The 496,810-nt window shown below is 25.0% G+C and overlaps 77 protein-coding genes across 103 annotated transcripts; 31 read left to right on the plus strand and 46 right to left on the minus strand.

Annotated features, from left to right (window-relative positions):
* Positions 1-9,189: 9,189 nt before the first annotated feature.
* On the minus strand, positions 9,190-12,059 carry LOC128958843 (ATP synthase subunit b, mitochondrial-like). The gene is made up of 4 exons (XM_054304788.1): positions 11,984-12,059; positions 11,860-11,924; positions 11,209-11,720; positions 9,190-9,923 (listed from the first exon to the last, which is right to left on the minus strand). The coding sequence occupies exons 2-4, from the start codon at positions 11,885-11,887 to the stop codon at positions 9,543-9,545; spliced, it is 921 nt and encodes a 306-aa protein (XP_054160763.1). The 5' UTR covers positions 11,888-11,924; positions 11,984-12,059; the 3' UTR covers positions 9,190-9,542.
* Positions 12,060-12,107: 48 nt separating this feature from the next.
* On the plus strand, positions 12,108-13,636 carry LOC128958845 (40S ribosomal protein S2). Its single transcript, XM_054304789.1, has 3 exons — positions 12,108-12,170; positions 12,440-12,955; positions 13,291-13,636. Exons 2-3 carry the CDS (start codon positions 12,440-12,442, stop codon positions 13,582-13,584), a joined length of 810 nt encoding a protein of 269 aa, XP_054160764.1. The 5' UTR covers positions 12,108-12,170; the 3' UTR covers positions 13,585-13,636.
* A 283-nt stretch (positions 13,637-13,919) lies between these two features.
* Positions 13,920-21,348, plus strand: LOC128958678 (formin-like protein). Of its 2 annotated transcripts, none has more exons than XM_054304580.1 (4): positions 13,920-14,436; positions 14,502-14,970; positions 18,495-21,043; positions 21,119-21,348. In XM_054304580.1, the coding sequence occupies exons 1-4, from the start codon at positions 14,247-14,249 to the stop codon at positions 21,220-21,222; spliced, it is 3,312 nt and encodes a 1,103-aa protein (XP_054160555.1). In that variant the 5' UTR covers positions 13,920-14,246; the 3' UTR covers positions 21,223-21,348. The 2 variants fall into 2 exon arrangements, with proteins under 2 accessions (XP_054160555.1, XP_054160556.1); XM_054304581.1 differs by having other exon boundaries at positions 14,502-14,964.
* A 507-nt stretch (positions 21,349-21,855) lies between these two features.
* Positions 21,856-24,492, plus strand: LOC128958021 (Bardet-Biedl syndrome 7 protein-like). The gene is made up of 6 exons (XM_054303837.1): positions 21,856-22,133; positions 22,190-22,534; positions 22,587-22,906; positions 22,962-23,376; positions 23,426-23,629; positions 23,684-24,492. The coding sequence occupies exons 1-6, from the start codon at positions 21,932-21,934 to the stop codon at positions 24,490-24,492; spliced, it is 2,295 nt and encodes a 764-aa protein (XP_054159812.1). The 5' UTR covers positions 21,856-21,931.
* Positions 24,493-24,868: 376 nt separating this feature from the next.
* LOC128957586 (RCC1 and BTB domain-containing protein 2-like) lies at positions 24,869-27,183 on the minus strand. Of its 2 annotated transcripts, XM_054303378.1 has the most exons (6): positions 26,613-27,183; positions 26,246-26,541; positions 25,823-26,175; positions 25,495-25,763; positions 25,088-25,430; positions 24,869-24,948 (listed from the first exon to the last, which is right to left on the minus strand). In XM_054303378.1, the coding sequence occupies exons 1-6, from the start codon at positions 26,979-26,981 to the stop codon at positions 24,869-24,871; spliced, it is 1,710 nt and encodes a 569-aa protein (XP_054159353.1). In that variant the 5' UTR covers positions 26,982-27,183. The 2 variants fall into 2 exon arrangements, with proteins under 2 accessions (XP_054159353.1, XP_054159354.1); XM_054303379.1 differs by lacking the exon at positions 24,869-24,948 and having other exon boundaries at positions 25,036-25,430.
* A 564-nt stretch (positions 27,184-27,747) lies between these two features.
* On the minus strand, positions 27,748-30,264 carry LOC128957499 (eukaryotic translation initiation factor 2-alpha kinase 1-like). Its single transcript, XM_054303266.1, has one exon. The coding sequence runs from the start codon at positions 30,071-30,073 to the stop codon at positions 27,779-27,781; it is 2,295 nt and encodes a 764-aa protein (XP_054159241.1). The 5' UTR covers positions 30,074-30,264; the 3' UTR covers positions 27,748-27,778.
* A 1,959-nt stretch (positions 30,265-32,223) lies between these two features.
* On the minus strand, positions 32,224-37,312 carry LOC128958023 (tyrosine 3-monooxygenase-like). The gene is made up of 13 exons (XM_054303839.1): positions 37,080-37,312; positions 34,394-34,528; positions 34,172-34,294; positions 33,902-34,082; positions 33,737-33,825; positions 33,568-33,635; positions 33,447-33,497; positions 33,240-33,385; positions 33,026-33,161; positions 32,902-32,951; positions 32,752-32,828; positions 32,461-32,690; positions 32,224-32,392 (listed from the first exon to the last, which is right to left on the minus strand). Exons 1-13 carry the CDS (start codon positions 37,206-37,208, stop codon positions 32,224-32,226), a joined length of 1,584 nt encoding a protein of 527 aa, XP_054159814.1. The 5' UTR covers positions 37,209-37,312.
* Positions 37,313-38,784: 1,472 nt separating this feature from the next.
* LOC128958795 (40S ribosomal protein SA-like) lies at positions 38,785-40,077 on the minus strand. The gene is made up of 3 exons (XM_054304731.1): positions 39,996-40,077; positions 39,651-39,821; positions 38,785-39,593 (listed from the first exon to the last, which is right to left on the minus strand). Exons 2-3 carry the CDS (start codon positions 39,781-39,783, stop codon positions 38,857-38,859), a joined length of 870 nt encoding a protein of 289 aa, XP_054160706.1. The 5' UTR covers positions 39,784-39,821; positions 39,996-40,077; the 3' UTR covers positions 38,785-38,856.
* Positions 40,078-41,020: 943 nt separating this feature from the next.
* LOC128957642 (protein N-terminal asparagine amidohydrolase-like) lies at positions 41,021-42,424 on the plus strand. Its single transcript, XM_054303443.1, has 5 exons — positions 41,021-41,252; positions 41,304-41,406; positions 41,473-41,736; positions 41,794-42,116; positions 42,183-42,424. The coding sequence occupies exons 1-5, from the start codon at positions 41,169-41,171 to the stop codon at positions 42,354-42,356; spliced, it is 948 nt and encodes a 315-aa protein (XP_054159418.1). The 5' UTR covers positions 41,021-41,168; the 3' UTR covers positions 42,357-42,424.
* Positions 42,425-43,273: 849 nt separating this feature from the next.
* LOC128958024 (histone-arginine methyltransferase METTL23-like) lies at positions 43,274-44,757 on the minus strand. Its single transcript, XM_054303840.1, has 3 exons — positions 44,665-44,757; positions 44,522-44,595; positions 43,274-43,796 (listed from the first exon to the last, which is right to left on the minus strand). The coding sequence occupies exons 1-3, from the start codon at positions 44,755-44,757 to the stop codon at positions 43,274-43,276; spliced, it is 690 nt and encodes a 229-aa protein (XP_054159815.1).
* Positions 44,758-46,375: 1,618 nt separating this feature from the next.
* On the plus strand, positions 46,376-66,105 carry LOC128958305 (myosin heavy chain, muscle-like). 19 transcript variants are annotated; one of them, XM_054304131.1, is made up of 23 exons: positions 46,376-46,726; positions 46,903-47,043; positions 47,750-47,906; positions 48,524-48,551; positions 49,604-49,712; positions 50,076-50,232; positions 50,299-50,397; positions 50,627-50,730; positions 52,804-53,211; positions 53,926-54,096; positions 54,268-54,654; positions 54,880-54,967; positions 56,736-56,853; positions 58,224-58,344; positions 59,152-59,625; positions 60,430-60,558; positions 60,794-61,240; positions 62,208-62,518; positions 62,818-62,896; positions 63,543-63,788; positions 63,873-64,982; positions 65,068-65,796; positions 65,867-66,105. In XM_054304131.1, exons 1-23 carry the CDS (start codon positions 46,538-46,540, stop codon positions 65,912-65,914), a joined length of 5,850 nt encoding a protein of 1,949 aa, XP_054160106.1. In that variant the 5' UTR covers positions 46,376-46,537; the 3' UTR covers positions 65,915-66,105. The 19 variants fall into 19 exon arrangements, with proteins under 19 accessions (XP_054160106.1, XP_054160107.1, XP_054160114.1 ...); XM_054304132.1 differs by lacking the exons at positions 54,880-54,967; positions 58,224-58,344 and adding exons at positions 55,681-55,768; positions 57,697-57,817; XM_054304139.1 differs by lacking the exons at positions 54,880-54,967; positions 58,224-58,344 and adding exons at positions 56,394-56,481; positions 57,697-57,817.
* Positions 66,106-67,032: 927 nt separating this feature from the next.
* LOC128958640 (transcriptional repressor CTCF-like) lies at positions 67,033-70,665 on the plus strand. The gene is made up of 8 exons (XM_054304531.1): positions 67,033-67,257; positions 67,797-68,617; positions 68,681-68,975; positions 69,038-69,141; positions 69,200-69,448; positions 69,513-70,068; positions 70,140-70,390; positions 70,459-70,665. Exons 2-8 carry the CDS (start codon positions 67,799-67,801, stop codon positions 70,513-70,515), a joined length of 2,331 nt encoding a protein of 776 aa, XP_054160506.1. The 5' UTR covers positions 67,033-67,257; positions 67,797-67,798; the 3' UTR covers positions 70,516-70,665.
* A 993-nt stretch (positions 70,666-71,658) lies between these two features.
* LOC128957604 (motile sperm domain-containing protein 2-like) lies at positions 71,659-74,512 on the plus strand. Its single transcript, XM_054303400.1, has 2 exons — positions 71,659-71,928; positions 72,947-74,512. The coding sequence occupies exons 1-2, from the start codon at positions 71,748-71,750 to the stop codon at positions 74,455-74,457; spliced, it is 1,692 nt and encodes a 563-aa protein (XP_054159375.1). The 5' UTR covers positions 71,659-71,747; the 3' UTR covers positions 74,458-74,512.
* A 1,273-nt stretch (positions 74,513-75,785) lies between these two features.
* On the minus strand, positions 75,786-77,153 carry LOC128957416 (actin-5C-like). Its single transcript, XM_054303169.1, has one exon. The coding sequence runs from the start codon at positions 76,980-76,982 to the stop codon at positions 75,852-75,854; it is 1,131 nt and encodes a 376-aa protein (XP_054159144.1). The 5' UTR covers positions 76,983-77,153; the 3' UTR covers positions 75,786-75,851.
* A 1,400-nt stretch (positions 77,154-78,553) lies between these two features.
* Positions 78,554-82,462, minus strand: LOC128958611 (DNA polymerase delta catalytic subunit-like). Its single transcript, XM_054304496.1, has 5 exons — positions 82,139-82,462; positions 79,345-82,074; positions 79,161-79,274; positions 78,747-78,900; positions 78,554-78,681 (listed from the first exon to the last, which is right to left on the minus strand). The coding sequence occupies exons 1-5, from the start codon at positions 82,377-82,379 to the stop codon at positions 78,585-78,587; spliced, it is 3,336 nt and encodes a 1,111-aa protein (XP_054160471.1). The 5' UTR covers positions 82,380-82,462; the 3' UTR covers positions 78,554-78,584.
* Positions 82,463-82,782: 320 nt separating this feature from the next.
* On the plus strand, positions 82,783-83,421 carry LOC128957672 (probable small nuclear ribonucleoprotein E). Its single transcript, XM_054303476.1, has one exon. It carries the CDS (start codon positions 82,974-82,976, stop codon positions 83,253-83,255), a length of 282 nt encoding a protein of 93 aa, XP_054159451.1. The 5' UTR covers positions 82,783-82,973; the 3' UTR covers positions 83,256-83,421.
* A 1,728-nt stretch (positions 83,422-85,149) lies between these two features.
* Positions 85,150-86,550, minus strand: LOC128957519 (toll-interacting protein B-like). The gene is made up of 4 exons (XM_054303291.1): positions 85,973-86,550; positions 85,835-85,879; positions 85,572-85,773; positions 85,150-85,503 (listed from the first exon to the last, which is right to left on the minus strand). Exons 1-4 carry the CDS (start codon positions 86,344-86,346, stop codon positions 85,177-85,179), a joined length of 948 nt encoding a protein of 315 aa, XP_054159266.1. The 5' UTR covers positions 86,347-86,550; the 3' UTR covers positions 85,150-85,176.
* A 2,551-nt stretch (positions 86,551-89,101) lies between these two features.
* Positions 89,102-90,478, plus strand: LOC128958571 (V-type proton ATPase subunit E-like). The gene is made up of 5 exons (XM_054304449.1): positions 89,102-89,295; positions 89,364-89,539; positions 89,610-89,766; positions 89,828-89,991; positions 90,060-90,478. The coding sequence occupies exons 1-5, from the start codon at positions 89,263-89,265 to the stop codon at positions 90,208-90,210; spliced, it is 681 nt and encodes a 226-aa protein (XP_054160424.1). The 5' UTR covers positions 89,102-89,262; the 3' UTR covers positions 90,211-90,478.
* Positions 90,479-96,719: 6,241 nt separating this feature from the next.
* LOC128957478 (mitochondrial glutamate carrier 1-like) lies at positions 96,720-98,852 on the minus strand. Its single transcript, XM_054303244.1, has 9 exons — positions 98,590-98,852; positions 98,441-98,514; positions 98,289-98,349; positions 98,075-98,224; positions 97,949-98,010; positions 97,806-97,868; positions 97,519-97,733; positions 97,226-97,445; positions 96,720-97,157 (listed from the first exon to the last, which is right to left on the minus strand). Exons 1-9 carry the CDS (start codon positions 98,604-98,606, stop codon positions 97,087-97,089), a joined length of 933 nt encoding a protein of 310 aa, XP_054159219.1. The 5' UTR covers positions 98,607-98,852; the 3' UTR covers positions 96,720-97,086.
* A 1,368-nt stretch (positions 98,853-100,220) lies between these two features.
* On the plus strand, positions 100,221-102,998 carry LOC128957419 (protein PAT1 homolog 1-like). Its single transcript, XM_054303174.1, has 3 exons — positions 100,221-100,415; positions 100,477-102,669; positions 102,754-102,998. Exons 1-3 carry the CDS (start codon positions 100,395-100,397, stop codon positions 102,826-102,828), a joined length of 2,289 nt encoding a protein of 762 aa, XP_054159149.1. The 5' UTR covers positions 100,221-100,394; the 3' UTR covers positions 102,829-102,998.
* A 23,967-nt stretch (positions 102,999-126,965) lies between these two features.
* Positions 126,966-128,270, minus strand: LOC128957691 (proline-rich protein 5-like). The gene has a single exon (XM_054303495.1). It carries the CDS (start codon positions 128,193-128,195, stop codon positions 127,209-127,211), a length of 987 nt encoding a protein of 328 aa, XP_054159470.1. The 5' UTR covers positions 128,196-128,270; the 3' UTR covers positions 126,966-127,208.
* A 7,133-nt stretch (positions 128,271-135,403) lies between these two features.
* LOC128958785 (semaphorin-1A-like) lies at positions 135,404-141,545 on the plus strand. The gene is made up of 3 exons (XM_054304718.1): positions 135,404-135,929; positions 139,353-139,716; positions 139,849-141,545. The coding sequence occupies exons 1-3, from the start codon at positions 135,684-135,686 to the stop codon at positions 141,306-141,308; spliced, it is 2,070 nt and encodes a 689-aa protein (XP_054160693.1). The 5' UTR covers positions 135,404-135,683; the 3' UTR covers positions 141,309-141,545.
* Positions 141,546-147,498: 5,953 nt separating this feature from the next.
* On the minus strand, positions 147,499-148,962 carry LOC128958025 (2-(3-amino-3-carboxypropyl)histidine synthase subunit 1-like). Its single transcript, XM_054303841.1, has 2 exons — positions 148,513-148,962; positions 147,499-148,451 (listed from the first exon to the last, which is right to left on the minus strand). The coding sequence occupies exons 1-2, from the start codon at positions 148,817-148,819 to the stop codon at positions 147,499-147,501; spliced, it is 1,260 nt and encodes a 419-aa protein (XP_054159816.1). The 5' UTR covers positions 148,820-148,962.
* A 2,415-nt stretch (positions 148,963-151,377) lies between these two features.
* On the plus strand, positions 151,378-157,194 carry LOC128958026 (sodium-coupled monocarboxylate transporter 1-like). The gene is made up of 14 exons (XM_054303842.1): positions 151,378-151,708; positions 153,063-153,211; positions 153,280-153,373; positions 153,503-153,623; positions 154,102-154,169; positions 154,311-154,391; positions 155,066-155,139; positions 155,198-155,338; positions 155,432-155,561; positions 155,622-155,897; positions 155,972-156,058; positions 156,599-156,866; positions 156,932-157,029; positions 157,087-157,194. Exons 1-14 carry the CDS (start codon positions 151,589-151,591, stop codon positions 157,192-157,194), a joined length of 1,815 nt encoding a protein of 604 aa, XP_054159817.1. The 5' UTR covers positions 151,378-151,588.
* Positions 157,195-158,136: 942 nt separating this feature from the next.
* LOC128958540 (putative RNA-binding protein Luc7-like 1) lies at positions 158,137-160,754 on the minus strand. Its single transcript, XM_054304419.1, has 8 exons — positions 160,547-160,754; positions 160,396-160,487; positions 160,247-160,345; positions 159,188-159,298; positions 158,826-159,121; positions 158,732-158,756; positions 158,458-158,672; positions 158,137-158,373 (listed from the first exon to the last, which is right to left on the minus strand). Exons 1-8 carry the CDS (start codon positions 160,608-160,610, stop codon positions 158,217-158,219), a joined length of 1,059 nt encoding a protein of 352 aa, XP_054160394.1. The 5' UTR covers positions 160,611-160,754; the 3' UTR covers positions 158,137-158,216.
* Positions 160,755-160,965: 211 nt separating this feature from the next.
* Positions 160,966-162,630, plus strand: LOC128958027 (peptide-N(4)-(N-acetyl-beta-glucosaminyl)asparagine amidase-like). Its single transcript, XM_054303843.1, has 2 exons — positions 160,966-162,522; positions 162,624-162,630. The coding sequence occupies exons 1-2, from the start codon at positions 160,994-160,996 to the stop codon at positions 162,628-162,630; spliced, it is 1,536 nt and encodes a 511-aa protein (XP_054159818.1). The 5' UTR covers positions 160,966-160,993.
* Positions 162,631-165,563: 2,933 nt separating this feature from the next.
* LOC128957303 (F-box only protein 33-like) lies at positions 165,564-167,540 on the minus strand. Its single transcript, XM_054303040.1, has 2 exons — positions 166,187-167,540; positions 165,564-166,071 (listed from the first exon to the last, which is right to left on the minus strand). Exons 1-2 carry the CDS (start codon positions 167,457-167,459, stop codon positions 165,698-165,700), a joined length of 1,647 nt encoding a protein of 548 aa, XP_054159015.1. The 5' UTR covers positions 167,460-167,540; the 3' UTR covers positions 165,564-165,697.
* Positions 167,541-167,611: 71 nt separating this feature from the next.
* On the plus strand, positions 167,612-168,248 carry LOC128957304 (immediate early response 3-interacting protein 1-like). Its single transcript, XM_054303041.1, has 4 exons — positions 167,612-167,731; positions 167,808-167,908; positions 167,975-168,091; positions 168,153-168,248. Exons 1-4 carry the CDS (start codon positions 167,655-167,657, stop codon positions 168,206-168,208), a joined length of 351 nt encoding a protein of 116 aa, XP_054159016.1. The 5' UTR covers positions 167,612-167,654; the 3' UTR covers positions 168,209-168,248.
* A 246-nt stretch (positions 168,249-168,494) lies between these two features.
* LOC128957558 (lipid storage droplets surface-binding protein 2-like) lies at positions 168,495-169,586 on the minus strand. The gene is made up of 3 exons (XM_054303346.1): positions 169,263-169,586; positions 169,122-169,204; positions 168,495-169,058 (listed from the first exon to the last, which is right to left on the minus strand). The coding sequence occupies exons 1-3, from the start codon at positions 169,474-169,476 to the stop codon at positions 168,636-168,638; spliced, it is 720 nt and encodes a 239-aa protein (XP_054159321.1). The 5' UTR covers positions 169,477-169,586; the 3' UTR covers positions 168,495-168,635.
* Positions 169,587-171,862: 2,276 nt separating this feature from the next.
* LOC128957392 (BTB/POZ domain-containing protein 2-like) lies at positions 171,863-174,381 on the minus strand. Its single transcript, XM_054303137.1, has 5 exons — positions 173,876-174,381; positions 173,160-173,624; positions 173,001-173,105; positions 172,565-172,906; positions 171,863-172,497 (listed from the first exon to the last, which is right to left on the minus strand). The coding sequence occupies exons 1-5, from the start codon at positions 174,056-174,058 to the stop codon at positions 171,946-171,948; spliced, it is 1,647 nt and encodes a 548-aa protein (XP_054159112.1). The 5' UTR covers positions 174,059-174,381; the 3' UTR covers positions 171,863-171,945.
* A 63-nt stretch (positions 174,382-174,444) lies between these two features.
* On the plus strand, positions 174,445-177,174 carry LOC128957391 (splicing factor U2AF 50 kDa subunit-like). Its single transcript, XM_054303136.1, has 7 exons — positions 174,445-174,606; positions 174,670-175,416; positions 175,473-175,615; positions 175,822-176,047; positions 176,111-176,226; positions 176,527-176,877; positions 176,952-177,174. The coding sequence occupies exons 1-7, from the start codon at positions 174,570-174,572 to the stop codon at positions 177,081-177,083; spliced, it is 1,752 nt and encodes a 583-aa protein (XP_054159111.1). The 5' UTR covers positions 174,445-174,569; the 3' UTR covers positions 177,084-177,174.
* Positions 177,175-184,147: 6,973 nt separating this feature from the next.
* LOC128958480 (uncharacterized) lies at positions 184,148-193,287 on the minus strand. Of its 2 annotated transcripts, none has more exons than XM_054304341.1 (4): positions 193,048-193,287; positions 187,892-188,015; positions 184,372-184,659; positions 184,148-184,270 (listed from the first exon to the last, which is right to left on the minus strand). In XM_054304341.1, the coding sequence occupies exons 2-4, from the start codon at positions 188,004-188,006 to the stop codon at positions 184,191-184,193; spliced, it is 483 nt and encodes a 160-aa protein (XP_054160316.1). In that variant the 5' UTR covers positions 188,007-188,015; positions 193,048-193,287; the 3' UTR covers positions 184,148-184,190. The 2 variants fall into 2 exon arrangements, with proteins under 2 accessions (XP_054160316.1, XP_054160315.1); XM_054304340.1 differs by having other exon boundaries at positions 184,150-184,270; positions 187,892-188,019.
* Positions 193,288-200,787: 7,500 nt separating this feature from the next.
* On the minus strand, positions 200,788-203,113 carry LOC128957498 (beta-parvin-like). The gene is made up of 7 exons (XM_054303265.1): positions 202,954-203,113; positions 202,627-202,750; positions 202,253-202,351; positions 201,974-202,076; positions 201,562-201,895; positions 201,049-201,501; positions 200,788-200,989 (listed from the first exon to the last, which is right to left on the minus strand). Exons 2-7 carry the CDS (start codon positions 202,748-202,750, stop codon positions 200,891-200,893), a joined length of 1,212 nt encoding a protein of 403 aa, XP_054159240.1. The 5' UTR covers positions 202,954-203,113; the 3' UTR covers positions 200,788-200,890.
* Positions 203,114-206,281: 3,168 nt separating this feature from the next.
* LOC128958575 (uncharacterized) lies at positions 206,282-206,746 on the minus strand. Its single transcript, XM_054304453.1, has 2 exons — positions 206,505-206,746; positions 206,282-206,441 (listed from the first exon to the last, which is right to left on the minus strand). Exons 1-2 carry the CDS (start codon positions 206,716-206,718, stop codon positions 206,320-206,322), a joined length of 336 nt encoding a protein of 111 aa, XP_054160428.1. The 5' UTR covers positions 206,719-206,746; the 3' UTR covers positions 206,282-206,319.
* A 3,449-nt stretch (positions 206,747-210,195) lies between these two features.
* LOC128958403 (neuronal acetylcholine receptor subunit alpha-7-like) lies at positions 210,196-229,983 on the minus strand. The gene is made up of 11 exons (XM_054304252.1): positions 229,886-229,983; positions 221,029-221,168; positions 218,932-218,976; positions 215,652-215,761; positions 214,720-214,884; positions 212,188-212,282; positions 211,891-212,111; positions 211,725-211,758; positions 211,091-211,117; positions 210,897-211,006; positions 210,196-210,834 (listed from the first exon to the last, which is right to left on the minus strand). The coding sequence occupies exons 1-11, from the start codon at positions 229,980-229,982 to the stop codon at positions 210,196-210,198; spliced, it is 1,683 nt and encodes a 560-aa protein (XP_054160227.1). The 5' UTR covers position 229,983.
* A 4,648-nt stretch (positions 229,984-234,631) lies between these two features.
* On the minus strand, positions 234,632-267,924 carry LOC128958325 (neuronal acetylcholine receptor subunit alpha-7-like). The gene is made up of 14 exons (XM_054304166.1): positions 267,868-267,924; positions 249,892-250,031; positions 246,864-246,908; positions 246,352-246,396; positions 241,044-241,153; positions 240,872-240,951; positions 240,250-240,334; positions 240,002-240,093; positions 239,000-239,220; positions 238,822-238,855; positions 238,694-238,720; positions 236,277-236,298; positions 235,884-235,971; positions 234,632-235,249 (listed from the first exon to the last, which is right to left on the minus strand). Exons 1-14 carry the CDS (start codon positions 267,908-267,910, stop codon positions 234,632-234,634), a joined length of 1,650 nt encoding a protein of 549 aa, XP_054160141.1. The 5' UTR covers positions 267,911-267,924.
* Positions 267,925-269,474: 1,550 nt separating this feature from the next.
* On the plus strand, positions 269,475-270,522 carry LOC128957386 (probable fructose-2,6-bisphosphatase TIGAR A). The gene is made up of 2 exons (XM_054303131.1): positions 269,475-269,573; positions 269,654-270,522. Exons 1-2 carry the CDS (start codon positions 269,491-269,493, stop codon positions 270,342-270,344), a joined length of 774 nt encoding a protein of 257 aa, XP_054159106.1. The 5' UTR covers positions 269,475-269,490; the 3' UTR covers positions 270,345-270,522.
* Positions 270,523-270,560: 38 nt separating this feature from the next.
* LOC128957385 (alpha-methylacyl-CoA racemase-like) lies at positions 270,561-272,075 on the minus strand. The gene is made up of 3 exons (XM_054303130.1): positions 271,791-272,075; positions 271,369-271,717; positions 270,561-271,313 (listed from the first exon to the last, which is right to left on the minus strand). The coding sequence occupies exons 1-3, from the start codon at positions 271,899-271,901 to the stop codon at positions 270,613-270,615; spliced, it is 1,161 nt and encodes a 386-aa protein (XP_054159105.1). The 5' UTR covers positions 271,902-272,075; the 3' UTR covers positions 270,561-270,612.
* Positions 272,076-273,214: 1,139 nt separating this feature from the next.
* LOC128958930 (cytosolic Fe-S cluster assembly factor narfl-like) lies at positions 273,215-276,064 on the minus strand. Of its 2 annotated transcripts, none has more exons than XM_054304893.1 (3): positions 275,899-276,064; positions 274,392-274,565; positions 273,215-274,332 (listed from the first exon to the last, which is right to left on the minus strand). In XM_054304893.1, the coding sequence occupies exons 1-3, from the start codon at positions 275,968-275,970 to the stop codon at positions 273,217-273,219; spliced, it is 1,362 nt and encodes a 453-aa protein (XP_054160868.1). In that variant the 5' UTR covers positions 275,971-276,064; the 3' UTR covers positions 273,215-273,216. The 2 variants fall into 2 exon arrangements, with proteins under 2 accessions (XP_054160868.1, XP_054160870.1); XM_054304895.1 differs by lacking the exon at positions 273,215-274,332 and adding an exon at positions 274,623-275,759 and having other exon boundaries at positions 274,476-274,565; positions 275,899-275,956.
* A 4,295-nt stretch (positions 276,065-280,359) lies between these two features.
* On the minus strand, positions 280,360-285,252 carry LOC128958028 (follistatin-A-like). Its single transcript, XM_054303844.1, has 6 exons — positions 285,054-285,252; positions 284,497-284,619; positions 284,335-284,433; positions 283,658-283,882; positions 281,261-281,524; positions 280,360-280,454 (listed from the first exon to the last, which is right to left on the minus strand). The coding sequence occupies exons 1-6, from the start codon at positions 285,250-285,252 to the stop codon at positions 280,360-280,362; spliced, it is 1,005 nt and encodes a 334-aa protein (XP_054159819.1).
* A 5,366-nt stretch (positions 285,253-290,618) lies between these two features.
* On the minus strand, positions 290,619-292,629 carry LOC128958029 (angiogenic factor with G patch and FHA domains 1-like). Its single transcript, XM_054303845.1, has 7 exons — positions 292,100-292,629; positions 291,898-292,032; positions 291,698-291,827; positions 291,495-291,643; positions 290,958-291,427; positions 290,760-290,859; positions 290,619-290,675 (listed from the first exon to the last, which is right to left on the minus strand). Exons 1-7 carry the CDS (start codon positions 292,541-292,543, stop codon positions 290,619-290,621), a joined length of 1,485 nt encoding a protein of 494 aa, XP_054159820.1. The 5' UTR covers positions 292,544-292,629.
* A 66-nt stretch (positions 292,630-292,695) lies between these two features.
* Positions 292,696-294,149, plus strand: LOC128957444 (glutamate-rich WD repeat-containing protein 1-like). Its single transcript, XM_054303204.1, has one exon. It carries the CDS (start codon positions 292,797-292,799, stop codon positions 294,147-294,149), a length of 1,353 nt encoding a protein of 450 aa, XP_054159179.1. The 5' UTR covers positions 292,696-292,796.
* A 22-nt stretch (positions 294,150-294,171) lies between these two features.
* LOC128957445 (dual specificity mitogen-activated protein kinase kinase 6-like) lies at positions 294,172-296,094 on the minus strand. Its single transcript, XM_054303205.1, has 6 exons — positions 295,828-296,094; positions 295,506-295,735; positions 295,348-295,436; positions 294,866-295,272; positions 294,651-294,801; positions 294,172-294,572 (listed from the first exon to the last, which is right to left on the minus strand). The coding sequence occupies exons 1-6, from the start codon at positions 295,835-295,837 to the stop codon at positions 294,452-294,454; spliced, it is 1,008 nt and encodes a 335-aa protein (XP_054159180.1). The 5' UTR covers positions 295,838-296,094; the 3' UTR covers positions 294,172-294,451.
* A 627-nt stretch (positions 296,095-296,721) lies between these two features.
* On the plus strand, positions 296,722-297,579 carry LOC128958031 (THUMP domain-containing protein 1-like). Its single transcript, XM_054303846.1, has one exon. The coding sequence runs from the start codon at positions 296,761-296,763 to the stop codon at positions 297,577-297,579; it is 819 nt and encodes a 272-aa protein (XP_054159821.1). The 5' UTR covers positions 296,722-296,760.
* A 102-nt stretch (positions 297,580-297,681) lies between these two features.
* On the minus strand, positions 297,682-299,020 carry LOC128958639 (soluble calcium-activated nucleotidase 1-like). Its single transcript, XM_054304530.1, has one exon. The coding sequence runs from the start codon at positions 298,903-298,905 to the stop codon at positions 297,706-297,708; it is 1,200 nt and encodes a 399-aa protein (XP_054160505.1). The 5' UTR covers positions 298,906-299,020; the 3' UTR covers positions 297,682-297,705.
* Positions 299,021-310,242: 11,222 nt separating this feature from the next.
* On the minus strand, positions 310,243-311,225 carry LOC128958032 (CDK-activating kinase assembly factor MAT1-like). Its single transcript, XM_054303847.1, has one exon. It carries the CDS (start codon positions 311,197-311,199, stop codon positions 310,243-310,245), a length of 957 nt encoding a protein of 318 aa, XP_054159822.1. The 5' UTR covers positions 311,200-311,225.
* Positions 311,226-311,706: 481 nt separating this feature from the next.
* Positions 311,707-313,373, plus strand: LOC128958714 (RAB6A-GEF complex partner protein 2-like). The gene is made up of 3 exons (XM_054304620.1): positions 311,707-311,903; positions 311,976-312,696; positions 312,759-313,373. Exons 1-3 carry the CDS (start codon positions 311,716-311,718, stop codon positions 313,164-313,166), a joined length of 1,317 nt encoding a protein of 438 aa, XP_054160595.1. The 5' UTR covers positions 311,707-311,715; the 3' UTR covers positions 313,167-313,373.
* Positions 313,374-313,491: 118 nt separating this feature from the next.
* Positions 313,492-314,371, minus strand: LOC128958470 (alpha-ketoglutarate dehydrogenase component 4-like). 3 transcript variants are annotated; one of them, XM_054304330.1, is made up of 5 exons: positions 314,287-314,371; positions 313,963-314,031; positions 313,827-313,887; positions 313,632-313,771; positions 313,492-313,561 (listed from the first exon to the last, which is right to left on the minus strand). In XM_054304330.1, the coding sequence occupies exons 2-5, from the start codon at positions 313,990-313,992 to the stop codon at positions 313,538-313,540; spliced, it is 255 nt and encodes an 84-aa protein (XP_054160305.1). In that variant the 5' UTR covers positions 313,993-314,031; positions 314,287-314,371; the 3' UTR covers positions 313,492-313,537. The 3 variants fall into 3 exon arrangements, with proteins under 3 accessions (XP_054160305.1, XP_054160303.1, XP_054160304.1); XM_054304328.1 differs by having other exon boundaries at positions 313,963-314,112; XM_054304329.1 differs by lacking the exon at positions 314,287-314,371 and having other exon boundaries at positions 313,963-314,139.
* A 1,604-nt stretch (positions 314,372-315,975) lies between these two features.
* On the minus strand, positions 315,976-319,261 carry LOC128957528 (globin-like). 2 transcript variants are annotated; one of them, XM_054303302.1, is made up of 3 exons: positions 319,041-319,261; positions 318,511-318,655; positions 315,976-316,589 (listed from the first exon to the last, which is right to left on the minus strand). In XM_054303302.1, exons 2-3 carry the CDS (start codon positions 318,624-318,626, stop codon positions 316,214-316,216), a joined length of 492 nt encoding a protein of 163 aa, XP_054159277.1. In that variant the 5' UTR covers positions 318,627-318,655; positions 319,041-319,261; the 3' UTR covers positions 315,976-316,213. The 2 variants fall into 2 exon arrangements, with proteins under 2 accessions (XP_054159277.1, XP_054159276.1); XM_054303301.1 differs by lacking the exon at positions 319,041-319,261 and adding an exon at positions 318,895-318,979.
* Positions 319,262-324,163: 4,902 nt separating this feature from the next.
* On the plus strand, positions 324,164-325,157 carry LOC128957321 (brain protein I3-like). The gene is given in 6 exon segments (XM_054303059.1): positions 324,164-324,255; positions 324,477-324,617; positions 324,676-324,807; positions 324,810-324,835; positions 324,891-324,975; positions 325,048-325,157. Coding segments are annotated over 5 exon segments (408 nt in total). The 5' UTR covers positions 324,164-324,255; positions 324,477-324,499; the 3' UTR covers positions 325,095-325,157.
* Positions 325,158-325,226: 69 nt separating this feature from the next.
* LOC128957320 (target of rapamycin complex subunit lst8-like) lies at positions 325,227-326,566 on the minus strand. The gene is made up of 3 exons (XM_054303058.1): positions 326,334-326,566; positions 325,459-326,266; positions 325,227-325,402 (listed from the first exon to the last, which is right to left on the minus strand). The coding sequence occupies exons 1-3, from the start codon at positions 326,454-326,456 to the stop codon at positions 325,284-325,286; spliced, it is 1,050 nt and encodes a 349-aa protein (XP_054159033.1). The 5' UTR covers positions 326,457-326,566; the 3' UTR covers positions 325,227-325,283.
* An 88-nt stretch (positions 326,567-326,654) lies between these two features.
* On the minus strand, positions 326,655-330,076 carry LOC128958033 (uncharacterized). The gene is made up of 4 exons (XM_054303848.1): positions 329,325-330,076; positions 328,663-328,798; positions 328,465-328,594; positions 326,655-326,781 (listed from the first exon to the last, which is right to left on the minus strand). Exons 1-4 carry the CDS (start codon positions 330,074-330,076, stop codon positions 326,693-326,695), a joined length of 1,107 nt encoding a protein of 368 aa, XP_054159823.1. The 3' UTR covers positions 326,655-326,692.
* Positions 330,077-331,282: 1,206 nt separating this feature from the next.
* On the plus strand, positions 331,283-332,270 carry LOC128957715 (thioredoxin domain-containing protein 17-like). The gene is made up of 3 exons (XM_054303522.1): positions 331,283-331,966; positions 332,028-332,109; positions 332,175-332,270. The coding sequence occupies exons 1-3, from the start codon at positions 331,728-331,730 to the stop codon at positions 332,238-332,240; spliced, it is 387 nt and encodes a 128-aa protein (XP_054159497.1). The 5' UTR covers positions 331,283-331,727; the 3' UTR covers positions 332,241-332,270.
* Positions 332,271-332,672: 402 nt separating this feature from the next.
* LOC128958804 (dmX-like protein 2) lies at positions 332,673-344,060 on the minus strand. Its single transcript, XM_054304740.1, is given in 10 exon segments — positions 332,673-332,950; positions 333,089-333,454; positions 333,523-333,728; positions 333,797-333,857; positions 334,086-334,166; positions 334,336-334,492; positions 334,557-339,882; positions 339,885-341,782; positions 341,910-343,722; positions 343,795-344,060. Coding segments are annotated over 9 exon segments (10,026 nt in total). The 5' UTR covers positions 343,634-343,722; positions 343,795-344,060; the 3' UTR covers positions 332,673-332,743.
* Positions 344,061-345,433: 1,373 nt separating this feature from the next.
* LOC128958819 (60S ribosomal protein L18-like) lies at positions 345,434-346,394 on the plus strand. The gene is made up of 4 exons (XM_054304755.1): positions 345,434-345,560; positions 345,637-345,723; positions 345,795-345,902; positions 345,971-346,394. The coding sequence occupies exons 1-4, from the start codon at positions 345,558-345,560 to the stop codon at positions 346,337-346,339; spliced, it is 567 nt and encodes a 188-aa protein (XP_054160730.1). The 5' UTR covers positions 345,434-345,557; the 3' UTR covers positions 346,340-346,394.
* Positions 346,395-346,452: 58 nt separating this feature from the next.
* On the minus strand, positions 346,453-351,709 carry LOC128958034 (fas-binding factor 1-like). The gene is made up of 3 exons (XM_054303850.1): positions 350,966-351,709; positions 346,836-348,048; positions 346,453-346,777 (listed from the first exon to the last, which is right to left on the minus strand). Exons 1-3 carry the CDS (start codon positions 351,707-351,709, stop codon positions 346,536-346,538), a joined length of 2,199 nt encoding a protein of 732 aa, XP_054159825.1. The 3' UTR covers positions 346,453-346,535.
* An 806-nt stretch (positions 351,710-352,515) lies between these two features.
* Positions 352,516-357,826, minus strand: LOC128957584 (tetratricopeptide repeat protein 30A-like). Its single transcript, XM_054303376.1, has 4 exons — positions 357,816-357,826; positions 357,228-357,286; positions 354,382-355,691; positions 352,516-353,091 (listed from the first exon to the last, which is right to left on the minus strand). Exons 1-4 carry the CDS (start codon positions 357,824-357,826, stop codon positions 352,516-352,518), a joined length of 1,956 nt encoding a protein of 651 aa, XP_054159351.1.
* A 1,700-nt stretch (positions 357,827-359,526) lies between these two features.
* On the plus strand, positions 359,527-390,416 carry LOC128958815 (ras-specific guanine nucleotide-releasing factor 1-like). The gene is made up of 19 exons (XM_054304752.1): positions 359,527-359,937; positions 375,464-375,570; positions 375,924-376,071; positions 376,535-376,728; positions 377,257-377,486; positions 377,607-377,759; positions 380,415-380,455; positions 380,736-380,846; positions 381,556-381,834; positions 381,934-382,015; positions 382,128-382,330; positions 384,691-384,773; positions 384,860-385,401; positions 385,462-385,679; positions 387,345-388,035; positions 388,988-389,529; positions 389,597-389,842; positions 389,928-390,125; positions 390,182-390,416. The coding sequence occupies exons 1-19, from the start codon at positions 359,665-359,667 to the stop codon at positions 390,401-390,403; spliced, it is 4,563 nt and encodes a 1,520-aa protein (XP_054160727.1). The 5' UTR covers positions 359,527-359,664; the 3' UTR covers positions 390,404-390,416.
* Positions 390,417-393,409: 2,993 nt separating this feature from the next.
* On the minus strand, positions 393,410-401,120 carry LOC128958643 (variant-silencing SET domain-containing protein-like). Its single transcript, XM_054304539.1, has 2 exons — positions 401,012-401,120; positions 393,410-400,948 (listed from the first exon to the last, which is right to left on the minus strand). The coding sequence occupies exon 2, from the start codon at positions 400,556-400,558 to the stop codon at positions 394,145-394,147; it is 6,414 nt and encodes a 2,137-aa protein (XP_054160514.1). The 5' UTR covers positions 400,559-400,948; positions 401,012-401,120; the 3' UTR covers positions 393,410-394,144.
* A 255-nt stretch (positions 401,121-401,375) lies between these two features.
* On the minus strand, positions 401,376-403,426 carry LOC128958645 (mitochondrial import inner membrane translocase subunit TIM44-like). Its single transcript, XM_054304541.1, has 8 exons — positions 403,128-403,426; positions 402,888-403,064; positions 402,596-402,826; positions 402,409-402,536; positions 401,999-402,353; positions 401,847-401,936; positions 401,658-401,768; positions 401,376-401,590 (listed from the first exon to the last, which is right to left on the minus strand). The coding sequence occupies exons 1-8, from the start codon at positions 403,230-403,232 to the stop codon at positions 401,471-401,473; spliced, it is 1,317 nt and encodes a 438-aa protein (XP_054160516.1). The 5' UTR covers positions 403,233-403,426; the 3' UTR covers positions 401,376-401,470.
* Positions 403,427-404,450: 1,024 nt separating this feature from the next.
* Positions 404,451-408,559, minus strand: LOC128958644 (polyadenylation and cleavage factor homolog 11-like). Its single transcript, XM_054304540.1, has 2 exons — positions 407,491-408,559; positions 404,451-407,093 (listed from the first exon to the last, which is right to left on the minus strand). The coding sequence occupies exons 1-2, from the start codon at positions 408,232-408,234 to the stop codon at positions 404,451-404,453; spliced, it is 3,387 nt and encodes a 1,128-aa protein (XP_054160515.1). The 5' UTR covers positions 408,235-408,559.
* Positions 408,560-410,512: 1,953 nt separating this feature from the next.
* On the minus strand, positions 410,513-415,452 carry LOC128958421 (uncharacterized). Of its 2 annotated transcripts, XM_054304273.1 has the most exons (14): positions 415,126-415,452; positions 414,952-415,068; positions 414,728-414,890; positions 414,394-414,639; positions 413,914-414,314; positions 413,685-413,838; positions 412,785-413,144; positions 412,287-412,712; positions 412,016-412,093; positions 411,732-411,944; positions 411,553-411,643; positions 411,254-411,481; positions 411,094-411,192; positions 410,513-410,586 (listed from the first exon to the last, which is right to left on the minus strand). In XM_054304273.1, exons 1-14 carry the CDS (start codon positions 415,159-415,161, stop codon positions 410,532-410,534), a joined length of 2,667 nt encoding a protein of 888 aa, XP_054160248.1. In that variant the 5' UTR covers positions 415,162-415,452; the 3' UTR covers positions 410,513-410,531. The 2 variants fall into 2 exon arrangements, with proteins under 2 accessions (XP_054160248.1, XP_054160250.1); XM_054304275.1 differs by lacking the exon at positions 412,287-412,712.
* A 141-nt stretch (positions 415,453-415,593) lies between these two features.
* LOC128958424 (V-type proton ATPase subunit G-like) lies at positions 415,594-416,357 on the plus strand. The gene is made up of 3 exons (XM_054304278.1): positions 415,594-415,780; positions 415,849-415,982; positions 416,040-416,357. Exons 1-3 carry the CDS (start codon positions 415,718-415,720, stop codon positions 416,206-416,208), a joined length of 366 nt encoding a protein of 121 aa, XP_054160253.1. The 5' UTR covers positions 415,594-415,717; the 3' UTR covers positions 416,209-416,357.
* A 250-nt stretch (positions 416,358-416,607) lies between these two features.
* On the minus strand, positions 416,608-419,763 carry LOC128958422 (testis-expressed protein 2-like). Its single transcript, XM_054304276.1, has 3 exons — positions 417,459-419,763; positions 417,044-417,403; positions 416,608-416,975 (listed from the first exon to the last, which is right to left on the minus strand). The coding sequence occupies exons 1-3, from the start codon at positions 419,284-419,286 to the stop codon at positions 416,731-416,733; spliced, it is 2,433 nt and encodes an 810-aa protein (XP_054160251.1). The 5' UTR covers positions 419,287-419,763; the 3' UTR covers positions 416,608-416,730.
* Positions 419,764-422,197: 2,434 nt separating this feature from the next.
* LOC128958035 (JNK-interacting protein 1-like) lies at positions 422,198-423,805 on the plus strand. The gene is made up of 3 exons (XM_054303851.1): positions 422,198-422,368; positions 422,511-422,689; positions 422,745-423,805. Exons 1-3 carry the CDS (start codon positions 422,286-422,288, stop codon positions 423,803-423,805), a joined length of 1,323 nt encoding a protein of 440 aa, XP_054159826.1. The 5' UTR covers positions 422,198-422,285.
* A 3,632-nt stretch (positions 423,806-427,437) lies between these two features.
* On the plus strand, positions 427,438-428,504 carry LOC128958036 (N-glycosylase/DNA lyase-like). The gene is made up of 2 exons (XM_054303852.1): positions 427,438-428,340; positions 428,407-428,504. Exons 1-2 carry the CDS (start codon positions 427,488-427,490, stop codon positions 428,502-428,504), a joined length of 951 nt encoding a protein of 316 aa, XP_054159827.1. The 5' UTR covers positions 427,438-427,487.
* A 380-nt stretch (positions 428,505-428,884) lies between these two features.
* On the plus strand, positions 428,885-429,547 carry LOC128958423 (ribonuclease P protein subunit p25-like protein). The gene has a single exon (XM_054304277.1). It carries the CDS (start codon positions 428,973-428,975, stop codon positions 429,495-429,497), a length of 525 nt encoding a protein of 174 aa, XP_054160252.1. The 5' UTR covers positions 428,885-428,972; the 3' UTR covers positions 429,498-429,547.
* Positions 429,548-430,234: 687 nt separating this feature from the next.
* LOC128958425 (cAMP-regulated phosphoprotein 19-like) lies at positions 430,235-431,224 on the minus strand. The gene is made up of 3 exons (XM_054304279.1): positions 430,956-431,224; positions 430,790-430,894; positions 430,235-430,712 (listed from the first exon to the last, which is right to left on the minus strand). The coding sequence occupies exons 1-3, from the start codon at positions 430,980-430,982 to the stop codon at positions 430,497-430,499; spliced, it is 348 nt and encodes a 115-aa protein (XP_054160254.1). The 5' UTR covers positions 430,983-431,224; the 3' UTR covers positions 430,235-430,496.
* A 1,931-nt stretch (positions 431,225-433,155) lies between these two features.
* LOC128958426 (DET1- and DDB1-associated protein 1-like) lies at positions 433,156-434,202 on the plus strand. The gene is made up of 3 exons (XM_054304280.1): positions 433,156-433,408; positions 433,565-433,700; positions 433,778-434,202. Exons 1-3 carry the CDS (start codon positions 433,406-433,408, stop codon positions 433,933-433,935), a joined length of 297 nt encoding a protein of 98 aa, XP_054160255.1. The 5' UTR covers positions 433,156-433,405; the 3' UTR covers positions 433,936-434,202.
* A 132-nt stretch (positions 434,203-434,334) lies between these two features.
* LOC128958037 (solute carrier family 46 member 3-like) lies at positions 434,335-435,925 on the minus strand. The gene is made up of 3 exons (XM_054303853.1): positions 435,313-435,925; positions 434,511-435,174; positions 434,335-434,446 (listed from the first exon to the last, which is right to left on the minus strand). Exons 1-3 carry the CDS (start codon positions 435,833-435,835, stop codon positions 434,335-434,337), a joined length of 1,299 nt encoding a protein of 432 aa, XP_054159828.1. The 5' UTR covers positions 435,836-435,925.
* Positions 435,926-437,345: 1,420 nt separating this feature from the next.
* On the minus strand, positions 437,346-462,555 carry LOC128958038 (GATA zinc finger domain-containing protein 7-like). The gene is made up of 9 exons (XM_054303854.1): positions 462,122-462,555; positions 461,736-461,947; positions 443,733-444,143; positions 439,540-441,502; positions 439,199-439,467; positions 438,231-439,012; positions 438,079-438,157; positions 437,652-438,011; positions 437,346-437,591 (listed from the first exon to the last, which is right to left on the minus strand). Exons 1-9 carry the CDS (start codon positions 462,553-462,555, stop codon positions 437,431-437,433), a joined length of 4,671 nt encoding a protein of 1,556 aa, XP_054159829.1. The 3' UTR covers positions 437,346-437,430.
* Positions 462,556-462,712: 157 nt separating this feature from the next.
* Positions 462,713-465,355, minus strand: LOC128958039 (beclin-1-like protein A). Its single transcript, XM_054303855.1, has 5 exons — positions 464,885-465,355; positions 463,926-464,696; positions 463,516-463,598; positions 462,787-463,425; positions 462,713-462,730 (listed from the first exon to the last, which is right to left on the minus strand). Exons 1-5 carry the CDS (start codon positions 465,105-465,107, stop codon positions 462,713-462,715), a joined length of 1,734 nt encoding a protein of 577 aa, XP_054159830.1. The 5' UTR covers positions 465,108-465,355.
* A 4,004-nt stretch (positions 465,356-469,359) lies between these two features.
* LOC128958977 (actin-related protein 2/3 complex subunit 4-like) lies at positions 469,360-470,181 on the minus strand. Its single transcript, XM_054304947.1, has 2 exons — positions 470,034-470,181; positions 469,360-469,970 (listed from the first exon to the last, which is right to left on the minus strand). The coding sequence occupies exon 2, from the start codon at positions 469,965-469,967 to the stop codon at positions 469,389-469,391; it is 579 nt and encodes a 192-aa protein (XP_054160922.1). The 5' UTR covers positions 469,968-469,970; positions 470,034-470,181; the 3' UTR covers positions 469,360-469,388.
* Positions 470,182-470,396: 215 nt separating this feature from the next.
* Positions 470,397-472,366, plus strand: LOC128957497 (CXXC-type zinc finger protein 1-like). The gene is made up of 3 exons (XM_054303264.1): positions 470,397-471,533; positions 471,600-471,736; positions 471,911-472,366. The coding sequence occupies exons 1-3, from the start codon at positions 470,448-470,450 to the stop codon at positions 472,236-472,238; spliced, it is 1,551 nt and encodes a 516-aa protein (XP_054159239.1). The 5' UTR covers positions 470,397-470,447; the 3' UTR covers positions 472,239-472,366.
* Positions 472,367-472,516: 150 nt separating this feature from the next.
* LOC128958040 (multiple PDZ domain protein-like) lies at positions 472,517-474,061 on the minus strand. Its single transcript, XM_054303856.1, has 4 exons — positions 473,669-474,061; positions 472,913-473,165; positions 472,678-472,813; positions 472,517-472,601 (listed from the first exon to the last, which is right to left on the minus strand). The coding sequence occupies exons 1-4, from the start codon at positions 474,059-474,061 to the stop codon at positions 472,556-472,558; spliced, it is 828 nt and encodes a 275-aa protein (XP_054159831.1). The 3' UTR covers positions 472,517-472,555.
* A 3,114-nt stretch (positions 474,062-477,175) lies between these two features.
* LOC128957407 (nonsense-mediated mRNA decay factor SMG5-like) lies at positions 477,176-480,751 on the plus strand. The gene is made up of 7 exons (XM_054303152.1): positions 477,176-477,478; positions 477,551-477,773; positions 477,840-478,252; positions 478,319-479,813; positions 479,883-480,033; positions 480,097-480,420; positions 480,484-480,751. Exons 1-7 carry the CDS (start codon positions 477,432-477,434, stop codon positions 480,549-480,551), a joined length of 2,721 nt encoding a protein of 906 aa, XP_054159127.1. The 5' UTR covers positions 477,176-477,431; the 3' UTR covers positions 480,552-480,751.
* A 4,989-nt stretch (positions 480,752-485,740) lies between these two features.
* On the plus strand, positions 485,741-489,880 carry LOC128958485 (transducin-like enhancer protein 4). Its single transcript, XM_054304347.1, has 16 exons — positions 485,741-486,130; positions 486,247-486,344; positions 486,493-486,556; positions 486,668-486,712; positions 487,063-487,125; positions 487,207-487,281; positions 487,343-487,637; positions 487,697-487,821; positions 487,890-487,943; positions 487,998-488,147; positions 488,206-488,448; positions 488,512-488,823; positions 488,895-489,254; positions 489,319-489,401; positions 489,473-489,653; positions 489,718-489,880. Exons 1-16 carry the CDS (start codon positions 486,110-486,112, stop codon positions 489,823-489,825), a joined length of 2,277 nt encoding a protein of 758 aa, XP_054160322.1. The 5' UTR covers positions 485,741-486,109; the 3' UTR covers positions 489,826-489,880.
* The last annotated feature ends 6,930 nt before the right edge of the window (positions 489,881-496,810 follow it).

Below are 496,810 nucleotides of genomic sequence, written 5' to 3' on the forward strand. Positions count from 1 at the left end.
ATGGTTTGGGATTTATAAAATTCATTCAATTATATAACTTAAAATATATTGTATTGTAAATAACATTATTTAAACCTTATTGGAATAATTTTTTTAATTTAAATTAAATATTTATTTTGTTATCCATTATTCTGTTACTAAATTCTAATTAAATTCACGGAATTCTAATTTTATATAAATAAATATTTTTATTGTTAATTACTTCAATTGTTTTTGTTAATTGTTTTTATATTTTATTATGATATAATGTGTTCTTAACTTTGTTATATATAAAACTTTACATATTTAATGTTTTATTTTTTGTCTAACAATTTATATGTTATTTATATATTTTTATTATGACAAATTCTTTGCCCAAAATTTTAATTATCTATTACTGTATAATAACCAAAGAAAAATAAAATTGTAAATATTATATACACAAAATAATCTATTATATGAAATATTTTTAATAAAAGTTAGAAATATTTAATGTCTTTTCTCGAATATATTAAGTCATATTTAAATTATATAAATATATATATATATATGATATTAATAGTTAACAATAAAATTGAAAAGACTTAGCAAATAAAGACTAGGAAAACTACCATGATACAATCAATTTTTAATTAAAATGTGACTATATAGATAATTAATATCTATAAAAATTTTTGGACTATATAGAAATTTAATTTAAAATATTTTTAATTGTTTATTATTTTTTATCTATAACTTAATGTCATAAGAAATTTTATATCACGTTTTATAATAATAAATAAGTTATAAGCAAAATATAAATTGTTAAATAACATCAATATTATATTAAATATTAAAATTATTTAATTAATTAATTAATAGGTTTTGATAACTAATTATTTTATTTTATAAATGTTTTCTTGAATATTGATAATGCTTCAGTTTAATTAAATAAAGTTTTCTTAACTTTTTAATTTTATAACCTTTAAATTATTAAGAGATTTAAATAGTGCTTTATTGCAATAACTATCAATATAACATTGTTTTCATTTTTACTGATATTTGCAATTGAATAAATATAATAATTTATTATTATGAACCAAATTAAATAATGTAAAAGCTATTTAATCAAATTTTAACCGATAAATTGCTACTTATTTGTAAATTTAATATACAGTACAGTATATTACAATAGGTTTGTATTAGCATTAGAATTAGCATCTCATTTGTTACGGTTAGAAATAAACAGTAATTCACTTTTAAGAGATCTTCAATAAAGTGATACTTATTTTTAATTTTATCCAAAGCTTTCTTCTAAATATAAACAACTTTGTGTTAAATGATTTTACAAAATAAATATTTATATATTTACCAATTTTATTTTGTTTTGATTAAAAAGTGGTCATTTAATCTTAAGTTAAATACATGGCATATAAATCATATAAGATATCAATAAATAAATGTTATTATAATGAAAAAACAAAATCAAAACTCAATTGAATTACTTTTATTTTTGCAACAATTGGTTTTTATTTTGTATAAAATATTTGAATTTGCATTTAGTTATCTTAACATATGATTATACTTATAGTGGGATAATAACATATAATAAATGATATTTCATTATTTTAATGATCACATATTTTATATGTATTATTATATAAAATCCGTATCATAATAATACTCATAGATTATTATAGAGTATGTATTATACTATTATATATAATATCATACATCCATTACTTTAGTACATAGTGTTAATGTTGTGATATTTCTCAATGATTTTATGATATTTTATTTGATTAGAAATTAATGAGAAGATGTCATTCATTGCAAGTATTTTGTTTCGATAGCATTCTTCTCCCACATAGTTATACTCACTCTAAAAGATGATATAAAAGCATATTATATATATATATATATATTATCTATCTATATATGATAGTAAAACTATGTTATATCTTATATAAGTTTGACAAAAGTGTTTGATTCCCGGAATAACTTAATATATAATACAGTTATCTTATAATTCATTCATTTGATTGCATCGAAAAATTTCTATCTCTTATATCATATCGTATATTGAATATCAAATTCAAATCTCAAGTGAAAACATATTGAATAAATAAATAGATAACTGTATGGATAGTATATATTAGATGGCATATATGTGTATAAATAAACATCATTCAATAAAATTTAATCAATATATTATTGAATATATTGATTGTTAAATTTTTTACTATACTAACAAAATATTTGCTTATGAAATAAGTCAATATTCATTAGCATCTATTTTACTGTTTATTACTATATATTTTGTAAAGTATATACTGATATATTTTAACTCTATATAGTACAGTATATACAGTATACAAGAAAATATATTAATTTTATTATTTGTAAAATTCAATATCTAATACCAAATCTTGAATAGAAAATAACTAATTAAATTATAACTACTGTGTAATAAACATAACAATATTAGATTAATTTAGCATAAAATAGTACTAATTTTATATAAAAATAAATAGTATTTAATAACACCGATATGTAAAAGATTTAAACAAATATTTTTTGATAATCCACTATAATTAGAGATAAACTAATAAAAATATATTTCATCGATTTTCCAAAAATAATTTCTCAGAAATTAATTTTCATTTAATATTATACTTTATTCCCCATATATATTGCTAATGAATGACAATATAAAAGTTAAAATTAAAAGTATAACATATATAACATGTAAAAGTATATAATACAGTACAGTATAATACTGTGATAAAATGTATTATAAAATGTATTATGTAATTTAAAAATATTAACTTTAAAATTATTTAAAATACTAATAATAATATTTAGTTATCATTAACAATTATATTTATTAAAAATAACAAATATAAATAAAACAAAATTATCATGGTAAACCTATAGATAATTTTTTTTGCCTAATTATTATTATTATAAATTTAATTGGTTTATTTAACTAAAGTCATAAGGGGCTGTTCACATATTACGTTCGCACTTTTTAAGAAATCTAGACCCCCCCCTCTATGTTATAGTCTATGCTATTTGTTAGCATATAGTCATTTTAAAAAAATACGTTCACATGTCCCTAACCGCTAATCCCCCACCACTAAAAAATAAAATATCTAAATGCGAACGCTCTTAAGATTTCTATCCCCCCCTCCCCCTCGTTCGCAAAAGTTCGATTTGGCCGACCCCCCTCCTCTCAAGTGCGAACGTAATATGTGAATAACCCTTAAATGTATGAATTAAAAACACAAGCAGATCACACATAAAAATAACTTATTTATGATAATTGATAATTAATAAAAATTAATAAAAGATTATAAATTAATTATTATATATTTACAGTAATTATATACTCAATTTGATACTGAAATTATTTTATAAAAATTATCATTAGAATTGTTATACAGTATTTCTAAACAATTTTTATATTTTTTAAATTTTTAATTAACATAATTAAAGTAAAATTAGTAAAGTAAGGTTTTAAATTGTATTATAGATATAATAAAGTAATTAGATTTTAGTAAATTAAATGTTAATATTGTTAGTGTAGTTTGACTTTTAGTGATCTCTAATATTAATGTTTTTTATAATAGGAAAGTTGGGTTTCATCTCAGATTTAGACAGATATTTGGACCAAATTTACAGGAAATCAATCGCTTTATTTGTTTTGTCAGTCAATATATATATATATATATATATATATATATATATATATATATATATAGTATTGCTATTCAATCATTTTATTTTCATTTAATCATCAAAAGTGGTGAATGTATGTGACTTGAATGTCAAATAAATGTTAGTCAAAGTCGTCAATTAAAATATAAAATATTATACTATACTGTATAACTTATGTAATACAGTACTTAAATAACTACAAAATTAATTTTATTTAAAATAAATATAGGTATATAAATAAAATTTATTGTATATGTATTTAATAGATAAGTGATTTACAGTTTAAAATTTTAAAAACTATTATACTGTAGTATATACTCACAAAAAAAAATTCATTTTATACATTATAATTTTGGTACAGTTTTATATTTATTGTACCGTATAGTATATTAATAGTACATGTATAATATAATGTTTTATATCTAAAATAAATAAAATATACTAATTTTTTGTTTATATTTATAGTTAAAATTATATTACGAATTGCTGAGACGACAACAATGTAATAAAAGTCCTATTCATTAACTAAGTTATCATATTTAATGCTTACAATGACTGTAAAGCTTAGACTCTAATTGTAAATATGATAACTTAGTTAATGAATAGGACTTTAAAATTAACATGTATTATTATACATTGTTGTCGTCTCAGGATATTGTAAAAAAATTTTAAACAGATTTTTTTTTATTTCAAAATGAAATCCCAATTCAATTGAAAACTTGATATAAGGTGCTATACATTGATAATAACTTACTCTATAATGAAATTATTAATATTATACATATTTTACAATTATTGATTCAACAAACATATGTTATACACAATAATATATACAATACAATAATAATACATAAACAAATATATTAATCATTTGTATGTAAAAAATTATTGCATAAAATGATATTTCAATGTCACGATTGATTAAATTTTTTATATATCATATACTGTATATCTATTTATAAAACAGACAAATAAATCATATTTTTATTTTGTTTGAATTATTTCAATACAGATTATGACCAAACAATTGAATGGATTTATCAATTGTTTGGACTAATGAGTCATTAATAATGAGTTATAATAATAATGATAATATAGTATATAAAACATTGTTATCATATAATATAATAATAATATAAAATTATTAGTATATTCTGTACAAGAATTTCTTTTAAATAATACATTATATAAATAATAAAACTTAAAATGTTAAAAAGACATTATCATGTTTTATGTTTTATCTTATTTTGATGTTATTTTATGGCAGATTTATTGCTTATATGCAGTATTACACGGTTGTCGTGTTTGAAAACAATTATTCATTTATGTTTTATATTTTAATAATAGCCATAAAAATGTTTTGATAGGGAGTGTTAAATAATTTTTTTTCTTTTGAATATTTCTAAGAAATTTTCTTTTATTGTTTAGTTTACTAACAAAAATGTGTAAAATTGATTTTTTAATAATAATTTATTATGCACATTTATATTCCTAATAAAATTTATTATATTATATTTGTTGCAAATATTGTTTTGCAACAAATATTAAATATGTTTTAAAAGTAAGTTATGTCACAATCTTAATCTTACAAAAATAAGTAATATCATTTTAGTAAAACTTATATTTTTAGAATTTCTAGAATATTATAGTATTAATATTTTATAATACAGTATAATATACTGTAATATATAATTACTTTAAAACAAAGTCAATAAAGTTTTTAATTATATATTAAAATTTTATTTTATTTATTTAATATTATTCAGATTCAATTGAGTTTCAAATTGTATTCTATATTTTCCATAAAATATCTATTTTTTATACATAGTGTGCTTAATTTAAATTGCTAATTTATACATTAATAAATAAATAAATAAAATAAAATTAATTAGATAAACTTAATTAATTTTATCTTAAGTAAATGGAACTTTTTTTACACAATTTTAAACATTTATAAATAAACAAAATATAAATTTTTGTAAGCATTGGTGAGTTCATTAAAATTATCAAAATGCAATTAAAAAATTATTTTGATTACCAATTAGTAGAAACAAATTTACTTTAATAATATATATTTATACTGTATATAATAATTATAATAAACGATAACCTTTTGGCAAACATAATGTTTAACTTAGTTTAATAACAGCTGAGCTCAACTCAATTGACAGTAATAGTGATGTCGTTTAGTCTAAATGTTAACTACTTTTCCTTTAAATGACTTCTAATGTCTTCACTTTAATTCTCACATTAAATACTATTTAACCTTTAAATCTACAAAACACTTAAATACACGAAATACATGTCGTTTCTTGTTTTAAAAAGTTTCAAAATTTATTATGCGTTAAATTTTGTATTTAAAAACTTTTATATATAACTCTTTTTCCTGTTATCCACTAATAATGATTCTTATATCAAATATCATCATTTGTTTCCTTTAATGTTATGTCAAAATTTGATTCAAGTTTTGCAAACATCAGTTCCATATTCTGATAAAGTCTTTGTTATAATTAGTTTTATTTAACATTAATTATTTATAGACTACTCTTATCCTGATTAACACATACTATAAGAGATCAATAAATATAAATACTATAAATTATTTTATTGTTTAAAATATAAATCCTTAGTTTTTATCTATTTTAGAAAGTTTTATCAAAATTATGATAATTTAATGTTAATTCAATTCAATTATAAATTAACTATACTAAGCAATTATATTTATTTTCGTCTAAGATTTTAATTTTCTAATTATAATTGTTCAGACAAACCATAATTAAATCATTTAACATATTATTTGTTTCTTTTGGAAACACAATTAAATTATACAAATAATATTTGCAATATTAGATTTATTGTGTCATCACTTTTGCCTATATTAGCCAATTTTATGCAATCATTTAAACCTACTTTCTTTATGTAGTTTTTATTTCAATCTATTAATCTAATTAATAAATTACTGTACAGTATTTAAATCTATTGGTATTAATAAAATAAATATATCAAATACAGCGTTTAATCTATTAATTTTTTATTAATTAAATATATCAAATATTTATAAATTTAATAATATAGTATCTAAATAAACTATTACAATTCATTTTTTAATGTGTTGCAATATTTAATTGAGATTAAAATTGTTATTCAAATGTCAAAGATGTTATAAAATGTAGTTTTATAAACATTTTGATAATAAAATATCATAAAATTATATGATATAATATAAATATAATTTTTTTAAAAACTAAATAATGAGATGTTTTTATGAGAGTATGTCAACATTTTTAATCTATAGAGATCCTATTAAAACTTATTTTTAATATTTTTTTGATACTGAAATATTGGCCAAACCCACTATTAATATTATAATTAGTAATAATTATTTTTATGTTTTATTTTGTAAAATATATGAGAAATGACATCAATTGACAAAACACATCAAACTGTTTAAATATTATATCATAAAAGTTATGACATTATATATATATATAAATAATATATACAGTATATAAATTAAACATTGATATAATTATTATATTATTATATCTTATGTAAAGACACACAAAAATACAATGAGTTGATTAAAACATACCAATTGTTGTTTTATAAGAAGAAACAAAAAATTCAATTACTTTTTTTTCATTGATTGCATCCGTAAATATAGTTAGAATATAATTTATATTTAAACATTAGATATAAAATACACCCATTACTAACATTACTAACATTACTTACATTACTAACATTACAATAATCATTACTCTTTATTTTGATAACAAATAATAATTGATTCAATTGATTATTATGTTCTTCAAAAAAAGCTTTAATGTAAAGTATGGTATTATTTAATTTAGTTATCGCTATTGACTTGTAATAGCAATAAACTTTTTTCTGTAAATAAATATATATCAATAATAACTAGAGTTAATGTAGATGTATATGTATATGTCAAAAAATAATAAAAGCAGCTTTAATTGATAACCTAGGTGCTAGTGATGGTACCGGTGCTAGTGATGGTACCGGTGCTAGTGATGGTACAGGTGCTAGTTTTAGTATTGGCTAATATTAATACTGAAATCATTATATACTGTATTATACTGTGAAGTGTTTAACTATTAAATAGAAAATTCATTATTATTCTAAACATAGTTCTCTCTGTAAATAATAGGTTTGTTTGAGTGATGCGTTTGCACAACAAAAGAGTCATTAATTTAATATCAATTTTTTATATTCAATATTTATAAGAGAATATTTTGACGTGTCTTTTATAAATATATATATATATCCAGTGTTTAATTGCACAATATTGTCATTTATCATCAATATATTTGTTTAGTCATTAATTCAAACGGAATATTCTTATAGATCATGAAAATAAAATTAGACACTAAAGTATTATAAGATATATTAATATAATTTAATAATATAATTATTATAATAACACTCACCTTTAATAACAACACAAGACTTTTGACTATTTTGCGTAAAAACCACTTTATAAACCAATCGATACAACGATATTATAATATAGTTTGCAATGTGAACGGCATTTAAGGCACACAATTGGCAAACAGTCTCTTTTTAGTGAAATTTCAATATTTATTAGTATGTATTTACTGTATAATTTTATGTGTGTATATATATATATAACTTGTGTATAGTATATAGTTAACTATGTGTTGGTCAATATAATCCAATTTGATATATCACTGCAGTTTTATTACTTTTTTTTGCCTTACAAATGATACCATGTCTTGAGTATGAAAAAATCAGTCCAATTATAAAACAATACACGAAATCAGTATATTTAGCAAACAGTAGTTAAATGTTTCAATTGAAATGTTGTCAAATAAATTATAATGTTTCATATGTTTAGTATTAAATATAAAGTTTGTTAATAATTCAGATTTAATAAAAAGCAGTTAAATAGATAGTTATTTTTTAGAAGCAATATTAGCAATGATTGATCACAAAAGCATTGATGAAAGATAACAATTTGACTTTTAAATCAATTTATTAAGTTATTTAAATTGTCAAAAAGTGAATTTTATGGCAAATGTTAAACTCATGTGTTGTTTGATAATATAATATAATACAATACAATTCAGGTATTATATTATCAAATATACAGTATATATACAATAGTTTTCTGTGAGAAAAGCCGAAAGTACGGTATGACTTCAAGTGTGTCGATGTGATCAATTCGCCACAACATACTGTATACAAGTCGACTGTAACCAACCATTCCTACAATGCGACTGTCCGTTCAATACCATGACGTTTAGCGAAAACTGTAAATTCTGGCAAAGCCTGTAATAGCTATACAGTAAACTTAGGCCTAACTTTCACTAGTTATTGATTAATCTGAGTATAGTATTATAAAAGTGAAAACAAAATATATGATCACATATTAATAGCTGATAATATTAATGTGGGATTTCAAAAATAATAGTATTAATTAATAACAATTTAGTTTGACATTGACTTATAATTTTATTTATAATAACTACATATTCGTGTTTTATAATATTTTTACAAACATTTTTCAATTTTCATAATTAAAATACATGTAATACATGTAAATAACTTTTCATGTCTCGCAATCTCTCTGGAGCTTAAAAACTAAATTAAAGTATATTTCAAATCTAAAACAAACTATTGAGTCTTAGCATCGATTGATTGCTTGTTTTAACCTAATTTTCCACTTCACTCAATAGTTTTATATTATTGTAAACCTTTAGAGATTGTAAGCCATTAAAAAAGAAGAAATAAAAATATTAACAAATTAAATGAACATTTTCTAAATTAAATTTTAATCTTATAATTATTTAATTGCTATTTTATTAAACCCATTAATTAATTTTTTATGTGAGAGATATTTTGTTTTTAGTCGACAATTGTTTCAAATCAGTCAAACATTTTTGTAGGACTTCCTTCTCTTGTTGTGCTGTAATACCTTTGAGGACACCATCGATGATCCAGTTGACCATATGTTGTTGTTGGTACTGTCTCTCTGATGACTGTTTGGCCAACAAGTATTCCAAACGATTGCGAACCTCATTATAGGCCATCATTTGTCTCCTTCTGAACTCAGTTTCTAATTGAAGTTTAATGTTCTCTCTCTTGGCATCAAATAATATCTTCTGTTGTTTAGCCAATTCTTGAGATTTACTTTCCGAGTCAATCATATTCTTCAAAAACTTTTTCATTCCTGACTGCCATTCATCCCAAAGAACCACTTCATCCTATAATTCAAAATATTTTAATTTAATTTATTAAATACTCCTTAATATAAATATTTTATACGGAATATTAAAATTTCAAATCTTATAATTATTATTCAAATATACGATACATATATATATATATATATATATATATATATATATATATATATATATTGTAAGAATTTAAATCGATTATACCGTTAAATCGCGTTTTTCCCCATATGAAAATATGTAAGTCATGGGGAATAATGCGAGTTTTTTACCATATGAAAACTTTAGTTTTTCACTTTTAATTTCCCCCTGTATTTATATATTTTCAAGATTTCCCACCCCTTGTATTTGGACGTCTCTAATCGTTCCAAACCCTTGGAATATGCTATCTATTTACTGATTTATAATATGTAAAAATACTGGAAACGTACACAAATATATCATTTATTGTTAAACAATGTTATAACTAATTAATTACAGGTAATAGATATCTAAATATACCGGTTTTAATAGATTGTTAATAATAGGTCATTACAGTTGCCTATTCCCCCCATTTTTGCTTTTTCCCACACTCTTGTTTAATTTACCAGTAGTGGTAAAAAATGCAAGTTTTTTAAGGTATGAAAATGTCATTTTTCACATTTTGTTTTTATTTTCATGCGGGGAAAACACGGAAATACTGTACAGTAAGCCAAACAAAAAACATTTTGTTTCAAATTTTTTTATATTCAATGTTACTCTATTGTAAAAATTAATGTATGATATTAATTAAAATTAGTTATTGGTTCTGACAATAATTTAAATCAACTCTACGGGATGAGACGGGACAGAAAAAAGTAAAATAGATGCCATTTATTGTAAAATTATATAAACTAGTCTTAGAAATCTAAAACTAATTTTACTAAATTCATTATATTATCTATATTTACAATAAGGATATTTAAATGAAAGAAATAATTAATAGTAAATTAAGTAAAAAATACAATATAATAATAATAATAATAATAATAATAATAATAATAATAAATAGATGGGAAAGGGCTAAATATTTTCAGATTGTAATATTCCGAAACTTAACTAAATATTAAATAAAGATTATTCAAAAATGATTTTACACAACATTTTCTATAAATATATTACATAATACTGTATAATATATTAATATCATTACAATACATCATATTTTCATTTATAAAAGTGTATAAAATATATAATAGTCGTTAAAATAAATGACTTAATAGATTATTTCAATAAATCACAATCACATAAAAGTGTGTTAAAACCATCAAATAATACATTAAATATCACTTACATCCTGCCATCGGCCATACATTTCCCTGAGTTTGGGACCAAACTTAAGATTGACGGCAGAGATCAATATGATTAGCGATAGTCCGGTCCAGAACTCGTGTTCAATGATATAAATCTCTTTTGACATCAAAAATGTAATAAAAGTAAATCCAAAAACATAAGGACCGGTCACTCCTGTCTTCTCATAAAAGTAGTTAAACCATGAATCGGGTAACACATAGAGTCGGGTGCGATCGGGCCAAATGGGTGCCGGGATTCGCGGAAAATTTTTCACATCACGTTCGGGCTTTTTATCGTCGTTAATGGTCGGCATATCGACACCAAAACGAATATTAAGAAACTCTTCCAACGATTCCTTTCTCGGATCAAAAGATATGGTTTCTGGTGGTGCGTCGGCCGCATCGTATAATTTCGGTAATAATGGCGGATTCACATTGACTTCGTGTTGTGTTATTGAAGACAAACTTCGGGTCAGCACTGGTTGCACACTCTTACCGGACAACCATAGGTTCTCTATAAGACAATCCGTATATTAATATTAATAACTATTTTATCATTTGTTAGCAAATTATATCATATATGATATATCATTAATATAACCACAATTGCGGTCATTCAATGGTAATAATGATAATCAAAAACAATTTATTACTTGAATTAAATAATAGACGGGACAACATCTCGATAGACAATACCAGTGCCGATACAAACAGTCAACTAAATACAAATCAAGTGATAAACGGCTAAATTTGGTCAACAATTATGACATTACTTACACTAAAGATATATAGATTTGTCGATACAATCAATGAATGGCAATGAATGACAACATAAGACATAACCCATAGATGGCATCAATGCATACAATATAAGCTTCAAAATGTGTTTCAATGACTCTTATATTCAATGCATATATAAATCCGTTTCCTTTTGTGTTTAACATTCATTGAGTTTACAACTAATGTAAGTCTTTCTTGAATTTGGTCTCAAATATCATTAAATTATCATCAAATTGATCATTAATTTTATTATTAGTCTTTATATTAATTTTATATTAATTGAATTTAATTTATAATGAAAATGCTTTAACTAATAATTAATGTCAAATACCGGTGTTATAACGTGTCTACAGTTGACACGTGTTTAGTATGATTTGTATTAAAATTAGTGATCAATTTGACTAATAATATGATTGAATACTGATTTTAATATCTTAATTGTGATGGTATCAGATGGCGGACAACGCTCCAGCCGCTGGAAGAGGAGGTTTTAGAGGTGGTTTTGGTGGCCGAGGTCGTGGAGGCCGTGGACGTGGTCGTGGCGGCCCTAGAGGTCGTGGAGGCCGCGGTCGTGGTGGCAAAGAAGGCGATAAAGAGTGGGCACCGGTGACCAAATTGGGACGTTTAGTGAAAGACGGAAAGATCAAGTCATTAGAGGAGATCTATCGATTTTCGCTACCAATCAAAGAGTTTGAGATCATTGACTTTTTTATTGGAGCTAAGCTTAAGGATGAGGTCCTAAAGATAATGCCCGTCCAGAAACAGACCAGAGCCGGTCAGAGGACCAGATTTAAGGCATTTGTTGCTATTGGTGACTATGATGGACACGTGGGTCTGGGAGTTAAATGCAGTAAAGAAGTTGCTACTGCTATTCGCGGAGCTATTATTTTGGCCAAACTTTCTGTTATTCCGGTTCGCAGAGGTTATTGGGGTAACAAAATTGGTAAACCGCATACCGTTCCCTGTAAGGTAAGCATGAAATTGAAATTTAGATGTTTTAATGGCAACATTATAACCGTTTCATTCGGCCATTCGTGGCTTTGAGTGTTTCGGTTTGTTAGTAGTCGTAATGGGCTTTAAATTCCAGTTCAATGGTTAGCCTTAACTACAGTGTTGCAGATGAATGGAAGTCTCCCTTCGGGTGAAGACAACCACGTAATGCATATTCCATAAACTCGTGTTAATGCACTTCTGCAGTGATCTTCGAGACAGACCATGCATTCGACAATTTTATTACTTATAAATATTACAATTATTTTGTTTACAATTCTGTTAGTAATATATCTGTATTTTTTAACATTTAGGTGACCGGAAAATGTGGTTCAGTTTTGGTGCGACTAATTCCTGCTCCCAGAGGTACCGGCATTGTTTCAGCTCCGGTCCCTAAAAAGTTGATGCATATGGCAGGTATTGAGGACTGTTATACATCAGCCACTGGTTCGACCTGTACTTTGGGTAACTTTGCAAAAGCGACTTATTTGGCCATTCAGCAGACATACTCTTACTTGACACCCGATTTGTGGCCCGAATCGCCGCTAACAAAGTCGCCGTATCAGGAATATCACGACCATCTTGCTATAGCTCATGGCGTTCACTAATATCACAATTATTATAAAAATCTTCAATTGATATAATAAATGATTATTTGAATTAAAATTTTGTTTATATTATTGCAATTACTCTATATTTTGTATTACCGGTAGTTATTATATATGAATCCTATAAACACTTATTTCATTACAAGAGATAGAAATGCTTGAATTAAAGCTATTAAGAGCTATGAATATAACATAACGTATAAAATATAGTAAAAGTTTATTACAAGAGAGTGATAGTAGGCGTCGCTTATAATGTCAATAGATTTGAATGTGTTTTGCATTGATTTGAGTGTTGTATTGGATTTAAAAGCACAGCATTTGTTGTATTGATGCGGAACTTTGCAAATGTAAATGTAATGCATTGAACACATTGTGAACATACTATTGAATATAGCATTCAAGTGATCATCAAAACAGTCTATCAATTGATTCAAATATTAATAGTTTTTACAAACAATGAGTGACTCATTGATTGACTATTAAATTGTTAGTCATATAAACATAAATAGATGTTTAGCTAAATATTATATTAAAATTATGACAACAATACAGTGCTTTCAATTGATTTGAAACAATAGCTAATTATGGCAAATGACATGTAATTAAATATTAAAAAAGTCAATCAATGATAAACTGGTGATCAGTCGCGAAGGTCATTGAAAATGGGAATCAATTTATCGACGACAACATCACCGGAACACCAGTCGGTCAATAATCGCCACAAGAGTGTCAACAATCATCACATCAATAGTGTTGTGTCACATGCGGTCACTTTGAGTGATAAACAGTCCACTCATGAGGTCGACAATCAAATGCCTGAATCTAATGAACTGGAGAGACGATTCACTAAAGGTATGTCATTGTCGCTGTCATCACATCTAATGTGTTATTAATTGTATTTTAATTGCTAATTATAGTGTTGGCATCCATGGACTTACCTCCAGATAAGGCCAAACTCTTGAGAAGTTATGACATGGAAAGGAAATGGGAAATGATTAGAGATCAGGAAAAGGTGACAGCAAAAGAGTCACCAGAATTTTATCTGCAAAAGTTGTCCACTTATTTGGACCCCAAAGCCAGCCGAAGCAGTAAAAAAGTTAGACAATTGGGTCCATCGACTTCCACTCAAGTGCTCAGAGATCTGGAGATATCTTTGCGAACCAATAATATTGAGTGGGTTCGCGAGTTTCTCTCGGAGAATAATAGTGGTCTCGATATACTCATTGAATATCTGACGTTTCGTTTAGTGACACAACAGAAGACACAACAACAGCTCAAAGATAATCAACAACAACCACAACAGCAGACAAACCATCAAAATGGTAGCGCAGATAATCTGACCGCAAGTCAAGACATTCATACAAATAGCAGTTTATTGAGGTTTGAGTTCAGTATCCTTTTTACTTATGTTTTCTTATGGTTTATATTTTTCATATTATTTGATGACATATTCTCAAGTGTCATGAAATTGATTTACATCTTTTGTGACCTTTTATTGTAATGACATTCAAAAGTTATTTTTTGTTTTACTAAAAAGCAAACATTGAAAGTAACAGAATCTTTCTATACTTTTATATTTAAGATCTATTAATACAAATTTTAAAAATTTGAATAAACTCCAAAAGTTTAGTTAAATTAATTGATTTCTATGTTTTTATGGATTAATTTTACTTTAATTATTTCTCATTACATTTTTTCAATTTAAAAGTTAGTGATTTTACAAATGGTGTTAATCTTAAATATTTTCCTCAAGTAATTTCATTTAACATATCCTCATAAATGTTGTGAAGTCATACACGATATATGATATGAAAAATCCTGTTTTTAACATAAGAGAGAAAGTAATGAAATATTTTTCTACAAATAATTTAGACCTCATATAAATAACTACTGTACTTATGAAATGTTATGCAAATATTTTATGAATTACTAAGTTTTCTCAGACATATTTTACAACAATATTATATTTAATTTATTATATAAGTCATCATTGGCTGTGATCGAGAAAATCTTAATTAATTTATTTATATTATAAATGTTTTACTTTCATAATACGTCATATTTTTATTATTTAATATAACAATTTGTTTGCTTTAGTCAATTTTTAGTTATATCTGTTTAAATATAAATATTATTATATATTTTAACTTTATTTAATAATTAAGAAATATAAATAGCATATAAAATAATAACTTTTTGTTATCAAAGTCCATAATTAATTGAGACGATATCGTGATTTAAAAAACATTTTTATAGTTTCTAATGAAAATCTCTTTTCAGTTATAAAATGTTATTACATGAAAGGTTTTGCTCATAATTATTAATATAAATTAATTTAAATATATTGTCTTTAATAATGCTTTAATATTTGAATTGAATTTAAGTGGATAACGAAATTAATATTATTTTTAAATTATGACGTCTTTGTATTGTAAAATACTTAAAAAAGTTTTATTTGATATTTTTAAATTTAACTGTTTGTCATTACCTATACTTTAATAATAATGTTTTCAATTGAATTGATTGAAATTTTATTCAATTAAATTACTTATTTTATTTAATGAGTTATTTGTGCCGTTAATTGAATAAAATTGAGTTCAATGTTATAACAATACTAATAATTCATAATAACATTATTAATAAGTACTGTATTATTGAGTAATACTGTACTATATTTTAGTTGAAATCATATGTTGTTTTTTAGGGCAAAACTTATTCACATTTTATATACAATAAATAATAAATGACATGAATTTTAAATTCAATGAAATTGAGATGAATTTATAATATATGAATTAACAATTATTTACATGAGATGTTAGGTTTTATGTTAATCGGATGTTTGCACAACAAAATAGTATCTAATGTTAGCAAAAATTAATCACACGTTAGGCACTCCCGGAGCAGTCGTCTCCTCTGTTATGGTCTATCTTTATCTCAAATTACAGTGCATTTCAATGGTTATAATCAATCGATGAATTACTTGTTATGGTTTTGTTTCCTGTTTTCCAATGGAAATGCCTTTCATTAAGAGTCGATACGATTTGTATATGGATTCAAATGAGAAGGAAATGCAAATATATATATATATAATATACATATAAATATATATCATATATATAAACCTTTTTATTTCAATATTGATATGATTTTTGTTACAATTTTTTTGTTTACATATTGTTATCTGTTATTGTTTTAAATACGAAAATAATTAAATTAGACTAATTATTATATAATTACATATTTCATTACAGTAATATAATTAAAAGTAATTAACACTACCAACTGCTGTAAAATCTGTTAATTATTAATAAATTACTGATTAGATAATAACATTTAAAAGCAATTAATTTTAATGTAATAATTGTATACAATTTTGTCATTTATATTTCTGTCATTAAAATATTTGAATTTTTTGGATGAATGACACCAATCATTGGTTTGACTTTTATCTCTTGTCTTATAGCAAAAGATTAGCTTAAGATTTGTTGTAATAAATATTAAATACCGGTATTAAAAATAGCACTTTTATTGAATATTTGAATACAGTATTATTTGAAACATTTAAACATATCTATAATATATTATGGGAACCAAATGGTGTGATTGACTTTGAAAATAAATATTTTGAGATTTTACTATAATATCACTACAATATATCTTTGCTATGAATTTTTCAATTGTTTTAATAACTCTTCACAAATATCTTTTCTCTTATTGTTGATAAAAAGATATCGATTTCATTGTCGTTCATATCTTAAGGACAGGTATTCCAGGGCTTTCACTCTTTTGACGATTGCTTTCCGCAATAGAAAAGTAAAATGTATTTTCTATTTGAAACTAAAATTGAATTGAATTGAATTGAATGACTTGTTATTTGGCATAATTTGTCTCTATTTTAGCGAAACACAGGTTGTCTTAAAGGGACTAAATATACACTTCAATGAACTCATCCCTTCATTCACTAATGTTTTTCAACTGAAAACAGCTTGAATTGACTTATACCTGAAATTGCAATCAAATGACTGATACTTTTAGTTTGTCTCATCTAACCAAAGATGATACCAGCTCTCAGTCGAAGTTTCAATCAATATTGTTGTATTCAAATATTTGACAAATTTAGTAATTTTAAAATGTATTTAATATTTTACTTTGGATTTACATAAATTATTGATAATTTATTGCAAATAAAGATCTGACTATAATTTACAGTCATTTTTTACGTAATTTTTAATGATATTGCGGTTTGCATTGAGGTAAATATTTATTGGATAATCAATGGTATAATTTTATTTATCTTCTACTTTTCTTTTATTATTAATTTATTTATCATTATTTTTTATTGCAAAATTGATAATTTAAAATACACTGTATATTAATAGTACTACTGTATAGTATACGATATAACTTTTTATATATTTAATATTTCTTTTATTGTACAGTATTTATGCAAATAAAAGTTAAAAACTGAATTTGAAAATAGTTGTTAGCAATATATTTTTGTTACATTGGTAAATGATTTTGTTATTTTTGTATAACATAAGTAAATGAAAATGTTTATTTAACTATTAATCATTTACAATTTTTTAATAAAGTAACAAATTGCATGATTTTTTTATTTGTATGGAATATTGGACAGGGAATGGGTTAAAATTATAATATTTAAATAATGTTAACTACTTTTTGACTTTCAATTGCCTTATATTACATTTTTATGTATATTAATTTATTTTTACAATTTTTAAAGTAATACTACTGTATATTCCTTATTAGAATATAAGATATTTACAGAGTAATTAAAAAAGTAACATAAATGTGAATAATATTATAATTAATATTAGATTATAATTTAAATAAATAATAGAATACTTGATAATAGACTAACAAATTGAATATATATGACTGTTTAGGCGACCATCGCTATTGTTTTCACGACAACATTCAACTAAATTAAGGTTAGGCCAAGTGGGTGATGATGTTCACGTATGCATTATGTGTATGCGTGCTATTATGAACAATAAATTTGGTTTCAATTTGGTTATGGAGCACAACAATGCCATCAACTGTATAGCCCTAAGTCTGAATCACCAAAGTTTGCGGACAAAGTCATTAGTGTTGGAACTGTTGGCCGCTATATGTCTTGTAAAAGGTGGCCATCAAATCATTTTGAATGCATTCGACAATTTCAAAGACGTCTGCAATGAGAAGAATCGTTTCCAAACATTAATGCATTACTTTATGAATTACGAGAATTTTAATATAGATTTTATGGTCGCGTGTATGCAATTCATTAATATTATCGTTCATTCTGTAGAAGACATGAATTTTAGAGTTCATCTTCAGTATGAGTTCACACAATTAGGTTTAGATGATTATCTTGAGAACAAATTGAGAAACACGGAATCTGAAGATCTTCAGGTTCAGATTCAGGCCTATTTGGACAATGTCTTTGATGTCGGCGCTCTTATGGAGGACGCCGAGCACAAGAACGCTGCACTCGAACAGTGCCAACAAATGGCACAACAGTTATCGCACGCACACGAAGTAGAACACGAATGGGAGGCCAGATATGAAGAGTTAGAACGAACTCTGTTTGAATTAAGTCAAGAAAAAGATGAACTGTTTTCTGAAAAGCAAAGACTCGAGGATGAACTCAATCACATTAAGAGAACAGTTAGTGTTAGAGAAGAAGAGTCACGAAGAAGACAATCGATTCTTGAATCGAAAATTCAAGAATTAGAACAAAATTCTAATCCGGTTATCAATGGAAAGCCTAATCAAACACAACCAACTACTAAGTCAACTACCAATACTGCATCTTCACCCATATCGCCAATAGCACCGCCTCCACCTCCTCCACCACCACCTCCACTGTTTCCAGTGTCTGCAGTCTTAATGCCTCCTCCTCCACCCCCTCCACCTCCACCACCAATTGGTACATCAGTTCCACCACCTCCTCCTCCACCTTCAACCGGCGTTTCTAATGATATGTTAACATTGAAAAAGACATACAACACAAAGTATAAGTTACCGACATTTAATTGGGTGCCACTGAAACCAAATCAAGTAAAGGGAACCGTATTTAATGAGTTTCATAACGAAGATAAGATTCTTAAAGCAGTTAACTTTACTGACTTTGAAGAGCAATTCAAATTGGGAACAAAACCGGAATTAATGCGAAAAAATTCAGTGTCGACTCTCAATGCTAGCAAAAGGTTTAAAATGCCTGAAAAAGTGTCACTTTTGGAACACAACCGCTTAAGAAATATGGCGATATCTATGAGAAAGATTGATATCGACACCGAATCAGTGGTTCGCGCCATCAACTCATTTGACACCAATTATTTGACTTCAGATTATCTCGAAGTATTGCTTCGAATGATTCCAAACAGTGATGAAGTTAAGGCTTATCGTGAATATGAACGGTCTGGACGTGTGTTGGATGAGCTCAACGATGTCGACAAATTCCTGTTTCATATTTCCAAAATCGAAAGACTTGAACAGAAACTGAAAATTATGTTTTATATGACATCTTTGATTCAATTAAATCAAGCACCGGGTGATAGTATTATTGAACAATGTCGGTCTCGTATATCGATTATTACCGAAGCGGCCAAACAACTCCGTAAATCACAAGGAATTCGTACGATATTAGAATATGTCTTAGTTTTTGGTAATTATCTCAACTCATCGACTCGTACTATAGCTACAGCACCGGCATATGGTTTTAAACTAACGACTTTAGATTTGATAAGTGAAACCAAATCAAGTGTTGATCGATCGCGATCTTTACTACATTATATCGCAGACATTATTGTAAACAATGCCGAAAATGGTTCAAAACCTATGCGATCAAATCCTTTCATGACTTTGGGTAAGGGTTCTGGTCATGGATTAGGCACTGATACTCTAGAAAACATTAAAATGCCATTTGATTTTGAGAAGCTATTGAATGCCATTGAAAAGGCAACTGTCGTATCATTAGAAACGTGTGCTCTTGAAGTAATAGATTTAGAAAAGGGAATGGATTTATGTAAACAGGAACTCCAATTGAGGACCACCTCTGGCTTGACTAACAATCAGCCGACACAACATTTACGTCAATTCATATCAAATAAATCTCCAGAATTGCAGGCTTTAAGAGAAGATCTCAAGAGAGCTCAACACGAATATAATGAATGCGTTGAATATTTTGGCGAAAGTACTAAATTAATGGAGTCTTCAAACCAATTGTTCGGCACTTTTACAAGATTTATGAAAAATTTCAAACAATGTCAATGCGATAACTATTCAGTTCAGCGCAAAAAGTTTGAAGAAGAATTAAGACAACAGATTCTTGAAAAACAACAGCAAAAGTCACCCGAAAAGTTGGAACCAACCAATGAGGTTAAGGTTCGGGAAAAGCGTTTACTAAAGCAGGACGAGGTCTACAACGGCGCTCTCGAAGACATACTTCTTGGTTTGATTTGTTTTTTGTTTTTATATAAATATAATTAATAATTATTATATTTTAAACTTAATATTTAATGTTTAGGTCTTAAGAATGAACCGTACCGTCGAGCAGATGCCGTCCGCCGAAGTCAACGTCGAAAACAAGAAAATATAAGACTTTCTTCCACAGAACTGATGGATATGTGAATATTTTCAAGTTTTATAGTTTTTTATTTATATTTTACACAATACTTTAAGTGATAATGTATAATATTTTTTTATATATTTACTATTAAATCAAAGAATTCAATGCTTTTACTGATTATTTTTGATGCAAACAATTTTAGAAATACTTTTAATTTAAATTATATTTATTTATTAATATAAAAATTTTATTTATACAGTAATATAATATTGATATAATAGTGATTTATTTAGTATAAATATAAAATAATAAAATTTGCCAAACATGACATTATTTATTGAATAATAGAAATTTAACAAAAATTGATATAATAGTCACATAATATATTAATATATAATTTATATAAATTTTGTCACTTGTTTTGTATGTAATTTAATCTCAATTACAATATAATGTATACCAAGTCTTTAAATTCAAAGTATATTTGATAACAATTTTGTACATTTATTTACATATATATATCAAAATTGCTTTGTGTTGTATATTATGTAATTTAAGCAATCAATCAACAATTATTGCTATTTATAATTAGTTTAACAAAATTATTTATAACTATAGTATATATAACTTAATGCTATACTTATCAATAAAATTGATATACTTTTGTATCTATTATTCAGTGATGTAATAAAATGATGTGTTTCTATAGTAACGATTAATTGATTGAATTAAATGAAACAACAAAACTTTGAATCAATTGAATGGTAAGAAATGTCAAACAAATTGAATCGCATTGATTACACTCAAGTAGGACTTACCTCAAGAAACTCATTCAAACTTATCAAATATGGTATCGTTAGTCCCGATAGCGGTTTGTTTGCCGCAGTTGTTGGCGACCATTCGGGTTCTGTCCATTGTTTTACATTCAGACCCGACTCCGCTAATATCGATACTATATTTAAGACACTTCCAGGTTTGGTATAAATAAATTAATGATTGAATAAATTAATTTTATAAATGATATGTTAGGTCCAAATGCAAAGATTAGTTGCATTGAAGTTATCAATAGCTCAAACCCAAGCGGTTCTCCAAAAATTTTGATGGCTATGGGATCTTCAGTTATCAGAGGGTATACTAAAAAAGGCAAACAATTTTTCGGTCTTGAATTAAATAACTTAACGGAACCGATAAAGAGTTTAAAGATGCGGTGGCCAAATGAAATATTCATTACCGGACACTATATTTATAACAATTATATTATCACAGAATCGGACAGTAAAAGTGGTTCCGCCGTTCAGAGCAAAAATTATTACGTCTGTCCGGAAAAAATCATTGATTTGATTCTTATTGAAGACAAACACAATAGGAAAACAGGTTCTGTATGACCATTAAATTGATATCATTTAGACTAATATAATAATTATAGTACCAGTGCTGGCGTGTCAGGACAGACTGTTAAGGGTAATGAAAGATTCCTTGTGTCAGTACGAGCTCGAGATATCAGGAATTCCCAGTGCTTTACTTTGGATGAATTACTCGTCCAATAGTATCAATGAAACATTAATTATCTACGGAACTCTTGATGGAAAGGTAGCCTTAGTTTCAATAGATTTTAATAGAAAACCATTGGAACCGTTGCATAAATGGGAAATACCTGAAAAAGGCTCCCGTTCTTCTGTTACATGCCTTGCAATGGCTGAATCGGCTGCAGAATTATATATTGGTAGATCTGATGGAAATATTGAGGTTTAGATTTTTGTCGTAAATTTTGTCGTTTTTTATTAATTAATTTTTATAATAGATTTGGTCTTTTACTGAAACTTTAAATGAAAGCGGAGAAGAAATGATAGATTTAAGTTTACCACCAATTCTTAGAGATCATCATAACTGTGGTGAAAGTCTGACTTCAGTATTGGTTTGTAATAACGGAAATCTTATTCTTGGATCGACTTTTACGGGAGTTATCTTTGGTTTAACAAGAAATGAAATGATTAACCAAAAGTTAAATCCAAATTATTTATTAATCAGTAAAGATATGGCTTTGAAAATTGAAACGCTTAGGGATGAGTGCGAAAAATTGGAACAAAAATTAGCTCAAGAAAGGGAAAGGTATCAAGAAATGACATCTAAAGGTACTGAAGATATGGATGTTATGGATGTCGGTGTGTCAGCTCTGCCTTACTTTGCGATTAACGACTCGTTTATCCTTCAGGAAGGTATGTAATGAATGATTATATCAGATGATAAAACAAGTGATACTTTCAGATGCATCCTATTTGTTGACTTTGGAGGTTGAGATAGCCATCGATGCAGTAATAATTCAAAGCGATATACTTCTAGATCTAATAGATTGTGAACGTAATTCAGCAGTTATTAGCTTTAATGAGAACATCGGAGGACAGGTTTTGGTGACTTTCAGATGTCAGGCAAATACTACTCGATTGGAGATTAAGATTCGCTCCATTGAAGGTATTTTAGGTGATAGTAGTTTCATATTAGTTTGACAATTGATTTGTCCTAAAGGTCAATACGGCTTATTGCGAGCGTATATCATGACTCGGGTGTCACCAAAATGTGCACAAATAAAGACATACAAAATAAAACCGCTTTCACTTCATAAAAGAAGTTATACTGTTATCGATACTCAATACTTAAATAAATTGACAATTAGTGGTACTTTTAGTCTTAATGAATCTCACACTTGGATTGAACTTTGTATTCCTGAAATACCCGAAAAGATTACCACAACTAATACCAGTTCACTGATTGTCTATAATTTTATCTCGACTTTCACTGAAACATCACTTTTATGTAATTGTGGTAAAGGAGAGATGACTTTCCAATCAGATAACGTTTCGACCATTTCTATAATCAAAGACTTCGTAACACGAGAAGCAACTAAAAGATCGACAGCTATTGAGTTGTCATTTGATATCAAAGAGCAGAGTGTCGGCCATACGTTAAGAAAATTATATCCAAAACTTAAGAGTTTAATTAATATTCGTCACAATAGAGAACTGATGGAAGCGGTTAATGAGCTGAACGTTAGTGACCCTCAGGTCGCACAACAATTAATGAATAAATTGATGGCAAATGAAGAGATAGACAACAAAACAGCTGAAATCAATTTGGAAAGAATTTATGGTATAATTGCTGATCTATTTATCGATTATCACAAACTAAAAGGCGGTTCCCGTTCAGTGGTCTCTGGATTCAAGTCACGTATTAATGAATTGGTAACACTTATCGAGACTTATGTTTCCGATGATTATAACGAACATATATTTGTTGATAAACTCAACCAATTTTGGGGAATTCAGACATTTGTTTAATTTTATTATTATCACAAAAATATTACAAAATTAACAATATATAAAATTAATAATAATTATCAAAACAATCATAAAATTTTCTTTATATTATCAAATAACTAAACTAAAATTAAAATACATTTTTATGCTTTTATTGATACACAAGTATAACAACAACAAAATTTTATTTTAATTAATTTAATTTCTGAGAAATATATGACTTAAATTTAAAATAGTTATAAAATATTTGTAACTCATTTACAATATTGTAACTAATATAGTGTAGATACTAAATATAACTTTTAAAATAAATATATTTATCAACTATACAGTATATAATTTATTATTTCTTTAATTAAATTAAATCGCATTTAGCAACAAATTGTCAACAAAAAGTTTATACAATAGTATTGTCCACTGTATTAATCTTACCGTAGTTGGTATATACGGGTGTAATACCATTACTAAGATAATTATCTACAAAATCAAATCAATACAATTTGGCAATAAATGTGTGGTTGAAATGATAAACAAACAAAAAATGATTGCAACAGACAATCATAAAATAATTTATAAAACAAAATCCAATTAATAGACAATTAATGCTTAAACGCACCGTTAAGTGCAGCCTTTGTTATAAAGCTTTTGAGTGTATTTTCATCCAATTTATTGAAGGCATCGGTCTGTACGACAGCAGTCAAGTGGACTAATGAAAACCGAAAACAGTAGTCCTCAAGACCTTTGGCATCAAACTTAATGGCAGCCGAGTATAGCATCGCCACGTTTTCAACAGTTATACCGTTTCTTATAAGTCTTTCACATTTTTGTTTGAGATCAGTTTCACAATAAGAATTGGCTAAATCTAATAGTCCGATGCCATCCTCGGGCGCTACCGACACATCATCTGTGTAGAGGTATTGAAGAAAAGCACAATAAACAGCATAAGAATATTGAGTCATCTGTTAATAAAAGCAATCAATCAATAAATATCCAAAAATTTGCTAATTATTGGTTATAACGTACTTCGAGCTCATCTTTAGTACTTTCGGCCCAATTATTATCAAACATTAGTCTGAAGTGTTCACATCTTACTCGAAGAATGGCTTTATGAACATAAATAGGTTTATTATCGACAATAAACTTAAAATCACTGGTTTTCTCGTCGTTGAATGCCTGGGAAAGACTGTCGAGAACTCGATTTATAGGACTCATACATAGTTGGACCGATCGGAAAGTTACCGACGGTGTGGCAAATGTTGCCAACACATCATGAGTTGACTGAAAGGGTGTTTCTGTAATTATAAAATCAAATTATATCTGAAGTAACATTTTTTAAATGCTTTGGTAATACCAATTGGTGTAGTAATAGAGTGACCTCTACATTGACCCCACATATAACACTTGCCCTCCTGAGTGATGGAAGCGGATATATGTGTGTAATGAGAGGCAGCAATGTCTATAAATCTGCCCAAATTAGCCGCCACTTTAATCGGTGCAGTTTGATTTGATTTAGAGCCGGTTCCCAACTGTCCATAACTGTTACTACCAAAGGCATAAATAGTACCGTCATCTGAAAGTAACAGTGTGTGTGCGTTACCACAAACTACTTTCTGGATGACCACACCATTTAAATTTGTGACTCTCATTGGGTTTGGTTGATTGGCATTAGTTCCCAAACCCAACTGTCCGTTTCCATTGTAACCCCTTTTAATTAAAAATAATATTAAATCAATTAATGTACTTATTTTCTATAGATGTAATACAATGTACAGACCAACTAAAAACTTCTCCCGAGTCTAACACAGCCATTGAACATATCTGTCCGCAAGCAATGGCCACAACAGTTCGCGACCCAATACCAGCCGTTACTTTGCGAGGAGTCGGTTGATTAGTGGTCGAACCGGAACCGATTTGTCCGCAATTATTCTGACCCCAAGCATACACTTCTCCGTCATCGGTCAACACAAGAGTGTGATATGAACCGCAAAACACGTCAATCACTCGTTTTCCCATCAGATTAGAAGTAACTAAAAGTGGTGTCGAAGAAGGATTTGTATTTCCATTTCCCAACTGTTTTCATATAATTCAAAATAAAAATAATTTACATTTTTGGACACAAATTAAATCAATTTATTTATCACCTGATGATAGGTGTTGTGACCCCACGTGTAGAGTTCACCGCTAGCCGTAAGGGCGCATACGTGCGGACCACTGCCCGCAGCGATCTTTATAATAGCTTTTTTAGCTAAACAATCAATTCTTCGCGGTTCAGGAGAGCCAACAACTTCTCCCAAACCAAGACATAGACTACAATTAGATCCTAAAGCATACACTTCATCGTCTTTGGTCACAATAATGGCCTCATTTCCCGAACAACCAAACACTGAAAACATACGTATGTTTGAGATAAAGGGTTCCCGAAGTAAACTAAATATAAGCCATTTGTCAATTGATCCCATTGTCAGTCTGTCTGTTAATAAAAATTGATAACCAATGGTGTCTTCACTCATATCTGATATCAATTCATCAATTAATTAAATCATTAAACACTAAATCAATACAATTAAAAATATTTGTCATAAGTTGTCAATCACTGGATCAGCTCATTGTCTGTAAAAGTGTCTGCAAATGAGTGTTTGTATACTTGAGTTATTCAATAATAAATTCAATTCAATTGTTTACAAACATTTCAAACACACAAAAGTCCTTTCATTTCATAATAATAATCATTGCATTACATCACTAGTTAATTGAGCGCAATATATAAATATTTATTTGTATAATATATTAATTTAACAACAATTTTACATTTGTATTATACATTATGTATAAATTATTCACATTTTGATAAAATAAAATAATTATTAATAAAGAAATTTACAACTATTTTAGAGATCAACAATTAAAAATAATTTCCTATATATACAGTATAACCAATTTATTTAAAAGTTGATCTCAACTATTATAAAATTATTGTCATGAATTTTGACAATTTTCTAGAATAATTAATTAACCTGGATATATTATAATACACAATTTTATAATATTATAATATATCAACACAAATAAAATATTATTAACTAATTATTGAGGTATATATTACTAAAATAACAAATTTGTTGTTTTCATCAAAACATTTACATATGAAAATATTAGCCGTAAATTATCATAGTATGCATTAACTGATAATTGTTATGACAGACAAACCAATTTGCAGTATATATTGTATATATATATTATATGAAAATGATTTCACTTTTTAGTATTACTAAAATGTATTAATTATAAAAAATAACTAAATTATATATTAAGGCAATTGTTTTAATTTGAGTGACATATCAGCCAACTGTCTCTTTAATGACTCGATTTCGTTATTTTTATCTAAAACTTCTTTACATTTAAGATTCAAAAGATTTTCCAAATCTTTGATTTTGTTGTCTTTAGCGGCCATTTCATTAATAATACTTTTATTCTGTTCCTCGATGTGTCTAATTATCATTTGTTCTTCACTCATGAATAGTGATGAATGTAATACTTGTGTAGCATTTGGTCTGAGAGTTGGATTAATATGAGTCAAATCACAAATTATTTTAACCACATTTGGATAAAATTTAGTCAAACTTTTGGGTAAAATCTGTTTTTTGGTTATATTGTTAACACATTTAATTTTTTCCATATCAGTTGAAAGCGGGTAAAAAAGTTCAAACAAAATGATACCTAAACTAAATAAATCAGTTTTGTTGTCATAACTGAGCTGCGATTTTCTCACTTTTTGTTCCGGTGCCGCATATATTGATGTTCCTATACCTGCCGTGTGATCGTTAATGCAGACATTGTCACCTGTACTCTGTTTAAAGATATCTAAAGAGATCTCATCCTTATCTAAACTGTTATGAAGTGTAGCCAAACCAAAGTCACCGATCTTTACTTGTGAACCATTGATACTAAATAATATATTTTGTGGTTTAAGATCTCTATGTATTAAATGTTGTGAATGAATATATTCAACGCCTTTGAGAATTTGGCGAAATATATTTTTTGCTGTTTTAATATCATCGTCATTAAGGATATATTCATTGATATTTTTATCAAACTTTTTAAATGTCCGATCATTACGATCCCTAAGCCATGATTTTAGATTCATTCCGCATAATTCCATTTGTATGTAAAGAATTGCACCGAATTGGGAACAGGCTATGGGACAGACATTTGACGATTTGTTATTACATTGTATTTGAGGCACTTCTCCATTGCTATACATTTCCAGTTTATTACAATCTTTGCAATTAACGCCTCTATCACTCTGTGATGTCGTCGAACTAATTGATAAAGTCTTGCGTTTGACTATTGATTGTCTAATTGTAGTCATATCTCCAAATGACTTATTGAGACTATCCATTGAATCATCGCTAGTAAATTCATCATCTTCTTCGTCATCTTCCTCTTCATCGTCTTCATCATTATCGTTGTCTTCATTATCATCTTTGTCTTCATTATCATCTTTGTCTTCATTATTATCTTTGTCTTCATTATTAAATTGTTTCAATTCATTTATCAAATTAGTTTCAATGATCTGTTTATTTGATGATTGAATATGTAAACCACTTTTTGATGAATATTCAAAACAAATGGAAACTTCGTTTTCAGTTTTTCGAGAATTGACAACAAAATCTTCATCAAAAGCATCCATTTGTTCGTTAATTTTATTGCTTTTACTAATTTTTAAATGTTTCTTCAGTGGAATCTTTTCTCGATGAAGACACCAATTTTCAAGCCATGCAGTCTTATAGGCGACAACATTGGGATGTGTCGGCAGATTTGCGTAGAGTTGAACTTCTCGAGTAATCTTTTTAAAGTCGGTATCATTTTTGTACTTAAATCTAATCATTTTAACCGCATATTCGCAGTCATCAAACCTATACTTTGCTCTGTTAACGGTTCCAAAGCCTCCTTCTTCAATAAGACCCAAATCAATAAACTCTTTGTTATAACGACTCGAGTCTTCAATCAGATGCGGACTATCAATAAAAGGTGTCGAAGAAGTGGACGAGAGATAGAGTGGGTTGTCTTCAGCTTTAATTTGTTGTACAATTTGATTGAATTTAATAATAACAAACTCACGAATCGGATGCAGCGAATCGTTGGTAAATGAGTTACCGATAATCTTCAGATCTTGCAATCGGTGACAAAGTTTATGAAACAGTTGTTTCTGTTTGTGTTTATCGGACTCATTATATCCACAGAAATTCCAAATCAATGATTCAATCAACAGAAAAGTCGGCGCCTGTCGTCTCAACAGCGCTTCCGTTGCCCTAAACTCTGACCTTTTGTTTGCCGATTGGTTGCGACCATTGCTTGTTTGTGCCACACTTCGGTTGGCAATTAAATTGGTCATTGCGTTGCCGTCGACCACATCCATGCCATCGCTGGCGTCAAACTCAAGAATAGGCTGTAAGTTAGGCATCGACTCAAAGACAACATTATTGTTATTATTGATAATCAACTCATTGTTGACATTATTGTCGTTAAAATTATTGAGAAATACATTCACTTTTCGTTCACTACTTTTGCGACCAAAGCTATGGTTAAGAGTTGGACTCATTTGTCATAAATTCAATGATAATTATCACTAAATTATGTCTTAATTATGTTTTCAATAATAAAAGTCAATGTATTGTAAACTCAATGCAATAGTCTTTACAAACGTTAGAATATGTTGTTTATCACGTGATTTCAATGTTTATTACTATAGCCTATAGTGTATTAGGTATTAGTGTTCGGGTAAATTGATTTTTTTCCCAAACGTTCCCTATTTTCCCTATTCCCAGGAATTCCTATGGAATCTATTTCCTTTGACTACAAGTACTACATATTATAAGATTTGAATAATAAATGTATTTAATTGTATTTTGTGTATACATAGGAAGTCAATCCAATAATGTTTGACTCATGTAAACCTATGTTAGAACCAATAAAAATAGACAATTACTTTACAATATAGCAAATTAATGTTTAAATGATTAAAATTAAAAAAGTGAATAATATACTAAAGTATATAATAGTATATACAGTAATAGTTGCAATGCACTGCATTAACTAAAATAACAATCACATACAACAATATATTAATATTATATATTCATAAAAAGATTAATCAAATTATTTCTCTCATAAAATGCCTCCAATTTTCACTTTTTTGATCGTTAGAAATGAAAAATATATTTTATATTACAATAAATAGTAAAATATCAAAACTAATATTTTGCATAAAATTTCATTGAAACTATAATTCAATAAATGTATTGATACTATACTATAAATATTTAAAATACCACTCTATATCCAGATTGACATAACATTTATTTGTCAAACATAAAAATAAAATATTTTTAAGGTTCATAGGAGGAAATAGATTTCCTGGAAATTCCCAGAGAACAAGGAATATAAGGTTTTTTAGTTATAAATCGAGGGATAAAATTTGATCGAACCCTAATTAATATTAATGAGAGTTTAGTCAATTGATTTTCAATCAAAATAATTATGATTTGCATATTTTATGACTTATATGCCATAATAATGATTACTACCAAACATAATATAAAAATGCAATTTTTAATATTTTATAATAATTTTAAAAATATTTTATCGATTAAAATTATAATTATTTTTTAGGAAATGTGATTATTAATTTATAGACTATTAATTTGTACTAAAGTCTAGATCTAGAGTCTAGAGTATTAATTATAAATTTATATTTTAACATTTACTATATTGTAAAGTATTTAAATATTAAATAGCAAAATGTTATTTTTAGATATTTAAAGCTAAGATTTATATTATTTTTAAAATTATATTAAACAGTACTTTGTATGTGTACTTTGCATACTATGTACTACATAGTATGTACTATATATAGAGTTCGGGCAACTTCCTAATGGAGGGAAGTTCCCAAATGAAATCCATATAATGGATAATATTTTAGTTTTCCTCTATTCATCGTTAGGAAGAAAATTATATTTTATATATTTCAATAAATAGCAATCTATTAATTAAATTGATAAATAAATTAGTCATTTTTATAAATATTTAATGTTAACAAGTTATACAAAGAATAATTTTATTCATTAAATACATATCATTTAATTAATAAGTTATATAAGATATAATCATTTGCTAATTAATAACAATAATTAATAAGTTTATTAGTAAAATAATGTATTATTTAATTTTAATGAACACTAATGATATTGTTTTAATCTATAATTATAATATAAATGCTATATATAGTATATGATGCTATTGATACTATATTATTGAACTTAAATAACTAACAAATAAATTAATTGCCGTAAATATACAATATATTGTTAATTTATTTGAATAAATTTAACTTGAATATCAATACATAGATTATTTTAAATATTTTTTTAATTAAACTTTAAAGTCAACAACACTTGAGTGATTATTATATTAAATATAGCTAAAATAAACTGACAAAATTTCGATTAACAATATGATTAACATTTAAATAATAAATAAATGTGGATTATTCTTGAATCTGAATAAAAAATTATCTGATAGTTTAAATATTTTTATGATATTGTAAATTACAATTAGTAATATCTAATATAATATTTAAATGTATTAACTACAGTACATAACATATAAATAATATAATTTTATATACTGTATATACTGTGTGTATACCGGTATATATAATATAATAATTAATAATATTAATATTTAAAGTGTTTAATTGTCGCCAATTCTGATAATAGCTGTATTCAAACAATTAACATCGGCTTTAATTTTTTGTCCAAATTCTTGTAATTTGTTGATTGAGTCAATAATATGTACGGAATCGGTGAACGCATCGTAACGTATTTCATAACGTCGGGCCAGTTTGGTCTGAACGTAATGTCTTCAATGATAATAACATTAATAAACAATATATTGATTTAAAAATTTAAACAAAAACTGATAACAAACTTAAACTTATCCTTTGCATCTGCAAAGCTTTCGGCCACATAATAGATGTCTTGATAGTCAACGTCTTGATACGGCTGAACGGCTGTCTTCTGCGGTTCAAATGATCTTAACTCTGGTTTGTCTGACAACGAATGCTTAAGTTCACCATAAGATGACAAAAGTCCGGCACCGTATGCCTTAATTTCGCCATTTTCTTTGCACAAACCAAATTCAACAGTAAACCAATACAACTAAAAAATTGATAATCAAATATCAATTAAACTGATTGTAAATAATCAAATAGTTTAATACTGTCGCAAATTTTTCAATTTCCTCGTCGGATGCGCCCAAAGAGGACAAACCTATATCTTGCGAGAATTGGGCAAATGCTATAAAAAAATGTTAATTTTGTTATTTTAATTCAAACGGATATTTTATTTGATTTAATATAGTATGACATACTAGGATCGGCCAATATAGGAACGTGACCTATTAGCTCATGTATGCAATCACTATTGTTTTAAGAAATAGTAACTTTTTTTTTGTTAATATGAAATACAACAAAATAAAATATGAGAAAACATACGGTTCCGGTGAATGGTGTGGATTAGACTCATGTCTTAAATATTGTGTCGTCTGAAACACGCGAAACGCAAGACTCGCCAAAAAGTCGCGAGCGGTTAACAGTCCTGCAGCCGGACGTAATGTAAATCCTGTTCGTCCTATAATTTAATTAAAATTAAATAAAGCATTTGAATAATAAATTTATTTATTTATAACAATAATGTTATAAACACTACTTTTAAGAAATAATGAGATGTCTTGTAGTTGAGGAATATTGTCGGCCGCATAACCACATTCTTTCTCAAGAAGTTTCAACACATCGACGTGTGTCTGACACGCATGAGATTCAAACAAACGTCTCAATTCTTTATACACTTCTCCCCTAATTTGTGATTATTTTATTAATAATAATAAAACTTTGTATAAAAAATATTAATGAATACCAGGTTTTTATTTCGCTCTCAGTATATGTCACTCGAGGTATTGCTTCTCCACTAATATTTTTATGTTAATTATGTTTATTATCAATTATTTTCAATCAAAACAATTACAATAAATACTTACTATTTATAATTAAAAGCAATGTCTGCGATCTGTTTTCTTCTTTCTCTATAAGTTTTATCTAGAAATCCCTATTTTATGAAATTTTTTAATTTAAATTATACAGTAATATACATAAATAAAAGTATTGATTAACAAATGTTAGGCCCTATTAATCAAAAATATATCCAACCGGATGATCGCTATCCAAATCTGGTTCATATTTAGCAATAATATGAGTGCACTGATCCAATTCACTAATATGTCGCGGAAACCATGGATCTAATAAATTTGATGGTTAATCATAAAAGTTATTAATCAAAAAATGTTTGCTAATTATGTTAATTATAATTCAAACCTTTAACACTAATATGTTTTTCTCTAAGTAGAGTCATATCAACCAAACTGTTTTGTCTCATTGACTTTATTAGATGTAAGAGACCATTGCTTGATATCTTAAGACTTACAAACAAATCTATATTTGATTTATTATCCAATGATTTCCTACTTTCCAAGTGATCTACATTTCCTTTACAAGCCTTTCATTAGTATATTTAAAATAATTAAATTAAAAAATTTATTGCAATAAAAATCAAAATATTTTTTAAACAAAATATTGTATAAATACCTCAATAATTCTGATAATTTTAGGCAAATTAGAAAAACCGCCGTCTTTTAAATTAATTAATATATTTGATGTCTTAGGTGTGGATAAGTCATCACTTTCAGTAGTTTCACTAACAATAAGTACCTATCAATTAAACAATTAATGTTTTAAAATCTAATATCCACTAAAAATTTTATTAAAAATAAAAATAGTTTTATATAAATTTATAAATTAAAAAACAACCTCTTCTTCAGAGAGTTGATTATCTTGAGATCCGTGTCGACTCTCTTCCAGCCAATTGAGTTTCGCTTCTTTATTCTTAACGGTCTCAAACTTGGCGTCCCCTACAAGTGACCGACGACGAGATGGGTATCCATGCTATCAAATAATATATATTAACGATTGTTATCATTAATTAATTATATTTATGACGATATCAATATTTTTCTAATTTTAGATATATTTGTCATTTAAAATAAAATTTTGTTTAACTGTAAATTAAATAAGTAAAAGGTTTGTAATCTTTGAATTAATAGACAAATAATAGTCATTAATAACAGTTTTCAGCTGAGAATAACATTTTAGTTATACAGTAATAATATTGCATTTAATTCAGTGTTCACTGATTCGCATCAAATGATCTGTTTCTTAGTAAAAGTGCACCTGTTTTGGACATAACTGATGTATATTAATATTAAAACATTAAATTTAATGTATTTGATAAATAAATAAAACAAAAGGACTAAAATAATGCTAACAATCAATTTGTTTGTTTTTTGTTTTTATTAAACTAAACAATTTGTTTATGATATTAATATAATAAAAAATCATAAAATTATAATCTTATATTAATATTAATAAATAATCAAATCAGTGCATCACTTGCTTTCAATTACTTGATTTTTATACAGAAAGCCTATATTTATATAAAAAGTCTATATTTATAGTCTGTTGAGTGCCGACTAAAGCAGATATAATGGCAATACTTTGAGTCTTGTGGTAAAAGAGTCTTTCCTTCCTTCCGATGACTTTTCCTTTTGATCTCTAAGCGTATTAATGATGAGTTTCAAAATCAGTCCTAAATGACAATCGGTTTACTCTTTTTCTCTACACTTTTATTATAACTTTAAAGTAACGTCCTATTCATAGATTGATGCCATTGTGTTTTCAATGTATTGTTAGATAGATTAAAGTCAATAAAGGCTAATGTAGTTATTATAACAGTATTTCATTCATATTGTGATTGTTATGAATACTCAATCTTTAATCAAAACAAGTATTACAATTGAATTCAATTTATTTTGAACTCATAATCCAATTTATGGTATGAGTGGGCAATCGATGAGTTGCTATTAATACTATAGTATAATGTAATGACTATAACGGTATTACCATTTATTCATAACTATCATATCCTTGGCTATCGTAAAGCAATTGAAAATATCTCGATTTTAATTTAAATGATTGTAATTTATATAAATTGTAAATAATAGTCAGTATACTTTATTATAATTATTTTAAAGGTCACAAATGTCAATATCATTCACTGTATTTATGCCTCATTTGTTTATCCTCCACCTATATACAGTATGCCGGGTATATATACTGTATAAACTAAATATTGATATAGTAATCATCTATCATATATTAATTTTATAAAAATAGTGTTTATACAAACTTTCAAATACCTGTTTCCGTTTCATATATAACAGGAATTTAATGTAAAATCATTGAATAATTTGTATACAAACAGTTTAGTTAATTGATTAATACATAATTTTATAGTTAGAGTAAAATTCAAGAATTAAAGAATAATATGATCTATATATAAATATACTGTACATACATGTGATATAATTTTATAAATGATATCAACATAATATTATATTTGTATGATATGTACACCTTATTTAGTAATAAAATTATAATTTATGCCACTTAACTAAACAAATTAACTATATTAAATACTTAAAATCCTATTCAAATTTTTATTAAAAATTAAATAACATTTATTAAACTACTAATTTATTAAAAGAATTAAATTCTTTTATTGAATCTAATTTAAGTGATTAAAAATAAATTAAATCCATAATTATTTAAAATTTTACTTAAATTATTAATATAATATATATTTTTTTTATAAATAATGAGTAGTGACTTTATGTACTGTATATGTAAATCTTTGTATTTTAACTTTTTAATTGAATTATTTTTATTAAAATATTTGTTAAAAATATACATGTGATTATATGTGATAACAATTCTAACTACTGTTTGTTTTAATTTGTTATAATTAACTACTGTATAAACTAAGTTATAAACTAATTTGAATTTTTAATGTAATTTACAGTAAATAAACGTATATATATAAATGTTTTAAAGCTATAATTGATAATTATTACATAATTTCAAAATATGTTATTATATGTGAAAAAAATTCTGTCAAAATAATTATATTTTAAATGATATAAATATCTAATTATTAGACTAATATCTTTTATCACTGAAAAATAAGTTATTTATGAATAAATGCTTCATTAATGAGTTACTATAATTATATTTCATAATTTATTATAATGTATTTAATATTTTATAAATTTAAAATAATAAATATTATTTTTAAAAATATAATGACTTGTAAAATTTGAAATATTTGCATATTGTTTATGTTTATATGTAAATTACAGTATATTATATAAATCATTTTATATTTAATAAAATCTAAAGTAATTAAACTTAAAAATAAACATAATGCTATTTTTGGTGTGAATAATCAATAATACTGTATAAAAATTCGTATAAATTAAATAATAAATTAAAATTAAATTTTTTATTGTAAATAATTATCATAAAAACAATTACATAAATTAGATAAAATTTATAATAACTAATCTTTAATATACATATAACTGAATCAAAAAATACATACTTCAACGCTATAACTTTTGATAGCAAACTTTGCTCTATTAGATGATGCCATTGAAGTGACCGTAACTTTATTTAGCAGATAATTCATAAACATTATAATAACTGAATCAATGGTAACACTGTTTGTCATTGAATGCAAACTTTTATGTCAACCACTTGTTGTTATAAATGACAGAATTATATTAGTTTTTGCAGACAATTCTGGTATCGATTCAACATATTCTGTGTCAACTAATCGCCATCTTTTGTCAACTATTTATATATATATATAGTGTATAATATACATGTGTACAATATATAACTACATTATACTGTATATATATATATACTGTATATATAGTGTAGTTATATATATATTGTAGTTATATATATATTGTAGTTATATATATATATTGTAGTTATATACGGTATATATTGTATAATATATACAATAAAGTATGAATTTTAATATAAATCATATAAAAATCAATTTCATTATAGTTATTGACTCAACGGGGTATAGATTGTGATATGTACTGGTACTCGCAATTGAAAGAGACGCATTTTATATATAATAAAGTAACTTTGTTTTTGTGTGACCCATGTGTTATCTACAAATTGTATTTTTTTACAATTAAGTAAAATCATCATTAGTCTATAATTGTCTTATTCAAGATTTTTGATAAATCTTTTTATTAATCTTTTACATGGGTTAAAGTCACATGACGTCTAAGGCAGATATACCATAAAAAACATATATTGTCCTGTAATTATAGAAACAATGGCCGACAAAAATATTAATAGAATATATTCTAAAGCCTTATGTGTGAAGACTTGTCAGACATAATAAAAAAACTAAAAAGATGAATGATTAGATGTGGAAGACAAAAAAAGTTCATAAAAAATATCAAAAGTTAAAATCGAAAATTTGTATGAATTTATAAAAATATTTCACAAGTTTTCTTGAAAATAAATAAAAGAGATATTATATTTTTATTTATTAAATACTAAATAACATTTGCCAACAATTTTCGAAAGATATGTATAATATCTCTAAGTACTATCTACTTTTACTTCTTATCTATGGGCTACATATGCAAAAATATAGCAATTATTATTTTAATATCAAATAATAACGGATTTATAAAATGAAATTAAACCTTTTATATATCATTATATTCAACATATATTGCTTTGTCAAATTACTATTTGCTTTGATTAATCTAACACTTCTTTGAGTGTAAAAAATCAAAATTTGTGAAGGGGTCCAAAATGGTAATCGAAGGGGTTTTCGATTTAAAATCATAAGAAGTGGTTTACTGAAGATATTCAAAATTATCATAACAAATGAAGAGATATTATAGAATCAAATGACATATAAATAATTAATTAAACTTCAATAACTTTTTAAAAAAATTAATTTAAAAATGTAGTTATGAATGCGTCTCTTATAATTGCGATCCCTAGTATATCATGTCTGCACTCAATTGTTAGTTTAAAAAATATCTAATCTACACTCAAATCCATTTAAATTATATAATTATTCATATACTTTAATAATCTACAATTTAAGACAAATTGCCATCCATTATATATACCGGTATATACTATATATAGATGAAACAAATCATACCCAACTGTACCCTTTATAGTTGGTTATGTCAATATAATTAAATTCATTAAAATAACGATATTTTATATTAAATAAAAATACAACAAAATTCAGTTAAAAATTGTTTATTTTCCAAATTCATTACTATAATCAATAGTAACTTTTATTAGTCATTAACATTATTTGCTTATGTAGTCCAATCAGTAGTCTGTGCGCCCCAATCATCAACCACTTGATTGTTCCATTGTTCATCAACCTGACCGGTCCATTGTTCAGGTTGTCCACCACTGATGGTAGGTATCTGCGGTTCAGTTGTTTCAGCCTCAGCGGGAGTGTTATCAGTGGCCCAATTTTCAGTGCTGAACTGTTCGGGAGCTTCGCTTTTAACTGGACGGTCGGGAACGAGAGCAACCTGTTCTTCCTTCTCTTGTTCTTCAGTGTCACGAAAGAAGTAAAGATCAACCATTACTTTCCAGGGAGTTTCGCGACTAATTGATCCACGAAGACGAAGTACTTCTCTGGCCAACAGCCACCACATAAGACCGATAGAGTGCGGGGCCTTATTGTTGCCGGGAATAGCAATGTCCACATAACGGAGCGGCGAATCTGTATTACAGAATGCTATGACCGGAATGTTCACATACGAAGCCTCAGTAATCGGTTGGTGATCAATACGGGGATCAGTAATAATCAGTAGTCGCGGCTCACGAAAAGCGGCCTGAATTTGATTGGTAAAAGTTCCGGGAGTAAAACGGCCAGCAATCGGAGTGGCGCCAGTAGCCGAAGCAAACTTTAGGACAGCTCGTTGACCGTAAGGTCGGCTCGATATAACACACACGTCAGCCGGGTTTTCGACGGCCACAATAGCCCGAGCGGCCAATAATAGCTTCTCCCATGTTTTGCGCAAATTAACGATATAAACACCTGTTTTAAAAAAAACAATTATTGAAAAAACAATAATCATATCAATACATGTCATACCATCTCCACGTCTCTTAAAGACATACTGTTCCATCTGAAAGTCCATATTATTGGAACCGATGTGTGTATTACATGACAAAAACTTTGCCACGTCTTCCTGTTTCAGAGCTAATACACCCAAACCTCCCGACATCTTGACGTCAACTTATCTTTAGTAACAATTAAGTCAACCTATGATATAACCGGTTAAAGACATTCAAACATCAAATTAATTGGTTTACTATCATCTAATAAATATCTAATTGTGACAATTAATAGTATAACTCAAATAAATTAATTTAAATATAATTAAAAGTTGATTTAGTCGTCAATTGATTTAATTAAATCAAATTTAAAGACACTTACCGTAAATATAATGCCAATTGAGAGACACGAGTGATAGGAAAGGGAAGTCAATGTCTAATACATTGACTATTAATATAACAATACTGTCTGTTATACAACAATAACGTCCATTCAATTCAATAATAATATCATTTGTAGATTTTGACAAACAGTTTGCAAAATACGTTACAAAAGTTTTGATAAATTATTATAAATTTAGATTAAATTTAATTGTAATGTATAGGCAATTAAATATTTAAATTGATTATTATTATTCAATTAAAAATAAGTGGCTTTAACCACAACTATTATTAAATTACATAAAAATTAATTAAGAAATACCTATTTGCTTATTATAACTAATTTTTTATTATTACATAATACTAATGTACTAATGGATAATCAAATATACAGGTATTAATAAAATAGTATTTTATTGACAAAAATTAAACGAATATTTTTGAAAAATTAAAATCTAAAAAATCTAATTTTTAATTCAATTACATTTAATTATTTGTATCATTTAATTGATACTTATTAGGTATGATATAAACATTTGATTTTATTAAAAATTATGTAAATTTTTAATAATAATTTTTGATAATGATTTAGTAAAAATAAAATTTAAAAACTATATGTAATTAGAAATGTAATATTGTATATATCATACATTATTTTTAATAATTAAGCATGCTCAATCATTATTGATTATTTGGATTGATATTTCATTAATTTTTTATATCATTTTATTGATAAAAATATATTTAAAATATGTATAAAAATGCATTTAGTTTTACTTTAATAATTATTATAAATTACATTACATTCAAAAAATATTTAAAACACCACTTCTTACTACATGTCTGTATATAATAGCTGATTGTATGTGCGGTACTGTTATTGTTGTGTCTGTCCCTCCCATACCTCCCATACCTCCTATCCCTCTCATGTCTCTCATATATTGCCTCTCTTTCTCATTGAATGATTGTTTTCATTAGTGAAAGTCTCATCAATTGAAATAAATAATAAAAAATGCATTAAAAGTATTTAAACAAAACAATAATAATTGACTTAAATTTTAATATTAATATCATATGATATAAGCAATAGTTGTCAACAAAACACATGAGACTGTGTTTGGCATACATTTGAAGCAATGTTTTGATGTGATTGTCAACTATAGTGACAATAATAATGCCATTACTAATCAATGGTGTGATTATCACTGATGTTCCCAATGATATCAATTCATTATTCAATAATTATCCACAACTTGAGGTAATTAAACAACTATTAAAATGTCAATTAATTGATGCATTTAATTGACAGGAATCGAGTTTACGGTTGGTATCACTTGATCCCAAAGTGGTCAGTCCGGTAGCACTGGTATATGTGTGTCAGCGGGAGTACGCCATTGTGTCACCACATGATAGTTAGTCTTAATATTACAATTGACAGATGAATGACATTATTGACATGTTTTATGTTTGACATACAGAGAGCATCAGTATTGTGGGCACAGATGACACAACCACTTGTTGTATGGCTGTATTAAGACATTCAACCAGTGGTGTCACTTCATTGGCTCATTTTGATGGATCAGCTCCACAATCAACGAACAAATATATTGAAAATATGATTAAAAGAATGGAAGAAATGAATATCTCTGTCGGTATTAGCGACGGCCGCTTTGAACTGCATCTCATCGGTGGCTTCAATGACTCCCGACATTATTCCGAGGATTTAGTCCTTAAATTGCTTTGTAAGCCATTGTCCTTTAAAATAGTAGTCATTTAAACATTTTATTTTTGATCATTAGGTGCATATCACAGACAAACAATTAATATTGAATTAGTGACGGCCTGTGTGTGTAAATTAAATAATACTATAAGAAATAATATCAATTGGCCAGTGATTTATGGAATTGCAGTCAATGTCAAAACGGGTGACATATTTCCGGCCACTTTTACCGACAAAGGGCCAGATATACCATTAAGAAGTGCACGATATTATACGGGTTGTCATGAAATGCTAGATATCTATGATTCAAATATGAGTTTATTACGGATCGGACCATTCAATTACAGTCCTATGAGAGGCGTAGACCTATGGCTACAACAAAGTGATGAGTTTATACTTCAAGTAAAATTTCATAAAATTAAAAAAAAAATTAAAAGAAATTAATGCGTTTTTATTTGATATATTTAGCATTTGTCGACATCACCTGAAGTGGAACCTCCAAACTTTGTGATGAGCGCGAGGACTACCCTTAAGTTTATACAAAAGAATCCCTTTCCTGGAGTCACTATATTTGCTGATAACAGACCCCGTTATTATCGAAAAGATGATCTGACCGGTCAATGGCTTCCTATTTGCTATTAATAATATCTGTTAAGTTAATGATATCCACAAATTGTATACAAAGATAATATTATAATTTTTATCTATAGCCTATCATATGATCTCTCATATCTTTTTTATTATTTCCATTACGGTAATTATTAAAATGATTAATTAATTACCATTATTACAGTAATCAATAATCATTTGCTTATTATTATTAATTTGACTTTAATTTTATGATGCGTTTAGTAAATTAAGCTGAATTGATATACAGTACTACCGAAAATCTCCCGGTAATAGAAACTACATTTAAAATATCGTCCATTAATTGATTTTATTCGACATAAATAGTGCAATGAGTTAAATATTATCGCAATTTAACATTTGTTAATTGCATTGATTCATTAAAATGACTTATTTTCTATAATATTTTGTGCCATTTAGATGCAAATAATATACTGTATAATGTAGTTCCTTATAAACTTATCATGCTTATTTATGAACAATATTGTTATCATATTGTAATAATTGAGGGAAAAATATTTTTAAAATAAAATCGACAAATATTTTAATTATAGAAATGTGATTTTTGTTAGTTTCTTGAATTAAAAACCGCAATACTATGAATACAAATTTCATGTGAATATATTTTACTAAATTATTACTTTATGTATCGTCTTAACTGACATAGAGTTGTATGCAATTACAATATATCTAAATTTAAGTAAAATTGACATGGCTAAATATAATAATTATTGCATCCGACACTATGTCAGTTAAGATACTAATAAGTGCCTTATATATTATTTGATAAATAAATATATAACTTATTTGTTAATCTTTAATTAATAACGATTATTACATTAACGGTAATATAATTTTTTAAATATATAAATACTGTATTTTATTACAATAAAAATTAAATATATTTATAAATTATTTACAAAAAAACTGTTTTAAATATTTTTAGTAATTTCTAGCAAATGAATAGTAGATTTTGACGACAGATTATCTTTAGCCACACATTCATTATCGGTCTCGAAGTCGGAAAGACTTATGTAATGACATTTTAAGTGCCATTGATTGAGAAGACATTCAATACTCCATTCGCTATCCCTTTCCTGATATGTTGTATAAAATACAGTTCCTTTAGTCTGATGTTTATCCATAAGAAATGATACCGAACTCAATATGTCTTCAAAATCTTTTTCATTATAAAAACAGTCCGAACTTATAATGTAATCAAATGATGGCATTTGTATCACTTGTTCATCAAAGTGACCCCAAGTTAATGGTAGTATAGCTGTAATATTGTCGTTGACTCCGTTGATATCAACATTTTGTTGACACAGTTGAAGACATTGAGGATATTGATGTGAATCGGTAAGTACGACAAGTGCTCCAATTTTGGCAGCAACTATGCCCACCATACCAGTGCCACTACCCAACTCTATTATACGTTTCCCATTGAATTTACTACTAAATGTACACAAATACAGTATAAAAGTTTATTTTACTAAATGAAACTTAACGTAACATTCATTGAGATATAAATATAGTTAATGAGGATGTAGTGACTCGTCAATGAATTTAAGGAATTTATATATTTTGCTATCATTTACCACATGATATTTTTTTGTATATATTTATGTTTAATAAATATCTAAAAGTTTATTTTTCATGTTTAATAAGTAGGAGACCTTAATATATAACAAAATTTTGTTTTGATTTAAATCGAGACATAAAAACATTTAATATAATAATAAAAATAAGAAACGATAAGCATTTTAATCAAAGAATTCAACGAATAAATGAATTAACGAATTATGTTATAAATGCTTACAAATGCTATAAAAGTTATGTTAAGTTTGAAAACTACAAGAACTGCAATACTATTCATAGGATTACTAAACACTTGATATTACAATACAATACAATATTAACTTTCTATAAATAAACTACTTTTCAAACAATGTCTCAAATTGTTATTTTTGAAGACTAGTCTCAAGTTTTCAATTAAATTATTTGCTTTAATTGAATTGCAAAATAATTAAATCAATTTTATAGATTTTATAATAAATTTATAAAAATTATTATAATTATTTAATACAATATTATTATCAATAAATCATTAATATTCTTACAGATCACTAATATATGCAAATATATGATAGCATTAAAAATAATATTATATTAATAATTACCGATAATATGAGATAAATTGTGCCAAAATGGGTGCCGACGGCCACACATGATATCCATAATTAATTGAGTATTTCTGATATTTTATTAATTATTAAATACTATAACTAAACTCAATTAATATGATATATCATACAAACTATACCTCATTAATGATAATAGTAAACTGTCCATGGTCATTATCTGGATATTTATATTGAACGCAACAATCACTTGTTAATTCAATGGATGACTGCATAACTAAATTACTATTAATTTATTATAAATTAATATTTATATATATCTATACTTTAAAAATATAATGCATTCAAAACTGTATTTAATATTATATATTATTTTAAATACATATATTTATTTTAAATTAATACATATAAAATATAAATATTTAGGTTATATTTATGTATTAATAAAATGCTAAATATAAAAACATTTATAATTTAATATTTATTAAATAAATAATTTTTAATAATTTAAAAATATTTGTGATTCAAATGATTCACATGTTTATCATTTTTAAGAAACATTTTCAACATTTGGTTTTGAAAATAGCGCTATTTTTGAAAATTTATAACTTATAGTATAATCACAATTTAGGTATTATATGATATTATATAATACAGGTATATATAGTATTACAATTATTTTAATTATTTATTATAATTTAAAAGATAAATTATGACAATAATATAATCGTCATTGATAAATTATTGTAAATCACAATGATAATATTATTATATGAGTTAATTAGAATTATTGATAGTAAATGATTTGAATCAAATAATTAAATTTAATTACTTAATAATATAATTAATAATTAATTAATAATATAATTAATAATATAATGATCAAATTATTAAATATTGTATTAAGATATAATCAAAAAATTGACATTTCGCTAAAATTTTTAGTATGTTTCAAATTTTTAGCTGTTTTTTACATTATATAAAACTATAAAAGACAATAAATTTTCTTTAATGTGATTTGTCTTTAAACAAATAAATTATAATTGAAATATTAGAAAATTTAAGTTATATAAAGTGTTTATAGTTTACTTTATATAAACATACATTACTTTTAAATAGTATATTAATAAATTGTCAATCAATTTTATACAAGTTAATTTTTTATCAATTTATTTTTAACAGAAGACATATATTAATATAGTAATAATAATAATTTTTATAATTTATAATTTATTAAATAATTGATGAGATTATTAAATTAGATATTTTAAAATACACATACTTTTTGTAAATTTCGTGTATTACAAGTATTTTAATACCTATTCCGGTTGTATTTAAATTAAGAGTCGGCTATATTTACAAAATAATAGATGATTTCTCTTATTTGTTAAGTTTTCATTACTTGACTCTACATGTATGGCATTTTTTAAATAAAAGGATTGTATGTTATTAGGAATATAAGGAATTGGATGGCAAGTATTTTTTGAGTTTATTTTTATAAATAATTCCAGTAATTATCAAACAATGATTTTTAGATAATATATTTATAAATATTTAATGTTGCTTGAACATATTTAGTTCTTTGCATATTTTTGAGTATATCAAAAATTTACTAATTTTACTGTAATTAATTTTTGCATATAAATTTTATTATAATTTAAGTTTTTAAATACAATTTTTATATAAAATATTTGTCTTATATAATAGTCAATATACAGTATGTTTTAATGTTAATATAATATAAAAGCGAAATCTAAAAATAATTTTCACGCACTTGTGGGACAAACGCTTAGTATAGATGATAGTATCTGCGCTCTCGAAGACATTCGTGTACAAGGAATGGGATCCATATAAGGATGTGCTGTACGATTGAAGACATGCACAGATCATAAAGCAATCTAAGAGCAAATGCTAAACCCGTTATTATATGAATAGACATAAATACCATTCTTTAGTTGTCTTTAACTGATTTACTTCTCTGAACTACACTTCTGTTTGTGAAATCAATTATTTGTGTAGTTTTGTGTGAATATCGGCTAAAATATCGGCTAAAACATGGCTGAAGATCCCGATCCATCACAATATCTTATTGTGACATTAGAGCAGAAGAGGAAGGACCAGACCAAGCCTTACGATGGAAAGAAAATGGTTTGGGTTCCCGACGAAAAAGAGTGCTATCTTTTGGGTAATATCTCCGGAACTAAGGGCGATATGGTTACCGTTGATGTCGGTAAAGGAGAAGAGGTAGGTCACCAAATGCTTTACAATATATTTAACTTTTTTTACAGTTTTCATCACAATTTCTATTACTTTTTATTATCATTTGATGTTAATTTAATAATAATTGAAATTTATTGTAATATAATTGGTAAAACAAATTTGTTACAAATTAATTTGATTGGATTTAAACCATCAAATAGAGGACATTAAAGAAAGATCTTCTGCAACAAGTGAATCCACCAAAGTTTGAAAAATGTGAGGACATGGCGTCCCTCACATACCTTAACGACGCCAGTGTTTTACATAATCTCAGAGAGAGATACTCTCAAAAAATTATTTATGTAAGTCTATGGATACTAATGTTTATTTTTTTTTCTTTTATTCCGAACCCAAATGGGAACCCCTTTAAAAATACCCACAAACCACATATACCCGACCCTATGTTGAAATGTGGTCGAAATCCCAATTGATCCCAATAGAGAACGTTGAAAAAGGACCTGTTGCAACAGGTCAATCCACCCAAGTATGAAAAATGTGAGGATATGTCTAACTTGACTTATCTGAACGATGCCTCAGTTCTCTACAATTTACGAGTTCGCTATGAGAACCAACTTATTTATGTAAGTCTTGAGGACATCATATTGTTGTCCTAATCAAGGCATGGAGTGATGATTCGGGTTCTCGTGTTTACCACCTTTCACTCAATAACATCTCATTAAAAACTACATGTGCTTTGTTGAGCACATCTTATATCACTTTTAATCAATTTTTTTAATTCTTCAATATTTTTATGTATTAATCGTGAAAATTACTACAACTTGTCTTTCGGGTGCACATTGCCTTCAACTTTGATCTAAAAAATCTAACCATTTTTTTCAATCACTTCCCCGTAGATTAGTTTTGACTAAGTTTATAACAATTTTGTAAAAATTGTAATTTTAGTTATTTAGTGATTTCTAAGTTTGAAGTAGTGATATAGTTATATATTTGCATGCATTTGATATATAACATGAAATGATTAATCAATTTATTGGTGCAATACATTAGACATACTCCGGACTGTTTTGTGTGGTAATCAATCCATACAAACGATACCCGATTTACACCAATAGAGTGGTACAGATGTATAGAGGCCGACGAAAGACTGAAGTACCTCCACATCTGTTCGCCATTTCTGACGGCGCTTACACTGAGATGTTGACGAGTGAGTAGATGTCTCTTAATATATATATCTTATAATAATATGCTTTTCCTAAACTCAATTGTATCCCCATTTGGCTTATTTTGCCACTATTTGGCACAATTGCTGCCAAACAGTTGAGGAAATAGTTAGGAGAAGTGCTTTGCAATCAATAGCTTTAGTAAACAGTAGTTATGAAAAGTTATTCATTTATAGCTCACTAAAAATGGTATTTATGTCTATATATTCTTATAATAATGTGTTTAGCATTTGCTCTCTCATTGCTTTATAAGTGATGTAAAGGGAAGGCTTGTCTTGAGTCGAGTTACATATCCTTATAAAATATATTATGAATATATGGATCCCATTCCTCACATATAATACTTTCTTCAAAGCGCAATCTTGTCTCGCAATTTATTTTTAGATTTTATATTATTATAACATTAACATAGATATCGACTATTCATTAAAACAATAAAAATATTGAATAAATCTCTGAGAAATTATAAAAATTAATAAATTTAATTATCTATCAATAGATGAATTTTTACATCATTTATTTTGTAGGGCATGTTATTAACACAATTATTTATTAATAAATGCATACATAAAACTTATATAATTATATTAATATATTACAGATCGCGAGAATCAATCCATGTTAATCACGTAAGTTATATAAAAATTATGTCAACGAAACAAATATCCTCCCATTCCTTATATTCCTATTAACAAAACAACCCTTTCCTATAAACCATTACTTTCAAACTAACATTAAATAAAAAAATACATATAATCACAATAATAATTTGGATATTAAATAAATGATTAAACATTTAAATCGGTTACAAGTGAAGAATCGGGCGATAATGAAAAAACTAAATATAAAATAAAAAGTTATCTATTATTTTGAAAATATAGTCGTCTTTGAATGCAAACACAATTTCACAACAAAAGTCGTTCATTGATTCAAATTGATATCAAATTATGTTTATAATAAACTAATCGCATATCAATATCAACAATAACTATATTTGCTCACAAATCACTATCAATTATTAATAATTATCACAAAATATTAATATAAAAAAATTATTTAATTTTCTAAATTTTCCATTTTACTAAATTTCAATCTCAATAAGTTTCTAATTTAATATCTATTATTTCTGTAATACCAAACCTAATCATTGGACTAACTTTATGTTTCCTAAATAACTAAACCCAAACCATATTAACTGCCATTCCATCATATAGTGGTGAGTCGGGTGCGGGAAAGACTGAAAATACAAAGAAAGTAATAACATATTTTGCATTGATTGCCGCCTCTGGTTTCAAACATAAATTTTCGTCCGGAGTAAGTCTCAATCATCTATACATTATCTCATATATGAATTTAAAGTATTTAATTGTTACATCAATTAAATAAAATATCTGCAATTTTTTCACGTGTGCTGGAAATCTTTATATGAAATGAGTCAAAAACAAAGTTATAAAAAATTATATATGAAAAATGCAAAACTACTTATTCATATTCAATCTTTAGAACCAAAAAACTACAATTTAAACATTAAATTAATACATAAAACTATATGTTTAACTAAATACCAAATCCAAAGTCCTAATTAATATCCACAAAAAGATATTTAAATCATTTAGTCTTATGATTAATAATAATTATTTTGATAACATAACAATCAAAAATATTTTGATACACATGTTAGCGGTGAGTCGGGTGCCGGTAAAACTGAGAACACCAAGAAAGTCATTGCTTACTTTGCTAATGTCGGTGCCGTCACTAAGGCCTCAGACAAAAAAGATGGAAATAAGAAGGTATAGACCATATATTTCATCAGTTATTTTCAAACCCCATTTGCAACCAATTTTTTCAAATGACTCCAATTCCAGCACATCCAATGCATCCAATGCATCCATGCATCCAATGCATCCATACATCCATTATTTCCCATTTCCATTCATAGTCAGCTAATTTATCATATTTTTCTAATTTAAATCTAGTATTTTGTAGTTATAGTAAATGCATGACAAGGAAACAAATTTTTTGATAGTTTTTTAGTAGTTTTGTAGCAAATCATTAAATGTATATTTATAAATATATATATATATATCGACTTTCAAATGTTTAAAAACATTATATTAATAAAATGTAATTTAATGTCAATCATCGGATTAAAGGGTAATTTGGAGGATCAGGTCGTTCAGACTAATCCTGTATTGGAAGCCTTCGGTAACGCTAAGACTGTACGTAACGACAACTCTTCACGTTTCGGTAAATTCATTAGAATTCATTTCGGACCGATGGGTAAACTGGCCGGTGCTGACATCGAAACATGTAATGTTATACTAATTATATATATATATATAGTCTTATAGTTTTAATAATAATAATATCCATCAGATCTTCTGGAGAAGGCTCGTGTCATTTCTCAACAAACTCTTGAGAGATCGTATCACATCTTCTATCAGATGATGTCAGGAGCTGTTACAGGACTTAAAGGTTTGACATTTATATTAATTTAATCAATTGATATTAATATATAATATTATTTAATCATTACATAAATTTAATTATTTTATAGTTTTCTATCTTTTTTTCTTTTAATAATATGTTACCAAAACAAAAAACTCATTGATTATTTAAAATTTTAAAAATGAAATCTAAATCAATGCTAAATATTTAAGTAAATAATTGATTTTTTTTAATTGAAACCCCGTTATGTAAATAGAGATGTGTTTACTCTCTAATGAGATCTTGGACTATAATTTCGTATCCCAGGGTAAAACTACTATTCCCAATGTCGATGACGGTCAGGAAAGTAAAGATACTGATGTGAGTAGTATAGAGAGTCACATTACCCCCAGATTTTCAATCATCCCTTACAAACAATACCCTTCATTGACCTTCAAATGACCCAATGATTCAATCCTGAAATCATTATACGGTATATAATATACGGTAAATACTGTATATTATGATATAAGTATTTGTTATTAATTTTTTTATTATTGCAAATCCCAAATTAGTGATTTTTATTTTAATATATAAAACACCAGTAAATGTAGTTTTTATCCCAATTCCGAATTATTCCCTATAATTGTATTTACATGTTATCACAATATATATATGAAATAATTATTTTTGACCCATTTTGAAATATTATAATTGCATTTTTAAAGTTAAAAATTATATGTAATTTTGAAAATCAATTTTAACACCAATCCTTGATAATAGAAAACCTTAACCCTTGAAAGCAATTTAAAACAACTTATATGTTATATCCTCACATATTATGACTTTCCCGACCATATGTTTGAAATGCTATTGAAAAAGAAATATAAAATTCCATAATTTTAATATTATATATCAACAAAAATATCTGAAAAATTCATAAAATATGAAACTATTTGTGTTAAATATTAAATTTTGTTAAATAGATTTTTAAAAATATATTTAAAACAACAGATAAATATTTTATTGGTTTACTTATTATTAAAGTAATTGCAGTTTTAATTATGTTTAACAAACATTATGGTAGATAAAATAGATTTTTACTTTATTTTCTTTTATAAAAAATGCAAAATTGATGGACAAATTGATTGATTAGAGCGGTTACTACTCTCTAATAACATATTGGACTATCATTTCGTATCTCAGGGTAAAACAGAGATACCATCAGTGGATGATGGACAGGAGTTTAAAGATACTGATGTGAGTAATACCACTATTAGATACAAAACTTTCTCTCTCTCTCGTAATTATCAATTATGACAACGATTGGCGCTCACATTTGATTTGATAGTCGAGTCAATTATATAAAACAATTTTATAGTCTTCTGTAAAACCAAACATTTCTTCGACGGAATCCAATAGAAACCCATTAAAAGACATTCCTTCCCAAACAGCTTATCCTTTATTAGATCTCTACATCCGTTTCCAAATTAGTTTTTGCACCCATTGTTTTAAACTATTTTTATACCCATTTTTATCCATTTATTTTTTGTGGTAAATCCTTATTCCCAATAATCAATGAAATCATACAATCATTTGGTAACATTTATTTAATATTTAATTGTATAGATAATACTAACTTTAAAAATGACTAATTTATTAATAAAAGTAAGAAAACAATTAACATTAGTAGTATATTTCATTTACTAATAATTCCTAAATCTTTAATTATATATTAACATTAGTTATCATAACAAATAATTTTTAAAATATAATAATCAACTTAAAAGCATTCATAACTATTTAGTGAATTCCGGCGACGGATTGTATATATACTGTATATTTTAAAAACCGTTTTTCAGATAAACTATTGTTGAATAAAGACATCACATATTATCACAATCAATCTCAGGGTAGGACTGAGATTGAAGGCGTCAATGATGGCGATGAGTTTAAAGTGACTGATGTGAGTGCTTATTGTGTCCAATATTTTCATGGACTTTACAACTCAACAATTATTATTATTATAAATTATATCGTTATCAATATTATTAATCTCTACAATTAATATATATATATATTATAATTTTCTGCTTAAATTTATTGCTTAATAATCGTTTAGTATATCGTTGTTATCGTTAGATTTTTTTTACAAAATAATTTAATTGAAAAAAAAGCTTTAACAGATAATTACTGTTTTATATCTTATATTATGTAATATAAAGCAAATATCTTTAATTATTTTTTGTGTCTAAATATTATGGAATTTTACAAATGCCTGTCCTTTACCTTATTTGTTGCTCCTATATATATATATATATATACTGCCTATCCTTTTAAATATGTGTCCACTTTTTTATGCCGTATTCACTAATATGTCGTATCGATTAACTGTTTCCTATGACTTGAAAAATATATGATTTGTTTAAATGAAATGATTTGATCAATGGTTAGAATGCTTTCGATGTGTTGGGCTTTTCTGAAGATGAGAAGCATAACGTTTATAAGATTACTGCCGCTGTTATGCATTTGGGAACAATGAAATTCAAACAAAGACCTCGAGAGGAACAGTGCGAACCCGATGGTACTGAAGATGGTGAACGTGTGGCTCATTTGCTCGGTGTTAACGCCGTTGACCTCTACAAGAACTTCTGTAAACCCAGAATAAAGGTCGGAACAGAAATGGTGACTCAGGGAAGAAACCAGAATCAGGTCATGTACTCCATGGGTGCTATGGCTAAGGCTATGTTTGATCGACTCTTCAAATGGATGGTCAAGAAAATTAATGAGACTTTGGACACAAAGCAGAAGAGACAGTATTTCATTGGTGTCCTCGATATCGCCGGCTTTGAAATCTTTGACGTAAGACTTTTTTGTTAATTAAATTATCAAAAAAATTAATATTTAATAATCATTTTTTAATAATTCTTACTTTAATAATATACTAAATATTAATATTATATCTTTAATTTAAGATTAGAATCTAAAATTAAAATTATATTTATAATTATTAAATTATCAAATAAATTCTAATAACATTTTTATTGTTAGCAATCAATTAATTAATACATCAATCAGATACTCTAAACTTAGTTACTTATATAATTATTATACAGTGTAGTGTAATTACATTGTATAATATTCTCAAAAGTATTAAATTATAATTAACTGGTAATTAGTTATTATTACCTTTGATTATGAATTAGTTCAATAGTTTTGAGCAGTTGTATACCAACTTTACAAATGAGAAATTACAGCAATTTTTCAATCATCATATGTTTATACTCTAACAACAAGAGTACAAAAGGGAGGGCATTGAGTGACACTTTATTGACTTCGGCATGAATTTAGTCGATTGTATTGAATTAATTGAAAAAGTAAGTCATTTAATATAACATAACTAATTGTTTTTTGTTTTTGTTTTTTTTCTCTATTCCTCTTTATTGATTGTCATAAACCCATTATATTAAACTCCATCTTATCCTCCATCGGAATATATTTGACGACAAATATATTACAATATGTGTCATACATATCCCCAAAACAATGTGATTATGAAACCCTAAATCACTGTAGTTTAATAGCTTCGAGCAGTTGTGCATTAATTTCACAAACGAAAAACTGCAACAGTTTTTCAATCACCACATGTTTGTGTTAGAACAGGAAGAATATAAAAGAGAAGGTATTGATTGGGATTTTATTGACTTTGGTATGGATTTACTCGCTTGTATTGAACTCATTGAAAAGGTATATAAATATCTCTAATCATGGCTTAAGTTATGTATAACCTATAGATAATTCAATAGCAAAACATTTATTAGTCAAACCCATTGACTCATTTAAATGATTTAATAAATTGAATTTATGAAATAACTTTAAATTATTATAATATATTAATAAATTGTTTTTATACGATAGCCAATGGGCATCCTCTCAATCTTAGAGGAAGAAAGTATGTTTCCCAAAGCCAGTGACAAAACTTTTGAAGAAAAGTTGAAAACCAATCATTTGGGTAAATCGCCTAACTTTGTGAAGCCTAAGCCGCCTAAACCTGGCTGTCAAGAGGCTCACTTCGCTATTGTCCACTACGCCGGTACTGTGCCGTATAACGTGACCGGTTGGCTCGAGAAGAATAAGGATCCACTTAACGACTGTGTTGTCGATCAATTCAAACACGGCTCTAACGAATTGGTTAAATTAATCTTCGAAGATCATCCGGGTCTGGGAGGTGGTGATGATAAGGGAGGCAAAGGAGGTGGACGTAAAAAGGGTTCAGGTTTCCAGACCGTTTCCGGTCTCTATCGGGTATGAAATTATCGGACCAAATAATTTGACAAAATAAACACAACACACAACAAAATACACACATTTTCTATATTTATATATAAATTATAATTTTTCCTTACATTTTTTGTTATTAATAATCACATATTTTATAAGTAATGTATGCATTGGTTTTTGTGATGTGATTGAGTCACTAATGTTTTGAGTGTTTTTGTCAATTTTGATAACTATTTTTACTAATAATAGGAACAATTGAATAAACTGATGACAACATTACGTCAAACCCAACCTCACTTTGTCCGGTGCATCATTCCCAATGAAACCAAATCTCCAGGTGACCCCTATATGCCTTCCTTTACATTATATGTTTTAAAATGTTTGCTAAATTTAAATTTAAATACTTAATGTTAATATAAATTATATCTATATGTTGTTTCTTTTGGTTTGGTTAAAATATTAGTCATTATAACATAGATTTTAAAATAGATTATTTTATACTATGATTGCTTGATTGATCACAAATTTCCTTATAAATAGTTTGAAATTTGGTTTTTATTAGTTTAATATTAAAAAATAATATGATATTATAAATACCTGTTTCATATGTCATAAACCCCGATCACAATTATACCAAATTGTATAAACCTATCCAAACTCAATAAACCAATTATTCCTAAAATGTTTGCATATTTAATGAATCTGATCTCAAATGTGATTCAATTTAATATATCTTCCAATGTTTACCCTATGGTTTGAAATTTTCAATTTGCCTGATATAAAAATGCAAACGTGTTGCACTTGATATTAGATTACAAGTTTAAACACATAATACTTTTAAAACCCTTTTTGAGTTTGATGTGTGCCCTACCAGTCCCGCGTGAATTCATTTCCCAAAAATTTTGTTGTTGTAAATCTCCCGAAACACTACACAAATACAAAAACCATACAAAATAAAAAACACGTTTATGTAATCTAAATGTGAGCTAATATAATAGTTTATCACATTTCACTACCAATTATCTGTCAAACAAATTATACGTAAAACAGGAACAGCTTAACAAACTCATGACAACCCTGAAATCAACGCACCCACACTTTGTCAGATGCATCATTCCCAACGAAACTAAATCCCCAGGTACAATTAATAGTACTATTAATAGTACAACTATATAACAACTACTACTACTGCTACTACTACTACAACAATACCATGATTACCATTATTTTTGCTCATTTATCGGTTGGTCCTATAATACCGATTATTCCTAATTTTTGATAGAATCCGTTATTTTCCTCAATATTTTCTATAAATATTTATATAAATGTGTTTTTTTTTGTGTAAAACCAATTATTTATCAAAACTTATTGTGGACCCAAAATCTTATTGAAAACCATTTGTTTATGTTTGACCCCCTTATTGGTTCTTTACCATTGGCCTATACCTAATGATTTTTTTGGTATTATTATTGGCCCTTTAAACCCTTTAAACCATATAAACCATATACCACTCTATTTTAATATAAAATTTTAGTGTTTCAATGTCTTAAAGTTCAATCCCTGGATATATGATATCAAACCCTAAAGTTTTGCCCTTTTTATACCTATATTTGCAAACCTATATCTAAATGTTAAATCATTTGCTGTGAACTCTACATAAATACAAAGACATAATATAAATGACAATATAATTACTTGATATCAAATATGACTGGAAAATACTGAATTTGTTTGAAATACTACCGAACTGTCCCCACAAATAGGAACAGCTAAATAAGTTAATGACGACCCTTCAGAGCACACACCCACACTTTGTGCGCTGTATCATCCCTAATGAGTTTAAGCAATCAGGTATTCAACAAAATATATTATTTAATTAATTGTCAGACAAATTATTATTAATTTTTTTCTTTTGTCTTTCGATAAATCAAAAATAATTTGTAATTCTAAATCACTTTTCTTTTGGAGTCATTATCCGAAATATATATTTTTTTTATTATAAGCAATCTTTATTATTATTAATATAAATTAATTTTAGTATATTTATGACTTATTAGTAATATAATTATGTGAGTCCTGTAAGTTAACATATAATTGGTTATTAGGTGTGATTGACGCTCATTTGGTATTACATCAGTTGACCTGCAATGGTGTACTCGAAGGTATCCGTATTTGTCGTAAAGGTTTCCCCAATAGGATGTTGTATCCAGACTTCAAACAAAGGTATGAATTAAATAGTTATACATAATATATATATATATATATTATCTATAAGTAAATAATTATAACTCAATTATAAAAAAGTGTTGGTAAATATGGTTATTAGATGTCATAAATTTGACGTAATTTTAATTGTCTGTAAGAGTAAATTGAAATTATAAAAGCATTTATAAGAACATTAAGTTGAGGATCAATCTAAGCCCTGTGCTGCGGCACTGTACTACTCTGTCATCCCTTTCAGATATACTATATTAGCGGCTGCAGCAGTTCCAGCAGGTTTTGTTGATGCAAGACAGGTGGCTGGAAAAGTATGTGAAGCCATTCAATTAGATAACAATGATTTCAAATTGGGATCAACTAAGGCAAGCATTTCTGTCATTAAACGACAATACTGTTTATCCCCTATTATTATGTGTTGTTTTTATTCCTATAATCAATTTATATGTAAATCAAACTCCAAATAATTTTCGTTAATTAGAACTAAATCTTAATCAAATCAATGTTCAATAATATAATTTATTTTGTTAATTGGGGTCATATATATCAATAGATATATACATATATATCACTATATCAATGAAATTCTATTATTATTGGTACAGGTAAATTTTTGCTTAATTTATATGTTCTAATAATCCTATTTATCAAATTAAAAATATATTTATATTAGAGTTAATTTGTGTTAAAAAATTGTTTAAAAATTTGAATAATCAAAAAACAGTTTTGATAATACTATTTAAAAATTACTAATTTAGTCACAAATCAAATTAATCTATTTTTATTCACCCATTCCTTTCAATGTTTAAATTATAATCTATGTGTTAACAAATAAAAACCACAATAAAGATACACAATATTAGCGGCCGCGGAAATACCGAAAGGTTTTGTGGACGCGAAAAAAATAGCCGAAAAAGTTATCGAAGTGATCCAATTGGATGCAAATGACTTCAGATTTGGTAGCACTAAGGCTAGTACTTGTCTTCACAAATACTTTAACTTAGTTTTGGATCAATTCATTAGTAGATGTATCCAATAGTGGCTTTTGATTGTAGACATAGAGAGCTTATAAATTGAATTCTTTAGATAAATGATTGACACGTTTGTGATTTTACCTGTTTTTATGCACAAATTTTTGGCGAATATGATATTTATTGTCACTAATTAATATATTTCCCAAATCAAGTAGATGTAGAAAAAACCTGAAATTTATATATTATAACCTTAAATATTATAATTATCTCAAAAAAACTAAAAAATTATAAATCCAATAAACCTTTAAACCAAATTTATACCAATTGATATAATTGTCTATAAAATTAATATAAAATCCCACCATTGAAATTAACATTTATTGCCAACTAATTGGTTCCCAGATACACAATCCTGGCGCCTACCATCCTTCCCAAAGGATTTGTTGACGCAAAGGTAGCCACAGAAAAGCTCGTTAAGGCCACTAATATAGATGATCAGGAGTACCGGTTCGGTAATACTAAGGTTTGGTATTGTATTTGTTATTAACTTGAATGTCATGTCATGTAGTTTACGTTTTTTACCATTTATTCAACTTTCTATAACAAAAATATTATTTAATTTACATAATAATTGTATTTAATTTGATTTTTGAAAATTACAATTATTTAAAAATTATACTTATTTTATCTATTATGTATTTAAAGTTCTAGACAATAGACAATTTATTTAATTATAATAATTTTTCTAACATTATATGATTAACATTAATATCAAATGATTAAATGTAGAAAAATTGTTTAAATGAAATCTAAGTTCAGTTTAAAGTTTATAAAAAGATGAATTTGTTAGATTTAGTAACATTTTGATAAATGATATATAAATTCAGATTTAAGCTAAATATATCTTTATTTGTTTAAATAATATATACTCTACTATAATAAGAATTGTGGCTTATATTATATAAATTCATGTTTAATATCATTATTGATTTATTATATTTATTCTAATTTTAGCAAAATTAACAAATTTATTATAAAGTTAGATAAGCAATTAATCAAATTTATTTGCTGATTAACAAATAATTGTAAAATTGGCAATACGTTAATGTCATTGTTTAGCTTTTAAAAGGTAGGTCTTTATATAAATTATATTTATTGATATAATACTCTAATATTTATATTATAACAAGTTTAGTGTTTCTATCGACTGAAACTATATTTTGTATGTCTGTCCCTATATGTATGACCCTTATGTGTTGATTGCATGCTAAATCCCATCCTATATATTAATAAAATATGCAAAACATAACACTTATGGTGCAAAATACAGATTTTTTTCCGCGCCGGTGTTTTGGGTCGTCTGGAAGAGATGAGAGACGACCGGTTGGGCAAAATCATCACTTGGCTTCAGGGATGGGTTCGTTGGTATCAATGCAAGAAGTCATTCAAGAAATTACAGGAACAGAGAATTGCATTATTGGTTATCCAACGAAATTTACGCAAATTCTTGACACTTCGCAACTGGTTGTGGTGGAAGTTGTACTCAAAGGTCAAACCATTGTTGAATGTCGCGCGAGTTGAGGATGAGCTCAAAGCACTCGAAGAAAAACTTAAGAAAGAACACGAAGCCTTTGAAAGGGAAGAAAAACTTCGCAAAGAACTCGAAGTCAAAAACGTTCAGCTCTTGCAAGAGAAGAACGATCTGTTCTTACAATTAGACTCTGAGAGAAGCTCTTCCGGTGATGTTGAAGAACGTCTACTTAAAGCCATCTCTCAAAAGGCCGATCTTGAGAGCCAACTCTCTGTAAGTTATATTTGTTATAAAACTTTGATAAAAATAATTTAGATTTTTTTAGTTTTATATGAGTCCGACTCTTACTTCGACTTTAAAAGTATTAAATGCCATATATATAACATATGATAATTATATATATAGTTATGTCTTAATATGCAACAAAATTATGAAAAATATATATAATTTTTCAAATTTATAAATGATACCGATTTATAAAGTTTTCTCACAAAAATTGTTGGCAACAAATTAGTGATTATAGCATCAAAAATGTAAATATCAAATAGTTTTCTCAAAAGTCTTGAGTTTATTTTACATATAAATGTGAAATTATCTCAATGATTACTTTTTGTATATTAAAATATTTAATAATACAAATTTGTGGCAAAATCTCAACACAGTTATCATAATATATCCTCACTTTTTTTTAAAAAAAAATGTATCGTTTGAGTCAAATCCGAGAATATTTTTGATCCGATTTATAGTAATGTTTATATAAGTGTTGGTTTCGTGAACTCTCATTCAGTTTAGTTTCAGTGAGTTTTCAAATATGATTTCTTACTAATTAAGGAAAACATAAATTTGTTTTAGTTTTAGTGTTAGTCTTCTTTATCACATTATAAGAAATTTTATGGTGTTTTTGATAAAATGAAAGAATTAGCGACAAATATGTTAAATGATATAATGAGTGCCACAAAAAGTGTGAAATTTAATGATATAGAAAGTGATTTAAATGGTGTTATGAATGAAGAGAAAGATTATTTAGATGAGGATTATGTAAAATCACTTAAAAAACAATACGATTTGCTTATACAGGACCTTCAAGACCGACTGTCCCACGAGGAGGACGCACACACCTCTCTCAACTCATCTAAGAAGAAGTTGGAATCAGAATTATCTCAACAAAAGAAAGAAATTGAAGACTTGGAGCTATCCCTACAAAAAGTAATTTAATTATTAATTATTTTTTTGTTTTAAAGTCTTTTAAGTTATTTATTTAATTAGTGTTGGAATTAGTTTACGCACTTTTGTTACTAATTAACAACTTTTGATTGATTAGTCAATTTATGAATGAATATATATAAGAGAGAGAGAGAGAGAGAGAGAGAGAGAGAGAGAGAGAGATCTAATTAAAAGTATTTATAACATTATATAATATATTGTTATATAACATCTAAAGGCAGAACAGGACAAATCATCAAAAGACCATCAAATTCGTAACTTAAACGACGAAATCGCACATCAGGACGAACTGATCAACAAATTGAATAAAGAAAAGAAAAATTTGCAAGAAGTGAGTCAAAAGACTTCTGAAGACCTTCAGGCAACTGAAGACAAAGTCAATCATTTGAACAAAGTTAAGGCCAAATTGGAACAAACATTAGATGAACTCGAAGACAATCTCGAGAGAGAAAAGAAACAAAGAGCTGAAATCGAAAAGAATAAACGCAAGATTGAGGGCGACCTCAAACTGGCTCAGGAGGCAGTGGCAGATCTCGAGAAAAATAAAAAAGAATTGGAACAATCAATTCAACGAAAGGAGAAAGAGATGGCCAGTTTGGCGGCAAAACTTGAAGACGAACAGAGTTTGGTCTCTAAATTGCAAAAACAAATTAAAGAACTTCAGGTATAGATTGCCGTTTGAAACTGAAATTTCTAATTTTTTGGCAAATGTGTTAAATTTATGGATATTTGTTTGGCCGGGATTTGTACCTATTTATACTCAGCAATATATCTATAAATGTGTAGTCATATTAAAAAAATATGAGTGTCTCAAAAGCCTAAGACTTTTTTAGGACTCTATTTGTAGAAATGAATGGCTTTCCACATAAGGAATCAGAGATAACTTTTTGGGCAATTAGTTGAGACTGTGGGGGTGTCTTGTATTTGCAGACATTCCTAGTGAACGACTCATGAATCACAATCGCAATGAATATATATCAACACTTTAAATGAAAACTATTTTTTAAAAACCCGTAGTTTTAGAGAAACTGTTTGTGATTCTCATATCGATTCATATCATTAGTTCAGTCAACAAACTTTTCTTTTAAAAAGTTTTTATAAGTTTTTAAAACAAAGTAATGAATCGATACGATAGTATAGACGATAGTGATGTCGGTGTTTCTTATTCAGTATCAAAAAGAGATACTACAAGTGATAGTGATTTTCAAAGCATAAGGAGTACTATGCAGACGAGTACCGGTGCCGGGGATGCACTGGAAGACAAATCAACTTTCTATCCGTTACAAACAAAAGCCAGATATATGCCACCGACCTGTACTCTGAGTACAGAAAGCAAACGTATAGTCCGTCGGGCACAGGACCCTATTTTACAGAACAGTCCCCGAGTCGTCCATTTTCTCTATGAAGTACTCTTATGTTTGCTTTGCTTAAAACTATTGCCGGAACTGTACTTTAATTTTTGATCACATTTTGCTTAATTTCTAATTACTATCGATTGATCAAACAGTAATTATAATTATTTTTAGCTTTATTTTGCCAAAAAAATCTATTATAAAATATATAGACAAATAATTGTCTTACGGATCATTGATTCTCAAATACTTATTGTCGCAAATGTATTGTCAAAATAGGCCCGAATTGAGGAACTTGAAGAGGAACTGGAGGCCGAACGTCAAGCCCGAGCCAAGGCTGAGAAACAACGGGCAGATCTTTCCCGTGAGATTGAAGAGTTAAGTGAACGTCTTGAGGAGGCAGGAGGTGCCACCTCTTCTCAAATTGAAATGAATAAACGTCGCGAAGCAGAGATGTCTAAATTGAGAAGAGATCTCGAAGAATCAAATCTACAACACGAACAGTCAATGTCTGCTCTCAGGAAGAAACACAACGATTCTGTGGCTGAACTCAGCGAACAAGTGGACCAACTGAACAAAGCTAAGGCCAGGTATTATATTAAATGAGTTGTTATGTCTAAACCGTTTGAATAAATATCATCTGATATTTACAACAACATTCGTGTCGATTACCAATCTTATAGTGAACTCCATATTTAGCTGTAAATAGAGTCCAAAATAAATATATCCCCAAAAAATTCCGCAAACATTTTATAGTCTTTAAATGAATTTTAGACGCGTTTTGCAGTTATTTATAAACATTGATTGATTGTTAGTTAAACTTAGATAAAAAATAAAAATGTTTTTTTTACTAAACACGAAAATCGATAAATAATTAAATAAAATATAGGATTGAAAAGGAAAAACAACAAACAAAAGGTGAATTGGATGACCTAAAGGCCAGTGTGGAACACCTCACTAGAGATAAGGTATATCCATTGTGCACCCTTTCCTCGCACATGATAAAAGTTTGGCATATATTGTGCATTAAATGCATAAATGATGATTAGTAAAGATTTTGATATTTAGAGGTTATGTTTAAAGTAGTGATTATTAGTTATTTGGTTTGTTTTACTCCTTTTTGAAAAAACTTAAAACTATTATATAATTAAAAACCCAATGGTGTGTCCAAATTGATTGTTTGCATGAAATCCAAATTGCATTAAAACAGATTAGAAAAAGAAAAGAGCACTTTGGCTGCTGAAGTATCCGATCTTCAAGGGATTGTCGATCATTCAACCAAAAATCAGGTATCACTACATCCCTGGTCTCTTCATTAGCAATGTTGGCAAAAGTTGTTTGTTTTGTTATATTTGAAACATTTTAAAAAAAATTATAACATTAATTTGAAATGCAAATGAGTTTTAATCAATTTACTAATAACCAACATTTTATTAATTAAATTATAAAACAATATACTGTATATTAGTTTGTTTGAATAATAATTTAGCAAATAATAATTATGCACGAAATGTATGATTTATACTGTATTTTGTTTGTATACATATTTGCATTGGCTTTAATATATTATAAATTAAATTTATTAACTATTAATGAATATTTACAAAAATAAAGGCCAACACTGAGAAGCAAAACAAACAGTTGGAAATGCAATTGGGAGAAGTGACCGGAAAGTTGGACGAAACCAATAGGACTTTAGGTGACTTCGACGCATCCAAGAAGAAATTGGCGGTTGAAAACTCTGAACTCCAGAGACAGCTCGAAGACGCAGAGTCACAGATTGCACAGCTAAGTAAACTCAAGTCTTCATTACAGACACAACTCGATGAAGCAAAACGAACCGCTGATGAAGAAAGCAGAGTATGACTCAATCATTTAGATTATCTGATTAAATGTTTGGCAAATATTTAAAATTTAATAAATATATTATTTGTATTTTTTTAGGAAAGAGCATCAATTTTGGGTAAATTCCGTAATCTTGAGCATGACTTGGATGGAGCCCGAGAATCACTCGATGAAGAGATTGAGGCTAAGGCTGATCTCCAAAGACAACTCAGCAAAGCTAATGCAGAGATCCAACAGTGGAGAACAAAGTTCGAAAGCGAAGGTCTGGCCAGACTTGAGGAGCTCGAGGAGGCAAAGAAGAAGTTAGGCGTTAAATTGCAAGAAGCAGATGAACACATTGAACAACTCAATGCTAAAGTATCCGGACTCGAGAAGACAAAACAACGATTGGCCGGAGAGCTCGAAGATATGGCCATTGAAGTCGAACGGGCAAACGCTTTGGCCTCAACTCTCGAAAAGAAACAGAAATCATTTGATAAGATTGTCGCCGAATGGAAGCAAAAGGTGGACGACTTGGCTGCAGAACTCGATGCCTCACAGAAAGAGTGTAGAAATTATTCAACAGAACTGTTCAAACTCAGAGCTGCTTATGAGGAAAGCCAAGAACAGTACGATGCAGTCAAACGTGAAAACAAGAACTTACAGGACGAGATCAAAGACTTGTTGGATCAGTTGGGCGAAGGCGGACGTTCTGTTCATGAATTAGAGAAATCTCGCAAACGATTGGAGATGGAAAAGGAAGAACTGCAGGCAGCTCTTGAAGAAGCCGAAGCAGCTCTTGAACAGGAAGAGAACAAAGTACTGAGAGCACAGCTCGAGTTATCTCAAGTAAGACAAGAGATTGACCGCAGACTTCAAGAGAAAGAAGAGGAGTTCGAAAACACCCGAAAGAACCATCAAAGAGCACTCGACTCAATGCAGGCCAGTCTCGAAGCAGAAGCCCGTGGAAAGGCTGAGGCTTTGAGAATGAAGAAGAAGTTGGAGAGCGATATCAATGAATTGGAAATAGCATTAGACCACAGCAATAAAGCCAATGCTGAGGCACAGAAAAATATTAAGAAATACCAACAGACACTCAAAGAATTGCAAACAGCTTATGAAGAAGAACAACGAGCCAGAGATGAAGCCAGAGAACAGTATGCTATGGCTGAACGCAGATGTAATGCTCTTCACGGAGAGCTTGAAGAGACCAGACAACTGCTCGAACAGGTATTTACCACAAAAAAAATCAAATTTTTAGTATATTTGAAAAAATGATTTAATGGTTTCAATGTAATTATTATTTAATTTAAAGGCTGATAGAGCGCGAAGAAGTGCTGAGACAGAGCTCTCAGAACTGCATGAGTCTAACAATGAATTGTCGGCTCAAAACTCTTCACTTACTGTTGCGAAGAGGAAATTGGAGGGAGAAATGCAGGCTTTGCAGGCGGACTTGGATGAGATGCTCAATGAGGCCAAACAGTCTGAAGAGAAGGCCAAGAAGGCTATGGTAGACGCCGCCCGACTGGCAGATGAGTTGCGTGCAGAACAAGAACACGCCCAACAACAGGAGAAGCTAAGGAAAGCTATGGAACAACAAATCAAAGAACTTCAGGTCCGTCTCGACGAGGCTGAAGCCGCAGCACTCAAAGGAGGAAAGAAAATCATTCAAAAACTCGAACAAAAGGTTCGAGAATTGGAACAGGAGTTGGATTCTGAACAGAGACGACACGGAGACGCGTCCAAGAATTTGAGGAAAGCTGAGAGACGTATCAAAGAATTGCAATTCCAGGCCGACGAAGACCGCAAAAATCACGAACGCATCCAAGACTTAGTCGACAAATTGCAACAAAAGATTAAGACATATAAGAGACAGATTGAAGAGGCGGAAGAAATAGCAGCTTTGAATTTGGCTAAATTCAGAAAAGTTCAACAAGAACTCGAAGATGCAGAGGAAAGGGCTGACATGTCTGAGAACGCTTTGGCTAAACTTAGAGCCAGAAATCGCAGCTCGGCTTCAACCTCACGGGCCATGAGTCCCGGCGTATGTCTTACTCTCACTTATCCATTCATAACTTATAATTAATTATTATTTTATTATTTCTTATTAATAGCCAATTCCTAAGCCGAGACCAAAATCAAGAGTTGTTGACGAAGAGTAAAATGCTGTCATCGATATCAAGATTATTACTATTATTATAAATGATATCAAATGTTGATTTGAAATCCTTATTATAATTAAATCTCTTTATAAAACTTGTTCTCTATTTTTCTCTTTTCTCAATCTATGTCTACATTAATGTCAATCACTTTAATTAATCGTGATTTTAGTGCAAACAATAAATCGATTTAAACAATATTATTACTGTCTATCCATTTATTAAATTAAATACAAATATATCATAATTTAAAGTTTTTAATATATATTTTAAATGTTTATAATTTACACCAATCTTTTCTTTTCTTTATAAAATTGATAAAAAATGGTAAAATTATTACCGTATTACTGTATAATGGTATTAATTGTTAGTACTGTATAACTACTGCATAATTAGGGTTTTTATAAAAAATATAGTTAAATCCTATTAATATTAAATTTTAAATGATTTATTTAAGTATAAAAAGTTAAATTATAGTGTAATTCATAAACTGATTGCAAATTAACAAATCTCAACAAAATTAGGCCATTGACTATAATACTAAATTATCCATGGTCATATTATTATTATCAATGGTTATTCAAGTCGAAACTTTTTAAATTCATTAGATTTTATAAAATGACAATAATATACAAATGTAATTAAATAATTTATAACACAATAGTTATAACATAATTAATTTGAATATTTAAAATGATATTTTTAAAAAACTAATTGACATAGATTTTTACTAAAAATAAAATGTTTATCAATATTATTATTGAAAATTTTACATAAATATTAGCATGTTCATATTTGTTTGTATGCCTATGTTAGTGCAAACTCATTGATATATACTGTATTACATTATAATTTATAAGGTATATAAAAATATGGACAATCAATTGGCCTAATTTTACGTTAAATTTGATTATTTAGTATAAAATATATAAATAATAATTATTAAATTGTATAATAAATGTTATGTTTGTCTACAGTATATTAAAGTACGTTTAACTGTAAAATTGCGCCAAACATATAGAGTATACATATAATACATATACTGTATAATACTGTATAATACTGTAAATACTTGACTATATTTTTGTTATTTATACTCAAATAATGTGTTAGTAAAGCATTGGCTGTTATATCAAGTGTTTGTACGCCTCTATAGTCAACACATTGAACACACAATACAGTGATTTGTGAGACAATCTGGTGGTGAGTGAGAGCACTGTTAGGACTGTTAGCAATGTTAGCACTGTTTGACTGTTATCTCAAACAAACACATAATACACACTAAACTGTTCACCAATTGATGCCCTCTGGAAGTGAGTGACAACAATCACAACACTCATTAAGAGGTAAGTCTTAATTAAATTGATTTGTTGTACACCGATGATGACTATATGATAATTGATGTAATAATGATATGAATGGTGGGAACCGATAGAGTGATATCATGGTATCGGTCGGTATCCGTCACTCGACAAGTGATTGTCATTGAAATGCAAGTCTGTATTAACGCTATGAACGCTCTCTATGTCTTATGTCTTATGATTGTGACTCCCATTTCATCCACGAAGTGGTGCATCAGTCCTGACATACAGACAGCGCAAACAGCGGACAGTATGTCAATCAATGTGACCAATGATGCAATGATTAGACCAGTTTAGTGACAATTTGGACACAATTAACACATTTTGCATACATTTTAGCCATTTTTGCTTAGCCTTTGTTTCACATTTGTCAACAAAATGGCGGATAAACTTCAATACCAATTGATAGTTACAAGACTTGACCATTCATTTGATTATTTAAGACATAAAATATTTTACAAAATAATAATATACTTATGATATCTAAAGCTATTATTAAGACAAATGATATTATCTTGAGATAGAAATGGCGGAAAACCCGGAAACCATTACAGACATACAAAACTATTTGCAGTCGTTTAACAAAGAAATAGATGAAAGCGGTTCCAATGAAACCACATTTTATGCTATTGACGCCAATAAGTTGGCCGCAGGTATTGATGAGGGAACACTACAAATGTTGGCCGAACAGGCGGCCAGTGGTCAGGCCGGCACATCTGGTACCGGTCCCGATGGCGCCTATCAAACTGTTGCCATTGTTCCCGACCAGGAAAATGGTGGTTATGTTCTTATAGTACAACAACCGACAACAAGTGATGCCACCGAACCAACTATTACTACGCCCACAACTATTCAGACTGCCGTTCCCACCAAACCTGCGATTAGTAGTAGTACTGCGACCACTAAAAGTACGCCGAAAACTAGTAATAAAATGCAAACCCGAATGAAACGAATCAAACAGGAAAAGAAAGACTCGTCTGAAAGACCAAATGATATATCGGTTTATGATTTCGATGACATTAACTTACCAAATGTTCCCGAAGATGAGTCCATCAATGATTTAGAAAACACGGATCAACTACTCAATGATGAAGAAGGAGATGAATCAGGAGATGTAAAGCCTAATCTACAGAAAACACCGAAACGAACTAAGAAGTCACCGGCAGCTAATGTTTCGGCTAAAAAAGTAAAACCACAGACAACTACCACTCCGGCTAATCCTAACCAACATATGTGTAATTACTGTAATTATACGAGTAATAAGCGATATTTGTTGTCCAGACATATGAAGTCACACAGTGAAGAACGACCTCATAAGTGTGGTATTTGTGAGCGAGGATTCAAGGTTTGCATTTATAATGTCTTTGTTTATTATTTAGTGATTACTATTTATTGATTTCTGGATTAGACCATCGCTTCGCTTCAAAATCATGTCAACACTCATACCGGTGTCCGACCCCATGGATGTAAATACTGTGAAGCGGCATTCACTACATCGGGTGAACTGGTCAGACATGTCCGGTACCGACACACACACGAGAAGCCACATCGTTGTACTGAATGTGATTACGCATCGGTAGAGTTGTCTAAATTGAAGCGACATATGAGATGTCATACTGGAGAGCGACCCTATCAGTGCCCTCATTGCACTTATGCCAGTCCTGATACTTACAAATTAAAACGACATCTTAGAATACATACAGGTTTGGTATTAACGGTTATCATACCATTTAAATGACCACTTCTTATAAAATGATTATTTCAGGTGAAAAGCCTTACGAGTGTGATGTATGTCACGCGCGGTTCACTCAAAGCAATTCACTTAAAGCTCATCGACTTATTCACAGCGGAAACAAACCTATTTTTAAGGTATTTTTATTTAATTATATGAATGAATTGATGTTATTATGAAAACTTGTTTGCTTAGTGTGAACTGTGTCCGACCACTTGTGGCCGTAAGACTGACCTCCGAATCCATGTCCAAAAGCTACACACTAGCGATAAGTTGTTATCTTGTAAGAGATGTGACCAGAGTTTTCCCGATCGCTATCATTTCAAATTGCATTTGAAAACACATGAAGGAGAGAAATGCTTTAAATGTGATTTATGTAATTACGCCAGTGTTTCGGCCCGACATCTTGAGTCACATATGTTGATACATACCGACCAAAAACCGGTATTTATATTAATATATTTTGATATTTTAAACAATTATAATTATAATATTGTTTAATATATAGTTTAACTGCGATTTGTGTGATCAATCATTTCGTCAAAAGCAGTTATTAAAGAGACATAAGAATCTGTACCACAATCCTGCATATGTGGCGCCGCAGCCAAAGGAGAAGACACACGAATGTCCTCAATGTAACAAAGCTTTCAGACATAAGGGAAACCTTATGAGACATATGCAGATTCACGATCCCGACGCTTATAAAGAACAAAATATCAATTATAATCGTATGAATGACTCGACTCAACTTATTGATGATGAAGATGAAGACGATATGGAAGATTCGTCACAAATGATTGTTCCCAATGAGAGTGATGAAGAACATACACTATCGTTCACTTTGGATCCACAAACACAACAGATCTTACAAAACACTAATGGAGAGCAAGTGGTAGTCTTCGAAGTGGTTCAGATGCCTAATAATGATAATGACAGCACAACACTTCCAGATGAAGGACAGTTAGTCACAGAACAACTTAATCTATTACAGGCCTCCACTTCTAAAGGTAAAGGAAAGACTCGTTACGCTATTGCTCGACAAAATGGCGCCAATAATTCTAATGGTGAGTCTAATTATTGTCAATTATTAAAGACATTATAATTATAATTTTATAATTAATTATTTTATTTATAGATAACTATATAATTCAATTATCAACTGAAGACGCCGAAGCAGCCAATGCTATCCAAGACGACAGTATTATTGATGATCCCGATTATATGCCTAAACATTCTGTCCGTCTCAGTTCGGCGCCTACCACTTCTTCAGGCCTCATATCTCAGCCCACTTCTATTCCTCCGCCACCTCTTGTAACCGATGACACCAAACAATTGAGAGATCAAATACAGAAACAAAAAGATTTAGCAAATTGTTTTGGATTTAAGGTTTGATTTTTTTTATTATTGGTAAGTGTTTTAATAACTTGAAATTGATTTTTAATTTAATCAATTAGGATGACGATGAAGAAGATGATGCTATTCTATCAATGCCTGCCGTTCACGGACAGTGATGACAGTGATAGTGATACTATAAATCTGTATTGTAGATGAATGTTGACATTACTAATATGATAGGACATTGAATTATGTTTATAAGTTGTTAACAAAATTGTCTATTAATTTACATAAATAGACATTTTGTTATATTTTTAATATCTATGGAAAAGAAAAAAGAGTTTCTGATAATTATTAACAATATTTATTGTTTATTTTCATCCCATTTGAAGTCAAATTAGTCATTCATATAAATATATATTATATTGAGTTTACACTAAATTTAAGTATAATTTTTAGTTTTAATTGTAATTTTAACGATTACGGTATAATTTAAAACACTAATCAATTATTTGTTAAATATTTGAATATCAAATCAATTCTTAGATAACAATTATTAATATCAATCTTATCTATCAAATTGAATAAATTTGTGTATTTTAATTGTAATTATGAATTAAATTTTAAATATTTAATTCAATCTTTAATTGAATTCATTAACAATATAATCGATGAAAATCATGACATAAAAACTTATATTTATTGATAAACAATAAATTGAAGTAATTATTATCATTTTTAAAGATACTTTATATATAAATATAATATAACTATTATATTAAATTAATTTCTATTCATTTTAAAAAATAATAAAATTATATTATAACAATTATCAAGTTTGTTTTGATTACCGTATTTGGATTTAATATATAAAGTATCGGTAATATTATTGTCTTTTTTATTATTTGTAAGAAAGTGGTTTTGCATTTAAATTTTGCTAGAAATAAAAATTTAATTATTTTGTATACTATAAATATTATTATCAATTTATTTTTTTTTATAATTGAGACTATGATTCTTAAAAATTCAGTAAATCATAGAAATATCACTATTTTTTAAAATTAATTGAATTACGTATTTGTAGTTATATTGAAAGGAAAATAATGTTTATTTAAAATTTCTTAAATAATTGGTTTTAATAGTTTATATTACGGGTAGTTATATAAAGTTTTTTTTCGAAAAAAAAGTTTGAATGTCTTTGAGGGCGCAATTGTTGTCTAAAGTTATCTAAGAGTTAGACCAATAGTTGATTACATGATAACCTGAACGACAAGTTTTAACATTTATTTAGGTTTTTTGATAACTTGTTTTTCACTTTAAGACTGTGTTTACTCATAGTTACAAAAAAACCGATAAAAAGTCGACAGATTTTTGACTAGTCTTTTAAAAAATAGTATTTATTTAATATATGTCACGTGTAGTGTTGGCAATAAAATTATTTCTAATTTGTTATGAAAACCAATTGTATAGTATTATTAACATATCATTAATTAAAGTCAAAATTATGACAAAACAATATAGCAATAAAAGTGGACAATTGGTTATTGAATTAAGACAACGATTTCTTGAGGAATACGATAATAATAGAGGTTTGTATTGTTTTAATAATATTTTTCTCAAATATTTATATTTATATAATAAATAATAACATTATTGCTTTATACGGTATGATTCTTATCAATTGTTTATTATATATATATTTTATCGATATTACAAAGTATAGTAACTTATAATTTATTATTTTATAAAATATCTTTAAAAAGTACTGCCATTGAATTAGTATTTAACATCCAAGTGTTAAAACTTGAATATTTAGATTATTAATTATTGATATTATTATATTGTATTCAAATGTTTTATATCATTTAAGTACTTAACAGTTAATTTAAAAAATTAAAATTACTCAGATATAGAAATTGAAGTATGCTGATATTTATTTTGATGATGGGTCACAAACAACATAAATATACAATATATAAATTTATATATATTTTAAATATAGTATTAATTGATGCAATTTATATTTGAAAGGTTTATAAAATATTTTACAATGGTTTTAATGCATTTTATTTTGTTAATCAAATTGAGGTTTTCTGATAAACTATTTGTATTGTCATTAAACTTATATAAAAAAAAACATTGAATTGAATTACTATGAATAATACAAATACAGTACAATGAGCTACACATACATACAAATTGTAAGATAAATATTGTATAGATTTCTAAAACACAATTAACCCAAATCATTAACATTCACTAGTGATCATAATTTTTTCTAAATTATTATTATTTATAAATCATTTTTATTATATTTTATTTAAAACTATATTTAATTTATTATAATTAATTAAATATAAATGTTAATTATTTTTTCGAAAGAAACTTTGTTTTCTTAAAAATTGGGTTTATTTTTATTAAGTTATTAACAATAACATTATTACATGTATAATAAATATTATACATTATTATCAATTTTATAATTTTGGGTAAATTTGTAAATTATTTTGAAATTGCTTATCCTTGACAAACTAATTTAATGTTAGTAAATATAATTAAATACAAATACAATACTAAGTTTATTAAAATAAAATCAATTGTCAATAGATTTATATAATGATGAAGACGTGGACACAATTCGGACAAACGACTGGTATGTCAAACGATTTTTATTAGCGCGCCGTCGGGATGTCGACCAAGCGTTTCACATGATTAGAGATACTATGAGATGGAGACAACAGTTTGGTTTATCAGACATGAAGGACACCGACTTTCCCGCAGAGTTTTATAAAGTCGGCGGACTTTTCTCATATGAGAAAGACTTGGAGGGAAATGTTGTCATTTATTTACGAATACGAATGCATCGGAAGATACCGGAAATGGCGGAACCAATTAAAAAGTTTTTAATGTTTATTGTTAACAAAGTTGATAAAGAAGTTGATGGTAATGGTATGGCCATTGTGTTTGACTGTTCGGGTGCCGGCTATTCCAATATGGATATGGATTTCTTGTCATTTTTGATAACCGCCGGTAACTCGTATTTTCCCGTTGGACTCAAATATATTCTCGTTTACGAACTTTCGTGGCTTTTAAATGCTTTCCGCAAAATTGCAATGTCTTTAATACCGCAAACATTTTTACCACTTATTAAATTTGCCGATAAATCTAATGTAAAACAATATATAACTACTGAAGCATTGCCTGATTTTATGGGCGGAACCTGTAAACGAAATTACAGATATGTACCAAATGGATGTACAACTGTTGCCAAACTGGCCATTGAAAATGGTTTCACTCAGACAGATATTGACCGCATTTTGCCATTTTATGAACCACTTCTTGAAGAAGCTGACAAAGCATTACAAAACAATCATTATATCAACAAAATAAATGACAAAAATGATATTGAATTAAACGAAATTAATGAAACTAAAGATATAATAAAAGATAGCATTGTTTGTCAAAATAAAACGATTCAAAAGTCAACTATAATGGGAATATTTCCTAACGATTTCATACAATTAATATATAGCTCACACTCGGAGTCGTATGAATCCAATGTTTTACTGCAAAATTTGTCGGACACTCCGATTGCATATAAAATTCAATGCAATAACGCCAACAATTACATAGTGTATCCCCGTTTGGGTGTCATCATGAGTGGCGCCAATGTCCGCTGTAATATCCAATTGATGTCCGAACAAAGTTACCGAAAACACGACAAGTTTCTTATTGTATCGGTTCCGGTCAATGATCATAAACTTACTGTCAATCAATTTGCCAAATTATGGACTGAAAACGATACTAAAACTAATATATATTCTCATAAATTGTTGACAACATTAAGTGAATTTGTTAATGAAAATAATAGCAATGTATTGATGGGAAAAAAGATGGCTGAAAGTGATCTAAATGAAGAAGTGGTAACATTGCGATCGTTGTGTCAACAGTTGGAAAGACGCCAAACACAGCTATCACTCCTCCTCTATGTCTTACTAATAGCAATGTCTATACTCTTGATTTTGGTCTTATATAGCCATTCATACACTGAATTCCTATCACTTGAAAGTCTAACTATACGTAAGTTTGCGCCCAAAGTGTTTGTCACCAATGAGTGAATTTTATATTTATTTAAACAAAACTTTACTTTATTTGTTTATAACTATTAAATTGAATATCTATTTACGTTATGTACAAAAAAATAATTATTTTTAATTTATATATTTGTTAAATTTTTATTATAAAAGATTTTTATAAAAGATTATTTTTAATACTTGATTGTGTAAATAATGTTTAGGTCACAGAATAAGCACAAAACATAAAAAACAAACAAACAATAAATAATTTTGTTTGTATTAAGTTGTGATATAAAATATAGCTCAAGAATTTAGACTTTTATGTATACATTATGTTGAAATAATTGTCCAAATATTCATAAAATTTGATACAATTTCTATACAATGTATATTATTTTGATAATTTATTAGTATTGTTATTAGAATACTAGAATATATTTCAATATACTATAGTCTTATAATTATAAATTTGTAATAGCAATTAAAAATTATTATATAACAAATGTTTATATGAAATAGTTTATATGATTTTAATTATTCAAGATTATTAAAGTTAATAATAATTTTTTATTCTCAAATAAAAAATAAATGTTTAAAATAAAAATATGTATTTTTAAATAAGTTTTTGAAAACCATTAAGTCATAAATTATTTTATGAATACAGTATATATGGAAAAAGATTTATTTTAGTAGAGATTCTGAAATAAATACACTTTTTGTTAAAAATGGTCTTTTAAAGCAACTTTTAATGTGAATATCAATTATCGACGGATATATTACTCTATTCAAGGTTAGCAATGAATGAATGAGTGTAAGARAGAGAGAGAGAGAGAGAGAGAGAGAGAGAGAAGTTTCTAATAATATATATGCAACTCATGGGCACATCTTATAACATCCCTGTTCTCAAAATATTCATTTACACCATCAAACCGTTACACTTACTATATGTCTCTCCTTATTAAGCAATAAAAAAATCAGTCGACTCTATAGCAAAGTCTGGAGTCTGAGTGAAAGTTTGTTGGCTTTTGAATTCAACTATTTTTACTCTTAAGTCAAGTATTCAATTGAAAGACAATTATTTATGAAATAATTGTTTTAATTGTTGTAATCAAGAATATCACGAAACGGATCAATTGTGAGGCAAAACAATAAAAACAATTATACAATGAATCAAAAGATAGTAAAATCAGAGATTTTAGAAGACTTAAGACAGTTGTTTGGCTTTTATATCATAATAATAATATAATAATAATCTTTACTTTACTGTCAAAACATAAATGCAATTAAAATGGTGTTACAATAGATTTGGTGTTACAATAATTATAATTATATAATCATTTGATGTAATAATAATTATATAATAATAATAATAATCAAAATGAAATATATTTTTATAGATTTTATAGTAGTTGTTATATTTGTTTTGATTAGATATCTTAAAAGCATTTGCGGTGAACAATAGCAGGTCCGGCCTCGTCGTACTCTTGCTTGGAGATCCACATCTGTTGGAAAGTAGACAGAGAGGCGAGGATTGAGCCTCCGATCCAAACCGAGTATTTCCTTTCAGGTGGTGCGATGATCTTGATCTTGATGGTGGCGGGTGCCAGGGCAGTGATCTCCTTTTGCATGCGGTCAGCAATACCCGGATACATAGTGGTACCACCAGACATGACAGTGTTGGCAAATAGATCCTTACGGATATCAATGTCGCACTTCATGATTGAATTGTATGTCGTCTCATGGATACCACAGGCTTCCATACCCAAGAAGGAAGGCTGGAAAAGAGCTTCGGGTGCGCGGAAACGTTCGCCTCCAATGGTGATGACCTGTCCGTCGGGCAATTCATATGATTTCTCGAGACTGGAAGATGTGGCAGCGGTGGCCATTTCATTCTCAAAGTCGAGGGCAACGTAGCACAGCTTCTCCTTAATATCGCGAACGATCTCCCGCTCAGCTGTTGTGACGAAAGAGTAACCGCGTTCTGTGAGGATCTTCATCAAGTAGTCAGTTAAGTCACGGCCAGCCATATCCAGACGCAAGATTGCATGAGGCAAAGCATATCCCTCATAAATGGGAACAGTGTGAGACACACCATCTCCAGAGTCCAATACAATACCAGTTGTACGACCAGAAGCATAGAGGGAGAGTACGGCTTGAATGGCAACGTATACGGCGGGGCTGTTGAAGGTCTCAAACATAATTTGGGTCATCTTTTCTCTGTTAGCTTTGGGATTAAGGGGGGCTTCAGTCAAGAGGACAGGACTCTCTTCTGGGGCAATACGGAGCTCATTGTAGAAGGTGTGATGCCAGATCTTTTCCATGTCATCCCAATTGGTAACGATACCATGTTCAATGGGGTATTTCAGGGTAAGGATACCTCTTTTGCTCTGGGCTTCGTCTCCAACATACGAGTCCTTGTTACCCATACCCACCATAACTCCCTGATGTCTGGGTCGGCCAACAATGGATGGGAAGACAGCTCGGGGAGCGTCATCACCAGCAAAGCCTGCTTTGCACATTCCGGAACCATTGTCTACAACAAGAGCGGTCACTTCGTCGTCGCACATATTGATTTGATTTGATTTGTTGTTTGACTAAACTGTTAGTTATAATTATAAAGTATTGCTAACACTGTTTTAGCTTAGTCTTCACCAAAGACACGGACACTGCAAACTCTAGAACTCAACTGACTTTTTCAAACACAAGAGCTCCCGATTTTGGTCTCTTAACATATAATGTCATCCAATGCAAGTGCTTAAACACCGCGTGCGCCGGAGTCACCACAAGCACTGTCAACATAACTATTACCAAAAATGTCAATGAAGAGCACTGGGAGTTATTTAAGGATCAAAGGGTGTTCTCCCAGAGATTCTTTCCATTCAAACATACATTTAAAGCTATCGTTGAACAGGAATGTCATGCTTTTCACTTCACTATATCTTATGCCTCTATTTGTCCATTCATTCAGTTTTCATTCACAGGTCATTATCTGAGTTCACTATAATATTGTTTCAAACTTTTTATTAAAACTAATAATTTGTTGGGTTTTCATGAAACATAGTATTATCTATTTTAGTTTAAATAAATATATTTTAATATTAAGCCATATATAGTATTTTATATTTAAATAAGAAAAAATGTATTAAATAATGTATGTTTGAATTATTGTTCGTTTAAATTAATTTTTAATTTTTTCAATTTGCAAATTCAGTAAAATATAAACTAATTTTAATATTGTATATAAGTTTAAAAAAATATAAAATTCAAATGCATAAAAATATTTAAAAATTGTTATCAATATACTAAATATACAAATAGCGCCAAAAATATAAGGACCTAATTAAGGAAAGCAAGAAATTCTTAAACAGTTCCTGACGTATGAGTCTTTGCTTAAGTTTCCATATAATTATCAAAACTTAATATAAAGTCTATGAGTAGTCGTCTTCAGACATGAATTCATTCAATGCTATTCTTGTATTTGTGAGTAAACTCATACCATTACTTATCCCCCGTCCATACATACACATAGACACAGTTATAGTACGATCCATACGAGCATAACATCATATCACTACTCAGACAGGGCTCACATCACATCACACCCCATCCCATGCCTTAAATGGGTCTCAAATGAATAGAGCTCTTCAATGAAAATGTTTACTAAACCATTGCTGAGGCAAACAATTAAGCTCTCTCTCWCTCTCTCTCTCTCTCTCTCTCTCTCTCTCTCTTGCTTTCTATCTTCTGTATGACTAACTTATAATAACAGTTCTCTTCTTAGGCAAAGATTCGTCACTTTCACTCTCAAAATGGTTTCAATTTATTTAGCAAAACATGTATTAATTTTGTTCAACACTTATACTAAGTCTGATTAAATGCCAAAACTATTGTCGAAAAAAATACTTTTTATAAAATAATATTTTATTGTCAAAGTTCGTTAACTTGCGACTCATAAGCATCTAATTATCTTAAAAATAAATTACAATTATTTCATAAAAATTAATTTTTAATAATTATTTCTTATAATAAATTTTATGAATAGAAAATAATTAAAAAAGTAATCATTATTAATCATAACTTATTGATTAAAAAATATAAGTATTAAATATACAGTATATGTGATTAACATAAAGGGTGTGTCAGTTGTTGATAGAAGTGTTATCAATCGATTACCAATCGGATGCACCAAATCTTTGAATAATCTTTTGTTGATCCGATAATTCAATTTTAATTTTCTTTCTCATATAAAATATGGGACAATCACAGCTATTATGTTTAAGAGATAAATTTAGTCATCAATTATTAAATACTCATTTAGTTTGATTGCAAACCTCGTGCATATGACTTCTTCAATAAGACTTCCCTGACATCTTTGACATTGTGTCCACAATTTATTGAATTTAACCTCTAATTCATTGAGTCGCTGTACTTCACTTTGATAGAGTTCGGGCTCATCTTCAACACAGTAGTCACAAGTGGCTAATTCTTTAATACATTAAAAATAAATATATATTTCATAAAAATTAAAAATAATTTTATCAAAAATTCAGTAAAAATAATGTACTGTAAAATTGTAAGTTAATAATAGTTAACTAGGATAATTGTTATCATAAATGTTAGTAGCTAAAATAAAATTAAGTAACCGTAACACATTTTAATTATTAAAAACGTTATTTTTAAAATAGATAAAAAAAAGTCAAAAATAAATGTTTTAATCATACATTTGACTAATAATCATCACTTACTGTCGTCATTGAGCGGTGTTTTACATTTAATACAAGTCTGTCGTTTGCTGGTGAACTTGGAGAGTGCGCCCACTTTAGATGTGACCACCGTTTTGGTTCGGGTGTGATCACCTCCTAAAGTTTGTTATTAAATGTTACTATGCATACAATGACTAATAAAATTGACAAAAAATGCAAAACTCACTTAAAATAACAGATTCAGTCCTTTCTTTAAACATTGGCTCAAATATTCTGATCAAAGGTTTGGACAACTGATTCTCTAAATAGTATTGAGTGTCAATCGGAATATTATTGTCCAATACATACAACGGATCTTCTGATTTTTGATAAGCAGGAGTTCCTTTAGCCGCAGCTATTATAACAAACGGCACTCTATCGCCAAGTTTTGGAGCGGAACCGGCATCTCGTTTGGCCATTCGGTGAGCCAACTCTACGTGTGCCTGTTTAGCCGCATATTCGCTATCATTTTTGGTTAACTCTTTAGTAATAATTAAATTAGAAATATCTACGCGATTACAAAGTAAATCAGATATTGTTTGTTTGGCGTAATCTACGGCTCCCTCCTGGTCGCGATCAATCAAAAGTTTCTGTAAACACGTACTAATCATATTAGCCACAAGTGGACAGTTGTCTCTACGCACTGTTTCGATGCCTTTACAATCCATTTTATCGTATTTCTCAGGTTTAGTCCAATAAAGACCCGCATATCGCTTCTTATTAATTAAAAGATAAGGAAAATATACTTTTTCAAACTCAAGTTTAATAGGACTGATAAACTTTTTGGTGATCTCAATGGCCGCCTGTTGACCAAATTTCATGGCTTCCGATACCGTTTTAACACCAAAGTTAACCATAACTGAATCGGTGTCACCATAAATAACTTGAGCGTCTTTAGGGTAACCATTGTCTACTGTATACATTTCTTCGACACTTTTTTTGGTCAAATCTATCATCAGTCGGCCGAATGCCGTCACACTTTGGGATATATCAAGACACGGAAGTTTACCCACTTGTGCTCCGGTAAAGCCATACACAGAGTTGGCACTAATTTTAAGAGCCAATTGTCTGCCGTCTAATACTTTTCTTTTCAGTGGATCTTTTTCTTTCTTAAGATCTTCTTTGGCTTTCTTTCTTGCGGCCAACAAGTCTTCTAAAATTTCGGGTAACAATCCTTTGCGGACATCTGTTTTGACAAAATAGCTACCGGCGGGCGTCCGGATGTACTGATCCTCTTTCATTTCGTTAATCTTTTTTGGTTGAAGAAGAGTTGTATAACACAAATTATGTGCCATCATTATAGAGGGATATAGTGACGCAAAATCAAGAGTCGCAATGGGAACATCATAATAACCTCTGACCGGTTCAATGACAAGAGCGCCGCTAAAGTCATCTCCTTGTGCCGGCTTAAGAGATGGCATTAACAGATCCTGTTCCAGGGCTTTACGTAATAATTGAGATACAACTTTCACCTGTTGACCTCTGGTCAATAAGTATGACAGAGGAACTCCAGTCACTCTCGCCATTTCCATGTAATTAATAATACACATCAATTTATCAATCAGTTTCAATGGCAGCAAAGCATCTTTGAGACAATAGACGGCCAGACGTTTGCGGGTTTGATCGGTTCCGTTCTGTAATTCAGTAATTATCGAGTGATGGACATCTTCTTTCTGTTCTTGAAGAAAGTGATAGCTGACTGCATTCAATGTATAAGATCTTAATTTGTAATCTCTTAACAAAACCAACAGTAAGTCGAACTGAACTCTTCCTTCAATATTAATGTCTTTATTCTCGCGTTTTCCCAATTGTTTTGATTGAAGAACTCTAGTCCTGACCTTTGTCTGGCTTCTCTTAATTCGACCCAAAAATGGAAATGTATTACATTTGATATGTTTGGCTCTTTCAATAAGATATCCTAAATCGAAATTCTGAATATTATAACCAGTAATCATATCGGGATCACATTCGCGGACAAAGTCAGCCCAAGCATTAAGCAATTTCTTTTCGTCTTCAAAACACTTAACTTCATTGCCAACAATAGGCGCACAATCCTTCAGACAGAATATCACTTTAATAAACGGTTCTCTCTCTCCTTGTCTTATAACATAATTGGCTATTTGAATGACTGGATCCATATCTGGCTCAGGGAAGATACCTTTTCTTCCGGCGCATTCAATGTCAAAGCTTAATACTCGAAGAGGTGCTATTTTAGACCAATTACCCTCCGGTTCATATGACTTAAACTTATTATAGGCAATGTCTACTTCTAATTGACAGCGAGAGTCCATTTCTTCAACATTACGTATAGTATAAGTGCCGGCCGGCAACTCAATCCAATTACAGCCAACAACGTGTGTATCGACCATAAATCGGATGTCATAATCAATATTACTTTCATATGACTGAATGCCTTCAGTAGAGAAAGCACTGCTATTTGACAGAATACGCGCGGCTGCGGCCACCAATCGTGGCAAACACATCGTTATCTTAAGAAATGGTATTTTTTCATAGCCTTTATAGCCATAAATAGACTGTTTCTGAATAATATCAACGGCCAAAACAGCATTTTCAATGTTATCGTTATTGGATCTCATATCTTGAATGACAGCTTTATTTAATTTGTCCATAAATTGAGACAAATTCTCTTTCTTTATACTATTCGGTGACGGGATATAAAAATACGGAGCAAAACCATGTATGTGACAGACGACTGACATACCATTATCAGTGACGCCAAACATTCTCATAATAGGTGCCACTCCTTCTTTAGGTCCGGGCATTCCTGACCTCACGGGTCCAATGTATGAATCGATGTCTATTTGTTGGAATATAATGTCATCCGTCTCGGCATTCACTTCACCTCTTTCTGGTCGAGACCACCGAACGTTGCTATGAGTGGTTTCCGGCGCTGAAACTGAAGTTAATTTATGGTTAATATCTTAATAAGAAAATCGTTTAATATTTTATAAAATACATACACATATCGTCGACCACATCCATGTCGTCTTGATTGTACTCTTCTTGAGAATCAAACTCCATATCGTCGTGAATGTCATCCAAGTCATCGTCGATGTCGTCATTATTCTGTCGAGACTTCTTCGGCGGTTGTGATTCGTTTGGCTTTGAATTTACATCAAAATTCTTTGTTTTGGTAAATGAAGACTTTGTTCCGGCATTACCTCTATTACCAAAACCAAAACCTTTCTTCTTGTTGTCCATCGATGACCACAATTGATATCAAACTCACTTCAAGAGAGTGTAATCAAAGCGACAATACTTTTGGCGCTATTTCTACACAAAGTATTGTCATATCTTTTGACTAAAACATTCAATTTATTAAACTATAAATACATTCAAATCATTCAAATCAATAATATATTAAAATAATATATTTATTTATAAAATTAATTAAATATTTTAATGTTTATTAAATTAAAGTTATTATATATTTATTTAATTATGAATATCATTAAAACATTTGTTGTCTATAACTAACTTTAACTGTATTTAACTAATGCTTTAAACTTAAAACAGTACAATATTTTAGTAAATGCATGATTTAGACCTTTTTTAGTTTATTCGATTATATAGACTTAATATATATAAAATTTATAACAAAAAGCTCTGATCGATAGCATAATTATCGGCAAACGATACGAAAGCGTTGTTTTGTGTGTTTGAAGACTCAGTCAGTGTTTGACAAAAGTTGTGATCTTTTAATCATTTAATTGTCTTTAATATCACCACTACTTAGTCTAAGACATTGGTTTGTGACTTACGTTTGTTAAATACATAGACATCTGTTTTGAAGACATGGCATACAAAGGGTCGCAGAAGATTCAGAAAGTGATGGTTCAGCCCATTAACCTTATCTTCAGATATCTGCAGAATAGGGCTCGCATTCAGGTGTGGCTAACGGAGAATATAACGATGAGAATTGAAGGACATATTATCGGATTTGATGAATACATGAATCTGGTCTTAGATGACGCACAAGAAGTCTATATGAAGACCAAAGTACGCAAACCAATTGGTCGCATACTTCTGAAGGGCGAAAACATTACACTTATTATGAGTACACAACCGCCACAGTAATAGCTGATCCCATTTGATGTCATCACACTATCACTACTATTATTATTTGACGACTATTTATATGATAATTAATGTCTAAACTATAGTTTACTTTATTTCTCATTATTGTATTTTTGTAATTAATGTATCATTTTATATATTAATATTATTAATCATTTAATAAATAATAAATTAATAGATTTGTTAACAAATACAAGATATTTGAAAGACAAAAGTTTAGACATTTATACGACAATTAAATTGTTTGAAACCATTTGTTTGATTGAGTTATCACTTTTGTTTGGTTCAAACTTATGGTTAACTTTTGGTAGCTTTTGTTTGAAGTATTTATTTGTCGGCTTCTTTGACAATATATTACTTTTCTTTAACTTTTGAATCAATTCTAATGAATATTTTCGATGATTTCTTAAGATCTCTTTAGTATTATTTTTGGCATTTGAACAGTTAGTATCAATCAATTGTTGATCGGATGACAGAAATTGTGTCCACTCTTCTTCATCTATGCTAACAGTGGTTGAATGGGAGTTATCAGTCGTGTCGTTGTTGTCACTCAAATCGGAATCCAATGAGATTTGTGTCCAATTTTTAAGATTTTGTTGCATTAGTTTTCGTCTTTTACGACAAATTGATCGATTGGCCAAAAGAAATGACAAATAAAATGAGGATATAATAAATACAAGCAAAATGAAGACAATAATTATGAGATTCATTGGGAATACAATTGATTGAAACAAAATGTTTGAATCTGTTTTTAAATAATGTCTCGTAATTATTATTGTGATAATCAATGAATTAATAAAATGTGATGTAATTAACATTAATAATAGTTGTCTAATAGTAGTCTAATACTCATATACAGTATAACAGGAAATAAAAATAATATATCTTAAATTATTTGATCTAGCATAATTTCGATTTCATATTTGTGTTTAAATTATTTATACCGGTATTTATTTTTAAAGCTAAATTTACAAATAAACAATTTAATGTATTAAATATTAATACATTATAGATGATCATTTTTAATAATCATTTAAACAAATAAAAAGTTATTAATAATGTTACTAAAAAATTATAAATTCAATACAATGTTATTATTATATTTTATGAAAATACTGTATAGAATTATATAGAATTCTAGTATAAATTGTACAGTAATACCGCATAATATATTAAAATTAATTTATAATTTTATATTACTGTATAACAAAACATTTATTTAATTATTAAATATTACTATCAATAAATGAATTAAAATAAAATTTTTAGATATATTGTAGACAAGCAATTTCATTAGTTAAATATTTTAATTCAATATTGATAATTGAACTTTTGATAAATATAAAATAATATTTTATATATTGTATGATAAATTAGGTATATAAGTTTACAGATTAATAGTGTATGTTATTAATTAATTTAAAAATGTCAAAATACTTTTTAATTGTTAACTTTAAATTAATATTCTGTAGTGTAAGTAAAATCAATCACATAGTCATAAATGTCAATATACCGTAATTATATTAACCGAATTAATTAATAAAATTATAATAATGTGTAACTATAAAAAATAACAACGATTTACATAATTAAACAATGAAAAAATGTTACATTACCGTAATTATAAACAAAAATAATTAAATTAACAAATAAAATTGAGTTTTATAATAAAATTACTTAAAATATAAATAAATTTCTATAACAAAAATTTTGTTATACTAAAATATAAATTTATATTGTATATTAACAGCAAAATGTCAATAACAAGTGTTAAAATATGTAACAATAATTAAATACTATATAAAATAAATTACTTACGATAAGAAAATTTAAAAATATGACAAACAATACGTTATATAAACAAACTCTTATGGATTTGCATTTTATAACAAATGATTTGATTTGATATCAAATAAAATAATTAATTGTTTTCACTTGTCATCTGAAGTAATGAATTAATAGTTCTGTCTTTATTTCCTCTCTGTGTTTCCATAATAGCTTTGATAACATCTATCTCTACGTTTGGAAACATTTCCGATACTTGTTTGACATCCTCTTCACTAATAACTATGGGTTGTGGTTGTGGTTGAGGTTGAGGTTGTGAACCAGTTGGTGGATGACCAGGTTGTACATACACTTGAGGCATGTTTTGACCGTAAACAACACCATATTGATTGGGAATTAATACGGGAACCATAGGAGCTGTTACTGGGTATCCAGTATTTTGAAGAGCAGTCTTATTTAAAGGCTATAAATGAAAAATATTTTAAAGTATTTAATACTTCGATATAAATCCATAAACACCGACAAACTTACTGTAAAAGATGTGACAACACATATCTGTCCCTCTTTACCATCTCCTTGTTTGCCATTGAGATCAACCCATTCCTCAACTGTTTGTCCACTGAATGTCGATTCGGGTATTTTATATAAAATCCATGCAATCATCTCATCGACAGTGAAGGAGCACTCGTCGTATATCTCAATATGAAAGGAGTCGACGCCTTGCGGTAAATAACTAGTCGTTTAATAAATAAATAAATAAATTTGATTATCAATTGTGTGGACTCTAGACATACCAATGGAAGACTTTGTTCCACTTGGGATTCTTGGCTCCGTTATAGCTATAATACAATGGTTAAGACAAATCAATTACCTAATTATCACATATTATTTATATCGTAATTATTTCAAAATATTATCATATCTTTACAAACCAGGTTCTGGTCTCATAAATATGGTGTCCGATTCTGAGTCTAACGTATGGATCCATTCGAGTGACACCATAGTTCTTGACAAGTCTGGCCTCAACTATCGTTACATCAAGTCTTCCCCTAATATTCTGTGGACTGGCTGTCCATCTGTGATACTGTTGCTGTTGTAAAGCCATAGCCACTTCTTCATCGGCTTGGATCTGATGCAAAGTGCGTGGACTCTGTACTGTCTCACCATTAGTACCATCATTGGCGTCAAATCTTAAGAAATCTTCGGGTAAGCGACCAATCAATATGTTAGTATTGTTTCGGACGATACGTTCGCCGTCCATATTGTTAGCCACGGCTTTCGGTGAAGTGCTGGCCATTGATGACATATATGCGATGATAATTGGTTTTAAAATTTAGATAAAACCACTGATTTGGTCAATAATATACTGTTTATAGCAATTGTTATCAACGATTGTCACTCAAGTGATGACTAAATCCTATGATTATTAATATTTTGTTTCATTTACTCATTCAATATAATGTGTATAATATGTAAGCAATCGCTCAAAAACAGCACTCTTTGCACACAAATATTGTAACAAATATTATGACAATTATTGTAAGCATTGATTCAATAGTCTATTGAATAACACACAGTAATTGTCTTTAGTATAGCAATACTTTCCGATTATAAGTGTTATGTAATATGTGTTTAAAAATATTAAAGTAAATATTATTACGAAATTTTTTAGGCAAATATAGTGACGATTCAAATATTTCCTTTAAATTACTGATTATTTATTACTAAAACAACACTTTTTTTTAATATGAAAAGCATTATTATTATTGAAGTCAAATATTAAACTTTTCAATACCTATACAGTACTATACAGTACTATACTTATACTACATTAGTATAATTGAAGCGTATATTCAGTATTGTATAAAATATAAGTTTTTAATTAATCATTATTTTACGTTATATATACTGTAGATATGATATTTTGAAACTAATTAAACTGTTAATTAAGTTATTTCTAAATTTAAATTTTAATGATGTTTGTAATTGAATAAAATGAAATATATTAAAATATAATGCAATTAAATAAATTTGATTATCTTTATTATTAAACCAATTGTTAATATTGTATAACTTATAATAATATTATTATTATGACTCATATAATATAAGTAAATGACACACAAAATCATTATTTGCTTCAATACCTTTGATATTGCATTTGATAGCAATTATCGACTCTATAATAGTTATAAATTTATTTATACGATACATATTATACTATACTTTAAATTATAATTATTTATCTAATGATAAAATATGATCATTTATATACAGAAAATATTATTTAATTTATTATTTGGTTATAATATAAAATTATATTACAGAAAAATAGTAAATTTCCAAATACATTAAAATATAAAAGTATTTTTATAATATGAAAGCATAAAATGTCAAATAATAAAAATTAATTAATTAAATTTATTCATAAACATAATCTATAAAAACATAGTTTATATTATAATATGTTTTAATGAGTTAGAAAATACTGTATACTTTTAATTTATCCTTAAATGGCATATACTGTAGATTAAGATAATAATTTCATATCCCATATAAATTTAGAGTTAACTCATATTTTTTAAAAACGTGACATTTTGTTGAACAATATTAAAAATGACAAAAACAAACAAAATATAAGTTAATATCAAATAAGTTTTAAAAAGTATGTTTAAATTGCAAAATATAAATTATTCTCTTAAAATTTTATTTTAAATTTACTCTGCATTAAATATTTAGATAATATTATATAAATTTATTTTATAATTTTTAATTATTATTTAAATTCTGAACAATTATTGTCAAAGTATAGTATTGGCGATAATAGATAATCCAATTTATGAATTATACCGATTGATTCGGATTAGAAATTCTAATCCAATATGAAAATTATTTAATTTTTAGTATATTATATAATTCTATCAATTATTTAACATTTATAAATAGCTTATTTAGTTTACAAACATATTTTTATGCTTAACTTTAGACTAAACAAAATGATAATAGCCTATATAAAATTAATGTAATTAATACAAAATTTAATGTTGTTATGATTTGTGTGAATAAATTATAACAAAATAGAAAATATAAATAAATTACAATAATAAGTTTAACTATTATAATTAATTCATGATTAATGAAAAATAAACTATAAAATAAAGTATAAAACATAAATAATAACTGTATAGAAAATGAGACTATAATTGTCATTGTTTTTCAATTCATATAATCTCAATAATATACAATATTTTTTATAGTTATAAAAAGTGTTGTAAATTATTGTAATTTTTTTTAATATTAAAATTACTATAAAATAAGTTTATTAATAATTATTTTTAAATTTTTACTCTAAATTTTTAAGTATAACTATACTATAATTATATAAAAATAATACTTACATATAATTTATAGGATATTCTTATAATAAGAATATTCTGGTTGTAATCAAATACTGTATATTACTGTTTAATGCAATCATTTTGTGGACGATATTATTGTTAGGAATAATAGCATTAAATGACTGAAATATATTGTTTTGTATAATATTTATTACAACTGAGTCTACATATTGTAGTTAGAGTTAGATTAGATTAGATTCCCTCGTTTTATATTCTAAAAGTTCCTTATATTCCCTGTTCTCTGGGAATTCATAGGAATCTATTTTCTTGTGCTATCATCTATTAAACTCTAAACAACATATTTTATTAAAATGTTTGAAAAACAAATATTTATATTGAGGGGTAATTGGGACCGACTAAAAATTGAGGCAAAGTTCCAAATGATCGATCTATAGACCGATCAATGTCGCAACTTTCTCTCAATATTAAATTGTAGTAAAAATAGTCACTAAATTTATTTTTAAATATTTCAATATATTTTTGCAAAATATTTAAGTTTTGTTACTATTTATTGTAATAATATATTGTATATTTTCCCTTTCTAATTGAGGAATCAATGGATGTATAATAAAATATATTTTTATATTTTCCGGGAAAATTGGAGGGATTTTTTTTATTGGGAACTTCCCTACCTGTGAATGTTGATTGAACTCTAACTGTATTTCTGTATAATGAGATTGTCATCAATTGATAGACTATTTGCTACTAAACGCCCATTAATTTGATTGCATTTAACAATAATATTAATCACTTTAACCATTAAATCATTTTAATTGTCTTTAATTATAATAAACAGTTGACTATTACCACACAACTGATCCAAAATGGCTTTGAGTGACGCAGACGTTCAGAAACAGGTATTTCTCCGATAATTTATTTACCATTTGATTGATTTATCTAATAATTACTAACATATTATCTTAAGATCAAACATATGATGGCTTTCATTGAACAAGAGGCCAATGAAAAGGCAGAAGAGATCGACGCCAAGGCTGAGGAAGAGTTTAATATAGAGAAAGGAAGACTTGTTACCGAACAGAGACTGAAGATTATGGACTTCTACGAGAAAAAGGAGAAACAGGTGGAACTGCAGAGGAGAATGTATGTCATTATTATCTTCTTTTGATATATTGATAACTATTTGGACACTTTCTGTCAACTTAATCATTAGTCAGAACAGTCACATGCAAAACATGGCACGACTTAAGGTTCTTAAGGCACGAGAAGAGCACATACGTAATGTCAATGAAGAGGCCAGACATAAGCTCATGGAAGTGACTAAAGATCCCAATCTATACCAAAAAGTTCTTCAAAAGTTGATCGCACAGGTATTGGCTAACTATTGATTTATACTGTATATAACATTTACAAGACTTGTCAATACCATAGAGTTTGTTTCAACTCTTGGAGAAACAAGTGGTCGTCCGGTGTCGACAACAGGACATTCGTATTGTTGAGAATGCTATGGGATCCGCACAACAGGAATATAGAGACGCCACTGGAAAGGATGTGGAGATGAAATTAGATACCGAAAGTTTCATTGGATCCGATAGGTATTCAACAAAATGCTTACCTGTAAGTCATTATTATTGTCTAATACTTTGTTTCTATTTATAAACAGTTGTGGAGGAGTGGAACTGATAGCAAATAAGGGTAAAACCAAAGTGACCAACACTTTGGAGAGTCGTCTTGAATTGATTAGTCAACAGTTGTTGCCTGAGATTAGAACAGCTCTTTTCGGTGGTAATGCTAACCGAAAATTCAATGATTAAGACATAACGTGTAATACAATTGCAAATATTATAGCGTTAATCACATTCCAGTTATTGCTATTATTAAAAAATAATCGGAAATATCTTTTGGATATCATTTTGTTTTACTTTGTTTTTATTAGTTTTATTTGATTTACAATAAATAGTATATACAGTATATATCATATACTAGTCCAGAGTGTACTCTAAATGTAGACATATTAACGATTAAACGGATTAATGTAATTAAATTTAATATAATTAAATCACACAGTTTATCAATACAACGAAACATTAATGACATATAATTATAATTTATTGCTAATTAATATAAAAATATTTAATTATTTGATGTCAAATGGTTATATTTCAATAATCGTAATGTACTACAGTATATGTGCAACTATTATCATATACAACCTCATGACATCAAATAAAAATTATATATTTAATTGAATGCCGTTAACTGTTGTAATAATCAATGTATGGATAAGTTTTAATGTAATTGTTTCGGTAAATATATTGTCACAATTAGATCTTAAAAAATGTTGATTTAAATCAATGTTTTTGTTTAATTTGATTAATAAATGATTGATTGCATTTTCATTTGTCATATAAATTTGTTGAGATGTTATATCCATTACCGGTAATTGGTTTAATGGTAGTCTTAAATCATTTAAATGAATGTTTTTAAATTGAAGTAAGTCTTTGATTTGATTTGATATAAGATCAGCCAAAACAAAATGATCGGCAAATATATTGAGTTTACTTTTATCAAAAAATCGTTCATCACTTTCATCGTTATCTGATTCTTCATTATTTTCCATTTCAATCATAATTTTTGACAAATGATAGACACATAAAATAGTATCAAAAGACATATAATCTGCAAATAGTTTTAAACATAGTTTGAGTGCCTTTCTTGAAGCAATTTCTTCTTCTGATTGATTACTCAAAGAAACAACAATCTTAACGGCCATTCTTCTGATATCACTATCATTGTCTTCAATTAAATTGATTAAAGCTCTCCATAAATAAACGCAAATTTCATTATTGTGTATATTATTGATAATAATATTTAATGAATTATTCAAAATATTGACTGCAATTTTACGATTTGATATATTTTGGACATCACACGAATAGTTGATAATAAGTTGACACCATTTCTCATATAATCCATCAGTAAAATGATCACTAATTATGGTTTTTATAAATTCATTGACAAATTGAGAACTTAGTAGAATAACAGAGACTTTTATTTCAGTATCTGTACTCTTGAGGAATGCATTTATAAGTAATGCAAAGTTATTCAAATTTAATTTGTTATCAATATTTATTAAATCCATAATTGATCCCAATTTAGCCAAATTATAATTTGTAATGTAATAAATAAAACGAAATATTTGTGCCACAAATGCATTAGCAATAGAGCTAAAAGTATTTGAAACATTTTGGGTATTTTGATATATAAATTGTATGAAATATTTGAACTCTGGTGATGACAATAAAATTTCATATAAATTCAAATCAGATATTAAATGCCTGATATTTGACACTTTAATATAAGGCACTGAAAACACACTTTCGTATTCATTGTCATCAATTAAATTACAATAAGTATTAGTGTTATTGTGTAAGGAATTGGTAATAATTTTTAATGCAATTAGTTTTGCTTCAGAGTAGCGTTGATTTTCACTCAAAAACAATTGTGAATAAAATTTGTGCTGTTTTTCAATTGATTGCTGACATGAAATAATACTTCGTGTCAAATATACATAATATTCATCAGTTTTATCCATATTATCGCAAAATTCTGTCATTAAAATATTAAACAAAATTTCCTTATCATCAATTGTCAACATTAAATTTGTTGCTAAATTTTCAACAATATTTATAAACTGTGGTAATGAATAATATGAAAATTGTTTGCCGTAATTGAGAAAATTATAAAAATTTAAAACAATTTGTTTCGAAAAATAGTTAGTTTTTGAGATTAGTTGATTGAAAATTAATGATAATCCATGAAATTGATTGTTTGATTGAATTGTTTTATGTGTAAACTTATTAAATATGTCATTCAATACATTTTCTACATTTGATTCTTCAATAAATTGGACAAATACTTTGGCTGCGAGTACTCGAAGTCTAAAATGTGGACAATTGGTTGATAATATCATAAGATGTGGCAAAAAGACATTCATGTCGTATATATTTGTTGTATTAATAGATGGAATTAACTTCGAAAGTATCAAAAGTAATGGATATAAAGGAATGCATTCATAATGTAAGGCATTTGTTTGAAATGTTTGTCCATTGATTGTAATCTGTAAGCAATTTATCAATTGTTTTAGTAAGAAGTCATAGAGTGTGGGATAGTTAGTGAAGAAGAGATATGTAGACATCTTATTCTTCTTGTTGTTGTCGTCTTTATTTCGTTTTACACCAAAAATTTTAATCAAAAGACAATTACAAAGCATTGCCGAAGAATTGCGAATCGCAAATGATTTGCTTTTGAAACAAATAAAACATATTTTAATCGATTGTTCGACAAAAGGCTTAATCTTATCCATCATTCGGTGATCTCTAATCAATGCTCTAATTATATTCAAACAGTGGATTATTTGCCACTCTTTTGAGTCAAAATCCGAAAGTATATTCAAAAGACGAGTCATTGTACGGTTAAAATAGTTATTAATATAAAGAGATGGTTCACCGCTAAGTATAGCCTGAATTACAAACGGAAGTCCAGCTGAACGTCGTGTTAGACATCCTTTTACTTTATTGTCTTCAATAGTTTTGCCTAAATTATCGATTATATCATCAAGAATTTGGATCACTTTTGCAGAACAAATACATTTATTATTCCAAATGTTGTCAATCAATAAACTGAAAGCACTGGCTGTCTGTTCAAAAGCACCCCTATGTTTGAGTGCCATTAGATTTGAATACAAAAAATCTATAATCATAATAGTTTGGTGACAATCAATAATTGGATTGTCATTAGAGCAATGAAAATGCCATCGATTTGTCAGTTGACATAACTGTGCCAAAAGCCAAGCACTCTCTTTGATTGTCTTCCAGCCATTCAATAGTAATAACTGTGATGTTATGTGCAATACTTTTTCATCCGATACTCTCTCATCAATAGATAAATTCAAAAGTTTGTTAATAAGTTCTTGTGTGACAAACTGACAATCCATTGGCAAATAACCCTCAGGCGAGTCATTACAAACTATATAATTGACTGATTGGCTACTCTTAACACTTAAATCAATCACTTTGTCTATCAATTGTCTCCAAAGTTGCACTTCTGAACAACTAATAAGTCCAAAGTCCACATCATTTATAAGTGATTTAATACATAAAAGTTTGGTATATAACGGATATTTTGCTGCGGAAATAATCACATCTTTAGGCTCAGCTTTGATGAATCGCTCGATATCTTCACTAAATTTATGAATCAAATCATAAATCAAATGATTGCAGTCTTTTTTATTTTCAAACACTTCAATGTTAACAATTAGTCTGTAGAGATGGACAGCCGTTATTGAGTGACCGGGTGTCGCACTTTCACTCAATTTGTTTGCTATTTGTTTTAGTTGTAATAAATGGTATTCACTAACTGATAACAATCTTAATTTCAAATATGATACTATTATTTTAATGGCAATCACTTTATTTTCCTCAAAGGAATCGCTAATAATTTTCACTAAATTGATAAAATATTTATTAAAATCAATTGTTTTAAATATGGGTAACATATAATCATTTGGTGCAATCAATTCATTCATTATATCTATTAATTGCAATTTTATTAAAGTTACGCCAAAGTAGTCATCGATTCGCAAATCATTTAAACACAAATTGATTATAAAACCAATAAAACTATTATAATATTCTTGAATTTCATTATAAACTGATATCTTATAATTTGATTTCAAACTATCAATAAGTCTTTGAAATAGTTTTTGAATTAATGCAACAAATCTCTGTCGGCAATAGCTTTGTTGACTATTAATATTATAAATCATTGAATCACTAATTAATTGTAAGTCTTTTCTGTCGACTATTTGTGATGTTTTTCTGCATTCAATGATCAATGAGAGGGCATCTAATCTAATGTAATCTTCAAAATGAGACAATGACTTATTAAGACAATCATTATAATAGGTTGATGTATCAAATGTTTCATTCAATGATTTGTTTAACTTAGCAATGGATAAGAATTGGCGACAATTTAATACTTTCTCTTCAATCAGTAATTGATTACAAAGACTTTTAACAAATAACGAATGCTTTTTAGTTAGTTTTGGTAAAACAATGTCAAATATGGGATCAGTTTTGTTGCACTTGTTTTTTGACATCATATTACATGATTTAATCAAAATAGTGATTTCATAAATCCATTTGTCTGAAATCCTGCGGTCATTAAGTGACAAAACAGATGACATAAAAAAAATAATATCATTAATGCCATCATTTCTTTCAATCAACAAGTGCTTCATCTCTTCAATAATCTCGTAAACTATATCACCAAATATAACAATAAAATCTTTTACGCCAATTGATTGATAAATATATGTAAGCAATTTATACTTGTTTAGTGGGTTCTTTGAATGGCAATTAAATTGAGTATAAATAAGATTAAGATAATCATTGAGTTCATCTTTGGTTAATAAAAGTTGTTTTATGCAAAATATATTTTCGATAATTTGTTTTATTTGATCCAATGTTGAGTTAAAGTTATTGTCGACAAATTCAATCATCTGATCGCACATTAAATCAATACATTGAAAGCGATTTTTATCTTTTTGAAAAATTTGTTGAATATCAATGTCTTTGTGAGTTAACAATTTGATCACCACATGAGTCCAATTGACAAACAAATGTGATTGTAATATAAGAAATTGTTGATCCTTTAAGTCCTTATTTGTTGTCAAACATTGAATTTCATCTAAACTGTTGAAACTATTACTTAAAATCACATCCAAAGGTGAATATGTTATTAAAGAAGATGAGATCAATGCAAGACGTGATCTATCATCAAATGTATGACTATTATTGATATAATCCATAAACTTATCAAATGATTTATAATTAACGGAATAAACTAAAGATGTTATAAGAGATGCACTAATTATACAACCAATTGGTATGACTTTTATGGCCAATACTTGACATTCAATAGCATTCAATAATGCATTCATTGTATTATTATTTATCATATATTTATTGACTAATTTTATATCAATATTTGTCTTAAGTTTTTGTAATATTAGATAAATTGTGTTTAAACTTAAGTGATATAAATGACAGAAGTTGTTCCCATTATTTATATTAATTTCCAAAATATTTTTGACATTTATTTTGTCGTTAAACTCAAGTTTAAAATATCTAAAAACTTTTAGTAAATAATTGAAAACAACTTCAAAATGAAATTCTTGAGAAAAGACAAAGTGTGTGAACAAACAGTTAATATTTGATATGTTTTGTTGGTAATGATCAACAAATGCAATCATATCGTCATCGGTGGTCATCATATCATAAAACATATCAAATAATTTATCGTTATATGTCTTATAAGGGTTTTGTCGCAACAATTTTAAGCACATCTTATGCAGTGATGTATTGGTGTCTTCACTAAACAAAACACAAGCAATCAAGTGGTGAATCAATTGACCAAAAGTGGTCTCATATTGACTGCCAATCATAGACCTGTTGTGAAACAATTCAATCACTTTTAATGCATTTATTACATCCAATTGATTATTAGTTTGTGTCCAAAACAGTGACAATTGTTTATCAATTTCATTCAAACCGTTAATTTGTGACAAACTTTGCTGTAAATTACATTTTTTCAGCAAATATTGTCTGTAATTGTTATTATCACTCATTTTGTCATTCAATTACTACACATTTAATGGTAAATATATTACTTTAATTTATTTGTATTGTAATTAATATATTTAATTAAAACATTAAACATATTAAACATCATTTAATATACAGTAATGAAAGCACGTGTTATACAAAACATACTGTATTTACAATACAATACACAATCAGCTGATCTGCATATGTGTTGTTTTTATTGAAACTTTCAATGCATTCAATTAGTTATGTTTTAACATTAATTTACCAAATGTTATAAATTTAATACTAACATTAATTAGGTATTATTTTTTACATAAAACAAAAATAACTTAATTTAGTCGTCACTATACCTGACACTTGAATACTAAATTCATGACAACAATAAATATTTGAATCATTTTACTCTACAAAACAATTTTATTGTATATTTTATAATATATACTGAAATTTTATTTACGGTACACATTGAAATATTTGTATTATAGTTTATAGATATTAATAATATATAATTATTATTATTGATAATTTGATTTTTAATAATTTACCCAAACATTTATTATAACAATTATTGTTTGCTATCTAATTTAGATAGTTAAAATAGACTATAAATGTCAAAATATTATATAACAATAAGTTTCTAACAGTACCGATAAATTTTATTTTACTCTTATTTTGAATTTAAAGTATATTTAACAATATTATTATTTATTTTTTAGGTCTGAATAAAATTTGTTATAAACAACACATAGATATATCAATATATATTAGTTTTGGTAATGTTTGTTGCAATGATTGTCTTACATGATTGTCATTATTTAATTTAATTTTATAATAAGATTTTATGATAAATAAATGGCCCCAAAAATAATAAAATCACTAATATATCATTAAATAATTGTAGTAATACTGAGTTTCTTGTAAATAATAACTTTAAAAATAAGATCTTTCGATATATAAATTAAAAATAAAAATATTCATCAAAAATATAACTATAAATCAGATAAGAATAAATTAATTCAATTAATGTGCCGTTTGTTTGATTCCCAGCAAAAATTCCGCGACTCCCAGATAGTAGACTGTTTGAGCAATACCTATATTATTTACAGGTAAATAAAAAAATAGTAATTAAAAAAATATGAGTAAATTATTCAATAATTACCAAAGAGTGGTGCGATAACCATAACACGACAGACGGCTCCCTTTAAAAATGTTTTATATCCTTCTTGTTTGGAAATCTTAATGAAAGCGTCAATAATTCCGTTATATGTTTGCTCTCCTTTAGCTTTATTTAACACTTGAAGACGAGTTTTGATAACATCAAAGGGATTAACGGATACGGCGGCCACTGAACCGGCACAACAACCGGCAAGAAATGAGGCCTACAATTGGATCATAAAAGCAATTACCGGTTCAATTAAATGGTATAAAAATACGGGACAGTATGTTATATACCCAAAAAACTGATTCTCCTGAACCATCCTTTCGTTTTGGTCCTAATTTGTTAAGATTAGCAAACAATGGGAAGTAAATGACTGAAAATGACACATCTCTCAGCATTGTTGCAGCCGTTCCTCTATAGAGACCAAAGATTCCTCGAGTTTTGATTAGTTTAAGTGCAATGGCTGTCGCAGAAGTAGCCATTATTGCTTCTCCTCCTTCAATAACACCTAAAGATTAATTTACAATAAATAAAGGATTTTAAATATAATAATCCATTAATATTGTTATATTTTAAAAACCTTTAGTAGAAACTCTTCCGGCGTCTTGTAATTGAATTTTCAACAGTTCCATAGGTGTGGTCACTGATTCATAATTTTAATTATTATTTATTTATTTACTCATTGATAATTAAGATATGGATTGTTATTAACAAATTACAGACCAATTATTTGACATAAACCGGCCGATCCTCCCGACAACATTTCTCGAGGAAGGGACAACTTTCTGGTCATTATATATTTAATTATAAATAGCAAAGATATAACACAGATATACAACTATTTCGAACCCGTTATCATCAGTGAGCTTATGGCGAAAAAAATCATTGGCCGCCAGTTTGATGGCCTTTTCGGGTGTTATAAGTAATATATTGACCGCCGATCCCCTATACATCCCTATCAGACCTTCTCTACGAAATGTCTTTGAAAAACAGTCAATCCTGTTGTTAAAGAAAATCAAATTAATTAATATTATATTATTATTATTTAAGAAGTTTGTCATACATTGATCGATACATGAGTTGTCCATTTGGACCAATCTGTTGATTTTGTAGACGTGTTTTGACTATAATTTTAATAACAAATAATAAATTAAAAATTGTATACAAATGATAATAATCATGCATTTAATGACCATTGACCTATAGGTCAATCACCTAAGTCTATCGGGAATACACATGTCACTCCTATAATACCCGCAATGCCTCCGTTGACTATCTTCGGTAATAACCTTATATTAATATATAATGTTTCAAATTATTTGATATCATATGTTTGACAATCAGTTTTATTCAACAATACATACGGAAATTCTGTCTTCATTTTTGATGAATATTTTTTGTGATAATTAAAAGATAAATAATTTTTATAAAATAAATTAAAATCACTACATCAATAAAATAATCACAATTTAATAGTAAAATATCATACAATGCATATATTTTTTAATTTATAAAAATAAGATATAGTGATGTTATTGATATAAAAATATATATCAAATTAATAGATTGTGACAATAACTGAGAAATTAATTGAGATTCACTATCACTACTGTAAACCAATTTTGATAATAAATTGTGTTTAACTCATAAACTGTTATAAAATACTTTATAATTATTACATTACATATTAAATTAATATAAATTTAAGATACTATACAGTATATGTCATATACACTGCGCTAATATAATAAAATTTATGTATAATAATAATAATACTATATGTGGGGTACACTCGTACACTACTGTACTGTTTATATTAATATGTAATATACAGTACAACAGTAACTTATATCCAATAAATAGAAAATGTATAAAAACAACAGCAATGGTATGACATCTCATGTGAGACCAGTTTTCATCAATAAATTTATTTGATTGCCTTTACATTCAATAACACTTTAAATACGTAAATCAATACGTAATCCATGTGTCGGCTATTGATTTACAAGTATTTAAAGAAACAACAATAAAGTATAGACAGTAAACACCAAACTTGCCATTGATTACTATATTAAGCACTGATTTGATGTCAAATTCATAGCACATTTAACATTCATATAAATTCAATTAAAACTTAATTTATCCAAACCTTGAATTTAGTATTTATTGAGAGATAACTTTTTTTTAAATACTCTAATTATATTAAAAGCATTGATATTTTTTTAGATTTATTTAATCTTATTTCAATTTACTCAGTAATTCAATATTTATTTGTTTGTTTGAGTTTACAATATATACTTTATATAGAAAAAAATAAATTAATTGAATTTAATTAGTTTTACATTTAATAAACAGAAAGTATTTTTATAATAATATAAATAATAGATAATTATTACAACAATAATTTACAAAAAATACTTAATTTATTTATTTATTGTAGTTTCTCAAAAAGATAAGTCGAAATAATTTACAAATTGTTCAATTAATGTGATATAAATTATATACAGATATATTAATGTATTACATAATTAGCTTAAAAAAAATGTTATACCTAAATATTTATATTAATATTAACTTAATTTAAATATTAACATTTTCCCAAAAAGTGTTATGACTTAGGACTACAATTAAGTTTTTAATTATAAAATTATTAAAACAATATAATAGTTAAGTTTGTTAATAAATAAATTTTGTTAATCATTCAATTGTTGCAATAATTATATCAAAGAAATTAAATTTTATTAAAATATTAATCAATTTATGGTAATTGTCGTAGTTTTACAACAACAACAAAATTAATCAAAATTAAAGATTAACTAAATTTATAGTGTTTTGTAATAAGACGTTATTTATGTCATTAAGTCAACACATTTGTCTGAAATTTTAATAATAGAGTCATATATTGTATAAATGTATTAATGTATTGATGTATTAATCATTACTTTATATGTATTACAGTATATATATATATATAACTATAAAAACTATTGAATGAGTGAATGGCGTTCACAATAAACACTCAATTTATATATAATTTGATTAATAAAAACATTAATTAAGTGTTTATATAATTGATTTCAAGACAAACACATGACTCTATTGTCTATACCATTGATAAACATATTTAACCACAAATTATATACTTATAAGACAAACGACAAGACAGACAATGGACACAAACATGTTTTCGGTTAGTTTGACCACAATTTGTGACCACTTTTGAAATAATTGTTTTGATTGATGACTGAAAGGTTTCGATGGAAAACAATGGTTATACCAAAGATATGGACGATTTGGACGATAATTTTGATGCCTTTAATGACGAAACTTTTGGTGATATGTCCACCGATTGGGATGAAGGAGAACACCAAAAGATGCTTACAATGACCTCAAGTGATAGTTGTGAAGACAGTAATCAAGTTATGAATAAAAATACTTTTGTAAATAATAGTTCATATAATGATTACGCCATCAATGATGACTTACATCTGACATGTGATGACATTCTGGCCAAAAGCATATCTAATTTAGGTCTCGAAGATGAGGACTTCGATGATCCGGCAATTATGACATTTTCGCGGAGCGCTAAACCAATGCCAGAACCAACTGACCGATATAGTCACTCACCGCCACCGCCGGCTATTCTTTCATATGAAGAATATTCTGCTTCACCGCAAACGTCTACCATTTGGAGTACCTCTCAGTTAGACTCAACAGTTAAGTCAACTATGAGTACCACTAGTGTCGTAAATATGAGAACTTTAGAAGAAGTAGAAAATGATTTAATTATCAGAAAAACCAATGATTTGCATCAATTGACAACTATTAAGAAATCAATTAATTTAGAAGATTTAGAAAAGACATTAATAGATGAATCAATTCATAAACAAGTGCCACCAGTCAAGCAAAACTTGAATGTTAGTCACTTGACGTCCAATTCAATTTGGTCACCATTTACTAATGATTCTTCACCTAATATACTATCTAACGGAACAATTGATTTAAATAAAGCAATACGTATTGAAGATATCGAGAATATCAAACCAAAAGCGCCTCTTAATCACAATAATATAGACATTGATGCTATCCATGCGGCCGCTCGGTTAGCCTTAAATGATTCTCAAGAACAACAACCTCTTCAATCAATTGATCCATTATTGAAAGCTCAAACATTATCTGACATTGAAAGGCAGTTAATAACAGGTCCACAAAGTCCACCAAAAGTAACAAAATTGCAGCAAAATATGTCAAAACTTGAACCAATACCACCTGAAGTGCGAACAAATACTGTATTGAATAATCAGACACCGAATAAGTCTTTAAGTCAATTCAGACCTCAAATGATGGTTCAAAACAGACCTAATAATATGTTTATGAGACCACCAATGATGCCGTTACTGCCATCGACACATCCATCAATGACACGACCAATGTATCCGCCGGCACTTATGCCTAATAATCAACGATTATATCCATATCCAAGACCTCCAATTATGCATCCAATGTTACATCCATTGCAAATTCAACATTTAAATCAACAACAACTTAGGTATTTGCAACAACAACAACAACAACACTTTATTCATCACATGCAACGACAAAATTATCGAAACAATGATAGCGTTGAAGACGTTAACGATTATTCTGGTTTAATGACTAAACAAGAAAAGGATTGGTTGATTAAAATACAACAAATGCAGACAGAATTAAAGGATCCATATGTTGACGATTACTATTATGTTACGTATATATCACGTAAAATAGCTGCCAAAGCAGCAAACGATAAGACAACACCTAAATTAGTGATTCCTGAACGACCAAAGCCAACACCTGAGTCCGAGAAAGACAAGTATATGCCGGAGCAGTTTGCGGGTACATTAGGAAAGATACAGGTGTCTAACGTGAATCGGCCCCGACAGCTATTAGATGGCAAGTTTAATAAAACTGATAACTCGAGTGATGCTAATAGTGATAAACCAATGGTCAGTAAGAGTGAAGTTCAAAGATTTAGAAAACTTTTGCTTCAAATCGAAAGATTGTATGTCGTCTTAATAAACATTGATGACGAAGACAAACGTATTGGTGCTCTGCCTCCCGAAGCAAGGATTCCACACTTAGAAACACGAAAACAATTGTGCGATAAATTGTTTAAAGGACTCACTAATGTTACTAATGATAAGATTAACGCAGAAGTGGCGCAAATCAGAAAGGGTTTGATTTTGTTGTTTAGATCGTTGAGCTATTTCTCAGATGATTACCATAAAGCCATAATAATGTGTGACATATTTAGTGCAAACAATTATAAACAATACATAATTAAATCAAAAGATAGACACGATTTTGTACAGCTTTTATTGAATGGTATCTCATCTGTCACTAATCATGAAGTGATACTTAAACTTATATCTAATGTTAACAACAACTCATCTGTAACTCAATCTGAGGTTAGTATTGAAATTTTACGGTATTTAAAAAAATATATATTTTAGTAATGTTTTACATAATTTTTTAAACATTTTAACAAATAGTATGGAAAGTTAATCGAGGAATCACTTAACAAACATAACGAAAAACTGGAATTAAACGGACAATTCAACAATTAATAGGAAATTTTAGTATCCTTTCAATGAACTAATTAAATATTAGCATAAATTGATTGATTGTTTTGATTACATCTGCCGTTATTTTTAGATATAATTGCCATTCAGTTAAGTTAATTATGATTTAATATTTCATTAAAAATATTTTTGTTACAATTAAAATTATATTAAATCAAGGAAATTAAAGTTAATTTATATACATATTAATTAATGTCTTTAATATTTTTTTGGAATCTTATAAATTTTTAAAAACTAAAAACTTGATTTTGCAAACAATTGAAATAAATAAATAAACATTTGACTAATACAGACACTAAAATGACACAAATATTGTTATTATGAAATCGAAATTTGCTAAATTAAAATTTTTATAATTTAATTAAAATTAGTTATTTATGTATATTTTTAAGTTTTTATTATTATTTTTTATCTACACTCAAATCACTAAAAATCATGTGGTTAAATTGTATTTATTTTAAATGATAAAACTTAATTAATTTTGTTGTTTATTTCTATCAAAAAACAAATAAAAACGAAAATTTATTAACAAAAAATATTTATTAATAAAAAGTTTTTTATTTAATAAGTCAAGAAATAAAACTGGAATTCAATTTTCTTTCTTCTCTTTTATTAATAAAATTTAATTTCAAAGACCAATATATGATTGAAATGATTGATGCGATTAAAGAAAACGAAATTTTATCTTCATTTTTGCTGTTGTTTTATATGTTTATTGAGAAAAATACACTAAATATTTGCTTCAAATTATCGGTCTTATTGTGTAAAGTAAGAGTCTATATAAACAAAAAATGTTATTAATATTATTATTAATACTTCTTTATTGTTATAATTTGTATTATTATGTTTATTATTAATAATACTATATTTTTATTATACTCATTACTATTAATTCTCTCTCTCTCTCTCTCTCTCTCTCTCTCTCTCTCTCTCTCTCTCTCTCTCTCTCTACTCTCACTATTTATTGCCTATCATTTTAGTCCATATAATGACTTATTATTATGTTTTGTTGTTTATATATTATAGTATATATAAATTAATAACAGGTTATATAGTTATTTGTGAAATTTCTGTTCACAAATCTTGACATAAGATATGTTTGTCTAATGACCGGAACTCGAGTAACAAAATTATTATCTTTTATAACGAGTAATTAAAGTATAATTCACACATACAGTACAAAACAAAATATAAACTATTTAACTTTCAATTATTATATGCCATTGACATATAGGTATATGTTATGTGATTTTATATAAATTACTAATTGAGGTATATTTTTGATATACAACTTTCATTGCTTTAACGAAACAGCTAATTATGGATTTCATGTATGCATTGTGTTAGTTGAATGACAAACCAATACACCAATAATATGACATAACACTAGTTTATCAACAGTACATAAGTTGAATGTTTGTAATACAAACTTTGAATCAATGGCTAAAAATATAGTATAGGGCGTCAACTAATTGCCTACCCGTGCTTTCTCTCATTTTGATTATAAAATTTGCAAATTGTGTGACTCGTCAATAAAAGTTTATCCACATTTCCCAACGGTATACGGTATATAATCTCTTATTTTATACAATTTTATTATACTGTATATGAATTTTTATATTATATTATATTATGTAGGGATAACACAATACTTCTAAAGCGCACACGACTTCCCAACAAATATAAGAGATTTTTTGAGACTTACCTAAATGTTATAATATTTTTATTAGTTTTGTTACAATTATATTCTGTAGATAAAAGTCATAATATTTTATATATTTTATTGCCAAATATCCCAAATAATTTTTATTGTATGTCTTGTATATATATAAATATATATATATATATTTATAAATTATTATAGATATAATAATACATTAATCCTTAGTTATTTAATAAAATATCCTAAAGGGGCGATTAGATTACCAATAATATGTATGAATCATTCAAAGAGGACACTGAATTGAAAATGTTTGACTAAATATTATATTTTAATATAATATATAATAATGTATTTTTATTTTTCATTTGATGTTTTGTTTTTTCATTCGTAAGCCAACTCATGCTTATGTATCAACTGTTTATGGATTGTCTGATATTGAGAGGGAAAGGACAACATATATGATCTCGTGTTTGATATTTTTAGTCATAAATATGATCTCAAATATAATTCCTTAATATTTTGTGTCAAACTTTGTGAATCACTCTTTTTTCAATCTAATCTAAAAGATATTTTAGTCTATATATTGAATGCTAACTGATTTAATATCTAAACTACACAGACATCACAACTAACAGCACAAGAAGTGCTAAAACTAATGGCACTTATATAGCATTCTTGATATCCATTGAGACCATTGAGTCCATTGAGTCCATTGAGTCTATTGTGAACACTACTGCTGTAAATCCAATCTAATTCACTCATAATAGACGAAACAATGGTCTTAATAAAAGTACTTTTATTTTATTGAAAATTTCTACACAATGTTTATCTTTGAAAATTTCATTTATAATAACAACCAAAATATATATTTGTTTTGCCCGACACTCTTTGTATTGCAAATATTATGTAAATGGATTTACTATTATTTTGATTTTTCTAAAAAATTTATTTCAACACATTTTATAAATCTACTATTATAGTAGTTTATAAATATCATTAAATAGTATTACATTTACTTTTAGATTATGTTTACTATTATAAAATAAAAACAAAATAATATAATATATTTAAAGAGAATATTGTATTTATCTTGTTTATATATATTTTAATAAAATAAAATGATAATAAATAATAATAAAGTAAAAGACAATACATTTAGAAATACATGTTCAGTATTTGTAATTTTATTCTTACTTTTGTTATACTAATGAAATGTTATATAAAATATTTGATGAAATTGTTTAACGAAACCAAATATATTATCTCAAAATAATTTAACCTTTTGTAACACCGTTTTTATGACATCTGCGAGATGTTGGTCTAAATTGTCAAATATATAAAAATATATACAATTGTATATCAATATAATAACTGAGTTCCTCTAAACACACAATATATGTGATTAGATTATATAAAAAGCACTAACAAAATATACAATTCTGTCAATGAATTTTGTATATAAACTTAAAATTGCGTGATTTGTGTGAAAGTGGTGGTCCATCATAACTGGTATACCCTATCATATCATATGAGTGCCAAATCATATGCCATCGGGAATGAGATATAGAGAGACACAGAACTTATTGTCTGTAAGCACACGCCATATCATCTCTTTATGAGGTTATATATACGTCGGATACCAATCAGAGTCGAGTTGATCCCAGGCCTCCAACACATAAATCCCTATATTTCGCTTCAATGATTTGGAAAAAAGTTATTCAGATATGTGTCGCCAAAAAAGTTAATATAACTGAATATTGTATGAAAAGATCACTGGATTGAGAAACAGAAATAAAGAGAGAGAGAGAGAGAGAGAGAGAGAGAGAGAGAGAGAGAGAGAGAGAGAGAGAGAGAGAGAGAGAGAGAGAGAGAGAGAGAGAAAGAGAGAGAAAGAGAGAGAAGAGAGAGAGAAGAGAGAGAGAGAGAGAGAGAGAGAGAGAGAGAGAGAGAGAGAGAGAGAGAGAGAGAGAGAGAGAGAGAGAGCAGGGATATACACTATACGAATAAGAGATTAGGTTATAAAAAGTCAGTGTTTGTTATATATTATATAAGTTGATTAGTTTGAGAGACATTATCTATAAGTTTGAAATACCGCAAAAATGCTATTAAATTTTTCCAAAGAAAATTAAAATTTTATTTTAAATAGGTCTTACAATGTTTAATGATTTATAAAATATTAAATAAATCAAAGAGAAACACAAATTAAGAAATTAATAGTGAACTCATTTTTATGAAAATAAAATAGCAATTAATATAGCATTAGATTACATTAAATAGAGTGAATGCCACTATAATTGATAAACTTTACAAAAGAGATAATCATTTAGCATTGAAATGTATTTATAGCCATTATTTATGGCATTTATATTCATTAAAAGTGTTTTACTTTTATATGCAGTTTATTATACTATAAAATCTAATATCTGTATTAAAAATTAGTTTTAATATTACTTTAATAATAACAAAACTGGACTAAAATATATTAATATTTGCATAGAAATGTATTCATATAACGTAATATGTTAATCATATAGAGAAAAATGGCAAAGAATTATAAGCTGTAAGCTCCAGGTGCTACAGCATACTTGTGCTAACACTATGGTCGATGCTTTTACTTGTATTAGTTATAATGGTAACTGTTATATTGTTTGTAAAATACATAATTTATACGTCAGATACCTATTGAATAAATAATGCAATTTTATATTTCAATTTTTGTGAATTTTATATTTTCTTACTATAAAATAATATACTGTCTGTCAATGCTATAAAAATTGTAATTATAGTATGAAATGTGTTTATTTACTAAAAAAAACTGTTGTCAACCTATTTTTGAGATGCAATATAAACATAATATGAATTTTATGCTTATTTATTATCAATTATAAAAATGAAATGATGAGTTAAATATAATTATTTGGTCCAATAGTGTCATCATAAATAATATTTTAAAGAGACACTTATTTTATATTCACAATTTTAGGTATTTTAGTATTTTTTAAATATAATATATAATTTTACGTAACATTAACAATAAAAAGTAGAATAAAAAATTTGGTATTTTTTTATAACATATCCCTCTAGTGTTATATTTTTTTTTTGTAAAATTAAATGAATTCTTTATTTTCTTTTTATTTTATAATATTGGAAATACTTGTTAATAATTTTCATTTATTAAACACTGATTTTTTTGTACATTGTTATTATTGTTCAATTAGTATAACATAAGTTTTGCAGACAATTTGAATTGATTCTACTTTTTATTGTCAAATCTCTATATCTCTCTATTGCATAATTAATATTCCCTCTCCTATGCAATGATTGAGATTCAGGGATCTCTGTTAAACAGGAATCCTAGTTATACACACTAATACACATATTTGTGAATATAGTAGACGTTAATTAAAGTTAATGAATAATAAGCGCATTAGTCTTTAAGTGCATTACTTTATTACAGTTATATTAGACGATCTTTTGGTTATATTTTAAGTGCAAAGTTTAACTCAATATATTTTTTATGCAATTCATATGTTTCCGGATGAATAGTCTAACAAAATGTAAAAATTATGAACATTTGGTTGAAATAGTATGTTTCATAAGAAAAAAAAAACTACTAATGATATAAAACACTTAAATATAATAGAAACTCATAAATCATAAGTTGCAATATTAATGCTTTATTGATGTGTTTTGCTTATACACTATAAGGCCTTTGCTATTGACTCTCAATGTTATGTAATATACCGCACAATACTGTGTGTGTGCTGACTGTGTTGAGCATCAAAAAGCAAATTCAATCTCAATTCAATATACAATGTATAAACTTATTGATTTTAATACATATAATGACACTGTTTTTGTCATAATTGAATTATGCATTGCATTTGATGCCAATAATAATTATGTTATTAAAAATGTATGAATAAATTGTTGTGTAATTCAAATAATGAACTCATGCCATGAACTCTATTTGAGAGAAAGAAAGAGAGAGAGAGAGAGAGAGAGAGAAAGAGAGAGAGAGAGAGAGAGAGAAAAAAAAAGAAAGAAAGAATTCATACATATTATATAACAAATGAATTAAATCTTTGAATATTGTTTTGTACTAATCATAAATTTTTAATATCTATTATAGATATATGTATTTGATTTGAAATCTAAGTTAATTGAATTTAATTGTTGACAACTGTAAATAAAAATAAATTTTGTGATTTCCTGAAACTACGTTATTATTCAATATTATTCACTTAAGGTTCTCTCAATTGTCTCAATAGAGTCCATAGAGTCAGTCAATTATTTGAGAGTTGGTTGACATAAATCTAAACTTGAAATAAATTATCAAATATAAAGTCGAAAGCATTTATAAAGTGCTGAAAAAGTAATTTACACTATAATTTCTACAGAGAGCCCAACCATAGGTTATTCTCACAATTTTTCTCTATTTTGAACTATTCTTTAATATACAGTGACTGTAAATTGAATTGAAAATTGAATTAAATCCAAAAAAAGTATTTTCATTGCATAAGTATATATTTATATATATTTTTTGTTTGACTGAATGAAATGTGCAAATTATGTGAACGCAATTGTATGTCTCCGCTAATGATATTCAAAAATATACATAATATATATACTTTATATTGTAAATTACTGTATAAACAGTTATTGTTAGGTAGGGACTGGTAGGGCAGGCTCTGGTTCCTCATTAAACATGTAAACCTTTTCTAATTAACTTTTATTGCACTCCTGATTATATTCGCAACATTTAGCGCTTTTGAAACAATTGTTTTGTGAAAACAAATCGATTTCAATGAATACAAGTGAACCTCAAATAAATGAATGAATGACTCTTTACTTGAATAAATACAACACAAATATAGAGAGAGAGAGAAAGAAAGAAAGAAAGAAAGAAAGAAAGAGAGAGAGAGAGAGAGAGATTATATAAATATTTTACTCTTGCAGTTAAGCTTTGTTTTAGTCCAACAAATAGTACTTTGATATTCAAACATAATATTAGTTAAAATGAATCGATGTCTCAACGCTTTACTTATATTTCCTTTTTATAGCACTTTCTCTTAAAACTCGATGTTTTTGCGATTTCACATACATTTAAATGCCTTAAATAATCACAACAACCGTTTCATTCATATTTGATGGAAATCTTGTCATTACTTTTTCTCTTTCGTTTTAGTCAATAAGTGCTCATTTAAATGACTATAAAAACACTAATAATCAATATATTGTATGTATATATATAGCAATGATCTAATAATAAGATTCAAGAGAGGATTCAGTGTTTTATAATAGTTGTGATGCAAATAGTATATACAATGTAGTGATTCAATTGAACGCCAATATCTTTATAGTAGGCATTGAAAGGACATCCCTTTATAACTCTTGCGTTTAAAGTAATTTGATTTCAGCTAAATTGATAAAACAGAAACTAAAAGTTATCAATGATTTCAATGACTAAATCATATCATGCTATTTATGTTATGGCCATTTTCATCAACAAAAAAGCTGTATTGCTATCAAATATAATTTTGGACATTTATTTCAAGTTATATAAATGACAATAAAATAAAAACACAAAGAAGTTCACTGAATATATATATAAAATCAATAAATAAAAAATTATTTGAAATAAGTCTTTATTGTCAGACATTGCGAGTCCAGTCAATTGCATTAAAAATAGTTTTATTTTTATGTATTTTATTTTACTTTGAATTCTATCTTAAGAATTGAATTATTATTATTAAAAGAAAATAAAAGAATAAAAATATATAAAAATAGTCGGCTATTGATTTGGTCATCAAATAAAAATAATATATTTTTTTACAAAATTAAAGAATTCATTAATTTTTAAGTGCTTATGAAAAAATAAAAAAGTAAACAAATATACGATAAGTGAAAAATAAGATTTAATTCATTTTCAGACAACTGATTCATTGATTTCCTTAAGAAATGTTTTTTAATATTAAAAAGATATATTAAAAACAAACGAAAGATTAGTTTATTGCATTTAAATCTATATATATATATATATAATTATGTTTAATAATAATTAATAAATATTTTTATTGATAATTTTAGTAAACAACTAAAGAATAATGTTTTGCATTAACAAAATATTACTAATTTTTACAATATATAGGTTATATAAAATTTCAGAATATAATGTATTTTTATCAATATTTAAGAAAATAAATATTTAGATTTTTCATTTAATAAAACGAGACCTATTTATTTGTCAGTATTATAAAAAAATAACTTAATTAATAATAAGGTAGTAATTAACAAAAAATAATCAAATTTACTGTAAATGTATTTAATATAATGTAATTGAATTGAACGGGTGCTCCAATTCCTTTGAACTCTTAAATATCAAAAACAAATTTTTAATATAATTTTAATTGACATTTTATATATCAATAATTACTGACAACATTTGTATTGACAAACTAATTAGTGTTGCAATTATAATACATATATATATTATAGAAGCAACATACATGTATAGTATATATATATCAGGGTTAAGCAAGGTTTTGGATTTTAGGGGGGGTAGACCGGGTGAAATTTACAAAATTCTCGAAAAATCTTGGGGGGGGGGGGGGGGGTATTGGGTGGGGTAAGATTTTTAAACGGCAATTTTTTCAAAAATCCAAAATCAAGGGGGGGTCAAGAGAAAATTCCCTAATATTCCCTTAAATTCCCGAATATTCCCATGTAAATTCGATAAAATCCCATAAGTTCCCGTATAAATTCCCAGGAAAATAGGTAGAATTTTCAAAAATACAAAAAAACTTAAAAATTAACAAAAACTTAAATTTTAACAAAAAATAAAATAATAATGTATTTAATACATAGTTGATAAAAGCATTAATGATTTAGTATTTTAGTAATTTTTAACTTTTAAAATAATTAATTTTTTAAATAATTAATTTTTTAAATAATACTTATAGTTATAATGTTTATAGTTTATAGATATATATTTTTATTTTTAAATGTTATTTTTATATAAATACTGACTGAATACTAATTATAAAATTTAAAATATTTTAAATTTTTTAGTTAAAATTTTAAAAATTATTAATAAAAACCTTGTAATATAAGTATTTATTGTTTTATTAACTTCTTAAACTATCTTAAACTTATATTTAAATTGTAATATGATTACTCTTTTCAACAAATAGGTAATTTTAATTTTTTAGTTTAATATTTTAATTAAAATTATGTTATTTTTAGATGAGTTTTAACGTTTTTAAATTTTTTTTATTTATTTTTAATCAATAATTATTCATATAAATTTTAAAAACATAAAAACACATACTAAAATAGTTTTAATTAAAATTTTTAAACTTAAAAAAAATTCGACGCCGAAATTTTAGGGGGGGTCATTTCTTCTCGTTTTTAAGCAACAATTTTTCCCATTTGGTCAAAAAGTCTGGGGGGTAAAAACCAAAATCTAGATCTTAAGGGGGGTATTTTTGCCTTACCCCCTACCCCCTTAATTAACCCTGATATAATATATATATATATATATAATTTTTGAATTTATACTAATCGACAATGTATTTTTAAGCAATAAATTTATAGTTATTTTTGTATGTAATTATAGTGCTTCATATCAACAACAATAACTGAACAAATTAGTAAAACTGATGAATGACTTATAAAAATTAATTTCTAATAAATCAATAAATAAATTATTAATTAAGATAATTGTAATCATAAAAGTCTTTTTATTTTATTACAAAATATAACATAATTATATTGTAAATTGAAGTTTGATTTCAATTTTGATGAATTGACAATAATGTGTGCAAAAATAAAATTAATCTCTAAATATAATGACATAACTATTTATTAAATGCAATAAATTATATTTTTTTTGCACACTATCATAAAGAATAGACACAAAACAAAAATATATACTATTATATAATAAATAGCATACAAATGATATGGTAAGCGACGAAAAGTTTGCAAAATATTGATCCAAAAATATATGCAAATTTAATTCACATATAAATCTTTTGGTTGAAAAGTTTTTTTTGAATATGAAATTGTTGTATATATCATATTTATAATCTATTTTTGATATATTGTATTCAATGTTTTTATATACTTTATGCAATTTATTGTGAATATTGTTTACACTTAAAAATACAAAACCGTATGGTTTGGGTTGGTTTGTGTCAAATTAAACACAATTAATTCAATATTCAATTTTATAATAATTAACTAGATATTTTAATATGATATGTAATACTGTATAATTTAATATTATAAATAAAAATAGTTTTTAATTTAGAGGTAATTATAGGTTTTTATTAATTTTAATAAATATAAATAAAAATTATTAATTAATTATATAGATTATAGTATATATATATATATAATAGTTAATTGTTTAGTCATAGTTTTGATTCTTATTTTTTATGTCTAAGATTTGGTTTAATAAAAACAATACTTTTGTCTTTTATTTCAATAACAAGAAAAAGTGATAGATTTTAAATAAATGTTAATTTTTACTATAATATAAAGTAATTGTGGAATACGTATACTTTATATTATAGTCTATAATATTTATAACTCAAGAATTGTATTAAAGTGTTGTGTTATATAAATTTGTATTTCTTAACATACACATACACACATACACACATACACACATACACACATACACACATACACACATACACACATACAAACATACACACATACACACATACACACATACACACATACACACATACACACATACACACATACACACATACACACATACACACATACACACATACACACATACACACATACACACATACACACATACACACATACACACATACACACATACACACATACACACATACACACATACACACATACACACATACACACATACACACATACACACATACACACATACACACATACACACATACACACATACACACATACACACATACACACATACACACATACACACATACACACACATACACACATACACACATACACACATACACACATACACACATACACACATACACACATACACACATACACACATACACACATACACACATACACACATACACACACACATACACACATACACACATACACACATACACACATACACACATACACACATACACACATACACACATACACACATACACACATACACACATACACACACATACACACATACACACATACACACATACACACATACACACATACACACATACACACATACACACATACACACATACACACATACACACATACACACATACACACACACATACACACATACAACATACACACACACACATACACACATACACACATACACACATACACACATACACACATACACACATACACACACACATACACACATACACACATACACACATACACACATACACACATACACACATACACACATACACACATACACACATACACACATACACACATACACACATACACACATACACACATACACACATACACACATACACACATACACACATACACACATACACACATACACACATACACACATACACACATACACACACGTGACTCAGTTTTGAATTGATTCACAAATCCTTGTTTTGCGCCCAAATAAAAAAATCAATTCAAATAATATTAAATAAAATTTATTTTAATATTTTTAATGTGCAAATAAAGTAAATGTCATTTGACTAAAATGGCATTTTATAGGTTCAAAAATAGTTTGCATTATTGCCATTAAAATCAAAATAAATTATTGTCAAAAACTTAAGCTGTTGTGACCTTTCAATGTATGTTTCATTTCGGTTAACTTTTTTGAGTATTTCATTATTTAACACATAATTCCTATAAACTAGTTTTATGTGGGAATTCATCGACTTTATGATTGCTTATGTGTTTTATGTATTTTAAACTTATTTTGTAATTTTCTTGTATCAAACATAACATTAAAAAAATATGTTTTCCAGAATAGTAATGAAATGAAGGGTCACTTCTTAACATTTTATGTGGTTTTTTATCATAAAATTCTTTTATCTTTTAAACTATTTTTACAATAAAATATGGTTTTTATAGATCTGTTGATTTTAAACAAGAATTTAATGTTTGGAATCAAATCAAAAATATTGTCGAACTTTGAACTCAAAGAAATACAAGAGATGTTTGTTATCAACAAAACACGAAATACTATAATATAAAGACTACAAAACATTATACAAACATTACAGACATTACAAACACTACAAACTATATCTCATTTCTAGTTTTTTTTTACGAAAACGACTCTTCGTTATTGTACTTCTGTTGGGTTTAACATAAAAAGCTATATTTAAGATATTTGTAAACGAGTCGAAAGATATTGATTTTAGAAACCCATAGATTTACAGACTCAGTGAGACAGACATAGTATGTAAAAGTCGCTAATTTACTTAAAAATTGATTTAAAAAAAGAAAACTAATGTAATAAATAATAAAACTAATGATATATTTTGAAGACAATAAACTAAATTAATTCAAATACATAAATTGAATTGCATTGATATTGTATCTCAAGTGAGAGTTAAATTGCTTAATCACAACTTATTAGAAATTTATATTAAAATTTTTTATTATTTTTAATTTTATTATTAGTTTGATTAAAAATACATTGATACATTAAATTTAAATTAAAATTAAATTATCATATACTGTACTTAATTTGACTTAATAGCACTAAAATATGAAATAAGATCTTTTAAACAAGTTTTTCAAGTTGTATGATATATTAATTTTTTATTTGTTTAATTAGATAAGTGGTCAAAATATGTTTATTAATTTTACTAATATATAAAATATTTTTAATTATTTTTAATACAAATTGTTATTTTATAAAAATACATTCTAATTTATATATTAATAAATTATTTTTAATATAAACAATAACTAGAATTTCAAGGCTAAACTTATTTTATATATCCTTATTAATAAATTTAGATTTTTACTTTATTGTATAATAAATATTAATATATGATATATACATATTTATTGAAAATATAGAGAGTCTTAAACAGCGGCGGCAATAATAGTGGCGATGCTATTAATTACAATTATCTGATCAACTTTGGATGAATAATTTTAAACTATCTATCAATAAGATTGTAATTGGTCATTTTTTAATTAATTGTATATTTAATATACAGATAATTTACGGTCGACCTTTAAAAAATTGTAAAAAATTATAGTCGACTACAATTATCTGCCCAATCATACAATTAATTAAAAATGACCAATTACAATCTTATTTAATTTAAAATTATCTACAACATTGCTCTTGGTCACTTTTAAATCAAATTATAAATAGTTGATCAGATAATTTTAATTAATAGCATCGCCGCCGCCGTTGTTTAAGACTCTTTGAAAATATATCATATACTGTAGTTTGTATTACTTTTTTGTATAAATTAGTATAATTTTATGTGCATTACATATACCAGTACTTGTAAATGCATAGATTTAATAAATAAAACAATTTACTACAAAATAATGAAATTTAAGTATAATATACAAATTTATATTTAATTAACTTATAAACAAATTTAAATATTTTATGCTAGCATTTAAGTTTTAATAATATTAATATTACTGTATATATATAGACAAACAATTATGTTTTTTGACACAGTATTCCAGTTTTTATAAGTATTTCTGTAAATATACAATAAACATCTTGAAATATTAACTATTAAAATAAACTAGCAATTTAAAAAAAAATCAATGCCAAATATACAAAATTAATTAACACAAATACAAAACTATATAAACAATTATCAATATTAGATTAGTTTTTGTTGTTTATAAATGAAATATTAATATAATTAAGTAAATTATATTAAATCTTTTTTAATTATGTAACTATTATACTATTATATTTTAAAAATAAATATTATTATTTGTATCTGCAATATGTGTTACAATTTTATTTATCATAGATTCCTATGAATTACACCGTTATTCCTATTCTGACGTAAAACACCACAAAAAGTTAAACACAAAATAACACAACATTTGAATCAATGGTTCATTTACTCATAGATGTAACAAAATTTATTTAAGTTTGGACTCAGAGATTGCAAAAAATAGACACAAAAAGATAGACAATGTGTTAGCAATAAATTGCTATTTGAGTGAACAGATGCTATGTATCTCACAGAATATATGACAATAAATAACTAATTTAATGTGGAATTAAGGTTTAAACATTGGGTCAGTTTAGGTGTGCATAAAAGGCATCAAAATAACTAATAACTTGAAGAAAACATTTATCATTATAATTATTTGTTGTAAGTATTGGTAATATTGGTTTGTTTGATAAATTTAATGTAATTCTTGTTGTACTTGAAAGACAAAACCTGATAATACAATACAATATGAGTGCAGTTGTTGTGTTGAAAAGCATTTGCATTGTATAGCAGTGAACACAAGTGAATGGAGAGTTCATGGCATCAAAAATTATTAGATGATTGCCAGAGACGGTCGTGACATGAATTGAACAAAACTCAAGAGGACAGACAGCCCTAAAATGTGTGCCTCATATCTACCAAAATAAAGTTATAGTATAGTATAGGTTGTGTCACTAAAAGCTTATTATTACGTATGAGTAGTGCTTTGTCGACCTAACCGTTCATTTCAACTCTCGGGGGTCGGACTGGTAATGACTGCAATGGATGGCAGTTCTGGTTTAAGATTTGACAAATTCAGACAACTGTCGACTCTGTCTGATAGTACTGTTGGTCACTAAATATACAGATGTAGGCCTCACCCATAGTTTGGTAAATTGAATCAAAAGACAAAAGCCATGAAGCAGTAAATGGTGAACAACCAGTCGGGCATAATAGGGCTCAACGACACTCTTAATGTCTATAGTTAGCTACCAGTGCTATCAATGATATCATTGACTATTATTGTTTCATAGACTCAATAGTATGAGTATTTGTCGAGTGTTAGCTCAGCTCTTGATTCACGCAATGCTTACAGAGATGTCTAACTGTAAGTCAAACAACACAAGAGAGGCATTGATTGTAAACATTTACTGAACGCATAGTCTCTGCCTTTTTGTTTCACATTTACCGAGTAATCACTGAATGCATACACTCTTTCAGATATACATTATATTTATATGTTGTGTGACTATTAGTAATATTACAAATAGCAATATAACACTCTTTTCCTCATAATATTCACAATTCAATCACATTTTCATACCTTTAGTGTTTTATCTATAATATGTTTGTAACACATTTAGTAACAGAATATTATATATAATACAATATAATATCATTTATTTATTTTATTATATTTCACAACACATGAGTTTATGTAATTCACGTAAAATTGATTATTATTTTTATTTCTATTATTCAATTAGGGAATATTGCATTCATTTGATAAATATAAACAATTTTATAACTGTATAATTCTTATAAATACAGTATATTTGAATCCAATTTAATAGCTCCAAAATATTTGCTATAATATTGTTTTTAAGTTTCAAACTTAATTGTATCGTTTAATTTTGATGTTTATTCAAAACTATTTTACTCTTTTGCCACTAAAATGAATTAAAGAGTTAATGATTCGTTCATTTGGCACAACACTTGTGAATAACAGTTTGAGTTTTACTAAAAGTTTTATTAATAAAACACTGCATTATTTGGACAGTTTAAACAGATATTTTCCAGATATTTAGTGTTAATTTAATTTAAGGCAACTTTCAATTGATTGCAGTGATGGTCGCACATAGTTTAGTGAACTTTCGAGTCCCACATACAGTGTATTAAATGTGTGATACGAGTTGTCTCTTAATGTCGATTCGGTTCATAATTTGAATTCCCAATTGATTTCATGTATTCAATGAACTCCAACTCAAAGAATAGCGTGATTTTTACAGTTTCATAGTGTCCTCAAGCGATCACCATTTTCATTGCACTCTCACTCCTAACTTAAAAGTGCATCTATTTTGCAAATATATATATAAAATGAGTTTTTTTTAAATATACAATCAATCGATACTAGTTTGCGTTATCATAAATTTTATTAGATATCCATTAAATTGTGTCAAAACTGACCTCATATTGTGAATAACCCCTAATGTATACATAGATAGAGCACAGCGTACAACAACTCTAATAATATGTTATATATTGTTATCATTTTAGATAATTTAAGTATTTTGATTTTACTGTTTATTATTATTATTATTATTATTACACCATTTGGTTGCAGTGTTTTCCAATTTCTCAAATACAATATAACTATAATATTTAAGTTGATTTACTCTATACTATACATCACATATTACTCTTCTTTTCCATTCAATAGCATAACAACCGTTTGGTTCACTTTTTTTCATTATTGGTATTCAAGCACTGAATCCATTGCACTAAACACTCTGGGAATCAATCGATACGACTAATGCTCTGTGAATCCAATATAGAGATATTGGATGTGTTGTGATATTATGTGTGTTTTCATAAGAAAATCCAAAATTATTGCCTTAAATACAACACAAAAACAAAAGACGTTTTCACAGAAAGTGTAATTAATTTTCAAACATTGGATTTATTGTAGTTTTTTGATGAGACAACAACTCATTCATTTGTTAGAGTTTTCATTTGTTTGCTTTTTTGTATCGATTTTCAGACTTTAATCAAAATCAAAATTATTCATTTGGGAATAGCATTGGTTATGAATACTAAAATTAATTATTATTTCAAACACACTTTCAATTAAAATGTATATCAGTATATAAATGAGAAATTCAAAACAATAATTATTCAATTTTGTCAAACTATGTATTATATAATAAGATATTTTAATTTATTCAATAAATATATTTTAAAAGTTTAGTGACAACAACTAAACGAAAGATATATAAAAATGTAATATAAAAGCTAACATATTTTTTAAGTTAGGTATAAAATGAATACTATTTTATTTTATTATATTATATTTTTAAAAATGTACACTATTATTGTAATGGTATAAAACAATTGCAAAATTAGTTAGACTAAATAATAATATTATATTTAGGTAAACTAATGTTGAATAAAATTAAGATTTTTTCAATTGAAAGTAACATTTCATTGACATAAACATAAATTTAGATATTTTTAAACATTTGGTACATAACTACTTCTTTATTTCCTCTGTATTACATAAAACAAAAAATTTAATATTATTTTTAAAATAAATTAAATAAAAGTAATACAATATTGTAAAAACAATTTTGTTAAGAGTTTACAATATTAGTCAACTGAAGGCATATATCAATCATTGATTTATGAGTTAAACCAAGAAATAGATATTTATAAAACATAACACACTTTCAATTTGATTCCTCTTCTTGTATGCGATGCCTTAATCAACACAATAACCGATGGGAATGGTATTGGGAGTAGTGTTGGGAACGGTATTGGAAATGGTATTGGGACTGGGATTTCGCCTAAAAAGCAAAAATTGCTAAAAATATATCCCACGAGTGATTGACTACTCATAGACCCTCACGAGCATCATCTCTACTTTTATTCAACGATCTAATAATCTCTCCCTCTCTCTCTCTCTCTCTCTCTCTCTCTCTCTCACACACACACACATACACACACTTTCTCACTCACATTTTCTGACCCACTATTTAGCAAATCAGACATTTACTCATCGTTTGACTGTATGCTAATAGTAGTGTTTGTGTTTGGTGTTCAATAGTAAGAGTAATACAATTTAGTGAAAAAACAGTTCAATTCGTAAGGAAGGGTATGTCAATGATGTTCATAACATTGTTCTTCATTATATGACAACACTTAAGGAATTGATTCATATTTATGTCTATTAAGCAATTGATTGGCGCCTATATCTACAAAACTAGTCAATAGTAGATAGTTATTGCAATTTTGCACATTTAGACTCATTACTGGTTGCCATTCGTGCGGTTATCCAGTTATGGCTTATTGTGATGTTTAGTGCAATCAATCCATTGCAAGCAATTACATACTCTTTCTCTTAGTATTTCTTATATTTCACTCAACTATTTACTGAATGAATGCTAAGAATTGCAACAATTTGTCATAAAAACTTCACTCTATTTGTTTAGTCATAATTTTACTCTCCATCCCTATCCCTGAGCCAAATAGACTAACCTTCAAATAAATAACTTATGGGTTCAGTGCATCAGTCTTTTTGATGCTATTGACGGTTGTCTTCAATTTAGTTGTTTAGCTAATTTGTGTGACGAACACGTATTTCCTGACGACCGACTATAACACAGTCAGTCCTACTATTGCTTCATAAAATCAGTACAACCATCACAACCATCACTACAATCACTAGTAAATGGCTCATGTATTTCCTCTTTTCATTGTATTCACTACTAGTTACGACTCTTTTCATGGACAGTGCACTTGTGTTTCAACATTGCTATTGTTGGTCATTACAAATAATATAATGTCTTTGATTTTGTCTAATCGTTTACATGACTATTGTTTGTTGTATACAGTATACCATACAGTGTACTGTATTATTAAACTATTGCATATAAAATCATTTGATTGCCATTAATCCTATACTAAACATATAAACATTGAAAAAAGAGAAAAAATTACAATATATGCACTTTATTTTGGTTATTGTTTTTGTTTGGTTAGCCTCTGGTGACACATAAAACATAAATTTTGGACGCGTTTTAAGTATAGAGTTTGTATTACATATAAAAACAGTGATCATAATATCACACAAATATTTTTTTATAGTTTTTGTTTTCACGCCTTGAGGTAGTTTACAGCGAGAGAGAGAGAGAGAGAGAGAGAGAGAGAGAGAGAGAATATTATAAAAGCATAGTTTTGTTGCATAAAGGCTTTCATGAGTAAAACAATCGTGAATTTGTAATAAGTGTGATATAGTTTCCCAGTTTTTACTAGTAATGCCATATTTTAGTAGATCTAGTTTTGCCCTTTTATTTATTGCCTTTAGTTTTATGAGTCGGAGTAAAACACATTCAAAGCCAAAACCAAAAGCTGGGCTTAAAAACAAAAAGACGTATCATATCTGTTAGCATCACTTTTCTTCATCTATTTTGAAGCCATTGTGTTGTTGTTGTTGTAAATCCTTTTTTTCTGAAACTCTTATGTATTAAATTTCTTTAGAGACCTTATATTTTAAGACAAAAACATATATATAACATACATAAGCACACAATGAATAGGAATCTGTCTTTTTAGATGTCGTGTCTCTCGTAAATATATATAACAATAATAATAAGTGCAATAAAATTAATGAGGAAAAAGACAAATCTGGTAATCAATGACCAAATTTATTACCACATCTTTTACTATTTATGACATTATTTTTGTCAAAAAGGAAAGTAAAATATATTTGTGTTATGTTTTAACAAAATAAGTAAAATGGGTTTATCTTGACTTTTAAAGTTATAGCACTCTCTTGTCATTAATATTTGTTGCAAAAATGTTGAAAATTAATACCATTTTCCCAATATTTTGTGTTTTATATACAAATTTAATAACGTTTTTTACAAAACAGTGTTATTATTATATATTAATAAGTTTGAAATAAAAATATTTAAATAAATTTAAAGTTTTCCACTAAAAATAAAATTTTTCAATGTTCAAAAAAGGAAAATAGAAAATAATAATATTTTAAGAGTATTATTTGATTAGATAAAATGTTCACATTTTATAAACTAATTAAAATTAATTGCTTATAATTATATTTTTAAAATTATATTTATTTAAATAATATTAGTATTACTCCCACTCTTGAAACTTTATTAGGAAACATAAATCTTTAAAAATTTAGTTTGAAAACTTAATAATTTGAAATTAAATGTTATTTAATTTTTAAAAATTTAATAAGATTATTGGGGTTAAGCAAGCAGAGTAAAGGGGGTGTCTTAATACAGGACCATACCGTTAAAATAGTTTCTAATTTTAGGTTAAGTGTCATCTAAAAATAAATGCAATAAAAAGCGATTTTCTCAAACAAAATTTTAATTATTACATTTATTAAATAGGCTATAGAATTGAGTTTTAATCAAATAAATAATTATTAAAACTTTTAATTTTAAATTGTATATTTTTATATAATCAGTATAAAGATATCAGTGTATGATATATGCAATGACCTAAAACACAAGTAATGATAACAATATTTATATGTTATAATTTATTACATATTGCTTGCTTTTAATGAATAATTTTTCAATTCACTGAAATGATTGTCGATTACAATTAATACAAACACATAATAATGAAAATATCATATCTTTAATTATTGTAAAATATTTATAACCATTTTATAGCTTAAGACATATGATACAGTGGGTTAGATAATAACAATATAAATACAATTATAATTTTAATTGAAAAATTAAGATAAGGTATAAAAACTACTAAAAATATAAATAATAGAAATATTAATGCAATAAATGACTGTTTTTAATAAAAACATTGGTATTTACATTTGTAAGTATATTAAAAATATGATATAATAACATGATATATACATACTGTATATTTTTACAGTATTTTAAATCATTTATAAATTGATATTAATTTTATTTTAAGATGTGTTTCTAGATATGTCTGTATTGAATAATATTATATAATATAATTTGTATATATAATGTATATACCAAATATGCATAAGTATATTATATACTATATATAGATACATTGCTAAATTGTTTGTGACCACCCATTGACAACATTATAAAAGATAATCTCACCAAACAATATGCAATAAATATAGTACAGTACCCTATCATTGTGCCAACGCATTAGCAAAAATTACAATATTGTTTAATACCGTTCCCTAAAGTAATGGCTCTGACATTATGAGTGACAGAATTTTGTATAAAATAATCAATTTATTTAATGATTTACAAACTTTGCATAATATCAGTCAAAATTTGCAAGATTAGTGTTTAAGTTATCTATATTTTATATAAAACTCGATAAAGTTTAAGTAATTACAATCGGAATAATGATTTTAAAAAATAAAATATTTTTTTTTATGATTTTGTTTGCTAATTGCATGTTTGCGATCAAACACTAAGATTATATGAAATGTGAAATAATAAATGAAACTTCACATGAAATCATAAATGTTTTATCTATAAAATCAACTTAAGTTAGTACAGTATAAAACAAATAAAAAGCTTGTTTTTCAGTGCCAACGCTAATATTGACTTTAATTTGAATTCAATGCAATGATATTTATTTGAATATAAAAATTTTTAGCGTCCGAGTCATACAAATGATTTGAATGAATGATATATTGATTGTAAAGAGTATTTGCAGAAGACTTTGTTTATTATGAAAGATAAGACATATATAAGACATGCGTTTTATTAGTAAAAATAAAGACATTTTCCGAGCGATGAATAATGACTATAACATTGTATGCGTTTAAGTCCCCAAAGAGTTTGCCATTGAAAGCACATTGAGTTCATCTACTTGTGCTTCATGTCTGTCATTTCACACCCACTTTAAGGACAACAAATTATCTGAATTAAAGCTCTTATATAATATAATAGTTATCCAAAATATAATCTTTAGACTGCACTTTAATATATTGATAAATAATAATAATAATAATAATAATAATACTAATAATAATAATAATAATAATAATAATAATAATAATAATAATAATAATAATAATAATAATAATAACTTATTATTGAACGAAACTTCGTTTCAAATGATTTTTCTATGTGTTTTAAAGCAAACAAATACAGAGTCATTGAATTATTAGTGCATTTGTGTTGTCGTTTAGTTAGAAAAAGAGTTTACATTATGTTTATCACAGAAATTGTTTGCATTCAGACGTTTGTTAAAAAAAATTATTATACATTTTGTATAACTAATAATATATATTAAAGAAATTAATAAAGAAAAATCTTAAATTGTTTTTTTGAGATCAATAAGTCAATAAACTCTCTCTTAATAATATTACTATACATTAGTATAAAATATTTTCGGGTTTGGGTTAATAAAAGCGATACCGAATCGGTTTCTCAACGATTCAATTCATCATTGATTACAGATTTTACTGTAGATTTTTGTTATTTAATTTAAAAAAATAATCTTAAAATATAATTATAATAAAAATTAATATATAACTAGAATTTGCAAATTATCTTTCTTATACAATAAGTATTTGTATTAAATTATTGCTTATATTATACTTGATTTGGTTTTTATTTGTCGTTTCTTTAAATTCGGGTTCGGTTTCTGAAAATGGTTTTGAATTTTCACTCTCTACTTTAGATATTTTGCATTAAAATTTACTCATTTCAAAACATACTCTAACAGTTTAAGAGAGAGAGAGAGAGAGAGAGAGAGAGAGAGAGAGAGAGAGAGAGAGAGAGAGAGAGAGAGAGAGAGAGAGAGAGAGAGAGAGAGAGAGAGAGAGAGAGAGAGAGAGAGAGAGAGAGAGAGAGAGAGAGAGAGAGAGAGAGAGAGAGAGAGAGAGAGAGAGAGAGAGATTACAGTTAATTAACACATCAATGATAAACTAATTAATAAAACTTTGGAAATACTTATTTATAAAAAATTATGACAAACATTTATTATTTTGTTATCTTTGACATAATATTTTTCTAAAACATTAACATTTTCAAATCAAGTAAATAAATAAATAWATATATATATATATATATATATATATATATATATATATATATATAGTATATACTTATAAGTATATATTTATGTCAGCTATAAATTAAAGTTTAATTAAATTTAATTAATTTAAAATTTTGTGTTTATTAATTAATTGATATTTAAAATAAATGATTGTAACTGAAATGTAGTCTAATTAGTATTAGTAGTAAAATGTTAAATAAAATTTTTACCATTAATTCACTGATAATATACTAAACTAAAAGTCTGACAAAAACTTTTAACTTCAAGTCATTTGATTTGTGTTCGGCTTTTGTTTATAAATTGTTTATAAATTGTTAATATAATTATATTTTAAATCCTTACAAAAGAACTGGTAGTTTAGGGAAACTCATGTATTGAGTTGTTTATTGTTGTTAAACCAGACTTACTTTAGTCCCCTAAAGTGAATGTGTGTGCCATTGATATAACTACAGTATTTACTGACACTGTTTTTTGAAGTCAACATCACGTTTTGAAATGTTTTCTTAAATCTAAGAAAACTCAAAATATATATAATATAATATAATTTAACAAAAATAAAAAACAAAAAATCAAACTTTTATTATAGGGTATGGATCTATACTTATATTTTCTTACATAACTAAACAAATATATATATATAATTTATACTATGCATAAAGTACTGTATTTTAGGTTTTTAATGATTGACAGTACCTATAATTACAATTTCTCTATCATATAATATATAAACAATATGTTGAAAAAGTAGAAAAAAGTTTAGTGAATAACAAGAAATAATTTGCAATACAAATGGTGAAAATGTGGTCCATTTAAATAATAATAGATCTGTTCATACATTTTAATAAAAAATCCAATAAAATTATTACATATAATACACATTGATTTTATATTCAACACCTTAATATAAATAATATTATTGCAACATTACAGATAACTTTTTAAAAAAATAAATCATTATTTATTATTAATTATACATTAATTCTAAATTTTATCTTTCAAAATAAAATCTTATTTTATAGCTATTATACTAATAAAAAAGTGTAAATTGTCTATCAATTAAATATTAAAGGTATTGTCAGTAATCATAATTAATTCTCTTTCGGTGTTATTGTCATTCATTATAATAATTAAATGATATACTATTTAACAGTTATATATTTACTGTATATAAATATATTTATTTAAAGTTATTTAATTATATATTTTTTGTTCCGTATAATTATTTTTTTTGTAACTTAGAGATCAAGTGCATAGAATTATAAATACATTGTGATAAAAAAATTTAATCTAAATTATAATTAATTGGCAATTTTGCACCAAATTATCGATATTAGTTAAGATTAAATTTCACACAATAATTAATAATAATATTTGGTACAAATAATTTTTTTCACATTTTTTATTTATTCCTTAAACTCGCTAAATATCTAAATTGTTTTTTAATACAATTTTTATGCCTTAAATTTTAAACTATAAAAATTAAATTATATTTATTATTAATAAATAATATTATTTCAAGTTTTGCGTAACAGTTTTCTGTGAAATAAATTAAACCAATTTTTGAAGTTATTTTTTAAAATAATAATAAACTGTAAATGATTTACTCTAAATATAGGGATTTAATATTATATAAATGCTATAACATCTGAAACATTAAATCAGATCACAATAACTTAAGTTATTTTTTTTGCTTAAAATGTTTCTTTTAAAAAACACTGAGAAATGTGTTGAACTAAGAGATAGTGGAGAAAGAAAGAAAGAAAGAAAGAGAGAGAGAGAGAGAGAGAGAGAGAGAGAGAGAGAGAGGAGTTGAACTCTGGGCTGAGACATAACATAACGTATAACTAAATTTATATATGACTGACATGTAGTTCACGTCTCCTAAATTGTTATCTACAGTTGAATCACTATTTTTTGTTGATTTGACAAAAGTTTGTATGACTTGATAGACATAAAGCTGAGTAATATTGAGTTTATTTTCTGCCAATAGCTGAGGCAAACAATTCATTCAATGTCTCCAATTGTTTCGGTTGCATAGTTAGTGGTCGTGATAGAGATCGGGCCAATAGGTCTATAGACTTGCGTTTGGCGTTCAAATGAGGTTCACGTGACGGAACAGTTGGCTCTGAGATATTGTAGTTTACATATAAACCTTTGTATGCCATATACGGACTAATAGCCAGAGCTGTCAGCGACTCGATATGGATCTTGTTTTTAGACGGAGGAAAACACTCGCATATACTCTGCAATACTAATAACATTTGTTTAATATCTGTAGGGATTATCTTATTTTCGGTGACTAACTCTTTGAGTTTGTTTTCAAAATGAGTCTCAAAAATCACTTCATCTCTAAATTCAATGAGTGTTGTCTGTCTTACAGTTAGTCCACATTTAGGCTTAACTCTATAAAGGATAGCATCCAAAGTCGGCAATATATTAGTGTAGAAATGAATCCATATATTAGACAACCCATCCATGAGATTAGTCATCAAATTGACCCTTTCTTTCAGTAAAGTCATACCCTTTTTCAACATTTGACTCTTATATCTATCGTAAACAAAAGATCCGATATTTGAATCCAACAAATTCTTGACATTTCTGTGAACATCAGACAATTGGTTAGCATTTAATAACACAACACCCGAACCTTCAAACACTTGAATAACTGTATTCTCGAGACCCAACCAGTCGTGAGCTTGAGATATGGAAACACCAGAGGAGACGACACTTATATTTCCCAAACATATTGTTCTGTTATATTCGGGTGATATGTCTTCAAATGGACTAAAAGTTAGACGTTTTTGAGAGTTTGATCGTTGAGTACGGGCTTTGACTTCATTACTTGAATTATTATTATTATTATTGGCTGTCGAGTCCACGGATGTATTGGTCGCGTCAACTGATTTGCGTAAATGTCTCCAATTCTTGATGTTTGACAGCGATGTCTTGTTTTTAGACATCTCGATCACCAATACATTTAATAATTTAAAATTTCATTTTAATTTACAGTATTAAATACACTTTAATGTATTACTACTACTAAAATAAAATGCAAAATAAATTTATAGTATTTAAAGTAAAATTTTACATATTTTTTCTAAAACATAAATAATTAAAGTTTAATTAAACAATAAATGATTAAATATTTAGCTTATATGCCATTAAAGATAAGATTATATATATTAAGTCATATTTGATAGTAAGAGAGGGGAAGGGAGAGAGAGAGAGAGAGAGAGAGAGAGAATATCAATATTTTAAATAAAAACATTGAAATATGTGTTTCAAAGTGACATTCATTTAATGACTATAATTGACAAAATAGTTGAATGCAAACTTAAACTATGATATAAATATATAATATTTTATTACATTCACAGTAAATATTATTATTATATTGTAATTACTGTATACTACAATAAAATAAGTTATGTGTAAATAATTTTTCAACATAACAATATTTCATAAAATAAGTTAAATAAATTGTTATTAAAACATTACCACATAATTTAAATCATATTATTAAACAATAAAAACTACAATTTTATTTGTTATTTTACAAAATTATTTGTTTGTTTGTTTAAAATCTATGTTAACATAAGTATTTTAATAAAATATAAATAATTGTAATTATAATCATTATAAAGTAAGGGTTTATGATACTTATATGATTAAATATTATTATTATTATTATTATTACTTACAATTATATATTATTTAATATAACATTAATTCTTTGCGTTACTGCTAGTGATTATAAATTCATTGAATATTTAAAAAAATATAATACATATATAATATTAATTGTTATATACGTTTTTGCTAAATAATTGCATTTATAAAACATTTAAAATTTCAATTTTACTTTTAAAATTAATATTTAAATTATCTTATATTAGATATTTTTTGGTATTTAAAATAGTTAGTAGACTTAATTGAAAATAACTAACATAATATCGATAATAATTTTCTAATAATTGTGTATAAAAACAACAAAGATATTTATAAAAAGTTGCGAATTTATAATGAATTAACTTATAAATATATTTTTAAATATTTTTATATAAAAAGATGTTTATATTTTTTTAGTAAATTTTTATATTTATGAAATATTATATCAATATATAGAAGTGACCTAAATCTTTATCTATTTAAAATATACTCAATATATATTATGTGTCCAATGACTTGGGTTAAACCAAAGTTAAATTTATTTAAAATTTTCATTTGTGATCAAAACTTTTTAAAATTAATATATATTTGTTTATAATAAAAAAAATTTAAAAATAATAATCACGGTTTGCATAACGAGAATCTAATAATTTGTTTATCTGTTATTTTAAAATTTATTTATGCTAATTATAATGTAAATGTAATCCATTTATAATGCAATTTATTTTTTATTATTTTAAAGATCAAATATATTGACATTTTATTTTTTATAAGATTAAACTAGATTATAAATAATAAAGTATAATATTGTAGATAACGTCTATAAATAGCTTTACAATTAAAAAATAAATAATTGACAATTAAAATTATGATATTTCACGTAAAATATTTCAAAATACACAATGAAAATAAATGAAAATGGTATTTCAATACTAAAATAAAATTTATCTATTATACAAAATAATAATATAATTTAATATTTTTATTTTTATATTAATTAAATATAATAATAATTTTGACAGATATAATTATTACACATATTAAAGTAAATGTAAGTTTTTAACTTTTTAGTTTCAATACATTATTTTTAATAATTTTAAAACATATTTTTCTGTTTTTTTCGATTATACCCTTAATTTATATTTGATTATAATTATAAAACATTATACTATTTATAAACTTTGATAAAAATGTTTAATAATAAAAACAATAACAAAAAACAACTTTGAAACACAATTATTGCTATATTTAAATGTTTCCTAAATTAATAATGTAATCAAATATGCATAGTCTATATTGTTATTATATTTTTAGTTTAGATTTTAATAACAAAATACTTTTATTTGTTTTAAATATATAAATGAATTATATATTTAACAATATAATGAATTTCAAAAAAGCGTGAAATACATAACCCTAACAACTAAACTAATATAATTGATGTATTATCAAAATTAATGTCAGGGTTGCCTCAGTTTTTATATATTTTTTTCTATTTATTAGAGATTTCTATTAGATAACTATTTGTTGCAAAAATTTAATTTATTTTAAAGCAATCATTATAATTTATAATACAAACATGAAAAACAGTTAAATGTTTTTTATAAATTTGCAATTAATGTTTTTTTCCTAACAAGTTTAATGTGAGAAAAAGTATTTTTCAATTACTCTCTTAAATGAAAAAATTTGTGTGAAATTAAAGTGTAATAAAAACCCAGATTTAAAAACAATAAATAATATCAATATGTTTTCTCAACACTTTAAAGTTAAAACAATTTAGCAAAAACTTACTTTGTTTTATAAAATAATAAAAATTTATAATAAAATTATATTTTATATTAATGTTTTGCTTATTAAAAAACTAAAACTCTAAAACAAAATAATAAAACCAAGCAATTAAATAAATAAAGTCTAAACCTTTTTTGTGTATATTGAAAGATATAATTTATATGTACACTAATTAAGATAAATTAAAACCATTGAGGTTTAGAAAAAATATTTCATTGATAATATCACGTTTTATATTAAATAAAGAAAAATATACAAATAAAAAATATCAGAATTTTTAATATATAATTAGTATAACATTTTATTAAGTAATTAATACAATTTCTGTTGTCAAAACACTAAATAATATTAATCTTCTATTGAAATCTTTGATAAAATCATTGATCAAAACTTTTGACATTACTATCAAATAATTACAAATACTGTACTCTATCCTAAAGGCTTATACATAATTGTCTTCATTGGCTGTAAAGTTTGTGTCAGTGAATATCTCATGAATTATTTATTTGTTTTATTAGTAAACAGTGAGTAATATAAAACTAGTGACCATAAGATGAGATTTTAGTAAATATTAATATTTATAAATTATAACTAGCAATGTATTATGCAAATTGTTGACAATTTTTGTGGGGCATTAAATTGCTGTTTATTATAAGACAACAAAGAAAAATGTAATTATATTGCATAACAATTGAACGTTTCAGTTGAAAACATTAAAACGACATCTTTTTGAACGTTAAGCTCTATTATAAATTCAAGGATCAAAAAGTTTTGATATTTTGGTCGTTTAATATATTATATGTTAATGCTTTTTCAAACAGTAGTTATTTTACCAACAAAGACACAATTTCCTCTTGATTTCAATATAAATGTCTTATTTTTAAAAGATCTTTGAATTCATTGAAAATATAACTTTTAAATTAATAGTGTTTTGCCATTAAATAAATTTGTATAACAAATTGTTTTTAAATTTTTATATTATAAATATTTGACATTCATTTGATGGATATATATAATAATTATATTAATTAAAATACAAATAACATCTTTTTAATATTATTAATATTATATAGTTATAAATTAAATAATAAAATATTTAACATAAGAAATATTTATAAATTATAATACTTTATAATTATTAATATAAACTGATTTGTGATTTAATATAAAAATAAAGTTAGTGTTAATGTTATTAAGTAGTGTAGTATTTATGTGGAGTTTAGTGACCAGAAGTGGTTGAATGGCTCGGGATGTAGACTAAGTCAAACTTTATATTAAATCTAATGTTAGACTAAATAAGAAAACAAAATAAATTACATTAAGATATGCCATCATTTGTGGGAATCAACAAAAATAAAGACAAAGAGGAAGAGATATATAAAGAGAGCGACTATTTATTAGTGGAAATGGAGATTGAGATTCAATAGACTGAATAAATAGCTTTGATTGAATATGAGCTTTAATTTTAATTAACTCTATATAAGAATATATTGTTTGGATTTAATTTGACTTTTATGTCCACAGTATAGTAATTTTAACTTTAATTTCTAATAATTTTTATTAGTTTTCATATCATTGTTAACTGTGTTGAGATTGTTAGGCATATAGTTAACACTAGTTTGTGATTTAGTATATAATTATGATTATAGTAATAGTACTGAAGTGATCTGACAGTTGGCTAACATTATATCAGCAGTGAATCAATTTTCTTCAACCAACAGCTCTCTACATAATACAGTATACTATAATAAACAACTTGTAATTCAGGTATGCCTTACAGGGAGACTACAAGTCCTCTAAAACGGATGTAAAGCATGACTCAACTCATCCTTAACTTTTGACTTCTCGCTTGTCTTGACTACCAATTAAAATATATATATATATATGATTCAAAATACGCCTATTTTTCTCATTTATATAGAAATATAGGAAACGCTATCAATGAAAGAGAGTAAGAGATGAAGAGCTTATTATATAGTTGTATATCTAATAACTAAACTTAAAACTAAGTTTTATATTGATCTCTGGATATAAATATCAATATTATAGGTATAGTTTGTGGTGAAAGTGAAGTCAAAAATATAACTAAGAAAATCATGGCTTTAATGTCCTTGAATTGGCTTAAATTGATTGACGATCGCATCTCATCCATCCATGAGGACAGACATAACAAACACTACTAACTGAAAACTCTCGAAACTAACCTTATTTTCATCCAATCTCTCTCTCTCTCTCTCTCTCACTCACACACACACACACACACACACACACACACACACTCACTCATAAATCTTTAGCATTGCTTATGAAATAACAATCAATCATATTATAGATTAAACAATGTTTGCTGTGAAAGAGTTTGTACTCAAATATCATTACATAAATAAATAGTAGATATTTGATAAACAATAGAAATAAGTAAAAATGCCTTCATTTGTGATACTTTTTTGTTTTACTGTTTTATTTTCTAAAACTATTACTTTCTTTGTTTTCAAAGCATTATACAGTATTGTCGTATTAAATGATTGCTTGTTATAGCGATCCATATATATGTTTTACAATTAATGAGATGTCATTTTAAATTTTGTTTATATTGAAAAATATTTTAATTTTTAACAATTGATAACAATTGATAATATTGTTAAGATACAAAAATTTATAAATTATTTATTTTTAAAAAATATTCTGTGTTCTTGAAATGACTTTTTATTTAGCATTGTTTGCATAAGTTATCGTTTTATCCAAAATAGTTATAATAAAATAAAAATTATATTTAATGATAAATTGAGGAATATTTTTTTTAATTAATCATAAAAATTTATTATAAAAAAGAAATTATATATTTATGACTTTACAATCTTAATTATATCTTGAGTTATCCAGGAGTTTATTAGTCTAAACTCGAGAGAATAAAGAGTATGTAATAATTTTTAATAAAATTTTACATTAATTTTGTTGGTTTCATTGGTGGCATTTATAAAACCTAAAGTCTAGACCTTTCTAACCATTTAATTGAGTATTTTAGAAAACACTGGTTTAAGTAAATAATCGACACTTCAATGATATCGACTCTCAATCACAACTTATGATTCTTAAGTACTTTAATGGCATTTAAAACAAAACAACAAATATATTCACTTTAAACGACTCTAAATTGATTGTTAAATCTTTGAAAATTATTTTATGTTAAACTCGAGTGTCCTTCTTATTCATGATTTTCACTATTGATAGCAATTTTTCTTAATTTTCTCATTGAATTTATTTTAATTAATTGCTTAGCTTTTTAAAAATTGCAAAAACTAGAAAAATTAGTTGAATATAAAAATATTCTTAAGTAAATGTTTGATCAAAATAGTTGTAAATTTTATTTAAAGCTCAACGCATTTAAATAAATAAAAAACAACCAAAAATCAGGTTTTCTATAATATAAATATACAAATATTACGATATCTATATGTGTCGTAAATGTTTCTTATTTATAGCTTATATCATATGATGTACTGTAAAGTACGGTATATTACAACATACCGTATTTTATACTGTATTTGATTTGTGAGAAACAATTTTTATATTTATATAAGATTTTCAGCTAAGCGTTAACTAACTTTTAGACTAACACTAAAATCCTTACTTTAATATTAAAGTAAATGTTTTACTCAATACAACAACTATCATATGATATCAGCCATTATATGAGTGTAAACTCATTTGAAACCAACTTATATGATATCATACCATTACTTGCTATTATTATTTTATCCCATTGCCAAAAAATATTGTAAATTACTATTAGAGATAATCGATTGTTTAGAGTTAGTCTAAAACAATATATTATGAATCATAAATTATTATACAGTACTGCTTAACACTTAATAGAAAAAAATTAAAACTAAATTTAACTCTTTAATAATATATTTATTAAATCCAATGGCAATACTGTATTAAATATATATAAAATCGAAATATAAAGTATTAATAGTTTTTATTTAAAAACTTGATTCTTGTTATTAATAGTAAAAAGACTGCATTGGTTTATAAGTAATGAGTTTGCGCTACACTTTATGATGAGCGGAGTGTCGGGTCTATAACCAGTTCCCAGATTGGATGACATCACCACCAAAATTAGCCATTTGGTGGACACCTTTATGTAATTTCCGGAAATAATTCATTAATCATTTGAAAATAATGTTTTATTAGGAAAAACAAACTGATTATTAAACTTTTTTATAATGATTACATTTAAAAGTTTATCAAACTTATGTATAAGTAGACCAATGATAATGTTTGTTATAATCATTAATATTAACTAATTATAATTTGATAATCTAGTATAATGCAAATACAATTGACAATTGACAATTGACCATGGTATATTGTATATTGTATATGTTATATATTTTATTTATCCTTATATAATATAAATTTATATACTGTAATACATTCAATACATATGTCTAACATTTCAATGGTAGACCTGATTGAAGGCATCGACACATAGAGAGCGGCGCTCTAGTCGTCAGTTGTTGTGTTTGGCAGTTGTGTTGTGTTTAGTGTTTGCACCAAAAGGACAGCCATTATTGTAGTGTTGCTCTGACTCTGAGCTCTATTCAAGTGTTGTTATGTTTGACTCATATATGAGTTGTTTGTCTGTAAAATAGTACACTTATATTGAATATAACATAACATAACATATATTACTATATATTATATTATATAAGAAATGATTTTGCATTGAATGTGATTTGTTGTGAACTATAATCAATTGATTTATTGTTTTGTATTGTATTTTCAAATCAATTGTATATTAATTGTGTTTTAGTTGTGATTATAATGAATTTAGTGATGAATGGATTGTTTAAAAATGATATAATAATTGGGTTTAGTTTGACTTAATTTACATCTACAACAACAACAACCAACCATTTGGTGATTATGACCTGAAACCAAATCACATGAGTTATCACTCAAATCGGTGACCAATTTGTGTGACAATGTATTCATCATTAATAGTGATATTGCTATCAATGACTTGTGGCCTGTCTTCAGGCCTTTGGACAGACAATCAGATACCAAAGCGACGCATCAGTCAACTGAAGGAATCGGATGTTCAGAGGTTTTTGGGGAATGAGACGGATTCAGATCACTTCAAACTTCTTGAACAGGACGGAGACTCAGTTCTTGTGGGCGCAACTAATATCGTCTATAATATTAGTCTTTTGACACTTAATGAGAATAAGGTATTGTATTTACTTGTGATGAACAACAGCTGATGCCAAACATTAGCTCAAGAGGTTATACCGTATTTGGGTTTATAAGGGTATCCATTGACTACTACTTAAAATATAGTGAACCCTCTCATCCATACTTTAGACAACTTTAGACTATCCATACAACACCTGAAGGCTCTCTAATATGAGTACTTGAGATTTACCATCAAATGATAACATCCATCTGTATAATGGAAAATGTTTTTGTTATTATCACCAGACAAGACCAGATTCCCGTCCCTTTTAGACGCCATTCAATGCTCTTGAAAGTAGTCAAATGAGTGCTAAAAATAGCACATTTTCCAGGCAATGGCCAATAAGACTATTAGTTTACTATATATATCATATTCAGGAGTAACACCTGAATCTTAAATCCCGAACCCCTGGTTGGGGTCGACTATGTCTAACAATATGATGTCTGTCCCCATTAAATGGTGGCAATAAGGGCTCACTTTTTATCGCATTGCCATCATTTGAATCCAAACTTATTAAATTAAAATTAAATTATTTTTTTGCACGTTTTCAACGTTATTTCATTTATTGTTAGGTTTGGTTGTGTTAGGGATGGCATGTGTTGTTATGTTTTAACTTTATAACATATTATTCACTAATTTATTCAAGACTTCTCCTTAAAAGCCTATATTTAGCGCCTCTAAAGAGTATAATTCAAATATAGTTGTTAGTAATGTTTAAGTCAATTATAATAATAATATCATATATTTTTTAATAACATTTCCTTTGATTATATCGTGGATTTTATACATTGGTTACGCACCACAACACCAACACATATACCATTGTTGACCTTTTATCAAAATAATTACTTTTTTCAGACCTAAAAAGTGATTTGTAATCTAATTACTATCTTTCAAAATACTTATTAGTGAATCATAATAATAAAATTAGTAAAAAAATTTTATAACTGATTGAAAATTTAAATAACGAACAAATGTGTTAACCATTGCTGTCTATAATTAATAATAATTTGCTTTTATTTGAGATCTATCTCACACTGACTGAGTAAATGAAAAATAATATAAAATAATTAGTTTATATGACATAAACAAAATAATGTCATAATATTGGAGTCACAAAGCGTTACCTAAATTTAAGTGCAATTTTTAATCCCTTATATTTTGATGTTTTATTTACAATACTCACTATTGTCTACAATTTTATTATAATATATGGTAAAGTAGTTTGAATTATCTATGATTTGAATAAATGTGAGTTAACCCTAAAAATTGGTGTTTCATAACATTTGTAGTGACGTCTACATTGAATTTATCCCAATATTTCATTGCTATCAAACTTAGTTAACCATTTGTTGGCATTTTCTCATTCATATATATCCATTAATCTCAATATATTATTACCCGATAGCTGAATAAAACTCAACTAATAAAAGCTTTATTTATCCACATTTCTAGTGTTAGACTTGTGTTCAAACAATAAGACAAAAGCAGTCATATATAGACACAAATAATTATTACTGTTTTGACAAACAGATTCATACTATTTGTATACTATATATAAATACAAATATACAATTGACTCGAAATTGTTAATTGATCTCAATTTGCATGACTTTTTTAAAGCAAAATTAAAGTATTATTTTTTAATCAATGCCATTGAAATAACATTATTTTAGATGACTTTAGATTAGTTGAACTCAACCCCACTGTTGTGTCCAATAATAAGAGCATTAAGATTATGACAACTCTTTTATATATATAAATTATTTATATACAGTGTCTATTGTATACTATATATATTGAGACATTTATATTGAATGTAATTTCCGTGTTATGTTATATATAGTGAAGAAATGATTGGATTCATTGTTAGGCAACGACAAGTCTAGTAGTGATCACTATTTCATAGGAAATGATTCAAAATTGAGATTTATTTTGATTTCATATTTTATATTCACTAATTCATATATACTATTGTATATAAAGTTTATATTTCAATGTATTTTATATACAATGTATTTCATGTATTATAAGGCAATAGCTATCAAAGCAATCAATCGATTTTATACATTGACTGTATTATACATTTACTGACTTGAATTGAAATCAAATGATTTATAGCCAGTGATGTACTGGGCCTATGACTGGTGTGGCCACACATCACACATACAATAGCATACATTGTATATAAACTATATGATAACATATATACATTTAGAGTGATGTCAAACCAGGGGTTACGCTCTCACATGTCGTTGAGCTACTCATTATTACCCATACTTTCAAGTTTATGACTGACTTATGGCCTCAAATGTGGCTGAATTAAGGACCAGTAGTTGAGCTCAACTATTATACGGTATATGCTATACTCTCACAAACAGAGCTCAATGACTGGTGAGCACCGAGACGTCCCTTTTGTTAGCCATTGTAAGGCAACCATCAAATGCTGGGAATATGTATTAGACAAGTGTGTGATAAACACTAACACATGACTAACTACTGGTTCCCTTATTTATTATCATTTCAGTTCATATAACCGGTGTATTAGTAATGACTATACGACTCGTTTAACCATTTATTTTAGCCATTTTTTATTTACTATATTTTTGCTAAATACTTATTCCCTGTGCCTATGCTATGAATCTTAATACTCGTTAATATTACTTCTCATTTGTGGCACTTTTTTGAGGATTAAAGATTAGTACAATACCGATATAAGCACTATATGTCGGGTTTCAACTAAAAAGGGATTTTAAAACCACAAATCCTTATTAAATGAGCAAAAAGTTAGTCATAGATAATACATAAAACAGAATTGGTTTAAATATATAGTCAAACAGTATGAAAAACCTGTGATAAATGAGTCGATAGCTCTCATCCCTGTCCTTATGACTTATGGCTTTCCATAAATTATATACAATCATATCATTTATGATATATATATAAATTTTTGTTTTAAAAATTTTAACTTTTCATTCGCATTATATTCGCTACAATTGTTATCTCATAAGTTATAAACTGAATGTTCACACAATGTATGTATCGATTTGTTTGACTCGACTGTAGTGATGGCCAAACACTCTTACAACTAATACAATTGACTCCATAAGCTTCAAGTCTAACACATATCACACAAATGTCTTCCCAAAAACACAATATATTTGCCATTTAGCGTTCATATGAAGAAAACACCCAAATATATGAAATAGACATTTACTATACATTTACCCCCATCTCAATCATCAATCAGTTGCACTGTTGTTGTTATTTTTAGGACATAACGGGGATTGGGTTGGGGTTTGGTTTGCAACACAACATTAGTTTAGTCTTTGTAAAAGCATCTCTTGTTTTATCCATAAATCTATTTTTCAAAATGAAATATTAAAATAATATTTTTATTAAATATCAATTTAAACAGAGACTCCAATGGTATAGCAGTGATGATGACATTAAAATGTGTAAATATAAAGGAAAGTCGGATGAATTGTGTCAAAATTATATAAGAGTTTTATCAAAGAGATCAGCAAACGGTCTGTTTGTATGCGGAACTAATGCTTTCAAACCAAAGTGTAGACAATATGTGGAAAATAGTTTAGAGTTTGAATTAGTTAAAGAACTTTCGGGTGAAGGTCTTTGTCCTTACGATCCGACACACCTGTCGACGGCAACCTTCGTGGACGACAGTCTATATGTTGCTACTGTTGCCGGCTTTAATGGTGCCGATCCTCTCATATATCGATTGCCACTAAGGACTGAACAGTTCAATCCAAAACATTTAAACGGTAAGACTCACTGACTCTCACACTCTTTAAGTTTATTGATGTTTACATAAGTAAACAGCAATTACTGTAAATGACATATCATTTGGTGACAACTAATTAAATGCTTGGTTTGTTTGTGTGTATGCCTTCCAGCGCCCAGTTTTGTCAACTCATTCTCTCACCAACAAAATGTATATTTCTTCTTCAGAGAGACAGCCGTTGAATATATGAATTGTGGGAAATCGATATACTCGAGAGTAGCCAGAGTTTGTTCCAATGACAAGGGAGGACCCCATAAATTTCGCAACCATTGGACTACTTTTCAAAAGGCACGACTCAACTGTTCAATTCCTGGAGATTTTCCTTTCTATTTCAATGAAATACAATCGACAACATCATTGGTAAAAGGCATATATGGCGGACATAACGCACAAATCATATACGGAGTATTTACTACTCCATCAAATAGTATCAGTGGTTCAGCTGTATGTGCATTCAAAATGGATGACATCCACAAAGCATTTGACGGTTCATTCAAAGGTCAGGAAGCTATTGATTCAAATTGGCTTCCGGTGCCATCATCTAAAGTGCCCGAACCCAGACCTGGTCTCTGTGTCAATGATTCGCGACAATTGCCTGATATGACACTCAATTTTCATAAAGAGCATACATTAATGGATATGGCTGTACCTGCGTTTTGGAGCTCACCAATTGTAGTGCAAACTAGTTTCAAGTATCGGTTCACCCAAATAGCAGTCGATCCTCAAATTGAAACGGCTTCGGGCAAGACGTTTGATGTGCTCTTCATTGCCACTGATGACGGCCGTGTCATTAAAGCTATTAACGCAGCGAGTGGTGCGCTAAGTGGTCATCACTATCATAATACTGTAGTTCCAATAGTTATTGAAGAAGTAACAGTGTTTCCATTGGGAACTGTTATCACTAACCTATTGGTGTACCACACCTTTTATGAAGCAAAACTGTTGGTCGTGTCGAACAACGAAATTAAATCAATAAAACTGTTCCACTGTTTGGCCAAAACATGTGGAGAGTGTGTGGCTCTTCAAGACCCTTACTGTGCATTTGATTTGGCCCGACAACAGTGCACTAGTAGTAGATCTCGTTTCTGGAATCGCGATAATTTTGTGCAGAACGTTGAGGACGGTTGGGATCCTCGATGTCCGGATGGGCGACCCCCGCCAACGGAAAGCACTAAAATGCTTAGTCCTGACCCACAATTACCGCCACAATATGCACCCGACGATCAAAATGTCATAGATTTGGAATCAACACAACAAACTCCGATCTATACGGGAGAGTCATTTGCATTGGCGGTCACCACAAGTGTAATCACATCATTAGTCTTGGGTTTCATATTGGGTTATATATTTTCCAAGCGCTGCAGGAAAGAGGACCCCAATATATGCTCGCCTTATGACGACCCGCACCAGTATTTAGACGGCCGTCTGGCCGCTAGTGAAACATTCCAAACGCAACCGCCGGTGAATAATAAACCAATTAATTTAGTTTTAACGACAAACAAGAACTCAAAAAACTTGAATCTGTCGGTAGAGAACAAACCCATTCAGAAGGTGAAGAAGATCTATTTGTAGGGCACCGACAGCTCAACCGTAGGTTTCTCGACACCAGTGATTCATATGACTCCGATTACGAGGATATTAGCGAACTATGACTTCGAACAACATATGAATGGGATCTGTATTATAGTGTTGTTCTCCACCGACAGTCTAAACTCAACTCACATACCGTTACTACAAAACGAAGTCTTAATATTATATTAATATTTATAATGCAAACTATGCATCAAATTATTATACAATACTTATTATGCAATGATTATGGAATTTATTAAATATTAGCAGAAAATAGTGTTATGTTTTAATAGTAAATATTAAAAGCAATTTTACTTTACATTTAGTGCTTCCGTTTTAATGGGAAGAAAATTTCTTTTATAATTATAATAAATTACAAACAATCCAAATACTAAGTCAAATATCGTATAAAACTGTTAATAACTTGAGAACCGACTAACCATTAGGTGACTCAAAAATACTGAAGATTTATATATTTGTGGAGAAGTTTTGACTACTAAATGATGTGTTCGTTCGTCTCATTTTCGCTTCATTTGCTCACTCAAGACAACAACTCATTCACCAATTATTATATCATTTCATCACAACATCCAGTGTTTCATAATTGAAAATTCTGTGATTTTTTTGTTAAAATATTTTAGATTTTTTGCTTTTATTTCGTTTTATTTTGAAAACTTACAGTATATTATATTATGTATATTATAAATAATTATAGATATAATATTTATTTTATGATTAAATTGTGTCACAAAAATTGATGCGACATTTAAATGATGCGAAAAACACAAGCAATTAAATCAATTAATTAATTGATATATAATTAGATTTTTAATAACAAACGAAGCAATTGAATGCCAAAAAAAGAGGACAGGGTTTACATCAAATTCACAATCAATTGCTCCAAGTTTTATGTTTTTATTGCTTTTTTAATTAACTTTTTTTTGCTGAGATGTGAAAAATAAGATTACATATCGATATATAAAAGATAAATAATATATAAATAAGAAAAATTTTAGATAAAAAATGTTGATTTACAACGAAATACAAGTTTTACTTTGTTTTTATAATTTATTAGTCCCTTTAATATTTGAAATTTTTATTTGCAAAATACATAATTCTTTTATTAGCAAAGAGTTATTTATAAATTGTATTACATTTTTATAGCTATTAATTATTTTTAACTCGCAAACTAAAAAAATGTTTATATAGGTATTAAAGTAAATTTATTTAATAACTTCGATATTTAAATTTACTCTAAAATTACCCCTGAATATATATATATATAAATTGTAAATAATGTTTAATTATTGTATGAATTTTTTGACAGTCAAAATATATCAATTTGCTTTTACTTTATATGGCATTTTTAACGATATTTTAATTTAATTTAAGTTATAAAGAGATTTTTATTGTAAATTTTAAACGTTATTATAAGTATATTATTATTATTAAGAACCAAACAAATGTACAATTTATGACATTATATATTATTTACATTGTAGTACCATTTATAAAACATGAGCTATATCAATTAATAAGTGATATAACATAAATTGTATTACCGGTAACAATTTAATTACATTAATATGTGCTACATTTTTACGCAATGTATTTGATTAAAAATATATAAAGAAATTTTAAATTAAATAAAAATGTGATCATTGTTTTGTAGTAGACATCGTTCACTGATTTTAAATAATAATAATTTTGAGTACAATTTTCTCTAGTGTTAACATTCATTATTCAATTTAAAATTTTAACATATTTAGTAAATTAATTACAAGTAAATTATATGTTAATTTAAAAGTCATAATATCATCCCAAAGCCAAATTTGTATAGTTTACTATTTTAAATATATTTTACATTTTTGTAAATAATTTTATAAACGATTTAACAATTGCATTTTATTAAATTTAATATTACGTTAATTATTTTCCCAAATCTCAAATATGTTCATATTTTTATAATGAACATTATTATAATCAATGACTAGTATTTATTTAACTAACATTTAAACTAAAAATGAATATAAAATGTCTACTATAAAGCATCTTGATCAATTTTAAAATATCAGTCATAATTAAATTTATGTAACAATTTATTTAATCTCATTTTTATAATAAAATTATTAATTGTTTAGAAGATAAAAAAATGATACAACTCATGTTTTATTTGGTGGTACTATAATTGTGATGTATTTGTATTATATATAAAATTTTAATTATATATTACTATATATTATAAATATATTATTAATAATTGATTTTAATAAAAGTGAATGTGAACTAAAAAATTGTTTTGATTTATTTTTGTCATTTGATTATATGTATCATATGTTTGTCCTCTAGAAATATGATAAGCCTTTGTAATGATCCACATATTAATGCACATAAAACTAGTGTTTGACTGTGAGGTCTGTTTTAACTCTAGAGATGGTATTTATTGGAATCAATTAGGAATTCATGGGAACTCTCAAGAACTCAATGAATAGTTTGGATACACAACCGATCCGACGATAAATGAGGCGAAAGAATGCCTTTAAAACATTCAAATCGTTATTAAATATATTTAATAATAATCCGAATAACACTATATTCAGCGCCAGAAGTAATTAATTTTTATATTTATATAAATGTATAGAAAACAAGAAATACATATAAATTAACTTTCAGTACTAAGACATCGACTTTATTTGACTTTTTTGAAGTGACTTTTAGTGTCTCTCATATCTCTTCTTCATCTTTACAAACAATACCGGAGGCTATTCTCAAACTAAGAAGTAATCATTTGCTCATTTCTTACCTACCGGTGCTGTATATCTACTAAATACGAAAAAATAGTTTTATTAAAAAGTTATTTATTTAATTTACAATTAAAAACACTAACTTATTGTTTAGACTATATTATGTATCATATTTTTTCTATACATAATATATTTTGTTATTATAAATGATTTAAAAAAAAACTTAAATTAAGTTTCAACTTAAGGCAATTTTTTTAAAGAAAAATATAAAAATGATACTCTTTTTTCTGTATAAATATTTTATGTTTCATAAACACTGTTAGATAATACTAAATTTACAAATAAATTAATAGTTTTGTGTAAAACAATTTTTGTTTATATATAATATAACTTATAGTTTACTGTATTTGTCTCTCGAAATATAATATATCTTTGTTTATGCGATCTGTTTAGCATTGAATACAATATTATTGCTAAAATATAGACTTAAATTATGAAAATATTGATTTTATACTCATATTTCCAAAAATCCAGAGAAAACAGTTTATCTCTTATTTTTAGTGATACTGTATTAGCAGACACTCTGTGAATATTTAAGTAACATTTGAAGCCTTTGGCAAATATAATACTGTGTCTACAAAATTCAAATATAAATTTTGAAATTACTGTATATCTAAATGCAAACAAACAAAAATAAGTAAAAATGTTATAATTAATGATTTTATCAACAAAATTATTTAATAAAATAAGCAATATTATATAATACAGTATAAAGTATATTATAAGTATTGGAAATAAATTATTATTATTAACACGACTTATTAATATGAGTAAACAAAACATGATTTAAATAATGATATATAAAAATGTAAATATTTTTTATGCATAAATAATCTATTGTTTATTATAATAATGTTATATATTATGATATATGTATTGTTTATATTATATACTGTATATTATTATTTTAAGCAATATTTACACAATTATTAAGTAATTTATTGATTCAATTTATTTAATAAATCTATCTTTTATTTCATTTGACATTAAAATTTATGTCGCTTTTTATTAGGTTATAAACTACAAACTTAATATTTTTTTCATTTTTGTTAACTTTTAAAAAACCATTATAAAGATTTTAAATATATGAGAGTTCAAATAAGAGATTAATTATGTGATGTTTACAGTATTAATCAGGGTTGGAAAAATACAATGTACTGGATGTATTTTACAATTTTAGAAAAATTATATAAACAATGATAAAATATTTATTTTTTATTAAAATTATTATTATTACATAATTTCAATATCGTTATTAGAATCGTTGTTTTCTAAAACTATTAAAAATTAATATTAATTATTTTATTAATATATTTGAATAATTTCGATCCCAGAATTAAATTGAATAGCTAATTAAAAAAATTTTCAAAATTATAAAAAAAATAATTATTACAAAACATGTGTTAATTGTGAATCTTAGTATTTTTGTTATTAGGTGGTGCTAATTTTTTTGTAAACTAAAATTGTCATGTAATTTACATTGTATTATACTATATAATACGCTTTGTATTATACATACACTTTGTCTCTGCCAACACTGGTATTAATACTTATTTTAATACCATTATATATACCATAAATATTATACATATACTGTATTTAAACTTTGAGGATATTTCTTACAATTAATAACTATAAAATCTTTTTTTTGCATTTCTCATTAAAAACTTATCAAAAATTAAATATATTATTTAACAATGATATCTTCAATTATAACTTATGATATCATTATAAACCAACAAAACGTGACTTAATAGGAGAGTTAATATTACTTAATTATTAATAATTTGCAACATTGATTCAATATAATTGCCACTATATTTAGGCAGTAAAATAGGGATAATTGCATTAAATTATTGTAATTTCCAATAAATTATAATTAAATTTGTAAATATTTTCGATTAAACCGTCTTTAAAGAAGTTTTATTAACAAAAACAACTTTAAATCCTGTTATTTGTAGTTTAATTGCACAGAAAGCGCCTGAATATACTACAGTATATAATATATATAACATATATTAATATATATATATATTTATTATTTAAGATAACATATTTATCATACTTTTAAAATAAATTTGTATATTATTTAATTAATCTCATAAAAAGTTATCAATATTTTTTATCGAAATTGACATATTTAATTATTTATTAAAATTTATTACACAAATTACTGTATAATAAAATTTTTAATATTTATGTTATATTATAGCTTTAATATAAAATTTTTAATATTTATTTTTGTATATTTTTTTGTATCGTATATCAATTATACTATATTATTATTATTGAAAAACAAAACAAAATGCAATTGAAGATCAATGATATATTGAAATATTTTCAACTTAATAAACTCATCTAACAATGAGATCAATGATCTTTATAAGGATAACAAACAAATTTGATACATACTGTAGTACTTTAAATTATTAGTTTAAATAGATATAATCACACACATACACACACATACACATACATACACACATATACAAAATATCAAAATTACAAATTGATGTTATTTTTAAATAACTTATTTATGTTATTATTATTGAATATTCAAGAATATCTTTACTTTTCAATTGACAGATATTATATTACCGTATTTCTTTGCTTAATTCCCCGCATGAAATTCATAAAAATATCAAAAAAAAACATTTTCATTCGGTAAAAACTGGCATTTTTTACCACCCTTGGTAAATTAAATGAGGGTATGGGGAAAGCAAAAATGGGGGATGGAGAACTGTAATGTATATTTAACAATAGTCTATTAAAAACGGTATATTTAGATAAATATTACCTGTAATTAATTAGTTATAACAGTGTTTAACCAATAAATGACATAATTGTATACTTTTACAGTATTTTTAAATAATATAAATCAGTAAATAGATAGCATATTCCAAGGGTTTGGAACTATTTGAGACGTCTGAATACAAGGGGTGGTAAAAGTTGAAAATGTATAAAACAAGTGGCAAATTAAAATTTAGTCATAAAATATTTGTTCATATGGTTAAAAACTCGCATTATTAACCATGACTTACATATCTCCATACGAGGAATTAATCAATAGTTAACGGTAATGCAACGCAAATAATAACTATAGAAAATTGATTTAAATACTGTATTATACTGTATATTAAAATTAATATACTAGTAATGAGATCATAAATCAACACTATATCCATATTTCTATTTAAATATTTATATATCTTATTAGTAATATTAAAATACTTGAAAATATTAATTATTGTTTTCTTAGCAATTAAAGAATTGTTTAATATTTACTGTAATCAATAATAACAAATTAAATTTCAAATATAACTTTTTAACATTTATTATAACAATTAAAATTAATAATATATACAATTAAGAAATACAGAAAAATATTATTTATTATTTTCATTACAACAACAGTTTTGATTGCACTTATGATTTGGTGTCCAATTTCCGGATGAATTGGTTTCATAGAAGTCCATCGCATACTTACTCTTCAAACTTATAAATTCCTTCGTAACTGTATTTAAGGTGACATTCAATTCAAAAGGTGTTAAAAGAGGTTTATGTGTGAAATTATTGCCCCAATCGATGCTAAGTCGAGGACAAGCTATTTGAACCCAAGCGTCCACTTTAGTAAACATACCCAAAACTTCGGGTCTTATTTCGGGTAATAAAACACTTATTGTTTGACATTTTGAAAATTTACAAATATTTGACTTAAGATTTTCTAGTACTTTAGGATTTCCCTGTCGTCCCAATGTTCCCAATATGATACCAAATACACCCGAATCGGTACACACTTTTGTGGCTGAATTTATGGCATTTTTGCGATAAGACATCATTTTATTGAAGTCATAAAACTCTTGTGTAATCTCTTTGTTATAAGGATTGTATTTAAATGCATTCACTGATGGATTGGCAATCATTAGTGCTTCCAAATGAAACCTTCCGTCGGCAACAAATATAATTGTATTAACTTCTTGTGGTAATTGTGGTGCAGTACATCCTAACACTTCTCCCGGTGATAAAGGCTTTGCTTGTGGTGCTAACACTTGAAAACCATGTCTTTGACGCAACTCTTTTGACGCCGAATGTATTGATGAGACAAACTGAACGGTTCCAGAGATCGACAAGTAATGAGTTTGTGGATTGAAATTAGTTTTAATCGTTTCAATCAAATGCCATAAATCTATTTTGATGTCAACAAAGACATACAAAACTTTGATATTATTAACCATTTGGTTGACCGGAATGAGACACGAGTGACCAAAATGTACGATAAAGTCACAGTCCATGGCATCGGCCATCAAGTCTTCAACACAACACGCGCCGTATGTCACGTCTGTTACAAAGTAAGACAATTAGAGACCAATTAATGCTAAATAAGTTGTCTTAAAACATACCACCCATTATGATGACATCCACTTCGGCAAAGTGCTCAATGATATCGGCAATAGTGATGGCAAAGACAAAGAGTCCTTCGGGAAACTGGAGACCAACCCTCCGAGCATTACATGTCTTTAACCTCCAAATGATTTTATGAAATTCAAAGTTATAATTATTGGGAAGTCTTGTGGCGATCGAGTGGTTCAGCTCTTTGTTGTCCAATATGTCGCTCGGGATCTGATTCTTGTTCACAGATCCTATAATACGCTTTCGTTCGGTCACTGGTTTCGCGTGAATCACCTGTGGATCAGTTGATAAAGACATGTCTTGTTTGCTAACAAATTGATGATCAGTTTAATCAAACACTAAATTAAAATCAAATGTGTTATGAAATGCAAGTGTTGTGTGAATCACATGTTTTACACAATATATTGAATCATAAATTACGGGATTTTAATATCAAATCTAATGATTAATTTAATTGAAAACATTTATTAGATATTAAATCATGGATTAAAAGTTACTTAAAATTAGATTAATATTTTAAATTTATAATAATCAGTAAAATTAATATAACAAAATTACTAAATGATTCCCAATTTGAATTTATTTTAAAAATTATACTAATATATAGATCCTAATTACAAATTAAAATAATCATCAAACATATACACATCAATTAAAATTTAGTAATTTCACAATAATTGTAATTTTAGATGTAATACAGTCCTAAAAGTCATAAAATAGATTTTATATAAAATGTGAAATAAAATTACTGATTATTTTTAGTAATTTTTATTCTATAGTCTAAACCTTTAGACATAAATCCCATTAAATATGATTTTGAATAATTCATTGAATGGCTTATTAAATAAATGAGTTGTGATTTATGACTATAAAGTTATGACATTTTTGAAAATTTATGAATAAGTTGTTTGACGGATATCGGGAAATATAAGAAAAATTGTTTTTTTTTTGGATAAATATTTTTATAATGTTTTACTATTGATATATAACATGAATGTGCGTTTAATAATCTCTTTTAGCAATATTTCATTTATTATAATAAATTCAATAAAGTTTATCTTAAATTTTTCATTTTAAACATTAAACTTTTTTTTATTAACGGTTTGAAAGTACAATATATTTATAAAACTTTATGAATAACTCAATGATTAATTGACTACTCTTTTAAATTAAACATATTGTATATATATTTTGTTATTTACAGTTTACATAATAAAATACTACCATGATCATATTAATAATATATTTTAATAAAAATATAATACATTACAGATAATTCTGTATTTTTAAAAATAAAAGTATTATATAAAATAATGTGCATTTTATTAAATATATTATTTTTTGAAACATATGTTTTGTAAATATAATTTAAATAAATAACATTTTTATCTAAAACGTATAATTTTAAAGAATTAAATTTATTTAAAGCATATTTTTTAATGGAAAACTACATATTTGTTAAATTATATATAATTTTATATTATAAATAAATTTATATGATATTTACTAAAATTATTTTTAAGTAACTTTTAATGAATTAATTCTGAGTATTTTAAATAAAAATACCGTTAATTTTAAAATATCTTTACAATTAAAATAATGGTAAATATCTTTTGTTTGACAGTAATGCTATTTATATAGAGTATACTGTATATACAGTGTATATATTCAAAATATCACATCAATGTTAATACAATGCTAATATTATAACGATATTTTTGCAAACATTTAAATAGAAAAATTATTTCGTATAATATTAAATACAAAATATTAATTTATAATATATCAATCAAAATTTGAATTTTTATTTATTATATTAATAGAAATACTATGTTTATCTATGTTTTCAATATAAAATAATTGATCGCTATATTATAGTATATAATTTACTTAATTATGTAAAAAATAATTTATGTGTTAATAATAAATAAAATTTATAGATATTAATATAATTCTAGAAATAAATTGCAATATAATCTACAATTAAAACAAATATGAATTTAGCACACATTCATCATTAAATCAATATTTTCACTAAAAATATTTTTGATATGATAATGTAATTTTAAACTTGTGCTTTAAAAATAATAAAATTTTAATTAATTAAATAATATATTTTTATTAAAATAATTGAATTTTTTACTTAAATAATCTAATACTTAAAGATGTATTTGGTTTAGTATATTGTATTATAATATGCAAATTGAAAACAAAATAATAGCCAATAACCAAACCAATTATTAATAAAAATAATAATTATTTAATAAAACAAAATAAAAAAGAAAATATTTTACGATTAATAATTAATAAATATAATAAAATCTTTGTTAAAATAATATAAGAGGTCATTAAAAGTGGTAACTTTCCCTGAGTTTATCATAAAAGTGTATTATTTAGTAATTAATTTGTGATAATACAGTACTTTTGATATTAACATATAACCTGAATATTCAACAAATGTGTGTTAAACTAGTAGTAAATCTTATATGCATTGTTTTATTACAATCAAAAATTGTGGCGTATTTTATGATGTATTAATCAATCATTCATATATTGATTTAGTATTTTAATTATTTTGAACACAATTGTATACATAATTTAATTGACAATAAATTTAACAATTGATAAAATCGTTTGAAGTCAGCACTAGTTTAATGGCAATGAATGTGAATTTCAATATATTATAATACTTACTGTATGTATGATACATAATATGTACTGTATTTTTATATAATAGTAATGTCATTGAAATAGACGCATGACTTATGAAGACTAACTTCATTGATATATCAATACAACACAACTGTCCTTATAGTTGCGTCAATTAAACATTTCATACCTATCTGTATAACACAGTCTCCCTGTGCACAGACACTGACACACATACTCACCAATTCATGTGTTGATTCAATGAGTTAAGGATTACAGCATCACTTGAACGCATCACATCATCCATTAAATAGTCATATATTTTTGTAATTATATTTATGTGTAAATAACCATTTTTTAAATTTAAATTTATATATATTGATAATTAAGTTAATTAACTCATGAATTGATGACAAAATGGTATTCAATATGAAAACAGTCGATCAAATTGAAAACAATTTTAGTTTAGCTGATTATAGTGTTTTTGCTGCTATGCTCTGTATATCCACAGCTATTGGAGTGTATTATGCATTTAAGGTATGATTTAATTAATATTTTTTTAATTATAAGATATTTTTTAAATCTATAATTGCAGTTCACGTGATTAAAATAAACAATTGTTAAATAATTTCATTAAATAGTGAAATATTTAATTTTATTGTTAATTTAGATTAAGATTAAATTTAAAATTCTTATTTGTTATAAATGTTAGTTGAGTTAATTTATAATTTTTATAATATAACTCAAATTTTACTAATTATTCATATTATTTAGTATATAAATCTAAAATTAATTTTTAAATAAATTATACATTAACACTTTAAATTATTTTTTATTGAATATAAATTGATATCATGGTATTATTTTTGACTATAAAATTGTAATTTTCAAAACGCAACATTAAGATTATTATCGTAATTTAATATAAAGTATATTTTAAGTCTTAAATATTATACCGGTATATGATTTATTGATTTTTGACTTTAATTTTGTGCATTTTAAACATCATAGACATTATATTCTTATTTCTAAAAATTAATTTTTCAATATTATGTAATCAAATTTTTAAACTTTATATAATAAGTTAGATATAAATTATATAATTACAGTACGTTATATAAATATTTACTGTTTATATATTTATTGATAATAAATATAATATCCATATGTACTTGAAATAAAATAAATTATTTTTACCTTCTATAAAGAAACTTTAAATCGGATTAACAACTGATCTAAATTGATTGACCTATTAATAGGGATTAACTTATTATTATAGATTGTTTAATTGTTATTTTATATTAATATGAAACAAATATTTGAAATATTCTTAATTACTAAAATTAATTATATACTTCATTTAATAATGTTTTACTAATTTGTTAAATAATGTAATTTAATTTTCATTAATTATATTGCATATATATTCAATAGTTCTATAGTATAGTACAATAGTATTAATACAGTATAATGTGTATACAAACTTGAATAATGCACTTAAATATTGAAATATTATAATTTATAATCAGTTGTTATAAATTTATGTTATATACTACACTATAGTATCACGATTAATAATATATATATAATTTATTGCGTAATAAAAGTTTTCATTTCAATTTATATAAATATTTATTTAACACAATAAAGATTATAGATATTGTTAATAATATTTTTAAAATTTATGATTTTTTTATAAATATTAATATTCAAACTGATTAAATAATCTTAGCTGTATTATAATATATATATATATACCGTATAATAATATTATTATACTTATAAATTGTGTATATGTGTAATATTAGTTAAATTAATAAAATAAATTTATATAAAAAATAATTAAAAATCTAAAAAATAGTAAAACTAATGAATGATCTGAAATAAACAGAAGAAGAATGCATCGAATAAGGAGTTCCTTACGGCCAACAAATCGTTGTCTATGTTTCCGGTGGCGATGTCTTTGTTGGCCAGCTTTCAGAGCTCTGTCACTATTCTCGGATATCCCGCAGAAATGTTTTATAGAGGAACACAATTTTGGTATTTATTTTTAATTATAAAATACAAAAAAAGCGCATATAATGTAAATATTGAACTTATATTTGAAGGGCAGTTGTATTGTCGGGAGCGATGGCCTCCATAATAGCGGCGGAAATATTTCTTCCTATTTATTATAATTTACAATTTACAAGTGTTAATAAAGTAAGTTAAACTTAACATTGCTATCATACAGTAATTAGATAAACAAAAACATTTTTTATTGTTTTATTATCATTACACAAATCATTTATAAATTTTTAAATATAATAATTATTATTATTATTATTATAGTATTTGGAGGAAAGATTTGGCAATGAAAAGGTACGGTTAGCTGTTTCCATGTCATTCCTATTGTGTACCATTCCATATATGGGTGTTGTCTTATATGGACCCGCACTAGCACTGGCATCAGGTATTTTCATCTAATATTTTATTTGACATATAATATTACATTGATTTTAATTGTCAAAAATTAATTTTATTTTGCATTGCATAACAATTCTGATTAAATATTTATTAAATATTAAATTTGATAAATAAATTTACAGTACAAATAATATTAATAGCAAAAAAGTTAGATTTTACTATTAAACACCATTTATCCTCAAAACATTCAATTTTTATTTAAATCTCATTATATTTACTGAACTCTATTTTATCCTATTTTTATTACTCATATCTTGAATTTTTTAAATAAATATATTATATTTAGTTTAAACCAATATCTGATATTTTTAATTTAGCTTTTAGTTTTAATTTTTAGTTTAATTTTAATTAAAATAATTGGATAATAGACATAAATTTGATAAATTTATTTATTTTAGATATTTTTAAAATACAAAAATGTTGCTAATTTTAATGAAATAGTTATTTAAATATTTTTCTTTTAGTAACTCCTTTAAATGTTTCAACATCTGTGCTCATAATTGGAGGAATTTGTACTCTTTATACATCAATTGTAAGATTTACAAATTAATTATATAATATTATATATTCAATATAAATGTATATGAATTTAAAAAATGAACACTTAATTTATTAAAGAATAATTACTATAATATTAATATTAGTTTTGAATAATAAATTTTGATGAATAAAGGGAGGAATTCGTGCCGTTGTTTGGACTGATTTGGTTCAGGTATTCCTAATGTTTGGCGGACTCATCGTTGTAATGATTCGGGTAATATATTATATGATTTTAACAAATTATTGCTCCCATAAAATAATTAAAAATATATATTAGATATTAGATTTAGTTGTCATGTATTTGATAATAAAAATATTGAATACAATTATTATATTTTGATTTCTGTACCATTAGTTTTTGTTATTATTCAAGAATTGAGGTCAGAGTCTGTTTTTGTAGAAAAATATAAAATATGTTTTGGATATAAAACATCTGATAGTGTAAACTAAACAGACAATCAATGATTATACAGAATAAGTTAAAAATGTATCAAAAAGTTTTATTCGTATCGTTTCATTGCATTCATTAGCGTTTAACAATTATTTTTTATATAATTTTTATATAATTTTTATACAAAATTTTATAATTTAAAACAAATTAAAAACCAGACGATATATAGTATAAAAATTATTGTTGTTTTTAATTTTTTAGTAGCCTTATTATTATGAAATAAATGCTGATTTATACATTTAAAATTTGAAGTATTATATAAAATACTGTATTAACAAAATTTTTTTTAAAATATAGTTCTATTAAATTTATAGTTATTTGTAAGATCTATTTCTATCATATACTAGAATCACATAATTATTAATATATATGTTATAATATAATCAATAAATCATTAAATACTAATTAGATTACAAATAAAATATTTAAAATAATAGGCATTTTATTTGGTCGGTGGTGTAGAACAGGCATTCAGAATAGCCAATCAAAAGGGAAGAATTCAATTCTTTAAGTATTAAATATTTGATTGAATGTTATGATAATATTGTAATGAAAATTGGTTTCAATAGCTTTCAGATCGATCCGTACTCGACATCTACTTTCTGGAATGCGGTGTTTGGTATGGGTATCATGTGGTCCGGCAATTATGCCACGAGTCAGACGGAAGTACAACGATATTGTAATGTTGAGTCTCAAGCAAAGGCTAAGCTGTTTGTCAATCATTTTTTAATCATTTTTTATGAATATTCTGTATATATATATATAATAAATAGTAAAACTTTTATTATATTATTTGTTAATAGATCTCTATATGTGAATCTCATAGGAATGGTATTACTGATCAGCTGTGCCTGTCTCTGTGGTATTTCTATATTTGCTTACTATAGTGATTGCGATCCATTGACTTTAGGACTCATTAAAAAGACCGATCAGGTATATCGACACAGTTATCCTTTAACTATTGTAGTCATAACTAATTCCAACTATCAATAGTTGATGCCATACTTCGTGATGGATCAGTTGACAATAATGCCAGGAATGCCCGGTCTGTTTGTTGCCTGTGTTTTTAGTGCATCGCTCAGCACTCTATCGTCGGGTTTTAATGCCTTATCTGCCGTCACTTACGATGACTTCTTGTGTCGATATCCATGGATTCAAAGACAGTCAGAAGTGAACTCAAGAAGAATAAGCAGAGCTCTTGCATTCAGTTACGGACTCATTGCTATTTGTATGGCATTTGTTGTCAGCAGTATTGACAGTGTCTTACAGGTCTTATATTTTTTTAAATTTTAATTATATATTTTACAATTCAAACAAATATAAATTTATGTTTTATGAAATAGGCTGCCATTTCAATAGCGGGTGCATTGGTTGGCCCAATGTTTGGACTCTTTCTTTTAGGAGTGTTATTCCCATTTGCCAACACTTTTGTAAGTATATTCATATCTTTATTAATTGTTTATTGAATTTAATTAAAATAGATATTAACAGTAATAGTTGTGCTAATAAAAAAGAGAGAGAGAGAGAGAGAGTCTCAAACTAAGGTAAATAGCGGCGATATTTTTTTATTGCCAGCAATTGATCGATGATAGTATTTATTACAATAATTATTATAAAGTCAAAAGTACATTGAATACAAAAGTGATCCAGAACAAAGTTATTGATAATACAAAATTGAATACTATTATAATTGTCATTTTATGATTGTTTAGATAATTGCTGACTACCGGTAACTATTTTTATGTATAAAAATTTTGAACAGTTATTTGAAATTAATTAAAAATTATCAATTACAATAATATACAAATTGTGTAATTAATCACTTTTGTATCAAATAAATACAATCATATTTTAGCTATTATTGAAATTTATTTATTAATGTGCAGAAAAAAATATTTTTTGATAGATTACAATAATTGTTGTTTTTATAATTGAAATAAATATTAATTTATCATTTTATAATCAAATAGGGAGTTCTTTGCGGACTTTTTACTGGAGAATTGTTCGGGATTTGGGTTTTGGTTGGATCTCTTCTATATCCTAAAGGACAGCATTTTATGGAGACATCGGTGACCAACTGTCCCAAAGATATGTTACAGAATATAACATTAATAACAAGAGAACCATTGGTTCAATCGGAAGGTCTACTGAGTCTCTATCACATCGCTTATCTATTAGTTCCTGTTTCTGGTTTTGTTATAAGTGTTTCTGTTGGAGCCATTGCTAGTCTATTATCAGGTTATCATTCATTATATTAAATAATTTTAATTACATTAAAACAATTAGTTTTATTTGGCATTAAGGCGGGTATTCAGAGGCATCAAAAATAAATCCGAAGTTATTGTCGCCATTAGTTTGGAAGATATGGTCGACAAAGTATTTGCCAGAGAAACAACAGATAGTAAGTTATAAACAATTTATAAAAAAATATTAACTTTTATTAATAACATTACTTTAGGTAATTATAGAGAGACAGAGTCTAACATATGAATCTGAAATCAAGTTAACTAAAAATAATGACTCAAACGGAAAGAGAGATTCAATTTGTTCAACGACTCGATTATAATATTGTTAAAAAAATATTGAATTATTTTTAAACATAATTTCATTTATAAAACTAATTCTTTGTTATTAAAGAGTATTACTCGACATATCATTATTTATAAAAGTAATGTACAATACTATCAATACATTATTACTATGTTATCTAATATACAGTACTATATCAACTGTATATTACATACATGTGGACTAAAAACAACTTTTTATTATTTAAACAATTTATAATTGAGTTGTTTTTTTGCTTAAATTTGGGTCCAAAATATTTATGAAACTATCATCTGATTTTCACTTGTTAAATGCATTAACATATTTTATTTTTTTTATACAATTACTAATTTAAAAATTAGATATTTTTATTAAATTACTATAAGTTAACATTAAATATTGTGCTTTTTATTGATGCGTGATAAATTTGTAAATGTATTTTTATATTTTATATTTTATAAATTTAAATATTAGAAATTAATTTAAAATTGTTGAAAATGAAAATTTTACAAATTATTATACTTTTCATGTTATTGTATAAATTGTTAAATATTAATATTGACAAGTAAAGTGACACAAATTGAAAATTAAATCTTAAAAACTAAAAATAAAAATTGATATAATAATAGTGATAAATTCAGGAATAATTAATAAACATTTAAAATAATTTTTTTAAAAAAGGGTAACAAATTTATTAATTATGATAAATAATTATATTGTTGTGATTCAATTAATTCATTGTAAAAACAAAGACCTATCAATAAAATTACTATAATTTACTGAATATTCTTCATATATTATTTCATTACCAAAATATTTAGATAAAAATTAAATGCAAATCAATTAATATAATGTGAAAAATATTTTATTATTTCAAATAATATTAATACAATTTTTTGGAAAATAAACAATAATTCAATTTAGTTGAATGAAAAATTATTTTTAGTAATAAGTGATAATACAAAATGAATTGTAGAACAAATTGCAAAACTCGTTGCATTTAAGATATAAATCAATTAATCACTAATTAATGAATCGTTTTTACCGCTCAGTCGATGTCAAGATGTCTCTGTTTCTCTCCCGTCGATCATTTCTATCACGCGATCGCGATCTCGATCGTCGGTCGCGCGAGTGATGGCCCGGAGATCGAGATCTTGAACGACGTCTTCGATGACTATTTTGAGTGCGCTCTCGGGATCTGATATATGATTAGAAAATAAAAAAAAAATAAATATTTTTACATTATTATAAAATTAATATTATCATCAAAATAATTACAAACCGTGAGCGACTTCTTCTACGACGTCTATCATCATAACGATCCCTCTCTCTATTATCCCTATCCCTGTCTCCTCTATCTCTATCTCCTCTATCTCTTTCCCTATCTCTCTCTCTATCTCTATCGCGGTTCCGATTGTAACGTTCACCGTATCTGTTATCGTAATCATCGTTTCTGTCCTCAACTGGTTCGCGATTTTTCCTTTCACTTACAATTTGCTAATAAATACAATATTTTTGTCAGTTTGTAATAACTGTTGTTTTAAATAACAACTTACTCTCAATTCCTCAAGTCTTTCGCGACTAAAGTTAATAAATAAAATAATTACAAGAATTAACAAAATAATTAAATTCAATGACACAATCACTTACATTGTAATAAAACCCAAATGCAATTTTCCACCGAAATGATCGGCCAAACGTCTGTCATTGTCATGAATTCCCAGATAAGCTGAACAGACCTCACATACCCTAAGTTTTTGTTGTTGATAACTGGATGCCGGCATTGAATTTCTGTATTCAATTTCAGCCAAACTCTTTTCTCTCTTAATTTTTTCCACTTCTTCCATCAATTTGAGCGATTCCTCCACATTTCCATCTGCACCTGCTTTCTCTGCAGCCGCCAATTTCTTACCAATTTGTTCGGCTAAATCATGAACTTTATTTAACTATAATAAACAAAATCAATAATTTTTACAAAAAATAAATCAACTCATCATAAAATTAAAACATACTTTAGCTCCGACTTCAGTACTCAATTCCTCCTGAGTCTCAGCCAATCTCTTTTTCGCCGCTTCAGTCTTTTTGTCGGCTTCGGCCACAAATGACTCCAAGTGCTGAAAAGCCTATTATATTCATTCACAGCAATTAACTAATTTACTTCATAATCACTTAATTATAAAGCTTTAACACATGCAATAAATATTATATATATATATAGACAGTTCGAGTCTAACCACAAATTGTAATTTTCAATATATAAATAATTTTTTATCTTAAAAACAAAAAAGTTAAAGAGAAAAGTTTTAAAGATAATTGTAGACTAAATATATCTATAATTACTGCCAAAACATAAATTTATTTATTTTATAATATATAGTATTTTATATAAATTACATTAAAAACAAAATATATATATAATTTACAGTAAGAATTGTTAACAATTTAATGGTTTAATACATTACCACAAACCAAGTCTTCAAATCACATTCAATACATTACCTTTAGTTCAAACTCAACTCAACCATAGATATGATAATTGGTCTGAGATTATGGTCACTCTTTATATGTGTCAGCAATAACTGTATTGATGGTCAATATATTGATAATAGCATTATATATGAAAAAAGGACTCATTGTTTGATTTGATAATTGATTTAATACTACTCACAAACAAGGAGTGGACACAAGTTTTCTTATAAGTACTGGAAGTACTTATTTCGCTGACAATAAGTTTTGTCTCTTTCATTCAATTTAAACATTCATTATCTAATCCAAAGACCTTTTGATATTTGATATCAAGAGAAGAGGAAAATACGATTTGTTTTACTTATTGTTTGCATTCAATGTCCAGACATTTATTATTTATATATTAATTATATTCATATTTTGTAACTAATTTTTGTGTCAATTAAAAGGTTGTTCAGAGCTCGTCATCTGAGATCAAAAGACTTACCATCGGATCAATTGGTACTCAAATCAGACGAGACTCCGATAACTAATAACTCAATCAATGTCTCAAATGTCGTCTAAAATGTAGTTTTAAAGACTGTAATAAATCAATCAATACTTACATCCACTTCATATCCGTAGTCCTTAAGTTTGAACGCTTTCTCGTAGTCGGCTCTCAAGGCCAGGTCATGATATCGGGGACACTCACCCAAATCCATGCGCTGATTATAAACAAACTGAGTTATTATCAATCAATCAAATCAAAACTTACCGTTGAGGCCAATATGTCGTGCGGACAACAGTCCAAAAGGAAACTTTTGCAAACGCGATGGTCAGTGAAGTGATAGCGATGTTTAGCCTCACCTGCAGATCGACAATCAAATGAGTAATTAATTAACTAATAATCTGTTGGTTTAACAAACCTCCTTCTCTTGAAGTGCCCATCAGCTGATCCAACATCGCTCTCATCTGTTCGGTGGCCGACATGTTGTGGTCACTATCGGTCAATCAATGGTCGCGTTGTATGAATCGGTAAATTGTGTGACAAATCAATCAATTCATTCAATATATGATAACAACTAATAAATGGCGACAAAAGTCGTCTTATTTTATACCACAAGAGGTCTCTCATTCTTTCACTTAATTTTCTGTATATTTGTTTTGATATGAATTTCAATACTTTAATGAAATATGAATTTTAATTAATTGATTGATTAAACAGTTATTCAATTATTCAATGATTTCTTATATATTTTTAATATTATTTTCCTATAAATTATTTATTATTATTCATTGAATACATTGTTATTATAACTATAAATAGTTTCAAATATATTGTCGACAATTAGACACAGATTTCATTGAAGAAGATGTCAATTATTCCGACTTTTCTGAGAAGTGATACAAACCTAATGCCAGTGAATGACTCGGAACAGCAATTCTTCGCCAAAATCAAGTCTTACCTGAATTTAGTCAAGTTTTATGAAGACGTGAGGGTTCAAGAATTGGTCAGAGATGTGGTTCCCTGGAAACAGTTGACCATCAATGCCATCAACAAAATGATTCAATTAAAACAATCTATTAATTGTGATGACAAAGACATTGGAACTGATAGTAAAGATCTACTTCTTATAGATTTAATTCATTGGTTTAAGAATGAGTTCTTTGAATGGTTTGATTCAGCGGTTTGTGATAAATGCAATAAAACAATGACTTCTTCATCAATCACACCAAATACTGAAGAATTGTTTTGGAATGCTATGACTGTCGAGTTATACAACTGTTCCGATTGTGGACAGACATACCGTTTTCCGCGCTATAATAATCCCGAGAAATTGTTGATCACCCGAAAGGGACGTTGCGGTGAATGGGCCAACTGTTTCACATTAATATGTCGGGCACTCAACTATGAGGCACGTCTTGTAGTGGACTGGACTGATCACGTGTGGACTGAAGTGTACAGCAATGCACAGAAACGATGGCTTCATTGTGATCCTTGTGAAGACATATGCGATTCACCGCTTGTTTATGAGTGCGGTTGGAAAAAGACGCTAACTTTTTGTATTGCTTTTGCTTATAATGAGGTCCAAGACGTGTCGTGGAGATACAGCAACGACCACTCGGCTATTAGACTTAGAAGAGCTCTCTCATGTCGTGAGGAATGGCTATCTAATGTACTCAATAAAGTCACTAATAATTTACAACTCGGACTCACATCACCACAAAGAGAACAATTAAAATTAAGACGACTTCTAGAGTTTGTTGAGTTTCTTAGAGTTCCCAATCAACAAAACAATGTCAATCAAACAGAAGCAAAAGGAAGACAATCGGGTTCACAGGCCTGGCGTTTGGCGCGACAAGAGATAACTGAACAACAGTTAAGCGACCATTTTGTGTTTGAATTGACTGATCCATCCATTAATCCAACGCTAATAACATATAACTGTTCTGCAGATGAATACAAATTTAACGCAAAGATAGTTAAGTCGTGGAAAAAGTGTGTCTTTGATTGTGAAAATATTATGAGAAAAGTGGAAAAAGATTGGAAAATGTGTTATTTGTCACGTATTGAGACAAATGATTGGTCACCGAGTGATAACAAAGTCGGTAAAATCAGTTGGAAATTGCGTTTCAATGATGATTTCGATTGGTCTGAAATGCGGATCACTTTCAGATGCAAAGTCTTTGAAAACGGAAGAATTCTGTTGTTTTTATATTCAAAAACAAAGGACACATTCATTGAGATTACGGCAAACAATGAAAATATTGTTAAGAAAAGTGAATTACCATTTGCTGTGATAGAGAATGAACTCATTTTGGAGACTATTCTCGAGGGAGGCGTCGGTAAAAATGGTTGGCAACACTCGCAACTGTTCCGACAGTCACTGACTAATGAATTGCAATTAAATTCACTTATTATTGAAATATTTATTTAATCCGTTTCTATATTTATAAATTTTATTAATAATTGAATAAAACTTTTATTAATTTGTTTAAAAGCTTCTAAACTTTATTTCTTTTTATTCATTGATAACTGTTTTTAATTAATATAGTTATTAACACATGCATTACAATCAGTAATTTACAAATGATTTAAATTATTATATCGATAACATTTACAATGATATTTAACAACAATATGATATTAATTCAATTATGATTGACTAGTAATACATAACCGTAGATGTTATTTATTTTATTTAGTTTGAAGCTTTAAAACATTTATTATTTATATAATTACAATAATAAACAACAATTATTGAAATTTATTGCTCAAAAAAAATCAATTGATTAAAGCAATGTATTAAATAAAACAAGATTAAAATAAAGTCCAATATTAGATATATACTAACAAATATATATAACAAATATATAATATATATTTATAATTGAAGTTAAAACAATATAACAATAGTTATTAAATATCTATCAACTGATTTGTTTAGACAACTACCATATAGTATAACAAATATTTAATAAAATTATTATTCTTTAGGGAATGCATTAAAAAACAATTTTATATCTAACAGGTTTTAAAATAATAAAAATATTTGTAACTATTAATAAATAAAACTTATTAAACAAACAATTGACATATATTTGTTTTAACTTCAATGATAATAAATATTATATATAATTTAGAGCTTAGAATATAGAATATTTTTAGATAAATAAATATAAGTAATAATTGATTTAATTAAAGCACATTGAATACATCGACTATATATTTATTATATGATATATTTTATGGTTTATATAGATTAATATTGAATTTTAATAAGAATATAAATATATTTATTATAGTATATATATTTAATAAAATTATATGGAAAATAAAATATCTGATGGACTCAATCGTAACACAATTAACTCAAAACATGTGTTGAAAAGACCCTAAAATCTCATTTAATTCAAAATGTGATAAAAATATTTTTAATCAATATTCTAATAGCATTTTAATATAAATCTCTCCCCACTTTTAATTGCATTGCAATTTGTTTGTTGTTTTTAAAATACTTATTTATTATGGATGTTATTTTAATGTTTGTAATTTGTGTGTAATTATTTTAATGATTGTTTGTGTTAATTAAATAATAAATATATAGATGTTGTGCGCAAAACCCAGATTACTAATTCAAGTATAAAATTTTTATTAATTTAATTATAATACAATCGCTTGATATTAATCTAATCGTTATAATCTAACGTTTTATTTGTTATATTTTTGCTTATTGTATCACAGCCTTATAGTTGTATTGATTTTAATATTAATTTATCATTTATAATAAATATTTTGTTTCTAAAATAGCTTTCATTGGCTTTTAGTTCATATGTTTTATAATATTAATATGTATATTACAATTGATTTGTATAACACATTCATAGTCAAGTTGTTATGAAAATATTATTCATAAAAATAACATTTTCTACTTAATTTGAACGATATTTTATTAATGATTATTAATATCAATTGGGATTAATTACACCCTGAGATTCAAATGAATTCTTAACTAATTTACTAAATGTTTGGTTCCATTAAAATGAGTATAAAGTATAACAACAATAATTTATTTAATTATATATAAAATATAACAGAGGAATGTATACAATACTTCAACTAAAATGAAAAGGCAATGGATTTGATATTTAGTGCCTCAATAGTCAGCTCAAGAAAACTCAATTTAAAATTTGTAGTCGTTATCTCACCATTAAGTTTAAGTTTATTAAAAAATTATAATTATTTAGGTTAGTTATAATTCCCAATTATTAATGGCACTCAAATTACATAAATAATAACAAATAATCAATAAAAATATGAATAACAATTAATAGCAATGTAAAATTGCATGTTATCTTGCACTGCCTTTGCATTTAAGTTAGATTTAAATATAATTTAGTAATTTACGTATAAACTAGGATTATTTAAAACAATTATTAACTTAATATATTTATATGGCATCACATAGTCCTATAGCTATGCTAATTAATAATTATTACAATTTGAATGTATTTATTATTATTATTGTTATGATATTTTAGAAATTCGTGCAGTTTTTGTTGATACCTTATATCGGCTGCAATGATAATAATGGTCTTAATGAAGCAATTTATCAATTTGTGGACATATTATCACAGAATAGTTACAATTGGTTGGTTCGCGTTATTATAATATTTTAATATATATATATATATTATATAATATATTTAACTAAATTTATACACAATTATCAACTTTTAATGTTTAGTTCCTTTTGTTGGATAACTAAACAGATGTGACATTTACTTAAATGGTATTTCTAATTATAGATATCAATACATATTTCAATATATTGGATCTCAATGGATAAGTGAGGGAGAGTTATCAATATATCACTTGAGAGCACACAGTATGTCATAATATAGTTGTATAACAAAATATTTTCAAACGATGGTTGTCTGCCTGACAATAATACAGGTATATTGTAATGACTACATCATCGATCACAGTTCAGTTCATAGGCAATGGTTTCAATTGAGACAATTATTTGATAATCATTTACACTATAATAGTATAACTTGTTTGAGAATCTCATGATAAGTGTGCGCTCGTATTATAACAAATAGATACTAACAGTTGGGCCTATTATTAATGCTTGATATCTGATGGAAGACAACACACACCCATTCACCCAAACATAGCTAACATTCAATTAAGGGTTAATTCAATTATCATAATTACAATAATCAAAGTGAAAGTTTAGTCAATGTATGTTAATATAATTGGTTCAATTCATTTAATTGCAGTATTATTTTTATTTACTATAACTTTTGTATTGATATATGCATAGATATCGACTTGATTTTTTAACCATTTTTTAACATACATTTTCCTAATCTTTCAATAATAAAATATATAATGAATAAATTGAAAAAATAAACAAATTTAAAAGAAACATAATTATTATAATAATTAATATAATAAAAGTTAAAAATAAAATACTATAAATACAAGTGACGACTAAATATCAATATTTAACAACAACATCAATAATAACAACAATATTATTAATAGTGAAACGACTAAAACTTCACTATTAATTAGTGTCAGAGGTTTTGTTATGAGACTCATCACAAAGAGTCTGATCTCTTAAAATAGTGGACAAGTAAGTAGTTTGTAATGAATTACACCCATTGATTAAAGCATTGGGCAACTGATCAAAAGTCATTGGTGTCCACTTACGGTTTAATGGTTGGGCGATATCTTCAATCACTTTGGTCTGTATGTGTTGTGGCGCTCCGTCTAATAAATAGGCAATTCTACGATCAAAGTAGTCATCATAATAGCCTTCGTCTTCAGCAATGGGAGAATGCAATAATGATATACAACATAACGGAAACATAAAATTTTTGAGTGATGTGCCTCTCAATCGGGTTATGGCTATCAAGTCTGCATCACATACTTCATAACCTTAAATAAAAATTCTCTATTAATATTAATATCATTTAAAAATAGTGTTTAAATTTATGAAAATCATTAAAATATGAATTTAATATTTTTAATAAAGTGTGTAATTAAAGCTCACCAATAATGGTAAGACTGTGTAGTTGTTTTGATCTCCACGCGAGCATAACTAATGGGTTCTCCTGAAGGTCTGCAAACACCGGGTTTGGTTCCAATGCGGGTCCACTCATAGTAGTCATAAGAGTCATAGATTGTAATGTCTTCGAGTGTCTATTGGCTACTAAGTTGACTAAATGACAAATTGTATTATCAGTTGCGCCAAACATGCCTACAAAATATGCTCTGAAGTGGGCTAACGGCATGTCTGTATCGAGTAAAGAGTCGCGCAAAACATCCAATGAGTCGTCTGTATGAATGAGATTAAGTGTCACTTTGAGGTTACAATTGTTTTGAACCAATAGACTCCATGAAGACTTAGTGAGACCCTTGTGTTCGTCATCTATTCCGTGAACGTTAACTATAAATGTATCGATTGTTGTCTTTCTGGCCATTAGTTGAAGAAGTTGATCGCTTACTATATCAAAATCAATTGACAGTACTTTCAGAATAGAAAATGGTTCCAATAAATTGATTGATAGCTCAAAAACGGGATAATAATCGGGATTTGCTTTTACTGATGACAAATGAAGACATTTAAGTGATTGTGAGTGATGTTTGGCTAATGTCAATAGCAATCGGTTCGAGTGATTGAGCACTTGTTGTAGACAACCAAATGAAATGTGCTCTAAGAAGTCACACTTATCTATCAGCTGTTCCAACCTTTGCACCAATTGTTGAAACAGTTGGCACATCTTCGCGTTGTTCTCATTGTTCAAGTAATCCAGTGTTTTATTGATTGCAATTGGATTTAATGTAAATCGTCGCAGACATCGACTATTGGATACCCATTGGTTGTCGAGAAGTGTTGAATAGTTGTTATTAGTATTATTGTTATTGACGTTCTGGTCATTACTGCCGTCAGTAATGATAAAATGGTCCGCATTGTTGGCTAATAAGATATCGATGAGTCCAATCAAGTGATGAACATTTGATGGCGAGTTTGGATCAAAAGTGATGGTCAGATCAGTGAGAAATCGACAACATTTGTATAGAAATGACTTCAAGGCTATCGAGTCGTCACAGCTTTTGTTGTGATATCTATTGCGTCGAAGGCTTTGACCACTAATACGATACAAATCAACAGTCAATCTCTTGTATGGCCATTGGGACGGCGCTAACAAACACTGTCGCCATGTCTTGCATGTCGAGGAAGCTCTTAATCGGTCTTTCGGTGATAAATATGACAATATATTTAATATGATTACTGACGGCAAGTAATTGCAGACAAACGCCATTAGATGACTATAACTAAAGTATGTTCAACACTAACTCAACACAACACTAGTCACACATATATACTATCAATTAGTGCTAAACTTTTCACATCAAGTCTAGTCATCAATGAATGTATTTATTGATTAATACAACACTAGTGTATCTCACAAACAAACAACATTGAAGTTTATTAGTCAATGCATTGAATGTATTGAATGAGTGATTCAAATGTAAACACTTTTGAATTGTGTCTGAAAAACAAACCACACATTTGTGACCACTTTATCACATTGTATGACATCATTGGATCAGATTTGGTGACTTGTATTAGTCTTAATATTATTTTCATTGAATTTGTAATGTTTTAGATCAATCAAAATGGTTTTGTCAATCTATAGTCTCTTAGAGACCGGACTTCTTATAGTAAATGCAATCGTTGTCCTCAATGAAGACCGCTTTCTCTCCAAAAGTAATTACTATTTGTTTAAACTTATTGATAGTCTAATTGATTGATTAATTTGTTATGTTTGGACAGTTGGTTGGGGACGGAAGTCACTAAATATGGCTCAACAAACATATGGTCATCAATCGGAAGGCAATGTTAAGTCACAACTGCTTAATATGATTCACTCGATTCGTACTGTTATGAGAGGTATAACCACTTAATCAAAATAACTGTCCACTCATTCAAAACTTTTTAAATCTTTTTTCAGTTCCGCTTATTTTTCTCAATATTATTGTAATATTATTTAAATTTATTTTTGGTTAATTTATTTTTGAATAAAATTTAATCTGAATTTTTTCTAATGTAAATAAAATTCATTAGTTTTGTATAACTCAAGTTAAATTATCAATAATTAATACGGTAATAAATATATAAAAATAATGCAACAATTTAAACTAAATTTAATTACAAATCATGTACTATAACTATGTATAACTATAATTTGTTTTATCAATATTACAAATTATAGTTATACAAGTACAAATCATGTACTATCAATTAAATTTAGTTTAAATTGTTGCATTATTTTCATTTAGTATTGAAATTTATTAAAATTTAGTAAAACTTTATTCATTTATAAAGATTAGAGAAGTATTACAGATTAGAAATTTAAAAAACCTAAAATCAATTGGCAATAATAAAAAATAATGTTTAAATAAGATTTGAATGAAAATACATGAACTTTTTTAAACTATTGTATTTTATCATTATTATGATGAGTCCAATTGGACCAATTGCTTCTCAATGTATTGACTGTATTGGAAACAGTTGGGACCCATTTGTTAGTTAACTGGTTATAGACTCGGCGACGGATTTTTTCGGATAAGTTTGACATTCGGACTCCAAGTGTCTGATCTTCAATTGTTTCAACTTTTGGTTCGTTATCGGCGGGAGGAAAGTAGTGGTCAACTGCATTGTGTGTCAATTCAATAGCCGTATCGATAGAATTGCGGAAGACTTGGATGTAAGACGAGTGGAGAACACCATTAACTTTGTTATAACTGTAATCTTTCATTTCATTGAACGTATCGGTGCTATACTTTCTCATCCCTTCAATGCGGTTCACAATTGGACTCTCAATGCCCGAGAATATACGTTTGGTGTCGTCTTTAATCTGAAATTTTTTTTAAATATTTTATATAATTAGTTACAAATATAAATAGTTGTAAATATTTACCTCTTCGGGCGATTTCTTAATTGCCGGCAATTTCTCTTCTAACTTATCGATTCCTTGACAGGCAATGTTATCGGCAAATGTAACTGAAATACATTTAATACATTAATATAATTATTTAATTATAATTTATATCATAATTACTCGGTTTTTCAAACTTGTCGATCATTGGTTTAGCAGTCGTGGCCACGAAAAGCAATGATTGTTCCGCTTTGGAAAGTGTGGCAGAAATCAGACCATTATATGCCTTAAAACGTGAATATCCATCACTTGCTATACCAATAGCCGATTTGATGAGAGGAAGAGATGACAACTTATTTAAGGCTTCCATCTTAAGCACACTTGAATTACTGGCCATTATTCGCAAAATTTCAAATAAAATTTGTATTGAATTAAAAATATTAATAAAATATAATTTAAGAGACGAGTAAAATATAAAATGAAGTGCGAACTCAAAAATTAAAGACGATATGAAAAAAATCAAACAAAACACTGTCTTATATACTAATTTCAAATGAACTTTGAAGTCAAACTAAATTCAATGTTCATTCAATTTTTCTCATAATATATTAATTTTTAGTACATTTAATTCCTTATTATGTCTATCATGTGACTAAAAATGACAACATTTCTATATTTAAGTTTTTAGACTTTAGATTATTATTAATTTTTAGTTTTTAAAAATTTTTTCAATTTTATTTTTACTAATTAGTCAATTTCTATTACTATTACTATTACTATTTCTATATTGTAATTGTAGTACACTATACTATATTAATAGTTGATTATTATCAAAATATATAAATGTTGAATTATCATTAACGTTAAAAGTTTCAAATTGTATTGTAATTGGTCAAAAATATGTACAGTACATTTTATCAATCAAATCATACTATAGTATTAATGTATGCTAATTAATTTTATTTAAAAGTTATTAATAAATATAAATGACTCATCACATAGTAAAAAGTGTTGATAAAAATGCAAATAAATTTTTTAAATAATATAGAAATTTTAGTTTTCATTTGTAAATTTTAAATTATAAGATATTTGTAACCATTGTAATACTCTAATGATGAATCAGAATGTAATATCAGTTTAATTTAGAGTCAATTTAATAGAAATATAATCAATAATTTATTTTAAAAATCAGACTTACCTATTAATTATTAGTTATTAAAAATTAATATTAAAAAAGTTAGATAAAAATATCTGCGAATATCATACTATTAATTATGAGTTCATTGGTTAAACATTAGTGTTATTTTCAATAGTTTTCCAATTTATTGTTTAAATGTTTATGAAAATCGTATTCAATTGATAAACACTGACAATATATTGATACTGTATATCCAATCTATAAATTTATAGAAACAAGTTTATCATTTGTCAATAAGTATAATTATATTCTTGTATTAATTTTCCACTCACTAATTATAATTAATTTATTTGTTTAACAAAATTAATTTTGTGATAAACAAAAATTATTTAAAACTATGAATTTTATAAGTAAAAAATATTAATAATGTAATAAATCATAGTCTAATATTTAAATTGTTATACACACTGTGTATTACACAGTAGAATAATTTTTTCCTTTTATTAAATAATATAAAATAAGACAACTTTCTATTAATTATTGTAAKCTTATTATAATTTTTATAATATAAAATAATTTAAACTAAATTATCCTTGTTTACATTTACATACTGATATTAATATATCTAATTATTAGACGGTCCCTAATTTTTAAAACATGATTAAAATTAAAACCAGATATATTGTTCATTTAATATTAATACTTAGTAATCAAAAAAAATAAATAAATTTTGTATTTATTATATAACTATAAGTCCTTGAATTAATAAATATATTGAATGAAAACATTGCCTTTACTAGTAAAGCAAATTTAGAAAAATGTCTAAAATTATTCATAATGTATATAAAAACTAGTTAACCTTCAATATTAATAGAATTTAGCAATATTTTAGTTATGCAACTTTTATATAATATTAAATAAAACAAAATATTTAGTAAAAATTTTTACTAATAATATATTTTTATTGTTCTCTTATATTAAATAAGAAATAATTATCGTTTAAATCTTTAAACTGACAAAAATTTAGATAACTTTAAATTTATTTTAATATTCATATTTATCGGTTCATTGATACTGTTATCAATATAGACACTAATCAAATGTTACCAAAACATGTACCATAAATGAAATGATTTTAAATAAAATCCTTAAATTACATAATAAATATACTTTACTTATAACGTTTCCGTGAGATTATTAATAAAATCAAATGTAATTAATATAATTAAACATAATATACATCATATGACAAATAGTTAATCTTTGAGTTTACTCTTTTGTAGTCCCATTTATTTAATTAGCACTATTTTAATTGTTTAATAAATTAAAAATAATTAAAAACACAAATTAAAATTTAGTGTGTTTTATTCACATTTTTAATGCTTTTTAAAGTAATGTAATATATAATATAATTATTTATAAATTTACAATTAATCTAAAATAATCATTTAATAAATTATTTTTAAAACAAATTTAAATTATGTTTATAAAGTAATAATATCACAATTAATATAATTTTAAAGACTATTCTGGTATATTTCAAAAATATAATTGCAATTTTTGATTAATTATATATAATTATAAATGTATTTATAATTTATATAATATATACTGTATATTATAATCCTTGATAAATAAAATTTAAGGAATTAATAATAAGACTCTTTAAAACATTTGTTGTTTGTTTATTGCAACCAAATCTATATTTAGTGGTAATTGATGGACAATTTATGTATAAAATATAATTTCCGGTATTTGGCCATCTTCAACTGAAGTACCATTATTACAACCGGCGGCATAACTAAATTGAAAGACTACTTTACCGACAGAACCGGTCAAATCAAACACCACTTTTCGACTGCCATTTGTTCCGTAATGAGAGTCCGAACCTTTCAGAGTTGCGGCGGCCGTATAGTTGGTATTTGGATTAATTTCAACCGGGGTTTTGAACATCACTCGAAATGTATTTGCAGTTCCATCACAACTAAATGTTGTGTCATTAGAGGCCAATACCTTACCTGAACCGGTATGTATAATCTGAATGGTCACGTCATAATCAGAAGGTCCATGTATTGAACCGTAAAGACCAAACCCGATGACAAAAATTCTTCGATCCACTTGAAAGCGAATCCGATCACTGGTTCCACTATAACCCCAACGACTTTCTGTGCGTTGAAATCGGGTTACAACATGTTCTTTACCTGTTATACAACAACGAGGAACATCTGGAAAAGGGACTGTTGGCTTAGGGTTGACCGTAAAGTAAAGAAACAATGAGACCTAAATCAGTAATAAAATTAAAAACTAAGTAAATAGAGTTTAAAACAAATTTTGAACAATCACTAACAACTTCGCGATCGGTAAGAATTCCCGATTGCGCCACTTCTACAGCAAATTCCTCGACTGTCATCAAAGGGAATCGTATTAAATATAGAGCTCGTGATAGTGTTTTTCGCTGATTGTCCGGATTATTAGCACTATTTTGTCGGTGACACTCCTGTTCAGCCCAACGAACCACAGCATTAAACAAAACCACTTCACGGATTCTGAGAGTGTCTCTCTCAAGAACAGTAGTTAATGTGTCGAAATCAATGTCAAGAAAGCCTTCGGCAGCTAACGCTTCTACAGTGTGTTTATCGATTGTTTCCAAACACATGGCCGCCAACTGAGTTTCATCAAAAAGTCGCGCCTATTTAAATATTTATCACATATTTATGATAAAACAAATACAAATACATTCAATACAATTATAATAAGATATAAATTGTAAATATAATGAATACCTGAGTTAATAGCATAAATGCATTGTCTGATGAAAGATTAGATTTAAGAAAATCGACGCATTCTTTTTCAAGCGCCGGAACCGCATATTTCTTAGCCGTATATAACTATAAAAACATATTATTTATTATTATTATATATATATTAATGGTTTTTCATACTGTAGTCATGACTGTTTCGGGTCCAATCTGTACTTCATCTGTATATAAGAAGCGAAGTAATGCCAGAAAAGCTGCCGGTTCTACATCTGGCAAATCAATCTCTTCAGTTTTGGCMGCCATGGCTCCATTAAACATGGCATCAAATACAGCACTTCCAATAGATAAGACAAACTTGTGAGCCGGTGTTCGTAATTGTTGTTGTCCTTTACCAACAATAAAGTGCACGTCGGCCAACACTTCCCGATTAAAGATTGATGACATCCTCTCCTTAATAGTAGGTTTACTCGCCTGCCAATTGAAGAGGACCTGATTGGTGGCCTGATTAGCACCTAAATTAAGGGCTGCCACTGCATTGGATGACGGGCTTATGGACATTGAAGTGGTCGGTGCGTTGTATGGCATCTCTATATCGCGTCGGAAATTACTTGACTCCCGATTCAGCGCCTGATTTACGGGTTGTGAAGACTGTATATGTATTCAAACATATGATTGTTATTCATAATTATTGTTTCATTTGAAAAGAAAATAAATTAAATAAATTAGAAATAATGTAAAAATAAATGAATCGTTTTATATCTGTATTAATAAATAAAATGATATATTTAAACAAAAATATCATTAAAGTTGTAATATTAATGTTAAGTAATTAAACGATTTATTGATTAATGATTACAATATAAATATCAAATGATATCATATTGTTATTCATTACTCACATTAAGGACATCGCTGTCCGAAACATAGTAGAGATGTGATGAAGAAGAGGGAGAAGAGTCAGTCACAGACATTGGACTAAGATTTGAGTGACTGCTCGACTGCTGCTCTTCGGTACCATTGGTCGCGTCCATCGATGACGAGTTAATCACGTTATTAACGGATTTATTTTGATTGACATTCATTACGATTATTAGACAAAAACAGATATTGATATCAACTCATTGGTAATTATAACCAATTGATAGACATTACACTTCACGGGTCATCACAACTACTGATTCAACAAAAGCGATATCTTATCGACTGAAGTATTGGCCATCAATTTGGATCATTTGTTATTTAATTAAATCAATACCAAAAATAATGGCAAAAATTAAGATGTTTTTTGAAAAAAAAATCAAACAAATCACTAATAAATGTTAAGAAGTGGTGATAAAAACAGATATCAAACGTTTGGATCAAAGTATTGTCAAAGTGTTGTCAATTGATTGCACAGACATTGCAGTAAATGTTAGAAATGTTTGATCCAAACAATGATTGCAATCAATAGTGTGTTTATATACCGTTGAGTGTCAGTCGTGTCAGTCATGTGTTGAAAGTCTGTCGCCATCTTTGTATTGTCCGATCTATTGGTCATTGAATTGCCGGCTGTTTTGTCGCCAATAACTTTGTGATCAATATATCTGTCAACTAATGGACGACCAAATGGACATTTACGACATTAAACCCGGTTTGTGGTGACTGTTTGATCCACACGTGCATTGATTTAACTGTTAAATTGCTTTGTCTATAGATTTATCGGATGTTAACATTAAGATGGAACCGATGGATGTAAAGGTGAAGACCAATGAATCCAATGATGTGAAATCAGACAGAGATCGCGACAGAGACCGTACACGAGATAAGGACAGAGACAGGAATAAAGACAGAGAAAGAGATCGCGATAAAGACAGGGATAGAGATAGAGAGCGGGATAAGGATCGCGATAAAGATAAGGACAGRTCTAAGGATAAGGAACGGGATAAAGATAGGGATAAAGATAAGGATAGGGATAAAGATAAGGATAAAGATAAGGATAGGGATAAAGATAGAGAGAAAGATAGAGAGAAAGATAGAGAGAAAGATAGAGAGAAAGATAGAGAGAAAGACAGAGAGAAAGATAGAGAAAAAGACAGAGATAAGGATAAAGAGAAGGATAAGGATAGAGATCGCGATCGGTCACGAAGGCATCGGTCGAAATCACGAGAGCGCTCAGAGCGGTCGTCTCGACGCGAGAAAGACCGCGAAGAAAAGCGGAGATCGCGTTCAAGGGAGCGCTTTCGGTCGCGTTCACCGAATCGAAGTAGTCGTAGTCGTCGCAAAAAGCCATCGAAGTACTGGGACGTACCACCCGCTGGATTTGAACACATCACACCTCAACAATATAAAGCAATGCAAGCAACCGGTCAAATACCAACCACTCTATTTGCAGCTCCCGGTACGGCACCCGTTCCTATAGTTGGAAGTACTATTACACGACAAGCAAGACGTCTATATGTTGGTCTGTAATTTAATAATAGATATTTGGAAAGTCATAACAGTTTGTGTGAATTGCAGGTAATATACCATTTGGTTGCAGTGAAGAGGAGATGATGGAGTTCTTCAACGCTCAGATGCACGCCTGTGCCTTCAGTCAGGCACCGGGCAGTCCAGTGCTCGCCTGTCAGATCAATTTGGATAAAAATTTTGCATTTCTTGAGGTATTTCTTTAGACACTTACCATAATATATGATAATATATGCACTCAACTCAATAGCTCTTATTTACTTACGATTACTTAAGAGTTCGCAATGAGTGCTAAAGTAATTGACTTTTTTTGGTTTAAATGATTCACTAATTGTTTCCATTAATTTCGAAAAGTCTATATTATTAACAATCAATTTATAATATTAAAACTTTTTAWTAGTTTCGATCAATTGACGAAACAACTCAAGCCATGGCTTTTGATGGCATCAATTTTAAAGGACAGTCTTTAAAAATTCGTAGACCACATGATTATCAACCGATGCCAGGAATGAGTGAACAGCCGCAGTCAGCTGTTCCCGGAGTTATATCCACTGTTGTAAATGACTCTCCATTTAAGATATTTATTGGAGGTCTTCCTAATTATCTTAATGAAGATCAAGTCAAAGGTTTGTTAATCATGAGAGTTATAGGTATTTGAAAAAAGATTTAAATATTTGACAATTTTCTAGAATTATTGATGAGTTTCGGTCAATTGAGAGCATTTAATTTGGTTAAAGATAGTGCTACTGGTCTTAGTAAAGGATATGCCTTTTGTGAATACGCCGACACACAGATCACAGACCAGGTATTGATTAGAGTCTTCACTTAATTTTAAACTATACTTTAAAACACAATTCGTTAAACGTATATCTAATCTCTAAATTAATAATACTTTTAATACTCTATTATTTAATTTTATTATTAATTGACAGTTGTTTTCTTCGATACTTGGATTGAGTAAATGTTTTTTTGAATTTTAGTTTTTATTTTAAGACTAGATTTGGACAAAAAGAGACCAAAATATTTCTAATTTGGTTTTCTTTTGTTTCATTTGCAGCACTTTTTCTTTTTTTAGAAATTTTTCGTTTTATTCCCTTTTTTATAGGCAATTGCTGGTCTTAATGGTATGCAATTGGGCGATAAAAAACTTATTGTTCAAAGAGCTAGTGTCGGAGCTAAGAGTGGTCCACTGGCCGCTGCTTTGTCTAGCGCTGCGGCTATTCAGGGACCCGTTCAAATACAAGTGCCGGGACTAACCACTGTTACCGGCGGTACTGAAAATCCTACTGAAGTGTTATGTCTAATGAATATGGTTGTACCCGAAGAGCTTAATGATGATGAAGAATATGAAGATATCCTCGAAGATATTCGTGAAGAATGTTCTAAATATGGTTTTGTTAAGTCATTGGAGATTCCCAGACCTATACCTGGAGTCGAAGTGCCAGGACTTGGAAAGGTATGTCATTTGGATTTGTTTGACATCTTTTGTTAAATATATAATAAACTAAAATTTGTTAAATAAATGTATAGGTATTTATTGAATTCAATAACATCCAGGACTGTCAAAAAGCACAACAGAGTCTAACAGGACGTAAGTTTGCAAACAGAGTAGTTGTCACCTCTTTCTTTGATCCCGACAGATATCATAGACGAGAGTTTTAGCTTTAATTTTACTCACAAATTATATTTTATATTTTGCAATCATTTTTGTTAATTCAATTAATTGATTAAAGTATGTGAATTCATTTGTATGACCCATTAATAAAATAAAGTTTTATTTATTAAATCAATTGAAAAAATAAATATTACATTTTAAAAACCCAATTAAAAGGTATTTATTTAACTATAATATTTTTTTGTTGACTAAATGAAATTTTAACTATATATGACTGATAAATATTATGAGTTTGTTTTTATTTATACTAAAGAACTCTTTTTGTTAAGTATTGTACTGTATATTAGTATATAAATTACAAACAATACTTAAGAAATGGTATAAAAATTAGTGTAATTAAATGATATATTAATCTACAACTATATAAATTTTAAAACTGAAAATAAATGATAGGTAAATACAGTAATTATAATTATTAAAATAAATTACCAGAAATAAAAATAAATATTGTGTGAAACTGAATGCAAACATTTTAAATTATTATTTTTAATATAATAAAAATTTGTAAAATTATTATGTTTAAGAATTTCATTGAAATTTTATTTATGTTTAGAACATTTCTTGAAATTTTATGAATTTTATTTATATTTAAGTTTTTACTAAATTCTTAAAAACAAATATATAATTAGAATTTAATTTTTTTTGTTAAAATTTATATTCGCTTTTTAAAAAAATCAAATGATTTATTTAAATGAATTAAGATATTATAAATACCATAAATAGTTATATGATTTACTTTACTTAAGAATTACCTAAAATCAATAAAACTATGAAATGCTTAACAAACTAACACTAAAAATATGGAAAATTGTATTAATATTACTTTAATAATAAGTAATTAAATACTTAACAAATGTAGACCTAAACACAGGTAAAGACTAAAACATTTATATTCATTTATACTGCAATTAGAAATTTCAAATAATTTTTAGAAATCTTTAAATTATTAGCACTGATTGAGTCATTGGTATCGATAATATGATTATTAATCTCAATGATAATCGATTGTATTAATTAATTTTCAAATTAAAGACAATAATTGCAGTTTTGAATGTTATTTAATACTTTTTTAATACAATTAAGAAGTGTATTATAGAAAATGCAAATTAGAGAAAACAGAAATTATTAACAGATATAGTATTTGTATAGAAAATTATTTTTGTATTTTATATAGAATTTCATATTTTCATACAATAATAATTATTGTCGATTTGTTTTAAACTGAAACACAATTAATGCAAATTAGCTAAAAATGTAAATTGTATTATTTTATTATGAATAGTAAATATAATTTTTAAAATCAAACAATTATATTAAACATGTATTGTTTGTATTAAAGATTAAAATGTGATTCACAATAATTGTGAAATTATTAAATTTATAAACTTAGCTATTAACGCGCTAACAACAAACGTGTGCCATCGGCACAAATCGATGTATACCTTTGAATCCTAAAGTGTGCCGTCGGCACAGAGCAAATCAACCAATCAGAATTGATCGAATTAAATTTAAACTATAGTTGATTTTAAAAATTTATCCATATGTTAATAAAGATTTATTTTATGTATGTCTTTAATAAGCAATTATAAAATATGTTTAAATTTTTTCATTTATACTTAGTCACAAATTATAAAATGGGGAAAAATAGCTGAAGATGGTGATAATTAGATCCAATTATCATCTAATGGTAAAAATAGCTGAAGATGATGATAATTAGATCCAATTATCATCTAATGGCAAAAATAGCTGAAGATGATGATAATTAGATCCAATTATCATCTAATGGTAAAAATAGCTGAAGATGATGATAATTAGATCCAATTATCATCTAATGGCAAAAATAGCTGAAGATGATGATAATTAGATCCAATTATCATCTAATGGTAAAAATAGCTGAAGATGGTGATAATTAGATCCAATTATCATCTAATGGCAAAAATAGCTGAAGATGATGATAATTAGATCCAATTATCATCTAATGGTAAAAATAGCTGAAGATGATGATAATTAGATCCAATTATCATCTAATGGTAAAAATAGCTGGAAATACTAATAGCAAATGTATAATTTTAGATCACAAGCTGATTTTACCATTAGATGATAATATGATCTATTCCTCAACTTCTTAAGCTGATTTTACCATTAAATGATAATATGATCTATTCCTCAACTTCTTAAGCTGATTTTACCATTAAATGATAATATGATCTATTCCTCAACTTCTTAAGCTGATTTTACCATTAAATGATAATATGATCTATTCCTCAACTTCTTAAGCTGATTTTACCATTAAATGATAATATGATCTATTCCTCAACTTCTTAAGCTGATTTTACCATTAAATGATAATATGATCTATTCCTCAACTTCTTAAGCTGATTTTACCATTAAATGATAATATGATCTATTCCTCAACTTCTTAAGCTGATTTTACCATTAAATGATAATATGATCTATTCCTCAACTTCTTAAGCTGATTTTACCATTAGATTATGCTTATGGGTTTTGCTAGTATGAGTTAAAAATTTATTAATGACTGTGAAACCGTTAAACAATTTAAATTATTTCTAAATTTTGATTGGTTTAGTATTAATTCAATATCGCGAGCTATAATAATCGGGAGCTAAGGGTAAAAATAGCTATATTTTACAGGTCTAAGAGCGTTAATAATAATATCTAATATACGGTACAATATATAGAAACCGAAAATATAAATTTATAAACATAAATGTTTAAATTTTTTGTTGCAAAATAAATGAAGTGATAATATGATGTTTAACTTTATAATGTGATCTATAAGTTAGAGGTTATAACTTATAAGATATACAGATAATAAAGAATAATTTGTATGCTTTTTATAAATTTGTCCGAAAGGAATAATATAAATATAAGTTCTCTCTCTCTCTCTCTCTCTTTCTTTCTTTCTATCGTTTTTGCTATTATTGTATTGAAAACAATAGTAAATAACAAGTGTATTAATATCTGGTTTTAATATTTGTTTCTTATATTTCAAAGAAATTCAATTTTCAATAGACTTCACACTTATATTTAATGTATAAACAGACAACAAATCAATTATAAAAGTAGATTGAATTCAATTATAATTTTTTATTACTTTCTTTCATCTGTAAGTCAGTTGCGTACAGAATATTCATTGCCTAACACTGAGACCTACAACTCAACTATAGTATGACTTTTTAATGGTTAAAACTTGTTTGATATCAAGCGCTTAGGTTTTCTATACAAGTGTCAGTTAATTGAATATAAAAATCTTTATTACATTATTAGTTAGTGTTAAAAGTCTAGTATATAGTTAGTGATACAGTTATATATTTGGTTATAATAGTAAAATTTTTGTTTTGATTTGGTATATAAATTGACGTAAGTTTGTGCCGTAAAATTTTATTATATATATATATATAYMTATATATATATATGTTTAGATTTACAGTATTTGTTGTGCTTTAACACTTAAATATCAAAGCATTAATTATAATATATTAACCACTTGTCAACAAAAATTGGTTAAATATTTGTTAAATAAATAAACATTATCAATTTTTATTAATACTATTAAATTTTATATGCTAATGTTAGTGAATATTATATTTCTAATGTATTTTTAAACATTATTATATGCGAACAGATAAAAAATATTCTGTTTATTGCATAAGTTAAATAAAATAGAAAAATAGTAGATAATTATTTTATTGAATATTTTTTCAATTTATGTTATAAAAAGGAAAACATTTAATAAAGCAATTTATTGATTCATAAAATTTAATAAATGTTAATTATGTTATATTTAATGTTTATTTAGTTGATTGGCAATAATTTAATTTATGCAATAGATAAAATTTATTACTTAGGAATTAGGAACTAAAAATTATTTTTTAGGCATTTAATTTTTGTTAACTAATTATTTGATGATATAATAAAAGCAAAAATACAGTATATACCGGTATATAGTACAGTATATACAATAGTTAGGAAAATGAAAAAAGTAAACAAAAATTGATAATATAGTCATAATGTCAGAAAAAAGTATTTAAAATTATAAACGTCTATTAAATTGAATCGATAACCATTTTCAGAGTTAAATCAATAAATTTTAGTTATTACTTATTTTATATTTAATTCAAATAAAAAAATACGTCACTTATTATAATTACAAAATTGCTTTATATATATAAATAATACTTTTTACAAAAATAAAATGTTATTAATAAATAAAATGAATATTTTTAATACTTGCTATATTTAGAAATAATTTTAATAAATATTTTTATAATTTGTATAATTAATCTATAATAGGGATATAATTTTATTGGAATATTTATAGAATATAAATATATTTTCTATAAAATTTATATACTATTGTAAAATATTTGATGGATTTAATAATTTGTTAACTGAAATTGTGATTATACCTATAGTAGTACATTATTTWTATTATTTWTATTATTGTCTTATTTTAATTATTTTAATTRCWTAAAATGCTTGCAAATTACTAACTAACATTAGGTTTTYATATTTATAATAAATTAGATATATTATCTATAATTTATAATATACCATGGTCAAAAAGGGGCGAAYCAGATGAAAATGTTCCATTGTAAGAATAGTTTGTAAATATTTTGTTGATATTTTATACCAATTATATATCTTATATAAAATAAAAAATATTTATATACTGTATAAATATACTGTAGTATGTGTYAGTAATCATAAGTAATTGAAGAAATTTATGTAATTATTTCTATTAAAAATATATATATAATTTATGCCTATACTTAGAGATGGGCAAATAGAAAATTTCTAATAAATTTCCCTAAGAAAACTTCTAGAAAGTTTCTCAGAAATAAATTTCTATARAAATTTTACTTTATTRTTATACTATGGAATCTCCATATAAAGTTATTGGAATACTGTATTATTGATAAATAATATACACATAACTATTATACAAATGGGATCTTTATATTTATATTTAAATTTAATAAAATAATGTTATTACACTCAGTTATTATAAAATTTGTTAATAATTTTATTATTTTATTATTTTGAATATTAATTAAAATATTTATAATAGTATTTGGTAATTATTATTAATTGTAATATACTTTTTCAATATAACAAAAATTGAGAAAAAACCAAAATTAATTTTGGGATCCTATAGACAGTTTGTTTTAGAAACTTTCTAAAACCTCAATTATTTTAGAAATATTTCTTTTTTGTCAACACTACCTATACTGTACTATACATAATCGCCGGCAGTCTACGTATGGTTGTGTAGAGTTAGCAATAATAACGTCGTATTTTATAAATATAAAAAATACACACAAAAAATAATTGCATAAATATATAATACAAAAAATTATAAAAAATTATCAAAATTTACAAACACATTGAATTATTATTTTCAGTAATTTCGTCATGTTTGTTATTATAAATCTTAATTAATTGAAAGTTATCGAAAGAAATTTTTAATTATTTTTCATTATATTATTTTTTAAACTTTCTGCATTTATTTTATTTTATTTTATTAATTACATTATAGAGAATTTTTAAATTTAATTTTAAATACTTTTATTATATAAATTTTATATTGTATATTACACTTAAAAATTTTTAAAAATATAATTTTTAGATTAGTTTTATTATAATATAATATATTTTAATATAATAAAACTAATTTTTTTATTTATAATGAAATTATATTTAATTTTTACTAAATAATTTTATAATTAAATAATTCTAAATTTTATACTAAAATTATTTAATATCACAAATATTTATTTTTGACTTTAAAGTCGAATATCTCGAAGATTATTTGACACAATGAAAATTATTATAGTTATTATTTATTATAGTTGTCATATTTATAATTAGTATTGAAAAATATACTTTGATTAAAAATATTTTAAAAACAAAATAATCATATGATTTACATGTGATTTTTATATTGTAAATATAGACACATTTTTGCCTATACTGTACTATACATTGTTGTTGTCATTTGTTGTATAATATATATCTGATTTAACAACTTTTATCTTTTTGGTCATTTGATTCACAAAAAAATATGCGATAATTTCCACGACAATCAACATAACATTGTAATGATTGTCAAATTTTTTTCAAGTTTTAGCACAAAAACAGATAACAGTTAACACATAACACATAACTACTGCCTACTCGTCTTCCACTCGTTTATGTTATGACTACTAATAGACGACATTTAGACTCATGTAATATGAGATACATCTAACAAAAAAACAATTTGTTAGACTCTTTACTAACAAAAATCATTTAATTATAAATATATGACATTTCAAACTAATATTTCAACAATATCTTAGGTGTATTAATAGTTAGTATTAATTTCAAATTACAAAATTTTATTTCATTTCGTCTTTATTTTTTATATTTATTAAATGAAATAATAAAATTGCCTAAAAATGAAATAAAAAATTTATATATTTTTATTATATTTAATATATAAAAAACTGGTCAAATAAATGCTAAAATAATATTTAATTAATGAATTATTATAGAGACATATAAATAATTAGAAATGTATTTTAATTAATTATAATAAATTATTTTAATATAATAATATAATTATTCATTTAAGATTTAGTTATATAGCTACATCATTTAAAATAAATTAAATATGATAAATTACAATAAATTACAATAACATACAATTTAATTGTTGTTTATAATTAAATTTAACATTTAAAATTTTAAAAATTGATATTTAAATTAATAGACAAGTTTTTAATGAGTTTTTAACAATTCACAAATGAATATCCTATAGTTTGTAACATATGTTTGTAACTTATTATAAAATACTKAATGATAAATATGTGTAACCATACGCTTGACAAACACAGGTATAAACGGTTATTAATAATAATAAATAAATCTCAATAACTGATAAACATTTTGCTAGTAATTAGAGATTATATTAAAAATACTTAAAATAAAATTATTCTTTAATAAAAATCAAAGTTCACAATAAATAATTATATTATTAATAATGTAAATATATTTAACATATAATTGAGAGCCACTTGAAAGTAATGCCATTAACCAAAATGCATAAACACATTATCCCTACTTTCAGCAGCTTTTTTAAGGAAAGGACGCGGATGTGTATATAGAGAAGCTATTGATAAATAGTTTGAAAAATAAATAACATTAAATTATAAAACATTTATTATATTAAATATTATAATTGAAATATAAAAAATAATAATAATTTCAAACCTATAAATGCGTGGGGAATGAAATATCTCGTCCGCACCGATCTCTGGCCAATATTTATGGGTCGGCTGTCGTAGGCATTGATATCTTGTTGTTCGCTATTGGCGTTAGAAGTGTCTAATTCAKTGGATGAGTCRTTGCCGTCACCCAAACCGTCATCAGTGACCAACTCTTGAGTACGTTTACCGAAATGCATAATGTTATGACCAGCCCTTCCGAACCGCATTATGTTGTGGTTATGAGTCGATGCCCTCTTTATTAAGTCATCTTCATTACCAGAATTATCAATTGCTATATTATTTAAATATAATTAKTGTTACATTCAAATTATACGATATTTAATGTATCAATTTTACGGTTTAAACTTATAATTTATCGTATTTTGCAGGTTTAATGACTAACTGATGAACCAAATTAATAGATTATATAATTATAAATAATGTCCAGCAAAGTAAACATTTTATAATAATAATAATCAACAATAAATGTATTGCTATAGTAATTGTTGCTCTACTTAATCAAGTTTGCAAAATATAATTAATTAATTAGTCAATGAATTGATAAAACACAAGTCAATAAACACCAATTAACCCAAAACTATCGCTTGCATTCACTTTTAATTTTAACAATTGATTATTTTAGTGACACATATCTGTCCGAGTTTTAAGCATTATATCAATGTATGAGTTATTAATTTTATGTTTAATAACTTTGATTAAAAAATAAATAATTAGTTAATTAAAATTATACATATCATTAGTTTGATATTTTCAATAATTCAAATACAATCATAATAAACACTTTTTCATCTTTTTTAAAAAAAAATAATTCAAATAAAAGTTTAAAATCTGATTATTAATATTTTTAGAGTTTTAGTTACTGATCTGTTAAATATATTATAATTACGTTTGGGATATACAAATGTATAAAAATACGTTAATGAAACCCTTTAATGTTTATTATTTAAAAATTTATGAATAATTATTATAAACTAAAATAATAAAATTAAAATATTCAATACTTTAATCAACATATTTAAAGTGTAATAATCAAAGAAACTTTTATACTAATTTGTTGGTAAATAATTAATATAAACAACATTATTTTCTCATATTTATTATTAATGATAATTATGTATAAATCTTAATTTATCAATTATTTTAAATATTTTAAAATAATTAAATAATATTTTATGACATTAAAAACAATTATTGACTTTTAAATGTTTCGCATTACCTTAAAAAATAAAAATTCAATTTGTGTTTTTGTAATTCATTATTAAAACTAATGAAAAAATTTATTAATGACTTAACCCATCGTTAGCTATCATTTAATCTAAATGCCACCACATTATGTTCACTCTCTTATTTAAGTCTAATTTTATAATTTATTAAACAACAAATGCCATTGTATTTTACATAATAAAGTATAAAATAGTTTTATTTTGTTTTATAATAACAATAACTGCTGTAAATGTTATATAAAAAACAAAAGTCTAATAGCTTGCAGTCATTCATTAATAAAATACATAAATTGTAAACTATGTGTTGACACGTCCTAAACAAACATTACTGATCTTTATATAATATAATAATTATAATATCTGACCACAATTTTGACAATAATTAACATATGTTCAAAATATGTTATTAAATATACCACGTCTTTTGATATTATTAATGTCAAACTTGTTTTAATATAAGTGATAAAAAATATAAATATAATCTAGGTCATTCACTTAATTCAATTTTTTTAGTCTGAAAGCTAAAAATATTAAAATAAACTTTATTTAATGTAAACAAAATAATTATTTTAAAAAACGTTAAAAAATCTAAAATATTTATAATTATATTATTTTATACTGATTTTGTTATTTATTAATGTAAATTATATATATATATATATAATATTTAACAAATTTTAAATTGTCTTATAAAAAATTTGTTTAATTAATTAATTTATATTATTATTGATCACTGAAAGACATTGCAACACAAATTTTCAATAATTATATTAAAAATATGTTATAAATTTTATTTAATATAAAAAATTTAAAGATCAAAAGAATAAATATAAAAATATAATTTTTAATTAATAATCTAAAATTCAGAATATTTAACATAATGCTAAAAATTAAATTATCTCAAAATAAAAAATATATAATTTTTTTCTACAACTTATAAACAAATTACTGTAAATTTTACCGAAATTATTACAATATTTTTATAGTTTCGGCATATTTTTATGCTATTATTATGTTTTGAGAATCAGAGTAGACTAATATCTCGTGGGATTAGTTTAAATCAAAGTTTAAAATGTAAATTAATTTATTATTATACCTCAAATGTTAAAAGTTTATTTGATTTAATAATTCATTTGAAATACTATATAAAACTATAGGTTAGGATTTATATGAATTTAGTGTTGGAATTGTCAGTCAATTATATTACTGTATTTATATTATAAGGTTATATAAAGTTTTTATTTTTTAAATCATAGGAAAGTCGTACTTAAAATAATTAAATGAATCCAAAATTATAATTGACTACAAAGTAATGAAATGTGTAACGGAATCTTTACAATAGTTTTACACAATTTTAATTGACTAACATTTAAGTGAATTAATTTGAACTTCCCATTAATGCTAATTTGCCAAATACTACTTTATATTTACTCTCAAGCAAACATACTTTTTTTATAAAAATTTTAATAAAAATAAACTATACTTTTGTGTTAAGAAATAAAAATAGTTAATAATTAAGTGATCGTCATATAACTTATATATATATTTAATATATACAAAATCTATTTATATATACTCTAAATATTGTACACAAAAGAGTGGGGGAAAGAAAGAGATGCAATGAAACAAAAATTAAGATAAGATTAAGTCATGAGATTGTTATAGTAAACTAACTGAACATAAGCTAAACATTTAATCTTAAACTTAATGTTCATTGAATGCAGTGTTGAGACTATCGGCGGATAAGATAAAAGCTTTTTTAAGACCAATTTGAACTTATATTTGACATCACGTTTCAACACATGTATTGATTTGTTAGAAAACTATGTTTTATTAAATTTTGTGTCTCTTTTCTATAATTTATAGAAAAACAATGATTGTAATGTCTAAATGCAATACCTATAAAGATTTTGTTTAGATTTTCTACATAATAAGTTTAATAGTATTAATTGTTAAATAGTTGATAATAAATTTTATATAAACTAAATACTATTTAAAAATACAATTTATAGATATAATTGACATTATAGTGTATAAATTATATACACTATAATGATATAATGATAAAAAAAATCTTCAGATATTAATTAAAAAACCGTAGGTTTCTATTGACAAGTATTATAACAAATTTGTGAAGGAGTTTATATTATTACTTGTTTATAAAAATAGTTTTTAGTAAATGTATTGACTGTAATTTTGTTATTTTGAAAATTAATTGATTGTTATATCCATAATATACTATATATAACATAAAATAAGGAGAAATCAAATAAAACTTACAATTTTGTTGTGCGACGGCTAACGAAGTCAACATCAAAGTAATTACAATATAATAACAGTATTGTGGTATCGATACAGTCATTCCCGACGATTGCATTGCTTTATTGTATGTCATGATTGAGGTCTACCTATAATTAGATTAATGTTAATCTCATTTACAAACATAACTATTAACAGATTTTCAATGATTGCTAAATAACTTAATGGTTAATCATTGGACACTTAGTGTTGACGAAAACAATTGCAATAAACATTAAATTATTATTCAATAAAAACTCCTAAATGTTTTGCTTATTATTATTAGTACAATCTTACAAGTGTTATAATAAATAAATAATATAATAACATTATTTTAAAGTCTAGTTATTATATATTTTATCGACAAAACACATTATAAAATCAATTCAAATTATATAATTTTATTTTAATTGTTTATTTAATTGCTGTAACACAAGACAATAATATTATAATTAGATTTCTGATATTTGTATTTTGTATATAAACATTATATATCAATAATTAGATTGTAATTTTATATAATGTATTTGTAATAAAATTAATTCTAATACTTTCCWTTTATATTAATGTTATAATATAATAAAAATATTTTTGTAAACTTGAAAAAGTCAATTTATACAATTAAAAAATAGTTTAATTTTTATATAATACATAATATATATATATATAAATATGTTTTTAATGAACTTAAGTCAGACATTATTTAAAATTTATATATATATATATATTATCATATTTTTACTATAAAAATAAATTTTTAGGTTTTAATATTTTTTTTAATAATTTATTAAATTAATAAATTTTATTTATTATGTATTATGCCAATCATTACCAAAATTAGCATTAATTAGCAAAATAAACATTTAATTAAAATATTTATTAATTTATTAGTTGTTGACACTTGACTACATTGTATGTTGCTTTTAAAGTAAAAATTGTTTTTTATTTATAATATGTCTAATATTTCATTAAAATGATGACAAATAATAAAATAAAATTAATGACACTAGAGTTTAGTACTTAATAGGGAATGGCAGGAAAATGTTACTAGCTTATTTTTTAAATATTAGATAACGTAGTTTATTAAACATTAAAAAAATTATATTATATTAAAATTTGTTATATTAAATTTATATGTAAGTAAAAATTATTTTGTGTAAATTTTCGTAAAATATTATTTAAAAAAGTAAGATTTTCCTGCTATCGCCTATTCTAGAGTTAAATAGAGTAAAATTGTAATARTTTATATATCAGGGTTGCTATTCGAAGGGGTAGGAGTAAGCCATCTTACCCCCTGAGATCAAGATTTTTTGGTTCTTACCCCTCCCCCTGGCCTAAAGCCAAAAAGTTGGGGGTTTCTATAACCAATTATCGGCGCCAATAATCGCATTAATAATACAGAATAAATAAATAAAAACTAGTAAAATACTGAAAAAGATAATTAATTAAATCAATATAACATTATTTGCAGTAAATAATAATGTAATATAAAGTATGTAACAAAACAAAAAATTAATTATTCTTATATTGAAACATAAAAATAAGTTTATTCACTAATTAACATAAAATAAGTTTTAATAATAATAAAAATGAATATATTAAATAAATATTAAAAATTTTACTAGGTATATATGGGGAATTTATTGAAAATTATTAAAATTTATTAATTTACTAAAATTTGGTAAAAATTGTCGTTTACAAATGTAATAAAAAGTGTACCCCATATAACTTTAAACTTTTTATTGGAGTTTTTTTTGCTATTTTACTCACCCCCATATACCCCCATTAATATCGAAAACTTATAGCATCCCTGATATAAATACTGTTTATAAATAGTATTAAAGTATATATTGTGTAAATTTTTTTAAACATAATTATCAACTAAAACTTTAATTTCTTACTATATATAATAGACTTTACAAACAATTAAATATTTATATTTATTAACTATTTTATTTATATATAAAAACTAAGTTATTGACGTAGACTCTTATTAAGTAAAAATACATATGATATGATAGTATGTATGACGTGTTATATAATCCAAAATTATTATTTTAATGACAAGAATATAGTATTTAAATTTCTTAGATTACAAATGTTTTTTTTGGAAATTGAATCCTGAATTTAATTACTTTGAAGCGCTCGAAGATATGATTAGTGATCTCTCGATTCCTAAATAACATAAACTCTAAATTATTCCCAAAAATTAAATCAATATTTTAGTGATTTTATTACAATAAAACCGATAAAATATATATACAGTAGTAATAATGATTAATTATTAAAAATTTAATATTAGATAATTAGTAAAATATTCTATCAATTAATTAGTTAAAAAGTGTAATAATTATTGTATATTGTTATAATATATAATTTATATATAATATTTTTTATTCAATCATAAAAATACAATAAATAAAAGTAAACTTTGTTATAAAACACAAATTGGATGATCAAGTGTATCAATTATATCAATAATTGTATCTATAGTTATAACAATTTGTATAGTTTATAATAGAATTCATTTAACAAATATTTTATATCAAAATTATATATTTTATCAGATGTCTAATAAATGACTAATTATTTTTTAATGAGTAAAATATTAATTATCAATATTAAAATATATAACTACAAAATACCGGTATTAGCCTGGTTAGTCTGATAGATTTAACATAAGGCACCGGAACTTTCAATAAATTAATCATTAAATGTTACTAAAAGTTATTAAAATTATAACAAGAATTTAATATTTAATATTTTTTTAAATATAAATAAATCGTTACATCTATTAATAGGTTAAATATAGATTATTTTAATTATACATTTTTACATTGCATTTTTAAAATTGTATTAATTAAATATTTGTTATTAACAAAAGCAAACTAGAACATTTTATCTTATTTTGAAACTTGAATATTTTAGTTCAATATCTATGACATAGTTATTATTATTTAAAAATTACTTAAATTTAAAAATAAAGTTTTATTTATATCAATACTAATCTTATTAAAATGTAGTTATAATATTTGATACAATTAAATAAAGTCTATTAATGTGAAGTTTTAAAACATCCGGCACAACTACAATAGTCAGATGTCAATAGTGATTTCAATATACATTTATCAATAGTTATACAATAATTGCAATACACTATAAGTAAATTTTCTACTTTTTCATTGAATAAATAAACACCAATTTCTTTTATAAAAATACAAATATATATGTATTTATTATTTATAAACGTATAAATATTTAATAAAGGTATAATTTTTTCTTAATAACGTTAAACAAATATTTGATTGATATGTAAAAATAGTTTATTTAATTACAAAACATTTAGAAAATTAATTTTTATAAACAATTTATTTGCTATATTATTTGTGTTTTTATATCTTATACTATTAATTAAAAATATTATAAAAGTATTTTAAATAATATTACAATTAAAAAATAGATTTTTAATTGCATTTATACATACGAATGTATATTAAAGATATTATTATATATAACTTATAAATTTAAATATTGTATTTAATCACATTTTTGAAATATTGAAGCAATTTTATGTATAAAATTATTTAATAATTAATATTGATTCACATTATTTAAGTGTTATACACAAAAGTCATTAATATAAACAAATTTATAAATCCAATCTATTTATATTATTTTATTAACTATAATAAAAGTTGTCATCACAATGTGATTAAAAACTATAATTATAACTATTATTAGTGATATCATAAATATCTAATGTTTAACAAAGTATTGTTTGGTTTCCATTGAGACCACAATTTAGAATTAGTATCGAAATAAATAAATATTGTTTCATATAATCTTTGATAACTGGCTTAACGGAAATGTCAAACCATTAAAAATGGATTATTTGATACTCAAAACTTAAACAAACTATTGAAATATAAAATAAGTTTGGTTTGCATATATATACTGTACCAAAATATATGCCCACAAGCTTTATCAAAAATGTCACATTAAATTGTATAGTGTATAGTATACACTGTATACCGTATTTGTTATATCAATATACACTATACTATTGATGTCATATCCTTTTAAAACTATAAATTTTAAATACTTTAAAAATACTTATAAAATATTGTATATATAATCACAAAAAAACTTTATTTACATTTAAGTTTCTCAATTTAATATTTAAAAAAAGATAAACACAAATTTGTTTTATCAAACAAGTAAAAAATAATTTAATTTAAAGGATAAATGTAAAATTATTAAATATTCAATGTTATATTTAATATTTTTTATTTTTATTATGAAATATATAAAATTATTTTTTATTTTAAGAAATTATAAAATTAATATTTACTATATTAAAGCAGTAAAAGACATGCAAATCTATGAGCGTATTATATAATAAATTATGAAAAAATCAAGACAATACTCATTATATAAATAAAATTTTTAAAGTGAAACAATTAATACTGTGGTAAATATATGAAGTTATTTGTAGTTTACTTTATAAATGTTTATTTTTCTATGTGTAACTAAAAATTAAATTATTGTATGTTTAAAAATTCAATAAAAAAAATTAACAATATGCAACAATATTGAAAATATAAACATGTGTTACACTTAAACATTAAATGAAATAATTTTAAAACATTACTTTAATATATTATTTGAAAACATGTACATAAATGTTAGTATTATGCTTTATAAAGTGTATACATCATTAAGTAAATAAAAATTACTAAAAACTCTTACAAATTATGATTAATTTTATTTAAAATTAAAAATAATTTTAATTTTTATAATCTTGTTTTTTATTCTAACATAATTATATTCTTCAATTTTTTTGCATAATTGCAATAGTATTTTATTTCTTTATATATATACACATAAATAATTTAATATATTTAATATGTACATAAATGTAAGTATATATATATCATTATAAATAATAATATTAAATAAATAAAACTAAACTTTATACAGGTATATTCATTTACATTATAAATACGCTTAATATTTACATTTATTAAATTATACTTTAATATATAAATTATAACTTATGATTTTAAATAAAACTTATCCATATTTTAAATAATAACTTAAAAGTTTGTATGATTTATAAGATATAGAAAATAACTTACCAAACAAAAGTCGATTATGTAAAAAAGTATTTGCAAAACAATTTTTGTTTAAAAAGATTACTTAAAATCGATAAAATACTAACAACTGAAACAACTAATTGACACAAAACGACAGTTTACAGAATTTTTAACAGAATTTTAGTAATAATAGTGTTTTCACTGTTAAAACACACATAAAACAGACAATCAAAAAGCTTTCTTCTATTACTTGAATCACAAACTGCTAATCAAAATACACTTTTTATTTGATCTCCAATATTAACTTTGGACCTATAAAAGTGCTTTTATGTAACGATTGCGCACCACTTGTAGCCCATTGTCTATGAGATGATGAGATATACGATACGGCTATCAATACATTTAACTGCCGACCCCTTGTTGCCCACCAACTGACGGCGCAAACAAATTTACGCAATCAATTAGATCTCCTTTTATATTGACTTTTAAACAATACGTTTTTAACTATTAAGAAATACATAAAGTTATTTAAATATTGTAGTTTTTTCAATTTTTTTGGTACTTACTAATTAATTCAATAATTAACATTATCATAAAATCGATAATTATGTAAACTTGATATATTTATAAGCATTATATAATAATATAAGAACATTTTTCTTATTTAATATCTATTTTTATATTTTTAAAAATTTTAATACAATAATTATAGTTGATTATATTTACAAGACTAAATTTTATAACATAATTAAATATACCTTATAAATATACTTTAATATACTTAGCAAAAAAATTAGAAAAAATATTTTTATAATAATATTGGAAATTAAAAACTTATAATATTATAGATAGTTATGATAATCCTCAAACATAACATAATACAAGCAGTTATGCATTTACTACTTTACATACTAAATAGTAAAAGATTTTTAACATTAAAGTTGGGATTCAAAAACACACACAAAAATTTACAGAAGATTTTGATCTATTATGAAAATACTTAAATAAACATAAATTATACAATTAATATAAGACTTTATTTTTTATAAATTTAAAAAAAATGAATTGATAACTTACTATTATTTTATTGTTACTTATTTCACTTTAATATTGTAGTATTTATTTTTATTTTATTTCTTTTTAATACTTAGAAATATTCTCTCTTAAATTATTAATTTTTTTTTAGATAATTAAAAGAATTATTATATAACACAAGCAAAATATAATTTATATTATTTAAATATACAACATATTATAAAATCGATTTTTCCGGTACTTAAAAACAATCTTAAAAATGTAAAGAAAATCTTTTATGAGTCTTTTTAAATACTCATTAAACAAGTTTTAGTTTAGTAGCAAAAAAACATTTAATTATAATAGTATAAAATCAAAATATATAAAATAATATTATTTATTTATATTATATAACTAAAATAGACTGTTTGTAAAATTTGTAAATATATCCTAAATTTATTATAACATTTCAATAACAAATTGTTAACATTTATTGATAAATTAAATTGTGTCTTACAATAAGTAAAGATAAATAATACATGAGTGACATAATTTGGACAGTATATCAAATAAACAGAATAATTCAATGTTTTTAAAAAAAATATTTTATTAAAGCTAAGAAGATATTATTTATATACAGTATATTATTATTAAATTGAATTTTTATTCATATTTAAATACTCTGATCATTGAAACATAAAGTTAATATTCAGTGACAAGTTTTATTTTTTTTTATTTGTATTATTATTATTATTTGGACTCTAACTAACAATTGTGTAAAAGACATTTGTATATATTGTACACTTTAGTTGAGCTTTGAGATCATTAAAGAGAGATCAATAAAAAAAACTAAAATTATGTGAGTTTTGGGAAGTCATCGGTTTATTAGATAAGGATTATTATTGTTAAAAAGCTTTTTTCTATTGTTTAGCTAATGTTTTGTTTTTAAAAAACTAGTAAATAAATAAATCGGTAAAAATTAGTTTTGAATATATTTGAAATATATTATTATAACATTTGTACACAATATTTACAATAAACATAATTAGGTAAACAACTTAAATATTAGATAATTTTCAATCTATTAATAATTTAAATACATACTTTTATATGGCTTTAATATTTTTAGATTTTTAATCCTATGTGCAATTTCAGTATAAAAACATTTTATTTGTATATATAATAATTTAAATATTAAATAACATTTAAATAGTAGTAATTTAAGACATTTAAAACTTAATACTCAAAGCAATGATTTCATGTTTTTTTACAAAAAAATGATAATCATTTCGTAAACTTAGTTTATATTTAATCCCAACTCAATTAATCTTAAGTTAACAGATCTCGTTGTAATTGAATATTTATTATGAATATGTTATGTAATTACTCTATAATTGCAATACATCTTATATTTTATAGATATATTTTAATATAAAATTTTATTAATTTTAACATAAATTTTATAATATAGTCTATTAATACTTATATCATTGTAAATATACAGGTAAAATATTAAATTATTTTTAAAAATATTTTTTTATATTAAAAAAGATAAATGTTTACTATATTAAAAAATTTAAATATATATTTAAGTGTATAAAATATAAGATTGTGATATAATCACTACTTGTTGGTCAAACTTTTTGATTCGCAGTAATTATAAATATATTGAAATAGATTTCGTGTTTTGGAAAGAAATAATATTAATATAAATACTATACTTCACAGCACTGGCCGTCAACTGAGATCTCAGACCTGTTTATACTATTTGTGAGATTTGATTGAAACACAATATATATATAGACAGAAAAGGTGTCTTTAATCCGATGATCAACTTTAGCAATAAATTGTGATAACAGAGACCAAAGTTTATAAAAAATATATTTAAATGGTATTTATATGAACAGCCATTTATCACACTATAAAAGTATGTTTAATATGTTTAATCTTTTGCAGACAATACTCTCATAAATTTAGTTTAAAGCATTTAAATAACTAACTAATTAAAACAAATAATTATAAAATTATATTAAGTAATTTAACATAAGTTATCAAAAGAGTCAAATGTAAGAAAATTTATTTACAAATATTTATTATAAAATATATATCATTAGATAAATAAACAAGTTGAGATAAATTTTTATAATGTAAATTTATTTTAAATAATAATTGTAATAAAAGTAAATACAAAAATATTGTATAATATAAGCTTTTCAGTAAAATTTAGTCTATTTTCTATACAAACACTTAATATTTTTTTAATTATCCGAATATACATTACATACTGTACTTACTATTGTATAATTACTATTATAATATACTGTACTAAGTTATTACAGTATATACATTAGATTTATAATGTAATTTACGCTAAAAATAATGTTATATCAATTTTAAAAATGTTAAAATTTAAAAGTTTTATTTATGACTATTTAAATAATATTTAAAAACAATAGAGATTATAATCATATAGAAATATTTAAAATTAAACTCAATAATAATACTAAGCATTAAATTAATATAAGAAAATAGTAGTATTTAAATCAGATTTTTTGTAATAAAAACTTATATTAAAATTTACTTCTTGGTAAACACAATAATATAAATATATGGAAAAATAAACAATAATATTATTATGTAATTACAAAAATAAACTTTATAAATATACAGTATATTATATACGTTTAGTTAATTATAATACTATAACAAACTAGATTGTCCCGCGCAACATGTATAACTGTCCAATTCTTTTACTAATTTTAAAATATTCATCATAAGTAGTTTGAATGAGACTTAATTTTTCTATACAACTATTACATAACCTAATGTAACAAAACTACTGTACTAAACCAATACACATTATTTAATCTAAACTCTTGAAAAATTTTAGATTTTTATATATATTTAAATTATTTTAATACAAATTGAAAATTTAATTATTTTTGCAAAAAAATTTACAAAAATTTAGCATATATAGCTAACCTCCCGGTGCCCTGTGACACACAATGTAGCAAAATGTAAGTACACAACATCTGTCTACCTGTCCTCAAAACCAACCTGAGCTCAATATACATTTAAAATTTCCCATAGAAATATCATTGCTTTAAATAAAAGTTGAAAATTTTAATACAAATTGAAAATTTTTTATATTTGAGAAAATTTTACAAAAATTTAGCACAGGTTGCTAACCTCCCGGTGCCCTATGACTCATATAATATAGCAAAATATAGTTACACTACATCAGCCTACCTGAGCCTAAAATCTACCAGTGCTCTATAATCATTTAAAATTTCCCATAGAAATAACATTGCTTTCAATAAAAATTGAAAATTTTAATACAGATTGAAAATTTTTGTATTTGAGAAAATTTTACAAAAACTTAACACAGGTAACTAACCTCCCGGTGCCCTGTGACTTATATAATATAGCAAAATGTTATTACACAGCACCTGCCTACCTGTCCATAAAACCTAACTGAGCTCAATAATCATTTAAAATTTCCCATAGAAATAACATTGCTTTAAATTAAAATTGAAAATATAACAATACATTTTTAGATTTGAATTAAAATATGGTTGTTGATGAAAGGTGCCATACAAACAGACAAACAGAGACTATTATCTTAAAGTGTTATATTGATGCATTCATTACAATATAAAACAAAAAATCTAATCTAATTAAAGTTAGATCAAATTCCATCCCTTGATATATTTTCCGCACTCCATAGTAATTCCCATAGAAATTACTTCCTTGTCCTACCACCTATCGAACCCTAAGAAACACATTTTATTATTATGTTTGTTATATTTATAAAAAAATTTTATGCAAAATATTAGAGTTTTGGTAATATTAATATATATAATAATAATATGAAATTTATTTTTCCTTTTTAATAATAAATGGAGAGAAAATAAAATATTTTCCATATTTTTCGGGAAAAATGTAAGGATTTTATTTGGAAAGTTCACTCCCTGGGAAAGTTGCCCGAACTCTGACAACTTTTGATTGAGAACATCAATTCCATATCCTGACAACTACTTTATATAATTTTTTCATTTACAATATTTATTTATAAGCATTTAAGTTATAGTACAGTCCAATCCAGTCAACTAAGTGGGTATATAAACGCTAAATAAAACATTTAAAGACAAAGCATATCGACTTAAAAAATTAAACTATAATAACTCATCAATTGTAATTTTAATTAAATTTTTTATTATAATTTTTATATAAACTATAAAAGTATATAATTTTAATAATTTTGAAACTACAATTTTATTATAATTTATTGTGAAAACCAATTTATTCCTATATGTATACCTATATTAATAATTATTGTCTTTTATATAACAAAAATATCTGTGATTTGCTTTTAGAATAAAAGTTTATGACATAATGTTTAAACAATAAAATATTTTGATATCTGTTTTATAATAAATATTGTTTTATGAATAAAATATTAAAAAAGAGTACAGAAAATCCTACCAAATTTAATTTGATATATAAATAAAAACAAATATTTGATAATAATTAAATTATTTTTTAAAATTTATATTATTTATATAAAATGTAATATTCATGTAAAAATTAATTAAATTAGCAAGTGGAAAACTTATTAAAAATAATAAATTAACATATTAGTAATAACTTTATATTTATATACAGTATACATATATAGTTAGTACAGTATTTAAAATAATATAATAAACAATTGCCACTAAAAGAGTGGGTGCTATAAACTATTTATGAGATTCAGACAAATTAAATTTGAACAAATATAGTATGTATTGATATTACATATGGTATAAACTAAATGTTAAGCCTTTAACTTATAAAATGTTTAACCAATTGAAATGATAGCACTGTTACGTCAAATTATAGACACAGGAGTGGGTTGTCTTATATTTCAAGTTTTATTTGAAACCAATTCAATTCCAATGAATTTGTTAAATAAAAAAAACATTTTTAGCATTTGTTTATGTTGTGTAAAATTAATAGAAAAAATGTTTTTAAAAATGTGATTAAATATATCAATAATATAAATTTTATTTTAATTAATTTTTTCTATTTTGGTAAAAATATTATATCGTGTATATTATTACAAATTGAAAATCAGAAATGATTTCTAACATTTAATAATTTTTTTTGTTGATATAAATTACATATCCTATTAATTTAACTAAACAATTACAGTGTTAACTAAATTAAAATATTAACTAAAATTTTAAAAATGTTTAAAAACTTGTAGTAATATAATCAGTATAATAATTTATATTTGTTAAAACTAAACTAGCTATCATCATATCATAATATAAATATATATTTGCTTGCAAGCAAAATAAAAACTTAATATAATTAAATACATGTTTATTTAATAATTTCAAATTACATATATTTATTTATTTTAAATAAAAAACTAAAATATTCAATAGTATAACATATTTGTTAGTATTTTAGTATTTATGAAAATTTCGTATATTATACTAAAAGACAATTGAGAGTTGAGATCAACAAAAATAAAGAAAAACACAAACAGTTGTCTCTAAACTGTATTTTCTTTTATTCCCAAAACAAATGAAATGTATTTTTCTAATGAAAGCATATTTGTGAACAAAGTGAACACTTTTGTGGCTATAATAAGGTTTGCGTAAAATTAAATAGTATTGACATTAAAACTCGACATTAAGTTTATAAAAACTAATCAAAAACTATTTCTTCGCATTTTTTACATTACTGAACAAACCAAACAAATAGTATTGGCATTAAAAAATGATTTTATCGTTACATTTAAATGCCTTCAAGTCATTCAAAAAACGATAAAAACAATTTCAAACTTATCTATTGAAATGTGATTTGAGTTTTTATAGTTAAATTGTAAAGTATACATGTATTGCTAGTTTCAAATGGTTTCATTGTGTCAATATTTTGGTTATATATATTTTTAGACAACTTATTCCAACCTTTTTGTTTTTTTAACTTTTTTACATTTTAAGAAATTAATGAATGTGTCTTAAAAATTAAATTTTAATTAATAGTTTATTTCATAGTAGAGAAATATCGTATTATCATAAATATGTGAATCGATATGAATATTTATATCGATGACTTAATAAGTGAATCATTTAATTTTGATTAAAATATTTTTAATTTATTTCTAGACTAGGTTATTTAATATAATTATAAAGTTTTTATTTTAAAATCTACATTTTAATAATAACAATACTTATTTATAACTTTTAAATCTTTAAATATATTTTATTGTAGGCGTAATAAGTTATATTAATAGTAATTGAATCCGATTTATTCGTGTCCTTATTTTATTATAATAAACATTTTAGTAGACATATAGGTATATATTATAACATTTTTGTATCTTAATTGAATACATGACTACTTTACTAATTGTTTGAAAATGATTAAAATTTTAATTTAAAACCAAACAGATAATCTGTCATTAATTTACTTTAAAGAAAATATATGTTAGCGTGTAGTTTATCTGTAGTATATATATATATATATATATATATATTTACATATCATTTTATGCAAAATTAATTATTTTAACAGATTTTATTTCGAGAAAAATTGTAAATAAAATTTTATTGAATACATACAAATACATATTATATTAAAGCACATTAATATGGCACATATTTTATTTCAATTATATTAATAATAAATTCTTAAAATATCTAAAATATTGTGTTAAATAAATGCATAATTAATAAAATGTTATTTTGTAAATACAAATAATACAGTATATGCTGCCTTAAAGGATTATTGTGTTACACATTACTGTAAATAAAATAAATTGATTTTAAAAACAGTATAATTAACTAATTTGTAATTAAATGGGATTTCATTGAAATCATTACAAGTGCTTAAATTTAGTAAATATCATATATAAGACTCTGAGAGTTGACTTCATATCTGCGTTTACAATATCTTCTGCTCTGACTTTTTGTTTCACCTAAAATACAAAATACCGATAAATATATTGTTATAAAATTATTTAAAACAATGTATTACTTGAATTCCCGAGTCCTCCATTAGCTGAAAGGCAACGTTTACATTATGAAGTTTATTAATGGGTGAGCTATCAATATAATTATCCGGTTGTATTGCTGTCTCTTTATTAGAAGTAGCCTCTAATACAGGATCGACTGCAGTGGTAAATATGTTACCTAACGGAACAAAGTAGCCCTCAAGCATTCCCATTAAAAATATCAATAGAAGTCCATCATTGAATTGATTGGGATCTAACTCCACACCAGTGGGTCCAACATAGCACTCAATATTGATTTTATTGAGATGTTTATTAACAAAGTTAATTAATGACCTCTTGACAATTTGTAGTTTATCGGGTGCATGGTCAAACAGGGTGTCAAACGCATCCCTGGGCTCCACACGCATACCCAACTCATCATAAGAACCGGTCAATTGTTCGGTAACTGTAGACGTATGCAAATGTCCCTCACGTTTCTATACAATAAAAATTAAATAATAATTTTTAAAGTACTGTTTAATCAAAATGAAGAATACCTGAACAACAACCAGATTAACGACAACATTCTGTGGTAACCGAATCGGTGCCCTATAATGACGAATCAGTGCAACCAATAAATGGATTATTTGAACCATATTTTTATTGTGAATTCCTCCAACCGTCCACTTGACAGCCGACCACTTGGCTTGAATGCCGAGTAATCTGTTTGTCTGATCCAAGACAGTCCTCAGTTTGGCTTTCTGTCCGTCTTCATTCTGAGTCACTTCCACTACATCTAACTTCTGTCCGCTCAGCTTTTCAATCAATTTTCCCAAAATCTGTCCGTCAAAGAGGTCTTCCTCCAAATCCTTTACAATTATTCTTTGTTCACTTTTTTGATAAAATTATTTTTTATTATATTAATATTATATTAAAATTTCGGTAATCTTTTAATAATATTAAGTATACCTGAGTTCATCATTAATCCAATTAACTAATATCTTAAGCAATTCCTGATAGTCGTGATTGTTGATCATTCCGGGCTCTATCATTGACCTCTCCTCTAATTCATCTATTTTTAATAATAAATCTAATTAATACTCTACAGTATATTATTATAATAAATATTCATAAATTATATCATATTATCTTTCTATATATAATCTTGTTATAAAAATGTAAATTTAAGAGAAAACATAAATTGTGATAAATTAAACAATAATACAAATATACAAAAATGAAACCAACTTAAGACGAATTCCTCTGGAAGTGCATCAATGATCGGGTGCTGAGCGTTACTGTCAATAGCCTGACGACCTTCTTCTTCAATATTAACCGCTTCTTCAACTTTTTTACCACAACAAGACATACAAATAAATCAAATGAAAAAAAAAATGAATTCAATTAAATTTACTAAAATGAGAGATCGCTTACAATAAAAATAGTTTATATAAATATTGACATTAAATATATAACAGTATTTAATAAACAATTTTAATATAACAAGTATTGCATAATAAGAGTCAATATGTAATCAATGATCACATCCTATCATATGATATGATATGACTGCAGTCTAGAGACACACATAAGAGATAACGTATCGATTGATTAGTTTATACCTTCTCTTAACTTCTTCTTTCGGCCCAAAGTTCCCAAATAGTCGAGGAATGACTCAGACTTGCCATTAGTCGGTGTCGTCGGACTGGTCGCCGATCGACGCGATAGTATGGGTGATGAAGACATCTGTTCACACAAATTAAGTTAATTTCATAATTAGTTTTTAGTTTATTAATAAAAAACAAACTTTTATCTTAATTATCATCAAAAATGTCTATTTATTAGTCATATGTGTTAACCATTGTTTACATTGACTTCTTTGATATTGATTATCAAAGTAATAACAGTTTAGACAAAGTTATAATTAATTAATGAAAAATATAACTTACGATCAATTAAGTCAATGGTTAAGTTTAAAAGTGGATGAAAATCAAATCAATTTAAATAAAATGATAAAATAGCTGCCAATTGAAGACAATTATCATTTGAAACAGACTTGTATTTAGGTCTCAATCACTGTATTTGGTATTCAATTACATTATAACCATATTTAGTAAACAATACATAAATGTTATAAACATTATATACATAACACTGACATCTATTGCATTATGTTTTTAATTTGAATAACAATTTATCATTTTATTAAATATAACATTTATTTATTAAAATAAATATAACTACAATATTATATTATTTAAAATTATAAGAAAAAATAAAATTATATAAATAAATATAATGCATTTATTATATATGTTTATATATGAATAAAGTTATTTTTATTAATTATAAATAATTTACTTGATTATAAAATGTATTGATAAAATTAAAAAAAATATTAGAATTATTTAGATGTATATTTAAAAAATAAATATTTATAAATGTAATAAATAAATTATTATATTTTATATATGATTGCATAGTATAGCATAAATACGAGCATTACATCCCATACGACAACATAACAGCGCTAAGTCGTGTATCTCCAGAGACCCTAAAATAATAAATATTTATTAAAAATTTTAATTATAAAAATAGTGTAGTAAGTAATTGATATTATCAATGATCTGTATAAAAATATAAATATTTATGTTAATAATGAATCACAATCAATATAAATAATCAATATTTACTAGAATCACATAATAACATAGTGGCCAATAAATATTTATCTAATCATTTTGATTATCGATTTGTAAGTTTAAGTCAATATATAAACTTTTTTATGTTGAGTATCGACTAATTTATATAACAAATGTAAAAGCATTGTCAGACATATAGCTAAACAAAATCTATCAATAAATAAGATTTAATTTTAAAACCATTAGATTATTACCAGAATTTTAAATCAATATAATACTGGTCTCTGTTTATATCAAAAGAATATTTTGAGTTTTTATTTTATAAGAAAGAGATTTATTTACTGACAAATAAATTGAGTTAAAGTCAAGAGAATATACAGAATACCGGTTTTAAAGAATATTTATACAGAATTTATATATTCTTATATACAGAATATAAATATACAGTATATATAATATATATTTATTTATTTTGTAAATTATTTGATTGACTCACTTATAATTCTGTGGAAAACTTTGTGATCGACTTTTTTAGGATAAAAGCCATATTTGTTACGCTTAATGACTGTACAGGCCTTGTGTATGACTGACTGCAACTCACGGCTATCACACACTGTTATTGTCATATCGGACTCACACACCATCACTATTAATATAATCAATGTCACACAACTATACGGAATATACATTGTTTTTACTGTAATATACGGTTAAACAACTTATTATTTATTATAAACACGTATATGATTCGTGTTTTTATGTTAAAATAGTAATTTTCGCACAAATCAGTGTAATAATAATAATTTATAAATTGATGATATCTTTGAAACAACTGTAAAAACAGTTTAATGGTTTACGATATCAAAAATTATGTCCATTTAGCTGATAATATCGCCACATAAGTTATATGCTTAATGTGCACATTATACAAATTAAGCACACTTTATATAAATTTATAATTGTTATACTTAACAAAGTTTTTTGCAATTAAAATAACAATAAAACTGTATATACAGTGTTATAATTAGTTTAAATTCAAATAATTTTTAAATTAATTTTGTGGAAATCAAATTCTGTTAACTATTTTATTTAAAATAAAGAATTTATATTTAATTTGAAAACAAAAAAAGACTTAAATTTTGATAACTAGTATTAAACAAAATCTATTCTCCAGAGATTATAATAAATTTATAGAATATATACACTATATATATACACACTATATATATACACACTATATATATATACACACTATATATATACTGTATATTATACATAGTGTTGGCAAAAAAGAGAAATTTATAAAATAATAGAGAAATTTCTAGAAAGTTTTTAAAAGAAATTTCTATCTATGGGATCCCCATTTTAATTTTGTTATTTCAATTTTTTTTACCTTGTAACATTGTTATTACAAGTAATAATTAAATATTATTACTAGTATTTTAATTATTAATTAAGGTAAAAATTAATTAATTTAATTATATTTAACTATAATATAATAAAATGTGAATAAAATTTTACAAAACTGATTATTATTGGATAATTATACTTATTTATATAGGTATCCCATTTGTATATTATATGTACAATATTATGTCTCATTAATATATTTATAGTATTTCCAATAACTATAGATATGGGGATCCCATAGTATAACAATAAAGTTAAATTTCTATAGAAATTTATTCATGAGAAATTTTCTAGAAACTTTCTCACGGAAATTTATTAGAAATTTTCTATTTGCCCATCTCTAATTATACAGTATTCTATCACTTAAACAATATAAGTAAATGAATAAAACCAAATTCTACTGCATATCTGTTTTATAGTACTTAGCATTGAATTAATCATAAAATATAAAAACAATGTATAGATTATATTTTAACCTATTGTGCGCTCTAACACAACATGTTTTATTACTAATTAGCCCTTATATATATATACCTCAAATAATATATATATATATAGTATATCTTTATGTCATTTAGTCTTAAATAAGTTATTGTATATTATTAAAAAAATTAATGAAATGCAATATTTAAAAAAATATTATTTTTATTGAGCGATTATATACATTTCAATGGCATTAACCTCTATAATAGTTTTTATTAAGTATATATTATACACTATAATATAATATTTAAAACGAATTATATACAGTACAACATACAATATTTATTATTTATAAATAATTTTAAATAAGCACTTTAAATATAAAAAATAAATATTTTCATTATATATATTTAAAAATACAGTAGTTTAATTAATATTAAGATTCATTTTAAATTTATGATTTTAGCTGATTATGTATATGATTAGAACATTTTATAAACATATTTTAAACATTTTAAATATAAAAATAAATTTTGATTTTATTTTGCTTAAAGTTTTACTGTGATATAACTATATAATAAATTATTTAAATAAATTATGTTATATATATATATATATACTGTACATTAATAAAATATATACAATTGAAGATTGTTAATGTAAACTTTAATACATTTTACATATAAATTATTATATACAAGTAAATATAATTATTGAAATCAAAAATATAAATAGTTATCTTTATTTATTATAATTATAATTATTAAAATAAATTTTAATAAACTTGTTTTTTGTTTGATGCATAAAACCAAAGTTAAGATTAATTGCTAAATTGAAGTTTTATTTTCTTTTAAACTCTCGATTACAATGCAATCCAATGAGTTCAACACTACATCCCTCTTCACAGCATTTTCTGGCCAATTCTGGCGCCGGATCGGAGTCCAATTGGTTTGATATATCGCCTGTAAATCATAAAATAAATTAAAAACATTATTATGTATTATAAGATACAGTAATATACATACGTTGGACTCTATAGGATCCGTAATGAAAAATTATATTTGAATTTCTATTTCTCTTTCCATAATAAGTACACGTCCTTTGGTATAGTGTGAGGAACTGTCGGGAATCACACACACGGGTTGTCACGTGAATTGATGGCCGACTCTCCACATAATTGAATTGGTTGTACACCAAGTATTGTATGACAAATATTGACAACAAAAATGCAAATTTCATAACGTATTATTAAATGGGAGATCAGATGCCAATCAAACAAATTAATTAAAATTTTACAGATTTTTTGGTATTTTGTTTCACTTTAATAATAATAATAATTATAATGTTCTCAGATAACAGTATTCATTAAAATAATAATCACCACTTTGTTAATAGTAATTATAAAAAATTACACCATTAAGTAATTTAATATATAGTAAATTATAATTTACTTATTAATTTAAGTTTTTACTTTCAACAACCAATAATTTGTTGTCATTCATCAAAAAATCACAGATTAGACACAATTTTTAATTAAATTTTCAAATTAATGTAATATGAAATTGATAGTTTATTATTATTATTTTAATATTAATATTTAAAAATTTCAATATACATAACAATTGAATTAAATAAAGTTTAATCTTTTCATACATTTATTAATCTTTACTTAGATTTACACATAAGTCTTAAGTTTGAAAATAAAATTATAAGAAAAAAGGCTTTTTATATGTTTGTTAGGTCTGAACTAAATATGTCTGATTCAGTCACACATATGTTTGTGATATAATAACAAGAAATTCTTGAAATTATATAAAACCAAATGCCGTAACTCATTATAACTGTAAATATATTTGCTATTCATTAAAAATGATAAATGAAAACACAATTTTGTTGATATTTTTTCTGTGAAAATGAGGACGTTTTCATAGTTACACAACTAAAATAAAAAATTACTAAATTAGTAAAAGTTTTTGCCAAAAAATAAAGTTTTTATTGTTATACAAAAAATTTTTGTAATCATATATTGATTAAAATATGACCTCAATTGACTCTTCAATATATAGTCATTTAGTCTGTCATTGATTATCACATTTTTATAATATATTTTAAATAATTATTAATTTTTAGTTTTATATGTATAAAAATGGAAAATCTATTTTAAATTCAAAATTAATGTTTTAAAACATTTATGTTATTTAATGTAATTTAAAACTAGTTTACAATAACTTATGTTTATCAAATAAAATTCAATTATTATTATATAAATAACAATATTTAAACTTGAAATTCCTCTTTATGCCAATTAAATTATGTTTATTTCGTATATAATCACGTTATTTAAATTAAATGTAACTATTTTTAATTCATTGTAAAAACATTTAATTATTAATTTTTATACAAATGTTGTATAATAGAAATAACGGATATAATAAATTTTTAAGGATATAAATTATTATAGTTTAAATTAAATAAAAAATAGTTAAGATTAATAATTGTATCTTTATTCTAATAATTATTACTAATAATTATTAAATATTATATCTTTATTAATATATAGTCTTACATTGTTTTGAATGTTTTTCAATATTCAAAAATAAATATTTAATAATAATTACAATTTTACGAAAATTGTTTGCAAATTACATTAATCTAAACTCAATAAACAAAATATATTTATGTAAAAAATGTTATTTACTTTAAAATTACTCAAAAAATCAAATTATATTTTCAAATATAATTTATACATAAAATTCTTTAAATATGAAAAATTTAGAAGTGATTCATAATACAGTATTAATGGAGTAATTGGTGTTATTATTATTTTACATATAATAAAATATGAGATAAAATGTGTTTATTTTGTCTTAAATCATTATAAATGAATATACAAAATGTTTATTCTAAACGTTGGTTTCATTGAATGCCACAAATTAGAAATGATTTGCCTAAAGATTAAACAAACAAAATCATTGTTTTATATCATATCATATAATACTGTACTGTATATACTGTTTACTTGTCAACTCAACTATTTGTCTCAACAATAGTTTTTATATTATAATTTAAATTAGAATAAAATCTAAAATACTGTAAATTATATATATTTTTTGTATGATATGTATTTCAATATAAAAACCAATTTATTTAAGAATTATTAAAAACTGAAAAAACTTTAAGAGTAAAAAAGTAATCTAATAATACAAAAATATTAATTTTTAATGAGATTAAAAAATGATATTATAAATATAATTAAAATTATTTTGTTAATACTGTATATAATTATATTAACTATAATATTAAATTTTCAATTTTCTTAATAATAAAATCATAAATTTTATAGACAGCTTTTCTATATACTGTATAAAAAATTAAACATTGTAAAGTATAAAATAGACATAATATAATTTTTTGTAATTTTATATTAGAATTTGTTTAATCACAATAAAATATGATTCATCACATTATTATTAATTATATTATTTATATATTGCTAGTCTTTTCTGTAAAATATAAATTTTAGAAATATATATAAAAATACAATTATGTTTTCAAAACTTAGCAATAAACAAAAATTTAATTTTAAATAATAAACAAACTGGCATTTAAAAAAAATAGATTGGTATAACTTAAAAAACAGTTTTGTATATATATATAATATATAATAAAAATTAATATTTTTCATAACAAAAATGAATATATTTTTCTAAGTTTTATTGATTGAAAGATTAAACAAACAAAATGATTGTTATTATATATATATATACAGCATATACAGCATATACAGTATATATATATATATATATATATGATATGCTGTATGAGTGAACGCAGTTGTTTCTAAACAATTGTTTTGTTTTTAGATTTAAATTAGATTAAAAACAATATACTATAATATCCTTTTCATTGATAAACCAAAACATTTTACATTTCAATGCTCATAAAACATAATATTAAACTATAATATATAGTCACTATATTATAGTGTATGTACAGTATATTCTGTAAATAAAAATATAATTATTTGAGTTTTATTTAAATAAATAAAGTAATAATATAATAATATCTAAAATTAGATTACAAATTAAATGTTAAATAACTTGATAACTAATGTTTTATAGGTTTTACAATTAGTTGACAATAGAAATCTTCAAAATTTCTTATTCATTAAAATAAATAAATAATATTTGAACAAAATGTTTGAGTATTGATTTGATTGCTTGTCATCAGAGATAGTTTGTAAACAAAGTTTGAAAAACTTGTGTCTAACCAAACAATAATCAATTGAATAACCCATATCTAAGATAATTTATATAAAGACATTTTTACAGTAAATATTTTTTATTATATAATAGACAGTTATATTTTAAACATTACAATACACATATAAAAATTTACAACACTTATAATTTATCAATAGTATCAATATATTATAATATATTATATTAAATTACAGTTTTTTTTGCAATAATTAATCCAAAGTTTTAACAGAGAAACGTCGAGTCTAATAATCAATTAAACATTATTTAATTAAATTGACGACTATTTAATATTTTTTTGTTAAGTCAGCAAAATTGTCAATAATAAATATCTACTAAAGTTATACTAAAGTTATTTTCATTTCTCAATTAGTCAAAAGTGGAAATTTATTTGTTATTTGTTGAACTAATTACCGTTAATTGTTTTGCACTACTGTTTACTAAACTATTTTATATATTAGACTATAAGTTGTGGGGCAGAGAGCAGACAGAGAAAAGTGGACAGTAATGTAAAAAGAGTGAAAACAATTAGACAAAGTCTATCCAAAACAGTTGCCGCAAATTTCCACTCAGAGATCATGTCGTGAATGTCATCCTGTTTTCGCATACGATTTGTTATAAATTTCATTTCCAACAAAATCTCTTTAACTTTCTTTTGTTGAGCGCTTAGTGGCCGTCCGTTTTGGCCATTGGTGTGAGTGTTCGGTGATTCAGTTAAATAGTTGACTGAAAGCATATCGTTATCTGTAAAGTGATTGTAGTAAAGTTGGTCAATGTGTTGATCCCTAATATGGTTACAATGATTGCTTGTTCCGTGAGATAAGGCATTTGTGTGGCATTTCTTATTCATTTGACTAATGGCTGCTTCAATGTCTTTACTTTCAGAGTCTAAACTCCAAATTGTTTCAAATGTTGGACCACTTTTGGCGTACATTTCTAAACTCTTGTCTTTATTGCCTTTTGCATGAATTGGTTGACTATTGATAGCTTTGTTTGAAGAGCCCGAACCACTACCACCTATACGTCGCGGAGGTTTAATGCCATGTCTTTCCATCCGTAATATCCACGGCAACCACTTTAACATTATTGCTCTCATCTGTTTTAACATTTAAAATGAAATTAATCATACATTTTGTCGTAAATGATAATATGACTGACCATATAATGCATTTCGTGTGTCTCATGATTGCGGTGATGAAAATTAAGGACAACAACAGTCATGACCACCGAAAATGCCACCATTACCATTATTGAGGCAAAATATGCAGCTTTTTGTTTATACATTCAAATATTACAATTATATCATTAATAATCATTACTCTAAAGTATAATAGAAATCTAAAATAAATTACCAATTATTGATATGGATTCAGATGTGGCTTCATTTAGAAATAAAATTAATTATTAAATATCAAATGTTAATTAAAATTTATATTATTATTATTATTATAAAATAAAATGTATGAATAGATAAWTTGTGTGCCAATTTTAGATCAATTAAACTAAAAGTTTGACTGATTTACACCTTTCAGATCTTCACTAATGTGTTGTGAATTAAGATTTATTTGCTTTTCGAGATATAAATTTATGACTTGTTTTCCCACGAGTTTACTATTAATAACTATAATAATGGTTTGGTATATACAATATATATATATATATACTGTATATATATAATTACACTTAAGATTAGTAGCAAAAAACGTAATATTAATAAAAAATCTAAAATTCTAACCCAAGAATCCATTTATTATTTGTATACTATATAACATAAAAATATTTTTTAACATTGTTTTATCTTTTATATCAATAATAAAAGTAAAATTGCAAATATACTGCAACATTTATATTAGTTTTTTTAATTGATATTTATTATACATCATATTATAACATAAAGTTAATTTACTTTATTTAATTTAAAAAAATTTTTCCTATGTATTATATTTTAATATAATAATAAATTATAATATCATTAAATATACAAACCTGGAAGTATCTTTCCTAATTGAACGAGAAATACCTATATATTAATATAAATAATGCTATATTAATAATATCGTATTTATTTTAATTAGAATATTTTTGTATGTAATAATAAATAATTTTATGAAAAAATGTATAATAAAATAAATAAAATAAGATTATATTATACAGTCATAGATAGCAATATAGTGACTCCGAGTTGTAGTTTCTCTCCAGAATCGGGTGGTAATGAAAATCCTAATAAAGTCATTGACGATAATATAATACAAGGGATTATTAAATTGAATCCATAGTAAAGAGTTCGTCGCTTAATATGAATAGTAAATGTGATGTCCAGATATGGCTCCGGACAACACTCATAATACTGAAGCGTACGCTTTGCCGGAGCACCTGAAACACAACAACACATATATTTAATTAATATTTTAGATATAAATGCAATTCAATCTTATGAGACGTGTCATACCAACTAACACCCACTCGCCGTTAGGCAGGAAAAGTGTCAAATCTCCGGACTCAGAGCCAGCTTTCAAGTCGAGATCAAGTGAGAAACCATCGTAACTGCAAATATTATACAAAAATAAAACAAAAAAAAACATTTACTCTAATAAATTTATGTGATTTAATCACTTACTTGTTGGCCAAACTTAGTTAACCGCAATAACTAGCGATATATTGGACACGTGTTTCGGAAAGAGATACTACTTTCCTTCATCAGCACTGGCGGTCAACTGAGATATATCTCAGAGCCGTGTGTTTACCATTAGTGAGGTTAGGGTGCGAGGGGTTCGAGATATGCAGTTATTGTGTATTTATTTAAGTAATTCAATATAATGTGAATGTTTATAGATTTGTGAAATTTTTAAATATAATTTTAATGAGAAAATTATTATTGTATATACAATGCCAACAGAAACAGCCCAATATAGGGCTGTTATCTGAAAGGCATTACATAATTATTCAATGAATATAAATATTATTTAATTAAAGATAAATATGAATTAGGTATACATGTTTTGGAGTTTTGTTTATCATTCATTAGGTTTTGTTTTTTAGATTTTAAAGTTTCAATTCTCCAACTTTCTAAAAATAGTCTAGCATTATAATTATTTTCAATATATGATATCTTAATATCATCAAAATTAATATTATGTTTGTATTTTATTGCATGAAAAGCAATGTTACTTTTATTTATATAACTATTTTTTATAGCATTTTTATGCTCATTTACTCTATTTTTTAAATTTCTATTAGAAGTACCAATATATACAAAATCACATTCATTGCATTTAATTTCATAAACAATATTTGATTTTAAAAAAGTGGGTTTGGGATTACTATTTAAAATATTTTTAATATTTTTTCCTTTTTTATAAATAACATTTATTTCATGTTTATACAATTCCTGTTTGATTTGTTCACTTAAGTGTTTATAATATGGTATACAAATTGTTTTTGTAATATCAAATTTATTAATATTTATTTTGTTTTGTTTGTGATATTTGTTTTTACATGAATTAATAGTATTTGTTATAAATTTTTTAGGATAATTATTTTCTGTAAATATTTTATTTAATAAATTTAATTCATTATTTAAATTATATTTATCATTAATTTGTGATAAGCATCTATTTACTAATGTTTTCATTGCTGTGGCTTTATGTTGTGTTGGGTGATGAGAGTTATAATTTAAATATCTGTTTGAATGTGTTGGTTTGCGATATATAGATGTAATTAATTTATTATTATCTCTAGTTAACAAAATATCTAAAAAATTTAATATATTATTATTCTCAATTTCTATTGTAAATTTTAGATTTCCTATGTTTTTAATAATAGTATTAATATGATTAAAATATTTTACATAATATCGTTTGTTAATTATTAAAAAACTATCGTCTACATAAAATCTAATATAATTAGGTTTAAATTGTATATTATTTAATGATATTTCAAAAATATGAGAAACTAAAGTTTCAGCTATTATTGGGCTCAGATTGCAACCCATTGGGGAACCAGCTATTTGTAAATAAAATTTACCATTAAATGAAAAATAATTATTATACATACAAAAATTAATTAAATCTAATATTATATTTAATGATAGTGATGTTCTAGTTTTCAATGTATTGTCTTTAATTAGTTTAATTTTTAATAAATTTAATGTATAATTAAGTGGAACATTAGTAAATAAATTAATAATATCAAGTGATATCATTATCTCTGAATTAGTAATATTGTAATTTTTAATATCATCAACAAATTGTTTTGAATTTTTAAGTGAATATATACTATTTCTTAAACTAGGGGATATTATTGTCGATATTATTGTCTGTTGGCATTGTATATACAATAATAATTTTCTCATTAAAATTATATTTAAAAATTTCACAAATCTATAAACATTCACATTATATTGAATTACTTAAATAAATACACAATAACTGCATATCTCGAACCCCTCGCACCCTAACCTCACTAATGGTAAACACACGGCTCTGAGATATATCTCAGTTGACCGCCAGTGCTGATGAAGGAAAGTAGTATCTCTTTCCGAAACACGTGTCCAATATATCGCTAGTTATTGCGGTTAACTAAGTTTGGCCAACAAGTAAGTGATTAAATCACATAAATTTATTAAAAATGAGTGCCAACTACACAAAACTCAATGATTTAATTTACTCTAATGTTTTATATAAAAATATATCTCGATTTTGGTGTAAAATGTATTTTTTTTATTTAAAATTGTATTTTATTTGATAACTAAAGTGTGATCAAATGTAAGATTTTAAAATGTACAGTAAGTTCATTGAGGCATACAATGTGCCTCTTAAAGCAATCCAATTTACTGTTAGTACTGTGTAAAGGTTATGTATATTTTTTAAATCTAAAATATATTATATTATACCAAATATTATATTTTGTTAAATAAATGTTTATTAAATGATAGAATAAATGCTGAAATGTATGGTTATTAAATAAAACTGTATATACGTACGTCCAGCTGCCAAACTTCATAACACATTTTTGGGTATCAAATGGAAACCATGTAATATCTATTTGACACGTGCTCTTGAAGACCCCGGGTGGCACGTACAGGCACGTGCCGTTATTGTTAACCACAACATTTGTCCTAAAAGTGCTGTCAAACTTTTCATCGGCGCTAATAATCATTTAATATAATTTAATGTAAAAAAGTTAATAAAATATTATTACTTGTTATTAATTATAAATATCTATAATTTTTCAAAAATAACTTAATATTGAATTTCAATACAGATCTGTGTGTTGTAAGCATTAATACGCAACTTTGATATTCAAATAGCATTTACTTAATATTATAAATAACATAAAATATTAGTCAAACTTAAGGTTTATCAGGAAATGAGGTCTGCTTCAGGTTTTGTCCATTAGTTACAAATGAGTGTAACATTAAATAAATGATTTTATTTTGAAATATGTTTTTCTAAGATTATAATATTAAATATATTATTTTTATAAAATTTTCTCCTAAATTTTGTATTTTAAACTATATATTGAATATTATTTTAATTTATAAATATTTTGTAAATTTTATTTAACATTTCATCTAACTATAATATAATACAGTATTTATAATTTTATATATAATTTAGTATTTATTAGTTAAGGGTATTAGATAAATATATATTTAATTAATATACAGTATATATATTAATACATAAGTTGTAAAAACTGTGTAATATATTAAATAATGTTTATTAATATTAAAATTGAAATTTTTAAAAGCTTTTTACAAATTTGATGCATAATAAATTTTTTAGTTTTAATTAACAATTTTATTCATAGAGAAATATAACTAGTAATTTATATTCATTTAAATAATATTTAAAAAATTAAAAAACAACATTTGCTAAAATCAATGTACAAATAATAACTAAATTGTGAGACCTGTTATACATTAAGATATCGGGAATCCATATCCTTTTAGTGGGAAGTCTTAAATCTTTGACTCCACCATATTCTGAGACATTCCACTGTAAGTTAGAATCAGTCCATTCCTATAATTATCATAAATAATCTTTATTTTTATACATTATATATTTATTATATATTTATTATATATTTATTATATATTTATATACATTAAATTATATGTAAATCATATATTATATTAACAACAACAAAAATCATTGATTTGTTTGTAATTTTTGTATTATTATCATTATTATTATGTTGTATTATTAATATAAATTTGTGTGTAGTGTATTAAAACCTAAAAACTAGAAGTTTTTATTTTTTTGTTGATTTTTATTACATTATGTTTATAAGATTTATATTATTTTTCTATAATATACTTTGCATTTTGCTTTAATTTTTTAAAGTAATTTTAAAAGAAATAATACTTTACTATAAAAAATATAAAAATTATTTGTATACGATATAGAAAACAAAATTAAATTCATGCTTTAAAGGCATTTTCTATTAATACCATAAAAACTTATTTTAAAATATTTGAGTAAACATTAGGTTTTAGAGTTATTTCTATGCTTTTGAACGACTCTTTGGTTTTCGTATTTAATAAAACTCATCATTTGTTTTGAATTTATTGTACATATTGTATGTCAAGAATTTGATTTCTTTTTATTATTACATATATTTTTACTTAAAACTTTGAGACATATATTAAATAAAAATAAAGTTTTAATAAAACCTAAGTTATTATTCAACTGTTGTGTAATAGGATTGACAATATACACAATTTATATTGAATGACAAATTTTAGTATTTATTATATTATATGACTACGAATTTTATGATCAACAACTGATATCATAAAAATTTGAATTAAAACGACAATATTATATATAAACTAAGCGTATGTTTTATTATTTAATAATATAAATATTTTGTTTTCAATTAGTCTATAAATAATTTAGATTAATGTTTAATACAATAATGTCAAATAGTAAATATTAGTCAAGTCTCTCTCTCTCTCTCTCTCTCTCTCTCTCTCTCACTCACTCACTCACTCACTCACTCACTCACTCACTCACTCACTCACTCACTCACTCACTCACTCACTCACTCTAACTTTGTAACATTGTTAATGATATTGATTAAAAGTGATAATTTATGAAAATAAATTGTTTTATTTGTAATAGAAATAACACACAAATAGCATCTTATGCTATGAATCTATAAATCGATTTTATGTTATGTCACAAAACAATAGAAATATTCAATGTATTCGATATATTCAATGTATTCAATGTATTCAATGTATTCAATATTGTTATTGCTTTCGATTTCCGATTTGACAACTTGTTTGAAGAGTGATTGGTCTTTCATTTATATAGATATTATCCATCAATTGCTAACTTAAGTCCAATTTTTTATTAAAGTCATTGTCTGTGAAATTTAAAATCACTTAATCTTATGTTTAAATTTTTTAAATTTAAAATATTTGTTTTAAAAATTGAAACTATTATTATTGATATAACATTTCAGAAACATGAGCTAAAATCTCTTGAGATTATATAAAATAATAGATTTCTACTCAAAGTAAGGCGTTGTTCACATATTACGTTCGCACTTTTTAAGAAATCTAGACCCCTCCCTCCCCTATGTTCGCAATTGTTCGCATGTAGTCATTTAAAAAAATTACGTTCGCTTGTCCCTAACCGCTACCCCCCCCCCCCCAATCACAAGAGATGATATTATCTAAATGCGAACGTTCTTAATGTCTCTACCCCTCCCCTCCCCCTTGTTCGCAAAAGTTCGCTTTGGCTAACCCCCCTCCCCTCAAGTGCGAACGTAATATGTGAACCACTCCTAAGACTTTGTAATAATTTACTAAATATTTATCGTTTTCTATAATTTTTCAATAATTACTTTTTTATTAAAAATTTATATTAATAATTTAGATTTATAATTATTTTAAAAAGGAAGATCACATTCATTGACAGTTGTCGTATATGCTATAAGTTATAGCATATATTGTTTGATATGAATAGTAGATTAAGATAAAAATGCAAATATCTTTATTATTATTATATAATAATTTTTCGTATTTGAAGTTCAATTTCAAGTCATCAAATAAATATATCATTGATAAATGTACTCAATTGTATGTCTAAAAACTAAATATGACATTAAAATTTTTAAAAAATCAATACTAACACCATTTGAACACTCAATGCTAGAAATAAGTGCAAAGATTTTACTTTTTGAAAACTCAAGTGACTGCGGATGAAATTATAATAGTCTTAAAATATTATTATTGTTTGCAATAATTTTAATATTTAATAAAACTCATTCACAGCTGTTAAGTATAGGTAAAATTTCAATTTGTAAAGCAAAAAAAAAAATATTTTACGTTAAATATTTGACTCGATAGATAGTATTATATCCTTATTTTAATTAGCAAATTAATTTCAATAAAAAAAGATGTTATACTTGATGTGTTGTCAACAAAATATAAATTATAGTAAAAAACCTCAAATAAGACTCCAACTCATGTTCAATGAATTAATTATTTGTGGATAAATTGTTTTTTAAAACTACAAGTGTGTGTAATAAATCATTTTAATCTTTCTTTTAAAAATAATGCACTTTCCATATGATAGGCATTTAATTGACACAATATTTAAAAATTTAATGAATTATTAAAGAAAATTACTGTATGTTTTTTAAACACGACATATTTATCAATTCTATAATTTATTGTTAAACTTTATATAGTATACAATATACAATATACTGTATATATGTATAATATAAGCAACAATTATTTTATGAAAACTAAAAATTAGAAATATTAATATTAGTAAAATTATAGCCTAACTCGTATTTACACTTCAAAAAACTATTAAAATTAAAATTATATATAATTATTAGACAAAATGACAAAATTTTCATTAAACATTTGTCATAATTTATTAAAATAATTAATTATCTAAATATTAAATTCTGTATCTCTTTATAATTTTAATATACAATTTTAAATAATATTGATTGACATATTACAGTAGAAACAATTTTACTAATATTTACAAATACAACCACATATTTATTTTACTCTTTTATCTCATATTATAATCTATTTTTTATATCATTTTATTTGATAAAAATACAGTATATTTACAATATTAATTTATTTGTGAAATTATTAATAGTTTTGATTAATTTTAATAATTAACGTTATTTTGAATTTTAAATATATACTTACAAGTCTGAGCCACATATTTGTTATAAGTATTTGATTTTTTTCATCCTATAATAAAAATAATTTAATTATCTGCTTCTAAAATTATATTAAAAATATTTTAAAGCAAATAATATATATATAATATACACTCTGTAAACTGTATTTATTTTTAAAGTAAATGTCTAAACATAAAAAATATAATTCATGAAAATGATATTTATCTAAGTTTTTAAACAATTTATACTGATCATTATTATGCAACATATATTTTTTAATAAATTATAATTGTGACCCTATTTACAATTATTTTTATAAATTAATATTATTTTTATCAAAAATTATATAAATTATTTTAATATAATTTTAAAAAATTAAATAAATTATAGTAGTAATATAATATGTATTTAAAATAAAAAATAATTATTTCACAATAATAAGTAATTAGGCAATATATTTTATATAATTATTAAAAGTGTAAATTGCTTAAAAATCTTTATATCTATCAATTTTATTAGTCATAATATTTTTTTTAAAAATTTTGACAGCTACTTTTTTATAATGTAAAAATGCAATATTTCTAAATAGCAATGTTATGATTAGTTTAAAGTTAAAGTAAACATCATACAGCATTTTATTTTTTATAGATATTGCTTTATGATGTTTTTAAAAGGATATTGTGGTATTTTGGCAAAAAAAAGTAAATCACTTATACATTACATTTAAGTCAAGTTCAGCTATAATGTCATCATATAATATGAGATCATATAAATMGATGTGTATATACTGTATATTGGGATCAAATATATATATATAAATTGAGTGAACGTGAGGTCTCTAAAACAACATTTTATCAATCAATCATATGTTTCAATACAATTCACTTTTAATTTATAACATTTCAAACGTGTGCATCTTTTTTTCTTATACTAAAGTATAGATACGGTATATACAACAAACATAACCTATAATATAAGTTTTAATATAGTGCTGATGTCTAGTAGTTCAATGAATTTGCATTTTCTCTTATTTGTTATTTTTATTTATATTTTTATATAAACTAAGATTTTACGAATGTTTTCATTTTATTCAAATGTATTTTTTTATTTAAACTATAATATTTTAAATCTAAGAATCAATCACTTAATGCTAAAATTCAAACAATTCTCATAAATAAATAACAAAATTTAAAAATATATTATAAACTTTTGTTAAAATTCATTTGTTTTAAGAATAAAAAATGTGTCAGCAGTTTTTTTGAAAAAACATTATATGATAAATACTTATTATAACAAAAAACTTCAAATATTATATATAGTTATTATCAAACAAATAAAAATTATACATTAATTATATTAAGTATCGTTGTTAAATAATTGTTATTAATTTATAAAAATTAAAAAATACTAATTAAATAMTAATTAAATAATAATACTATAATATAATAAATAATAATAATATAATAATACTTTTTAATTAATGTTAATTAAGTTTAAATCAAGCGTACAGTAAATAAATACAGTTAATATATAATAAAATGACATTTGATTTTTTGTATTTAAAAGGCATAAATTATAATTGATTTTGATATATAAAAATGCATATATTATTGTATTTCCTATCAATAATGTACAGCTTTTATTCATGCTTTAGATTTGACTTAAAATATACCACAAAATATAATTCTTTGAAAGTTTAATCATAAAGTGAAGTCTAAAATATTTGAGTGTAAAAAATGTTTGATTGATCACTACTTTGTTTGGTATAATAGTGAACCACTTTTCTATTTTGTATAAATATGACAAAACAAATAAAATATTCTGAATATAAATTAGTGAATTAATTAAATATATTTATCTTTATATTGACTTAAAAATAAATAAACTTTTTTAATGTAAAAGAAAAGTCTTATATTGTAATATTAATTCAAAATTTATTAATTAAAGATTTTATATTACTATTCAATAATCTTAGTTATTGTGACATTATTTTTATTTAAATAGTTGAATATTTTTTAAAATGACTTAAAAAGTCAAGTTATATATAATAAGAAAATAATATTTTGTTAGAGAATTTTGAATATTATAAAAATAAATAATAACTGTTATGTAAATGACTCACGACATCAATAATCTGTTGTAACGATAGACCGAACCGTACTTTCAAGGCTTCCGATTCATTAGCAACCGGTCTCTCCAAAGGGTCGTAATATTTGAGCAAATCATTGATTAATCGTTTTTCATGATATCCTCCAAATGATTCTGTAATTTAATATTGAGTTTAATAAATCTTTATATCTTTATATATTAAATATTTTAAAATAATAATTATAAATTAATAAAATTATATAGTCCTATATTAATAGTTATTGTAATAATATGTAATAATAATATTTTACATTATTTTTATTTTATTAAATTATATTGAAATTGCAATCTTACTAAAACATTTGATCTAAATATAAAACGATCGAAAAAGCTTTCAATTTTTGCTTTATTCAAACTATTATATTAGTTGTTGGTATAGATATTTTTGTACATCAGTAATATGATAATAAACTTACATAATTTGAGTGTTTGTAAATATTATACAATAATACAATAATATTACAAACAATGTCAACATTATATGATAGCATACAATTTAATAAACACAAACTTAGACAAAATAATAATTAAATAATATTTACTCAAATATCATCTTAATATAATAAATATAAATACAATTTTTACTTATTTATTATAAGAAACATTTATACAAAGATATGCAATAAGTAGTGTACAGTATATCAAATGATAGCTTAGGAAAGATTATATTATTACTTAATAGTCTTTTTCTTAAATTTCAAGTTATATACTGTATTAATAATATAATATATAATATTTTGCAATTAATTTTATTTGATTTATTGACTAAAAAGTTATTGTAATAATTTACCATAATAAATATAATATTATACTTAAAAATTCAAATAAAATAATTAATTAGCTATAATAATTTTAAATTAGTTATATGCTAAACAATATCAATAATATAAGGGAAACGCTGAAATTAACATAAATCAGTTATAATTAACTTAATTACACATTAGATAATGTACTGTAGCTGTAGTATAAATATAATATATTAATTTTTATATATGACAGAAAAAATAATTGTTATAATTATAACTATAATTTATAACAGAATTATTGTCAAAAGATAACAATGTTTAATAACGATTGACCCTATAATACATGCCTTTAACCTAATAAAGATGTTTAATGATTGTTCATATATATCATCAAAAGGATGAAAACAAATATCCGGTCAAAATATTGACCCAAATATCAAAACGTTTAATTTATAGCATAAATACTCACACAATATAACATAATGAAAGTAATTTCCTAATTTTTTTAACTAATATTTTCAGTGCTTTCAAATATAAAAATTGTCTAACATTTATAAAACAATGTTTATATATGTTTATATATCTGTATTTATTTAGAAATGTGTTTCAAAGTAATTTAATTGAATAAATAAATATTTTTGACCAAAATTCTTAAAGTTTATACAATTGTCGAATAATTTTGCTATATATCCAAAACATTATAAGATATAACATATAATGTTAGTAAAAATCATATGTAAGTTACATTGCTATTTATAAAAGAAAAATTAGATTTATTGTTGATTTTATATTTATTATTTTTCCACAAAAAGCAAAATAATTAAAAATTTAGTGAATACTAGTAATGGTATGTTTAGGATGACCAGTAAAATGAACAGTCAATTTACTGTACTTTTTGACCACTATATCAAACAATATATGGCACAAACACTCTCTAAATACAACTGGTATATTACAGTACAAAAGTCCACTAATAATATTGTGTCAACTTATTGAAGACACAACTCAAACGTGAGCTTAGTTTTATGCTTTTATGTTCACACACACACACACACACACACACACACAGACACACATACACACACACACATACACACACACACACATACATACACACACATACATACATACACACACTCACACATCAAATAGTATTTTTGATATTTTAGTTTGTCTTAAATGTTGGCGACGATTGACCGGACAATAAGCAAATCAATAACTGACTCCAATTGAGACAATTGTCGCTCTGTTGAACATACAGTATGAACTGTACGTATAGTAACTTGTATTTTATTGTAGACATCACTTTCAATAGCAAAGCTATTAATATTATTATTGATTGTGATTTTATAATATTACTATTAAACTGTATTTTATTATTATTATTATTAACCAATAATCTTATAATTGAGACTAATTTGCAAATATTTTCATATTAACATAAATTTATTGAAATATTATAATATTCTAATGTATTCAATATATATTGAATATATTATATTCTATATATTTTGTATTATTATTGTAGTATAAATCATATAGAAAATTATAGTATACAGTGTATAAACTATACACCATTTTCATATAATTTTTTTTGGAAAATGCAATTCAAGAATTTCATTTATTATAAAATATGTTTAAATAAATCATAATATATATACAATATATTCTATAAAAGCATATTATTAGCAATGATAGTAAGTAATAAAGTATTTTATGAGTATCAAATATATCCACAAAAAATGAATTATTATACCATATAATTTATATGGCAGTGAACACAAAGTTATTTTAATACTGTATATAAATTTATTAAAGATATATAATGTTTATATTGTATACCTTTGGTTGTAAATAAAATATTATTGACAATATCTACTCATGTTTGATAACTTTAAGTATTCATAATGTTTAATATTATTGATAAAAAAGCAAAATAAAGTGATGGAGAGCATCACAAATATTTTACTTATTTTCATATCTTGACAACAAAAACCATCAAAAAGATGATAGAAATAAATCAATTATTAATATATGAAAATAGCAATGTGTGTGTATATACAGTATTACTGTATTTCTTAATAATAAATTTACTTTTTTATATTAAAATAATTATTCATATATTCATTTGTTAAATAGACAATATTTAAATAAATTTATGTGAATCTTGATTTGATTGTTATATTTATTATTTTGAACCAATTATTATTCTATATTTTGTAATAATACTTATTAAATATAATTCAATAATATATCTCATAAAAATAAATTATAATTTTTAAGTTAATTTTTGTTTTGTTTTTAACCCTAATTTACAAAAAAAATCTTAAAACATTATACAGTATTATTAGMCATAAGGACTTAAATTTTAAAATAAAATATTTAAGAATTATTATTTTTTGTGAATATATATATATATATATATATATAATTAGCATAAGTAATAAATAGAAATAAATGTTTAAATTACGATATCATTGAAAAAATAGTTAATGTGTTTCATTGTTAACATATTTTTTGTTTTCTTTCAGACGATTCGTATTTATTTATTTAATGCTTTTAATAAAATATATTTTGAATAAATGATTACTTAATTTTAATATCAAACATAGTTAGACGTATTGATCTGTTAGACATACTGTAGATATAATTAAATTGTAAGTTCAGATGTAAATATTGATTTTATTAGTTAGTTATCAAATTATTTTTGTTTTTATATACAATAAAATAATTTGTAAATGTATTCAAAGTTTTTTAATAAATATTATAAAAACTAGTTAAATGAATATATTATTTATAAGTTATAATAACTTTACTTTTTAAATAACAATAAAATACTGCATTTAAATTTTTTTAGTTGTTTTACAATTTACTTATAAATATGTTAATAAAAAGTACAGTATATGTCAATAATCAGTATAATAATCAATAATAATAAGTTTTGTAGAATTTTAATAATCATTTTATTATATACTGTATAATATCATAGTTTAATGTAATTAATTAAATAATTATTTTCTTTAATTTGTAACAATTCGTAGATGTGTTGACCGTTAAAATGTTCGTAAAATAAATTTTACAAATCAATAACCAAAACTGGATATATAAAACTGTTTCATTACAAACAAAACCAAAACAATAATGACCGCCACGCTATGATACACTTATTTACTCTTTTTACACTACTCTTAAATTACATTATCATATTAATTGCTTACACAATARCTTAATAGCAATAAATATGATAACGTATTTTAAGAGTAGTGTCAAAAAAGTTGACATAAAGCCATTATTGTTATGGTTTTGCTTGTACTGACAGTTTTATATGATTTGGAACTGTGATGTAATTTATGGAAGGATTGTTATAAGATTACTATTTAGATGTTACGGTATATTTGGATTATCCTTTCGGTCTCTATATATATCGGTATTTAGTATCGAAAGCCTTTGTATCGGAACTCTCAATGACTGATCAAAGGAACAGAAATAATGACCAAATTTTACACAAAAGGCTTTCATTTACTTTTCAAACTTTGCATTAAATAAATGATATAACTATTAGTGAGACTTAAAGCCCACTCTATACTAGTTATTGCTATTCTCGACTTCTTCTTAATTGATAATAATTCCGTATATAATGTGTCGATAAATCAAATGATCAGAGTTTTAGAATATATTAGAGAACTGCATAAAAATATAGTAAATATATTCCAAAAGTTATCTATTTTCCTGTTCCCCGGGAATTCCTATGGAATCTATTTCCTAGTACTACCACATATTGAACCCTAAACAACAAATTATATTATAAGATAAGATTTGAATAACAAATCTTGTATTAAACTGTAATTTGAGTGTTATTTTAGATGTTATCACTAAATTCATTGAAATCAAATATATTTTTTAATATTTTAATCACGTATTTGTATTATGTATTAGTGTAGAAATATTAAATCTAACGGTGTAGGAGGGAAAATATTTTATTTTTTCCTATTTTCCATGAAAATTGGAATGAATTTATTAGGGAACTTCCCTCTCTTAGAAGATATCCGAACTCTAGTTACAAGATAACAAATATCGAGAACAAAAATAACGGATTGAATTGATAAAAATTTTTTTTATATAAACTTTTTATAAATTTCTATTATTTTATAAATTTTTATTTTTTTGTAAACACTATTTATAATACTATTTTGTTCAGTCATTAACTAATGAATATATTGTCACTAATTTTAATTTAAAATGTTTGACTATATGTGGTTAAAATTGCTAACTACAAATTATCATACAACATATAACATAATTTATTTTTTATAACTAAAATATATAATTTTATACTAAAATAACATTTTATTTATGTTTATGTGGTTTAAAATATTTAATTTTAAATTTTAAATAATCATTATTATAAAAAAATTATATATAGATTGTTTTATTTTATATTAAAGATATAAAATATTTGTAAAATAAATTTTCTATAATCGTGTAATTTAATACTTATAAACTTAAAACTGAATTATGAAAGAAATATGTTATTTAAATATAAATTTATAATAATTTATTTTTGCAAAATGAGAAATATTACTAACTTAGAGATCTTTTATGGATTAATAAAGCGTTTTAGTTTAATTTATTTAAAAATATTTTTTTAATGTATTTTGTAATAACTAAAAAATATTTATTATAATTTTCTGTTTTTAAATAATGTTTACAAAAGTCATAATATGTAAAATAATTTTTTGTGAAAAGTATTTTATAGATTTGATTAATATGACTTTTATTATGATATTTAACTAAACAAAAAATATTATTTGAATATTTAATATAATTTTAAAGAATTACTACAATAAACGTATTTATTGTTTTGTTAAAATAGTTATAATAGTATTGATAATTTAATTAATGTCAAATTTTAATAAAACAAATTAATTTAAATATTGTTTTATTAGTTAACTGTCACTTAACTTGAAAATGATTTAACATTTAAGTGTCTAAAGTAATGTCAAAATCCATGCCTTTATTAATGACATGTAGTCTATTGTATAACACTTCATATGATAGTTATGTCTTTCAATCTCTAAATTGACGATCACTTTCATCATTAATCTCTTGTTAAATAACATTATTGTCGGACTTGTGTTGTAATGGTTTTAAGTATTTGTATTTAGTTTGAAATATAAATATATAAATTATATGTTATTTTATTACTACATTTAATGTTATTTTATAAATCTTAATCTGTTAAATAATTACTTAAATCTATTTTATCTAAATAGTTATTTTACTGAAAATTAACTCATAAAACATAAAAATCTATAAATTTTTGGACATTTTAATAGTGTTATAAATAATTATTTTAGTGTTTAAACTTAAATAATAACAAATAAAACAAAAACAAAATGAGCGACTAATATGTTAGCACATAAAGTTCAGTAATGTATATATAGAGATGGGCAAATAGAAAGTTTCTAATAAATTTCCGTAAAAAAGTTTCTAGAAAATTTATGAATAAATTTCTATAAAAAATAAACTTTAATATTATACTGTACTTTACTATGGGATCTCCATATCTATAGTTATTGTAATATCAGTATTTTAATAACATATAATACTATACATATAATATCATACAGTATAGTACAGTACTATAYAAATGGGATACCTATATATAAAATAATAATCAGTTTTGTAAAATTTTATTCATTTTATTATATATATCATAGTTTAATTAATTAATTTTTTACTTTAATTAATAATAAAAATGTATTGTTATATGATAGCAAATATCGAGATAACAAAATTAACATGGGGATTCCATAGATAGAAATTTCTTTTAGAAAGTTTCTAGAAATTTCTCTATTATTTTAAAAATTTCTCTTTTTTGCCATCACTAAATGTATAACTATTAATACATTACAAAGCAAAACAAAATTACTGTAATAATTTTAGTTATTTATTGAGATTATAACTATTTTATTGTAATATTATAGTTAGAAAATTCAATTATATGAAATAATATTAATATATAAAACATACAAAACATTGTAATAAAATTAATAATCAACAAAAGACAGCCAAATAAATAAATTGCTAATATATTAATAATTAATTAGTAATATATTTATATTGTTGATATATTTAACAATTTTTAAAACAAAATAAATGTTATTTGAAATTATGAAATATATTTTTTTAAAAATATTTGACTTAATTTTTATAAAATAATAAATTACATTATAAAATTAAATAACAATAAGTTTGTTACTMATATTTACATTTATTGATAAATATTTATTTAATTTAAATTGTAATAATTTCACTATATTTATTTATAATTGTTACTTTTTGTTATGTAAAAATGTTTTAGTTATTATTTTATAATAATTTTTAATTTATTTACAAATATACTGTATTATAAGCTAATTATATTTATTGTCATGAAATGTTATTATTAGATTAAGTTATGTTATGATAAAAAATATATAAAGATTGCGTATAACTGAAAGTAAAAGAGTTTAAATATTTGGTTATAAATTAAATTTCATTTTATTGTCTTATTCTAAAAAGTCATTCATATTTTCCATGTATTAAAATGATTGCAATTTTAAAAACTTGTTGTTAATCAAAGGTAACATTTTATATTTTATATTTTATATTTTAATTATTAATTTTGTAAATATAATTATTATATTATTTTTGAATTTTATGTAATTTTTATAATAATTATATTATATTATTTATTTATATAAATAAAAACTTATTTTATTTTAAATATAATATATATGCCATACTTTGATTTAAGTCCTTTATTTTTATTTTAGCTAATATTATTATTTATATACAATTAATATTATTAAGTAAAGGGGCGTTTGATATATCTGTTCCATTGTATATATATTGAATAACTCGAAAACTATAAGACATAATTAGATTCTTTAAAAGCACGAGTATTACTATTTTATATACCTTATCAACAGATTTTGATMACGTAATACAAAATATTATGATATTACATATACTCTAAGCTATAGCCTATATRACAAACTACAAAATGGAAATTATTTATAAAAAGCAACATTTTAGCCAAAGAGTTGTAGTTTGATATAAAATCGGATTTGTAGTTTCATTTTTATAAAATAATCTAAAATAAATTTATTTTATTTATAAATAACACAAAGTATTTAATTCTATTACTAATTTTAAAAGCAACATTTCAATATATCCAAAATAATTTTAGATAATCGATTTATAATATTAATTAGATTATAATTTATAATGTAATTCAAGTATTTCAAAAAATTTTAGACATTTAAAAGTTTTAGCAATAAATACTTAATTTAATAAATATCCACTCTTCTTAAATAACGTTAATTTTATATTCGACTTTTATCCAATTTGATTTTTCACAAGTTTAACAAACAATTAAAAAGAAAGTATGAATCCTATTTTGATGTTTTTTATATTAAACTATTATTACTCGGTTACAAAGTTTGCCTYCTCATCAATAATTAGCTAMTTGTAGTTTGTCCTGGATCATATGGTTCATGTAATCAAAATATGTTGATAGGGTATATAAAATTAAACGTTTATAGAATAATCTAATGTATTTTTTACAGAATCTAATTATCACTCATAGTTTTCGAGTTTTCAAATTATTCAACGGATCATATAAATGAAACGATCTTTTATAAGTTATTGTTTATATATAAAAAATAAAATTTTGTTTAGTTTATTAATGTAATAATTAAAATTTAATAATATTATATAAAAATACCATATATTATTTATAGTTGTTACTTTAAATTAAAATTTATTATTTAAAAAAATAATTTTAAAGTATTTTAATATACAGCATTTAATATAGAAATTAATAAATATTCTTAAGATAAGCTAAAATTGATATTAAATTTGATTTATTATTGTTTAGATTAAATAATGATCTCAAATAAAAATTATGGTTTTTTACCTTTTAAATTATGTTTTATAATATTATTAATGAGAAAAATATAGTATCATATTTAACAATAATAAATAATTTTGTATAAATTTATTTATGAATTTAAACTAAAATATTAATTAAATACATACGTATAGCTAACGTGAAAATGATAACCAACTGTAAAGTATGATATAAACAAAAGTGTTGGCAAATAATAGACCAGTTATTTGATAGACTGAACATCATTGTTAATGGTGTGACTACATGTTGCTGTCATCACCATTTCTATCATCAATTATTTTATTATTTCAGATTAAATTATGCCTAAAATTTTTAATAATTTAGTAATTAATAATAATAATAATACACAAACACACAGATAAATATAAATGATGTATAAAATTATATCTAAATTAATTACCTATTTTGTGATGAAATAAACAATAGTAGATATGAGAGTTTAATATGTTTTTGGGGTAAATAATAAAAATAAATATGAATGGCGTCCAAAATGTTGGCCAATACTTTCTATTACTAAAAGCAATGACAATAAAACAAATATAAATCACTAACAATCTTAGACTAAAATATATATAAACTCATTAATAAAAACATTAATTTTTAATTTTCTAGACTCAGAAATGCTTTTATTATTTAAAATATACGGTAARAGTACTGTAAAGACATTTCACAAATTCTGTATTTTGTATCTAAAAATCCTAATAGCAATGAATTTTGTTGTTTAACTACATCTTATTGTGCAAAACTCATGCGCACCGTTACTTCGGTTACTTTAATCCCTTTCCATTATAATACTCAATATATAGAGAATATTCTTGTGCTCAGAATATACAAAAATATATATTTGTATCATTCATATCACACTTACAAACCTTTTTTGTAATTTAATTTATTTTTGATTTTAATGTTTTCATTTTCAATTCAATACTTTGATGATAAAAAAACTTTATTTTAATAATTTAAATAATTTTTAAAAATTTAATACCAATAATAAAATTGAAGAATCTATTGTTAATTTATATAATTCCAATATTCGTATTTTATATATATATATATATATTTGTATCATTTAAGCTTATAAAAGTAATAATAAAAATATTACTTATTGATAATTACTTAAGAAACAACTAAATTTATTTAATTATAATATCGTATATAAAGACATCCACAAAAATAATATTAATGCATTACTTCAATAATTTTAATGAGTGTAATGTTTTATTTTATATAATTTGAAATGATTTTATTATATTAAAAATGTAAGATTTTAAATTTGAAACAAAATAATTTAATCTAATGTTTGAATATTTAATTATGTTTTATAAGAAGAGTATTATGTAATGTTATGTTTTTAAACTTAAGTATACACTTAAAAAATGCATCAACTTTTGTAATCAATTTAGCTTAAAAAGACGCAAAACTTAAAATAATTTTATATATGTTTTCATATTTGCTAAATTTTGTATTTAAATAAATTATAATATTTAAAATATAATTTTCAATATATATTAAAGTGTCAATTTTATCAATAATATATGCAGGTATATAATAAGTAATAACACACACTGTATATATAATATATCAATGAAATGAATTGTTTAATAAATAAATATATACTGTATATATATATATTTATTTATTAAACAATTCATTTCATTGATATATTATATATACAGTGTGTGTGTTTTTTTGTAACTAATATTGATGTAAAATTTTAGATGTGTTTTAGTTTCTGCTATATTATAAATAGAGATGGGCAAATAGAAATTTTTAATAAATTTTTTAAAGAAAATTTCTAGTAAATTTCTCAGGAATAAATTTCTATAGAAATTTTAGTTTATTATTATGCTATGGAATCCCCATATTTATAGATATTATATTATTATACGGTACACTAAATTACTATACAAATATTATCAATATCTATAAAATTAATATGATTTTTATAAGACTAATTATAATTAGACAATTATCTAATTATAATTAGTCTTATAAAAATAACTTTTTTATCATTCAATTATATTTTATGTTTAATTTAACTAACTAAATTTATTATTATTTTGCAAATTAATTAAAATACAATTAATAATATTTAGTTATTATTTGCAATTATTGATATTATGTATTGTTATAATATAACAAATATCATAATAACATTTTTGTTATAAAAACTTTTTAGAAATTTATTTTTGTTTTTGCCAACTCTAATAATGTAACACTACTATAAATTAATTATTATAAATACTAAAACAAATGAGATAATAACTGTATAATGAGTATATACAGTACAGTTTATATATTATAGTACAGTATATACAGTGTAATGATTCACTGATTTATAATAAAATAAACTTTATTAAACATACTATTCTTTGAACGCATTTTAAATATAGTACTAATAATAATAATATGCAATGAGTTTAATAATATCATCATATAATTGCTAAAATAGTATAAATATTTATTTTGTGAATACTTTACAAATAATATGCATAAAATTTAAACAGTAATTAAATATTCAAAATTGTTTTTTATTAAATAATAATGCAAATTAAGTAAAGCTATAATGAAACTTTTTTTAATTAAATAACAAATTACTATTTATTTTTCGTATTAATAATTATAAATAATGATAATTTTGTCTTTAATTTTTAAAAACTTATCAAAAAAAATCAAAGTTACCATTAAGTAATCAATAAATATATTACATTTGTAAATACTATTACACTATATTCAGTGATATAGAGCCGTATTTGCGTAAAAAGATTGAGTGAGTAATGAAAGTATGGTTGAAAAGTATAAGATATCATATGATTGTACAATATTTTAAAAATAATAGTAAATTTAAATCTTACCTGAGTTTAGTAATAAATAGTTTATACCATTTCAATCATAAAGTGGGTGAGTGGGTGAGTAAAACATTATGAAATTAGGATTTATTGATAAATTATTAGTCAGCTATAAACACAAATGCTATTAAATAGCAAATAATTAAAATATTATTACATATTATTTATTTATTTAAACATAATCTTAGTTATCTAAAACTATAATAGTTTAACTATTATTATTATATTTATTTAATTATAAATAAATATTAACAAATATATTTTAAATAAACTAAATTTGTTTTCTATTTTTAATCTCTATATTATATTTCTCTCTCAACAAGAGTTATCCCTCGATTAAAGATTTTCTATTAAACAAATATTAAATAAATATAAAAAAGAACAATTAAAACAATATTGTTTAAAAAGATATTTAAAATTGTTTAAAAATGTTGTTATTTATTTTATTCAAAATTAAAAAATATTTACAATTATAAAGAATTCAAATAAACATTATAGTTATTTAAAATTATTTTAAATAAATTATATATACTGTATTTATGATATATTAATTTTTTAAATACTGTACATTAATATCTTATTTTTATTTCACTAGTTATTAATATTTTTGAAAGTTTTTTAAAAATTATTTATGGATTACTTATAATTATATATATATTTAATTTATTTTATTTTATATTATTATTATTTTAACACAACTATATTTTTATATATTTACAATAACAATATTAGAGTTGCAATTATTTTAATTACTCAATTATACTATATTTAATTATAAATAATTTATAGTAAATTTCTTTAAAATTTTAATCTAAATAATTAACAATTTATTAGTTATATTTAATATAACATTTAAAACAAAATTAAATATAAAATTTTTTGATATATACATATATATAATTTAAATCTTATCAAATAAATATGTAATAAGTAAATGTCATTTTTTATAAATATTTTTTAGAGCTAATCATTTAAACTAATACATCAAATATGTTTGCTTTGTAAATGTATGTAAACTCTTGAATATTTTTCATACTACTGTATGTACTTTATCTATTTATTTATCTATTTATTTATCATTTATATACTATATATATCCTATATATTGTATTTTCATGTTGCTTTAAACTATATAAATTATATAATATAAAACTAAACAATACTGTATAATATAATAGAATGTAAATAAGCATTTGTGTTAATTTTTAAAGTAAAATACTAAAACAATTATTAAGCAATAATACTATATTGTTGATACAATTAATAATTTAAAACATATTTGCAGTCAATAAGATCCGTCAAATATAAGACATTTGTAGTTTGAGTTAGAAAATTAAAATTATTGATCCATTGATAAAGTGAAGCTCTCAGGTCTCACAACACTATATCACTCTATATATGTGTCAGTGAAATAACTTGCATTTTATGTCTAAAATGTAATTTTAGTGAACAACAAGCAAACAAAAATATATATATTTATATGAATCACAAATAATGTATATTATATATATATTATTCATATTTATAAAATATTTTGTTTAATTAATATTAACATTAATTATATTCTTGTTTATTTAGCACATTATTCGCTTAATAATATATAATATCGTATTATCTATATATTATCGGTATATAAAGTATATACTGTTCTTGTTTTACTATAAAGTGTATATACTATATATATATATTTATAGAATATATTAATAATATATTATAAATAGTTATGTATAATACTATATTATTTATTAAATTAAAATTATATAAAGCAAAATATTTGCCACAATAATGTACAGTATATTCTCTGTTATACAATGTTACAGTATTATACTTATATCTGTATACCAAATACTTACTCAAATTTTTAGCCTAATTAAATTGTAAGTTTTAAATACATATTGAATAAATTATAATTAATTATCAATTAATTGTTTAGCCTATCAATATGATACAATTTATTTATTAATAATGATTTATTGATTGATTTTATTGATTGATTGTTTGATTAAATAGTTTAATGATTTGCTGTTAAGCGATGAGATGTGGCGCAGACAAGAGGCAAACGGCAGTAGAGATGACGGCAAAAGTGGAGAACAATATAAGACAGAGTCTGTCGATAACCATCGCTGCAAACTTCCATTCGCTGATAATCTCTTGGAGTTCATCTTCACGTCGCATACGGTTTGTTATAAATTTTAATTCACGAAATATAGGCTGTAAATCACGGACACACATAGAGGCGGACACATTGTTGTGATGATGTGGACACGTCTCGGTCGGTGACGAGTCATTATAAGCACCGACATCCGTATCATCGCATCTATTTTGCACACTAAACACTGTTGGGTGATATGAATCTAGATTTGAATAGCAATAACAGGCGCCACCCGAACAATGGGTTGTCGACGATTGCATTTGACTAAAATCTTCGTCTCCATCTAAGACATGGGAACCATGATGTCGATGGTGTGTATGTGTATGTAATTGTTCCAATTCTTTTAATTTGTTGCTAATACTGGCCACTTCTTGGCGTTTAATTGGCGAAGCGGATGATGTCTGGTTATGTCGACCCCTCGGAGGCTTGACTTTACCCGGTCTATCAATCATTAGAATCCACGGCAACCACGTCAGGATAATTGTACGGATCTATACATATATCATATTATTGTTTGGTTTAATTATATCAATTTATTTAACTAAATCTAATAAAAGCACAGTTTTGTCAATATTTATATTATTAAATAAACAATATAAAACTAAACTAATCTGAATTTAAATTAAATAAATTTTATCAAAAGGTTAGAGTTTATGTTTAAATAATTAATGTTTTGACAACTTTTGTTTGTTTTCTATTAGTTTTAATAGATATTTATTATTAAGTGTTGTTTAATTCATTTATGTTGATTATGTCTAAACAAGTGTTGTGTTTTATGTAATCCATGTGAAAATTATCACATAATTCAATTGGGAATAAACACCAAAAATATTAGAGATAACAATAGACACAAACATGTAATTAATTATCAACTAAATTGTTTTAAATCAATAAATATTTAAAAAATTGTTTGTTTTATAATTAGAAAAATTAGATAATTTTTAAATGCTATTAATTACTAAACTATGAATAGATTTAATTTAAACTAATTGTTTTTTTTAACTTATAACAAACTGCAACCCATTTACCAAATATTCTTTATATAAATTTTTAAATATATATTTAAATAATATTAAAACAAGTTTTGTAATATAGTGTACTAATGAATATATTTATAGTACTAACCCATTGTGGCATATCGTGATGTTCAGTAGTTCTGTGGTGGAAATTAAGCACAATTACGGTCATCACTACCGAAAACGCAACCATAATCCTGGTTCACACACAACACACACAATCAAAATCAGTTTTGTTGCAATTATTACAATTATTTTAGTAAATTTTATTTTTCTACCCAAACATAAATAAATATATATATAAATCTTTGATAAAGCTTATCGTTCAATTAATTTTAAGTTAGTTTAGAATAAACATTTTTTTAAACTCATTTGTTTATACATACAAATACTGTATTGTATTTCATAAATAAAAAATTATTCTTAACAATGCATTACAAAATACTATTAGAGTATATCGTTATGAACTAAATTTTTATATGAATGATACATATGTACATACATTATGCACGCAAAATATGACCCTAAAAGAGCAAATAAAAACAATTTATTAATATTTTTGAATTACTTATATTTTAAATAAAATATTGAGTCACTATTCAGATATTTATTTTAGTATAATTTATTACTAACATAATTTTAATATAACAAATTTGATATCTATTGATGTAATATATGATTTGTATTCACATATAAAAGTTGCATTAAAAACAGGTATAGTATGCTAGTATACAGTTTAAGAGTGTTACACAATATTGGGAATTATTAATTATGATATACCTATATATAATATTATATTTAAAATAGTGTCTATTGTTCAATTTTTTAATTTTATTTTTTTGTATTTATTTATAATTTATATTGATACATTAAAAACTATCATTTTATTTTTATTACTGAACATTATTCTATATTTTGAATACTTTATCCTTAAAAATATATTTTATTTATGACAACTTTATTTCTCGTCACACAAGTTTGCACACAATATACTGATATAATTTATATACAGTTCAGTATGACTGGTGTATTATGTGAACATTTTTGGTAAATAAAATCACAGTTTGTTTTTTAAAAAAAAGTCAATTTACGATTAAAATATTGAAGCAATAAAAAAAATATTTTGATTACTTTTTACTTTCATTGCATTTATAAACTGTATGTTTAATATTAAAAATTTAAATACTTTAATAACTAAATTATTGGATATCTTGATTAAAGCAGCTGTAAATGTTCAGTCATTCATTGCGTTACTAAAAAATCATATAACTATTTGTAGTTATCTAATTCAATTTAGCCTCATTTGTTAATTAAGATTATGTTAATTATTTAATTTTATTTATGTATTAATGTATTAATGTTATTAAACATTAGTTTATCGTTTCAATATATTTACTTTTAATAGCGTTACCTAACTTAGTATTCAATAACATTAATTATGCGAAATTTACACATCAAATGAATTGATAAATATAATATAAAATAATAAATTAAATTAAAATTAACTTAATGACTAAAAATAGCTATATTTATCTAAAACAAATATGATTTTTATTTGAGTTTATTTTAGTAAAGTTGTATCTGACATTTACTGTAGATTTATTAAAGATATTCTTTTAATAAATTTATACTTTAAAATATTTTTTTAATTTAATGTTATTTAAAGCCTATATGGTTACAATATAAAATTTGTTGTAATGAATATTTTTAACAATGACCTATTTTTAAATGTATTATTTATACAATATAGAAAGATATATAAAAATTTCATTACAATTTAAAATAGAAATATAATTTTAAAAATAAACTTTTTAGATATGTTAATTAAATTTTTATTAATCAATTATATAATAAAATTTAATTTATCGAGAAAGTTAAATATGAATATATATAACAGAGTGTATAGTATATATTAGTAATTGAAAATTAAAAAAAAACATTTTCATTATAATTTTCAATACAATTTTTATATGTTATAACTTATATGTGTATATTTTTAAATATTTACAAGTGTGTTTAAATAAATAAATTTGAAAATAAATTCAAACTAAAAAAAGTTATCATTGATACCACTTTTCAATCACTGGTCAAGAAATCTACTAAATAAAGTCATAAAAATGTTATTACAAAAACCCTTTGACCAATTTTAATGTTTATTTTAAAATGAAGATACTGTATATAATTTATATGAATATTTATAAATTATTAAAAAATTACTAAACTTTTGTAATTAATTTTATAATTCAATTTTAGCCAAAATTATGTATATTTATAGTTAGAATATTTAGAATTTTTATTTTTAAAGTACAAAACTTACTTTATTAACAGAAATGTTTTATTTAACTTGAAAATATTAAAATAACTACTTTAATTTTATTAAAAAATCATTTTTTCAAAAAATGTTTAATTTTTTAAGTATAAACTTTATTATAAATATGTTATTCTTTTAATTTATAATTAATTAAATTCAAATAAAATAATTGTACGTGAACTATCTAAAAGTAACTAAACATATTTCAACAAATAAAAGTAGTTTACTAAGCAAATAATAATTTTAATGTTTTAACTAAAATTAGTTTTAAAAAATGACTTCAAATTTTTGATAAAATATTTTTTATCATTTATAAATCGAGGGATAAAATATATTTTAAAATAAACAACATTAAAATTGGTCGAAGGGTTTTGTAATATTAACATATTTATCACATTAGTTAATAGATTTTTTGACTGTATGTATACCAACATACAGTATATACTAAAATAAAAATATTTATGTGCTATACGTCTGTTTGTTTGTATGTTTTCTTTAATGACAAGTGAATAGTATATATAAATCATTGGTATAAATATACTATTGATTCAAATAGTGACTCAATTTTTTCGATGATAAGGTAGTAAATAAATCAAACTTATAATTACCGACAATCGATACGGAGTCAGATGTGGCTGTGGTTTTGGTATATATCAATAAAATATAATGTAAATAACAATTAGAAATTCAATCAAATTATCAATAAATAGAAAATTTAGAAAAATTGTATGAAAACCTGGCATTATTTCAGCCAATTGCATGAGAAATACCTATAATATTAAAGATATTACAGAAATAAAATATATAAGTGTATGAAATCTAATAGTTATGTTCTCAATATTTTATTAAATGATACATAAATATATAGTTTGAAAGAGAGAGAGAGAAAAAAAAATGTAGTACTGAGTGCTTACAATCATACTGAGCAAAATGGTTACTCCAAGAGTCAACTTCTCTCCAGAATCTGGAGGTAATGTAAAACTCAATAAAGTCATCGATGATATAATAACCGAAGGAATTATTAGATTGAAGCCATAATACAGAGTCCTCCGTCTGATCTTAATTGTGAACGTTATGTCCACATAAGGCTCCGGACAACAGGCATAGTATAGTACTGTACGAACTCCCGGTACACCTGTTTAGACAACAGTATAATAATAATAACAATTTTTGTTATTTCCAATCAAAATAACGCTTATTATTATTTTTATTATTAACACAATATTTAATAGTAAAACATACAGTATATTGCATTAAACTGTTTATATGTTATTGTATAAATTTATGTTTAAAGTAATTTTTTTTATTTATTATTCAACTAAATCACAATAAACATTTTTTATAATTTTAAATTAGTTTTTTCTTAAATAAATATATGTAGTCAATAGGGAAATTTATTTGACGAAAAAATAAAAATATCCTTTAACGATAACTTATAATACAATTGTAACAATGCTTAACTACTACATGTATAGTATGTTAAATACAAATGTAAACTTTACACAAAACTGCCCAAGGTTAAAATGAAATATGTGTATTATACAAATATATTATGTTTATAACCATAAAAACATATATTTAATAATAAGTTTACAATCTAACATATATAGGCTATGAACTAAAATAGTAATAATTTTAAATTCAAGTGCTTTCCTATAACTGACATTACTGTCTCTCATAGGACCTACATATAAATTAAAGAGTCAAATGATAAAAAAAATCTATAATTTAATATATATTTAAATTTTTTTGTTTTTCAAATAATTTGAATCAATTTAAACTTAATTGTTATAAATTTGATTATTGAGTTTGTCAACAATATGTCTAATTATTAATTGAAATAAAATAATATAATAATTATTTAATGAAAGACTTAATATAAGAAAGTAATATATATAAGTAGTTTGATTACTGACCCATAAGAACCCACTCTCCGTTTGCTATATAAGTGGATATATCTCCTCCATCTTCACTTGAAAGTCTTAAATCTAATGCAAATCCATCGTATCTAATGTTAAAAGCAAAGTAATGTTATATTAGTTGTTATGTTTAGCACTTATTAAATGTGTGTCTCATTAGAAATACAACAACATTATAGGTAATATGTATTTAGAGTCAGTCTATTATAATTGAGGTGTGATATCAATATAAAAGTATAACTCACGTCCAGCTGCCAAACTTCATCTCACATTTTTGATCATCAAATGGAAACCATGTTATATCGATCTTACAGGTGCTCTTAAATATGCCTTTAATATAATATTATATAATAAATAACAGTCAAAAATAAACTAACAAATTAACATTACTATCATTTGCATCCAAATAACTTTTATTGTAATATCATTTCAATTTTAATCAACAATTCTACACAAACACACACAAACACAAACACACACACACACACACACACACACACACACACACACACACACACACACACACACATACATACATACATACATACATACATACATACATACAGATACACACACACCCACTCACTTACTGACTCATTCTTTGTTAACTTTTACTAATGTTTTGCTTATTTATTAGTGAAAATCTTTTCAAATAATATTTAAATTTATTCATCAAAAATCAATATTTAATTTAAATAAAAAATTATTTTTAAAAAGTTCAGACTATTTTTATATATGTTATATTTTTATAATCTTCACTAACAATAACTATTTGAGAATCAGTCATATGTGGTATATATATATAAATATATATATATATATGGTATAAAAGTAATATATAAAAATTGAAATTATGGTTAGACCTACCGGGAGGCACATATAAACAGCTACCATTATTGCGGACCACTATATTTGTATGAAAAGTGCCGTCAAATTTTTCATCAGCACTGTTGACCAATAAATCAAATCATATAATTGTGTTTAAAGTAATACATTTATCAATATTACTGTATATTCTATATAAATATAATATACAAACCTATTATACATAAGAATATCTGGTTTCCAGATCTTGTCGGGAGTTATTCTCAAGTCTTGAATACCTCCGTATTCACTGGCATTCCAACGGAGATTAGTGTCAACCCATTCCTATATATAGACAGTCGTGTATTGAATACTCAGTTATATCAATAAATTTTAAATAATTGTCATTTTTATTTTGATGTTATGATAACTATTGTAACTAATCGTAACTGATATCTGATTCTTGCATTACAAACACTATTGAAAAGTCAGTGATGAGAGAGTTTAGTACTAAAGCGAAAACATATTTTAATGATTCAATTGCTTTGGCCATCAAATGCTAACATAAGATATGAATACAATAGATATGTTGTATTGTTAGGTCAAAGCTTTTTTCAAATTTATTTCAATTGTACTCTTAATCCTCTATTGATTCACAGTTGGTCTTCAATATCTAACTGTCATTTAATAAAATTTTTGTTACTATAAACCTCTTGACTTCTCACTAACGATATTTGAAAATTTACATTTTCAGGCAATAGTCTAATATTTACTATCGATTTATAAAATATAATTTAATATTTTGCTTTTCTATCATTTTGCTTACTATCTTTTAATATTAATATTTTAAAAACTCGCATTTTATATGTAAGCCTATATATATTTATAAATTTGTCATAACATATTTTGTCATTTTTATATTTACAAATAAGTTTTCAAACTTTAAAGTTTATAAATATTAAAAAATCTAATATATTATAATCAATACTTTAATACTATTAATATTATATTGTATATAAGAAATAATAAAGTATAAAATTTTCATAAAATTATTATATTTTTAATATAAAAAATAAAATAAACTATGTATATTATTATTCTACTATACAATAATTTTTATAGCAATAAATAGCAAATTAAATATAAAATAAATTATGTAATTATTAAATTATAGACTTGTTTTAGTGTCTTATTTTAAACTTATTACATATTTTAAATGTAAATAAAAAACATTATTAGTAAATGAATGACCAATAATTTTTATAAATTCATAAATATATTTCTATAATAGTTATCAAAACATAAAATTTAATAATCATCACAAATAATAATTTTAATTTATATAAGTAAATAATATTCTCAAAATGTCATCTACATTTAAAAAAAATAAAAAACAGCTTTAAAAAATTTAATAATTATTATTCTTATATTTTTGATTATGTTAGCATAAAAATGTGTAATTTTATATAAATATTAAATATAAATTACTGAAATAACTAAAATATTTATGAGTCACATAACTAACTGCAAAAATAAATATACGGTATTATAATTATTGCAATATTTCTGTTGTATTCATATTTATTAAATGATATTGAAAAATATATGAAAATTTTTGCTTAAATTCACTTTTTATTTAGCATTTATGAAAATTATAAACTTTTGTATAATTAATTTTATTATTAATTTTATTATATTATTTAAAATCAAAAATCAAAGTGAAACTAGAAACTTTAAAATAATATCAAAAAATATAATATAATAATTATTATACTATAATGTATTTTAGAGAGTAAATATTTATAAATATGAATTATATAATAATTTACCATAAGATATAAGTATAATATTACTTTTAATAATAACATATTTTAATAAGTTATCTTTTTCTAAATGTTAGATCTAAATTTTAATTAATTAAAAAATATGTGTTAAACAAGTGATGACCATATATTATATAAGTTATTTACCCATAAGAGCCATATCAGCGTAAACTATATTCATATATCACACGGTTGTTATTGAATGTTACCGTTAGCACTGTTAGCACTGTTAGCACTGTTAACACTGTTAGCACTGTTAGCATTGTTAGCAAATACAACAACCGATCAATGAGTATATTAATATGATTTATAACAAATAGAATATTCTTCGTTTATAACACAGTCTTATAGTAGATATTATATTATATCTAACAGAATATATTAATACTGTATATATATATAAAGATTTTTATATTTGGCTATTAAGATATGTGCCGAAAAATTTCTAACATAATATTATCTCATTTGGAGGTTATATCTTAACAATGTGTTTGTGTCGTCTACTGCTTTGATGAATAATAAACTAATCGATAAAAATATAAAACAAACAATTTTTGTGAAAATCATTTTATGCTTTTTATCATCTTTATGTGCAAAATACTTAACATATACGGTATATATATATCAAACAATTAAGTAATTGAATTAGTCTATTGAATATTTAACAAAACTGTTTCTCGTTTTTATACATTAAGAGTAACAAAAATATAATACCATAAATAGCTAATATGATTTTTAAATTTAAAAAAATATTTATCATATAATATACTCAGTATATATTATATTATACTGTACAGTATTGTTATTAAATACAATTTATTATTACTAATTAGTAATTGAATTATTATTTAATAAAAATCTTAAAAAATAAAAGTTTAAAGTTATTGTTTGTATAGTCATAGTATAATTTTAATATAATTTAACAGTATTATCACTGAAGTGTATTATTTTATATGCAAATTCAAATACAGAAAAATTACATTTAGTAATACTGTATACAGTGTATTATACAGTATATTAATATATTAAAGTTTATTTAGAAATTCACAAAATATTAAAAGCTTTTATCACTACGATTCAATGAATTTTCATTTTATATATAATAACATTATTATTATATAATTGAAATGCATTTTTATATCTAAACAATTTTTAAATAATAAAAGTTATTACTGACTCTGAATTACAAATAGACTAAACAAATTTTATATTATTTTAATCTAAATTAGATTAATATAAGTATAGAATATATAAAAAATTTAATTCTTTAATTATTTCTAAAATTAACTCAAATAAAACTTTATTTAAATGACTCAATAATTTTTTTTTAAAGATTATTTTAATAATATAACAAAAAAATGTTTTATTTAAAAAAATTAAATTATACATTCATATTTAAATTTGACTTTCTTAAAATTTGCAATTATTTAATTGAAAAATAATAACTACATTTAGAATTTATTACAGATATGATCAATTAAATTAAATACTTATAATACAGTGTATGCGTGTTATGTATAAATTATTAACAAAAAACTGAATAATTAATTTATATTTAATAGCATATTATAATTTATATATATAATAATTTATTTGCATTTTATGTCATACTTTTTTTTCCTTTAAACGACTTGTGGTTTTTAAAATTTGAGTAAAATCAGAGATTGTTGTGTGAATAATACAATACAATGTCGATATTATTATTGTAATTTAGTTAATAACTAATAATATTAATTATAAATTAAACAATTAACTAAATTACAATAATAATATCGACATTGTATTGTATTATTCACACAACAATCTCTGATTTTACTCAAATTTTAAAAACCACAAGTCGTTTAAAGGAAAAAAAAGTATGACATAAAATGCAAATAATTTATTATATTGTATTACATAATATTGTACTGTATTAACATTGAAAAAATTTATTATACAAAAAAAATTCAATCGATTTGTGACACAACTAACTGATAATAACTAATAATATTAATTATAAATTAAACAATTATCAGTTAGTTGTGTCACAAATCGATTGAATTTTTTTTGTATAATAAATTTTTTCAATGTTAATACAGTACAATATTATGTAATACAATATAATAAATTATACAAAGATAAAATTACTCTTTTTATTTACTAATTAATAAAATTGTAAAATTGTAAAATTGTAAAATTGTAAAATTGTAAAATTGTAAAATTGTAAAATTGTAAAATTGTAAAATTGTAAAATTGTAAAATTGTAAAATTGTAAAATTGTAAAATTGTAAAATTGTAAAATTGTAAAATTGTAAAATTGTAAAATTGTAAAATTGTAAAATTGTAAAATTGTAAAATTGTAAAATTGTAAAATTGTAAAATTGTAAAATTGTAAAATTGTAAAATTGTAAAATTGTAAAATTGTAAAATTGTAAAATTTTATAAATTTTAATTTACATAATTATTGTTTATTTTATTCTAATTAAACTTATTAATAATTAAATAGTTAATTATGCTATTAATTATAAAATTATATGCTATAGTAAATATGTTTACAAGTTTTGGTTAGTAAACTCATATTTCTGTTAAAATTAGTAATATAAAAGACTTTTATCACTAAAATGGTTATACAATAATAGATATTATATTAAAAGTATAAATAACTGTAAAACATTACTATCATATTAGTATGAATAATAAAATTTTAGTTTTCATTACGATTAATATATTGTTAAATTTTTTTGTATAATATATAATATATTTATTAATCTTGTTATTGATATTATTATCACTATTATCATGTGTTTAATAATAACGAAAGTATTCTTATATAATACAAAAAGGCCTGTAATGTGGGTCAGTCTAGTTTAGATGGCAGCTATAAATTAAGGATTAATAGACATAACATAACATAACATGTGTGCCCAATAAAAACATACCTATCATATCATATCTAATATATTGGAAGTGCATTGCAGTGAAAATATAAAAACATAAAAATAAAACTTAAAAAAACAGATTAGGTTTTGCTTCGAATTTTCAATAGTGTGTATATCGATAACATATATCTATATAATCTTATACCGTATATATACAGTATATATATATATATATATATATATAAATTATAAACAACACATAAAAATTTTATATTATTTTTGTTTTCTTATTTTTTAATATCAGCAAATATTATACATTTATAATAGTCATATAGTTTTTAAATGTAACAAACAATAAGTGATCAAAAGAAAGGGGAAATTTTAGATAAATAAAAATAATAATTTATATTAAGCAATGCTGTATACAAAAATTATAAAACACAGAGAAAGCATTGCTGTATTACAATATATTAAAAAAAGGAAATTAAATTTAGGATTGGATTCACAGCACCGGAATTTGTGAGTCTATATATATCTATAAATTGTGAAAATACACTATTGTTTGGACAAAACACTTAATTTAAGTCTTTTCTCTCTTCCCTCAATTTTTTTTACTAAAAAGCATTAGATTTTTAAGTAAACTTTAGATTAGTTTTTAGATATGTTTAGTTTTAAAAATACTTTTACTGTATACTACATATATATAGCTAAATATGGTATTGTTATTTTATACATAAAATTCAATTATAATTTTGTATTTAGTTAGTTATATTGTTTACTTTAGAGAAAATAATAATAAATAAAAAAAATATTATATAAAATGTTAGATATATTAGCAATAGTTTAGTATGAAAATCCTTACCAGTTTTAGCCATGTATTAGTAACTAACTGCTGATTTTTCTCATCCTTTTGCAGACAAAACGCCATTTATTACAGATAGGGAACAGAAAAGGGATGAATAAAACATATTAAGACAATAAAACATCAAAACACATGACTTTTTATTAATGAGGACAAAGAAAATGTATTTTTTAAATCATTAAATGAATAAATTGATTAAATGACATAAAATTATGTGAAATCAATTAAATTAAAACAATTTAATCAAAAGAGACATCACGTACTTTCATATTTTGGTTTATCATATGTTTTGCATTTTTATCATTCAAATACTCAAATATTGACTTTATTTAACAAATTTTACAAAATGATCTCATAGTGATTGTCGTTAATTAGTTGCTAAGTCAATATAAATATAGTAAATCTAAAAATTTTGTTAATATTTACTATTTATTATTTTTACAGTTTACACATAGTATAAGTAAATTTTAAATATAATTATTTCAATGTTTAGATTTCATTGAAATACTTACCATTTTTAACCAAACATTTGATGTTAAGATCTGATTTTTTTCGTCCTATGATTTGATGACAAAGAAGTTTACCATAAAATACAATTCAAAAAATCAATTTCTATAATAAAGATATACTAATCATTTGTGTTATTTTATGTTAAATATTTGTCAGACAATAAAAATACAATTTGTTATTTTAGTGTATTTACTAAACAACAATTTAATGTCAATTGATTATTGTTGGGCGTAATTCTCAATTCCTATTATTTATGACAATCTTTAGTTAATTTTCCGTAAAATAATTTGTATTAATTTCTTATAAAATGCTATAATCATAACCTATAACCAATTAAAATTAAATTATATATATAATATTTGTTAATATAAGCATTAAATAAATTTACATTATAATTATATATAATTTTAAATTAACTAAATTATAAAAAATGACAGAATAGTTTTATTGTTTTATTAGTCAAATCAATTAACAAATTAAAAACATTTATTAAAAAACAATAAATTTTATTTGAATTTATTATTCATTGAAACAATTTAGACAATTAACACTTTAAAATTATTTACTATTGTAAATAATATCATTGATTCAATGATATTGTACACTGGATTTTCTGTATTGATAAATGATTTAATGTGTTAACAAAATATGAATATAAATAAATAAACGAAAATTAATAATAATAGATATTTAGTGAATCATATTTTTGTTGTATTTTTCTTTATATATTTATTATATTATTATCACTATAAAGCAGCAGATCTCATATATATATATAAAAATATTGTAAGTTATTTAACAAATACTTAGTGGAAAATTTTATTAAATTTGATATATTTAATATTGATTGTTTTTATTTTAAATTTTAATATAAAGTAGTTTTTGTATTAAATTAAATTATATTATATTTAAAAAGTTTAGTTTATTTAATTTAATATTTTTATTTTTAAAATATAATAATTGTTTAAATGTTTCCACTTTGCTTTATTACATGTTTTTTTCATATCTTTAAAAATAGTTTTTATACAGGCATTAACTTTTTTTTATAGACAACTAATTAAAAATTATATAAAATTAAAATAATATATAAATACTATAAACCATTAAACTATATATTAATGCTTTTGTTACGACAAACAGCAAATTTTATATGAAGTATAATTAAAAATGAACATATAGAAAGTTTCTAGAAAATTTCTATTGAAATTTAACTTTAATGTTATACTATTGGATCCGCGTATTTTTTGAATAACTTTTGAACGGTTAGAGATAATTTAATTCTGTAAAATACATTTAAGAATATCATATCGACCACACTTAATATACACGCAATCACAAAACTAGGATGACCAGATATACAAAATATCGGGACCAACGAAAGACACTATGCTACAGGTCAAACTACAACTGATAAATTTATTATGACAATGAAAATTTATAGTCAACAAATAATAGTTTAATATAAAAAAAGAAACATCAAAATCGGATTGGTAGTTTTGTTTTTATGGCTTGTTAAGTTTGTCATAAATCATATATAAAATAGTCTAAAATCAAAATGACGTTATTTATGACTATTATATATTTATAAGTAGTGTATTGATTAATAATTTTTATACTCTATTAAATAGTTGTTATAATAGTTGCTAAAAAAGTCGAATAGTTTTTAAAATAGTTATTTAAACTGTATTAAATAGTTGTATATAGTTGCTAAAAAAGCCAAATAGTTATTGAAATAGTTATTTATTTTTTTTATAAATATTTCAACTGATATATAATTCATTTGTTTTCAGCATATTTACAAAAATGATTTATATAAATAAACTAATTATTTCTATTGTTAAAAAAGTAATATGAGTTGATAACAGTTTACACATTTTATATAATTTATATAACTATTACTTTTTGTTTTTACATATATTTGTGCTTAATTTTACAATTTAATGCTTATATTTTTCAAAATAACTGAAAGTTATTTATAAGTTTTTATAGTTGCTAACCCAACAAATAGTTATTTATAGTTATAATAAAATTTCGGAAATAGCGTCCACTGGTCAAGTTCGGTGGACATACTAAGTCCCAGTTATAAGCGTTGAACCGACAAAATAATTTTTTTAGTTGGAAATCAAGACACTATTTATAAGATTAAATTTTCAATTATATTATTATTTCTAAAAACAACATTTTAATATGTGGACTAGTTTTCGAAATAATCGAATTTCAATATAAATTATAATATCAAATTACAATAGTGTGATTTATATTGAGTCGATTATTTTGAAAACTAGTCGACGTATTAAAATGTTGTTTTTAGAATTAGTAATATAATATAAGTTAAGTGTAGTCGATATGATATTCTTAAATGTATTTTACAGAATTAAATTATCTCTAACCGTTCAAAAGTTATTCAAAAAATACGCGGCTCAACATCATTTGACCGCTTCTTTACATATTTATATTACCAAAATTGCAGAATATAGTATATTTTTATGTTATAGATTATATATTATTACAAATCTTTATGGTTATTATTTTTTAAGTGAGGGGGAGGAGGGGTCAAGAAAAGTTGAACGCATATGTATTTAATATAAATAAAATGACCGATTTATCTGAATTTTTGGAAAAAGAGATCTAAAATAGCAAAAAATATTAATGTCTTTAATTTATCAATTGTTATCATATTGTATATAAATAAAATTAAATACTATTATTAAATAATAAAATTAGATATAATAAATATTAGTACAATTTGTTTCTTTCCAAACTTTAATTAAACAATTATTTTTATGCAAAATGATATATATATATATATAGTATTTGTTTATTTATTTGAAAATTACTATTTATTTATATAAATACGAAACAAATTTGTAAAAGTTGTGTCAATTCCATTGATATGAATAAATATATACTAAACATGTAATGAAAGTACGAGATGGTTGTGATAGTTGTGATGGTTATACGGGTTATTGAATTATTATTAGAAAGGCATACAATATATGTATATAACTAATGATTGTATTGAAGACATACCACATCAATGATTTGCTGTAATGTCAGACCAAAGCTAACAAGTATTGGCTCCGATTCATTAGCGACCGGTCTCTCCAACACTTGATAATCAGTGAATAGATCTCTCAGTAAACGTCTTTCATGGGGTCCTTCCAGTGAGTCTGTGGACAAACACATGAGATAAATGTTATCAATTAATGACATCAAAGTTTGCTGACAACAGGGATCGTCAAGTAGGTGTCAAATAAGGATTAACTAACGCAACCAATTGATAATATGGTCTAATCTATCAATACTAGCCATAGTAAGCCCACTGCAACCCATTTGACTCAACTCTTGACGATCTCTTCATAATATGTTCAACAAAATTGCTTCAAAATAAAACGATTCCGTGTATTGATATATATTTATTTCCTTTTTACTATTTTACACGATTGTCACTTATTTAACTGCAATAATGTTACAAAAAATAATACAAACACACATACAAACAGACATTACAATACTTAGTGTTAATAACTGTCAAAAAAGTTTATCAATTATCTAATGTTTTCTATTTTCACTTATAGTATATGTCAAATAGTATATCATAAAATAGATTTAATAGATTTCTGGCAAATAACTAGTTAACAGTAATACACAATAAAAATGTTTAAAACTACAAATATGTTTATACCATTTGACAAATCATTTAATAAAAAATTGTAAATTTCAATGCATTAAATAGAATATTCTTTATTTTGTATGCAATGTAAAAAATACTGTTAAACTATATTGTGTTTACTATTTATATAAAATAATAAAATACTTATAAAATAAAATATTGTATAAAAATTTAAATTATTCTTATAATATCAATATAAACCCAATATAATATTTATGTTTCATCATTATATAATTGTTAATACTATTGTATATTAATATAACATTGCAAACAACAGCTTTCATAAAAGCAATCATTAATTTGTAATTTAAGTCTCACAAGAATTTAATGCCTTATTTAAAAATATAATTTTTATATTTTATGCTTTTATCAAATGATTTAATGATTAGACAAAAACGCTTTTAATCATTTATTAAAAAGATATTAGTAGTATATTATATTAAAGGCAATAAAATTAATTCAACATAATAATAAGATATTTTTACACTAACTATTATTGCTATGTTTGATACTATCATATCTAATGTACTATATGTATAAATATTATATCATATTATATTAAATGTAAAAATACAGAAAATATAAAATACACAAAACCTAAAATATAATTAATTGTTTAAAACAGTATTTTATTATTATTATTTGCAATATTTTATTTAAAAAATATCATTTGTAAATGTTGTTTTTTAAAATAACTTTTAAATTGATCATCATAAACATCTAAATCAAAAATCACCATTGTTATCATTTTAAAACATAATAAAATAAATTTTATTGTAAATGATTAATACAATGCCTTTAGGCAATTGCCTTATATTAAATCTATATTAGTTTTAAAAGAGTTGAGTTATGATTGAATTATTAAAGGTTTTTTTTAAAAAAATAATTGAAAGAGAAATGAAAAAACACACTTAAACACACATATATTACTAAAACTAAAAATTTTCTGACTCATCATTTTTTGCACAATTATTGAGTTATACTATTGATTACTAACTACTAATTATTAATAGTAAGAATTTAATTTAGTCTTCAATATTCTTAGTCTTATATAAAATCATTACTATTGTATTATTAACACTAAATTTTAATAAATAATATAAATTATAATTATCTTGTTATTAACTAACCTTAATAAAACTAATAAATATGAAAACTAGTTAAACCTACAATTATACAGTAACCATAATTATTTTTATTTTTTTGCATTCTACTAAATTTTTTTAATATAAAATTATTATATCAGAAAAAATATAATCAGAAAAAATTAATATTGATTAATAATTCTATATTATAATTTTATTTGTTATATGATACTTAACATCACATTTTTAGTTTTTAATAACTTTAAATTTACATGTTTATTATTGTGACTTTACATTTGAAAATTGATATATATATTTAGTAAAAATAGTGTAAATAATTTATTTTTATATTTAATTATATAAGTGATCATTGGTGTTGTAAATATACATTAGATATCGTTATAAAGATTACTAAATGTTAGTGAAATCATTGATTTATATCACTATTCGTTCAAATATTAGTTAATGACTTAAAATTGAGGTTTCATTCAATTCATTCATGCAATTAATTTTATTTTGATCTTAACTTGACTTCAAACATATAGTACTCCAAATCTTACACTTGAATTAAATCTTATATTTTTAGTTTTATATGATTTACAYACAAATGTTAAAAAAATTAATGATAATACATACTAAAAGTTTGTAACATAACATTCTATAGAATATAATAGCAATTTTATGGAAAAGCAATATTAAAATATTTATAAATTCAAATTCAAATTATGTTTATAAAAAATTATATACAATTTGATTTTTAATTGAAAACAAACTCCAAACAAAATATAAAATTTAAAAAGATATTCTTAAACTCAATCAATGTTATAATTTATTATTTTGATTTTATAAAACTTATATTGTCAATATTGCAAGCATAATATTAAAAAGTAATGCTGCTTATTTTATATTTAATGTTGATTAATATATGTTTAAATATACCAACAGTTTTTAATACAAGTAGATTACGAGCAACTTTCCCAGGGAGGGAAGTTCCCTAATAAAATCCCTTTAATTTTTCCCGAAAATATATTATTTTCCCTCCCTTGATCATTAGAAAAAGAAAATATATTTTATATTTTTTACAATAAATAGTAACAAAACTTAAATACAGTATTTAAAAATAATTTTTAATTCAATAAATTTAGTTACACTATTTATCAATACCATTCAAAATACAGTTTAATATAATATTTGTCTCGGATTATAATTTTTGATGTGTTGTTTAGGGTTCAATAAGTGGTAGCACAAAGAAATAGATTCAATAGTAATTTCCAGTGAAAAGGGAACATAAAAAACTTTTTGAATTTGATCTAACCCTAAATACAAGTAATTATCTTTCATAAAAATAACAAAATTTAGTTTTAATAATTTCTAACGCAATAATATATTTAGTATTATTTTATATATAACTTACTTTATTCATTTTTGATTTATCTTTTTAATTTTATGGTTCAAGCAATTAAGGTGTCATATAAAAATTATTTAGTATTATTACAATACACAGATTGGTGGGTAAATACAATGATTTATTATATATATGTTATGACAACACGTCTATTGCAATACGTGTGGCAATAATCAAATGATTTGGAGTAAACATTACATAAGTGTTTAATATATTATATTTACTGAATGAATATAAAAATGAAAAATCTAAATGTCATTTATTATATTATTAAAATATAATCTAAAATGTATTAACCATTTAACTATTTTTTTGTTATAACATTTCATATAAATAATCAATAATTTTGTAAATAAATTAATATTAATTTATAATAATTAAAAATAAATTTTTTTTGATTATGGTTTCCTGAAATGGAATTATATTATTAAATGATAAAATTAAATGTATGACAGAACCGGGATATAGGATCCGGGAACTGCATAATCTTCTATACTATAATAGATATTAAACTTTTGTAAATAGCATTATCTTTGATTATATTTTTTATTTAATTTAAAATTTACAGAAATATATATTATATTAAACATTAAATATATGTAACGTTAAAAATAGCGTCAAATTCTATAAAATTAAAATTCATTCGATACTTGTTTTGATAATTTTAAAATTCTTGTCTTATTTGTTCATAAATAACGTTGAAATGTGAAAAATTAAATATTTTATACTATTTTTCAAATGTATTTTTGTGTATTTTGAAATAATTAAATATATAATATTTACAATCTATTATTAATATTAACAACTATTAATAATTATTAATAATATATAAACTATACAGATCATTATTTATATTTATACTAATTATCTAGATCTATTATTCATGGAGTTATTAATATAAATATATTTATATATTTATATTAATAACTCTAAAATAGCTGTTATTACGTCTAAATAATTACTATAAATATAAATTATGTTCTTTTGTTTTTGTTTAAGTTATGTTTGATGTATAATAATTTGAAAGTTTTCATATTTTGACGTAATTTATGAATAAACAACATTTATTTGAAAATTGAGAGAGAAAAGTCAAAAACAGCCCATAACTATTTAGACTCATTTATAAAAGGCCCAACTTTACAATAAACATTAATAATGTAAATTAAACAAAATTTAACTCTATTATCAATTATTTATTTATAATAAATTTAATTTAATAGTTATTTATACTTTTGAATGAAATATTAATAAAAATGTGTTATAAATTTTGAATTAAACTATTTGTAAAAATATTTGAAATCAAATGATAGAGATTAAGAAAGTTTTTCAGTTGTTTAAGGATTAGTACTATTTTTGATAAGAGTCATCAGTTTATGGGCTGTTCTTGATTTTTCTCTCTCAATTGCCGAAACACTCGAATGAATTTGAATTGTGGACAAAACGGTGGGATTAGATTTACTCTGTTTACTTAGTTTTTTAGATACAGTATAACACATCCCTTTCCCCACATACCTGTGCTCTATTGCAAAAAAGTTTATATATCATAACAATTTGGCAGAAAATCAATAGTTGAATAAAAGATTTCATTGAGCTAGGTCATATTTATTATAAATCTATGTATAAAATTATAATCCAATTTCTCAATTATAAATTAAGTATAAATATATTGTAAAAATTAATATTATTGCATATTTTAAAACTACTCTATTTTTAATTCATGAATATTTTTTATATAAAATTATTAATTAAAAAATAATATTTATAATTAAAATATTATAATTTAATTTTAAATATATATTATAATATTAGTAATTCATTATAATGTAAAATGCAACAGTTTTAAATAATATGCAAATTATGTTAAACTTATATATGATATACAGTTTGTATTGTATATTCAAATTTATCTTTTTCTGTCAATCGATAAATCGGTCGTTATTTACAAAATAAATTTCTTTATTCATTAACCATTTGAATACTACTATATTCTCCAATGTCTACATTCCTTTTGCTTCATGTTTATACACCTTTACAACAACAACAATGTGATCAACAAAAATGTGAGTAAAACAGAAAACGGTTAGAGAGAGTGAGTGAGTGTGTGTGTGTGTGTGAGAGAGAGAGAGAGAGAGAGAGAGAGAGAGAGACTTATATTGTAGACCTTATATAGAGTTTTTGACATCAAGAGATATATCATAAATATAAATATAATAATATATTGTATGTTATGTTGTATTACACTATTTTTCTGCATTCATGTGTTGTTCTTATGTTTTAAGGCATAGAATGAACACTATATAAGAAATATACGTTTCTATACAATCAATAATTCTATAATTGAAGGATAGATAGCTTTTCATCCCTTTCCCATACATTAAGCGGTTCAACAAAGAAATAGTTCGCTCTTTTATTATATACTGTATACTATTAACTTGATTGTCAATGTTTTATTATTTAATAAAAATAAGTATAAAAACTATAACAAATAATATAGTGTTTTAATAATTATTTTCAATTAAATATTTGTAATTTCATATTAATTTTTAATTTTTTAGCCATTATTAATAAGAACTATAGTTAGATAATACATTAATAAAAAATATTACTTAGAAACAATCTTTCATTACAAACAAAATTAAAATTAATTATCAAATTATACAAAAAATTAATATTTATAGATATTTGTTAAGCTACTTGTAATTATCATAATTATATAAAATAAATTGCTTTATTAATTATAATTAAATTGTTATCAACAAAATTTTTCTATACTAATTTTGCAAATTACAAAAAAAAAAATTTCTTTTTATATATTTATTTTTAAAACTTAATTTTCATTGTGCATTATCTACACTACATATTTTACAATATGTATGATATAAATTGTTTTATTTTAAATTTGAAAATTTCAATGAAATCTTCTTTACTATATCATTTTCTATACTATTTATAATGTGTATAGTGTATGTACAAATTGTTGTTATTAATAATTTAACTTTAGTAATTATTTAGTTACATTGTTATAATTCAAAATATTTATGAAATAATAAATAAATTATAATAAGCAAAAACAAAAATAAAAACTTAATAAGTAAAAAGTCACAACTTTATTAAATTATTGTATAGAATAAGTTTATTAATGTATATACTATTTTAATTGTAATGTCATTAAAATTGTATAATAAATGAAACAAAATTGTCAATAATATATTATGATATTAATTTATAATAACAAATTTTAGCAAAAGACAAAACTTTTAATTAACAAAAACATTAACTCAGAAAGTATTAGATAAACTCAATATTAATAGTATTTATAATATTCTTGATCCGACAGAAAACTTATATTTATGTCTCTAAAGCATAAAATGTGTTCACAATTAATATAGTAATACAAGCGGATGGTCTTATCAACTAAATGTATGTATGTGTAAGTGTATGTGTGTGTATATATGTATGTATGTTTGTTTATGTGTGTGTGTATATGTGTGTATGTATGTGTGTATGTATATGTGTGTGTGTATGTATGTGTGTATGTATGTGTGTGTGTGTGTGTGTGTGTGTGTGTGTTGTCTGATCAACCCTGAGATGTGAGACATATGGCACTGTTTCTATATTTTCATTATATTCTTATATAGTGTCGGTATTTCTTTTATAAAGTATGACTTATTTAAGTATAAAATGGCCAAAAAAAACTCACCGATATATACATTAAGATTTAAAATAGTTTATAATAATTTAATACATTATATTAAATAATACAGTTTTCAGTTTTTTATTTGTTGACTTTTATAATATTATTTGTGTGGCTCTATTCAGAATAGACTATATTAAAAGTATTGTTAACTATATTTAATTTATTGATTTTATACTAAACAATTAAATAAATGGAAAATCAATTCAAACAAATTACAATGTTAACTAAATTCAATCTACAATTTTTATTAATCAATAAAAATTACCATTATAATGAATTAGATAAACATTTTGATTTTTTCATAAAATCATGTTTGCATAATGTATTAAAAAGGTGTAAAAATTAGTACAAAATACTGTATAAGTATCTGCAAATACTGTATGATTTAAAAATTAAATATATTTATTTCTAATTATTAAATAATCCAAATATTTTTTCTTAATTTTTTACTTTATTTTTTTTACTTTATTTTTTTACTTTATTTAAATATTAAAATATTTAATTTAAATGATTAACTAAATTTCTTAAACAAGAATAATATTATTTGTTTATTTTACAACATATTTACAGTAAAATAGAATAAAATAAAATTGTATTTATTATATACAAACGTATTGTTTATACAAACTATTGTACAGTATTATACTGTGTATATTATAATTATTTTATATATAATTTATATTAGTTTACTAACAAAATAATTAAAAATATTATCTCAAATGGAAAAATATTTGTGAAAATTTTAAATAATAGTTATATAAAGTAAAGTATAAATTATTATATTTATTAATTGCAAAAACATTAATATATTATATTATATAGTATTACTAGTATTTAACATTTATATATTAGCATTGTTTTCAAACATAATTAATAAAATATGAAGAATTTGTTCATTTAAATTAATTACAACATTTAGACAATAATATGAGTTGACTTGTAATTGTGTATAAGATTTTAATTTAGTGAATCACATGCAATACAATTGAACAGTAATTGTCTTTTTTGTATTATACAGTAGTAGTGTATATCAGTTTATATTAGATTTGACTAAATTTGTTAATATTAAATGTAGATATACTGTAATTTCCAATTGATCATTACTTATAGGCATTTACACAAAACTAGGTTATGATAACAGATATATGCAACAAATACACTCTAAATTTGTTTAACTCATAATTATAACAATCATTATATAAACTATATTATAAAGCAATAAAAACTCATTTTTATATAATTTCTTAATTTTGAATTTTATTGACTAAATATTATCGAAACTTTCTTTTCTATTTAATAGTATTATTCAATTGAAATGATTTTAATAAGTAAATGAATTAATTTGATAAAATATGAAAATTTATCAAATAGTCTTAATTAAGTAATCAAATTTAGTTTTTTAATTATTTTGTGTAATAATATATTTCATTAATTTAATACACTTTGCAAATTAGTAATTTAAGTATAATGAAGTATAAGTATAATTAATAATTAAATTTCAAATTATTTATTATTTTTTTTGCATTGTATTTATATCAATTATTTTAAAATAACATTATTCTGTAAATTATTATAACTGTACGTAAATCTGTAATATATTTATGTACTAAAGTTATATGAATATCAAATATAATACAAAATAAACTTATGGAGAGTAACAAAAATAATGGTTAACTATATGTTAGATATGACTGACTAAATAAAAGTAAACGATTGACTAACGGACCGGTAATAACAGTTATATAGTAAGGGTTCGGACAGTTGACAAATCTATGAGCTTAACTCAACTGTCAGTATAGCAATAGTATCAACATTTTTGCTAATATCCTACTGTTTGCTTCATTCAATAATACAACAGTTGTTTCCTTACATTAACTCATTTAACAAGTATTTGTTTGAGACATACAAATCAAGTTTTACACATTTATTAGGTTTTATTCAATAAATTATTTAATTAAACAATAAGCCATCAATTTATAATGTTTTTATTTAAAGCAAATATTACTTGATAACTTAATTATATTAATTAATTTAAAATAAACAATTGTTTAGAAATGTTTTCATTATTTTTACTATTAAAGCTAATATATGAATGTCTATGTAAAGTAAATAACAATGTGATTGACATATAAATAATATTATTATAAATACAGATTTATTATGAAAATGAAACACAATTTTGTAGACTTTATTTATAAATATTAGGTAATCTTTACATTTTTTACATAAAATTAATATAAGATTTAGTTTGATAAAAATTTAGATTCATAAGTAAAATTTTATTCTAGCAATTAACCAAAATTTTATTATATACTATTTAAATCTAAAAATATCAATTACATTTTGTTGTATGTAAAAAATTATTGAAATTATAAAATTCATTGTTTTCTCTTAGATAAAATTCAAGTCAATCAAAAATTATTTACTAATTGAATTTTATATTGTTTAAACTTTAAAGTAAAAATCATTTAAATATTAAATATTAAAGGCTGTAGATAAAAATAAAAGTCAACCAGTTGAGAATGCTGGAAAGCATTTCCAAACGAAATCCTTTCTAAATTTATTATATTAAATGACACAGTATAAGAAAATAAACTCAATTTTAATTAAGTAGGATATTTTATAAATCAAAATGACAAAATAAGATAAACAATGAGTATTAAAGACTTAATTTTTTTGACTGCCATTTTGTTTCTAACTTATATTACAAACCTTTTATAACAATTTACTACTTTTTGATGTTTTATCAAAATCTAGACTAAAAAACTAAATAAATCATTTTTTAATTTTGCCACAATTTTCACATTGTACATTAAGTACAACAATTTCGGTTTTAATCCCTTATACCTTATTTTTGATGTTTTATCCAAATGTGAGTTAAAATTTTAAAATTAAAAAAAAATCGGACCAAAGAAAGGAAATAAATAATTCATATAATGTACTCTTTTTAGAAGTTCGTGAAAATTATTAGCATTAAACAAATAAATAACTTTTAGTAAACTTTATAAATTAACTAATTTTGTTATTTTCCGATCATTTTAATTAATATTTTTTAAATCCAGTTTTAAATAAGACAAAAATATTGTATACATAAGAAATACTTATAATGCAAAATTGTTGACACATTATTATATAACAATTTTTAAATTACTTTTTTAGTTTAGATTAAAATATTTATTATTTTCTGTTTCATAGAAATTGTTACTATATCTATATAAAGTACTTTAAATAACTAAATATAACTAATAATTACCTTGATAATCCAATTTTTTTATCAATATTATCAAAATTTACACAATTTTGCATAAATTATATACAGAACTTTAAATTTTTTAAATACAATTTTTAATATATATATATTAATTATATTTGGTTATAACATTAATTTCAATTAGAATAATATTAAATGAGTTTAATTAAAAAAGTATATAATATTATATATATAATGTATATTGTATTGTTTAATAAACATATAAATATTAAATTATACTCTAATGAATATTTGACAATATATACAGTATTTTATTTAAAATTAAATTACAATCTTCATTTTATATTAGTTTTATTACATGAATTTTTAATTAATAAATGTTATATATTGTATATTGTATATTAAACCAGCATTGCCAAAAACAAAATTTAAAGGTATAAACTTTTATCTTCGCAATGTAACTTTTAGTACTACATCTACATAATTATTACGTCATTTTTAATTGACCATGATTGTTTTTATTGTAAATTTATTAATACGTAAATTTTAATATTATATCTATATTAGTATTGCAATACTATAAATACATTAACTTTATTAAAGTTCATTATTAATATTTCGTATTAATTTTAGTATTAAATCTACATTACTATCGCATGAATTAATTATTATTTATAATTTGGACATTTTGTCAATGTATCTGAAGATACAGTATGTCATTCTATAATATAGAATATATATCTTATTTTTAATGTTCACTCACACACACACACATACACTCACTCACTCACTCACTCACTCACTCACTCACACACTCACTCACACACTCACTCACTCACTCACTCACACATACATACACCCACTCACTCACACAAACACATTGAACACTGAATCTACAGTACATTTTAGTTTATTTATAGTTTGTTTGAATATAGTTATAATAATATAACAATTGTTGTTTGTAACAAATATATCACATATTATAACAAAAAATTATATTGTAATTGTAATATTTAGATACAATTAAGATATGCATTAAAATGTTGTATTTAAATGTATTATTATATTGGTATCACTTTGTTTGACAACATTAATCCATTAAAAGCATCAGATTTTTTATTGATATAAAACTTAAAATCATTCATACATTTGGGAAATCTATTTTTTATAAAATGCTCTTTATTTTGATCAAAATTATAACAAACATACAGTGCTTTATAGTGCTGTACAATATGCACGTAAACCTTAGGAAATTTAAGTACTAAAATAAACATAATATTAATAAATAATTTTATATATTTTGTGTTATTATTAAATTGAAATACTAATGGTGGATTTTTAAAATTTATAAATAATAATAATTCAAATTTATGTGATAATTAATGATACTTAATTTGTATGACTAAAATTTCGATACTCAAGAATCCAATATATAATAAAATTATTGTTATAATTACATCATTTATAAAATGCTTTTAAGTTAAAACACATATTAAAACAATACAGAAAACTATTAGTACTGTATATAATAAAATTTATTTAATTTATTCCTTATCTATATTAGAGATATATTTAAATATTGGTAAAAAATTGTCAAATTTTTCATAGATTTTAAATGATTAAATTAAAATTATACTATACAATTTACAATATAATTACAGTACAATCACTATTTAATTTTTTGTGTTTATGTAACTTTATAATACAGTGCAATTACAAATATTTAATGTGTATATTATTTTTATTATATTATTTACACTGTATAATATATAATACTTTAATTATTTTTATTAACTAATTATAATTTAAATAAAAATTTTGAAAATCTAATAAACTTATAAAGTATACTATAAATTAGTAAAATATTTAGAAATATATTATTAAATTTTTAACAATTATTAACAATTAATTTTGTCTCTAAACACATTAGTGCTTATATATAATAGTATTACAATATTATGTCAGATATATTTATATTAATATATAACCTTTTATAGTTTTTATTTTGTTTATTTTCAAACTTACTAAAATTTCAAGATTTATTATTGAAAATAAGTTATTGACTTAAAATCAAATACTTTCTTTTATTATCGCTTTTATTTCCAATCAAAACATATAACAATAAAAAATAAAATTTTATAAATAAATATTTTTTTAGTAATTTTTTGCCAATTGAAGCAAGAATTTTAGATAGAAATATATAAATAAAATAAATACAATTGATTTGATAGAATATAATGTGTAACTAAAAATTTTATGGATCAATACATTTAAAATAAACACATTTTGATCTTACAATTTAAGTTTATATAAATTATATGATTATATAAACACTGATACACAGTATGTAATAATGTAAAGTAAATTTAAAACAAATTAATTACATAAAAACAATTTTAGTTAAAATATGGTTTATATGGTTTATATATGCTGTCTTGAGTTATAGAGATTTATTAATCATAAAATTAATATTCAATCACTAGAGTTAATTGAAATTTTATTATATTTTTTAATATATAAAGTAGCAGGCGCGGTTAAGAAAATTTTTGAAATTAATATATATAATTTTTTTATAAATATATAATAAATACTAATACAGTATTTTTTGTATTTAGTAAGTTCAAATATATTAAAAGTCAAATTTTATCAATTATGTGACTTTATTATTAATATTAAAAATTTATATTATTGATACTATTTTTTACTAATTTTACAAAATAACCAGTTAAGAATGCTAGAAAGCATTATCAGAAAAAAAATTTGACGACATATAAAATATTATGTTCGCAAATTAATTGTCAGTTGGTTTTAGTCATATAGTCAAATGATTCAACTTTAGTCATGTAGGGTATCAAATAATTCAGTATGACAAAATAAACAACTACTCATGTGTGGTATCAAATGATTTAGTATAACAAAATAAAATCTAAAATCATACTTTAGCCGCCATTTTTGAAATAATAAGATGCTCTATACAATTCTAAACGTTAAAATTTACCTAAAATTTTTTTTAATTTGGCCGCCATTTTCTCTATGTTCCCGAAGAGATATCAAAATTTTAATGAAACTTTTCAATACATTATTAGTAGTAATCTAACCGAATTTCAAAATTCGCAGAAAAAAATGCTACAGACGGACGGACGGACGGACGGACAGACTCAAAAAAGCTCGTATAGATTTCAGTAAATAAAACTTTTTCAAATTTTTTTTGAATATTTATTAATTACATGAATATTAAAGTAACTATAATATTTTTTATAATATAATATATTACAAGTATTTATGAATATAACTTACAAACAATTAATTTACAAAAAAACTACCACTAATTATGAAATCTTGTTAAACTTCATTAGAAACTATTAATATATTAAAAATGTAATGTATTTGTGAAAAACAGTATATCTAGAAAACACTAAAAATATCATACATTTACAGATGTTATACAGATATAACATAACTTTATTTAGTGCATAATTATAGTGTTTTATAAACACAATGTATTTCACAAATATATTACATTTAGTATTAATATATCATATAATCTTAAATTACAAAATCTATAATTATATAAACAATGTTTGAAAATTTACAAATGTTTATTTATTTTAAAATTTATGTTTATATCAGTATATACTGCATATAACTATATATTGTTAAATTACTAATTTTTAATTTATAAATGCTTAAATGTGTTTATATTTATTTTGCAAAAATTTCCAAATATCTATTTATATTTTTTAAAAGTAAATTATAGTAAATGTTATTGTAAAAATAAATCATACAGTTATTTAAATATAATTAAAAAATATAAATACTAACAAAAACCTAATGAATTTAATTGTTGAATTGATTAAATAAAAGCTATTACTTTCTTCAATAATTACTAGAGATAGGCATTGTATGTCTACTGTAGTAATTTCTAATAAATATCTATAAAAATTTAACTTTATTATTATACTTTGGGATCTACCATATCCTGTATATAGCTATTGTAATATACTGTACTTTATATTAATGAGATAATACATATATACTATAGTATATAAATGGGATTTCTATATTTAAAATAATTATAATTATATATTTAGTTTTGTAAAATCTTATTAATCATTTAATTTAATTCTTAATATAATTTTAAAAATTATTTTTTACTTTAATTAATAAATAGAATACTAATGATAATATTTAATTATTACTTTTAATCATAATATATTGTTATAATACAACAAATATCGAGAGAACAAAATTAACATGGTGATCACATAGACAAAAAAAATTTTTAGAAACTTTCTAGAAATTTCTCTTTTTGATAACATTATAACAACACACACAAAGACACAAAAATACTGCAAATTGCAAATACTGTATTATATTTTTATTTTTTTAAATTGTTTTAATTTGAATTTTATTCGTAAATTAAACTACAAAAAGTTAAATGGATTATTCTTATTAGTAAAAGTGTGTATACAATAAAATAAATATTGCTTTCGTTTTGTAGAAAATGATTAAAATTAATGTTATTTGATGATAATGATAATTTATATCTACATATATAATCAAAATTGCAGATCAATCGGGTTTAAAACTTAAAAGTTATTTAAGTAAATTAAATTTACTTATAATGGGAGGTATAGGGAAACATTCATATTTTATATTAAATTATCAATCAATTAAATAACATAAATTTTAATCATTTTCTACAATACGAAAGCATTAATTTGTCAAATATTTGTCAATTTTATATTAATAGAGATTGACCTGAAATACTTGTCAGTCTTTTTCACTTAAATATATATTTTTATATATTATATTATTGGACAAACAATTTTTGTTACTTTCAATTTTTATTACGTGAAATAAATATTATATCTAAAAGTATTAATATAAATAACTTATATATACATATATATATTATTTGCCACTCAAATGACATTTTATATGTGAATAATATGTAATCCTTATATTATTAAATAATATATAAATATCGTAAAGTATATAACGATATTAAAATACAATAAAAAATAACTTAAAATTTAAAACAGATAAGCAGTCGGTTTCATTTTGTATAGTTTATTTTTATATAAATTTTAAAAATATTATTTATAAAAAAAATCTAAATCATATAATTAAATTTAATTAAATATTTATTAAAATATGATTAATAAATCTAATTTAATGCATTACTGAATTTAAATAATAATATGTAAAGTTTGTACATTATAAACATAATTTTAATTTTAAATAACATTAAATTAGGCAATTTATATTATTGTATATTTATCATGATTTTTTTATAAAACATGTTAAATAAATTATGTGAAGCATTATTATATAATAAAACAAACATTTCGACAAAAATTCATTTAGAGAAACTTAATGTATAAAAATATTCACTAATTTTAATAGTAATTATTTTAAATTTTATGTTTCATTAAAATCATATCTTCAGTTAGTCTAATATTAAGATTATTTTAGCTTATTATATATCAGTTGAAAATTAGATTTTAATGAATTAATGTAAAATTTAAATATGAAAATATATGATAAATATTTTTTTTTAAATACAATAGTCTATTACAGTTTTATATACAATATTAGTAGTGTTATTGTATTATACATATAATATACAATATAGTGTATATAACATTATAAGTTATAGTCTATAACACTACTACTATATATCATCAGGTGTTCAAACGTTTAAATGGATTCTAATTGATATTTTAAAAATATGTTTCATTTTATTATTTATTTAAATATTTAAAAGTTAAGTATATAATATTGTATTTATTAATAAATAAAGTAATTTAAATTTATTATAAAAAATTCTAAATAACTTTAATACATAAAATAAGCATTAGTATTTAAATAATTACTAAATTAAACAATTAAATTAATTTTTAAACTAGTTATTAATATACAGTAATATAAATACTATTATTAAAATTATTGATGAATCATTATTAATATAATTTGTTGTTTTATATTTATTATTTTATTTTAATGATACACTGATATACTGATATACTAAAAAATGTATGTGTTTCTTAGAGAGAGAGAGAGAGAGAGAGAGAGAGAGAGAGAGAGAGAGAGAGAGTGATGTGATTGCTTAATGTCCTGTAAAGTGCATGAATACATCAACCAAAGTGTATATTAAGACTGTCTAAAAATTAACTGAATAGATATCTACCGTAATATAAACTACATTATAATATAAATTTATATATAGTATATATGATAATGAACTAACTATACAGTAAAATAATTATATTTGATAACAAACACAAAACAAGAAATAATGTTAATGTAACCTTATTGTCATAATATAATAAAATTAATTAACTAACATTGAAACAAATTATTTTAATCAACATTTTAGTGTTTCACTAATTTTTTATTTCAATTAATTATATTGAGTTTATATCAATTGATTCAACCTAACTTTTTATTTAAAATTAGAAATTCAATGGTTATTATAAGTACTACAATTTATATATCAGTATAAAAATTAATTATATAAATTTATATTAAAATAAATATTTGGTAAAATTAAGTATTTTAAAAACAATTTGATGAATTTTAATGGGTTTTTTTAAATTCATGACAATAAACATTTATTTAAATATTTATTCTGTAAAAATAGTAATTTTTAATTTAATAATTTAGTGTCGTTTTATAGATTAAAAAATTTATATAATTTCTAAGTATACAAACTCAAAATATCCAAAATTATAAATCTAACAAAAATCAAATTAAAATTTTTATAAACCTTAAATATTGTATTAATTAGCTTTATGACAAATTACAGGTTATACGGATATAATATAAATGTTTTAAAAATTTTAATATAAATTTTAATTAAAAATATTATTATAATTAAATTTTTTTTTAATTACCTGAGTCTACTTCTACTTTATAAAGCAACATTATCATTGATCAATTAAATTTTAAGATATAATTTTATCATAAAATAATTGTAATCTAATATAAATAAATAATAAAATACTGTAAACTATTGACTGAACTAAATGATCGTAAATTCTTATATAATTCTTGTTATTTTTATAAAATTGTGACAAATTCTATAATATAAGTCTATTCTTATTTTATTTTAGTGTGTAGTTTGTCTGATAGTATAATATGTAATACAATTTTAAATATAATTCTCAAACTATAACATAATAAAATTTATTATTCTCAATGATATTTGACTTAAATAAACATAAAGTATATAAAGTATAAATTTGACATATTTTATTAAATATAATATTTATGAATAAAAAAATTCAGAAAAAATGAAAATTAATATTTTATTATTGAAATCTTTTTTTAAATGTAAAACTAACATTATATAAATAGATTACTCACTTAATACTTTTTACATCTAAATTAAATATAATTCAAATTTATAAAAATATTGTTGCATAATCAATGTATTAATGTAAACTAATTATACATTTATATAAATTTATTATTGTTAATCTTCAAATTATCATATATTGGGTGAAGATTTAGTATTTAATATAAAATAAGTAATTCAAACAATCAATACAAAATTAGTATAATCTAATAAAATATTAGCACATCCTAATTTTACAATTATGTAAATATAATCAACAAAACAATTATTACAAATAATAGCATTTGACTCTGATTTTTATTTTAAATTAATTTGTAAGAATACAAACAATTTACTTTAAGCCTTTCGATATTTATTATTATCACATTATTGTGTGTCTAATCTCCAAAAAATATCTAAATTAATAATTATATTATAATAGTTATGTAATGTTGAAATATATTTATAATAAATATTATATAATTTAACAAAAATAATTGTGAGATCTTTTTTAAATCGTATAATTTTTTATAATATACTTAAATATACTATATATATATATATATAAACATTTATAAATAACAAATAAATACCTTTAGGTAAACTCAATAACACAAGTCCAAGCAATACCAACATTTGCAATAATATATAGTATATATTGCATTCAATTATCTGAAAATAAGTTGATTATTACTCCTACGTTGAAGATTACATATGATATTATGTATATACTGTATATAGTATTTGATAAAATTAGTTTTCTTATTATATTATTTCACATTCTATATAATGAAAATATAAATAAATTTTTCGAGTAATTATTTAAACAAACAAAATTTTAATCACAAATTTGTATCAAAATTTAAATAACGATTACTTTTTAATTCATATTTTAATACCAGATATTATGTTAAACACAGTTTTTGTTGCATTCAAATTCAAGTGTTTTATTATTTTCATTATTTATTTATTTAATTTTATATAACATTCTTAAAAAATTAAAAGGTTATATTTATATTATTATTATTAAGTAATAATTTATATTTGATTATCAACTTTGACAATCTTATATAACATATTTTTACAAATTAAATGAACGGCATAACAGTCATACCAGTGCCACATATAGAGAATCGTCAACTTTTTGAACACAAGAGGAAAACCCTAATATGCCATACAATTTACGATCGGCAGTACTGCATGTGTGGCCACTACTATGTATGAAAACGCATGCGTTAGTCATCACTAACACAAACACCACAAACAACATTCAACAGTATATTTAATACTAAATATATTGTGTTGTATTATACCTGATATTACAGAATATACAGAATATTCTTAAGATTGACTGCAATACAGGTCTCTCTCTCTCTCTCTCTCTCTCTCTCTCTCTCTCTCTCTCTCTCTCTCTCTCTCTCTCTCTCTCTCTCTCTCTCTCTCTCTCTCTCTCTCTCTCTCTCTCTCTCTTTGCATTACTCTTCACTCTCATCGATGCCATTCATTAAACTCATCCGACTATTCAAATGACAAGTGATATAAAAATATATATAAATATATGAGAAAAGATTTATTCGTCTTCTTTACGCCAAAAAAACTATTGAATTCACTGTTAATTCCTTTTAATTCAATAATTGAATGAAAAGTTCTTTTCTCTCGTAATTCAATGACTTTTCAATTTAATTTCAATTCATTTCTTTCAATTTTATCATTTTTTTTATTTATTTCAAATCATTTTCTCGATTATAATATTGAAATATTTGTTACACATGTTATTGTATTTAATGAATATACTGAATACTTTTACTTATTTTATTAACACAATATATTATTTTATTATACAAATTATATAAGTTTTAAAAATATATAAAAAATATTACTTAATATTTTCTTCGCAAAGTTTTTACAAATCACTAAACATTTATAACATTTATTAAATACATTACTTTATAACTAAGTTATAGTGTTATGAAAATACTGTTTTAAAATTACAATTCATTAAACTTTAAGATCAGATTTCAATCATATATTTTTACACTAAATTTAAATAATATTTCTTTGATATCATTCAAGAAATCAGTTAAAAATGTTTTAAATTAAGACATAAAATTTGATTATTTCTTCAATCATTTGGATATTATCGTTGGATTTATGGATCAGTTGTAGTGACGACTCAATAGTGCCTTCTTTTGGCAGACAATCATATTAATGAAGTGATGAAACATTTGAACCAAAAGTTAGTAATCAAAGAAATGATGTGTTCATTAGGTAACCACTTCTTCCTGACTCTCGTCAGACAGTGAGTTAAATGATATTATTATTATTATTATTATTATTATTATTATTATTATCACAACTACATCTTGAATATTAATTTAGTGGTCAAACAGTGGCTAATCGTATGAAGATAATTCAGGGCCAAACAGATACAAAACTGAGTGATATTGGGATCAAACAGGCGATACAATTGTCTCAACACTTGGATTGCAATCGATTTCAACTGATATTTTCCAGTGATTTGAGTCGGGCTTTGGATACGGCAAAGATTGTGGTCAAGAATGATGAACGCATTCAAACCGATACTCTACTTCGGGAACGTTGTTTTGGTACCATTGAAGGCAACTCTTTGGATCACTTGAAGGCTGTGGCCAAAGAGCACGGCTTTCCACCGAAACCATTGCCCGAATTCACACCAGAAGGCGGTGAATCACTGGAAGATGTTAGCAGACGAGTTGTCGACTTCTTGAACAATCATTTACTTAAAATGGTTTCCAATGAATCCAATGGATCACATATTTTGATCGTATCTCACGGCGGAGTCATTCGTCAAATAATGAAATATTTTAAGAATGATCTCAATTGTGATTTCAATGGATTGAATCCTAATATTATTACTCCAAACACATCCGTTAATGAGTTTAAGCTGTTTTACGACAACAATCATCTAATATCTGCCGAATGTCTTAATCTTCATGATATCAAACATCTTATCGGCGAATGCAAGACATTGGCTCTCAATGAGGAACAAATCAATGACCCGAAGACTAGCGGACAATATGAAGCTCTTTGAAGACTATTTGTTAGTTTTTATTTTATTTTGAGATTTATTTTAATTACTATCTATACTAACAATACAATATAAAATACATTATAAATTGTGGTTATTTATGAATTAACAATATATTTATAAATACTGTAAATCAGATTATTTTTAAAAAGTTTTATATTACTGGTAATAATTTTTTTGTTTTGTATAGCAATGGTAACAAAAATAGTTGATTTATTTTTATAAATTGTTTAAAATTATATTTTTATAATATAATAAAATATTAATTGTGTCACAACTTTGAATTAAAATCGATTCCAATTTCAATTGTCTTATTAGTGACCAATAGATTAATCTCTTGTTCAGTATAACCCATATCTATTAGCAACTCTTTGTCTACCATCTCCTCATTACTATTATTATTATTGTTATCTCTAAGTGTTGGCGTTCGTGACAATATAGGTGATGGTTTAGGAGTACCATCACTGAAGAATGATTGTCTGTCAATATGATGACCATATTGTTGAACTGAATCGATCTCAAGTACAGGACTCACACAAGCGTCTGTCCCATCAAATACTTGGATCCACTCTTTTTGAGTTTTTGTGGCAAATATTTGACTTAATTTTTCAGTCAATTGATGCCATTTAGTGAAATCGTATCTATTGTACAGATTTGTATCCAATTCAAGTATTTCTGTAAACTTATCATAAAACTGTGGTTCAAGAGCACCGACAGCCATATGTTTGTTGTCTTTAGTGAGATAACACCTGTAAAAAGGTGTTCCTCCATCTAATAAGTTTCTTTCCCGTTGTCCCGGTTGTAACCAAACCATGTCCTTAACGGTTGATTTATCAGACATTGAATGCCAGATCCACGACGAGACATAAGCGGTGCCTTCAGTGATACTCGAGTCGACCACTTGTCCTTTGCCAGACTTAGTTCTCTCCAAAAGAGCCATACATATACCTAAAGAGCATAATAGTCCTCCACCTGTCATGATATCCAACATTTAAGTTAATATAATTTTTTTATATAATTAAAATACCTGCAAAATCTCCCAACAGATTGATAGGCGGTGAAGGAGTTTTGGCGGTGCCTAATATTGACAGTATTCCCGATAGGGCTAAATAGTTAATATCATGTCCGGCCCTTTTGGCCATCGGTCCTGTCTGTCCATAACCGGTTAATCGCGCATATATTAGTTTTTCATTGTTTGTCATCAAATCTTTTGGACCCAAACCAAGATTTTCCATAACTCCTGGTCTAAAGGGCTCAATGACTACATCAGCCGTTTGTGTCAATCTTCTAAAGACTTGTTTGCCATCACTGGACTTCAAGTCGATGTGAAACGACTTTTTGCCTCTTTTCAAACAATCGGGTTGTTTGGAGTGGGGCTGGCATTACATATACAGTATATCATTAATAATATACAATCAAACAATTATTGTCAAATGTCTTAATCAATACCCGATCCACACGAATGACTTGAGCACCAAAATCGCTGAGTATTAGTCCACAGAAAGGTGCCGGAGCCAGACCTACCAACTCTACCACACGATAGCCCTTCAATGCCATCATTTAGTTGATTATTCAATAAATTTTTATCATTACTTTTACCAGTTATTTGTTTCAATTAATTATTTCAGTTATCATTCATCTATAAATAAAATTTGATTAAATATAATAAAATTATCACAAAATAAATTTAATTCAATTTATAACAAAACTTTGAGGAAATTTTACACGAAAATCCATTTTAAAAATTAAAAAGTTATTATTATTACAGTAATAACCAAATGTTTATATTAAAAACATTTAGCGCACTCTATGTATAGGTGTATCATATTATACGGAAGCTCTTAAACACTGTACAAATAACTGTATAAATAAGTTTAATATAAAAATTTGAAAATTATTATTAAATTGATTTAGGTTTCATTTGTCACAATCACTCAATAAGTTTAAAAACTTATTTTTCACTATTTTTTGAGTTTAATTACTTGACTAATCATTTAAAATACTATACAAAAAATTCAATAATATAATCACAGTATTGAATGGTCACTCTCGTATGTAATGACCAACAGTGCTATCAATTGCGCCGATGAAAGACAGAGACAATTACTGTCCGAAACAAATATTGCAATAATTTGTCCGAAATTGAGGCCGAAGACAAAAATCGGCTAAAATTTTATTCACAAATTGTATGAGTAATAAAAGTTTTTAATTTATTATTAAATGTTTTTTCAAATACCGACTTTTTTTGCTGAAATACAATAGAATTGCAATTATATCTAAAGTGTTACCAAAGAGATACAATTTTTTCTAGATATAGTTGAACCCATTTTTTTGTAATATTAAGTAAAATAATGTTTGCTAAAAGTTAAGTATAGTTGCGGTCATATAATTTTGTTTGAAAATGTAAAAAAGGGTTAATTTTTATCAAAATGTTTTTTATCACTTAATGTTTGTCTCTGAAGTGATAGACAACAAAAATTAACTAATTAATTGAGACATCGAAGAAATAATTGATACCATTTTTGATAATAATCAATAATTTTATTACATTTCGATTCAATTGCTTTAATTAAGTTATAATTAAATGCAATTTAATTATTGTATGTTAATTTAAATAATATTGTGGAAATTATTTCAAATAATTTATTTATCAAATTTTTCACAATAATTATTCATCAATAGTAACTATTAGAAACTTTATTAACTTTTATAATACAACTTTTTGTTAACTGATATTATGTTTTCCGTAATAATTATTAAACATAATTAAGCTATAAAGATAATTATAATAAACAATAAAAATAATTTACTTATGATATATTAACTTTAATACTTTAATATTTACTAAAATAGTATCTACAGTAATGTAAATGTATTACCACTTGATATTAATCAAGTTTTTTGTTTTGGGAACCGCTTTGAATGTCGTATAAAGTTTCGAAATATTTTTATTTGGAAAATATTTGTCATACAAAGTAATAATCTCCTGGTGTTGTCCATCGAGTGCTAGTGATGTGATAGGTAGTGATCGATACAATTGATCCACTCTTTCCAAAATCATATCATCTACCGATTCAGGTCTAAGCTGAGCGCCTCCGTTAAGACAACCCGACGGACAGGCCATCACTTCCACGTACTGATAGTCACAAGTTTTACGTTTAATTCTTTGAACTAATGTTTGAATATTACGAAAACCATTAATGATGGCAAAGGATAGCAATTTGTTTCCCGATTCGTCTTCAAGAGTTAAGTCAATGAAATCTTTATTTCGATTAACTTTATAATCTAATTGTTGTTCACATTTGTAATATTTTTCGAAATATTTTGAAGCCATAAATCGGAATATATTTTCTGCATAACCTCCTGATCCCGAACCCAAATGTGAAACCATTTGATCATTTGGATCACCAGTTATTTTATCTAAAAGTCTTTCATTTAGTTCAGTAAATATGACATTCTCTCTGTTGAGCATTATTTCAATCTCAATGGGCGTCAAAACGCAGTCCACTTCTTTAAAATTATCAGCGTTTATATGACTAAAATCTGTACCATTTCGAGTGGCCTCAAGTTTTTTGTCATAACACGGCATAAGTGTTATATGAAAGACATGACTCGCATTGATTTGTTTGTCGTTAAGAAATTGTTTGACAAGAATACCCATAATCTGTTGCGCGGATTTGACTCGACTAAGAAACGGAATAATGAGATCTCCGTGTGTTTTCTCGGCGTAACAGACAAAACCCGGACATATCGATGACAATACGGGAAATTCATTTTTGTTGAATTGGTCTAAGAATTCATTTTGGGCCTCAATTATAGAGAAATGTCGGGCAAGACTTATGTCTAATATGTAGTCAACTCCGAGATTGTGGAAAAAATCAGATAACTTTCGTGAAGTGGTTTCCATATCTAAGTGATGTTTGGCCGCAATCGACGCTATACTTTGTAATGACATCGACATCACAATCGTCCGTCTCTTGCTTTCGTTATTCTGTACCAAATGTTTAGCCAATTAATAAATCATAAAATATTTATTATTTGTATCATTACTTTATTAAAATTAATAATTCTATAGAGTTCTTCATATGATTGTTGTTCAATGAGAACCGTTTCGGCCGATGTTATACATCCACTACACGCTAAACAATCACTTAAAGATATATTTACATTAGTCTTCACATTGCTTTTAATTTCTTTGTTATTTTCAATTGGTTTGATGCACGCCTGCAAATCATATATAAAAATAGAAATTAATTAAATCAAATTAAATGTTAATCTCACCACAAGTTATTATAAAAGTAGGAATGGCTGACTCTAATACATAATCTCCATCTTTAAGTATTTCACTTAAAGTACATTTAGTGTCAAAAGTTATTATTTTATCACATTTGCTATCTTTATAACCAACTATTATGTTATTTGATTTATATTTATGTTTTATATCCCATTCGGGAAACTCTTCAAACATGATATTCAAGTGATCCAAAAATGTGTGATTTTCGTGGAAACATTCAATAAAGTCTGACTCTCCATATTCAGGATATATGAAGATAACCGGCCAAACAAGTAATCCGTTTTCATTAATAGTCACATGTTTGCCATCAGTGGCCGGATGTATGGATTCAAAAAGATTACAATTATTATTAACTTTTATACCTCTTTTCTTAACTTCGCTTAAGATTTTGTCTTCAAATAGTTTTCGTTTTTGTTCTTCAATTTTAAATTTTCTTTCATTTCTCTCAGTTATCTTCAATTCATTTATCGCTTTCTTCATGTATTCGGACAATATTTCGCTGTTTTTATGGCAATTATTTTGACAAAAATCACAACAATTTTGATACTCTTTTAATTGAAAATAACAAAAAACAATGCGATTCACAGCCTTTATGTTATCCGAGTCTAATTCATAAGCCTTTAAGGCGTCCTTTAATGAAGACCTATAGTTCTTGAGATGAAAATGAGCTGAAGCTCTGTTGTTGTAAACAATAGACATGAGATGATTATCGTCGCAGTTGATCCTAATGGACTCACTATAAGAGTCAATGGCCCACAAATACTTTTTACGGCGAAAATTTTCGTTGCCGTCCTCTCTATAATTGTTAACTAATTCTTCAGGAGAATTGAATTCTTCGTCATATTTGAGTTGTCTTAAGGCATCAACCAATGGTGATGACTGATACCCAGTATCAACTCCTTTAGAAAAAAAAGGATGTCTTTCCATCTCTTCCTCCCAATTCTCTCCACTCCATTGTCTTCTGGTTGATCTCATTGATGGATTCGATGGCAATTCATTTGCTGATAATCTTTCTAATTCTTCTGTCATCTGTTTGAGTGCCTCTTCGGCTGACTCTCTCGTCATTTCTTTTTCACTTTTTTGGTTAGTTTTTGACATTTTTAAACACTTTTTTTTACTTATTTCTTATTATTTTTAATAAAATATATAATTAATGTCCAAATTATATATTAAGATATTTAATTAAAATCGATGGCAAACCATAAAAGTAGTCAAAAGAGTGCAAACAATCAAATAAGACATTTGTGATCATTAGATCAATACCTGTGAGGGTGTAATGAAATCGTTGAGATCAGCTATTTTCAGGGCTGAACTGAATCCCGAAGAAGTGGCCATTTAATGGTTATAACAAATAACGAAATAATAATTAATTCATAAAATCTATTATTAAATATGAAGTCATTTGCAATTTGTTATGAAAAACATGTGTTAAAAATGCGTTCATTAAATACCCGTATTATAAATGCATTCAATATGTGATTACAGTGACAGCTATAGGAGTTTTCTAACAAATTAGTTGATATTAATTAAATATAAGCACAAAATCATTTACAAACAAACAAAAAATTAATACATTTTATTATACGATTGCTTTTATACTATTGAAACAATCGTATAATAAAATGTATTAATTTTTTGTTTGTTTGTAAATGATTTTGTGCTTATATTAATATTATTGTATTATAATTTAGTAATTATTAATTTACTGTAAAATATATACAGTATTACATATTTTATTGTTATTTCATTATTTGTATAAAATATATAATTACTAGGTTTAACAAATTATGAAGTTTAGTACAATATATTGTTTATACATATTCTCTATATTAATAGGAATTTTTCAAAATAATCTAAAATAATGTTAAACATATTTATTTAAGATATTATTAAAATAGTAATTGAATATATAGTTATTAGAATACAAACTATATATAAATTAAGTTTTAAAAATTGGAGAATACAAACACACAGAAAAGTTTAACATTACATTTAATATTTCAAATTTATAAATTGCATTTTTTAATTATCATAATATAGTAAAACTGGTCATGTATTATATATGATAATATACCTAATAATACTTTTTAGTATAATAATGTAATTTTAATTATTAATAATATTATTATTATAATAATTGGTTTCATGTTTTTAATAATATAATTTTTTAATTGTTAACTTTGGTATAAACTCAAGATCATTGGTATAAAAGTTGTAATGTTTTGTTCATCCGTTTTAAGATATAATTCATTCAATGATATAATGATAAAGTCGGTCATTGTTTTTGGTTTTTTATAGATAGCAGATAACTATAAAAATGAAACCAATGATCACAACTATTTGTTGAAACTTCTTGTGTAGTACTTATGTTTTGTGCAGTTTCTTCATATAATATTATAAATTATATCAATATATATTAAATTAATAATATTTGCCATAATTACTACAGTAAAAATGTTTAGTTATGTTGATTTTTATTAACATTATTAATTGTTTTTTTTTAAATTCAATGTTGTTTAATTTATTTATAATTTAATTACAAGCTTAATGACCATATATCATATAATGGAAACATATTACTTTAAATAAATATATAGTATAAGCAATATATAAAATTTTATTTAATTAATAAAATGATTGCAAAAAATAACTACAACTGTAATGTAGTTGTGAGACATATTTTGTTATAAAAAACATATTCCGGTTCTTTATATTTGATCCAAAAAATAGTCAACATCTGTGAACAATTATTTAATATTTTTTAGTAAACTTTAATATTAGGTGACGGGTGTTTTGGATCAGTTAGATTTTTTATGATTATAAAAACCAAAACAGAAGTTGTCGAATGTTTTTTATATATAGTATTTTTTACTCCATTTTATTATTTCAAATGTAAAGTTTTTTTTGAAGAAAAAAATAAAATGCAAAAAAAAAATATTAAAGGATTTTCTAAATAATGCCTAAAAACATATGACACCGACACCTGAACGCACACCGGGATGTATAAAAAACAACTTAACATTATGGGGTCGATCTATAGCATTGTTGTCGCCTACGGTATAACGGCTATTATAACAAACAGTTTCAAACATAATACAAGCGTTTTAACTAATGTATTAATATATCGTATACTCTAATAACTTAGTATTTATTGCAGAAATAATTAATGTATAAAAATACATTAGAAATGCTTAGAAAAGAAATAACTAAAATCTAATAAAAATTAATTTAACATAATTTATTTTATTATAATTAAAATTTAATTTTAAATACTTAGTAATTCATAATTAAACTAATTTTTATATTAACTATTATAACAAATGTATAACCGTTTAATTTACATGAATTATAAAGTAGAGTAAAAATCTATTAATATTTTTTAAAACTAGATTTCATAGTATTTGTTATAAATCGTTCATAAAATACCATTTGCAAACATAAGCAATTTTTTATCAATAAAAATTTAGTATTAAGTTTATATATTTTTTGTAAATTCATTTATTGTAACAAATTTGTCATTACATTAAGTTACAAAAGTCTTGAAATTAATAAAAATATTTGTATTATTAGTTAATTGTTAGACATAACTATTAAATATAATATAAGAATAAAAAAAACAAAATTTAAGTTATATATTATATTAATATTTATTATTGTTATTGATTGGAAATAAAATGCATCTTTTTATTATTATTATGCATACAATAATTTATTATATAAAAGTTTTAAATATTTGTGTCTCGTTTTTTCATTTTTGGATGAGTTGAATAAAATTATTCAATGATTAATTTGAATTATTATTCAATTTTAGTTTAACTTATAATTATATTTTTTAAATAAAATATAACAAAAGTGTTTTTACGTCAAAATATAAACGATAGTCTCATAAGATTTAAAAATTATGTTCAATGAGAGAGAGAGAGAGAGAGAGAGAGAGAGAGTTTAATAAATTTTTTAAAAGGCAGACAAACAGCAGACAAAAAATTGCTTATAATATACTGTAAATACATTTCATGACATCAACTGATCGATCGATTATACGGTAATTGTCTGCTATTTGAAGAGTTTTATGCTAAATAAGTCTACTTTTGTTTATTTTTATGTCAATTACTTTATCATTATTTTATTATTTTTGTAGTTAAACAAAAAAAGTAAGTCTTGTTGTTATAGAGTAATATAGACTGAATTGTGAGCATATATAGAATATGTATGTATTTATTTGCATTATAAAAGTATTTACAAATTAGAAATTGCATGTTTATAATTTATAAATGTTTAAATAGTAAATTCTCATATAATGTTTATTTATATGTATTCAATACACAGCATTACAATAATTATTATTAACTATATAAACAGGTAACCATTTAATTTGTAAATCTTAAATGATTAAATATAAATAAACGTTTAAAAATACCTTTAAAGTATAATTTGTAATACAACTTATTGGTAGTTTTTGACTTTATTTTTSAATAAACTATATTTGAATTTATTATATTTATATTTTTTGTTCAAAACTCATGGTAGACAAGTAATAAAATGTAATAATAAAATAAATATAAAAACCAGTTTTAAACGCATTGATGATAATATGAAGCATAATATTACATTAAATATATTTGCATACGAATTCAGTATATAATCTTATATTTATATTTAAAATAAATTTTAATGCTGCAAAATAATTATTATTAAAACATTAGATTTTTAAATAATATTTTATTGACATTTTGAAAATGAAATTTTATTAAAAATGTATTTATTAATTGTAATTTTTACAAAGATATGTGTTGTGCTATAATTATAATAATCAAATAAATAAAAAATAGATATAAATAAAAGAGTGTTTTGACTTTTAACAATTTTTAATAACTTTTATAATTTAAAAATAATTTTTTATTTAATTTTATAATTTATAAGGTATTAAATACCTTTGTTTGGCTACATATAAAATTACAGCAAATACTAATAGTAAATATATAATTATTAACTAACTTTTTTATATAAATCAATATCATATGTAATTATGTGGTTTTATTTTATATCTTAAATTTAATTAAATTTATATTTTTAATTAACTTATTAATTAATTTTAATTTATAGATCGATATTTAATTAATTTTTTCCCAAAAAAGCAAACACTCTACCATTATCTATGAGTTTGTCAAATCTAAATATATTAATTAATATTTAATAATAAATAAATGTGTAATATTCTATAAATAGTGATATTCAAATATATTTCTTTATCAAGTTTATTGTGTATATAATCCTTATACATTATATGATATGATATATTATACTAAAAATTGAGTTAAATAGGAAATATTTAATTACATAACTAAATTATCAAAGATGTATTTAATATTTTCTAAATAATAAATAAACATAAGTTTATATATTTTAGAATTATATAGAATATTCTGATATTTAATAGTGTAAACTTGTGAATGCTTTATATGTATAATTAATTAAAACTAATTATAATACTTTTTTAGTTAAATTATAAATTATTTCCAAATGTATTTAAATTATTAATATTAAATAATTTGATTTATCTTTGATCTAAATGAATAGCAAATAATTGTACTGTTTTGCAAACACGATAAATGTGTTATCACCTATGATTGTATTATTGCCGGTTTATAATTAAAATAAATATAAAATACATTTATAAAAATATCAATAACTCGGTTGTCATTATATTAATCACTTAATGGTTATTCATCTTTTGGCATCAAATTTGTCGTATTTGTTAATCTTGACGATGGCTTTCTTAAAAAACTTGTTGGGATCGTCTATCATATTAACCGTGAGTCCTAATTAAAAAAATCATAATACAAAATGATTTATTAATATTATTTATATCAATAAATAAGTACTAAAGTTGTTAAAAGTGTAATCAAAGAAATGAAAACTATTAATATGTTTTTATATATTATATATAAGTCTGTAAAAAATAATGAATAAGACATAAAAAGTTGGAATTATTAATAAAAGTGAATTTGTGTCCAACAGTATACAGACTAAGGTGTGTCAAACATTTCATTTGTATGGGACGGGCGTCTAGTATTTGCCGAGACTATCAACAGTATAACTGTTAGACCTGTCAATTGTTCGCCTTTAGGATCACAACCATTGACTGAGTTTAGAGATTAGGTAAAAAAGGAAAGAGCTTTCAATTGTTTAGGACGTGTACTGTAAATAGCATTTTAGGTTTGGCTCATGAATGCTAACACACAATAACTAGACGTATAAGACGTCGGTATACACGGTATGGTGCTATTTGTGTCTAGTGTGTGTGTGTGTGTGTGTGTGTGTGTGTGTGTGTGTGTGTGTGTGTGTGTGTGTGTGTGTGTGTGTGTGTGTGTGTTTGAACTATTGTAAACCTTAAAAGACTAATATAGAGGAAAACCGTACTAATATTGGAAATACTGTATTATGTTTGTCAAGTGTAAGTGTACTACAACTACCTTACACCTGCATTCAGCGATTAGTTATTAAAAAATTTATAGATAATTAATTTTAACATTGAACTATACATTGTTTTAATATAATATATGTATAATATAGATGTTTGTATGATTTTATATTGAAACTATATTAAGTAATTTTAAATGATTACCATCATATTGAGGACAGGGTCCACTGGACACCACGTATAAGTAATTGCCTGTATTACAACCCTCTTTCATCATTGAACACCAGTTCAAATAAGTCATATTATTTGAAGCGCATATCATTTTATTAGTCATTAAGTCCTGATTGATAGCCAAATGTTTGGGACAACCCATAGGACAGGTCACACATCTGGCCCCTCCACCGTTGACTCTATCAGTCAAACACTTTTTATTTTGACTACAAGTGATAGACTGACAGTTAGCTTCACCTGAAATTTTATTAAAATCTTTTTAATAAGTAAATAATTATAGAAATAAATCAATAATAGATATAAATGTTTATTTAAAAAAATACAAAAGAAAAATCAAGAAAGTCATCAAAGTTTAGTGAATGATAAAAAATATATAGTAATGTAAATATAATTTTTATGAATACAGACTAGACATATACTTTATATGGAATGACTTATTTATAAAACCAGACAAACAGACATTAAATAGTATAGTATATAACGTTTATTTAATAGTAAAATACCGGAGCTTTTTTGCATGCCTTTCAAATATGTCTGTCCTTCAATTTTATAAATTTATAACACTATGTACTGTACTTCTAGTTGGTATTCATTGTCATTGATGACATTCAAAATATAATAACTGCATAATTTATATCAATTAATTTTATTCATTTTTCCCCCATTATATAATTTGATAAAATGTTATAACTATCTATATATGTATCTTTAATAATAATATGTTCAATAAAAATAATTATTACTCAAAATATATGTCTAGTGTGCTAAACATATTTACAATTGAATATATTTGTAGGCAAATATAAATTACTGTACCTCTTTGACTGCAATTATTTTGAATATCTTTTTATATTACATTATATTAAACACATTTTTGTTACTATAAAATCTCAAAATTTTACATTATCCTATATAATAATTAAATATACATATATATATATATATATATATATATATATATATATATATATATATATATATATAATATAAATATATATATATATTAAAGTGTTTTATTATTTAAAAGTATATTTTATAAACTAAATTACTTAAAAATAATTAAAATTTGTAAAAGATCTCTGAACATTGAAAATGTGTTGAAATTTAATATATTAAATCTTAAAATATCAATTTTTGTTAATAACCACTGATAATAAATGTATAGTAGATATAGTGTAGATTTATTTATAAAATATATGATTTAATGCAATATTAATATATGAAATAAAATATAAGGTTATCAAAAATGATATATTTGGCAAATTGTATTAATAATTAACATTAAAATATTGTATATGCTTTGATTTGATTGCTATTTATAAAATGATATTAAAATTATCTTTAAGGTTGTTTTTTTAATTATAAGTTTTATTTGACACACTGTTATTAATTTTTAAAAAAATAAGTTTTTGATAATAATATGGAAATTTACTTTTTAGTTGATATGTTTGTTACTAGTGATGGAAATCAACATTTGCTATATATGCCATTAAAATGAGTGTTTAGATATAATTTAAAGTAATTTGTGGGGTTCACAAGTTATACGAGAATAAAATTATTATTTTTCATCAATTGCTAAATTGTCATTACGCCTAATGAGACAATAAATAATATAACATATTTGTAACGCTTGAGTATACTACTGTATATACAGAGTATTTTGTGGTGCGCTCAGGTATGTATGTGATTAGCCTTGAGCTGAGTTGAGAAACAAGGTTTAGATTATGTTAACATGTTTTTTGTATTATATGTCGATTTTTACATAAGATGTAACTTTACTATAGTATTATTAATGATAATAATAGGTGTCTTATGTTTGATCCCATTATACCTCTCATTCCAATACATATTATAAATGTTTGTCCTGTATTTGGCTCCATATATCAGATCAATCATATTGTATTGAAATTCATAGTTATTCACATAATCAACATTATGTATCACATGTCTATAGTCTGTATAAATTTTTATTTTTATTTTACTCCTTACAAGTCAGTCAACATTCATTCAATACTAATCTATAATATCAACAAAAATGTTTTGTTATTTTTGTTACATAAGTCATGCAATATATGAATTGATAAAAAAGTAACAAAACTAACGATAAATCAATGATTTAGTCATTTCTATAAAAACTAGTCATTCATTCAAATGCAATGAAGTGTTCTTTCAGGGGTTCAAACATCTCAATAAAAATTCAATAATAATACACTAAATTAATTATTTATAATAATAATACATTTAACATAACAATATTTATTATTTAATAATAAACACAATTAGTTTCTACAGTACTACTTAAATAATATAATAAAATATCACAATTTATAATTAAAATAATAATTTGTGATCCATGCAAATGATACATACGTTTGCAATGTCCTCTATAAGCCACTTGTATGGCTCTACCCGATAGACAGGCCTGTGTTTGCAAATGACAATAACTACTATATGTAATGTTATCGATACCACAAACTGGACGTGTATTGGCACTGATAGGTGGACAGTAATGTCTACACCTTACACAATGAGGTCTCAAATTTTGGTCTATTATACACGTCTTGTTTTCACTACAACCAACCCTATCGCATGACTCTTCAAATCAAAAGTATATAAATAACATAAAATTATTAAAATTTTTTGGATAAAAACTTTTTTAATTCTTAAATCAAAGCATATTTTAACCATTTATTTTTTAAATATTATAATATAATTTTGAGATATTAAAAACAAAAATATAAATAATAAAATTTCTTAAATATTAAAAATGAAATTAAAAATTGTAGTCAAATCATATATTGCTTCAATCATTCACGTATTATACATGTAATCAACTGCTTGTCTATATATTTATATAATATTATGATATTTTTAAATAGACGACAAACAAGATTCCTGTCTATTTAAAAATTGTAAGTTTTTTGCAATATTAGACAAAAAAATAATGCAAAATATCAATATAACCAAAGATTAAATTTTTCAAATAAAATTGTATTTAATGTGTGACACATATTATATAATTTATATCATACAATATGAAGACATACCCTCACAATTACCATAGTATTCAACGGTAAGAGTAGAATCCTTACGACATTTACGTTTTAATAGACGACAAATGTGACGATATGTTTGGCCATCACTTCCTTCAAATGCATCAAAATTTTAATATAAAATTTTATTTTATATATAATAAATAGTCAACTGACCACAAACCGGACCCATTTTCCTCTTACGTCGCGAGCATTTGGGAGCGCAAACACACTCGGGCTGACCATCTCTGTTAACCACACACTTTCTGCCGGCTTTACATTCAATACCATCACATGAGGCTATCATTGTATTAAATTTAATTCATATTAATTAATAGCTAATTACTGTATATTTAATATATTGAGGTTATTAATAGTTAAAATGTGTAAACCATTATAAATATACAGTTGTCTCAAATATAAATAATTTTATTAAACTTAAATTTTCTATAAAATATCACAACATTTTCAATGACCACTATTTGCATTTTTATAATGTATTTTACAAAAATTGTTAAAAATAATAAAAAAAACAACAAAGTGTTATTATACTAATTAATAATTATGATATTTTAAATTTATTGTACATAAAAAATAGAAGTTTTATTAGATAAGTATAGATAGTATAATTAGAGTAATTTATATTATTATTAAGTTTTATATATTGTATATTTTTGGAGATTTTGATAAAAGTTCTTAAAAATAATAAAAGTTTAGTTATTGATAAAACTTACCTTTACATGAGTTACAGGGAACGCCACCTCTCAAAGCTCGATAATAAAATAACTGTCCACCTTTGAGGTCCTCAGCACTGTAAGCGGTAGCACCGATACCTGAATTATGACTGTCCACACCATTACAACATTCATCTTCAGTGACTCCCGTCTTAAGCAATTCAGTGCACCGACCGTTTTTGGGCGAACTCCAACACATACCAGCTATAAGATTATCAAAAAAATAACAATTTTGTGAACGTATTTCTAGTTATAAATTAGGTGCAATAAAAACAATAAAAAAATTATGATTTTTTTAAAAATACGTATATTATTTTAAATTAAAATATATGTACAGTATAAATAGTGATATATTGTACATATATCATAACGTATATGCTAATATTATATTAATATAATGTAATGAATGAAATAATAAAATATACTGATTTACAAGTAGTGGGAGGATATAAATATTCATTGTTTGAAACTCAGGTATATATCATATGTCACTGTCAGTCAATATCTATGCCCTTACACACTGTCAATACAACTAAAGGGCTTACATTCACACACCCATTGGGTAAGACTAAGATTTATGTATTGGTTTTACTCTAAATTGTTAAGCTTTTATTATTATAATAAAAATCCAAATCTTGACACAAACATTATACTGGAAATAGAAAAAAAGATTTCAATTTCTAAACTTTTTGAAGAAAATGATATAATAGAAACCAAAGTACAATATAAACAGTTTGTTACAGAACTTACAGTTAAGGTTCAACAGACATCCGGACTTTGGCTAACTGTTCACTCATTTAGAGTTAACTTAGTTTATAGTTTCACAAATGGCACAAACATTACGATGTCTGGGTCTGGTCTGTCTCAATGGACAAAAAAAAAAGAGTCAGTCAGTCCCTAATAATGACATCATGAATGACCATATAGTGACCACAATAACTATTGTTAGACAAAGTGACCATGAGCATGACCATGACCGTGACACCACTGCTCAAACAATTTTGCCTTAAGGTCATAGTCACTATAACTGATCCAATCATTCAATTAATAGTCATGCATAATACAAACTATAATACAGTAGCTATAGTTAATAAACTTTTAAATATAATGCTTTAAAATTTAAAGTTTAAATATTTTATAACAATTATATAATAACTTCACATATTTTTAGTTTAATTAATAAAATAAAACAAATACTTGATCTAATTGTAGTAAATTACATATACATTGCATTAAAGTTAAGTAATAATCAAATGGGAAGCTCACAGACCTTGAAGTAGATAAAGATTGAGACAAAAGACAGTGTATTGAAAAGTCTTAAAAAATTATAATTTGTTTGACAATTGTTTTTTCCCAAGAATTGTATAACTGTTTATAAATTTGGAATTATTACATCTATTTGATTAACATTATCTTAATTTTAAAAAATTAAGATAATTTATATATATTTGAAGCAACTATTTATAATTAGTTTATTAAAACTCAATTTGTGTCAAAATATACGTTAATTTATATATTATTTATTTTTAAATTAATATGATAATGAAAAACTTAACTATTTTTAATAAATCAGATATTAATATTATGCAAACAAACAAATTTATAATAATATGATGGACTGAATATAAATATATGAAAATAGCGTGGGATTCAATTTATAGCATTTTTGTTATATAGATCACAGACTATGGGATTGTATGCTAAATATGATGTAAGACAAAGTCATTGTGTCAAAACATTTATAGAAAATTTGAGTTTATTTTAGACTTATATTTGTCTGCGGAAAAGATTTAGAAATTTAAATAAAGTTATTATCCATAATATTATCCATGAATTAGTACTAGTTTTCAAAATATGAATGACTCTTCTAATAGCTGTCTAATCACTGTTTACTACAATATGTTTCTTAAAATAGCTGATGTCTAACAAATAAAATCTATTGTTTTTACAAATAGTTAAAAATATGTTTTGCTAGACATATGACGGTATTAATCGAAACAAAAATATATGATTTTAGTATTTATTTCAAGAATTTTAAAAAATATTTTGTATTATAAACTGACGTCAGACTTAGAGTGCATAAAAAGTGATTTATTATTATATAATCTATGTTTAGTTATATATAATTATAGTAAATATATTTACAAAAAATATTTATATTACATTTAAAGTTATATATTTTATAAATTTACTATTCAAACTTGTATTACAGTACCTCTATTATAATTAGTAATATATAAATATAAGTTTATGATATACTGTATATAAAATTTGTTTTTATCATAACTTTCATAAATACTAATTCTATATTAGAACTTTATAATTATATTTACTAATATTATATTAAACTACATTTTATAATAAAATAAGTTATATATATATTTATATATATTATTTACTTAATAAGCCAAATAAAACATACCATCAACAAAATGATAAAAATTGCTCAAAAATAATAATAATGTAAATTGAGTAATAAATGAGGAATTCCTAGTAGTGATGGCAAAACGAGTCGGAGTGTCGCCAACATGACTGTACCAAACGGTAATGACTCTCATATGACGACCCATTGTATAGATGAGACACGACTTTAACCGAAAGTATATTGAAATGTTGTGTTGAGTGTAAGCTCTCAATACTTTATGAATCTTATAAATTCTTGCTTACGATTCTTTGGCAGAGAGTTTGACAAAAGTTTTTATTTTACTTTCTTATAGGAGTTTACAATAAGAGGCAGTGAATGTATAACACGTAAGCATTTGACAAAAGATTTTAAGCCAACTTTTGCACTAATAGTTTGTCTGTATTTTGAGAGCCAATAACTATAGCGAATCAATTGCAAGTTGTGGCGAACATATTTATATATATATAGAAAGAGAGAGAGAGAGAAGAGAGAAAGAGAGAGAGAGAAAGAGAGTTTGAAAACGAGCACAACCTTTACAACCTTGAAACAGGTGTATCATATCTAACCAAACTGTATATCTATTGCAAAGAAACACATCTACTTATAAAACAATCACTTTTTCAACTCTCTCTCTCTCTCTCTCTCTCTCTCTCTCTCTCTCTCTCTCTCTCGACTCACTCACTCACTTAGTTTAACCAAATGTGTGAACCACAAGAATATTGATGAAACAGATATCCATTTATTAAGCAAATATTGGCATCACTTTTACTTAGAAAATAAGTGAAAAATGTTAATTACACAGTGATTAGGGCAGTCCCTGTTTGGCTGTTATTATTGTGAAGTCTCTAAAATTATTATATTATTCAGAGAAACAATAAATATAAACATAAATAAAAATAGCTTTTAGGCCTTTACTCAATCCTATTTTTTTTGTCTATAGTTTGTCTCAAAAACTATTACTTTCGCTAAATTTCTTTGCCTTCAAGGATTAAAAACTAATGAGAGTTTCAAAAACTACAAAACAAATATTGTAAATATTATTGTTATTTCTTATATTTTCATTCAAAACTATTTTTCAGTTTAAATACATATATTTTCCACGAATACAAATATTTGTTATAATTTATAATTACATATATCAGTAAATATAAATTAATTTTTAATGTTTCGCTAATTTTAGGTTATAACTTATAAGTAGATCCTAATAGTGTTTATTGTGGTGTATATAAGTGAAACCAACAGTAATACAGTACAGTATAATGCAATGTCTAAAATTTTTATTAGATAAAAGTCAGAGTTTTAATATTAAATATTAGTTCAAATATATTATTAAAGCGTTTATTTTTTTGTTTTTTTTTTAAAAAAAGAGTATTAATTGTTTTTTATTAAAATGTTACCGTATTTCCTTGCATTTATCGCCATATGAATACAAGGAGATATGAAAAATAACATTTTCATACTGTAAAAACTCACATTTTTGTGGGGAAAAGCAAAAATGGGGGAATGTTAAACTGTAATGACAGATACTTAACAGTAATCTACTAAAAACTGTATTATTATTAAATAGATAACTATTATCGGTAATTAATTAGTTTATTACTTATAACAGTATTTAACAATAAATGACATATTTGTAACGTTTACAGTATTTTTATCAGTAATCAGTAAATAGATAGCATATTCCAAGGGTTTGGAACGATTAGAGACGTCCAAATACAAGGGGTGGKAAAACTTTTAAAATGTATAAAAATAGGGGTAAATTAAAATTAACAATCTATAGTTTCATGTGGTAAAAAACTCACATAATTTACCATGATTTATATATGGAGAGAAAATCGATAAGAATATTTTATTTTTATATATTTAATATTGGGTAGTGGACATAGGTTTCTTCGTTTTTATAGTACTTAAATTGACGTTATTTTTGAACGGGATATTGCAATTATAAAAAATTGATTTGTTTATTGTTGAATACTATAAATGTCTATATTTATAAATGTATGTTTATTTAATTGATAATTAATCTATAAAATTTATTATTGACCATTATATATATTTGAGATATTATAAAAAAAATTTGTTTTCAATTTGTTTTTATTTTATAATAGTTGTAATAGCAGTCTTTAAAAATCTGAATTATGTTTAATCTAAAGCTGTATCTGAGAAAAATGTTAAAATTTTTATGAATGGTTTCTACGAATTGATAAACAAGAAAGTATCAAAAATACAAAAACAATATTTTGACCATTTTAATAAAGATAAATTTAAAAATAAAAAACATTTAAATGTAAATATTTTAAGGTAATTTTGTGACATTGTTAATTTTCCAATTCTAATTCCTACTCTAAAGAAAAGTTAAATTGCATATTATTAAAACGAAAAACTTATGTCCACTACCCAATATAATCAGTGATTATATAAATTTTAATGAACAGTATTTATTAGAATCCTATATTTAAAAATGTTAACTATTTTTATGATTTATTGCTTTTGTTTTGCTTTATATCGATTATATGATATTTTTACTTTTAATGAGAATTTAAATCACTTTTCAAGTCAATTGAGGCTTTGGTTTAAAATTCTGAATATTTGTAAAGTTATTAATAAAATAACTGATTGTATTGTAAATATATTGTACAGTATATTAAAAGCAATTCTTTATCTATTTATCTATCAATTCATTTATATATAAAAATTGATATAAAGGTATAACAAGAATACCCTCAAAACTAATGTATAATATTTGTGCCTCTCTTTCGATGTTTTTAATAATAATTAATAGCTTTATTTTGTAGACTCCTTTCATTTACTTTTTTATTATTTTCCACGAAATGTGTTGCAATTGTTTCAAATTCATGTGAAATGTCGAAACATTAATCTTAATATTTATTCAAATTATCGTTTGTTTTAATTTAATAAATTATAAGTCATAAAAGTKAAAAGTTGATTGTATTTTATTTTATAATAAATAAATGAAATAACATTAAACACAAGTTTACTATCATTACTGTAAATAGTATTTCTTTATTATTTAAAAAAATAATTATTAAAAAGTAAATAAATTAATATTAATGAATGGTATTTATTATTTAAAAAATATTTTACAATAATTATTTTAATATATATATAAATATTAACTTTGTAAAAATTAGCTAATAAACTCAAATATCATTTTTATGTAATGATTGGCCATTACTGTTGTTAGTAATTACATTAACCTGTTTAAAAAAAAATAAAATCAACATAAGAATAAATATTGAAATATAATATCAATAAAATATAAGCCATAAAGTGGTAAATACCGGTTCAATTATGCCGTTTTCATGCTTTCCGAGTGCCTTTCCTCTCTTCCAACCCATCTTTTGCAACATTTGAAAACCTTTATTGGATTTCGATAGCGCACTAAATAACAACAATATACAGTATATATAAAACAAATAATTACCGGTAATCGCAAACAAAAAAAGATATAAATTATTGCTTTTTTGTTGAAAACATACGTATCGAGTGAAGTGCCGGCGGCTGTCTTTTCGTAAGGATTGTCACTTCCCTTCTCAATGCGTCTCATTTCTGCCCTATCCTTATAATTAGTGTTTACAATAACTGATACTTTTTGTTCACAATAGTCAACATTTTTAAGACCGTATTTCTTCTTAAGTAATTTTAATTGTTTTTTGTGATCTTTCTCTTTATCGGTCACTTCATAGTAATTGTTGCAATTATTTTGTTGATCTGACTTCAAGTTGGCCATTACGAGGCCGGGTTCGCATCGATCACAGGTCACATCTTTGCCGTAATGAATGTGCACTAATAACACACATTCACCAAATGTTATTTCGTCGCTATGTTTAACAATCATCTCTGTATTTGTCTCTAATTTCTCGCCATTAATAAACGTCCCGTTAGTACTGTTGAGATCTTTCATCATATAATTATTTAATTTGTAATCATATTTAATCTCAGCGTGAGTCTAGTCAAACAAAATAAATATAAAAATATAATACAGATAATTAATTTAATTTTAATTTAATACTAACCCGACTGACTGTTTCATCAGTGATCCAGACATCACAGTTGGCTTCGTTACCAATTTTAGCGCCCATACAAGTAACTAATAATAGACTACCGATATCTAAAGTTGATGACTGCTTCACAATCATCCTAACTAATGGTGGACTTAATTTAACTGTAATTATAATAGTAATTAATAATATTTTTTAAAAACAATAGTTATCATTACCATTATTACTGTCATCAGAATTGTCATCAGAACTGTCTTCCGAGTCTAATATTTCTCCTTCTTCTTCTTCAGAGGAAACATAGATTACTTCTAATTTTGTATCTTCTGTTTGTAAATCTTTCTTAATTTTCTATTATTAATAACAAACAAATATTAATATAATAAGAAATATCACTCAATATATTGAAAATCAAACTAACCTTTGCTTTGGGAGCTTTCAAAACATCTTTTTTGTCATTTTTCTGATTGAGTGAAGAATAAAAAATATACTCTTTTTTGTCGGAATCGTATTTATAATAGTTTTCAGAGTTCGGGTCATAAAAGAGATACGACTCCTAAAAGTGATTAACAAATTATATATTAATTAATGAAAAGATGACAACAATTATAAATATGTCGTACGGGATAGTAATACCATCCGGTGCTGCGGCTGTAATATGTTTTAGACTTTTCATCGTAAACATAGTCATTGTTGGCCACGACTTCCTGAGCTGTCTCGCGGACTAAATCACTGATTTTTGTATTCTTGTTTTGCGAGTTTTGTCGCCAATCGTTGCTTGAGTTCATCGGTTTCTGACAATTGATACAAACATTTAGTTGGCTATCAATTAATGTCAGATCCGTTTGTGTTGCGACCGAATTGGTCACACAATTGACAACATTTTCATGTAATAAAAGTTTAGCCGACAATAGCTTCAGCTCTTCTCTCAATTGGTTAATATCTTTCATTTGAATCTCTTTATCGTTGACTAGTGTTTCAATTGTTTTGTTCATTGTCTCCATCTCTGATGTCTTGTGTCTTAACTGTTGGTTAAGTGTTATCAACTTATCTGACTCTTGATCCATGTCTTCATATATGTGACAAAACAATGTGTTTAATATAAAAGTGATATCACTTTGAATTGCATTTCAATTCAATATTAAATATATTAATAGTTATTATTTATAGTTAAGTCTATTTACACAAAATATGTAATATATTTGGTTTCTATGGAAACTAATGTAAATATAACGACAAACACGTGCTTTAAATACCTTTAAGTGACCGACGATTTGGTTTACATTTCATTTGAAGTTTAGTTTTTATTATCAATTGAAAATGGCTAATGAATTTCAAAACGAAGACATAGACAGTGATGGTGACAGTGAAGGAGATAGTGATTCGGAAATGGAGACAATAGAAGGTGATGGACAACAACAGTTGGTTCGGCGGACATATATCCCGAAGACCATCAATGCTGACGAAGAACTGGATTTTGATGAAAGCGCTTATATTATGTACAGAAAGGCTCAAACAGAATATCCATGTCTTAGCTTTGATGTCGTTGAAGACACAATTGGTTCCGGTACTGAACGCTCTGATAATTATCCGCTGACCTGTTATTTAGTGGCCGGAACTCAATCGGGAAAAGAAGAAGGAAATAAAATACTTGTTCTTAAAATGTCTAATTTAAATAAAATTAAACAAAAAGACAATGAGGAAAGTGATGATGAAGATAGTGATGACAGTGATGACGAAGATGAAGCACAGCTTGATTTCATTCCCATTGATCACAGGGGTTGTGTTAATCGGATCCGTAGTACAACAATTAATGGCAAATGTCTTTGTGGTTCGTGGTCTGAGTCGGGAACTGTTTATCTCTGGGATTTCACACAAGCTTTAAACACTGTGGACGACTCGCTCCTCATTAATGAATATATGAAAAACAAAACTACAATTAAACCAATTTATAGTTTTAATGGACATCGTGTTGAAGGTTATGGTATTGATTGGTCTTCACTAACACCGGGATTTTTGGCTACCGGTGACTGTCGTAAGAATATATTTATTTGGAAACCAAAAGAAGGTGGTGTTTGGGCTGTTGACCAAAAGCCACTTCCTGGACATAAAGAATCAGTTGAAGACATACAATGGTCTCCGAGTGAAGCAAATGTCTTGGCCTCGTGTTCTGTGGATCAGTCAATCCGTATTTGGGATATTCGGGCACAACATTCAACAAGTTGTATGTTAACTGTTGATAAGGCACACGATTCAGATGTCAATGTTATTTCTTGGAATAAAACTGAAAAGACATTCATCGCTTCTGGAGGTGACGATGGAGTCATTAAAATATGGGATTTAAGACATTTCAAATCGAAATCACCGAAACCTATTGCATCATTCAAACACCATTTATCGCATATAACTTCAGTTGAATGGCATCCAACTGATGGAACAGTTTTTGCCGCTTCAGGAGATGACAATCAATTAACACTTTGGGATTTAGCGGTAGAAAAAGATAATGAAAATGAAACGCAAGAACAAGAGTTAAATCAATTGCCGCCACAGTTGTTGTTCATACATCAGGGACAACAAGAAGTTAAGGAAATTCATTGGCACAAACAAATACCCGGACTCATCATCAGCACAGCATCTAATGGTATCGATTTGTTCACAACTATAAGTGTATAATAAATTCAAATTAAAACTTAAAAACTCGGTTAACATTTTTATTTTGTATTTAAACATGATTTGAAACTAATTTGAATAAAACATGGATTTACTGTATAATGAAATATGTATAGTAAAAGCAAACTTAAGTTTTTCAATAAACTAATGATTAAAAAACAAAAATCAAAATCTAATCATTAATGCGAATAATGATAGACTTTAATGTCAAACATAACACACTTTGCATATAACTGGTTAAAAAAGGCACTCAATTTGTAACTTTGCGTTGAATGCCATAAAATTACAATAAAATTCAATTAACATTAAGTTGAGTCCAATATTTTGCTTACAAATTCCGATATATCTTTCGTCTCATTTTCTGTGATAAATGGGTGTAATATAAGTTTGTTATAATTGGGTCTCATTTCATAATCTCGTTGAAGACTGTAAAAAACAATTCAATTTGTATATATCGTAATATTTATTACTTATTATAATTCCAACCATCAGTTCCATACATACCATTGTTCAATAAAACTCTCGAAATCTTTGGAGAACCTATTAGGTGGTAGTCTTGGAGGATCGTCTTGACAAATACGCTTCAATTGTTCAAAGAGGTTCTTAGACTCAGGAAATGGATATTTGCCAATTGCTAACTCTAACATTGAAATACCTAATCACACAACAAATCAATGCAAAACAATGAAATGTCAATTTTATTATAATTGAAAACAAACCTAAACTCCAAACATCGGATCTGATATCATATCCCCGACGTTGTGGGTCTGGATTTATTCTTTCGGGTGCCATATATGGTTTACATCCCGCTTCAAATGTCTGTGCAATCGAATTGACTAAATGTCCGGATATACCGAAATCGCATAACTTAACTGATCCGTTACGACTAATCAAAATATTTGATGGCTTTACGTCTCTGTGGATAATTTTGATTCCGTGCAGATATTGAAGTGCTTTCACTATACACGACCCGATTTTTCCTAATATTGACTCCGGTATGGCGTTCTCGTTGGTCGGGATGTCAACTCTTGTGTATGCCTTTCGATAAAATTTATCCAAAGAGGAGTCCATTATCTCCATAAACAGCCAAAGATCGCCTTCAGAAAAGATAGCGCCGTAAAATTCACTGCAATCAAGACATCAATGTTTAGTAAAAGTAATTGCATTTAACAACCAATCAATCAATCAATCAATAGCTAACACAATGTTAGGACAACCGGCAGAGTTGACCAAAACATTCATATCCATCAACAGACGTCTCTGTTCTTGAACTATGTTTTGACTGATTCTCTATAAAAATAAGCAAAAATAATAATATTTGTTATGATATTTAATACGAGAAATTCAATCTTTATTTACTTTGACAGCCATTTCAAAACCGGTTGGTTTGTGGCGAACCCTTTCAACGATACCGTAAGCGCCGCGACCTAACTCTTGAAGAGTCTCTATATTGATCTCAGGATCGATGTCTATGTCTTTGTCATTAATATGAATTGTAGTCTTATTGTCTAAGTTATCGGGAGGTGTGACAGGAGGAGGGGGTGAATCATTGATTGGCCCTAATCTTGGCGGCCGTTTCGGTAGCTTAGCTAAAAAATGGACACATATTTGCATTAATTCAATCAATATATTCACACAATAGACAACATTTGCATTAAAAGTGATAATCATTTGGTTATACCTCCAGACATTTGGCTCAAGTGGCAGATTAATCACAATTGCTGTTTGCAAAGTCTGGACCAATTGATCCCAAGATAACAATCAGTCAAATGAGTTAAGACTATGAATCACAACAATTGACAACAATTGACAACAATTGACAACAATTGACAACTCATTCAATAATTCATTCATTCATTCATTCATTGAGTCTATTATTAAGGGTTCGACACTTGTGTTCAATCAATGAATGCTTTGAATAATGTGTCGACAAAAACAAAACTCTGAGTCATAAGCATTACGTTAATCGACGTAATATTTAATACACTATTGCTTTAGTAATACTTAGAATTGACATTCAATACAAACACTATAGTATTAATACTATTAATACTGTATATTAAAAATATATTTAATAGAAATACTACACTATTTAGTAGTCTATTGTGGGGTCAATGGGACTATTCATTGCATAGTTGACCGTAAATTGTGTTCATTTGTTAATTAATACTACATTTTGCAAACTATAATAATTTATAATTATAATTATAATTTGTTTTATTTTTTAAATTATTCATCTCATTATAAAGTTTTAGTATTTCAAAGACATTATATAAGATATAATTTATTATTATTGAAAAAACCCGAAATAAAATCAAATGAAAATTATACAAAAAAATGTTTTCGGTTTTGGATTTTGAGATAAACTTGAAAACCCAAACCGTTTGAGTGAATACTCTAAGAAACTGTATATTGGTTTGCAGTATATGTCATAACAAACACGTGTTTTGCTGTTATCGTAATAATAATAATAATAATAATTTTATTTACAGTTATTTGAATGAATTTATTAACTAATGAAATATATTATATGATATATAATATGATATTTATAACCAAATGATATCATAGACTTATTTTGTGGTTTATTTCAAGACATCCAATAAATGTAAAGATGAGTGAATCAAACGGCAAACGCAAGAAAAACTATTATAAATCAAATAAGAAATCGAAGTATTCTTCTGGTTCTTCGGGACACCTTTGCGATGGTGTCAATGGATTTATGGTTACCTGTAATTTCAAAGAATACGGCTGTCTTCACGAGTCTTACAATCTGTTCAATGAGTTTGCAGATAAAGTCTACGGAAACTATAGTCCCGATAATACCACCGATGACTTAAATAATGATAACAAACAAGACGTTAATGACATCGAGAAAGCCATTAAAAATGAGGTCAATTTGATGACAACACAGAAGAAACGTTTCCAACAAATGATAACTAAATGTAATAATGTTTTGTTTATTAAATCAAATGACAAATCTGTGGATCCTTTAGTGATAACATCGGAAATATTAAAAGAAATCGAAACAAATGGCAAACAATTAACTAAACAATTGCTTAGATTAATACCAATTGTGATTACATTTAAGACAATTTGTAGTAATTTTGATGAAATTGTTGAAAATTATTTAGAAAAAGAACCGAAAGAGTTGTTGACTTTTATGGTTCAGTGCAAAGTCAGAAACAATAGTGATGTTAAAAGACAACAAATGATCGACAAAGTGGTAGCTGTTGTCAAACGGGTCAGACCGGAGTGGAAGACGGACTTTACAGACCCCAAGTTGACCATCAATTTGGAGATTTTAAACAAAATATGTTGTCTTTCATTATTAAAGGATTACAATAAATATTGTAAATATAATTTGATTGAATTCTCTAAGAAATGTCTAAAACAGTTGACAACCGATAATAAACAATTGGATGAAAAATAATCAATAATTTGTTTAATATTTTTTTGTTAATAAATTAATTGCATTATAAAAATGTTGAAAAATGTATACAAAAATTGTATTATCATTTTAATTGACGACTAGTCCTAAATATACCATAAAATCCTATCAAATGAATTCCAGTCCTTCGTATTTATAATTTCCTATCAATTGTTCCGTTAATAAGATCTTGCCTTCAATTGTAAACACCATTATATAAGTCCGCACTAAACCATTGTCCTCTTCACTCTTGAGCGCCACAATCACTCGGTCTTTAGTATTGGGAATGAATTTAAACGACGAGAAGCCGTGTGTCGGCAAAACACCGCCAATAGTTTTGATCTGAACATCAGTGAAGTCGTTATTAGAGATTAACATAATATTAGATCCCTTTCTTTCGTCCTCTTTTTCATTGTATTTAGTGGACGAAACTCTACGGGGAAGGAAAAACCACTTTTGATGGACATGACTCCAGAAGGCAGACTCATGAATGACATAACCGGGATATTTAATACCACACGAAGACATGAGTGACAGATAATGTTGTCTCCAGTTGTGGTGATGCACTTGACCCGTAACTGATATTGTTTTAATCCATTGAGGATTATAGTTAAGGATTTCTCCCGAAGTGGACGTCCATTCTTTGCCGAGTCCGCCCACATATAGTGTCTGGTCTTTGACTGAAAGCCACTCACATTTAAAACTGTGTGCAGTATTGCCGTCGCCGTCATTGAGTATAACCCATGGAATGGCAATATCGTCGCGAATGTGGTACACAATACCCGTGCGATCATCACATGAATATAGTTTACCATTAAATACAATTAGTTCCGACAACTCCATAGATCGGCCCTCAGAGGCCAGACTGGAGCGTAAGCTTATAGACTTCTTATCCCATTTAATTTCAACAACTTCTTCATTTGGATAATATATGAGATATCCTTTCAATAGATAACTAATCCATAAATTTTGATGACTATCGATGTGTGAATCGGTATCCAAATCGGTTGTAATTGCAATTCTGTAGCGAATCTTTTCATTGGCCAAGTATTCGGGTTTGGAGAGCGGGTACGTGTCATTGTAGGACACTTTAAGACCGCAATCTCGGTGTTGATGCACGTGTTCGTGTCCGTGATCGTCATCGAGGTTCACGTATTGACGGGTGTCACTATAAGTGACCCGACTCTTGGGCACCAATGAGTACAATATGAAGAGGACAACAACACCGGCCACCGATACGACGGTTACAAACTGTGACTGCAATCGTAATGTATTGTTGGTCACCGTATATGATATGGGAGTTCGGACTGCTTTACGCCAATCACTCATCACTTGTCGATCACTTCCAATACTTCCCAAACACTTGAATCACAAACAAATCTCAACATTCATTGCATTCAATATTTGTTTCACTATTTGTCTGTTTTATCAACAAAATAATTAAGACTTTAAAAACATTTTTATAACAAAATTAATATTTAATGAGATTATTATTATTAACATTAAAAAAACATTTAAATGAATATACAATAAATATTTTATAAAAATAAATGTCAACTAATTAACTAAAATATCAAATAAATCAACAATTGATGGTTTGATTAATCACTGAATATTTGCCGTAAAAATAGTGACACAAACAATGAATCCATACTATTATAGACCAATAGATGGCAAACTATTTATCAAAAATACAAATGTAATCATAATTAAGGATTTGATGTATTATAATGAGGCCAACAATGATATTATAATAAATTATTAGAAATATAATATTAATATTTGTTTTTACTTAACAATATTATTAGACAAAATGGGTTATAAAATATAATAAAATTAATGCAAATTAGATAGTTGTCTAAAACTTTCTTAATTGTTTCTAAATGTTTCAATTTATGTTATATTACAGTATATACCATATTATTAAAAAATATTTTGAATTAAACATATTTTAAATGATTATAATTAATTATGTTTACACATATAAATATATTTAGAAAAATATATAATTTATCGTGAATTAGTAACATTAAAAGTTTTTAAAAAACATTATATGAAAGTACTGTTTTTATCATTTAATATTTCTTAAAATATAGAAAGTTATAACTAAAAAGTAAAACTAAAAAATATATCACATATTAAGTAATACTGAATAAATATATGATTTTATCAAATTAATATACTGTAGTAGTTATATAGTAGAGAGTGACAGTCAGTATAAGTTATAATGTATATTATAATGTATATTATAAGCCCAATCTTTAAGTATAACTCACATTATTACACCTAAAATAAACACTTTATGCCCTAATTTTCTGTTTATAAATCTATTCCTTCATTATGTATATATATATTAATTAATAAATAATTAAATCATAATTTTTTCTAATAATGAATAAAAATATATTTTTAAAAGTTAAAGTCATTCTTACATTATTTTCATGATATGATAAAATAATTAATTTAATAAAATAGTTTTATATAAATATATCAATAAAATATGATTTTATTAATATTTAAAGACTGTTCACCTATTTTTACTGTTTGTATTTTAATAAAAATATATACTGTAAGTCAGTAAATATAAGATTATAATAGCAATCTATAATATTAATTATATTTTTTCAGGGTTGCGAAAGGGGGGGTAGGGGGTAAGGYCCTCCATTTTTTCAGAAATATAATGATATGTTTTTATTTTATAAATTTATAATAATTGTTTATGCTTATTAATAAACAATTTGATTTGTATTTTTCAGATTTTATAATAATTACTAATTAACTTAACTAAATTACAATTTAATTTTTTAAGACGTAATAATAAATACAGTACATTATTGATAATTTTAAAATAGCAACATTGTAAATAATTAAATAGTAAAAGGAAGTAATTATAGTAGTTTTTACCTTATATATAATATATTTATATTTTATGTAAAACTTCATTTTTTAATATTGTACAAATAATATTATTAGTTTGAGAATATATTTTATGAATCTTAAAAAATTAACTGAATGAATWTTTATGAAATTTATGTGAGAATTTATGTAGAATTTATTGGTTATTTATAGGCAATTTATAGGCAATATTAAAGAAATTTATTGAAAACTTATTAGGAATTTATTGGGAATTTACTCAAATTTGGCAAAAATTGTCGTTTAAAAAGCAATAAAAAATTTTCACCCCACCCTATACCCTCAAGCTTTTTCGAGATTTTTACAATTTTACCTCCCCCTATACCCCCCCGAGATCGAAAACCTTCCGCAACCCTGATTTTTTATTCCTTTAATTTGAAATTGGATTATAATTCAAATCTTCATAAATGAAACTTTTTGTATTTACACATTATTTTTTACATGATTTGTTAGATAAAAATATTTTTTTAGATAATTAATATTGAATATTATAGTTATTTTATTATATAATGTTTTTTATTTGATTGTAATTTACTGATTTGTTTTATTAGATTTGTTTTCATGGTTTTTACTGTAATAAAATAGTATGAAATAACAAATAAATAAAAATATTTATAAGATATTTATTATACAGTATACTGTATATAATAATAATTATAATAATAAAATTTGTATTTAAAATCAAGTTTATTTTATAAGATTAATAAAGACTAAATGAGTGAAAATATTATAACAATATATATACTATACATTATATAGTCTATAATAGATGGTTAATTTTTAAAAATAAATGACAATTAAAATATTTAATTTAAAGTTATTTTTACTGTATTTATTATATATATATTCCAAATTAAAACTTATTATATAAATGTAAATAATTATTGCATTTTTTAATTTTATAATATAAATCTATTAATTTTAGAATTATATTAAATAATAAAATATTATTAATGCTTACATGTATTTATCATATTATTACATTACATGGTTGCATTGAATATATAATTAAAACATTACTATTATATACAATGAACTAGTATAATTATTTTTTAATTCTAGTTTATTATTTTAAATTTATTAAATGTGATTACTTAAAATGTACAATAATAATGTATAATAATAATAATAATATTGCAATTTCTATTTGACTTAAAACTGTTTTATTTATACTAGAATTTAAATTGTGATGAAACGGATACACAACATTTAATTATATTTTTGTGATAATAATTGTAATTATATCTATTTTTATGAATATATTCATTATTGTTTTAATTATATTTATATTTTACAATACATAATATATATACTTATACTTATGTATAAGTTACTTATATATAAATATTATTATATATTTTATTGACGTTTTATTAACTAAATATATTAAGTTGGTATATATATATATAGTAAGCTATTATATTAAGTTTTATAAAGTAAAATTAAAATAAAATTTAAGTAAATTACATTTAAATAGTATGTAAATTATTTTTTTTGAGTTTTTGAATAAATTATTTTTTACTTTTTAAAATTTTTAATAGTAGATCACTTTATCTTTTTTTAAATAGATTACCTTTTAATTTGATTACCGGTCAAACATTCATATAATATGAGTATTGTCTCAATCGGACACATGTATTATATTTAATATATATAACTAATATATAACTAATCAGGGTTGCGAAAGGGGGGGTATGGGGGTAAGGCCATCTTACCCCCCTGAGCTCGAGATTTTTAGGTTTTACCCCCCTGGCCTAAAGTCAAAAAGTTAGGGGGCCCCAATTTCAAAAATTTGGGAAAAATTGTCGTTTAAAAATGCAATAAAAATTGTTCACCCCCCTATACCCCCCCCCCTGAGATCGAAAACCTTTCGCAACCCTGATAACTAATATATATAACTCATTTGCATAATAAGATGCCAAACTATTTGTAGTTTATAAATGGCATTATTTATAGAAATCCATTAAAGTTTATACAATGGTTTAGTTTTTTCTAAATATTATGAATTTGATATAAACTAAAACATAGATAATAAAGTATTAATTTTTTATTTGTCAGTTTTAACAATTCATGGCATTTCTAATTTGTTGAATAATTTTATTAATCACATCCTATTATATTTAATAAATTCGTTAAATTCCAGGAAAATATTATCTTTATATTTAAAGCATGAAATCAACTTATGTGTGCATCAATACAGTAAATATATACAATATATATATATGAAATACGTTTGGTATCAGACCATGTAATTAGTATAAGTAAGACCTTTCAAAGTACCTGTAAAAACAAAATAAATTTTAAATATATAATATTTGTGTAAACAGACAAACAAAATAGAAAGTTTGAAAATCACGTTTTCATTTAAAAAACATTATAATAAGTATTGTGACGAATCCATGGATATGAATATTGTATAAGTATTTTACAATTTATGTTGTCATATAAGGTTTGAGACTCGTATTTGACTCTCTCTCTCTCTCTCTCTCTCTCTCTCTCTCTCTCTCTCTCTCTTTATCTATCTATCTATCTATCTATCTATCTATCTATCTATCTATCTCTCTTAAAATTTACATGAATTAAATATTTTAGATAAAATTTATTGAAAAGACAAATTAATACATAATAATATTTAAAATATTATATTATTTTGTTATAATTTTAATACTTTCACTAAATTAGTATTTTTATCTTAAAAGATATCCAAAGAATTAATGCTTATTTATTAAAACTTATGTATAAATGTGAAAATATTAATAAAATAAATTATAATTTAATATATACTATAGAAATATATACAGTACTTTATACAGTATTTATTTTAAAACATAATTTAAGCAATTGAATTCATTTTATCAAACATGAATTTTTAAGTGATAAAAAGCAAAATTTGTAATAATATTGTAATAAAATAACAATGTTAAAATCGTGATCTCAATACAAAACAGTTTATTAGTTAAAACAAAAAATAAATATTTAAAAAAGTTTATATAATTTTTAATTATTTGCCGCATTTTGTATAACATAATTCTAGATTTCTCTAATTTGTTGATTAATTTTGTTTAATTTGTGTAGTCTTTAATAAATTACATCTTTAATAATTATATTTAAGTGTTAAATACAATAGTTATGAGTAGATAATTTCAGACCAATTCAATAGAAACGAAAATTAAACTATAATTAAGTATTATTAAAGATTATAATATATGAAACAATTATAAATAAAATATAAATAAATAAAAATAATATAAAAATGTCCAAAATGTCATAAAACACGTAAAAATAAAAATGCTATTTAAATAATTAAATATTGCATTTAATCTAAGTTTTTTACAATAATAGTGTAATAATACTATGAATCATAAATTATTATTATTATTATTATCATTTTTTACAATTTTTATTTTATTAAAATCACTTGTAAATACATAGCATAATTGCATTTAAAAATATTAAAATGAAAATTTCTTTCTACTGAAACAATATAAAAACGCGGAAAATCATTTAACTATTATTTGTTAAATGTTTGAAATAAATATATTTTTTGAGTTACAACAAAATGTGAATAGATGTTTAGCATGTTTAAACCATAGTTATAAATCATTTTTTTTAAAATTAAAATTGATTGTCATTAAAGTTTTTGCAATAGCGTATTATATCAATAAATTTGAGTTTATTTATCTTTAAAGTATTAATGTTTTTTGTACTGTATTTACAAGTTCTATAAATATTACAGTATTTTAATCAACAGATAATCTACAGTAATATACTGTACTATATGTATAGTTAAGCATTTTTTAAGTCTACAACATTTATAAAATAAAATATTTAATAAAATGAGTTGAATTCAAATCTATCAATATTACAATATTTGAATTTATATCTCAATTGAAAAAAATGTATAATAATTTGATAACAACTCATCACGAAATAGTTTGAATATTGTTTCATAATTACATTATTTTATATTCTCTTTTAATAAAAAAAATGATTGTTTTAATTATATAACAATAAATCATTTTTTAAAACAAATACAGTGCAAAAATTATACCATTATATACAATCTATTGGCATCATCTTTGAATTCAATTAATTTTATTACAATTTTATTCAATAAAAATAATAACATAAATTAATGTTATTACTCAATAAATGATTAATATTGTGAGGGTTTTTGGGGAATATTCACTTAAAGTATGTTTTATATAACAGTATAAAATACTAATGTAATAATTGTTTAAATTTTTTTTTGTTTTTTTTTAAATTAAATGGTTTTGTAAATCAAAAGTCATAGATGCATATTTATCATATATATATATCTTTAATAATAAATAATAAAAAGAGACCCCAAAAATCTTTTCTAAACTATAATATAATATAACTCATGTAATTGATTAAACATAGATTTTTATAATATAATGATAAATCAAAACATCATTTGGTCTCATTTTTATATAGTATTAGGACTACAACGTTGTATTTGATTTAATAGATGTGTGTTTCATCTCAATTAGTAATGAAAGGGCTGATGACAAGCATAACCTTAACAAACAAATGTATGTTTTAACAATAGTAATTGTGATAATAAATAATAAAAGAGATTATTATTTACGATAAATAATAGAAAAAACAGTTAATTTTATAATGTTATGCTTCAAATGATTTGATGTCAAATATTTTTACTTTCAAAAATATTTTTAAAAACAACTAAACCATACAATTATATGATACAAACAAAAATTGTATTTTAGATTATATTATTTTTTTTAAATGAAGGTTTGTCTAAAAAAACTTTCACTCTTTATGAGTGAATAATTATACTGTACTTTAGTTTCAATGCTTAATGAAAATATTTATATAATGAAATCATTTAATAACAATGAATTCATTAAAATTTAAAATGTAGGCAAATATAAACGTAAATTAATATTCATATATTGTCTCTTAAAAATATTGTAATAATCCTATTTTGATTTCAATTACATGTAAATAATAATTATTGAATTTTATGGATAAATTGACTATTTATACATTTAATTACAGGTACATATAATTGTGTATATATGACACAAAAAAAATATTATTTCTAATAAATTATTGAAAGAGAAAATCTTCACGATTTAATAGGTAATTATACATAAAAGAGCTATAAGTATAAAAAAATGGTTTTCATTTAAATACAAAAAAACTTACTGTATATTGTATAATGAGGTCATCATTAAAATAAAGTCTTTTATAATATTTATAATAATAATAACGAGTATTGTATTATGAATATGTGAAAGTAATGTAAAAGTTATGTCAAAAATAGAAATCAATTAAAAAATGTATGTTTTTTAATTGTTTGGGTGTTTATTATTATGTTTGCTATGCATAAAATGTTATGTTAAACATACTGTATATGGCATAAAACAAAGCAATTTATTATATGAAAGCATTCAAATGCTTTTTATTAATAATTTTATTTTTAAAAATTAAAGACAAAAATTGCATTTTAAATAAATGTTTTAACAAATATAACTTAAGTTATAGGAAGGTAGTAGTGATATGTATTGGTGTCGCCCCTGACCTAATACATACCTAATACAGGGCTGTTTCCTTTAAGACAACTTTACACTAATATATCAGTCAATTAGTGTTTATTTGAAAAAAATACAATTTAACTAATCAAACATTTTTATAGAAAATTTTACAGGAAATTTAGACATATTTAATGACAAACAAATCAAAATACATTTATATTCCTGTCTATAATATAACTATATTAATAGTATATGCAGCAGTAATAATATATTATTATATTATATTATTTTTAATATATAATGTATAACATACTGTATAACTTATATGTATATTAAGTAATTTATATATATTATCGTATTATATTATAGTATAAATCTAATTGTTATTTATAAATATAATAATAAAAATTATTATTTAGAAGTGTATATTCAAGGGCTGATACTGTACTTAAGATATTTTAGATTAATATTATCTACTCTTTCATGTTTACCCATTCATAACAGTGTTATTAAATTTAGCGACAAAACATATATCCAACCAAAAACTCTAAATATATTACTTTATTGTTGAAGTTTTGTAATATTTTATATAAAATTTTGCAATTATAAGCCATTATAAAAAATATTCTTATTTTGCCTCAATTAATGTTTGCTTAGCAAATATAAATGCTTTTGTATATAAAACCACATTGAATTGAAATTTTTTTTTGTCAGTCAATTATAATTAACAGTTTTATTTCTAACTGTTATTAAAAATAAGTAATTGTTTATACATAAAACATAGAAATTATTTGACAACTTTACAGACATTATTTTTTATATAATACAATCTTATGTAATAAATAATTACTTTTAAAATTATTATGAGTTTTAAATAAAATTTAGCTATTTCTCACAAACAATAAGATTGCTTTATTTTGCACAAAATAAAGACAATAAATTATTGTGTGTTTGTATCGCTGTGTTTATATTATAAAAGTCATTAAAATAAAAAGTGTCTAAAAATTAAGCAAACTTTCAAATAAGTCGAGTTTGTTTTTAAAAAATTGTTTAAAAATAATAACTTCAGTGAAGTTTTGAAAACATTAATAATAACAAAAGGATTTTTGTTAATAATAATCACTAAGATTTATATAACAGAAATTTTTAAGCTTATTAATCTATTAAAACTATTTTAATGTATAAAAAATTATCGTAAAAAGCTATGAATAAAAAATATATTATTGTATTTAAAGTTTTATACTATTAATTTTAATTGAAAAGTGAATTTGAAATTTGTCTATATATTAGTATATAAAAGTAACTGTAAGAATAAGTTGTAAATAATTGTGAAATTACTTTAATAAATGACATAAAAGTGGCATTTATTTAAAACTATTGATAAAAGCTATAAAAGTTGTGTACAATACTGGAAATTGTTTTGTTTAGTCAAACGCTTGGATATTATAGTGTAGTGTTGTTTTTGGTGGAGATGTGGGTCGTCTAACATTGGATGTGTTGTCCTCTTTAAGAAGGATCGCTCTTTTCTCTACTCGTATTCGTTGTATTACTTCCTTTGCTGTTATAGAGAGGACTGGTATGTACTGTATGTGCGTGAGTCTCATCAGTCGACCCACTGACCCAACACAGGCTCAACGACTCATAACTCTTGAGCACTAACTTAAAGGAAGACGAGGTAGTGATTGCAATATACATACAAACAATACATCAGAATATATCAGTCTATAGTATTCACTATAAACTGAAATCAAACTTTTTTTGGCTGTTTGTGTGTCTGTATTGTTAAAGTCGTGATATGAGAGACAGTAATCCTATAGTGGGTCTCACTCTGCAACCCATTGACAACTGTATTGTACTCTTTCATCCAATCTTTCAATAAGTTTATTCAATCAAATGTAATTGTTTTCTTATACAACAATTATATTAATTTTTATTATTTTATATATCTATTTTTAATTGGATTCTTAAACAGTTTGGATTATCACCAAAAATTCAAGACAACAGTGGGTGATATTTTTCAACAAACATTGTACCAAAAATGTGAATTTTAAACGAGATTCTCAACTTATCTCTAGTTATTTTTGTTTTTAAAATTTTTATTTCAAAATTATGGTAAGATTTATGATAATCCTAATATTTATATTATTATCAAAATCAGATAATTACATAAATAGTGTTATACTAAATACGGCAATAATTTTTTGTTAACATATCTCTCTTTAAAAATTAATCTCATTATTATAATTCTAATTCTTATTATTATTATTTGAAAAATACTTACAATAATGCTATTTATAGTAAATATTTTTTTTTAGTTTTCAGTTTAATTGTCATAAACTTTTTTTTGCTGAGTTCATAACTTTTTGCATATATTTTCATTTGGTCATTGTTTTAGACTATGAAATAAATCGCTTAAAATAAAACATTTCTCTTAATTGTAGCGACTATTTCATTAAATGTTTTATTTTTAATAAACACAATGTATATTAATTTAGCTACAAATTACTCATATTAATTACATTGTATACAAATATTATACATTTTTAATTAGTCTGACTCTGTTTTGTTATTATAATAAGACTTTTTTTGTAGTCTAACACAAATATAAATATAGTTTTTAAAACTTATTGTTTGCCATATAAACACTATTATACTACTCTATTAAGATATAAATGTTAAATGTATGCAAATAAAGTTGTAATTATTAATTACTAGTTTTTATGTTAGTTTTTTAATGAATTTTTATTTTCTCTAATTTTTCAGTATATTAGAGGCCATTCTTTTTCAAACTGGTCGTCAATTTTACTTTTATTTTTAGCATTTATTTTATATAACTTTTTGCTAATATGTGAATCAAAGCAAATTGATAAAGAAATTGATAACAATTTGGACCTAATATACAGTGACACAAGTCATGGCCCGCAAACAGCAGCCGCCCATCAGGAGGTAGTATATATAGATCACGGAGGGGGTGCCATAAGTCATATAAGGAGAACCTCATATCTGCCGAATCCATCGCTATCTTCAGTGCCATCACTGCCTTCTTTGCCGTTTAACCCTCACGTCAATCAATTCCCAAATTCAATATTTGAAAATAATTTTGTTGACAAACCATACGCTAACTTTCCAGAAGATATTTATAGAATATATGACAGAAGATTTGGTACGTCAACAACCAGTCCTCCAATTCCTGTAGAAATTCAGACACCGGCACCCATTGGACTCATTCAGAACAATAGAGATCCACAATTACCACAATCACTACCACAACCAATACAACCAATTCAACCAATTATTCATCCCTTTCCACAACATATACCACATTTACAACATATCACATATCATTCAAATCCTCAGCCCATACAACCAATTGTCTCACATATAACTCAACCAAATCTGCAACCAAATTATCCAACTTCTCAACAAATTTCTCAAATAATACCGAACCCAATGCCTCCACAACACCAACCGGAGCAACCAAATCATAATTATAATCCAATTTCACAACCAATTAATATCAATGATATTGAAGATGAAAGGTTTCTCATACATAATGACATTGAAAGGATACCAAAGCCATCAAATGAAGCAAAGCCTATTCAACAGGAACCACCCCCACCCCCACCACCACCACCTCCTCCTCCATCACAAGAACAACCAGTAAATCCTTTCTACAATTTTGCAAATATGCCCGAACTGTTCCAGAATTTTGATTCACCATTTGATCCATTTTCGCCACAATTATTTCAACGACGAAGACTAACAACTAATAAAAATGTCAACGATATTAACCAAAATTCAATCGGTTATCCATCGCAAACATATTTTAAAGAAGAAGACAATCCATCAGTGATTAAATGGCCAAAAATATTCAAATTTACTGACGGAAGAAGTAATTTATATGAATTTGAAAAACAAAAAAAACAAAACAAAATAAAATTCAATTCAAAAGAGACTTATTTTGATCACATAAGTCGTGATTCGTTTCTTATATTACACGGCGGGACGTTTGGCCAATAATACCTATAAATACTATGTATTTTGTGATTTAGTCTATTATTATAATTAACATCACAATTAGGAATATTTTAAATAATAATTTATATCTAAATTTTAAAAATATTACAATTTTCCAAATAAATTATTAATCAAAAATGATTTTATTAAATGTTTATCAAAAGCATTATAGAAAATAAATGATTTCAATGATTACAAGAGTAAGAATAAAGAATTAAATTTTGAAATAAAGTCCACAAAATGCTTCCTGAAGTGCCCGATGACACGGAAAGTGGGTGAGGAAACCCCCGGCCAAGTCTTGACCAGAAGCAGGTCTAACATTATTCAAGTAACCATTAGACTGAATTGCGACCAAATGAGGACAGTCGGGACCGTTAATCTCAAAATGAGGTGATTTGTAAACATAAGACTTTCCTTCCGGTTGTCTTACATTTTGGTCAAAAACATTGCTTCCTTTTCCTACAAGAATACCGGTTGAAAATGCTTTTGTCTGTTGCTTTGCTGTCAATGATAAGACGTCCATATTTTTAGTCATTTCAGAAGATTGTACTTTCATTTCATTGTTATGATTGGCCAGTATTTGTTGTGCCGATGCATCAGAAAACATGAGTTCATCGGCCAGAGATTCCCGAAGTTTTACTTTACTTTTGGCCGATTCTTTGTTTTCACTAATAATCAATTGAGTCCTAAGAAGTGTTTGTTGTCTTTCTTGTTCGAGCAGTTCCTCAATTAGTTCTTCATCTTTACTCAAACGACTTCTGCTTTTGATGATTTGAGTGGCATTTTCTTTCTTGTAGTTATCAATCAATTTATTTGTGGCCAATATATCGACATCATTAGTTAAATTAAAGACAATAGTTTCGATTAGTTCTAAGTAGTTGTTAAACTCCTCAAGAGATGCGAAATCTTCTTGTTTTTTGTTAAAGTCCTTTAAAATCCTTTTGCGAATATCGACTTCTTTTTCGACTAAATGGTCTTCAAATAGTTGGAGTCGAAAGTTAGTTCTTCTAAGATTGACATTACATTGAGGACACTGTCCGGAACCCTTCATAAACAATCGATCCACACATGTCTCACACAATGCATGTCCACAGACATTGACCATCAATTTTAACGATGGATTTCTATATTTAGTTGATCCGCAATGCGGACACTTTATTTCCTCATCCATAATGACTAACAATTGTAATTAAATTAATGTAACAGTAATTAAATGTATTAAATCACGTATTGGTCATCACTTAATACATCCAAATAAATGTCAATCAATGGCACAATCTTTGCATTTATTTGCGTGTTTTGCTGTAAATGCCGTCAAATCATGTGATCTCTCAATAAACCAATGGATGGGTTGTTGACCTCATTTGCCACCTCTTGGGACACACTCTAAGACAATGTATTTGTTTAGTAAAATATTTTAAAGATATAACACAATCACCAAATAAATGAAAACTGATATAAAGTCTTAAAATAAGTGGTCAATCAATGAAAGCAACGACTGATCCCCCGGTTTGTGATATAGAGGTCGTGGTTTGAGATGAGTGAAGACATGCGCACACAAGGGATGGCAAGAAATAAACAAATCATCACTTGATTTGATATGACATTCATCTGTCGGGACATCCAATTGTTTGGTATCATAACATCAACTTTAATGTTGTGTTTGTTTATCAAGTGATCAAAAGACATGATTGAGATCAATGCGAGGCTAAGTCGTGGAGCCGTTTACTTCCGATCGGAGACAATCAAATGTGTGGTCACTTTGACTAATGTCACACCCGTTCCCGTTAGCAATCATCACAACCGTAACCACAACGATAAGGTCAACCACACTGTCGGCACCAGCAATGGTAAAGCCATTCAACCTAAAGATAGGTATGAAATGAATCAATTGATTAATCATTTGAAACCAAAATAATTAAATTGTTTTTTAATCGTCAAAAACAGTGATTTCTCTGAAACTCTTTGTTGGGCCGGAGTTCAGCTCCATTGCTACTGTAGTGTAGATGAGACCAAAGTAGTACAAAACGAGTCGCCATTGATGGCTGCAGTGATATCGTCGACCGACACGTCCTTCAATCCGTGTCTAATGAAGGGAGAAAAGGGTCGCGTCTTGTTTTCTTCCAGTCCTAAGATATTGTTTTGTGATCTCAAACTAATGCCAAATGAAAGCAAGTCGTTTGTCTATAATGAAACTGTTCCCGATTGGGTTCCGCCCTCTTATAATGGCCTCAAAGTTAAATATCAGTACAAACTATCGATTGGCACTCAAAGGATTAACTCAAGCATTCAGTTGTTGAGAATCCCTATTCGTATCCTTACTATTGATATACCTATTGGTTTAGTGACCGATTCAATGAAAATCAATCATCAAAACTATGAGCTAAACAATGATTGTAATAATGATATTAATCGTAAAGACTCAGTGGTCAGCAATCACTCAGTGAATCACACCTACGAACCGATTGACTTCAGCAATGAATCCGTTTTGGATGTTTCCCTCCATAGACTCGATTGTCTGACRGCTAAGCGTTGTCCTCAGAGTTATGTCATAACAAATCCATTTGGAAAAGTGGCCAAACTTTGTATAATGAAATCTACTTATAAATTAGGCGAAGATATTGTAGGCATTTTTAGTTTTAATGAATCTACCGTTCCATGTGTACAGGTATTGTTGATAAATGTCTTGTTTTTATCAAAAGTGGTTAATATATTCTTTTATATAATTAGTTTTCAGTGACTCTACAATGTGATGAAACAATTCAAGAGGAATATCGTGTCAAAGATTTGAAGCCTTCCTCTTATACTCAAACAACTAGTTATAGCAATTACAACGAGTTTTGTCTTCACATGAATCACACGCAAATGGTTCTGACGGTGCCGTTGACTATAACACCAACTTTTACAAGTGATTTAGTATCACTTTCTTGGAAATTACACTTCGAGTTTGTGACGGCAAAGCCGGAGGACGTCCGCAATACTGTTACACAGGATTCACAGGGAGTTAGCGAACAATCGCCACCATTTCTCAACGTCCAGACTATGGTCTGGGATCTACCAATTTGTTTATTTGCAACGCATCCAATACAAGTGGCCCGTGGTTTTCAAATGCCTGCCGCCAGTACTCTAACTGTTTAATAATATAAATCATAATTTGTTTGACTAATATATACCGTTTATACTATACATATAAATGAAGTTTTGTTTGAGAGTATATTTATAATATTGTTGACACTATTTTACAAATTGGTCGACAAAACTTCGTTTCGTTTGACTCAACTGTTTCACAAAGGATTTGCATTCAATTGAATTTAATAATTTGTTTTTAAAAATAATTATACATTTATTATAATTACTGTATATTTAATTCAATTATACTTTTATTAATGTCTATAATATCTACAATAAGTTTATATTTTTAAAAAATTTTATAACTAGGACTCAATTAATATTATTAATTATTATTAGCTCTAAATATATATATATTTTTTATACAATAAAGATGTTAATCAAAGTATATCGGGTCCGCCTCTCTGTCCAAATAAATGTTAATTAAATTAGTATTTAAACTATAAATTAATAATTAAATCAAATATAAAATACTTCAATGATTTCCATCTCCTGTTGTGATATTGGTTTTCGTTGGTATCTCTTTGGTATCAATTCTTCATCGATACCACTTCCTCGTGGTGTCGACCCAATGGGTGGACTCGAAGAACTCGTGGCCGATACAGACAATACTTCTGATGACAAATAATTAAAACAATTATAAATCAATTATATTAAATAATTTGGTACCAGTTTTGTGAAGATCAGCTCCTTTTCTGAATCTAATCAAAGGTATGTGTGGCTTAATTATCTGTAAGACATTTCAACAATAAATGGATCAGTTTAGGTGATCATCAAGCGGTCAATATATCAAACCATTAAATACCTGCCAAACCCGTTGTGTGTTTGAGCTCATAATATGAACTAATCAGTGGTAATACCAGACAATTAGGATCTGATACACAAATATCAATCAAAATGATGACTACAAGTGATTCAAAGTGTCTTCACTCACTTCAGTCACATATAATAATCACTAAAAATAGCAATCAATTGATAAACATATGATTTGTAAATAAATAACATAAATGTAAACAAATATTAAGTGTAAATCTTATGAAATATTAATGTTTTGCTATATTTTGTGTCAAATTGAATGAATTGAAAACAAATAACAATTTATTCAATACTTTATTATTAAATACAATACCTATTAGTTTGTCAATTGTTGTCAACTTTGAAGACAAGTCATGCACTCAATYAACAATACATTCAATGAGTCTAACATTTATAATACAATTGTATTAATACAGTATTACTGTACATAACATATGTAAATAACAGGACTTTCAAAATGTATACAACTTTTACATAACATTATTAGATTGTCGTTCAATAAAATAGTTTTAGTCATATAAAAACTAAATGCAATATTTTGTAGTCAATTGTAATTTACAATTTGTAAAAGCAATGTCTTATATATTTATTATTAATGTATTAAATGTGATGACAAATGTTTTTTAATTTAATTTAATTATCATTTAATTTATAATAATAGTCAATAACAGTAAGTTATATAAACTCACTTCTCTTATCACAAATAATACTAATCCTTAATWAACTAAAATTTTTAATCTCTATTTTAACAAAATTAATTGTATTAATTGTTTAATTGTTTTATATTATTTAAATATTGTACAGTATTTAATTAATAAAATTTTTATTTTTACTTAACAATAAACAATGATTATATAACTAATAAAATTGAACTTTTTATATGTTTTGCACAAATTAACAACATTTTCGATAAACATATTGCTATTAATATATTCTTATATTTAGAACAAAATGAAAATTTTCAGTAATTATTGCAAAATTTTTATGTTTTACAACAGAATTTCTCTGCAGAATCTAATAAATACAGTATAAATGATAAATAATTAAATAATTAATATATTTTTAATGTCTCTATTGATAAGTTACTTAAAAGTTATTTATTTTCAAGCAATTTTCAGTAATAACTTTTTTTCTGCATTAAATTTATGATGCATAATTTAATTTTTTGATAAAATATTTTATCAAAATCCAATTAGTTTCAATTTAAAATAAATTCATAATATAAAAACTACGTTTATTGTCAGTAATTGTAAGACAAAATTATTTGTTTAATGACAAATCATCTAACGTTAAATGTTTTGATGTGATTATTATTATCTTAAAACATTATTTTTTACTTAATTGCTTTATTAATTTTAGAAATTATTGTTTTTTAATTTTTGTGACTAAAATTATGCTAAACTAAAGGATTTTAGTTAAAAAATTAAGCAAAAGTTGATTAAAGTTAATAACGACTTAAAAAGTTATTTATATGTAAAATAAAATTTTGTATAAACGCTTATTTTTATATAATATACTCGTATTTAATATGAGCTCATTATCTGATATCAATAAAAATAGTTAAATAACTTCAATTGTATAGCTATAGTACTATTAATTACTGTATTTCTTTCTGTACTTAAACAGTAGATTAACCAAAAATTAGTAAATTATAAAATAATTAGAAAATTCTAGACATTTATTATTATTCTATATTTTTGTTATATAAATAATTAATTAGATTAAATCATTTATTATGTATAATTTTATATAATGAATATATTAATTTTGATATACTTATTAATATTTGATACTTTAATTGTTTTGAATTAAATTAAAAAATACTATTTCATGTTGTTTTATTTTTTATTAATAATATAAAATAATACAAATTATAACTTGAATTACATTATTATATATGATCCTAAATTTTTCAATAACATTAATATAATTAAATAATTTTTAAATAAAATATAAATGTAATAAAACTAGTAAAACATTTCAATTTAATAGAAAATCTAAAACATTTAATAATCATTATATAAGTTAGATATAAAATGTGAGACAAATATTTAAAGACAATATTTTTCCAAATCTTTTAAGCCATGAGATTAATTGTATTATAATTGATTAGTAAAAGCAACTAAAATTAATAACAAATATATATTAAAATTGAGTGTTTATAATAAATGACATCAAATTATAAGCCGTACGACAACTGTATAAATATATTTGTTGTCAATTATTGTATAGTTTATAACTCATTCATTTTCGGTCACATTTTCTAAGACTGGTTTGACAACAGAGAGGATGACATTATAAGTCTTATCCCAAGCATTGATTGCTTCGTCATTCATGAGAGTTGAACCCAATTTGTCTTTAAGAAGTCCTACTAATGTAATCTTGAGATTTTCAAACATGTTATACGAAATGTGACGCATTTGATGGTTTGTGGCCAACTTCTTCAGCATTTCAACCAATACTTCTGTGTCATCGATATTGTCGACGAGCATAGAGATGGCATATAAAACATTGGTCGCGTGAGCCAACACACGCTTATTACCCCTCAACTCACTTTTGGGCACATTTTTGAATGATTTAAATAACTGCTGATATGTTGGGTTTTCGTCAAAAAATCTATAATTTTATACATTAGTTAAAAATGTATATTTAATTATAATTAATCAATATTTCACTTTTWAATTTATACAATTTTCCAGATTTACGTAAATATTAAATCTGATACTGTATTAAGTAAATATATATATATATATACAGTATATAATTTTATTAAATTTATTATTAAAAGTATTTTCCATGACTTAAATAACTATGCATTAATTAAAAATAAAAATTATTTTTTTAGCTAATATCATACATTTTCTAAACTTGTATAACATTTTTTATAAAAAATATTTTTTTCTTAATAATCACTAATAATAAAGTTGTTTATTTAATTGACGTCTTGTCAACTGTTTTAACACATATTTAATGAAAATAATAGAAAWACAGTATATTAAGGATATTGTTTGTATTTGTATTAAAAATACCATAAAGTCTTAACATATTTAATATTTTATTTGTTGAAAATAAGAAATTTATAAATTTTAGATTTTTAAAGTAAATTATTATATACAATCAATAATTTAGTATAAAATCATTTATTTATATTGATAGCAACTTGACATTGAAATAAATTATAGTAAACATATTACCAACAGATATTAYTATTAAAATTATAATTAATATTAGTAAATACAGTAGTTGTACAGTTAAAATTTTAATAAAATTATTAAACATTTAAGATGTTTTATAATTTATTTATAGTTAACTAACACATTTTGTATAACTTAACAAAATAAATCTTTATAATATAAATAAAATATTTGAGAATATAATTATAAATGAAATATTTTTTCATAAAGTTGATGAATAATTATTCCTTTATTATTACATAATAGAGTAATTATCTTCAATTATAACGGATAAGTGAGACTATCAAATGCATATGTTATTAACAGTTAAAATGTTTTATTCAATCATATTTAGTTAAATCTAATTTATTTATTTTTTGCAGTAAAGATAATCATTACTATAATTTATAATAGATTATTAAGTGCTGGAAAAATAAGTAAATTATATACATATGAAAAATATTTAGTAAATATAATCAATAGATTCTTTAGAAATATATTTCTATTTCTATTACTATTTATTCTATTTGTATTTAAATTTTTTTATTTGAATACTAAAAATATTTTTACTGTATTTAACAGAAAGTAAACTTAATTTATACAATAATAGTAAAAATGATATATAAATGGGTTTAACTTATTGTATAACAGTTGACTGATTTTTAGTTTTTTTCTATAACATTGTTAGTCTATAATCTTTTATTTATACATTCATTTATTCATTTACTTTCATATAATGTACTTAATTTACTTATACACTGATATTAAAGATTTAAATCTCTACTTAATAGTACTTAATACAAATATAATAACTACTTTTCATTAATTTATTAAAAATTTTATTAATTTTGTTATACAAACATTATTAACTATTAATTGTTTCAATATTTTAATAGATATTTTAATATTAAAGCGATGCTATTTAACAAATGAGTTCTTACTGTCAATAATAGTCAATAATAATATAAGTGAATAAATTATACTAAATTATTAAGAGTTGTCATTAATTATTATAAAATTAATATTACTGTATATCTAAACATCAAAGTATATCTGTATAAAAGTACTGTATTTAATATTTAATAAATTTGTATCAACGGTATGTTGAATTATCAAAGTTAAACATTACCAGTAATTAATAAAAATATCAGACAATATTATGTAGAAATGTTTCAAATTAAATATTTTAAAAATTATAATTATTATTATTTTAATTACACTGTATATAATATTTTTTTATATTTGTTTAATCATATGATTATATGAGTCATCTATTGTATTAACACTTAATAGATCTAACAATAATAATTGTATGAATAATAATAATAATATATTTAATAATATATATATAAATTAAATAATACCTAATGAAGAGGTCGTATCCATTTCCCGCCACATCTTTCTTAACCAATTCCCACGTATTTCTAATAATATTTTTCTCAGTTGTAGTCAAACCCGCATTATCTTTCTCTTCAGACATTTTCACTGATTGTTTTTATTGTTATTTATCTAATAATAATAGTATAATAAAAAAATTATATTAATTTATTATTAAATATAGCAATAAAAGTAAAGACAAATGATGATAAAACACCATTTGGCAGCTTATTTAATATTATTCAAGTGTCTAAATATTTTTAAAAATTTCATAGACAAATGCAAATATATATATATATATATATATATATATATATATATATATAATAATWATTATTATTATGTTGTAAATTACTATTAATAACACTTACTATAGAAAACGTGTAGTTTTTAATTAGAAATAAATCAGTTGACTATTTAACTATTTTAACAAATACTGATAAAACATACTTATATACAAAATATAGCACTTAAATGATTGGCTTAAGTTTAGATTAAATTATTAAATAATGTTTACCTCAAAGCTATATCAGTTTCAAAGACAATTAGACTAATTGTATGTCAAACGTTGTCTATAATAGATGTGTTGAATTCAATTAGTGTTAAACTCATATCAGAGTAATGTTTAATATGGGAGAAAAAGACTGTGTTTTGCAATTAACTTATCACTAAACTAGCAATCAGTTGATGTCTCACTTGTGTTCAAACATTTTCAAACTTTTAACCGAAGGTTATATTTCTTACTCAAAAAAACTTTCTTATTTTTACCACAAATATGACTTCAACTCCAAGTGCTGACAACTATATTAATGTATTTTAAATTAACAAATGCATCGACTCTTACGCATTCAACTATTTCTAATTTTTCTTCAATTTTGTTGAATAAAAGAGCAAAAAATCTCAGTCAGTGTTTCATATGATTTGAATGATTTCAATAGGAAACCCATGAAAATGAGTGAAAATTTCAATTTTATTTTGCATTTTTCAATTACATATGTTATATAACTTCAAATAATTGCTAAAATAAATTAGAGAGTATATCAAACAAATAAAATCTTATTTAAAATATCTAGAATATATCATTTGTCATATATATTATATAATATAATAAAACTTATATGGCTGATATGGCTTATATTTAATTTTTTATTCTATAAAATTAATTTAATTAAAATACAATTTTAAAGTAATCAAGTTTATTATCAAATTTTGAATATTTTATTGTAATTTAATTTTGTATATAGAAAAATAAAATGTATAAATTCTACATTAGAATAGCAACCAATTAATCATTTAATGCATTTACAGTATTTTAATTAGCAATTTATGTTTCACTACTATTCACTTTATATACACTTTATATATATATTGATTATTAAAGATATKATACAAAGTAAATATTATATTTGTTGGAATTCATAACTAATATTTGAATCAATGAAATAACTTATCGTTGTATTTATGATAATCTAATACTCTATTTATCACAAAACTAACAAATAATTGCTATTTATTAATGAATAACATATTTAGCTTTTATCAAAATAATATTTTGTATATTCACTTAAGTGCATGAAATATTAGTATTTTTTTATTAAAGTTTTATCTTATTTTAAATACGATAAATTATATATTTGTGAATAGCAAGTAATTTTCCAAAATTTGTCAAATTTTACGATAAATTAAAATTAGATTTTTAAAATTTATTAGTTAATAAATAAAATAAACTATATATACTAACTACTATAATATTTATAAAATAACTAGTGATCTCATAGTTTATTAGTAAAAAACACTGCTTAATCTTAATTTTAATATAAAACAATAAAAATATAACTAATATTGAACTAATACATTTTTATTAAAATAATAATCATTATATGTATCATATATCAAGATTTGATTAAAAAATTTATACTAAAAACTAATAAGTAAAAATTGAGATTTAATAATTACATTCAAAATAACGTAGAAATAATATAAATTTTAATATAAAATATAAAGTACTTTAATTATATTATAAATATATTTTGAGGCTAAACTTTAAATAATACAATATAATAAATACAATCTATTAATAGATAATCATAATATACCGTACAATTTTTAATAATCAATTTTACAATTATAAAAAATTTATTTATACTAATTTGAATACTATATAAAAAATAACACATAAAATAAAATAACTTAATTTATATATTCTATGAATGTTATTAATTCTAGTTTAACTTAAAATTTTAATTAATGTCTATAAATTGTTGTTGATCATTTTAAATTTACAAAATATAGTATTACAAAAATTTGATAATATAATTAAATTTTAGTAGAAATTTTTGCTTTATAATCATTTTATATTTTTGTTATATCTTTAATAATAAATACTAAAATAACATTATTTGCTAAAAGTGTCAACTTTTTAATTAAATTATATCGATTGCATTATTTTATATAATTATTTAGACATTATATGGTAATACCTTACTATTAATCTGCATAAATGCTTTAACATAATTGGAAATAATRTTGAAATTTTATCTTATAAATAATATAATAATTTATCAATTATTTTTATATGACATTTTTATTTAAATATTCAAATAATTTTACATAATTTTTAATTATTAATATTGTATTATAAATTTATTAAGATAAAATAATAATTGCAATTTTTATAACAATTAGTATAAATATTAAATTTAAGAAATAATTATCTAAACAATATTAAAATATTATTAAATAGCAATTACTTAATTGTATTTGAATTGTATTGAAGACAAATGCAATTGGATAACATTAATTATATAATAAACACAGTATATTAATTGTAAAAAATATTATATAGTGTATAATTTAAAATATTTTCTAAATATAATTTAAGTAAAAATAACTTTTTATTTTAAAAATAATAATACATAATTATATTCAATTTGTATATAATTTATATCAAATGTTTTTATTCAAATAAATAATTAATGTTAATATAATCTAATCATAAAATATTTAGTTAATTAAAAACGAATTTAAAAGTTAGTACATAAAAAATATCCTATTAAATATTTCGACTATAATTTATAAAGAAGATAATTAAATTAATGTAACTTTATTGTTAATAATAGTTAATAATTATATTATTTTCAAAAAATATATTAAAAATAATGTATAATAAATTGATTAATATTGAATTAAATTATTTTCTCTTTTATAAACTACTGTACAATAATTATGTAATAGTTTTTTCGGTATTAATAAAACCAAAAAAATACATTTTGTCTTAAGTCAGATAAAAAACCAGTTAAGAATGCTATAAAGCATTATTAGAAAAAAAACTTTGACGGCATAAAATATTATCTTAGCAAATTAATTGTCAGTTGATTTTAGTCATATTGTCAAATGACTCAGTATGATAAAATAAACTCAACTTTAGTCATGTAAAGTATCAAATGATTAAGTATGACAAAATAAACTCAACTTTAGTCATGTAAAGTATCAAATGATTAAGTATGACAAAATAAACTCAACTTTAGTCATGTAAAGTATCAAATGACTCAGTATGACATAATAAACTCAACTTTAGTCATGTAAAGTATCAAATGATTAGGTATGACATAATAAACTCGACTATAGACATGTAGGGTATCAGATGAGTCGGTATGACAAAATAAACAGCTAAAATCATACTTTGCCGCCATTTTTTGAAAAAATAAAATAACTTTTATCTATTATATCTTATTTTTGATGCTCTATACAATTCTAAATGTTTTTAAAAATTTTTTTGACTTTGGCCGCCATTTTCTCTATGTTCACGAAGAGATGTCAAAATTTTAATGCATATTTCTTATGCTTGATTTTGATGCTTTATTCAAATCTATACTTTAAAAAAATTTTCTTAAAATTTTCTTTACTTTGACCGCCATTTTGTCTATGTTCCCGAAAAGATATCAAAATTTTAATGCAACTTTTCTATACATTATTAGTAGTCCTCTAACTGAATCTGAAGTCAGAATTTCAAAATTCGCAAAATGAAATGCTACAGACACACACACACACACACACACAAAAGGCTCGTATAGATTTCAGAAAACAAAACTTTTTCAAAGTTTTTTTTGAAAATCATTATTAAATATTATAGTTCTAATAGTTAAAAAATTAATTAGTTAAAAAAAGCTAACTTAAAAAAACTAAATACTAAGTTTAACACTAATTATTTATTTTCAGCATATAATTAAATTGTCTTATTTTAGTAAAATTTAATATTTGTTATTTTATATTTTGAAATAATTAACTATTACCTAATACAGTACAATGACTTAATTATAACTTACAGTTTGCTTTTAAATTTACAATATATAAAATGTATTAAAATAATTATTTGTTTAATTTTTTATTAAAATCATTCAAATTATTGAAATGTTATAAACTATTAAAATTAATATTTTTTGTAATAATTTGTTTATTTGGTTTTTAAGTTAAAAGTTTTAACCGTAGATATTATTATTCAATAAAATACATCAATAAATATAAATTATATGATATAATGAATGCAAATATAATATATGAATAGCAATAGTATTATAACTAGAGTAGTGCATCATTAATATATTTACTTAAATATTTTTTTTAAATAGTCATTTATTAGTAAAAATATATATATTTAATCAATTTGTAATTTATTCTAATATCTATTTAAATTACAATTAATAATAATGCATAATAATATTACAAATTGATATCATATTTTTATTAAGAAAAGGTAAAAAATACACTTAATTTTATTTTCAAACTTAATAACTAATACAACTGAATATAATATAATTTTTAATCATTAATTGCATTCATATGTTTAACACAACTACAGTAATGCTGTTTTGCCTAATATTTTTGATAATTTTTATATCATAGAGTTATTTGTATATATTTATTGTTCGTTAAAAACTATAACTTGAAGCAAAAACTGCAGTATTTAGTACCTTATAATCTATTTTTACATTTTTAAGTTATAATATTTAATCATATTTACTAAAAACACAAAATATTTAATTAAATATTTCTTATTTATTTATCATCAAAAYATGTATTATATTTAATTAAATGTATTTTAATGCACTAATTATAACTTTTAACAAACAGTTATATTAATATCAGTATTACAAGTGCTGGTATATATGGTGTATGCATTTGGGAGATAATTCGGTTAGATAGGTATTCCACTCATTAGTTTATATTAAATATCTAGTAAACCAAACATTCAATTTTAAAAATTATCAAGGGCATAATTATAGATAATATTAAACTCAACATTATTGTAATTGTTCATTTTTTGATTAATTGCAAAATTAACTAGATAATAGTAGATAATAGTCAACTATTTTATGTCGATGCAATTATCTAGTCAATTTTACAATTAATCAATAAATGACCAATTACAATAATATTGAGTTTAATATTATCTATAATTATGCCCTTGATCATTTTTAAATTTAATGTATGGTTTATAAGATATTTAATATAAACTAATGAGTGGAATACCTRTCTAACCGAATACTCTTCTAAATGCAAACACTATACTATTGCTATACAATATGTACAGTATATACCAATACTTGTAATACTGATTAATATAATAATAATAATAATAATAATAATAACGTAATAATGACTAAAACAATGTAAACAAATAAAAACAAAGTAATCGTTGAAATCATTTGGACTTTTGTTGACAACAATTGAATGTATGATTTCATCTGTCATTTTGACCACAATTTTGTTGACCACAACTACCACATTRTAATAGTGGACACTTAAAGACAAATTTGAATCAAATATATTGATTGGCAAACATGTGTCTAATGTTGYTGTTCGGTAATTGCGGTGAAAAAGTGGTCAAATTGATTGACAATTGTTTATTTTATATAATTTTTTATCAATTGATTTAAAATATCTTTAATAATAGTTATTAACAAACAAATAGTTGAAATGAATGATCAAAAGAGCAATCAATTTCAATATCAAAGTCTTCAGCCGAACCCGAGTCCAGAACCCAATGATTACCCGATAACACCCCCGCCTTACACACCAATTGCCGATCAAAACTGTAAATCCACTTAAAGATTAACCATTGAATGAGTTAATGAATTAATCATTAATGTTAGCCTATTATCCCAATCCATCAAACATTGGTTTCATTGGTACTCAACAACCAATATATGGACAACCATTGCCATCACAAGAAGCACATCTGACAAGTTATGGTACAATTATCCAAACGGTTCCACAGACAGTCATCTTTTGGGCTCATGTCCTGCTTGTCACGTATGTCTTGACATTCAAACCATTATAAATTGTATGACATGTTGTCATTCATAAGGTTGGTATCCTTGAGGACGACTTCACGTGTTTGGGTATACTTATGGCAATACTATTCTTTCCGTTGGGAATTCTCTGCTGTTTAGGTATTGATTATATAATTGATTATATAATTACATGTTATATACATTTGTATAATTAATTTAAATTATTTATAGCATTTAAACAGAAACGATGTCCTAATTGTGGCCTAACTTTTGAGTAAACAATGATCTGTTTTTACTAATTGGTTCACTGATTATATAAAATGTTAATTACAATAACACAAATTTTATTTTATAAAATTTTTAAACAAAGTTTAGTAATCTATAAACGTTTATTACAATAATTTTAATAATATATAATTTAATTATGTATATGAATAACAATATATGAAAATTATAAATGAATATAATTATGACACTAATGTATCTGAAAAAGCAATGGCCGTTATAGCCTTTTGATGGCCACTATATTCCCGTTTTATATCACCTGAAAATACATTCCAGAGACGGGCGTTATTATCTGATGATCCTATCATTTAAATTAAATGTTAAACTTATCCACAAAATCACACAAACAAAACAAACCGGTTATAATAAATTGCGAATCAATAGAAAAGCCTAAATCCCAAACCCATCTTTGGTTGTCATCTTTAAGTTCGACGGCTGGATATATAGAGTCAACTTTAGGCCAAATGGATGTACCGCTCAGTTGTTTCGTTGATTTCTTCTCGCTGTCAGTTGTTTGTGACAATGAGTTTAAGTCAGACAAGTCAGCCGTTCGCCATATTTTAGCCGTTTGATCGGCACTTGAAGTGGCCAACAGTGTTGAGTCGGGACTGTAGCGACATTTTAGAACAAACTTCTTGTGTGCCGTAAATTTAAGTCTCTTCTGTAAACTGTCGACTCCTTTGTTGTGTTTTAAAGCAAATATATAACAATTTCCTTTGTTATCGACGGCCGCCAAATGATTGCCCTCACACTCAATGGCTATACTTTGTATGGATATATCGTAATCTACTTCTAGTTGTTCGCTACGATCTGAACCACTTTGAAGATCCCAAATATGAATGACTCCACTTTGGTCACCGATATAGAGATCTGTTTGGTTGGGATGTAATGCCAGACAATTGATTGAATTTGATGTTTGAAAGAGTCGTTGACATTGTAAGCTTCGGGCTCTTAAGTCCCATATTCTGACCGATCCGTCTTCACCCCCGCTGTACATCCATTTGCCATCACTTTGAAACCCTAATGAAGTGATATTCTTGGAAACGCCTTCATAGTTGACCACTGGGTTCGGGTGTTGGGACACAACATCATACATGCGGATGTGTTGAAAGCCGGCCGCAGCCAACATATGACGGTTCGGCGTTATCTCCAATGCATTCACTTGCTGTCAATCAATGGATCAACTCATCAATCAATCAAATAATCAGCGGATCAATTGAATCAATACATACACTGTCTGCGTGTTGAACAATGCGATGACAAACCCCGGTGTGTGCGGACCACAAACGGATAGTGTGGTCATAGCCTCCCGTCGCTAATATTACTTCATTGGTGTCATCCTCTATGTTAACCATTTCTTAATCGTCTAAATAATGTCTTAACAAAATGTCAGTCAAACTAATAAACACAACATTTTCTAAACATTTGTTTATTTATTTTATTTGTTTATAAATTATTTTTCAAACATTGCATTCAATATGAAGTCAATGTTAAGAGTTATACATAAATAATGTTTGCATTAAATAGTGATTTCAATGACTAGAGATGACAGCACTAGTGGTTCATTACATTACATAATAGTAAGCAGTTTTCAGTCATATTCTGATCCAATGGTAATACTGATGCCATTGATTGCATTGATGCCAGTCTTGTGATACCATTGATTCGTATCGATTAATACTATAATACATTACATTACATAACATTACTTCAAATTATACCAAACAAACACTTGACTATATAGTACAGTACAGTACAGTATGTTTAATATATTGTGTATATACCGGTACAGTACTATACAGTATATAATTCATATGTCATATAAAACAGATTCAATTTTTGTCAGACATTCAAAATAAACTAAAATAATTGATTGACTTTTCTAACAAAAATAAGTTTCAATTGTAAGCATGAAATTATTACAATCAGTATTTTAATGACAGATTAGACAGGTGTTCAAAATTAGTTTATATTATATTAAATTAAAGCAAAAATATAATGTAAAATTACCGTATGTTAGCACATATAGGCCCAGGAATTAAATGTTAAACTATGGACTAWAATGTGAATTTCTACCMMATAGCAAATGATTGATTAATAAGTTGTCAAATTAGTCCTATTATTGAATGTCTATAATTAACATTACATTACTCCACCCCCAACCCAATCATTTCTAATCCCAATGACTTTACATTTTATCCCAGATTTTTKAGAGTGGTTTATATGTGGGTATATACGGTATACTATATGTTATTCATTTGAAGTTTTTGTTAACTAATTTTTATTTCTTATAGTTTTGTGATYTCTCAGTACAGTTATAGTTAAATAATTAACAAAAACCATAAAAGTTTGATATATATACTATATATATATATATATATATATATAGTGAGAGAGTGAGAGAGTGAGAGAGRTCACTTCATTTGATATTCAGTTTTTAATAGGATATATGTTTATAAATTTAATTTTAACAAATATATAGTAAATGAGTAAAAGGATTATTAAGGAATTTATAAGGAATTTAAAGAAATTTTATAAAAATTTTTACTTAACATTTAAGGTTAGTTTTTTAAAAATTGTTTAAAAATGCAATAGTCTACTCCACCCCAGGTTTTTTAAAAAATTATTCCATTTATTCCATTTAACCCCCCCCMCACACACACACAATATTGCTTAATCTGTCTATCATATTATTAACTATTATTAACTAACTAACTGTCCAATTGAAGTTATTTAACTATTTTTACTGAATCGGAGAATAAGCTCATATTAAATATATGAGTATATCATATAATAATAAGCATTTATACAAAAGTTTATATCRCCTATAAATAACTTTCTAAGTCGTTATTAACTTTTAGCACTTGAAACAACTTTTAGTTAACTTTTGCTTTATTTTTTACATAATAWCCGTTAATTTAACAAAATTTTAGTGATAAAATGAAAAAWATATATATAGTTGCTGACAATAAAGGTGGTTTTTGCATATTATAAATAATTGACAAAAACAAATAACATTTTGGTAAATTTAAATTTWAAAAATTACAATTTGATAAAATATTAGAAAAATCAAAGTATGAATTATATTTTTAAAAAATGTTTTTAAAAAATTTATTACTAAAAATTGCTTTAAAATAAATAACTTTTAAGTAACTATTTGCCAATTTTTTAGTAACTTTTATAGTGACTTAAAACTAGTTTTTAGCACCTTCAAATGGACAGCCTATTAATAACTAAAGTATACGTTTGACAAAATATGCATTTATTATACTGTATAATATTTGACAATACTATTAATACTCATTTAATATTAGTGTATTTTACCGTATATTGTAATATGATATAGCAATATGTCTTACGTACTGATATCTCCTGTTTGGACGGTTATATTGATAGGTTTGCACTGTGGTTCACACTCGGGAGGCGGTAATAAATGCCAAGTCTTAGAACCGGATACCTGTGCTTGCCACGATGGACGCTGTACATAGTCTAACTATAACAATATATSATACCTTAGATCAAATTGTTGAAATAAATATAAATGTGGTCAGTAATACATACATGCATACTGGCCCCGATATGGGAATACCCCATAAATATCCTATCGATAGCACTCGACTCGGAGTCATCCGGCAAAAAGGTGGGTCTCGAGTAATGTTGGCGTAAAATGGATGCAATCTCTGCATTACAATTACTCCTATAATTGACAACAAAAATAATTTAGCAAAAAAAATGATAAACTATTGTAAAATGTAATCAAGTTATCAGCAAAATATACAGCAATGAAGTTAACAGTCATTTACAGTACATTATGTATATTAAGAGCACAAAAGTTTTCCGACGACGACATACAAGCAAAGCATCCGTTTTTTAGTGAGTTTTTGTGCCCATCATTGCAGAGGAAATTCATTACAACATTGAGAGGACATTAGAGGGGACAGCAGTTTGACGTTTTCAGACTGTCTAACAAAAAAATATGCGATTCATTGCACCAAATGATATATAACTGCTAAACATCAGTCAACTAAACTAGAAGTCAAATACAAATGCTTTCACTAATACTTGAGCTCTAAATTAATTTACAATTTAATAAATAGTAGCGAAAAATACAACAAAACTTTTTAAATTATTTTTTAAACATATGACTAATGATTTCTTACAATTATTTAGATAATTGAGTTAAAAAAAAAGTCTAGACAGACAAAGTAAGTATAGATTCATACCATCCGATATACCACGGCTTCGACATCTGTTCGGTCATTCGGACCCTTTCCTCAGGCATTGCAAAGACTTGACTCAAGTGATTGAATTGAGTTTTAAACGGAAAGAACTGACACTCGCGTTCAATACTTTCATAAGCGCCGGGATTTTGTGAATAGATTTGACGAAAAAAATCAAAACTAAATGTTTTTAGGGCTGACCAGTGTTTAGAAGCCCCGCGAACCACAATAGGCTGTCCATTGTAGGCATACTTTGCAAACTCATCTTTCGTGATGTTTTCAAGAACCAGAAATTGGTTGACATTTCGACAGATATCGCAGTTAGTGGGCGGACGGGTCATCTCCATCACAAAGTAATTGTTATATAGTGCACAACGACTCGAGATTAGGTGATCCCATTGTCGCACATATATTGTAATTATTACAATCATTAATGAAAATAAACTCTGAAGAAAACGACTGTTTATTAAATATTTAAATAAAGATAAATCACTGGAAATATTGGTATAATTATAGCAAAAGTTGTCTTTCATTTTGACTTTTGGAAAGCATTCATAAGTTCGTCGATTTCTAAGCATTTTCTTAACAATATTGACATTCAAATTGTTTGCCAAAACTTTTTTATAAAGTTTGCAAAGTTTTTGTTTTGCGTAAACTTTATCAATGTTTACACCATTTATAACGTGATTAGAGTTTATATGACTACTTGTTTGCAGTGTTTTGCTGTAACTCTTACTGATGACCAATGTTTCCATCATTACTGGCCATCGCCTCAAACAACTCAAACATCATTGACTGGCAATTCACTTATGAAAACTCGTCGATCACTTGTATCATACAATCTGTACGTTCAGCTTCCGGAGCTCAGGGAGTCAGTCAGTGCTCATTCATACAAATACACATATGAGCTATGAATGAAATAGAGAGGCATATGTGCCAAACATTTTTCCACTACTCTCCCCATCTCAACAAACATGTGTACAGATTCTACACCAATACCAATAGCAAGTGAGTCAGTCAGTGAATGAATGAGATGGGAGAGAGAGAGAGAGAGAGAGAGAGAGAGAGAGAGAGAGAGAGAGAGAGAGAGAGAGAGAGAGAGAGAGAGAGAGAGAGAGAGAGGCGACCAAAAAAGTTTTCATGTGCGACAAAAATTGCATAGCATTAGTACATTACAGTAGTACTGTAGTACACCTTTTATTGACATTACTACCGGTGCCCTTCAATAGCTCAACACATGCTTAATGTTTGCAATCATTTTTTTGCAATTCTATACAATGTGTGCCACTTTAATATAGCATTTGTATAGCATTGCCATTTGCTAACATTTAAAGTACTGTATTATTTATATTTGATTAAAAATACAGTTTGTTTGCCAAACAAGTACTGTATATGGACTCTACTGTAATTTTATATAATGTAATAACTTTAATGTAAATCTATACTATAGATTCTTTAGTTTTTAATTGGTTGTCTAAATGTAATATTTCTCTCTCTCTCTCTCTCTCTCTCTCTCTCTCTCTCTCTCTCTCTCTCATATTGTCATGAGTTGTTTAAAAAAATGCGACATCATTTATGTAATTATATATATATATATATATATATATATATATATATATATATATACCTATTCAGTAAACATACTGTACTTTGCATAAATGTTAAACATTTTTATAATTAATAAATTTGTAATTATCATTATTAAATTTTACACGTATTTACAAATAATAACTATTATTGAATTAATTAATATAACATGATATCACTAACTATAATTAACTCGACATTTTTATTTTAACATTAAAATTAATTATTAATTAATTATTGATAATAAAAATCAAAACTTTAGATAAAATACAATATATTTTTAAAAATTACTTTTTGAAGTTTTGAGTTTATTAGAGGAGAATACATATAAAAACTGTTCATTTGGTTACTTTAGTAAGGAATGAATGGAAACCATGAATTAGTTGAGAATATTGTATAGTATTTACCCCCAAAAACATTGGCATAGAGTTCACCCATATCTTGTGCACCGGTATTACAGAACTATTTGTCAGTTAGACTGCATTTCTTACAATTGGCTGCACTTTCATCAGTCTTTACACTAAATCATTGATTTTTTTCTTTTTTTATTTTTAATGTCATTCCTAATCCCTGAGTAGGTCTCCCCTCACGCGACTGTCTATACATACCATATAAACCTACTGTACATTTGCCTCACTTATTCATTAATAAACTTAACCCAACTTTTCTTAAATTCAAAGCCTTATCTATTGTTAGCAACTGTTGGCAACTGTTGTGTGCACTCATAATACCACTTCTCGTGAATCGCACCTGTCTTTCGACGTCACCTAAACTTATTGTACCAACCATTTCACTCTTGTAACCAAACGGTCGYCAAAAATGAAACAACTGTTCAATGATAATGATTTGACAGGACTTTTGCAAACCATTAAAGAACTCTCGGCTGATAATAATAAGACTATTCTTATACTGTTTACGGGCTCTAAGGACCCGTCGGGTATAAGTTGGTGTCCAGATTGTACACATTCCGAACCTATTATCCATCAGGTCATCAATGATGACAACTATGCCGGCGATGACTATATATTGATAACCACTTATGTTGGCGATAGAAATACGTGAGTATTGTTTAATAATAATAATAATAAAATTGATTGATTGTAATGATGTGTTCATCAGTTGGAAAGATTCACAGAACTGGTTCCGCACTCATAAAGACCTCAAAATCAATTGTGTGCCAACTCTTGTCAATTGGAAAAGTGTATGAATTTTTATATTTTCGTTAATTATTTTTGTCAAACATTTATATTTCTGATAATTCAATAGAAAAACCGATTGACTGAAACACAATTAATGGATAGAGAGCTAATTAATATRTTAATTGAAGATTAAAATTGCAATTTATTTTATTACTTTAATAACAAAAATTTTATTTAACAAATTGTAACTAATTTAAATATTTCAATTAATATAAATAAAACAATCTTTGATGATATAAACAAAATAATCACATTTATTGTTCTGTAAATTAAGTTTTAAATATTTTTTGTGATTCTTCTAAATTAACAATAAAATATATGTTTATAAATAATAACAGATTTATTATTAATGACTAAATTTTCTCAAGTCTTGATATAATAGTACGATAATAGCAATAATAATAGTAATAATAAAAGTATCCGAATAACTTATGAATTATTACATTAAAGTAAATATCACACATGCATTTAATGACTAGTGTTTAGTTTCAATTAATTATTATTATATGAAAATTTAACTCATTTTTAAAAAATTAATTATTGAGTTTTCTGTAAAACATTTGTTTCTGATTATAGTAAATAATGAAATTTAAATTAGGATTTGACTCTTTTAAAAGCCATAGAAAATTATTTAAATCATATCGTATTTATGATATTATGAATGCCCCGATCGGGGAGTTGCCTAAACTTAATGGAACCGTCGGCTCCGCAGGAGAACAGTCTTCCACATTGGTCTACATATAGGTGCGAAACACCCATTCCTATGTTACGAAACAATGTACTCCTGGAATGTTCGCCCGGGAATGAATAGAATAGCACTCGAACCGAACCCAAACCCCAAACCTATTAAATAAAATATATTTCAATTATAATRTAAATATATATATTTTTTTCTAAACTATAGATTAGTTTTCAATGTTAAAAATGAACTTTAAAACATCATTTCCTACAATATATAAATTATTGTAACAAAAGTCATACTTTAATATCTCCGTCAGCACTACCGGTGACAAAGAACTCCTCTCCCGGATCTAATGCCATGCATTTGACTGCAGACTCGTGTGCTTGAAATCTGTCCCTTTGAACCCTTTGTCTCATATCAAACAGAAAGACGTCTCCCTTTTTGCCTCCGGTTATAAGCAATTGATTGAGAGGCGCATATAGTATGGCTGAGGCACCGTTGTGTTCATGACATGCAAATGATGTTACCATACATTTCTTGTGTGGCAAAAGTGTGTCCCAAAGGGCTACGTTCTTATGATCGGCCGATTGGCCGGCAGTCATCACTAGACTGGAAGCACCCAAAAATGTAAAGTCACTGACAGTCTTGGAATGACATTGCATGCTCTGTAGAGGAATGTCATCATTTAATTAACATATAATAAACATTTTAAGCAAAATGTTTTGATAATTACAAAGAATGGCTTATTTTGTGAAGTGTTGGCGATTTGCCAGAGACTTAGATTTCCGTCGCCGTCAGTGACACCAAATTTGTTGCCCTGAAGGTTGAAACCAACGCGCGTTACTTTAGAGAACGTGCCGCCCGGTCGGGGACAGGCTATAGGCTGTTGATGGTTCCATTCCCATAGAGTAACTGAGCCGTCTTGAGATCCCGAAAGATCTGTACGTTTTAATTAATTTAATTTAATTTAGTTTTTAAAATATTTACATCCAATGAATTAGACTCACATAAAGGTAACGTCGGGTGTGAACACAATCTCCTGACCCCTTCAATCTTGTGACGCTTGAGCTATAAATATTAGATATTATTAGATTTAATATTATCTAAAACTAATTGACAGCATATTATAAAAATAATTGTTAATTTAATTAATATAAATTACATAAAATTTAATTCAAAATGCTTATAGTAATCATATTATAAAACCATAACCAAAGCAAACATAAGGACAACAATAACTAAAACTTAATGTCAAATCAAATGGTTTTGAGTGATAACAATGTGTGACAAACTTACCGGTTGTAAAACATAACGACTTCTCTCAAGAATTAATTGACAAAATTGAGGGCTAGTATTGCCCGGAAAGTGATGTTTAGCCTTTGTTTGTTAGTGAAAGCAATTAATAATAATTTGGATTTAAAGTGAAAAACAATTGACCACATAATTGATAAAAGTGTTCAGTTATAAGCAAAACATTATTCAATACTAATCTGATTTATGTAATGTTAATGTATATGAGATTATTATAACTAAAAACAATACAAACCATTATTGGATTCTTTGCGGTTTGAGTTGTGTTTCCATTGATATTAGCACTGTTTGGAACCATTGAATTAATTGCTTGTCCTCCAGGAGATGACAGAAGTCGATCGGCCGGATGTTGAGCTAATAGATAATCAATTGAAGGCAGAGATTCTGAATTTCTGTTATAAATAAATAAATATTTAAAATTGTTGTCACATTAAAAATAAATGTTTCATAAAATACTTTTGTAAGTTTAGAATATCATATTCAGCTTCATCTTCAAGAAATGGTGTTACATTCAAAAGCATTGATATATCGATTTCTTGAATCTCTTTAGGTGTCGATATGGCTATAATTCCAGCATTTGTTCGGTTAATACAAAAGGCGCTAATGTTTTCATGATCTTTGTGTACGATTCGTGTAGTTTCCGGATTATGTGTGTCGTTATCATTGGTAATATCATTGTCCAAAGCTATACTACGAACTGATTTTGGTTTTCCAAATATATACCTAATGAAGATGTCCTGAACCCTCTCCTGTCGGACCAAATAATTCCAAAGTCTTTTGGATGCCTTTGAAATAGGATTGTGATCTCGGAATGGAGTGTTAGTTATCTCTAACAAAGATTTATATTTATGAATAGCCGGTCTATTTTGATGACTTGACTCAACGTAAGTGTTTAGCAAAAAGTGATTCGGAGGACCATTAAATTCATTCATATAGTTATTCATATAATGTTCCCAAATATTCAATGTTTTTGAAACAGAATGTATTAAAGAGCTGGTGATTGGAAGGTCAGGTATTTCAATGCCGGCCACAGTTAAGAAGTGCATCAATTGACGTTTTGCGAGTCTAACGGCTGAGTATCGGATTAAACCCCAGGCATACAACTCTTGTTCTAATTTTTTCTCATCAATTGCAGTACTGGTTAGACCTGTTTCGCCAAATATATTATCATTTATACCATAATCTTCTAAATCATTTGTTTCGTTTTCTTCATCTTCAGTCATAACTGATTCACTCGAGTCATAGTCGAGTTGTATGAACTCATCGGGAAGATTAGGTTTAGTCATAAGGAATGATATCATAGAAGTTTGTGGAGGAATAAACTGTTCCCTATATGTAGGTCTGTCTTCCTTCATATTTGGCGGTGCTATAGGTTTATCCGTTTGACTCAATTGTTGCAATATTTTCATATGAAGTTTCATTCGTTGTTTTGATAATGTATTTAATAAGTCAAGCGATGAACTTTCGGAATCTTCACTATTTTGATGATTTTGTAATTTTTCTTGAGATGATTGTCCGGTCGCGACATGGATTAGTTTTTTAGCGCCGCCACCAAACAGTTGAGCCCATGAACTGTCAGTAAACTTCAAACCAATCAATCTGTACAATACATATGAGTCACACGCGGCCATTGAATATATGAATTGACTTATAAATACTGCAACAAATGATTCGCATAACAATGTATGTAATTTAGGTGAGTCTTCATCTTTATCACGCGCTAGTAATGCACGCAATGACTGAACTCCCGGCCATTTGTTTGGTGCAGTTATTGGACAAATAGTTTCATTAGTTTCCGAAGCCGACGATACATTTCGACGAACGGCTTGATGTCCAGCCAATAGATGTGTGTTTTGACAAACAACTGATGAACTCAAGTCATCTCTGCAACCAATTCCTGGTTTAGAAGTTATGGCATCGGAATCACATAAGGATTGATATATACACGAAGACAATGAAATTCCCAGATCTCTTAAAATATAGATTATTGAATAGTCTGGAGACACAGTTAGTGGTGGAGAACTCATGTTTAAGACTGTATTGAGTATATCGTGGGTAACAGATTGAAGATGTCTTATAGGATCAGCAATGACTGTCTTCTGACACGCAACACTTGCTGCCAATAGTGGTAATGTTGTCGGGAAAGGAAGTGGTGACAAAAGTTGTTGTTGTGATCTTTCCTGTTGAAGCTCTTGAAGCAAAAGAATGAGTTCCATTCGAACTGATGACAGACCACCTCCATGTGCGCCATGAAGACTACAATAACTTAAGAGAGTTCTCATAAGTGCTTCGTTGGCAGTCAACCATAACTTGCGACGAGAAGATCGATCTAATTTGGCTTCGAAGTCCATTTTGTCGGCCAATAATATTTCATGTAGTGATGGTTTAGTTTCAATGGCACCACTGGCTTCAGAGTGTGAACCGCGGGGTGTCATTACTTCTGAATGTGAAATGTCATTAGTATTTCCCAAAACCATTGATGATGTCATTTGGTTGTCATCGGGTGTGTGTCTCATCGAAAATGTTCTATAATTACAAATAGATTTCAATGACTGAACACTCTTTTCAAGCCAAATGTAAAGTTGATATCTGAGTTGTCCGCCGTCTACTTCAAAACCAGTGGCTAAAGTGCTTAACTCTTCCATCAATATTTTAAGACACGCGACAAACTTCAACTGTTGGGCCATTATATCGAGTTTAATATTACTGTAATTTTTACTATTAGTAGTAATTTGTTGATCATTAGTATTAGAATCCACTTTCATTTCAAGACCACCTGTACTATCGTCGTCGTCATCATCAGAACAGGGCTCCACTGATAACTGGAAATCGTTTGTAGTATCCATTGGTACGAAACTAGTTGGTGCCCCCCAATCAAACGGGTCATTTATATCTCCGTTTGGTATAACTCCAGTTGTTATATGTTTAGACTCTTCATATTTAGTCAAATCTATTGATTCAGATCTATCTGTCTGTTCGTTTGTATCAATTCTATTGGGTAATCGTGAAAGTACTTCCAATGCAAGTGATGGACATCCGGCGCGAAAGTGTGAGTGCGCTGTCAAGAAAAAAAGACGTCTTTCGAATGGTGTTATTGAATCGCTGCCAAATGTAGTCTCAGTTATGAGACCTCTTGAAGATTTAGCAAATTGTTCCTTCTTTTCCTTAAGATTTTGTGCAAATTGTCTTCGAAGTATCAATGGTTGAGTTCGCAAATAGAGATAAAAATTAAAGACATTGTGACCGACTGCTGATCCTTCGTATTCAACATCATTATTGATGTATTTTGGATGACAAGAGCCGACATCTTTCTCCATTAAAGTACTGAGCGCTGTGTTATAATCTTGAAGTATCCAATAAGCCATACTTCTCAAGAATGGATCCGGATGTGCTTTATTTGAGTTATAATTCAAGCCGTCATGATTTCTGCCCAATACTTCTTGATATAGAAGACGTTTTAGATTTTCGGGTGTTGTTTCTATGTCTCCTTCATAAAGACGGATCAAAACCATTGCTAATTGTAAGTCATCGAGTTTAGAGATACAGACTTCGACGGCATCCCAAACAGAACCGGCCAAAAGAAAGAAAGCGGCCGCGTGTGAGAAGCGCTGTTTGCCCATCAATGCATACGCATTCTTGAGGGCCGCCTTTCGCCACTTATCGTCAGTAAAGTTATTCTGAAAAAAATCCGTCATTTTCTTGTCCTGAACTGATCTAAAGAGTCCCCAAACAATCTTTTTCTTTTTCATTGCCAAATAATAAAGTGCGGCATCTAATGGGTTCTGCTTCTTATCAAAGGCAGCCTTAGCTAACTTTTCTATTAGCTTACGAAGCAATAAATTATTGCGAATCCAAAGTCCAACTCCCAATTCTCTGAGATCACTCCAATTGGCGTTTTCTTTATTAATGGTAGGAATCAATTGAACCAATTCTTCTTGAGTTTCCGAATGAAACGCCCAAACAATACTTTGCGTTCCTAAGCCTTCTTTTTGTAAATTTTTTCTTTGTACTAATGGAAGGCATCGCAAAAGATAAACGTGTTGTCGCATTGTTAACAAAAATCTTAGGCCACAATTGTCTAATGAATCGGCCGAAACAATTGAATTATCAACAGTTACGCGTTCACTGTCATCTCTTTGCGTAAAATCCTCTGAAAATGAATCCTTATTTGCTGTTGGATTGAACGAAGCGACTGAATCAGCCAAAGCAAGTAAATGCATTTGATCCAGACTTGAGAGACCCGGAAGATGAGAGTGAGTTAATAATTTAGTCAAAATGCGAGCCTGTCTTTGGCCAAAATTTGTAATATCCGTTTCTCTTTGTGTTTTCTTTGGTTTGGTATTGAAATTGAAAGCACTTTTGCCAAGAATCTCGTCTAACGTATCTTCAACTTGTGTTTTGAAATTAGAGTCAAAAAGTTTGTCGTAACCCAACTCTTCATCCAATGATTTGTTTGTCATTTGAAACTCATTTTTATCATCCGCTTCAATCAGTGCATACAATGGAAGGGGTCTTATGGATGTAATTTCAGTGTAATCTAATTGCACTTCTTCTGCAATTAAAGCAAAATTTTCGGAATCGTGAGGACTGTTTGGTTGATGTGGAGAAGTGGGTGCAGCAACTGATAGTGTTCGTGATCTAAGCCAAGATCGGGGACTTCTTTCAGATTCACTTCTTTTTTCTAAACTTCGACCCAAACATTGTAAAGTATTTTGTCTTTTATTAATTGACTCCAAACAGGCAACCAAATGGCCGAGAATTGCCCGAACCCTTTGTATTTTACCGAATGCTAATAATTCCATCAATTGTTTCGGATGATATTGCGGTAACACTGGACAGGCCAGACGACTCGCTTCAAATATACCGAAATCGGGTAAATGAGTTAAGTTTGGAATTTGTGTCTCAGTTTGCAGTTCATCTGACTGTTGAGTGCCGGTTATGGCTACACCTGATTGTTGATACGTTTTCTTATGTTCGCTATTTAGACCAGTTATCAGTTTACTTGATGATGGAGACCGTGGAATAGCACTGGGATGAGTTGGTAATCGAAGTTGTGAAGATTCCTGAGCGTGAGTCAACAATTCCCGTTCGGTTAATATTCGCGATTCTGTTATTTCAACCGATGATTCAACCAAAGTAACCATCGAATTACTCTTCCATTGAGTATAAATCAACATTTCATTATCCATACCAACAACAAGTATGCCATCCCTAACCCATGACAATTGCATAGGTAGTGGAGGCAATCCGTCAGCTGTAATCAAATCGGTTGCGCGTAAAGTCATCCAACGAATTTCATCAGTTCTAGCTATTGGTGCCATAGAAGAAGTTTGTTTCAATAAATATCTATTTGTTGTACTACTGCTAATTTTTTCAGATGCTTTAAGCGCCTGGAGGTTAGCCTGTGCTATATCGGTGGACACTGGAGTAAATAATGTAATCTTAGAACCGGCTGAAACAGTTAGGACATGAGATCCATCTTCAGTGGAAACCCAATCGAGTTGTACTAAAGACTTTTGAGTTAATGTAAACTGATTTCCCTTTTCTGAGATTATTTTCTTAAGCGAATGCATTGTTGTATAACTGGGAACAGATAGTAAACGTTGGATATTATTAGTACCCCTATGTTCAGACATATGCTCATCCCCTCCAAGTCGTGTAACTAATTTATCTGATGTCCACTTGTTTCTGATAGTTGTGTCAACCAATGGTCCTAATTCTATACCTAAATTCAAGTCTGTTTGTGGAAGCGGTATATTCTTGATTTGAATGGTATCTTCAAAACCCATTCCGAGCCACCGGTTGATTCACATTCAATAATAGCCAGGGTTACATTGATAAACTTTTTATTAGAATTTCGTGATCCATGTCTTGAAAATGACTGACCCTGTTTGTAGGCGCAGGCAATTCTACCGCTATATGAACACGAAACATATAAAGGAAGACCTGGAACTTCAAAAGCACTCGACTCTTCTTTGTTTATAATCATTTCCCATTCCTTCCAAAAATAAGATGATTTGCGATCAAAAGCATTATCAGTGGATCCATAATCTGAATCATTATTCTGCTGACAACATCTCCAGAATCGGATTTTTCCGTCACTACAAGCGCTTACTATAAGATATGGAGCAAAACACGCGGGATATATGTTGGAAGAACTTAGATGTCCCGCAGCAGGAGTGGCGTGAATCACTTCTACTTCTGGTGGTAAGGGCAACACTTGAGTGCAAACCTTTTCAGTTGTTATTCTAAGCGGACTCACATTAAGATAACTATGTGGTTGACTATCATGTTCTCTATCAGGTCTAAGATCAGTCTTATTGGGATCCGGAGAGTTACTTCTGGATGAAGTGTTTGAATGATCGCTATCTTGTATTATATTACTATCCGGAACGTATGAAAACTTGTTGTTATCAGTTTGTGGTTGAGATGACATCAATAGTCGCCACATATGAAGTACTGATTGTTGATTTTCGTTCTTTTCGATGACAACCAAATAAAATGGTTCTTCAAATATAGCACTATGTCTGAGATCAACCGCAGCGCCTAAACTACTATCAGCTAAACCCGTTTGATTCTTCTGGATCTCATTCCACGACTCGTATGCATCAGAACTATCACCTTTGATAAGCTGTTCCTGAAAAACGTGTAAAAATTGTGTATTTTTCCAGTCGTGAACCGCATCTGAGATAGTATTGAGTTCAAGTATACAACCGGGTCTTGCAGTCGATTGAAGACTAACTACTTTGAATGAGTCTCTAACCGCATGTTTGTATTGACCCATTTCTGATGAAGTACTGTCATCACTAACAGTAGGACTTATATTACCCTTACGTGCTTTTCGTTCAGCAGATGATACTTCGGCCAAAAGAGTTCGCGCGTCGATAACGGCCTGATATATACGCAATTGTTTGCCATCTGATGCCACAAAACAAGCACTGGGAGAGTTAGAAATTGAACCAATTGTAGTACTTGGAAGTAATGTCGGAATCCATGCAACGTTAGAAAAGGCCGACAAATAAAGTGAATTAATTCGCGCCAATTCTGTGACACCACCAGAGTTGGAAAGAGGACCCACGGGATCCACTCTCCATAATATTAGTTCAGAACAAAATCCTGTATTTTGTAGTCCCAATCCTTTTTGTGAGCCATCGGGAGTAGTTGGTGTAACAGATGGAGTACTCAATGGTGAAGAATTTGAGTCCAAAAGACCGGGCAAATTATGATGAGAAGTTGTCAGGAGAAGTGGTAACACTGGATGACAGTTTACGTCATTTACACGGAATCTATGGCCACAAACTCGTGATGAATGACTTATACTTAATACTTGTGTAAAATGAGATCCCTCTCCAAAGCCAAGATTCCATAGATTTAACGATCCATTTATATGTTTTGTTAACATACAAACAGTCGGCGTCTGTATTATAGTAGTCATAGGTTCGGGTATTAATGAACCTCTTTTACTACAATTGTCTTTTCCGTGAATGTCTAAAGTAAGTGATGAAGAATTTGGCAAAACAACTGACTTGAGGTCCAAATAAAAATTAGGCGAATACATAGCGATATTGTGAGACATTGTGGYCGCATCTCCAAGAGGTATGGCGTTTGGGATGCGCGATGAAAAGCTAATCTGTGGCTGACGGAAGGAACTGGGACTCGACTCATCCAACCATTCAACTAACCTATAAATATATAATATTACAATCAATCAATTACTTTAACACATGACATGAAATATTAAATGATTAGACAATTAAAGATTAATAGATTTTGTATACTATTATAAATAACAACAAACAAAATACTTACCAAACAAGAAGRCTTCCATCCAATGGATGAATACTAAAAAGCAAATCAGAGTTTGAGTGCCACTCTCTAATCAAAGCCTCTAATTTTCTGTCCAAAAGGTCACCCAATTGTGAATGATTTGTAGCATTAGTTGCATTCACTTCAGTCGTTAAAGAAGCCGAGGAAGAAGTCGTATGAAAACTCTGTCGACTACTAGTCGGTGGGTTGTCGTCGTGTTCGACCTCATCGTGAGATAAGGCTTTACTAATAAGTTTTGAACTTTTCTTCACATTCTGATGAATAGGTTTACGTAATTTACGATTTGATTCGGCGGTTGTAATGCTGGCCAAATCGATCTCATTTTCAGTTTCGGGGCCATCGGCCTCACCCGTATCACTGCCCACATCACTCATTGCCGATGCCATTTCGTTTTGGATTATTTTCAAACTAATCTCTTGTAAAATCTTTTCAGCTGATTGAGTAAAAAACATTTCTTTATTATTAAGCCAATGGACAACAAAACTGGGTTTTGTTAAATTGCTGGAATCGTTAGTATTGGCAGAAAGACTCGGCACTAATGGAATGTCAGTTTCAGCATTAATACTGGCTGTCAAATGAAAATGTAATCCCGGGGCTAATGAGGTGCCATGAATACCAAAACTATGAAAATCATGTACACTAAAAGTACTGGGAAGTGTTGGTATAGCACAGCCATTTGATTGATTCTCATCGATGGTCACTTGTTGTCTCTTTTTAAATTGATTTAATGACTTCATATGCTTAATCTTTTGCATTATCTTTTGTCGATGTCGTTGTGTTTGAGCTCTGGGCGCAACATAATTGGAAAGTCCTTCTATTTGACTTAAGTTAACCAAACCATCTTCAGGAAGAAGAGTCTGAACCCAAATACGACAAATATTATCGCGACAAGAAGTGACCAACATATTGGCCACTGAACTGCGAGGCAAGTATTTGCTAATTTTACGCCACGATATACCAGTGATGGCTCGCGGATGTGCTATATATATAAAGGAAAATTCAATATCTTTTGTATCCTCAGTGTGTTTATCATTTGTTTCGTGATGTCGGCCCAACACATGGTTTGTAATCGGATTATTTTTAGCAGCGCTTTCATACCATATCTTTACTAAACGATCGGCTTTGCCGGCAGAAAAAAATAGTGTTCCGTCGGGTGAGAACTGTAGAAAATGAACGGGAGTTGCGGTCGTGCTTTTCCACACACAGTGCCAATAATCTGCTTCTTGATCGTCACATTTATCACTTTTTGTCGTTTTGCTATTTATATTATTAAATTCAGCGGTAGTTTGTATATTCAGATGCCATAACTGTATACACTGACCACCGGTTAAAAGTTTGTTGCCCTCGAGATTCCATGAGATAACAGTGACATCAGAGTCCGACTCAATACAAGAGGTTTGGATCCATTTGTAGTCCAATTTATGATTAGACATTTGTTGAAGAAGTGGTGTTGGTTCAAAAATGCATATCTTGTGTCCGTAAGCGGCAGCTATTTTGCCAATATCTGTGGAAGCGTCGATACAATTGACTTGAATGTTACCGTAAAGAATTCCGGGTATTATTTGAACTCTCTTGAGGTCAGATGTTAGTATAACTACATTACAACCCGAACTGTAGGCCACAAATGGTATGCCTTCTACTAAACCAAAGCTATAGCAGTTGTCACCAGAATTGGCGGCTCCGGTCAGCACCTGATGGCAATTCATTCTTGTAATCACTCTTTTGATTAAAAATTTGTGATAAATATCTTCAATAATAACTATTCATTTAATCTACAATTGTGTTGACCGCAGATCTACAATAGGATGTAATATATATTATGTTATAATACGTCAAACTTATCATTCATTTATATCACAATACATACAATTCATYTGTAATTATATATCGGTTGCAAATCACCGACAGATCATTAATACATAACAAATATTAACACTTTTTGGTAACCAATCGCTCATCCGATGATAATTCTGACACAACTTTTTAGTCAATTGTATTACTAATTGTATTATTAATTGTATTATAATTTATTTGTTTAATTATAATTCAATATTCAATACATGAAATCAATTTACAAAGCATTCAATTTTGACAACTAATGAGTCAAACACTGACTCTAAACATATCAAAGCAAACACTAAATACTAAACAAATCAAAACAACTCTTTAATCAATTGAATGCATTAAATGTTATGCGCTATATATGTAGTGTATTGTACTGTACTATACTATACTATACTATACTATACTATAAATTTACTGTAATGTACTGTAAATTTACTTATCATAGGTTCTCAACATTTTATTTAAACACCACTAATATTATTGTTTTAATTATGATTTATAAATATATAAATTTGACAAACAGTTTATATATAACTAATTTGTAATATTAATAAATTTAATATATTTTCATACAATTTAATAAAAAAAAACTTCTTTCAAAAGTACCGTTAAGTGCAATACATTGAGAATAAGGCTCTAATCATAAGTTATTTTATTACTTTATGGCCTTTAATATCATGTTTAATGACTATATAATTACTGTACAATACCTATAACTGTCTAAACAAATATTAATATTATTATTAATATATTTATAGTCCATTACTTTAATACATATGTATTGTAGATAATGAACATTATGTAAAAATTAGATATATTTGACCTAAAATTTAATTTTTATTTATAATAATTATAAGTTAAATATTGATTTAGAGAATGAGTGTCTATAAAGACCGACAGTCGGGTATAAAGTAACTCAAAAACTTTGATTCAAAAAAATTATGATATTTTTAATAATCATAATTAGATTTTACTTTCATTGTTATGCTATTCATGACTGATTATAATTATATAAATATCATACAATAAATTCATAATTAATTATATTTTATAATTTTAATCATTTTCTTTAATTATATGGTTTTAAATTAATTAAGAAATTGAAATATAAAAAATGTATTGATATTACAATTTATTTATAAATTACTAATGATTTATAAATTAAATTAATGACAAAAGTGTTGTTTAAAAATTTTACTGAAATCTTCATCAGTCGATAAAATTGATTATAATTTTATAGATTATTAATATTATTTATTTTATAAGTTGTTGTCTATAGACTATAGTTATCTTCTTTTATATAGTGTTTTAATATAATCGAGAGCTAAACCTAATCTCTAATAAATTAACTTAAAATATAATAAAATTTTATGCAATATGTATAGCGAGACAATAGCGGACTTAAAGTAAAGTTTAATAGTGTTTAATATTTTATAAATAGTATTTTGTATATTAATATAAAATTATTAACAATTTATTGATACTTATTGTCCAATATTTTTATATCAATTTCAATCGTCAGTCAAATATTGTATTCAAATTTATTTCTATACTTCAAATCAATTCAAACATTATTTATTAATTTCTATCAATTATGACGTTATTTATGACAAACTTATCGGAAACTCCGGAAAACATTATATTTAAGGCAAACTTAGGGATCGTTTAGTTATAAACGGAAGCGGAAAAAGTAGATAATTTTGATTGAATTTAAGGTTATATTGAATTGTATTGAAATAGAGATTGCAATCATTGTTTGATCCCTTTTTGAAGAGCACTGCAAAAATGGTAAGTAATTAACAATAAAATTAAAGACAATTATCACTAAATTAAGACATTTCTGGACATTAATTGTGATGAATAGGGTATAGACATCAACCATAAGAATGATCGTAAAGTCAGGCGAACGGCGCCGAAGAGCAGAGACCCGTATTTATTGCTTTTGGTTAAGGTTTGTGTGAACACGTGTTACCATTGATGACCACTTTTTAATTAAATGATTTAATAATTTTGATTTAATAGTTGTACCGATTTCTGGCCCGAAGAACTGGTCAGAAGTTCAACAAAATTGTGTTGAAGAGACTGTATATGAGTAAAACAAATCGACCGCCGATTACACTGAAAAGATTGGTTTGTATTGACACTAATTTTTAAATTATTTGATAAACTAATAATTGATGTATTGATGCGATGTTCAGAAAATTCAAATGAGTAAACCCGAGAGGAAGGACAAGATAGCAGTAGTTATCGGCACCGTTACCGATGACGTACGTCTCTATGATGTACCCAATCTTAAGGTGTGTGCTCTTCGTGTCACTAAAACAGCCAGAGCTCGCATCCTGAAGGCTGGCGGCGAGATCTTGACTTTGGATCAATTAGCAGTTCGCTCTCCTAGAGGTGAGAACACTGTTCTTCTTCAAGGACCGCGTAATGCACGTGAGGCCGTCAAACACTTTGGTCGCGCACCGGGTGTGCCTCACAGCCACACCAAACCATACGTGCGTTCAAAAGGACGTAAGTTTGAGAGAGCCAGAGGACGACGTGCTTCTCGTGGATATAAAAGTTAAATTGATTTGTATTGTAATCACAATTTGATAACAGAAATAAAATAAATGATTGTTTGGATAATTATTTTGTTTATATTATTGAAAAAATGGCTTATTTTATAAATTGTTTGGTTTGAGTATTATTTTGTGCAAAAGTTATCAAATATATGTATAATAAATCTATAAATATTGTAAACTGAAGTTTGTATAATAGGTTTCAATTAATGAAATAATCATTTTGTTGAAAAGGCAGTCCCGAAGTGACCTGAGATTGTGTCCGAATGCCGTTAATGAAAGCCGTTTCTTGTTCAAGAAGAGCCGCGTCCTGTTGTCCAGTGATCTGCCAAATCAGTAGAGATCTGTCGTCTTGAAAAGTGGGCCATTGATTATTGAGTCCATAAAATGACGAAAAAATTGGCAAATCTTGTGATGATTTATTAATTCCTTTGTTTAGTTTTACTGAAATTTAATAAATTGATTCAGATTTTTGTTTTTTTAAAGAAATGTTTAATCAAACCTCTATTTAAACCCGAAGAGCATAAACTGCAAACAATGTTGTCTTTAACTTCTTTAATATACTCTAATTCTTGTTCGACTTTGACTTTCATTTGATAGACTTTTTCCTCATCGGTCTTTAATTTGGCAAAACTTGTTTCAATGAATTTAAGTTTTGAGTCCAATTCTTGTCTAAACCTTTCCGCCTCATCCATAGCCATATGTCCCTCACGTTTCTCTTGCAAAGCAATTTGTCCCAAATTTTCCAACTCATCGGCTCTTTTGGCAATTTCTTGAGCTAAGTCTTGCATTTTATTTCTTTCCATATCAAACATGAGTTTCTTTTGTTCCAACGAGTGTTGTTCACTTTGGATTGTCATTCGATGGTATTGTACTTCAGTCTGTTGTTTATGTAAATCATTTCTTTTGTCTTCAATTTCTTTAAATAACAATTTTATTTCATTTTTTTCTTTATTAAAATTCTGTTGAGATTCTAATTCTTTGAGATTTAATTCATTTCGTTTGATCTCTAAGTTAATTAACTCGTCTTTAACTTTGATTCGGTCTTCAGCTAAGAGTTGGCTTTCTTTAGTCATATTATCCTTAAATTTATTATATTCGACATCAAATGTAAGTCTGTCTTCGTTTAACTGTTTTCTATTGGTTTCTAAATCTAATCTTTCGTCAATCAGTCTCTTCTGTTCATTTTGTATTAAATGTTTTTGTTGTTCAATCAGTTCCTGCAATCGTTTTTGTTCATCACTACAGCGACTTCTTTCCAATTGAAGTTCATTGATCAGTGAATGCCAGTTGACTTCAACTTCATCCATACGTTTATTCTTGAGGTCGATGTCTATTAATTTGTGTTTAAGTATTTCTTCCTGTTTTGCGATAACATCTTTGTGTAAATCTTCAATTTGTTGGGCACTCTTCTCCCATTTGGACAGAAGTGACTGTAAAGACAATCCGTGATTCTGGAGTGCGTTCACGGATTCAATCTCTTGTTCTTTGATTTTCCTAATCCTAGTCAAGTCGTGTTCGTGCTCTTCATTAATCTTCTGAATACTACTCGAATGTATTTCCTTTAACCTCTGGACCTCTCTTTGCCATTCATTCTCGAGATAATCCACTCTTTCATTATTTCTTTGCTTAATATCTGTCATATCTTTTTCACATTGACTTAATTGTGTTCTCAAATCATTAATTCTTCGATCTCTTTCTTCTTGAATCCTTAATTTGCATTATTAATAATAATAAAAATTAATAATAACTTAAGCGACAGTATGTTATAAATAATATTAATAAATGGAAAATAAAAAATTTGTTTGAATATAAATATTTAACTTTAGTTTGTATAAAACTATTGTGTTTTATAATTGCTATTTTATTTATAATATACTGTATATTTATTACAATTATTAATAAATTAGTAACAAATTGCACGCATGTATGCAAACATCTTAATAAAATGATATTCTGTTTTTACATTTAATACTAAAACTCATAATAAACTTATAATGTCTTAAATTCTATAATCACTGTTCGTTACAATTCTAGTGATATAATACTATGGCATATATTATAATTTATACAATATTTATACATTTTTAATGTCAATAGATGTAAACATTAATTAATATTATTAAAGAGTCTAATGGGAATTATTATAAGATTAAGTCTACTAAAAAATGCTTAAAATTAATATATATATATATATATAAAGTTTATATATATATATATATATATATATATATATATATATATATATATATATATATATATATACATGTGTATATTAATATACAGTACTATTAATATATTAGTAATTAACGATTCAAACATATATTTTATTTTTTAAAGCTGACTAAATGATAAATATTATAGTAATAATACAGTTAAGTAGTATAATATGATATTTATAATATATGCCAACCTCTCATCTAATTTAAAAAATAAATTTATTTAAAAAGTATTTATTTTAAATGAACCATAAATTAATTATAAAATTTCATTTTAAAGAATATATTAAATATTTCAATTTTTAACTAAAATTTTATAATTAAAATTGTATTTATTTTATAAACTTTATGTTGTATGTATTGTTTTATATAAATTATATTTGATAATATAGATTTAAAAAAAATATTTAATAATAAATGACTTACATTTCTTCATGTCGTTTATACATATCTGTAGTCATTTTTATTTGTTGTCTACATTTTTTGAAATATGCAATAATATTAATAATTAGTATTATTTTATTTTTGTTTAAATTTGCTTGAATTGTTAGTCAAACAAAATTAACATATTTTAAACAAATTTCACATACAATTGTATCATTTTTACTACTAAAAAGTGTTAATAAATAAATGTTATATTTTAATGAAAAATTATTTCTCTTATTTATCAAATAACGTAATACATCGGTGTATTCATTTGTATTTATATAAGTTGTTTGCATTTTTCATTACTAAATATAAGTTTTAACATGAGTTTTGTTATTTTAATGAATAAATAAATAAGTTAATCCAATTACTTTTTTATTCATTGTTAGACTTTCTCATTAATGTTTTCAAAGCCTATATATTTAAAGCTGAAGGATATTAAAACACTTACAAATACTTTGTTGACTTTAATGACTTTTACTCCACTAAAATTGCATTCATATTATTTTGTGTTAATACTGTTTTTGGTATATTATATATATTTTTTCAAGATTTAAGTTGCCATAAAATTTATAAAATTTATAAATATTAATTAAGTTTATCATATGCTGTACAATAATTCTGGTTAGACTCGATATAAGATAATAATAATAATATATCAAACATAATATGAAAAGTGATGATAAATGAGATAAATAAAATATAAATATTAATATTAATCTAATAATAGATATAATATATAATAATAATATGATGCAAACATATGCAATATATACTTATAAGTGATATTATAAATACATATATATATATATATATAATATATGAACAAATATAATATATATATATATATATAGGACTCACTCATGCAATTCAGTCATTATAATGATTTCTTGGCTGTGATTTGATTTGATTTGTTGCAGAGTTTGCTGTAAATATGTTTTTTCCAATTCCAACATTTTTACCTATGTTTGTAATATTAATTAATAAAATGTTGTGTTTTATGTGTAATTTATTTGGTAATAAATATATTATATCAACTACAGTACAATATTATGTAATATTAAATATAAATATGGATTATATCTAGTGATGAAAATTTCAGTATTTTTGAAGATTTAATAAAAATTTAAGTTTTTATATAATTTTTATAGATAAAAAATTTACTAAAGATTAGAACTATAACTCATTTTTATTTACTATGGCTTAAAATGTTAAAAACACTAATTATTATCAAAATTATAAATTAAGACATTATTATTAGTTACATGTTTTATAAATTTTTGGAATTCAAGTTTTATTAAGCTTTCACTAATTTAACATTAAATTCTAACAACTCTTAACACTAGTTATATCTAAATTATTGTGTATAAAAATAATTATTATAATAATAATACAGAGAAATTGTGTTTTTTATAAATATTTTATTATATAAGGAAATTGCTTAATTTCAATGGATATTAATTTTCATAGTTTAGATTATATTTCATAGTAAAGATAAAAATAAAATTCAATCTAATTTTAAAAATAACTAACATTTATATTTAGCATCAACCTATATATTTTAATTTATTATATAAACAACTTTAATAAATGCAGTTTATATGCCATTTTTATAACGTATTGATAAAAATATTTAAGTAAAAAATTGAATATATTAATTTTATAAAAATATATACAATACAATAGGTTTACTGATTCTATATAATATATAGTATATATTGACAATGAATTTAATATAAAAATTTAAATTGTTTTTAATGATCTTAAAATAAATTGTAATAAATTTTTAATTGACGTTTAAAATAGTGAGTTATACTTTTAAAATTGATAGTTTCTTATTTTAAAATAACTCGTAATGTAATAAAAAAAAAGTTGTAAAGATTATGACCAGAATTTTAACACAAATAATAATTAAATTTTCGATAAAATATACGAAAACATATAGTAATTGTAAACAAGTATTTGTTTAAATTGTTTATATACTTACTTGAGTTTGTAAAAGCATTACTGACGACGTATTGTCCACAGTATTGGATGAGAGGAGCACTGGATCTGAATATTGAATATTTGCAACTGAATGGACAGTCGTATTGCTAATCACTGGAGTCGTGGAGTCGATCACTGTTTTGTTAATAGATATATCATTTGACTGATTTTTGTTGTCATTTCTTTGATCTTTAGTTTCTTTTTGTTCATCTATTTGTTCGTCGGATTTAATTTTGGATTCTTCGGCTTTCTTTCGTATTGAAAGCCATGAATTGTCGTCACTTTTTTCATTGTTAAGATCAGTTGATGGCTTTAATGGTTCATTTGATGGTCTATTCTTTCTAGAGTTGAGTCCAGTGTTAAGCCAATCATTACTGACAGATCTCGTTACGGATGGTTGAGCTGATTGTACAAAGCCTCGACTCATTTCTTCATCGCTGTCTAATCCCAACCAATCAGATTTGCTCGTCTTCTGTCTTGTAGATGATTTTGATGCATTTGACCCATCATTTGTCGGCCACTCCAATGGATCGATGTTTTTCTGACCATCTTTTGATGACGATATTGTCGACCGATTCGGTGTCACTGATGTTGTATTTGTGGTAAAAAAATCAGAAGAGTTTTCATCGTTGTCCGAAAATCTGACGGATTTTCTTTTCGTCGATGTATTTATTGGCTTATCAGTGACATCATCTGATAATAACTCATCGAGGAATGAACGACCACCTGATCCCAGACGAGACATTTTAAACAATTGTGTTAAAAGACAAAAGCACTGAATGGCAGAAATATTATTATTATTTAATTTACTTTTTAGTTTGCTTTTAATATATATTAGAATAATAGTCAAAAATATATCATTAATTTATTTTTTWWWAAATATTAACATAACATACATGATTTATAAGTTAATCAGTTTATTTTGTCATTAGTATAATATATATAATTTATGCCAAATTGCATACAAATTATAATGTAATATAACTTCATAATTAAAACACTGATCACATCGACATTAATAATATTATACACACCTTAGCGTTATTTAAATATATATATGATTTATTCAATGTGTGCCATACTTTCAATTATTTAGCATTTGTATTTCATACACATTATATAAGTACATGGATAAATTGTTATATATTAAAATGCTCATGGTTATTATAATTTAGTTGATTTTACATTTACAATTTAATTGCAATAATACTCAATTTTGCGTTACAATATCATATATTGTAGTATAGACTATAGTACAGACATTGTATCAATATATTAATGTTAAACTACAATACAATATAAACTTTTTGTTGTTAATACCTTATGTATTATCAAATTTATGTTACTATGGATACTAATTTATTCTATATTATTTGTTATCCAGGTAAATCTCTAAAGTTTAATTAAAATAAATTTAAAAAGATTTACAAAACACATACACATTATATTAAGTATTTAAAGGATTAAGTATTATACAAAATAATTGAATAAAAAATATTAATATAAAACTTGATTTTTAATATTGAATTGACATTTATTTAAAAATAATATTTAAGAAGTAATATTAATAAGTAGTGCCTTAAGAAGTCTTGCCTCATAAGTGACACAATTTTTTGCGGGATTTAATGTTTCCAATTCAAGCGGTGCCTCGACTATAGTCTTAATATTGTTTCCATGTTCTTCACAATGGGTCAGAAATTGTAGGCATTCCTGGATTATAGAGTCGCGAACACAGATAACTTGTTTCGATAGGTTTTCCAATAGCGATAGGAAACAGCGTTTAGCGTAAAACCAGGTATCGGTACCCAGTTTTTTGCTGTACGGCTCCAGACTTTTAATGACTCGGGAAATACCAAACTCGTAGTTGCCTTTCGCACAATACAGGGTTCCGATCACTAGATTGACAATACATAAGTGAAATATCTTTTTGTTTGGCTCTGAATACGCCAACTGTTCCTCTTCTTTCTCTATCTTTCGCATCAATTCTTCTGCGTCTTCATTAAGTCCAGTCATTATGTAAGACACACACAAATTGGCCAAAACTATTGCACTCACATTCAATATATTGTCGTAACTTTTTTTCACTAATGGCTCATAAAAACCTGTCGCCTCTTTGAACTTATTTTCCTAATTAAATCAAAAATAAATTTATTAAATTCTTATTAAATTTATATATWTYAAAAAAATTATTTAAAAATTATTAATAAAGTATTTTGTTTGTAACTTTCAAACTATTGATATTAGAGTTAAAGCAACTTTTTGTACTAACGAATCTTATATTGTTTATTATGTAYATTATAGCACAGGGATTCAGAGTCAAAGATGTTTTTGATCTCAAAAACTATAAATTATAATAAAATTGTAAACATTTGTTATATTTGTTATATTTTTAAGAACACTTCTTAAATAGTGAGTTGTTATACAGTTTATAAAATACATTTTAGATCAATATCTTGATATTTTGTAATAATAAATAATAAATTTAATTATTTTATTTAAATTTTAAAATATTATACTTGAATTTTTTCCCATAATAATTTACAATTTCTTTGTAATATATAAATTATTGGTTGCAAATGCAAATTATAAAATATATAACTCAATTTAAATTACTATTACTAAAAAATATCAATGGCATTATAAATTTACACTATATCAAAATATTACAACTTTAATTGTATTTTTTATTCAATACACACAATTGAAAAACGCTGAAAACGTATATAATTTTATATAAGATTTTGTATATTTTAAATATTTGTACATTTGTACAAAATTTTAAAGAATTTTAATATTATATACTTTAAAGTTAAGCATCTCTTTACTCTTGTGTACCGGAATTACAATATATAAAAAAATTATTTTACAACAACTGTTTTATAAATATACAAAAAATTCAATTTGTTTAGTACTAGTAGTTTGAAAATATATAGCCAAAAAAATGATAAGTATTTTTGTCACAATTTTATATAAAATTGTGTCAAATGTTTAAACATATTCTAACAAATTACTTATATAATATATAAAATTATTTTTAGTATCTTTAGTTAGACCTAAGTTTTACAATTATATTAATTTTAGAATAAAATAGGCATATTGCTATATTGATTATTTTATGTTAAATATTTTATATAGATTTGACTTATATTAATTAATTGAAATTTATCAAATTAGTATACATTATATAAAAAGTATATACTATACATTATACAATATCTACTATATAATGTTGAGTTAGCAAAAAAGCTTAAACTAATTTATAATTATTTATTTATTTTTCATTCTAGAAATTGAATTTAATTATATTTAAATGTTGAGATCTGTAATAACTTATAATGATTTACTAAAGTATAAATACAGTTGTTTTAAATAATGAAATATAATTGATTGAATTATGAGAGGAAAGGTATGTAAGACCTGCATGAATAGGACGTGCGCTACATTGAGTTTCCAGACATCAAAGTCATTGCAAAACTCAACAGACTTTCTGAAGACCTTTTCCACTTGCGTGTAGTACTCTATATCCCAATAAATCTTTGCCTGTGCCATAAGCACCGGTAGATAGAGTTCAAGTGTGTTGTTGTAGTTATTGGTTAGCTTTTTAACTGCCTCTTCATTTTGTGATTGTTTTGCTTCTTGTATTTGTTTGATTAGTTTGCGCAGTGAATCTGTATGTTTTGATGACATCTCATCAAACTTTCTGTACGCGTCCTCCGGTGATGTTTGTTGTGTGATAACGGCGTCCAGAAATTCATATAAATATTGACTCAAATACTTATATGTGAAGTGTATGTTCTCAGCCATGACATCGGCGGCCAAATCATAGTATTCGTACTTACAATAGAGTAGCAATAGGTTGGCAAACGTTTCAGGAGGAAATGGATTTTGTTGAATTAGGAACTGTAGTTTTTCAAAACCTTCAGTTGGATCCGTTTCCATAGACATGAGCGCCTGATTATGAAGAGTGACGGCATCTAACTCTTCCTCAGAACGGGGAGGCATATCAGTCAACGCTTCCAGTGCTGACTCGTAGTTCTTTAGTTGATACTCGATGGCGGCTTTCAAATTAAATGCTTCCACTAATGCCGTCTCATGAAGTGTTAATGTATTTCCAACACTTCTCATTTCAATGCCTTCAGTTGTCATTCCAACGCTAAGCTCCGGGTGCTCTCTAATACCCTTTTCAATAATATCCGCGATGTGTTTCAATGCGTTTGGGTATTGTTTAAGTCTATAATGACATAGAGCTATATTATAGCATATATCGGGTTGAAAGCCATTGAGTTGCAAACATGTGTTAAACTTAGTAATAGACTCATCATATTTGTCCTGTTTATACAAAATACAAGCCATGTTGACCTCTTTGTCCGGATCATCATTACTAATCTGATCCACAAGACTTTTAGCAGCAGACACATCGTCCTCACAATATTTGATAGCTGTCTGTAATTTAATTGTTTGACTATTTGACCCAAACTTCTCTTCAATTTTAAACGACGCTTTCATTGCCTCCTCATATAGAGAGGCCTGATATAGGGATTGCGTATAATTTATATGGTATTGTTCAACATCGGGATAATACTGAACTAATTGTTCGTAACAATTGGCGGCACTAACAAAATCACGTAAATAATAGTAACAATAGGCCAGTAGTGATAGACCGGCCCTTGAATTAGGATTTGCAGCAATTTGTTCGCTCAGAAAACCAATGACTTCTTTATAATTTCCTGTAAATTCAAATTTAAACTCAATTTTATTTCCGTTAAAACTTGCAAAACACAAAAACTGATGCATTCAACAAATATAGTTTTTAATTAATTTAATATTATTAGATTTAAATGCATTAATCATAACATATAACATATGTGTATTAAATACAGTATTAAAAGTTTAACACAAGTATAATATAAAATATATATTATTGTTCAAATATAAATTAAAGTTTTAACAAAATACAAAGTATTAATTTTAATAAAAATCATGCAAATATAATAATACAAATATAAAAGTTGCATAAATCAACAATTTAGTAAAAATATAATAAATTAATTTTATATTTGTATAAAATTGTGATAATATTTTCTTATTATAAATAGACTAAAAATGATGCATTTTTGATGTTTCATAGAAATTACATAAAAATTATTTCTCATAATTTACATATAAATTCTAATTAGAATTCTATTATAAACATAATCGTTAATAAAAAACATGAAATAATTACAAATTTTACATTTGCCATTACATTGCATTTACATTAACCAATATTATTTTCAATGGTTTTATAAAATATTTATTTGTATAATAATAAATTACATCTCTATGTATATATGTATATAAAATTGATAAAATACTAGAAAAATTAGAAATACTATTTCTATCTATACAATAAATAAATTTTAATTATCATAGACTTACAGTAAATCCATGTCATTATAATACTGCATTACTATAAATTGTTGTCATTTAGTTAATATCTTATATTACAATTACATAAACATTTTATTATTATACATTTTAGTTATAATTATATTTACTTTTAACTTGTAAAAATAAATTTAACATTATAAATAAAAATTATTAGCTTGACTTATTAAAAATATTTTACAGAAATGCTTATTATTAATTTTGTGTATATTTTACAAAAATCTATTTTAATCTAAATAAATACAACATTTTCATTTATTATTTCTATATGTYTTTAAATTTAAAAGCATGTCTTAATACTTTAATACTGAATTTAAGTAAACAACACAAGATATATAGTATTGATAGTTTTTTGTAGTCTAATGTTATTTTAAGATTTAATAATAATAATAATAATAGTAATAAAAAGAAATAAATATTTAAAAAACAATATTAAAGTGGGATATAATTATTAAAGTAATAATTTGTAGTATTAATAATTATACTGTACTTAAAACCTTTTGTAGAGTCATAACACTTGAGAACTAACTGTCCTTTTTTATTGTTCTAGTAATTTGAAACCTCATTAACTTATATAATATAGAAATCATATTATCAATTATTTTATTTTAAGACTAGTATAATATTATTTTAGATTTCGCATTAAACATTGCATTTGTTTTGTAATCTTTTCAATACTACAAAATATATTGAAATAAATAAATCTAATTTTTTTTTAAAAAAATTTTTATAAAAGTTTATGTATAAAGTATATAGTATATACACATAAAATCCATATAAAATTAAAACGATTTTCATAATATAAATAGTATAGAATATAAATCAATAATACAGACCATCTTTTATCCAGGTATATATTGTGTTAGTAAATTGACCATGCTTAATTCTGGCACTACTGATTCGTGAATCCATAACTATTTAAGATATGATAATATTAATTCCTTTATCACTATTTAAACATTTTAAATGAATATAAACAATATTTTACAATAAAACCACTTTTGTATTGATATTTTGTTATATACACTAAATTGGTTGCTATAGTATTAGTGAGTTTTTTTTGCATATAATTCTTATTTTTTATATTTGAATGCAATTGTATTATATATTTGTGTTATGGATAATATTCTTAGTGTTAATTTTTTCAGATTTAATTACATTACTGTAATTACACACAATTATAAATTAGTTTTGTATTTTTGTATTATCTATATTTTTCTTGTATTATTGTCTATAAAAAATTATTACAAACTTGTAATGATGCTTTTAAATTAGGAAAATAAATTAGGATAATGTAATTGTTACAGGCAAAGCAATTTAATTTTTATTAATTTAAATACTGAAAATACACAATTTTTATATACTGTATTCAAAATGTATATTTAAGTTTTTAATTTAATTAAATTAAATATGTTATTATTTACATTGAAAACATATTATTTAAAATATAAAAATAATAATTATGTATTGTTATCATCTAAAATTTTAACAATTTTTTATATAATAACAATAATTTTTATTAATTATTATTATTATTATTATTATTATTATTATTATTATTATTATTATTATTATTATTATTATCAAATAAATAATAAATTAAAATAACATTATGCATTATATTAAGAATAATCAAAATTTTAATCAAATTTGTTAAAAATATTAGCGGAAAATTAAAAAAACATTTGCTTATTTAATGATATCATTAATCATATAAATTAATTTTTTAATAATTAAATAGAAAGCAAAAACATGTTATATATAAATATGATATAATGCTTAACAATGTATAAGCAAAACATATATGAAATCAATAAAGAGAGAAGAAGTGCAACTAATAGATGTATCTGAACTGTAATAGAGTTGTCAACTGTTTTCGGTTTGGTTTTATTCAACTATAAAATACCTATAGAAATGTCTTTCAAATTACTAAACATTTTTTTCATTTATTCAATAATTATTCTGATTTTTTAAATATGATTTACGATCTTAAGTAAAATTAAAAATTATACGAACATAATATATATATATATATATATATTGATACAAATATAAACTGATAATATATTTCATAAAAATTAGAAATATTAATTAAAATAAAAATAAAAACTTAATTTATAATTAATATTCTTTTAGTTATATTTGTAATGTGTATAAATGTATTTTTTACCATTAAATAAAATAGTTAAACAATTAAATAAAATACTTAAGCAAATGAACGAAAGAATTTATAATTAAGAAAATAAAGTTATAATAAAGAAAAGATTGCATTAATTTTAGTATTTTTTATTATTTAAATAATATATATTATAACCACAAATATTTGGTTGAAAAGTATATCTATTATAGTCTATAATTTATAGATGCGGTTTGGTTTCGGGTAAACTATGATTTGGATGATTCAATTGAACACTTGACATACAAACACATTGTAAGAGAGTGGGGATCAGTGTATTTAAGAGCCAGTGCTGAGCGACTGTGCACTCAATGCACCTTTCGATTGATTGTTTGACTGTATTTCTCATATAGTTTAGGGATATGAAGCCTATAAGAGACCCACAAACAAGTGCTACACCAACCAGTAGTTGTAACAATTGAACTTCAAGTATGTGATAAAAGTGTCTGAAAATGACTTAATAACTTAATTATTAGTATTGATTTTAAAATTTTGATAATCAATTTAATAAATTACATAAATATCTATTAATGAAATTACAATGTTTTCGTTAAGCAATTAATATTAATTCTTTTAAACCTATAAACAAATTTCATGCAAATGTAAATTATAATCAATTAAAATGTTAATACTTACATATAATATTGTTTTAATAAAAAATAATAAAGCAATTAAAATTTAAAACAGTTTAAAACTTTTATTTTTAATACTGTATTAATATATTAATTATGCGAAAAAATATTTGTGAAAATGAAAAAATGATTAAAAGCAATGATGACTTTAATGATTAGTGACAATGTGAGTGTCGATAACAATATGTATCTATAAATCAATCTAACATTAATAATCTATTTTATCTATAATATAGAGGTTTCAATATATGCCTGAATTGTTAAGGCAGACAATTCACGTATTTATTAATGAAATGATGGTATCATTTGAAGCTATGCTCGAAGTGAGTGTAACTGAGGGAACAGTTAATGGTTGACTTTAGCAAAGATATCCAATAAATGTTAGATTTGAAAACCATTTCTCTAATCAAATAAGTCATACCATAAGATATCAAAAAGTGATAGCAAATCAACTAAAAAGAAAAAATGCAGAGAAGTTTACGTATGAATGATCTGCAACTGTTGGCCCTCTCAGAGAAAGCACATCACGATAATGGTCTTCGAGGATATCTATTCAAAAGGACATCAGATAACAGCAAATGGCAATTAAGATGGTTTGTACTCTTCCAGAACATACTCTTCTATTATGAAAACGATTCCTCGACCCGACCTTCCGGACTAATATTCTTGGAGGGATCGTATTGCGATAAAGTCATACAACCGTCCACTGGGAAAAACTCACAACAAACACAAGTACAGGTATGTCAAGTATGTCATACATTCACATACATAACCATCCCATACATCTATCCATTAAAATAACATTTGATTAAATATTATGATTGTTAGTATTATTTTATAGTAACATTTATTTATTTCTTTTAAAATATATTTATTATATAGAATAGACTTCAAAGTGTTTTATATGATTTATAACTATAGTTGAAATGAGTTTATGTGAGTATTTACTGAGTAATCTTATGAGAAGTGCCAATAACTATATGATATATTCAATATTTTGCTTGTATTTACATAATAATGTACTCTATTTGTATAATCAAATATATTTCATATATTAGTTTGAATTTCACAAATAAAAAACATATTTATACCTAAATAACGATATTTTAATAATAAATTATAAAATATGATAAATACAAATACAATTAATATATTAAAATATTCTAAAAATTATTTATTTGATAAAATAGTCATATTTCTGTTTAAACAATTCTATATAAAATAGAAATATTATTATATTATTTTTTGTTTTAAATGGTTTCATAGTATTTATTTTTGTGTAATCATTTTTAAAACATTCAGTCTAGTCATACAATATAATAATAATAGTAATTTACTATTTGCTATAAAATAATAGCAATGAATTAATGCAAATGATATAGGGCATTTAAAAATAGCCATTTTGTTTTTGTATATGAATTGTATATCAAAATTTAAATTAGTATTGATAGTGGTTTAAACAAATACAAATCTTATTGATAGCATCCTATATATGATACAATATATACAATAAATCACAAAATTACAATTACAAAAGCATTTCATTTAAATAATAAACATTAATTTTTAAAAATATATTACTAATTGCAACTAATTTTTAAAAAATAGTTGAAAATAAAGAATAATAATTTTAAACTTTCATATAAACAATTTACTAAATTATAAAACTTTAATATAAATTAATCGATATAAACATATAAAATAATTATTCTCATTATTCATTTATAATTGTTATGTGTTATAAAGACAATATTTTTATGACAATCACTTTATTTGTATTTATATTATTTATGCAACATTTTAATAAAAATTATGATTACTAAATAATTAAAATTACAAAATCGTGTGTATGTATTTATGTATGTGTGTGTGTATGTGTGTATATATATATATATGTAAATATATTGTTTTTATTTTTGTTTGCAGAAAATTAATTTATATGAAAATTCAATGAAAATATTTGTTAATAAGATTTAGTATTTAAGCTTGTTAATTAAGCAATATACAAAAATATAATTGTAATTAACCATTAAATAAGACAAACCAAATGTATTATAATCAAAACACAATAACAATAATTTGTTTAAATGCAAAAAAATCTTATTTAAAAGTTGTTAAATACTATAATTCAAGGATAATACACTAAATTGTAAATGTTATTACATTTGAGATTTTGCTATACCTTACTTTATATTATTATTTTATAGCTTAGTTGATAGTATTAAGCTTTTGATAATATTAATAATATTATATTATTTTTTGACTGTTGACTTCAAAATAAATTTAATATTATTTTTATATTAAAACTGTTTAAAATTAAATAAAAATAATAATCTTTTAAATAAAGATATATTAATGTATATTGTATATATATACTAAACTTACTTTAGACATAAAATACATTATTTAAGTTTACTAATAATTAAATCAAACTATTATTGGACGACAATCAATATAATATTACGTTTTATTGAACTATAAGTTAATAAATTATTGTTGAATTGGGGTAAAAAATATTTGTTAGTTTAAGTATTATTAGTTTGCAAACAGAAAATGTTATAAAATAAATACAATTTTGTCACAAATATCACTTAACATAACACAAACACTAATACTGTACACTGTTTGGGGAAATAACTAATATTACTGATGGCATTGATTTTGATTATTTTTGGTCAACTTTCAGCAACTTTACTATCATTTGATTCCAATAACAATATAATTATTATTTATAAAGATTGTTCAAAATATGTGTCTCATATATTGATAATTATAATATGAAATAAAATATATAATAAAATAAACTAAATATTAGAAATATATAATTTTCAAAGTTATTCCTATTGAAGACAAATTATTATATTATATTAAATAATTTTTAAATTAATTTAAAGACATTTAGTGTTTAAAAATAAAGAAAAATTTAAAATTACATCATAAGTAATGCTAGATCGGTGATCATTAAGTATATGTTTTGAATATAATTTTACTAACAAACTCAATGACAATGTTTAACCTTAAAACTGTCTTTTTAAACATTTTAATACAGTATTTATTAATGATTTAATAATTTTTATAAATCAATGAAGTATATACTTTAATTGTTTATAAAAGCCATTACAAACTATTGATTTATATATAAAGAACAGTTATTTATGAAAAATATATTCTTATGTGTTTTTGTAAAATTAAACTATATTTTGCAAAAATTTAACATAATTAATATGTTTTCAGTAGATATCTAATTCAAAGATTAATATTGATAACCGTAAATCAGATAATTTGGAGTCTAACAATTACAATATTATTTATTTATATTTTAATTTTTAGTTTTAGTTTTAGTTTTAGTTTTATTATGTATTGTTATAATTTTATTAGTTAATAAAATTGTATTATAAAACACACTAATACAAAAATTTTAAAATATACAGTATACTGTTTACCGATTTATAAAAAGTATATTTTTATATTTAATCAAATATTTTTATGTAAATATAATGTTTTATAATCAAAAATTTCATTCTATAGGTATATAAATTGTGTTTATCATATGTACCTTTAAGCGACTGTTTTAAAACAAATTGCATTTGCATGAATCTATGCAATTATATTATAAAATATATTGCATGTATTCAAATAATAGACTATTTTATTAAAAATATAAAAAACAAATCAAATAAATATTATTGGTTTCAAAACTTTGCATTTTGTAAATTAAGAAAATATGGTTTTCACACTATTAAGTGCATAAAAATATATAAAAAGTCTAATAATTATAACTTTTAACCAGGCAGCTTTTATTTATTAATTTTTATTATGAAATTTTTAAAATATAATTTGAATATAAATTTTTATTATGTTTATTTATTTCAAATTTATTTAAATAGTAGTATATATATAATAATTTATTTTTCAATCATTATATTTAAAGACACTTGAAAAAAACGAAATCTCATTTAATTACTAACTTAAAGGTAAATTGTGTTGAATTATGTGATAATTGCTTGAATTTTGTGTTATTAATGATTTTTAATATTAAAGTCACTTAAAAAGCAAATAAATTGCAATTATTTATAAATTATATTATTATATTTAATAATAAACTCATTTATTGTTTGCCTTAAGTTAATACTTTAAAATCACAATATTTTGAAGAGTCTTCCTTTTAAATAAATTTTTAGTATTAATTTATATAAACAATAATACTATTTAAGATAAATTAAATATTGTAAATTTTGTTGTATAAAACCATATTTACAATTGAATATATTACTGAGCTATTTATTACTTGAATAATATTGAATAAAATATAATTTTTGGACAGTTTTTAAGTAATTAATAAAAATACTTATTATAACATATTTGCAATTAATTTATTTCATAAATTTATCAAAATATCTTTTATATTAAAATTATTAATGCAATTATTATTTAAATTAAAATGCATTTGAAGATCTGAAATCAAATTCGTTTATATTTCATTTTATAAACAACATTTCTATAAATTATATAATTATCAATGTCAATATCAAATACGGAAATTATTTTTAAAATATTTAAAAATTTGTGTTTAATCAAAGATTTTATTAAATAATAAAATAAACATAGACAGTGATTAATTATACCAAATTAAACAATCACTACACGCATATTGAAAACATTATTATTAATAATTAACATTTTATGCTTTATTTTCTTTTTTTATTCAATGAAAGTATAGATCTATTGTATATATTTTTATAGTAAATCTGGAATTTTTTAATTGATATTAGAATTTAAAACTATTTATAATACTTATAAGTTTTTGTATTAATATTATTCTTTAATTGTTTATAAAAAATATTGTAATATTTAGTTTTTAACGCAATTTTTAATCCTATTAAATTGACTAATACAGTATACAGTACATCAATAAATTATTTGGAAAAATATCAATAAAATGAAACTATTATATGTATGATATTTTATGGTATGTATCAAACTATTTGTTTAATTTTTAAAAAAGAATAGTATTGTATGATATAATACAACAAAAACGTCAAAACGAGTTTTCATTTGACATGCAGTTTGATATAAAAATCAATATAAGTTTATTGTATTACCACATAAAAGATAAGTTGCTTTAATAATATTGATGACTTATATCACTGAAATTCGCGACATTACTAAATATTTGTGGCAAAGTTAGGTATATTGCAAATACAGTATAGATCTCAGGCTTAATGTTACGTTTAAAATGTCTTATTTTGTTATTTGAATTTCAAATTGCAATTTCTCTTAATATTAATATAAACTGATAAGGCACACACACACACACACACACACACACATATATATATATATATATATATATATATATATAKATATAGTAATAAAATGACAATAAATAAGAAATATAGTACAAAAAAAATATAATCTCTATTTGAATAATTTAAAATTTATCTTAATTTTTGTTTAATTTTATTCAATATATAAATTTATATCAAAAATAATATATTGCTATAATTGGGAGTTTCTTGTTTTATGATAAAATCTGATTTCTTGAAATAAATTTGATTAAATAAACAATAGTTTGAAATTATTTAAATTATAAACAATATGAAGTTTAATGAAACAATTCAAACAAAATGATAGCTTTTATTGTATGTGAATATCAATGAATGACAGCAATAATGTATACATAATGTTATCAATGTATTCATGTGTTTGATGTGTTGGATGTGTTATCAACTGTTTATTTATTTGTAAATTCAAACCACTAATGCATATGAGATCTCTTTTAGATCAATATTATGCTTCAACTGTATTGAGCTCAGGGATCGAGAGAGGCTTTCGGCTCTATAACTATAAATACTTTTATGTAGTTTTCATTGCTATTAAATTATAATTGAAGAGCGCATATATTTAATAGGACTCATAGACACAAGTTTTGACAATAACAACAACTACTACTACAATATCCATAAACACAGTGGCACTCACTCACTCACTCATTCACTCACTCACTCACTCACTCATTCACTCACTCACTCACTCACTCACTCACTCACTCACTCACTCACTCACTCACTCACTCACTCACTCACTCACTATATCTATATATCTTTTTGTTAACTATTTCTTTATTATAATATACAACAAATAAATGTTAGTAAAGATAGAAAATTAATAGAAAAAGTATTGTATTATACAATGTATATAATGTGTATGTCGTGTATAAAGAGAGATAAGATGTGAATTGAGAATTGATGATCAAATATGTTTGGACTCATGAAAACAATAAGAGATGAACACTAATTCAAATCCATTTATTTATTTAAATGCAAACTTTTCAACCAATACAAGGCTTATATATATTTTTTATTTATATTATAAATTATATAAATATATAAAATACGTAACAATGGTTCTGCAAAACATTAAGATTTAGTTTTAATGGTCAGCTAAAGACATGTTTAGAAGAGTTACTAATCTTTTAAGTAATGGATTCTCAACGGACTCACGAAGACTACTATATTAATTGAATGTTTTTTTTATTGATTTATGCTTTTATTTGTATTAAATATCAATATACAGTATATAAATGGATCATAAGTCATATAAATATTACTTATCAATAATCTTATTCAACAATAGTTTTATTTCATATAAAATTAAAACTAAAAAAATAAGTTTTATATATCAGTTTTATTATGATTAATATTTGTGTTAACATTAATTTTCTAAATAAAAGAGATCACAACATGTTTTCTTACAAATATTTCATATAAAATGCATGTTTTTGTGCAAAAATATTGATTTTTTTTGTTTCAAATTTAATAAAATGTAAGTTTAAATGTATAAAATTACTATTTTAATATATTCAATATTATAAAATCATTTTAATTTATTAATTAAATTGATAAACTTTTATTCATAATTATAATTTAGTTGTTATTTATTATTTGATTAAAATATAGTTTTTATAAAATATTTTTCTAAGTTACTTTAATAATTTATTGTATAATTATTAGTACAATAGGTATTGTGTATTAATCTTTATAATTGACGTTACAATATATGATTTATATTTGTTTTATGTGACTGTATGTTAAATTTTATAATATTTCACATTATTAAACAATTTGTTGTCTTTATTATACTGTATATGTATTCGTATAATATGTTTATTCCAATACTAAACAATATTCTGTATTTTATAATACAAAATTACATTATACTATAATAACACTAATATTAATATTAACATATTGTTTAAAGCATTTACAATATACTATATTATAGTACAGTTCATGCAATACTTAATAGATATAATATTGTATTTATAAATTTACTTAGGTTAAATAGATAAGAAAATTATTGCTATTTATTTGCATTTTATATTAAAGTATATATTATATATTCACACAAAGTATTCAAATATTTTTAAGTCAATTAGAAAAGTTTCATAAATTTTTGTAACCATTTCACAGTATTTTACTTAATATTTTTATAATAAAAATACAATTGTTTGAAATAGTTTTGATGATACTCTTGTAAAAAATATAGAGATAGTTATACAATGTTTATGCAATCAAATATTTATCAAACCAATATTAAATAAGTATAAAATAATATATAAAAAACCATTGATATTTTATTTGAAAAAATCTTATGTTTATATTAAAAAAATGAATTTGTTGTTTCAATCTATTGTATTTATTGTATCAATAGTATGTTTTATCACATTTTATATTTAAACAATATTTTTAATAATATTCTATATATTGTTATTTATTTCAAAAACTGTTACAAATTAGTTATTATTTACTTCGTTATCAATTATATCTAAAATAATGAAAAGTTAGTCTTTAAGTAATTATTGGTGAGACTGAAACCAGAGATGTATATCTCACTAAAAATTCATTTACCGGAAACATATTATTATATAACAGTTTTTATTGTGTAATTGAAAACTTGTAATTCAGTAGCATTTGATGTCATTTCACACATGTTCTCACTATGAGAGTCACTAATTTAACACTTTATTACATTGAATTTGACAGATGTTTTGACATTCATTTTAAATCGTTTTTTTTTGTTTTGTACTAAAATTATTATTTTTTTGTAAATTACAAAACTATGATTAACATTTACTTTTATCATCAAATAATGTATCTAAAATAATGTGTAAAGTTTTACGTTATAAAATATAAGAGATTTTTTTGAGAATAAATCTCAAGTAAGATTCAAAACTAAATTATTATTTTATTTTATATAAAAATGTTTTTTATTCTATAATAAAGTGCTATATTTTTTATATTTGATTTAAATTTATTACAGTTTTTGTTCATTCAATTTAAATAGAAAAAATAAGGATTCAAATCAAAGAAATAGATATATATTTAAATTCATATTCTAGAGTATTATATTTTTTATATTGATTTTTGTAAACCTCATGAGACTTATATTGATTTTAAAAGAAGAACTGAAAGCAAGTTTTTATTACTAAAAAACAGTCAGTAAAAGCCTGACATCATTTTAATTTAATCATATAATGTAAAGTTATATAATTATAAAGCATCAAAATCTCTTAGCTTTTCTAAATTACTTCAAAACTTAATTATTAAAAATTTTAATATTAAACTATTAAATATATATTTTGCATTAAATGTTTAGTGCTCAGGTAAATTCATATTTAAAATATAACATTTATAACAGAATATATATTATATTAAATAAAAAAATTATAAATTATAATATTATTATTAATTAATAATTAATAATAAATTATTTTTTAATATATTAAAATACTATATACTATTAAATATAATACAGTATAATTTATATGAACTTTGATGCTTTAAATGTGTTTATAATTATATATCCCAACACAAAATGTGTATTTTGTATACAATACACGTAATTTACTTAACCATATTATTTCAAATATTTTGTCAATTATTATAACATTAAATGTAGTATATTTTTAATATACTTACACATATTCAGGAAAAAACATTGTTTTAATTATTATTATATATTGTATAATACATGTATGTACATGTACACTACTATCAACAGCAATTTACATTTTATTGATTACTACTCAAAACTTATTTTAGCAAATAATATGTCATATTTACTGTATTATATTTTGTTAATTGTATATTATGTTTTAATTTTTATTTAATATTTATATATAAATTGTGTAAGTATTTTTTACAAACTTAAGACGTTTATCAAATCCATGAAAACAAATTGAAACAAATAAAAGCCAGTGAATTGAGATATTAGTATAACTGTATTAAATGTTAGATAGAAAATTGTTTTATTATGCAATTTAGTTTATCATTTATTAATAGTAATATTCAGCAATTATTAAAGTCATATAATATTATACCGTATAATTGATAAATTAAAAATAATTTAAGTAAAATCAATTTCGAGACTAATGGAGTCAACTTTAGTATTAATTTGGTCAACACATATGATATTCAGTGTATCTATAATGTAATTTTTTATTTATTTTGAAATAATTTCAAAAATAGCTACAAAAATGTTTGTAAAATAATATATGTTATATTCTGGAGTTTTTCTTTGTTTTAGATACACAATATTTGATGAAATAGTTATTAATCGGCAAAAATTTGTAACTAATTTTCTAAAACAATCTATAGATCTGAAGATTATATTTAATATGATAAATATATGACTGATTTCTAAAATTAATCTCATTTTTATTTTAAACAAACGGCTAAAAATATGATTAAATATTATGTTATTTATAAATATTGTGAATAAAATATATAGTCTCCAGATTATCCATTTTATATATCTTTTTGTGTCCTTACAATACTATTACTAATACAAATACATACAAACATTAGTTTGTATAAAATGTTAGTATCATAAAGTTTTAATTAGGAAATCTAATTAGTTTTGGTATACCTCTTACATTTATATTTAGATCTCATAATTCATGCCATATTTTAACATTTTTAAATGCATTACTATGTAAGTCAATAAATAAGTAAATGAGAGAGAGAGAGGAATTTTTTTCTCTCCTTTTTCTCATCCATTCTCTTATTAAACACACAATTGTAATGAATATATCAATCGTTTACTAAATTATGATTATTATATTAATATAATAAAAATATGTGATGATAATGACAAGTGATAAACAAAAATTTATATATAATTTAGTTGTAATACAAAAAAAATTGTTTACAAGTTGTCGATAGTTTAGTTTTAATTTATCAAATTAAACTTGTTTCGTATGATTTACTATAAATGATTATACAGTATATACTTTGATTAATACAATGTAAATGTGTTTATTATAAATTTTACAATTTTATATCGAAAATTGTCAGTAATTTTTACTTAATATTATTTTATATTTAACTTATATGCATATTTATTTAATTATTTAAAAATTAATTCTATTATTGTAAAATTTATAATTGATTTATAACATAAATACTAAATTATTCGCATTTTATATTTTTCAACAAATTTGTGTAAAATATTGATATTTAGTAAGAATTTTAATTTAATATTTACAGTATATTGAGTATAACATAAAAATGTTTTATATATTACGCTTATTTCTATTGATTTAAAAGCTTTTATATAATTTTTGTAAAAATATTTTTACATTTGCTTTTATATACCATTTATGGTATTTGTCTTTTCAATTCACTTGTTTGATAATATACTGCTATAGTATATAACACACCAAAGCGTTGAATGAATGTATTGAATGTTTGTTTTATAAGTTATGCAGCGATTAATGCAATTCTGCGAATATTTTCACAAAAATCGAAAACATATTATTTTAAGTTATGTTTTATCATTCAATGTCTTTACAAAACCAGAATATAAAGCATAGCAAACATAACAAATAGTATTATCATTTTTGACATAAAATATATGCTATATATCACCACAAAAATAAATATTGTCGACACATTACATAGTTATCCTTTAATTTAATCAATCAATTTATTTGTTTATTTTGTTTTAACACTAGTAAATTAATTACATAAGAATTGATCAAATTTGAGACATATTTAATAATTAATATAACACTTAATTAATTAATTTTATTTTTGTTTAGCCTTATATTTATTTTATTTTTTTAAATAATAATTTTCATTAAACATAACATTTTGTTTAATACAAGAATGATAAAAACAAATAATTTTAATTATAATGTTTCAAAATATAATTTACAATTATTAATAAATTTATATTTAGTCACTAAATTTTAGTGATATAAACATTTTTAATTGGCTCAATATTCCTCTAAATTTATAAATTGCGAGTTTATATGATATATTAAACCGTATATATGGATTACCATATATATGTATTTATTATGCGACATATTAAAACATGATATCTGAATTGAAAATTAATAAAATAAAATCTAATTTATAAATAAAAAAAATAATTAGAATCAAGTTTGTGCTTTAAATATGTATTCAATAATTTTAAATAAATAATTTCAATAATATCAAACAGTTTTTATTTTGTAAATTAATCAAAATAATATGTAATAAAATATTATTATACAAGTGAATTGAAATTTTCAATAAAAGAAAGAGTAAACAGTAGTACCGGTAATGTTTTAGTTACATATCTTTTATATACTTTATTACTATTAATTAACCAAATTAATTATTATTATTATTATTATTATTATTGTTAAAGTGAAATTTAAGTTTTATATGATTTGATAATTTAATATAATTAAAATATTTATATCTTATTGATAATTTTAGTTAAATAAAATGTAGACATTTTTATAACAAATTTTAGAAGAAATAAAAACAATACAAGCTTTTAGAAAATTCTAGTTTTTATATCTAATAAATAAAATACAAAGAATTACTCTTCAATTGACAATTTAGTTTGTTGTTTGGTTTTAAATGACTATCACTTATCATATTATCAGTTGTTTCAAAACTTTTTGTCTCAATTCATGTCATTAACAATAAGACATTGAAAAGCATTGAAATAATACATTTTTGCCAAACAATCTCAACATTGTTTTATATTTTGTTATATTTTTATATCATTAGTAAAGAACTAATATTTCGAAATTCCTGGTTTTTATATAATTATTATATCGACGAAAACTTAACATTATTAACAATGTAATCGTAAGATGATATGTTTAATTTCCCAATTTTTTTATATGTTTCAATATAAAATAAATGTAACGATTTTTTAAACAAAACATTATTATAAAATTAAAAAATAGTTTAGTTTTTAAATTAATTGTTAAAAAAAACTTTGTATTTTATTTCCTTACAAAAATTAGAATAATTAATAAAAATATTACAGTATATGCATTGACATACATTATGTGTTATGTTTTGTATGTACTGTAAATTATGATATTTTTATTAATAACACAATTTTGATCGTTTTAGTTTAACTGTATATATTGATAATTAATTTTTATTTAACAATTTACTGATAAGTAGATTTAACAAGTGATATGCAAAAATTAATAGTAAATAATATTATTGTTTATACCTTTATAATATAATAGATAAATACTGCATAAAAATTATATTAACAAAAAACATAGAGTATTAATATAATGTACAGTATTTTTGTTTAATAAGATATTATTATTATCATTATTATTATCACGGCATCATAACTAAAGCATATTATCACATGAATTATAAATATATAATAATAAAAAATAGTTTTATGATAAATATGATATAAATATTAAACTTAAATTGATAATATAAATGATTTGAAACAACATAAAACATGATAAATATGATAGTATTTAATATTTAAAAATGTTTTCAATATTGAATTATAAAATTTGATGAATACTTTTATACATAGAGTTGTATACAATTATATATACAGTATTTGAGATAAAGCTTTAAAATAGCGATTATTGTAGCGTTGATTCACTGAATGCAATGTAATAGCAATACATAGAAATATACGGCAAATGTCTCTATTTGTCTGCAGGTATTGATCTCATAGTTATATAACATATACTGTATATATAGAGCTCATAGAGTTTGTTGTTATGGAAACGCATACATATCTGTGATTCTCTTCATTGAAATATTGAAATATATTTTGTATTCAAGCGTTTAGTATTTGATTGAATGCATTACACAATATTACTCTTACATTAACTTCCAGTTACTGCTAATACATATAGAAATATATATAACATTTAGGTTTTAGTAAATAGCGTACATTTTCTACTATTTTTATTACTTTAAATTTATTATGAAATTTAATCAGAATTTCATGAAAAAAATTATATTTTAAATGTTAATATAAAGTACAAATTAATTTAACATTTTAATAACATTAATAATATTATATATTATATAAATATAGTAAATTGTGAATTACTATACAATGGCTAATAATTTCTTTAACCATTTAATAAGCTTAATATAGGGTTATATAATAAAACTTATATTCATAAACTATACATATTATGTATTTATATTAATAATTTGGATAACATTATTAAAATATTTGCGAAATACTTTTACACATAATTATTAAAATGGTTGAAAATATAATACTTAAATATATTGTATAATTTGTTAGTCATTTGAGGCATTTATTTGATTATATGTCCGAATCAATAATAATTTCAATTAATTTGATTTAAGTATGAAAATTGTTACAAACATTATTATATAGCAATTACTATATTTGTTTTTCATATACTGTAAGCAAATATTTGTGTATTTGTGTGTTGTTAACAATTTTTATTATTTATTATTAGTATCACAATTTCATACTACAGTATAGGAGTATATCATACAACAAATGTTAATAAGTATAATCATCTAAGTGTGGGCTAACTCAACCTAAACTCAATATTGATTGTGTTTGTCATTCGTTTGAATTTATATTAACAATAAATACATGACTTTTCTCTGAATATCCGTTAGATTTAGTGAATGTCAGCAAACAGACCACTGAAGACAACAATCAATAAATAGTTATCTAATGGCAACAAATCTGAGCCACAAATTCTTTGCATAACAACATTTAGTCCACAAAATTAATTGTATTTTATTAAAGAAAAATTCATTTTTGTGGACAACTTATTTGAATAGTGTTATCAAAATTCATTTATTATTAAAATAAAAATAAAAATACAATATTAATAATCATTTTCATTAAGTACATTATAATGAGTTAGCAAAATAAACATAGCTATACCAGTAAATGTATAACATTATATATATATATCAGGTTTAAGTGCTGGGGGAGGGTAAGGCCGGCTTACCCCCAAAAGACCAAAATAAAAAATTGTCACTCAATTAAGTATTAAAACTTAACGATAAGAAAATGACCCAGACATGAATATAAATAAAGAATTATAATAATTATTTGATAAAAAAATTAGTAAAATAACTTAAATTACGTTAAAATTAAGCCAAATATAGTATTATTTTATTAAATTATGTAATTATAAACTCAAAAATTATTTATTTTTCTAATAAAGTAATTAAGTTAGAAGTAGAATATTATTTTATTATAAATAAAATGACGATAATTATATCTATTCTCAATAATAATGTTTTTTTATAATAATATATATATTTTTTTTATTTTTTCTTGGCTCAATGAATTTCGAAATTTTGAAAAAAATTGTTTAAAATAAAATAAAAATGTAAATCCCCACCGTATACAACATCAAGATTTTTTTGAGATTTTTTCCATTTCACCCCACTCTTTACCCCTCCTAAAATCCAAAACCTTGCTTAACCCTGGATATAATCTATTTCAAAATAATTATGCAATTGTTTATATATTGTCTCAGGTGGTTTTGTTATACATCAATGTAACCCAAACCATACAAACTATACATCAATAAGTCTCAGATAGCAATGTTATTGTTTTAAAATTATGTATAAACTTTTATAAAAATTAATGTTAAACTACATGTTATGCATATTTTTTTGGTAAACATATTTAGTCGTTATAAATGACAACAAAATATTTTATAGAATAAATTATAACCAAAAGAAAAATTGAATTTTAAAGCACTTCACATACCGTATGCTTACTTTATATACGTTACAAAAATAATATTAATATATTATATTCAGTAATATTATGATATTTTTATAGATAAAATTTCAATTGAGAGTTATTCTCAATTATATTTTTTTGCGTTTTGAATATTTTCTAATAAATATAATAATTTTATGATGAGTTTATGGTAATAACAGTATATGGAGTGTTATATAAATTTAAAATTTTGTTTATGTGTACAGTATGTATGTATACAATGCTTATGATATTAAATTATAGTAATCTAAGTATTATAACTACTGTATAAATAATTGAATGAACCAAATGTTGAATACATTAATGTAAGCGATAATTGTTGATATCTATAGAGAAGATGTATTGCGCAATGGTTTTCAAATGAAGAAATGGTAAGTTTGTGGACTACTTGTTGCGGATCTGGTCTTACAATTCAAACAAATTTATTCAACTGTAAAGAAGCACATCTTATATCAGTTATTCTATATATATATATATATATATATATATATATATATATATATATATATATATAGTATATGAGTGTTGTGTTTGTATATACACTACAATATTATAGGTTAGTGTTTGGTAGCAAAGGTATGCTATCGATCGATAACTCTATTACTCTCATAGTCGTCAAGTTTTCTATGTTTTACATTGCTATGCATTCAATCTATTCAATAGAAAAGATAGACTTTTTACTATATAACAATATTAGCAATTTTTATTATTATTATTATTTCATGATATATAATCAAAAATTACATAAAATATATTGCATTATATTTTATTTTTGATCCACACATACACACATAGATATAGTTGTTTGAAAAGATGGATATACTGTACTATATATACTGTATTTCTATACACTATCTATTTATTGTTAGTGAGACGATATTTTTTATATTATATATAATAAAACTATGGATTATTTGTTAGTAGTGTTTCACGTCTTTTAAGTTGAAATTTGGATGAATGACTGCCCAAAGCACTCCATTAACTCAATATATATAACAATTCCTTTTCAAATCAAATACAAACATATTTTATCAATATTTTGACTTTATTTTTATTATAATTTATAATATTTTTAATATTATAAATATGTGATATTTTTAAATAGCTATTAAAAATTTAAAAAATGGAATAATATAAAAAACATTTGATAGATATTATGTAAAAATTGTAATTTATTTGATTATTTCAGAACTTCTTTACCATAACCTATCGTAAAGAGGGGTCCAAAACCTATGAGCTCAAGGCTGAAACTGAAAGTGAATGCAATGCATGGGTTCACGCCATTGATAACGCAAGGTTTGTATGATTTGATGTACTAAAACACATATTATTCAACGATAATCACTTATATTACATAAAACACACAACATTTATTTCATAGTATAACTTATATAATATATATGTAAATAATCAATAATATTTTATATAAAATCTAAAGATTAAAATGGTTTATATATATAATATTATTATATGGTTTTAGAAAATGTCAGACATTTATTCTTAGAGAAGCATAACTTAATAATAAATTATATTCATTGGCGGCAAAACATATTTTCTCAATTAAATGGGTTGACACCCAAACACATTGCTATTTGACGACATTATTCATAACTACCATAAGATTTAATACAATTTATTTGATGGTTTAGTTTCAGCAAAACTTTGCTTCAAAAAGAAGAGTTGGAACAAAAGCACTTGCATTTGGTTCAGATCGTCGAAAGCGAAAAGACTGCTAAATGGCAATACACTCAACAATGTGAAGAACTTACCATTGAAATCAAAAAACTTAGGGCTGAGGTACTTATATATACAGTATATACCCTTACTTTACATTTTCTACTTTTATATTATTTATTATAAATCAATTTTTTAAAATCAATTTATTAAATAATATCAAAGAGCAGTACTAAGAATAGTAAATATTATTTATAAACTAAAATAAAATTCTAAAATAAAACAAAATAATTAAGTTTTATAATTTATAATAAACTTAAAAATACAAATACATATTAATAACAATTGCGCAAAAATACATACAGTATTAATTCAAGGTATCTTTTTACAGCAAATAATAAAAAATAAAATTATTAATTAATTTATAAAAGTTTAAATAGTTAAATTATTATATTTTTAATAAATTATTATCAAAATCACTAATTTATTTTATTAATTATACCTACATTTTTATAATTTTTATTTATATTTTTATTAATTATTATAATATAAGAGTTTTTTTAAAAATAAGTGATATGTTTGTCAGTTATTGACTTTAAAGCGCGAGTGGAGACTAACACCAAACAGAAGTTTGAGTTTGGATGAGGACAGCGAAGAGATCCGCAAAATAAAGAAAGTCCAGAGTTTTTTCAGGGGATGGCTTTGCAGACGCAGATGGAAACAGATTGTCATTGAATATATCAATTCTCCACACGCAGAGAACATGAGAAAACGGAACAGGTATGTCATATACATACATACACACACATACATACGTATATATAGTATATATACACACACATACATACATATACTTATTTACACCATTTCTAACATTATATAGTTACTCATCATTTTATATCCTATAATATAAAAACTACATCATTGACAACAATAATATTCACATTATAAGACTTATATTTATTTTCTTTTACTCAATCATTACAAACACAAAGATATTTCTGTTATGTTATGTTTCTCATGTTTTTTACTAAATTATTTTTTGTCAACAATTTTTTATATGACTTCTTATTAAATGATATTTTCTTTAAATTTATTATATTAATAGTTTAATTTTATTTAATTAATTTTTAGAATTTTAAGTGACATAATTTATATATTATATTAGTGTTTTACATTTCTATTTTAAAATTAAAGCCAATTTTTATCAATTAAACTGATAATATACAGTATTAAAAATATAAAATATATATAATTAATTGTTATAAAATTATTGAAATCTATTAATTTATTTGAAATCTATTAAAGTTTGGTATTTCGTATGGTTGAAGCTGAGGAGGAATATTTGGAACAATTGCATCTAATGGTATCGTGTTATTTGAGACCATTTAAGATGTCAGCTTCAAGTCAGAAGCCTCCGTGCAGTCACGATGAGGTCAACTCAATATTTTTGAACAGTGAGACCGTTATGTTTTTGCATCAGATATTTCTTAAAGGTTTGACGGCTCGTATGGAGTGCTGGCCAACTCTAGTATTAGGTATGCGGCTATAAGTAACTGCACCTCACATATGCATCCCATTTGCAATGAGTAGAGAGTAGATAACTTCATGTTAGCATTTATGTGCAACTCTTCTTGCATTTTGTCCCAACGGTATAGGAGACCTGTTTGATATGTTGCTGCCTATGCTATCCATATATCAAGAGTATGTCCGCAATCATCACTTCAGTCTACAGGTATTGGCTGAATGCAAACAGAGAGAAAAATTTGCAGCAATGTTGAGGAGACTCGAAGACAAGGGTGTACTACAAGGTTTGTATTTTACTAATTTAGTAATAGTAATAGTAATAGTAATAGTAATAGTAATAGTAATAGTAATAGTAATAGTAATAGTAATAGTAATAGTAATAGTAATAGTAATAGTAATAGTAATAGTAATAGTAATAGTAATAGTAATAGTAATAGTAATAGTAATAGTAATAGTAATAGTAATAGTAATAGTAATAGTAATAGTAATAGTAATAGTAATAGTAATAGTAATAGTAATAGTAATAGTAATAGTAATAGTAATAGTAATAGTAATAGTAATAGTAATAGTAATAGTAATAGTAATAGTAATAGTAATAGTAATAGTAATAGTAATAGTAATAGTAATAGTAATAGTAATAGTAATAGTAATAGTAATAGTAATAGTAAAACTACTTTATGAAATACTTTTAAATTGTTATATAAAATAACATTTTCTATGTACTGTACTTAGATTATACTGTACTTCACATTTGTGATGAAAAATTAAATATTTGTCTCTTAAGAAATACTATTTATTGTTTTCAATGTATACCTATCTATCATTTACACTAAAATTCTCTCTCTCTCTCTCTCTCTCTCTCTCTCTCTCTCTCTTTCTGTCTGTCTGTCTGTCTGTCTGTCTGTCTGTCTCATTGTGTGTACAATATTTGCTGTCAACAAACCATTGCTTGTATTCAGTTATATAAAGCATTACTTTTCAATTGACGTCAATATATTTTTTCAGACTTCTATTCACTTAACATAACAAACGGTTAGATAAGTTGATTCCCAATTGGCTATAACTGTATCACATTATGATTTTTAAAATATTTTTACTAATCTTTTAATAATTAGTTTTTTAGTAAAAATATCAAAATTTAAATACTTAGTCTAAACAAAGAGAATACAAATATATAAAGCATTAAATATAATATAATATATTTTTTATATTTTAAACTAAATATTAATTTATTACATGTACAGTATATATATGAGGTTATATACTGTATATATACATTTGAAAAAAAATTAAAATTATAAAGAAATTTCTAGAAAGTTTCTAAAAGAAATTTCTGTCAATGAGATCCGAATATTAATTGTTATCTTGATATTTATTATTTTGTAAAATTAAATTATAATTAAAAGTAATAATTAAATATTATTTTTAGTATTATAATTAATAAATAAAGTACAAAACTTACTCTATTTAATTACATTAAACTAAAAATATAATTAATTAATGAATAAAAAATTAAATGCCATAATTATATATATATATCAGAGTTTAGCTATATTTTAGATTTTAGGGGATATAGAGTGGAATAAAATGAATTAAAAATCTCGAAAAAATATTGGGATATAGAGTGAGGTTTTTATTACATTTTTAGACAACAGATTTTTCAAAATTTCAAAATTCATGGGTCAACAAAAAATTCCCTATAAATGGGGGGAAATTCCAAGGAATGCAATACAATATTAACAATAATTTTCTTAAATTTTAGAAATATTTTCTTAAATTCATAAAAACTGAATTTAATTAAAATTATAAATAATAAAAATAAATCTGACTAAAATGCTAGTAAAAATAATAAAATTTACAGTATAATTTATTATTATTATATTAATTATCTTAAAATATTATTCTAATTATAACTATTACTTTTTTTGTAAATAATTCATTTTTAAGTTATCGATTACATAATTTTTTAATACTGTTATATTTAGGTTAATTTTAACTTAAATTAAACTATTTTACTGAGTTTTAGTAAATAATTCAATTTAAATATGTATTAAAACATAAAATAAATTAAGTAATATTTTTTGCCATACATCTTTACCCCCTTTACTTAGCCCTATACAGTATATAGGGATCCCATTTGTATAGTAGTTTAGTGAATACAATAGTATATATGTATTATTATTATGTATCGCTAATATATCATTATAATAACTATAGCCTGTAGATATGGGGATCCCATAATTTAATAATAAAGTAAAATTTCTATAGAAATATTCTAATAAATTTCCCTGAGAACTTTATTAGAAATTTGTATTTGCTCATCTCTAACAATATATGGAGAATAAAAATTTTGACATTAATGTTTATTTTGATTTATAATTATTGATTTAATTTAATAATGTTATAAATATTTATTTACATAAATATTTTTAAATATATAGTTATGATACTGATATAGATTGTGATAAAAATTAATAATAAATAAGTCATTAAATTTGATTTTTAATGAATAAACTAATAATTTTTATAGAATTCATAAAGAATTGTATTTTGAAAAATAAATCAAATAAAAGTCAAAATACAATTATATATGTAATTGCAACTAATAATAAGTAATAACTAATAACAACTAATAAATTTTATAATATTTATCATTACTTTTATTAGATGAAATAAATTTAATATTTATAGTTTACTTATTATAATTTATAAAATAACAAATTTTTATAAATCTATTTTTTCAACAAAATAGTTATTAATTAATAATTTTTGCATATTATAGGTATAAGCAATAATTTTGTATTAATATTTAAAAAATTATTATATAAAAATACTGTTATTTTATAAATTAGCAATTAAATATAATAATGTTATATTAAATTATAAAATATCATATGGATAACAAAATGTGAACTAAATTTATGATTAATTGATTACAGGCCGAACTTTGGAAACATTTCTAACATATCCCATGCATCAGGTATAGTATAAAAATGTTATTATTGTTTTTACACATTTAATGACAAAATAATATAACGTATATACAGTACATAAATAAATAAATGACTTAACATATAAAATAAGATAAAGCCATCAAAAATCATATGAAACTTTACAATCCTATAAATTGTTATGTTATAGTATTTAGTTTTTGAGTCGCATTGAATTACTTTTGTAATACTAGTATAATTGCATTGGTGTAAAGTGTAAGTGTAAGCGCTAATCAATTATTTAAAATGTTTGTATCATTACATTTTCAGGTCCCCCGTTATATAATAACATTACATGAATTACTGGCTCATACACCACATAATCACGTGGAGAGAAAAAGTCTGGAAAACGCTCGGATCAAACTCGAAGAACTCTCACGGGTCTGACATTCATATGTTTTTATATTAACAATAATAATAATAATAATAATTAATGATTATTATTTAGTTTTTTCAATTTGTCTTTTATTTTATGCTAATTGAATTTCTCATTTTATTGAACAATGTTTTTATAACAATTTACACATAAATAACTTAAAATTTATTTTAATTCATACATGTCTTTAGTATTCAAACATATTTATTACTAAATTGATTTACAATATATTGCAAATATTGTAAATAAATTTATTATAGGGATTAATAGCGTATTTTTTAATTTATCAATATTATATAACAAAATTTATTTTTTAAAACAATATTTTTTGACCATTTAAAATTATTTAGTGAATTATTTTTTAAAATATGTAAAATTTTGATAAAAATTAAATTTTAAATAAATATATTAAATATTTTTATATGCACATTCAATATTAGTGTTTAATAAAAATGAATGTTATATATATTTACAAGTAATTATTACTTTCATACTGTTAATTGCAAAAAAATAAATAAATTCAGAATAATTAAATATTAAGAAACAGTTATTTTTAAAAATCAAAATAGATATATTAATTAATTATTAAAAACATGTTTTCAAAAATTATATTTAAACTTTATATCTATTAATTATATAGTTGTTCATGTATTAATATATAGAAAATTAAATGATTAAAATAGTGTATTATTTGACATATTTATTACTTTATAGCAAATGCACGACGAAGTGAGCGAAACGGAAAATATAAGAAATAATTTGGCGATTGAGAGGATAATTGTCGGCGGATGTGATATAATACTGGATGTCAATAATGTATTCATAAGGAAAGGCAGTGTTATTCAGGTATTGGGATCCGATAAACGTAAGTTTCAGGCGTCAAGAATTGGTTCATTTCGAGGCGACAAAGAGATTGTCCGTCAATGCTATCTCTTTACAAATCACATGCTTTTATGCACCCGTACTTCGGGAGGAAAATTAACTTTACTTGAGGTGACTTTTATATTAATTTAATAAATTATATTATTAATGGTAAAAATAAATTATATTATTCATGATAAAAATAAATAAAATTATATTTTGTATTTTTAGGGATTTGGCAAAATCCCATTATCTGAGGCCACACTCATAGAGGATCCCAACGATCAGTTTCAGTTTACTGTAGACGATGGAGGTATTGCTATCTTGTGATTAGTCTATTAAATGTCTTATTTTGTTATTACTATATCAATATAATCTCAACCGTTGAATGTAATCAATAATATAAAGTGTTTGTCATATTTCAGAGGGATCTCTTAGTTCAGCGTCGAGTCATTCGAGTGAGACGGGTATCCAACCGGCATCTGTCGGATTAAGCACTGGAGGCAAAGATTATGGAGGACTTGATTTTAAGATAATTATCGATTCCAAGACAGGACAGCCAACAACATTGCATTTGGTGGCCCCGACAATGCAAGAGAAGGCCGCCTGGACTTCAGATATCAGTCAGGTTTGCATTTCATTTACTCGACCAAACATTTTTAAATAAATTATTTAATTAATCTTAAATTACTTTTACATAGCTTTTGACAAAATTGACTTTTAGTTAATTTTTAACTAAATCATTGATCATAATATATTTTTGTGAATAAAAATTAAATTATGAATCAATTTTGTGAAATGCTCTCTATATATGTCTTAAATTATATGTTACATAATTTGGATTACTTTTTAATTTTATTTTATTAAAATAATTATATTTAATATATTTAAATATATTTTTTAATTTATGGAGAGTTTAGTCGAAAATGACACTTTTTGGCAATACATTGTTGTATTGCAACAATTATATTAAATATTTTAAAACTTAAATGACAAGTATTTTTAATACATTTAACTTATGAATAATTTTTATATTATTGATTTAATTCAACAATATTTATTTTCAGTAAATTAAAGTTAATTTTCTTTATAAATTATATAGTTTATAAATTTTATTTATCTAAATAAAATATGTCAAAGTTATTAGAGCATATGTTTATATTTAATATCTCTCATATTATAAAAATGTGTTTTATTTGAAATTTGACTCAAAATTTTTATTTATTATATTATATTTATGTTAAATACAATTTTGCAAAAAAATGCCAGTTATTGAATTGAATGCAATACTGTATAAAAATTGAATTTTCTTTAATATTACTTTTTACAATACATATTGCAAATAAAAATTGAATATCTATTTAATTAATCATTATATTAATAGTTTAATGCTTATAATTAAAATTTGTATAATTATTTTGTTTAATCTGTAAATTTTAAAATAATTTTTACGTCATATCATAAACTTTAAAAATTTATTTAAAGTTTACATATTTTAAATTTATATAAGTTTTTATATAAAATACTAAAATTTTAGTAATTATCATATTAATTAAAGTAAACTTTAAAAATTAATAATAATTAGTTTGATAGTCATTCTTAAGTTATTATTAATACTAATAATATTAGTCATTATTGATAAATAGTCTTATTTATAAAATTGATATTAAATTTTACATAAAGGTTTATAATAGAGTAATTTATTTATATAAATAAAGTTTGAAAGCTACAAATATATTTTTTAATCTCTAAAAACTTATAATTGAACATATTTTAGTGTAATTAGTAATATATTATACAAAACTTTATGTTTCATTGCCTGTTATTAAATTTAAGAATTAAGTATTCAAAATAAGTTTTTAAAAATCAGTGATTAGAATATAGTTTAGAGTAAAAGTTGATTTCAATTTTAATGTTTAACATTTTATTGTTTGTGTATCGGTTCACAAACATAATGTGATTGTATAAGCGTTTAGATCACACGAAAACATTATTTGTTAAATACATACATATGGTTTAAGGTATAAATTATATATATATACGGTATAAGTTATACAATCATAAATAAGGTATAAAATGTGTGCGACTAAAGCCAGTGCCTTTATATGCAACTATTTTATTGATTTTTTCATCTGACGACACTGGCATCTCTCTCTCTCTCTCTCTCTCTCTCTCTCTCTCTCTCTCTCTCTCTCTCTCTCTCTCTCTCTCTCTCTCTCTCTCTCTCTCTCTCTCTCTCTCTCTCTCTCTCTCTCTCTCTCTCTATCTCTATCTCTCTCCTCATTTACTCTATTGATGCAAACATTAATCGAAATGAAGTATCTTTTCTTTTCTATACATACATAGCGTATGGTTGCTATGTTCACAATCGACAAGAAATATGGACTTTTGAATGTATGTTTATTTGCAATTTATGTGATGCCATCACTATACCGTATATAAATATATGACATCAGTATATGATTGCCAAATGCATTGTCTGTTTTTTTAATTGTCTCACTTGTGGACAACACTTTGATGACAGTGATTGCATTTAAATAAAAACTGAATTTATTTAGACAAATATCTATTTTAAAAGTTTTTATTAGTTTATATTTTTGATTATTTATTATATACTTTATGAATGAAGAAATTTTAATTAAATTCTTGTCTATATATTTGTACAAAACTATGGGAGTGAGAGACAAGCTATATATCATTTGACATATTAAGGAATATCTGTATATACAGTATATATGTTTGTGTATTGCTTTCAATTAATGTTTATTTAATTATAATTAATTGTTCAGATACATTGTGTACAAATTATTTTATTTAATATTTATTTTAAAAATAATAAATTTTATATTTCATTTAAAATATACGTTAAACATATATTATTAATGAGTTGTGTTTTATAAAATTATATTGCAAATTAAATATCGTTTGACATTAAATTGTGTTTTAATTTGTATAATATTAATAATTTGTGTCTAATGTTGTGAACAGTGTATAGATAACGTGCATTTCAACGATCTATTTCACGGAACAATGAATGATTCTTCATCGGTAACAATGCCTCACTCTATTAGGTATTGTCTTAGAATTTATCAAAAATTATAAATCATGAGATATGAGTTAAATAAATGTAAAATATATGCAAACTATTATCTGATAGGAATGATCCGCGACTTTTCAAAGACGATGTGGACATCCGTTTTAGTCGAACCCTAAACTCGTGTAAATTACCGCAAATTCGTTACGCGAGTCCCGAACGACTGTTTGAACGCTTAACAGACTTACGCTTCTTAAGCATAGATTTTCTCAACACTTTTCTATTGACATATCGTGTCTTTACTGATGGCGTCACTGTATTAGAAGCACTGAAAAAAGTTCACTACAATCCAGAATCACAATTAAATACATTGGCATCACTTCATGACTCAACTGGTTCTTTGGATGACATCCAGACCACCACTAAAGCCGAAGGACAATCTCAGTTAGTGACCGGATCTGACTTACTTTGCACCGTTGACTACGACTACTCGCGAAGAATTAGCACCGGATCTATGATTACTGATATCAATGATCTTCACCGCGAATCAGTTGTGTCTAATTCCGAGTCCACTGCGAGCCAACAATTGAATCAAATACAGACTCAGACTATGCTTAACCAATCTGTGAGGAATAGCCAACATTGGAGACTCAGTTACAGAAAATGTAAGTTAAATAAAAAAATTAGTTATTAATTATATAATTAATAATCAATTTGTAATACAGTTGAAGAAGAACAGGCAAGAGATAGATATCTTAGAAGATTAGGTGATAGAAGTCATCTTCAGGGAAGCATTTGTAGTACAATTGATTATCCTTCTGGTCCTCTATTATCGCCGGGAATTATTGATCCAATTCAAGTGCCAGTACCACCCCCTCCATCTCCAGAGGTGCCCTACATTTGCGACAACAGTGCACTTCAACATCGAACTCCTCTTAAAAATGTAAGTCAAATATTTTTTTTAATAATTATATATATATAACATATATAAAAAAATTAGTTGTACTGTAAATTTGTAAAATATTTTTATATCAATTTTATAAATTTATAAAATTACAGAAAATGAAGATTCTGTTCTTTGCACTTGTAATTAATTATAATTAATTAAAATTTTAATAATATTAAAATTATTTTAACTTTATGTTTAAATCATAACTTATAAATAATGATAATAAAGTTATATAAATAAAAATAAATTAAATATCTAACCAAAACATATAATAAATTAATTATTACTTATAAAAATGAATAAAATACACAATTTTAAAATATATATTCTATTTTTACATATTATGACAGTCAATTTTATTTTTAATTTAATAGATATACTAGAAATAAATACAATGAAACATTATACAATTATAATAAAAAATACTACAATATATGTAAAAAGTGACAACAAAATTAACTAAAATTTTAATTTTAATTATATATTATATAAAATTATAAAATAGTGATATTTAGATATTTAAAAATATATAATTAGCGATTAATCAATTTAAATAATATAAATGTTCATTAATCTACTAATTCATTAATTGCCTGCAAAAAATGTGTTATTTACTGTTATCAAAAGATACAGAGACTTTATTATTGAAATATTTTTCTTTATTATAGATATATTGAATATATAATAAAATTTAAGATAATTTATAAAATTTTTAATAAAACGAACATTTTTATACGATTTTTGTTATTTGTTATTATAAATTAATATACTATATTTATTTAAATTGTACAGTACAATTATGTTTTATTATACAGTATACAAATAATTGTTTGAAAAAGACTTTTTTAAATACTTATAAATAATCACAAAATATGACTCTTATTGTATTAAATTTTATGTACAGTATTTTATGAATATTTATATATAGCATATATGATATACTGTATATTGCAATAATGTCATAATATATTATAATTTAATTAAAACATGTCTTAACTTTAAAAATTCAAATCAGATATATAATTTTTTTTAAAAACTAAATAAATCGTAATGAGAAAATGAAAAATATTAATGAAATTAATTAATATTACATAAATTTTAATATAATAATACAGTTATGCACTACAGTACTATCATAATAAAACTTTATGATAATTTCTTAAATTTAAATTCTTAAATATAAAATATAAATACAAATATGGAAATATGGAAAACAATCCAAATCTATCAATTAGACTACATATTAATTTAAAAGTAAAATACCGTTAATTATTACTATACTGTAGAATAATGAGAAAATATTAAATATATAAAATTTGCAAAATTAACATTTATTATAATATATATTTTTAGCATATTTTTTAACATTATTCTAATACTTAAAATAAATAGTTATTAATAAAGCTTAAATATAATTAACATTAATAATAATATGATATATTGCAATTACACATTAAAACTTATTATTCATATAAATTTATACGATAAATAATTTAATACTTTAAAATGTTTGCTTAAATGTTACTTAAAAAGACTTTGAGGAAAATATTTTAATAAACATTAATAAAGCAAATAAATAGAATAATATAATGAAATAATTTTTAAAAATATAAATTTTTAGTAAAATTTAATCAAAATATATATTTCTATTTATTATAGACAAGTAGTGATTCTTCAGACACTGATAACGAACAAACTCCTCGAACGGGTATCCAATCTGAGAGTCTTGAGGTTCCGGTGCACTCACAGTCATGCGATACACTGACTGCAGACCAAAGTTATCCAAATTCACCGCTTAGTTCTGCAACAAGTTCTGCAACATTAGTGGGAAGTGATAGTAAAAGTGGTTCACCAAAGCCAAGTCCCATTAAAAAGACAGCACCTGTTCGGTTACCACCGATAGATAATTTAAATCTAACCAATCATAATGAAGAGACATCTCCATCAACACCACCACAAACACCAAAGCAAACCGCTCCCCAAACGCCACCAATTTCTAGCGTCGGCACCAGTTTTGTAATGCCATCAAAAGCTCAAACACAATCCACAAAACCAATGTCAGCACCGACAGGACGGCTCAGTACAATCAGTACTACAAGTTCTACAGCTATGAACTATTTAAGAGTGAGAGGTGCTGGCAGTAAACGTGGCAGTAGTAGTGAAACTGAAAGTATGGCCAGTCAGTCAACTACACCAAGAAGTTCATTTCAAACCGACACCACTATATTAAGTACACCTCGCAGTTCATTCCAACATCCGGACTCACCACAGATGACCAGTAAAGCTGGTGTTGTTGTCACCTCTTCCAGAGCATCCAGCAGAAGATCCAGCACTGCATCTGCAGCTTCAGGTAAGCGCTTGAGTTTACTAATAACCATAAATAATAATAATAATATTTATATTATTTTATAATATTTATATTATTTTATAATATTTATATTATTTTATAATATTTATATTATTTTATAATATTTATATTATTTTATAATATTTATATTATTTTATAATATTTATATTATTTTATAATATTTATATTATTTTATAATATTTATATTATTTTATAATATTTATATTATTTTATAATATTTATATTATTTTATAATATTTATATTATTTTATAATATTTATATTATTTTATAATATTTATATTATTTTATAATATTTATATTATTTTATGTTATTAAATTTAATTAAATAGCATAAAAATATAACAAAATAAATGTAAAGAATGTTATGTTATATTTTAATTATTAGTTTGACATTTCAATTGAACCCAATCTTGACCTTCAAAATGTAAAATTTTAGTGAATAGTTAATGTAAACCAATTTAAAAATTTAGGAAAATATTATTTTGAGTTAGTATTATATAATTTTTAAAATTAATCAAACTATAAATATCTTTATTAATAAAATAAAATTTTAATTATTTAGTGTAGTAATTTATAATGTCTATAAATTTATATTGATTATAGTACATGTATATATTTTTGTAATAAAACAAACCTAACTATGATTATTTAGTTTTGTTAATTATTATGTGATAAATAAGCCAAATAAGTAAATGAATTACTATAGAGTCTATAGTATAGACTAATTATCAAATTAAATGATAATTATTAATATACGTTAAAATTTTGGGTGAAGTACTAAATAAATAGTAAAATAATGTAGTTATCAATATTTACAATATTATCATATAATATATTTACTTAAACTTTAAATAATTTCAAAATTTATATTAATAACTGAAATAATTATTTTAAATAAAAACAAATAATTAATGAAATGATAACATTTTGTAGCATTTGCTGTGGCGACGGCTGCGTCGAGCAATCCTCCGGAACCAATGGATCACACGAAACAATCATTACCACAGTCTCGGGCCAACAGTCGTCTTCCAAGTGCTGTCGGCACTGACCTTAAGATACCAAACTCTAATCGAGTGAAGAGAGAATCAATGATTAGTACAGCGGCGACAATGAGAGTATTGAATGTATTGAGACATTGGGTTAGCAAACATTCCCAGGACTTCGAGAACGACCCAAAACTCTTACAAATAACAACTGAATTTCTTGAAGAGTTAGTCCACAACACAAGCCTATTGCCGGCTGAACACAAAGCAGCCGTACAGCTGTTACAAATGATCTCAAAACATACGCTTGAGATTAAAGATAAGATTGATTTGGATGTCTTACTGTCCCCACCACTCGCTGCTTCCAAAGACAACATCGAGACTCTATCGGCTCTTGAGATCGCAGAAGTGATGACTTATTTGGATCATAAGATATTTGTTAGGATTCAAAGCGAAGAATTCTTAGGTCAGGCGTGGATGAAGGAAAATAAGGTATCAAATCATTCATCTGTTAATTATAGCATTCATTTAATATTATTTATTAAAATTATTATATCAGACGACTAAAGCATTCCATATTTTACTGATGACCCGACACTTCAATGACATCAGTCGGTTAGTGGCCTCTGAAATCATGAGAGTTCCGGAAATTCCTAAAAGAGTTGCCATTATTGAGAAGTGGGCCGCAGTTGCAGATATCTGTCGGTGTCTGCATAACTTCAATGGTGTCCTTCAAATATGTGCCGCATTTACCAATTCATCGGTATTCAGATTGAAGAGAACGTGGGAAAAGGTGTGCAAAACGGTAAGGAATCGATATTTTTAACAATTTTGTGATTTACATAATTTTGTCATTGATTTCTTTGCATCAATTTTTATCATTAAATCAGACAAAGCAAACAATAGACAAATTGCAAACATTGGTCTCAACTGATGGTCGCTTCCGGAATATGAGAGAAGCTTTACACAGATGTGATCCGCCGTGTATTCCATACTTAGGCATGTATTTGACTGATCTGTCATTCATTGAAGAGGGAACTCCTAATTTCACTGAAGAAGGACTTCTCAATTTCTCCAAAATGCGAATGGTTTGACATTTTTGTTCATTTTTAACCAACAAATATTAACTTAGATTTTTTGATAGATTGCTCACGTAATTAGAGAAATCAGACATTTTCAACAAACGCCGTATAAGATCGAACACAACCCAAAAGTGACAAATTATTTGTTGGACACATCCAGACATCTGTTTGATGAAGAGCTATACCAACTGTCATTATGTCTGGAGCCACGACTGTCTCGTTTAGGCACCAAAATGAGCACAACTGGAGGTAGCTCTCCATCGCATTACTCTTCTGCCTCTTAATACATCATTCAATCAACAGTTGTTTAATTATTACGTTTGACTTTATTATTATTATTATTATTAATGGTAAGAATGTAATATAATTTAATATAAACATTTAATATAATTATTTATTACATTATTATATTTAAACACACCATTTAAATAAACCTGGATGATTTTATACAAAAATATTCAAAATAATAACCTTAATATTGGTAACATATTTTTAGTAATCAGAATACAGTTTGATTCATCTGTATTATGATTTATTATTAGTAGTTTATTGTTTTTTTAAATTTTGTTAATAACAGTAATAAACTACAAGTTATGCACAGTTTTATGTTATGTATAGATGTTAATGATATGAATAGATAAATATTAAAACTGAAATCTATTGTAATTAGATTTAAGTCGATTATAATGCATTGTTTTATTGTTTAAGAAATATATTTAACTCACTATTGAAATTAATGTAAATATATATATATATATATATATCTATTTATTAATCTGTTATTATTTGTTGATTCAGAAAATGCATTTATGAGATGTGATTAATAAACTTTTCATCACAATGTTATTAAAAATGTATTCTTTATAATTTACTTTTTAAATATTATTATTAAGTTGTGTTAATGATTTAATTAGTCATTTTAAAAAAATTTCATTTTTAATAATAATTTTAATAGATATACAGTGTATACTGATATAAATATAATAGTATGATATAACATTTTATTAAAATTACTAAAAGTTTATTAATCATTATCCATAATTATCTGATACTCTAAAGTTAGCATTATTTATAAATGTATTATTATTATTATTAATTATTAATTATATATTATAATTATATAGAACTCATAGATTTGATTAAATACTGAATATAAAGCTAAACGAAGCCCTTCGAAGTGCAGCCAAAGATAACAATAAATTGTTAACTGATTTATTAAATATAAGATAATTATTAAACAAATACAATGAAAGCAACAAAATTGTATATTTTATTGTTTAAATTCAAAAAATATGTATATTTCGTAAACATAGAGCAATTTTTATTAAGTATAAAATTTCAAAAATATAAATTAGATTGTATTTTATCAAATTTATATGTTTATCTTTTCAATAATGTTTTCGTGTTTTTATAAAGTTGTCATCTTTTTTTAAATAATATATAAACTCTAAGTTAATTTACTTAATTAATGATTGCTAAGAAATTAAATATCTACACAAACAAAACAATATATTAAAAACAAAACATAAGTTACTAAAACTTAAAGTCTTCCTTAAAACTCATTGAAAAATCCCGTTTTCTATATATTTAATAGTATTCATCAATTGTTGATTCATTACAGATAGTTATATAAATAAAATCACAATATTATTTCTACATTTTTATCTGAAATTATATTTAATTTTATTATTGTTAATAAGAAAATAGTGCAAATTATATTTAAAATATTCCAATAATTAAATAATTAATATGTATTAAGATAATAAATTATTTCGCTTAATATACATAAATGCATAAATTAATTTATAATTTGAACAAATATCAATTCATACATAATATAATACTGTTGTTAATTTACCAAATTTATCAAGGTAAATTAATAGATTTATTATTAATTTTGTAAATTATTAGTATGTGTATATGATTAGTTAAAAATTAATTAATTTTTGCTTTCATATCCCCAAATGTACAATATTATAATAATATATAAATATTATTATTATTAGTAGTAGTATTAGTGTGTAACAAATGCTGGTGTTATATATGTATGATATAAATGCATAAAAAGCACCTAAAGTTACAAATGGACAAAACGTCTTTCAATTATTATATAAATACAGAATATATATATATATATATATATACTTTATATATAATGTACAGAAAACATAATATATATAAATGACAAAATGACATAACATTTTATTTTATTTTCATATAAAACATTACAATAAAAGCCAATTTAATCTAAATGTCTTAACCCGTGGCCTAACACACCAAACCAACACATAATACCACTTCACCCTAAAAAAGCACACATATTGTAAAGCCTTAAGCCATTATTGTATAAATATATAGTAATAACAAATTATCCCAGATTTTACATATTCAACAAATTTGTTAAAATATAAATCAAATTGTATTTAATATTAACTTTTCTCATAATATCTATTATAAATTTTTTATATAACAAATCGGATATTACTTATTATCCAATTGTGTGAGTTATATAATATAAGTGTAAGAGCGGGTAAAAGAATTTAAATAATGGTTATTAATCGTTGACTAAATTATATAAAAGATTGTAAAAATTAATGTAAAATTAACAAATTTAAGATACCATTAGATAACTATTGTATTTTATTCTCAATTTTTGAGACATTAACAGTAAATTTATTGTTAAATTACTTCGTATTCACCAAATTATAAATCTGTGATCGCCTTAAAAATAATAATATATTACTAATCAATTATTATTAATATTATTTAAGTTATTTTGCAATTTGACAAAAATTGTATTTTAAATGTGAAATTAAAAAAATTTACTAAAATTACATAAAAACAATACCAAATTTTGATTACTCAAAATTTAAATCTATAATTAATTCACACATCAATAATTGATATTATTGTTAAATGTTTATTATAAAAATATATATGTAATAAATGTTTTCATATTTCTAATCAATCAATCATTTGGCCAAAAAATCATTATCTTTTTTAAACAAATCTGTATATGAATTGTTAAAAAAAAATGATAAAAAATAAATATTAAAATTATAATTACTTAATTTATGAATTTTATTGAACCACAAACGTAACGTAAATAATAGCATCTAAATAAATTAAATGATTTTAACATCAATTAATATTTTAATAATTAATAATTTATTTTTTAAAATTCAACGAAAACTATTACTTTGATTGTGAAGTATTTTTAATTAAATATACAATAAATATATCTTCACTAATCAAAGTGTCTAACATAGAATAATACAATTGTTGTCGCAATTTATTAAATTATAAATAATAAAATTATAGCAATAATTAAAAATTAGTGATTTTTAAATGAATCAACAGGTTATCTGACGGGGATTTTAATGGGAAACAGTAGTACTATATAATGACACTATTTTACAAATTGTTTGTCAATAAAGTCTATAGTTTACAACTAAATAAATTAAAATACAGATTAATGCATAAAATTGATTTCATTTGATACGACAATAGAGGAAGGGGTGAACTGATATATAGAAATATTCAACAAACTATTTTATATTATAAGTCTAACAGTAAAGTTTACATATAGTAATAATTGCACTAATTTTGTAATAATTTAAAATGTCATAAAAATAATCGGCCCAATAGTAGGAGAGACCACTGTCATTGAGATTACATAATATTAATATTAATAATAATTTGATTCATTTAAAAAGCAGACATAATTTTAAGCAAATTATGATATATTTGATGATAAAGTGAATTATGTGATTAATCCCTTAGAGGGGACCCCGTTATGGGCCACCTGTTGAATGGTGCTCAAGAAGATTGCAATTCTTAATTATGACAATGAATTAAATATATGGCATAACTGTATAATACAATACATATATTACATGTTTTGTGTTTGAGTGTGATTTCAATATGTGAGTGAATATCAGTTTATCAAATAAACAATCAAATAATTTGCTATAAAAATTAATCAGTCTTTATATTGTTTGTTAACAACATTTAATTATCTAATTTCATGATTGTGATAGTGTGACCTCTTTAGCTGATGTATTATCACTTTTATCACTATTATCTTTATCTTTATTTGCTGAAGAGTTGCCCCGTTGTGATCGTCCGCCTATATATCGGCGGCATTTAGTACTTCCACATTTACAGACCTGTCGAGTCTCGATATTGAAGTTATCAAAGTTATAATCATAAGATAGCTCTTCATTTGGCATAATGTCTCTTAAGGCAAATAATCCAATCCTATAAACACCATTAACTGACCACTTTTGCATCTCGGAGTTAGGTTCGCAACTGTGGTTAACAAAGCGTCCCTCGTCTCCCATACGATAGCCATCGATGACAATCGTTGAGTTAATATTAAGGCAATAGTGGTGGACATCATTTTTATAGACTTTGGCCATACGGTCCTTAAATTTCTGTTCGCTCACTACTTCTCCGATGTATTCAAGTATGAAATCACCGCTTTTAATGGGTTCAGTGGTTCTGATACCCCAACCTCTGTTAGATGTCATAAACCGATCTAAACCAGGACTCCATTGACGTCGTTGTATTCTCTGGTTTTGACAATAATCTTCGGCCGGACAGGTCTGTGGTGAGCACTCCTGATACATAAGACGATTAAGACAATCAGCGCCACAACTTTTAGTCTCTTTATCTGATGGATCGGGCTTTTTACACATACAGCTTTGCATCGGATATCTAGTGATTGGCTTCACGTCAACGAATATATTGTTTTTAATTCGCTTATAATGTGATGGATTCGACAGATTTAAAGCCTGTTGTCTATCGTATTGATACCAAACATCATATGGTAATAAAAACTCTTCGGGTTCAGTAAAATCCAATTCAGGCATTTGAATCAATTTGTTAATAGTTTTAGTCTCCTCTTTAGTTGTTATACTTTCAGATTCTTCGCCAGAAATTTTCTCAGACTTTTGTTCGTCATTTATTTTGTCTGATTTTAGATCATCAGAAGTCAAACTTAACTGTGAATTTTGGTCATCACTTGTTTTGTCAATTTTCTCACTATTTATACAAGTCTTATCATTTTTTGTCAAATCATCTGAATATTTGCCAGACTTTAAGTATCTTTTAAACGGAAGATTTCTCTGAAAACTTCGATAAAGTTTTTTATTTGGATCTATATTCTGTTTGTTTGATGGCTCAGTAACCATATATATCGGTGCATCTGAAACACTGCTTTGTTCACTTAGATAGGCTTCTGATGAGGACAGGGAGTCAATACTTGCTTTAGACAAACGCCGTTCAGGTTTTAATGGTTTAATATTAGTCAACTTCTTAGATAAGGAACTCATTTCTTTATTTTCACTTTTATTTAAACAATTAGTCCTTTTATTTTGTTGAGTACTAGACTTTTGGAAGACACCTATTTCTGAATCCATTTTCTTTGTTTTATTCTTACTATTGTTGCTCAAAGTAGTGTCACTTTTATTTGATTTATGACTACAATTTCGAGTGATTTTCTCAGATACCACACACTTATTAATTCTTTGACTAGAAATAGCAGTTTTAGCAACAATTGATGGATTTTTCTTATGTGACACAAATTCAATATTATCACTATTTTCAATGTGAGTTCGTTTACCATTAATTGCGGTCTTCACTTGATTTTGTTTACCATTATTATCTGTACGAACTCTTTTGCGAGGTTTTGTAAATCCTGTCTTATTAATGGTTCGTTTTCTTTTCGTTGCTTTTGGTTTGATATCATGAGAGCCGACACCCGATTCCTGTATCTGTTGTTTCACTTGAGTTTCAGATTTCATATTCTTAGAGTTCGTTAACTTAACGTCACGTGTATTACAAGTCTTTGATAACTTAGTTTTCAAGTCTTGATTTACCGTTTGTTTGATCTTTAAATTCTTTGATAGTTTTTTGTCGATTAAAGGCTTTTTGTTAATTTTTGCTGATTTTAAAGTTGTCTCCTTATCTTTTGATGTCATATTGGTTTTAGACCTCATGTTATCAAATGTAGAACAAATAGGTAAACACTTATCGGTTAGTTTACTGTCTGTGGCGACATTATGTTTGTCATCGATGGTATCTTCAATTTTCCTGCGTTTGACCATTTGGTTGTTGTGTAGGTGTGTGCTATCATTGGTGCCATCATTTGTTTCGGTAACATCTGATGAATACTTTCTGATGCAGTGCTCTATTGTCTCTTCAATAGAGTTTTGCGCTTTCACTTCATTGCCTTCTTTGCCTTCATTTTCATTGACATTATCGCTAACTATAGGCGTAACGTTTGAATTTGCAGTCAGTCTATCACTATTTGCTATACTGTCCAGAGGTGCGCATAACAGAGTACTGCCAGTCATTGCTGTCGATGAGCTCTTGTATTTGAGAGAGTCGTCAGACAAGTTAGTATTGGGCTTATCAGCACTTGAATGCACCACTTGTGAGATAACTGTGCCTACATTTAAGCTCTCTTTCCTCACTTTATTCGTGTTTATCTCACGTTTATTGGACTTTGAATTGACTGACTTTTTAGCGCTTAAAGTATCAGATTTACAAACATTTTGCAAATTATTTATCGATTCTTTTGAATCACTGTATCCATCGGTCATTGATTTCAATTTTGGACTTACATTCGATATCGACTTCTTGTTCTTCGACTGATTATAAACTCCGGCAACATTTGTAACCAAATTTATATTTGTTTTCCTTTTCATCTCAACATTAGTTTCATTAATCATTTCATTTGTTTGATCCACTAAATTAACATTTGTTTTAATATCACTCAAATTTGTCACAATATTAGGACCATTGTTAAGATGATTGTTAGTGTTGGTCACAGAAAATGCCATTTGCGATACATTGGTCTGTTTGCTCTCAATGTGTCGGTGATGGCGCTTCTTCAATGGTAATCTCTGTTCATTAGCACCGGATGAGCCATTGTTCTGAGTCTGAAGACAGGTGTTGGTTACTTCACTTTTCTTTTCCGCCTTTTTCTTATCAATGGCTACTTCAGATTGATTTGTATTATTTGTGGATTTCTTTTTACCAGATTTTTTAGACGTAGAAGACTTCGTTGTCGTTTCGCTTAACTCATGGATCAATTGAACAGATTTCTGATCATTAGTTTTAGGTGTACTTTTCGGAGTACTTTTCGGTGTAGTATTTCGATTGGATTCAGATGTTCGGTGATGTTTTCTGTTAATCTTAATGTTCTTTAAATAGTTAGTCAATTGGAATATCGTTGGCAACACTTTGGCTTTAATCTCTGATGGACTCAAAGCCATACGTTTGCCAAATGGCTTAAGTAGTTGTAGGCCTTCCGTGAGATTCTCTATTAGTGACATATCTTCAGAACTCATCTCAAAATGGCTTTCTTTGTGTTTCACTTCACTCTTTTGTTTTTTACTTTTGTGACGCTTGTGTTTCTTGCGTTTTCTTGAATGAGATGATAATGAACTACTCCTAAATGCAAAACCCATTTGTGGTGATAATTGACTCAAATGCCGTATTTTCTCAGATTTGGGTCGAAATTCTTGTTTACTTTGGTTAATATAGTTTTTATTTATGATGTCTTTATTTATTACTATATCACTCAAATGTCTTTCACCATTCAATTCGTCCAACGAATGCAAATCCGTCTTAAAATAATTTACTTCTGTTTGTACTTCAAAGACATTAAGAGTCGATTGAGAATTTGTTGAACTTTTACTAGAGTTTTGTTGTTTGTCTTGACTTTTCTTAGATTTAGACCGACTTTTCCTTACATCTAATCGTTTATTTTGTGACTCTTCCTCACAAATAATTTGACTTTTCTTTTCAATTTTCAAATCTTTTTTGTTTTTATCTAATCTATTGTTTCGCTTTTTATCAGAAGACTCTATCGATTTCTTGTAATTTTGTCGTAAATTAAATGAAGGCATATCAGCGTTCAATTGATTAGAAATATTATGATTATTATTGCCCTCATGTGATGATTGTCTCCAATCAGTACTATTGGTGACACTGAACTGTCCGAATTCAAGTTCTTCAGTTTCATTTGACTGAAATTGAGAACAAATTGAATCTTTAATACTTCGAACAAGAAGTTCAAAGTCATCTTCACGTTTTTGATTGACAAAAGGCTGTTCTCCTGAATTGGAATGACTTCGAGGATATGGCAAATAATTTCTGGCGCTCATCATTGGCATAAAATTTAAAGGACTTCTTGAGTCCTTAGTTTGACCTATAATGGCATCATTTGGGTTGGAATTGTTGAGTAATAATTCAGTCAATTGAACGACATTTGTAGCATTTGATGTCAATGATGAAGTCGGAGATAACATTGGATTTAGTGAATGATTCAGTGAAGAGGTGTCAAAATAATCACTTTTGACTCCTAAATCAATTAGATTTTTATCAATTTTAATATCACTGGTTATTCTTAAAAGTGAATTATTGGTCAACTTTTTGTTTTTCTTCTCTTTTAATGATTTGTTCTTTTGTTTTTTGTTGCGAGTATTCACTGGTCTAGAGTTTGACATTTGCTGAGAATTTGGCTCTAATTGAGAAGTTGTCGCATCCATTGGTAGAAATTCTGTATCACTAATAGAAAGATGTCGATGTGGTGACTCTCCTTGCGATTGGATCCCACTATCAGATGATGCCTTTTCATTTTTAAGAGATTCAGGACTCGATTTAATATTTGAAATATCGTTTATTTGAGGAACTGATTGAGAAAGTGATGTTTTTTCTGTATTTTTCTTTATGAGTGAACAATTTTGACTCAATGGTGATATTTGTTCAATAGTTTTGTCGATATCAGAACAAATAGCAGCGTAATTACCACAGACATGTTTACTTGAATAGCCGTCACTGACTATCTTAGAGTTTAGCTGATCGGTTGAATGAAGCACCGGTTCCGTACATTTTGTGTGAGATGTCTTTGTTTTAGACTTTTTAGATTTGTTTGAAAGAGATTTTGATCTCTTTGTTTCATTATTTTTATCTTTTTTATATTTTTTCGTTTTACGATTTATGCTTTTATAGCCATTATTTGTATTGTGAGTATCGGTGCCAACGCTACGATTCTTCGTAGTTGACAAAGACTTAGATTTATTAGAAGTATTTGTTGTCACTTTCATCTCTTCAGTTTCTGTCTGCACTTGAACCGCAACGGTAACCGTTGCCGGACTCTTATGGCTTTGTGAAGCAGTTGTGTTTGAACTAGTGGTCACCGCCCGCTCGCGATTCTGTAAGTGAGGAATTCGATAATTTCTCAAACGTTGTCTTTCTTCTGCTGGATCTCTCTTCTTGTGTGTACTCATCGATGATTGATAATTCATTGGACTATTTATACTAATGGCTGGACTATAACAACTACTTTCACAGGAAACCGAAGAAGGTTGAGATAATGGTGTCGATGGCATTACATTTTTCTGTGAATTTACTTTCAAACCATTACAAGAGTCTTCACTTTTATTTAAATTATTTATTGCTGTACTTTTCGATTGTTTTGAGCTCTTCCTGTGCTCGCCTTTGTAATCAATATCACTGTCTGACGACTCACTATCACCGGAAATACTGGAACCACTCGACGAATCTGAAGAGGAACCAGTGCTGGAACAGCTGGAACTGCGACAACTGCTGGAACTGTGAGATGATGAATATGATGAACCGCTGCTACTTGTACTACAACTTCTTGAAGAACAGTCAGAATAACTCTGATTTGAGTCTCTGCTCTCACTTCGACTATGACTTCCACTCCGACTTCTGCTTCGACTTCGACTCGAGTCATATGAGCTGTCATTTTGTCGGTATTTACGTCTGTGTTTGTGATTTAACTTAATGGGAATCGGTTGTCGTTTGCCTTTACCCGCGTGTTTCCAACACTGACAGTCCACTCCATGGTCTTCATGATCATTGGGCTCATTGATTACACCGGAAACTACTTCAGTGACACTCAGTTGTCTTTTCGATATAATATGATTTGCTTCAGACTTTTTATTTGGAACCGAATTTGTTCTTCGGGTTGCAATCCGAAGCTTAAGAGCACCAATGTTTGAGTTGTTGGACTCTTTGACGATCGAAAACTCGCAATTCTCGTGTCTATCCATTTCGGAAACACTCGACACTGAATCCGAGTCTTCGCTATCACTTTCGGACAGTTTTCGAGCAAATGATTTCACGCTTTTGTTTTTGTTGTTAGCATTTGTGTCGACCAACCGATTAGTGACACATCGGTCACTACTTTTAACAATACGGTGTTGTGTGGCCTCACGGAAATGGTCCGAACATTTGTCCCGATCGTCATCTGAATCTCTCTCATGTTTTGTCTTTTTTCTGGTTTTTGTTTTATTCGACAATCTCTTGATTCTTGAGCTGTTCTGCGATGAACTGTTGGACAGTGCGGTCGACATATAAGATGTGAGTAAAGGATTCGATTTGTCGGAAACCATTCGCATGACTGAAGACTACCACTGAAGACAACCACTTATGACATTCACAGACAAAACAACAATCAATTTAAAACAATTAAAAATTTCTTCAAAACAAATGTGACATTCATTTCATTGCATCCATTCATTCACTTTAAGACATCAAATGTGGTTTAATATCAAACGATTATCACATTTAATCAAAAGACAAGACATTAGATATGACTGCAAATGTCATATCAGTTGTTGTCTTACATGTGATGTAATGTTTAGTCTTTCATATGATGGATATCTTCAAGTGTGGTCACATTGGCTTCGGTTGGGGACAACTAGTGGTGACCAACTCATCAATGATGTCCAATATTTACTGTTTTAATGGAGATGTTGTGATCACCAGTGGTTATGACATAAGACATCCTAATATTGATAAAAATATTGCATTCAATGTATTGAAGCCTAAGATGAGAGCAAAACGTATACCAAAACATGGCTTCTCTTCTTTCAAAACATTGTACACAATAGCCATCACATCCTATGGCACCATCTCTTACACAACAAGACAACATCACTCAAACAGGTATATGTATGACAACCTTGACATTATATAATGACATAATGACATACCGGTGCTCTCGACTCTACATTCATATATAAGACACTATATCTTTGTCTTAAACATACAATCAGTGATGCGATTCAATCATTGTTTTAATTACTTTTTTTTGCAAACTTTCACGACTTTTGTCTAATTATATTTCAACGGAAAGTTTTGTTACAAAGAAATAGTTGACAATTGAATTATAATATCTATTAACATATAATTGTATAAAACTTGAATGTAATGTAAATCATTTAATTAATACAATAAGTCTATATATATATATATATATATTATATACTGTATATACACTAAATATGAACTAAACAATTGTCTAAAACTCATAGCCATTGTTGTGCACTACTGGCCGACAAATCCATTAGTTTCCAACAGGCCTTCGGGTCGAACTCATTCTGGTCACGACATAAGACCCAAACATAATGGACTCGAAGAATCTTTTCCTTTAAATAATAAATAAAACAATCGGTAAATAATATGTTTACTCAATCAGTAGGTCTTTAGTCAAACCGGGTCTCCTTCGATCACATTTCCCTTTAGATCGCGAATGCAATTAATTTGTTGTGTTTGAAATGTAATGATAAGAACAGGTCCGCTATCCATCATCTTTCCCATTGCCAACTGATTGCAAAAAATCAAATAATTATTTATTAATTAATATGATATACAATTATCACCATAATTATGGTCATTACTCACATCAACATTCTCTAAGTCTAAAACTCTTGACTCAAACTTATAGCCCATTTGTTGGGCTTGAAGTATAGGTTGAGCTAATTGATTGTATGGCTGTATATTGAGACAAAGATTATTGTAATTACATTACTTCTACTAAACCATTAAATATATACCGCTTCGTGTAACCAATCCTTAAGAATTCCAAGATCTGGTCTAATCATTGCCTCCAAAATGTTGGGAATTATATCAGTTTCACATTCTTTTAAGAACTGATTCTTATCAAAATTTGGATCAATTTTGCAGACTTCGGTTAACACTTCTGACAATTCAGTTTTAGAGAATAATCCACCGAAAAGTTCCGTTACTTTATCGGTGATGAGTCGGGAGGCTCTGACCACAGGATTGTCGCTCTCGTCGTATTTCATTTTCCAATCAAATATTTTATTGACGTAAGGATTATTGTCTTTAAAGTTTTGCCAACTTTGGTACCAACGACTGTCTTTATGGAGCTCAACGCCGGTCGCAGTTCTAAACAATAATTATTTAATTATTTAAATCATTTAAAACAGATGTCAAAACCGACTCATTTGGTTCAATAGGTTTTTGATGACTAAATGTTTCTTCCGATTCCTCTTTTCTTTTGCGAAGTTTTTCCGGTCGCTTATAAACTTTATTTCCATCTGTCATCTCTTCTCTCACAGCTTTCACTGTCTATAAATTAAAGTATTAATTAATAACTTTATTTATTTATTAATTAATTTTTACAAAACCTGTGACACTGTCTTAAAGGCATCACTTTGACTGAGTTGTTCACTTCCTTTACCTAAGACTTGTGCCGCACTTCGAGCCTGTTTTGACAGTTCATCGGCTACTTCGCCGGCTTTTTTGCCGATCTCTGTTTTCTGTGCCTCTTCGAGACCTTTCGATATTTTTCCTTTAATAGCTTCCAACTGGTCTATGATCTGTTGGGAACCTTTTGAAGTTTCTGATTCAATGGTTTGCTGTAAAATGTCATTAATATTACGGTATATATTATAATTAGATATATAAATCTAAAATTACATATTTATGTCTCGCTTTCTTAAGCGCATCCGATTCCTCCAGTTTTTGTGTCTCTTCTCTAAATTTTTTAAGACTTTCTTTCATTTCTTTATTCTTCGAGATCTCTTGTTTGATGTTTTCCACGAGTTTTCCTAAGAAGCTCTTGCCTTGTGGTGATTGTTGTGAATACAAACGGGTCTAAAGTTTCAATATTATGATTATTATTATATATTAAAATATAATTAATTGTTTGTTCTTTACATTGATTTTGTGAAGACATGTCCACTCCTTTGCAAACCAATTGCTTTTCATACAAATCGATGATAAAGTGATCGATGGCTTACTTACTCTTAATAAGTAATTCATTGAACCGCTTATTCACTTTCAAATCAATGGACACACAAATAATAATTAATTAATTAATTAAATCATATTTAAGTTATTTAGTCACACATTTCAATTAAATCACTAATAATTAACAATAAAATTATAATAAAATTACAATAAAAGACATTTGCGTTAAAAGCATGTGTTTTGAAAACATGAGGCAATCATTACTTATCATTGGATAAACCGATTGATCATAATATCATTCATACAGTACAGTGTAGTACAGTGTGTATCATATAATATGATTCATATTATATATAGTAACTTACGGTACTATTGAGTATATTAGACAGCAGTATACATTATACTGTATTGTACAATATTTAACAATACATACTGTAGTGTACTGTACAAATTGTATTGTAAAATATAGTCACTATACTGTACTATACACTGTATATATAGTACAATATTGCCTGTGTATTGTATTGCCTTATATTGTACTGTACAGTAGTACTACTGTATAAAAATTACTACTTTATTGTACAATAAATTAATACAAGTATTTCAATTGATTATATAACAGTAATATTCACACTTTAATTGTGAGATTAAATTCAAATAACTTGACTGAAAATTATTTTGTTTTTCAAAATTTTATTTAAAATTATAAAGTAATTAAGTAATACAAAATCAAAAGAATCAAGGACAATTTTAAATTTAATGTTTATTGATTAATAAATTGATATATACTTTATATATATATATAGGTAATAGATTAGTCAGACTATAATAATCATGCAAAAGAGGAATTGAATAAATAGACATTAATTTTATTGTATTTTATTTTGTAATTATTTATTAAAAACGACTTTATATATAATTTTAGTGCTGAAAAAGAGTCATAATTATACTTCAAATAATCAGTTAAATGATTGATAACTTCAAAGATCTTTGATGTTTTCAAATTATGTCCAATAAATCCGATCGCCGACGACGTTAAGAAACGCCACACAAAATGCCAGAAAACGACTAATTGATCCTAAATTTGACGCAATAGGCAAATGCAATCTAATTGATTCAAACATATTAATAATTCAATAATAAAGCAAATATTAAGCAAAACATCTATCGTTTTTATAAATCAAAAAATATCTATTTTTCTTTTTTTAAATAATTATAAAATTCATTATTTTTAAATCTTTAAAATATAAAAAATATCTTAAATTATTTTAGTTTAACAAAAAAAACAGTTCACAAAATATTGCAGAGAGAAGACATCTCTTTTCCCTTAACGATAACATCTGACTTCATGGGTTCTGATGTCTCCATTGGTTCCAATGATTGAGCTGTTGTTTGTGTTTGAAGATTTGATGCCTTCATTTTGATAACAAACCCTCCCTGTTGTAGAACAATCTTGTCTTCAGATACCTCCGCATCATTTGTCTTGTTGTTGACATTTTCTTCTTTATTTTCTTCTATTAGTTCTTTGGTCTCTAACATGTTGTCTACCAATTGATGATTTATTTCATTATTTACATTCAGAGGTATTTCAAACTCAATTACTTTTATGTCATCAATTGTTGGATCTGTCGATTCATTAATTTTATTATTAATCACATCAGATGTGTCAATGATTTCATTGACTGATGTTTCCATTTCTTCAACATTTTGTTCACTTTTTTTATTAACAGTTTCAGAGTCACTCATAACAGTTTGTAAATTATTTACTAATATATCACTATTAGTTTTACCAGAATTTATGTCCTCTGATTTGAGGGACTTATCTGTATTAATAGTACTGTTTTTGTCGTCATTAATACTTTCAGTTAATTCTCTTTCCATTCTCTCCTGTTGTGTCAATAAATCTTTATAACAAAACGGATGATATATTTTATTGTCATATTTGACTGCATTATTGAGTCTCCATTCCTCTTCTTCTTCACTCCAATTTTGATCAAACTTTTCCCTACAAACGGCACAAAAATTAAGTGATTCATCCTTTTCCGCTTTGACTGACATAATTGGTTCTTCTTCTTCGGTATCCATTTCTTTTTCTTTGTCTGAGTGAAAGAGTAGAGTTGTTTCATCCTCTTCAGTAACTTCATTGAAGTGAATCCACAAATTTAACGGATAAAACCAATTTCTTCTTAAAGACGTTGCATTTGAGTTTGGTTTTGTTTTTTCTCTTCTGTTTTGTCTAAAATGCCAGTCAAGATGTTTTGCATACCGTGTCTTATCACTGCCTTCCGTTTGGTCGTTATCCTCATCAAAACGTAGAGAACAATTAGTACATTGAATACCATTATAAAGAGCGGACACAACATTTGGACGGATTATCTTTAATGAGTCTGAAGTTAATTCAATTGGTATTTCAGGTTTACGTTTAGATTCTTTTTTAGAGTCTTTTTTTGGTAACTTTTTGTTATCATTTTGTATTGTTTTTGACTCATTTCGTCCATCATTAGTATCATTGCTATTATTATTATTAATGATGTTATCATTATTATTATTATTACTATTATTATTATTACTACTATTATTGGTATCATTTTTATCAGCAGCTGAAGTGTTATTAAGAAATCCTGCGGCAATCAGTCTTGAAAGCAAACCGCTGACATCAGTGGATTTATTTTCAATCACAGATGTGTTGTTCATAGTGTTCATCCCAGAAGTGGCTTTGTTTTTAATTTGTTGCCATAAATCAAATTTGCGATCATCTGATAGTTTCACACGAGGTGTAGGTCCATCTAATTGGATGGTATGTGTTCTTATACTGTCGCCATCAAACTTCACTTGAATGGGTGGACCTCCAAATTTTGCGGCATATGATTGACCATTTAAAATAATCTCTTTAGCAGGTCCACCAAATTTAATTCGTTGCGGACATGGAACAGTTATCGGATAAAACACTTGATCTGAACAACCAAATTCAAGGTATATAAAATCATGACATCCGCGGTCACAGTCATAGAACACTTTGGTGGGCTTTCCTTCAAAACTGATTTGTCTCGGATCTAACAGTTGTGATTCAACATTGATTAAGTCACTGAACGGTGCATTTGGCGGTGCATTTAATAACACGACTGCAACGGAATCATCCAAATAAAATATTTTTCTGAGTTTGCCGTCGACTAACATTGTAAAGGTATCATTGGGTTCATTAACTACAGGAGTGGTCACATTGTTCATCAAATTAATTTTATGCATTTCCATTATCTGTCGTTCCACTTCTTGAGTCAATATATCGTGATCAGCACTACTAATAGCTCCCATTCGTAACTTTTCATGAGCTGCAGTCATCATTGCAGAATCCATTGTGTCTTTCCTATAATCTCTGTCCTGTCCCCACGGGATAAACATGGATTCAATTGGATTCGGTGAATGACTGGAGATCACATTAGATACACTTATATGACTGGGATGGGCTCGTATTGAACTTAATGATGTCGAAACATTTGATTCAATTGTTGAAGTAATGTTAAGCATTTCCGGTTGAGCCAATATAGTTGGCGCCGGTATGGTTGTTGGAACAGTAGTTGGTTGAGATGGCAGTAATTTAGAGGTATGCACTCCTGCTGAGGATATAATCGGAGGCATTGTAACGGTATTTTGCTGAGGAAGGAATGCTTTACTATTATTAGGTGATAAACTTTTAGTAGGTCTGTGATTATTTTGTCTCATTGTATACGAAGGATTGCTTCGAACAACTGGTTGTGGACTTCCTTTGACTCTTTCATTTGAATTCCACCGATGAGGAGAACTTCGACTCTTTTGAGAACTACTATGACTGCTAGGACTGGGACTCCGTTGACTTCGTTTTCGTTTTTTAACTTTTTTCCCGTTCGGACTATTCGGTCGATTCAGATGTCGATTCAATAAATTTTTCTCTTCTTCCTAAAAATAGATAATAATTAGTAAAACAATATATTAGTATTTAACGCATTTATATATTACACTATTCTTAAATACTTCTCTGTATTGTTTGTTAAATAAATTAACACTTTTTTTTAATCCTAAATCTGTTTTACAATCAACTTTACATTTAACAATACATATTCATTTATTTGACATAATATTATTAGCAAAATTTCTAAATTTTAAGTAAGTATATATATAATTGTGTGTTTATATAAAAATATAATAAATTAAATATTTTATTTAACAAACAAGTATTTAAAAATAATGTATAAAAATATAATTTAGTTAACAAAATGAGATCATAGACACCAAATAATGGTAATAAAACAAAAATAATGAATTCATTTAAATATTTGAGGTCAACAACAATAACCTCAATCACTCGGATGTCTTCACTATGTTTTCTCTTTACATTCATGTTCTGCTTATCCAACTCGACCTTCTGTTTAGCCAATACTTCTTGTAGTTGAAGTATTTCGTTTTGTTTTTGTAATAACTGTTTCGCCATCTCTGAGTCGGGTCCCGAAGATATTGTTGGATGACGATTAGGATCGTTGAAAAATTTGGGATTTATGTGTACCTGTTGTTGGGGTGCACTCGGCGTTGGCCTTACACCTGACTGAACCAATGGTTTCGTTGAATTCTTGGTATTCTTTGTAGTCGAGGCCGTGGAAGTGATATCTGGTTTGGGAGCTGTGATAGGCCAGGCCGGGTCCAACTGGTTATGTATGCGGACATCGATAGCATATAGTTTTTTGTGATGAAATATGTCGGCCCACGTCTGTCGCAACTTATACAGTGATAATCGTGTTTTTTCGTCCACTTTCTCGAAGACATCACAAAACGTAGAGACAATGTTTTGAGTAAATAAATTCACGTAAGTATTGCCCACATTCTTGATGATTGAGTCCAATAAATACAGAATCGGTAACTTCTTGTCATTTGACACCTCGTGAAGTCGATGTTCAATACACGACACTATTTGTGGCGCTTTCGTGTCCTTATAGTCTTCAGATAACATCGTTAACAGATTTATCAATGGTTTTGAATTGAATGTCAATCCATTCAGTTCCGACTTATATGCCGTCAGATCTGAGTCCACTTCAGATGAGTCCATCGCTCACATCAACTACTGGTCAGTTTGTGGTCCACTTGTGGTGATAATCACAATAAGGAGTAAACAATGAAATCAATGATTGTTTTCAATGCGTTATGACTTTCATGACATTCATTAAGACATCGATTGATTCATTGATGGACTCATTGGTCACTAATATGAATGTAATTCATATGAATCAGTGTTTCGATGGACAACAATGTCATGGCTTTAGAATAAATTGCATTTAATTAAAGCAAATGTTGTAATCATTGCACAACTATTTACATGTATTTCAATCTATTATTGTATTATTAATAGACATATATTTTTCCACAACTGACACAACACACACACACAACACATACAACACAGTCATACAAATACAACGTTATGTTTAAACAAAAATTACTTTAAAAATATAGTTTTATGGGAGAGAGTCTTAAACAGCGGCGGCGGCGATGATAGCGGCGATGCTATTAATTACAATTATCTGGTCAACAATAAATTTGATTAAAAAGTGACCAATAGCAATGTTCTAGATAATTTTAAACTGAATAAAATTGTAATTGATCATTTTTAAATTAATTGTATGATTGGCCATATAATATATATTCGACTGTTTAAAAAATTTATAAATGATAGTCGACTGCAATTATCTGGCCAATCATATAATTAATTAAACAATGACCAATAACAATTTTATTTAGTTTAAAATTATCTACAACATTGCTATTGGTCACTTTTTAATCAAATTTATTATTGACCAGATAATTGTAATTAATAGCATCGCCGCTATCATCGCCGCCGCCGCTGTTTAAGACTTTCTGGTTTTATGGTTTGGTTGTCAAGTGAATTGATATTTAATAAGTACTGTATTATACAGTAATTAAATGTTAAAATCATTTGTGCTTTTAATGAGATTTTCAATTTGCAATTAAGTTAATCACAATTAGGGTTTGTAATGATTCCCAAGGGAGGGAAGTTTTCTAATAAAATCCCTACAATTTTTCATGAAAATATGGAAAATACTTTATTTTCCCTCCCTAGCTCGTTAGAAGGGGAAAATAATTTATATTATTACAATAAATAGTACCAAAACTTAAATATTTTGAATAAAATATAATTGAAATATTCAAAAATCAATAAAAAGTCATATTATTTATCAATACAATTCAAAATAAAGTTTAATATAACATTTGTTTTTTTAGAATTATAATAAAATGTGTTGTTTATGGTTCAATAGGTGGTGTACAAGGGAATAGATTCCCTGGGAATTCACAAAAGGTAGGAAACATAGGGATCTTTTGGAAATAAGACGAGGGATGAAATCATTACAAACCCTAACTATACTATATCTGTAGTATTCTATATATTTAATCATTTTTCATATGTCTTATTCAAATGCATTTACTAAAATCCAATGTAATCATAAGTAAAATATAATTTAAGTTATATTGTTAGCCAATAGTACAATATTATACTGTTTTTTAAATGTGTAAATATTTATATAACTTACACTATCAATGACTAATCTAATAATTTTTAATTTTTTAAAATATTAATTTTCTAAATTTTTTTCTTTAAAAAACTTTATATAAATTCATTGTATTAGAAAATACATAATGAAATGTGATATTAGAGTCAAAATGGATATTCTTGTTAAAATTAGATAAATTTTTACATAAAAATAAACTTAAAGTAAAATTACGTTAATTAGTTTGTATAATCTGCTCATAGTTTGTTATAAATTTAAAATAAACTTAACTTTATGTTTCTAAAATTACTGTATTGTAAAAAATCATAAAGTATAAGATTATATAAATGTATATCAATTGTAGTATTATTACTGAACTTTCATAAATGCATTATAATTATATAATATACTGTACAATTATAAACAATAATAATAATAAATTATTAATTAAATTATAATTTATTACCGGTTTATGTATTAATTTTATATATTACTGTATACTTTATATTTAGATATTTTCTTAATTCATCAGTGATTACCTTAAAAGAGAATAACTGTAATATATATAATAGAAATTATTACACATTTTATAATATACTAAAAATTTATGTTATTATACAATAATAGTATATAAAAATCATTTTATTTATAGCAAAAATTAGTGATTTACAATTTTGTTATACACTATTTAAGGAAATATGATTAATTATTCATAAATTTATATATAACATTTGTATCACAGAAATAAATAAAGATTACAAATAATAATTGTATATTAAAGCATTAAATTAATAAATACAAAAAATAATACTATTTATAATATTAAATATAATTAAATCTATTATTGTGTAGTTCGACGACTTTTTCTTTGTCTACTCATTACTTGTGTGTCAATCCTAATAAAAATTAAATCATAATAATTAAGTCATATAAATGTCAAAAATTGTCTAACATTTCAATAATCATCTGTATATCTATTTTTGGTATTATATACAGAATCATGTTTTATTTTCAACACTCAAATGATAACATTTTATATTATTGATATTTTATGGTTATTGTTGAATATATATAAGAGATTCATTCATCAATAGTAAAACATTTGCCAGAAAAGAGTCGTTAGTTTCGTAGCAAATATTGAGAACAAAATTTATAACAAAAGTCATATTAAGAAGTGAACAAATGTAGTGTCAATTATAGATAATTATAAGCGATTTCTTCATCATAACTGTTATTGAATAAAGTTTATTACATATTAATTGAAACATTTATACATTTGAAAAATAGAAAAAGGATATGACTTTTAGAAGTTAGAAGCAAACACTTGCAAAGCAATTGGGGAACATTGGGATCAATTGGGATCAGTTGGGATCAATTGTCATTTAATTGTCAACATGTCTTACGTTTTGACTGCTTCTGGTATTGCTATGTGTTCTATAGGCAACAAAGCACTCAATTCAGCCAAAGTGGACACAAATTTCAATTTCTTCGAAAACTTTGAACTTTATATATCAATTCAAATATGAATATTAGAACTAATTCATTGAAACAATTAATGAATACCTTATAAATGGTTTACTCATAATAATAAGTGTCTTCAACCAGAAGGTCGGGTGCACTAAATACAATCCTTTTAGATTCTTCTTCAATCTCCTATCAATCATATAATAACATCTCTTAAGCCATCCAAATGTTGGCATATTATTGCCCATAGAAGAGACACCAGCGTTGTGGAAGTATATGAGGATATAGTCGTCAGCAATCAAATTATGCAAAGTTGTCAACACATACCTATCAGTGGTTAGATATTGTGTTATATAATAATTATAAAATAACCAAATAATCAAACAAACAATTCATACATAAACAGGTGATCCATAACATAGTTGTAGTCTTTACGACTTCGATCGGGTAAATAACAAGAAGAAAATACTATTATTGCTGGACTCGTACCTTAATGTGTCAAATAAACATTTTTTAATTACTGATAAAAACGTAAATAATACACAATTATAACATTTTAGGCTAAAATATACTTTACCTGATTGATGACAATTCCCTATTGTATTATTTGAGTGAAAGTATCCGCCATGTGATATGACTTTCTTATACGGATCAATAACTTTCATATCAATCTGTTTGACATCACCTTCAGGTCCCATAGGACACGACTCTTTCCAAGCTCTTGATTCTTCCAATTCTTGTCGAGCACTTAACTCTTCAATATGTGATGCTTCTCCGTCTCCACTTTTATCTACCGGTAAATAAATTTAATGGAAATGGATTTTATTAAATCTATTAAATTATATATTTTTTCGAATTAACCATTAAATTCGTCGCTTTTGAAGAACTCTCTGTTAACCGGTATCTTCTTCTTTGTTGTGGACGGCCTTCGATTTAAACCTTTGTTTGAAGATTAATGTTATTAATAAATTTGTTAAAGAAAAATATTAAGACAAATAAATATGAAGCAAAGTATCAGAGCTTGAAATCAGTTCTTAATAATTCTTAATAGTTGTTAAAAAAGATGTAAAATGTTATAAAATGATGTAAACACCAGAAGAAAGGGTAGTGTTTCAGATATCAATGTCCTAACCTTTACTTTCACTTCCATCACTAATATTACTGGTATTTAATGAATTGGCACTAATTGGTTCAACATTTATAGAAAGTGGATGATTAGTATGAGTGGCACTGGACTCGTCCGGTACTATACCAGGACTTAAGTCATCGGAAGAGTTAAGAATCTGCTGAATATTAATTCGTGGACTGATTTTCTTTCTCTGGCTTTGTGTTAATGAAGTGTTTCTTTTAAAGGGAGTGCTGTTTATTTCATCTCTAATTTCTTCACTCAATGTTTGGCTTATATCTGATTCAGAGGTAGAACTGACATCATTGGGAACCGATAAAAACGATTGATTAAAAGCTTCAGAATTTTGTGAACCATTCATTTGCTTTTCGCTATTTTCATTGTTTTGTTCATTTATTTGTTTAGTTTGTAATTCATTTGATTGATTAACTTCTAACAAAATAAAATCAATAATCAAAATAAAATAACTAAAATACTACATAAATGCCAACTAAGTAACTATACCATCATTTAGTGTTTCTTCACTTAACGACAACTTTACTTTTATATCGTTAGGATTTATCTCTCTGTTGATATCATTATTATCGGTAAAAACTGGTTGAATCGATTCGGGACCAAATGAGTCGAAATCAAATTCAATTTCATTGTTAATACCAATGCCATTGTTTAAAGTCCAGTGATGGTCTAAATCGTGTTCATCTTTGTCATCATTGTTAGGATAATCACCAACCAATTCTCCAACAAACGAATCTTCTATATATGAGCCATAGACTGATTCCGGATTATTTACTTTATGATTATCAATGTTTGGTATTTCAAGCTCTGATTCTTTATTCATTATATTGTGAGTACCATTAGTTGTGTCTATTTTTTACGTAAAAACAAAAAATATTAATAAATGATTTAAATCTAACCTTTTAAAGGGGAAGACGGAAAATAGTTTTCGGCCTAAATATTAACAATAATTGTAAAACAAAGTTAATATAACAACAATTAGCATAAAAAACGAGACAACTTTTTCAAACAATCGTAAACATAATCAGACCTCTGTTTCGACATAACTATATTGTGGAGACTCAAGAAAATCTACAGTTTCGGGAATATAATTGAGAACAAACTCTGGATCCACGTCTGCAGTGGAGAGCGCTTTCAACAACTTTTTCCGATTATTCGGAGATTTGTTGCTATCATCTGATACTATGGTAAATAAAATTTATATAACAATACAAGAAAGAGACTCATTTACAGTTATACAGTATTACAATAACATTAAACCTCGTATTCGTACAAATATTTATTCCACAAAATAAGACAAAATTGTTAATTAATAAATTATGTAAAAATTTATAACTAATTAAATAGTACCGTAAATATAAATAAATTAATAAACAAATTGTTAAATACCGGTTCCGTTTGTTTCGTAAATCGATGAAATTAAAGGCATTATTTGCTTTCTGGAGGCCTTAACATTGTTTTGTTTATAAATTCTTAAATCTTTTAAATCTTTAACTAAACTTAATTCTAATCCATTGCTTTCCGATTCTAATTTTGATGTAATCTTTTGAGAATAAAATTAAGAAAATATTGAATTATACATCAATTATGAAACTACCGGTAAGTAATAGATCTAAACCTTTGTCATAAGACTTGTATTTTTGGTAAATACAGCCAAATCACGTCCTATACAATCATTATTTGTATTATCAATTCCTAACAGAATAATGGCCTCAAACCGATAATTTTCATTTGAAGATAACTCATAAAATAAAGTTCGTTTAGATTCTAAATCCATATTAGACACCAATTGACCCGAAATCGATGATATTATAATTCTTGTATTTGCAACCATTTTCTTGTCCTTAAATAACAACTGTTCAAAGGTTAGATGATTTGTCGAGTTCTTGGCATTACTTAATTGTTTATAACATTCAGATCGCGAAATGGATTTGTCCTCAATTATAGACTCTAACTCTTTGATAACATTTTTATCTCTTTCACTATATTTTTGAGCACTATCTGAGAAATTAAGGGTATCTATAATTTGATAAAATATTAATATATAATAAAAGTTATATAAAATAATACAAATCACTTAATCAATAGTAAGCCTGACCTAAAACAATGGTCCCGAAGAACATAAGCGCCAATTGTGTATCATTTCTTAATTTACTTTTAAGAAATTTTTCGGCGACAAGTGTTGAACACGAACCGACATTCAAATCAATCAACAGTTTTGATGGATCAGATACCAGGCTTTTGGTGGTATCATATTTATGGTGATCTATTATCTCAATTATCTCACCAATTCTGGCCAATTGATCATTACTGTTGTGGTCCACTAAAGTTATCAACACTTTCTCTGTTAATAATTATTACAATAAATAAATAAATGAAAATTATTGTTTTGATAATAATGTTGTTTAATAAATATAGTAATAGATTAATACTTGTCTTAAGCAGTTCCCAATTGATTTCATCTCTGCAGATGAGATCCTCGCAATTCAAGTGAACTGAGTTTTCAAACCAAAAGATCACTTCAGTCTTTAACGACAATTCATTTCGGGTGGCATTCAATATGGGAACAACCAGTCTTTGGTGATAATCTCCAGACTATAAATGTATATAAAGTGTTACAAAAAACAATACCATATATGACATGATATTGACATACATTGTATTCAATGTGTTTAATGAAAGCGAGTCCAACAGCACTGACAGCTGAATCCAAATCACAGCTTTCATTGCCAACAACCAACTCGACCGGTGAGGACAACGAAGATAATTGTTTCTATAGTTGCAAATCAAGTAAAGACAATCAAATCAATTGATTCAATTAGAGACAAACCAATTGTTTTTTGCAATTTTCCAAATAGTTATCCATTGATGGCTTCAATCAGTCATTTAAGTGATAAAACAAAGCAATAATCAAATATTTTTTGATTAACAAGTGATTAGTAAATCATTACAAGACATCTGTTTAGTCAATAATATAAACAATTTTATAAATTATTAATAAAATCGGTGTTTAAGTCAAACACTTGTTAAGTGTTATGTCATTGATATGAATGAGTGCTGACTATTGAGTATTGGATTGAGTATTGCATTGAGTATTGAGTCGATTAGCGATCAAATGTAATGAAATGGACTTAAGTTTAAAAGGAAACATAACTTTCAGCTGACATATAGTAATACTCTATAGAGTAGACATCAATTCAGTCACTCTTTAGCACTGATTATACCGGATTGTGTTTATCATAAATACTGTACAAAATTATCCGTATATTATAAACTGCAAACATCTCTACATTGAATTACAATATTTACAAAATTGAGTCAATTGTTGGGCGTTTCAGACATCAGTGAAGCGATTATTGTTTTTTTGGATTCAATTGAGTGATAGTTAAGTGAAGTTATCATCGATTATACGGTTTGTTGTGATGGCCAGTCAAACACATGGCATTCAACAATTGTTGACCGCAGAGAAACGTGCGGCAGAAAAGGTTACATTTGATTAATTGTTTAACAATTGATATGAATTAATTGAATTGAATACCAATTGATCCAATAGGTCCAAGAGGCCAGAAAACGTAAAGCACGGCGACTCAAACAGGCCAAAGATGAGGCCAACGCAGAGATCGACAAATTTAAGGCCGAAAGAGAAAAACAGTTTCGAGATTATGAACGACAACATATGGGTTCCCGGTTTGACCATTGAGTTTGATATATGATATGATTGTATTGACATGTTTTACATTTTAGAGACGATATTGCGGCCAAAATAGAGGTCGAGACCCGCATTAAGATGGATGTCATGAATAAGACTGTTATGACTGCGAAAGACAAAGTAATTGAAGACCTGTTGGCTCGAGTTATATGCGATGTTAAGCCACAACTTCACCGAAACTTAAGACTCGAAGACTTGAAATAGTTTTTATTATTTTAGGTTTCATTTAAATGTAATACTAATTACATTCCGTTATATATTATATAGTAATATAACATTTTAGTCGAGAAATATATTAATTAATTATTATTAAATATTATATAATACAGTGAAAACATAACATTGTTTGAAAATCATTTATAAATTTTATTCAAATTAGAAATCAATACAAATTGAGTTGCAATATATGATTAATTGTATTTAATTGTATTTAAGACTGAATGTTAAGACAAAACATTGACATTTGGTATATGACTTACAGTACATATTAGGCATAACGTGTGTATGTATTCATTAATCAAGTTTAATAAACAAATATTCATTAATTGTTGGTTTAAATAATCAAATCAGCTATTAATTATCACAGCAATGGATATGAAAAATGAAAATTAATTAAAATATAAATAATTAACTAAAATAGAAATTATTATAATTGCAACAATTGGATAAAAGATATTATTTTTGTTATTACATTGACCACAATCTAACAGATGTGCAATACTGGGATTAAGGCACTGTAGTTACGTATTGTTCAATATTAGCTGTAAGAACAGGTATCACCAAATCATCCATATTAGGCATTACTAGCACTTTAGCAAACTCTGCACGTAGTTTACGCTCAATTATATCTGTTATATGACTGATACTAACTTCATGTTCACCCAACTTGGGTCGGGCGGACAGGACTAGATCGGGATTGCCTCTAAAACCATACCACAATCGATCGGTTGGCGGTTCAGGAATATTAATAGCTTTTCAGATAAATTTAATATAAATATAATAAATTTATTTAATATATCAGTTCTCTTGTCATACGAACCTAATGTTCCGTTCAGAGTTTGTATTTGAACTGTCAGTATAAGTGCAGTTTTGGACACCTCTTCCATGGCTCGCTTTACATATTTATTTTCTGACACTTTCTGAAAATAGGGGGAAGAAGCGATTTTATCGACAAATTTGAGAATCTTTTGTTGTTTTTTGGTGTTATCAGCGTCTTCGAGATCAACGGGAGGTTTCTCTTCTATTTCATCTTCAGAACTGCTAAGTATAGAATCGCTATCGTTGTCCGAAAGATCCAAATCAGGTCTTTCCGAAAAATTTTTCATTTCTTGTGCGCCATTAGCCTGTTCTTTAAGTTTCATTAAATTTAATTTGGTTTCCAAAGTCATTGTAAACCCTCCTATAATTTAAATTGTGAAAAATTATTTTTATTTAAACATTCAATGATCTCTTACCAGAGTAAGTGATATCAAAATCAATCCATAATCCTTTACTATCAACAATGGGTGGGTTCGGGACACTATTAAATGAAGGCAAAGTACTGCCGACATCTATTTCAGTGATAGTTAACGACTCCATAAAATAAGGAAGTCTTAAGCGCCGAAGTTTTCGTTGGATTTTTGCAGCGATATATGTCGACCAAAATGGTTCGTTCAATATATCAAAACAGATACGACCTATCAATGCGTTAAACCACGAAAGGGAAGACGTATTATCCGTTTTAAGTGTTACTAAATTATTAATAAAAAAATTGTAATCTATTTGTTTTGATAATATTAATAACTCTTTTGAAGGACTTGTGGGCGAATTAGACATCGAAGAAAAAGTTGTAGCGCTTTGTAAGGATCCGAGATCTAAGGATTGAGTTCGAGGCAATCGATCCATTTCGGTAGATATCGTATCGCAACTGGTATTAGGTGTGGGCGGATCTGACGCACCAATCAATGAATATAAGTTTTGTTGTATCTTTTCTCTCAATTTCCAAAACCACTCTTCTTTTTCACGACAATTACGAATAAATAAAATCAATTTAACAATATTTTTGGTTTTTATGTCTTCTAATTCAAGACAAATCGGATATTTTTTACTCCAAACGTATTTCTTTTGATTTCTGACACTTTTAGGCAAAAGAAGATAAACTCTTTTATGTAAAATTTTGGACAAATCGAAGAATCTTTGAGATATGAATACAGGCAATGAATTTGAATTTAACTTTTGCTTTTTCAAGTCGTGCTTAGGTTTGGATAGTCTTAGATTTGATCCCTGAAGACGAACATATATTAATTGAACTTTAAATCCTGAATCGCGTTCACCATAATTGCCTATAAACTCATAAACCCATCCTTTATGTATCTCATCATCTTTGGTAACATTAGTTATGATTACATCCTTTTTAATATTATTTTTTCTGCTGTCGGTTGGCGTCACAACTAAATAGTTAGAAATTAGATAAAAACCTAATACTGAAAACAGAATTACTGTCAAAATAAATCCAAACAATAATCCACTTATAAATGAAGGAACTGGAAGTGCCATCGATATAATCAAAGATATGAATGCAATTACTGCAGCCGTTATATTAACAATTCGGCTGTAATTATTTAGATGAAGCAATTGTCGAGTTTCGCACTTGTCTTCACATTTGTTGTCGATTTCCGGAACAATGGAAACCATAGGGTTTTCAAATGATTTACTTATAATGAGGTTTTCATTAACACTATAGCTATTATCAATTGACTGAATCTGTAAATCAGTTACCAATGGAATGGTTTCGTTGTCTTCACCGGACAAATGATTTATTTTATTTCTGTTATTCTCTTCATTTGTTTCATTCATCACATTTTTATTGACAATTGTTGTCTCTTTTTGGACATCATTATCACTAACATCGGTATTAATCGATTGTTTTAATTCTTTCTCTCGTTTTCTTTCGTCTATTTTCTCTTTAATCTTTATCTTCATGTCATTAAACCAATTGGAAGCAATACCCGACTCTTTGCTATTGTCTTCATCCAAACTCTTTGTCTTATTGAGCTTTGAGTTGAAGAAGTCTCGGACTGTGAGTCTATCTTTATTGGCCAACAAAGCACTCAAATGACTGGAATTGTGGTCATTGGCCGTCAAACTGTTATCAACCGATTCAATGGACAAATTGAGTGAAGTGTCCACTGAATCATTTGTTTCACTCAACTCTTCATTTGTTTGAATAACTTCTTCGAGCAAATCGTCTTCATTGCGATTGAACCGAAAAGTTGGAGTCCTTGTCCTCACCGCTCGTGACATCACTTTTGGATCAAATATTGTGCTATAATTGTGACTAAACTATTGGTTTATAAGAGTTAAACAAAGATATAAACAAATAGATATTCAAAATGATTGAGTCATTCAAATCATATTAATATTAATGACAACAAACATGTCTTTTAGTCAATCATTTAGAGACACATCTGTTGCAGTGATGACAACTCAAGAGTGCAGACAATGATTGTTACAAATGTGTTGCAAATCAACAATAATTAGTCAAAACATAGCATAAAATCAATTGTTTTTAATATATTTTCAATAAATGTTATTTCAATGCATTATTTGAACAACAATTTAACGCATTATGTAATCATTGCTCACTTGATATGCAATGTGTTGTGTATTATACAGTATTAAAGTGTTTATAGTATTACCTGTATATTGACATTGCATTCAATACAACACTTTCAATGCGCTAACCTATTAGTGATACAGTATATCACTCACTCATTCAGTACAATGTCTTTAATGACAAATCAAAAAATGCTATCAAATTATAATACTATTTATTAAAATTAAAATCGTTTTATTACTGCAATTAATAGTTTGCAGCAAATGTTACTATGCCTTGAAATGATGCTATAATTTCATGTTTAAAAAACACTTTCAAATCTAAATAGACGTTTATTTCCTTAAACTTATACAACAAAAATGATTATTTTAATTAAATATTAATAGTCTATATAATTATAATGCAATTTTAATTAATACTGTATAGCAATTATTTTAGTTTGCTTAACATTAGATAAGTAAAATAGTGATGCATTACAAATTATGCAACAATTTGCATTAAATCAATTTATAGATTATTATTAAATCAATAAATTAATTTTCCTATTAAACATCAAATTATAAAAATACAGATATTTTTAATTTCTAAGTTTTTTTCATATCATTTATTCATATAATATCAATATTTAAAAAAACAAAATCAGCATGGTCAATTACTCAGTGTATATAAATTTACTAATTAATTTTCTTTCGATTAATAAAATATTTGCTTACTATATATTATGTGAAAATAGCATTGCAATCAAAACTATTAAAAAATCAATTTCCATGTAATTTAAAACTTGTTAACAAATAACTTGTGATTTAAAAAATAAAATAAATGCATAGCAACTCTTTTTTCATAACTTAAGTTTACAAAAGTTTTATTTTAAAACATTATATCAATACAAACAAACAAAACATTTGAAATTCAAATTTTGAATTGTTTTATTAGTGTTTTATTGCAATTTATATTTTTTAAAAGAAAACATTGTTTAAAATTACTTTATTTGAAACTAGATATAAATTTATACATTAACTGTTTGTGAAAGTAGAAAATTTTATTATTTATTATTAGAATTATCATTATTATTATTATACAAATTACTATATTATAGCAATAGTCAAATAAATGTATAAATTATTTTTAAAAAATACTGAATTGTGCAAACTTTAAAAATTTATTTTTATATATTTTCTTAATTATAAGACAATTTGAAGTTTTTATCGCAAATTTTTTGAAGATTATATCTATATTTTATACAAACTTGAATTAATTTGATGGTACCATTGTCTATATAATAAACCGCAAACACTAAATGGTCTTTTTATAACTAAGCAAAAATGACAATTTGTTACAAAAATTATGTCACCTAGCTCATTTAATAAATGACAATAATATTTTTTATCATACAAAATGGTTTATTTGTGCATGTTAACATTTCCTATAATATATAACAAGTTACGTGAAATTGCCATTTTTTGCTTTGGTATGAATCCAGTGATATACAGTATATACCGGTATATATATCTATTGCTTTGACTGTCATATTAATTATATATTAAAAGTTAACCTAAAAAACACAATAGATATGATAACTGCTCATATAATTAGTCGATATTTGAATAGTTAACACATTTATTAGACTCACCACAGTTACTATCCATTGACTCTTGAGCTACTGTATATATTTTTGGTTAATATCTCAAATACAGTATAGTATACTGAGTATACTAAAAGTTACAGTATATTTAAGACAATGGCGGGGTATGGCATACGAGATGTGTTTTTAAATTAAAAATTATATAATATGATACATAAAGTAAAATTGCATTTATAACTAAATCCACAAATGTAATATTGTATTAAAAAAAATAAAATAAATTTTAATGCCATAATGTAATTAGTCTATAATATAATTTAAACTCTAAATTATACAGACTCTATAAATAAACTTTTTTAATAATTGGATATTTTTGAGAAAAAATGTGATTTAATTGAAAGTAAATATATCATAATTAAACTTTATTTCTAAATTAATTACTTTAAAAAATGATATGATATAATAAATTAACTATATAAATGTTTTTATAACTGCAGCAGAAAATATACTTTAAATTATAAATCAAAATATTTTTGTTTAATAAATATAAATTTAGTTTTATTTATTCTTTTAAATGAGAGAAACAGGTATTTAAAAAAAACTAAAAAGAGAACATAAATGATATCTTAAATATTGGTGACATAAAAGTGAGTGTTAAGGTCTAAGTAGTTTAAATAAAGGTAAGTACACTATGTATTATAGCAGTGTGTGAAAGTTAAAACCATGAAGTTAGCCCTAAAGGCTATTATATAGAGGAACGGGAGGTTAGCGCAAGCGTTACTCCATATGGTGTGTTGTTTTGCTTTTAGAACATTGAAGTTTAGGACATGAGCTTAATATCAATATAATAGTCAATAAGACAGGGCCTCCCATCATATCATGGGAAATACATTATATATTTAGTATTATTTAAGTTAATGATCTCATGTCATACCCCTCTTTCCGGTGCTAACAATGAAATTACTAGTATTTAATGGTCCGATCGTTTTGATTAAACATTAGACATGAGTTGCAAGTCAAGGACAGGTTGAATAAGACATGATTTTGTACACTAAAGCATATATTTGATGGTCCAGTGAAGTGATCTCTAGTTTATGGTAAGCGATGGGCGATCCGCAGTTCCAACAGTTTACTAAACACTTTGATCTCATGCCTCAACATATCAGAGCTCCTCAACAATGTTATAGGTATGAGTCGGTCAATACCACTAACATTGCTATCTTTTATTTAGTTAATAATTCAGAATATTCTTATAAATTATTTTTGTTTTGACATTTGTTTCATATATTTTAATCATTTTATATCATATTTTCAATAACTGTTTAAAAGACTTGTTCCGGACATTGACATCGATTGCTTGAAGTCACCAGAAAATGAAGTCATAAACAACTACGACATGAATTGTAAATCTAATAATGAAGTTATTATCTCCAATGAAATCAAAGATATCCAGTCTTTGAAAGAAAGGAAACGAAGAAAATTGCCGAAAATCCCTTGCAATCAAATTCGTATAAAAAATGATTTTTGTTTTTTTAAATTTCTTATATAATTTTTGAATTATAGCTTTCGAAGGTCTTTGGCAATCAGTGTCAACCACTGATGGTATACCACTATCTGAAGAGTTAGCCAAACCTCAAGTTATACATTATTTGCGACAAAACAAATGTCTAATACGTCAGGTATCGACAAATGTATTTTTAGAGATCAAAACTGATTCAAATGATGGAAAACCGATATCATTAAAACTCTATAATAAGGATCCAACTCTAAATAATGGTATCAATTCATCAGATGAAGATGATTATCGATTTGGTAGTGATTCCGGTAATTCATCAGCAATTAGTCCAATTGATGACTCTCTGACTTATGGTAATGGATTAGTTCATCAAAATGAAAGTCAAAAATTAAAATCATTGCAATTATTAGAGGCCACACATAGGGGTCTCTATAAGTTTGTTCCCCGACATAGTGATGAGCTTAAGATAGAAATAGGAGATCCAATTCACTTAAGCAAAGAAAATGACGATTTATGGTGTGAGGGCTATAATTTAAAAACAGGTGAAAAAGGCATATTTCCATCAGCATTGGTCACGGATATTGATTATTCAGAGTTTATGGTTGATCCCAATTGTGACGATAGTTTACCACTTATTAATATCAAAGTTAAAAAAGAAAGATATTTATTGGATTTCTTGGGATCGGTTGAAGTCAAAGAACAAAAAGGAAATCCTGTGTTATGCGAATCAGTTCGTCGAGTACTTGAAGCCAAGCCATCAGATATCGGTATGAATACTCCCAATCCATCCATTGTTGAGATTAGTGACTTAGGATTGAGAATGACTGATAACAAACCGGTGCCAATCAATAGTAGTAATAATCATATGATAAGTCATGACTACTTCTTTGCCTTAAAACACGTGACATTTTGTGGCTTTTATCCCGAAGATAATCGCTATTTTGGTTTCATTACAAAACATCCGACTGAAACTAGACTCGCGTGTCATGTATTCAAAGGCAAGGAATCGACTCGTGAAGTGACCGAAGCTGTCGGCCGAGCATTTCATAGACTTTATAACAGATTTATTGAGTTGTCGTATCCTATCGAAGAATTTTACATCGATTGAACAATTTTTCTGTTAAATATATGTTATAATATAAATAATATTTTAATTGTTATTCATTTACTATAAGTAACAGTATTTTGTTTTATGTTTCATTTAACTTTAATTGCCTTAATATTATGCATATTTCAATTTAATAAGTTATATTACAATTCATTACTATATGACTGATATTAAAAGTTACATTTTGATCTCATTTATAAATACGTTTGAATAATTATGATACTGTATTTTAAACGTATAAACTTAAAACTATAGAAATGTTATGTTAGCCATTTACACTGTTTTGTTAATAATATTGAAATTTATAAAAAGATCAATTATAAGTTGTCTCCAGAAAAATTCAATATTAAAAATTCATTATATATATACATTTGTAAGATAATGTATAATAAATTTAATTAAATTCTATTTTTAAATAATTAATTATTACTAATTAATTTCAAAAATCATTTATTCTACTAAATTAAAAGATTCCTAAGTTATATTTTACACTGGAATTTAGTTTAAATTTACTGTAATATAAAGTTTACATTGATTATCAATTAACTTTTGTATACAATAATTGAATTTACAAATTTAATAACTAATATAATTTTCAAGTGTTATATATAAAATATTTTATTATTATTATATTTAAAGGTTACTTAATTTTTGTCACTTTTTAAAATTTTTGTTTTTAAGTGTAGAATAAAAAATAGTGTATTTGAATGTTTATTAATAAATAATTTATTGTTTTCATTATCATTTTCATATATTTATATTACTAAATACCTAATTTAATTAATTTACATACATATAAATTATAATCTTATAACACTATTATTTAAAATACTTTATATGCTTTCATAAAATAATTATGAATGTGAAAACAAATAGCAACAAAATTTTTAAAAATATATTGAGTTAAAAACAGTATTCAAGTTACTGTACAGAGATTTACTAACAAAATATGATTATTTTTTAAAAATATAAATTGATAGTGAATTAATTATAATATATTTGAGCTTATTTATTAAATTATTATAGAATTTATTGAAATTCAGTTTAAAACTATCCTATTAAATTAGTTAGATATGTTTTAATAGCAATATTATAAAATAAAAAATTTTTACTAATTTTTATGTTAAAATCTAAAAATTAAAAAAAATATTATCCTAATAAATCCAATTTATTAATTTATTTTTCATTATCAATAGACAATTTATAGATATTAATGCTTATAAGTTATAATTAGTAATACTATAATTATTAATGGTTGTAAATTCTACATTGTTGCTACAATTTAATACTACTATATGATTAAAATTTTAATTATTATTAAATAGAGTAAAATTGTTTTTATAATAATTAAGTGATAACTTTGTACAAACAATAAATATTATTAAATCTATTAAGTAAATTATATAGTATTAAGATTTTATATAAGGAGTGGTTTAGTCCTAAAAAAACTTTGAATAATCTTAATAAAACCTCAAAGTTTAATCAAAGAGTTATTTATAATATTTATATTGTATTTTTATATTATAGTATATATTAATATTGTTATTCAATAGTCCGGAAATGTGGTTTATACAGGTATATTAATAGACAGGTATCCAATAGCATAGGTAGGGATGGTCACCATAACATACAAGTGATGTTAGTTACTTATAATAAACAGTTGCTCTAAGTTAGCACTAACCTAACAAACAGCTAAAATAAAGGTAAACTAGTAATACAACAATTTATATATTAATATGAAGTGTTTCTAAATGATAGGGCAGTGCCTGTTATGTGATGAACATCAGGACATACTTGTCATTTGTTTGCAATTTTTATTAACAACTTTTTAAATCATCTGATATTTGGTCAATATTTGTCTTTTTAAACTTTCATTATGTGATTACATAACATATTTATAAATGATTTGAAATGTTTAATACAAAGCACTGTTTTGTATTACAACTTTGATAACAAAAATGTATTTGATTTTTGTGGTTCCCTTAAGTCAAACAATCCTATGGTTCATAAGCTTTACTCTTCATATGATTTCATTGTTTTTCAATCATTGGGGTGTATTTGAGGCCAAAACTGATTTAGGTATTGATTTAACTATAAAACTTATTTTCTATTAAAAGTATACAATAAATGAGACATTGAAATGAAATTGATAGGACTGCCAGAAGAGAGAGGACATTACGGTCTATGGGGTCTGTGCTCAATAAAAGCGCCTCATTTTCGTGATAATTGTGATCCGTTGGACACATTCTTCAAACCTCCACACCATATGCTTGTGGCCGGTATTATGGGTGCCATACATGCCGTAGTGTTGGGTCTTTTCTTGCCATTTGCATTATTAAGATTAAAACAATTGAAGATTAATAAACCAGACTTTATTATCAAATCTACATTACTTCATAACATTAAACTTTCATTTATTACATTTTCATGTAATTATAAAAATTATAAATATTTGAAAAAATTATTTATGTTATTTTGACTTTATTTTGACAGTAATTTTAACAACTATAACAATAATATTAACTACAGTAGAGATAAGTCCTACACGAGAGCAGATTATCTTTAATACGGCAACAATTGAAAACTATAGTATCTATAAGGGATGGACCTATTGGTTGCAGATATCAGTTCTGGTCATACATTTAATTATTATAAGTTTATGTGTCATTGAAATCTATAGATACAATAAATTAGAAGAATTAGGATTTACACCATTCATATTAAACTCAATGACTAACGGCTTTAGTAACAATCACTTTCAAAGAGATGATCCATTAAATGATAGTATAAATCAAATTTCAATTATAAGCAATAGTGATGGCAATAGTTTAAATCAAGTTCAGTGTCAACTCATCAATAAGACTGACCCAAACATACCGTTACCATCGATCTCATACAATAACCCGGCATTTCTCAGTGAAAGTCCTCAAATGCAAACACATAAGCCATTCATTAGTTACTTTGAAATTATTTAACGTTAATCTATAATTTAATTTTTAAAATATAGGTAAATCTAATTTAATTATAGAGCATTTGTACACTATTTTCATGTAAACGTTATAATCATAATTACCAAGCACAATTTACATATTCAAATATATCTACATATTATTATTAAATTAAATTAATAGGATTAGTAAAATTTCTATAATCATAGTCAGTCTAATTAACTGCCAATAATTTTTATACTAAAAATATTTTTAAAATATAAAGCTAACATTTTACTAAATTATTTATCCAAAATATATATTAATATTATAATTTTATTAAGTTTTAATACTATAATTTTAACACAAATTTTTATTAAATTATATAGCTTAAAAAAATTTAATTGATAATTTTTGTAAAATAAAATAATTAATAAATATTATCCAATACTTAACTTTTTATATGTATAGAGTGTTAATTTTGTAATTTTAAAAATAACAATGATTAAAATTTTTAATATATATTTTTTATTAATCTTTTAATTTAATATCTAATTTAATATTATTAAATTAGGTTAAAATACAGTTATATATTACCTGTCAATATTAATATCACATGTTATTTATTGTTAATTGTTTAGTACATCAAAAACTATTAATATAATAGCGGTTTATTCATATGAAAATCATATGAAAATCATATGAAATGTCATTTACAGTACAATACAGTAATAATAATAATAATTAACAATACGATGATTGAGGGTATAATTGCAACGACAGTACGACAATTAAATCTCGCACTAACTCTGACCAGTGGACAGTCGTTTCGGTGGAAACTATATGATGACCGATGGCTAGGAGTTATACAAAACAAATTTGTGGTTGAATTGATACAACTGGACCATCACATCAAGTATAGGATTATCAACGACAATGTCGACGATCACCACAATAGACCAAAAGGCAATCAACACTTTTTTGACCAATTAATTAGTGATTACTTTAGACTTGATATCGATTTAAATGATTTGTACTACAAATGGTCTAAAAGTGATTCAAATTTTGCCAAAATTAGTGATAAATTAATTGGTATAAGAATTATGCGACAGACAAGCGAAGAGACGTTATTGTCTTTCATGTGTTCACAGAATAATAACATCTCAAGAATTGACTCAATGATTGGTAAGATGTGTCAGAAGTTTGGACAACTCTTATGTCAATCTAAAGAATATCCGGAAATATATTCAATGCCATCGATGACTGTATTAGCCGACAAAAGTGCCGAATCAACGATGAGGTCACTTGGGTTTGGATACCGATCAAAGTTTATTCATTTGACAGCCAAATGTATTTTTAATGAAAGCAATGGTTGCCCTAAACAATGGTTTCAATCTTTAGAAGAGATGGCATACGAAAAGGCTAGACAAGAGTTAATGCGAATGCCGGGCATCGGAGCAAAAGTGGCCGATTGTATTGCACTCATGGGTTTGGGACACTTACAGGCCATACCTGTCGATACACATGTCTATAAAGTAGCGGTTGAACGATATTTACCACATCTTAAGACAAATAAAACTTTGAATCACAAATCATATAAAGAGATTGGTTTGTATTAAAAATAATAATAATAACATTATTTGACAATTGATTTTATGTATATTTTATTAACAGTTGATTTCTTTCTGACCACATTTGGTCCAATGGCCGGTTGGGCCCAATCGGTACTCTTCTGTTCACATCTCAAACAATTTCAACACCTATTGAACTGAAATTATATTTGATTATCATTTTTATTATTTTTAACAATTATTATACATTACTATATTATAGTACTGTATATAACTTAATCATATTATGCATTTGTGTCTATTAATATTCAATTTAAATTTTATTGTTTATTATTTTACATATATATTGACATTTATCTTATAATTGTTATAAAATTGTCAACAAAATTGTCATCACATAAAACTACTAAATTTGGACACATTTATCATTTAATTTTTATAAATTTTCTTATTGTAATTAATGTTTAAAATTGTTAAGTAATACTATTGTATTATTAAATGTTTTGTTTAAATATTAAAAATTATAAAATACTTATCAAACAAATTGTATATTAAAGACGTAATTGAAGTTTGAATGCATTGAAAGTATTACACAATCAATGTTTGTGTTGTTGTGTTGATTGACAACACGTGTTATACTGACTGACAATCACTGGATGACTGGATCTAATGGAAAACTATACGAAAGAATCTGTCACTGAAGTGACTGATGATAAGTATCAACCATTTGGTGACTATTGTCCCACAAATGTATTGCAAATGCGTGTCAATGTCGGCACTAACTGTAGAAATATTGTCGACTATTCGGTGAAGAACTGGATGGTCAACGATAATGAACGTCACATTGTGTTCACTGGATCTGATAGGGCCTGTAATAAAGTGATCACTTGTGCTGAACTCGTTAAAAGAAAGTTTGATAATAAAACCAAAACCAGTTTATATCAGATGACAATCATCGGCCACAAGACTGTTGAAGAATTGTGGAAACCTAAAGACAATACACTTGATGTGATTAAAGTGATCCGACAAATACCACGAATTGATATACTTCTTTGCAAAGATCAGCTCGATGTGAGTGTACCGGGAGTTCAGCACAAGGAGTCAAATGTTTACGATGACGTCCACAAAGTTGCCAACAAAAGTCCGCAAAATCGCAACTCAAGACATATTAAACAAAAACATCAAAAAAGTTGATAACTATTGAGTCGATCTTTGATTTACTAAAAAAGTTTAACAAAAACTATATCTTTTTTAAAACAATTATAAATTTAAAAACAAGTTTTGTCGAAGTTTTAACAATATTATAGCAAATAATTTCAAACTCATATGATATTTATCCAAATATGTGTTGTTTTATTTGATATTAGTTTTTAATACAAAGTTGTGTTTTTCGGTATACAATTAGTACACAAATTGATTGAAAAGTCAAGGATTTTACAGACAATTTCGAAATAAAAATATTTACATTTAATTATATCTACTAATGTCTTATCAATGTTTTCTCACTTATTACTCACAACACAGTAATAACTATTGAAACACTTGTATGGCATACATGTATAATAACATTAATTGTTAATACAATTAATGTTGTTTGAACTGACACTGAAATGAAATCTAAATATATTTTTAGCTAAAAATGGGTTTGTATTTTGTAAAACATTGGTTAACATTTGTTATTACACACAATATATCATTTTTCATACATTCACTCTATAACATACAAAATTGCCATTTAATTATTAAAAGTAATTAATATTTAATTATTAACTACTATTGGTACGACTAATTATACTAACAAATATACAATAAAAATAAAGATAAATTTGTCAAATAAACAAAACTTGATTTTCTAATATTTAAGTATTTTCTTTAATACAAAATAATTAAAGACAAACACTTAGAGCTAAATTACGGTAATTTAATAAAAAGTAATATAAACTAAATTACGGTAACTTGAAATAACTAGATTTCTAGATAAAATAATATACCGGTAATTAAAAACAAAATAAAAATTAATTGAGCCGTAAAATTATACAAAAAAAAAAATGATAAATAAAAATCAAAATTCATGTCTGAATAATTGCTAATCACTTGTCTTAGCAAATGATAATCAGTTGATTTGTGCTGTAAGTGTGTGTAAATCTCTCGCTAACGGGTGATGTCAATGGCGACGAAGATTATTGGTTTCAGTTATGGTGCGCCAGAAACCAGTTTACTTTGGACGTGAATAGACGTCTTCCGGTTGGCCAAACAGTCGGGCGTCGGTATTGTGTCGCCCGTAGGCAATGAAGATGTCATTTCCGGCTCCGGTATGTGAACGGCTGATAGTTTGGATTCGGGCAAACGTTTCGATGTTTTGGCGGCTGCTTTGGCCATATTGTAATCACCCGAATCAAAGAATTTTTGCTATAATCAAACAAAATTATTCAATCAATTCATTCAATTATCTTAAATGTCATTAAAGTATTGGTTAGATATGAGACCCCCTTTTGAAGTCGTTTTTGTAGAAACTGAGGACCAGGTCTTTGGACGTGTGGGTACTTTGCCTTCAATTTGTCTTCTTCTTCTTTCTCCATTTTGGTCGATATCTATTCATTATTAAATGATATTATCATTAGATAACCACAAATATTAATGATTATCACTTACATTATCAGTTGTCTCTTCGGCAGACATTGTAATATATGATATGTGTGTATAAAATGTAATAATACACACAAAGATACAAATGTTTTGACAAAATAAATGGTATATATATTGTTAACAATATAACTATACCGAAGATGTATTGGTTTCGGTAATAATCTTTGTCTTTGATGTTAATGTATATTAAAATAACAGAATTAATACAATTGTCAGTCAAAACATTGAAACAAATATCATATACAATGATATACTGTAYTGTRTGTTCACTATATCTATGACTCTCACTGTAGGCGTTCGTCTCATTGTAAACACCAATGAGTACAGCAATCGCTATAAATCAATGCAAACGTTCACTATTGGAGACACTATAGTATCGATCAATAAATACTAAAAATACTTAAAAGTGATTATAATTAGAAAATAATTAGAAAACATTATAATATGATAGCAATAATACAAAATTTAAGGTTTAATGTAATGGATATTACATTAATATTATACATGTAATATAAATTTAATTTATAATATATATCATCTTGGTTAATCTCAATAACAATTCTAATAATAGTTTCAAATTAGTCACAAATTTAATGCAAAATTCAATATAATGTATAAAAATTCTTGAATTAAATTTCTAATACAATTTATTACTACAATAAAGTTAGATTTATCAACAATTATTGTGAAATAATAATCAATTATTATGATTGTCATAAAATGCTTAACTAAATAATGTGTCAGTTATTAATTCACTTCATTTTATACAGTATTATCTATAAAAATGTAAAAATACTTAACAATTTGTTATTACTACCAAATACATCATTTTTAATATCTATTTTAATATATTTCTATAAGATTTTTTTTTTAGTTCATTTTATTATATAATTAAGAATTATTTAAAATATATTATTATTATTATTTTCAATAGTTATTTAAAATTACAAATATACAATGCAAACAATATTAAAATATTTTAATAATAAATAAATAATAATACTTTTATTTACTATAAAGCATTATTAAATACAGAAATTATTAAATATGTTTGCACTTTATGTATATAATTGAAATTATTGTTAACCCAATTAAATTTAACTTAACTTATTGTATAAATTTGATAAATAATTGTTAAATCAAAAATACAGTAATAACTTGTAGAAAATGCTAATCATTTAATTAGAAGACCAACTCATGAATATAATCTTAAATTTTGTTCAAATATATCAAGTGATTCAATGGGGGGATGGGATAGGGATTTAGGGGTCATTTGACAAATTTGAATATTGATACAAATTCAATTAAAACAATTGATTTCAAAAATAGCATTGAGTAAATAATTTTGATATAAAAATACAAAATTAATTACAATTACAGTATTGTATTGTAAAATATAGTACAGTATAAATAGCTAGTGGTCTCAAACACAACAATATTAGATTACTTTAGCTTTATTTTTATATAAACAATATTCATAATAGAAAATTGAGAGTATTCTCAAAATTATAAAAATATGTTATAATATATGCTTTTATACTAAATTAGTTTTGAAAATATGTTCAATTTTTTAATGTATTCTTATAATAATTATTATCACAAAATTGGTGAACAATTATTAGATGAAACATAAATCAATAGTCAATTGGCATATAAATCAATATGTTTTCTATACTTTCATTAAATTAAATTAATATCAAATTTTATAAGTTTTTCTAAATCTGAAACAATTTGAAAACCGACTTTCTTTTAATACTTTTAATATCTTCAATACTTTGAAATTGTATTTTATATTATTTTCTTAAATATTATATAATTTAATATCATTATTATAAATATTATAACATTTAGTTAAATAGTTAATCATTTATCACCAATTTTAGAGTAACTTTATTTAGGCAATAATTAAAATATAAATTGTAATTATAATTGTGATTGTAATGAATGATAATTACAATAACATAAACATTATGTATTTAATAGACATAAATCAATGTTATTGTTAATATTAATATAATGCTATTAAATGAGATTTAATTATTGATGAAAAAAGTTATTAAAACCTTATTGACTATACATTACATGTGATAATGAAATGCGTGTCAAATGTTGTGTAAACAACACATGACGTGATGTGTGTATCGTTTGAATACAATATAACTTACAGTACTTTATATTATATTATATTATATTATATTATATTATACACACATTGACTGTATTTAGTGAATGCAATGCAATAGTGTTGAGCACATCATAGAAATGATTGAATTGATTATAATATTGGTATTAATTATCCGATGATTTTTTGCTCAAATTATCATTCATTATATGCCATCAATTGTTATCTCATATTTTCATCGATTGATTGATATTTTAATTGATAACTAAACTCATATCACATCAACTGATTGATTGGTTTGATATCATTTGCCATTAAAGTTGTCATCAAAATAATGGTTTGTATGATATTTGTTGTTATTTTTAAAAAATAATTATTCATTTAAATGTTTATTATTATTGTTTGTATTAATAATTTAATGAATAATTTATAAGAAAAATGAATTTATTAAATGAAATATCAATTAATGACAATATTTTTGTCTTTCGTTTAGTCGACGCCAGAGTTCCTCAAAGGATTGCCAGTCTTTGATGAACTGAATTTCAGTCGTTTCCAGTCAGAGGGATGTCGTACCTCATCAAAGAAGCCATCCGTATATCTTCCCACTAAAGATCACCCGTCAGAGCAAAGTATTGATGACTTAATTTGACATTTTGATGATATGATGTGATAATTGTTATATTTTTGTTATATTTTTGTTTTATAGTAATAACAACAGAGAAGACAAATATATTGTTACGATATCTTCACCAACAGTGGGACAAAAAGAAAGCGTTGAAGAAAAGAGAGACCAACGATGAGAATGAGTCACAAACGGCACGTAAAAGGAAGAAATGCAACGACACGTCAAACACCAATCAATAGCTGATCCCAATTGTAGTTTATTTGTAGTATTAACTCAATTGAAAACATTATCTCAAATGAAATTATTTTTCTTGTTTTTTCATATTTCCGGTTATTTAATATTGATTTCCGAGCTTTGAAACAATTATTAACTTAATTACCATATAATGTATCTCATGTTTTTGTTATGTTATTTGAGTTGTATTTTCTATTTAATTATTACTAAAAACTATATATTGAAATCTAAGTAAAACATCAATTCACTATTATTATTTTAAATTTTTATAATACTAATAATATATTATCCTCTCTAAACAATTACCGTAAGTTATTAGAGAGAAAATCAGTCAATGGTTTTTGTCATCGATTTTATTTTGTAATTTATATAAAATAGAAAATTAAATCCAAAAGATAGACTATTTATGTTTCATTATCACTATTGTTAAGTGTGTTAATATCATTGGTCTCATCCGATTCATTAGATTCTTCATTACTTTGAATAACCGCAGTCTTGAGTTCATAACGAATATATCTAAAGAATGATAAAATAGCTTAAAAATTATTTATTAAATTATCGTAAAATATCCAATAATTACATAAAGATAATGATTGCCAGCACTTGTATGAAAGCGATTACTTGAAAACAAAGACCAGAATAAGCATTATTTTGAATCTGATATTTGAAGATAATTGGAAAAAGTATTGCACCGGAAAGGGTGCATATATTGTGAAAAAGTGTTAAAAATGCAAAAACTTTTCCCTTTTCATCACTTTCTATTAGTTTTGAAAGAAGTGATCGGATGGCAGGCAATGGATATTCAGAGAAGACTAATAAAATGATTGTTGAAAACATGACATATATATTAGTGGATAAACCAATTAATATTAACCCAAGAGTTCGTGAAAAGATACCGATAATTGCTACGGTTGTGTCACTAATGTTATTACAACAATAATATTGCACTAAAGGAAGCAAACATAAGGCCAGACCTGTGACACCAAATTTGAGACCACTATAGTAGGCATACAGAGTTGTATCCCAAACAAGTGGTCGGTTGTGAACATAAAGAAATAGTAAACTCTGGAGTACTTCTGTGGCATAACTAACGGCAATAAAAGTTATTATCAATAAAATAATAATTTTGCGGTTATTTGATTGTCTTCTTCTAAATACAGTTTTGATTACATCGACAAACATTTTAAATATGTTTTTGTCATTTAATTGTCTTTCATTTATATGTGAAGCATGTCTTTCACTAACTATTTTTGAAGACATCGGTCTTATTGTTAAAATAATATAAATGATAATAAATAAATGGATACTTAAAAATATAATAAAACAGATGAGATATTTATAAAATTTAAATTTTTTGAGTATAAAACCAGTTATTATATAACCGACGAAAGCGCCGCAAAATAGATTGGCCTCTAATATGATTAAACGTATGGTTCGGTTATTTGTATGAGTAATGTCTGATATAAAACCAAAACAATTGGCCAAAAGACTCGGTGAACCACCCGATAGACCGGACAATACTCCGCATATCATTATTAAGACTAATGTATTGAAATATGTATTAATTATTAAAATTATTTGCACAACAAATGACAGCATCGGCGGTAATAAAAGAGGTATTACTCGTCCATATGAGTCACCATAAGAACCGGCAATAAATGAGCTCAAGATTGATGTCATCGCCAATAATGTGTTGTAATAAAGCAATTGTTGACTACTTATTGCTTCAATTTGAATCAAGTCTTGAGATTCAATGCTTTTATTGATCGTACAGTTATTGGATCCCAAATAACTAAGACATGATTTGATGAAAATCATGTCCTGAAGACATGTAAATTCTCCAAATATGGCAAACATGTAAAGCAATGCAATTGGCTCTACAGATATCTTCTTAATCAATGACATGTCTTATAGTATCACTTTAGCCACCGATGACTGTCTTTCTGTATAATAATTATTGTTTTGTTACATAAATCACATGTTATTTACTTATTATGTAAACAAAAGCTATGACTCTATAAAACAAATACAAATGTTATGCAATGAGTCTGTCATTGATATGTATAAAGTAATACACAGTCTATTCAAATGTATTAATATTTATTGAAATTTCAAACAAAATCTACAAAAAGTAATTAACAAATGATTTTTATTCATATCATTTAATTATAATTTATTTTTATATTATCAATATTTATGCAGTTTTTTAATATGAAGTTAACCACTAATTAATTAATAACCCAATTATAAACAAAAATATTTTAGGACAATAAAAATAATAATATTAAAAACATATTAACAAAAATGATATGAAATAATATTATATTAATAGCTCAATATTTTTTTGAACTCATTTAGGTTTAAACTCTATGAAAATTGTTATCATTTATGAGTTTTATAATAAATACAGTAACTTATAATAATAATAATAATAATAATAATAATAATAATAATAATTACTGTATATTGAATAAATAATATATATATATATATATATATTTAATCGTTTATATGGTATAATTATAGTTATTGTTAATAGTATATATTTTTTATATTAATTATTATTTAAGTAACAATAAATTTATTTATTTAATAAATTTATAAATAAACTGAATTAAAAACAATAGATATATTTGTCATTAATGTTTGACTCATTTTGTATTGATATTATTTAACAATTTTTTTTAATTATCATTTATATTAATTATAACATTATATTATTTTTATATTAACTCTTTTCTAAATAATAATAAAAATAAATTTCAATGTGACTTATATTAAGTATATATTTTGTCAATTTATTAATTTGGTTTTAAGTTTGTTTTAAACAATATTTCAATATATTGGCTCACATTTAAGCAAATATAGTTTAAGCTATGATATTACAGGTATTATATAACTGATGTAAACTAAAAGTAATAATTTATAGGACACACGACTTGTTTATTAAAAATTTTCTTAAAAACTGTAAATAATAAAATATAAATTATAATATGTCAACAAAATTAATTTTAGTTTCATAAGTAATAATTTTTAAATATGCAATATTTTAGTAATTATTTTACTTTTTATTTAAAATAAATATATTTTTTGAGATGTCATATATATATATATATATACCGATGATTAATTAACGTTTGATTTAATTAGAATTGGGTATATTGTGTTAAATTACTAAAAGATATAATAACCGCTATAACAATAAGTTAATAAAAACTCTTAGTTTGGAAATTAACTATTATATTATATATGATATAACTCACCAAAATATGTATCACTATTATAATTAGTTATACTCGTTATTAACATTGAGTTAATTTTATAATTAAAATATTATTTATATATTTATCATTTTTTACAAAATAAGTTATTGTGATTTAATTTAAATTATCACAGCTTTCTTTATTTAACTACTCTATGCATATCAATACCGGTATAAATGTTAACATTTGTGAAAGATATCACAATATCATATCAATATATAATATGATACATATATTTTAATACTTCTTCCTTCTGATCACCAAAATTACCGGTCCTTCGGGTAATTTCTTAAGGAAATTCCAGGCCTCAGTTCGGGTCATATTTGCGACCGAATGTTCGTTAACTGTCAGAACTTCGTCTCCAGAAACAAGAGTTCCTTCTTTATCTGCCGGACCGCCTGAATGACACAAATTTGTTAAAATTTAGAGCAAAAAATTGAATAAAAATTTTCATTTACCTCTAAATATCCTTTTGATAGCAAGCGGTCGATCACCGATTGGTGAATCCTTTCCGCCCTCTAATATGAATCCAAGTCCGGCCACATCTTTGTGAAGTTCTGCCCGTAATATCCTATAATTTCCTGTTTCGCAACTATTATCAGAATCTCGATTCATAGATGAAATTTCATCGTTAAAAGTGTTGTATGTGTTGGCACCGGTAGTCGAATCATTCAAATCGGCACTACTCTGTCGTGAATGAAATCCATTGTCAGATAATAGGTTAAGATTTAATCGGGACAACACAATGACCACTTCAGGTCGAGGAGATTTCATTATATCCAACGCTTCCTTATGAGTGACACCTTTTAATATTTTTCCTAATTTTAAAAATGCAAATGTATTTAACACAAGTTTAATAAAGAGATTACAAATATAAAGACAAACCATTTATAGATAGTATGCGATCTCCCTGTTTGATACGTCCGTCTCGATCTGTAAGACTACCCTTAATAACCCGATGGACCTAATCATTCAAAATATAATATTATATTTAATTCTTATAATATATTAAAAGTATTGTAATATTTAATACATACAGTAATCTCTTTTGTTTCACAATCAGAACCGCCTGCAAGTGTTATACCAATACTTCCACTGGATTTGTATTCGCGATGAAGAACAACAACTTGTATATTATGGTTATTAATGTCATTAGACTCAAGTGATTGGTTCGCCTCATCAATCAATTGTTGCAATTCTTGTGGTGATATAATACTTGTTGAAGAAGCCAATGACGATACAGAGCCATACTGTGAATCTCTTAGATTTGAGATAGAGCTGGCTCTCTGTCCAAGTGAACGAATTGCAGTACCAGAACTGCTGGCTCCAGAATCACTGGCCAATGAATCCATGGATGACATTCTCTTATGATTTCCGACAACTGTTTCTTTATCCCAAACATTAAGTCTATCTTCAGATATTTTCTTATTTTTCTCATTTGTTTCATTTGGTTCATTACCATTAATTGGATGAATATTTTGGTCTTCACTTTCAGAACTTGATTCAACTTTTTGTATTTCAATTTCAATATTACTGATATTTTGCGATTCATTTTGATTTAAATTTTTAAGTGAATTTAAACTCGTATTTGAGTTACTTTTTGTTTTTACAGCTGAGGTATTATCGGTGACGTTAGTCTCAAACACTTTACAGATATCACTAACACTTCTGTTTGATGTCACGGAAACTGAAGTTTTATTTAAGTTATCAGAAGTGTTGTCCGAAAGAATAGGAGAAATAGTTTCAGATGTTATTTCAGGTACTGTTGTTTTGAGAGAGTCTGTCTCATCGATTAAATCCATTTCTTTAAGTGCTGTCTCTATTTGTTTTATATCATTTAATATCTTTGGACAGTTAGACATATCAAAAGCTTTTTGTAAGTTTAGATCATTGTTTTGAAGCAATTTTTTAGTTCTAGGCATTAAAGACGGGGGCATTCTTACTAATGAAGTGTTAGGCTTAGGAGGAAGTGGTGGTGCAGAGCCTCTAATACTATGTATCATACCTTCGTTACCACTTCTCTGTTCCCATTGTTCTGCCAATGCTTTAAAGTTCTTAACTGATTCCGAGTTACTATCATTTTGAACCAACAAATTGTCATTTTCCAATGTATTCTTCAAAACAGTCAGTTGTGTGCCCAACACCTTAGGATGTGTCAGCTCTTGATTTAATGTCTGGTCCATAGAATCAGAGGTCGTATCAAAGGCCGAGTCATCCACTCTATTAAATAAGTCTTCAGATGTTTTATGACTTTTAGTCGATGAGTCGTCGTCACTGAAATTAGAATTATAAATATTTTTTGTAAATAATTTTTTGCTTGAATTTTGATGACTATTTTTCTCATACTTATTAGGTTTCAAACTAAATGTTTTAGTTGTATTGTAATTTAAGACACTTTTATGTAATAGATATTCATTTTTTGAACTATAAATCGGAGAACTTTTTTGTTCAATAAGTGGAGGTTTGGCTGTGTTTTCAAAATAATTATTATTTGTATTAATGATAGTATTATTAAAACCATTTCCAGCGGATGATTGCATTATAGGATTAAAAATAGTTTTATCAGTTGTTGAATCAGTTGATGGTCTCTTTTCTAATGAATATTTTAATGAATTGCTATAATTAAAAACATCAGCTGAATATCTTCTTTGAATAGATGAATGTCTATATGTATCGCTAAAACTCTGGGCTAACTGTTCTTCAAGTGAAGAGGTATTCATTGTACTATTGGTGCCATCGATATTAGAGGAACCGACAGCTGTTTCTGGCATTAAATGTATGACTGGCTTACTGTGTGACAATAAAAACTGAAATTGTTGGTCCTGTCCTGTCATTGAATTACTACGATTGAAGCTCGAGGTTAATGAGTCGGTGGTGTCTTGTGAGACATTGTTTAATTGTGTCAGTGAATGAGGCATTTCTAGCTGACGGCGCTTGAATGCCGGCGAATATTTTGGTATTGAAGCGTTGTCTGCCCACTGTTCTGATAAAAGAGATGTTTGTCTTTGAAGGGAAAAGTTTGCTGCAATGTTTGGTTGACTCTGTGTTTGACTCTTTGTTGTCAAAGTACTTACTTCCTCTGGTTTGGCCATCATAAGTAAAGAACTGGTAGTTGTATTGCTAAAAATAGTTGGAAGTGCTTTACTAACAGCCGGCTGTGTTGTGGTCGGAACGTCTGGTATTACTAAACCTTTAAGTTTGGATGCATTTTGTTTTCGTGTTTCTAATATCGATGACAAAAGAGAACCATTCAATAAAGGTTTGTGGACTCCAATACCAGAATAAGTATTATTAGTAGTATTTGTATTATTCTGCTGTGAAGAGTCACTGGTATTAGATCCTAAACTGGAATATCTGACATATGATGGCTGTAAATGACCGCTATATTGAACAGAACACATGTTTTGTTGTGTATTATCTGATGATAAGGAAAGAGATGAAGACTTTTTATGTATGAAAGAAGTCTTTGTTGTGAATACATTATGTGTCGAATCAATGCTTTTATCGATAAAATTTTGTTTATTTTGTGTTGAATCCAATAAATTAGATGAAAATCCGTCAGTCTTGATATCATTGGTCTCATTAAATGACGATAACTCGTAATTAAAAGAGTTATTATTTAAAGAGCAGTCATTTCTAAGAGATGAACCATTTTTTAAATTTTCTTTATCATCGCATTCGTCAATAACTTCTTGGTTCTGATTGTCAAACATTGCAATCTTTTCTCTGAAACTAATTGACATTTCAGACCATTTATCTGTTTTGCAGTTTCCGTTTGTCTGTCCATTCATTGCCGTTTCCGATTGGAAATCGGAAGAAGGATTACGGTTTTTATCTAATATATGTTTCTTAATGTGATAATTAGGTGACGGACATGAATCCAATTCATCCATAGAATCTGAAGACATTGATGTTATGCCAGTGTCGCCGGTGTCTGCATCAGAGTGATCACCGGTTAACTTATATTTAATTCGAGTTACGGCAATACTGGACAGCCCGGGTCCTATTTGTTTGTTTATTGATGTGAACTCCAATTCGGGACTCGGAGTGTCAGTCTCTATGAAAACACCTGAATCTTCGTGTATCAGAGGAGTAGTTGCATAATAATCACAAGAAAGTGATGACATCTTATTAGTGTTGTTCACATTTTTCGAGTCCATATAATTCAATGTAATTTCTCGTCCGTCGGGCGGTTGTCGAGCATATGTCGGCGGCAAACAAGTGGCCAACAAATTATTGTCACGAGATTTCGTCATACGATTCATGTTTTGTTCTTCACTTTGATCTTCTTTTACTTCATCACATTTAACTGATTTTTAAAAATATAAAAATAATATATTATAATAAATATATTTCAATAAACATTTAAATACTGCTATTACTGTAAATTGAATTGAATTTTTTTTATGAATCATAAAAGTGTAATAAATTCAAATTAACACATTTTTGCACTTTAGAGAAGCAATCAATCAAATTATTAATTTATAATAATTTTATAGACAAACATTTCATACAATTTACTGCATTTATTAACATTAATACAAATATCTGCAATCAATAACCGCTATTTATAATATAGTTTTTATATTCCTAAACATTACAATAATTAGGTATTTATAAATAATATATTTTCTATTAAAATTCGTAATAAAAATCGTTTACAATGAAATTTAAAAATAAAAATAATCTCTAATTAATATATACAGTATATATTATAAAATTTAATAGTATATTAAATGAATTTAAATATATTTTTTCCTTTAAAAATCAATTGACTAAATTATTGAAAATTCATAAAATATCAAAAATACGGTAACTTTGGAAACACAAAGATAACAGATATCATAGAAAACTGATATCACAAGAATATAATGTATTTATTATGTTATTTTTGTAAATATATAGATATTTTATTATTAATTTTCGTATAAAACTTAAAAAACAAATTTTCATGCAATAAATATCAAGTATTCGCAAAATATAATATTTTAATCATAAATCTTTTATTTTTTACAGTAATACCTGATATAATATTACTAATCTATAATAATAAGATATTGCATTTTAATCTACTAAATATACTGTATACCAGTCAACATAATATCTACATATTTAGACTATTATATATGATTCATAGTCTTAGATGTGATTTTTCACATTTTATGTCAAATAATTATCCAAAATTCCTGTTTATAAAAATTGTAATCAATTTATTTTCATAGCTATTAAGCAGTTATATATTATATTGTATAGGTAATACTTATTAGGTATATTATATTATATATAATTATAAACTGAATTAAATTAAATTTGTATTTAGATAAATATAAAATAACTAACTTTAAAATAAATTTATGATATTAAATCGAAATACAAATTCAAGTTTATAATTAAAATTTTGATGAAATTATCAATAAAACATTGCTAATATCATATAATTAAGGAATTCAATAAATAAATAAATTTTACTTACGTAATATACATAATAATCATATTTTAATTTATATACTATAATAACATATACTAGATACTTTATTGTAAATAAAAATATGTTTGACATATAAAATAAATTATTAAAAATAATAAAAAAATAAATTATAAAAATAATAAAAAGTATAAATAACAAACAGTATAACAAGTTATACTAGAAATTTGCCTCATTTATGATATAAAATATGCAATGATATACAAAATATTTTTATGTATTTTTATTTATTTAAAATTAAGTTAAATTATAATTTATTGTAATTATCTATTTAAACACGATTAATGACAATTTATTAAAAAAAAATATTGCATATAAGTTAAAAGATCAAACATTTAGTATATCATTTTTAAAATTAATCGATTTGAAAAAAATATTATGCTTTAATTAAAACAATTTCTATATAATTTAAATAACTTAATATAAAAATATGTTAGAGTGACAAAACGTGAAAATTATTTATTATCAAATATTTTTTAAATAATAAGGAAATATGTATTTATGTAAAAAACATAAAAAAATATTTAAAATTCGTTTTAGTAAATGTACTAAACAATAAATAATAAATGTAATATAAATTAGATAAATATTATATAATTTGTACAATTTGACTGATACTATACATTTTAATTGTTGTAATAAACTAAACTATTATTATCTATAAATACAGTAATGGTTTTATTTAGCAAAACCTTAATTGCTATATAGATAGAAAAATTTGTTATATTATAAACTTTTAATATAGTTTGCATAATATTTATGCATAATATAGAAATAATAAATTAATATATATTTAATAAAAAACTTAAATAGTTAAAACATTAATAGCAAATATAAATAATCAGATTTAGTTATATGTAAAATTTTAATTATATTAATGTATAATCAATTTGTCATACATTTATTAATAGTTAACATGAAATATACATATTTATTGCAAGCTTTTTGAAATAATGTCAATTTTCAAGTTTTTATTAAAGATATAATATTATTGAAATACGGAATTTCGTTATATTTGAAATCAAATAAATGATTAAATCAAATGATGACTTACTTTCTTGATTTTGTTGATTACTTAAATCTTGACAAAGAGTATCATCAGATGAAGTGTCTTGAGATGAATGCTGTTGTTTTAAGTCATTGCTGTCAACGACAATATGATTGTCATCGTCAGCAATGGTATGTCTATTAGCAGAGCATTCAATTAAGTTAAGCTTTTGTCGATGACTTTCGTCGTTTTGCTTTAGTATTTGTTGATCACTTGAATCTTCTGATGAATGGCTTTGAGATTCCGTTCCGCTAATAGTTATTGCCTTTGATTGCAATGAACTTTCTGTTTGATTGCTTTCAGTCAATAATTGTTTAATGCATTCACTATTGACTACATTATTATCAACCACAACAACATCACAATCATTGCTCCTATCAATCGATTGTTCACAACTGTTGGCACTTTGAATCTCACCTAATAAGTCAATATAAGTTAAAGTAAGTTAAAATATCAAATATATTATTATATAATAATTTTTAAATATTTAAAAATAAATTTAATTTGATTAAATTATTGATACTATTGGCTATAATAAAAAAAACTATAATAAAATCACTTAATGTGAATTACATGTAAAATTAATATAACAATATATTTCACTTAATTAAGAAACAAATTTTAACAATTTTTATTTTAATACAATTGTCATATTCCAAAACACTTGTTGTGTTAGAAATTAATAATATTTAATAAATGAATTGTCAAAAAAATGATAACAAATACAACATACTCTCCATATATTAATATATAAATATGTTTTATATTATTTAAAATCGTATTTTTATAAAAATTTATAAATTGTTACACAATTTTAATGTCCTTCAATACAGTGCTTCAATATGAGTGTTAAAGTGTTTGTGTTTTAGTATAAAAATACACAAATAATTATATTATTATAATCTAAAAATAATATTTATATTATATAATCTGTTGTGTGAATATAAATATGAACTAATTTTAAACAATTTATAAAAACTAAACAAAAATACAATTTATTCCATTCAATACTTTTTTGTTTAAAACATTTCAAACTAATGGTTTTGAATAATCATTTTTAATTAATAAAAAATATTACAGCATTTTTTACATAAAAATAATTTTAACTGTGAATGATTAGACAAAACTTGTATTAGAGAATTAATGTATAATTATATATTTATAAAAGTCATATCATAAACACTTTTTATTGACATTTTTAATACTATAATTTTTTAATTGTCGTCAATTGGATAAAAATATCAATGTTTGCAACAGTTGTTTGATTTAAAAATTAAAGCATTAAATTGCAGAACATATCTAGGATTTCGTTTATCACACAATCGTTTATAAAAATATGTAATCATTAGTAAAAATATTTATATACTGTATTTGTATTGAATATAGCGTTACATTGTTTTGCTTCATATATGAAGCAGTGATGAGTAAAAGCAAAGCGTGAAAAGCATTAGACTTTCATTACAATCAAATATTTCGTGTTATTTATTATATTAAATTTACTTTTTTAATTTACCACATTTTAAACTATTTTTATTTTATCTGTTTTATTTGATTTATTATATAATTGTCTGTAATTTAACTTTTATTGCACTTTATTTAAAGTTCTTCAATATTTAAACTGATATACAATATAGACACAAATATTATATACTATTATATTAATACATTATATTATAATTTATATAATGTTAACCAACAAACATTTTTAAAATAACGAAAAAAGATTGTCATTAATAAAATATAATTTTTATTAATTGGATATACAATTTAAGTTAAATCTAATACAAAATAATAATATGGAAATAAAGTACTTTTATCTCAATTATGTTAAATAAACTTGTTTTTTGAATCTTCAAAAAATTACTATATTTTAGTTAATAATATAATATAAATAAAAAAATTGTTGTAATGTATAAAAAATGATATGTAGTTATAAAAACGTTAATGGATTTATTGAAAGGCATGTATACTTTTGGTCAAAATGGTACTACACTAGTGACTACAGTATTAATGTTAGTAAACGAGTTGCTATACATACCTGTAATTTAGTGAATCCTAATATTTTATAAACGCTTTCAAATAATAAATATGACAATACTGTACAATATATGGTGTAATAGTAATAGGTGTGTATATGACCTATAAATTTATGTTCAATGTTTGACCAAACAATTTTTAAGTTAAAGATTGTTGAGATAAATCTAACTTAACAGTCAATTGCATCCATTATAACAAAACATATTTGAATTGTTATTATGATTACTAAAATTAGATCATTCGCTTTAATACTTCATTGATAATTTGGACTATATTTTAAAAAGTCTATTACAATCTCTATTTAAATTTTTTAAAACTAGTATAAATAACGGTATATTATTCACATTAATATTTTTAAGTCAAACTTAATATCATTAAAATCATAAGATATATATTTCCAGACAACTGACTGGTAAATAATATAATTGTATAATTTTAGCCAATATTATTAAAAATAGATTTATATCAAAAATGGTCGATCCGTTGAGATATAAAATCTATTGTATAATAGTTTTTGAAACAAAACTATTAATGCAATTTTAACAATATTAACAATACTGTATTGTAATAGTAAATATTCATAGTATATAATATAATTTTTATTAAATCTACAAGATAAAGTTGTTTTATTATAATATTAAATATTTATTATATATATATATATATATATATACAATACGTATTTATATATATAAAATATTTAAAAATTATACAACTATTTATATATATTTTAAAATTCAAAATAACAAGTTAAATATAAAATTTGTAACAAAATTCGTGATACTAATTTTTATATAAAACTTTCTGTAATGATTTAAAGTAATAACTTATAACATTATATTTAAAGTTTTTATTAAAAAACCAATTTAAATATATTGTCATAAATATCTATAATTTACATTATATTATGCATTATAGTAAAACTTAAGGTCAATAGCCATAAAGTTAGAACTTTCGTATAAATTATAGGATTGTATTTAAATTTTTATTAAATTAAAAATGTAGATTATATTCAATCAATATAAATATATTATTCAAAAAAATATATGACATTAAAAAATATTTACTTACTCTAAATTGCTAAAATGATGGCATTAGTATTAAATATAATATTTTTTCAAAAAAAAGTTTAGCGCATTATTATACAATTTTGATACCTTTAACTAATGATCACTTTTTAACATTAAGATTAAGCATTTTTTGTATATATGAGAGACTAAAAGTTGGGACAAATAGTATGGATTGTATGAAATAACAACTAAATGGATGACCGATAAACACTAGACTTTTAAGATGTATTGTTTGTTTGAATTATTATATCATAGATTTATAATACAATAATTTTATAATTAACACTTTAATAGTTTTTTTAACAGAAGTAATTTCATATTCAATTTAAAAAAAACTAACCAAACCAAAACCAAAAATATGACCAAACATTTATATAATCAAAACACTTAACAAATTTTGTTAAACAACAGCTATTGTTATCATCGAAACGTGTTATTTATAAAATTATGAATAATTTTTTGAAGTATATTTTCATAAAAAATTGTTACCATTTTAATAATCTCATGTATTGTGTTTTGGTATAACATGAAACTATAATCTCGTAGAAAACTGGAATTAAATTTAAATAATAAAATATATAAATAATTATAAAATTATTACTACAATAATACTAAATATACTTTATATAAAAGCAAATATTTCGTAAAACTTGTAAATCAACGACCAGTTATATGTATAGGTATTCACAGTAATTCATAGCAAAAATTGTTTAATTATATTAATCTCATGTGGTTTCGCTTGTTTAGCAATCACTTTCAATGAATTTTATTAATGGTTCATAGCTTTTACACATAAAACACTCTCATAATGTTAATCACACTTAACAAGTGTATCGTATTTTTGCACACAATATTAACCTGCAATTTGTTTTTTTGCCTCAAAATTTTTGTTTTATTTTAGCTAAAATATTCTATATATTTTGTTAAAATAATGTTTCAATAATTAATTTTGGTTATTAATATTAATAATAAGTTATTGTAAAATTTTAAAGAATTTATTTTACAATGTAATAACATTAAATGGAACAATATATAAAAACTTTAAACTTATAATTAAAAATAAAACAAATTTAAATCTTCTAAATTAAAAAATATATATTTAAAAATTCATTTTCATAATTATATAACGATATAATAAATAAAATTTCTTAACAGTACTAACAAAATGTTTTACTGTGAATATAAAACTAACTCATAATTATGAAATTTTTATTGTTTTAGATGCTATAACAAAATGTGTTATAAATTGGGATAAACGTGGTTTAAATTATCACTAAAAATTAAATACTAAAGTTAAAAATAAAAATAATTTTAAAGAATTAGAAATTTAAAAATCATATTTAAATAGAGTTTTAATTATTGTATAAATATCTTATTTTTATAACCTAAATGTAATAGCGTTAATATAAATTATAAACATTAATAAAAATAAAATAATTAATAAATCACTTTTTGATAATTTTATTCAACTAATTAATTGATTAACATATCATTAAAAATGAAACAAATTCATATAAAATATAGTAATATTTAATAAAAATATACTTATAAATATGCTATAAATATAATAAATATTAACTAATAATAGTTATTACTGTATAACATTAAAAATGCTATTAACTGTCCATTAATTGCCATTAAATTTTAAATCTTAGTTTAGAAGAATAAGAAAATATTAAAAATAAAAAAATATAATACCTATAAAACCACAAGAAAAAAGTAATAAATAAAATACATTTCATTCTAATAAATGCTAAATAATTAAATATAAAACTAATTGACTATATTTGTGAAACAATAAAAAACAATACTTTTTGTTAGCAAACAACGCGTTGGCAGAAATCCCTAATGGTTTTTGATGAATATGTGTGCATATATTATAGCATTTAAAAAAGTAAGTCACAAATGAGACAATACATTGATGGATACAACAGTTGACACACCCAACAGTGCTTTGAAAAGGTGATGAAATTATATAATCACAGTACAAGTCAACTAACAAACTATAAGAAAATTATAATACATTTTACAATTTAGTAGATCATTGACCGAACCAAACAATTATAGAGCACATCATTATATAATATTTTATTATAACATGAGATAGTTTACTGATTTTCAAATCCAACTTAAAACATATCAAACATAACATCAATGAGTACCTAATTTGGTGTTATCTTTACTATATTATATAACAATAAAATTATCGCTAAATCTATGAATATAGTGTAGTATAGTATAAATGTTTGTTATATTATAGTATAACTTTGACTGTACTTACAGATAAACACATGAATGAACTTATATATCATATAAGTTATATGGAATAGACTTGTGATTAGAGTGACTAAAAATACATGAATTGTTGTTTAATCGATAAGAGATATACAAAAATGTAGAGAAATAAATAATATATACAAAACACATAACAAGTAATATTTGACAAATTATTAAAATTTAAAAATATTATTACATATGTAGTCAAATTAAAAAACATGTGATGAAAAATAATACTTTATTAATATATTAAATATAATTTTACAACTTTACTTGAATTCAAATTTAATATTAATATATATAATATTAAATTTATATATATATATTAATATATAGATATATTCAAAGAATGCAATATTCGCTTTTATAACAACACAACAATTAATAAATTGCTATAAATTTGTTATTTTTTATATTTAGTATAAGATTATTTGAAAAATGAGTAATCACTGAATAAATTTTATTTTTTAATTACAATTCTGGTTGTAGTTTCTGATTGTGCTATTGATGACTATAAATAGCTTTGAATATATAATAATTAACATTTTGTTATTTTAATAGATATATAAAATGAAAAAATTAATTTAATATTATTAGTTTTATCACATGTTTCGTTACATATAATAATCATAAAAATAAATATTTTAAAAATAATGCTCTACTTATGGATTAAAGACATATGATTCATAATTATAATAAAACTGTCCTAAAATTTTTAAAAAATTGTGATAAACTTATAAACTAAACTTTATATATTATTATACCATTTTTTTAGTTATTTTTACGAATATTAAATAGTTTAGTATAAAAACTTTAGATGAAAACAGATAATTGATTGATAAGTTATTATAAAATTTTCTATTAAAGTAAGTATTATATTGAATTTGATTAAATCCATTACAAGTTTGTTTGAAAATTATATACTTTTGCGTTTTCAATTATAAAACATTTACATTATGATCTTTAATTTATAACTATAATTTATATTATACTATTATATATATATAACTATATAAACTACAAACTATATTTATAACTATATGTAAAGTTATATATATATATATAATATCTCTCATTTAAGATATTGTTTTTAATTTGTAATTTAATCAAAGCTAAGTTCACATAAATTTTCCAAAATTGGTAAAGTTGTCAATGTTTTAAATACACCCGGATATTAAAAAATGTGTGATTAAACTCTTTTAGTACAATAGTTATGAGAGGAACCGACACTTTTGATAATTTATGAGATTTAATATCATTGCTTTTTAAAAGAAGGTTTAAGTGTTACAAATCAATATGAATATTATTTTCATTCATATTATGATTATTAATATATTGTATAAAAAATAATTGTTGTATAACTTTATTTATCAATATATTATACGAGTTTTTTTTGGAGAACTTCTTATAAAGATTTTTAAAATATGTTATTAAAATAAGACTTTATATTAGGACATTAACCACATATTTATATTGTAATTTATAATAGGAAAATAAACATTAAAATTGAATCCATCAATATATTACTATAATTTATACTGTATTTGTTTTACATAAAAGTACCGCATTTTTTAATACAAAATAGATTTTATGGATAATATTACAAATACTTTATAGTGTGACTTTCACTAAATTATATAAAAATGCTTAGTAGACAAACATATTTGCAATAAATAAAAGTTCAAGAAAACCACTAAAATAAATTCAATGCTATAATAAAACGATTTAAAAAAGATATAAATATTGTATTAAAAATGATTGTTTGACTTATAAAAAAAAATATGAACAGTATTACAGCATTAAATACATAAACTCATCCATTAAAAAATGTAATCAAAATTCATGGTATTTTTGTTGTTTAAATATCAAATTCTTAGTTATCACTAAATACATCCATTTTTCTTAAAAGTGATAATACAGTATAATTTAATAAATAGTCAAATATAAAATTGTTATATATTTCTAATTTATTATTTACCCTAAATTTATAATTACAGTATTGTACATTTTTTTATTTTTCATATTTTTATTAAGTCCATTAAAGTTATATTATTAAGTTGACTACTACTGTATACCTGTATTAAAATTCTTGATTTTAACTCGTATCACATAAAATATGTCACATAAAAAATACAATATTATTTAAAAGTAAAAAATTAAAAGTTTATTCGTGAAATGAATTTTTATGTATAATAAAGTGTTTATTTGTCTGTCTAAACATACATTATATTTACAATATATACTTCTAATAGTGTATAGTACTGTATATACAGATAGTTATGAACTCATTATTAACAATAGTAATCAATTTCATGCATCGATCGTCTCTAATAATAAAAAACTTATAACAATAATTCTCAAATAATAAATAGTTAATAGTCTCATATTATTATTGTCTTGAATAAAATATAAAGTGATAACAATATCAATTTGAAAGTATTAATTGCCAATTGTTTATTAATAAATTGTAAATATATATATATAAAAGTGTATAGTTATTGCCATTTAAAAAGTTACAAATATGTGACTGAAGTAAAGATTTTTAAATGCAGAACGAAATTTTTTATATAATTAGAATTAATTAATTAATTTAATTTAATTATTGAAGATATTGATTGTAATGTTAGTTTAAATAAACATATTTTAAAAATAATTTGTTAATAATAACTTTACTTGTTAAATAAAGTATTGCTATTTATCATTGCTAAGTATCAAAATAAGAAATATTAATTATATTATTACTTTCACTAAATTAAATCAATCATCTGTTTATAGAAATATTTTTAATTTCAAAAAATTATAATAAACTTACATTAATTCCGAGTCATAATCACATTTTAATGTATTCCAAAATACAATAATATTTTATAAATAAACAAAACAAATAATCACTGATTTTGTATATTAGCTTTTAAAGTAATAACACTACACATACAGGAAATTTTTAAATAAACTAAATATGAAACACATATAAACAAATAGTGTTTTTTAATATGAAAAACAAATATTTATCTAAAACAAACACAAATTGTTGAATCAATAAAATAGAAAAATAAATACTTATATAAATAATAATAAATACAGAATAAATTTATTATACAATCTTGACTTACATGGCGTGAATTGTGTGTCTAATGTATCGAAACTTTAAATCTCAAGTGAATAAAAATATTGAATAGAAAAACAATTTGTTTTATATATATGAGTCAATGACTTATTTGCTCAAGAAATTTAAATTCAAATAAAAAACATGTTGTGATTATAATTTAATTTATTAAAAATAGTTTATTAGGTTTATGACAAAATGATTTTTTCTTGTCTCAAAAACGTAAAATCATTAAAAAATTATAAATCAAAAAGATATTTTTCAATGAGAATTTTTTCTATAAAGTATACAATATTTTGTATAGAAATATATTTTTTGGCAATACTTATAATCATCATAACTCTCTAACTATCAATTTATACATACCATTGCTTACAATAAATCTGTAATATTTTTTAAACAAAGTTTTTCACTTTTTAGTTTGAATATAAGTAAGAAACCATGAGAAATATTATCAATAATCTCAATATAGTCGCCAAACATATCTTAACTCAAATACAATGTTAGTCATTGATAGCAAAAATATTTGTCGGTTTCGGTAATGAAAGTAAAAACTTGTGAGAAATAAGTGAGTGATTTAAGTGCATTGACCATCAAATTGTACAATAGGTTACATACTGTATATACTGTAAGAGTAGTGATTCAATGAAAATAATTGATTTATTATATAAATATTGAAACTTTTTTTTATTCAATTCTCAAAACTTAAATCAAATGTTCATTGTATATACCATTACATTATATATTGTACAATATATGTAATATATAATATAGATATATACTATAAAAGTTATATAAAATATATACTATATTTATAAAAAGCTACAATTTTTGTGCCATTTGAATGACATATCATCTCTAATATTAACTTAACGTTGAAATTGTTTCTTGAATTAAAACTGAGATTTGATCACAATATTGGTTCCAATGAAATAAACAGTTGACTCAATAATAAACAATAAAAAGATATAAAAGCAAAATCTTAATAAAAGTTTGTTTATAATTAAAAATATAAAGTTTTGTCATTTGTTTACAATTTAATTAAGGAACAAATAAGATATATTTTAATAACCTATATATTTGAAACAACAATATTTGAAGTGTAATGTGTAATAATTTTGAATTATTAAATATATAATTGTCTATAATATTATATGAAATGACTCCATACAAATCACATATATTTTTAGCTTACAGTCATTTATGTATTGATAATAATTTTAAATTTGGAAATAGCATTGAAAACAGGTAGTCAATAAAAACAATTTAAAAGATGCACTTAAGGAATAATATTAATTAAATTGTTTAGTATTTGATGTAATAAATGACAACTATTTAATAGGAAAAAAGTCAAAGAGAGATAACAAGCATTTATATTCATATTTTGAATACCTATCTTCTCATACAGACTGCCAGTGACTGACTGGGTTGGACTGCCATTAGGTCGTAAACCTCGCCTCAAAAAACACTACTATAATACTAAACACATACACACACACACACAGAGAGAGAGAGAGAGAGAGAGAGAGAGAGAGAGAGAGAGAGAGAGAGAGAGAGAGAGAGAGAGAGAGAGAGAGATACTGAGCACAGGTATGGTATGCTATATCCCAAGTCATTCTATAATTGATATTCTCTTTTAACTTATTTTTCAATAATTAAAAATTGAATCGTAAAGGTATTCAAATAGTCTCTCAAACTAAAGACTAAAATGCTTTTACTGTAAGATAAGCACAAGGATTATACATTTCAAGTGATTTATTACAACACAACAAACATAAAAAAAAGTAAAAATCAAAATCTGATTTAAATTTAACGCAAACTGATTTGTACTTTACTTTCAGCTCTCTCTCTCTCTCTCTCTCTCTCTCTCTCTCTCTCTCTCTRTGTGTGTGTGTGTGTGAACTTTGTAAAGAGTGATCAATAATATATTTAATCAGATGAAAGTTATTAAGCATTTTTCTATCAAATCAGGTTTTATCTTAAAAACTCTATCTCTTGTCTCTATAATTGATATATCATTCAAAAGAATTTTAACTATCAGTCAGACTCTCACTCATGAGTACATTGAATCTCTTATTTCTTATTTGAAACCATTTTTAATCAAATATTTATATGTAATTATATAACAAATACAATAAAACTCATTAGTTAATGAACTTAATGTTATAAAAAGTATTTTTTATTACTATAAATATAATAAGGCATACAAAACAAACAATTGAATATTTATGAATAAGTTTATTATCATTTGTTGTGTAGATTTAAAAATATTAAAAAAGCTAATAATTTGTCTATTATAATATTTATATATTAAATGTAATTTGATATTATTTATTAAACGTTTAATGTTTTCAACAATACTAAAATAATCTCACCATATAATTAACCCAATTGTTATGTTATAATTATTTATTTTTAAAAAGTAGTAAAAATGGCAATTATATAATCTTCATTTTGTTTGTTAAAAAATTATTTTAGTTTAAAAAAGCCTTAATTTTGAAAATCTTTTTTCAAGCAGAAAATAGTTGACCAAAATTAAGATAAGTTATTAATATATATATAAATACATCGACTTTATGACACAATTTGTCCTAAACTTTAATATTATTATTAATATAAGTATTTATAAAATGAAATCATAACAGTGTTTTAATCTATAGCCTCATTTTCGTAGCGGTTTTCATAAAATTTACCATATTTTTAGACTATTTTTAAATAAAATACATAGAAAACGATATCAACAAATTTAAAATTTAATAAAAATTAACATTTTATGCAGCATATATATATATGTTATATAATAAAAATTAAAATAGATTATCAATAAAAATATAACTATTAATATAACAAATTATGTGACGATAAATATATTTTCTACAATTTATTTCATATCATTAAAATATTACTTTTGATAGCCTTAAGGTTAGGAATTCTCTGTAGATTAGTATTTCATAAATTGGTTTAATATTTAAATATAAAAGACAAGTTATATGTATATATAAATTTATATATAGCATAGTGAAAATATAATAATATTATAACAGATATATATATATAATATTTGTATAATATAATATATAACATAATAGTGTTTTGAAAAAATGTATAAAAAGCTTTCGACAAAAAACTGGTCGAATCGGCGCCAACTGTATGTCTATTTAAATGAAGGATCTCTGGGTTAGGGCTGGGGTTAGGGTATAGGTCTAACATAGAGTATAATACATGTGAAAACACTATTTCCACATTACAAATAAGATATGTTTATTATGTGTAATATTTTAATTTGTTTGACTCATAAAATGAGTTAAATATATATATATATATATACTGTATATTCAATTACTAATTTAATATTTTATTTTACATATTTTCACATCTCTGACAATGACTTTGACCACTATTTTTGTTTATTTCTTAAACTCATTTAAGAAGCAATTGTTAAAAAGTTAAATCTACATCAAATATAATTGTTATTATTTCAAATTTATTTATAAATGACTTTCTGCTTTTATAGCCTATCTAATTGATTTAATTGTTATATAATGACGTTTTTATTAAGTTTTGTGTGAAAACATGATAATATAGTTAATGCAAATCATTAAACTGTTTATAAATCTACTTATTAAACCATACATACAATAAATTATTATTTTAATTGAAATATATTATAATTTATATATTAAATGTTATATATTAAACATATAAATTTATAATAGTATAACAGTATTATAAAGTAATACAATTTGCAATATTCAATTTAATTTTACATTTTAAAACTAAAACTAAAAATTATTAATCGATTGAATTTCCATAAAACTAACATTTTAAAATATTTATTAAAATACATAAAAAATAATTAATTAGCTATATATTACTAAGTTTGATAAATTTTTCTTTACATTTTTGTTTAGGATAATATAACGACCTAATTTGAGTAAATATTTTGGTTAAATGATATTTATCATATATTTAAATTTTCTAAAATGTAAATTTAAATTATGATCAAAATATTTATAACGTTAAAAATATTTCATTGTATGTCCAAAATAATATGTGTAAAACAAATAAAATTATCACTTCACAAACGTAAGTAAAATATTTTTTTTAAACATTTATTATAATAAACTCACAAAAATATTGAATTGCATAGAGATATTGATCTTTAAGCTATTCATTTAAACTAAACATACAATTTCTCATATTTTTAATAAGAAGTAACAATGAAAAAATTATGTGAATTTGAAAAATTAATAAATAAAAATATGTTTAAAATATAATTATAGCTGATTTAATTTCTGTTAAATAAAATAATGTATTGAAAATTACAATTTAACATTATAAAACATTTCATTAAACATATCAGTTAAGTATAGTATAATTACTTTAATGAAGTAAATGCAATGTACAGTATATTCAATGCACGCATTTATTATCATATAAGACAACAAACGACGATAATTATAATCAGTGCTTTAAATTGTTTAATAACTTTGTGTTAAAACAATAAACACATTAAACCATTTGTTTTGATGTTATTATTAATAAATAAAAATATACATTGTTTTAGTAATACATGTGTTGTTTTTTATTTATAGTAATAACAACTCATAACATTCCCAACAAATAAATTCATTATGATTTTGTAGTTTTACACTTAAATTAGTTAATAAATGAATTATATATAAATAAAAAAGTATTTTTAAATAATGATTATAGCAAATAATTTGATAAGTACTGTATCTACTATACAATATTATAGTGTGGTTTAAACATTTTTCAAATACTGTTTATATCAATATTTATTGTATATTAATGGCTTCAATATGTATTATATAAGCATTAATTTATATACAATGTAGTGTTGAGAGTAAATGTAGCGTAAAATTCATTTAAATTTAACGTGAATTGCAAAGATTAATGAAAAATGACCAAACATTATATAAACATATTTATATATATATATACATCATAAACCTTAAATATATTTTTTAAAAACACAAATTTAAATAAAATTTTTAACATTAGTAGAATAAGAAATATAAAATATAGAATATACCAAATCATGTAAATAATTTAAATTAATATCAAAATAATTGATATATTAAAAGCTCAATAAGATAAATATTTATATTAAATTAAACTAAAATAGCTTAAATTATTAATGTTTTTAAAATTTACTCTTTAAAAACATGTTTCTATTGTACAGTATATCATATTATGTATAAATATTAAGTTTATCTTTAAGTTTTAATAAATAATTAAATAATATGCTAAAAAATTTTGATTACTAGATAGCAAAATATTCATATTAAAAAAATTTAAATATTTTTTGAAAATATTTAATATTAAAAAACAAATTAACAAAAATAAATGATTTGAAAACACTACATTGTATTTATAATATACTGTATGATTATTTATGTTACTATACAGTATGTTAACAATATATTTGTTGAAATTGTTTTATGAAAAATATTACTTTTATTTAATTGTATTTCAATTGATAAGAAACACATCTGTCTAATTAGAAATTTGAGGTCAAATTCATTAAATTTTATATTAATTATTATAATCAATGATAAAATCTCAATATAAAACAATAACTTATATTAAATAAAACACGATTTTATATTTGATGTTTCTCGATTTTTAAAGTTATGAATTAAAATATTTTTGTATACAATAATTACAAAATACAATTAAATACTTAAAGTTAAATTATTAAAATAACTTTTATTTTTAGATTTATTATAGAATACTATTATAATTTTATTGTAGATTAGAAAGATTTAAGTTGATTAATTAACAAATACATTTAATTTAATTCAACTATTTTTTATATTAGATTTTCATTATATCAAGTACTATATATCAATAATTGTATTAAAATATTAACTTATGTATTATAAGTTATAACTAATAAATAGTTATAAAGTTTAATTTAATTATATTGTTTTATGTAATTAATAATATAAAAACAATAGACTGTCAATTCATTAATCAACTAATAGAATCTTAATACTAATCAATATTTTAACAATCAAATTGTAAGTATATAATAAAGTTATAAAATATTTTAAGCAATTTATACAATACAGTATTTATACAAAATCATAAAATATAAGTAATATTTTTAAATATATGATATATATATATATTGATATATTGTAAATATGTATTTTGTTGTATACAGTATTAAATTACTCAATAATTTTATTATAAAATAAATAAAAATGATCTCAAAATACTTACAATTATGTTTAATTAATCAGAAAAATGGCAAAATATGTATAATCAACAAATTACATATTGATTTTGAATTAATATTATTGAAACATTTGATATGAAAGATATTGAACAATAATAGTAACATCTAATTTAAATTAAGCACTACATGTAAATTAAAACAGTAAAAACAATTGCGTTAAATATTTGACATAATATGAGTTAAAATCATTTAAAGTGATTCAATGATATACAGTAAGTTTGAAAAGATGTTTATGTGAATCATATTAATGTTAAAGAAGAGTATCATATAATGTATATTATGTTAAAATATTTGGGAGTTTACTGTATTTAAACACTTTTGAAAATATGTTCAACGGATTTATAAAATTACATTCAACTGCAACAGGATTTTATGGTTTACTATTAAACTAGTTTGTAGTTTACATGCATTTCAGGCGGGGGTGCATTCAGAGCGCAGGGGTCGGCCAAACACTCGGGTCAAAAACTGATAATACTATACCATAAAATAGTTATATAATAGAAACAATACATAAGCAGTCAATTGTATGGCTAACCAGTGAAAGTAGATTGACTTATATACTGATACATAGAAAAGTTGCCAATCAGTGACTGACTGTCTGATTAAGACTCTGATCCATTGATTGCCATCTCTTTACACATAAGGTGTGGTTCTCTTTGATTTGGTTTCAAACCATTCAAGTTATACCAGTTCTTCATTTAAATATAAGATATCATTAGAAAGATATAAATGAAAATTAGATGCAAAAAGCAATTTAATATACAGTATATCATATAAAAAATATTATAAATTCCCAGAGAAATTACAGTTAGTGTTTTCTAATAGAAATTTTCAATCGGAAATTTTCAAAAATTTTCTCAAACAAAAATAATCTCAACTAAATTTAAGAACATTTAATTTAAATAAAAATGATTAATTAAATAATTTAGATTTTAGTATAAATTAGATTCATTAAAAACAAAATATCTATAAACTTATTTATTAACAGTCTTTTAATTTTAATTATATGGTCAACAATACGTTAGATTTAAAAGTTGCCAAAACCAAACCAAAGGCCAAAATTGTAAATAATTTTATAATAAATCAATTTTATTAAATTGCAATTATAATTATCAAATTGTATAGAATTAAATATTATAGGTAGCGTTCTATCAACATTTTCAGGGAGGGTAGTTTCCTAAAACATCCCTTAAATTTTCCCAGAAATATGTAAAATATATTATTTTTCATCCCTTTGATCGTTAAAAATAAGGAATTGTACCAAAACTTAAATATTTAAAAAATTTAATTCAATAGATTTAGTAACACTATTTATCACTATAACTTATCACTATAAGTTTTAAATAATATTGTTTTTCAAACATTATAACAAAATGTGTTGTTTAGAGTTTAATAGGTGGTAGCAGAAGGAAATAAATTCCTTATGAATTCCCAGAGAAGATAAGAAACTTTTGGAAAATAAAACGATGGACGGAAACTGATATAACCCTAATTATACGATTTAATCAAATGTGTATACAGTTGATGCTTAAAAATGTTTTAATATAAAATATATTTAGATTTGCAAAAATATTGCAAACAGCATATATGAACATTAATTCCAGGGTTAAGCAAGGTTTTGGATTTTAGGGGGGGGGGTAGACCGGGGTAAAATTTACAAAATTCTCAAAAAATCTTGGGGGGGTATTGGGTGGGGTAAGATTTTTATTGCATTTTTAAACGGCAATTTTTTCAAAAATCCAAAATCAAGGGGGGGGGGGGTCTAGAGAAAATTCCCTAAAAATTCCTTAAGTTCCCGAATATTCCCATGTAAATTCAATAAAATTCCCACAAGTTCCCGTATAAATTCCCGGGAAAATAGGTAAAATTTCCAAAAATATAAAAAAAACTTAAAAAACTTAAAAATTAACAAAAATTTAAATTTTAATAAAAAATAAATATTTTTTAAAAAATTTTTTTTAAATTAATAAAAACTTAAATTTTAACAAAAAAAATAAAATAATGTATTTAAGATTTAAAAATAGTTGATAAAAGCATTAATGATACACTATGAGTTATTTTTAGTATTTTAATAATTTTTAACTTTTAACATAATTAATTTTTTAAACAATACTTAATGTTTATAGTTTGTTATATATTTTTATTTTTATACAAATACTGACTGAATACTACTTATTTAACTCAAATTTCGTTAAAGTTTAATTATATTAAGTACAAAATTGAAAATATTTTTAAATTTTTTATTTAAAATTTAAAAATTATTAATAAAAACATAAGTATTTATTGTTTTATTAACTTCTTAAACTTATATTTAAATTGTAATATGATTACTCTTTTCAACAAATAGGTAATTTTTAATTTTTTAGTTTATTTTAATTAAAATAATGTTATTTTTTGAAGACTTTTAACGTTATTTTAACTATTTTTAATCAATAATTAGATTTTTATAAATATTAAAAACATAAAAACACTTACTAAAATAGTATCAACTAAAATTAAAATTTTTATAAATTTCAAAAAAATTTTCGGCGCCTCCGGCGCCGAAATTTTAGGGGGGGGGGGTCATTTCTCCTCGTTTTTAAGCGACAATTTTTTCAATTTGGTCAAAAAGTCTGGGGGGGGGTAAAATCCCAATTTCTCGATCTTAGGGGGGGGGGGGTATTTTGGCCTTACCCCCCCCCCCCCCCCCCCCTTACTTAACCCTGATTAATTCGTAATAATTAATTAAAAAAATTATATGAAATAAAAAATTCATAACAATTAATATTTAAAATACTGTATAAGATTCAGTATTTTGTTGAAATACTACAACAACTGTAATAACTGTACCGTATATTATTCACCGGATATATAATAAACTACAATAAATATATTGTATAATAGTTAGTCTACAATAGATAATTTAATCTTGTTTTTGACAAATTACAATATATTACTATTAAATGTATTTTAATTACATTTATATATTTTAAATACTTATGAATTATTTATAATCATTAAATCGTTGTATTTCTAAGTCTAATTTTTAAATCAATTAATTATTTGAAATCATTCAAAATCATATATAAAATTAATTTGTTTAAATATTATTCATTACACTATTAAATTTAGCAATTTAAAACTTACATTATTTCGATTAATTCAATTAGTAACACATTAATAATTATAAAATATATTATACTATATAAATATATCAATACACCGGTATATATAATTAAATTTAAAAATTATTAAAATATCTAAATCTTTACCTGAATTATAGTTTGTCGACAAATCAATTAGTGATTTACTTTTAATGGTATTCTTTGATTGTTTTTGATGAACACATTTCTTGATATCCGTTAAATCATTTCTGAAAACATCATTTTTCTTGCGTTCCGATAGTATTCGAGTTTTGGATTTTTGGACTGATTTTGAATTTTGTATTTTTGTTGAATTTTGGTGCCATTGACTTGGTTTTGATCTTTCATTTTTATTATTATAATTAATATTATGATTATGAGTATGATTAATATGATTATTATTATTATTGTGATTATTATTATTATTATTATTATTATTAATATTATTATTATTAGCAATTAAGTTATGTTTAGAGACGAGACGTGGAATAAGACTCGGTTTGTTGTCGATTGACTTATTATATGTAGCATAAAGTGTTGTCAGATTGCCATAAGACATGCATTTTCGTGGTTTGACTGATGGCAGACATCTAGGAATGAATGACAGCGGAGGTGAAGATTTACAGCCATTTGTTTGAACAGAATTTCTTCTTTCTGTAAACTCTTTTCTTAAGTCTTTCGATTTCTTCACAGAATTACAATCTTCTGATTTTGTTTGCAATTTCTTTTGGCAAATGTTTGTTTCGCTTTTAGATCCTTTCATTGATTCCATTCTTATCTCATATTCAACCAATTCTTCGAGTGCTTCTATCTCTCGGTTTAAATCACTGATGTCTTCAAATAAATCCAGATCTAAATCTATTTCATCGTTATTCTTGTTGTTATTATTATTATTATTGACATTAAAATCAATTAGTTTTGATGATTGTTCTTCTTGAGTATTATTCATTTCTTTATTATTGATACTAATTTCTGCATTATTTTCAATTATGTCCTCATTTTTATTTTTAACTTCATTTGTGTCAATGTATGCATTTTGCAGACATTGTTTTACATTTGTAACAATTGAATTAAAATTATCGATAGAATTATCTTTTAATGGCATTTCATTTTGAGTTAAAGTACTTTGATTTTGATCACAAGTAATTGATTCAAAACTTTCTTCAATATTTTGATATACATCTGATTGTGTCATTTGTGTTGTACTTATATTATGATTTGTAATTAAATTGTTATCTTTTGTCTCAATTTGATAGTCTTGTATATCTATATTTGATGGCAACTCAATGGCAATATCTCTGTTGACATCATTATTGCTGATATCACTATCTTTTGTATTATTTTCTGATTCACTTCGTGTAACCAATTCTGGCATCAATTGTGGGCTCAATTTCAGGTCATTTGCAAACTCTTCGGGCGGAACAATGATTTGAACGTTTGACTGAATCTCATTTGCATTACAATTAGTGTTGCTATTAATACTATTATAGCAGTCAAGACTTGATGTCTTCTCACAAGAGTCTTCATAATTCATAAAATAAGTTGCATTACAAAGACTTTGGTCAGTGATTTGTCTTAAGTCTTCGTCGTTCATCAAGACTGAGACGGCGTTATTTACAAATGCCTGAAGTGCTTCCTTGTGGTCCAACTCTCTCTCGAGTTTCTCAAATGGACTCAAAACTCTGCCAACGATATCAATAGTGGGTGTCTTGTGTTTGTTGTGATCAGAAAAGCTTGAATTTGCAGTACTTGTTCTCGAGAAGCGCTCTATTATAGTGGAAACACTGGAACCGGTGTCATCTGATTCTGATTCAATTAACTGATAATAATTATTAAAAAACAGAAAATAGGTTAAATCTATATTAAAAAGATTACTAAATAAAAACAAATAAAAAACTAATTTAAATACCAGTTTATCTTCATCTGTCAATAAATTCAAGTATACATCTGCTTCTGAAGGAAGAACTGATTCATTTGATTTTTTAGTATTTTCTATAATTTCTGTAATTTCAAAATTATCAATTTTTTCAATTTTTTCAGTATTTTCAATATTATTAATATCTTCAATATTATTAATATCTTCAATATTATTAATATCTTCAATATTTTCAATATCTTCAATATTTTCAATATTTTCAATATTTTCAATATTTTCAATATTTTCAATATTTTCAATATTTTCAATATTTTCAATATCTTTAATATCTTTAATATCTTTAATATCTTCAATATCTTCAATATCTTCAATATCTTCAATATCTTCAATATCTTTAATATCTTCAATATTATCAATTTTTTCAATTTTTTCAATTTTTTTAATTTTTTCAAGATCTTCAGTATTTTCTGGTTGTTTCTCATAATTATGTCCTAAATTAGTATCAAAGACGACTCCTTCAACTATTTGGCAATCATTTACTTCAAGTTTATTGGCATTTGTTTGATTAGCAGTGATGTTGATCTCATTTTTTGTAATTTTGTTAAATAAATCATTTGTGGCGTTGGCTTCTGTATTGGTCTTATGATTTGGTGGTTTAGGTGGCGGCACTTTGGGACGTCTAGGAGGAAGCGGTGGGGGAAGTGAACTCCTCTTTCGCGGTGGCTTTTCTACGGCATCACATTGACTGTCAGTTCGTGTTAAACCTTTTGTTACGATTTTTCTTTTTGATGATAATATAGTTGTGGCCAAACGGGGTGGTACGGGTGGCGGCACTTTTCTCGGATAATTGTTTGCATTTTCTTTTGATTGCATGACATTTGCCGTATCCGATGAATTGGAAGTGGAGTTTAAGTTTACATCAGATTCTTTTGTTTGGATGATATCCGATGACTGATTGCACTGACATGTCTTATGCCTTTTGACCCGTATTTTGATACAGACGGGCGCATCCCTTAACAATCCAATGCATTCCAGTCTAGTCATGTCTGTAGTGGACTGTCCATCAATTTCCATAATTTGATCGCCTTCTCGCAGATACTCTAGTTGTTGTCCGCATACTTTAGAGGCCGGACTGTCGGAGTTTATACTTTGAATAAAAACTTTATTAATTTTTTCGCTGGCATTCAATCCGCCTTCAAATTTAAGTGCCATTCCTTTTGGTTGATTTAATTTATTGATTAAAATATATAAATTATATTGAATTTAAATCAAACAAATTTAATAAAAAATTACTATTAAATTATTATACAGTTTTGAATTATTTGTTAAAATGACTACAAATAATATTTGATTTAAAAGACTAAAAAGTCGAATAAAAGTCAAATAATAATAATATATTTACCCAATCGTTCTCCGGGTAAGCGATATATAACAATCAGTTCTTCAATAAAATTATTTGCATCGACTTCTTGTCCCACTTGAAGGACAGTCACAAAGTCGTCTTCAAATGCATTCTTTACCACACTTTCGTCGATCTGAACGACAGTCACGTGATTGTAATTGTTGGCTATAAACTCCCCCAAAGTGTTTGGCAAAATACTTCCCCCATTGATGACCCCCGCCATGACAACAATTTAATTAAATATCAACTTTTAATATATATATAAATTTTGTTGAAAATATGAACTCATTTTATAATAAGATGTGTATCCGATGTGATTGTTTGCCCAAACAATTGGAACCAATGGGGCACTGGTAGGTAGTGTTGGTGGTAGAGCTCAGCAGATACTAGATTCACATCATTGCATATATTCAGTCAACTATTAATTTTTATTAACAGAAAACAGTTGTTCCGTCTTTTCAAAACATAACAAGAAATGAGACAAAAAATATTTGATATAATAGTTATATAATAATTATTATCAAATTAATCAKTGAAAGAGTTGTATCAATAATAAGCAAAAAACGGCTTATATTTGTGATTTAAGAGACTAATGTGTAAACTGTATTCAAAACAAAACATAACTCAGACCTCAAAAACTCAAAAAGTATGGGATTTAAAGTTGAAGGCAACACAAAATTCAAGTTGATTTGAGAGCAACCTCAACATTGAACATTTGGAAAGGTATGTATCGGTTCCCCCTCTCACACATATATATGTGCACTTCAATTGCCACTAAAAATAGGAGTATTAGTATTGAAGATTGAGATTAGGATTCATTGAGAGAAATCTTATGTATTAGACTCCAGCTCTGTGAACACCAGCACCGGCAGCTATAGTGGCACCAGTACTCTGAACGCCCTTTTCCACCAATTGATGGCCAATAACCTTAACATTAGATTATTTTGTGTGGAATTCATGCGAGAAGTTAAAGAAGAGAAAACTATTTTCACAAATAATAATAATAATAATAATAATAATAGCATTAGTTTGACATAAGAATAACTGATAACAAGACTAAGTTTGGTCTTCAACTCATTCAATGACCAGAGAAATCATTTGCGAGACAGACATCAAAATTACATATAATTTAATTCATATATATTTTATAATATAAATACATTTAATGTTTAATCAAAAATCAATGTCATGTATAAAACTGTGATACGACAGTACAAGTGTTTATAAATAAATTACTCATTATTTAAATGATGATAATATCAATGAAACATTTAAGTGATTATCACTTCAATAATGATCCAAATTTTTATCGATTATTAACTGTTGACTATTTAAATGGCAATTGCAATAAATATTAAAACTAATGCAAATGTCACAAAAACAATGTTAACCACATATACAGTATATGTATAATAGACACACATTTGGCAAACTATAAACTAAATAAACTAAATCTAACCGAAAAATCTATAGATTGGATACTCTATACGTCATGTTTATGACTATCAAAATTGTTTCTTAAGAGTCGTTTGAATACTAGTTAAACAGGTATGCAATGTATGGTTGTTCTCAAACTATAAGAAGTTATGTAATACTCACCACCACTGAGATTGAGACCAAAAATATAAGCAAACAGTTATATGCAATATATTATATGCTATTAATATTATGATAAAACATTGGATGCACTTCCTTGAAGACGATACTACTCTATGTGTCGACCGGACTAACAACAACTACAGTACTATTATACTAACAAACCGGTGCATCACTACATCCCAGAGCATTCAGCACTGACTCCTCTCAACACAACTACAATAATCAATAGGCAAGGGGTCTGTATTTGTATGAACTCTATATTTTAGGAGATAATGAATTTGCCAATCAATAACTCAATGATTTTGTGTCCTATTTGAACGGGTACTTCAATCTAAATTAAACTACAGTCCAATCGATAGTACAATATATGAATCCATAGCACCCACACATCAAATAGCGGTTTGCCATTCATATGAGTTAATGTTATTCAATGGTTTTTGGAATGAGCACTGGTATGACATTATGGTAGGGCTTAGGGCTTATGAGTGCAGACAAACACTTGTAAATTGCAATATACTCTATAATATTGTATAACTTATATATGAGTTGTGTTTACTCGAGTATAGCATTTATACCACCAGTTGTTATATAATAGTTGTTAAGTCTGAAGAAAAACCGGTATATTTATCAATGTGTTTGTTATGGTAGTAATGAAACACTAGTTGATATCCAAGTGCACCGAATGGCCCTACAAACCAAACACTCTAATACCTCATATATATATATATATATATATATATATATATATATATATATATATATATATATATATATATATATATATATATATATATATACATATATATATATAGTATACATATATATATATAGTATACATATATATATATAGTATACATATATACAGTAAATATAATATAAATCTTAAGCCATATTCAAGGGCTCTCATCTCATAACTAGTATTTAATCGATTATTAAATCATTTAATTTTAATATTATTTTTATAATTAATGGGGTTTTGTATTAAATTAACATTTTTTACTCATTCACTACAAGTCATGTTTTCAAATCATTCAAATCTAGATCTCATTTTTATGAGAAATAAAACACTAATAAAACTAATATAAATACTTATATAATAATAAACACACATTTGTAAGAAACATATTATTTTTCATGCAAATCAACAATCATTAATTTAAAGCGCTATTCAGCCCTTTAATGGATATTTGGGTATTTGTGTACAAATTAAATATAATACATAACTAGTGTTTTACTTACTTTGATATTTATATAATAAAAATGTTATAAAAGTAATGTTCAACTTATTTTTATAATTTAATCCTAAATAACAAAACTTAATAACTTTAGTTAAGATTTAATATATTAAATGTAATACTTTATAACGCTTCAAGCGATAGGATATATAGTGTTGAGTAATGTTAATATTAGTTATAATATAATGTTTATTATAACAAATGTAAAAATTAGCCATAGATTTGTTGTTTGAAAAGTACAGGTATGCTATTTGTATGAACTCACAGGTAATAAGACAATACTGAATTACATTATTGCTAAAAGCATTAAAATAGTTGTAAACTTATAATAATTTAGTAAATGTTGTATACTGTATACAATATACTGTACTATACTGTATATATGTATTAAAATAGTATAATAATTGAGTTTAAACTAAAGGTAAACTCTAGACAACTGTGTGTTGCTATATATGGACCACAATTTCAAACCAGAGTTTCTCATTGATTTTAGCTTATATTTCAGGTAACTATAGATACTGATTGACGAGTCGACTGCAAACACATTATTCATTGAACAATCAAATCTCAATCATTTAAATCAATTGTAAACTCAATTATAATATGTATACATATTTACTAACTGCTAGACTGAAAAATAAATATATTGTTTTATACAGTCAAATGACTTCAACTGTAATTAACGCAAACATTTAATGTACAATAAGTTTGTATGAAGAAACTATATTACAAAAACTTTACAAAATATTGTATAAATTAATGAATCATTAATAGTAATAATAATAATAATAATAATATATACAAATATAATATACTATTAAAAAAATGATTACGACTGCCCACGAGTTTTATACCTATCGTGTTGTTTGCTTTTATTTCAGACACATTTACCGGTACTATACATACTGTATGCTTGTTATAAAAAATTAATTTCAAGTATTTTTGTCTCTCAGGTGTTTTAAGATTCCCAAAGATAATAGTCATGAAAATTATATATGATTTACATGAATGTCAAATATAATGTATTTGCAAATATTAAAATTGTTTTTTTGAAAGCGAATTATTTTAAGAAACCTATTCATGCATTCATTTTTAACTCATAAGTTATTTATATACTACTGTATATACTGTAGTAGTACTATATATTGTACTGTATTTATGATATATCTTGTTTAACATAACATATACAGTATAATCATTTGTTATCACACAATAAAATGTGTTTAAATCAAATAAATAACAAATTATTTGCATATCCATACAAAGTGGAACCGAACCGTAATTAATACAATTATTATTCAATGAATCACTACTTCATTAAATATAAATAATAATCATTTAAAAAACAATGTAATAATAATCTTATCAAATGATAATTTTAAATAAAAAAAGTTTATAAATTAATACAAAGTTATTACCGGTAACTAGTAATACATAATAGTAAATAATAGTATCATTAATTCATAATTTGATTTTTATATAAAAATAAATTAAGGATTTTAACAATTATTTAATAAATTTGTTAACAATTGTTTTTTATAAAAGATAAACACAAATTTCAATAAAAATAATTACCGTAATTGTAATTAAATTAAAGATAAATAATATATGATTACTAAACTACAACTATTATCAAGAAATGTATGTTAAGTCAGTTAAGCGGTCAGTGATTAAAATTTCTTAAGAAACTCTTCGGCAGTGATTCTCGCTCTGGCATTGATTGCTAACTTCATTTCGTTAATCTCTTTATCAATCTCTTCCATAAAATGTATAATAAAATCAATTATTTTATATCTAAACATCGATTCTGTGTGGAAATTGGTGATCAAAAATGAGATATCATAACCAGTTTCTGGACCCGAGTCACCATTTCCTGTGCTATTATTCACTACAAACGGCTTCTTCAAAGTATCGGTAGAGACCACCGGTTTTCGGCGTAAAATGACGAACGAGTCGGCTCTCATTGCCATAAAACGGGTGAACTTATGGCACAAAATCCTTTCGATATCATCGGCCTGTTTGATGCAAATGGAAATCCTCACCGAATTAATACTCGACTCAATCAACACTTTTTCCTTTTCATTACGAGATATCACCACTGAATTGAGTATCAGTTCTTTACTGCTCTTCACTTCAATCTCTGGTTTATTGTGTCTCTCAACCACTTGTGAGTTAAAGTCAACCAAACATATGGCCGCTTCCAGTGTCCGCCGAACTGCCAACAGGTATGGACGCAATGTGGCCGACATTATCTGTCATTCAATTATTTATTAATACTATTATTATTATATTAGTCGTAATATTATATATTTTACCGATTTTTTGCTATTAATATCTCAATTATAAGACAAATGTGTTGTTTTTGATACCGATTTTTGATGACTATATCAGTGATCAATATATTAGACATTTGTTGCAAACACTCCCTTAAAGTCATTCAAACAATAATTATGTGTTTTTTCAATCATTAAAAGCAATCAATACTAACATAAATTATATGCAATGTATTGACAAATGTATAAAAATATTGATTATATTATATAATTGAATGTCAATTAAACAAATGTATTGTCAATTGTGGACATCAACTAATCCAACATAAGATAAAAATATCACTTATTTGATCCAATCATTTATTTTAATGACATTATTTATGTTGTAAACAAACCAATCCATTGATTCAAATGTTATAATATTTATATCATATTATATATCATAACAGTTAAGACATGACATCAAAGACTAGTGAAGTAAACGAGTCATTGATGACTACAAAGTCAAACAAAGAAGATATGTCTGAAGGAGAGATCAGTGGTTCCGACGAAGACAGTGGTGGCGCCGATCGACAGGTGTATTGTATTTGTCGGACATCAGATACGGATCGCTTTATGATAGGATGTGACAAATGTGAAGAATGGTTTCACGGCAACTGTATTAGTATTACTCAAGAGTACGCCAAACGGATCCAACATTTCTATTGTTTGATGTGTCGAGAGAAAGATCCGAGTCTTCAAATAGTTTACAAAGAGACCAAAAAGCAGACTAAAAAGCGTGAATCGGAGTCAAGTTATGCACCGATTGCTCGACAAACTAATAACAGCAAAGAGTTGGACACAAACTCTAAGCTTTATGAAAGAGATCCCGACTATAATCCTATAATATCTAATCAAAAGAGTTTTAAAAAGTATTTTGAATCCGATGCTGAGGACGATGACGACGAAGACTTTGACGATGTTGAGTATGAAGAGACCAAAAAGCACAGCTCAACAAAGCGAAGGGCACGACCTGTCAGGGCTGATAAGGACAAGAAGGATAAAAATAAACGTAGAAATCAAAGGTCAACAGCGCGATCATCACGACATCGAAAGAAAGACGAGACAAATAAAAAGATTCATAAGAAGAATAAAGAGCATTTGATTGAAGAGGACACGGGTCCCAAACAATGCTATGGACCCGCCTGTGTCAACAGTTCCCGAAAAGGGTCCAAATATTGTAGTGATGAGTGTGGCATCAAATTGGCCACAAATCGTATCGTCGAAATCCTTCCACATCGTATCAGACAATGGCAAAGCACTTCATGCGATGCCGATGATCGAAGTCATAAGTCATTAGAAGGCATTCGTAATGAACAACAAGAGGCGCGAAGTATACTCAATGAATTGGACATCAAACAGAAGGATTTAGAAATTTTGATTAATAAAGGCAAAAGTACACCACCGATGACTGAAGAGGAGTCCAATGAAGCAGACAATGAGGGCGAGACTGAGCTTAGTATGTATTGTGTGTCATGTGGTCATGAAATCGGTCAAAGATTGGTATGTTTTATGTTATTTGTAACAGTATTTTGTCTTAAATTATAATTTATATAATTAATAATAAAGGCATTAAAACATATGGAAAGATGTTATAATAAATATGAAATTCAAACATCGTTTGGTTCAATATTTAAGACAAGAATAGAGGGACAGACAGTGTTTTGTGATTCATATAATCCGCAACAAAAAACTTATTGCAAAAGGTATGGTATTTATAAAAATGTTGACTCAGTTTTATGTCAATTTTGGTAATTTTATTGTATCATTGAATTATACAAAATTTTACAATTTATTTAAAGAGATTATTATCGATTCAGATAAACGAGAGAAAGATTTAGTTTTAATAAATCAGTAATTATTGTATTGAATTGTTATAGACTACGGCTTCTATGTCCAGAACATTCAAAAGACCCGAAGATAACGGACGACGAGGTGTGTGGATGTCCGCTACCATCTGATTCGTGTCCTTTTGAACATTCGGGTCGTTTCTGTCGCGTATTAAAAAAGAAATGCAATAAACATCACATGTGGGAGAAGTTAAGGAGGGCTGAGTTGGACGCAGAAAGGATACAACAGTGGCTCAAATTGGACGACCTTTTCGAAAGAGAACAGAAAATCAGGTATTGTATGGCTAATAGACACGGAATACTTGGTCTTATGTTACACCAAACCATTGGTCATAACGAAGAAAATGATAACAAATGAGTCATTACTTGATTGACGCACAAAATATTAATTACCGGAAATCACAAATATATCATATGATATACAATAATCATTTAAATCAACATTTCATTAACAACTATATTACAACTGTCATCTCAAAAGTCATCAATTATTTTGTAAATGTGTATAAAATACTGTATTTATTTATTTTTATATTTAAAAATTATAATATTGCAATGATTTGAATTAATAAATTGAATTTTATAAAAATAAAATATAATAATATATAATAACTTTATCATTTCGATGATATGACGAGTTAGAGTTATTGTCCATTAAATATTAGACGATATAACTCATGAAATGAGATCGAGGTTTGAACACGATTTGGAGTTTTTAGCACTAATTAAATACAATATATATTGTAGTGAAACATGAATTAAACGATTAATTATTAAAATTATAATCAATTGAATACCTGTTTAGAGCAACATCTGGTCGGCGACCAATATGTAGGACGAGATCTCCCTTTTTAATTCTTTTAAATATTGCCAACACTTCCGAATGAGTCAAGCCTTCAGTCGACTGGCCATTAATACTGAATATTTGATCCCCTTTTATATGAAAAATATTCAATTAGTTTTTAAATGAATTCAATGTTCTTTTAAGGCTTAATAATAAATAAGAAAAAATCATTATACTGTATAGCAAACCTTCGAATAAATTAGCAAATTGTGCCGCCTGTCCACTCGGGTATATAGTTTTGACAAATATACCCATTGAGCCTTTAGGTGAGTCAACGCCACCAACAATACTGAATCCCAAACCTATAATATCGGGTCCTTTCTGATAGACTATAGTTTTGTCAATTAAATTACCCGAACAAGTATTTGACTCAATCTTCTCTGTTTTCGGCCTTCGAGGAAGTGTCCAAAGACCAGCATTTATAGCATTGCTATTAAATTTCTAGTAATAATTAACATTAATTAATTTATAACACATTTTTCTTAATACAAGACAACAAATAATAACTTTATATAAATTTGTTTCAAATTATTCACAAGTATTTGCTTATTAGGTTTAATGAAAATATTATTTTCAAATTTTAATTATTTATTCCTTAAAAATGTATTATTTTTCAAATTGCTTAATTTGCTAAAATAGTTATAAAAGGTATACTTATAATATCAGATCAATAGAATAATGATAGTAATTGATAATAATTATACGATAATATAAATTACATACTGGTATATACTGTATAATATTTATACATTTAATTGATTATATACAGTATATCAAACATTATTCAAATCATTATTGATTGATTGCTAATTCACAACTAACTTATGATATGTTAGTATCTGTCAAATATCTAATTCAATATTAACTACAACTTAAACATTGAAATTTTCATAGAATTTTTGTAATAATAGTGTGAATAAATTAAAATGTCAAATAATTCTTACGTTTGGATTAAGTTTAATATTTTCAATTGAATTTGGAGTAGAAATGGGTCGACAGTTTCGATTGAGAGTCATCTGCGAAAGTGTTGACAATCGTTGTTGTGTTTGATTATGACTTTGATTGTAGTTAATTGCATTTGATGTACAATTTGATGGTTTGTTTGCATCTAATACTTCGGACTTTTCATTGACCAAACTATTGCTGGCATTGATTTGTTGTGATTTATTTGATGAAACATTTGCAGACAATCCTTTTGAATTTGAGAGACACTTCTTTTTTTGATTTAATAACCATTGAAAAGCACCGAAAGATTTTTTATCTGAAGTAAACTTTGTATAAAACTTTGATTTTTGCACTTTTTGTCCATTTGTCTCACTTTTATTATTGCAATTCATGCTATTATTATTCTTAATATTGCAATTATTAACATTATTATCATTATAATTATTATTATTAAAGTTAATATTATTATTATTTAAATGTTTATTTTGGTGTATTATGTGATCATGATTTGGCTGTTGCTTACAGTTGAGGTCAATGTGTGATGAATTGGTATTAAAATCGTTGTTGTTTAACACGGATTCACTCTAAATAAGACATAGAAGGAAGTGAAGTGTAAATCAATTATCAAAAACATTAATAATAGGTATTAAATATTTACTGGTTTTTGTTTGGCAATAATTATTTCAACCACTTTATCACTACATCTTAGATGTCTCAGTGCGTCTTCCAGTAGAAGACCTCTCAATACTATGCCATTGATGGCCAATACCTCATCCTCTTTTTCAATGGCTTTCGTCCTAAAAAAATTTAATACAATTTGCTTTATCAATAAAATTTTAAACTAAATAAATTCAAGATTATAAATATCTAATAGTAAACATTGATTGAGTGATTGATTAATTAAAAGCAATAAATTCATTTCAAACTTTAAGAAAAATTTTAACAATTAGTTATAACCACAAATAATTAGATAACTTTTATTAAAAAAATAATATTATTAAAGATTAAATATGATACCATATATTATCAAAGAAATTTCATTTGCATTATATAAAAAAATTAATTACTAATATTAATAATACAATAGAAAGTGAGAAAAAATTATTTTTGGGTCAAGACTTTGTTAATGTATTAATATATTATTATAAAGCAATTGCTTTGTTAAAGAAAATGTGTTATTTTTTGTAAATCAATTCATTATACGGTTATTTATTTTTTATGTTTTCATGAGTTTAATAATTTAAAATTCAAATAATGAATAAAGAAATGAATAAATGAATAAATATCACGAAAAAAGTTTTAGTAAATATTTTACTTAAAAATACATTGAATTATAATCTCTTATTTCCTTCAATTAAACCACTGCTATAACTCACTGCACATTTCGCTAACTAATAGCATCCCAAGTGTCTCATAATTTTTGTCTCATATAATGATTTTAATCATTTCAATCAAATATAATGAGAAAAACAGTAGACAATAATTATTTAATGTAAATAATATTTTAAAAAAGTAAAAGAGCAAAATACCAATAAAAATAAATTGCTTTAAATTTTAAATTAATTATAATGATAAAAACATTATTTAAAAGCATAATACTATAAAAATACATATAATATTGCATTTATAACATATAAACCAAAACCAGTTATTTGATATCATCTTAAAATATAATTTTTAAAATTACACAAACAATAATATAAATTGAATGTCCGATAATATCAAATAAGTTTCACATTAAATATCACTTTAATTATCAAAATAAGTTAGAAAATATACAAGTTTTTATAATTAAATATTTTCATGTATTATATTAATATTATAAACTTTTAATACATTATTATTATTATATTAATAAATGTTTATTAACTCAATATACTTGAGTTATATCTACTGTATATAACTATTAATACTATATTAGAGTTTATTTGAAGTATACTGTAGTATGTATTACACAATAGGAAAGCATTAATACATATATGTATTGCAATATATTTAAAGATAAATATTATGAAAAGTTTGACAAATTGTTTGATTGAAAACATACCTAAAAGCGGGTCCGTTGTACTCGAGGTCTGCGACCACATAAGTCAAGTAGCCATTGGTGTCCACTTTACCGGTAATATAGATACCGAGTTCACCCGATTCATCCTTTTCAAGGGTAACTGTCCTATAGAGACAATGACTGTCCCTTTGAGGTGACATTCAAGCGATTCAATACTATTTGTTTACAAACATATCATATGACAAGTCTATGACTATTACATAACACTTGCAATACTTGATTGACTTTTAAACCAATTACTCATTCAATTGTCAAACATTTTGTTGTGTTTATAATAGCATTAAATTAGTCATTGATTCAGTCATTCATAGCTATAATATAGTCTCTCTCTCTCTCTCTCTTTGACTTTAATACATGTATTGAATGTATTAAACATTAGACACAAACAAAGCTAAAGCAAAACACTTTTTAAACGCCTATTTGTGATCACATGTCACGTGACGTCACTTTACTTTCAACATTACTTTTACTATTATTCACTCAAAACGTTACAATTTATTCATTTATTCATTATATTTACAATTAATTAATTGCAACCAATTATATGTAATACACCTATAATTTGATATTATAAATGATATATATATAGAGCACTGGTAGGTCAATTGATTTATATGGGCATATTTTATGACCGCTATTCCCAATGTATGGCATTTGAATTAAGGAAAGGCATTAATGATCGATGAGATAATAAATGGTGACAATAATACAGTACATGTGCTGCTAATACAACCAAACCATACCATTATTAATCCAAAAATGGATATTTCATTATACATTCAATTCATATATAGGATATGTAATGCATATTATTTATACCAATTGTATATCAATTTAACTTTTAAAATTATTGTTACAATTTTATTAGATTTACATTTTAATTCAAATAAATGTAACATTTATTGAAATTTAATACTTTATTAGTTATTTTTAAAAATGCAAACTATTTTTAAATAGAAATATGACAAATATCATTAATATACATATCAATTACAATATCAGATTACCTGTATCAATTTTTCTAACTGTTAATAAACTCTCAACAAAAGTCATAAAAAGTTTATTAATACAAAAAAAGTTTGTTTAAATTTTTTTTAAAAATGAAAAAATTATTAAAGTATTTATGAAAATACTAAAAAACAATTAAATGAATAGTTGTTAAGTCAATTAAATTGGAAATATTGTTAAAAAAAATAAATATAATTTGATAATTGAATGAATAAAAAGTGATTAATATTAAAATCAATTGAATTTATAGACTAATTGTTGTATGAATTGTGCGAAAAGTGATTGCGTTTTGATTGCATTATATTAAGGGCTGTCCATAGAGAGTGTGACTTAATATTTGTGTTGATTTGATTGGCTATTAATAGGCAAACATTTGTATTAATAATAATATATGACTTTAATATTACTGTAATATTACTGTATATTCAATGATAGTATGCATAGTATGGAAGGCAATGATTTGTATTATTATATATTGAATATATTGTATTGAATTAGTGATGAATGCAATGATTGCTGCAATGGTTGCGAACAAACATATCTTATCGTTGATTGAGTCCATCATTACTATCATTGCTATCAATACTAACCACTAATGGCTTATCACAAGTGTTTGCAGTCTTTTTCATGACATTTGTTTGATGTAAACAATGATTTGACGCAAACGTTGATTACTGACCACCACATCAATGATGAAGAGGTCTTCGCGATCTACAACTAACACACGACTCATGAGGTAATGATTGTTATTAACTATCAATTGATTTGTTTTATATTATATATCATATAATTTGAACAAATGTTTTAGAGAAGTGGTAGAAATGGGTCGTCAGTTGGAGTCGGCCATTGTGTCCGCCGATTCACTGCGAAATGTGTTCACAGATAACATCGTTAAGAGCAGAGACCGATTCAAAGACTTGTGTGAAGACATTCTCTACTCTTCTGGCTCTGAATTTGGCAGAAAGGCTGAAGACTTATTATGGAAGAGATGTTTTCACGACTTAATGCAGTTTTATAAACAAAACAAAAAGGTTTTTACTTTTTTTAAAACTTTGTCGAAACCTAATAAGTGATTTGTTTATACTATTTGATTACAGCGAATGACATCACCAGAGGTATCGCTACTTCGGAGTCATTTAACGACCGGTTTTGGACTTTACTATAACATACTTATAGGCATATCAAAGCAATATTCCGTTGATATACAATGTCTAATGCCTTATCTGATAACTGAACAAAGTATTGAAGATATGGGTGGCGACAGACTAATTATGAACGAAGAAACAAAGACATGGGCACAGAATGCCATTCATAGAATACTCGTATGTATGGGTGATTTGGCCCGTTATCTCTTTGATTTAGAAGCTCAAGAGTATCGACAACTTGCCATAAGATTCTATGATTTAGCACTTATTTTGAACTCAAACATTGGTATGCCTTTCAATCAATTGGGAACACTATCTGAGACTAATAACTATGGTTTAGACTCAGTTTATTATTATATTCGATGGTTTGTTTCACTGTTTAAGCTAAATATTAACATTAAATAATCTCATTTCCATCTATTTATATTTAGTCTTATGTGTGATAAACCCTTTGAAGGCGCCGAAAGTAATATGAAACGACTTTTTGAAAATAACGAAAAACTTTTAAATGAAATGAAGTCCAACACTGAAACTTCCGACGAAAGCTTTATGATTATTAAACAATCGATTGTTTTCTTTCTTAAGTTATGTAACGATATTTGGTTTTTCAAAGAATCGGATAATCATTTTACTCAAAATATTGTGTCACTATTTCAACAAACTCTTCATTCACTGAAACTTTCATTTAATTTGCAATCAAAGCTGACTACAGAGCAAATGCCAACTTATATGACACCGACGACCACTTTTGAAATGTCAGTCATTTTATTATTGATTATAAATCGGGTCCAACAAATAGAAATTAATAAAAGTCCATTAAATGGTAATCAATTACTTAGTTTTATATTAACATTTTTGGTCAATTATTTAATGACTATTGTGTCTTCAAGTCATCAAAATTTGAAAAATAAGTTAGGATTAAATCCATTTAATTCTATGAATGAAGTTTTAAATACCACTCCAAAAGTATCCAAAGAAAATACACCAGATTTGTCTCCCCGTCGCGTACTTTCAAGATTGCGAAGACGCAAAGCTGCCATCAATTATGAAGACAAGAATGCTCTTAGTATTGATGACGACGACTCAGAACTGAGTGAATTAGAAGAAACGGCTTTGAGTACAATAGATGTTCTTGAAATTGGATCAGATTTGAGTGATTCAAATGATGACAGCGATTCGTATGGTTTAGATGTGACTATTGTTAGTAGTGATGATGAAAATCCATTGCCACAGAAATTGAATGCAATGAAGACTATAAACACTCCTTTAATGCCATCTGAAGATATGCTTATATATATTATAAATGAAAGTTTTTTACCGACCATTAAAGTAATTGTTGAGTGGTTAAGATATAATCCAAATACTTTAACATTAATTTCAGATGAATTTCAACTTTGTTTGGAAGAGTTTATCAATTTTATAAATACTTTGATTACTATTGAACAGAAAATATTACAAAGATTTCCTAATTTATTGGAATTGAAATGTTTTGAAGTAAACTGGAAACAGAAATATCCGTTGGATTCAGATCTCAATCTTTCAAATGTCGACTGTTTGAAGACAATGTTTGACTCGATATGCTTTGACATTAAGAAATCTCTTAATAATAACGAAAAAGGATTTCTATGTATTGAATCGCTTATTGCATTCACTCATTATCTCTGTGATGCAAATAATTGTCAAAATGTTTATGGAATCAGTTATGATATGAATGATAAGCGATTTTTATACACAAATTACTCAAATGGTACCCATTATAACGTGTTTAGCAATAATACTTGGTCTGATAATTCAAATTTTATTTCATTAAATCAAAAACCAATTAATACTTTGGCAAATAATGGTTTAGTCAACGAATCCAAAACAAATTTGACTAATAATGATGATAAAAAAGTTATGCGAAATATGGCTCACTTATGGCTTAAAGTATTAATTAATTTATATTTTTATATAATTAGTAAAAAATTAACGGCTAATTGTAATTTATAATTATAGGCTGAAGTAAATCAATTGGAAAAAGACGTAAAGTATTCCTCACAATTGCCTCCATATATGGTTTTGGATTCAAGCGCTTATTGTCAACATTTAGATTTTGTTAAAGATTTGACTCATTCTAAAAGATTTATTATAATTGTCCCAAAAATTGGTATTTTATTAATAATTAAATGAATTATATATATATTATATTTAATGAATTTCCTATATTTAGTTCTTTCAGCTTTGGATCAATTAAAGAAAACGAATGCAAACGCTAGAGAAGCCATTCGTTGGCTCGAAGAACAGCTACAGCGCGGCAGTCGAGTCCTCAGATATCCTAAAGATACCGAAAAATTAAACCTTTCACCCATTAAATATCCAAAACGTAAAGACAAAGAAGCCATTGATTACTATGAATTACTTGAATATTGTAATTATCTGAACAAAAATACAAGAACTCAACGAAATATCACTTCTGGCATTCCTATGGTTTCTGTTTTGACCCATTCATTTGATAGATGGCCTACAAATGCTGAAGCCGTAGCTCTGAGTGCGGGTAAGTTATACACAAAAAACAAATGTAATAATCATGAATTAAACACATATTGTATTATTTTAGGCATTCATATAGAAACTGTTGATTCATTTATTATTAAATGGCAAAACTCGATTAAAACTATGACTTGAAGACAAACTATTTAATAATCGGATTTCTATTGACATCAGATGTTGCATTGGACGGGGTTTTGACAAAAAAAAACAATAGTCACAAATGTGGTATAAAATAAAAATGATCATCAATTAAATGCACCAAAATATATAAAAAATTGATTCATTGGAAAAAATTATTAAATGCAGTTAAAGACCAACTAATTATTTACTGACTTAAAGAGAGTTAAAGACATAACTGTTTGTATTGTTGACATATACTATATATGAACAGTGCTGGTAATTGTATTACAAAAATAATTAATATTTATGTCAAAAATATTTTTTTGGTTTATATCTGTCAATCCGTTTATTTATAAAAAATTTGAATAAAACTTAAAACAAATTTTTACAATTAAAACAAAAAAATACTAATAAGAAGGACGTCAATTGGATACATCTTAAGGCTATATTCACGTAATTATATTTATAAAGAACTAAACATTTATTTTTATCTTTTATTATCAACTGATGATATGATATCAGATTAATTTAATGTTCTTATTAATGATTTTAAAGTTAGACAAATATATTTTGTGATTCAATAAACATACGATCGATAATATAGTTTAAATTTGATCTGTAATTATATAAATTATTGATGAATCGCTGACCAGATATGATGAGTACATTTGAATTATTTTTTTATAGCAAATTTTATTTCTTTTCTATTTTTCTTAATTATATATGGCTTAGAATTACATAAGTTTTTATTTTATTTAAAACATAACTTAAGGTTTGCTTAAATTGTTTTTATTTATCACTCATTTATTGGTCTTTCTCTTTGTATCATATTTTCTGTCAGCCAAAAGACATCGACATTCTTATTGATTACTGTTTTGATAAGATTTAAAGGTTTTCAAACATTTATATAAAGATAGGAAAATCCATTTTTACGTTTATTTCCACTCAATAAGTCTTTATTACTATTTTATATAATATAACAAAATTTAAGAAAAAGTTAATTTTTATGAGTTTTCTTAATTTGTAACATTTTTGTTATGTTGTTTAATAAAAATATTACCAAAATTTTCTTTTTATTTATTATTATTTTTTATTTAAAAAAACATTTGAGAAGAAATGACAAAAAGTTTACATTTTTACTAATAATAATTATTAATAATATAATATTAATATATTATTTTTGTTAATTTTTAACCTAAAGTTGCCATTTGATTAATAGCTGTAATTTAGTGATTGAATACTTTTATACAAATAAATAATTGAGTTTGAGTTGAGCTCTAATTTATAGTGAACTTGTTTTATGAATATTTGCATCAAATTATTATTTTTGTTTGTTTGCATGTTTTGCTGGCTTTTGTTTTTTGATTAGCTTTTTGTTGTTATTTTTGAATGTTTTAATGTGTTTAGTGTTATGTGTTTCTCAGTTCCGAAATTGAGGTGAAATAGAGAGACTATAGTAATAAAAAATGTTGCCATCATTTTATCATTGATTAAAATTCAATGTTTTTATGGTTTTTTAGGAGAATATAAATATTAAAAGTTAAACAAGAAAAAAGTGTGTAAAAACTAAATATAAAAATATCAACAAAAAAATATCAACAAAAAAATATCAACAAAAAAAATATTAAAACAAAATGAGAAAATTGTCTGCAATTGATAAGAGCTTTCAAATAAAATAACACAATAAACAACACAAACAAAAATTATTTCGTTGAATAACTTATTTGAAGAGAAAACTAATTAGATATGAGAAACAAGTTTTGTTATATTTATCATTTATATTACTTTATTATTATAATTAGTTCATTCATGTGTTTCCTATCGATATACTATATTATACTCATTTAAACCATATTTTAATCTGTTTTTCAATTTAATTATTATTAATAATAATAAGTGAGAAATTTGAAAATTGTATAAAACGTTAAATAATTTATTATTGATTGATTTAAAGAAACATATAATTATAATAATTTTATTGTATGATTGTCTGATTTGCTAATAAAATATGAAAACATTTTATAATAAGACCGTCTGATGTTACGAAATATACCCATAATTATTGTCTTTAATTTATTTCAATTAACTTTTAACTCTCATATATTAATGGTTTTTTGTAAATATAGCATAACTTAACATAAATACAGTGTTAACACAACTTTTATATTAATTTTCAAATTGTTGTTAAATCAAATGTTTTCAATGGGTTTAACATTTTTACACATTTCTCCTGACGTTTGCAATTATTAAGCCATAAAATTGCATTTATATGCCATATGAAGCCTGCTTTGTGAGGACTGGTAGGTTATAGTGAGCCTTCAATGGCTATATCGTGTCAGTTCTGCCGGTTTTCAACCGTATTCTCGGCTCTATTGCTCGTCTTTACCACTAAAGTCGGTGCCATTTGTTTCCTTGACTACTAGTTTCTGTACTTCTTATTAGTTAATGCACTGGAGGTTTGAGTGAGTGAGTGAGTGAGTGAATATATATATATATAAATATGTGTGTGTGTTGTGAGTGAATGTGAATCAATGAAATGGGAGAAAAAAGAGATTACTGGGTGGAGAAAGAGTGGGAATATAAGAGGGAATGAGTCGGCAATGAATGAGACATACATTCATTAATTTGTGTTCATTGGCTTTGATCTCTTAACAAACACTTTGCCATCCGTTGGTCTAAAGTAGAGATGCAGTGATGCGAAAGCAATGCAATCGTCACATAATCAATGATAACGCTCTCTCTCTCTCTCTCTCTCTCTCTCTAAGAGTTGTTTTCGTGGGACAAATACTCTGAACAGTTGTGTTATGTTGTGTTTTGATCACATCTAATGGGATTAGTATAAAGAGATTCACGACATACTCGTAACTACTATTACTCCTACTATTATTATTATTATTATTATTATTATTATTATTATTACTACTACTACTACTACTACTACTACTGGTGCTCAACGTATGACAATTAATGCCAAATTGTTTCACGCATTACATCACACATCCAGTGATGGAAAATAAATTAAAATCTAATGATTAATATATTTCTTCACTAATTTAATGTCGACTCAACACAAAACATACCTTTATTTTAGTCAAACCTAAACATTAGATGTATTGGTGTAATAGTGATGGATTGGTTTGTCTCTATTGCTTATATAGTGTAAACTCCTGTAAACTCTCATCCAGTTATACATTAGACTACATATACTCCTCATTATAAGTCTTTATAATTCTCTACAATCTTTCACTTTCTTTACATTTTTGTTATCATTTTTTTTGCAAACTATAAGCGTTTCTCTCTTTGTGTTCAATGTTCATACAGTATTTGAAAGTAACATACATTACATTATAAGTACATTAGTGTATCAAATATAAAGAGATGACAACAAATCTTTTCCATTGCAATAACCACTAAAACTACACCAAAATGCGATCAATGGCTCTGATAGTGAGCACAATACTCAATGTATGTGTTGTGCCATACAATTGTCAATACAGTCAATAGAGTACATCTCTCTATGTTTTGCTTGATTTAGTGTTAGTCAACGTTGTCAGGAATGTAGGCTTTCAAGCCTTGGGGGGTAACCTTAGGGAGGGTTTGGAGTTTCAAATTAAAATCACAAAATAATATACAATCTATACTTTATATCATATGAATTAAGACTTTGATTTTCACATCTTTCAAAATTCTCTCTCTCTCTCTCTATCTCTATCACACACACACACACACTATCTATCTATCCATCTAACTGTCTTTCTGAGGGATAAAGAGCTTATAAAATAAAAAGATTAGAGGGATGTGCAGTGCAGTACATTGTGCACACATGTCTGACCTCACATCCAAACTAGTAATAAGAGTGATAGCAATTTGGGGTATTTAGTCGTTTAAAGCTAACCGGGATATATAACAGGCATTTGGTGAAAGTGGTGGACAGACACACACATACAAAGCTGTGTATATATTGTATATACTTTATATATGTATATATATATGTAGTGCATATATCTATTATATGTATATACCGTATACTGAATATAGTTTAGAGAGAATAGTTGTGTTGAACGGTTCACTAATTTCAGTGTTCATACATTACAAGTGAAAACACATTACAATTGAGATGAACACTAAATGGCATGAATGGGATCGACACACATGTGTTGGGGATCGTTATATGACATACAACAGTGACTATCAGTTCCTGTAATTATGCGGACCCGGAGTCACGCGAAAGGCAATCATATATTAAATATTTTTAATTATTGACTCCAATGTTGCCTTTATTTGGCATTCATTGCAGTGGTAAACCCTACGGACAGGGAGGGGACACACACTTATGAATTCAAGTGAACGACTGTTTTTGATAATATTATAAAAATGTTGATAATATTTGTGACATTACTATCATTACTATTCTAATGGTATTACTGTTTGACTAAATCGTTAGTTGAGTTGTGGTATTCAAGTCAGACCTAACTTTTCCCATATTATGCTTTCCATTGGCATCACTGCCAAACACATCCGATGCCAATGCTATACAATGCTGACAATACTTTCAATTTGATTGTATATTTAAAACATAGCCTAACATAACATATAGTGTATAATGCATTGGACAGGACGTGCATGAGGTCTACAATTGGTTATGTGTTATGGGTTTAACTCATCAAATAAAAAGTTAGAGTTTGTTATCATCTCATGTCTCGAGAAGAATATCTAATTGCAGAAAAACTTTATATATATATATATATATATATATATATATATAGAGAGAGAGAGAGAGAGAGAGAAAAAAATGTATGTATAGATAGATGTATACGTATATTATGATAGTACTGTATATACAGTATATACACAACATTATAGCCATAAGCGGCACAACTGGCTGTTCAGTGATGTCTGGGCTCATCATCATTCGTGACCATATAGTGGGCTCATTGAGACACTGGGAGAGAGAGAGAGTGCAATGTGTTGTGTGCTTCCAGTGCTGCAAAACATGTACTCTAACTGAATGTCTCTTTTGTGCCCCTCTTATGCCATTATTTGCAGACATACAGTACTAAGCAATGCTATACCAGTGCTATACATACATACTGTATATACACTCTAATTGAGACTCTATTCACTCCATACATACCAAACATCACACTCACCGCCCATTACACACACAACACACCCCTCACAACATATTAGTGTTGATATGTCACGTGTAAAGTAACGTGACTTTTAAACATTTCAACCAATCAATGATGAATGACAGCAAGTGATCACATTTGAGGTGACTTTCTATCGATTGGCTGCTATAAGCTTAAGCTGTGGGAGAGTGAGTGAGTGAGTGTATGAGTGAGTGACTCGTTGTTGTGTTCAACTGAATGTATGTATGTATTGGATGTGTGAGAGACCCACACATCACACACAACACTGTTGGCCACCATTTGAACGAAACCTCTTGTGATGAGTGAATGACTAAAAGTATTGGATATCTTTTGGTGACACCGATTCACTGACCAAATATATACCGGTTTTCTGGTTGTGTACTCATCAGTGCCGACGGACAACCAGTTTAGCCGATTATAATGTATAACTCAAGACATCCGGTATGTGATCCATAGGATTATTATGTGTTACCATTGTTTGTGCCATTGATATCCAAGTGTTGGCAATTGTGGTGAATGTGTTTTTTTGATGATATATTAATTGTGGATATTATTAGGGACCGCCACAAGCGGGACAACCGTTTAAATTCACGGTAACGGAAACGTGTGAACGAATTAAGGAAGAGTTCAACTTTCTTCAGGCACAGTATCACAGGTAATGACCACTTCATACATACCATACCTTTGTGTCCACATATATATATATATATATATATCAATTGCAAACTCACTAATAATATCATATCCTATATATTAATGTTTATAATGTCTATAAATGTATATATATTGCTATTAATTGTTAGTTTAAAGCTTGAATTGGAGAAATTGGCGACAGAAAAGACTGAAATGCAAAGACATTATGTTATGGTTTGTTATATTTGTTATCATTTGACACATAATTATATTAAAAAAATATATTTAATTAAACTCATTATTAAAATTCAAATCATTATTATTTATTTTATTCAATTGAAATAGTATTACGAAATGTCTTATGGATTGAATGTAGAAATGCATAAACAGGTAAGCAATCAAAATAACAAATGAAATAATTGATTATTTTGTAATAACTTTTTTAAAAAGAAAATATTAGCTTATATTTAGTGGATAATGAAGTGTAAAGAATATAACACATTATTGACAATATATTTACACAGAAAATGTGAATGAAGTGTACATTTAAAACATGTTTATTATTATAATGAAAAAAAAATCTTTAGTTTTATTTATAATAATACTTTAGTACCAAATTAAAAAAATAATATTTATTTTACTTTTTATGTTTTCATGTATATCTCATAAATACTGTATTTTATTATTTATTCTGTGGACAATATATATTAAAATTAAATAAATTTTTTATTGAATTGCAGACCGAAATAGCAAAGCGTTTGAATGCAATTATTGCACAAATATTACCCTTTTTGTCACAAGAGGTGTGTTTTATAATTGTTTTAAAATAATTTATAGATATAATAATAATATTAATTATAATGAATGAATGTTTGACTGATTAGCACCAACAACAAGTTGCCAGTGCTGTTGAGAGGGCCAAACAGGTTACTATGACTGAACTCAATGCCATTATCGGGGTATGACTGTAATGATAATAATATTATATATATGTTAATATACTGATTGATTTAATTATAGCAACAAATACATGCCCAACAACTCCAATCAGCCCACTCTCACGGGCCTCCATTGCCAATGATGCCCCACCCGGGCCTACCCGGACTCCCGCCATCAGCCGCAGCCGCCTTATCTGCCGGAATGCCACCTTCGGGAGCAACAGCTGCTGGTCTTTTGGCTCTATCAGCATCAGGATCTCTTCCGGGCGCCTCCTCAGTGACGGCTAATAATAATTCGACTCATTTGCCAGGACTCCCACCATCTCTTTCTAAAGAAGCTTTTAATCGGGAAAACAATGAGAAGCGACCACTTAATGGTTAAACTGGCGATAAATTAAATCATTTCTTTTATTGATTTCATATTATACTTAAATAGATGAAAGACGGGAAATATCATCATTTTCTCCGCATTCGGAGCGTACGAGACATAGAAGTCGTTCTCCAGAAGTCGATAAAAATTCTAAGAGAAGATCTAGAGATACGGAGAAAAGTGATGCAAATGTACTTATAATAAACATATTTATTAATTTGTAATAAATTATAACTAATTTAATATTACTATACTTCAGGGCAGTGAAGACGAAAAGAGCGATCAGGATTTGGTTGTAGATGTGGCTAATGAGGTATATATTATTTGTTATATATATAGCAGTTTTTATAACTTTAGTACAAAACAGGAGCCAATCTCTCCTCGCAATGGTGATCCTTCACCACACGAAAACGGGTCTGATGTCCGTATTAAGCGGGAACGAGAGCGGCCGCCCTCCCGATCGGGATCGTCGTCTAACAGCAGTACTCCTCTGTCAACAAAACCAAAAGAACATTCTGTATGTTATTATTAGGCGTATTATTATTTTATATATATTTATAATTGTTTTTATAAAGGGTGACAAACCTCCCACTCCTTTGTCTAAACCGATTACTCCTACAAGTTCTGGTTCGACAACTCCGAGTTCGAGTACTAATAAGACACCCAAAGCTATTGGGCCTTCTTATCCATATTTACACGGCGCACCTGCTGGGCACCCATCATTACCAGCTGATCTTAGTGTAGCTGCCGGTGCTTATCCACAAGGATTATTGCACAACAACATTAATCCCGCTCTCAATTCATATCCACGAGGATTAGTAAGACTTAATTAATTATTTAATGCATAATAGTTGTTATATAATATATATTTATATTTATAGGTTCCTGGATATGATGCCCATCCCTCACTCCGAACTCCTGGCTTTATACCCGGAGGAAAGCCTGCTTATTCATTCCATGTGAATGCTGAGGGTCAAGTACAACCCGTTCCCTTCCCACCCGATGCTCTCATCGGTTCGGGGATTCCTCGACACGCCAGACAAATAAATACTCTAAATCACGGAGAAGTTGTTTGTGCCGTCACTATCAGTAATCCCACTAAATATGTATACACTGGGGGTAAAGGTTGTGTTAAAGTGTGGGATATCAGTCAACCCGGGAATAAAAGTCCTGTTTCTCAATTGGATTGTTTGGTAATATATTTTAAATATAAATGAAGTAAAACAAAAAAATATATATAATTTTGTTTATTTGTGTTAAATAGCAAAAAGACAATTATATCCGTTCGTGTAAACTGTTACCCGACGGTAGAACTCTTATAGTTGGAGGAGAAGCCAGTACTATATGTATATGGGATTTGGGCGCTTCGATACCCCGAATTAGAGCTGAATTGACATCATCTGCACCGGCATGTTATGCATTGGCTATTAGCCCCGATTCGAAAGTTTGTTTTAGTTGTTGCAGTGATGGAAATATCGCAGTTTGGGATCTTCACAATCAAACACTCGTTCGCCAATTTCAAGGACATACAGACGGGGCATCTTGTATTGACATCAGTAATGATGGCAATAAACTATGGACTGGTGGTCTCGATAATACTGTCCGATCGTGGGATCTCAGAGAGGTTGTAAGACATTAAACTTGGAGAGTAATATTATTTTAATACTGTTTTAAATTTTATTTTAAAGGGTCGTCAACTACAACAACACGACTTCTCTTCACAAATATTTTCACTTGGATTTTGTCCAACTGGTGATTGGTTGGCTGTCGGGTATGTTTTGACAATTGATTTAACAAATGTTATAATAATTGATGAAATATTTTGTATAATAATATAAACAGAATGGAGAGCAGTAATGTTGAAGTACTTCATTGCTCTAAACCCGACAAATATCAGTTGCATTTACACGAAAGTTGTGTATTATCGCTAAAGTTTGCCAATTGTGGCAAATGGTTTGTCAGCACCGGTAAAGACAATCTATTGAATGCTTGGAGAACACCATACGGAGCGTCCATTTTTCAGGTATTTGATTCATAAATTGATATTAAATGAAATGATATTATAATAGATTTGTTTGTATTTACAGTCAAAAGAGTCTTCGTCAGTACTGAGTTGTGACATCTCATCTGATGACAAATATATAGTTACCGGTTCTGGAGATAAAAAAGCATCACTTTATGAAGTCATCTATTAATATATTTTTAATTTTTTGTGGTATCAATTGTTTTCTTCATTGACATAATATTATATACATAATTTTTATTTTTAATTTGCTTAATAATTGTTTATGTATTAGTTTCTATTTATTGATTATATTTTAGATTAATTTTTTGGTCAATAAAATTGCATTTCATGATTTAATTGTATATTATATTTAAATGGCAAATAAAACGACCTTAAGTTGAAAACGAATGAATTAATAAATAATTTTTGTTAATTATTATTATCTTTTTTTTATTTTAATTATTAATGTAATTAATTTTTCAAATAGACTTAGAAAATATTTTAGATAAACATTAATATAAGTTTATTATATTTTTATTTAACTTTTGTAAACTAAAGTATTAAATTTTGTCGTAAAGATTTTGATTTTCAAAAAACGCTTTGTATTACTTTATATGAAATGATTAGATAAAACATAAGTGATAATGTAAATGCTTAATATTGTTTAATTATTTCACAATTTGAAACCATTGATTATTTCAACTATATTTTTAATGGTTGTATAAATACAATGTTTATTGAAACAATTATTATCTTATCTCTTGTTATATAGTGTTATGAAAACTACAAATAATAGGATTAAAATAACGTTGTTTTTAACATATATACTGTATATACAGTATATATAGTATATACTTTATACTTAAAGATAATAAAGCTTTATATAGAATAGAATTAAATAACATTGAAATTAAGTGAAATATCAATAAAATCTCATGTATTTTAATAACACAATAAATATTTTTTAAACAATATAATAGTAAAATTATTATATTAAATAAGTTAGCCTTAAAAGCTTTAAAAATAATAGTCTAGATTATACAGTAAGTCATTAATACGTTTGTTTTAATAATTACATCAAAAATATTTTTGTTTAAAACATTATATAAAATATTGATGTCTTTAAACAAATGAAATAAAAATACAATATTTATCTAATAATTCAAGAATTTGTTAATTTTGTAGAAATTTAATCGCAAAACTATTCAATACAACTATTGTTTATTGAATGTGTAATTTATAGTTTAATAGCAAATTTTATCAAATCTTCAAGTTTTATGTTACAATATATCACAATTTATGAAAACCAACTAATTTAATAACCATGGTCATATAGAGTCTATAATAGAGTCAGTATTGTAGACTAATATTTACACTTTAATGATAAACTATAATGAATTTGTTTATTAAACATTTTCTAGATAAATAAATTATAATGATATAATACTGTATTTTTGATTATATTTATTAACTTATTAAAGTTAATTTACATTTGATTAAAACCTTGATAACTGCTATCAAAATTTTTTTATAAAAATATATAAATATAAAGTACTATTTTATAATTATATATAAAATTGTACAGTATAAGTATAAGATTATAAATGTCTGTAAATAAAATTAATAAGTCTATATATATATATTTAATACATATATAACAATAATAAAAATAAAATAATGTATAACATATTTTATAACATATACCGGTAAGTATTGTTTTACATAAAATTATAAAGAGAAACAATCAATAAATGGTAACAATTTTTAAAAAATAAATTTATTGTTTATAACGATTGGATTACTTTTAACCAATTAACGTCTTTATTATAAAATCTTTTTAAAATTTATAAAATCAATAAAAATGCAATTATTAAAAAAAATTAACAATCATTTTAAATAATAATAAATGTTTATTTAAGATATGACTTAATATGCTTTGGAATTATTATTATTATTAAACATATCGAAAGTCATAGCTTAAGTAAAATCAAATGATTTAATGAATGTTTGTTTAAAAAGTATTTCAATATTTTGCTGATTTGATCATAAAATTTTTGTAATATAATTCTTATCGAAATACATGCAATACATATACAATACAGTTAGTGTTGGCAAAAAAAGAGAAATTTATAAAATAATAGAGAAATTTCTAGAAAGTTTCTAAAAGAAATTTCTATCTATGGGATCCCTATGTTAATTTTGTTTTCTGGATATATGTTATTATGTAACAATACATTGGTTTTACAAGTAATAATTAAATATTAATATTTTTATTATTAATTAAAATAAAAATTAAATTATTAAATTATCTTAAATTTTTATATATATAATAAAATGATTATTAAAATTTTAGAAAACTGATTATTATTAAATAATTATAATTATTTTACATATAGGTATCGCATTTTGTATAGTAGTGTATAGTGTAATGTTATATGAATAGTAGTATTGTCTCATTATTTATATATTATTTCAATAGCTATAGATATGGGGATCCCATAGTATAACAATAAAGTTAAATTTCTATAGAAATTTATTCCTGAGAAATTTTCTAGAAACTTTCTCAGTGAAATTTATTAGAAACTTTCTATTTGCCCATCTCTAAATACAGTACTTAAGTATTATATTAAAAATTGTTAAAATAAAGGTCTGAATGTTATATATTATATAAATAGTCGAAAGTTATTTTAAAATAAATATAAATCAAATCCACAATTTGTTTGCATTAGTTGAATGATTGTTTGTTAATGGATTATCAATAACATTCATTTTTATATGTTATCTATTGAAATACTGTACCAAATATGCTAATTATTGACATTTTGTTATCGCAATTAATATTTTTAAATTAATAATTAATAAGTTTATTTTAAGCAATAATTATATACAATACCAAAATACTGAATTATTAATAAATTGAATTACTGGCAAATGATATATAAATTTATTTATATATAAATACAGATAATAGACATCATAGTCAACAGTCAGTAGTCGTCATATTAATACACATTGAGTTCATTCATTCATTCATTGATTGCTAGAAATATCTATAATAGAGATTCTGTATCATCTCATCAAATAATAAGTCAAATAAATCTAATTTTATCCCTTTTTACTGATAAACACTTGAATTTGTTTTGATGACACAAATATAATGATTTATTTAGTTAGTAATTGTTATGCAACTGTTTTCTGTTAAACTAAATATAATTTAAACATTTTTTATATTAGGTATATAGAAATGTATTTGTTAAATTAGGCTTGTAAAAATATATAACAATTAGTCTATTAATTTATACTTATAAAATAAATTAAATAACTTTAAATATATAATACAATTTGCAGTATGTTTACTTTATACAGTATTTAAATAAAATCTTTATGATTTTTAAAATTTTTTAAGATTAGTAAAATACAACATTATATATATAAATTATTTGCATAATTATTTGTTAATTATAATACTGTACAATAAAATTGCTATTATATTATTCAATAGAGGTATCATATCAGATTCAATATCTATCATAGTGAGTAATTTTTTTAAAAAATTATAATATGCTTAAATTTTATTATTAGCAATTTACTATTAGTTTATCTGATTCATACCGATAACATAAAAACTCATTAATAGTCATCTTTTTGCTAAATGTGCTATATTTTAATGGTGAAATTTTTTTGGCATTAAAAGCTAAATTTATTTTAACAATATTTAGCATTTGTTTACTGAATAATATGAGATATTGTGTCTGATTTTCTAATACTACAGTCAAAAGCTTTTTATAAGTATTTAAAAATTTTATTTTTATATGAGTTATACACAACACTAATTGAACAACTAAAACTTTATTAATTAAAAACTTTAAGTTAAATATCGGAAACAGTATAAAAACAAAAACGTTTGTTTGGTTTGCTTATTGAAGTTTAAGTTTTATTTTGTTATATTAACTAACAAATTTAATTAAATTTACATTATATTAAGTTTTACTTTTAAGTTTTTATTAATATCATTTTTTAATTATAATTATTTTTTAAAGTTAATTACTATTATTGATAGATTTAATAAAGTTAATGTATTTTCTTTAATAAAATTTAAATTATTTACTAGTAATTAATTGTAATCAATATAATTAATTTAAAATAAACTAATATTTATTTTTAAAATCTTTAATATTTAAATTAAATTAATACACTAACAAGATTTCTTTTAAAAATAAAATATATATAATGTTTACTTATTATTATCAATTTTATTGTATCAAACAATTATAATGACTACAGTATAAAATATAATAATAGAATGGGGACCGGTTTACTGTAGTGTTTAAATATGAATAAACGTATAAAAAGGATATATATATATATATATATATATATATATATATATATATATATATATATATATATATATATATATATATATATATATAGATTATATAGTACAGTGTATATTGAGTTTATGGGGGGAATTGGATAGCAGTTACGGACCATAAGGTTTATGTTTCGTATGAATTGTTAGCGTTTGGGAACAGTTGGCCCCAAAGCCTCCAAACGATGGCAACGATTATTCTCAATAAACACTCCAAACAAGTGAATACATATTAGAAAGAGGGTTGTCTTTAATCGTCAAAATGTATGCAAAAGTGTAGTTCCGTTGAAGAGATTTATTATAAACTAGCTTTTGCTATACTATTCAAATAATAATAATAATAATAAATAAATAACAGTTGGGAGGAGGGGGAGGAATGCGGAGCTTAAACTGTATTTTATATTTACCGACTTCTTCTTGGTTTACAATTTTCAGTTATTTGTAGTCAAACCTCTATTAGAGATAGACATTGATTCTCACTTTTCCMTGTCTCCCACTGCCTCTCCCTAAACTCTCATTCTCCCTCTAAAAACATACAAAAGTAACTCTCTCTCTCTCTCTCTCTTTCTCTTCTCCTCTCAGTATGTTTAATGTAGGCTTAATACCAGTGCGAGTGTTAAGCTATTGAATGAGTGTCCAAACTAAACCTAACCAAACCATTGGCCAATTGTTTAAAATTTTCATTCACCACTCAATTGGTGTTCACTTACAACATATACAATGTTCAACACTTGCTTTTAAATTTATATATTATTATTATTGCCTTATTTTTAGCTAAACATTCAGTGAATGTGTTTGACATCTAAATGAAAAAAGAAAAAAATTGGCAAAACATTTCTTTCAGTTTAATATTTAGTTGTATATAATGTTTGATGTTATTAACACTTATTTGCGATAACTATTCAATCATTAGCTCACGTTTTGTTGGATGCAATGCAATCAATAATAAATAAACTATAAATACATATTAATATATACTAAAATAAATTATTGTATTATATATTGACATTTTGTTATAGAATTTGTAATTCTGTTAAAATAACATAATTGAAATTCATTTAAGTTATAAAAATTTTAACAAAATTAAGAAACAACAAAACATAAATTATTTATTTTTACATTGATTTTTGAATGGGTTCCGCAAACTATTTTGATTTATATTAGTATTTTTATTTCAACAAAAAATTTATATATAATAAATATTTTTTAACTAATAATTTATCATATATGATATTTATATAAGTAATATTTATTATATGTTTAATAAATATTCTAAAAAATATAACATTTTATATTTATAAAACGTGAATTGCATAACATTTTATATAATTTACTCAATTTATTGATGTATTTATTCTATCATTTTTTCTGTAAACTTATTTTTGGAKTATCTTTACTTAAACACTGATTATTTAAATTGTTAATACCATAGAGTATTATAACAAAACTAATTTTCATTTTTTGTTTGTAATTGCTTTCATTGAGCTTTACTGATAATAGTGCTATTAATCTGAAATGATAAGTAGTGATGCAGAGTGAGTGAGAAAAGAGGGAGAGTGTGTGTGTGTAAGAGAGAAAAAAAGAAAGAGAGAGAGAGAGAGAGAGAGGGAGAGATAGGAGGGAAAGGGAGAGAGTATGAGAGGAATGGCAATGAATGTGAAAAAAAGTGAACCATTACTTGCATTACTACTATTACTATGATTACTACCATTACTGATATCACAAACTGGTACATCATATACATATACATATACTGTATAAATAAAGTATATATAGAATATATTATTTGGATATACTGTATAATATATCCAATGGTTTGTGTAGTGCGTTGTGATGGTAGGCATCGGTGGTATGCCTGTATGCCTGAGCCATGACTAGCATTACTGCTACTTAATTTTCATTACGATTATCTGACATATCAGTGAAAAAATTAATCTCTTCTTCACTATTGAATCCATGACAACAACAACACTATCTTTGTGTTTATGTCTTACAAACTTTTTTCAGCCGCAACCGTAAGGAGTGTTTCCAGACATTACATCACCGAAAGAAAAGCCATACAAAGTCCTCCCAAAACAATATTTAGGAGGAGTTTGACGACTGACACGAGCTCTTCATAGTCACCGTCTATTTCATGTCTCTCCCAAACCCGCTCAGGCATCTCTCTCTCTCTCTCTCTCTCTCTCTCTCTCTCCCGACTCTCCCATCTATGGCTTGTTGTATACAATTGTCTGCCATTGAGTTCACTATTATTATGAGTGAATTTTCAGTGCATTGCTTTCATTGCATGTTTTGAGATAAGACTAAAATCATTGTTTAATGTTTTTTATCCATTCATTTGTTGTTTTGTGAGTTTTAAACATTAAAGTGAAACTACTTTTGAGGGCAAATCTGAAGAGTAAAAAAAGTTATTTAGTGTTTTGCGAGACCTCTGTGTGTGGCATACAGTCATTCATATGTTGATAACAGTCTGAGGCAAAGGTCGGTCAAAAAGAGTATTAAGGATACTATATATAAGTATAGACAGTATATATAGATATATCATATATGTGTATACAGTATAGCTGTGATAAGCCTCGGGCCAAACCAGTGGTGACTTTTTAAAATAAAATCTCTGATTCTCTACACTTTGTACTCATTCTCTTAGTTTGTTTCAAATGAATGTTATGCTAAACTTTGCCACATTTTCTATGGTCTTCAAAGGCGTGTCCACATAACCGCATCCATCGCTTACTATCCCTGCCATCCCTATCCCCTCATAGCTCTCACTCTCCGTCATCGCTGCTGTTTTTTAACCTTAATC

Source organism: Oppia nitens, unplaced genomic scaffold, assembly GCF_028296485.1.
Source record: "Oppia nitens isolate AA-2021 unplaced genomic scaffold, nextdenovo-longstitch-racon4-pilon3 scaffold3_pilon_pilon_pilon, whole genome shotgun sequence".
NCBI lineage: Eukaryota > Metazoa > Arthropoda > Arachnida > Sarcoptiformes > Oppiidae > Oppia > Oppia nitens.

Excerpts from the sequence above, each read along its gene's own strand:
- LOC128958843 (XM_054304788.1), bottom strand. The coding sequence starts at position 11,887 with ATGTTGTCCCGTCTATTATTTAATTCAA. Across the intron at positions 11,721-11,859 it reads CCGTCTATTATTTAATTCAA|AGAACCTATGGTTGTCCGGT; the intron begins GTAATAAATTGT and ends ATTGTCTTATAG. Across the intron at positions 9,924-11,208 it reads TGTATGGCCGATGGCAGGAT|GATGAAGTGGTTCTTTGGGA; the intron begins GTAAGTGATATT and ends TTTGAATTATAG.
- LOC128958845 (XM_054304789.1), top strand. The coding sequence starts at position 12,440 with ATGGCGGACAACGCTCCAGCCGCTGGAAGAGGAGGTTTTAGAGGTGGT. Across the intron at positions 12,956-13,290 it reads CGCATACCGTTCCCTGTAAG|GTGACCGGAAAATGTGGTTC; the intron begins GTAAGCATGAAA and ends TTTAACATTTAG.
- LOC128958678 (XM_054304580.1), top strand. The coding sequence starts at position 14,247 with ATGGGAATCAATTTATCGACGACAACATCACCGGAACACCAGTCGGTC. Across the intron at positions 14,971-18,494 it reads AGCAGTTTATTGAGGTTTGA|GCGACCATCGCTATTGTTTT; the intron begins GTTCAGTATCCT and ends ATGACTGTTTAG. Across the intron at positions 21,044-21,118 it reads TCTCGAAGACATACTTCTTG|GTCTTAAGAATGAACCGTAC; the intron begins GTTTGATTTGTT and ends TTTAATGTTTAG.
- LOC128958021 (XM_054303837.1), top strand. The coding sequence starts at position 21,932 with ATGTCAAACAAATTGAATCGCATTGATTACACTCAAGTAGGACTTACC. Across the intron at positions 22,907-22,961 it reads GATCTGATGGAAATATTGAG|ATTTGGTCTTTTACTGAAAC; the intron begins GTTTAGATTTTT and ends TTTTTATAATAG. Across the intron at positions 23,630-23,683 it reads TAAGATTCGCTCCATTGAAG|GTCAATACGGCTTATTGCGA; the intron begins GTATTTTAGGTG and ends TTTGTCCTAAAG.
- LOC128957586 (XM_054303378.1), bottom strand. The coding sequence starts at position 26,981 with ATGAGTGAAGACACCATTGGTTATCAATTTTTATTAACAGACAGACTG. Across the intron at positions 26,176-26,245 it reads TCGGGAGAAGTTTTTAGTTG|GGGTTACAATGGAAACGGAC; the intron begins GTCTGTACATTG and ends TTTAATTAAAAG. Across the intron at positions 25,764-25,822 it reads CTCTATTACTACACCAATTG|AAACACCCTTTCAGTCAACT; the intron begins GTATTACCAAAG and ends TTATAATTACAG.
- LOC128957499 (XM_054303266.1), bottom strand. The coding sequence starts at position 30,073 with ATGAGTCCAACTCTTAACCATAGCTTTGGTCGCAAAAGTAGTGAACGA.
- LOC128958023 (XM_054303839.1), bottom strand. The coding sequence starts at position 37,208 with ATGACAAACAGTGTTACCATTGATTCAGTTATTATAATGTTTATGAAT. Across the intron at positions 33,162-33,239 it reads CATCTCATTATTTCTTAAAA|GACGAACAGGATTTACATTA; the intron begins GTAGTGTTTATA and ends ATTAAATTATAG. Across the intron at positions 32,829-32,901 it reads TCCTATATTGGCCGATCCTA|CATTTGCCCAATTCTCGCAA; the intron begins GTATGTCATACT and ends ATTTTTTTATAG.
- LOC128958795 (XM_054304731.1), bottom strand. The coding sequence starts at position 39,783 with ATGTCGGGAGGTTTGGGTGTATTAGCTCTGAAACAGGAAGACGTGGCA. Across the intron at positions 39,594-39,650 it reads CTTTAAGAGACGTGGAGATG|GTGTTTATATCGTTAATTTG; the intron begins GTATGACATGTA and ends TTTTTAAAACAG.
- LOC128957642 (XM_054303443.1), top strand. The coding sequence starts at position 41,169 with ATGCCATTACTAATCAATGGTGTGATTATCACTGATGTTCCCAATGAT. Across the intron at positions 41,253-41,303 it reads ATAATTATCCACAACTTGAG|GAATCGAGTTTACGGTTGGT; the intron begins GTAATTAAACAA and ends TTTAATTGACAG. Across the intron at positions 41,737-41,793 it reads TTTAGTCCTTAAATTGCTTT|GTGCATATCACAGACAAACA; the intron begins GTAAGCCATTGT and ends TTTGATCATTAG.
- LOC128958024 (XM_054303840.1), bottom strand. The coding sequence starts at position 44,757 with ATGCAGTCATCCATTGAATTAACAAGTGATTGTTGCGTTCAATATAAA. Across the intron at positions 44,596-44,664 it reads TTACTATTATCATTAATGAG|AAATACTCAATTAATTATGG; the intron begins GTATAGTTTGTA and ends ATAAAATATCAG. Across the intron at positions 43,797-44,521 it reads CAATTTATCTCATATTATCG|TAGTAAATTCAATGGGAAAC; the intron begins GTAATTATTAAT and ends GTGTACATTTAG.
- LOC128958305 (XM_054304131.1), top strand. The coding sequence starts at position 46,538 with ATGGCTGAAGATCCCGATCCATCACAATATCTTATTGTGACATTAGAG. Across the intron at positions 50,233-50,298 it reads CGGTGCTGACATCGAAACAT|ATCTTCTGGAGAAGGCTCGT; the intron begins GTAATGTTATAC and ends AATATCCATCAG. Across the intron at positions 65,797-65,866 it reads CACGGGCCATGAGTCCCGGC|CCAATTCCTAAGCCGAGACC; the intron begins GTATGTCTTACT and ends TCTTATTAATAG.
- LOC128958640 (XM_054304531.1), top strand. The coding sequence starts at position 67,799 with ATGGCGGAAAACCCGGAAACCATTACAGACATACAAAACTATTTGCAG. Across the intron at positions 68,976-69,037 it reads ACATCTTAGAATACATACAG|GTGAAAAGCCTTACGAGTGT; the intron begins GTTTGGTATTAA and ends TGATTATTTCAG. Across the intron at positions 70,391-70,458 it reads CAAATTGTTTTGGATTTAAG|GATGACGATGAAGAAGATGA; the intron begins GTTTGATTTTTT and ends TTAATCAATTAG.
- LOC128957604 (XM_054303400.1), top strand. The coding sequence starts at position 71,748 with ATGTCACGTGTAGTGTTGGCAATAAAATTATTTCTAATTTGTTATGAA. Across the intron at positions 71,929-72,946 it reads GGAATACGATAATAATAGAG|ATTTATATAATGATGAAGAC; the intron begins GTTTGTATTGTT and ends AATTGTCAATAG.
- LOC128957416 (XM_054303169.1), bottom strand. The coding sequence starts at position 76,982 with ATGTGCGACGACGAAGTGACCGCTCTTGTTGTAGACAATGGTTCCGGA.
- LOC128958611 (XM_054304496.1), bottom strand. The coding sequence starts at position 82,379 with ATGGACAACAAGAAGAAAGGTTTTGGTTTTGGTAATAGAGGTAATGCC. Across the intron at positions 78,901-79,160 it reads AACACCGCTCAATGACGACA|AATTAGCCACTTGTGACTAC; the intron begins GTAAGTGATGAT and ends AATGTATTAAAG. Across the intron at positions 78,682-78,746 it reads GAAGAAGTCATATGCACGAG|CTGTGATTGTCCCATATTTT; the intron begins GTTTGCAATCAA and ends TAAACATAATAG.
- LOC128957672 (XM_054303476.1), top strand. The coding sequence starts at position 82,974 with ATGGCATACAAAGGGTCGCAGAAGATTCAGAAAGTGATGGTTCAGCCC.
- LOC128957519 (XM_054303291.1), bottom strand. The coding sequence starts at position 86,346 with ATGTCATCAATGGCCAGCACTTCACCGAAAGCCGTGGCTAACAATATG. Across the intron at positions 85,774-85,834 it reads TGGAACAAAGTCTTCCATTG|TTATTTACCGCAAGGCGTCG; the intron begins GTATGTCTAGAG and ends TTAAACGACTAG. Across the intron at positions 85,504-85,571 it reads GTGTTGTCACATCTTTTACA|CCTTTAAATAAGACTGCTCT; the intron begins GTAAGTTTGTCG and ends TTTCATTTATAG.
- LOC128958571 (XM_054304449.1), top strand. The coding sequence starts at position 89,263 with ATGGCTTTGAGTGACGCAGACGTTCAGAAACAG. Across the intron at positions 89,296-89,363 it reads ACGCAGACGTTCAGAAACAG|ATCAAACATATGATGGCTTT; the intron begins GTATTTCTCCGA and ends TATTATCTTAAG. Across the intron at positions 89,540-89,609 it reads GTGGAACTGCAGAGGAGAAT|TCAGAACAGTCACATGCAAA; the intron begins GTATGTCATTAT and ends CTTAATCATTAG.
- LOC128957478 (XM_054303244.1), bottom strand. Across the intron at positions 98,225-98,288 it reads CAACTCATGTATCGATCAAT|GATTGACTGTTTTTCAAAGA; the intron begins GTATGACAAACT and ends CTTTAACAACAG. Across the intron at positions 97,158-97,225 it reads GGTTATCGCACCACTCTTTG|GTATTGCTCAAACAGTCTAC; the intron begins GTAATTATTGAA and ends TAAATAATATAG.
- LOC128957419 (XM_054303174.1), top strand. The coding sequence starts at position 100,395 with ATGGACACAAACATGTTTTCG. Across the intron at positions 100,416-100,476 it reads TGGACACAAACATGTTTTCG|GTTTCGATGGAAAACAATGG; the intron begins GTTAGTTTGACC and ends GATGACTGAAAG. Across the intron at positions 102,670-102,753 it reads CATCTGTAACTCAATCTGAG|TATGGAAAGTTAATCGAGGA; the intron begins GTTAGTATTGAA and ends TTTAACAAATAG.
- LOC128957691 (XM_054303495.1), bottom strand. The coding sequence starts at position 128,195 with ATGTCTAAAAACAAGACATCGCTGTCAAACATCAAGAATTGGAGACAT.
- LOC128958785 (XM_054304718.1), top strand. The coding sequence starts at position 135,684 with ATGTATTCATCATTAATAGTGATATTGCTATCAATGACTTGTGGCCTG. Across the intron at positions 135,930-139,352 it reads TGACACTTAATGAGAATAAG|AGACTCCAATGGTATAGCAG; the intron begins GTATTGTATTTA and ends CAATTTAAACAG. Across the intron at positions 139,717-139,848 it reads CAATCCAAAACATTTAAACG|CGCCCAGTTTTGTCAACTCA; the intron begins GTAAGACTCACT and ends TATGCCTTCCAG.
- LOC128958025 (XM_054303841.1), bottom strand. The coding sequence starts at position 148,819 with ATGTCTTTATCAACTGATCCACAGGTGATTCACGCGAAACCAGTGACC. Across the intron at positions 148,452-148,512 it reads GGATGTCATCATAATGGGTG|ACGTGACATACGGCGCGTGT; the intron begins GTATGTTTTAAG and ends ACTTTGTAACAG.
- LOC128958026 (XM_054303842.1), top strand. The coding sequence starts at position 151,589 with ATGGTATTCAATATGAAAACAGTCGATCAAATTGAAAACAATTTTAGT. Across the intron at positions 153,624-154,101 it reads CGCACTAGCACTGGCATCAG|TAACTCCTTTAAATGTTTCA; the intron begins GTATTTTCATCT and ends TTTTTCTTTTAG. Across the intron at positions 154,392-155,065 it reads TCATCGTTGTAATGATTCGG|GCATTTTATTTGGTCGGTGG; the intron begins GTAATATATTAT and ends TTAAAATAATAG.
- LOC128958540 (XM_054304419.1), bottom strand. The coding sequence starts at position 160,610 with ATGTCGGCCACCGAACAGATGAGAGCGATGTTGGATCAGCTGATGGGC. Across the intron at positions 160,488-160,546 it reads GGGCACTTCAAGAGAAGGAG|GTGAGGCTAAACATCGCTAT; the intron begins GTTTGTTAAACC and ends GTCGATCTGCAG. Across the intron at positions 160,346-160,395 it reads ACGACATATTGGCCTCAACG|CGCATGGATTTGGGTGAGTG; the intron begins GTAAGTTTTGAT and ends GTTTATAATCAG.
- LOC128958027 (XM_054303843.1), top strand. The coding sequence starts at position 160,994 with ATGTCAATTATTCCGACTTTTCTGAGAAGTGATACAAACCTAATGCCA.
- LOC128957303 (XM_054303040.1), bottom strand. The coding sequence starts at position 167,459 with ATGGCGTTTGTCTGCAATTACTTGCCGTCAGTAATCATATTAAATATA. Across the intron at positions 166,072-166,186 it reads ACACAGTCTTACCATTATTG|GTTATGAAGTATGTGATGCA; the intron begins GTGAGCTTTAAT and ends TTTTTATTTAAG.
- LOC128957304 (XM_054303041.1), top strand. The coding sequence starts at position 167,655 with ATGAGTGATTCAAATGTAAACACTTTTGAATTGTGTCTGAAAAACAAA. Across the intron at positions 167,732-167,807 it reads TGTGACCACTTTATCACATT|ATCAATCAAAATGGTTTTGT; the intron begins GTATGACATCAT and ends GTAATGTTTTAG. Across the intron at positions 167,909-167,974 it reads AGACCGCTTTCTCTCCAAAA|TTGGTTGGGGACGGAAGTCA; the intron begins GTAATTACTATT and ends ATGTTTGGACAG.
- LOC128957558 (XM_054303346.1), bottom strand. The coding sequence starts at position 169,476 with ATGGCCAGTAATTCAAGTGTGCTTAAGATGGAAGCCTTAAATAAGTTG. Across the intron at positions 169,205-169,262 it reads CGACAAGTTTGAAAAACCGA|TTACATTTGCCGATAACATT; the intron begins GTAATTATGATA and ends AATGTATTTCAG. Across the intron at positions 169,059-169,121 it reads TTAAGAAATCGCCCGAAGAG|ATTAAAGACGACACCAAACG; the intron begins GTAAATATTTAC and ends AAAAAATTTCAG.
- LOC128957498 (XM_054303265.1), bottom strand. The coding sequence starts at position 202,750 with ATGTCTTCATCACCCATACTATCGCGTCGATCGGCGACCAGTCCGACG. Across the intron at positions 201,896-201,973 it reads TGGATTAATGATGAACTCAG|TGAACAAAGAATAATTGTAA; the intron begins GTATACTTAATA and ends TTATCAAAAAAG. Across the intron at positions 201,502-201,561 it reads TTAATCTGGTTGTTGTTCAG|AAACGTGAGGGACATTTGCA; the intron begins GTATTCTTCATT and ends TTTATTGTATAG.
- LOC128958575 (XM_054304453.1), bottom strand. The coding sequence starts at position 206,718 with ATGAAATTTGCATTTTTGTTGTCAATATTTGTCATACAATACTTGGTG. Across the intron at positions 206,442-206,504 it reads CGGATCCTATAGAGTCCAAC|GCGATATATCAAACCAATTG; the intron begins GTATGTATATTA and ends TATGATTTACAG.
- LOC128958403 (XM_054304252.1), bottom strand. The coding sequence starts at position 229,982 with ATGATGTTCAGTCTATCAAATAACTGGTCTATTATTTGCCAACACTTT. Across the intron at positions 214,885-215,651 it reads GATATCTTAATGTATAACAG|CGCCGATGAAAAGTTTGACA; the intron begins GTCTCACAATTT and ends AATGATTATTAG. Across the intron at positions 210,835-210,896 it reads CACACGAAATGCATTATATG|ATGAGAGCAATAATGTTAAA; the intron begins GTCAGTCATATT and ends ATGTTAAAACAG.
- LOC128958325 (XM_054304166.1), bottom strand. The coding sequence starts at position 267,910 with ATGTTGGTATTGCTTGGACTTGTGTTATTGAGTTTACCTAAAG. Across the intron at positions 240,952-241,043 it reads GATATTCTTATGTATAATAG|TGCTGATGAAAAATTTGACG; the intron begins GTTTGTATATTA and ends ATTGGTCAACAG. Across the intron at positions 236,299-238,693 it reads TGACTCCGTATCGATTGTCG|GGTCATATTTTGCGTGCATA; the intron begins GTAATTATAAGT and ends TTGCTCTTTTAG.
- LOC128957386 (XM_054303131.1), top strand. The coding sequence starts at position 269,491 with ATGAAACATTTGAACCAAAAGTTAGTAATCAAAGAAATGATGTGTTCA. Across the intron at positions 269,574-269,653 it reads TTCCTGACTCTCGTCAGACA|TGGTCAAACAGTGGCTAATC; the intron begins GTGAGTTAAATG and ends ATATTAATTTAG.
- LOC128957385 (XM_054303130.1), bottom strand. The coding sequence starts at position 271,901 with ATGATGGCATTGAAGGGCTATCGTGTGGTAGAGTTGGTAGGTCTGGCT. Across the intron at positions 271,718-271,790 it reads AAGTCATTCGTGTGGATCGG|CCCCACTCCAAACAACCCGA; the intron begins GTATTGATTAAG and ends ATGTAATGCCAG. Across the intron at positions 271,314-271,368 it reads TCTGTTGGGAGATTTTGCAG|GTGGAGGACTATTATGCTCT; the intron begins GTATTTTAATTA and ends ATATCATGACAG.
- LOC128958930 (XM_054304893.1), bottom strand. The coding sequence starts at position 275,970 with ATGGCCACTTCTTCGGGATTCAGTTCAGCCCTGAAAATAGCTGATCTC. Across the intron at positions 274,566-275,898 it reads ATTTCATTACACCCTCACAG|GCGTGCATCAAACCAATTGA; the intron begins GTATTGATCTAA and ends TATGATTTGCAG. Across the intron at positions 274,333-274,391 it reads GAATTATTAATTTTAATAAA|AATAACGAAAGCAAGAGACG; the intron begins GTAATGATACAA and ends CATTTGGTACAG.
- LOC128958028 (XM_054303844.1), bottom strand. The coding sequence starts at position 285,252 with ATGTGTTGGAGTTCGCCCAAAAACGGTCGGTGCACTGAATTGCTTAAG. Across the intron at positions 284,620-285,053 it reads TCCCTGTAACTCATGTAAAG|CCTCATGTGATGGTATTGAA; the intron begins GTAAGTTTTATC and ends ATACAATGATAG. Across the intron at positions 283,883-284,334 it reads ATACTATGGTAATTGTGAGG|AGTCATGCGATAGGGTTGGT; the intron begins GTATGTCTTCAT and ends TTTGATTTGAAG.
- LOC128958029 (XM_054303845.1), bottom strand. The coding sequence starts at position 292,543 with ATGGATCAAGAGTCAGATAAGTTGATAACACTTAACCAACAGTTAAGA. Across the intron at positions 291,828-291,897 it reads TGAAAGCTCCCAAAGCAAAG|AAAATTAAGAAAGATTTACA; the intron begins GTTAGTTTGATT and ends TATTAATAATAG. Across the intron at positions 290,860-290,957 it reads GCCGGCACTTCACTCGATAC|TGCGCTATCGAAATCCAATA; the intron begins GTATGTTTTCAA and ends GTTGTTATTTAG.
- LOC128957444 (XM_054303204.1), top strand. The coding sequence starts at position 292,797 with ATGGCTAATGAATTTCAAAACGAAGACATAGACAGTGATGGTGACAGT.
- LOC128957445 (XM_054303205.1), bottom strand. Across the intron at positions 295,437-295,505 it reads GTTTTGAAATGGCTGTCAAA|AGAATCAGTCAAAACATAGT; the intron begins GTAAATAAAGAT and ends TTATTTTTATAG. Across the intron at positions 294,573-294,650 it reads GAGAGTTTTATTGAACAATG|TCTTCAACGAGATTATGAAA; the intron begins GTATGTATGGAA and ends TGTTTTTTACAG.
- LOC128958031 (XM_054303846.1), top strand. The coding sequence starts at position 296,761 with ATGAGTGAATCAAACGGCAAACGCAAGAAAAACTATTATAAATCAAAT.
- LOC128958639 (XM_054304530.1), bottom strand. The coding sequence starts at position 298,905 with ATGAGTGATTGGCGTAAAGCAGTCCGAACTCCCATATCATATACGGTG.
- LOC128958032 (XM_054303847.1), bottom strand. The coding sequence starts at position 311,199 with ATGGATGAGGAAATAAAGTGTCCGCATTGCGGATCAACTAAATATAGA.
- LOC128958470 (XM_054304330.1), bottom strand. The coding sequence starts at position 313,992 with ATGAGCTCAAACACACAACGGGTTTGGCAG. Across the intron at positions 313,888-313,962 it reads ACACACAACGGGTTTGGCAG|ATAATTAAGCCACACATACC; the intron begins GTATTTAATGGT and ends AATGTCTTACAG. Across the intron at positions 313,772-313,826 it reads AGCTGATCTTCACAAAACTG|AAGTATTGTCTGTATCGGCC; the intron begins GTACCAAATTAT and ends ATTTGTCATCAG.
- LOC128957528 (XM_054303302.1), bottom strand. The coding sequence starts at position 318,626 with ATGTCTGAAGAGAAAGATAATGCGGGTTTGACTACAACTGAGAAAAAT. Across the intron at positions 316,590-318,510 it reads GGATACGACCTCTTCATTAG|ATTTTTTGACGAAAACCCAA; the intron begins GTATTATTTAAT and ends ATAAAATTATAG.
- LOC128957320 (XM_054303058.1), bottom strand. The coding sequence starts at position 326,456 with ATGGTTAACATAGAGGATGACACCAATGAAGTAATATTAGCGACGGGA. Across the intron at positions 326,267-326,333 it reads TTGTTCAACACGCAGACAGT|CAAGTGAATGCATTGGAGAT; the intron begins GTATGTATTGAT and ends ATTGATTGACAG. Across the intron at positions 325,403-325,458 it reads TTCGCAATTTATTATAACCG|GATCATCAGATAATAACGCC; the intron begins GTTTGTTTTGTT and ends TTTAAATGATAG.
- LOC128958033 (XM_054303848.1), bottom strand. The coding sequence starts at position 330,076 with ATGGAAACATTGGTCATCAGTAAGAGTTACAGCAAAACACTGCAAACA. Across the intron at positions 328,595-328,662 it reads ATATCGGGGCCAGTATGCAT|TTAGACTATGTACAGCGTCC; the intron begins GTATGTATTACT and ends ATATTGTTATAG. Across the intron at positions 326,782-328,464 it reads CGTCCAAACAGGAGATATCA|TATTAATCGATACGAATCAA; the intron begins GTACGTAAGACA and ends AATGTATTATAG.
- LOC128958819 (XM_054304755.1), top strand. Across the intron at positions 345,724-345,794 it reads ATTTATTGCTTTTGGTTAAG|TTGTACCGATTTCTGGCCCG; the intron begins GTTTGTGTGAAC and ends TTGATTTAATAG. Across the intron at positions 345,903-345,970 it reads CGATTACACTGAAAAGATTG|AAAATTCAAATGAGTAAACC; the intron begins GTTTGTATTGAC and ends TGCGATGTTCAG.
- LOC128958034 (XM_054303850.1), bottom strand. The coding sequence starts at position 351,709 with ATGTCTCGTCTGGGATCAGGTGGTCGTTCATTCCTCGATGAGTTATTA. Across the intron at positions 348,049-350,965 it reads TAATGCTTTTACAAACTCAA|TTAAGGATTCAAGAAGAAAG; the intron begins GTAAGTATATAA and ends TAATAATGCAAA. Across the intron at positions 346,778-346,835 it reads CTCTTCGGGTTTAAATAGAG|TAAAACTAAACAAAGGAATT; the intron begins GTTTGATTAAAC and ends ATTAAATTTCAG.
- LOC128957584 (XM_054303376.1), bottom strand. Across the intron at positions 355,692-357,227 it reads ATATACCTGGATAAAAGATG|GAAATTATAAAGAAGTCATT; the intron begins GTCTGTATTATT and ends TTGAATTTACAG. Across the intron at positions 353,092-354,381 it reads CGCACGTCCTATTCATGCAG|GAAAATAAGTTCAAAGAGGC; the intron begins GTCTTACATACC and ends TGATTTAATTAG.
- LOC128958815 (XM_054304752.1), top strand. The coding sequence starts at position 359,665 with ATGCAGAGAAGTTTACGTATGAATGATCTGCAACTGTTGGCCCTCTCA. Across the intron at positions 359,938-375,463 it reads CACAACAAACACAAGTACAG|AACTTCTTTACCATAACCTA; the intron begins GTATGTCAAGTA and ends TGATTATTTCAG. Across the intron at positions 376,729-377,256 it reads AACATGAGAAAACGGAACAG|TTTGGTATTTCGTATGGTTG; the intron begins GTATGTCATATA and ends AATCTATTAAAG.
- LOC128958643 (XM_054304539.1), bottom strand. The coding sequence starts at position 400,558 with ATGCGAATGGTTTCCGACAAATCGAATCCTTTACTCACATCTTATATG.
- LOC128958645 (XM_054304541.1), bottom strand. The coding sequence starts at position 403,232 with ATGAATTACTTATTAAGAGTAAGTAAGCCATCGATCACTTTATCATCG. Across the intron at positions 402,537-402,595 it reads CCTTTAAGACAGTGTCACAG|ACAGTGAAAGCTGTGAGAGA; the intron begins GTTTTGTAAAAA and ends TTTAATTTATAG. Across the intron at positions 401,591-401,657 it reads ATGTGATCGAAGGAGACCCG|GAAAAGATTCTTCGAGTCCA; the intron begins GTTTGACTAAAG and ends TATTATTTAAAG.
- LOC128958644 (XM_054304540.1), bottom strand. The coding sequence starts at position 408,234 with ATGGACTCATCTGAAGTGGACTCAGATCTGACGGCATATAAGTCGGAA. Across the intron at positions 407,094-407,490 it reads AAGACATCCGAGTGATTGAG|GAAGAAGAGAAAAATTTATT; the intron begins GTTATTGTTGTT and ends ATCTATTTTTAG.
- LOC128958421 (XM_054304273.1), bottom strand. The coding sequence starts at position 415,161 with ATGGATAACTATTTGGAAAATTGCAAAAAACAATTG. Across the intron at positions 414,315-414,393 it reads CTTCGGGACCATTGTTTTAG|ATACCCTTAATTTCTCAGAT; the intron begins GTCAGGCTTACT and ends ATCAAATTATAG. Across the intron at positions 411,482-411,552 it reads GTTATGGATCACCTGTTTAT|GTATGTGTTGACAACTTTGC; the intron begins GTATGAATTGTT and ends AACCACTGATAG.
- LOC128958424 (XM_054304278.1), top strand. The coding sequence starts at position 415,718 with ATGGCCAGTCAAACACATGGCATTCAACAATTGTTGACCGCAGAGAAA. Across the intron at positions 415,781-415,848 it reads AGAAACGTGCGGCAGAAAAG|GTCCAAGAGGCCAGAAAACG; the intron begins GTTACATTTGAT and ends TTGATCCAATAG. Across the intron at positions 415,983-416,039 it reads CGACAACATATGGGTTCCCG|AGACGATATTGCGGCCAAAA; the intron begins GTTTGACCATTG and ends TTTACATTTTAG.
- LOC128958422 (XM_054304276.1), bottom strand. The coding sequence starts at position 419,286 with ATGTCACGAGCGGTGAGGACAAGGACTCCAACTTTTCGGTTCAATCGC. Across the intron at positions 417,404-417,458 it reads TTTTGATATCACTTACTCTG|GAGGGTTTACAATGACTTTG; the intron begins GTAAGAGATCAT and ends TTTAAATTATAG. Across the intron at positions 416,976-417,043 it reads AACTCTGAACGGAACATTAG|CTATTAATATTCCTGAACCG; the intron begins GTTCGTATGACA and ends TTATCTGAAAAG.
- LOC128958035 (XM_054303851.1), top strand. The coding sequence starts at position 422,286 with ATGGGCGATCCGCAGTTCCAACAGTTTACTAAACACTTTGATCTCATG. Across the intron at positions 422,369-422,510 it reads GCTCCTCAACAATGTTATAG|ACTTGTTCCGGACATTGACA; the intron begins GTATGAGTCGGT and ends ACTGTTTAAAAG. Across the intron at positions 422,690-422,744 it reads AATCCCTTGCAATCAAATTC|CTTTCGAAGGTCTTTGGCAA; the intron begins GTATAAAAAATG and ends TTTGAATTATAG.
- LOC128958036 (XM_054303852.1), top strand. The coding sequence starts at position 427,488 with ATGATTGAGGGTATAATTGCAACGACAGTACGACAATTAAATCTCGCA. Across the intron at positions 428,341-428,406 it reads CAAATCATATAAAGAGATTG|TTGATTTCTTTCTGACCACA; the intron begins GTTTGTATTAAA and ends TTTTATTAACAG.
- LOC128958423 (XM_054304277.1), top strand. The coding sequence starts at position 428,973 with ATGGAAAACTATACGAAAGAATCTGTCACTGAAGTGACTGATGATAAG.
- LOC128958425 (XM_054304279.1), bottom strand. The coding sequence starts at position 430,982 with ATGTCTGCCGAAGAGACAACTGATAAT. Across the intron at positions 430,895-430,955 it reads CCGAAGAGACAACTGATAAT|ATATCGACCAAAATGGAGAA; the intron begins GTAAGTGATAAT and ends AATAATGAATAG. Across the intron at positions 430,713-430,789 it reads AAAAACGACTTCAAAAGGGG|CAAAAATTCTTTGATTCGGG; the intron begins GTCTCATATCTA and ends GTTTGATTATAG.
- LOC128958426 (XM_054304280.1), top strand. Across the intron at positions 433,701-433,777 it reads AGATCACCCGTCAGAGCAAA|TAATAACAACAGAGAAGACA; the intron begins GTATTGATGACT and ends TTTGTTTTATAG.
- LOC128958037 (XM_054303853.1), bottom strand. The coding sequence starts at position 435,835 with ATGTCATTGATTAAGAAGATATCTGTAGAGCCAATTGCATTGCTTTAC. Across the intron at positions 435,175-435,312 it reads ATTTTGCGGCGCTTTCGTCG|TTAGTGAAAGACATGCTTCA; the intron begins GTTATATAATAA and ends CTTCAAAAATAG. Across the intron at positions 434,447-434,510 it reads CTGGCAATCATTATCTTTAT|ATATATTCGTTATGAACTCA; the intron begins GTAATTATTGGA and ends ATCATTCTTTAG.
- LOC128958038 (XM_054303854.1), bottom strand. The coding sequence starts at position 462,555 with ATGAATAATACTCAAGAAGAACAATCATCAAAACTAATTGATTTTAAT. Across the intron at positions 439,013-439,198 it reads ACAGAGAAGTGGTAACGAAG|AGACAGCACTTAAAGAAATG; the intron begins GTATGATACATA and ends TAAAACAAATAG. Across the intron at positions 437,592-437,651 it reads TATCAAAAGGATATTTAGAG|GCGGTCCGGCAGATAAAGAA; the intron begins GTAAATGAAAAT and ends TGTGTCATTCAG.
- LOC128958039 (XM_054303855.1), bottom strand. The coding sequence starts at position 465,107 with ATGGCGGGGGTCATCAATGGGGGAAGTATTTTGCCAAACACTTTGGGG. Across the intron at positions 463,599-463,925 it reads TACTGAAGATCTTGAAAAAA|AAAATACTAAAAAATCAAAT; the intron begins TTAAAAAAATTG and ends CAGAAATTATAG. Across the intron at positions 463,426-463,515 it reads TGACAGATGAAGATAAACTG|TTAATTGAATCAGAATCAGA; the intron begins GTATTTAAATTA and ends AATTATTATCAG.
- LOC128958977 (XM_054304947.1), bottom strand. The coding sequence starts at position 469,967 with ATGTCGGCCACATTGCGTCCATACCTGTTGGCAGTTCGGCGGACACTG.
- LOC128957497 (XM_054303264.1), top strand. The coding sequence starts at position 470,448 with ATGACATCAAAGACTAGTGAAGTAAACGAGTCATTGATGACTACAAAG. Across the intron at positions 471,534-471,599 it reads ATGAAATCGGTCAAAGATTG|GCATTAAAACATATGGAAAG; the intron begins GTATGTTTTATG and ends TTAATAATAAAG. Across the intron at positions 471,737-471,910 it reads CAAAAAACTTATTGCAAAAG|ACTACGGCTTCTATGTCCAG; the intron begins GTATGGTATTTA and ends GAATTGTTATAG.
- LOC128958040 (XM_054303856.1), bottom strand. The coding sequence starts at position 474,061 with ATGAATTGCAATAATAAAAGTGAGACAAATGGACAAAAAGTGCAAAAA. Across the intron at positions 473,166-473,668 it reads ATATTAAACTTAATCCAAAC|AAATTTAATAGCAATGCTAT; the intron begins GTAAGAATTATT and ends AATTATTACTAG. Across the intron at positions 472,602-472,677 it reads CCAGATGTTGCTCTAAACAG|TGCTAAAAACTCCAAATCGT; the intron begins GTATTCAATTGA and ends GTATTTAATTAG.
- LOC128957407 (XM_054303152.1), top strand. The coding sequence starts at position 477,432 with ATGATGAAGAGGTCTTCGCGATCTACAACTAACACACGACTCATGAG. Across the intron at positions 478,253-478,318 it reads GTTTATTATTATATTCGATG|TCTTATGTGTGATAAACCCT; the intron begins GTTTGTTTCACT and ends ATTTATATTTAG. Across the intron at positions 479,814-479,882 it reads TGGCTCACTTATGGCTTAAA|GCTGAAGTAAATCAATTGGA; the intron begins GTATTAATTAAT and ends TTATAATTATAG.
- LOC128958485 (XM_054304347.1), top strand. The coding sequence starts at position 486,110 with ATGTATAACTCAAGACATCCG. Across the intron at positions 488,148-488,205 it reads CAAAACCAAAAGAACATTCT|GGTGACAAACCTCCCACTCC; the intron begins GTATGTTATTAT and ends GTTTTTATAAAG. Across the intron at positions 488,824-488,894 it reads TTTCTCAATTGGATTGTTTG|CAAAAAGACAATTATATCCG; the intron begins GTAATATATTTT and ends TGTGTTAAATAG.